The sequence below is a fragment of the Scardinius erythrophthalmus genome (genome assembly GCF_964197995.2).
Source record: "Scardinius erythrophthalmus genome assembly, chromosome: 15".
Classification (NCBI taxonomy): Eukaryota; Metazoa; Chordata; class Actinopteri; order Cypriniformes; family Leuciscidae; genus Scardinius; species Scardinius erythrophthalmus.
The window spans coordinates 26,647,897-27,158,032 of record NC_138235.1 but is presented as its reverse complement, the minus strand read 5'-3'; the positions used below and the strand labels follow the sequence as shown (position 1 = coordinate 27,158,032).

Here is a 510,136-nt window from a genome sequence, read left to right as displayed (position 1 = left end):
TTGAAGCTTCGGGACACATAATAGGCTATATAAGGTAGGCTAGTTTTTGTGGTATTGTTGGCTCTTGTATGATAAAATACAGATGTTCCTCATTTGTAAGCTGCCTTGGATAAAAGCATCTGACTAAATGTGAAATGTTAAAGAGGTGGTTCACCCAAAAATGAAAACGGTCATCATTTACTCACCCTCAAGTTGTTCCAAACCTGTATGAATTTATTTCTTCTTAAGATATTTTGAAGAATATGGGTAACCAAACAGTTGAAGGACCCCATTGACTTCCATGAAAAAAAAGAATACTATGGAAGTCAATGGGGTTCATCAGTTTCTGACCTTCTTCAAAAGATCTTCTTTTGTGTTCAGCAGAAGAAAGAAATTCATACAGGTTTGGAACAACTTGAGGGTGAGTAAATTTGTTTTGGGATGAACTATTCCTTTAAAGGCAGTGCTGTCACTTTAATGTACACATCCATTTGGATACAATAATTACTACATAAAAACACATGAATATTTTTAACCATTCTGTATGCCAGGGATACTTAAACTATGCAGTTATTTTTTATTTTTAACAGTATTAATAATAGGCCTTGGTTTTTATTTGTTTTTAAAATATGCAGTATCCAAATTTTTTTTTATAGCTTGGATCAATGTTTTAGACCATGCCTCATTTATATAAACTTTTTTATCCTTATTTTTCCCCCATCTTATTTACACTCATATGCATAAATGCTTCCCATATGTAACCTTTCTTTCAGTACATTCAAAGACAAAAAGAGTAATCTGTAAAGACAAAATCTGTAAGACTGCACTCGTCATACTAACTGCATGCCGTAGTTTAGGCTGTCTCTGTGTGCCAATCGGTGATCTTTGTTTTTGAATACACTGACACTTCGCTTTACAATTGTTAAAAGACTTAATAAATTGCCAAACCTTTTGTGAATTAATCTGATTACTGCTCTAATGTACCATATGGTAGTAGTTTCTCTATTTTTTTTTTCATTTCCTGCTTGTTCCAATGAGCAGAAGATTCCAACACCAGAAGCTAATGCAAAAATTAAATCAGGACCAGACTGAAGCTCACTTGTGCATGAATTAACAATGCAAACAAACACATCTGCCTGATGAGAAACAGCTGGGAAACCAATTGCACTAATGCATTTGGTGCCCTATAATGGGGAACGGTGAATTAAAAGTGAATTAAGTGTTTTTTAAATTCAATGTAAATTAATGATAATAGACTCCAAAAAATTAAACAAAAAAAGTGTTTTGACCCGAAAGTCATTAAATGATCATACCATTTTCAATAGAGACCACTGAAATAAGTGGTCCAAATCATTTTTTTTTTACCGTTTTTTTTATCGCTCCGCTTTTGACGCGTTCCAACTTTTTCTGCAGGTTTTGAGTCTTTGAATCATTCAGTCTACTGATTCGTTCAAGCAGGCTGTTTCGTTCATCAATGAAACAAGTGACTTAAAACAATTTGTTCCAAAACACTGAATTCATTCCTGTGAATCTCATCCACAGGAATGAATTCCGCGATTCTGCTGGGACTTGGTTTGAAACCGTTTTAGTTGGCAGAGCATAGTTATTTATACACAATATAATACACAAAGTAAATGCCAATATTGCTGTAAAATGTACATTTCTCAATGTTTACTCATTGCTTTTATACAACAGTTCAATAAAGAAGATCACATACGCTCATGTTTCATAGCATCATAAAACTGGTTCAGTCTGTTCTATTGGTCACTGCATTCATGCAGTGATTCTTTTGTTATAGCACTAAGAGGATTTACCGGTCCGTTGCGATTACATTGTTTTGTATCTTTCACCGCACTGGAAGATTTTCACACAAACTCCCAGGGAGTCTTGATCTAGATAACCTCTCTCCCTGTCCGCTTATCTCTCCAGGCCTGATCCCACTGAGAGTAAATCTGTTCCGCCCAATGAGCGCGGGGATGGATGCCTTCACAGCAGCATTACTGTCCTGACAATTATAACATGATGCAGGACGCTCCACGAACACGAGGCGAGTCAGCTTGCACTCTGTCATAATGGGACGGTACCGAAACTGAATCAGTGGGGCATGAATAGGGACCCTTTCCCTCTTCAGTTTGTATTAAATCAGCATGCTAACGGAGGCCCAAGGCTGCCCCAGGTTGTTTGGCCCTCTCTCTGAAGCATGTGCTCTTTCTTCATTCAACTTTGTCCGCTGTGGCTTTTAGAGCTGTATATCTTGAGGCCATGCTACCGCTGTGCTTTCTTTCATACACTTAATACACATGCTTGCAAGTGGGCGAGTTTGAAAACAAACAAGGCCACATTCGCTCACATACATCAGCTGTAACAGGGACCATAATAGTTGGAATTATTTAATAGAAGTACATCAGAGTGAAAATCTGGGATTTAAAATCTGAAAATAATACAATTATTATATAGCTATAAATAATTAGGAGTTTTTTATATATAATAAAAGTAATTAAGATGTTTGGGATTTTGAGAGATTTATCATGATGTAAAATGAATAATTATTGTGTCTATTGAAACAATATTTCCTAGAATTAAGTCAAGTCAAATACTAATATATAATTGGAAATAACTTCCAAAATCAATTATGCCATTCCTGATTCTGGTTATAAACATCTGAAAACAGAGTATAGATATCAAAATTAAATCAGGTATCTGATGAACAAGGGAACAGCTTGGAGGGAGAAAAAAAGTGAGAGGAAAAAGCGATAGAGCTTGAGGTGAAGAAAATCATAAGGGTGAGTGGAGGGACAGAAAGTGAGGATGTCACTCCATCTCAGCCTAAGCAATGGAGAAAGACGGTAGATGTTTTTTTTTGTGCTGTTGATCTATATATAGCTTTTCTTTCACTCTACTTGCTTTTCTTCTGCTGGGTGCGTATACAGGCTGCCTGGGAATAGACTGATGGCCCATGAGAAACAGATAGGTGGGCTGCTGGGTAAGCCTTCACAGGGCATTAACTATGCTACTGTATGCATGCTAGTGATTTCTTGTATATATATATATATATATATATTGATTATTGAGCTCACTGACAGTATCAGCTGACATGATGTCAGTTGTGTTTCGTGTGTGGCTGATCGTCAGTGAGGACTTGACTTTGGTAACTTCTCATTTCTATTCCAGATAAGAACAAGGCTAGAAACATCAATGCCAAATAAAATGATTTAAATATATTTTTTAAATAACAGATCAGTGCTTTTCTAACACAATCTGTCTTATATCCTGCATGAATTCACATACATCTGGTTTCTGAACCAAGGACACAATTCCTATCAAAGATAAGTTCCTATATGCGCAAGGTTATAAAAACAGGAACGGCATCTTGTATTTCAACCACAAGCAGTGAAAGTGGAATATGGACACCAATGACGTAAGTCAGCAACATATGAGAGTTATAGATGTATTTTGGCCACACAACATGGTATAGCAGCACTATGGCATTGACCCCTACTGATCAAGTGGCTTGACTGAGCAACTAGATATCAAGACAGGTTATAAAAGGCAACCTGATCTACAATGCTTTTATTTACAGTTATTCGTTTAGCAGATTATTTAGTCCATAATAGTGCAACCTTTCAATTGAGTACTTGAATAGCACAACAGTGCAGAATAAAAGTGCTGAAGAGTAGAGAAAGTTTTGGAATAATATGCATTATGCAATTAAATTAAACCATGAGTGAAGTGCTAATACAGCAAAGCATGGTGCTAACAAGGTCAAGGCCATGGGATTGTTTCCCAGGGAAAGCATGAATTGCTAAAATGTATACCCTGAATGTAAAATAAGTTGCTTTGCATAAAAGCATCTTCCAAATCCATGAATTTAAATGTGAGCAGTTTATCTTCAGGAGTTTTTGAAGAATGAAATGAATCTTGTTGAAGACTGTGATTGGACCTTGTGAAGGATGGTTCAAGAATTTCCTTTAGATTTAAGTTTGTATGAACATTAATGTATAAAATGTCAAATCTGTATGTGTCACTTATCCAAAACAAAAACAAATAAATAATTTAAAGTCACAAATTAACAATGATTAAGCACTAGGTTAAAAAGAAACCAGATATGTACTCACTTTTAACATGTAGTCATTAATTTATAACTGGTTTTAGTAATTTAGTAATGTTTTTAATTTATTTTATTTTGTATTATTTGTAATTTTTTTTATTATGTATTTAAACAGAAAACAGAAATGTTTAGTACATTTAATTTGTCTGATTTTTATAAAAACTTCAGAAACTGTAATGTACGGCACTTTATTCAATGTCACAGAGCACTACATTAACTTTTATTCCAGCTTCCTGTTAAATGACAGAAAACAAGCATCAGTTTCCATATAATTGTTTAAAGGACATGTCTTCACCTCTAAAAACTTTGCTGGTTTATCAAATTTAATCAAGGCTTTTCGCACTGATGCTCCATTGCACACACACACACACACACACACACACGCACAAAGCACTCCTCTCCTCACGGGACAGGCTTTTAGTGCTCTAGTCTCATGCAGTATTTAATTGACCCCACACAGGAAGCCCAGCGGTTCCAAATGCACTCCTTCCCCCAACACAAAGGAAACTCCATGAGCGCCTGCAAGTATGCCAACAGCTCCACTATGATAAAACGAAAATCTATGCATATTCCACATAAATCTGCATGATAATGAACATATTTTCTTCGGATTGAATATAGGTCCATTTCAAATGAAACCGAGAAAAAGAGTTACAACCTCAGCAGTGTCAAACTGACAATCTGGCCTCAATAAGTGACAAAAATGCATTTACACTCTATAGAATAATTCAAGCTCCATCATTTCTGGTAAAATAGGTTATTTATCCACTTACATGAGATTCAGATTTCATTGTCTTAAATGTCAATCATAAGCTTTTTCAGAGCACGCTGCTAAATACACAAAATATTCATACCAAAGTCTGTGGAACACACTAACTAAACACACCCTTTAAGCATTTTTCTTGTGCTAAAGGTTAGAGAAGTGCCTGTACTCACTCAGTTGGAGGTGTGGAGAGAGAACACACTCTCACAGCTAGCTGGTCATGGTGCGCTCCCTCTCCAGGGCAGAAGTGAAGTGTACTGTAGCATCAAACTCCGGTTCCCTCTCTTATTCCCCCCTCCCCCTGCACATTAGGCTGTATCTATCTCATATTCTCTCTGTCTTATTCCTTTCTCAGCTCCCTCCCCTTCTCCCTCTCTCTCTCTCTCTCTTTTCACCACTTAGTCCTTTATGCCTCTGCGTTCTCTCATTTTTCTAGCATCACATTGGCTCAGTTTAAAGACTCGTGGCATGAGTCAATTTATGTTGTAAAGTTTATGTATCCAAAAATAGATCCATGCCTTTGTTTGTTTTTAGATTTGCCAAAATATCAAAGTTTAGAATTAAAAGTCAGATATGAACCAATCGGATACGTCCAAACCACATTCATTTAGCTCTAAGGTTGTCTTCAACCTTTTTAAGGCCAAAGATCTATAAAAAATATATAACATTTGTGTCTATTTTTATTTCTTATAATTCATATTAGACAAACTTTAGTTAAGACTCCATTATGTATCTTGAGCTAAGAGCAACATTAAGGCAATACGTGCCAAAAAAATACTTTTCTTAATAGTATTTTTACAATTAAAAGAAGATTAGTTTACTTTAGAAGTAAATAAATGTATTACAAGGAATGTAATGTAATGGGGGGGGGGTCAATGGGGTAAGAATGTTTTTTCTTTCCGAAAGTTATTATCGTAAACAATTATTCTTTAAACAATTTATCTACAGTGGATATTAAAATCTACACATCCCTGTTAAAACAGCTGGTTCTTGTGTTGTACAAAAACGAAAGAAAGAAAAATCATATCAGAACTTTTGCACCTTTGTAATGCCACTAAAAGCTAAAGTGACATTTTTCAGAACTGAAATATGATATTTGGTCGAAGCACCCTTTGATTGTATAAGTTTCAGAACCGTTGAGGGTTTACGGGAAAACAAGTCTGATCCAATGACAGTTCTGTGGTTTGGGAGAGAATGTTAGGCTGCCAGGTGTCTCTTTTTTCTGTGTTTATGTCCAATATTTGAATACCTCCCATGCGTATTCAGTCTATTGTAGTGAGATGGGGCTGTCTCAGATGTTCTCTGTGCTGCTGAGCCTAGAAATGCATGACAGAACATTCTTGATCAGACTGTGACAGTCCAAAGCATCTTAACCGTACAGCTACAAAATACTCAGAAAGCAGAGAAATCACAAATACACTAAAACACACACAAAGACATGCTTAGTTAACAGAGCTGTGCTGCATGTATTGATGCAAAAAGAGAAATTCTGTGTAGTGAACATTTCTGGAAAAGATTTAGACAAGCACTGCATGTTTAAAAAAAAAAAAAAACAGATGGTTCCACAAAGTCACTGTTGTCCTGAACAAAAAAATAAATAATTAAATACAAAAATAACAGAGAAAACTCACAGGTTCAAACTCGAGGTTTTGATGATGCAAAACTGTGCACTATTTCTAGGTCAAAATTGTTTGTATTGTATAATAAGAAGAACAAATAAATAATTTCATAAAATACACACACTGTAAAAATGGGATGTTTTAGTATTTTCAACTTAAATTACATTAAACTGACTTAAAAAAATGAGTTGAATCTTGTATAACTTATAAAAAAAAGTAGAAAATTGCTGAGTTAAAGCAATGTAAAAACATCAGTCATAACTTATTGATCATATAATTATGACTTTGTATATTAGTAATAATTGTTAAAAATACATATACAAGTTGTATTTAAGTTCAGGTTTCATTGTACATTCCTTTTTAAGATTAGTTTAAAATAATCTACTTATCCAATGACAATAGATTAGGAGAGTGATCAAATGTATAACTAGAACATAGAAGCAGCGGACAGGAGACGGTGGTTCTCGTATAACTTTTTAATTTCCACTGTCCAGTATCTCTAAGATCCATAATAGATGAGGACATGTTGCTCTGAACAGTCAGGCATGGAGAGCAAGGGAGGAGGCCCATCAATTTGAGTTCCATATGAGTGGTGTATGTGAATAAAACATGAATAGAGGCTTGGAATCCACAATGTTATCAGAGCAGAGATGGAAAGAGAGAGAGAGAGAGAGAGAGAGAGAGAGAGAGAAGGCTAAATTTCTGGCAGGATGTTGGCAGCCCTATGATCTCATTCAGTCCTTGTGTCTGTCAGTCTGTCCCTTAGACCTGCTCACTGGGTTGAACCCTCTCGCATGCATTATGTATGAAATCTCTTAGGGGCTTGAGTTTGGAGTTTAAAACTTTTTTGAAACTGAGGTCTGTGACAACGGTTTTCTTTAGTCAATGCAAAAGCAATAAGACCAAGAAGATCTCAGTTCTAGTAAATCATCTATTTCTGTAAATATCACCCGTTTAAAAGAATGCAAATGAATGAATGAAGATCTAAATAGCATAGCAAAACACATAACAAATGACAAAATCTCTGAATCTTAATCAGAAGTAAAAGTAATAGCAAGAGAAACAGCTGTTCATGCTGCAGTCTAAAATAAACTACAAAGAAGCAGAAGACATAATGTGGACTGAGTCAGGTGTTGCATAACGTGTTTGTGTTGTTCTACTGTCTCTCAAGGGAGCAAACACATGGTATACAGTGGGGAATTAACAGTGAACACTAGACAACAAGCAATGACTGGACTGTTCGGTGAAAGGGAGAACGATCTTAATTGCAAAAGAAAAAAAAAAACAGTTCTAAACCGTCCTAATACTACTAAACTGCAACACTACTGCATATGGTTATATGGTTTATACGCACTGACATAATGATTATGAGGCTGTCATGAGGCTGTACACATGCCAGTGTGTGTGTGGGGGGGGGGGGATGATAAAAAGATTGATAGACAGACAGATAGCCAGATCTTCGCAAAAAGATGGTGGAATTGTAAATAAAAATTAGCTATAAAAAAAACCCTACTAAAAAGCTTGGCTGTCTCGGTATAGCCTAGTACGCAGCCGATCTCATGCTTGCGCATCACATGCACGTGTCTCACTTGCTTTTAAAACACAGTAATCCATTGCTAGCATCAAGAACGTGCACGTTCGTTATTTTCCGAATAAACGGCCATAGGTAACATTAATTTTTAATGTTACAGGTTTGAATCAGACTTGTGTAAATTCATCATTGACAGCATTCAAAATGCACCGGTGAAAGGAAGGATTAGATTACCCTATTCCTCATAAATAATGGAACAGCACTTTTCACATTGTCCTTTAAGACTCATAGAGATAAAACTCTAATATAAGCTGATCCAGTTCTGCTTACAAAATCTACCCATCCATCTATCTAAACACTTTTCCTAACATTTAAGGTAAAAATGTATGTATAAGTTTAAGTGTGATTTTTGGCCACCATTTATATATTATACATATTATGTGCACCAATTATTTTAAGCTTATGTAAATTACTGTTTTAAAAGACCAAATATTCTATGAAGTCTCTCAATTATTATGAGGTCATGAAACTGCATGTAGAATAATTATACAAGAATTGTTAGATGGAGTAGCATGTCACACTGAAGTTTTCTGCTGTTGTCTCGGCGTGTTATGTTAGTTACACAAGAACTAAGACTGCTTCCCATGATGCTTGACAGAGAGTCAATATCTTTGGTTTGCGGGCACAAGGATACTGTAGCTCCTCTCGTTTTTCACTGATCTGGCACTTTGGATGGGAACAGGACTTGCAGTGCTTTCTATTTTAAATTGAACTATTGACTTTTGAAGCAGGTTATATCAATGTCAAAAAGACAAAAGACTTTTGCAAGCTGTCTCTCTCACACACACAGACATTTTTCCTCTTATACTACCAACTTTCAGATGTACACATAAGACCAAAAACTCACATGCAGCCTTTGCTGAAAAAAGAAATGTTAAGTAGGATTTACTTGAAAAGCTTTAGGAAACAATTTTCACTCAGAAATTGCTTGTAAATTTAACAGCATGTTTTCAAGTAAAGGCTTATAGAAAATAGCTACTATAATTTTAATGCTAATACGCATCTCATTTAAATTCCTAAGTAATGTTTACATTAAAGGGATATTTCACCCAAAAATGAAAGTCCTTTCATCATTTACTCACCCTCAAGTTGTTCAAACTTGGGATAGGCTACAGACATGCTTCAAAATATCTTCTTTTGTGTTCAGCAGAAGAAAGAAAGAAACAAAAGCCTTGATAAAAAGAAACTAGTGGTAGTCTAACCTGCAACACTTCTTTAGAAAGTTAGAAGCACACTTGGCCCTCTAACGATTAAAAAAGGAGGAGGGAAAACATTTTGCGAAAGAACATTGTTTTGGTTGTGATTTGGCTCTGCGTGACTGCGCGGATGAATATGACCCTTCACAACAGATAATGCTTTACAATGAACTCTGTTAGAGAGCTACATATGGCAATTTATCTGTTCAATAAAACACTTACTCACCTGTTGAGTAATAAAAACGCCATCTCTGTGTCACCTTTACAACATTTCAAATCCCTCAGTTCTCGCTCCGAAAAGGCAAGCCAGTGTTGATTTGATTCTCGTTTTATTACGTCTAGCGTCTTCCTTTTGTCAGCAGACTCTCCTTTTTGCTGCCTACAAGTCAACCATTCTGCTAGTTGAGAACTAACCTATACACTCAGCACTAGCCTACACCATACATACACATCAACATAGACAGAAACCTTTCTCTATTTATGGATAAGAGACGTTTGGGCGAGTGACGTATTTACGCAAATTCCCGCGAAAGTCTAAAATATAAACACTTAGGCCTATAATAGGCTTACCATAGTGATTCAGGGTAAGACAAAATATACGTTTTGAAAGAAGAATTGATTATGTGGCCTAGCTATTGACTCATTATTTACATTTAGTTAATTTCGAGTACAAAAGTTACAATACAAAAAGGCTACATAGCGTACCCTACAGGTGGTCAGCCCTATGTTCCCACAGCCCTATGTTCCACATTTATAAGATTATTTTTTTCTGAAAATTTTGAAAATTAGGCCCTATGTTCCCCACAGTCCTATGTTCTCTCATTTAACTATGTCCCCTATGAAGGGTAGGTTTTAGTGCTTGTGCTGGTACAGGGATAGCCCAATAACATCCCAGACAAGTCTCCCTCCTGTGAGGGGTAGGTTTAGGTATGTTAGGGTTAGGGTTAGGGCTGTGGGAACATAGGGCTATGGGAACATAGACATGCTCCCGACTACAGTATGCTGCAAATGTTAAATGGATTCATACTAGTTAAATATTATAGTTAAATTTACTTTAAATTAAATTAAATTAAATTACCTAATTCTCGGAGGGGAACTGTGTAGTGTAAATTCTTTTTTTTTAAACAGTTAATTAGATAACAATACACAAAGTAAATATTACTTTGGAATTTAAATTTAAATGTAATTATTATTCGAGCACAAATAATTAATAAGAAACGACAAGTAACCATTTTAATATTATATATGTTAGGCCTATAATATAATTATTAAGTATAAAAACTGAAATAGTGTTTTCTTGTCTAATAATCTTTGTTTTATTTACAACTTCAAAAGGTTTTTTTTACACTTACTGGTTATCACTAAAACTATATTTTTTCCCATATATGCTATTCAGTGTCAGCATATTCTTAGATTATCATAGCTGAGAATTATGAGCACTTAGAGCTATTGTATTATGTATGGAAAACACTCGTTTATGAAATCAAGGTATGCTAGAATGGATTTTTCATGACAACACAAGGCAAAATTTTGTTAATGCTGCCCTCTAGTGAACATTGTGAAACAGTGCAAACTCAATACTCTCATTTTGCTAGTGCTTGCTAAAGACAGGCTTCATGAAACCTGTTGAAAAATAAAGAATGAGTGAATGATGAATTAAACATTTGCAAACAATTAATCAAATCATGAGGAAATTAATCCATCAAATTCTATCTATGTATAACATAATAATAATAATAATAATGATAATAATACATTTTATTTATATAACACCTTTAAAGCTAAAGTACAAAGTGCTTTACAAAAGGTAAAAAGAAAGAAGAGCTTTATTAAATATACAATTCAGTAAAAAGACATTAAGAGCTTTACAAAAAATATCCGTCATAGCTAAATAATAAACAACCAGAGTACTACACAAACCAATGGATCCAAAACACACAAAAAGACTTCACAAAGTAATAAAAGCTAGTCTATACAAATAAGTTTTTACTAAGTAGTCCTAGGCTATTTTTTTTACTAAGTAGCTTTAAGAGAATTCCACTGCAAAAGCTCTGTCACCTTTATATCTGGATCTTGGAACAGCCCACAATACATACAATATCTGAGACATCTAAATGTTTCATAAGGTCTGAAAAGATCCGCTAAATAGTCGCCATATATGTCAAAGATAATATAATTGAAGCCATGAGAAAGTGAGTTGATTTAAAGTAGAAAACGGGGCATTGCAATAACCCAAACGAGACCAAATAAAAGCATGTGTTCTCTGTGTTTTTAAATTATATCTTATATCTTTTATATCTGCTAAGCATGCTTGGAGGACATCTGACTAAACTTCTCACTTCAATGGATCGGAGTGATAAGTATAGGCCTAACTGTAAAATCATCTGCATAGCAGTGAAAATATGATGATTACGGATCCAAGAAGTACCATATAACCTAAACTGAAAACAAAAATGAAACATATATAGGCCTATCTCAGGTTGAACTTGGTATATGAACAGACAAGTGTCATTTTAATTTACTACATCTGACCGAGGAAGTTATTGCAATTCTTTTTACAAACCCCAGATGGCAGTATTAGGCAAACAAAAATATTTTGTCTGTTGGTTGCATTAAATAGTTATAAAATAAAAAGAAATATTATGTTCTAACATTAGTATAAAAGTTTTCCTCTTGTTAAATTTAATAATCATGTCATCTGAGTTTTTTATTATTCTCTCTCTCTCTCTCTCTCTCTCTCTCTCTCTCTCTCTCTCTCTCTCTCTCTCTCTCTCTCTCTCTCTCTCTCTCTCTCTCTCTCTCTCTCTCTCTCTCTCTCTCTCTCTCTCTCTTTGTGCAGAAACATGGACAGCTTTGGAACATATTTTACTTAGAAAAAGTTTTTTTTTCAATCTTCTGCTACAAATGCATTTTCCTTTGTTGTATTTCCCTAAAATAATAGCCTACCAATATATATATCATCTTACATATTGAATATTGTTAAATTAAGATGTAGTATGCAATCAGTGTGGCATTAATTATTGGAAAAATTGAATCACCATTAAAAGACAAACATTGACTAATTTAATAGCAATGTAAATGGATGAGAGGAGGCATGAGATAGGATGTGTGGTTACTGCAGGACAAATCCATTAAATGTCCACTGATCCAACAGAGACAAAATACAACATTGAAATAAGACTTCTGTTCTAAAGCTGACGGCGATGTTTTGTCATGGATGGAACCTGAAGGAAGACGAGTAATTTTTCCTCTGACCTCCAATTTCATGCTTTGCTCGAAGCTGCTGAAGATTTAAGACAGGAAATTAAAGCTTCAGACAGAACCGAGTCACAACAGAAGGTTGCAGAAGGTAAATGTGATGTAAGGATGAGTCAGATGAACATAAAGATAAAGTACAGTAAAGGTGTGTTAAGAGTATGGACTATGGATGCATGTGCAGGGAAACTAGTTAAAGGGATAGTTCGCTCAAAAAGGAAAATTTTGACATAATTTACTCACCCTTAAATTGTTCCAAACCTGTATGAATTTCTTTTTTTCTGCTGAACACAAAAGAAGATATTTTGAAGAATATGGGTAACCAAATAGTTGATGGACCCCATTGACTTAAAAATACAATGGAAGTCAATGGGGTCCGTCAACTGTTTGGTTATCCATATTCTTCAAAATATCTTCTTTTGTGTTCAGAAGAAGAAAGAAATTCATGCAGGTTTGTTGGAACAACTTGAGGGTGAGTAAATTATGACAATTTTCATTTTCGTGAACTACGCCTTTAAGGAGTTGGTAGCCACAGCCCACCTATAACTCAAAGTTCATATATCCTTAAATATTTTCTTCTTGCGGTAAAAGTGGGATAAGGGTTTATTTGAAAGTTAAAGAGTGTGTTTGTGTGGGCAGTTATTGATCTGGGCGGTAGACACTTTCGTGTTATGGGAGGAAGTGTTTATTTAAAGTGACTTTATGTTTACAGTGTTTGCTCACTCAAACATGCAGAGGCGAATGCTTTGTGGATATTTTTGTCATATGTTTGCTTATATTAGAAGTATTAGAAAAACAGTTAAGTCTCAAATCTGACATATTTTGGACTAATTATTAGGGCTGTCAAACGATTAATCGCGATTAATCGCATCCAAAATAAAAGTTTGTTTTTACATAATACATGTGTGTGTACGGTGTATAATTATTTTCTATATATAAATACACACACATGCATGTATATATTTAAGAAATATTTGCATGTATATACTGTGTATATATTTATATTATATATAATTTATATTATATATAAATATTTTCTATATAAATAACACATTTTCTTATATATATATGCATGTGTGTGTATTTATATAGAAAATAATTATACGCCGTACACAGACATAAATTATGTAAACACAAACTTTTATTTTGGATGTGATTAATCGCAATTAATCGTTTGACAGCCCTACTAATTATAAGGGTCTGTCTCATCATTTTGTGCTTGCTCATAGAACACTGAAAAAAAAAACACAAAAAAACAAGTCAATGTTCCCTTATCTTTTGACCAGTGAATTTCCATGGCTTTTCCAGTCATTTGAGATAAAAATAAATAAATCATGTTATAGAGATTGCCTTCACAAATAGTAATTTGTAATATTTTACTTGTATTTACTGTATATTATATTATATACATATTATATGATATTATATTACATTATATTATATATTTGTATCATTTACAAGCTGAATATGTATACACAATATATATATATATATATATATATATGGTATTTTTCCCATTGTGTTTATGTGATTGTGGGATGTGGGTTTAGGCCCTCCACAAAAGGTGGTGCCTGTGATTTAAATAATGGAAACCAGTATTGCAATATGGTCATATCTGAAATAAAACACAATGTAAAGTAAAAACAGATACAACCCCTAAAGCATGGCCACAGAGAACACTAGTCACAGATCCGAAAAGGAGACCAAACTGCACTCAAAGGTTATGTGTTCTGTAAGAAGAACAAATAACGCTTTATTTGCATAGTGGGGCCGCTGTCCACACACACACACACACACACACACACACACACACACACACACACACACACACACACACACACACACACACACACACGCACGCATAGAGAGAGAGACAGGAGCACATATTGTTTTTATCAGTGTAGAATCCTCAGGCTAGCCTCACAATGGAACTCCAATAAGCAAAACAGAAAGAAAACATTGTCCAGAACAACCGCTTTAAAAGGCAGTGAAGCCAGAAGCCTGTTTGTAATGTTCTGTCATGTAATTATTCTGATGAAAAACATACACTACCAGTCAACAGATAGGACACACCTCTGATTCTGCATTATTACTATTTTCCACATTTTAGAATAATACCAGAAAAGCAAGTGTGGAAATTATGTGAGCAGAAAAATGTTAAATTATAATCAAAACTATTATATTTTAGCCTCTTTAAACATAGCCACAGATAACAGCTCTGCACACACTGGGCTTCCCCCATCAACTTTTAAACAGTATTGAATGAGTTTCCATGTTGAACACTTGTTGTCTGCTTATTTATTTACAAATATTTTTGTTAAAATTATATCTTTGTAAATAAATACATAAACAGACAATATTTGTTTATTTATTTATTCCCCCCTTTTTTGTTTGTTTGAACCATAAAGTCAGTCAAGTGTATCCAACCCTGTGGCTGGTAGTGTGTGTTTACACAACACAGAACAATTGAAGATCTTTAGTGTCAACCGGGTGAATGTGTGAAATATTGCCATGTTCCTGTGTATGATGCATGATGTTCTTTCACCTTCAGTACACACAAACACAGCTTACACGGTTTTACACAGTTTTTTTTTTCCTTTTTTTTTTACTGGCCCTGCCTCTAAACCCTAACCTAAATCAGAAACCTGCTGACATATTAGATTTGAAGCAAAACATGGGGAAATTAAGGCTAGCCTATGCTAATGCTATAGGGTGAATTCAGGTTGATTGGGACACTTTTTGTCATGATGACTGGAAAAAAGTGTCCCAATCAACCTGAATTCACCCTATATAGGGACAGTATATGGGAATATATATTATCTGTTAATTTTAAGACTTTCAAGACATGAATGTAAAAAAAAAAAAAAAAACACAATTAAAGTTATTTCACTTAAAATAATATTAATGTATATCGTATAGGCTATTTTCTATGAATTTCAGTTCATTTTAATTCCAATTTTTTAAATCCTTATTGTATTGTAGTTGCTACCTCAATTCAGGAATTGTATTTAGCCTACATTTAAAAGCCATTTTCCTTTCAATCCAGCATGTGTAACCCCGACAGTGTTTTTCATAGTTGGGGTCTTTCCATTAAAGGTTATTGTCTTTATACTGAGCTAATATTTTGTATCTAACAATATTCCTACCCCAATTCGAAACCTTCTTGCATTTTATGTTTGAATTTCTATTTAGCGTGTCATCATGTGGCTGGTCACCACAATGTCAGAAAATTTCTGGTTTTACTATCTATGTGGGGTAATTTGACCCTCACGCACGCACACACACACACACACACACACACACACACACACACACACACACACACACACAAACAGAGAGAGAGAGAGAGAGAGAGAGAGGCTGCACCTCTAGGGGGACTCCCGACTTCAGTGGATAGGAGCAGCGCGTGAAGAAGCATGAAGACCAACGTGACTGTATCAGAAGCGTGCGTGAGAATGTAACCATCGCCTAGTCACTCCCCGTACACGCACACTCACACGCTGTCGGACAAGCGACAGTTCCACTCCGTGATTTCGCTACTGAAGGACACTGCGCTGCTGATTAATGGGGGCTTTGGGTGAGTGCTGCTTGCCCTACGGACGTGCTTTCGCTTACTCTTGAAATGTGTGCTTGTTTTGCAGTGTGTTGTATGGCTTGTTAACAGCAGCAGCAGCGTCAGCGTCGTAAGGACCTCAGGCAACATGTTACAGTTGCTGTAGTCGTTGATGAAAGCGAATTAACAGTAGTGTAAGGACAGAAATGCAGGTTATGTAGCTGCGTTTGGCTCTCAAGATCAAGCTCTTCACGATCAGGTATGTTGAGTTTACATTCAGCAGCTGTAACTCTACTGCAAAAGGGCTCTGTTATGAAATAATGCACTAGAAACCAGACAACCAGAGTATGTTTATGGTGAGTACTTGTTTAACAACTGTGGCAGCATTTAAACGTGGTGTCTAAATCATACCATTGCATATATAAGTCATAATATTGTATAGTCTTTTGAGTGTTGTGCCTGTAGACTCTCATGGTTTTGCTTTTAAGGTAAAGACTCTGGGAAAGTTGGATAATATACACTATGGTTTGTTTTTCTCTAAGCATTATGTGTGTACAGTTTGAGGTGTTAAAGTAAAGGATTGTTTTCCTGTCATCGGGATAATTGTTTATTTTTATTGAAGTAAAGGTTTGAAATTTTTGTCATCCCTTACGTCCCCCCCCCCCCCCCTCATGTCTGTACTTTTGGCTACTGAATGAATGGTTGAATCTTCCTGCCAAGTTAAATTAGTGCTTGCAATAGAATGTGAAGCCACAATGTCTCTAGAGTGGGATCCATGAAGGAAAACCCAGCCCAAGTTTCCCACAGACTGCTGTAATTTTATTTAGATAGCTGTGTTTGATTTTGATCAATAATTGTGGGGTTAGAATTTACATATGTTTAAAGTCTTTCCGAAATTTTCACCACATTTTGGCTCCTTTTACTAGATCATTTGAAATAATCCTGCAGTAATTAGAAAAAAATGAAAAATATATATTTTATATGAATTTTAGTATTGGATCATGCTAAAACTTGATGTCATTGTGGTTAAAATCTGTATTTCAAAGCTGAATTGGAGTTGGTTACGTCTTATTTAAATTCCAGACAGTTCAAAAAATCTTTTGAAGTCGCTACTGCCCCTGACATGAGGTAAAGTGGTGACTCATCTGAACAAATTTAGGGAAGCATGGACAATTTCATCTGAATTACAGAGCGTTGACTTATGATGGCACACGGGCAGCAAGTCCTTTGTTGTCATACAGCAAGCTTGAAGCTGGCGGCTGGCCTGTGTGTGTATATTTTGGGAAAATCTCCGTCTTACAACGCGCTGTTTTTGTGGTTAGCTTTAAAAGTCTCTGCAATTGGACGGTCGGATTAACCTAAGTCCTTTCATTTGTGTTTGTGATTTTCTTTTTCCCTTATGCACTCATAGATTTACTGTGCAATTGATTGGACAGTTTTAGCATCTGTCAATTCTAACAATACAGTGTTTCCTCTTTAATTTTCAGCTCTTTTTATTTGCTTTCACGTGAATTAACATTTCTGAGAAATAGCCGGTTAATTACAGCTTGAAATCAATACTCTTTACTAACCTATTGAGGCATAAACATGAATAAACACACATTAATGTCAACAACAAATTCAGCAGCAGCTATTATCGAAAGCTATTAGTGGTAATCAGACACTGATAATCTCAGAGGTTTGTCATGTGTTTTTTTCTTCTTCGTTTTTTTTTACGCTCTGCTCATGCTGCATCTGCTCTATTTGTGTTGAATCAACAGACTCAGGTGGCCGAGAGATGCAGAGATCCTGGCTCTATACAAGGATTTTCTGTTGACCCTGTGCTTAAGTGGGTGTCCCGGAACTTGACAAACCCTGAGCTCAGAAAAATGCTGGTAATATCATCTCTCTACACTAGAGTAAATGCAGTGCCTTGCTAAAGGGAGCAGTGCCGCCACACAAAGGGGAAGCCACACAGGTAAGTCGACCTCGCTAAACTATTTGGCAATGTTCACTCTGTAAATAAGCTACCAGTTAAAAGTTTAAACACAGTTGACTGAATTTGCTTCTCATGATCCTAAAAACCTTTTTGAGGCTTATGTGTAAAATGATCAATTTTGTTGACAAATATAAATTGTGGTTATGTAGGAATTTAGTTGGAAAAGCATGGAAATTCCTACAGTATTGTTTAAAAAGAATCCAAAGTGAAACGAGCAACAATTATTGGACTATTTTATTTAGACTTTATTAAAGGGAACATAACACTTTTTTACGAATTTTGAGAAAATATGAAAGATTTCACATAGTTGATTTCATAGTCTTGTGATAAGTTTAAATGTATACTGTTTTATGTGTATTATTATTTTTGACATGAAGCCTTTGATGCTGATATTACATGACTAATTAATAATAAAAAATATTTTTTTTTTTATTTATTTAAGCAAGTATTCTGTTCTTCTTATGGACCTTTTTTTTGTGCCGTCAGAATGTCTTGGGTCAATGGCTTTAAAGCTGCAAGAGTGGACAATCATAAGACGGCGTGGGGCGAGCGCAATGGCAGGAAATCGAGGCGTAAAAGGGGCTCGTCCTTGTGCAACCCACGCTACATGAGCTGTCTACGGGACTCCGCGTCCATAGAGCCCCCGTCACAACACTACTCCCGTGCAGCAGGGGGCGCCACCAGCAGCAACTTCAGCACACGCTGCGTTTGGCAGGAAGACCATTATGGCAGGAAGGGTGATGTGGGTCTGAGAGCCGTGGACCTGGCGTTTGAAGATGCTGAGACGAGGAAAAAGAAAGATGGTGAGGACCCAGATGACGGCGGGGAGGAGCGGAAGGGCCCCGACAGGTGTTTTTCAACTTGCTTGTTGCGTCTGGCTGACGTTTTTCAGTCCAAGAAGTTCAAGTCAGCCAAGCTCGAGCGACTGTATCAACGGTACTTCTTCAGGCTCAACCAGAGCTCTCTTACGATGCTGATGGGGGTCCTGGTTGTGGTTTGTGGGGTTATGCTGGCGTTCCACTGCGTCCAAGGTCCGCCAGATGTGGCGTTTGCCTCGGTGCTCTCCGTAGCCATGGGCCTTTTTTTAGCCTTGATGGTGGTGTGTAACAGAAACGGCTTCCACCAGGACTACATGTGGATCGTGAGCTACTTGGTCATGGGGGTGTTAGTGGTGGTGCAGGTGTTTGGTTTGTTGATGGTGGAGCCACCCAGCGCGTCTGAAGGGATATGGTGGACGGTGTTCTTCATCTACATCATCTACACGCTGCTGCCGGTGCGAATGAGGGCGGCTGTGATCACCGGAGCTGTGCTGTCCACCATTCACATTATTATGGCTTGGAGACTCAACCTTGAGGATAACTTCCTTTCTAAAAAGGTATTTGTGCACTTCTCAAACATTTTAAAATGATATTTCACACAAATATTAAAATGATGTCATTATTTACTCCTCCCTCATGTTGTTCCAAACCTGTATGCTGTTATTATCTTCTGTGGAACAGAAAAGAAGCTTTCTTTGAAGAACTGTTACCCAACTCTTATCATACAACAGTTCATACTGACCATGACCAAAACCACCATAAATGTACAATAAAAGTGTTCCAGGCAGTATAAGTCTTCTGAAGCTATACGATAACAACTAAATAAAGAACAGAACATTTCAATGATTTGATTATTATTTATTAAAAATTAATTTATTTTATTATTTATTTTATTTATTTTAATCTTGCCCTCCCTGTTGACTATGCCAAAGAAAAACTAGATTTGTATAAAAAAATACAAATAATAAAGAAATTGTGATGGGTCTGCAAAGCCAAACAATGATTTAATTAGTTTATCATTATTATTATTATTTATTTAATTTTTTACAATTTGAAGGATTAAACGTCTTTGGCATAGTCTAACACTAACATGCCTTTTTCTTTTCTATGTTGCTGCTAAATAATTATAATCATTTTGAATGCAAATGGGTGATGATAGAGGTGAGAATTTTATGATCATTTAATTAAAAACATTTTTTTGTCCTTTTTGAGCTTGATAGCCACGATCACTGAATTGTCAAAAAGAGCAATGTAAAATAATTAGGAAATTCTCAAAAATGTTCCACAGAAAAATATAACGGCATATGAGTTTGAAACGACACAAGGGTGAGTTAATAATGGCCGAATATTCATTTGATGTGAATAATATGGATTATCCCTCTAACCCACAGGGAAATTCCCAGCATGAGATATTTTTGTTATGCATCTATTAGCACCATAACTTTTTTAAGAAAAGAGTTGCACATTATTTACACCACATGTTTCAACTCTAGTAATTCCAGTGACTGATCAATTAGAGGCTCATCTTTAAGGAGCACAGAGTTCAGTGGATAATTGGTTATTGTTTGAAACTGTGATTGTTTCAATACTTTTAAAGGAATTCCTGGCATGAGTTTCAGACTGCAATGTAGATGGATCCTAGTTACCAAAGTTTTCTTCCCTTTCAAACTTTGCTTTGTCCTTAACTGCTCTTAATATATGATGCATTTAGCATTCAATGTCTCTATGCAGTGGCTAACATGCAATATCCCCCATGTTCGATGTGATCTAGTGCTGACACTGTTAATGCTGGTTCAGTGAGCTTGGGCTTTTGTGTGTTTGCTTCTTAGACAGCTGTGCTGTGGGCTCTCCACTCGGCACTCAGCATGATAGAAATGGATTGGGATAATGGCTGCTGATTGACTCAGGCCGTCCCCCAGAGCATGTACTTGTAGATTCTCGTCATAGACATTTGGGATAGGTTCCAACCCTGTGGCCAATCAATGCAGGACAAAAGTCCACTGGTTGTGTGGCTGCAAGTGCCTTATGTAAATGCTCTCTTACAGGGAGCAAGCGAGGTATGCCATCCGTCCATGTTTTCTCCATGATCTTTTGATTTAGAGTGCATTGGTAAGTAAAGTCTTGGGTTGAGGATGGAAGGAGTTCAGTACTCTTGTAGTTTGCAAATTCAGAGTGACCCATAGACTGTAAAAAAAGATGGACGACGCCCCTTCGCTCTATTCCATTGATGAGAACTGAAGCCGACAGTGTCCCGATATGGCGCTGATATATTGGAACTTAAGTCTGCGCAGTAGCGATCTCGGGGCCAGACCTGCGCAGTAGTGAGCAGGAAGTAAAGCCGCGAAATCAATGCTCCGCCTTCACTCTCGCAAAAAGAGTGCATTCTGCATACTTTTTTAAAAATTGATTGCAGTACGACAAGAGGCTTGTTAAAATAAAGTAAATACAATCTCCTTAGTCCTCCGAAGATCCCGAAAAAAATGTCCGTTGGTGCTTCATTGACTACTTTGCTCAGAGAACCTGTCAATCACAGCTGTCAATCATGACGTTACACCACCGCATCACGTAACTAACTAAAAAACAACTTATTTTTAAAACAGACACTTGAATTTACATCAGCGTGATAAAAACAACAGCAAATGAAAGACACCACGTTTGGAAAAAAGTGTAATTTAATTGTTTAGTTGGTCTCACGTCCCGTTGAATAACATGGGGAGGAGGGGCTTATGACCTATACTAGGACCAGTCACCGGGGGGCGATCGAGACGTTTTGGCTTCACTTTTCAGGGCTTGTGCGGCACGCTTGGAGTGACTGATCACGATCAGTTTTTTTTATCCCATATACTATACTCTACCATTCAAAAGTTTGGGGTCAGTAAGATGTTTTTTAAATTAATACTTTATTTCAGCAAGGATGCATTAAATTGATCAAAAGTGATAGTAAAGACTAAAGACTTAAGACATTTATACACTGTAAAAAATTATTTGTTAGTTTGACTCAAAAAAGTAAGTTACCTGGTTGCCTTAAAATTGAGTTCATTGAAACTAAAAATGTGAGTTTTTACAACAAGTGATTTTGTTGTTTCAACTATTATTTTGTTGTTTGAATCAAAGATTATTTTTTAACTTAACGTTGTTTTGTTGTCATAACTTAAGATTAAATATTGTATCAACTTGTTCAAGCAATCAAAGGGATTAAGTTAATTTACAAATGTAAGTTCACTCAACTTAATTTAATATTATATGAACAAACAATTTTAAGTTCACTCAACTTAATCTTAACTACATATAGTTTGTTGTAACAATTAACTAAGAAGTTTACACGGTTGCCTTAAAATTATGAGTTAAATCAACTTCAACACAACTTAACATGACAAAAACTTTTTTGTTAAAACCAATTATTCTGGAATAACAGAGCGCAAATAAACCATAACTTTAACATTTATTATAACATTCACAAAAATATGAATTCATTAAATTGTCTCATTATTATAATAATGTTACAAAAGTTTTCTATTTTAGAGTTCTTTTGAAGAACAGAATTAATTAAAGGGTTACTTCACAGTAATTCAACAATAAATGTGTTATTGGATACACAGAATTTGTTACACAAGTGGTGCGTTAAAGGGTGTTGTCCTGTTGAAAGCAATGCACACTAAAACATGACATGATAAAACCCTCTCTGAGAAGTTGTCTCTAAATTCATCCTCTTTAACGGACTAGCTCTAAAATATAAGCTAAAACAATTTGGTATAAATGATCAATCCTGGATGACTAGTATGGAAAGGGGACAAGCTTTTCTTCTTCATCCTGTGGCCAAACGGGCTAATCTGAGAAATGCAGCTATACCTCAGAAAGCTCATCTACTGTTCATTCCCTTTATCTCTCTCCCTTCTTCCATTCTCTCTGTCCCCCACCATCCCTCTCACACCCCTGCACTCCTTCTGGCTGTGCTGCGTGTCCCTCCGAGATGACCAGTGCAGTGCAGATAGAGCGGGTCAGTGGGTGATCACCAGCGGGACAATAGCTGTCTTTGTGAAGATACACACTGATGGGGTGGTGACAGGAATGGCTGTCGATCGACAGTATGAAATAGCGTTGGACTGACGTGCATGGCTGAAAAAAGACAGCCACCCCAGGCCTTTCTTTCGATTGCTCTCGCTCCCTCTCTCACTTGTAGTCATGAATTCCCTTTTCACAACAGTGCTCATGAGATGGCTCTCAGTTGTGGAAGCCACAGAGGCTTTATGTGCTTGACATGCCGCTGTGTGGGTGAAAAGCTCCACACTGCTGCTCTCTTAAAGTTCTGGACTCGTGACAGGGAGGGAAGGTATTCGATTAATTTTGTTGTGCGATCGGGGTAATTGACATGAAATACTTTTGGAAAGTAGACATGTCCTGCGTCGTGACATGCTTTAGTCCATACAAAACTGTTTACAATGGTATTTTGTAAATTAATTTTTTGTTTGTTTAATTCACTTAATCTTCCAAACGAACTCTGGTGCGGTCTATGTATATGAACGCAACACGGACCAAAGACATGTAAATGAACCAAAAACAGGAAGATGAGACCCTAAAAAGGACTGAATACTCACACATACCTGTTTTTTTTTTCTCATCATAGTCGTGATGTTGCCATCACAGTTCGGTACAGGCATCAGAACCTTTTCTCCTTCGCAGCAGATCTTTTGTGTGTGTGACGGAGGACTTCCTGCCGCTGTTTTGATGCCTTTACACATTTTAAAAGCTCTTCATGAGTTCTCAGCTGGTCAAAGTACCATTATGTAGACTACGCACATACAACGAGCACACTGACTATGAACATACCGCTTATGATGAATTGTGATTCATTTTTATTTTGCCACCTGCATTATTGTGGTGGTTATCAGTACATTTTAAGGGAAAAAAGGCCAATTTTGGTAAAGTATTAACATTATATCACTTAATAAAATATACGGTTATAAGTTGTAAAATATACAGGAATCCTGTAAAACTGGAAACATTGCCAGTTTTTTACCATAAATTTTTTTTTACAGTGCACAAGGCCTTTTAAAATAAACTAGGCATGGTGAAAAAGTGATTCAAATCTTGTATATTGCATAATCCTGGTCTTACAGTGAATGATTCAACATTGTTCCAAATGTTACAATTTGTCTGTGTAATTTTAATATACATTTTTCCTACTCTTTCTCTATAACATTTTTTCCTTTGCGACATAGGCCACACAGGCTATTGGATAATGTTAATCATTAGCAAAATAGCTATTGTTTTAGCAAGCTCACATTCAGTTTTGGCTCTGGTATATAATGTCCAGTTTTCAAAATCCAATCAATTTCCAATAAAAACAAATAAATGTAAAAAATAAATAAATTTGATATTATTTTGATAAATTTGATGTTATGGCCTGTTCACACCAAAAACAATAACTATGAATATACTAACTATATTAGAGTTCACACTAGCGGACGATAATGTTTGTTTATTATAGGCGCAATGCAGTTTTGTGTCTGCCACTTTAAATGCTCTAGCTCAGGATCCAAAGCAGGATCCAATCTGATTGGCTGTCAATGTTTTTATCGTTCATCAGCTGGAAAATATCATTCTGAAAGTGATTCCAACTGTATCGTTTCTCTGTGCAGTTGTCTTTATAGTTGAGTGAACTCATATTCTTTTCTATTTAGAAAGTTTTTTTGAATTATATCTTTATCGTCATTGTCCTTGGTGTGAACGGGCTGTTATGGACAACCGCCCACTTACAGCTGTTTATGGAAAAAAAAAGTAATGTAAAGCCTGTCGTTCAAATGGAAAAAAATGTATGGTCAACTGACTGCTTATTGACAGGCATGTTTTTTGTTTGTCATATGGAGAAACTGTAGACTCTGTTTTCACTGGCACTGTGTGAGTCCAAACTATGAGAGCACCTGTTATGTGCCTTTTGTTCCAACATTGTCCCGTGGGGTTGAACTAGGCTCATGAAGAGACCAGCAAATTAAAGACATAAATGTAACACCTTTTTCAGAGACACCAAGCTGAACATGTTATTTTTAGCCTGAGACCTGGTTACACGTTTGTGTTTAGTAGCTAAATGAACTGGTGCATAGCCACACACACACACACACACACACACACACACACACACACACACACACACACACACACACACACACACACACACATATAAATATATAGACTTTATTGATTCTACATTCAAGTGAACTTCCAGGGAAATTCATAGTGATGAGAATAAACTTTGACTTTATACTCTCTGGAATTGTTCTAAAAGTTTAATGGAAGCAGAAATCAACTTTAATTAGCGTACCTGTTATAATGTGAACCGCAAAGAGTGACATTTTGGCCAGATGCCCGAAGCATGTACTGTAGCTGTCTCAGGGGGAAAAACCTGTTTGTACAATATGATGAGTAGTTTTGAGATGCGCTGATGGCCATTCTACTGCAGCCGAGAAACAGATTACTGCACTATGAGTGCCACACGTTTTAACTGTACATCAAAGTCTTATGAACAGTTTGTGTATGAAGAATGCAGGCATGTAGATATTCCTGTGGTGATGTCATGCTGGGCATTATAGGCATGTAGTTTCAGAGTGGTGAAAAAAATGCGTCACTAATCAGATTGCAGTATTTGAAGAGTTTTGAATGATTTTGGCTCACTAGTTGTTGGTACTTTGTTTGATATAATAATTGTATAGTCTTCAGTTTTTGTTCAGAACCTGCCTCGTTTAAAAAATGCTTTTGAATTATTTTTGGAGGCATTTTCAAAAGAAGCTTAATTAGAAGCACTTGAAATTGTTTTTCAGCTAAATTGATAGTTATTTAGCTGTATTTCCTAATTTTTAGCATCAAATAATACAGGTTGTTTTGCAGTGAATTTTTTTTTTTTTCCTGTAATTTACTCAACCTCGTGTCATTCCAAACCCATATAAATTTCTTTCTGCTGTGGAGCACAAAATATATTTTTATGTCTCAGTTTTTTTTTTCTTGTCTACACAATAAAAGTCAATGAGGTTCAGTGTTATTTGAAACCCACTGACTTTCATTGCATGGACAAAAAACAGTTGCAGCATTCTTCAAAGTATCTTTCCCTGAAGAAACTAAGTCATTCAGGTTAGGAACGACATGATTAAGTAGTGATAGAACTTTTATTTCTGGGTGAACTATCACTTTCATGAACATTGAATCATTCAATTCTATATGATTCTCATCTGCAATCTCCAAATTTCATTTTAGAAAGCACAAACAACATTGCTATAAAGTGCAAAGCTAACAAACATGTGTCTCAAAATTGTAGCGCCAACAGCTGTTTTGCCTGCTGAGCGATCAATCAAAACTTCTGGCTGACCTCGGGTCAACCTCAAGATTAGCGCTTGCTCTGCCCTGAGCGGTGGACCACCGTGCCTGACTAACCGGCACAGGAGGAGGTGTCATAAATTAGGATTTAATGATAAGTACAATGTTGAACTTGATATGAGTGTGTTGATAAAGGTGATAATAATAGCATGTCTAATAATAACATTTCAAACGTGGGGTCACGCCAAGGCCTGTAATAGCAGACTCTATGGTTTCCTAATGACCGGGGCTTTCTCTTTCAAAGCAAATACTGTGTTTTAGCATTGTGACTGCCAAATTGTATTAGGCTCATAAACGACTGCTCATGTCTTAGGATTCCAATAATGATGGTAAACGGTAATTATCATGACAAAAAGGCTGTGGTGCTTTTCCCTCCTTGTTTATTTCTCTAGTGTTTAACTCTGGGTTAGAAAAAATAATTTAGGTAGCGAATAATATGGTCAGTCAACATTTCACCAGAGTTTACCCACATAAAACTTGAATCAAAACTCTATATGTGTTATGCTCTATAGCTAAGGTCATTGAGTTTTCTTCTCACTGTAGGCCAGAGGCAAATAAAAAGTAGTTCACAATGACATACATTTCAGTCTTTTTCTCATCCAAAGCTATCATATGGATTGTAAAATAGTGCACAAGTCGTATGGACTACTTTTATGGAGGTTTTCTGTCATTTTTTTTTTAGTTGAAATTTTATGGAAAGGAGAAGCCTATAGTTGTCAAAATCTCTTCTTTTGTGTTCCACGAAAGAAAGTAAGTCATACAGGTTTCCAACAACAGAGAGTAAATGCTGGTACTATACGGTTATCCGGACCACACCTGACCACACGTGACCACAGCCGCTCTTGGTTGGTCGTAACCCCAGTGACGGGTAGGTTTAGGGGCAGGGTTGGGGTAGGTCATCACATGTGGTCCGGATAACCGTATAGTACCTAAATGCTTTTATATTTTGGTGATGGAGGTTGATATTTTAATCAGGTTAATTTTCACACTCCTTTGACATATCTAAATCTAATCATCAGATTATTCAAGTATTGATGCGTTTTCTCATTCTTGTCTTTTTCGTCTGGGGAAACTATTGATTTCCACTGTTCTCTGTCTCTTCTATGTATCACACCTTTGTACCTTTAGGTCTCTCTCTTTCGGTGTATGTTTCATCGGGACCAATTGATGTTTTGTGGGATTTCAGGCCATCTTTTTTTGGATTCAGGCCGTTGTGGTGACCTGTGTGCTTTTGCTGTGCATCGGAGAATTGAGGACTCTGAAAGGTTTAAGTAGATTTCAGAGCAGTATGGCATTTCATTTGGCTCATTTGCTTGTAGGAAATTGCTTGATTTGCCTCGGCATTTGACTTAAATTCTGTGACTTGGACGACTGAGAGCTTAATGTCTATAGTATAATCCTTAGATTAGGACGCCTTTACTTTCATGCCATTTTATTTTGCATTACTTGTGTATTCGTGTGAAGAAATGCTCTGTTTGCTGTTCAACGTAAATCGAGCACTACCCAGTGGCACTTTACCCTTTCCAAGTTCATCACAATGATAAGAAATTCCTGACATGGTGCTTTGAAGTGTCTCAGGAATATTGTGGATTCCTGTGAGAACTTTTTCTTAAACACAGTTTCTCTTTGTATGTATGTAAACAAAACATAATGTCCATGCCAGGCAGGAGAAGGAGGAGGTGTTTGTCACGTGCCTGTCACTTGTGTCACTTTGCTCGTCTGACCTTGTGTGCTTGTGACAGACAAGCTCGGTGCAGTCCTGGAGCACATTAGTACAGGGCTCAGAATAAAAAAGGAGGAACACATTTATTTTATGGACTTCAGTAACATCGGAGTAACATCGACGGGCCACTTTTATATCTTTTTTAATTTATGTTTTTGTCATCCGTTAACCCAAAAGGAAATAAAAGAATTACACAATTCTTTACTCATTCTTATGTTGTTCCAAACTCATATGCTGTTATTTTTTTCTGAAAGAGAAAAGTGGATCTAAAAAAACAAAAACATTATGAAGCTCTTGCTATACAAACTACAGGTTTCTGAATGAATCCATGCTATACCTTGAATTTTTTTCAAAAGATATATCATTTCTTTCTTAGTATTATCAATGTTCAAAACAGTTGTTTGACCGCTGCTTAATATTTTTTGTGAAAACATTATGTCAGGATTTTTTATAATAAATAGAAAGTTAAAAAGAACAGCATTTATTTGAAATAATTTTTTTTGGTAACATTATAAATGCCTTAACTATCACTTTTGATCCATTTAATGCATACTTGCTAAATAAAAAGGCTATAACTGAACCAAAACGTTTGAACAGTAGTGTAAACCAACCATTTATTTTTGTTATTGCCAACATTACTCTTATATTTTCATTATATAAATAATTTTGATGGCTACAAATAACTTTAGGCATCGCATTATAACATTAGAAGGTGCACTGATAATGTTCTGTTGCTTTTTGTGGTGTTTGACAGCCCCAGGTCACTATGAACTGTTATATTATATGAACAAAATAACATTGAGGGTGAGTAAATAATGACAGAATTTTCTGGTTAAAACTATCCCATTAGAACAAACAGGTAAAAGCTCCGGATTTCAGTCTCACGCTCAAAGCTTTTTAGGTCAGTGCTAATTTGTTTGTTTGGATCCTCAATTTGTTTTCCCTTGGCTCTCTGTTTTTGATCATTCATTTGTATACAGCTGTCATATGTCCTGAGCCCAAAGGCATCAAGCCTATTGAACTATTGCTGTATATTTCTAATTCGCAGCTGTTTGTTTTGATGAGATAATTATTGCACTATAAAAGGCGAATGAATCTTTTGCACTGCTGAGGGCTTTTTTCATAGTCTAGAATCAGACGACTGACTCTGTGGCCTATTTGTAAATTTCCTTCTTTCTTCAGGCCGACATGGTAATTTATCAGGGGCCCGGGGCCTCAAACTGTTATGAATGATAAAGAAATAAACCATCCCATAGTAGAACATAGAGGAAAAGACTGCCTACATTTGTTTTAAATGGGGAAAAAAGCTTTGACCTTAACCTCATTTCGCTTGCACATCAAATGTTTTTTCCTCATGTTTATGAGTGGACTTTAAATCCTCATGAACTACTATTTTTTTGCCATAAATCAGTTTAAAATGCTCTGTCGTAAAGTTACTTTTCATATGCCTGCTTTTGAATGCAGTCAGTGACGTAGGGATGAGACCTCAGTAGTTATGACAAGTTCATTCGAGGTCAAAGATGTTTTTACGAGTTACTCCTTCCAGGAATTTGCTTGGTTAGGCAGTTCACAGACTACCTTAAAACTTAAAAGCTTTCTCATTCATGCTGCAAACACTTCAGCTGCATCTGACGTTCCCTTCAAATAAACATCATGATTAAATTGTCAATATAGTCCTCCATGGACCTTTAACTAAATCCTATCATAAGGTTGTGTGTGTATACTTGTGTATATAATATTACGTTTCTGGGCCAAGTTCCAGTGCGAGTAGGGCTTTGGCTATATTATGTAACAGCCCAGCGAAACCAGAGCTTTCGCTCAACGGCGACTTCCCAGAAACTGACTGTTTTGCCTACTTATCTATTCATTTAGATGTTCTGCCTCCTCTCTTTTTTTTATCCTCACCCGTTCTCCACCACTCCTCCTGCTCTAATTCCTTCTGATCTTATTTGTTTGCTTTGTGCAATGGCTCCTGAGATCAGGATTGACAGAGTTTATCCTTATGGTATAGCAGCTGTGCCCAAGCAGCTCTTTTCCATACAATGAAAGTCAATGGTGACCAAAGCAGTCAGACAATAATTTCTTAATTTAATCTGGTATGCACATTATTTAATAACACTGTTAAATGTATCTTTAGCAAATCTCAAAATGAGTAGCCATTTTTCTTGCTTTTATAATGTTGTTATGCCTAAATTCACTTGTAGTTTTTAAAATGACTTATTTTAGTTTAGAGTTTTTTCAAGAACCAGCATGTTCTTTTGGGAGTTGGAGTACCCTCATCACACGGTATGTTTTGTGCCATAGATTCAGTATCAGTATCAGGATAAAGCATATAGAGAGGAAGATGATGATGGAAGAGGATGTCCTTCGGGAAAAGAGTTGGGGTTTAACAAATTTGCCCATTGTCCATCATGGCCTCCTAATCATCCCCATATATACTGATTGGCTTCATTACTCTCTCTCTCCTCTCCACCAATAAGCTGGTGTGTGGTGGGCGTTCTGGCAATCAGTGTTTCTATCTCTGAGAGAGCTAGTGGTAGTAAGTGTATTGAGTGGTCCTAGCTTGAGGGGTTTCAGGACGCTGTAGCTCACAGCAACAAACGTCAAGACAACATGTTCTTCCCTGAGGATGGTCCGTGGTATTGTGCCAGGACTGAGATGCTGTATGGGTGGGGTTCCCGGAAAAAAAATAAGTCAGGAAAACATTGAAATCTCCCAGTGATTGTTTTCCAAATGATCCTAATAAGGAAGATGGTTGATGAAGAGGGCCATTAGTGTCAAGCTTTGTTTTGAATATCTCCCTTTGTCTCTGGGAGATATGCCATGTGATTTTAAAACATAAATTCATAAGTGTTCTTTCTTTATCTGTTGCATGGCCTTGATCCAGATCTGCTGAGCCCATTGTGTTTGTTGCCATTTTTCTCAAAGTTCACTAAATGGCTTCACTGCTCAGCTGAGACCAATTTTAGTTTGGCCCAAACTATGACTTAGCTTAGTGCCAAAGTCAAAGTCCCAGTCTCTTTCCTTTCCTTTCCTTTCCTTTCCTTTCCTTTCCTTTCCTTTCCTTTCCTTTCCTTTCCTTTCCTTTCCTTTCCTTTCCTTTCCTTTCCTTTCCTTTCCTTTCCTTTCCTTTCCTTTCCTTTCCTTTCCTTTCCTTTCCTTTCCTTTCCTTTCCTTTCCTTTCCTTTCCTTTCCTTTCCTTTCCTTTTTCCTTTTTCCTTTTTCCTTTTTCTTTGTGCCTACCTTCCTTCTTTCCTTCAAATGGAAATGTTCAGTTATTGAAAACAATATGTAACATTTTAAACTAAAACAATTTAATAATAATAGAAAAATTCCTCTCTGTCTTTCTTCATTACTTCCTTTGTTCCAAGAAAGTGACAAAGTGAACTGAGAATAAATCCACCCCAGCACAAGTCATGTTTGACAAAGTTAATCGTCTGGAAGTGACACCACTCCCTATATAACTTGATGTTTTCAACTCGTGGTTGCCAAGACAGCAACAACATCTGGATGGATTTCTGCTCTAGTCTTGAGTCATGTGACCCCACGGCACATTTAAATCTTAAACACCATCATTATATCATAGTCATGAAACATGTAATGACTTCAGAGTCTGTGATATATTTCTGCATCTTTCAGGGGAGATGGCAAGAGCTTCTCTTGATCACACGCAGTGTGCCAATAATTATTTTGTTAGTCTGTATTTCTTTGTTTCTCAGTCGTTTCTCCTTCATGTTAGCTACCTTTGTGGCACTGTTAAATTCTGTTACAAGCAGAATAAGCTTCAGTGTACCACCTTATAAGCCAATGTTTAGACTCTTTGGAAGGAAAAGTCCCTGTTAAAGAGAAAGGCTGTTAAAGAGTCCCTGTTAAAGAGTTTCTCTGAATAAAATCCCATCATGATCCCACACTCTTCCCACACCAGCCCTGCTCCATACAATGTGTGTCAGCAACATTATGAGTGGTATGTTTTGGATGCAAAAATGTTGTGTACTGTATACAAATTCTTACTCCCAAGCTGAAAAGTCCTCGCATTAGAAGAAATGGTTTCACAAGTTCATATAATGAATACAAAAGATTTGGGAAGGCATAGTCTGGTTTGGCTCGTTGGGCCTCCACACTGGTACAAAAGGTTCGGTCGGTTTCAGTTCAGGTCAGCTTTAATATGATGATTAAATAAAATAGCAGTGTCTTTGTTCTCTGACATTTCTAAACACACAGTCCCCTAACACTGAGAGACTGACTGCGCACTGTGTGGCTCCTTGTCTTATACACACACACATGCTCAGTGAGTGATCTGGCAGTTTCATTTAATCAGTTTTGCTGTGAGGTAAAAGCATGTGACATTTCTTTTGTCAGATCTGTCAGTTGAAATGTCAACCGCTTTTTTAAATTTCACTGATATGATCTACTCCCAGTCGGTGCGATATAGATGAAATAATACAGATGAACTGAGGGGGGCTGCTGCATATTGGAGATCACAGGAATAAAGCACGTGGGCTTTGTCATGTATCAGTACAAAAGCATTAGCAGATTAATGGTAACTTCTGATCGAATGCAACCATGACGTTTATGGTAAAATTGGCACATTTTATGGATTGGCATTTTGTAATTTTGTAGGAGTAGTGGAGTAGTTTAACACCTCAAAAATGAGTAACTGATTACCCAATTACTTAAATTAAAAATTAAATTAAATTATGAGCATGATACATATACTACTATTCAAAAGTTTGTCTTGGACCATTGGTGTTAGTAAGTGTCCCTTGAACGGAACAGCCATTTTAGTTTTGGAAAATTTGTGCAGATGGACCACACAACCCACCTTATTGGTAAAATTACGCAAACTGATAACGTCATCTGCTCATATGGATGCCTGATGGGTCTGGCTTTTCTTCCTGAACTCTAAAATCTGAAGATGTTTGTACATTGACTCTAGGGGCACTTAAAAGAGGGAGTGGAGCTATTTTTCTGAAGCTCTGCTGTGCCATCTCTTGTCAAGTGGATAAATAAAGACCGTTCCTCTTCGGCAAAGAAGAAAATGCTTGTTGCAAAGAAATAGGCCTTAACAAATTCTCTCAGACAAACTGTCTCTGACTGATGGAAAATTGACTAGATGTGTTTGCATGGGTTGTCGATAATAGAACTGTACTCTTACACATAACCACTTTTTGGCCTTGTGTGTTCCCAGTTATGCTCAATATTTAATTTATTGTTATGACCATGTACACCCGATAGCATTTCCATGCAAGGAGACCAGGAAGAGGCACTATCTGTGGAGCATTGTCTACATGGAGACATCAGTATCATATAGCCAGAAGTAAAGAGTCTTGCTCAAGAAGGGTCTAGATGAATCACATCATCAGGATGATTTAGACAACTATATATGTCTGTCTATCTCTATAAATCTATATCTATATCTATTTATATAATAAAGGTATCTATATGGTAATAAAGGTAAATGCTTAAGAGTCTGTGATTGTATCATTATTGCAGTGATTATTATGTTTCTTGCATATTATATGTTTGGCAACAGTTCTTCTAACCTTAACTGATGGAGTGTGTAGCTTTTCATTTCTTAAACAACCATGTATGAAGACACATCGTGGCCATATTTCAGGATGACAATGTCAAGATGAACCAGGCTCAAATTATGAAAGAATGGTTGGGAGCACAAAGAATAATTTTCACACATGAATTGGCACCTCTGAGTCCAGACATTCAATTTATTGAAAGTCTTTGGGATGTGCTGCAGTAAACTTTACAGAGTCCTGGACTCTTGCATTGCCAATACAAGATCTTGACCAAAAATGTATGCATCTCTTGATGGAAATAAATGTTGTGATGTTATTGGTCAATTTTTGGTCAAGATCTTGTATTGACAATACAAGAGTCAAGCACTCTGGAAAGTAAAGCTGACGCATTACAGTACTGGGAATTTAGGGGAGAAATGGGCTTAATCTTAAAGATCTTAAAATAGGCTAAATATAGTTTCTTTTGATTTGTGGTGACATGCAACCTTGATATGTTTTTCGTGAGATTAACTGATTAAAATGTTGTCCATATAACTGTTACACAATTCTCAGAAACCATTTGCAGTAAGACCGCAAACCATCTTATGTTCTCTTAAACACAGGTTTGGCCGCATTCCATCTAAACCTTGTACTGATATAGAGATAAAATACCTGAAACACAAAGCTGATTCCTGAATGCTTTTCAGATTACTGCACAAAGCAGGCCTAACTCCTTACACCATTACATTTAATTGGTCTTCAGCTGTTCTTGGACATTATGACCACATTTCTGTGTGCTCTGTAACTGTGTTGTGTTTGTTTTAATTGCTTGTAAAATATATATGAACTGCTAATGAATTGAATTAGAATAAAAAATAATAAGCAGTTTTAGTAAAGCCTGGGATTGGCTCACAATAATTTAATATTTCTTTTTTCCCTCCGATAAACACACATGGAACTGATTGCAGCTGAAGGACAAGGGAGGGCATGTTTTGACTTTTACTTCTGGACAAAAAAGTTTTTTGTTTTGTTTCACTTTTAATCACATCCTCAGAGATATGGATTTCCAATCATTTTCAAAGCATTTAGTGTTGTGAAGCAACTTGATTCATTCATTATGTCTTTTTGATACAGACTCCATAGAAGTTCCCATTTCCTTAATCTAAAATCCCTGAAATTGTGTGTGTTCAGTATGAATGATGTGAAAGGAGTGAGCTTTAAATCTCTGTCATTGATCGCAAACAGGAACAGTCTGATGTTTTTTCCACATCCCTCTTTGTCCAAAATTCATAATTTACTATTCTCTTTCTTTCTCTGCGTAGCTATGTGCCAATACAGTGATTCTCCTGTGCACCAACATCATTGGCATCTGCACACACTACCCAGCTGAGGTGTCTCAGAGACAGGCCTTCAAGGAGACCAGAGGATACATCCAAGCCAGAATACACCTTCAGAGAGAGAACCAGCAGCAGGTTGGCAAGCACTTGAGTACACAAACACACCTACCCGGCCACACTTGTTAACCTCATGAATGTGCATGAAGCATGCTGATTGCATGCTGTGCTTTAGCACAGTAAATCCTAGTGAGAAAAGTAAAGCACAGCAGATTCAACCATACACATAGACAGACGTCTCTATATCTGATCGAATATAGAAAAATAAAAATTTTCAAGAAAAAACACACTTTTCAAAAAGGGAATTTAGGGGGAAAAGTATGTTTTTTTTTTGTGTGTGTGTTTTTTGTTGTTGTTGTCAATTCCGATATATATATTTATATGTATGTGTGTACTTATACACATGCTCACTGGTGTCATCTCAAACCTGATGCAGGAGCGCCTGCTTCTCTCCGTGTTGCCAAGGCACGTTGCCATGGAGATGAAGGCAGACATCAACGCCAAGAAAGAGGATATGATGTTCCACAAGATCTACATCCAGAAACACGACAACGTCAGGTACACAAATGCCAAGACCAGTGCATGGTAGTGATGCCAATGTTGTCCTCACACCTCCCGAATGTGAACCGACACTGTTATAACAATCAGCACCCACGTGATTAAAGCAGGTGACAAGCCTGGATAAAGCACAGACACATTAGACACTGATACCGCTTAAGGTTATCTTTCCCGAGGCTGAAGCTATGTTGAATGCTTAAACGCAGATTAGCGAACTCGCAGTCCTTGAGACATGACTTTCCTTTGTTTTTTTTTCCTCCTCCTTTTTCTCTGAGGGTCAAGTTGGGATACAGCAACTTGTTATGATATACCAAAAGTTACACAATCAATTAACATAAAGCTGCGTGAAATGACAGCAAGCCACTTTAGTAAAGCTGTTACATATCTGGAGCGTGTGGAATTCAGGGCTTGATGAACATGTTGTCCTGCATAATCCAAGCCAGCTTGAAGCATCTGTTCTAGGAAAACTTGGATGTGTGAAAATGCTAAATGTCACGGGCCGTGTAGGAATCCTGCTTTCCAAATGTTGTGAATTTTATCAGCCATTTATGAAGGCAACAGTGCCATCTATTGCCGCACGATAACGTTGTCCATACAGTGTGTCCATTCTGTCATGTCTTAAATTGTAGTTGATGACCGACTATCCTTCTCATGGCTATGAGGGCTTTAAGGACACCAGCCAAGTCCTGCTTTTCTAATTGAAGGATAGACTGAAGTATTGAGAGTGGCCAACCTCCATTCAGAAAGTGAACTGAATCGATGTTTTTTCTCGCTTAGCCCATCAAACCAGCTTCAGTGACCCAGACAAGGCGCTCTGTGATTATTGATCTCAATTTCTCTGTCTATCTTTGTCTTCTGTCTGTCCTCTCAACAGTATCCTGTTTGCGGACATTGAGGGCTTCACCAGTTTGGCGTCTCAGTGCACGGCCCAGGAGCTGGTGATGACCCTTAATGAGCTTTTTGCTCGCTTTGATAAATTGGCTTGGGTAAGTAGACCACATTAATTCATTTTTAGTGTTACTGTTCTTGTAAGCAACTTAGATTTTTTGCCTGGTGCTTAATAAAACTCCCCAGACCTTTTTTGTTCTAATTTTCCATTTAAAAGATCTAAAAATACTTTAGATAAGATACGTTTACCTGAAGCATCTCTCCATAAAATAATGATACTTTCAGAAGATGTATCTTTAATATGAGTTTATTTAGTTTTTCTGCTCTGGCAGTGTTTCTTTAGATTTTCTTTAGAAGTTAAAAATATATATTTGTGTTGAAGATACATTATCTTAAAACAAGTCATAGTATCATATGTAGTGTTCTTGTTTGAAGTATTTTAGAATATTTTTACTGGCTTATAAATCAAAAAGACTAAAACTCATTGAGAAATTATTTTTTTGCAGCTTAACAACTATGGATGTGCCAATTTTACCTTTGTGGCCAATATCGAAAAGCTAGGCTAGCAATTATTTTCATTTTATGGTCGAAATACTATTTGTGCAATTTTGTCTAAATAAAATATTAATATTTATTTATATATTTATTATATATATAAATATATTTAAATATATTTTAAATATATTTATTTATTTATTTATACTATTTTGTCTCAGTACATTAAAAATAACTAAAGGCTAAAATCAGTTGTTTTAAGTGCTAGTAGTATATTTAGGCATCTCAACGTAATGTACAGTATGAAACATGGATATTCATTTGGAGATTTTGCTAAATTGAATTATTAAATTATTACTGATTTTAAAGAATAACTTTAAGGGAGTGTTAGATGACAGCAAAGCTAATCTAAATGTAAAAATAGATGAAATTAGAATGCTAAATTAAATATGTAATATCAACTGATGCAAATATTTATTTTTATTTTATTAGCCGACATGCTACTAAAAACTCTGGGAGCCACCCACAAGTATGCGAACATCATAGCATCCTATTAGTGAGGATTTCTACTATAATAACTGCATAAATCTTCTGTGTTATGTCTGAATTCTTAGGAAAACCACTGTCTGCGGATCAAGATCTTGGGAGATTGTTATTACTGTGTGTCTGGACTTCCGGAGCCGAGGGCAGATCATGCACACTGCTGTGTGGAGATGGGAGTGGACATGATTGAGGCCATATCGTAAGTTTGTCTCAACATAATTTTCTCTATCGATCTCTCTTCCTCAACAACACGTTTTTCGATTAATAAACATGTATGTCGCTACATGTGCAGATTGGTGCGAGAGGTCACAGGAGTGAACGTGAACATGCGCGTGGGCATACATAGCGGCCGCGTGCACTGTGGGGTGCTTGGTCTGCGCAAATGGCAGTTTGATGTCTGGTCCAATGATGTCACACTGGCCAACCAGATGGAGGCGGGAGGCCAAGCAGGGTAAAAATGTGATCATTTGATCCGTATTAATAAGTTTCATATTTAAAGTTGGCTGTAAAGAAAATAGAGATTTGTGTTAAGCAGTTACCGCACTAAAATTCTTCCATCGTGAATTTTTTCAGTCGGATCCACATTACCAAAGCCACACTGCAGTATTTGAATGGTGACTATGAAGTGGAACCAGGTTATGGAGGGGAGAGAAATGCATACTTGAATAAAAACAACATTGAGACATTTTTGGTGTTGGGCTGCAGTCAGAAACGGGTCAGTAACATTCAGACACTTGAATATTATTTTGACTGTGATAGTGGCAATTTTTTTCTATACCACCGCGGTGGTAATGGACCGATTGGTAATTTATTAATGAAATAAATATCAGTTAATCATGGTAACCTAAATAATATAAGAAAGTTAAATAATAAATGAAAAAACATAAGTTTTCTATTTCCCCAAAAATGTAAATGTCTAAAATCTTCATGTCTTCTCCTGATGTTCCAAAGCAAACAACACTTGTTGTAAAAGGTCTGAAGTGCAAATTTGATCTTCTGCAGGTGCAAGGCATTTAGGGTAAATTTGATGTTGTTGCAGCCAGTGAAAGCCAAACAAAATTTCTGCATTTTACTTTACCACAGTAAAGGATGCGAAAAAACAAACCCTGCAAAAATGGGTGAAATGTGAGTGGAGATTTGGGAAAAAGATTCCATGTCTAATGGAATAACTCATGTGATATTGTTCTATTCGTGGAAAATCGGCTGACCAGATCGCAAAACAGATTACAAATGGGCTTTATATACCTCTCATTCGGCACATTTCCATGGTTGCGATGTAATATTTAATTGCTAACTTATTATTTATTTTGTAAACAAAGCTTTGTGCTTCACTTGTGTCGTGATATTCACATAAAACAGCATTTACATACATAAAAATGGGTTTTGTTACACGGGCGCCGCGATGGGGCGGTTGTAAAGTTGACCAGCGCAGCCCTATTATTTACAAACAAACTCATTGCAAAAAGTAATTGCTAACCCCTGGTCCCTGCCAATTCTTGAACAGGGGATCTCGATTGCATCGTATTTGGTGGTGGGGGGGCTGTGTTTTGTTATGCCTTGATACAACTGACTGAATTTCCCTTTGGGGATCAATCAAATTTCTATTTATCTGAGTTTGCTGTAGTACTATTTAATTTCCTGTGTGTATGCCTTTGTGCCAAATTTCCCTTGCAGAAAGAGGAAAAAGCCTTGATGGCTAAGATGCAGCGCGCTAGAGCCAACTCTTCAGAGGGTCTGATGCCGCGGTGGGTTCCTGACAGATCTTTCTCCAGGACTAAAGATTCCAAAGTTTTCAGACAGATGGTGAGCTCTGCTCCATCCACTCTCACTCCGCCTCTGACGGCTCACGCTGACTGATCTCCCCTGCACTTCTTTATGAGTGTAGCAACAAGTCATAATTGAAGCCATTTTCTCCGGAGCTTGGCACTGCCTATGTGCGAATTGATTTTTTCCCTTTTCCAGGCGATGACTTTTCTGGTTTCCATCAGTGTCACAAAGAAAAAACCAGGGACAGTAATAGCATGACAAATAAATATTGTGTCAGACCGTATTAATTAGTGAGGAGAAAAAATTTAATCTAATGCACAATATGGACAAATAATTTTTTCATATAATTTACATGTAAAGAATTTTTATTTTACTTTTTTACAAGAAATTACATGTAAAGAATTTAATTCGTTTTTCAATATATTAAAAATGTTGTGCTTTTTAGAATATTTTAAATCAGTATTTCATGCAAAAATCTATCTAAACATTCATAATAATAAGTTACTTGAAGCGAGGTTGTATCTTGTATTAGTAAGATTGTTTTACTGTTTTATTGGTGGCTGATGATTGTTTATATTATAATATCTTAAAAATATGCCATAAACTAAAATACAATATCTTAGATAGTTTTGCTTATCAAGTAAGTGTTCATGAGGTATAATTTAAAGAAAAAAAAAACAGTAAAAATATCTAAACATCCTTAAAACACATTTACTTAAGGCAAAATTGTTATACATCATGTATGAAATTGTCTGTTTATAATGTAGAATGACATTCGAAATATAGCCTGCTATAAACTAAAATACAAAAGAAAAGGTGTATCTTGAATTGATGAGGTTCCATGTAAACAAAAAATAATTACTGCCACTGGAGTAACTTAAATTAAAATGATTTTATATACTGTAAATTAAACACACCATATGTTTATATATTCATATTATACTATACACTAAAAAAATACAGTACATTATCTTAGATTTGCTTCTCAAGTACATTTTGGTCTTATTTTAAGAGTGTTTAGATATTTTTACTGGAAAACAAGAACCTGATTTTTTTCCCCCTTTTTGCTGTCAAGCTCTCAGTCTCTGACTCTGAATGTAATTATAAGTATCTAAGTGTTAATTAAAGTGGCAGTGGCTCTGTGGGGTTGGCTTCAGAGCTGTCTGAGATGAAACTCACAATGTGTTTTTCTACTTCCACTGTGTTTTTACTGCCCACTGTAACTAATCTACCTGTCTGTTTTCAGGGCATAGATGAAGCCTCCAGCAAAGATAAGTGAGTTCTGGTTTTATTAGGACACAAATCCATTCTCTCTGGCTCTGCGGGGGCTTATGGGTTAGATTTCACAGGCTGTTTTCACAATCTGTGAGTCGCTCAAGGATAGAGCCAACATCAAATAAATATTCTAGGCCAGGTTTCACTTCAGGAAAGCAAATTTTACGACCACTAATAAAAAAAACTACATTTTATGCCATCCCCTTATGGATGTTATACAGTACCTTAATGGTTTACATTTAATGTAATTTTTTTGCTGTCATCTGTATGTTCTTTTTCCCAGCCGCTGTGCCCAAGAGGCTCTAAATCCAGAGGACGAGGTCGATGAGTTTTTAGGTCGTGCCATTGATGCTCGCAGCATCAACCAGCTGCGGAAAGACCACGTCAAGAAGTTCCTGCTCACATTCCAAACACCTTTTTTGGAGAAAAAGGTCAATGGGCAGCCTGTAAAACATATATTTAACACTGTCCAGCACTAAAACAACATTTACAACCTCTGAGTACTGAACAAATGTTTGAACATCTTACAGTAACACCTTTTCTGTGCTTTTAGTATTCAAAAAAGGTGGATGATCGTTTTGGTGGTTATGTGGCATGTACTCTCCTTGTCTTCTGCTTCATTGTTTCAATACAAATCATCATATTTCCACAGTGAGTGATGTTGAATTATTATTATTAATTATAATAAGGAATTTGAATAAATGTTGAGATCTGCTGTATGTTTGAATGATGTTGTGGATTTTGTCTTGCAGTACACCGTTAATGCTGGGCATGTTCATCAGCATCTTTATTATTCTCGCCCATGTCCTTTTTATATGTGCCATTTATTCCTGCGCTAAGGTCAGTCACCACCTCACTCGATCCTTCACATTTGTACGAGACTTGAAATCTAGAATGCAATTTCGATTCAAATTGATGTGCAATGAATGACTCTTTTGAAAATGAAGGTGCTTTCTGATATATTCAAAGCTTTTTCCCTCTGTCTCTTTTGTTACTGTCTTATTTCAGCTTTTCCCAGTTAGCTTGCAGACAGTGTCAAAGAGGATCGTTCAATCCCGCATCAACAGCACGCTCGTTGGAGTCTTTACGATTCTGCTTCTCTTCATTTCTGCCTTTGTTAATATGGTAGGATTCTCATCAGTTTGTTGCTGTCTGAAAAAATGTTTGTTCGGTTTTTCTGTTTATCAGTATAATTCAACACTTATAATACCAATAACATAATACCAGCACTCATTCAATAATATTTTTAAACTCTGGAATCAATTTAATTTAACTTTGATTATTTTTTTAATATTTAGTTATGCAATTATTATTATTTTTATTATTATTATTATTATTATTATTAGTAGTAGTAATAGTAGTAGTAGTAGTAGTAGTAGTAGAATTAGTAAAAGTAGTAGAGGTAGTGATAGAAGTAAAAGGAGTAGTAGTAGTAGTAGTAGTAGTAGTAGCAGCAGCACTAGTAGTAATAGAATTAGAAGTAGTAGAGGTTGTATTAGTAGAGATAGTTGTAGAGGTAGTAGTAATAGTAGTAGTAGTAGAAGTAGTAGAGATAGTTGTAGTACATTTATTTCAATTACTTCAGTTCTCAGTAGGAGGAGATGACAGCATTTTTTCAGTCATAACCTGGACAAATATAAATTAATTATATATTAATTATATATTTAGGATTATTAAATATTGTTAAAATGAATTATATGCTGAATTAACACACATTGCAGCCTGATTACCGACTGGAAAAAACGTAATGTTTAATGAAAAAATATGTTGTATACCTTTTCAGTTATGCTTTGTACTTCTAATTTTTAATATTTTTTCAGTTTACCTGTGACCTGGAGGATCTGCTGGAATGTATGGCTGGACAGCTGAATATTTCTGATTCAGTCACGCTGTGTTTGCTGTATAATCTGACTGGGCCTGCAGGGGACCCTTTCTTCCTGTGTCCCGAACAGCCTTCAGCATGTCCTTTACCCGAGGTCAGTGTGTACATATATGACGTCTCCCTACTGTGTTGAGATGCTCTCTCGCTCACAATTTCTACAACTTGATTTGCCCTTGTTGTCATGGTAACAGAATGATGGTCTTGACTGGTTGTGTTCCTGTGCTCCCAGTATTTCACATACAGTGTGCTGCTGACTCTGCTGTGCTGCTCTGTGTACCTGCACATCAGCAGTATAGGCAAGCTGGTCCTCATGCTCTTCATCCAGGTCTGCTTTCTGCTGCTAGTGGAGTGGCCCCTAGCCAGTCTCCTGGACAACGCCGACCTGCTGGTCACCGCCAATGCACTGTGAGTGCTGTTCCCACCACTGATATTCTCTGCTAACATATAGAGTAGATGTGTCGGCATGTAAGTCAGTAACATTAACTCAATACTAACATCACTCTCACACACTCTCTCACACACACACACACACACACACACACACACACACACACACACACACACACACACACACACACACACACACACACTCACACTCACTCACTCACTCACTCACTCACTCACTCACTCACTCACTCACTCACTCACTCACTCACTCACTCACTCACTCACTCACTCACTCACTCACTCACTCACTCACTCACTCACTCACTCTTAATGCGAATTACCCATATAGTAGCATTATTTTTCTGGGTGTTTATGCTCATTTATCATTAGTAGGGGTATACACTCACCTAAAGGATTATTAGGAACACCATACTAATACTGTGCTTGACCCCCTTTTGCCTTCAGAACTGCCTTAATTCTATGTGGCATTGATTCAACAAGGTGCTGAAAGCATTCTTTAGAAATGTTGGCCCATATTGATAGTAGGGCTGAACGATATGGATAAAATTTCATATCTCGATTTTCATGCCAGATATCTCGATATCGATACAATACGATATGACTACGTAAGTACTAAACAAACAATACATTTAGAGTTTGTAAAATACACACTGATGTCTATGGAAGAGGTAATAATAATCCTTTCCATTATAATTCGACACGTTTTATTCATATCAGATACACATTGATTGTGTAAGTAACAATGTTTACTCTATTCTATTCCCAGTTACTTTTAAGTATTTCGGGAGAAGTGGATGAATTCACGTGTTGTAAACATAGAGGTTGTAAATCCAACAGATCCGATTCTCTGACCTGCGTCTGCGGCACAAACTAACACGACGGCGCCCATCGCGCATACAGCTCAACTAACGCGATCGTTATAAAGGTGTTTAAACAACAATATACTTCCACTTGCATGTATTTGACAATCGGAATATCAGATATTTCATGCCATAGCTAACACATTTGTGAATATTCTGAATAAAAAAGGAAAAATGACATAAAGGAAGATCCTCATTAATTTAGCGCTGCTGCGGTGTGTCACGTGACAAGCAATGACGCGTCACCATGGAAACGCCGCCCCCCCTCTCACAATATAGTTCCCACGTCCCTGGTAGTGTGTGCGCGCTGGCTTTAGCGGTGCATTCAAGGGCACTCGTAAAACTGATGTTTGTTGTGACTGCCAGAGTAGTATGCAGGGCGAGCGCGGAGAGGGAAAATCTATATCGTCTATATCGTTGCTTTTTTCGATAGTAATATCTTGAAAGTTCATATCTCGATATAGATACGATAACGATATATCGTTCAGCCCTAATTGATAGGATAGCATCTTGCAGTTGATGGAGATTTTTGGGTTGCACATCCAGGGCACGAAGCTCCCGTTCCACCACATCCCAAAGATGCTCTATTGGGTTGAGATCTGGTGACTGTGGGGGCCATTTTAGTACAGTGAACTCATTGTCATGTTCAAGAAACCAATGTGAAATGATTCGAGCTTTGTGACATGGTGCATTATCCTGCTGGAAGTAGCCATCAGAGGATGGGTACATGGTGGTCATAAAGGGATGGACAAGGTCAGAAACAATGCTCAGGTAGACCGCGGCATTTAAACAATGCCCAATTGGCACTAAGGGGCCTAAAGTGTGCCAAGAAAACATCCCCCACACCATTACACCACCAGCCTGCACAGTGGTAACAAGGCATGATGGATCCATGTTCTCATTCTGTTTACGCCAAATTCTGACTCTACCATCTGAATGTCTCAACAGAAATCGAGACTCATCAGACCGGGCAACATTTTTCCAGTCTTCAACTGTCCAATTTTGGTGAGCTTGTGCAAATTGTAGCCTCTTTTTCCTATTTGTAGTGGAGATGAGTGGTACCCGGTGGGGTCTTCTGCTGTTGTAGCCCATCCGCCTCAAGGTTGTGCGTGTTGTGGCTTCACAAATGCTTTGCTGCATACCTCGGTTGTAACGAGTGGTTATTTCAGTCAAAGTTGCTCTTCTATCAGCTTGAATCAGTCGGCCCATTCTCCTCTGACCTCTAGCATCAACAAGGCATTTTCGCCCACAGGACTGCCGCATACTGGATGTTTTTACCTTTTCACACCATTCTTTGTAAACCCTAGAAATGGTTGTGCGTGAAAATCCCAGTAACTGAGCAGATTGTGAAATACTCACAATGAAATACTCACAAGGTGCCGTCTGGCACCAACAACCATGCCACACTCAAAATTGCTTAAATCACCTTTCTTTCCCATTCTGACATTCAGTTTGGAGTTCAGGAGATTGTCTTGACCAGGACCACACCCCTAAATGCATTGAAGCAACTGCCATGTGATTGGTTGATTAGATAATTGCATTAATGAGAAATTGAACAGGTGTTCCTAATAATCCTTTAGGTGAGTGTATGTTGAGTTGGTCATGTTGGTCACTAATGGAATTTGTCTGTCTTACGCAGGTATTCTTTCAATGAAACAAATTATTGGTGAGTTAATGTCATGCTTTATTTTTCCAATGTTTGCATGTAGTGTGTATTTGTCTCAATTCATTCAGTATGTTTTAAAGCTATTAAATTGGGCTTTCCTGAAGCTCAAACAGTAAAGCATGGCGCTAGCAGTGCCAACATTATGGGTTTGATTCCCAGAGAAAGCAGGAACTGCTAAAATGTAGTGCAAAGGCCTGTTCACACCGATAACAATTACTTCAAATATAACTATAAAGATAACTATATTGTGTCCATATCAGCGGACAAGAATGTTCTGTTTATTATTGGCGCGCGCTGCAGTTTTATCATCTGCCACTTGCTTAAGCTCATTAAAGCAGCGTGGATTCTGATTGGCTGTCAAAGTTTTTATCATTCATCAACTGGAAAAAAAAAACATTCTGAAAGTGATTCCAATGATATCGTTTATCTGTGCCGTTATCGTTATAGTTGTGGTGTGAACTCTGCTATTCTTTTTATATTTAGAATAATTTTATAACTATATCTTTATGGTTATTGTTAAGTTATAGTCCTTGGTGTGAATGGCGCATTAAAGCATAATTGTAAAGACTTGAATGTGTAAATTATGAGATGTACAGTATAGATTACTATAGTATGATCTACAACAATAATCTATAATTAAATAAACATGACCTAATACTCTTGTCATGTTCTTTGCTCAATCTCTGGCAAACTCTAATCTATTTGTGTTGTTCTTTTCCCACATAGCCAGGAAACGGTGACTAAAGTGTCTCTGAGGGTGTCGATTCCAGTCGTCCTCACTGTGTTTGTGCTGGCTCTCTATCTGCACGCACAGCAGGTCGAGTCCACCGCACGCCTTGATTTCCTGTGGAAGCTACAGGTGTGTCCCTTGTAGTCTGTCTCTGAATTGATCACTTAGCGAAAAATACATTTCCAGTAGTTGGATCCCAGCATGATCGGTGACTTATCTGCTGTTATTCTTCACCAGGCCACTGAAGAGAAAGAGGAGATGGAGGAGCTGCAGGCCTACAACCGCCGTCTCCTTCACAACATCCTGCCCAAAGATGTGGCTGCCCACTTCCTCGCGCGGGAACGACGAAACGATGAGCTGTACTATCAGTCATGTGAATGTGTGGCCGTTATGTTTGCTTCTATCAGCAACTTCTCGGAGTTCTACACTGAACTGGAGGCCAACAATGAGGGTGTGGAATGCCTAAGACTGCTCAATGAGATCATCGCTGACTTTGATGAGGTAAAATGGTTGAAACGAACAACGGAAGTATCATTTATGATTTCAGAAAACTCTTTGATTTTACAGTACTTTTGGACTTTATTCTGACACCTAATGGTGTGGAGGCAAATGTGCCATTTGTCATGCATGATTCATTTATTCTATGACTAAATAGAATTATAATTATGTTACCAAGACAAACAAGGCTGCCACATGTTTCTGTGTTGCTACCTTTATGTAAAAAAAAAAAAAAAAGCTTTTAGCAATGTTCTTTACTGTTTATAGATCATTTCTGAAGAGAAATATAAGCAATTGGAGAAGATCAAAACTATCGGTAGTACTTACATGGCAGCATCTGGATTGAACGACTCCACGTACGACAAAGAGGGCCGCTCACACATTCTAGCTCTGGCTGACTATGCCATGAGGCTACGAGAACAGATGAAGTACATCAACGAACACTCATTCAACAACTTTCAGATGAAGATAGGCAAGTAATTCTTTACCGTGGACACCTGAAAAATATTCATGTTCTGAAGACACCATATACAATATTGAGAAATTGTCTTGCAGGCTCTCAGAGGCTCAGAGCTACTATGTAAGAGCAGACAATGACGAGATGTATTTTCTCCACAGGTTTGAACATGGGGCCAGTGGTTGCTGGTGTGATTGGAGCCAGAAAGCCTCAGTATGACATATGGGGCAACACCGTGAATGTGGCCAGTCGAATGGACAGCACAGGTGTTCCCGATCATATCCAGGTAATCACAACATAATAAACTCTTTACTTATACAAGACTATTTTTAGCAAAACATTATTGAGAATCCCCCATTCATTTACATCATCTAAAGTCAGAATGGATCATGGCTATGTTCAAGATTGCATTCATAAAGATGGTGCTGCCCTCTATCTTCATGTTGCTGCAGTTGCAGTTCAACATTGCAGGAGTTTGTGTGATTTTTGTTGTTGTAGTTTTAAGCAACTTAAAAGTAATTTCAAATTAAATTTGAAAATTGAAATACTAATGACACCAGTTAAATGTGTAGAATTAACTATAAGTAAGCAAGGCTTCGTTGGTTGATTTCCCTGAAAAGTGTAAACACTGTTGCTCTGTGGTGGTTTCAAAACATTACTCTTTTTGTTTGGCATCCCAACCAGCCTGGCATAGTAACATTGGTTCAAACAATGGCCTGAGTTTGGGGCGGGGCTATCTGTTTATCCGACCAATGGTAGACAGTTGGATTGGTTGTTTGAAAACTAGTATTATTTTTGCAACTCCCTTTGGTGCTGCAGAAATTATGCACTTCACCATTCATTTTTGGCTTATTAGAATTGCATTTACTGTATAATTAAATGTTCCTTATTCCTACAGGTGACCACTGACTTGTACCATGTACTAGAAAGTAAGGGCTATCAGCTGGAGTGTCGTGGACTGGTGAAAGTGAAGGGGAAAGGAGACATGACCACTTACTTCCTCAACAGTGGTCCTGCCTGCAGTTAACACTGACCAAATGCCTCTCAATGCACTGAAATGCAGGAAGGACAACAAAATGCTCTGAATGGGATTTGAGCAGATCCAAATATAACCACTCATAAGCTCTCTCGCTCACGAGCATTAGTGGGCATGTGTGGTATTTATATATGCACCTATTGGGAATAATGAGGTACGCTCTACCTGAAAGATTTAATGAAGGACTTTTGCCTTAGATGGAGATGACTTTGAAGAAAGCTTGGTTTTCATTTTTATTTTGTGGGAAAGACTTCTTCCATACCAAAATTTGAATCCTTTATTTATGTTGACAGGTTTTAAAACATGTAAATAAAAAATGATTATATATGCAAGCATCAAGAAGCAAGAAGAAACTGACCAAAGAACAAAGCATTTGAAATAGGAACACTAAACACGTCTGGAAACTGTTTGAAATGTCTGAACAAGTGTTATTCAATTGTCTGGATTTTCTTTTTTGGCCTCTTGTCACTACCGGCCGTACTCTATTATAAACACTAAAGCAAAAAATGTCTGTCTTCTTTGAAGGCCTTAGGAACAGGAACTCCTAATTACAGTGACTTGTATTTACAGTTTGTTTGTATGATTAATTAAGTGATCAACCTGTTTTTCCCTTTTAGTATTTGTGTATAAATGAGGTAACTTAAATGAAGGACAAGAATGGTGTTGGACAAATTTGCTTAGTCATGTTCATTTACTTTTTTTGTGTGTGGAAGGTGTGTGAATGTGTGTGTGTGTGTGTGTGTCATCTTTAAAGGGCATAATAGCTCACTGTGAGGTTTATAAAGTGAATTTAAAATTGATTGTTGCCAGTTTAAGTGCTAATCAGATTATATGTTTCACATTTCTGTGTTCATTTGTTAACAGATGTCATTTCCCTCTCATTGCCATTCATAAATGTGTAATACAAATTTCAGATCTCAATTCATTCCTGTAGAAATTAATGAAAAAAAAAGAAAAAGAACCCAAATATGACCAAGACCTCATATAATTCCAGCACAGTATGGTCAGCAAAGATACAGTCGTCTTAAGACCCTTGTAAATATGAGTAAATGTGCTGACAGAGGCCCGCTGAGTTTAGTGGTTGCCGACAAAAGTGTCTGGACTGCAAAGTTTTTAGTATGACAGTGTTCAGCAGCATACATCCATTTCAGCATTTCGTCATGAGCGCTCTTAGTCATGCTTGCACATTTGTCAACATTCTTTAAATTTATGCAATTACTGGTCAAATGCATAATTAGCACTGCTGCAAAGTATTTTTGTACAATTCCCACTGTATAGATGCATATTTGACTTTATAATTGTGTTGCAAGAAACATCCTTCCCCATCCTTAACATGCATTTCCAATATGAATGTACATGTATGTTTAACATTCTCACCTTGTCATGGACTTAGAAGCACATATGGTTTTTAGTTAAAATATGTTTGGGGTACATTGACCTTTCAGGATCTTTTTCATTGAAAAGGTGGCAAATCTATATATTAGGTGTTTTATTAAAGAATAATGTATCAATACCTTATCCACCCAACACTAGTTTGTGCAATTTGTCATTTATAACTGCTCATTTTTATTTCAATGAAGGTCAAGTCCACCAGAGGCAGAGTTGGCATAAAAGCCACAGTCATAAGCTAGACAAAAAGGAGAAATATTAGGCACTTTCCACAAATATGGTGTAAAATAGAACCTGAAATGGTGTAAACCTGAAATTCCACAAATATGGTGTAAAATAAAACCACTTAACAAGTGGTAAGTGAACGCTTAACCTTCAGAAGCAAAGGTGACTCAACCAGCGGTCTGATCTAAATATTTATCATAAAATCTTGATAAGTGTTACATGCAAAATCTAGACTAAGTATTAAGTGTTTGATAAAAGGACTTAAATATTGTTACAACAATTAATATAATTTCACAAGATTTAAGTGATGTTTTTACACAAGGTAAATTTGATGTTAGATAAATAATTATAGGTCTATATAGTCTACACTATTTTGAAATGTGCCACTAACTCGCTAGAGAATTTAATACCTCAAAACGAAGCTAACAGATAAACAGACGGGCCATTGTTGTGTGTGAGTGGCTCTAGTGATTGTTGTGTTAATGGACTCTTCTCTTTGTCCGTGCTCAGCTTGGTGTCTTTTCTTCAAGTTGCAGTGGCAGTCTCATGTCAGTCGATAGTTTGTAATCACGATTCTCTCCAACCGAAGTACCGACCCCATTTCCTCTTGGCCTGTGCCTTTCTCAAATGTCTGAATAAATATTGTATTCGGTTACACGTATGCGACTCAAGAGGCATTGAATTTAATTGCATCCCAGTTAATAATTTATGTTGAGGTATAGTGTTAACTTACAACATCCTTTCCTGAGTCTTAATTAAGTAATACGACGTCATCTAATTTTAGACCTGTAAAAGTGCAAAGCAACTCTGAAATTTCTACATGTTTAACCGAAAAAAACAAACAAACAAACAAACAAACAAACAAACAAACAAACAAACAAACAAACATCTAAATTAGCATTATGGTAAAATCTAGTGTTCCGTCAAGTGATCTGGTGAACGAATCGCTATTTTTGAACGAATCTCTTAAGTGAATCATTCTCGTTCACTGACTCATTTTGGTTCACTGATTACTCTCCACACTGTAAAAACATTTTGTTGGTTTAACTTCAACTTAAAAAGGTAAGTTACTAAGTTGCCTTAAAATGTTTAGTTAATTAAAAATGTGATTTAATACAATGAAGGAGATTGGTTTAATCAACAGAAACTCCAAATATTATCTGAACCACATTAATTATCTTAAATTGATTTGACAAAAGAAAAATAATTGTGATAGCCTAACAAATCATGAATATATATAGGCTACATACACACACTTGTTTTACAGTGCGGCCTGTGAGGGAGCATTTGGCACTTTCTGAACAAATCACCTCCTTCACTGAACGAGTCTGAACGAAATTCGGCCACTGAGAGACTTTAACTGATTGATGAATCTCTTTCGCTAACGAGGATCCGCTGACTAAGCAAAAGTCCAGTTTGGCAGGTGTAACTTGAGACAGAGGTGTCGAAAAAATTTTGAATTAGTAAAAATGACTATGGCCATACACAATTTAGTTTTATAAAACGCATGCCCAGCAGCTAGAGGGAAAAAAATGGAAAAATAACCCATAGCCTATCCCAGCAAACTTGCCCATTTCGGGCCCGTGTGGGGTCACTGCAGGCAGAAAATTCTTATTAGGCTAACTTATGATCACATTTTTTTTAAAGACACACAAAAAAACGACTCTGTGTTTTAACGAATCATTTTATAACCCACAGAACGTGTCACTGAATGAATCTTTTTGGTGAACACGAACACATTCAAAAGATTCGAGTCGGCTTTAGGACCCAGATGACGCCCAATCATTTGAACGAATGACACCTGTTGCGTTCAAAGGGAAGCCGGGAGGCCAGTACTGCTGGTCGCGTGAAACCGTCGCGCGCTTAGTTAACGCAATACGTCGAAAACTCGAGGTTACAGAGTAACAACATCCGTATCGACCCACACAGCTGAAACAAATGGTGGAGCAGTAGACGAGGGGACGCGTATCTATCTATCTAAATTATCTGCCTCTTGAGAAGCACATGAATGACTGATTTTATTACAGGTAAACTTTGAACATTTATGTGATGTATTAAGTAAACGAGTGCTTTATTTGTTTCGACGTGTTTCTCACGTACTGTTGGAAACGAGATCTAACTTCAGGTTTATCTTCCTCTCCTCCTTGACATGAGCAAGTTTCATCTTTATTTGTAATAGTATATATATTGCTTTTTGTTCTAATACAAAAACTCCGTTTGTCGTAAGTTATCGTCATTTATTTAGGTTGTGAATGATTAATCGGTATCATTCTGTAAATATTTTAACCATTATCTTGACTAAGCTTGACTCACTTCCTTATATCTATTCAGATGAGTTTCGTTTAGTTGTCATGTTGCGACGCATTATTTTATAAAGCTTTAAGGAAGTGCTTGGGGTTTTGCCAAATAGTCAAACTTCTCACTAAGGAAAAATGCTGTTTGTTATGTCAATGCAACAATATCCATTCACACCTTTACCATTAAGGCCAGAAGTCAGTATTAATGCAGGAGAACCAGTTTCAGTCTGAGTGATTAGGAAAGTCTGGACACCCACGTTGAAGAATAGCAGAAGTTGGCCTGTCTCTGTTGGCTATTGCCTGTCTTGGGATTTGTGATGTAGATGTTTTTAAATAGACTGGTGCCATGGGCACTGAGGTTACTGATTCATTTAACACCATACGTTTCATTGTCATCACATTTCCTGCTTTAAATCTAATTACTTGAGGTTAAAAGTAAAGAATAATAGTGTTTTAAATGCGTCAGTCCTCAAGATGACCCTTAAACTCTTTTCCAAACAGTAGGAGAGATCCAGACCTTTTTTTTTTTTTTTACGTCATGTTCAGTTAGATGGGGACGTGTCACTGTTGTGAAGTGTATTTATGCAAAGCTTCCAACGTCACCCATTTAGTGTTGTGGGAGTGTGCAGTGAGCCACCTGCCGCCACGTGGATCTAGCAGGGCGAAGGAAGGATCAGGTGCAGAAGGGTGTTTGTTGTCAGGTGAGGTTTGTTTGCTCTGTTGCTGTGTGAAGTGTGAGAGCCTGGAGTGCAGGCGTTCTTTGCCAAGTAAAAGTAGTCCTTCCAAGTTGTGGAGTTGGTGTAAATAAACAAAGTTGACAATATGGACTTTATTTGACATTATTTGAACAAAGTTGACTTTTTTTGTTATGTGGTGGTTGTTTTTTTGTTTGTTTTTTACAGTTAAGTAATGATTGCTTTTCCTTCATAAGTGATATTTGGTCTTTTTCCCACAGGTGGGTGTCTGAGATAAACCAACAGAATGCGTCTGAGACGTCGTTTCTCCCCCCTAAAGCTTGCAGTTCTGGGCGGCACGCTTTTCATGGTAATTCTGGTGGTGATCCAGAGGGACGTTGGCAGCGGTTCACTTCAGGACCCCTGGTTGCAAGATCTCTCCGTCAAAAAGGAGCAGGTTTTCGGAATGGTCCGCGAAGTGGTCAATAATTTCGGCTTCCAAATTGGAGCCCCGCAGCCCCCGTCAGTGGTAATGCAGCCCACCGTAGACCGAAATTGCCCCCCTGGCTTCTACACTCAGGTGGAACTCAAACCATGGATGGAGAGACCTCCTCTGGACCCAGAGGCCCCGGGAGCTGATGGCGCAGCCTTCCAGAAGGCCAGTATGTCTACGGAAGAGGAGAAGGAGAAACAGGAGGGCATGACCAGGCACTGCTTTAACCAGTTTGCCAGTGACCGAATCTCCTTGCACCGCAGTCTTGGAGAAGACACCCGTCCGCCCGAGTAAGAATAGGCACATTGTTTGACACCATGAGAAAATGTAGAATACAAACAACTCATTCAATTCACTGTCCAATCCGACATAATAATGATTCCCTTCATAGATTAAAGTTAGGCAGCCGCAGCACCCATGACGTGCGTTATGTTTGCTGGCATTTTATGTGCCTTTTAATTAACGTTGACACATTTGATCTGTTTACACAGAAACTTGAAGGTGCAGACTCCTGTTGATTTAAGGCCTGGGTCTAAAGCTGTATAAACGCTGCCCAAACACTCATTGTTGATTAGAGTCTTTACTGTTCTGCTGCTTATGCAGTTTTCTAATCACATCTTCACCTGTTGCAGTACTCTTAACAATAGGTTGAGTCTTATGAGGTTTTCTCTTAAATCTTATCGTATTTAAACACCATGTGGAATAACTGGCTATAAACAATTAGCATACGTCCTCATTTTCATATTACCGATAAATGCAATGTTTAAAATAGGGGTGTAACGATACCCTAATTTCACGATTCGATACATATCACGATACTGAGCTCACAATATGATATTATAGCGATACTCCAAGACATATAATAAAAGGTTAAGAAAAAATGTACTGTTGATTAAATGCTAAATTTGATTTAACTTTTGTGGGTGTAATGAATAGGCTTGGACAATGGTGACACCAGAATAAATATATTCATAATTCTGAACCTGAAAATACAGAATTATTTTAGACAAATATGCTTGCACTCTGTCACTGGCTAGATATATTTAAAATAATGTAGGCCACTTTTTACTGGTAACATAAGACTTATAACATAAGCATTATCAGGACCCACTAATATTCCCCCATTATTAAACATTATATTCAACATAATATATTGTATTTTAATGTATTACTGACTCTGAAAACTTAAAAAAATTTCTCACACGAATACATAGTTGCATTTTTGTATTGTGATATATTGTGACACGATATATTGTTACACCCCTAGTTTAAACTCATAATTTTTAATTCCATTTTTTTGAGGTGTGCATGTATATATATATTTTTTTTATAATGAACTATATGTATATAAATATGTATATAATCTAAATGTAATGTGTGTATAATATAAAAATATTGATGTATTTTTTTATTTCATACATAAATTTATTTACTTTTTTCATGTGTTGCTTACAGGTGTGTCGAGCGAAAGTTTCGCCGCTGTCCTCCTCTTCCCACCACGAGTGTGATCATTGTGTTTCATAACGAGGCATGGTCAACACTTCTGCGCACCGTGTACAGCGTGCTGCACACCTCCCCGGCAATCTTCCTTAAAGAAATCATAATGGTGGATGACGCTAGCACGGCAGGTGGGCCTGGCTTTATCAGCTCCTGCTGTAAAAGTTAACCATTCCTAGGAGTAGTGTTAATCTTTGTTCTTGTGCCGATGGCAAACAGTTTTATCTGATGAAATATTATGGAATGTCACCTGTGAAAGTGCTTCAGCAGGTGGATAAAAAAAAAATCACCAGTTAGAGAAAAGGGAACCAGTTCGAGATGCAAAAAAAAAACTGTAGGAGAATCTAAAGAAAGAAAATTATTAGCTAACTAGTCAATAGCAAAACTTTTAATTAATTAAAGTTATTTTTTTTATGTACCATCATGAGCTTTAGGTCCTTACATTGTAAGGAAGGCAAGTGATAAGACAAAAGGAAGTGTGTCAGTTCGCTTGAAGTCTCACCACAGGAAATATCGTTTCATCGGTGCAGCAAGCTTTTTCATGTCTATTTTTAGACAAAAAAATGTCACATTGAACAGTTGACAATTTAAGTTTCAGCTTGCTTGTGAATTTAACACAATCAGTATATAAGCTTGAACTCGTTATACTACTGTTCAAAAGTTTGGGGTTGGTTAGAGTTTTAAAAAGAAGTCTCTTATTTTCACCAAGGGTGCAGTGATATTGTGAAGTGTTATTACAATTTTCTATTGTAATATATATATATATATAAAAAAAATATTCCTGTGCTAGCAACGCTGAATTTTCAGTATCTTTTGTTTTCCTTGATCCTTCAGAAGTCATTCTAATATTCTGAATTGCTGAATTTTGAATTGAATTTTTTTTCTTCTTTTTTTTTTCTTTGATTTCTTTTGTAACAGTTTTACTTCACTTTTGATCAATTTAATGCATCCATCCTTTCTTAAAAAAAATCTTATTGACCTCAAACTTTTGAATGGTATTGTCATAACTATACTTTTTTATACAGAAGAAACTAAAATAAACAAGATTACACTAATGTCTTCTCACATTTGATATTGTATGATCTTGTAGAACACCTCCATGAAAAGCTGGATGAGTATGTGAAGTCATTGAAGATTGTGAAGGTAGTGCGTCAGCAGGAGAGGAAGGGTCTGATCACGGCGAGGCTTCTCGGAGCCAGCAAAGCTGAGGGAGAAATCCTCACCTTCCTGGATGCTCACTGTATGTATTTCATCACACTTCATGACTTGCCATGCCCAATTCCATTGTCTAACATGATTTTCCAGTTTCTGTTCAAACGTCATTAACATCCACCAGTCTCGTTAATATTTTATTTTTTTGTGTGTTGTGATGCATAGTAGTCTTTCAGGAACCTGCTTTTCAGGTGCACAGGCATGAGCTTAAAACGGTTACTCCCATGTTTTTTTTCCCCTTCTGGAACTCATGTCATTTGCAAAGTTATGCGCTGTGACAAAGAGCTAGTATGTGAAGCCAGTGTAGGCCCCATTGAAGCCTAGCAGCAACTCATGTTACACCTGAAGCTTAATGTTTCTCAATTTGACCTTGTATACAATCAATTAAAGGGTTGAAATATGTGACGGATCATCTTAGCATATATGCTTGAGTAGCACATTTAAAAACCCTTCAGCAACTTCTCTCTTGTCCTGTTTTTTGTTAATGAAAGGTGAATGTTTCCATGGCTGGCTTGAGCCTCTCCTCGCTCGCATTGTTGAGGAGCCCACTGCTGTGGTGAGCCCTGATATCGTGACCATTGATTTAAACACCTTCCAGTTCCACAAGCCTGTGGCCTCTGCCCGTGCCCATAACAGAGGAAACTTTGACTGGAGTCTCACATTTGGCTGGGAGGCCATTCCAGATTACGAGAACGCTAAACGCAAGGATGAGACCTACCCAGTAAAGTGAGTCATGGACGTTTTTTTTTTTAATCTTTCTAAGATTGACAGTTTCCAAGAATGCAAATTTACAAATTCATTTTGTAGTAATTGACATATCAACCTTTCCCAAGAGAGGTGTGTTTGCTTTTTCTTCTATTAACAAAAACGTTTAATGCAGTCAGTCATTATCACAAATAAAACCTGACAGAGTGATCAGAAGGGGTCTTGTATCACCCAAAAGTTTTTTTTTTTTGTGTGATTATGATAGGTCGTATTTGTTTCAGTAGTACTTGCCAAAAAAATTAACAAGTTAAAATATTGAACAGTTTAATTTGTCTGACATAAGCTAGAATACTACTAATTTATTTTGTGTATACAATGTATAATGGTAACCCTGATTTTTCTCTATTGGTTAATCATTTCTGAAGTAATCTAACAGGGTGCCATGTATATATGCATCTATCACATGTAATTTCAACAGCATGCTCCATCAAAACACAATGTTACACTGTTGGACATTGCAAACGCAGTGTGTTGTGTTAAGGAAATGCTTCATATATTCATGTCATCTCATTATGTTCTTCAGGCCAGATCATGTTCTTCCTGTCAATCTGATTTTTATGAATGAGATTACTTGGCTGGTTGTATTAAGTTTCATTTGAGTATCAAATGAACCACTTTCACTCAGTTTACTATGACCATGTCTTATAATGGATTACTGAGGTTAGGCTGCATGTCTCATATAGTTTACTATTCATAAGATCAGGCAGTATGTATGTGTTCATCTTGAACAAGTGCATTGACGTCTTGTATTTACATCATTTCACCAGCTAGTTGAATAAAAAGATGCTAAAAGGAACCTGAATTCAAAATAATCATTGGTATATAAAAATGAAATTAATTTGTCATAATATTTAGTTATAGTATTATTTTAGAAAAGTTGGAGTTGTTTGCATCTGCATGGCAAACTTTGGTAACACTATGGAACCTGTATTTATGATACATTATAATGTTATTCTTAAGGTGTTATAATGCATGCATAGTAACTTAAGAAAACCATGTGTCATTTCATGAATAATAGTAACAACAGTTATAATGTGGTACATTATAATACTTACCTGTGTGTGGTTATAACTTTCAAAAGAGTATGCTGATTTATAACACCATAAACACTGTAATGTACAATTAAGTTGTTATAATCTATTATGTCACATATCTTGACATTAGGATCTGCACAGTATCTTGCTAAATCATGCATATTTACACAAATTTACACATTTCTGCATTTTTAAAAATGTTTTTCCAAATCAGTTTATATATATATATATATATATATATATATATATATATATATATATATATATATATATATATATATATATATATATATATATATATATATATATATATATATATATATATATATATATATATATATATATATATATATATATATATATATATATATATATATATATATACACACACACATATACATATACATATACATACATTTTACTATTTTGTTAGTTTTATATAGAAAAATGAGAAAAACAGAACAAGTTGCAACTTTCAGCCCAAGAGATGAATGGATGGATAACTGGAAATAATTAACTTTTCTTAAGTGAACAACTAAATACTATAAACAAATGCATAATAATTTTCTCTTTTTTAACTTTATCTGCAAACCAGTGTTTTTTTCTGAACTGAGTTCAAAAGCAACAGGACCTGATTTTGGCTCTCTGGCTACACGTCGTATTCATTTGATTTGTCCTGTTCTTCCTTTCAGAACTCCAACATTTGCTGGTGGTTTGTTCTCTATATCTAAGGCCTACTTTGAGAAAATTGGGTCCTACGATGACAAAATGGAGATATGGGGTGGTGAAAATGTTGAGATGTCCTTCAGGGTGAGTTCAAGCTCTTCATAATTCACCTGCAGCCATATTAATGACTAATATAATGTTAAAACAACAAGTCAAGTCAGCTTTATACATTTTTAGTTTCAAAGCAATTTCATAGTAATAAACAGGAAAATGATGAATCAATGATGCAAACAGAATTCAATTCTGCTGTAAAGCAGAAAGTTTAAAAAGCTGATAGTGTCATTATTCAGCTGAAGTCAGTTGTGTGTTGAAGAGCAAGCTGTATATGTGTGTGTTCTGTGCTGTCAGGTGTGGCAGTGTGGCGGACAGTTGGAGATAATCCCCTGCTCTGTCGTGGGTCATGTGTTCCGCACCAAGAGTCCTCACACCTTTCCCAAAGGTACAAATGTCATCACACGTAACCAGGTGCGCTTGGCCGAGGTGTGGATGGACGACTACAAGCTGATTTTCTATCGACGCAGCCAAAGCGCAGCTAAAATGGCCAGTGATGTAAGAACTACTTTCGCTTTCAGAGTCAAATATTAACCTTGTGTTTGTGGTTATGTATCTATCTATAGCTTTATGCATGAGCGTATGATCAATTTGTTTCCTGTGTGACTGTGTAGAACAATTTTGGTGATATATCTGACCGTCTGAAACTCAGAGAGAACTTACAATGCAAGAACTTTTCTTGGTATCTTACCAATGTCTACCCAGAAGCCTTTGTCCCTGACCTTACCCCCACCAAGTTTGGAGCTGTAAGTCCTTTTTAGAGCTCAATGATAACGATTTGCCATTTTAAACCAGTCTGGGTCCAAACATTTATTTTAATTTGATGGGTTTTTTTTGTTGTTTTTGTCTGTGTAGCTAAAGAATACGGGATCACAGCAATGCCTGGATGTAGGAGAAAATAACAATGGGGGAAAGCCTGTAATTATGTATATTTGCCACAACATGGGCGGTAATCAGGTATAGTACCATTGCTATGTCATTCACATTGATATTATGAGTAGTAGAGGTGCTTTTAAAACAAGTGACAATTGTTATAATAAGAAAAACTAGTCATTTTGACCGAGGATTTCTTCTTGATCTGAACAGAACAGATGTTCATCATGATGTGTTTGTTTTCAGTACTTTGAATATACATCACATAAAGAGCTGAGGCATAACATAGGAAAGCAGCTCTGTCTGCAAGCGTCTCCTTACCCAGAGCCAGTGAAGATCGAACACTGTACACTGAAGGGCAAAGGCAGTTCTTTGGCTCCTCAACAAGAGTGGGTGTTCACAGAAGTAAGTGTCCTCTCAGAACAGAAACGAATTACTCAATTGGTCTTTCTTTGTTATTACTGTCGTAGTTAGTTTCTGTTTCCTTCCTCTTCTGTTCACTGTCTTGGTTTGGGGATGTTCGTTGCAGTTTTTTTGGCAGGTCACGAACTAGCTGACATCTACACTCGACTAAATAAAAATATGAAGCTTTAAAATATAAGTTTGATATTTGAAAATTGTATGTATTGTATATAGATATGTATAGATGTAGATGTAGATGTGTAGATGTAGATGTGTAGATGTGTAGATGTAGATGTAGATGTGTAGATGTAGATGTGTAGATGTAGATGTGTAGATGTAGATGTGTAGATGTAGATGTGTAGATATGTAGATGTGTAGATATGTAGATGTGTAGATGTAGATGTGTAGATGTAGATGTGTAGATGTAGATGTGTAGATATGTAGATATGTAGATGTATAGATGTATAGATGTGTAGATGTAGATGTATAGATGTAGATGTATAGATGTAGATGTATATAAAATACTGTGTATTAATGTACACAGTACACAAGTTAATGGTTGGTATGATTTTAAAAAAGAAAGAAATTAATACTTCTATTCAGCATGATGGATTTAATTAATTACAAGTGACAAAGACATTTTGATTGTTACAAAAGATTTATATTTCAAATAAATGCCGTTCTTTTAAACTCTGTTCAAAGAATCCTAATAAAATTTATCACAGTTTTTAAAAAATATTAACCCGCACAACTGTTTACAACATTAATGATAATGAGAAATGTTTCTTGAGCACCAAATCAGTACATTTGATTATTTCAGCGTCACATGATCCTTCAGAAATCAATGATGCTGAAATAAATTGTATTTTAGAATAAATTGTTAAATTGTAATAATTGTTCATAATATTACTGTTCTGCTTGTATTTTTGATCACATAAATGCTGCCTTGGTAAGCATAAGAGATTCAACATTAAATCATTCATACCCAAAACTTTTGTACGGTACTGTATGTGTTAAATATATCTATATTATTAAAATGAATAATTAAATAATGCTGTCATTACATGGGTGAGCAAACTAAGTTTTCAGTTCAACTTTTCACGTAAATTTATAACTCCTGATATAAAAAAACATTAAATTTTCACTTCTGGTCGCAGGTATTTGGACACTAATGTAATTTTATATTGATTTATTATTATTATTATTATTATTATTAATTTTAATATTAACAACAATAATTAGATTTTAATTAGTCATAATAATGCAAGCCTATGTTTGTGATATCATCCTTGGACATTAATGTTTGGTTAGGTGTAGATATCAGCTAGTTTCAAATTGATAGAGCTCAGCTCGGTAACGTATTACAATAAGGTCTCATTTGTTAACATTAATTAATGTAACGATCAAAATTGTTAGGTTTTTTTTTTACATCTTTGTTAATGTTAGTTAATAAAAATAGTCATTCATTGTTCATGTTAGTTTACAATGCATTAATGTGAACATAGATACAACATTTGATTTGAATAATGTATTAATAAATGTTGAAAATAACATTAAGATTAATAAATGCTATAGAAGTATTGTTCATTTTTAGTTTAACTAAATAGTTCACTAATGAAACCTTATTGTAAAGTGTTACCAAGAGTTCTATACTTCCTCTTCCATTACTGTTAGCGAGTCTTTCTCAATGTTCATTTACACTACTAGAGAGAGGACTTTGCTACAAAATTCGAATTGCTGTGCTTTGTTAAAATTATATTATTTTATTTCAGGAGCAACTACTGAAGAATCCGTCCTCTGGAAAGTGCCTTCATAAGAAGGGAGACAAGATATTAATGAGCCCCTGCAATCCAACAGACCATCACCAGCAGTGGGCTTTCAGCTGACCTAACACTCCAACCGAGGAGCAAGGACGTTCACTCCTTTAAGACACAAGAGGGAGGCCAGCCGCCACAGCTCACGCTGGCAAGCTCACTGTAGGCCTGAGCAGATGCACTGGGTAGTTCATATCCATAAGCTCCCAAAGACATAGTGATCAGACTGCGGTCAGGAATGCTCAGGGAAGACAGTGGAGATCATGGAGCATTGGAGTGTGAACATTCTGGCAGCAACATTGTTTACTTGATGCATTTTATTGCCTGATTGAGGTTTACTGCTGCTTTAAATTGGTGTAGGTTTTATTTATTTTTAAAGAAATGGAAAATTTAAATATTTTTGGAATATTGCTAGTGTTAAGGCCAGTGAATGGCCGGCCTTGCCAACTTGTAGGCTTTGTTCAGCTGTACTAAATTGTCACAAGGCAGCATTGGTTTCAGGTCCTTCTCTTGTGTCTTTGCACTTAAAGCCGTCCGTATGTGAAGCAGAATCATGTGACTTGCATTACTTGGTTGCCGGGGTCTTTTGGGGGAAATCATGCTCTAAAAATGAATACGTGTAACTATCCGTTTCATCATCTTCACCTTCACGCCGTTGTTCTTTCTAGATTTTGAATACACAGATTTATTCTTTGAATCTGTAGATTGGAGCTTTCAAATGTTTGATTTGGAAAAAAATACACACTCCCTGATCACTTTTTTTGGTGGTGTTTTTTCAAGACCAAATTTGATTTTGTTTGTAAAATATACAGTATGCATATAAACTACACACAGTGTGGACACCATAGTTTCCGCCATAATAACATGGTTAAGGGTTTTTCAATTTTAATCCAACTCTGATCAAACGCACATGCTTATAATTTTCAGGTATTCCTGAAGACCCGATTAGCTTGTTCAGGTGTACGTTATTAGGGTTGTAGTTCTGTGGACCTCCAGTTGAGTAATTGCAGAATTCTGAACTAGTTACTACAGTTACTACAATAAAATAATGATATCTTGATATTGACCACAATTCTCAATCTGCTAACTCAGCAAAAATAATAAAGCACCAAAACAAATCTTCTGAAAACTTGTGCTGTCTTCTGGAGACTCTTTATTCATTTATCAATGTTTTACTATAGCAATAGTTACTAAGGGATTTCATCAAGGCTGCATTTATTTGAGCAAAAATAGAGAAAAACAGTAATATTACAAGTTAAATAATGGTTTTCTATTTTAATATACTTTAAAATATAATTTATTTCTGTGATGCAAAGCTGAATTTTCATTAGCCATTACGCCAGTCTTCAGTCAAGGCAAGGCAAGGCAAGTTTATTTATTTAGCACATTTCATACACAATGGCAATTCAAAGTGCTTTACATAGAAGAAATTAAAATAATAAAAGAACTAAGAATATTTAAAACAGTTTAGAAAAATAAAATAAAATACAGTACAAACATTCGGACAAACAGTGGCACAGTGCTCATTCAGTAAATGCATAGCTAAACAGATGTGTTTTGAGTCTGGATTTGAAAGTGACTACAGTAGGAGCACATCTGATCTCCTCTGGAAGCTGGTTCCAGCTGCGGCTGGCGTAATAGCTAAAACTGGACTCGCCATGCTTAGAGTGAACCCTTGGTATTTCTAGCTGATATGATCCTAATGATCTGAGTGATCTGCTGGGTTTATATTCAGTGAGCATATCTGCAATGTATTGAGGTCCTAGGCCATTGAATGATTTAAATACCAGTAGTAATACTTTAAAATCAATCCTAAATTTAACTGGGAGCCAGTGTAAAGACCTGAGGACTGGTGTGATGTGTTCATATTTTCTGGTTCTGCTCAGAATCCTGGCGGCTGCGTTCTGTATGAGCTGCAACTGTCTTATGGTCTTTTTGGGAAGGCCAGTGAGGAGTCCATTACAATAATCCACCCTGCTGGTGATGAAAGCATGCACAAGTTTCTCTAAGTCTTGTCTGGAAACAAAGCATCTAATTCTTGCAATATTTTTCAGATGATAGTATGCTGATTTAGTTATTGCTTTGACATGACTACTGAAACTAAGGTCTGACTCTAGTGACACACCAAGATTCCTGACTTGATTTTTAGTTTTTTTGACCCGTAGAGTGAAGGTATGCGTTCACCTTGAGAACTTCATCTTTGTTTCCGAACGCAATGACTTCAGTTTTGTCTTTGTTTAACTGAAGAAAGTTTTGACACATCCAACTGTTGACTTCGTCAATGCATTGGCACAGGGATTCAATGGGGCTGTAATCGTTAGGCGATAGGGCTAAGTAGAGCTGTGTGTCGTCTGCATAGCTGTGGTAAGCAATTTGGTTCTTTCTCATTATTTGGCTCATTGGGAGCATATACAGGTTGAACAGGAGTGGTGCAAGAATTGAGCCTTGAGGGACTCCGCATGTCATGGATGTCCACTCAGACTTATGATCTCCTATACTCACATAATAACCTCTCCCATCTAAGTATGACCTGAACCATTTTAGGACTATCCCAGAAAGCCCCACCCAGTTTTCCAGCCTGTCAAGAAGTATGTTATGATCGACAGTGTCAAATGCAGCACTGAGGTCGAGTAGTACCAGCACTGATAGTTTGCCTGAATCAGTATTTAAGCGAATATCGTTTATTATCTTTATGAGCGCTGTCTCTGTGCTGTGGTGCGGTCGGAAACCAGACTGAAAATTGTCAAAGGATCCATTCGAGCATAAGAATTTGTTCAGCTGATTGAAGACAACTTTTTCAATGATCTTGCCTATGAAAGGAAGATTTGAGATTGGCCTATAGTTGCTTAATATGGTCTTATCCAGATTGCTCTTTTTCAGGAGGGGCTTGACAACTGCAGTTTTCAGGGAGTTTGGAAAACTCCCAGAGCGAAGTGAGACATTTACCACTTCTAGAAGATCTGCTTCTAAACTGTTTAACACACTTTTGAAAAATGATGTGGGAAGTGTGTCAAGAGCGCAGGTTGATGTTTTAAGGTGCTGTACAGTTTCTTCCAAAATTTTGCCATCAATTTCTTTGAAATCAGACATAGTAACTACTTTCTCAGGTGGTTTGATCTGTCTGACCTCAGTGCAACTCAAGGATGTGCTGATCACCTTTCTGATATTACTGATTTTCTCAGAGACGAAAGAAGCAAACTCACTGCACTTGTTCTCTGAGAGCATTTCACTGGGAATCTGGCTTGGGGGGTTTGTCAGTCTCTCTACAGTAGCAAAAAGAGTGCGAGTGTTGTTTAAATTACTGTTTATAATATTTGAGAAGAAAGTCTGTCTAGCTTTGCCTAGTTCCATATTGAAAGCATGAAGGCTGTCTTTGTAGATGGACTACAAGTTTAGTCTTCCGCCACATGCGCTCTGCTTTTCTGCATTGTCTTTTCATAGTTTGCACTGCTGTTGAGTTTCTCCAAGGTGCTTTTCATGACAGTCACAGTCACATGATCCTTCAGAAATCATTCAGTCACATGATCCTTCAGAAATCATTCTAATATGCCAATTTATTATCAATGCTGGAAGCAGTTGTGTTGCTTAATTTTTTTTTTATATATAACTTGTGATAATTTATTCAGGATTCATTCATGAATAAAAAGTTGAAAAGAACAGCATTTATTCAAAATATAAATATTCTTTAACAATAAAAATCTTTACCATCAATTTTTTTATCAATTTAACATTCTTGCTGAATAAAAGTATTGAGTTGAGAAATATACTGACCAAACTTTTGAACGGTAGTGTATATTGTTATAAAAGATTTCTATTTTAAATAAATGCTGTTATTTTTTTTAACTCTGATACTGAGAAATTTTTTTTTATCACAGGTTAAAAAATATTAAGCAACACAACTGTTTCCAACATCGATAATAATGCCGCGTTCCAGGCAACCTGTAACCCGTGTTTTTCCAACTCGTAACTGGGAGTACATCGATCTAGTACGAGTTGACGGGTGGGAAGTTACGGGTTTTACTGCAGTTTCCAGTGCACTTTCACGGGTATAAGGTTGGAAAAACACGGGTTACAGGTTGCCTGGAAAACGGCATAAATCGGCATATTAGAATGATTTCTGAAGGATCATGTGACTGAAGACTGGCGTAATGATTAATGAAAATTCAGCTTTGCATCAAATAAATAAGTTATATTTTAAAGTATATTAAAATAGAAAACCATTACTTTAAATTGTAATATTTCACAATATTACTGTTTTTCTCTATTTTATGTATTGATAAAATAAATTCAGGCTTGATGAGCATAAGAGACTTATTTCAAAAACATTAAAAATAGTAATGTTTCCAAACAAATTTTATTAAACATTATTAAATAAATAATTTCTCTGTAATGTGTTGTGATTGAGGTCAGCGGTTGAAGCAAAACATGTAATTTCCCACTTTCACCAAAAGGAGGCAGGCGACTTCATATTTTTGTTTGAGAGGGTTGTAAAAAATAAACTCTGAGAAAATGAACGTTCAGTTGTTCGTTGAAGATCTGTAAACACAGGTAACATGCTTTCACTGTTTTCCCTAACCTCTATAACGTGGCGTGAGAGTTAGTGCTGTTTAACCAGCAGGTTCTCATTAAATTTCAAACGTTTGTGTTTGTATAGGCTAGATGTTAAGGCTGCTTTTCAACCTTTATCTCCTTTAAATATTTACCAGTTTCCGCCTAAACACCATTACGTTAAATTAACATGCTAGCCTACTTCAGTTCAAACAAGAGCCTATATCGTTTTGAAGACAGGTGGCTATAGTACCAGGCCATGTGTTAACATAAAATAAAATTGTATTAGTAATATTTCTGTGAACAAATAAATACATATTTTTAAGGGTCAACAGTATTCCCAGTAGCCTTTATAAGGCGGTACTGCACAATCCATTTCCAGATCACTCTTTCAGAGTTCTTATTTGGGAACTTGATTCATTAGGCTACATATCCAGTGAGTTCATGTTTGAATATATGAAAGGTGTAAATAAAAATGGATTCCTTTTTAATTATTTTGACACTCCAAATGGCCCGTCAGTTATCAATATCAATTAGGCCTACACAAAGGTATTTTGTATCAACTGCATAGTTACAGTACATTCTGTTTCTGTTCACACCAGTTTTGGGGTATATTTTGACATTAACACCAGGTGCACAGTCAGCACTGAATGCTGTGATCCAAGAAGAAGTGTTTCTGTCTGTCTTACTGTAAATGTACAACAACTTCAACTTCCTCTTTTTGGTGCAGTATGCGTTTGCTGGTTCATATCACATGTCCATAATTGGCATTGCATGAGTGATTCTTTTATGTCACCATATTTCCCTGTAATATGATTTGGTCATGCTTCATTTGAACAGACTATTACTAGAGTTATAAGTAGATATTTATATGACTAATCATTCTTAACCTTCTATTTAAATTTATTTGTGTTTTTATTTTATAAAAATATTTCATAACATTTTAGTAATTCCTAGTTTTCTTGTGACGCCACACCCTTATAGGAACACCCACCTGTAGGGAAAAACACTTTTACCATATATTTATACTAAGTAATGAAGTAAGAAAGTGATATTAAAAGACCAAATTTAATATACACCTTATTAAAAATGCATACTGTGTACAGGCCAGCAGATGAACCCAGAAAATAAACGTGATGCGCAGTTTCTCGTTTTTTCCTTAGAAAACTATTTTAAAGAAAAAGCTTGACCATTTAGCGCATTGTGTTCATATTCTGGGCTCGCCTGTCATCAATAAAGTGAGTACTGAATTTGATCTTTTAATCTCAATGTTTTAGTACATTAAGGCAGTTTAAGTGTTTCAGAATGTCCTGCTGTTTTTAATGATTGAAATACTGAAGTAGGTTCTGTATATAGGCCTCAATTTTGTTGACATAGATGGAAAATGGACATGCAGGCCTGTGCTGTATTCTGTGGATGTTTGGCCCTCCAGGTCTCCACACCAGTCACATGACTGAAAACTATGAATAGTGCTTTGTTTTGTATTGTTATTTCTGAGTGATGTCATGATTGTGCTTGTTTATGTGGGCTATATGTGTATCTATCTAGGTGAAAGATGAATATGTCTGTCATTCATCAGAGGCTCATACATGAATCGGAGATAGGATAGGATAGCTGTGATGATTAGTTGTAAAAAATAAAATAAAATAAAAAGTCAAAAGGTTAATTATGTGCAGATGTTTTGGTCCCGTTGCGTTGTTATCGTGTGGGAGCAGTTTATGGGAGATTTGGAAGAATAAGATGGTTATGCTTTTCTGCTTTTTTGATGTCTTTGCACGGAAATTATCATGTAATTTTTTTATTTGTTTGTTTCAGTTTTCATTTTCATCCTGGTGTTTCTAGAGACATTTTTAACTCTTAGATCTGGTTGTACCGGTGCAGCAAGAAAAAGCCACAATTGCCAAAACACTGACCAAGCAGTGTGGAATGTAGTTCAGTTCTGAGAATTTACTGCTTAAGATGTAACTAGTAATTTTGCTGCTCAGATACAGTCTTGTCATAGTCATTTAGTGGTAGATTTTCAAGCTCCTTCTCCACCAGGCTGATCCCTTACACTTAAGATGAGTCATTATTTATTAACCAGGATTACTGGGTTTAAATCTCATCACAAGGTTATTGTGAATAACCTGTAGTTGATCAATATTTAATCAGATGTAAACAGACAGTGATGTTACAGTAGATCTTTTCTCCCCATCAGCCTCTCCTTTATCGGTCGACAGAAGCAGATATTCGATGAGAGGGTTGGGATTCTGATTTCACAAGTTTACTCATTGCAGTTTATTGCTAGTTAAGTCATTGCTCATGGCAATTTGTTCGAATTTTATGAGGTGGCAGGCTAATTCGCACGACCTCACTCATACGAATTAGTAAGATTTTTGCTAAATCGTACATATTTTACGAGTTGCCCAATTCGTATGAATTCGTACGAATGACCTACCCCTGACCCCACCCCTAAACCTAACCATCACGTGGGTTTAGACAAATCGTACGAATTCGTACAAGTGAGGTCGTACGAATTCGTTCAAATTAGCCACCTTTTAATCACTTGTACGAATTGGTCTTTTGATATTTCTTAAAATATATTTAATTGATATTTCTTAAATATATACATGCATGTGTGTGTATTTATATCAAAATAATTATACACAGTAGGCTACACACAAAAATTAATTGTTGCACAGCCCTAATTTTAGGCCATAATATATAATAAACTAATATACAGTGGGGGAAATAATTATTTTATCCCCTGCTGATTTTGTAAGTTCGTCCACTTACAAAGAAATGAAGGGTCTATAATTTTTATGGTAGGTTTATTTTAACGGAAAGAGACAGAATATCAACCAAAAAATCCAGAAAAACAGATTATATAAAGGTTGTAAATTGATTAGCATTTGATCGAGTGAAATAAGTATTTGATCCCCTACCAACCAGCAAGAATTCTGCCTCCCACAGATTGGTTATGTGCCCATGTGTAACACAGATTAGTCCTGTCACTTTAAGAAAGTACTCCTAATGTCAGCTCGTAATGTGTATAAAAGAAACCTGTCAGAATCTGTATCTTCCATTCCATCCTCTCCACCACCATGGGCAATACCAAAGAGCTTTCAAAGGAGATCAGGGACCAGATTGTAGACCTGGACAAGGCTGGAATGGCCTACAAGACCATCAGCAAGAAGCTTGGTGAGGAGGAGACAACTGTTGGTGCCATTATTTGGAAATGGAAGAAATACAAAATAACCATCAATAACCAGCTCTCGGTCTGGAGCTCCATGCAAGATCTCACCTCATGGGGTACGGATGATCATGAGAAAGGTGAGGGATCAGCCCAGAACTACACAAGAGGAGCTTGTTAATGATCTCAAGGCAGTTGGGACCACAGTCACCAAGCAAACAACTAACACTCAATTGGTAATCCGCAATGGACTGAAATCCTGCAGTGCCCGCAAGGTCCCCCTGCTCAAGAAGGCACATGTACAGGCCCGTCTGAAGTTTGCCTTGAGAAGTGCTGTGGTTATGTACCGTCAAATCTTGTACAAGAACCTCCTTCCCTTAGCCAGAACACTGAAGATGGGTTGTGGATGGGTCTTCCAGCTTGACAATGACCCAAAACATACCACCAAGGCAACAAAGTAGTGGCTCAAGAAGAAGCACACTAAGGTCTTGGAGTGGCCTAGCCAGTCTCCAGACCTTAATCCTATAGAAAATCTGTGGAGGGAGCTGAAACCTTGAGTTGCAAAGCAACAGCCAAGAAACCTTAAAGGGACACTTCACCCATTTGCATTAAGCTTTGCATTGTTAGAAACCCAGTCATACTATTGAATGATCGTGCAACACTCTCTCATTTTCCCCTGAGATGGGAGAAATCTGTTATTTGCCTCTTACACTTCCTCCTACAATGACGCAAAAATCGTCATTTTGCGTCATTGTAGGAGGAAGTGTTAGAGGGGGGGATTTCTGTTAAGACTACAGACACTAGTTTCTCATCTTTCCCAGGGTGGGGCGCGCTCACGCTACAGACCTATTACAGATCAGTGGGTGGGACTTTACTCTCTGAAACTGAAAGCAATATCCTCCATCTTGTTTGTAGCTAAGCTAACAGGCGCTGTGGAGACAGATGTAAAGTTATGACAATAGCGGAGGAGAGTGCTCAATATGATATAGAAGAAGAGGATTTCGGAAGTCTGATGCTTGAATCAGGTGTTTGTGGCTACCTTTACAAGCCGCATTATAGCGAAGAGCAGCCGAGGCAGAGAAGACCTGCCTGCCGCGGACGAGGAGCCCGGACTGGCTCGAGTTAGGGCGGACCGGTGGCGCCGGTGATCTCACAATGCAGCTACGAACCGCTACGAACACAGAGATAGAGTCCGTCTGCGGCAAAGAATTTCAACGATGACAATTTCTCCTGGACGAAATCTCTGAATCAGACGAGGACACGGACGTTTGTGTTGAGAACTATCCTAGTTTCGCACCGCATATGTTCTGACTGAACATCCAGGTACCATGCAATAATTCACCTTTTCGAAAGAAATACAAACGAGGAGTAATGCACTATATGAGTTCGCCAACTAACTAGACATTTTGTGTGAATGTGAAATGAATTTCAAGCTCTGGTAGTAGCTAGCCTTGTAGACGGAATAGTGATTTCTCTTATAGGCAGATATGCGCTTTCTGGATTAGTGGGAGTGGCTTGCGGAGCTGTGCAATGTGGTGCATTGTGGGAGTTGTTGTCTTTCATACAAATGCGTTCTGAAGTTATTTTTTGTCTTTTCTCGTTCACGAAGGCACCAAATTAAAAAATTATTTTACATTTCGACTACATATATGACCCACTTTAAATAAAAAACAATGTTCAAATGGGTGAAATGACCCTTTAAGGATTTTGAGAGGATCTGTAAAGAGGAATGGACCAAAATCCCTCCTGAGATGTGTGCAAACCTGATAACCAACTACAAGAAACATCTCACCTCTGTGCTTGCCAATAAAGGTTTCTCCACAAGTACTAAGGCATGTTTTGCTTGGGGATCAATACTTATTTCACTAACTGAAATGCAAATCAATTTATAACCTATATATAATGTGTTGGTTGATATTCTGTCTCTAGCCGTTAAAATTATAGACCCTTCATTTCTTTGTAAGTGGGCAAACTTACAAAATCAGCAGGGGATCAAATAATTAATTTCCCCACTGTAACAGTTTAGGCATGTTAAAGTGCATTGTAATGTATTCATGCTGCTATTTATAAAAATACTTAGTTTGACTATATTATCTTAAGTTGTTTCTAAAGTCAGTATCTGTTATCACAAATTGTAAGCAAGCATCTTTCCATCCACTACAGTATTATGAGGCTTTTCGTTTGTAACTACATACTGATGATAAGAATAATATAATGAAGTTTTGAAAGAGAACTCTAAGGAAAGCAAAGATGATTGTTTTGAGATGATTCATGACACTTTATTAGACAAACACATATATTAACTAGTGGTTTTGAACGTTGAACCCATTGACATCCAGTATATGCACATTCCAGTCGAGCTGTGAGAATGTTGTCTGGAATGGGTCCACTCCCTTAAAATGTCAATCACTGTTTGTGACTGTCAATGTACAAGCCTTACACAGAAAATGTAGTGCCTTCACTGAAAGGACAAACCAGTGGTATCACTCATGTGCTGGATTAAGTAACCCTGTCACAAAGTTTAATGTTGTTAATGTCAGTTGAGTTAACACTAAAATATTGCATACATACTTTTTTGCTCTGCAAAAAAACAACAACTATAAAATCAATGAAATGAACAACATTGTGACAGATCTGAAACTGATCCATCACCTACATATGTTAATCATTATTCTTCAGATTTCCATGAAAATATAGTAACAGCTGAAATATCTTGCTAATGTGAAATGAGCTGTGCGTCTAATACATTCACATTTTAAGACTCTGCACATCCTCTCACCCATCATATTTACATTATATTTTATCTTCTTTGCAATTAAGTCCTCATAAAGAGTGCTATAAAAAGGTCATATGTTACGATGATCAAATCTCTTTTCTCAGCTCTTTCAGATTTCATTGCATTGTTGAATTCTCGATGCCCCTGGCAAAGAGACGCACCAGCTGGCCGTGAACTCTGTGGAAAGAGTGTCATATTAGGAATCAATCAAATGAGAAGATGCAAAGTTTTTGGTTTGAAACTCCTAAACTTCCACTTGATATCATCATCATTCACTATGATTTGCTTAAATCATTGGAACCAGACGTTTGAGGTAAGTTATATATTTGTTTTTTTTTTAAAGAAGTCTCTTGCTGCATTTATTTGATCAAAAATACAGAAAAAAAAGTAATACTATGAAAAAAATATAGCTACGATAAAACAATTGTTTTCTATTTTAATCTGTTTTGAAGTATAATTTATTCCTGTGATGGCAAAGATGAATTTTCATCATCATTACTCCAGTCACATGATCCTTCAGAAATCAATAAAATATGCTGATTTAATGCTCAAGAAACATTTCTTATTATTACCATGTTGAAAAGGTGCTGCTGCTTAATATTTTTGTGGATACTGTGATTAATCATTTTTCAGTTGTTCAAATGAACAGCATCTATTTGGAATATATTTATTGTAATAATATAAGTGTCTTTCTTGTCACTTTTGATCGTGCTGAATAAAAGTATTAATTTCTTTCAAAATAAAAATCTTACAGACCCCAAACTTTTAAAAGGTTAGTGTATGATTATTATACAGTTCTTCCATGTGAAGTTCCCTCTTGCTTAGGCACACAACAACGTACCTGCATGAGATTTCGGTGTGAGGTAGAATTTCTCCATCACAGTTCCACACTGATACCGAGCGAGGTTTAGTACAGCAAGGCCCACACGCAAAGCCTTGTCTCTTTAATCTACTTGTCTCACTTCCTCTCTCCTTCCACTCTGCGAGATGCTGCTGTGAGTGACCTGCAATGTTACCACTGAACAGTTTCTCAGGATCCTCCAGTTCTCTCTCATCAGAGGTCTGAATTTCTCGATCGGCCGCTTTCTCATATTCCTCTTCTTCTTCCTCTACTTCTCCAGGGGGTAGAGAAAACCGAACAGCCTTGACACGATGAACTTCAACGAAGGGTAGGTCAAACTGAAATGATACTTCAGAAAATGATTTTTCTGACTGATTCAGCCTTTAGCTGAGAGTTTATTTACTTGAATGTTATTTGGTTGTACCTGATCCTGTTTGGTTGTGTGCCTGTGAAGGTATGTGAGAAAGCCAAGAGGGTTAGTTTCTCGGACCATGATGAGGTCTGCCGTCCCATCGGCCAGGTGAGCGGACGGTGAAAGACCCTTTGGGCTCCGTGGACATGAGCTTGACATACAGGTGAGAGAGACACACTTGAACCTGCCTTCAATAGTCACCCACTCACCTGAAACAGTGATAAAAGGTTAAAGACTTTTTTTCTCAATAGTCTACATCACAAGTGCATAATGGCTTTGTAGGACTAGCAATGCACACTTTGGTACTAACATGACAACGGTCAAATAGAGACGTACAACATACGAACCCCATAGAGACACAGCACAGTGTGATCCCAGTAATAGGGTTTCTAATGAGATGACACAGACAATCATTCTAAAAACAGGCAGCAGATGGTCTTACCCTCTAACTCACTGTTGCACTGGCTCACATTAGTGCTATAGAGGGAACTGGAGCTGTCAAAGAGGGGGAACAGCCTCTCTTTGCTCTCTGAACACACACGGCACCTGCACATACACACACAAACATGCTTTTAAAACATTTCTGGGATCCAAAGCTGCTTTAAAGAGATAGTTCACCCAAAATTGAAAATTCTGTCATCATTTACTCACCCTCAAGTTGTTCCAAACCTGTATGAATTTTCTTTTTTCTGCTGAACACAAACAAAGATATTTTGAAGAATGTCGGTTGACTTCGCCCATTGACTTCCATAGTATTCCTATAGAAAATCTGTGGAGGGAGCTGAAACCCCCCCCCCATCAACTGTTTGGTTACCCATATTCTTCAAATTATATTAGTTTGTGTTCAACAGAAGAAAGAAATTCATAGAGGTTTGGAACAACTTCAGTCACAGACTATTGTGCGACAGATAAGATTCAGTTTACAGCACTTCTCATTCATTTCTATGGTTTCCACAAACGGTGATTGACTGTCACACAACTCTGATAGAAAGGCTGTAATGTGAGAGCCACCAAATGTGTTTCTCCATTCGTAGAGCCACGGACCCTGCAATTGTTGTACAAACCCTGGGAGTTGTACAAACCAAGATGGTGTATAATACCAAAGACTTTATATACAGAAAGACGGTGCACTCTTATTACTATAAATGGGAGAAAGTTCAATGCGCAATATTGTGGAATAAGTTCCGCCTTCTAAAGAAAAGAGCCAATCACCGATCGGTAAAGTCATCGCCTCACTGCAGCTGCCATTAGAAGCTCCAGTTTCTATAGAAACAGTCAGTGTTCTGAGACGCGCGGTTAGGACTGCGCATGCACATTAGCTTGGTCTACCTGAAAAATGCAGGGTTTTTTTGTCCTGATTCAAGCATTTAGAAACAAAATACATGAGGCAGTTGTTGTCAGATTTCATTGGTGATTTCAAATATGACATTTAATCATAAGCATGGTGAACAGTTTTGGAGAATTTGATGTTTCCCCATTCAAAGAGATAGGAGCTTCACTTGTATGCCCGAGAGGAGTTTCAAAGATGGCCGCCGAGTGAAATGACTTGTCTTACAGGGACTTTGATAATACCTGGTAAAATGTATCCTCGAGCATTGCCATTCTCAATGGCAGTTCAATTCAGTACTCACTAAATCCAATGTTACCCACATTAGGAGCTCGGAGAGTCTTTAAGGCGCACTGTGTAATTTTTAGAGGCATCTAGTGGTGAGGTTGCGAATTGCAACCAACAAAAGTTACAGTGGCCGACAGGAAAAGATGTCGTCGTCTGAGACAGTAGAGAGTAGCCAGTTAAGCAATGAGGTTTCTTTACAAAGATAAATTAAGAAATTAGGTCTACTTAATTATTAAGTAAATCAATATGTTATTGCGAATATTGTTACTTTTTCATCATTGTGTCAGTGTTTTATTCACTGACTTTAGCTAGCTTCTTTGCATGGAGAACAACATAGTGACGAAACACGTTTGTCCGTTTAGGGCTACTGTAGAAACATGGTGGCACAAAATGGCTATTTCAATGTAAGGGGACCCACGGCGTATGTAGATAGAAGCACATTCTAAGATAATAAAAACATAACGTTTCATTATGTAAGGTATTTATACACCACTGAAAACATAGTTATGTATATGATATTGCATTTCTGTCAACAGATCCTCCTAAATATTACACAGTGCACCTTTAATTTTGAGCATTTTGTCTGTGGCATAACACAGAATGTGGTACTGAAATTTGTTTTGAATATTTTTTTTAATTCAGCAGTCTTTTCCTTTGAGACAAACTACTAGCAATTCACCAGCTACCTTTCTTCCATTAGAGATCCAACTGTTTGAGCGGCCATGGTAACAGCCCTAAGGAAGGACCTCCAATTCAGAAAAACACTGAGGAATTCAAGCCAATTGTGTTATTTAATGAGGTAACTGCTAGAACACATAATTCCCGAAAGATGAAGCCACACTAATCAGAACACTAAGGACCCAACCGAATCTACTCATGGATCCACTCAACACATCTACACATACAAACTTTACCAACTAGTGAAGCTGTATCAGTCATGAGGGATTTCTTTCTGTTCATGCACATTTAGTCATATCCTTCTGGTTCCTGCGGGGATTTTGCACTGTTGTTCAACCTGTTGCTAAAAATGCTCCTTAAAGTCAATATTTTCAAAATAAAATGCTCCTAATGTGATTTTCAGGTAAAAAGACGAAGACAAATATTTACCCTGAGAGGCATCGAGTTTTGTCCCGTGGGCTGGAGATATGGGAATCAGCAGGGAGATATTGCACCAGTCCCGGATAGCTCCTGTTACACAGGTACACCATACAACCTACAAGAAGAACAAACATACAGTACATGAAAATAAGAGCAGAGAGGGGATCCATGTCTGTTTCTTCACTCACATTCATGATAATGAGTGACAATAAAAGTATAGCATATAGAGAAGCATCTGGCATATCAAACCCTACAGATTTCCCAAAACAATGTTACTTCAAAAAAGAAAATTATATAATTATAATAAGTGTTGAAGGAATAGTACAACCAAATATTTTAATTATCCCATAATTTACTTACCCTCAAGCCGTCCTATGTCTATATGACTTTCTTCTTTCAGCCGAACACAATCAGAGTTATATTAAATAATAGCCAGGCTCTTCCCATCTTTTTTAATGGCACTGAATAGTGCCCGAGTTTTTGAAGCTCCAAAAAGCACATCATAAAAGTAATCCATACGGCTACAAGGGGTTAATACATGCCTTCTGAAGTGAAGTGATGGGTTTTTATAAGAAAAATATCCATATTTATAACTTTAAAAACTATAATCACTGGCTTCCGGCAACGTGCGTTAATGAAAGAGTCAAGTTCCGGCGGAAGGGTGACCTCTGACCCGACGTATGGCATTGGACTCATGATGTAAGCTTAGGTGAGAATAGTCAGCTCTTACTAAAAACCACATTACTCTTTCGCGAATGCGTATACGCCAGTTTTAAATATGGATATTTTCCTTACAAAAACTTCGCTTCAGAATTTATTAACCCACTGGAGCCGTGTGGATTACTTTTATGATAGATGGATGTGCTTTTTGGGCTTCAAAAACTTGATGGAAAGAGCCAGGATATTATTTAATATAACTCTGATTGTGTTTGGCTAGGATGGATTCAGGGTGAGTAAATTATGGGATATTTTATTTTTTGGGTGAACTATCCCAAAAAACTAGAGAATGCGCAGAGTTGACCTACTGTATCATTATTCAGTCTAAACGTTATTTTTAAAGACAGTTGACACTTGCTGTCCATACCTGAATAATCATATCTGAGAGGGCCCATCCAGCGGTGCCTCTCGCTCTCTGCCAAAACATCGCCATAGAAACCATAGCCCACCATAGAGACAGAATAACGTAGTGTGTTTTGATAATGGACAGAACACACATCCAAAGGCTGAGAGTCTCCTGGTGAGTGAAAAAAGGGAAAAATATCCAGTTATGCTATTCATCATCATTCGCATTTGATATTATTTCTATTCTATTGTATATTGTGTTGCACAAGGGCAAATCTTTTTAATTGAGGTTTGTTTTTAAGATAAAAAAAAAAATCTCAAGAAATTAACATAAATTTTAATTTAAAACTTAATTCAAGGGTCAGCAACCTTCAACGCGTGTTACCATTGGCAACATTGCCACACAAGTGGCAAGACAGAGAGGAACATTATTTTTATATTCTTCCTCTATTAGTATATAATACAATTTGCATATGTTTTTAGGGCTGCTAACCCATAGGTTGGATAAATTGGATAACACAGTGCCATTAGCACTCATGACAGCATTGCAGTGGTTATGACCGTTGGCTGACTTTTTTTTAATTGTTTATTGCTCTTAAAAAATGCAGATTACCAATGATGATGTGCAGCGTCGATGTCACAGGGTCATTTATGCCCACGGTAGCGAAACACACACAATCTGTAGAGCCTGTGGAGAAGAGTAAACACAGGGAGGTAAACTAACACTCCTCTCACTATCTTGACCATGCATCTGAATGACACATCAGTGTTATGAACAGACAACAATCGACGCCCTTTTCCATAGTAATATCAGTCACTGCACTATGCAAACATTCACCTGCTGGAATTACGCCAATGTGGAGGTCACATGGCTGCAGCATTACAGTTGGGTCATGTTCTGAAACTCCCGCCTCCTGCTGGGTTCGTCCAATCACACCGTGCAGAAGCTCGCTGAACATTCCGTCTCCACCCACACATATCACTCTGAACGGAAAAAAGGTTTGACTGGAAATACGCAAGAGCTTAATTTCCCAAAACCTTATTTTAGAGTATTATCAACGGGCTTGCTCAGAATATAGTGACGCATATTTCTAAGATATTTCTATTTCTAAGGCAACACTTCTGCTTGAATAACAAAATACAGAGGACAGGGCTCATGTGACATGAATTATTACAATGACACCATTGTTACTGCACTGCACTCTTGAATCTTTAATTTTTTATTATTATAATTATTATTATTATTATTATTATTATTATTATTATTTTAAATAACTTACCCATTGAACCCTGTCAAGTCTTTCTTCAGGATGTAGTCTCTGGCCTGATTTGCTCGTTCAGTCACTAAAAACAAGAAACATCCCCCAGATTTTGTTTTAAGTTGCTCTATATTTTTTAAAAGGAGTCTTATAATGTGAAACCTTCCCTTGATTTTTTTTAAATGAAAGAGTTGTATGAAGTTTTCAGTGCATAAAGAGTTTTCCGTACAGCAATTCAATAAAGAGTCATTTATTAAAACTAAGCTGCAACAACAGCTTGTTTTTTTTTGTCAGATGGATGAAATAAATATGTCACATGATCCTTCAGAAATCATTCTAATATGCTGATTTGGAGCTCAATGAATTTTTCTTATTATTATTTTCAGCATTAAAAAAAAGTTTGTGCTGTTTAATTATTTTTGTGGAAACTATGATAGGATTCTTCGATAAATAGAAGACAACAGCATTTACAGTAACTGTCAATTTTGTAAACATTATATATATATATATTTTTTTAAAGTAGTCTCCCCTGCTCACCAAGGCTTCATTTATTTGATCAAAATACAGTAAAACCAGTAATACTGTGAAATATTACTAGAAAATAAAATTAAAATAATAGTTTTCTATTTTAATGTTATTTAAATGTAATTTATTCATGTGATGACAAAGAAGACTGGGGTAATGATGCTGAAAATTCAGCTTTACCATCACAGGAATAAATTACATTTCACAATATTACTGTTTTCACTGTATTTTTGATTAAATAAATGCAGCCTTGGTGAGCATAAGAGACTTATAAAAATATTAATGTTTCCAAATAGGTGCTGTAAATTAAATATTTTGTAACATTATAAATGTCTTTACTGTCACTGTCACAAATTGATTAATTTAATGTGTCCTTGCTAAATAAAATAATTAATTCTGCTTACTGACCATAACGTTTTGAATAGTAGTGTGTATGTATGTAATTGAATGTGTGTGTGTGTAGTAGGAAATGCTATTTTGTCACAAGATTCCATTTATCTGACTATTTAACTTTGCTACTCAACTCAGCCCTCTTCCCAAGTCTCGATAAAGATCTGCAATGTCACTTGAGAACTGCGCTACCTGACGTACAGGCAGTATCAGAGACCAAACGGGGGGACACTTGATAACTGTTCAGTTATTGAACGGTGCAGATAAAGTCTCAGTATCTCACCCACAACATGAGAGCTGATGCCAGCCAGCTCAAACAGAGGGGCCACAAGAGAGTGAAAGATCTGTTTCCCCCTCTTCTTTCCTCCGAAAGGATTAATGAACACCAACAACCTGTGAGGACGCGAGGGGCCTGATAGAGGAGAAGCAGACGAAGAGAGAGATGTTAATGAGTCATTAGCGAATAATGAGTCTGAATGAATGAGAAAGGGCATTATTTTCAGCTGTACACACTGTGGGTTTTGAGTGCGGTTCGGAGTTGAGTGATCCATTGATCCCGGACACCCCGGCTAGGACAGCAGAACTGGGTCCTGCCCAGACTCCATGACGGTCCATGTCCGTTACGCTTCACATAGAACACTTGTGATAAGAAAAGGACAAAAACAAGGTTTAGTCTAACTTTGTTGTATTTGATCCCTGAGCAAAAATAAATCACTTTCAGAAACTTACATGTAAAATCAAGGTCAGTGTCTTCTACTTTCTTCTGGGTTTGGATCTCAACTCGACCCTCCTTCACCCCAATCACCTCTGACACTGGCACTGAAACTAAGAACGACAGAACAACACTCTTGAATAAGTGATGCACATGTGTCTCATACTATCAAGTAAGATTCCACCATTCCTGCTCCGGCCTTTTGTCCAGACGTTTAGTTGTAAAGGGTTTGTTGTCAAGCCTGGATGGTGCTGTTCAATTTGTTTTGAGGTCATCAGAATGCAGACAAAGACAAATTGCCAGTAAGGAGGGACTTTTAAACATTATTTTCATGCATAAACTGAGCGTTGAGCATAGGCTGATATGTTTATGGATTATTCCTTCAATCCAGCTAGAATAACAAAGAGAACTGTGGATACAAATTGGATAGCGCACAGTGTTACTTTAACCTTTTTCTATATTTCTTGTCAATGATTAAACTAATTGTACACCAGGCATCAAATCATTATATGGTGGTTAATTATCTACAAATAAGAGAGACTTTAAGTCACTGATGTGTCAGAGGTGCACCCAGGTGCTATTACATTTCTATGGCATCTAAATACAATTTAATAATTACCAATTATTTTATTATCATCATTTGAAATTATTTTTTGGTTACTTCTTAATAAATGCTGTTAACTTGGGCTCATATATTATGTCATCCATTTTTAATTAATTGTAGTCTAATACGTGCACAGCTGGTCATGTGATGTCAACATGACTGCGTAGAATTTGATTATTTATTTATTTTTAGTTGACTGGTCTGGGGCCTATACCATGAAGCCGGTTTAGGTGGCTAGCTAGGTATGTTTCAGTTTAGTTTGCGATAACCCTGGGTTTTAGGCACCATGAAAGTGGTTTGGCTTTTAGCAGTGTTCATCGCCATAGTAACTTACGCTCCACGGCTAACCCGGTCCGGGACACGGTTATGTTCCAGATAAGAGATCTCAAATCGAACTTAGACCAATAAGCTGTGAGCTTCCACCTGTTCTACTCCAAATTAAAGGTCACGTCTACATAGCAAATGATTTTTTAAAGACAAAATCGTCTGGCTTTTAGTAATGCTCATTTAGAAATTAGTATGATATATATATTATTTATGTTATTATTACACCCTTAATTGATCACACATGTACAATTTTAGTTTATCAATTATTATTAGCCTACATGTGAGCTTAAATGTTCAATTCTCTATATCTTTATCAACTGTATAAACTAACTTCACAACTTTAACTTGCACTGATATAGCAAGACTTTTTCTTTTAGTTGTCTTCTTTCATAGACAGCTATTTTCTTCTTGCTGTGTAAATTTGTTTAAATTTGTTATATTTTTCAATCTCGTAATATTTTGCAGAAGAGAGAAGTGAATCGTGCTGCTTCTCTCGCGAGAAATAAATCACAGTTTCACTCTTTCTTTTCTGTGATTGACTGTTCACTACTGATGTCACACCTAAACTCCTAAACTCAGGATCAAAGCCTGAGTTGACGGAGAAAGTTGACGATCAGCATCATGGTACCAACAAAGCCTGGTTGGATTGGTTTGGTTTTGTTAACTCGAGTTTGTTCAACTACCATCATGGAACAGGCCCCTGGAGTCTTCATCTCATTTGAGTAAACATTAAAGCTCCAATATGTAAATAATTTTGACCACAAGAGGACGCAGTTTCCAACAATAACAAAGGCGAAGCTTGACGCTATGAAGGAGGTGACGATGGGAGATGTCGTTTTTAATGCGTTTTCACCATCTAGCGATGTATCTAAATGGAATTAATGAATCATGATCACGGATGAGGTAATTTATTCGTTTTTGTATTACCTGTATGTCTGATCGTATTATTTTATGTCATCATAATTAATGAACTGCAAGGAACGTGAAATGTTATGCTATATTATCCCATTACAACTTACAGCTATTTGTCATTAATTCATATCTATTAAAATCATCTTTACTGTAACTATTACGTTACTTGTACAATACATTTTTTTTTTATTTGCTTACCTGTCTATCAATACACTCGCGAGAGCAGAGTCTCTGTCAAGTCCAAGATTGTCGAGCAGCTCTCTCCATCTCGAAAACGCCTGGCCGATATTTATCCGGGTTTTATTCCTCTGTTTGTCACACAGTCTGCGTGTATCCGAATATGGACGCTTTCGTTTTGTTGGCACTGCAATACTCGCCAAAGAGTAATCATGATCCATAACAGCTATAACCATACAGTCTATGGCTATAACGCTATAACCACCACTTCCGCATTTGACCATGTGATGTTCCGGTGTGGTGGAATATCACATGGTCCACACCGGAAAAAAAGGATAGTGCGGACATTGCATCACTGAGAGGCGACATTTCTTTTCCGGGACAGACAGTTATTTAAAATCGGAATTTCTCTGAAATAAAAAATCTTTGGAGACTTTTGAGATATTGTAAGTACACAACTGGAGGAAATATATCACACTGTGCAAGTTATTTTCGGAAATTTTATTACAAAATTGTTACATATTGGAGCTTTAATGAAACTTCTCAAAAGTGCTATTCATTTCTTTGCATAAAAATTTTATATAGCCTAAAAAAAATTACAGAGTCTGCCTTTAATCGAATAATATTGATATTATGCATATACATATTATGCGGTTACTCATCTACAAATAAGAATTACTTAAAGCTCCTTTATTCAGCTACCATGTCATGTAATTTTCACTCCCTAAGAACACCCATACTATGACCTTGAGTAGTACGCTTACTAAAACAAATTTAGAAATATCCTCCTGAGACCCAGAAAAAAAGATATTTTAAAAAAATGATATTTTATTCATACGTTATGCTATGTCCTCTGTAGTGGACACCAGGACTCAGTTGTTTAACTAAAATTTGTATAAAGATGATTCTAATTGAATGAATTAATACACCATTTTACTTTATGCAATATGTCAGTAAAATAGCCATAAATTTATATTCCCATTCAATGCAATGTATCTATACACTGTATCTAATGTGCACATTAATGTGTTCTTGGAGCAACATTTAATGAAAAAAGAAGTGCAATAATTGGAGTAATAATTAGCAACATTTGAATAATAATAATATTTCAAATGAATATTGATGTAGCCTATAATTTATTTCCATATTCACTTGTTGTGTCTCCCAAAATGCCTGATAAACATGATTTAAGTCCTAATGTCCTCTACAATGGACATGTATGAAATCAATGCCCTTCTCTGTAACAGAAAGTCATTTTTTGATTTGAAACCCCATAACGTTTTCCTGAGATGTTGGTTTATGAAATACAATTTGAAAAGTAGTCCGATTTAAATTATAATTACAATATATTATCATATTTCCTACATTTGATCACTAAATTAATGTCAGGCATTTTTAAAGACCAATGATAAGTTGTTTTCAAGGTGAAACCTCCAAACATTTGCTATCTCTGAAAAGTCCTGAAAGTGTTCTTTACAGGACACCCAGGTTGTGACATGTGACATGTATGGCAGAGAAATTCACTAAAATATAAGTATATTCCTGCGTCCCAGGAGGATATAAACACATCTATCTTTTTTTAAATGACAAACAACTGTCCCAAAACTTTGAGCTGTCTACCTAGACCGCGTTATTGGACTCGGGTGCGTTTAGAAGGATAATAAATGTCGTACTTGTTTTCCTCTCCCGGTTCCTCTTGTCGATCTCAGTCCAGCTGAAGTACCATCCGCTCAGGAGAGCCTTGTAGCGCTTATTACCGATCCACACACTCGACTCAACTCTCACCGAATCTATCTCCATCATCTCTTTGGTAGTTTCATTTATCTATAGAACCTAATGCTCCCACAAGCAGTATTCAGCGGTATTTTTATCCATGCAAGAATTTCCAAGTTGGCCAAAGCGTCTAACATCTGAAGCGAACAAATGGGCTAAGCATAATGTTTAGACTTGTGTTAAAAAGAGACGTTTATGTAAGTAAGGTAGGATCCGATAAATGATTTCGGCTCCGTCTTCGCTCTCCTGTGCTAACCTACTTGACCGTTCCTTACAGGTTTAGTATTATAAAACAAGCTCACTTCCTTTTGAGGTAGCGCACCTGTACTGGAAAAATTTGCATACGCAAGTCTCATTGGATAATGATTATGCAGAAGGTAACCGCAATTCATTCGCCCATTCAAAATTTTTAAATAAAACTAATTTAAACTTTATAAAATAAAATATTTGATTAATTTCCTCTCGTGTTATTAATCAATTCGATGTTTTGAATTGTAAGTTGTAACATTGTAAAATAGGCTACTGTCTGTGCAGTCATGGGCGGATCTCTGTAAACAGACACGTTATATATCATGTGTAGATAGACAAAACACTTCACAGCCTGCTGGAAATTCAACTTAGATATATGTATGTAAGTTTGTCCTTTCTTTCTGCATCCTTTTGTTTTTACTGTCAACATGCAGTTGGTGTCAGTGTGACTGGTATGACTAGGTGACATGGCACTTCATAACACATTTCAACTGTCTTTTTTTTTTTTGATGATCATACAATAACTAAGATTAGTCTGAACACATGCAATAATGGCAAGTGTCAGTCTTGTTTGGCTGCATTGAGCACACTTTACTCATCTTTTGGTCTATTTTTGTTTCTGTCAGTGTGTTTCTTTTCTTCCTTTATGTAGACTACAGCTGGAAAGTTGACTTTCCTGAAAATCTGCTTAACCTGACTGACTGACTGACTGACTGAAAGGGTTCCCTAAACATGTTAATATCCAAGCTGAAGTTTTTTTATTTATTTTTTTTATTGTCTGCACATACTAACATGTTAGAAAAACAAATGTTGCATGCATTATAATAAAAAGCATGCATCCTTCACTCTCAGAAAAAAAGGTACAAAAGCTGTCACTGGGACAGTACCCTTCAAAAGGGTTCTAATATGTACCATTTAGGTACTAATATGTACACTTTTGGAACTAATATGTACACTTTTGGTACCAGTATGTACCTTTGAGGGACTAATATGCACTCTTTAGGTACAAAAGTGTACTTTTTCAAAAGGTACCGCCACAGTGACAGCTTTTGTACCTTTTTTTCTGAGAGTGTTTGTCGCTAATTATTCTTAATCTTGCGTGTAATATTTTGTATGACATGCCATAATGTATATTAATTTAGACATTAACTGCAATGGGAAAGACACAATGAAAGCGTGTAGCCTACTTCAGAACAGTTCCTTGTAACCTCCAGCAGATGGAGACAGTGGATTAGACAAAAATAAATACACCTGATATTGTTTTTGCTACATAAATTATTCACGATTTTTATTTAAGTTTTTTCCAGTTTTCAAGATTATTATTCAATAGCGTTCATGTGTTCCTTTCAGGCATCATTTTCCCTTTCAGCTTGTCATTTGTGCAACATGGTCGTGAGGGGTTTCAAAGCTAATGAAAAAGGAATAGCATGAATCATTTGATGACAAGCAGCTACTTTGTCAAATGTGACAATGTGACATCATCCATTTTGTGTCAAAAGAAAATGCATACTTCTGCATTTAGACATTTTCTACAGATACAGTGATGCATCCTGGCAGCTTTCTTCATAATTATAGTTTACAGTGTTGTTTTGGAGTTGCTAGAGGGAATCCAGCTGGGTAGATGAAGTCTAAATTGAAAGCAGCTGCTTTATTTTGTCCCAGTTATGGATGTGACCGTGCATGTAAACAGATCCTGTGCAGATGTCCTTGTTATATTGGATGAAGAGAAAAATCTGAATGGCTGAACAGAAAGAGATGACAAGTGATCAGTCTTTTTTTTCTTTTTCTGAGGGAAACTTCTTTTCATTATAGGTTAGAGGATATTTAGCTATAAGAGACCTTGGAAGACAGTGTTTAAGTGTTTAAGACGCAATTATAAAGATAAATGACCACAATCAAAAGTGAAATGATAACACTGGTGTGATTTAACAGTTTTGACTTTACAAAACTATTTTACTTTTATAAAATAATTAATAACCAAACTGTAGCCTATTGTAATCAACATTGTCATTTTGTATCAACTTGTATCATCATTCAAATTCCAGCTGAAATGATATTTTGCCCATATTGCAAATACACTTTCTCATGATTCATAGATGTAGAGCTGTAAATTAAGGTTTTGCTTATAAATAATACACTGTAAAAAGTGAACAGTTGGATCAACTTAAAAAAATTACTTCAATAGGTAACACCTAAAGAAATTACGTTTTCTCAACTTAAATTATCACGTTTTATCGTGAAAAATGTGATAATTTAAGTTCAGAAAACTTAATTTATTTAGGTGTTACCAATTGAAGTAATTTTTTTAAGTTGATCCAACTGTTCACTTTTTACAGTGTAGAGTGAATAAGGGACACTGTCTGATAATTTGTCTTTGGTATTGTTTTAAAAATGTGATGCCAAATGATCCCTGCACAATAACATATAGGTAGAAATCTCTAAAAAAAGAATATCCTGGATAAAAAAAAAAAAAAAACACTTCACCTGTATTCACACTTGGTGTCATAAACAAAAAAAGACAAATAGGCACTATATTTTTAATAGCCTATTAAAAACATCTGGTAAAGTCACAGTACACATAATATGTTGTGTATTTTCATTGTATTAAAATAAGAATAAAAATGTAGTTTGTATCACGTGTATCCTAATATTTCCCGTTAGTAGAGGCGTAGTCTAGATGTAAGATCCCGCTCCTGGAATTCCATTCCGCCTTTTATACCAGGCGCTGATAGGCTGTGTCTCAAATCCTAGTGAGCTGCCTACCTAGACACCATATTTGGGCGTCATAGTTCTAGGACGTTCCGGGTCGCTTTCCGCGTCACCTGAGAAGAGCTCACTATGCTGTCTAGCTAGGCAGCTTACTATGATTTGAAACAAAGCCATCGTCAACAGTTCAACATTATCGCGCTGAAAGTGATCCGCTAGGCAGTGCATGCTGAACTTTCTGCTTGCCCATTGGAAAGTGGGACCAAGAGAACAAAACGGATATTCTCAAGTCAACCATCAGTTTCTCTTGGTTGTATCTCACAAGCACTCAACAGACGGGTTTTCTTTCTTTCTTTCTTTTATTTTTTTGGCAAATGAAGTCCCACCAAGCGTGGGACGGAGAAGCGACGGCGGCCTTGCTGTAAAAGAAACGCTTGAAAGTTTTGCGAAGAAATTTCCCAGTGGCTTCAAGTGACGGACTTTGATTTTCCCAGCGGCGTGTTTGGAGTCGTGCTGGGTTGGCAGAAATGGGGACGCGGATACGTGCCCATAAACTCACTCTTTTTATTATCCCTTTGATATTTACGTCGCATCTGCTTAATGTAAGTGATTCATTTGCATTTTTATACACATAATATAACACTATGTGCTGCTTTTGTGTAACAACAGGTAACCGTATCAATGGAAATGCACGCAAAAAGTTACTTAGCAAAACTTTGCGTCGTAATATAATCCACTTTTTTCTAACTCCATTCTTTTTGCAGCATTTAGTAGCTAAGTTGCGAATTGTATCATGTGAAAGTTATGTTGAGTTGCATTGATGTCTTACGGATATCTAAAGCTCGACTCAAGTGTAGCGTGTGTTCTAGTCCTGGTCTAATTTTATCCATAGAAACGAGCTATTCATAGTTGGTCTTACTGGCGTCTTGCGTATCCTTGATCAACTTTATTTATCCTTTGGCACTCATTGATTTAAAGCACTTTCACTGCACACTTAGGCTATACAAAGTCATAGCGTTTGTATTCAAACGTTTATTATTGATACTAGTCAGATAACCTGATACAGTTAATAATGTAATTTCCGCATTCATGCACATTAACTGATTTTACCTTAATATAAAATAGTTGCAACCATGGTGAAAAAGGAGGCAGTTTAGGCTATGTATTATTATGGCTGGGATGATCTTATCCTGTTTTGTGATTGTTTCCTTTCTCATGTTATTAAAGCAATGCATATAGACTGCATTAATTGTATAATCTATACTCTTCACATAAAAGCACAACTTCTACATAGACTTGCTTATTGACTCAATGTTTGTGCTGGGCACTCACACAGAAATTGGCACCTTTGTGAAAACTGTCTTTGAATTCTTGCTTTCATTGTGACTTTGTGCAGTAAATTAGCATTAACAGGAGTAATATTCAAGAAAAGTTTGATAAAATATATTACAATTAAAATAAAGTGGCTGAATGAGGCAAAGCAGCCGATCAAATCGTTGTCTATGAGATAATAGTTTAATGTGAAAAACAAATACCTACATCTCAAATTTCTTGGTACCTGTAATACTGTACCACTTCCAGCCTGCTGGTAGATTCATTTAGACTTTATTGCTTATGTAGGTGTGAAATTACCTTAACAGCACATAGTCTGTTTTTAGGGTATGCTGCTCCATTTTGCATAAACTTGAGTTAAAATTACTATTGTTAGTTTGGTTCTTGTAAAGCATTAGAATACGTTATTGCGCTGACCAAAAACCACCACCCTTCCTGTATGTTTTAGAGTCAATTTAACTAGTTAGCTGAAATTACGGATGTCTTGGAACGCCTTTGATGTTGAATCCTTCACAAATTCTCTGGGTCACATGCTAACGGAAAGTCTTATCATGTATAACTTCAGATTCTTTAAATCGGCTTGCGTTCATCTTGCATACCATGTATAATCCCTCTCCTATCATTCAGACACTGGTGAACATGAGCCTCTCTCAGTTTACTGATGTGTAGCAGGGGCCCATTGCCTTTGGTAATTTGAGATCTTTGCTGCTTTGTTTCAGGAACCACTGTGTCAGTTGCAGTATAATTGAATTAAATGGAATTAACGGCATGTGTTTTTTCCATTACAAGCTTGCCTAATATTTGACAAAGAGTTCAGTTGAACACTCTGGGCTTCAGTTGCCACCGGCATCCCTGGTGTCCTACTGGAATTTCAGGGTCATAAGTATCAATCAGCACTGACAAAACCCCAATAAAAGCAGTTTATTACCTTTTAGTTTACTGACACAATCAAGTGCTCCCTCCCTGCTGTTAACTATCAATGGCCTGGTAATTGAGAGATGATCCTTTGCTATTTATTGACACATGTAATTTTTGGGTTAAACTGGCTATTTGTGAGGTCGTTGAAGTTTTGTGTGATGATAAAGAGTTGCAAGTGGGTTCACACCCAGTGTCATTCCTTTTGCTTTTAGCTTGTTTGACCTTTTTTTGAGATGAAGAAAAAAAGTAGGAAACTCTTTAGATGTACTAGACCTGCAGTTATCGATTAACAAAGTTTCAGTTCACTCAAGCAAATCAGGTTTTTGTTAGTTTGAATTAAACTGTGTTTATTATAAGTTCTACTTAATACCGAACCCTTGATTTAAAGAGATGGTTCAACCAAAAATAAAGATTCTGTCAGAATTTACTCACTCATCTCGTTCCAAACGTACAGCTTTTTTTATTCTGTGGAACACAAAAGAAGATATTTAGAAAAAAATATTTCAGTGTTTTTGGACCCCATTGACTCTTATTATATGGACAAAGACAGTTGAAACATTCTTCTAAGTATCTTTTTGTTGTTGTTGAAAACTACATGAGGGTGAGTAAATAATGCCAGAATCTTAATTTTTGTGCTAGCTATCCCTTTTAAAAGGCAGATTGTTATTATTAGCTCTGTTTTCGACTCTACAAAGCCTTTTAAGTGTTCCGAGTTTGTCCCGTGATATCCAGCGTTACAATGTGCTATTTTATTTTGAGATGGTTCTCTTATTAGAGACTCACAAATATACTCTGACTTCATCTAGGTAGGATTTTAAAGTAGGTCTGGATTCCTATGGATATATTCAGTTAACTGCTCCAGACTGTATAGTTACACGCTCCGTTCTGATACGTTTTTCACCGTCTTGGCCTCCCAAGTATGCCCACATTTACTGTATCTTATGTAATATCTAGATATAGTCCAGCCATCCTAGTCAATTTAACACCCACACGGTCTTCCAAGTAAGCACAGAGGAATCTAGCGCACAGCGTTGGGATAACTGGGCCCGTGTTCAATGAGATTTTTAGGACAGGAGATTATTAATGGTCTCAGTGTGTGCTTTTTTGCTATCTTGTTTGTGAGCTGCTTGTCAGCCTATTATGGTCTTTTACATTCAGCAAATGCTAGGTACTTAAATGAATTGCAGTAAAATCACACACTTTGAAATGGTATTTATGGCATAATAGAAAAATATATGCTAGCATAATCTTGAGATCTCTCTGGGCTCTTATGGTGTGTTCACACTCGGCAGGTTTTGTTAGATCAAAACGAACTCTGGTGCAATTGCTCTGTTTGTGCGGTTCATTTGATCAGTTCAGTGTGAACGCTGCCCTCCGAACCCTGGTGTGCACCAAACAAGCAGAGACCCCTGAAAAGTTGGGTCTCGGTCTGCTTCTATGCAAACTTTAGTGTGGTTCGACTGAAATATGAACGCAACACATTCATACACGGCATCAGAAACGCGGTGTCCTTCCAGCAGATCTTCGTTTGTGTGAAATGGAAGAATTCCTGCCGTTGTTTTGACTTTTATAAACACTCCATGAGTTTTCAGCAGGTCAAAATGCCATCGTACGTACGCACCTAAGGAGCACATTTATCCCAGCACACAGCAATGTTTTGGATGTTCGGTAAGTTATGCCACATATATCTTTTTTTGTATGTTTAGGTTCGGTCTTAAAAATAGCAGTGTGAACGCTAAGCGAACTAGGACTAAATGTATTATTTTCTTTTTTTTGGTCCTGACCAAAAGAACCAAGAGAACAGAACTACAAGTGTGAATACACCCTTAGATTTACATTTGTGCATTTGACAGAAGCTTTAATACAAAGTGATTTGTGTTGCAAGTTTATTAATAGTGCATGCATTTCTTGTGAATCGAACCCATAACCTTGTGGTTGTATAAGCAACCTTCCATTGCTTGCGTTTTGTGTTTAAAGTCAATATAAAAATTGGAAATGAATTAAATCATGCATTTGGTAAATGCATGTTATTGTTCTCATTCATTCATTCATTCATTCATTCATTCATTCATTCATTCATTCATTCATTCATTCATTCATTCATTCATTCATTCATTCATTCATTCATTCATTCATTCATTCATTCATTCATTCATTCATTCATTCATTCATTCATTCATTCATTCATTCATTCATTCATTCATTCATTCATTCATTCATTCATTCATTCATTCATTCATTCATTCAATGTTTAATTAATCTGCTTAAACCCCTTCCTTCCACAATCATGTACAAGCTTGGATTAATTTTTTAGGACAATTGCCACGTCAAAATTCAATAAACAACCGATGGGTAGAACCAGGCTCCCGTCCTATATTTTGTTTTCTTTTTTGATGCTGTTACACTCGGATGTACGTCACAATACGGTACATCTGTTACTATCTTTTCATCACAACTTTAAGTTCATTTTCAGTCACTTAGTTTGGTTTATGTCCTCTTTTGGCTCTTGTCGTAAGTGGTGTGGATAATTTATAGAAGTTGCTGAATGTAAACGATTTGGCACATCTGGAGAACAGCCTGTGCTGCTGTTATTTTTTCTGTTGTGAAGTGACTTCAGTTTGGATTGGGGTCAAAGTGGTTAGAGCAGCATTTTTATGTGCTGATGTATCGACTCAAGATTTAGAAATTCCTATTTTTTTATTGTTTTGTGTTATAAATAAGTGCTTTGTTTTAAAAAGTACAATCATGTGTATCCTTTGAATTCAGTTTGCCAAGGCTTGTTCCCACCTGTATCTGTGATCTACTTGCACACATAAATTCCCCCACCCGTTCCGCTTCGTCTGCAGGTAACCTGTGGTACATCACTGTGGGAATCTTCATCTTTCATTTGCCAGCTGTCTGTGATAGAGCAGGAGGCAGACCCCAAACACAGCTGCAGTTCAGTTGGTATTGTAACCCTTGCAAGTGCAGACATGAGTGCTCATTGTGTGGCTTGATGCTTCATAAGAAGCACCTTTATTCTGACCGCCTATACCCATAAATGCAAATTTAAGTTCTTTTCTTGATCAGTTATGTCCCACTTTCCCATGCCATGTCAAAACCAATAGGGTCATAACAAGAAGTGCTTGATATATTGCTGCCATTTCAGTGCACGACATGTTAGATGACTTGGTTGTCGGAAAGCGGTCACCTTCAGAAATGACGATGGTGCAATTACAGCGACAACAAGATCAGGGATTCAGTTTCCAGAGAATATGCATACTGATAAATTGCACTGCAAGTGAATTGATCTAAAATCCTGTGCTCATTACATAATTACATAATTAGATAGTTTTGTTTTTGATGAAGTGCTAAATAGTGTCTCAGACCCCTGAAAGGCTTTATATTTGTCTGTCTCTTTGGAAAATTTTGACATTTTTTAGACTTGTATGGGAACAACCTGAATGTCTCTCTTTATTGCCTAGAGCATGAGTCATGTATTGTTATGCATAATTTGCTGTACTAAAAATATCAGTATGGATTTGACCAAAACTAGAAAAAGATGTTCTGTTCTGTGCTGTATAACTATTTATGGAGTTTTTTTCTTTCTTTCTAAGGCTCCACAACATATCGGTAGCAAATTGCTTATCGGATGATATTACAGATTTTTTTAAATGTAATTATTGTTATTTTTTTAATTCATATTTAATTGTTCATTCTCATTTACCTTATTTTTACATTTACATTACATTTGCTATCATCTAACACAGAAAGTAAATAATTTATTAACAAATGTTGTATGTAATCTTAAAGGCCCCCTGAAATGAAAATGTAAGTTTTCTAGCTTTTAGTATGAATATGTTAACCTTAAAGTTATGAATAAGCTGATGTGTTCCAAAACAATGACAAAATTTGCATTTAGGAGAAATAAGCATTCAAAACTTAGTCCCTCACTTCCGCTAAAATGGATCACAGATTTTTATGACATCACTGTGGACTTCAGCTTCTCATCGCATCTTTGTCCAATTAAATGCTCTCTACAATCTAAAACGTCCCTCTCCTTCTGGTATAAATGCCACCTGGCCAAAGCGACCGATGACACGTCACAGAGCAATATTGGTTGGAGATGTGTGTTCGGTTGCTCAAACGAGTTTTATTCCATTTTCCAACTGTACGTTTGTTACCATTAAATGGTACACACCTCGAATCCAACGTGTCATCAGCGCTTGGATTCGCTTTCATGGTTGTGTCAAGTATGACTTGCAGTCTGTGAGGCAAACTAAACGCTATTGGCTATTTAAAAAGGGGGAGGATCCATTCAATATGTCCTGCCTTAGCTTCCTGTTTCTTTCGAAATTACGTCAACGCATCATATAAAGCTGCGCGTTCCAAGGCACTTCAGTTGGCTTTTAGCAAATCTGAAAATGAATATCTATTTTTCATTATATTTTATTACATATTTTCATTATAAGTACATATTATTATGCTGTGATGCCCAAATTCACTTGTTGCATTTAAAACAAATAAATCGTTAGATTTTTTGCTACATTTATTTTGATAAAATAATATATAATTTTACTATCAGCTATTTATCTGCTATCAGCAATAACATGAAAATAATAAATTTACTGCATCCAGAATTCTAATATTGCTCCATTGCTCTTGAGTTAAAAGGCTACAGTATGCCTATTGCCTACATTTATATCTGCAATAAGTATGAGTGCACTGGTCTTCTGTATCATCAGTATAGCATCCCTATGTATGATATCAACATTTCCATATCACTCAGTACAGATGGCTTTTGTCAGTGCTTGCTGTAAGTTGTAAAGAGTGTCTTGTGAAAACAGCGTGTGAATGAAGTTCTCATTAATGGAGACCTCTTCCTCCATTAATCTTCAACAAGCCTCGGCCTGCCCCAGAAAGAAAGGCGCTACTTTTTTTTCCGAGCCTCCTGCAACCCCCATAGGATATGAGTTCTCCCAGTCTGTTATTACACCACTGAGATCATGTTGAGAAAGAAAAAAGAATTTCAGTGCCCTCAGGTCACAGTATATGTCACAGCCAAAGGAAAATAGAAACGAGAAGATAGACGTTGGAGCACTTCATTTTGTAAACGTTCCTTTTATCAATCTACAAGAAAAGAGCCAAAAAGATAAATCTCATCTTTGTGGTCTTTTATGTTCACCAAAAACCAGACATAACAAAGGCTTGCTTTGCAGTGTTTAACCAAAACAAAAGCGTAAATGTGCGTCTAAGTGACATTTTAACAAGAGCCATTGACCTTGTGTACTCTGGATACGGTGATTGAGTGCGTTGTTGGTAGGGTTGGGTATCGGTTGGGTTTTATCCGATACCAGTACCTACTCGGTATTTTTCAAACGGTTCCGGTGCTTAAACGGTTCTTGAAACGGTACTTAACAAAACTAAACCGCACACACTTTATCAAAAAAATAATACCTGAGTGTGTGTGTGTGTGTGTGTGTGTGTGTGTGTGTGTGTGTGTGTGTGTGTGTGTGTGTGTGAGAGAGTGATTTTCTGATTTCTGATTAAATGAAAAATTGTGCCGTTTAAAAGGCTACTGATGTAGCCGAAAACACTTGAGTTAACATCAAAATTTTGTCTTCTAATATTATGACTTTTACAAAACAGAGAAATATCTGACACTGAGCAGAAATATTTAACACACACAGTATAGCCTCATATAAATATACTTGATATTGATATACTTCATACTTGATATGCAAGATTTGCAGTTGGCATTAAAATACTAGACTTATCCGAAGAGGAACACTGGCAGCTGAACTTGAACTTTAGTCAGGCGTGTCAGAGGTTTTGGGTTCTAATCCGCATTCGTAGTTTATTTTTTTATTTTTTACGATTATGCTCATCAGTGGTTGTATATCAAGCAGGGACACGTTGTGTCCATTATATTTTGTGATTTCACCAGAATGAATAGATAGGCGTCGTCTAGGGCTTAAAGGGATACTCCACTTTAAAATGAAAATTCTGTCATCATATACTCACCCTCATGTTGTTTCAAACCTGTATGAATTTCTTTCTTCTGCTGAACAGGAAGGAAGATATTTAGAAGAATGTCAGTAACCAGACAGTTTCTGGTCTCATTGACTTCCATAGGCTAGTAGGAAAAAAAAATACTATGGAAGTAAATGAGACCAGAAACTGTCTGGTTACTGATATTATTCTAAATATCTTCCTTACTGTTCAGCAGAAGAAAGAAATTCATAAAGAATTGAAACAACATGAGGGTGAGTATATGATGACAGAATTTTCATTTTAAAGTGGAGTATCCCTTTAAATCAAACTTCATTCACGCATATGAAACCCTTGCATACACATATAGGCCTACTAAGTAGTCATACATGTATACTGCTGAATGCTCAAACTAATATGAAATGCTCAACATCACATCTAAAGTCGCTCACGCACAAACACGCAAACTCTACACACACACACGAGACGCGCGGAACTCTCCGCGCATACTCATCTGAGACGCGAGCACACACACACACACACACACACACACACACACACAAACTCTCCGCGCACATAATCATATAGACGGCGCCTCATAAATAGATCGATCTCCGCAACGAAGCGCGCGTCCGAGTGACAGTGCGGTGTGCGCGCGCCACAAGAGAAAACACTGTATCCGCGCCACTGATCGCAGCGGCAACGAGCACTTTGATCACTTGATTTAAAAAACGCATTTCAGCGCTAGATCGCCTCTTATTTAACAAACGAACTAAATTAATGCTCGCTCTGCTGGTTTACTGGAGATGTTTTATTATTGGATCATTCGTGCCGCGAGATGTTTTATAGGGGGCGGTAAAAAAACGTCAGGCACCGAAATCAGGCACCGAAAGTTTCGTTCTTATTCGGTCTGGTTACTACCGTTTACGTCGGAACCGGTTCCCTATTGGAACCGGGTCTCGGTACCCAACCCTAGTTGTTGGTGATGTACTTTCTTTTGAAGTGGTTGCCAGGGTCTGTCATGTTTTGCCGTGCTGCTATTGGCTCCTTTGAGTGTTTGGGCCTCTATTCAGTATATCTGCCACCTTCTCTACACCACTCTGCTGCTTGCTGGGTTCAACCGGAGAGGCCACAGATAAAACTAGTTGAGCCACCCAGGAGGCTGATGTACATTAGCATGTCAACAGCTCCTCTACAGGGGCCGGGCACTTCTGGCTCTTGGCTGTTGGCAAGCAGAGCTTCTCTTTGTCATTCAGATGAGAGAGTTGAGAAGTGAGGTAATTCTTGTGTTGGCTTACGGGTGAGGGTGTGGCTATAAAAAGATTAAATCTCACCTGACCAAATACTTGCCAGCAATATTTCATTGTGTTTCTTTTGACAGATTGGCAATTGACATTTGTCCCTCTGTGAAGGACTTTACAGTCTCTGGTTCTCTTCAATGTGTGGTCTGTGATAAGAGAGGAAATCTGCACTCTTCCAGTAGAGGATATCTGTAGCAGTAACACTGATTTCAGTGAATCGCTATTGCAAAGTTGCTGACTCATCATCCTGCCAGGGAACTTAAGTTCTAAATTATCTATTTGAGAGCAAAAGCCCTTTCCCGTTATCAAAGTTTACTCAGGCTTTCCTGTGAGTCTTTCCTGTACTACAGGGACACAGAAGCAATCTTAGAATCTATGATAATAATAATTATTGAATTAATTAAATCTGAAAATGCTTTGTAAGCTGTGTATGTCATATGTTTGCATTATTAGCTATGTTTTTGTTTTTATTTTATCTTTTATCTTTTTCTGTACAGCACTTTGGTTGCACTTGTGGTGTTGAAAGTGCTCTATAAATAGTTGAGTATTCATTTATTTAACTTTTTCAACTTATATTTTATATATTAACATTGATTTGTAAAATAAGAAATACGTAGTTCATGTTATTATTTATAGGTCCCTGTAAAATACATATATTTTGCTTTCATTGAAGCACAGTATGCTCTCTAAAACATTCTCAAATCAGGCTGCTGTATAATTCAGAAAAATTATGTTTCTTTTATTATTCTTATTATTAATTTTGCATTGAGAAATGTTAATTTTTAAATTCAACTTCAGTTAAATTTATTTGTTTTTTCACTTATCAACTTTTTGATACCACTGTATATTTGTCTAGTTATTTCCCTTCACAATCATATCACAGTTCTGCTTTAATTATGTACTGCTTTTATAAACCAAGTTCCAATGTTAAAGAAGATAAATGAAGATGATGTATCATGTAATGTCAGGTGCAAATACAAGTGTGAGGCATTTGGTTGAAGCAATCCTTGCGTTTGCTTTAGCATGCTCAGATTAATATCAGGCATACCTGGTACCAAGCTATAAGAGCAAACATGTTTAAACTTGAATAATGAAATTACTTGAAAGCCACCTGCTCTTAATGCTTCCAAAACCACATCCCACACTGCAAACTTCTCATAACCTTCAGATCTCGCATTTATATTTCCATGACCAGAAGTTTCAGTGCTTTGCTGCAATGTTTTCCATGTAGGAACTTTGCCTCTGATGGTTCCAGGCCATATATTTTATGCCAAAGTCCTCTAATGGAAAAAGTACAATCCCACTCTGAAACCTGTTAAAGCAGACCACTGTGTTTACTCAAGGCATGTTATGATTGGTGCAGATACCACAGGCCTTCAGCTATGTGCTCTTATCCAACGGCAAGGGAGTAGCTGACAGTTTGCTTTTGCTCACTTTATTTTAACCTCAAAAGTGTTCCGATTTATCTATCCCTTCTTATATCCATTACAACCACTTTGAGCTCCTATATGATCATTGTTTACAGTGTTTTTGACCTACTCGCATGTGTATTGAATGCTGGCATGAACACTGGGAAAGAAACCTGAGCTATTGTCTTGATATAGGAGGAATGTGAATCCTGTGCTTTGGCAGAATTAAATTACCGCAACACATCAGTTTGGCCTCTGTTGTGGCCAGAGGTCGAATTTTACTTTAGATATGTTTGTTATTTTTCTAATATGTCAGGGGAATGTCCTTAATCACTAATCAAAGGAATATCATACCTTTTATTCTCATCTTTTTAAAGAACGTCAAAAGATGGTTTTGAACCGTTCTCCTGGCCATTTAGAACAAGCGTGAAAAATGCCGAAAGCTTGATTGACTGTGCGCAGCACATTACAATGTTGTTTTCTGATTGGTCAATCGTTGTTATTTATAGTTCGTAAATGATCATGTAGAGAATTTTTAAATATCATTTATATTAGTACAGAAGTTTAAGTTTTACATAATACACAACACTTAATGGGGATGGTAAGGGTGGTTTTACAGAAGGGAAGCTTTTCCCTCGCTTTCCCCTGCAAAACAAACCCTGGTCATGCCCATTAAAGCTAGGGTAGGTAGTGGACCTGTCCTCGAACCGACGATGCGGTACTTGTCACCGGAGTGTAACGTTAGTCCTCATCAGAGTCAACAATGTTTTCATCATGGAAACTCTTACATGCAAAACACCGTATATGTTATGAATCTTACACGAAATTCACCTTCATCAGTTTAACTGATGGTAATGGAAAAACGTGTATCAATGCAACCTAGCTTTGCCTTATAAATATAGCTCGTTACCGAATCAAACAAAATATATTTTAAACTTTACCAGTATCGATATGCTAGCTTGATAGTGAGTACTAAAAGCCATCATATTTGTTTATATTCATAGTGATAAAGTTAGGTATTTTATTACATGTGATTCTGACATGATGTCACTGCATGCACTGCGCTCCTTCCTCTCCACTCGTCTCAGGTAAATAGTAAATGCATCTTCCAGCTGAGCCTGAGCGTTTGGCGTCGCGCGTTCATGTGTTTTGGGGGCGTGGCTTTGGAAGGAGCCCAGAAGGGAGGGGGTGGAGTGAATGGAAATAATGAGCTGTGTTTACAACAGTCGTGAGAGGTCTACAGACACTCAATTTTTATACTTTCTTTTTCAGAGTACTTACATTTTAATTATGTATTGGTATATAAAGACAGTTTAAACAAATTTGGAATGTTTTTTTTTTTTAAAGAAAAATCCTACCTACCATGCCTTTAACTGCTTTTTAGACCCAACTCAAAATTATTTCAATATTGTTTGCACTTTTGTGTTTTGTTAGAATTGTAGCTCATGCAAGTTCACTACTCATGCATGAATGTATCATGCATTATAATGATAGTGTTAGAACCCAGCCAAATTTTTATTTTTTTTAATCATCATTAATGATGAATGACTGATGATCCATGTCTTGTGGACATGGACATCTTCAATAACAGTACCGGTATTGTGCATTCTTTATTATGCATGCATGTTCTCGGTTTGAAATTGAATGTTTGTGGTTTTCAGACTAAATTGGCCTAGTGCAATTTTCCCTCCACCCACACATCATGACCTAAAGCTGGGGACACACTTAACGACTGTAAGGCCGATTAAGAATGTAATTTGATACTTATGAGTGATCATGGCCAAACGCACCGGGTCAGAGACAGTTGCGTTCAGGCGCTGTTCACAGTCGGTAAAATCTACTCCAGTCGTTGGAAACAGTCTGTAAGTGTGTTCAGTTCAGTCTTAGAATGTTTCAGCTAGTCGTTAAGTGTGTTCCCGGCTTAAACTGGAATTTCACCCTTACAGTGACAGTCATCTCCTTACCATAAAGGCTGAGAATATTTATAAACAGAGTTTGTGTAAAAGAGCTGATCATTGATTTTTGTTCTTCTACTTTTCCCCCTCACCCGGACTATCCTGGCCTTTAGGTCAAGATGAATGTGAAAATGAATTTTAAAGATATGCATAGGCTTTCTAGCATTAATATTAGGCTATTATAAGCAACATTTTAGTTGAGGACTAATATTTATATTTGACTAAAATTACGAGAATTCCACTTTTAACAGTTACTAACTTTAATTCTTCAAAGTTTCCAAAGCAGAAAAATAATAATGTGGAACATGGAAATATAATGTAGATGTCCAAACAATAAACATTGCGTTTCCATGTCAACTAGCCGCAGTTGGCGAGCAGCAGCAGGGAGCGACATTTCAAACCAGAGGTTCTTAATTACCCTGGACTTTATAACTATCTTTAACTTAGAGCCAGCAAAAGCAATTATCCTTTAAACCAGATAATTAAACAGCCCTTCCAGTGGTGATTGATGACTAACTAGAAGTCCTGCTGCTGTGGAGCAGATTTCTAGCAGCTAGAAAAACTTGAGGCCTTGGCGTTACCTCCAGGCCTCTATTGTGGTCTTGACATGGGCACAAAGTGTAGTATCAGGAGCACACTACTATTGAAATCTGGCACAGAGGAGAGACTCGCTGAGTCAAATTCCTTGGCACAAGAGCTGCATGTAGGCACAAGTTTACTGCACTTTGTTCTTTTGTGGGGAAAACCCACAAGAGTGTGGAGATTAGGAACAGAAGTCTCAATTACTAGTAGAGTTTCACAATATACTGGTACTAGAAAGGTATCACAAGACCCTGCTATTAAAAATGGTATGGTTCCACATTTTATTAGTACCGGTACTTTAAGAATGACGGCATTATAATAAGCACCGTATTTCTTAACTTGCATCGACATGACAGCAGGAGTCAGGACGTGTGTGCAAAACTCTGCTTCCTCTCCCTGCAGCAGGAGTGAAATATATCCGCAAAGAAACATGCATGCATGAGAAAATAAAGTGCATGACGTGTTTGATGTTAAAAAGAGTTAAGAAGAGTTAGCCTCCAAAAATAACTCAATGTGCTACTCGCACTGCTGGGCTCAGACCGCCTTTCACACAGCATGCGATCGCAAATTCAGTTCTCATTTGCGGATTATTGTGCTTGAATGATCAGAAATGTATACGTTCTGACGAGGCAAACGTAGTCTGTATGACTAAAGTGAACGTAAATGGTTTAGAAATAAATCTGATGTGTTCCAGTGTATTATATTAGTGCAGCTCTTAAAGGGTTCATATAATGGTACATGCACTTTTACAAGTTGATTGTACTGAAATGTATGTTGGCAGTGCCTGTACACAACCATCATAAAATTATAAAAATCCATCCAGTGTTTTTTTTTTAAATCTCCTTATATATGTTTTCCAATCTCTAAAATCAAGCCATTCGACCTAGTGACGTCACACGGTCGGATGCCCCTCCCACGATTTGTGATTGACAGCAGCGTTTCAACACAGTCCCGCCCTCGCTCGTGAGCGAGCTGTCTGTCATCATAGTCCGCGCGTCATTGTTGATACTCACTGCAGCACTGTCTATGAGCAGAATGGCTTCTAAGCGATTGTGGTGTTCTGTTCTTGGGTGTAATAAGGAACACAGCAGTCATTTTGATGTTTCTAAATCCGAACCGCTGAAGACACAGTGGCTGAGTTTGTTTTCGAAGGGAATATTCCCCACGATCAACGTCAATGCTTTCATGTTTGCGCGAATCATTTCACACACCAGACTGCTTTACAAACGAGGTTCAGTAAAAAGCTGGTTTTGCTAAGAAGCTGCTCCTGAAAAAAGGATCGGTACCAACTATTCGTGTTCCTGCTGCACCTCCAGAAGAAGTGAAGTGAGTGTAACGTTTTAATAACCTTTATATTAATATTTATATTAATCTTTGCAAATCGCTTGCACGCTTCTCGATGAATGCGACTATTTTTACTCTCAGGTACATTACGCATGTTTTCTATGTACGACGTTATTAATATAATTCATAATCCCACGTTTATAATGAACAACGCGTTATGGCTATTGTGTTACAAACGGTGTATGCAGTACGCACAGAGCAGAGGGGCGGGGTGAGCAAAGCTCATTATCATTTAAAGACACATGCACTTAAATGGCGTGCTGAAAACAGAGCTGTTTTTAACCAGGTAAAATTAGTGTTTTCTTACAATACTAATGAGAATTTTTTATTAAAGTATATTACAAACTTTTAATTTAGACCCTAAAGAATCCTATTAGCTTGTACAAAAATGGCATTATATGACCCCTTTAAAGTGACAAAAGCCTAATAAATCTGTTGCTGTCTGTGTCATTAATGTTAATCAAACATCAAAAGAAAAGAGAAAATCACTTGCTGCTTGACTGAATAGCTTTAATATATTTATTAAGAATCAGTGTATAGTTAATTTATAGAGTGAAACTCTTTTTTCCCCCACTTGATTTAATTTCTTATTTAAATTAATTCAATTACTTTTACTGTCTTTTTAGTTTTTTCCCGTATCAACTCAGTATTGGTATCGAGATATTTTAGTCAGTCATAGTATCAAAGCCATAATTTTGGTATCGTGATAAAACAAATTACTAGCCTTTGTTTTTTGACATGTTGGGACAGAATGAGATTTATCATAATTACACATTATTTTATTTGGCAAGAGGCAAAGAACAGAAAGTGCACTGATGGCTGACTTTAAGTCAACATCAAAATTTGTTATTGAAAAATTGACCCGAATGACTTTAATGCACATTCCTAATGAATGAATGACACACAGACAGACAGACAGTGGTTAAAGAGAGACCCCTGATGTGATTGTAAAGCTCTTTGGATGTACAGTAGTACATAAGCGCTATATAAATGCTTCATTCAATCATTCTTTCAAACTGTGCATGATTCATAGGTGTGCATTATTACAAATAAAAGTCTTCATTCATAATCTATTATCTAAATGTAACACATTGTATTATGGGAATAAATGGGTTGTGAATTTTTAAATTAATTGAAGTTATGGCTGGAGAACATGTCTTTGCCTTGGAATCATTACGGATTTATAGGGTTTGTTGGTTAAATTGATTTTCATTATACTGACTGATTGATCGATCGATCATGCCACTATGAACTGTTCAGTGGCATTTTATGCTGCTAAATCAATCCCTTGAATGTAAAAACTCTGTGAGACTTTACTTGGTACTAAATTATATATAACGGGTCCTCTATGAGAGTTCCCGTGCAATCTTTTGGGTGCCTTTTCTCATGGACATCTTGATTTTTTTTGTGTGCCTGTAATTAGCCGGAAGGAAATTAAATTTCACATCTGTTTCCAATGAATGGGCAGGTAAGGCCCCTCACTTTCCTTTATGTGAGATGTCTCCCCTGGCATACAGATGTTGAGCTGGAGGTATGGCTGTTACTGTGAGAAGTTAAAAAGGCTGGTGTATTTTTTTAACTGGGAGGGCAGAGGTCTTTCAGTAGCTTCTGGTTTGTATGTTCAAACTTTTTCCTGTTACCTAGAGATTCCCCTTGCCTAGTTGGCTCAGCATACAATAAATACGTTGCTAATAACCTTGTAAATCTCTGTCTGTTTATTTTAACAGAAGAGACTGGTTTTGTGCCTTGTTATTGTTTCCAGCTTCATTATTAAGTGATTGTTTACTTTGGACGGTTTAGGAAGGAAGGGTGAATAAGTTATGTTTAATTTTAGTCTGGGAGCTTTATCAGGTTTTTCATTGCACAAGATCAAACAGGCGTGGTGCAGTCTGGGGGAATTCCTTCCTTAAGCAGCCATCATGGACAATAGAGTTGTTATGCGGAATACATTGTGTATACACTGTGGTGTCAGTACATCTACCATCTAAATATCATTGTTAGCGATTTCAGATGCTGATATTGTTTGTTGCACGTTTCAGTTCCTAAAGGCATTTAATGTAATGTCATTTGGGAAATGAAAAAAACTATTCATTAAGAGTCTCAAACTAATTTGTTCTCCAATGCCTCTTTGAGAGCTCCCAGTGAGCCATTAAGCAGATGCCATAAACCAAACAAACATCCAGTCATCCATTAGTGCCAATTTTTTTTGTATGTTTAGAGTAATGGAAGAGACCATGAAGAGACTTCCAATGTTTTTAATTTTTTTTTTTATATTTGTGCTCAAGTAACCCTCGTTCTGACAGACTCTTTTAAGATTTCCCTTATCCTCTTCAGATTTTCCCCTTGATAGCAACCAATGTGCAATTTGGGAGTTTACGCAATACGCAGCATGCGAGTTACCATCTAGGCGTTACTAGTCCTTGTCAGAAAATTATTCAATGATAGAGTGGTTACCTAAACATATTCTGTAGAGGCTGGTTGGTCTTCAGCTGTCTGTTAAATATTAAATATTAAAATGCATGAGAAAGATACAGAATATGTTTGATTGATGATGTGATTCTTGTCAGAAATGTTTTTCACAATAATTCATGCACAATGTCGGCATAAACTTCAGCTAATTTAAGTTGATTTAAGAGTGAGTTTAGCAAGACAAACTGATTTTTTTACTTACTTTCTGCAGGCTATGTATATTAAATTTAGCATTGTCACACACTGACTCATGAGTGTTAAGAACAGACGGTTGCATTACACGGTATTTTGAACTGACTAATATAAGCACACTTTAAATTAGCATGCATGATACATTTAAATGCCTTTGTATCCTCTGGGAAAACATTGGATATGCTGTACTAAGTTTGCCTATTCAAAATCAGAACTGATACATCTGTCTTTTTAAGGTAGCTGAAGTAATATAATGAATTTATACGTACTTTGAAACCATCATTACTTGATCGTTCAACTTCTTTCAAGCCATTACTGATTTTTGGAAACATCGGCCACCGTTGGATAAAGTTCAAGAAACGCTTAAATCAGGATGTTGCCATTCAAATCATTGTAAAAACATTTCAAACCTCAGGTAGTTTAATTTGGACAAGTATTGCGACTGGGCCAGTTTATCTCCAGCCTTGCAGCTTTTCCAGCTTTTCATTCATAATCATAATCAAAACCATTGTCCATTGTTATCACTTTATAGTACTTAGAATCTGACTGCTGTCTAGTTTTGGAGAATGGATGTATTTGTTGATGTGACATGCTTTTTTATATGTGCAGGGTTCATACAAGGAGGAGTAAACCGTCTTAAAGTATGTTTATTTTGTCAGTCATAATTCTGAAGTACATGTGTAACACAGCTGTTTTAGCTGCTGTTGAATGGATTTTGAAATGGGAAACACATGGTGTGACACAATCTAGTGGGTTTTAAAGAGACAATTGTTTGGACACCTTTGTGGTAAAGCTTTCTTAACTCAACCAGAAAGAAAAAATGACTCACTGAAAGATACAAAATGTCAAAAGGTGGGTTTACCTTGTAAATTTTACAAAGCTTTTTGATGTTTACAGTTTTTTTTCATTGGTTGTCAAAGAGGCATGGTGGTCATATGTCAGCTAGTTAGGAATTTTGTTATAGCACAGTTTGGTTTGTCTCAATTAACTTTCATGAACTTAGGCTGTTGCTGATGTGTTCCAAAATTTGTACGTGTTATGTGCTCTAATTAGTAGACTCACTCATTAGTAGGCTGTTTTTCCCTATCTTATTCTTTACTTCTACTACATACTTCTGTATCCTCCATTCTTGTACAGTATATTAGACTTTGAAGCAGTTTAAGCTGCCAGCTGTTAAAGCTTGTTGAAAAAAAAAAACCTGGCTAAAGTAAGGAGAAGATACTTTAGTTTCTTCTCACAATTTTGTGCAAACTGTTTCTGGGGCCTCAAGATTCTCCAGAATTCTGACCCAGCCAGTTTAGAGATAATCCTGCAGATTCTGACTGGCCAACTCCTTGATCCTTTGTCAGTGGGTGACAAGGGGAGGCTAAACCCAAGGATTTAAAATGGAGAATGGAGCTAGAATGAGCCAATCAGAGGACAAGTATTTCAAGCAGACAATGTGGGCACCTGATCCCCTCTCACATGCAGAAGCGAAATAATTGGCTGCAGGAATGTTCAAATACACTACCCTTCAAAAGTAAGATGTTTTTGTAAAAGAAATTAATATTTGTATTCAACAAGAGTGCATTAACTTGATCAAAAGTGTCAGTAAAGACTTCTACATTGTTACAAAAAATATTTTAATCAAATGCTGTTCTTTTGAACTATTCATCAAAGAATCATGAAACAAGTGTATCATGGTTTCCATAAAAATATCAAACGGTACAACTTTTTTAAAAAAAAATTATTGATTTAATAAGAAAAGTTTCTTGAGCACCAAATCAGCATATTTGAATGATTTCTGAAGAATTATTATGACACTGAAAACTGGAGCAATGATGCTGAAAATTCAGCTTTGTCATCAAAGGAATACATTACATTTTAAAATATATTAAAATAGAAAACAATTGTTAAATTGTAATAATCGTAATAGTTAGATTGCGAGTGACGTGTCCGTACTGAATGTGTGCGTTTGAGTGGACGAGAGCATGAGAAAGGGAGTATTTGCTTTTTCATAGTAAATAATAAATAAAACGTAATTTTGTGGCAAAAAACATGGAAATAATAAGCTGTTTTTATCAAGTCAAGTCACATTTATTTATATAGTGCTTTTTACAATACAGATTGTTTCAAAGCAGCTTTACAGAGATAACAGGAAAATAATGCAAAACAGTTTGTTTCCAGAAGAAAATAGCATCACAGTCCAGCTTAAACGTACAGTATGGAATTTTTCGCCACTAGGGGTCGCTAACCTCTTTACAATAACAAAGGCGTAGTTTGATGACGCAACACATGCTAAGAATTATGGATGTTGTCGTCAACGTCAAGCCGGCCGATCTAATAATGTTTATGGTTGACTGAATACATTGATGCTTTTATCATGACTGTGATGTGAAGCAGTTCGGGATTGCTAAGAGACAGCTATCAGCTCCACACGCGACGCGAGTCCCGCGGATATAAAAGGAATACGGACATTTCATTCTACCGAACTACATACAGAATTACAACTCACAGGTCAGTTTATTGGACAAATTAAACTTGTGAGGTAACGCAGCGCTGTTTCACTTGGTCTAACGTTACACTATCACACTAAACTGCATTTGAATGTGTTGAAAAGTATGTGTTAGTTTGTCTGTATGAGACTAGCAGTAAGCTAGATCAACATTAGAATAACATACAGATCATATTCTAACATTTTATCATTGTTGAACTATATAACATTGATTAGTTTTATGTAAATGTGCTCACCTGTTTAATAAGTACATGTAGGAGCGGTCGAAGTCTTGGACGTGGAGCTCTTGGCATCTCGAAAACACCGCGCTGATATTGATTCTCGTTTTAGTTCTCCTTTTTTATCCAAAGTCTGCTTGCCATGGTCCATAATGTTTGGAAACAACAACAGCGTGCAAATAGACATTGCGAACTCCACAGTTGTCCGCGACTCCGCGTCAGTCGCTTTGGTTAATCAGAGGGCTCTGCTCATAGCTCTGGTTACCATGGCAGTATGAGCGGAAACCATAGGCGGAAACCAGGGACAACGCGGATATGACGCCATTGACTGCAACAAAACGGAAATAAAGAAACGTGCCGTGTCTAAAAATTTAATTAAAATTTATCCTGGTTTGAAAGTTGTTGGAAACAGTCGGGATAATGTAAGTACACAACTAAAAAATATATATAACGTAGATATAGTGATTTTTGCTAATTTTAAAGCACAAAAGTTACATATTGTGCCTTTAAGTAAGTTCAGTGATGTTTCATTTTTGTTTTAAAAAAAAGTTATTAATTTAGTTCATTTATATATAGCCGTTCTGGAGCAAACCGTGATGTCATCGTTCAGCTCAGTTTAGTTCTTGTATAATAGTGTCAATGCAGGCAGATCAATATTATTGTTGAATATTAAATGAAATGTTTAATTTAATGTAAATTTAATTTTCCCAACTAAGCAAGCCAAGCCAATGGCAGCAAAGGTGGAAAAAGGCGGCAGTGGCAAGGAACCAAAACTCCCATCAGGTGACCGAATGGAGAAAAAAACCTTGGGAGATCCCAGGCTCAGTCGGGGCCAGTGGCCAACGAACGAACAGTGCATGATTATGATTCAGGCAGCATTACAGGTCAGAAGTCAGATTGGTTTGGAACGATCAGAATATTGTCCAGTTACATCTGGTTTAGGATCAGAGTCATCACACCGGGATGGAGACGGGTTTGTTGAGGATCAGTGCTGATGGCTGTCGTGTCGATTAGGTCAATTTATCCTGTTGTTATTCTATTGCTTGTTGACAATTATCCTATTGTTATCTATTTGCTTGGTCAGTGTCGTTGTGGGTTTTAGTTCTTTTGTTGTTGTAGGCTGTAAGGAACTTTTGAAATATCAGATTCAAGCATTCAACATCCCCGTAGTATAAGTGTCTTGAAAATGAGTTAGGCAGGTCATTCCACCAGCATGGAACATTCAAAGTAAAAGTCAGTGAAAGTGGCATTATATGACATATGTAAGGATGCTCTCCGTGGAGTTTTTGCTAAAACAGTGACCTGTTTAACTGAATCTCACCCTCGGAGTTTATGCTGATGCTGTGGTCTAACCTGCTGAGCAATGACGGCTGTTCCCAGAACACCTAGACCTCAGAAATGCAAGTAAAACCGCTCTTTTCTAACTTGTTTACTGATGTGTGGCCTGAAATAACCCCAACTACAGTGAAGTTCTGGCTGCTAAATGTGCAGTTGAGCAGAGTTGTCAGGAACCTTCAGTCATGATGCTGAGGCTCTAGGCATGAGGCCTAACAAAAGAGGCTTTCAGTACATTTGTGTATGAAGTCATGGCTTCCACTAAGTGTCCTCTCATAAAAATGTATCCGTCATTGTATGAGAAACACAACATACAGAGATTTTTTTTTTTTTTGGACTGCATATATATATGCAGTCCAAAAAAAAAATCTCTATATATATATTATACTATATATTATACTATATATATATTTATTTTAACACCCTTTTGGCTTTGGTACCAAGGAGGCATATTTTGTCAGTTGATCTATTATAACATCCTGAGTTATAAAAAAAAGAGTATATAGTTTGTTCGTTCATTCATTGTGTTACTCTTACAGCTAGAGTGTATATGGTGACATGGATAATGATTCATTAGTATGTAAGAAAAACTGAATTAAAAATGTATAATAGAAATAGGGTTGGATTGACTCGTTGCATGTGCATTCTAAACATGGTGCTAAAACACTCATACTTTTGCCAGCAGTCAATGATTTTGCATTACTGTTACTGAATCTACATTACAATATGTGTAGCGCAATGAGTCTAGTCCGATTCTTGTGAACTAATTCTTTTAAGTGAATCAGAAATATACAATTATACTATTTGAATTATAAAATAAATATACAATTATACAAATGTATAATTCTAATGAGATGATTCTTCTGAAAAACATTCAGTAATAACATTAAATGTTAAAATTATATTAACATAACATTACATGCAGATTGAAATGTGGCCGCATGTTTTGTTTTAGTATACTTTATTATGTACAGTAGTTAAAGCCAATTATTGCAGTCAAAAATGCTGACCTTAAGACCCAAATGGGGCCTTCGTATGGCCCATTTTTGCACTGCATGATGGGAGATGAATTTACAAAAATGGATGCATGAATGACAATGTACAAAAATGTAAATTTCCATATAATTTCCATCATCATGCTTTTAGTCATTTCTATGTTGAGTGATGAACCTTGATCATTGTTTAACTGATAATGGATGACTTGCTTTTTAAAAACACAGGTGTTGTGCATTAAACTCAAGCACATTAGCTTCCTAGTTGGCTTGTTTTCTGTCCCAGTAGTCCTTCATCCTGCTCACAGCCGTTTTGACAAGGGGCTTGATAGTAGGATGAAATTTCACCTGCAGCTACTTGGCTTGAGTGGTATTTTTACCTCCTAGAGGAATGCCACCTCCATCCACCCAAACACACCTTTCAGTCTGGGTGCGAAAGGGGTCAGTGGAGCTGTAGCATCTTCTGGTCCCTGTGTGTTACCTGCCAGAGGAAATTTTATTAATACTCAATCAAGCTACCTCACTGGGGCTTTATATTCCAAGTGTGGGCCAAAGCAGGGCTTTTAAGCCTGCAGCAGTGCTATGAGACCAGGAACAAGTTCCCTTTGATCAGACAAACTTCCTCTTTGATTCTCCTGAATGTGCTTTCAAGACATGAGGCAAATCATGTGCAAACTGCATTTAGGGAACTTTTGATCAGGCTTGTGTAATTACAGTCACAATCGCAGATTTCAAAGCACACACCCTCTGATTTTCAAGAGATATGAGCTTGCCACTCGCTTTCAAGGCAACTGATTGTAGGATTTGATTCTGAAATTGTTTTAAAAATGTGAATTAAAATTATGTATTCTTAAAATTATACACCCCTTTGTCACCTTAAAGGGGGGGGTGAATTACTGTTTCATGCATACAGAGTTTTTTACACTGTTAAAGAGTTGGATTCCCATGCTAAACATGGTCAAAGTTTCAAAAGTTAAGTTGTACGTTTGAAGGAGTATTTTTGTTCCAAAAATTGTCCTTCCGGTTTGTCACAAGTTTCGGAAAGTTTTTTTCGAGTATGGCTCTGTCTGAAGTAAGAGAGGGCGGAATTTCCTTATATGGGTCCTAAGGGCACTTCTCCGGTAAGGTCGCGGGCGCGCGCGCACTCGTAAAACAGAGCAAGAGAGTGAAAGCAGTTCGCCATCAAAGCGCCCTGCCCGGCTTTTGGGAAGTCAGTGTCACCAAAGAAGTGTGTTTTTGGTTGCCAGGGCAAGACAACCCTGCACAGATTCCCAAAGAACCCGGCGTTAAGGCACCAGTGGATGGAGTTTGTTTTCCTGAGCATAAACGGAGTTGTGCAAGACTGTTGTTCCCTGCATTTCGACGATGATTGTTTTATAAACAAAGCCCAGATCGTCTAATGCTTAAGGATCGAGCAGTCACAATGATAAAGGTTCGCGGTCGTGCGTTGGAACGGTGAGTAAAACTGTTGAACAAATGTCTCTGTGTATTGTTAGCTCGGCGCGTTAGCACAGCTAAGCTTCGCCCACACGGCCCGCCCCCAGCCGCTCGTTTTTTTCCGGAAAGACTCGGTACAGCCAATAAAACAAAAGACTTTTTGGAGATATGAAGGATGCAATATTACTCTATAGGTACTCAAGATTAACAGGAGATTGAGCATTTCACCCCCCCTTTAAACTATAATGTTTTTATTGTGTTTTATTTCTTATGTTTTATATTTTTATATTAATTTAACAGCTGAGAGTCTTGGTGTGTGTTCATTATAAGACAACATCTGTTGTTTGTTTTGAGGAGAATGAGATTCCTGCTGCCACTTTATTTGTCCTACTCATATAATGATCAGTGAAAGAAAACAGCTGGTTTTTACTTTTCAGTAGCCAGACTGATTGACACAAACACATGTTCACTGACCCAAAAATGTGCGTTGAGGATCATGCTACTGCTACTTTTAAAGAGTCGGAAACTTTCTCACCGTTTATTAACACCCCCCCCCCCCCCCAAAAAAGGCCCTTTTGTTGTAATAACTAGCTTAAGAATTAAGTCACCATATCAGGTTTCTTGACAACATTGCCCATAGTCATATGATCATATGCCTGAACTGTTGTCATAGCCTCTCACAAAGGTGCGCGGACAAATCCGAGTTAATTATGACATAGCTGTGTTGAATAGAGCCGGGACTTATGACCTTGAGAACAAACTGCTAGCGGTAATTCAACTTTAAACCTCTCTTGGCAGACGGGCATGATTATCACAGAAGAATGTTGTTTTGTTTTGGTCAGACATCTCAAACTTGGGTTGCAAAATATTTCTTACCTTACTGTATTCTGAATGTTCATGCTAAAATAATGTGTCAGACATAGATATCTAACTAGAAGATATTTCGAAAATGCAGTGGTGTTCTGGGCCCCATTGACATTCATTGTTTAAAAAAAACAAACAAAAAAACAGCTGAAACATTCTTCAGAATATCTTCTTTTCTGGTCCTTGGAGGAAAGGTTGTCATACAGGTTTGGAACAACATGAGGGTGAGTAAAGTATAGTTTTGAGTAAACTATCATTTATAAACTTCACTGAAAGACTGTTACACTTCCAAATCTTGTGATGAATGTCAGCGTGCGGCATTTAATAAGGCAGCTCTTATTAAATTGTATTTGACCTGGCGTACCACAGCACAGTGTGGTCTAAAGCCAAGACAACAGGTGGTGCCAGATTAGCTCCAACAGCCATGAGAATAAGGAACGGAAGTTTGTCACCAATGTTGGCTTTGTGGGAAACCAGAGCTCTATGAGAGTCATCAAAAATCTGCCACAACTTCCTTTATATCATTTGCCATACATGCTGTGAGCAAGGCTTGGATGTTCATTCTCAACATATGAATTCGATTGTTTTGTTGTTTGTTAAACATAATCATATGTTGAATGAACTCATTTACTACTTGAACTATCCTATTTGGATAGTGCAAAATAAAAAGTGAAAATTCTGTCACCATTTTCTCATCCTGATGTTATTCCAATGACTATTTCTTCAGCAAAACACAAAATTATTGCAACTTTGGGTCAACCCATTGCGTGAGTTGAGGCAGGGCTTTCTGTTTGTCTGACCAATAGTGACAGGGGGAGTTTTAAGGGAAAGCTGTTTGACAGCAATTGCACGCTACCCCTTTAAACTTTATTTGTCCAAAGTTCTGTGAAACATTCTCCTGAACTGGCTCACTGTCGTTGTCTAGCTGTCAAATTCTCATAAACCTTTGCGCTCTCATCTTGACATATCCTTGACACGTCCACTGCTGCGATAAACATTATTCTGTTTGATTGTGTCTATCCTGTGTCTCGCTTCTCTGGAGCCTTGTGGCATCATTCTTCAAAGCAGTCACTACGCCAAGGTTCCTTTGGAAAGAGGACAGTGTCACCAAAACAAGAAAGGAAGTTCTTCTTAAATGACAGCTAGCTGCAGTACAGAGGCCCTTCCTGTTATAAATAAACAGCTTTTCCCTCGCGCGCTGCCACTGGCCTCAGCACCTCCACGCTCAGCTGTCGTCTGGGGGAACAAGAGCTGCTCTCGGTCTCCAAAGTGCAGGTCACCATAAAGCTCTTATTACCGGAAACACTGCTGTATTTTTAGACTTTTAAATTGCTCTGCCATGTTTATGTTTACTTATCAACAAAAAATAGGCCATAAAGATTAAATCCCCACCACAGACTGACTTTGACCAGTTTTATGAAGGTAGATTGTGGTTTACTTTATTCAATTGGAATGTAGAGTTGTCACATGATGTATTTGGAAGTCTGCAGTCTTCAGTAGTTCATTTCATATTTGTTTGTCATTTAACTGAAATAAGTGCAAGAATGAAATCTAGAAAGTGAAATTGGAACACGATTTCATTTGCTTGCTGCGGTGCGGCCCTGCTTAAAAACTTATGAAACTAACTTTGTGATATATAGTGTAGGTCGGTTTTTGTTATTTCTAAACCTAATTGCCCTTTCTTAGATATTTCTTCATGGATTATCTTTTAGATAAAGAGTAAAGACTGGCGTTTACGGAATTCAGTTAAAACCTGCACACCTTAACAGTTTTTCTTTTAAGTTTACGGTTGACTGTTGTTTAAATTTTCCCAATCTGATGGCTCCTCAGCTCCCATGGCCTTATGAGATACAAAAACATCCACAGGTCTTATCCTTAGAAATCTCAGCAGATGTTGTAGGTAATCCAGATATTCTTCACCTCATAAATACTGCATATTCGGATATCACACTCATGACGTACTGCTTTTTGCATTAACTGCATAATTGGATTTAATATTTCTGATTAAAGGACTCCTCTGATGGATTATATGAATGATTTGCACCTTTACATTTTTTTATGTGTTTTTAAAGTCAAAGCTTGCCTTATGAACACAAAGTTCAAAAGAACAGCATTTATTTAAAATAGAAATCTAATTAAAGCAATGCTAATCTTACTGACATTATTTTCATGATTTATCACAACTTTTTTCTTTTGCCAAATCAACTTAGATAATTAATGTTGTTCAGAAAACATAATATTTTGCGTTTCTGTTGATTAAACCAATCTCTCTTTCTATGTCTAAAAACTTTTACTGAAACATTTTATGACACAAGCTATTGTAAGAGTTCTCTGACCCAATTTTTTACGGCCTCTGTTTCATCCTCTGACATAATTGTGTGAAGGGCTATAAACAAGGGTGCTGTCAGAAACGCATTTCAGGCCGAAACAGTGGAGGGACTGTAGATCCTCTGGACTGTTTTGATGGTGTAAATTGGAGTGTGGTGAAAGTGTAATCTGAGGCAATATTGAAACTTAGGGAGTTTAGTACATAGGTGGTCTGGATGTGCAGGAGCTCTGTTGGTTCCCCTGCTGGGGTGATAATTGAGGGGAGAGTTGTTCTTCTCTAGGTGCCATCTGAGCCCCCACAAGTCGCGGAAGCTGCTTCCACTGGAATGCGCTCACATGTTTGGCCCACCCACATGCGTCATTTCGGCAATTAAGATGGTATCAGTTCTCTTGATTAAAATTGAGTTAGTGGATGCAATCAGACTGACTTGACACAGTGTGTTAATATTTAATTGACTGCACCCACTTCCTTGATTTTCGGTCATATGGCGTCATCTTGTCAACAAACTGTTTGAGTCATACTGTCAAGCCCAGGCACCTCCTATGATGTTGCCATTATTAGTGTTGGATATGGCCTGGCCTGCCTTCTGGAGACACATAGGCTCTTATTTCATGATCATGTCATATGAGCACCTGGCTCTGTCTGACCTGCTTGCTGCCTGTCTGAAATGCACCATTTCTGCACTTAAAATACATTACAGTTGATGTTGTTGAAATGGGCACAATTATACATCAAAAAGAACATTTGGTCTCTTAGGACTAGGAGGTTTTCCTTTGTTGCATAGAATCATACTTTCCATAACAGTGAATCAAATGTTGTTTAACCAAACTCATCTTGCATGGCACTTTCCAGGGGAGGTTTGCTTCAGAAATGAGGTATGTGCAGCTTGACAACATGCGCACAAACACTCATGTAGAATGACTTTTCCAAACATTGGGTCTTGACCTTTAAGATTAGTTTCGCTAACTTGGTGAGTCAGATAGTTACCGTTAACAAAAGTGACTCCTATCCTTGAACAGGAAACCCTGATCCTTCAATCATGGGATTCCAGCAGTGTGAGTAAGACTTCCAGATGGCCGCTGAAGTTACCTCAAGGTGTATTTTTCAGTGCTGCACTACTTTCCTACTGTACACAGTCAGATGAAACTTTCATAGCACCCACTTGCAATTTGTGTTTTTGCTTCAGTCATCAAGTGGATGTGTTACCATGCGTAACCATTGGAGCAGTATCAACAGCTGGTATTTCCAAAACATTCTTTGAGAATGTCAGGAAAAAATTGTGAAATGCGAAAGTTTGGTGGTGAAAAACAAATGTGGCACTCAGTTGTAGAAGGTGAGGGCAAGTAAAGACCATGAAATCTGTCATAAATGATAAGTTTCACAGGGTGAAAAGTCACAGCACACACCCAGAGAGCGGCAGACTGCTTGTGGTTTGGACAGCATTGAGTGGTTTATTCATGCCAGTGTGTAACTGAATGGTTAAAGGGTTAGTTCCCAAAAATGAAAATTCTGGAATCAATTACTCAACCTCATGTCGTTCTAAACCCATAAGACTTTCTTTCATCTTTGAAGCAGATATATTTAAATTAAACCTGAGAGATTTCTGTCCCTCTGAGTCTGTAACCGAAAAACTTTTATGCATCAAAAAGGTGAAGTAAGTTTAAAAAGTAGCTCAAATGTCCTGCCTGATACACAAGAACCAATGAAGTTTGTTCTCCTGTGTCACGCAAGCATGTTTAAGCTTCCATGTTATATTTGATGCCATATTTGATGTGCTGAATATATGTGTAGTGAGCAATGTTTAAATGTGTTTAAAAGCCTAAATTAAATCCGTTAGTCATTTAACATTATCGTGTCTTATGGGTTTTGAACGATATAAGGGGGAGTAAATAATGACATAATTTTTGGTAAACTATTACTTTATTTTGTATATTTCTTCTATTATTGATTGTTGATAAAGCTTTGTCATAATTGTGCAACTTCCTAAAATCATGGTTGCTAAGACCCTGTTTTACGCCCGGTACTAACTGTTTCAGCTGATCTAATTTTTAAACTGCTAAATACAGTTTTTACAGGTTTCTAAAACATTTTATGATTGAATCACTCAAGCCACATTTGACATTATTTAAAAACCCATGTGACCACATTGCATTTAAAGTGTAATCAGTCTGAATGAATCCTTGGCAGGGCTGCTTGCTCACCTGTAAATCATCCATGGTGCTAAAACAAGAGCTTTATTGCCAAATGTTAAAAGCAATGTTGACCACATGTGATCAGATCACCAGAGACTTTTTAAAACTGTGCCTAATTGTGTCTTGGTCACTTCATTTCCCTTTTCATGAAGCCAAATCTACCATGCAAGCCCACACAGGTCAGCTGCTTAATGCCTGGTGCGGAGGAACAAGCCTGCAGAATGTGGAGATCAGTGTGAGCTGGATGACTGCTCAGACGTGCTCATGGGGATGGAGTCACTCAATAGCGAAGTGAAGCAGGAGAGCGTCTCACTGGGAAAGCATGTCCAGAGAGTGGAAAAGATGAATAGCAGAGAAACCTGATTGTCTAAACAGTGGCAGAGCGAAACTCCCAGCTTCCATTTCAGCATGGGAAACAGCTGCGCTGGGCACATTTGAGAGCATGTATGTCAAATCTTGCCCAGCATGCATTGGATTGGAATGCCTGTGGGAGTCCTCGCTCAATCCCAAATGCTTGCTTTGTGTCCATGTGGGAATGCATGCATGTCTTGGGGCAAGGGTTCTTGTTGCCAGAAGTATGCGGTCAGCCTTTTGACCATCCTTTTCTCCCCCTAAGCCTATGTTGAAGACCGTAACAACTTGTTTAAGAATGTGCCTCATCCAGCGAGTATGCTATGGTTAAAGTGAATGGGGCATGTGTTTGTTGAGAGTAGTTGGTGTCAAATCCTGTCCAAAGTGCTTTGTGTAGCTGAAGGGTATCTCTCATCATGGTCTTTACCCTAAAGGTGCTCAAGCTGAGGTTAAGTGTCAAAATTGGCAACTTGTCATCACCTTGCATTCTCCTTCTGAGGAATCTGTCTCTACCTGTATGTCTTTTGCTATTGTCTTTCACTTGCATAAATCTTTCCTGTTGTCATCCCTTGGCTGTTAGATGAACGTTTTCTATAGCCGCTGTGTGTAATAGGTGTGGAAAATGTGAATTTCACTCCAACTCCCTCATCGTTAATCATAGCATTGTTCCAAAACATAGTTAGTTGCTCTGCTTCCATTACTAACCAATAACTGTCATGGAAACTCCTAAGTGACTGATTTGGAACCAAAGTTATTTTTGTAAACGAAAACTGAAACTAAAACTATTGGTCAAAAAACATTTTCGTAAAATAGAAATTTCAACATTAAATGAAAAACTAAAACTAGACGACACTAACAACTGGAAAACTAAATGAAATAAAATAATAATTATAATTCATTTTCATAATTAATAAGCTCTCATCCTGTACCGGAAAATCACGTTTTTCCATTCCATTCCACTGCGTATTTTTTAATGTAAACACGTGCTAGACGGACATGTATGACTGTTGCGTCTTGTGTCTTTTGCAGCGTCTCGCGTATGAAGCAATGTTCTAAAAACATGGCAATCAAGTTAAAAGAAGTTAAGATAACCATTTTGTGTGAACCTAAACAAGATACCACACATATTAGACAGGATACCACACTGAGCAGAAAATGGAGAAATAGCATGTCTAGCCTACAAATAGACATAGGCTACATTTGTCAGAGTAGAAGTATACTAAATGTCCGGTCTGAATAGAACACATAAATATGAGTATATGATATTAAAAGATGACAAAAAGCATAAATGGATCAATACAAGAATAATGTTTGTAAGGATTAATCATAGAAATAACCATAAAAGAATAATCATAATATGCATATTTTTTCTTTTCTTATACAGCACGTTTAACACAATTTCATCTTTAATATGAATGGGTATGAATGAATACATTTTACTTTTAAGTTACATTTTTTTTATTTTTTTTATTCAATCTCAAACAATTTTATTTTATTAATAAGAGGTTTGCACAAGAGTTAACTGTTTACTACAAACATTAAACTTTGCTGAAATTAAACTCTTCTAAACTATAATTACTAAAACTGAAAGTAAATATATAAAAGTAAACAGAAATGTGTTCACAAAATAAAAACTAAACTAAAACTTAAAAAAACTAACTAAAACTAAACAGAAATGTATAGGAAATTTGAAAATTATATATATATATATATATATATATATATATATATATATATATATATATATATATATATATATATATATATATATATATATATATATATATATATATATACACATACTCATATATAAAAAAACTCATTTAAAAATACAAAATACTATAATAATCTTGTTTGGAACGTTTTACATAGGCATTGGAGCAGCTCCATGTGCCACAATAGCGTGAAGAGTTTGATGTTAGCATGTTGCTAGGCTAACAAGTGTGAAGCTCTTATAAAGTAATTCATAGAACACTAAAATATTTGTACAAGTACATTTTTAATAATACAGAACTCTTTGATGAAATATAAATTTAGAATTGCCATTTGTTTTGTCTACCATTCGTTGCTGAGCTCCTCCCAGTGAATTCGATTACATTATCCATGAAGGATGCGTGCAATGCTCCTTTCTAATTTGGCTAAAAAAAGGTATCTTAGCTTTTTGAAACTGAGCGTCAGAAGCACGAAAAAAATAGATTCCTGAGTCTGACTACGTCTTAGAACAGAGACCCAGACCGATTCACTTATACCTTTTGGTTCTGCTTTGATATGGCTAAAGGCAGTTCCATATCAAGCAAGGAAGTGCAATTATGATAAGAGAAGGGTAATGGAAGTTTTGCACTTCTGGCACTATAATATACTGTGAGTTGTTTTATGGAGGTTAGGAAGTTTGCCCTCCGTTCGGCCTGTGTTAAGCTGTGGTGTTCTGACTCAGATGGGGGTATAAAGTGCATATCTCAAGCTTTCACCTACTTACCGCTCTACAGTTTACATTCCATTTGTGTGTTTATAAAAACGTCATCCCCATTACGTCCATTAATTCCTTATGTAATACAGTGTGGCGAGTGTAGGTTTCAACTACTGTTATTTTTTGCCATTCTGAAGTATTGTATTCTATTCCATTTTAGTATCATTGAATTTTAGATAATGAGCAGTCAGGACTTCAATATATGCAACATGTTCGGAATACTGTTTGAGACTATGAAAATTTTTTTTTAATATATATATATATATATATATATATATATATATTGATTGTAAAGTAATTGTAGAGTTTATTCATTCTGAGTCATTTGCGGTAGCATACGTTACACAGCTGCACTCCAATGTGAACAAAACTAAAGTACTAAAATCCCTTTCTCACGCTGTGCTCGTAAGGCCTTGGAAATTGGACATGGGTCTGATTGGGGGTTGGAAATGCCAGAGAGGGGTGTGTGTGGGAGCGGATAAGCCTCCAATGCACTTCAGCAGTGCACATCTGTCCTTTCTAGTCATCATTATTACACTTTGGAAGTTGAGTGTGAGTCACTCATTAGCAGAAGAGTGGAAGTCCAAGCAAGCTGGCCATGACCATCATTCCATTTGTATCGTTCTGCTCTCTCTGCTTATCAATTGTCCATGTGCATAGATACGGTGAATTTGGTGTCTTGCCTTGTAAACTGCAGCTGGGTAAACCAGGCTTTCCTCCAGGCTCAAACATTTCTTGCAAAACTATGCGATCTGATGTTGCTTTTGTCTGTTTCTTTACCGTTCCTGAAAGAACAAACTCTTGGTATTGTGAATGGCATAATTGGAAAGTAAACAGTGAGATTCCTTTGACAGTGGAATGCAGTACGTGTATGTTTGCCTATGCTGTCATTTCCTTTGGCTATAGGTGAACTCAAGCCTTCTAAAAGAATTTGAAAAGTCTGTTGTCATTTACTCACCTTCATGTCTTTTGAAACCCGTTTGACGTGCAAGGACATTTCCATACAATGAGTAAATGGTGATCATGACTGTCAAGTAATATTTTTAATTACTGACAATTTCTTTCTAATCCTCACACAAAGCTGTCATGGCTCCAGAAGACACAAGTTGTATGGGCTACTTATAGCATGCTTTATTGTGCCCTCTTTCCTTTTGGAGGTATGAGTAAATGTAAAAGAGTAAAAGTTACCAATTCTTTTTACCTTGATACCTTATAACAATAGTCATTATAATCGTACTGTAGTGATTTTTCCTTTTAGCTAAGTTGTGTTTCATATTTGGAGAATTAAATTGACACATTCCCATTTACTAATTCTTCTCACCAGAAATATGCTACATTTATGGATGACAACAATGACAGAATGTCTCGTTTTGGGAGTACTCCATCCCAAGGGATAGGGAAGCAGGCAGTGATCACCAAAGGTTCGCTGAGCAGCTTCAATTGAAAGAATTTTGCCAGTCAGCGCGTTCCTTTTGAAAAAGCTCCAGGATTGTTGTTTTAGAGTGTTCAGTCAGGGGAGAAAGGATTTGGGGGGGAGATCAAGTTATTTATTTGCGGGAGCCATTTAAATGGGAACTGTGGCCATGATGGAGATGCAGGGAAATGGGAACTGGCGGGCTATGAAGACCGAAAATGCCAAATGTGGCATCTTGCCAAACACGTATACAAAAGTGAAGATGAGAACTGCGGTGCAGAAGGGATGATTGAATAAAATCATCAAAACTTTTGTTACTGAGCAAAGAAGAAGTGAATAAGCAGAAGACGCTGCTGGTTGTTTGGATGAGTTTCTGCAAACTATGCTAAACGTATCCGAAGAAGCCATGTATAATGTTTCTCTCATGTTTATTATGTTGTATGTTTTGTCTTGAGATACCCGTAGGCACCGTTTCATCAGTTTGATCATTCATACTTTTTTTATACATTAAAGGCATAGTTCACCCAAAAATGAAAATTGTCATTAATTACTCACCCTCATGTCGTTCCCAACCCGGAAGACTTTCGTTCATCTTCGAAACATCATCTAAAAGCTTTCTATCCCGCCATTGAATATCACAGCCTACGCAACTACCACTTTCAAGCCCCAGAAAGGTAGAGAAGACATACTACAATATGTCAAATATGACAATACATGCATCTCCAGTGGTTTAAACTCAATTTTATGAAGCGACGTGAGTGCTTTGTTTGTGCAAAAAAGCATAATTTACCACTTTATTTACAAAATATTAATCTCCAATGCGCTTTCACGCAACAACGTTTGCTCTTGCGTCAACACATCACGCATGCACTGCGTCGCGGTGCACTCGTGAACGTGAGTTAGAGATTAATATTTTGTAAATAAAGTGGTAAATGATGGGGGTTTATTTTGCGCAAACAAAGCACTCATAAAATTGAGGTTAAACCACCGGAGTCACGTGGATTAATATAAAATAACAGTTTCCTTTTTTGAATACATTAAAACAATTATTTTATTCCTGTCTTGTCAAAGCTGAATTTGAGAAATTATTCTAATATGCTCATTTGGTACAAAAAACAAGAAATATTTCTTATTATAATCAAAGTTGAAAACGGTTGTTTTGATTTAATATTTTTGTGGAAACTTATACATTTTCAGGATTCTCTGATAGTTAGAAAGTTCAAAAGAACATCTTTTGTAACATTATACGTGTCTTCACTTTTGGCCAATTCAATGCGTACTTAATAAGTTACGAATAAAAGTATTAATTTCTTTTTTTTTTATCTTACTGACACCAAACCTTTAACGATATTATGTATATGCATTTTTAAATTGCATTCTCTCAAGTTTGAGAGCCAATTAATGACAAGTTAACTTCTTTCTTTGACTAGAATGGTGCAAATCTTGTATTTAGTGTTAAATACAAGCAATACAAACAATATTAAACATATAAGGATAATACAAATCAGATGTTTGTTTGTGAAATCCTGATGTACTCTTTTGCTGTGTAACATTCTGTAGTTTTATAATAATTACAAGATGTTTCAAATATGCTTTTATCAAAGACTAGAGTTATGTCTGTCATTTTTTAATGACCTCTCATGGGTTTGACATTAATCTCTGCATGATAAAGTATTTTGTGTGTTAATGGGTTAGGGTGTTACCATGGAGGTAAAAGGCGATCACCTAGATCTTTGTCTAACAATTTCATGTTGGAAATTTACCGTGATGTTTTAATGCAAATACAGTGACTTTGCGACATTTTGAAGTGAGACTGCAGTGTCTAAATACTTTTTAGGGCAGCTGTTTACAATAATTTCATGTCTCTGTGATAGACAAGATATGCATTTTTTTGCATGCACAGCACAAAGATATGACATTTATCTCTTCTACCTTCAGTGGAGCCAGAAGGCATTGTGTTTGCACCTCTTATAACTCGGGTTGTGTTTTGGAGATGCTCATTTCAATCCCATAATTGTGGTTTCATTTGTTTTGACTACAGGTGGCTCAGAGTTCTAAAGTGTGGGATGAGGTGCCCTTTCCAGAGGATTTAGAGGAGGAAAACAAGCGGCCGGGAGGATATGTGGATGATGAGGAGGGCTATGATCCTTCAGGAGGTGAGACTCTCTGAATGCTATTGCTGAGTACCTATAATGAAGGAATAGAAATGTTCATTATGCCTGACTCCTTTTAACCAAGAACAAAAGTATTAAATTGCATAAATGCAAAACTGCATATTCTCATATGTTATAATTGTTTAAAAAGAAATTAAATTTTATTCAACAAGGACACATTAAATTGATAAAAAGTGACAAAGACATTTATAATGTGACACTGAAGACTTGAGTAATGCCGCTGAAAATTCAGGATTCAGATTGCCACCACAGGAATAAATGACATTTGAAAATATATTCAAATAGACACACACACACACACACAAAATCGTATTAACCCCACATTTTTTAATGCTATTACATATTCAAAAAAACATCTAAAACTAGTTGACCTCACTGATTAACTAGTTGGTTGTTGGATGACTAGTTGTCTTTCGTGATTCATCCCTACACACACTTCAGAAAGCTTAGCTCACGTACAGTAGAATGCAGGCTAGCATAGCTAGAAGTTTTAAGTGTTTTGCCATGATTCTTGGTATTTTTTGTGTTTAACTAAAAATAAAAAAGAATTTCTTCTTTTTTTTCTTTCAGATATCAGTGGAGAAGAGGATGGAAGCACTCCTGAGCCGAGTACGGTTGATCCAGGCACGCTTATGACAAGTGAGAATATGTTTTTTTTTTTATGGAGAGGAAGTATTACGACATGACAATAGTCACACATTTCATATCAGTGTGATAAAAGAGATGCCTCAACAGATCTTGCTGTAAAAGTTGAAAGCATTTTAATCATCTTCTGAGGCATTATATAGAGTTGTTGCGTCTGCTGAATAGTGTCTCAGTCACATCCTGTCACCAGCCTTTGCTCACAGTGATGAGACGGCATCGTCATCACAACAAAGGCCTTAGATTTGTGCCAGAGATCCAAACAATACTAATTTCTCCTTTCATCGGATGAGATGCAGAGGTGTAAACATAACAGCACACAATGGAAGTCAGTATAAGAAATAGCGCGATACAAACTGATTGATTCCCTCACGTCTATGTTTAATTCTCGCTTTTCATGATCTGTTAACATTTAACACATTTTTCTTCTCTTTGAGTTTTAGTTTATAAGGGTACGTAAATGGTATTCTTTTGTCACTGTTTTACAGAATTTCTGTGTAGAATATTTCATAAAGTGGGGTCAAAATTTTTAAGACCACATTGAAAATATTTGATTCAAAATCTAATATAAACCTGGAAATATACAATTATTATATAATTTAAGATTCTGTAAAATTTAAAATGAAGAAAGATTACATTATCATTCAAACGTTTGGGGTCAGTCAGATTAAATAAAGTTAATTAATACTTTTATCCAGTTAGGATGCATTAAATAATTCAAAAAGTGACAGTAAAGTCATTGTTACAAATGTCGAGTTGAAATAATTGCTGTTCTTTTAATTTGATTATTAAAATCATTTAGTATAAAAATCCCCACAAAAATATAGCACCTCAACTGTTTTTAGGATTGATGAAAATAATGACTGTTTCTTGAGCAGCAAATCAGCATATTAGAATTATTTCGGAAGGATCATGTGACTGAAAACTGGAGTAATGATGCTGAAAATTCAGCTTTGCCATCACAAGAATAAATTACACTTTAAAATATATTGAGAAATAAATGTTATTTGAAATTTTAATGATATTTCACAATGTGTCTGTTTTTATTTTATTTTTAATCAAATAAATTCAGCCTTGGTTAACAAGATAGGGGGAAATCCTAAATGCTAAGAAATTGTGAAATTCGTGTACATTTGTAATTGAACTTTCCACTCAGATTGTTATGCTAATAATACAATTAAATTTGAACAATTCTGTAATAATTAATCTCAGACTTTTGATAACCACTAGTTTCATTAGTTTAATTTCTTGTGTTGTGTGGCATCCAGCCACATTTTGAAAACAGACCTTGCACAATTTAGATACCACATGCCGAAAGTGTCTCAGCCACAGGGTCAGACTTCTGCTTTTTTCCCCCTTTCTAAACAATTCTATCTTTGGAATAACTTTTGCGTCTGTCCTTTTGGAGTCAGTCTGGGCTATTGTATTGCATGACATCATGGTGGAATGATTGTTTTGGTAGGAGCTCTGCAGTCCGACACTTGAGCTTTACCCCCAAAATAGCACTGCGTGCGCACCTCCACACAGATTAGGAAGGGATATTTCTGTTGTAGCTTTAGCGTATTCAGAAGATGGACTTCCAGAGGGTGACACTGTCAACTAAGAGGTGCCAGATCTAAACAGCTGAATGAGTCAACTCTTAAACATCACCTCTCTGAGACTCCAGTTTATGAAGTGACCACCTCCAGGCTTGAAATTCTCAATGCAAGCATGTAGTTTGGTAAATCTAGACACAAGTTTAGTAGAGTCGTCATTAGACATGTGCCGGTATTCGGTAATGCGATAAATCGCGGTAATGAATATGCACGATATTGTTATCGCGGGCACTTCAAAATACCGTGAAAAATAATACTTCCGAATTTTGATTTTTAGAACGCGCTTTATAGCTTATTTTCCATCAACCGCTTAAACAAACACTGCGTATTTATGCTGCGCGAAACACGTGCGCACTCTGATGTAAACAATCGTCACGTGTATAAGCATGCGGCCGTTGCGCACTTCTAGTCTAATGCAGAGCCATAGAGAGAGAAGAGTTGCGACACTCGTTGAACTCACTAGCGGGGTGGTCACGTGGTTCATGTAAGCCTGTAAAGTTCCACACACAGGTCGCGCTGTCATGTTCTTCTATCGGGACTGACAGCAGCGATTGCGAAATTTAATGGTAAATATAAATAAAACACATACACAAGTCCTTGTTTGACTATTATTGCATATTTTTAAATGTCAGTTTTACATTTGGAGTGATAGGGTGACAACTGAAAGCTATATAGCCTATATACGGTAAGTATTACTTAGATACGTTTTGGAGGGAAAGCTTCACGTTCGTGTTAGCATCGGTAGAACAGAGAGGGATTAAGAAAGCAGGGTAGCTAGGGTGACCACCATCAAACAAACCAAATGTGGGACGATGTGGAACATTTTTCCAACACTAAAACATAAACCACCCCCGTGTTTCTGCACCCTTCAGACTGATTACCTTTATAGTTTTATTATTATTATTATATAATGTCTAACTTAATAAAAACATTTGAATTCTGCCTTTCAGCTGATAAAAATTCTTTGTTCTTCAGTCCTTTCCAGAAAACACCATTAGCCTACATCACAATGTAACATAACGTCTTTATTTGACATGTCATTTGAATTCAGCATCACTGAGCCCAAAGGCAGCGGCATCATGCAGATCACCATTTTATAAACAGATCTGACCAAGTCCAATTAAAATCCAACAAAGTAAACAATGAACAAATAAAATATAAAACAACATGAAATTAGATCATTGACAGTCTTATATATTAAGAATATATTAAACCAAAAACTTTCATATTTTTAGAAAGGATGTGAATTAAAACCACCACAACACGTTGATAAATTCTGTTGAATTAAATAGTTTAATTTAATTAATTATTAATTATTTAACATTATTTTATTTAATGTTTTCCTGACAGGAAACACGTGGAACGAATCACCGCTCCACATTTTGATTGACAGCTGTCACAACCTACTAGTGACGGTGTTTACTCCTTTCCTTTCAACCATTGTATAGGATTTTAAAAAAGGCTGTTGTATTTGTACTTCTGACGAAGCGCTGTTAAATAGCCTATAGGTGAAAAAATACACTGCAAAAAGAAGAAATAAAATGCTTTCTTAAAAAGGCAAAAGAATGCATGCACGTTTTCTTAATATAATAATTAAAAACCAATAGACGGATGAAAATGCGGGACATATTCTCAATATGCGGCGTGTGGGACAAGGGGTGAAAATGCTGTGCGGGACAACGCAAAGCAGGGCGGGTGGTCACCCTAAGAGTAGCTAGCAACAGTCCATTCAGCATTTAGTGTCCAGTCCTTTTCTTCTGATGAGGCATGAGTTGACCACAAACCAAGATAATTTTAAGACTAACCCATGCACAAAGTATCAAATTAATGTAAGAACAACAACTCATTACGCTTGGATGAATGAATGCAATAGTATTTTTTTTATTAAACAATGAGTGAGACAAGAAAAAGACAACAAGAAAAAGTGTGTGTGGTCATCAAGTTTATGAATTTCAGGAGAAGTTGAAGAACATCACAACCACTCTCTGTGATGTTCAATGGTGTCATGTTCATTGGTTACAACTAATATTTTATAGATCAGTGGTCATACCATGGTTTGCTGTGCAGCTTTTGGATGCTCCAATCCTTCTGAGAAGGGTTACCAAATTTATGGCTTCCCCAAAGACCAAGAGCGCAGGAAAAAATGGATGGCAATGGTCAGCCGTCAAAACCTGCAAATGACAGGGTCCAGCTACAGAAAACTATGTCATGTAAGAAATGTTCACACAGGTGACATCACTTACTAGCATTTCAAAGGGCATCATATTTGTAAATGTAGAGAATTATGACTTCTCAATGATATTTGAAGTACAATGGAAACTGACCTTACAAGCCTACCATACCATGCTGTGCCAACCATATTCATTCATCGGCCTAAGCCGAAGAGAAGGAAATCCCCTTCAGTGAGGGTGCCTCCAGCACCAATCAAAACTACAATGGACCACACATATTACAAAAAAATTAAATTCGGTATAGTACATGCAGCGAACAATATTCTCCATTTCATATAATTCAATGATTATTCATATTAGTAAACCCAGCTTCAAAACAACCAGTGGACAGGGATTCTCCGAGGATTTGCATACAAAATGTTAGGGGTGTAACAATATATCATGTCACAATATATTGCAAGACAAAAATGCAACAATATGTATCGTGGCTAGTTCACCCAAAATAAAAATTACCCTGTGAGAAAAAAATTGAACCTTACTGGTTGCCATGGATGTATTTGGCCTCTCCATTCCCGGCACACCGTCCACAGCCTCCAGTCTCCTCTCATTTCAGCAGCCATCGCCAGCACCAGCCGCCACCACATGCAGCAGAGCACAAATCAGTAGACAAGCGCTGTATTGTAGGTCAATGCGTTTCCCTACTCATAGAAGAAATTAGTCACACTGTTTAATAAACATTTTATTCAACCTTAATGATCCTATAGAAGATTTCAGGCAGTTTCTCTTTTTTTTTTAAATAAAATATTTTACAGTCTTTTATTTCACTTTGTGAAAAGTTTCTGGCTTTGTTCAGGCAAAGATGCACCTTACACTTTTCACAGTAGACATGTGAGAAGAGATTGTTGGTGCAGTGCTTGCATATGTCAGGTCTCCCATGTTGGAAAATGATCAATGCCACCCCATCTTACATAAAAAAAAAAAATCACACTGCAGCTTGGCCATGTATGGGATGTTGTTGGATTGATTTATTGAAAGAATACCCAAAATGTATTTTAAGATGGCATTTCAGGCATTAATTAAATCATCAAAATAGTGTGTGGTTGTATTGTGGTGGGAAATATGTAGATTTCATTACAGAAATGTTACATGAAAGTTCAGGGATAAAGCACCCATAAACCTGCAGTATCAAATTTGATACACGCATTTTTTGCTTGATTAAACTGTAATATAGATAATGAATTGTTAGGTAATTATGTATTGTTTCATTACAGAAACTATTCATTTGAAACAATTAGTAACAATAGAAATGTTATTCTTACTGTAACTTCTTGAAAACGAGCAAAGGTTTTCCTGCAAATCGCGTGTGGATGTTTTAATGACGGCGACCATATTAAATATATTAAAGGCCAAAAAAAAGCTTTTTAGGCCATGGGCCAAGTCTGTTATTCTCCTTTAGTTTTCGATTTGATAGATCTCCTCCAGGGAACTGGTTCATTTTTTATAATTAGCTATATAAATTGTTGTTGAGCACATTACTGCTTGTTTCCAACGTCAATTGTTGCACATTAAAAATATAACGTAGATATAATCTCGCTAGCTAACCACAAAATGTTAGCCGATTCAATCAGTCGTCTACCAAGATAAAAAAATATATAGAATTAAGTTTTGCATATACAAATAAGATAAGTATGCATCATAAAGGGCCTCTGATAAAATATAGACAGTGGACCATTCAACATTGTTAGTAATTTAATAAACTTACCTCAGAAGTTAGCCTACTCCACGGCCAGCAATGGAAATCTCCACGCGTTGAATGAATTGTTTCGAACTTCCGGGAACTTTACGAGGCTGCATACCCCGGAAGTAGGCGGCAAAAAGCTTTACAACGGAGTCCTATGGGAGTGTCGCCACTCTGTTTTCTCTACCACTCTGGTCTAATGTAAACAGTCATCACATGAAGAAGCAGCATGGTGGAAGGAGGAACGCCGCCGCCTACAGTCTATGGCCGCCGCCGATCTAACCGGATCCATCCCGCTTCTAAAAGCAGAGCTGCCAACTCGACGCATTCAGCGCGAGACTCTTCACACGCGACGACACATCCGTTTTCTCACGCAGAGAAAAATAGCGGAGCAAAGAGGACACGAAGACCGTCAAACAAGACAGAGCAGGTTACTTTTGATATGAAACAGGAGAACAATTGTGTCACAGAACGTTACATTTAAACAATTTAATGACCAGCAGCATGTTAGATGACTAAAACAAATAGATAAAGAAGAGTATTTTGCTGAATATGTGCACTGCAATTTTTTTTTACATATTTATTATATTTTTACTTGTGTCATTACATAATTGTTATTATAATGAAAACCACATTATATTTGATTTAATTAGTTATTTGTAACCTTTAATAATACCAGCTGATATAGGGCTCTATATGGTTTCATAGCATTGTGAGATATTTTTTTGAGAAAAAAATAACATGTGGGCTATCTAATATTTATCCAAAATTAGTCAATATTGAATCAAGATTTAAATCAAATCCCAAGTATTGAATTGAAATCGTTAAATTTGTGTTAAGCAATACAAACAGTATAGCCTACCAGTCATTGTACCATGTAATCATTGTAACATGTTGTCACTAAACTTAATAAAATTCAGTTTAGTTACCAAAATTTGGTATTGTTTTGACAATCACAATTACACCTTGTGATGCAAGTTTTATTTATTTTTTTACATCCCCCCCCAATCCATCTGTTTCTCATGTGCAATTAAAATATCGTGATAATACCGTATACCGTGATAAAAGATCACTCAATTAATCGCAGCATGAAAATGTGATACCGGCACATGCCTAGTCGTCATCCCTCTAAGCTTGAACTGGAGCATAATGTTGATCTGATGACCCACTAATGATATTTGAGGTTCAGCACGCCACATGAGCTTGGTTTGAAGTCAGGATGCTTTCATTTATGTGAGCATTTTTCTGATCACAGTGGAATTGGTAGATTCAATAAACATCTTTTAACAAAAATATCTGCCACATAATGTTTTAAGGCTGGATAGGCTGAGACTAGTCAGCCAGTTGTAATTCCCCTTCTAAAGGGGGAAGTTTATTCTCTAAAGCCATTTATAGATCCGGGCCTGACAGCACTTGGGAAAGAACATTTGACTTCCTGGACTGGAGTATTTGTGGATGTCTAACCTGTGCGCTCTTTTACGTGTCAACTAAGAGGTCTGTGTAACCACCTTTCCTTCCCTGTCACTGAAGAGAGTTCATATCCTGCAACTGTAGCACCTTTTACTCTGCATCCTGTTTTTCTGATGCATTTTCCATCCATACTTTCACATTGGGCGCCTGCACTAGAAATAGTTTTATACGTAAGCCTAAGTGGTCTTTACTAGCCTTAGGAAAGAAAAAATACACACACATATATATGTATATGTATATGTATGTATTTTTTCTTTCCTAAGGCTAATTCTAAGCCTTTTGATGTGGTCAATTGAAGTGGTTGTAGCTTCGTGGTCAGACAGCTGTGCTGGTAACCCAGAGGTTGTTGGTTTAAACCATAGAAGGGGTGATTTATGAACTCTAGAGTTTTTGGGGTCTGTCAACAATCTACCCGTGAGCAAGACACTTAACCCCAGGTTACTCCTGTCCCTGTAGTAAGGCATTTGTCAAATTACTAAAATGTGATCATTTCAAAACACATGATTGTGTCAAGCACTGGATAAGCAGCCCAAATAAATTATATCCGGCATCTTTTCTTTATCAGTCACAAACCCCCTTAGCATACAAGAAGACTCTTTAATCTGAGCCGCTTTATATTTGTTTGTCTGATAAAGCCTGATAAAGACATAGGATGTCTCCTCACCCTCTTTTGGCTCAACAGAACCTCAGAAGTTTCACAGGCCCTCATACAGACCCTGAACACAGGAGCTGAGGAGACAAAGTTTACCATAGCATACAGACAGTTGCTTTCAGAGAATGGCCAGGAGATAATTTTGAAATGTGGCCATGAGAAGGCTTATCTCAACACCTCCACATGGAATTTGAGTTTGATTGCAGTGCTGACTAGGTGAGAAGCTTGAAGGACCAACTTGTTAATTTGTTAAGTCATCTACCCATAAACATAATCTGAGGTGTTCTGGCAAGATGAAATCATAGTTGTAAAATGAAATCTAGTTAATATCGGTTTCTTAATTCATGTAAATGTTACATTTCTTTTGAAAGCTCTGGCTTACTCTGCTGTGTTGACATATATAATAATATATTAACCAAAACATTATTTCTATTTGAATATCTTTTTTTTTTTTTTTTTTTTTTTTTTTTACATGCATGCCACCAATACATTTCTATAAATGTTATATAAAATGTTATACGTGTTTAGAAAAAAAATTTTTTAAACAAAACTTTATTTTTGTTGATTTTATCCTTTGAACATTCTGCATGTTTATCATTTATCTAAATCCTATTACTGAAAAGTAAAATGGTTCCTTGCACACAAAGATTGAGGGCCACTTGTGCATGACTCTTGAGCTCTGCAAAAGTGAACAGATGTCAAAACATCTGATAAAAGATGCAGAAGTGTACAGGGTCCTAAAACCTTCCAGAAAAAAAGGCCACCCAGCTTTCCATTCCTGCCTGTCCTGGTCGTGCAGTTGATGTAATGTTGTGTGTCAGGGCTGCAAAGATGATAGTTATACAGCAGCATTGGGAGACGTGGAGGGGCAGCTGCGGTTATTTTGGTTTCCATGTTTTGAGGTCTCACCCTCTCAGAGGAGGCCATATACATTCTGTCAGAAAGAGAAAAGAGCAAGAATTGAGAAAATGAACAAAATGTGGTTCTTGACTGGTGGGTCCTGACCTAATAAGAGTCATAGGTCTGTTCTGATAGGATCATCATGGACAGCAATAAAAAAAATTATGTGTTTTGAATTGATTACACACACACACACACACACACACACACACACACACACACACACACACACACACACACACACACACACACACACACACACATAGATTTTGCCCTAAATTCTGATTTTGCCTAGAATTGAAAATTCTGTTTATTTACATTTACTCACATTTACATTTGTCTTTTATAAAAGATATTTTGAAGAATGTTGGTAATCAAACTGTTTTGCTCTTTAATATATCTAAATACCAATTCAGATGCAGCTTTTGAAAATCAAAATCATGGCCGTTGTAGCCTAAAAGTTTGTTTAATAAATTCTACGCTCAATCAAATAAAACATTTCTTTCTAAAGCTACTTTTTGTAATGCCCATTTATTGCTTTTCTCATTTAACACAATAATGACTTTACATTGTCTTTTGGGGGTAATTTCTCAGCCAAATTTGATGTGCGATTTAATTAATCAGCACATTATGTAAATAATTAGATTAAAAATTGTAATCGCTTGATAGCCCTAATATAGTAGTCAACATTGGAAGTGGATCAAAACCTTTCAAAGTTTACATGAATTTTGAGTATTCATGTATAATGTGTGTATATGTATATGTGTGTATATATATATATGTATGTGTATATATATATGTATATGTGTGTATATGTATGCATGTATGTATATAAATACTGTATATATATATGTATATATAAATATAAATATATATATATATATATATATATATTATATATATATATACTCATTTATGTTATGTTCATATAGTAATTTAATTCCATTTTACTTTTTATTTTGTTTTAAAGGGGTTGTATAATGCCCTTTTCACAAGATGTAAAATATTAGTCTTTGATATACCCAGAGTGTGTTTGTGAAGTTTTCGCTCAAAATACCCCACAGATATTTTTATGTAGCATGTTAAAAAATTGTTACATTTTTGAGAGTGAGCAAAAATGCACTGTTTTGTGTCTGTCCCTTTAAATGCAAATGAGCTGCTGCTCCCGGCATAGGGGGCGGAGCTTCAACAGCTTGCACTTACAAAGACATGCACTGAAATTTTCAAAAACTTTTAGCCTTTTATGTTCAAACCGGATTCAGACAATGATGGAGAGACTCAAGAAGAAGTGACAACATGTAGAATGCAACAGGATGTTTATGAATGGTTAGTTGATGAATTTATGTAGCTTATGTGTAGTTATCTTCTAGTCATTAGCATATTCTGTCTTTGATAATCTATAAATCGTGTTCCGGGGCGGGGTGTATGTAAATTTTAGGGTTGTTGATGTCACTAACCCGGGAGGAATGTCGTGTAGTCCCTACCAGCCGTTTGTTGTAGTCCTTAAAAAGTGATTTCTTTAAAAGCAAATATCTTCCTTTGCTGTGAACTTTGAGCATTGTAACTTTGCAGATGTTGTTAATGCTCAAACAGCAACATTACACACTAACTAAACCACCCCTTTAAGTAAAATATTTACTGAGCAAAATTAAGCCACATCCACAAGTGTCACCTTAATTTGTATAGGCAATGATGCTTAGTTTTGTTTTGTTTTTTAAAGAATTTACTAATTTTAGACTTTTTTTTTTTCACCTAAAAAAATTAGGTAAAAATGTTTGATTTTTATAACTAATTAATTTAATAATAATATTGGTAGTATAGGCTTACCACTTATTGTTTCATGTTAAATCTAGGTTTTGAAGCAAAGCCAGTTGATAACCAAGTTTACTGAACAGAACTTCCTAAATAGCCGTCCTCATGTGCAGCTTTCATCTCTTAGATACTGTCACTCATTGTTATGGCAGCAACATATGCGTTGCCTTGGAAAATCTTGTCCTCCTCCATAGGAAATATTGCTTTATTTCTCTCACTGGACAAATTTGCAGTCACAAATGTCCTTACAATATGAGACTCACAAAGACACAGACAGTATTTGAAAGCCATTGAGGTTCTAACCCATTGCTGGCTAATAATCTGCGACATCTGTAATACATGTAGAAAGTTTCAATTCAGAAGTTATGATGATTGCAATAGTTGAACTACATTAAATGAGATCCTTTTACTGCTAATGGAAACATCCTTGGGTTTCACCACAGCTAAGCTTTTTTTTATTGTGCTTCAGGACTTTCCTGCAGAAGGTCTGGGAGTGTCCATAATGAAAGGAATAATTTATCTTTTGGGAGCTATAAAGTAATTCGCAGCTTTGGTTCCAGTGGCTAAACTAAATAAATAATGTTCATTGTTCAAGTGATCAAAAGAACTTAATGGAAGATACAGTAGCGAGAGAGAGACGGACAAAGAGAAAGAATAAAGTGTGTTCGTGCTTGTTTTATCTTTAAAGGAAGAAAGAGTGCCCGCTTTGTCTCCCTGTGATGGCACACTGAAGGCTTTGTAGTGTGAAATTGTCAGTAGCAGTTCAGTACATAAAAGCACAGTTCTAATAGTGTCGCTTCTTTCAACTCGGCACTTTGATTTTGATGCAGGACGGCTTTGAATTTGTGGATACCTCATTAACACCACTTAGCGTGGGATGGAATGAACAGCGATACATAATCATAGCAATTACCAAAACTATCTCTCAACCGCATTACCGCTCTGTATGTCCACCGTCACTCAGACGGATGGTCTTTTATATTCTCATAGAAAGTTTGCGAGAATGTGATATTTACTTGTGCTTGTTTTGAGATCAATAATATTTCCAGCTTGCCTTGAAATACTTTTGCATTGTTTCCTTGTAGGCCTTCTAGGGTAGTAATTGCAGGAGATGTATCGTCGAAGAATGTAATTAAACTATTAAAAATTGTCATGAGGGGGAGTAAATAATAACTAAATATTCTACAGTGGAAGCCAGAAGTGATTCATCAAATTCTGACGTCAAGACCAATTATCTTTGCCGAGTCTTCAAGTTCGTGAGAGCAAACAGGATGTGTCCGTCCCACTGGTAGCCCAGAATATATCTATTCTACGGGTGCATTTGTAAGAGAAAAGAGTTAAAACTAGGCTGGAAGTTTGGATACTGCGCTGGAGTGGAGGATATCCTGCAAACTACAATGACTTAATGAGATCCCACCATGATAATTGTAGCTGGGATTTAAAGCAGGCTGAGAGAATTCTTGCAGGGATCTGTGTCTTCATAAACAGATGTTGATCATATGCAGCGTCACCTCTGGCTCAGTGGTTCACTGTCAATGCTCTGTCTGCTGTGCCAGAGGAATGTGGCTCTTAAACACGCACAAATCAAAATCTGCCATTCAAAATAGAAAACATGCATCAGTTAAACCGTGTCTTCTCCAGCTGGGCTGCTTCTGCTGGATCTCATACTTATTAAATCTTGGATGTATCATAGCAGTTCATATCCATCTAACCTATCACAACACTGAGAAGGAATATGGTCAAATCTGCTGTTCTTCCTCTGTTTTTGTCTCTATTGTTTCCCCACCGTCCTTGAAATAAAATCTCCTCCACACACGTCCTGCCTCTTTCCTCTTATTCCATTCACGGTCTGCACAATAATTTTCCTTTGACCCTTTGACCCCAATGGCTCTGTTCTTTGTCCATGTTTCGGTCCTCTGGGGACATCTTGAGCGTCTAGCAGCATGAGTACAGTAGGTCGTGTTCTCAACTGAACTCTTCAATTACGCTGCATTTTATTTGATATGGTTGATTCCCTAACAATGCAACCATTTTAACCTTTTGTATATAAAGGTTATATTTAAGATGATTTATATAGATTTTTTAAATATGTTTGTAACACCTTGTTTTGCTCTTGATTCTTTCCAAGTACTTTGAGTTATTTGGGTCAGCGACGTCTATGAGTGCTCACGATAAATGTTTGAAATGAATCTAGCTTGTGTCGAATTCTTATAAATGTCCTCTTTGTGTTCATGCTGGTTTCATGACATTTTCATGATACATTTCAATGAATGACTCATGTGGTGTAAGGCAACAAAAAAAGTAATCACGCGTGTTATTCAAAGTGACATCTTGTCATGATTAATTCATAAATGTCTGTATTAATAATTTTGACAATGTTTATCAATAATAATAATAATGTATAAATATCATTACTAAATATTAAATAGCATTTTGAGGAGTCACACCACAAAGCATTTTAAATCCTTTATAACCCTGTCATAAAAAGGTCAAATTATCTGATATTTTAAGAGAATTATTGATCTCGGAATAAAGTCCTGAGGGTCTTCAAAGGGGCCACAGGATGACTTGGGTATTTAAATCAGTAAATTATTATTCATATGTCAAAATAATCTAACTCTAATATGATTATGATTAGAGTTAATCCCCTTTAATCCCATTCGCTTCAATAAAGATTGAAATATTTAAAATATATATTTATTTTTGTCCCCCTCAATAACTATTTATAGTTCTTGAAACTTCTGGAATCACAAAATGATTTGTGGTTAATTCAATTAATATATAATTAGAATTTCAATTAATTAAACATTTTTTTTTGAAAACATGCAGCCATTATCACAAAAGAAATAAAATACAGAACATTTTTAATATTGTGTCTCAAAGTTTGAGAATCATTTCTCTGACAATTTTCAGCTTTTGAATTGGAATTTTCAGTTTTACGCTCTAATTTATGCATTCACCATTTGCTTGTAGATCTCCGAGCTGTAAACCCAAGCTAAACGGGTTATGCACTTCCATGCTTGAGGGTGTTATATTCTGTTTAGCACCAGAACGACAACAACATGCCCTGCCAGCTGGCTTTGTGGCATTGTGATGGATGGAGGTTTTCCTCTCGCAAATGTACATTTGACATTTGGATGGTTTGTGTCTGGGAATAGACCGGTGAAAAATCAGCGAATCTCTGTCCAAGTGCATTCCACAGAGTCGCAAAATAAGACCAGAAGACTACTTCGAGTGTTCGATTCAGAGTAAAGGGTTCTTGGGAGGAGGAATGAGAGGAGTGAAGAAGGTCGAGTTGAAAGACTCGTGTTTTAAAGGCCAGGCGGGCCGCATTGGCTCAATCGGCTCTTTGTCTTCCTCACAGTCCTCCGTGTGTCCCGCTGAGGACTCGGCCCACAAAGCTGCCAAAGTTATGCTGTTGTATAGCGAGATGAGTTTATGAATTAAGCATTTGGAATGCTTTCATTTCACTGTCCTTTCCCTTGTCCGAATGCAGTTTCAGTGCACTCGCTGGCGTTTCACAGGGGATTTCCTAAATCAAATGGAAAGACTGAATGGGCTTTTGCTCTGTTCCAAAGCGAGAATGTGGTTTTCTAAGTTGCAGCTTTATTAGCGAGAGCAACTGAGACGAGATTACGGGCGCTGGGCAGTCTGTGCTCTCGAAAGAGAGAGGCTGATGCTTTTACAGTGTGCCCACACAAGTGATTCGATTAATCACGGGTCAGTGCCAACACTTTGACGGGACCTTTTGATGTTGCCTTTCCTCTGTCCAAGCTGTAATAGTCCGGCCATGGTGACATTACAGAAAAAACAGATAAAGGCAGTCAGTCAAGACCTTCTGACACTTACTTTTTCATCTCTCTCTGTCCTTTTAATGACCTAAGTTAACTTTTTTTTTTTTTGCGGTAATGAGACTTCTCTTCCGCAGAGATGGAGGATGCCATTAATGAAGCAGGCAGCCATGTGTCAGTGTATTGCACAATTAGAAAAGACTGAGCTCTGGGCCACTTTCTTTTCTAAATCGTGTCAGCACTAAGTGCGAATTTCCAATAAACTGTGTGTGCATGGCAAATACATTCGACCGGACGGTGACAGCTGGTGTCTGGATTCTGTGAAAAGCAAGTTAATTAATGTCTGTGATATAACATCAATTGGAATGAATCTATAAATACAATATGAAGAGTAAAAGGTCAAAAGAGTCTTTTTGGGGTGTGTGTGACGTGTGTATATAAGCTGTGTGTCCATTTGGCAGTCACATTAAACATGACTCTGCTGGAGAGTGGCAGCTAACTGCAAGAAAGAGTGCAAATATTGACTTCCCTTTTTTTTCAACTCAGTTTGACAAACTGAAATCGGGAAAACCCACCCAGACGAGCTGCCGGGAGGGCAGTAAAAAGGCTGGAGCTTTTTTTAAAGGTTAATGTTGAGAATCTGGGCTTAAGCTAATAGCATGTATTTGTTTTTGGTATTGAACGGCAGCTTTTTGAAGAAGAATTGAAGCCGCCGATGCTTAAACATTTCCTGAATAGATTTTATAATGCTGTGCTTCTCAATGATTATTTGAACTTTTTATGACCGAATTTATCTATATTATATAAACAATATTATACATGACATGTGCCTCAAGGCCCTACCCGACTATTGTCTTTAGCAGCACATTTGGTTGTTTACTCGCATGTTTATTCATGGCCTACTCGAACGTCACACAAGCACAATATATCTGTATTATATATTGGTCATCATAGGTTATCAGTTATCGGCTGATATCAGAATAACATTTTTTTAAAATATATGTTTGTGTGTATATGTGTGTGTATATAAATATAATTTCCTCTATTTTTACATTTAGATTGTCTTTGCTGTCATCTAACTCTGTTAGTTTATTTTTAATAACACAAAATGTTAAATACATTCTTTAGTCAATTTTATATTGTATAATGTTGTGATACTGTGTTAACTTGTAGAATTTAACATGATTTAGTTAATTTTTGTGTGTTATACTTAGACAAAATAATGCAAAATTTTAATTTTGGACATTTATGATCGATACATTTAGTTGAATTATCAACTTACTGGACGTAGTTATAATTAGAAACTAACTTGTGTATAATAAAAGTGTAAAGAATACAATTATTATTGATAATTTATAAATAATATTTAATCTATGAAATATTAAAATAATTATCATTTGTAACAGAGAAAGTCATCATTATTGAAGTACATTGACAATAATATTGATTTGTGCATAGTTTGTATATTTGAGTTTCTCAAGTGAAATGTCATCAGATACGTTTATAGAGCCAAATTACATTTGCATATGGCTCTATATGGATGTAATTCACTATAATAATAATTGTCTGTCACTGTTATTGTGAGTCTGACCACTGCATTCTCGTTTCTAGTTTACTATCGGGCACTGGTGAACTTCACAAACTCATTCCAGTATGGGCCTGAACTTGATGACATCTACTCTCCTGCTTTCCAAGAGATATCATCTGCTGTCGTTGATACGGTACGTGTAACTACTCAAGGACTGTGACTTTAAGAAATACTACCAAAGGAGTGTAGACAATAATAATTAAGGGTGTGCTCCACATGGGTATTGGGTCATATTATTGATCACATGCCTTTCCTCTGATTCTTGTCTGTACTGTGTCAATGTTTAAATCAGTGTTTACCTGATTTAGAAAAGTGCTTTGTATGGCAAGGCCAGCATGTGGTGATTAATGGCGTTTATTTCCACCACAGCTCGAGTCTGACTACAGCAGGATACCAGGACAGCAGACTGTCAATGTGGTTCTCATCAAGTAAACACAATTTCCAGTTTCAAACACTCTTTTGCATATTCTCATGTAGAAGGATAGTCAGTTTACTTAGGACATTCATGTAATCTTTTTATGACCACCCTGCTGAAAAACATCTTAAACAAGCTGGTCAAGCAGGTGCCCGAACCCTCTGTAAAAACATCAAACAGGCCAGCCTGACCAGGCTGAGATACCAGCTCACTATCTTATGTTGGTTTATGTGGTTGGTTTGTTGTTTTGATTAAGTGTGCTCTGCGTACATTTCGCAGGAAAATCGGCAAAGATGTGTTTGTGGAGCTGGACGTCGGCTCAGATAACAACTCTAATGAAATGCAGATCAGAGGTGTCCTGTTCTCTGTGGTTAAAGAGGGCACCATTGCGTCCTACGATACCTCAGTATTTGGCTTCCAGTTCAGACGGCTTGGTGAAGGTTTGTTCAATACTTTTCTAATAATGATTCGATTATAATTCCTTACTAAATGGTGCGATAAATCATGATAACTGAAAGTTGGTTACTATTTAGTTGGATTTGATCGTTTTGGTATGATTCATGTAAAGTAAAATCAAAATAGGCTGCAGACTCAAATTTAGCTTGAGGGGCAATCTTCCATATTAGAATATTGACAAAAATATTTATAAACAAACAATATAACAAACAACAAAATTACATTGATATTATTATTAATTTTACATTTTTTGGTAACAATAATAATGATATTGACCAATATATTTGAGATGTTTATTTTATATTTTGGATAACAATAATTATAATTATTTATATATATATATATATATATATATATATCTCATTAATTACAATGATAATAACAATTTTGCATGTTTATATTATATTTTGCATAACAACAATTAATAATAAAAATAATAATAATATAACTTGTATTAATAATTAGGATTATGATCAAATAAATGATAATTCATGCATTGAAATACCAATTGTCCGAGATATTTTGCAAGCTTATAAATGTGGAATAAAACTAACACAATTCATTAGTATTACTACTTCTAATAATAATAACAATAATTATGATATTGACAGATCTTTTGCATGCTTATAAATCGTAGAATAAGAAATTACATTATCATCAACTACAACAACTACATAATAATAATCAATTTGATAATTAATGCATTGTGCACTTTTCAATTGTCAGATCCAATAGTGCATTTTAACACCCCTGTCTTTTACACTTTACAGTCTAACGATCCATTCTTGCAGTTCTGTTTGGAACTAGTCATCATTCAACAGAATGTAGTATAGATAATATTTGTGTCTGGTTCATAGCTGATACTCTCCCTCCTGTGGAGCCCATCGATGTGCCAGGTTTGTCCTCAACCAGGTCTGCTGCATGGAGACTGTAGCGCATTAGAACACAGTCCAGTCTTGTTCTCTTATGCAAACTGCAAGGAGTTCTCAGATCATGTAGTGGCTGGATAAAGAATGAAACCTTTATGCATGTGTGCACTCTGATGAAGACCAAAAGAAGAACAAAAGGCTTTGCATGGCTTGTCATTGATTGAAGTGATGCTGATGTCAGGAATGCACCTACCTTGGAGTATCATTTTCAGGCAATGCAACCTGTTTGTGTTTGCAGTGTATAGTTTTGTTCATTTTTGATGGAATTGAGTTTTTTTCAGTCCAAGCTTTCCATAATTTGTACTTTCAAATTAAGGTACCGGATAAGATAATTCAAGACTGAATAGAAAAGCCAGAATGAACATTGTACAGATGTACTTTGGCTTTGTTCACACTGCATATGAATCTGATTTGGTTTTCAAATCCGATCTTCAGGACTTGATCAGACAATAGTCTATAGACTTCCTCATACCATAAGTGAAATGTGTCCTAAATAATGAAAAAACAAACAAAACATGAAATCTGACCTGCCCTTTTAGACTGAGATGCATTACCGAAACAATTAGTTCTATTCAGACAAAAAAAACATCCAAAAGTCTGATTTCGATGCCTGTGTTAACAAAGCCCTTTTGTATCCTCTTGAAATAGCAAGTCCAGCATGACGAGGCTTTTATAGGCTGGCATTGAAACATCTTTCAACAAAGCATCTTGTACAGTTTTTCTTGAATCACTGCATTTCATTACATACATGTCACTGCATTGTATATGTCTGTCTCTACCACCTCAGTGAGGCCCAGTCCCAGGGAATGCATGTCTGGTGAGTTCAGATGTCAGGATGGGCTGGAGTGTATCCCTCTGGAGTTTGTGTGTGACAAACGGCCTGACTGCAATGACTTGAGTGATGAAATGAACTGTGGTGAGTGAGATTACTTGATGAACCCTCTTCATTTGCCTTAGAAATGAGTGGCATTGCTTTGTTAATTTCGAACCGACTAATATCTTTTCTAATCGAAATCTATTTGGATGAAATTTTATTTTTTTATGCTCTGTCAATTCAACTTTAATTTAGTTGTTAATTTAATTTAGTTTTTGTAATGTATATTCAATGCTTTAGACATCTGAAACCATAAGGGCTCAGAATTTTCTTAATTTAAGGGCTTTTCTGTAAGCTATTAGCATGTATTAATGTTGAGTTTGTAATTGATTGCCCTAATTATATAATTTATTTTCAAAGCTGTTGTTCCTGTACGTCCTACTGTACCTACACCTGCCAAAACCAGACCCCCTCCTGGCCCGGGACCTTGTCGTGCAGACCAGGCCTCCTGCCACAACGGACAGTGTATCTCACTGGATTATGTATGTGATGGCGAAACGGACTGCGCTGACGGCAGCGACGAGTTCAAGTGTGGTAGGACAAACCTTTCATTTACCACAGATATGAAACTGCTTATATATAACCAGTCTATTCTCTGCATTTATTATATCATTTTATTTGTCATTTCACAGGAACTCCATCTCCTTGTGAACCCAATGAGTTTAAGTGTCAGAACGGCCGCTGTGCCCTGAAACTGTGGCGTTGTGATGGGGATAATGACTGTCAAGACAACTCAGATGAGATGAACTGCCGTAAGTCAGACCTGAGCTTCTATCCACAGACGGGGGAAGTGGTCTGGAAACCTGTTTGAAAACTAGTGTTATTTTTGCAGTTCTGTTTGTTGCCACTAGAGGCACAGAAATTACACACTTTATGACTCTTTAATAATTAATCTTTTTTTTTTTCTTGTTTCTTCAGCCACTAAAAGTCCAGGGGACACATGTGCCCCGGAGCAGTTTGTGTGTTTGTCTGACCGCGCATGCATTCCTGCCAGTTACCAGTGCGACGAGGAGCCGGACTGTGCCGACCGCTCTGACGAATATGGTTGTGGTAAGGCATTGCAGTCCAATTAATCTTTAACAAGTAAACATTGGTTGTCATAATATATCGCTCTTCTGTCTCAACTTTTCTTTCACTGTCATCTTCACTTTGACTTACTAACACTATTGCTTCCTTTAAATCCATTTAAAATTTAGTATTTATGCTCTGCAAGCCATTCATTTTTAGCGGCTAGTTTTGCCACACTCATACAGCTTTTCAATAACACATAGATCTCATCTCCCATATATCTTGCGCCAATAGCTTATTTAACAGGCGGATTTGGTATTGTTTCTGCCAGCAGTGCCTCCGGCTCTGGTTGGCTAATCTCACTGAATGAATCTGCCAAATAAAACTTGTTCTGTCACAGGCTGCCAATTTAGAATCAAAGACGTGCTGCGGGCATCTGTGGTTTCTTGTGTCCATATGTTTATTTGACTATTTTGCCATTCATATAATACAATTATGTGTGGATTGAAGTTGATTGTACTGTTAAATGATTATATGTTCGCTCTTTTTGGATTTAAGCACCTCCCACTGTGACCAACCCCCCGGAAGAGTCCATCACGGCAGCGCGGGGGGACACTGTGACCTTTACTTGTTCTGCCATTGGTGTGCCCATTCCCATCATCACATGGCGTCTTAATTGGGGACACATACCAGCCAACAGCAGGTAGGTTTGGATGTAATACGAATCGTGGATCTCTGAAATGTTCAAGATGGCCACAATCTATGTTAAAGTCATACAGTCCTGATTCTCTGAATAAATGAAATTGAAGAATATTTGTGGTTTCATCCATCTCTACTAAATTCCCAAAGCACTCTTTGCTTAACTCTTTAAATAGGCAAGTTAATTACTTCAGGACTTGTCTAAATGAAAACAGAAGGCCACACTCCGTGTTTCAGTTGTGCGATTGAGTCATGTATGCAATAAGAAACAGACTGTTGGCTTTTTGACAAAATATACTTGTGTTGTCGGAGCCAACAGCCTCATGGGCAGTGACCAGAGTTCGAGTTTCGGCTCGTGGATCTTTCCCGATCCCATCCCCTCTCTCCCAGTTTGCTTCCTGTCATTCCTCTGTATCTCAATAAATCCCAAAAATTGTTTTATTTAAAAAAAAAAAAAGCTTGTGAGCTGTCTATATTCAAAATATTCTTTTGATGCTGCTACTTTAAATTATTATTTGTCTTAAAAATGATTAGACATTATTAATATGTACAAAGAGAGCCGTATTTAATTTACTCCTCAGCATGTGCTCTCCTTTTGTATGATCGTTTCGAGGCTAGTAGGTTTATTCAATCAGACTTTTATTTTTTCATTTTTCTAAACGGACTAACAAGTCTACAGATAGCAGACCCATTTGCCACAGTTTTGCAAGAGTATTACCTTAATTAACAAAATCCCAACTAATTACATAAAAAAAAATTGTAACATTTGAATAATACATAAAAAAACACTAATGAGTTTTACATAAAAAAAATTATATATAAAACTTTATTAAAATCCTTTAAAATAAGTTATAATCGGAGTAGGAGTCATGAGCATGAATATGCAAGAATTTAAACCTGGACGGCTAATAGAATGTGCTCATTTAGTGATTAGTGATTAAATATTAAGCATATTATTGACATTAAATTTGGAATACATAAGGAACCATTTACATTGGACACATTCTTTCATTCAAAAACAGTTGGACAGAGCAAAGTGGAATGGAACTGAATGCAGGGGTCTTGAGACAGCCCTAATTGAAACATTATTCTATTGACAGGATCACAATGACCAATGAGAATGGGCGAGGAACGCTTACCATCCGTGATGTGAAGGAAGGTGACCAGGGGGCGTACACCTGTGAGGCCATCAATGCTAAAGGCCTAGTGTTTGCCATTCCTGATGGGGTCCTCAGCCTCTCTCAGAGACCAAACCCAGGTAATGCACCAGGCCCATATGGTGCATTGTAAACATCTTTGAATAACTGTGTATTATGTTTGCTCTCGTCTAATTCTTTCTTTTCTGATGAGACATGTCATTTCATCCTTTCATTTGTGAGACACAGGTTATCCTGCTGTTATTTGGCTGCATGTTGCATGACTGTGAGGCTTCTCAATCCTGACGGTGGTGGTCTTCCATCCTTTGTCTTCCATGTTGTACTTGTCCAGTTGTGTCATCCTCTCTGTACGTGTTAGCAGGTAATTGCCGCGATGGACACTTTAGCGTGGGCAGTCACTGCATGCCATGCTTCTGTTTTGGAATCACAAAGAACTGTCAGAGCACCGGTCGCTACCGTAACCAAATCGGACTGCGCTTCACAGAGGAGGAGGACTTCAAAGGTAGTCAGATGATTAAAATCTAGCTTTTTTGCGTTTGTTTGTGGTTTTACAATTGGAGAATGTAATTGAAGTGGATGCGTAAATTTTTTTTGGGGGGGGGGGGATTTTATGTGTAACACACATGCTCATTTTTATTCACCCTGTAAAGCCTGACATATGAAATAATAGTCTGGATTTTTTTTTTTTTTTTTTAATGGAACTGTTTATAGATCCGTCTTAAAACAGATTATTTTTTTTTGTGTACATCAGGCTTTTTGGCCCATATTATAATATAGGAGAATATAAAGTTTACACTCGAGGAGGAAAAAATACATAATTTTTATTCAGAGGCCCAAACTGAACAAAAATATGTAATTTGGCGCAGGCTTTTTATATATACATTTATATATATTTTATATGCTTAGGGGCTTAGAAATTTATATAGCAAATATGCAGCTGTCTTTATAGGGTTAAAGTAACAAATAGTATAGTGGGATTAAAATATGGTTCACTGCCTTTCTATCTCTCTTTTCATCCACAGGAGTCAATGTGTCATTTCCTAGTCGTCCTGGCACTACACCACCTCTCTCCTCCACTCAGATGTTGATCTATCCAGATAGTGAGGAGTTCCAGCTAGTGGATCTGTCTCGCCGTTTCCTCGATCAAGACTCCTATTGGTCTCTTCCTCGCCAGTTCCTTGGCAACAAGGTTTATCTCTCCTCCACAATACTCTCCTGAGCAAATCTAGAAAAGACGCCAATAAAACATAATCATCAGTCGATATCTCTGATTTTTCCATTCCCATTCCTTTAATATTCTCCATATAATTTGCTGTCTGTCCTTTCACTTTCGCTATAAATATTTAGATTTCAAATACCTAAGCTACTTGTAGTCTCTTAAATTGTCTTGGGTGTAAAAGATGTGTAAAATGTGCAAAGAAACTCCTCAGCATCTTTGTATTTTGGACACTGTGCCTTTACAGGTTGACTCGTATGGAGGTTATCTGAAGTTTAAGGTGAGTTATTCACTGCAGCGAGGTGGATCAGAACCAAAGGAGAAACCTGATGTTGTGCTGAGTGGCAACGGGCAGAAATTGATTTACCGTCGAGGCAACCCCACTTTTCCTGACACAATCAACAACAGAGAGGTCAAGTTTACAGAGGTGAGCCGCATATGTGAAATGCTTAAATGTGTATAAAATACATTTTTATTAAATATATACACGCTCCCGTTCAGAGTTTTTTTTTTTTTAAAGACATCTCTTATGTTAACCAAGACTTTATTTATTTGATCAAAAATACAGTAAAAACAGTCAAATTTTATTACAATTTTAATTATCTTTTTTATATTTTAATACATTTTAAAACTGTAATTTATTCCTATGATGGCAAAGCTGAATTTTCAGCATCTTTACTCCAGTCTTCAGTGCATGATACTTCAGAAATCAGCCTAATATGCTGAGTTGGTGCTCTAGAAACATTTCTTCTTATTATCAATATGGAAAACAGTGGTGCTGCCTAATATTTGTGTGGAATCCATGAAGCACTTTTTCACGATTCTTTGGTGAATAGAAGCATTTATGAAATATACTTTTTTTGTAATATTATACATGTTTTTAATCTCACTTTTGTTCAAATTAATGTCTTGCTAAAAAAAGATCAAAATAAATATCTTATTGAACTTTTGAACGGTGTATATAATTTTTATTATATTTTTTGTTATTTTTAAATGTTTTTGAATTATTTTCAGTGAAATTTTTTGCTTTACTATTTTCTCCCTCTCTCTTAAAAAGGGACATATTTTAAGGAATGTGCTCAAATAAGGTTATTTCCCAAAAATATAATGAATTCCCAGTATTTTTAGCTCTACACTAATACAATACTTGTGTAAGACTGACATATAAAATTATATTAATACCATATAACAAAAAAAAGTTATTACATAAACAAGTGATTTCTCAAATATTATTTCTCAAAAATAATATGTTATTTTTAAAATGTTTTTGCAGTTGTATTGCTTGTTTGTGTTAGGTAGTTCACCTCTCTGTATCTGTGTGTCTCAGGAAAACTGGCAGCACTCCTCAGGACGAGCAGTAACTCGTGATGACCTCATGATGACCTTGGCCAATCTGGAGAGCATCCACATTCGCACCATTTATGACAACCGCATGGCCAGTGTCGGGCTGAGTGACATCAGCATGGATACCACCACCAAGGAGTTCAGCTTGCAGGGGAACCCAAGAGACGTTGAGGAGTGCAGGTTAGTGTGCCTTTAAATCAACAGATAGGATTACAGGCCTGTCAGAAAATATAAAGCTCCTCTCGAATCACCTCTTGCAGTCCTACGTTCCCATGAGTAAAACTGATTATGCCTCATGTTTTTGGTTAAAACCTCTAAATATTTTCTTTCTGTTTGTAATTTGGTATATTCGTGACAATGAAGGACTGGCTCGATTGGACAAGTGACAATTCCGTCACTTGTCCCGAGCATCTTTCATGCTGGCCCCGGGCCAACGGGCAATCCTTATTGTTGAGCCCAGTCTGTGTGAAAGTGTTAATCTTTGCAAATTGTTGATCCCACATAGATGTCCTGCCGGGTATTCAGGCCTATCTTGTGAGACATGCTCCCCTGGATTCGAGCGGGTCCTTGGACCCTACCTGGGCATCTGTGCTGGCTGCAACTGCAATGGGCATGCCAGTGCCTGTGACCCTATTAGTGGACACTGCCTGGTAAGGATAGGTGTTTTTGTGTTCATAAATATTGATAAATATTGAAATAACAAATGCATGAATTAGTAGATTACTGTACGCCACACACTAAAGTGGAAATGTCATGTGATAGAGTTGTCAGCATAACACAGAAGGACCTCAGTGTGACAAATGCAAGCCAGGCTACTTTGGTGACCCAAGTCGAGGACGATATGATGACTGCAAACCCTGTCCTTGTCCATACACAGAGACGTCTCGACGGTAAAGATATCAAACTTGTGTATATATAAATATAATAATAATAATTATCATTATTATTATTTTTATGACAAAACAACTTGTTGGTGTGTTCAAAGGTTTTCTGATACTTGCTTCCTGGACCATGACAAACAGGCAACATGTGACGCCTGCAGACCCGGTTACACAGGGCGACGTTGTGAGAAGTAAGGGAGCAGTACTTTTCTATATATATGTTGTCCTCATACTACGTTTTGTGGTGCTGGGTGCATGTATAATATTTTATCATCTGTGTTTTGTTTTTTCTCCACAGATGTGCTCCAGGATATGTTGGTCAACCTCTGCAGCCCAACGGCAAATGTGTCCCTGCTGCTAGCCGTAAGCATTTTCCCTTAATTTTTGTTTACAATTGTGGCAGTAAAATTAATTATTTATGAGTTTAATATTAGTGGTAAGATTTAATTGCTTGCCTTAAGCTATTTATTTTCTTAAATTGAATTTGTGCCTCATTTTACCCTGAAGGTCAAGCAAACTTTAGATAATGATTAACACTCTGTGCACTGAATGCTGGAACGCCAGCTGTTTGTGACCAGGATGTTCAAAGCATTCCAGGTGTAATTGTCAACCATATGGTGTTCTTATCCCTGTTCAGCCATTTCCAAGTGCGATAACAGAGGAACTATCAATCCCATCAGCAAACCATGCTATTGCAAGGTATTGGTAATAAATTGCATTACAGTTTTCCTCTTTTTATTCACCATAGTTCAGAAGTTTGAAAAGTCTCTTATGCTCACCAAGGCTGCATTTATTTGATCAAAAATACAGTAAGCATATCATATTGTGAAATAATATTATTACAATTTACAACAACTGTTTTGCTATTTTAATATATTTAAAAATGTAATTTACTCCTGTGATGGTAAAGCTGAATTTTCAGCATCATTACTCCAGATCCTTGATACTCCAACTATCACATGATCCTTCACAAATCATTCTAATATGCTGATTTGGTGTTTAAGAAACATTTCTTATTATTATCAATGTTAAAAACAGCTCCTTAATGTTTGTGTGGAAACCTTGATATTTTTTTTTATCAGAATGCTTTGATGAATAGAAAGTTCAAAAGAACAGCATTTTTTTTAAATGGAAGTCTTAAATAAAAATTATAAATGTCATTACTGTCACTTTTGATACATTTAATGCTGCTTTGCTGAGCCCCAAACTTTTGAATGATAGTTTATAACCATGTGATTTTTGTAGAATAGAAATGTCAGAATGTTCAAACACTGCTTGATCTTCTGTACTGCAGGCTAATGTGGTTGGTGCTCTTTGCGACGAGTGTAAGATTGGCACTTTTCATTTGGGGGCTGATAATCCTGAAGGTTGCATGCAGTGTTTTTGTATGGGAGTGACTAAACAGTGTGCCAGTTCAACCTGGACCAGAGATCAGGTAACCACATCCTCTAATCTTGTCATAGTTAAATATTCATAAGTGATTTAAACTGGCTGTTTTAAAGGTGTTTTAAAGAACTGTAATATTTATATATTTATATTTATATTTATTGGTTAATCTGAAGGTGCGAGGTGGTGTCAACGGCCAGCTCTTCACCCTTTCCAATGCAGCCAACACTAGGACCATCTCTGAGGGTATCACCCAGAGAGCCAGTGCAGAGGTGGTCTACCGATCCTTCACCAGTATCCCTAAAGATATCTATTACTGGGTCCTGCCTCAGAATTTCAGAGGGGACAAGGTGAGAACATCGCATGCGATATGATGCCATGTTTAGACTTTGACCTTTGTCAAGTAAAATAGCACGTCATTGTTCAAAACATGTTTTTCTTTCCTGTGCAAAGGTCACAGCATATGGTGGAGAGCTGCAGTATAGGCTGCGTTATGAGCCGCAGGCTCGCTCGCTAGTGATTGATCGAAAACCAGATGTGGTTCTCCAAGGCAACGGCATCTTCCTGGAGCATTATTCTCAGACCAAACCACTCCCTAGAGTACCAACCACCATCACTGTGCCATTTAGAGAGGTGTGTTATATATGTGTGTACATTTATATGATTTTTTACTTCTCTTTATTGGGTGTTTGCTAAAGAGCATATTTTTTATATTAATGACTTTATAAATACAAATTACATATTTTGCATTTATCTATCTATCTATCTCTCTCTCTCTCTCTCTCTCTCTCTCTCTCTCTCTCTCTCTCTCTCTCTCTCTCTCTCTCTCTCTCTCTCTCTCTCTCTCTCTCTCTCTCTCTCTCTGTCTGTCTCTCTCTCTCTCTGTCTCTCTCTCTCTCTCTATCTATCTATCTATCTCTATATCTATCTATCCATCTATCTATCTATCTATCTATCTATCTATCTATCTATCTATCTATCTATCTATCTATCTATCTATCTATCTATCTATCTATCTATCTATCTATCTATCTATCTATCTATCTATCTATCTATCTATCTATCTATCTCTATCTATATCTATCTATATATCTATCCATCTATCTATATATATATATAGTCCAGTATGAATTCTCATTGCCTGTAATTCTCACAGTCTGCATGGACACGGGCGGATGGACAGCCTTGTACAAGAGAGCACTTGCTGATGGCTCTGGCAGAAATCAGCGTCTTTATGATCAGAGCCACTTATGCAGACAATATGGCTGAGAGCAGGTCATTTTGCTTTTTTTATTTGCTCATTTCTTATACATTGACTTTTGATGTCCTTTTTTATATACTGGATGGCATCACATTATCTTATTAGGCTCCTATCTGTCGCTTAACTGATTTTGTGAACAGGATATAGTGTTTTATCTCTATTTGTCCTCTCTTTAGTATCTCCAATATCCAAATGGACATTGCAGTGCCCCACTCAACAGGAAACGAGAGGGCTTTGGAGGTGGAGGAGTGCGCCTGCCCTCAAGGATACGCAGGACCTTCTTGCCAGGTATATTATGACTTTAAATAGTAACATTCAGTCTTTGTGAACTTGTGCCTGCCTAAGTTAATGCAAAAACCTCCCCCCTGGCAGAGGTTCTGAACTATTACCTGTCAAGGTAATAACAGCCCTTTATTATTTCTCTTGATCTCTGAAGGGAAGCTCTTAGCAACTTATGGAACATTTTAGCTCTAAAGCTCTGTGCCATAGATTCATAGCTTCAGCATAGACACCTATGAACCCATTCACCTCTGACTCACCCATTGTTTGCAGGACTGTGATACGGGCTACACCCGCACACCTGGACTTTATCTTGGCACCTGTGAGAAGTGTGACTGCAATGGGCATGCCAGCGGCTGTGACTCAGAGACTGGAGATTGCCTGGTGAGTTAACCTTTCCCTTTCAGCAATGATGCTCTTGGATGAATTATGAAGATTTGTGTAAAAAAATAAATAAAATAAAAATCAGTTGCCTTAGCTGACTAATCAGTTGTAACTGGAAGCCTTATAAACTAGGTTGGATTTGGGTTCACTTGACCACAGTTGCACTCAGGTCAATGGATGACAGGTCAACTAGTCAACCAAATGTGAAACATGTTATCAAAGAAAGGATATATGTTATATAAAAGAAACATAAACTCCATAAACTAATAAAACTCAATGACTAGTTAACTATCATAAATAAAATCAAAACCAAAAAATGTATTCAAAAACAAATCTACAGAAACCAGTCAACCTAACTAATAGTCTATTTGGTTATTGGATGAATGGTTGACTAGTTGACCACTGTGGAAAAATAAAATAAAATCAAAGCTAAAATTATATTTTCAAAAATAACTCGAAAATCTTGTCATTCTCAGTAATTAATTAGTTGTCGGATGACTGTTCGACTATCACGGATAAAATTGAAACATCGAAATTGTTTTAAAAAAACCTCCATAAACTAGTCAATCTCAATAATTTATTAGTCGGTCATTGGATGAGTGATCTGCTAGTCGACTATAATGAATAAAATCAAAACCCAAAAATGTACATAAAAAAAATCATAAATTAGTCTTCCTTATTAATTGACAAAAAAAATCTAAATTACAGAAATATATATAAAAAAAATACATAATCTAGTCATCCTAACTAGTCGACCCATGCTTAGTCTGGAGTGTTTCATCACCCTTTTCCTTTTTGTTTTAGAATTGCCTGCATAACACAATTGGGCGCCGTTGTGAAAATTGCCTACCTGGATTCTATGGAAATCCAAAGACTCGTGATCCACAGGCATGTAGACCCTGTCCTTGTCTAGGACACTCCAGTAACCAGTGAGTTTGCCTTTTTCTATTAACTGTATCAAAGATATTTTATTCATATAAAGTGGTTACCCTTCAGACATAACCCATGATTCATAATTATTAATTTAATCTAATACTCTTCTTCTACCGAAGGCCTTCATCTTGTTTCTTGGACTCAGATGCACAGCCCATATGTGAATGTCCTGCTGGTTATACTGGAAGACGGTGTGAAAGGTAAGTTTCTTTGGTCTAATGAGAGGGTACACCTCCCATTAAGTATGCTAGTAATGCTGGGCTGGCCAAACTGGTGATGGAGGTGATCGGTATCCCTTTATCTATTGCCAGAAAGCATGTGTTTGTTGCTTTCCATTATCTCTTCAACCATTTGTGATTGAATGGCATTTGTCTGTTGGTATGGGAGAAGCAAGCCTTGAATCAGTGCCACCCATACCAATGTGTCATAGTCTGAAGTGACTTTTTTTTTTGGAGGAGCTTATAAGTTGATAAGCTGTGGTGCTTGAAAAATCCATGTACGTTTGTCTGAAGTCTGCAGTGTTTTCAAGTTATAAAAATGTCACTTCTTTACTGTGAGAGTAAGGTGTTGAAGCAATTAGTAGCATATATCACTTTAAAAAGGAGATGCATCCTTTTTTTTGCTTCAGTGCTTCTTTGTAAAGCTCTTGCTACATTTTGAGCAACTTTTTCTTATTTCAAACTCTTCTTCTAGATATTAGTGGGTCTCTAGGGTGGTTTATGCTTCCCATACTGAAGCATAAACAAGTTGATGATATGAATTGTGGATTCCTGTCACCTGTTCAGAGTGCAAAAGCTTTTGGGTGTATGGGATCAAAAATAAATGGCTTCTATTTTTCAAAAAATTTGGTACCAACGTGCCCTGTCTCATCATGGCTCTCAGCATTTCCAACTGCGGAGACTTCTACCTTGAAGGTTCGAAAGATTTCTTCCCCACTGCATGTGATGATGCTTTCTACCTCAACCCTGGGAAAAAGCAAGTTCTGGATACAACTGACCATAATGCTGACAAAAAACTTGATAGTAGAGAAGATGATGACTTTTCAGGGCTTGAAAGTACAAGATTTTTGCTGTCAACAACCATACGTAGTTTAAGTCACCATAGGACTTATGGGGCCCCGCGTTACATGGCAAGTCCTGAGGCTCGACAGAAGAGTTTCCAGCTGCTGTTGAGGATGCACACAAATCGTTTCAACCAGCGCCTGAGTATGCTTGAAAGCAACACTCTGGACATGAAAGACAGCCTCGAGAACATGAGGAAGCAACAGAGTCACTTTAGCTCTCAACTGGAGACAATAGCCAGAGTTTTGTCTCCAACTGACAGGAAAGACAGAATCAATGAGCTGTCCAACAAATACACAGACGTTGAAAAAAGACTAAGTCAACTAGAACACAAAATTGAGATACTGATTGATGGCTTCACTGCTCTAGCTCAAGAGCTTGACAAAGTGAAACGAGCACGCCACATGGCACGCCCACCACAGGATCGTAGAGAAACTGCTGTGGTTGCTACCACCCGGATTCCAGCCTTGACTACAGCTTGGATAACTAATATGTCTACTAGCAGATTTCAGAGGAGAACAGTAATTCCCAAAACCATACCAACTCCTCGTACCATTTCCACAACTACATTTGTACAAGATAGACTTTCCCAGATCAATGAAAGTTCATCTAAGCAAGCAAAGTTCTTAACTAAAAGGATCCAACCAATATCAACAAGAAAAGACATTGAAACCAGTTTCTCATCAAGGGCAGACAACAAAAATTATAGCAAATCTTCTAGAAGAGCAACAGTTCCCAAAGGTATAGCCAACCGTTCCCTTACGACGTCGAGGAATGAAAGGCTTTCAACCTTAGTTACCTCCAAAGAAAGGCAACAGAGAAGAAAGGCACTAAATAAAGGTTCTCTTATCTCACGGGAAAGGAGCAACAGACAAAATGGAACTTCTCAAATACACCACAAAAGTGGTTCAAAAGTAATTGCTAAATCTACAGAGCCTCAGAGAACTGCGTTGACAAGGAAACCTAGTCAACTATCCCATTTGCCTACTCGAGTGCAAGGAGAAAAAGAATCTGCAACTATATTTCAGATTCCTCCTCCATCTCATACAAAAATCCCTCAATTAAAAGAATCAGCAAAATCTTCCAAGTCATCGAGCAAACCACAAAAACAAGTCCATATTCCTTCAAAAAAATCATCTAAATCTGTAAAAACACAAAGAAATCATTTGGTAGTAAGTTCGTCCAAAAAAGCAACAGACATCAAGAAACCTTCTCACAATCTCCAAACAAAGGGAAGACATTCCAAAACTAGATCATCCAATCAAAATCATTTAAATGTTCCTTCTTATGAAGCGAGAGGTGCATCAGACTTAAGGCCCAGCCAACCTGAAGAGTTTACCTATGCAGCTACTTCTAGTCAACCGTCTGACAAGAGGATATTACATTCCCCTAAACCCAAAGTACAAATGACTACTCCAAGAAGACTAACTCAGAGGAACTTGTCTAAATCCATCAATATTTTAGACATCTTCATGAAAAACAACAGGGGACAAAAAACATTAAGAAGACCCTGGCTAAAACAAGACGAGAACCTTCATATTGTTCTTGGAAGGCTGGCAATTCCTATCAAAATCATTCCCGGTTACTAAATATTATATGGACCATTTCACCAGTTTACATTACATTTGATCCTGTTTTTTTGTTTTTTCTCTTTTAGCCCCCATTAGAGTTTTGCAATCTTATTGAATGCTGTTGTTCAAATAAATGGGCTTGAGTTTTGAATACACACTGTGATGCAGAAATGCCTCATATCTTCATAATTCTTGTAAACCAAGTATGTTGTACTTCAGTTTAATATTTTTTTTTATTCTCAGTAGAATTGTAGAAATAATGTTCATCAAGTTTCCCCTCCTTTGCTATTGGTCAGCCAAACCAAACAGTTAGCCCCGCCTCCCAATTCACACTACAGTTTGAGCCAGTGCTGTTATCTCAGGCCAATCAACCTACAAATGGCTTCAGACATTAAAAATTATTTTATGATGTGCCATCTTGGTTGTAATGTTTATACTGTTTTGTGTACTTAGACTCAGACATTATGTTAAGTATTTTATACAATTTTATATGCATTCATCTTCATTTATCCTTGCTGCCTACTCATATCTTATTGTCTTGTAAAGTTTGTGAACTCCATCAACATAAAACCTCAATTTGCCCAAATATGGCAAAAGTGATGTATTTTCAGCAGTATACATTTTGAAAGATTTATTTAAGCATTAGTGTATTAGTCTGGACAACCTTGGAACCTCGAGTTATCAGGTAAGACTTTTTGTCAAGTTCCTCGGTTTCCACAGGCTTGGGGATAAGGTGGTTTTACTCACTTAAACACTTTGATTCAATCCTTCTGGTTGTCTTTGGCTTTTTTTATTTCAGTCATTCTCTGTTCAGCAAAGTAGTTTTTCAAAGAGAGAAGGACTCAATATCTGTTGGATGTTGACAGCATTCTTGGCTTTAATTTATACATCTCCTAAACTTGAAATTATGGGTGTTATGCAATGGATCCTCTGTTATGTGATCTAATGTGGCTCTTGTGGTGGCCATTAAAAGATACTTATGTCAGGGGTTTGCTCTTTTGTTGTCCTTGTGGTGAGACAAATGTGAATCTAGCAATCAATAACTGCTTGTACATGCACAGATATTTCATGTCGTGTTAAGTGTCTACGTTGGTTGTTTGCTAAACTCTTGATGTTTTTGTAGATTAAATCATTGTTTTCCAACCCTTTTTTTGTTGTATGTACCCCAACAGCCACATTGGTAAAGCTCCAGTAACACTTCATCAACGAAACATGAAATGTTCATTTTAACTCATCATTAGCATTCATTTTAATGTGTTTTTAAACAGGATTTTCCTGTTTGGTAATTTTCTCTTCATGAACCAATTATCTATATACAAAATCAAAGCGTCTTTAGGTTAGCATGATTATTAGTATGTCTGAAAAATATCCAGACAGTGTTTGAAGAAGCTCTATGCATTAATCATATTCTCAAAGAGCTGTGACTCACAGGTCATAAATCGCTCTTAATTTTCATGGCAGGTCCTGTCATGTCTCTTTTATTCTAAATGTGGTTTTGTTTTTACTGCATGACATTCAGAACAGTTTTTCCAAGGTGTTGTCTGATTTTCCTCAGATGTGCTCCTGGATATACTGGCAATCCCCAACTTGGTCAAAGATGCACGCCAGGCAGCACTGATGGTGGTAAGACTGGCAAAGATAATATTCTGTAACCATTATTCTTAAAATTAAAAGAATAAATTGAAGATGACTCCTACATAATTTTTTTTAACCAAATTTTATAATTTAGATTATAAAGATTTAAAACAAAATCTGTTTATAGATTGTTACCTCTGTGACCAAAGTGGTAGCGAAGGATGTAGTGCAACGGGAATCTGTCGCTGCAAGGTAATAATTTTTTTTTTTTTTATGTTTGCATTACATTGATAACTTAAATTTAAAACATACTTGTTTGTACTCAGATGAATGTTGAGGGTTCAACATGTTCCACCTGCAAGCAAGGGACCTTCCACCTCAGTCCTGCTAACAAAGATGGCTGTCTGTCCTGCTTTTGCATGGGCGTCACCCAGCAGTGCTCCAGCTCCAATCACTATAGAGATGTGGTAAGAGATGTGATGAGTTAGACCAGTGCTTTTCATCAGTTTGTGTGGGCAAATTCATTTTCTGCCTTTTTTCTCCAGGTTTCCACCGTATTTTCCCCTGGAAACTTCCAAGGTTTTGCTCTTGTAAACCGCCAGCGCACCAACCGCATTGACAATGGCTTCTCCGTAGAGGTGTCCACAGATAGAACACAACTCTCCTACACTAACTTTAACTATCTTGGACAGGAGCCCCACTACTGGCAGTTACCCAAAGCCTATCAAGAAGACAAGGTAGAGTTTGGCAGCATTATGTATTTCATCATTCTTACAAGTCTTTGTGTCTTCCTACATGCTCTCTTGAAGTATCTTCTCCCACTTTGAATACTGAATTCATTCTGCAAATGCACGCTGCTAAGACCTTTTCTTCTAAAATGTACTAAGGACAGCTCTTCTGCAGCTTAGAAACACTTTTATAGAAGTTGGAGTGTACACAATAGCTAGTAGGTACTAGTATCAACAAATTGAGTTTGGGTAGGCTTAATTTGTCTCATGTGTCTTTTACCTTTTTATTTATTTTGGATGTAATGCACTGAATTAAGTGTTTCTGAACCTACTTGCTTTTTTAGAAGACTAACTCTGCTCGCCCTAGACGAGCACACAAGGTAATCCTTGCAGGTTCAGCGTGTGACCGTGTTTAATGAGTGTGTGTGTCTGATGTTTGGATTTGGCCTGTCATGTTTCTAGAATTAGAATGATGCTTGATTGGGTCATCTGTGCATTGATCTTTTCAGAATATTTGACTTCTGTACTCGTGTTATGGTTTTATTTTGTCTTGACCATGTTTTGAAGTGCATGTGATTTTATGGTAGATACATTTTGACTTAATTTTTTGTAATACTTAAGCCCAGTTTACACCTAGTAACACATTATACTGCACTCACACTTTTTGGGGATTTATAATGCTCTGAATGAAGAAGAGATATGCCATCATAGCCTGTTCATTGCGGTGTCTGAAGAAATGTTGCATGCTCAGTTTAGTGTGACCATAGCTTAAAAGAAATGACTCAAAAACGAAAGTGGTCAATGGTGTTTAGTTTTTTTTTGTCTGTTGTATAGTCTTTTAACTGTCATACAGAGATGTTACATGAAGAGTAACTAGTTCTTTGTAGTTTAGCTCTAGTATTTTAGCTTTTGTATTGAGATTAGAGATTGCTTTGTTCACAAAACTAGAGAGACTCCTCGTGGATAAAGGAACAGCTGAGAAAGGACGTCGCTGTATGGCATCTAATGAACGATATGTGTAAAGACCTCTCAAGGTCCAAAAGAGCCGTTGAGGTATTAGAACTATTATTCAACTTTTATTGTTAGATCTCACCATTGACCTGAATCCCATAGTCACTTTAACAGTGTGGCACCCCCCGTTTCACATAACTTATGGATATTTACGGATATTTTAGTAACATAATGTACTAAATTTAATCTGAAAGTATGAACTCCGATTAATCCTTCAATTAATGCTTTTAATAAACTGAAAGCGTTGGAAAACGTTGGAAAACTGACAGATTTGCTGAGCTTTCAGTAGAATCAACAAAGGTCAACAGAAACATCCTTGACACTTTCAGTAAACGAATGCCTCCATGTATTAACTCCACCTGTAGATATCTGACACGATGTTAAGTGATGGAAAGAAATTTGAGGAAAAAAGATGCCATTAATCAAATTGAGTTTTGAAAATGTTTTGCTGTTTATGGGTAACACCACTCAAACAGAATGAACCCTTCAAGTGAGAGCATACGTGGTATCCTGATTCTTATACTGACATCCTGAGCATTTCCCTGCATGTATTTAATCATCTGTTTGGCTGCATGTCCCATTCTTTCCTCTCAACTCGTTAAAGTTTTGGCACATCTGTCTCTCCGTTCTCTCTTTGCTTCGTTTACATTCATCCAATCTGGTTTGTGTTTCCGGTCTGATCTATAGGACTGACCGTTCACACTTTAATCTACAAGTGATGAGCCCTGTTTGCTCCATTCATTTGTTCAGTAGTGTACAGTATCTTGGTTCAAGGCACCAAATCAGCATATTAGAATGATTTCTAAAGGATCATGTGACACTGAAGACTTGAGTAATAAATGCTGAAAATTCAGCATTAAAAACAGGAATAAATTACATCATAAAATAAATAAATGTAGCCTTGAAGAGCATAATAGACTTCTTTCAAAAAACATTAAAAATGGTATAGTGTTAATTAGTTGCTATAATAATGATGTACTGTTGCATCAGCCCAAGAGATTTTCTCAAAGAACAACTTTGCATTTTACATATTCATTACATACTTTGTCCAAAATAACTGACTCGTTCACTATGTGAGGAATAAGTGAGCGCTAGTGGGTGTACTTGGGCACAACTGTAGCTCTAGACATAATTGGAAACTAAGTTGCCCAAAAAAAGTACATCCCAATGTGGTTTGAAATCTGATAAAAAAAAATAAAAAAAATCTTTTTCATGTTTTTTGTTGTTCAGACTGAACGGATTGAGTTGCAAACACACTAATTCTGATATTTGCTGTCTGTCTGTACAAACCCTTCAAGTCACTATATTTCCTGTTCCATCCATTGCTTTATTCTCACTAGCACCCCGCTGATGAAGTACGCAAACTTGATGATGAAATCTGGGCAATCATCACTAATTTCTCAGACGGGCAGTCTCCCTTCCCTTTTTCTTCATCCTCTCAAACTTCCCATTCTTCATTTGAGGGCCAGCGTTTGCTATCTCGCTCAAGTGTGCGTGACTCTCCTTTCCATTCTGGTTTAACTTCCTCTTTAAGGGCCTCTGAGTCTCACTCAAACGGCCCAGGCCCTTCCTCCCACCCCGACTCAACTCAGGTACTGTATGCTCTCGCTCAGGGGTGAGTTGACTAATCAACGTCAGACTAATTGGATAGTGACTAGTTTTAGATTTGGCCTTTGCATATGCTGTTTTTTAACATTTCACATGGTCTTAAAGGTTAGCTCAACCAAAAATAAATATCATGTCACCCTCATGTCAATCAAAACCAGTCTTTGGAACACACAATATTAGTAAAAAGCTTTTAAGTTAACTATACAGTATTTGTAGGACTGTTTCAACTGATTTTGTCCATACAATGAAGTCAGTGGGGTCCAAAACAACATTGGACCCCACTGAATTCCATTGTATAGACAAAAAACATTTATTTAATTTAAGTCATATAGGTTTGGGATGATATAAGGGTAACAGAAGTTTCATTTTGGTTAACTATCCCTTTAAAATGCAAAAAAAAAAAAAAAGTAATTCTAGTAGCTTAGCACTTCCCTAGTTTACACTAGTAAAACACTTTCTTTTATTCTAGTTCTGTTGTTTGATTTTTGGTCTGGATGTTGCCTTCTCAGCAGGTGGCACTGGGAAAAAACACTGTTGGTCTCCCTAGAGGTCCACGACCTGGCCCCTCTAACAAGGTTGGGAATCATGGGAAAGTGGTGCGCTTTTTTGGGAATCTTGAATCTAGGCCAATTTTGAATATATACAGTATACACTACCATTCAAACACTTGGGGTCAGTAAGAATTTTTTTAAGTAAATATTTGAAGAAAATTAGTACTTTTATTGAGCAAGGATGCATTAAATTGAAGAAAAGTTTTCTAATGTTATAAAATGTCTTTTTTTCAAATAAATGCTGTTCTTTTGAACTTTCTATTCAAATATTATGCAGCAACTGTTTTCAACATTGGTAATTATAATAAATGTTTCTTGAGCAGCAAATCAGCATGTTAGAATGATTTCTGAAGGATCATGTGACACTTCACAATATTACTGTTTTTACTGTATTTTGATTAAATAAATGCAGCCTTGGTTAACATAAGAGACTTTTCTAAAACATGAAAAAAATCTTACTGACCCCAAACGTTTTACACCATCTACTTATCAGTGAGACCCGGAAAGTCTGCAAACGCTAGTCAAGGTTTGGTGATTTAAAGGATGGCCTTTCCCTGTAGGTGTAGCTTGTAGTGCACACTATAGAAAATACACATATTTTTGTATAAAATAGTAAACCAAACTCTGAATTCTTTCTACCATATTTTATACATTTTTTGAAGATGTTGTAGTTGCAGTTAGTCAGTGACTGACAGAATAGATTTCTTTTCTCTTATGCTTTTCTCTGTGCTCTGCTTATCTGCTGCATTTCTCTGTCTTTCCTTCGTCCATGCTATTATGTATTTCCTTCGCCCGTGCTCCAGTATGTTTTGGTCTACAGTGGGTTCAGCTTGCACCCAGATGACGTGCTCTTCTGGCAGCTCCCGGAGCAGTTCAAAGGGGATAAGGTAAACGCATGGATGGGTTCAGGCCCGCCCACCACTGATCCCCCCCCCCCCCCCAGGTTGACTGATCTGAGTCATAAATGAATCACTACCTGAGCCAAAGGTGTGATAGATGGGCAAGCCGAAGCATCGCTTAATATAAACCAACCAACCTGGTGTATCTATAATCACGTCATGTCTAGTGTGTTTGTTACTGTCGTGCTACAGAAAGAAGTGCTGCTGTGGATTTAAGTGAGAGGTTCATATCTGAGATGCTGATTTGTGTAATGGTGTTTTGCTAGCTTTTTTTAATGAACAACTTTTTTTGTTTGTAAATTGTGCCTTTGTTTAAAAAAGAACATATGAATATTGATATTCGTTTTGAATGTGTCATGATGTGACAAGTTTCCTGAAAGCACTTTGCCTGTCCACAATGAAAATGAAGTGACACAACACAGTCTTTGCTTTTCAGAATATATTATGTAATGTACAGGAAAATGACATTTCACTTGTACTGTCACTTGTTGCACTTGTTGATGGTTAGGACAAAATCATTTATTTTTTTTTATTAAAGAAAATGTATTGTATTTTTTTTTATCATCCACATAAAAGCCCTAAAAGAAAAACCCTTATTGAAAATTTTATTTAATTTGCATTTTGAGCAGTGATTCATCAGTGACAATAAAAACTAACATAATGGAAATGTTCTAATTGAATGTTTTTTATTCTAATGCAGGTCAGTGCATATGGTGGAAAGCTGAAATATACCATCTCCTATGTGCCTGGACCTCGAGGTTCTCCAATAGAAGATGCTGACGTTCAGATTATTGTGAGTATGATGGCAGATGTTGCATGTATGACACATATACTAAGGTTTCGTTCCATAAACGAGATGTTTGAACACTATTGTTCCTCAATATTTCCACAGGGTAATGATATCACACTGGTGGCACGGCAAACATGGAGAAGGGGGCAAGGTGCCAGAGAGTCACAGGACTTTGAGATAGATTTCAGAGAAGTGAGAACCCATTCTCACCCATTTTATTTCTGTTTTTCATCATTTTCATCATATTGTGATTTGTTTTGAACTTGAAGGAAGATATGTGGTTCAGCGTGATGATTTCTTCTCTGTAGGAACACTGGCAGCGTCCCGATGGCATGCCGGCTACCCGGGAACACCTGATGATGGTGCTCGCGGACCTCGATGACATCCTGATCCGTGCTTCGTATCACACAGAGATGCGCTCATCCAGTATCTCGGGGGTCCGCATGGATATTGCTGTGCCTGACTACACTGGCCTGGCACAGGCTTTGGAGGTGGAGCAGTGCCAGTGTTCTCCTGGTTACCGTGGTCTGTCATGCCAGGTATGAACAATCAAAGCTTTGCTTTGTGACCAACCGGATGAATGGTAGCAAAGGCTCGCTTCCAATCTACTGTGATGATGATGACAGTATTACTCAATCTAGACATCTGTTCCATTGTCTTCATGTTCTGTAGGACTGCGCTCCTGGATACTCTCGCACAGGAGGAGGCTTGTACCTTGGCCACTGTGAGCCGTGTGACTGTAACGGCCATTCGGACTCCTGTCATCCAGAGACTGGCATCTGCACGGTATGAATCTTTACCAGCACGCAGTTCTTTTCTAGAAGTGGGATGCATAGAATTTCAATGGATGCATAAAAGCATACAAACGAGTGTTGCTCTCCCTTTATAGTCAACTTTAGAACAGTACAGTATACCAAATATATTTCTATAATAAATAATACTATAAAATTACTATAAAATAATGATTAAAGTATTATCTAAAATTGTCTTTTTATATGTATATATGTAATATGAAGAGTTCAGATGCAAAAGCCTCTAAGTGCCATCTGACATTTTCTTTTAGAATGATCATTTTTATCAAGCTCATATATTTAAGTTCAATAATATCACTTAAATGGCAATGCAAATTACCTATTAATTGTCATTTAAGTGAAATTACTTAACTTAAATATACAAGCTTTATAAAAAAAATTTCAGATGGCATCTGAACTCTTCATATATACATATATATATATATATATATATATATATATATATATATAGTTATTTTTTTAATGTATTATTTTAATTATTATGTTTATAAATAATTAAATATTATTTAAACAAATTAATATTAGTTTTCATCCAAAAGTATTATCTAAAAACTGTGTATGTGTATATTATTTTGCATAAATATTTAAACTATTAAATATAAATTGCATTTACTCACCCTAATCAATTAAATACATATTTAAACAAAATAATTAAATTGCATCCTAAATAAATAAAGCCTTTGTAGTCACCTTGAACCATATAGTACTATATGCCTATGGATTTATTTATATATATTCTATTCTGAATATCTTATAATTAAATAAAATATAAATAATACTTTAAATAAATAATTCATAAATAAATACTATTTATTAATATATTTAAATATTTTTGTACTTAATTAATGTAATTACAATTTATCTTAAAAGTGTGTGTGTGTGTGTGTGTGTGTGTGTGTGTGTGTGTGTGTGTGTGTGTGTGTGTGTGTGTGTGTGTCTGTGTATAAAACTTAATAACCTAAGTAAATTAAATGTAGCTTTTTCTCACCTTCATAAAAGTAGTCCATACACCACTTGTGTGTTATCATTTTGATTCTTAGAGCTGTCAACATAACACCAAGGGCGAGCTCTGTGAACAGTGTGCTGACGGCTTCTTTGGAGATCCGACTGCTGGAACCCCTGAGGACTGCCAACCATGTGCCTGCCCTGGCACTGACCCCGACAACCAGTTAGTCTTAACATACACCTGCGAACCTTACCTGATTCTGCCAGCTCTTTTTGTAATATTAACCTTATTTGTAGGAAGGTTTTTAATAGTGATTTTATGTGTAGGTACTCTCGCACCTGTGAGAGTCTGGGTAACGGAGACTACCAGTGCACTGCCTGTCAGCCCGGCTACAATCCAGTATTGTGAACGGTATGCTCACACTTCCTGTAGTGCAACAAATCAATTAGGCTTGTCTGTTATTGTCATCACAATTTTTGATGTGACACTCGTTTTCTTCATAGCTGTGCGCCTGGTTATGTTGGAAATCCACAAGCAAGAATCCCCTGCCGTAGTGGTATCTGTTTATTTATTATCACAGTAACTTTCACGACCCTATGAAATCAAAATTGGAGGTTTGTGACTTTAAAGGTGCATTCAAGCCATCTTGGAATTACCGTAATTATGTGATTCCGACTTGTAAAAAGCGTTTACATCCTCGAAGAATTTGTAATTTCGTATTTATGAGTTCGTAAACATCTAAACTCCGAATTTTCTGAGTACTCCTACTTCATTTTGGCATTGATTGTGTTTTGCCATTGATAGTGTTTGAGGTCGTCTATATGCCAGTGTACTTTAAATTTGAGAAAATATGCATATAAATGCATATAAAATATCCCTCCCAAAAACCACTTTGGAAACCAGTAGCTAATTGTGGCTAATTGGCAATTAAAGCAAAGGCATGAGCCCTTTCTTCCCCAACTTCCTGTTTTAATTGGCAATACGTCAACACATAAATAACAACACTCGTGATTGATTTCATGGGGTTTCTACACAAACAGTTGATGCACTGCATTTGTGAAAACGCATTTCTGTTGGACAGATTCCAGTAAAACGTGTTTGTCTGTTATCAGCTGCTGCATCTCTAGTGGTGAAGGTGTATCCAGAAAGGGTTCAGGTGGCACAGGGAGCCCAAGTCACTCTCAGGTGCCAGGTGTCTGGATATCCACCTCACTATTTCTACTGGTCCCGTGAGGATGGACGCCCAATCTCCAGCACAGCAGAGAGACGCAGACAAGGTACTGCCTGGATTCCTAGAAGCAGATCCCAGATCATTAGTATATCAGTATATATCTCCAGACGTCACAAATGAGTAACCTAGAGCAGTGTTTCTCTACCCTGCTCCTGAAGGACCCCTGATTCAACTTGTCGGCTCATTAGAAGAAACTCCAGGAAGTAAAATGAGTGTGTCAGAAAGAGGAGACTTTCATAATGTGCTGTGTTGGGGGTCCTCCAGGACCAGGGTTGAGAAACACTGCCCTAGAGAAACCAAGCACCAAATACAAGATCAAATGCTCTGTTTCATATTGCATATATCCTTGGTGGATAAGGAAATACCATAATTGCAACCCATCTCAGTGGAAAAACAAATCCAAGATGGAGGACATTGCAAAATAAATATAATGAAAATAATTCATTAATGAATACTTCCGTGTTTTTAGGCTTGCGTTACCATTTGAAAGTTTGGGGTTGGAAAGATTGTTTTTGAAAAAAATATTTTGCTTACTAATGCTGCATTTATATGATCAAACATACAGGGAAAAAAACATAGAACTGTGTTCTATTTTAATATATTTTAAAATGTAATTTATTCCTGTGATGGCAAAGCTGAATTTTCAGCATCATTACTGAAGTCTTCGGTGTCACATGATCCTTCAGAAATCATTCTAATATGCTGATCTGCTGCACAAGAAACATTTCGAAAAGTTCAAAAGAACAGCTATTTTTTTGTAACAATGTTAAAATCTTTACTGTTACTATTGATCAATTGAATACTTCCTTGCTGAATAAAAAGTATTAATTTCTTTCCAAAATTAAAAAAAAAAAAAATCTTACGACCCTAAATATTTGAACTGAAGTGTATGTAACACAACTGACAGTACGAGTTTATAATCATGGGAATCCTTTTCCTTCCACCCTGCAGGAGAGGAGCTGCATTTCCCCAGTGTTCAGCCCAGTGACGCTGCTGTTTACATCTGCACCTGCCGAGACCAGCGCAGCTCCAATACGAGCAAAGCTGAGATTGTTGTTACAAGTAAGTTGTTTTTTATCACCATAAAACACAACTCTATGCCAGTTATTCAAGTCTTTCACTCTACACTTTTTTAACGCATAACAGCACAAAGTACATTTTGAAATTGGGTTTTTGAAAGTTGCTTTTGTTTTACCCTCAAGATGCTTTTAGATTCAACAAAAATCAAGTTGTGATTGTCCAAGAACATTTTTGTAAATTGTGATAATGTGAGTTGCCAAGTATGTGTGTATAATTTGTAATCGGGGCATAAAACGAACTTTTTAAGACCTAACAATGGCCGCTAACTTAAGAATTTTTTTTAAATATTTTGTATTAAAAATAATACATATTTTGGTAGCACTTTATTTTACAGTCCTGTTCCCCATGTACATACTATATGCATATTATAGTTATTACAATAACTGGATAATAACTATTTACTAACCCTAAACCTATCCTTAACCCATGTACTTTCTTAGTTAAGTACACATAAGTGCACATACAGTACTGTAAAATAAAGTGCAACCAATAATTTTACCATCAATGAAGCATAAATTAATTTATTTACAAAAGTTACTCCGTCAAGACCAATGAGTGATTTGTTCTTTGTGTCTTTTGTTGTTTGATTAACATTAAAAATAGACAGAATCAGGAATATTAGACTGCTGTTAGGAGCTATTGCACAGATCCAGTATACACACGCGTTTTATTTCTCAACTGTTTACGTTAAGACATAACTGACTAAGGATACTTGCCAAGATTTTGACATAATTTAGTTTGAGTATGTCTGTTCAAGCACAAGAAGACATGAAATAGAGTTCAATTCAGTATTTCTCACACTGAGAAGCAGATTTCTAGGCTTGCGCTTTGGATGTTTATGCACGGAAAACGTCCCACACAGCGCTTAGTTACAAATTGAGTTCCCTTTTGCGTCGTCTTAAGCTTGAATATTTAAATTGGCAAGGCTTAAACTTTCGTGACAATGCAGCATTGGCCCGCCAACTGTCGTTCACATTTGTCCATGTTCATGTTCTCAGTTTTGCATTGTTAGAATTCATAAAAAGGTTACCGGCCAACAAGCGATTGACACAGTTTCATATACTCGCCAACGCTGATTTTTAAGCACATTTGGCGCTTGCCGAGTGTTAATTTTAGGCCCTGTTTGTGGCTCCATAGTTTTAGCCAATCAAAAATTTGAATTCATAAATATTTTTTATTTTTGGCTTTTTGTGGTCACCATTGGTAAAAAGAGAGGAAAAAAAACAATCTTATCTCTTGATCGTCAAACCCCTTTTCCCTCACCAGCCTTACCATCCAAACCTATTGAAGTCTTTATCGAGGAGCCCAAAGCACAGAGTGTGACAGTGGGATCTACAGTGAGCTTCATCTGCACAGCCAAAAGCAAGGTATGAATGTCTTCTGCACACACATCCATTACAGACATAACCTCAGCCTTCCTGACTTCTAAAACAGATGGATAGAGAGAGAGAGAGAGAGCAATATTTGGCTGTAAGTATGAATGACTGTAAGTGAAAATATTTGCGGACATGTGCTTCTCTCATAGCTGCCAGCGTACACCCTGGTTTGGACCCGCAAAGGCAAAGTCAAGCTGCCTAACCGAGCCATGGATTTCAATGGAATCCTGACCATTCAGAACGTGCAGCCTGAGGACGCAGGCAACTATGTTTGCACAGGTTCCAATATGTTAGGCATGGATGAGGGCACAGCTCTCCTCTATGTCCCAGGTTGGTGATGGCGCCTCATCCTCTAAACCTCCCTGCCTTCTAGTTTTTCAGTCTTTCTCAAGCTGCATGTCTCTTTGCTGACCTCTTCGCCCTATTGTTTTGTCCGTTGTGTTGTTTGTGCCAAATTCTGCTTTGTCTTATGGACAACAGCATGGCTAACCCTTCTTTTTGTTTAAATTATTGCGTTAATCAAAAATTTAGCTTTTTGATTTACTTGCTGAGATTTCTGTTTGTTTCTTTCCACTTACATAATGGCTTTTCGTGTGGCCAATGTAAAATCTTTACGCCAGACAAAATGATACAGCTTGTGAATGGTTAAGAAAAGCAAAACTCAGATATATAAAATTTTGTACTCAAAGAAAATGTCAATCAAGAATAATCCAGCACCTGAAATTATTTATTTTTCTCAATACAAATTCATGATCATTTCATTTTTTTCCATCATGGCTGTTGCAAGCTAATATCTTGAGCAAAATGTATATGTTTAAGCCTTTTTGGGTTGTGAGTATTGGAAATTTTGCTAATCTATATTCTTTTTTAATTAGGACAACTCATAAATTCCCATAATTCTTTTTTTTTTTTGTTATGTGACTCACATATTAAATCAAACAGATCACCTGTAGTGACTCCCCTGAAGACTGACGGCAAGTTTAGTCATATTAAACGTTTGACATAAATTTTTTCAATTTATAATATTGTGCTATTGTACAATAAAACATGAGCACAACAAATGTTGTGTGAATTGTTCATTAATCTATTTAAATGTAAATTGTTGAATTAAATTCAGTGCTACATTTTACGTTAAAATGATTTAGATAGAAATGCTAATTTGTACATTGCTATTATTCATGAAACATAAGAACAAATTTCTGTGTAAAATCTTTTTTTGTCAAATATTTTACACAAATGGTCACATTGAATTGAATACTAAAATACATTAAAGTGGATGTATGTACAATTTGCACAGAAATTCATTCTTCTTGTGTTTAATGTATAAGGCCAATCATTTTTCTAACCTCCAGTCTCATATGCATCTTGTTCATGTGTAGTGGTCAGTGAAATCAGCTGCTGGTGTTGTCATGGTGGTGGTTCTGTGTCAGTCTTCTCACTAGCGGGGGATTTTTGTCTTAATTTCTGAGCATGTTTTTACTGTCATTTCCCTACTGAGGTGGTCTTTGGGGGTTTATGGTTTATGAGGTAGGGAGGTGTCGTAATTGTAGAAACTGGGACCCGTCTGCCAAAAGGACTGCAAGTGCAATCCCGTTCCCGACTCCAAGATGTGATTCCATCTCTATTTTGTAATGGAAATGTTTTTCAAATTTGTATTTGAAAATGGTGCTATTAATAGTGCAGTAGTTTGAATGTTGACTTTATCCATGTGTGTCATATTTTCCATTTCAAGTTGCTTCAGACAGGTTTCGTACTGTTCTAAACTCTTCAGTTATCTTTAGTAGTAGTATTAAATAAAGACATTTCATAGATAATGACTTCCAAATGTTGCCAACAGTGATATTGTTTAGAACATATTTATTTTGACTTGTTTGACAAACTACTGTAAAATAAAATAACAGCTTACATTTACAAACACAGCGAGTGATATGGCTGAAAGGATGTTTATGCTGACTTTAAGGTTGTATGTGTATGAAATAACAGACTCCATACATTTGTTTCATGCTTTTGTGTTTTTGTATTGTTTTTGTTCTCATTCATTATCTATGCTGTACACTAGAATGGTGCTTTATAACTTGTTCTTTATTTCTTTTTAATTAAGCATATAGGTGAATATCAGTTATTTCCTTAAAGCAATATTTAATTTTGTACATTTTTCAAATGGTGCTGCATCTTGAGAAAAGATGATTTTTTTTTTTTTTACATTATGATTCCATTGTATTTTATTTGTCTAAACTGTGAAATGTATGTACAAATTATTCTTTAAATGGTGAACATATTAAAAGAATAACAGGTAAAACACAATCGCTTTATGGAATGAAACTGAAGCTAAAATCCTAAGGTAGGCTTTTATCAATCACAAGCTGTATTTAAAAAAAAAAAAAAAAAAAAAAAATATATATATATATATATATATATATATATATATATATATATATATATATATATATATATATATATATATATATATATTGTGTTTATGCCGAGATAAAGCTTTTACATGTGATGTGTTCTAATACTAACCTGCATGCTTTGATTTTGTCTGAGTGCTGTTTCCTCCACTACTCTTTTAATTATACAGAGAGTGCTTACACTCAGTTTAAAATGTCTTCTAAATGTGCATTGATTTTTTAATAGGAAAAGTCAGTGCCCTCATTGATTCTCAATGGGGCGAACCATTGCTTGGCATTTTACAGCAATTATTAATCAACTTTTCCACCATTGACTGTAATCTCAAATACTGTAACAGGTTCTGTAAATCTATGATACTGGAGCATAATGGTGTATTTGAGAAGAACTTAATTTGCATTACTAAAAAGCCAATGAGAAGCTTCCTTGTACAAATAAGCTTTGTGTACTGAATATATCAGTCAAAAGTCCTGATATAAAAGGTAAAATTATTATGAGTATCATATCAGAGACATTATTTTTTTCTGTTTTTAAATGTTTTTAGATTTGACAAATACTGGTGTAATTGGCATGAATGATATCAACCTCAGGCATTTTGAGAGACATTGGTAAAGCTGCCTGTTAAAACTTGTTTTATTTCCATGGAAATATAATATGTAAGCTTGTTGAAACCTATCTAGAGACACCTATCTAGGTGAGAATAATTTAGTCCCCACCCATCAAAGTAATTAAAGTGTAATTTCACGGCACCAGTACAACACAATAAAAGTGTTATTTTAACACAGAACAAACAAAAGTTATGCAGATTCTGAGAAGTTTTTGAGTTGAGTGGCATATGCTTTAAATCACATTGAAATGCTTGGGGTCACCAGTGCGCCACTCTCACAAAACCTTCTGGAGTCTCACTTGACAGTATCTACCTGTCCATCATTCACAGAGGCTTCTCAGTCACAGATGTTTTTCACAGCCTATGAGATGTTTGAAGGACATAGAAAGCGTAAGTCCACTTGGTTCTCTCCCTCCAGGCCTGGAGGGACCCGTTTTTTTTACGCATGCAATCTTCTCGGCCTGCATGCTTTTACCATATCAAGTAGTGCCCTGGTACAACCTACAAACTACAAGCACAGTGCTAATATGTCACAAAAATAGCTTTGTTACCACCAATTTTTTATGTTCTTTGAAATATTAATCCTGTTCATGGACACATTTTCTCCATATACAGGTTGTTGAGTTGTACACATGAGCATTACTTGATCTGGCTAAGCTTTCATGGCCCATATGGGTCCATTGAAACAGGGAAGCTGCATGCTTGCACAAATGGGGACTTCTCTCTGTTGCTGAAGTGTCTTGTATGATTCTTATTTTATTAGTAATTAAAGTCTAACACAGATGTCTTGGTACTCAAGACCAGTTCAGTATCAGATTGGTTAGGTTGTTCTCCCAAATCCATGTTATATGTGACCAAACCAACAAACATCACACTTGTTACCTAACAGAGAGGGGTTCCCAACACATTTCATCAGCCCAGTATCATCCTTTTGATATGCAAGACTATGCTGAGGTATATAGGATACCAAACAACATCCATTGTTCTTCAAAGATCATATTGTGACTCATTCATAATTATCATCAGCCATGCATACATTTCCAGTGCACTGACCTTGGCTCTCTCAATCTTGTTTTAAGAGCAATTTATTAAATTGTATATACACTCTTTAAAAGATGGTTTCACCATAGTATGCATTTACATAATTTTGATAATTAATGGATGAGAGGATAGGTAGATAAATAGATGGATATGGTAAACGGGATAAATGAGCAAATGGGTGGATGGATGGATTGGTAGAGAAATGATTTATAGTTGAGGGGTAGATAGAAACGGGAGATAGAGGGGGTACAGGTAGGTGGATATTGTAGATAGATGAGTAGATGGCTGGGTAGATAAATAGATGGATGTGGTAGACAGGATATATGAGCACATGGGTGGATAGATGGATTGGTAGAGAAATGGTTGATAGTTGAGGGGTAGATAGAAACTAGGTAGAGGGGGTACAGGTAGGTAGATATGAGTAGATGGCTGTGTAGAAGGATAAATAGATGGGGGTTTGTAAAGACAAATACAGTTACTGATATAGTTGGGAGCGAAGATAGCTAAATGAGATGAGTGGGTAGATAAGTAGATGGCTAGATGTGTAGACCGAGAGATGGGTTGGTAGATACATGAGCAGATAGGTGGATGGACAGCTAAATGTTTGGGTGGACAAATAGACTGAGATGTGGGTGGGTAGATAGATGAGTAGATTGATAGATAGGTGGGAAGACAGCTAGATGTATGGATAGATAAAGTAGGTGGGTAGATTGATAGATGGTGCAGATTGATGTTGGTAGATAGGAAAGTGCTGTAAATGATTAGGTTGACAAACTGATAGTTGAGTGGGTAGATGGATAACTCTAGATAGGTGGATAGATATTGGAGTAGATGGGTAGGTAGACCGCTATGTGGTTGGGTCAATACATAGATGAGAAGACAGATGGCTGGGTAGATGGATGGATGGGTAAATGAGTAGACTGATAGATGGTTGGGTAGATGGATGCAGTAGACCGACAGCCAGCTAGATGGTTGGTTGGTGGGTGGATGGATGTGTAGACATACAGTATAGATGGGTGAGTACGTAGATCTCAAAATGCATAGAATTAAAAGTAGTTTTTTGAGTTATGGACCAAAATAGGAACTCCATCCAGGAGCCCATCATGGAAAAAAACCAACGCTCTAAATGCCAGGACAGCTAAATGAGCACTGTTCAGTCACTGAGAAGCAGACCGGAGCTTAACACAGAGCTTACACAGACCAGTAGTCCGCCCTAGTTGGTGAAAGAAAGCTTTCTTTTGCTCTGTTGCCCTGGAATCCATGTAGATCGAGGGCTTGGCATCCAACCAAGTTGGCACAGACAGCAGTGAGGGCCTCGCCCTGCCAAGCCCTGTCTGCCGCTTCTCGTCTCCTCAAGCTGGCTGCCACGAGACATGACTTGACCAGCTCTGGCAGCCAGACACATGCTGCATACGCTGTCACACCACTATCACTTCATGAACGCTCTCACAAACAGACCTTTCTTACTGTAAATTATGTAAACTCTTTTCTCGCATTTCACCCATTTGCCTTATTTGTATTTTAGTGCTCATAATAAAGCCCATAAAGCAAGATTTTAAAAGATTAGCATGACCGTTTAGACCATGATTGAAAAATTCATTCCACTGAAAATGTTCTTGACCACTTCTGTCTTTGAGAGAGGGTGAGGTCTGTTCTGAATGGGTAATGAATGGTACTCCAGTTTGGAGTGCCCTGCTCCTGTCCGTAATTAACTGGTTTCTACCTCACTGTAGCTACTGAAGGGTCCCAGCCGGTGGCCACAGTCAATCCACCTGTGCTGACAGTCCAACAGGGCCAGCGGGTAGAGTTCCGCTGCTCAGTGACCGGCAACCCCACCCCTGCTGTGGAATGGATAGGTGAGCCGATCTTCTTTTGAGAAAACGAATGCATATATTAATACGTGGTCACCATGGTCATGTCAAGTAGGACATGTTTGACATCTTATGTTGGTCCTGAAACAACATTCCTGGAAAACCCCAAAGAAGTGAAAAAGAAATAAACTTTTACAAAGATAACTTATGTAATTAAAACAGTTTTTATACTTAAGTGTGAAATTAATACAATGTTTCTGGACACTTAATTGCATGTTATTTGCAATTAAATGAAAATAGTTCAGTTAAACTTAAAAGTGCTTTTAACCCACTCATGTACATCTTTTGTATGTAAATATACCGCTGAATGTGCTGACAAGCATTTATGGTAAATTAAATATCCTTTATAATTTACTTTTTTATAAAAAGAAACTTTTGTTTAAATATATTTGTAATTGCACATTATGATGAAGTTGCAAATTAAACATATTAACTTTAATTATATTTACTAACACACCAGTTAAAATTATAATCAGGTACTTACATGTGCTTTTAGTGTACACATCAAAATAAGTGTACTTTAAAGCATGACAAAAGATGATAAACACATGATTTCACATTTTAGTTGGACATCATTAGAAATTGTGCTTTTTAAGTCTACCAAAGTGTTAAGAAACATAGCCATGACAGTGTATTCTCTTTCAGTACACTTAAGTGGCCTTTTATTTCATTATATTATCTTGAATTTAATTAAAGATATACTTTTAAGACTTAAAATACAGTAAGTGCACAGTCAATGCAATTAAGCACACTTCTTTTTCACAAGGAGACTGAATGTTTTGAGAAGAAGCCTAAAAAAAATTCGTTTTTTTATTCCCTAATTCCTAAAATCAGATTGATCATTTAGAATGTTATCCAGCAAGGATGTTGATTGAAGAATATTTCCTTATTTAAAATAGTTTATTGATGGTGTGTCATGTATACATGCATCACATCAACTATTCCTTCAAATGACTCCTGGAAATCTGTCTTATAATATGTTTTTTTTGTTGTTTTTTTCGGAGGTTTCGGGAAACAAATCAGCTCAAAAGCCGTCGTTCGTAACGGGCTGCTAACCATCCCGTCTGTGGATCGCTCGGATGAGGGCGAGTACATTTGCAAGGCCCTGAACACGCATGGCGAGCACACAGCCCGAGGAGTTCTCCGTGTTCAAAGTACATGTCCTACACAGGAATATTTCAAGATTTATAGTGTAACAAGTTCCTGAGTATGGTGAGTGAGTTCTTCTCTACTTTTTAACTGATGTTTCAGGTACAAGTCAACCTCACGGTCTGCCAAACGTTCAAGTGAGCCCTCCGCGGGTGGAAATCCACGAGGGGGAGACTTTACGGTTGTACTGCAGGGCCGTTGGCAGTCCCACCCCTGCCCTCGCATGGAAGAAGAGAGGTGGTTCACTGCCGCCACAGGTGAGAAACAGATTCCTCCTGTTGTCATTTATCCTATTACTCAATTACGATTTTTAGGTTTGTGACATTGGTCATATTTTGCCTTGGTTTTTCCTTCCTTTGAGTTTTCTTTCTGTTTCATCCTGTGTCTTGGTGTTTGTTCAGGCAATTCCTTCTCACGGTTTCCATCAGTTTAAAAGCAACAGTCTCGATGTGTTACAGAGACGTATTGAGGAGCTACAGGTCTGTCCATCTGTCTGATGTCTGTCTCACGCGTCCCATCCCACCTGTCTCGCTTCACTCACCCTCACCAAAATCTGTGAACTAACTGCATGATCATTTATTTATTCATGTGACATCCGTTAGATTTTTAGCACAGAAATAATCATTACAGATTACTTCTGTTAGTACAAACAGATCTTAGTATGCACAGTTGACTGAATGTGCTGGTTATAGTTCTCGAGGCGTACAGCATATGCAGTGTGGTACAAAAGTCGACATTGATTCGAAATTCAAAGTCTGAACCTGGAAATAAACACATTGTAATGTAAAATGAAAACAAGTGGTCCTGTCATTAAAGCAAAGACGGGCAACTTTTCACTCAAATTGTTATCCTGATAAAAATGCATTTAAATTGGAAAAATTGCTAACTAAAAAGCCAAACAGAAGCAATATCTCAATCGGACCCATTCCTCTGAACCTCACTGTACATGCTTTTGCACCGTTAGATTTGGGTTATTCGAGATATGAGACATGGATGACCTGTCCAATGCCGCTGGAGGGCTTTGGTGTCTTGCGTACCTTGTGTCTTTGTGGGCTGGTTTGTTCTGCCTAAGAGCATTGCTGCATTGTGTCAGCTTTTCCCAGGGTGTGCTCAGGTCTTCCGTGCGGCCATGCAGAAATTCTGTGTGCTCTAGCAAATGGGCCGCTTTGAAAATTTGTGAATGGTTTCAGACACTCATTCAACCAAGCCTGCCCCATCCCAGCTCTACTGCTGCCACGCTTCACTAGATCAGAGTTAAGCGGCTTTGCTCCTGGATATAAAACATCACCCCCTCCCCTCTGAATACAGTCGTGTAGTTTACAGATGTAACTGAGAGTTTTAGAGTTTCTTTGCCATTAGCTATACACATATACATTCATGAATCTGAATCATCTCTCCACCGTTATTTTGCAATGCTAATGTAAGCTATTTTCTGTGAATATGCAAGACTACTGAGATAACTAGAGGAATAAGAGCCCAATCATCTGGTTCTGTGTATCTAGCACAAGTTTTCATTTTGCGAGCTCTTTATACAGTATAACGGACCGTTTTTTTTGTACAGCTGGAAGCGGATGACAGCCGAAATGTTTCACACCCGCTCTTACATTAAAAATAAGGTGGATAAATCCTTATAAAACTGAGAAAGTGTTAATATGTTTACTTTTTAAGGTTGATTTGCTGGTCTGGATCTGTATGTAGATGCTGTGTAGCCGCTAGCTGCTTTAACTGTCCACTGTTACTATGTGTCTCGTTTTGTGAAATAATCAGCCTCACCAACGCCATTAATCAATTACAGGTAATGGCAGTTTAATCATCTGCTCATATAGACCTGTAGCACCATAAATGTAACACCCATAATTAATAACAATGTTATGAGGCGTGAAAAATTACACCGTGCCTTAACCAGATGCGCCAAGCTTCAAACAATTTACATTACATTTTTCCAGGCGTCTGACGTTTCTGTGGTGTCGTTCCGGGTAGCCCTGCCCACAGTGGAACCTCATTGGATACAAATAGTTCTCTCCAACTGGAAAAAGTAGACCAATCCGAGGATATTTGGAATGCTCGTTTCAAAATACTACGATTTGGGACACTAATTCAAATTTCGAATACTATTTAGGATGGATGGTATGCGAATTGGGACGCAGCATGACAGTATGTCCAAGTTAAACGGCTTTCTGAACAAGAAAAAATGTAGGGCGGGACTTGATTTTGTCCATTGGGAATTGATTTGATCATTGTGGTTTGCTATTGCTGTGGTGTCATGTGAGCTTGTCCCACCCTCGTGCCGAAAAACACATCATCAGAGAAGAGGGAGGGGAAACTATTTTGATTAAAGATTACGAGGGCACATGCATTTTAAGAAAAGTAATGATGAGCACGTATAAATCATTTAAATTTTAATAAATACTGCAATATTCCATGAAAAAAAAAGAATTGATTTCATGGTCACTTTAATTAATCATCAAACATGGAGGATGTGAGACTGATTGTGGAAGTTTAGAATCGGATATTATACACTGTAAATGGTAAAACTAATTGTTAAAAATAAAACAATTTCACGAAAAATATTGAATAGTGAATTATAACTGAAGTTTGTGTTTTGCCGTTGTCAGCTGCAGCGCATTGCGAGTGCGAGAACATGAGAGAAGTGTTCTGATTGGCTACTTTTCTCGTCATGCCTTTTTTAATTTTTTCCCGCGTTCAGTTTGCCGCTAGTCTTGGTCTGGACACGGTGATAGCCTCATAACAAAACTCATGTAAATTACTAAAATGCTAAACAATAAAACTATTTTCTAAAAGTGTATTTGCAGGAAATATATGAATGTATTTAAACTGTATTATTTATATTAGTGTAATGTAATGTGAGTCTTACCAAAGCAAGGTAAGTAATGAGTACAAAACTCGTCTTCTGTTGTTGATTTTGATGTTTGAACAAACACACTTTGTTGATGTTCACATAATAAATCTTCTCAATGTTTTATTTTTAGCACTTTTTACAATGTACATTATTTCAAAGCAACTTTGCACGGAAAAAAATGTGCATTGCAGTAATAATTCCTAAAATGGTCCTGAAATATCCGTATATGCATATCCTCCTCAGGCCCGTATGGAGCGCACTGACATCGGCACTCTCGTCGTACCCAATATCAGGTCATCTGATGCAGGCACATATCTCTGTGTTGGAACCAACACTGTTGGTTCCTCAGAAGCTTATATTGAGGTCTTAGTTAAAAGAGGTGAGGCAAAGCATCAAACAAATTTTACACTAACGTTTTTTATAGGATATAATTTTAATATTGTCCTCTCGCATTGATCAGGTGAAATCATCCCCTCTGGAGTCACCATCCAACCCTCTATTGCTTCAGTAATGGAGGGAGAGACTCTAGATCTCAACTGCATCGTTCCAGGAACCTCTCCTGCATCTGTCAAATGGAGAAGGGCAGGTGGACCGCTGTCATCCAATCATCAGGTTTATCTCCGTCCATTATGAAGCATATTTGATTTACGTGATCTCATAAGTATCTGCGTCATTAGATTTCTGAGCCACGTGCTTAATATATGAACCATACGTGTGCTTGCAAGGTGCTGGGGACTCAGCTGCGGATCCTGCAGGCCTCTGCAGATGACACTGGTGAATATATCTGTCAGGTGGAGACCGGCCCATCCCCTCGCCAGGCTTCTGTCTCTGTGTCCGTGATCTCCAGCGCCTCCCGTAAGTCCTCTTCATTGATGACAAACAGGAGTGTGTCAATGTCCATCAAGAACTGCATTAATCAAACGCTATTATTTAGGCAGAGGCTGTTCCATAATGTGTCGCCTTGATTCGCCTATCCTCGTCTATCTTCGGATTTTGGTTTTCCGTGAATTGTGTCAAAAGATAACTTATTTTTCAAGCCTATTCTTCTCTTAATATGTCCCAGTGACTGTCAGAAATTAATTTGTTTTATGTTTCACATTTATGAGGGAATGTTATGGCAAATTCTGAACCATTATAACTGTTACTTATAAAACCAAATCAACGTCAAATTTATAATTATCTGATATAATGCATAAGATATCATAACACAATAAACAATCAGAGCGAAATAATCAGAGCGAATAATAAATAATAATAACCAATTACTTAAATTGTAAGTAATTGGCCGTTGCCTAGTTGGCCGTTGTTTTTGATAATACAGCTACTGTATGTATATTGATATAGTTATTGTTGGGAGTGCTTTCTTTACATTCTGTATTTTTAAGGCTGATTGTGTTCTTCATCAAATCTGACTTTATTTGCTACACATTCAACAGTGAATGCAGAACTAATATGACAGGAAGAGGTCACTACTGAAGCACTAAAAGCATACCTATACAAATCAGAAGACTGCACAACGTACAACAGGCAGTTACCCCCCCCCCCACCCCTATATTGTGTGCAATATGTGCTCACTGTTTTTTGTGGTGTGATTTTGGAGTAGGCCCCCAGAGCCCCATTATCTCCATTGAGCCACATAGCGCAGCAGTGAAGCAGGGCGAGTCGGCGAGCTTCAGGTGCCGGGTTCACAGCGGAGCCCAGCCGGTGCGCTTGGAGTGGAAACCCACCAACAACCAGCCTCTGTCAGGTACACTGCTGCAATTCACTGTTATGACAGTGTAATTAAAAAGATGATACCTGAATATGAATGATTTTGCTTATGTTTTTTTTGTTCATTAGATAACATGAAGCTTGGTCCCGACAATTCTGTCATGACCATTACCAATGCCCAGGCCAAAAACCAGGGCACCTATCGCTGTGTGGCCAGCAACTTGTTCGGAATGACTCACAGCATTGTGTCGCTCATTGTGAGAGGTATAGCAACATTTAATGCATTTTTTCAAAAGAAAAGATGGTAGGAGGGGCACTAGAGGTTTTTGGAAACGAGCATTATTGCTATTTCATTTGGTGTGCACCATTTTCTGAATATTTCTGTTCAGATACTTTTGTTGCTCCATTCTCTTATACTTTTGTGTGATTTCATTCTTAGAATCACCTAAGGCTGTAGTGACCCCTGCAGGACCGGTGCGAGTCAGGGTCGGCGATCCCATCAATCTCGAATGCCAGGCCGCTGGAGAGCCAAGACCCTCTGTGAGATGGCACAGATTGGACAACAACCGCAGGACGATGCTGAGCAGCCCTGTGCCTGCCGATACCAGTGCTGTCATGCAGGTTACGGGCTGTTTGTAGTCAAGCCGTCGTTGTTTACAGAATCATTTGCCTCTGTATGTTAATCAGAGAGTGTCATTCTATGTTCAGGTCTTAGTTGCACGGCCAGAAGACAGTGGCACATATGTGTGCACAGCACAGAATAACCAGGGCACGACTGAGACTCGTGTAGAGGTGTTTGTTGAAGGAGGGGCTCGGGTGCCAACTGTTCCCCGTGCCAGCGTCCGTGAGCCTTTGACCGTTGTGGTAGAAGGGTCAACTGCCACACTTCATTGTGATGCCCATGGTAGGTGCAACCGTAGGCAGCATTTGACAGTTAGGATGGTTAAAACTTATAAATACATCTAAATTAAAGAGTGTGCCTTAAAGCTCTTGCATCTTACCTAAAGGATTCCCAAAGCCGACAATCACATGGTCTAAAGAACGGTCTTCTCTGCCTTGGAGACACAAGATAGTCGACAACAGCCTGGTCTTACCTAACGTGGGCCGTCAGGACTCTGGTCAATATGTCTGCAATGCCACTAACCACATGGGCACCAGTGAAGTCACCATCATGCTGGAAGTCGACAGTGAGCTTTATTCATTTATGGAGATGATCATTTGTATTCCTTGTTCACCTGATGCACATATACAAACATTATTAATTTACACTTCAAAATAATATTATGCTTTGTTTTCAAGTAAAAATATCCCTCAAACCAAATACATGTACTTGAAGCAAAATCGTATTCTGTATTTAGACTTAAGAGAATAAATATTGAAAATCATATATCATGCATGCAACAAATTTGGAGACCATGTCAAACATTTAGATATTTATCATCACTTTTTTTGTTTGTTTGTTTGTCCTGTATATAACGTAAAGATTAGTACCGACAATTCTGTCATGATCATTACCAATGCCCAGGCCAAAAAACAGGGCACCTATCGCTGTGTGGCACATATTAATAATAAATAAATAATAATAAATTCTAAATAAATAAAAACAACAAATAATATTCTCATTCAATATTTGGTCTTGTTTGCCAGAAAAACAAATCTAAATGCATAAACACACATAATTGTACATAATTTTAACATTTCTTAAGATATTAATACTTTTACGATAATATATTTGGAATTAATTTATTATCATTTTAATAGGCAAACTTTTTTTTCCTGTTTTATGCATAAACCTTACCTCATGTGAGACTTAAACTTGATGCCAGTTGGGGAAATACACTAAAATCCTCAACAACAAAAAAAGAAAAGAAATTATCTTACACACTTTTACTTTTAAGTACAGTACTTGTAATTTTTTTAGATAAACAAGTTAATTTATTTTGGTTTATTTTGCTTTAGTTTAGATATTTATACTGGAATACATAACCTTTTTTTTCTTTTCTTACATTTTTAGCTGCTGTCCAAATTCCTCAAACAAGTGTGAAGCATGTTTTCCTGTTCTTGTAAAGCTCTCTAACATGAGCCAGCTGTACTTATCCAACATCCTCTAACTGACATTTCTTTGGTCGGAGCAGCCCCACCCTATGCCACTTCCTTACCCGATGACGTGTCAGTGCGAGTGGGTGAAGTAGTCCGACTGCAGTGCCTGGCCCATGGCACCCCACCCCTGCGTTATGAGTGGACTAAGGTCAACGGCAGCTTGCCTCCTACTGCTCAGCTGCAAGGAGGAGACCTCCAGATCAACCTGGCCAAGGAGAACGATGCTGGGACATACAAGTGTGTGGCCAGCAACAAAGTTGGCAAGAGTGAAGCGCTGGCCAAAGTCTCTGTCCGATGTGAGTGTTGTCATTTCAGTATCATGCATACATCATGCATTCTCTCAATCTCAGATTCAGCTTGACCTCTGACCCCTGTGTCCTGCAGCACCCCTGTCGGTGAAAGTGTCCCCACAGGTGGAAGTGAAGGCTCTGGGCAGTGCTGTGGAGTTTACCTGTGCTGCTAAAGGAGGGTCTCAGATTGAGATGGAGTGGCTGAAGGAGGGAGGAGTTCTTCCGCCAAATCATCACATTAAAGATGGAGTGCTCAGGTGACATTATCTGATATAAACATTGACTATCAAACATTTAAAGGGTTAGTTCACCCCAAAAAGAAAACGATCCCATAATTTACTCACCCTCAAACTATCCTAGGTGTATATGACTTTCTTCTTTCAGCCAAACACAATCAGAGATAAATTATCAGAGATATATGGTCTCTTCCAAGCTTTATAATGAGAGTGAACGGTACTCTAGATTTTGAAGCCCAAAAAGCACATCCATCCATTATAAAAGTGCTCCACACGGCTCCAGGGGGTTTATAAAGGCCTTCTGAAGTGAAGCGATGAGTTTTTGTAAGAAAAATATCCATATTTATATTTTCATAATCTATAATCACTGGCTTCCGATAAGGGCCATACGCGAATTGAGTTCTGGCAGAACGGTGACCTCTGACCCGACGCATGAAGAGCCAGGATATTTTTTAATATAACTCCGATTGTGTTTGGCTGAAAGTCGTATACACCTAGGATGGCTTGAGGGTGAGTAAAATATGGGATTCATTTTTGGGCGAACTAACCCTTTAACATTAAAATTCAGATTAAAAAACTCCAGAATGGGAAACAAGGGTGCAGCAGTTATATATAAATTCAACTGATTATGTCAAAATGATGACATAGCTGAATAATTTTGTATTTAATTGTTAGTACAGTCGAGAAAGTCAAGATCTTTGAAAACTATAACAAAATCTTAATTCCTTGCTATGTTTATGTTATGTTAAATAATATTAATGGGATAGAAGATATGATATGGGATAGTTCTCACAATAAAATACATAATATTTGTGCTCCTAATGCTTTAAATTATTATGCTGTGTATCCTTTATTCATAATCTTTGTTCTTATTTGTGCAGAATCGAGAACCTTGAGCAAAGCAATGAGGGAATCTACACCTGCAGAGCTACAAGTCTGTTTGGACAGGCTCAGGACAGTGCTAAACTCACCATTCAAGGTCCCTTATGACATCCAAAATGCAATATGTTTCCAAATCATTGGTTAACTAGACTTTAAAAACCCGCTAGCTGTGCTTTTTGTCTTCACAGCTCTACCCAAAGTGAAGATCAACGTGCGCACGTCAGTACAGACGGTGATGGTGGGCAACTCCGTGGAGTTTGAGTGCCATGCGATCGGTGACCCCGAGCCCACAGTTCGCTGGAGTAAAGTGGGAGGCTCGCTTCCTGATCACGTGGAAATAAGGGGGAACATCCTGAGGATTGATCAAGTGACCGAATCGGATTCAGGACAGTACCGCTGCACTGCCACTAATAATGTTGGCTCAGAGCATTCCCATGTGGTCCTTAATATCCAGTGTGAGTACATTATTATATTCAGAATGTTTATGATGTTTCTTTTGCCATTGGTTTTAATTTGTATTGTGTAAAAAAGACATCAAGCTCAGGGTCTCCTACAAATGGAGTCTCATATTGCAGTGCACAGTATTAAAGGGAAATGCTTTGGGTGTAACTGAATCCTGAAACATATGCACTTTGTAGCCTTGCCTCAGATTGCTGCACAGCCTGAGGCAAAGGAAGTGACAGTCGGCTCTGATGCGATCATGCCCTGCATCGCATCCGGATACCCAGTCCCAACCATCATATGGTCAAAGGTAACCCTTATGTTTCATGGCTTAACTCGACCTGATTTTTGACCCTAAACCCATATGTTCACACAGCAGCATATTACAGTTGTCAGTCCTGTTTAGAGTTCTAAATATGGTTCAGAAAGTGATTCTTTGTCCTCATCTTACAGGTGGAGAATGAGTTACCCTCTAAGTGCAGACAGGATGGACATGTCCTGACAGTCCCTGGTGTCACACACTCAGATGCAGGAACGTATGTGTGTACAGCTGCTAATAAGCAGGGGAAAGTTGAGGCCTTCACCAGACTCAATGTTCATGGTTGGTTATATATTATACAAGTCTGTTAGTATCCAGTGTAGGTCTTAAGTGGCAATACTGCTTGTCTGTAATTGTGGCTTTGTGTTGGCAGCAATGATTTCACATGTATGGTTGGATAAGACAAGTATAGGTTTGCTTACACATCTTCACAGGAATTGCACACCTGGTTAAGTGTCATTTAGTAGATATTTTTATCTTATCTTTCGGAGTGCTTGTAGAGTGTCTTGTAGATTGAATATTTGGAAACATTCACAAGCGAGACATGTTTTATCATGAGCTATTTCTTCCACTGAAGATTTTCTGATATGGTCTACTGCTTGTCTCTCTAACATTCGGTCTGTGTTCATGTGGTCTTTCAGAGAGAGTGATGCCCTACTTTACCCAGGAGCCTCTCTCGTACCTCACACTGCCCACCATCAAAAACTCCTACAAAGCATTCAGCATCAAAATTACCTTCAAGCCGGACAATGCTGATGGTAAGGTTCCTCAAAACTATTTTACTGCACCAAAGCTGTTTTAAATATACACAGTTTTAATTTCGCTGTCATTACTTAAAAAAACAAAGTTTTTTATGTTGAAGTGTTGAAAATAGAAATAAAATAGAATAGAATTCTATTATTTATTCACCTTCATGTTGTTCCAAACTTGTTCCATTACTTTGTTTCATCTTTGAGACAGAAAAAATTATATTTTGAAGATTCTTCCTGCTGGTCTTTTTCATAATGACTGTGGCTTATTGTATGCAAATCACCTGCTTAAAGATTCTTCAAAATGTCTAATTGTTTGTTCCACCGAAGAAAGGAAGTCATACAGGTTTGGAAAATCATGAGAATTTTTATTTTTAAAATAACTTTCTCTTTAAAGGTTATGAGCAGTGTTACATGTACTATATGAAGGGCACACTGTTTCTAAAATGTTTAGTCCTTGTATGTAAACTCAATTATTCTTTTTGTTCTTTACCCTCCTTCACCTCTCTTTGGTATGAAGGGCTCATTTTGTATGCCGGTGAGTCTGCTTGCTTGCCTGAGAGTGTCTGAGTGCACATGCTGCAAGATTTAATAATGCCATGCAGCAATGCAGCTCAGCATACTCTCATTGGGCCCTTTGAATGGCCCTAATAAACATATGCAGGCATGACTATAGATATGATGTCCATCAAGGCACTTCTGCTTCTCATTGAGTTGGTTGCAGCATGATGCAGGAACGTTATCATGGACCGACTGAAGCTTTTACACCATTTAGTGACGCTTACAGTATACAGCATGTGTGCAAAGTTGGGTTTTTTGAAGTTTTAAAAAACCCGGAAAAATCAAATAAATCATTTTAGATTCTACAAGAGAATTTAGGCATCACAACATTCTAATGTACAGTTTTAAAAAATGCCATTTATTTTGAGATTTGTTAAAGATTACATTTAACAGTGTTATTAAATTAATCATTATTAATGTTTTTAAAGATAAACTTTAAGTGAGCATTAAATGATGGCGAAGGTAATCAAAATGTGAAAATGAGCATGTACAATTAAATATACAATATCGACAGATACCAATAAATAGGGCTGCACGATTAATAGAAATACAACTGCATAGTGGGATTATCAAATTAATTATGAGGGGGAACGGCCACCTCGGTCACTATAATAATAATAAATAATTATTTTATAGCTATATTGATATATATAATCACAAAATTTTGGCTTCTAAACAAGCACAGCATTTCATGTTTTATCACAATTTTTATCACAAAAATTGCTATTAGAGTTTTCCCCCAAATTGTGCTGCCTTATCAATAAAAATATAAAATTGCTAATATCTGCTGATAATTAATATGGTAACAATATATTGTGCATCCCTACATGAAATAAAACCTTATGTGTCAGCAAGCTCATCGATGGTTCTTTTTGAATGCTGACTAATGCACTCGATCTAAACCAGTGGTTCTCAAAAGGTTTTGCTTTTGAAACTCAAGCAGTGATCCAGTACCAATTTTTGGTTTGCAACCTATCAGTTGAGAGCCACTGGTCCGTACTACCCCATGTGATGGAGATAGGGCAGAGTCATGGCATGTGCCCATGCATGTGGCTTGCGTTGGCAGTGATTGGCATTGTGAGATGCTGAACATGGCAGCAGCTTTTCCCTCAGCATGCTGCTTTACTTTCAGTTTAAAAAAGGGCTTTGTGCTTTGGCAAGCTCCATGGTTAGGTAGGGGGAATGCTGCATTGAACTTATCTTTTCCTTTCATGTTCCAGGTATGATCATTTATAATGGACAAAAGAAGACCACAGGAGCTGACTTCATATCTTTTGGGTTGGTGGGCGGCCGCCCTGAATTCAGGTGCATTAGCTTTCAATATCATACCACTCTCAGAGAACATTTTGCTTCTAAAACTGGATATAACGTTGGCTTTTTGATGTGCATATTTTTCTTCCACAGGTTTGACGTGGGCTCTGGGATGGCAACTATTCGTTACCCTACTGCCATTAAACTGGGCGAGTTTCACACAGTGCAGCTCTATAGGAATCAGACTCAGGGCTCTCTTTTTGTGGATGGAGAAGCTCCTATAAATGGAACCTCACAGGTGCATATTCCTCTCTCCATATCCCTAATTAATATGCTGTTTTGTGGTGGTATCATGGCAGTTAAACAAATGGAAACATGTTGTGTGTCCGAGCAGGGAAAATTCAAGGGCCTGGATCTGAATGAGGAGCTTTTTGTTGGCGGTTATCCAAATTATAGCATGCTTGCTAAAACTGCAGACCTCAAGACAGGGTTTGTTGGTGAGAAAACCCTTATGTTATTCTGTGCCATTTGAAATTTCATAGGAATGTATCAGTAGTAGCTTTCATATAAATAGCCTTCTTTCACTGAGTTTTTGTCTTTCTTTAAGGCTGTATCAAGCAGCTGATAATCCAAGGTGATGAGGTCATTTTCAAGGACCTTGATAAAAGTTCCACTGGAGTTTCGAATTGTCCCACATGCAAGGACCGCCCATGTCAGGTAATCCCCTACAAACAAAATTATTCTCTGAATCAGCATGCACAGTGACCCCAGTATTTGGTATTTGGACACCTGCGTACGTCACACAAAAATATGTGAATTTTATTGCTGAAGAAACAAAAAATCAAGTATCATGTGATGCCAGTCCTTAGGACTAATGTCACTTTTCAAGGTAGGCACAAACCACAGTGATTTTAAGTGAATGAATAAAGTCAAATACTTGTCATTTTTTGTCTTATATGATTTTTCTCCAACTTTTTTGGGGCCAGTGTACTGTATGTTTTTTGTGTTATCGGCCTGTGAAAACCGATTACCTAAAGTAATGTGTGCGTTTCAGAATGGTGGAGTGTGTGCGGATTCTGTAGCCAGTCTCTACAAATGCAATTGCCAGAGAGGATTCACAGGGAGCAACTGCCAGCATCACTCCTCCTCGCACTGCCACTCAGGTCAGAATTTTTAAAATCAGGATCAGCATCACTCCTCCTTAGCTACATAAGCTACGTTTCCATCTAAAGTTGCGAATTTAACACAAAATTTGAATATCACATAAAATAACAGTGAATAAAGCACTGTTTCCATCCCAAAAATCGTCACTTCCTGAGAAATTAGCACAAAATATCTGAAAGTACTGCAATCCGCAGAGGAAGCCGCTGATTAAGCTGCTAACTAAGCCACTTAATACACTATAAATGACTTGCGCCTCAGAGTACGCAGACAAAATGTAATAAACGCTGTCATGTTATCTTTCATTCTGAGTGCTGGTGTTTGGGTACGCAATCGTGCGAAACAGTCCTGGGAAGTAATTACACCCAACCATTTTGAAGACTCGGGCATTTCAGAATGACCAAATTAACATTTGAGATGGGGTGCAATGTCTTCTCATCAGATAAAAATTGTCTGCCTCAATTGAGCACATAAGTTTTTTTTATGCATATTTTAAGAATTTATGTGCATAATGTTGTTTCCATCCATTTTTTAATGTGATATCCAAAAATTGATGTTAACCGCAACAGAGGCCTGTGGACCAGATGCCACCTGCATTAACCGACCCAGTGGTTTGGGCTATGACTGCCGCTGTCACTTGGGAAAGTCTGGAGTGAAGTGCATGGATGGTAAAGCTCAATATCATTCACATTTAAAGTTCCCTGAGCACTTTAAGGTCAACTGTGGTTCTCACTTACCCTCTTCCTGACAATCGCAGGTACTCTGGTAACGACACCATTGTTTGATGGAGACGTATCATACATCGCATATCCTCCTCTCACTAATATTCATAATGACCTCCGCATCGAGATGGAGTTTAAGCCCATGGATATTGATGGGTTGATGTTCTTTAGTGGAGGCAAAAAGATGAAAGTGGAGGACTTTGTGACATTATCTATGGTAGATGGACATGTCGAGTTCCGATATGAACTTGGTACAGGTGAGAGATCTGATAATCATGATATATTCTTTGCAAATTGTTGTTTATTATGTATTTTCTTTCTTTCCAGTTCAAGCTAAATACATTTTCATTTCCGTGCTCTCAGGTCAAGCTGTTCTGCGCAGTCAAGAGCCCGTGTCTCTGGGTCAGTGGCATCGTGTGGTGGCCGAACGGCTCAATAAAGACGGCTCCTTGAAGGTGGACCATGCACGAGAGATCACAAGGTCCTCTCCAGGCAAGGCCCAAGGTCTTAATATCCACAAACCCATGTATCTGGGAGGAGTGCCCAGCATGGACATCTTGCCCAAACCTGCAAATGTTAGCATGCTGTTTGATGGATGCATAGGAGAGGTGAGAATGCATTGCATTGAATTGTTGTTTGCATTACAGCCCACAGTTGTGTTTGGAAATGAAATGGTTTCTTTTGGCTTTGTTTTTCTTTACAGGTCTTCATTAATGGAAAGAAGGTGGATCTCTCATACAGCTTCACTGAGAGCAGTGCCATCAGCCAGTGTGAAGATGGCAGCCCATGTGACCGCAGGCCTTGTCTGAACGGAGGCACATGTATGGCCAGTGCTGAGTACGAGTACCAGTGCCTCTGCCCTGAAGGACACGAGGGTGAGTTACTCAACCAACTTTCAAGTAGAGATCTTAGTAGAGAGGCTTTATATAATATAATATAATATAATATAATATAATATAATATAATTATAGTGTGTGTATATATATATATATATATATATATATATATATATATATATATTTAATGTATTTTTTATATATATTTTTAAGGGATCAGGGATGGATTTTTAAAATTATTTTAATATGTTCCTTGAAATTTACGCATAATATTAATAAGGTTTTTTTGCACAAAAAAAAAGTGATGTGACACTGAACACTGGAGTAATGATGCTGAAAATTCAGCTTTGCCAACAAAGGAATAAATTACATTTTAAAATATATTCAAATAGAAAAGTTATTTTAAATTGTAATAATATTTCAACATTTTTACCGTTTTTTTGTTGTTGTTGTTGTTGTATTTTTTAATCAAATAAAAGAGGTGAGTATAAGAGACTTCTTTCAAAAACATTAAAAAATCTCACCAATCCCAAACTTTTGAACGGCAGTGTATATACTGTATATGCGGCTCCTTTAAGGTTTGTCAGCAAATGACCACTGTTATGATTGGCGACCTCATGAATAGGAAAAAATATCAATGCCCACTCCCTATTGCACGCGAGTAAGTGTTTTGAAAAAATCCATATAAAACCGTCCTTTACAGACAACGCATAATGAACTCATTTACTTACGGTTTGCGATGTAACTCAGTAGCACCTCAATGCAGTACATGAGATCCGGGGGGGCGGAGTTGGATCCAGATATAAGGGGTGGAGATTGGTAGGTTTAGGGGTGGGTTTAGGGATTAAGGGGTGGAGATGGGTAGGTTTAGGGGTGGGTTTAGGGATCAGGGGGTGGAGACGGGTAGGTTTAGGTATATGTAAGGTGGGAGGAGTTGGATTTTATCCGACTCCTCCCCGTGGATTTCATGTTCCGCAGTGAGGACCATCTCATGTAACTGCTGACATATCCAATACAGTTGGCTGCTAAAAACTAAAGTTTATTTGCGAACTCTCCATTACACTGTGCCTCATTCACAAAACAAAATGCTCTGAACAAACATATAATCGTCCAGCGCGATCCGTGACGCTGTTAAATCCAGCGATCCCTCTGAAGTCTGTACAGAGAAGCAAACGAGCCATTTAAACTGGATGCGTTAAAAACGAACGTCCTTTCACTCTTCCATTTGTCCTGTTGTCGACAGACTCAAGCGTGCATCTGTATACTGTATTCAGAGTAAACAGCGTCAGTGATTGTAATGGGTTCTATTTGCTTTTGACACGATGTGATGCAATGCTCACATCTAGTGTAGGCAAATGTCAGCCATTAAAGGGATAGTTCGGCCAAAAATGATATTAACCCATGATTTACTCACCCTCAAGCCATTCGAGATGCATATGTCAATCTTTTTTCAGACGAACACATTTTCAGTTATTTTATAAATGAAAATATCTTGCTTCCGGCAACGGTCAACGCGCGTTCACGGGAGATGGCTGCCGATGTATGACGTAGGACGTAGCGTAGGAAGCGTCGTGACGTAGAACGAAGTACAGCTAAATCAAACGCTACGTCCTACGTCATACGCCGGCATCCATCTCCCGTGAACGCGCGTCAACCATTGCCGGAAGCAAGATATTTTCATTTATAAAGTTTTAAATATGTATATTTTTACAACAAAACCACACGGATTACCCTCAGAAGGCCTTCGTTTATCCCCCTGGAGCCGGATGGATTACTTTTGTGAAGGATGCATGCACATTTTGGGACTTGAAGGAGGTGGACCCCATAGGTTCACATTATAACCACTGAAAGATCTAAGACATTTTCTAAAATAACTGAAAATGTGTTCGTCTGAAAAATGATTGACATATGCATCTCGAATGGCTTGAGGGTGAGTAAATCATGGGTTAAATATCATTTTTGGCCGAACTATCCCTTTAAGCAACTGAATGCCAATGGGCGGGGCCTATGGTGCGATGATGTTTAACTATTTGTCAATATCTTGCTCTGGAGGCAGTTATATGAAAATGAATTTGCCCGTGTCACATCACATGTCACTCAATATCAAAATGTTTTAATGGTTCAAAGACATCCTGCATGTTAAGCTTGTTAAGGCTCTGAAAATTCTCATTATTAAATTTTATTTCAAAGAATTATTTAATCCAGATTTTATTCCTTTTTTTCCTCCCATATTTTGGTGTTCTTCAGGTGACCGTTGTGAAATAGTGAGGGACACCTGTCGAGATTCTTCTCAGTGCCAGAACGGTGGCAGCTGTGTGAATAACCACTGTGTGTGTCTGGCCGGCTACACAGGCCGACACTGTGAGAAAGGTCAGTTCACAACTGCTTGATGTTTAACGCATTGTTTTGCTAAATCTTTTTGCATATGATCTTTCCCTTCCGATTAGCAACTTGCATTGCTGCAAATATAGGTATACTGTACACTTTTTGCATTTATTTTTCTATTATATTATAAATAATTGTCAACTCATTCTATACAGTCAACTTTATCATTAAGAATATATTATGAGGAGAATGGTGCTAGGTATTATATTTATCAATGTATGCTTTTATTTTACAAACCTTAGTCTTGGGCACAATAAAAGCTCATGTACATTTCCACTGTTATTGCCATGAAGAAAAAAAGATTCATAGAACGGATACGACCCAAATAGCTGTATGAGCAAAAAATATGATGATGTCAAAATGTTTCCCATACCAGTGCTATTTTAGTATTATTCATATACTATTATACTATTTATTCATATTCTCAATTATCTTTTTTTTTTTTTTTTGGTTGGGTTCATTCTAATAGTAGTTTGAGTTTTAGCAATTTTGCTATGTGCTTTTGTAATTTTTTATTTTATTTCACATATCTTATTTCAGCTTTTCTCAGTTAATGGAAATACTTTTACAGTTTTTGCTTTGGTTAACAATAACAACGCTGTTCCATACAACTATTCTACATTACATGTCTTAATGTCATTTAAGATGAGATAAACATGCAGCTAACCAACGTCAATATATGTGCAATGTGACTCTAAATCGCTTTATTATTCTTACTGATATTCTTATTAGGTCTCTTTACACCCCGTTTGCCTCATTTGTCATTTGACAGAATTCACTTTCTCTGTGGGAGTAAAGACATTTCTCTGTAGTTTCATAGCATTCGACTGAAGCGCAGCTGTAAGTGATTCATCATAAGGCACCATAGGGAAATCGTTCTCCATAACGCACCGTATCGACATCAGTCAGGCTGTCGTACGTCATCCAGCAGTAGCGTGTTGGCCGGTGAAAGGCCACGTGTGAATGTATCTCACCCCTGCACTCTCATGGCTATATCCCACACACACAGGGCAGGAGTCCAGCTTCACCGAGGCGCTGTGGAATTTGGAGGGTAGTGGGGGAAATGGTACAGTATGACTGCAATCTGCCTGACACGCTCGTCACTAACCAGGGGCGAGCGTCCTCCTCAGGGCCTCCTCAGCCCATCTAACACCACCAATAAAACAACAACAACAACAAACGTCTACAATGGGGGGGAAACAAGCAATACAGGAAGTGAAGCATTTTAGGGGTCTGTTTACAGAGCTTTCATTAGGACCATCAGAAGCAAAGTCAAGCACCTTTCTGATAAATGTATTCATCTTGATTTAAATACATTTTTTTATTCTTCAGTGTTGTTGATTTAAATCCTTATTAAAATGATCCTGATAAAAGTAACTTAAAACAACCTTAAAACAAGGTTTTACAGATAATATCTTGAATTAAGTTTATTTTACAAGTTTTAAGCATAAATCTAAATTGACTGAGGTGTATTCTTTAAACTATTTGTCAATGGGTAAAAAAAAATGTCTGAAGGATTATGTGACACTGACGACTGGGGTAATGGCTGCTGAAAATGCTTAATTTTAAGTTGTAATAATATTTCACTGTACTACTGCGTTTACTGTATTTATGATCAAATAAATGCAGTCTTGATGAGCATAAAATACTTCTTACAAAAACATAGAAAAGTTACAGTTTTACTGACCCGAAACTTTTGTACAGTAGTGTATGTATAGTGATTTAATGATGTAATTAATATCTAATAGGTGCTTGACTTTTCTGTTAGTGTTCAAAAGCAAGAAAATAGGAAAAAATGTATAAAAGCTTACTGATACTGATGCCTTGTAAATAGATCCCTGAAATAATGTGCTATCAAAATGAATGGTCTCATCTGCACTCTGCACTTAATCGGTTACTGTGTCCTCTGTGAAGTTTTAAATGTAATGTTGAGGGGGAATTCTGTGTCTTCGTTGTAAAATGCTTAGGGTACTTTTTGGTGCAGTTTTTGTGGGTAGTGTTACTTGTGACGGTTGCAACGGCGCAATATTTTCTTAAGGCAAACATATACATAGAATTCCCCTTTAGCATCTCCTGAGGCGTCTTGTCCGGTCAGTCGCTCGGCCTCTCGCTGCAGTTTCAATTTGTCATCTCTTTCTCATTAAATCCTTGTTTCTCTTTGTTCGAAAACCAACAACCAACATCTTTTCCGCACTGGCACTTTCACCTACAGCAGTGTCTGTAAACAAAATGTCCTCACACTGTGAACAAACATATGTTTTAGTACTAACCACTGAATATCATTCTTTTAAACACTTGAGCTAACTAGACAGGTGAGTATACGTCCAGAAACATTGAGCATGAAGCACTTATTGATGAGCACTCAACTGCTCGAGGGTTATTACGTGGTTCCAGAGAATGCTTTTTGAGGAATGCTCAGTGTTGTTCTCAACTGTGAATGTTACTTCAACAGCAGTGTGTATTTGCATTCATTTTTATTTATCTCATGGAGATAAATTACATTTATGTTGGATTTTATCTGGTTTTTATTATGAATTGCTTTTGATGCACATTTGTATTTTTCTCACAATGCAACAAGCCTGTTATTTGGGATCATGCATTTTTAACTTATAAAGATAAATATTAATTAATCAGAATTCAGATTTAAAGGTACAGTAAGCGATTTCTGAGATCAGACCGAGCACCACGACACACTTGTAGCTAATCCGCAGGAATGTCACTGGGAAAAGGAGGGTTATGATCAGGCAAGAGCTTTAAGACCAGCGTTAATATTAGAAAAGCTTTCCGGCGCTGGAGAGACCTACGTGGGAAGGCCTGAAAACGGATACAGAGGTTGCTTTGTTTCTGCTCCATACGTGAGTAACATTGGTTTTGCTATGTTTCAGAGGAGCGAGATATGCTGTTGTTGTAATGTTAGCTATATTAACAGGACAGGCTGGAGCTGGTGTACTGCTGGCAATTAACAGACCGCTTTTGCTTGTATGTACTTTTGTAAACTGTATGCTCATTTTTGTCCTTCCTTGTCAATCGTTTGTCATCTTTGTTGATTTCAAATATCAACAGTGTTTCTCAGAAATCGCTTACTGCACCTTTAATGTAGTCAGGGGTCAGTTCTGTTCATCGTCTGCTTATTCTGCTATTTGGTGAAGCTCCACATGGTGGTAGTATAATCCAAAGTGTTGGCACCTTTTTGCAGTTTGAGATTTATTTTTTGGTTTCTCTTTTGCAGACTCTCCCATAGAATATTCTGCATATTTCCATAGTAATGGATATCTGGCCCTTCCAAAGCCCATGTTCCCACGAAGGTGAGGGCATTTCATATGTGAAACTAATAATGACTGTGTTCAATGTTCATTTTAACTGACTTAATTAGCCATTTAAATGAATGCTGTCAAGTTCAGCAGTTTTTACCATAGGAAACTTCAGTAACACTTTAGTTTAGGGTCCATTTCTAACTATTAACTAGTTGCTTATTAGCAGGCATATTACTAGGGTATTGGTTGTTTGGTTCTTATAAAACACATATTAATGCCTTATTCTCTATGACCATATTCTACATCCTATAATCTTACACAATACCTAAACTTAAAACCGAACTGTTCATAAGCAGTAATTAGGAGTTTATTGAGGCAAAAGTCGCAGTTAATAGTGAGAATTGGACCCTAAACTAAAGTGTGACCAAAACTACGTAGTTTTGAACACCGAACATCCCTGAAAGGGTAGTTTTGTTTTGCTTAAGATGAGTATTTATTGTTTTTTTATAATGCTGTCCAGCACTATTGACGGTTTGATTTGTTTCAGTGCTCCTGACTCTCCAGAGACCATTGAGTTAGAGATCAACACTGTGTCTGAAGACGGCCTCATCCTGTGGCAGGGCGTGGTATGTTTGTACACATGAGCCCCCTGCTGGATCTTATGACACATGCACTCAGGGTCCAAAATAAATAACAAATAAGTATTTTTTAGTGGCCATGAAATAGCATTTTATATATATATATATTTTTACATCAGATTTTAGACCATGCATGGGCAGGGTCCAAATGTTAAATATTTAAATTTCATATTCATCCTCATTTGACTAAAATGAGTTTGCTTGGAGCTGGTTTGGAATATGCTTTTGTCCCTCACCTCTAAAGCACATTTTAATGGCTGCACTGCATGTTTGCCTGGCTAACTCACCTTCATCCTCCTCAGGAGCCTGCAGGCGCTCTAAGCCTCCGTACGAAGCATGCTAGTATAAAGGTATCCACTCCTCACAAGCAGTCAGACACATAAGTATGTCTGCATTAGTGTGGACGTATCATTATCTTTCACTCACAGCGCACTACTTGCTGGCACAGTTGCTCAAGAGCACAATTATACTAAAGATCTCAGTATTTGTTACATAACTTGGTTAATTACTGCCTGTTAACTGTGAATTCATTTGTAAATGACAAACTCAGGCATTATGAACATGTACTTCAGTTATTGTCTGCATGTGTTATGTGTGATTTCAGATTTGTTCATCTCATAATTAACCTTATGTTTGTCACCTGCTTTTCCACCTGTTCAGTCAACACAACTGTTACTGCAACAGTTTATCGCATTCATTTGGCACTTTTAACAAATAAGGTACAAAATAGGACATGAGGTTGTTGACTTAATCTCAAAACTGTGTTAATCCAGTTAGTTATTAATTAACCGGTTTGGATTGAATTTCAGCAAATTGTCATACATTTGATGTGTTTAAAATTAGCTAGGTTACCTTTCTTAAATGTCTTACAGTTCTCACAACAATAACAACAAACATTGAATTTGTGCTTTTAAAAAGTCATTGGACACCGAAGTGTACCATATGTGAAAGTGCCATTAAAGTTAATCATTTTCCAAACCTTGTTATGGAAATGAAGATGTTCTGATTATAATTTTTGTTATTTTTTTACTATCACTAATCACTAATATTAAACATAAGAGAAACGTTATTTGTAGAGACATTTTCATCAGTATACACTACCATTCAAAAATTTGGGCACAGATTTATAATGTTACAAAAGATTTCTATTTCGAATAAATGCTGTTCTTTTGATCTTTCCAAAATGTATCAAGGTTGCCACAAAAATATTTAGCAGTTTTAACAGTTTTCAAGATTGATAACAATTTTTACGGTTTTTATACTAATATTAATTATACTATTAATTATAATATTATACTAAATCAGCATATTAGAATGATTTCTGAAGGATCATGTGAAAGACTGGCGTAATGATGCCGAAATTCAGCATTGACATCACAGGATTTATAGTATGTTTTAAAATATATTAAAATAGAAAACAGTTATTTATATTATAATAATATTTCATAATATTACCATTGTACTGTATTTTTATTAAACAATTGCAGCCTTGGTGAGCGTAAGCATAAGACTTTCGTATTGACCCCAAACTTTTCAACGGTTGTGTATATCGGTTTTTATTAGTATTATTATTACAGTGGGATTAATGTTTTTAAATGAAATGTCTTGGTAGCTGTAGTATAGAAGTAATTCAGTTGCTGAAACAGATCCACATCCATTTATTTCTAACATGCAACATAGTGTCATTTTGGTCTGTGGTTTACATCCATATTCCTTCCCAATGACTCAGAGAGACTGACTTGAATATTTCACTGAAAATACTTTCTAGGAGTTTGGACATCAAGGAAAGGGGAAGGACTTTATAAGTATTGGTTTACAAAATGGACATCTTGCGTTTAGGTGAGTAAATGAGAACATTTGCACACTAACAAACCACATAGGTTAATGGGTAGAGTCTAATATGATATGATGACAGTATAATTACCTGATGTTTGATCTAATAAAAGGTATCAAGACTTTGTTAATGGGGTTCTTAGCTGCTACAACTAAGTTTCAGTTGCTTACTTTTTAGCTGGTCATGATGTGCCCTTGTTTCTCCGATAGTTACCAGCTGGGCAGCGGAGAGGCTCAGATTCTCTCCAGAAAGCCTGTCAACGATGGACAGTGGCACATGATCACTGCAGTTCGGTAATGCTCCTTACCGCTCCAAACCATAATAGAACCTATAAAAGGTTATAAGAAAGATAATTGTGAGTGTTCTTTACGTGTCTTGAACAGAACGGGTAAGCAGGGCTACCTCCAGATCGATGGAGGATCTGTCCAACGTGGACAATCACAAGGCAAAAGCATTATGGTGAACACCAAAGGCAACATATACTTGGGTAAGGATAATATAACAGTTGTATTTGTTTCCTTGTAGCCTGCTTAGCAGAGTAATGTGATGAAAATGTGTGCATTTATTTGTGTCTATTAAGGTCCACAATGTCAGCCATGTAGTCTGTAGAGTACACAGATGTAATTCTGAAAAAAAAAAAAAAAAAAAAAAAAAAAAATATATATATATATATATATATATATTATATATATATATATATTATATATATATATATATATATATATATATATATATATATATATATATATAAATAAATAAATATATATATAAATTCTATAAATGCACTACCATTGGTAAAGTTCTTTTAAGAAATTAGCATTTTTATTCAGCAAGGTTTCATTCAATTGTTCAAACGTGAAGTAAAGATATTTATAATGTTACAAAATATTTCCATTTCAAAATAAATGCTTTCTGTTCATCAAAAAATCCTGAAAAAAATCATGGTTTCCACAAAAATATTAAGCAGCAAACACTGTTTTCAATAGTAAGAACTGTTTCTTGAGGATGATTTCTGAAGGATCATGTGACACTGAAGACTGGAGTAATGATGCTGAAAATTCAGCTTTGACATCACAGGAATTTTAAATATAAACCAGGTTTTGTTGTAATTGTAATAATATTTCACAATAGTACTGTTTTTAATCAAATAAATGCAGCCTTTGTGACTTAAAAACATTAAAACTGTCCCTAAACTTTTAAACAGTAGTGTACATATTTTTGTAGTTTGAAGGATAAAAATTATTTAAAAAAAATAAAACTATGCTCTCTGTAAAAGACATTAGGATTTATCACAAAAATTAAGTCGACACTACACTAAAGGTAAAAATTATATTTTTCAATCACAAATTAGCTTTCAACTTAAACATCAGTTTCAGCGAGGAAACACAAATATTGTCAAAAATGGTATTTAATAAGTATTTATATGAGATTTCCGCTAAACATTACAGGAACCGAAATTTGCAAACAGTTTCTCACCTATATTATGACATTACAGAATCTGTTTATATAATATTTACTTCCGGATTTATTCACACAACAACCATATACACAGTGTCTCAATTTCTATTATACTTTTGGGGCAGCTTGGCTCTAATGTCTTACCAAAATGCGAAAACATGCCTTACGTTCTGATGCCCCCTACAGATGATATATAGAAATGTCTTTTTCTTGTAGAACATTTGAATGTGAAGTAAGATTGTTTGTATTTGGACTGTAGGTGGGGCTCCAGACATGAAAGCATTGACCGGTGGGAAGTATTCCTCGGGGATCACAGGCTGCGTGAAGAACCTCTCGCTGATGAACGCTCGACCGGGAGAACAGCCAGCGCGACCCATCGACCTGCAGGTCCACGCAGAGGAGGGCATCAACGTGGAGCGCTGCTCAACATAGACGCAGTACTAAAACAATACCAGAGACTACAGAAAAACAATCCTCATCCACATTCACACTGAGAAACTTGCATTTCTCAAATGCTTACAGGACAAACTACAGTCACACTTTAAGAGACACACACTGATACGTGTTTCTTGGTGCTTCACCGCAACCAAAAAAAAAAAAAAAACCACACGAAAGGATTCTTAAACCAAAAAAAAGAGAGAAAGAAAAATGTATGATATTAACAAGTCTTCAATTTTTCCGTGTTTTATGCTCAATGAAGGACTTATTAACACAGAAGCTCAGTTTACATACTCCGAACAGTAGCTTTTTAGCCATGAGAAAAAGACGACAAAAGGTTTTAAAAAATAAACATGATGAGCCTTCTATGGTGGGTCAGATCCTATGGAATCGGAGATGTTTTTACAGCACTGAATTTTTATTTATAAGCATATTAATCTATATATATATATATATATATATATATTATATTTGTGGAGGGAAATGCAAGCTAACAATAACCTGCTCATTTGTTTTCCTAGCAGTGATTCTAGGCTCTAATATTGCGTGTCTGAGGTTTAGTGCCCGAGCTGTGTTAATACTTGAAGACTCCGTTGCCTTCTTTTACTCTGTATTAGGGCCGGTGGGGACGAGCATGCTTAGTTAGATACAATGAGGAACGGGTCTCTGAGGTCACAGCACAGAAGACATCATGATGCATCTCATTCTCAGGTGAAGATTGTTGCTAAAAAATACAAATTGGGAGATCATATATATGGTGTAAACTGTATATATTTCACATGATATACCTTCCATGTTTGGTAACATTGTTATGTCTGGTAATAAATGAAAAAACATATGGTGCTAAATTCAGACAAGACAAAGGCAACAAAACAAGCACATAACCACAATTTTAGTTTCATGTAATATTTACTTCTCTGGATGGGTCTTGTTTGTTGTAAGTAATAAAAGCCACAGCTTTACAATAAAATAAAATACTGTTTACTGATTACAATCCCTCAAGCCAAAGTATTGAGACTGAAGTTAATCTTAGCAAAGTCTAGATTAAAAATGGATGTGATTTCTCTAAATATTGATTTCAAAAAAATTATAATAATAGCAGGACTAAAGTGCTATTGTAGTGGATCTCAAATGTTACAGAAAATCACTTTGCAGCAGTTTAAATGTTTTTTTTTTTTTCTTCATTCTTCTCTACAACCTCACTAACATATTATTTTTCATGATAGACTGTCTGTTGTTAGGTGTCTTCTGCCATCACATTCATATTCTGTACGAGTCTTACACAATGTGCATTGAACAAAGGAGGAAATGTGTATGTCATGTTCCAGATCCTCCGGAGGCTTAATGGAGAACTGCTACATCTATGGCGTACCGTTCAGGTTCATTAACTCAATCAGAGTGTACAGGAAGTGATTATTTCTGGCTGCTCTCATTGCATTGCAAAATGAGCAGGTCTAAAATGGAGAACAGAGAGAGGAGGCAGAATGGAAGGTCTGCAGATGAAATACTGCCTAGTGAAACCCTTCTTTTATTAGTGCTGTGACTTGGAGCTCTAATGAGCATGCTCGCCCACATGGGCCAGACAGGGGTCAAAGGTCACCTAGGCCCTGTGTGTCTTTTTCACCATTTTATATGATTAAGGCTTGTTTGTTCAATTTCTTTAAACAAAAAAAAAGAGTATTACTGCTTAATTAAAGTTGCTTCACTTTTATTATTATTATTTGATTCTGTCTTTTTGTCATCACTGATTTCTGAGCCTAAAATGGCTTTAAAGCATGATCACACAAGCTGGTGGTGTTTTGCTAATTTGTAATGCCTACTGCACCACTCAAATTTGTGCTTTTGTGTTTGAATTTTGATTTTGAAATCTGATAGGAAATCAAGATTGCAGAGGTAGGGGGTATATAATAATTGCCCCCAATACACATGACTGTGTGAGTTTAGTGTTTGGCAGGCTGGAACCAATAGCCTCTTTAAAAAGTGTTTTTTATGTCAATTTAACTCTTATGACTGTAGGAATTTTTTGAAAGATGAGTAAAAAAAATCTAATGCAAACATCTCTGATGTTATTTATTGAGGTTCATGTTCTCTCTGTTCTTACTAAACCTGCACACTCACTCTACACAAGTCCCTCTGACTTAAATGGCCCCTATTAAGCTAATTTACATCCTCATAATTTAGTTTCTGGGGGTCAACTAGAATAGCTTTACATGATTTAATCGGTAAAAAAAAAAAAAAATCGTATTTTCATTGTTGCAGAACCTGTTAACAATCTGAATGCTCCGCATATTCATAGAAGGGTGTAGAGTTACATTCAAGCTACGTCAAGGCATGAAGATTTTTTTGTTCCAAGGAAAAAACACTTAAATATGTAATTTTAGTGATCAAAGATGAGTTTTAAGGGATAAAATTATTGACTACAGGGGGTCTTTAACATAACATCTCATGTTGCTTGCGAGATGCTGTCTCTTGATGTTGACGCTATGGGAAATGCAAAATGCAGTGTCTCGTTCAGCTCAGGGAACCAGTTTGCATACGCACCTGAGGCATTCCCTTTTGAAGTGAAACTTTGACGCTCTGCCTTTGTGTTGACACTACGGGGAACACAACACCGACTACGCCATAACTGGACCGGAGTCAACCCCAAGGGTGCATCCTAACTTGAGCAAAAAGTTGCACAGTGGCACTACTCCCTAAAGCTAGTGTGCACAGGTGCTAGGGAAAACCTTCCTCCCTGTCTCTGCAAAACAGGCTTAATCCTAGAGCCCCAAGGGCAGAGCACAACATAGCCTCAGCTATACTCTGGTATGCATCGTTCTAAAACCTCTAATCAGTACTTTCAGACTGAGAATACTGAGATAGGCCACAGATGAGGAGTGGACAGCCAACTGTTTCTCTATGATGCAGTCCATCTCTACTCTGCCCAATCTACACCCTTCAGTATTGCCACCTTTCCAAGGGAAGATATGTCCCCACCGCAAAGCATCAGGGAGGGAGGCAAATGAGAAAAAAGGGACATTGCAGTTTGCCCAAACTCTGCGTGTAACATCACAGACGGCCGCCTGCCAATGAATATACTTTAGAAGTGCTTCAGACACCGTTTATGCTGATGGCGTTCCCCATAGCATCAACACCAAGATGCAGCATGAGTACCGGTGAGTATCAGCTCTGAAGGTACGTTATGACGTCAACTGCTATATCAGTTCGAGCTGGAGTCTGATAATGAGAGTACAGAAGAACAAGCTGACCCAAAACAACTTGCAAACATGACTTGTTCAGGATGTTTCATAATGGTCATTTTTATTTTGTTCACCTTATGTAGTAACAGTGAAGTAAACTATTTTCTTTCTTTATTACCTGCGGGTCGATAGGACGTTATTTTGATTAAAAATAATGTGGGCACATAACTTAAATATGACATGCACAGATAAATCATTTATAATACTGTAATATTCTATAAAAATGCTAATTTTGAATTCATGTTGACTTTAACTCCCTTTGACGTGGACTTTGTGCTTTGTAACTTTGCAGATTGCTCAAACACCTATATTACACATTAAAGGAGTGGTAACATAAAAAGCATACCCTTTACCTATGAACTTAAATATTACATAGAAGCATCATATTCGGTGCTTTAATTCTGACCCCTGTCAGATTATTTCCCCCCAGCATTAGCTTTAGTTATGGGGTTAGGATTAGGCAATCAGGCCTCAACAAGGACTTTTCATGACCTGTGTACAGTAGCCAGCACAAATGTCAACAGGACTTATCATTATTTACTAGATAGTGTTACATTAAGCACCAACACTTCAAAAGAATAATATTTGAAACTAGACTTCCCTGTAATAATGAAGATATAAATTACAGCAACACCTCCCCCTTAGCCTTTCAGAAGAGGCTCATGTTTATAACAATAATCTTGGTGGGTGGATTCATTTAAAGTAATGTAATCCTCTGGTTTTACACAGCACATCTAGGTTATCATCTGTAATCAGATCATTAACAATACTGTAAGTTCTTTTAAAGAAAGTGATTGGATATTCTGCAACCTGAGCTTTATAATTAGTTTATCTGTGTTACTGTATATCTGTTTTTTATTTGTTGAACAACAATTCAGGAGAACAGACACAGTCTCCATGTAATGCTGTCCAGATTTGAGAACCACTGTTCTAAAGCCATACAATAATTATTTCTTCTAGACTTGTAAGTGCCAAATTGCTAATAATGTAATATTAATAAAGAATGTCTTGATTAAGTAAACATTTGTTTTGTTGTGCAATGAGTTAAAGAGTGCATAATCTACATATTTATGTTCATCTTTTGTGAGCTTCAGGAAGTGGAATCAGCACTGTGCATTTCAAGAAACCCGTAAAATTGTGAAGATTGTGAAGCACTAAAATGGCTTGTGCTTTTAATTCTAATTGATCCTGATTCTCATGGCATTGATCTTTATGAAAGGGAGTTTTTTTTTCTTCACATTCACTGTCTGCATTGAGGTTAAATGAATAGCTTGAAGCTTCCCTTTTTGGTGTGGTTTATTGTGTAAAGTATATTGTAACTGATTACAATTGCTGTATTATCTCTTTCTAATGCATGTAGCATGATGAAATTTCTCACTTTTGACATTCTCACATTCCCTTTTAAAGTGAGGAACAAAAGATTAGGTCTTAGTCCAAACTATTCCTATGACATGATCCATGTTCATGACCCACTAGAAAATTCTTGATTGTGGACAGCTTTTGCCATGTGAGATGGGTGTGAGACAGAGAAAGATGGGTGGAGTGCTGGAGATGAATGAAGAGAGGTGAGAAATTAGGTCAAAGCTGACAACAGATTTGCTGCTGCAAGATGGTCTGGGAGGAGCTCACCTGCTTAAAAAGAGAGAGAATTTCAGCAGACAAAAGGAGAGCACGGATAATGTTGTGAAGATACTAACTGCTTCTGCGTGAAGTGATAGATGGTCAAATATTGTGGCATATCACAAGATATATTCTCACTAGCACAATCATCAAGTAAGACTGGGTAAGTTTACTGAATATATATTTTAATTATCTCCCTTTTTTCTTTTTACTGAAACCTTTTGAGTGTTTTTGTGGTTGTGTATTCAATAGGCTAACTGAATAAGAAGAAATTCAAATAGGAATGGTGTCAATTAATTTATTAAGCAATGCCTGTGACTTTTAGCAATGCCATTAATTATTATGATCATTTGTCACACTTATTCAGTTGTGTTTATTCTTAGATTCGTTTTCATGGACTTTTAGCTGGTTATGGTTTGTCACATGTGTTCGTTTGTTTGAGTTTCCCGCTACTCGTCAGTTTCTATGGACACCAATCATCATCACAGCTGTTCTTTAGTTAATCACCTTGTGTATTTTAGTTCCTCGCATTTACTCAATGTTTGTCTGGTCTGTTTGCGTGTATGAGTATTAATATCTGCATTTGAACTTTATTCCTGATAATCTTCTGTCTGACTGCACCTTGCTAACATTATTATTATTATTATTATTATTATTCCATTCTAGACACTGTAATGATTTGTCTTTCTTTTTAAGTTTACCTATTAGATTCCCTACTGAAAAGTCAGAAGAATGAGCAGCAAGGTATGCCACACCTTTTGCTATTATATTATATTATATTATATTATATTATATTATATTATATTATATTATATTATATTATATTATATTAAATATTCAATATTATATTATTATTTTTCTTTTCCAGGTATTTGCAACATGGGTGCTTCTGGCTACAAGTAAGTTTGATTTTATGAAGGAAGATACTGGTAAAAACCGATACTGCTATAAGGGAAATAAAAAAAAAAAAATCAATCTCCTTATTTACAGGTACAATTATCACACTCTCCAATCAGAGTAGGTGCCATTTTCTTATTTAAAAAAAAAAACACTAAATCTTGCATGCTCTGCCTGTCAGCATATTGATATCCTGAAAGACTCTCACTCTGACCATGGTCTACTTTAATTTGCAACAATTTCCCCTGTTTGGTATTTATCAGGTTGTATAAGCAAGTGGTTTGACCGTGATAACCCAGGTGGAATTGGAGATTATGAGCTGTTGGCTGACCTTCTCAGTATGTATCCTGAAGAAATATGCCCGAATCCAATCGGCATAGAGGCCCAGACTATCTCCGGCCAACCAGCATCTCAAACAGGAAACGTCTTTGCAGTGTGAGGTTTATTTCAAACAAATGATTTTACTTGAAGCTTTACAAGATATGTAAATATTATTCTGTGTCTGTCTGAAGATACAATCCAACAACTGGGTTTTCTTGTGTAAACGCAAACCAAGGAGGAGGGTTTTGTGCCGATTACAAGGTGCGCTTCACCTGCCCGGAGGAATGGTGTTCAAGTAAGTGACATTTACACACAAAAACGGACGCTGAGCTGTTAATTTTTTACAATAGAATTCAATGAACTGATCTTTTTTGGTGAATGAACGATATCTGCTCAACTGGTCATCCTCTATTAGAATGTAGGACACCCTGGTTTGACCGAGATAATCCCGGAGGAGAGGGAGACTATGAGACGCTGTCGTTAACCCTGGTAACATACCCACTACAGGCCTGCGCTCAGCCCATCGCCATTGAGGTCACAACCATTAGTGGGACCCCTGTACTGCCGACTGGAAATAATTTTCAAGTGTACGACCAACAATGTCATTCTCTATGCTAAAATTCTTTCAGATTAGAACAATGACATGAATGTATCTTGAATGTGAGATCTACAGTAGACACAATGGCCTTGTCCCACCAAATATTTTTGCACTACTTATGTACTGAATATCTATTGCAGTTCTCTTGATCAGTCTAGTTGCTTGATGTTGCTTAACTTCTTGAAGTGTTTAGAGCAGAATTTTAGAGAATGTAAGCTCATTGCCCTGTATGCGCTTTTAAATTCAGAGAAATACGGATTTAACACTTGGTCGCAGTTGTAGCACTTGCTTGTAGGACTGTGCATTTTCTGAAACACTTGCTCTTGCATATACAGTTGGCCAATTATTTTTCTATGGATGGAAGAGCAGCATAGCTACTGCCAAGTCTCTTAAAAACCTGATTTATAGAAACTGCATGTTAAATTGTATATGCAAGAGCGGGTCCTAGAAGCAAGTCTTTCAATAATGTTAACAGATGCATTTTGTTTTTGCAGATATGATCCAACACAGGGCTTTGCTTGTGTGAATGCACAACAGAATGGAGGGTGTCAAGACTACAGGGTCCGTTTCACATGTCCAACAAGTTTTTGTGTTCCAAGTAAGTATCTTAACTTCATCTACTATAATTTTATTTGTGTGTATGTATATGGGGTTGTATATATTAATACATATACATATACATACACTCAACCCCAAATCCAGAAAAGTGGGGACATCTTGTAAAATAAAATACCATTACGTTGTTCAGAGAAAACATGTACTTTTGTCAGTTTAAAAATAAAGAAATAATCTATTTCTTGATTTTATTGCAATTTGCAAAGTGTCCCAACTTCTGGATTTGGGGTTGTGTGTAGGCCTATATCAGTACACACATTTGTACATGTATATTATTTTGGCATAACTATTATCTCTGTTCATCAGAGTGTGTCACCAGGTGGTTTGATTCTGACAATCCTGATACAAATGGAGGGGATTCTGAACTCTTGACTGCCCTTCTCAGTTTGTATCCTGGGTACATTTGTCCGAATCCACTCGGAATAGAGGCTCAAACCATCTCTGGCCTGCCAGCATCTCAAACTGGAAATGTCTTTCAAGTGTGAGTCTATCAAAGGATCTGAAATGAAACTGTGTAAATGTTTTTTTTTTTATGTTCTAAAGCTCTTTTGTATTTTCTGAAGATTTAATCCGACAACTGGGTTTTCTTGTGTAAACGCAAACCAAAGAGGAGGGATTTGTGACGATTATAAGGTGCGCTTCACCTGCCCACAGGAATGGTGTTCAAGTAAGTGACATTTACACACAATAGAATTCAATGAACTGATCTTTTATTGGTCATGAATGAAAGATATCCACTCAACTGGTCATCCTCTATTAGAATGTAGGACACCCTGGTTTGACCGAGATAATCCCGGAGGAGAGGGAGACTATGAGACGCTGTCATTAACCCTGACAGCATACCCACGACAGGCCTGCGCTCAGCCCATCGCCATTGAGGTCACAACTGTTAGTGGGACCCCAGTACTGCCTGGAAGTAACTTTCAAGTGTAAGTTTAACTATATAATTATTTTATAATAAAATATTACATAATATTATATTAAAAGTAATTTTGTAATGATTGATAGGCATCTACTTTGATTCTGCAGATATGATCCACTTCAGGGCTTTGAGTGTGTGAATATGCCGCGGAGTGGATGGAGCTGTCAGGACTTCAAGGTCCGCTACACGTGTCTGCAAAGTTTCTGCAATACCTCCGTTCTCCCAAGCCTCACACTGGATTTCATTAACATGACTAACTTGCCAGTTTAGGCTAATATCTGTCAAACTAAGCTTTTAATTTACATTTAGATTAGAAACAAATAAAATAAACATTTGATTGCATTGCCATTTCTCGCCTCAGCTCATATCATTGTACCATTGGTAAAGTGCTAAGAACATTGGAAATTGATCATGTAAATTCAAGACTATTTCTATGATCCCTGCATATCAGCAAACTTGTGCACACCTGTATACGTGAAAAATAGTTCAATGTTTATTAAAGGCCTCTAGTTAAATTAACAAGTCAACCATGCTGATTTTTCCTCATAAATAACAGCAAGCATGAAAGTTGGCTGATCATGAAATTCAGACATTAAGTTGTTAATTTTCTTCAAACATATTGTAACTAGGCAAAAAAATATATACAGTATATATATATTTTTTATTTTAGTTCGTGATCTAGTATTTCATGTTGTAATAACTTAATGAACCCATTTTTACAGTGACAGTGCCATACCTACTACTGTAGGTTACCTTAATGCACAGTTAAAGGGATAGTTCACCCAAAAATGAAAATTCTGTCACCATTTACTCACCGTTAAGTTGTTACAAACCTGTATGATTTTTTTCTTTTTCTTCTGTTAAACACAGAAGAAATTTTGAAGAATATGGGTAACCAAACAATTGATGGACCCCATTTACTTCCATAGTATGAAAAAAAAAAAAAAATACTATGGAAGTCAATGAGGCCAATCAACTGTTTGGCTACCCATATTCTTCAAAATATCTTCTTTTGTGTTCAACAGATGAATAAAATCATCCAGGTTTGGAACAACTTGAGGGTATAGGCTAAATGCTGACATAATTTTCATTTTTGGGTGAACTAGCCCTTTAACTGAGAATAACTTGTGTTTTTTATTTTAAGGAGAATATAGGACAGCATACAGTGATATAAATTAAATTGCACACATTAAAATAATATTTTATAATAAAATATATTACAAAATGTATGTGAATATGACTTCCATTGACTATCATGTGTGTACAGGAACACTAAAGTGTCTGCACTGGCTCTTCCCCCCCCCCCCCACCCCTCTCTCTTCTGCAACCTCCTATTCTCGCCGATCGACCAGATTAGGTGCAGTTGATGCCGAACTACGTATTTGTTTTTTGATGCGCGTCGAGAAGGTACTAGAACTATTTCGATGTCATTTCCGGTGGAATATTCCAGTAAATCCTGCCTTTAAAAGGAGACGCGCTGAAAATGCGAACTGCGTTGTCTGTGACAGGTGCAGTCTATAGCCTAACATAAATGTCATCTTCGTCCATTAAAGGCCATAACTGTTTTTGGGGAACCACTGAATGTGAGTAAAATTAAAATACTGTGTCGTCGATATATAAATCCAGCAAAAGCCGTTATTTGTCGCTCGACTTTGAAGGTAAGTTTGTTCTCACATCGTGACATATCAAGTTTTAAAACTACATTTTGAGATGAGAGATACTTGTATTCTTGTTCATATAAGCAACGTAACAATATTGTTATATTAAATGCTTAATTTGAATGACTTGAAAATTCTGAATAGGGCATAACAAGAATCAGAGTACATTCATTCACTATATATAATGTTTAGAACAGTGTGTCCGTAATAAAGTCAAATAAATGTAATGTAACGTAGGTGAGCGCAGAAAACCGATTGCAACTGGATAAAGATACAAGACAATAGCTGTCTGATGTAGAATACGCAGTTGTTTTAGACTACAGCAATGAGATCGTGCAGTACCTGTTTATAGCCTATAGAAATGAGATTGCGCAGACAATGCGCATACGCAGCCTTTTCAATTGCAGAAGAATTGTGTATATTTTAGCCACAAATGCCAATTTCTCAAGGCTTGGGCTACTTAACCTTATTAATAAAGCATAATCATTCAGTTGTGAACTGGCAAGTGTAGTTAACAACTTGTTAAATAACCAGACTTCCTCTTTAGTAAGGTTGAGACAGGTTTCTCCGTAGCTGCTATGTAATTTATGGCGTTGTGCAACATACTTGTGGTCCTGAGGCAGGAGTCGAAGTGCGTTTGAATGGATATCGGGCATGATCTCGGGGCGTGCGGTCAATATTAACTGCGAATGCTCTGCATACCCAAGCCATTCGTGGACTCTCTTATTAGTATTAACTCTATGAATGACTATAAATTCCCTCTTTTGAGGTGTACCATAAAGCTTACGAGATAGAATTTTGGTAAACCGTATGTAATTGTCAGTCATTTATTTGCCAGACGATGGTGAGCGGATCCACACAACAGCTTTGGCGCCCACGCTCTGTTGTTATGCATCGTCATCATCGTCCTGCGTTCTCATTGGTTTGCTGGCATACGGGTATTTTATGCGTAGGGAAACTGTCAGCGAATCGCTCTCGCTCGCCCAAGCCAAGAGATGGTGCTCGCTGCAGAACACGAAATCCAGGGGGAGGAGTTGGATCCAGATCCAACTCCTCCCACTTATATATACCTAAATAACGGCTCTACCTAAACCTACCCATCTCCACCCCCTGATCCCTAAACCCACCCCTAAACCTACCAATCTCCACCCCTTAGATCTGGATCCAACTCCGCCCCCTGGATCTCGTGTACTGCAGTGAGTTGCTATTACAAGCCAATAGGAAATGTGCTGTTGCAGCCAGATCTCAATAAACGAAAATCGCATAATATTTGATACAAAACTCACAAATTAAACTATTTTCATAGCATTTCATTTTCTCTATAGTGATTTATGTTTTAACGGTTAAAAAAAAACAGACCTACTGTAAAGCAGACCTACTGTAACTATCCAAGGTTATTAATCGATACGATAGTGTATGCGTTTGTTAAAGTCATTGCATTATTTCAATGTTTTTTAAAGAGCACATTTTTTTTGATTATACTTATATTTATTATAATTATATTTTACTTATTTTTTATAATATAGGCTACTGATATTTATTAATTATATTATACTTTATATTTTAGTAACTTTTTATATTTTAAAAACTTTATTTTTTTATACTTATATTTTTCAATTCTTAATTAAAAAATACTTCCGGCATTTTTTTGTTATTTGTCGTCTCTTAATTAGATCTGAGTCTTTTGTGTGCCCTCAAGCCCGGTTTATACCATAGACTGTAAAAAAACGATGGACGACGCCCCCTTCATTTAAACTGAAGCAAAGTCCTAATATGGCGCTGACATCTTGCGCAGATTTGGGACCCGAGTCTGCGCAGTAGTGAGCAGGAAGTAAAGCCGCGATATCAAGGTCCCGCCCTCACTCTCGCAGAAACCGTTAGTACAGTTTACTGCAGAACAACTCATTATGTCAGTGTGAAATAAACAGTTATGGACATGTAGAAATTAAAGCTGAAGCTCCAATCTCCTTTCGAAAGTCGCCAAAAAAGTCTGTTGGTGCTTAAGTAACTACTTCCTTTAGAGAAGCTGTCAGTCATGATGTCGAATTCCCGTTTTTATAGCATCAAATAACTAACTAAAGAACAAACTTATTTTAAAAAACGAACACTTAAATTTACATCAGCGTGAAAAAAAAACCCGACCTAAAATGACAGAAAACATCTTTGGAAAAAATTCATTCAAAGTTTAATTTGATTGTTTAGTTTCCATCGCGTTCATTAGACTTCATGGGGAGGTGGGCTTTATAACCTATACTGGGATCAGCCACCGGGGGGCAATTGAGACACTTTGGCTTCACTTTTCAGGACTTGTGCGGCACACTTGGTTTATACCAGGGGGGCATGGATTTCTATTATTTTGAAGGTACCCCCGGGCGCCGCCATTGGCTAGCGGACCCCCACCTGCTGTTAGCATCCCATTGACTCCCATTCATTTTGGCGTCACTTTGACAGCGAATAACTTCACATCTGAGGCGTTTAAAGACTCCATTTGTCCATTATTTATTTCTAAAGAAACACGAAAATGTATAAAAGGCTTCATTACCTTGTAGCTTACGTTATGGCCCCGTAGAAGCAATTTTTGTAAAAATAGGCTAACGATTGCATCATAGCCACGCGACTCTCTGTCGCAAAGTAGGAAATTACCGTATGGGCAGGAGGAGACGCTCGCGGGCAATCGGGAGGACGTCGAGGCAAAATGACAAAGTAATTAATCAGAACACCTACTAAAAGTTTCTCCTGCTCATAGCTCGTGGACATCTCCTATTCACACTCTCCGTCTCTGCAAGTTTCGGAAGGGAATGATTCAGATTTCTCTTGACACAGCTACTAGAAGACAGACGGTTTGCTTACGTGACATCTACGTCGTCAAGCTCAGTTTGAGTCTGCGCAGTACGCTCGACCCCCAGGAAGTAAGAGTTTCTAATTGGCTTCACTTTGTCTCCGTTGAATCCAATGGGGTCGCTGTGTCCATTTCTTTTACTGTCTATGGTTTATACTCGCCGTGTGCACGAGCACAACCGTGCGCGAAAAAAATGACGTCATTGCGGTGTGGGTGGTCGTTCATGGAAACTTATTTCAAATAAACAATTTAAAGATAATTGTGACTTATCTCACAATTCTGACTTTTTTCTCACAATTGCGAGTTTACATTTCGCAATTCAGACTTTTTTTTTTTTTTTGCAATTGCAAATGTATTTCTAGCAATTCTGACTTTATAATTCACAATTCAGTGGCTGAAACAAGCTTCCATAGTCGTGCCCGTTGAGTGCACACGTGGCGGTGTGCAGGGCATTTTTTGTAACTTTGCGTGCGGCTCCGCTTCCGAAGATATACAACCTACCTTGCCAAGCAGGTATGTCTGTACTGCCATCTTACCGGCACCCAGTTTGAGGCATTGTCTAATTATCTAACCCATACATGCTAATTTGCATTTAGTTCCAGAACAGAAATTTGAACATTTTAAAGCCAGGTTCAAAATTCTGGTTTCATTTTATTATTAGAGTTTTTACAGAAGGGATTTTGGATTTCTTTTATTATCACTCCAGAAATCATAATAAAAAGGTATATTTACACATGACACAATAATACATGTGTCATTCTCTTTTTGGTTTTGTTTCATCCCCATGTTTTCATGTCTTTTATTTTAAAGTTTTCCCATTGTCACGTTCTTGGTTTGTCATGTGATTACCTTGACCCCATCTTGTGATCCTTTCATTTGCTTCCCTAGTCTCATGTGTAATGTTCCGATTAGTTCCCTTGGTTCATGTGTCATGTTCTTATTGGTTTATTAGTTCATTGTGTTCTGGTGTGTCTTAAGTCATTAATCTTTGTGTATATATAGCCCTCATGTTATCCATTGCCTCTTGTCTAGCTTTGTTTTTGTAACCCGCTGTGGGTGAGTTTGTTTGGGCCCCTAGGGTCATTTTTAACCCGAAACATTATAATTTGTAAAAAAAATTTTTAATTGAGTGTTCATCTTAGTGGTCCAAGACCGTAGGACTTTTGTCACACTTGAACCACAAATACACACCCAAAAATGTACTGGATTTGAGGAGTTTATGGTTATAAGACCCCCTTAGGAATGAATGGAATATGTGAGGAATGCTTCTGTATAGAAAAACAAAAAAATTGTTCAGAAATAAAACTTTAAAAATTTAATTTAAACGTAAATAAAATAATTATAAAAACAATGCATTATAAAATAGAAAAATATTTTACAAAAAAAAAAAATTTTATGAGCCATATGTGCCATATGTCATTTTAGGGCTTCGGGTCATTTTGACCCGCAAGGGAAGGATGATGTTCATGTTTTGCCTTCAGTGGACATTCATTACAGAAAGCCAGACCAAAGATGTTTTTCGGCATGGACTAAATGACTTAATGAATCACCTAATGCCGGACAATACCCCTCACTGGACTTTGGCCAAGGACAATGACTGTGCACTCTTACTGAGCGGTTCTTCATTTTCTGTGGAAGTTGTGGACACGGGGCCTCTCAATCCCACATTATCTACAACTCCAGAGTCTCGTCACATCACGAGTGCTACGCCAGAGTCTCTTCACATCATGGCCGCCACGCCAGAGTTTCCAGACGTCATGGCCGTTCTTACACTGCCGCATACACGTCTTCCAGAGGTGGTGACTGCTACAGCTCCAACAGAGGTGGCGGTGACCACCTGTGAACTAAGCCCCATGCTACGGCCACAGAGGATGTTCCCAAACTCTCTGCCTGCACTGTTACAGCCAAGGAGGTAGTCCATGAACAAACTGTGCCCCATGCCATGGAGTCTGTCCATGTCTGCTCTGTTATGCCCAGGTGGGTTATCCATGTCTCTGCTCCGCCATGGCCTCCTGATCTGTGGGGGTCTTCTGCCCCTTTGTAGTGGTCTTCTGTGCAGCCGGCGACTCTGTCGTCTACGGATCCAGGCCCGCCACTGCTCCACAGTCCATGGCCTCAGCCACTACTCCACAGTCCATGGTCTCAGCCACTGCTCCACAGTCCATGGCCTCAGCCACTACTCCATGGTCCATGGTCTCAGCCACTACTCCATGGTCCATGGTCTCAGCCACTACTCCATGGTCCATGGTCTCAGCCACTACTCCATGGTCCATGGTCTCAGCCACTACTCCACGGTCCATGGTCTCAGCCACTACTCCACGGTCCATGGTCTCAGCCACTACTCCACGGTCCATGGTTTCAGCCACTGCTCCATGGTCCATGGTCTCAGCCACTACTCCATGGTCCATGGTCTCAGCCACTACTCCACGGTCCATGGTCTCAGCCACTACTCCACGGTCCATGGTCTCAGCCACTACTCCACGGTCCATGGTTTCAGCCACTGCTCCATGGTCCATGTTCTCAGCCACTACTCGAAGGTCCATGGTCTCAGCCACTACTCCATGGTCCATGGTTTCAGCCACTACTCCATGGTCCATGTTCTCAGCCACTACTCGAAGGTCCATGGTCTCAGCCACTGCTCCACGGTCCATGGTTTCAGCCACTACTCCATGGTCCATGTTCTCAGCCACTGCTCCACGGTCCTTGGTCTCAGCCACTGCTCCACGGTCCTTGGTCCATGGTCTCAGCCACTGCTCCACGGTCCTTGGTCTTAGCCACTACTCCACGGTCCTTGGTCTCAGCCACTACTCCACGGTCCTTGGTCTCAGCCAATACTCCACGGTCCTTGGTCTCAGCCACTGCTCCATGGCCCTTGGTCTCAGCCACTGCTCCACGGTGCTTGGTCTCAGCCAATACTCCACGGTCCTTGGTCTCAGCCACTGCTCCATGGCCCTTGGTCTCAGCCACTGCTCCACGGTGCTTGGTCTCAGCCAATACTCCACGGTCCTTGGTCTCAGCCACTGCTCCATGGCCTAGGCCCGACACTGTTCCACGATCAAGGTCATGATCCAGGTCCTTTTTCTCTTCACGGGCCGGTTTTGATTGGTTCCCTTGGTTCATGTGTCAGTTTCTTATTGGTTTATTGGTTCATTGTGTTCAGGTGTGTCTTAAGTCATTAGCCTTTGTGTACATACAGTAAAGCCCTCATGTTATCATTGTCGCTTGTCTAGCTTTGTCTTTGTAACCCGCTGTTGGTGAGTTTGTTTTGTCCATGCTCAAGTTTATGTTCATGTTTCAAGTCAGGTCTTTGTTTATTTTGTATTTTGTTCATGTTTAATTTTAAATAAACTGCACATGGGTTCTCACTTCAACTTGCCTTTAGTGGACATTTGTTACTAAATGAACAAACCTTTTGTAAAAACCTATATAGATAACTTTTTTTTTTTTTTTTTGTATGTAAATAGTATTGAAGTGGAGAATTTTGGCTCGGTGCATGAGGGGAAAAATAGCTTTTAAAGATATGTATTGTAATTCAAATCAACAGATGCAAATAGATAAAGTACTAAAATAAAAACAATTAAATGTCTTAGATGTTTTCTTTCCTCAAGTCTGAAAGAAGACATGTTATAGAATTAGCCCAAAAATATCTAAATTGACCAGCACAAGAAAAACAATGGTTGTTCTTGCCTTAAGTGGGGGTCTTTAAGAACGCAATTGGCACACACACACAAAAAAACACCATGTTACAATATTAAATAATACAGTGGTGTGTCTTGGTGGGCTGGTCTACCTGTTAGGCAAGACTTGAAAGCACACAATACACTCTGTTATTTGCTGTAATCCATGATATTATGTTGTTCTTATTGCCATATGTTAAAGCTGCTTTTCTTATGTGATTTAGTTGCAGTGCTGTATGACTTGGAGAAATTTGGACACCATCATGATCCTTCTGACTCCAACATCTGGTATGTAGATTAATCGGTACATGGTACATGTCATTTCTGATCCCTCCACAGCTAATAATATGGCTGTTTGTTATGATTGGAATTGTTAATAATGAGTGGCACTAGCTTTTTTCTGCAGTCAGTAATGGTTGGCACAGGCCTGGACTTCCTCATATGCTGAGGACAGCTCTGGAGCTTTAGAGGCTAGGTTCACTTTAACTCAGTATCTTGGGCTGGATTTAAGACCATTTTACTGTTTATTCATCACCAATAGTAGTTTCTTAGTGGTTGGCTCATATGTCTGTTATTTAAAAACATATGGGCTATTATTTTGCATGACTTATGGTAGTATTTGTCCTGAAGTTGCTTATACTTTTTAACTTGCCTATTTACACAGGTTCAGTTATGCAACTGAAGTGATGTGCTACCTATGGACAGTATTAGACAGTATTAGTGTTCTAGAAACAGATAAACGTTAATCCTGTCAATCCGGGCTTCTGTCACATGGAGCAGAGGAACTATGCATGCAAGAAGACCTTTGGTAATGGCTACGTGGGGTCTTTTAGCAAAAGTTAGTTGATATGCTCTTTGATATTCATGTCAATTGTTAAGATTACACTGCCACAACAAAAAGGAGGTATTTTCCTTGCTTCAACTCATCCCTTTAGACTTCGGACTAATTTCTAGTTATTTCTCTAGGTAATATGTAATTTTAGCTTTCGTACTATCTATCCAGTTTTATCTAAATGTCCATAAATAGGAAGCTACTATAATTCTGTATCTCACTTATCTTAAAGTGCCCCTATTATGCTGTTTTAAAGGTTCCTAATTTTGTTTTTAAGGTCTCCTACAATAGGTTTACATCCATCCAAGTTCAGAAAACACTTTCATATTCTCATAATATTGCTCATCACCTCATTTCTCAAAGAGTCTGAAACAATTTGTTCGAAGATTCAGTCTCTCGAAACCACAAGCCTACTCTGCTCTGATTGGTCAGATGGCCCAGTCTTGTTGTCATTTGTCTACCATTTACAGCACATGTCAGAAACGAAACGCCCCTTACCATATTTGAATTTCAACTCCGGAGGCTTCCTCAATCCTCTGCGATTGTACAGACTGTAAGCACAGTATTAATGGCATTGATTTTACCTAATCAATTTGAGCCTGAGTCAGATGATGAAACATTGGAAGAACTAATTGATCAACCCAAACCTCCTTCACAAGAACGAGTTGAGCATGACATTTCTCAGTGGTAAGTATTTACTAAGTCAGTATTAACAAGTGTATTTCCATCAACAAGCCGATGTGTATATTTCTAAGCGCACATGTGGGAACTGTATCATTAACTGTCAATAACGGTACATACGTTAGCCGAGCACTAACGTGAATGACTGATGTAACATTACAGTTTGTAAACCAAAATCTCGCTTCATCCTTTATCATTACTCAAGGTAGTAAGAAATATTAATGTGCATTAATTGACACAATTTTAGGTAAAAGTGGGTCTACAGCTGAAAAAGCATAACTATTTCAGTAAGACAATGGGTCACATTCACTAAGCATGCATACGCACAAATTTGTGCGTGAAATCTGTGTACGAATGTTTTCACGAACAAATCATTATTCACCAAAAACATTTGTACTAAAATCTATTCTAAATGTGTGAAAAAATGAAGGAACAACTGAAACCACATGTACGCAAAAAGCACTTTCTCTGTGTGGCCTTATAATAGTGTTAAGTTATATATCATCTTAACACAATTATTATATTTATTATATTATATAAAAGAATACAATAATTATAAATTATAATATTTATATATATATTAAATAATTAAAAAATAATAATTTAATTCCATCTTAAATATATTTTACAATATATGCAGTGAAAGAGTAAGAAAAGCTGCATTAAAGCTTCAGTTAACTTTAGCTGCGTTAGAGTTTATCTGAATAATGCAGATTCATGTACAGCCCTGAGGCTAATACAGGCTAATAAGAGGTCTGTAATCTGGGTCTGTATAAAAGGTGTTTATTGTATTTGAACTGGTTTTATGTATGACACACTTGGCTCGAGGATCTGTTGAGAGAGCGGCATATGTTTGAAGAGTGTCTAAAGGCTGTAAAGGAGTGGTTGTGCAGAAAGCCTTATATGGAGATAGTTTGGGCGTGTTTTATGCAATGACTAACCTAGTGCACACGGCCACTCATTTAGAAGACTTCAAATTCACTAACATTAGAATGAGATTAAAAAAAAAGTCATGTGCTCATGCACGTGTTGTGAATAAGGCAGAGATTTTTCGTTAGAAGTTCAAAATAATCAAATAAAAAATAATCCAATTATTAGTGAATGAGACCCATTAACTTCAGTTATCTGGTTAGCTGGTGCACTGGGCGTACACAATATAAAACACAAAACTACGTATTTTGAACACTAAGTAGGAAATATATACATCAATAATTAATCATACTTGCAGGTTGTGATTAAGAGGAGCAAGTTGGCGTTTTCCAAATCCCGAGTTGACCTCGCTGAGATTTGAGAAGCAGTCGTCATATAATGACAGGAACACAACAAAAGGCTATACTGCTATGGTAATTTTAACCCCTGACTCTTCACATCCTCATCCTTTGAAAGTGTTTACAAAGAGAGTGCTTTAGCAGCACAGAAAACAGCATCTTCTCGACATGTCGACAACACAAAACAACTACAGTGTTTGAGGGCGGGTCAAAGTAGAAATTGTTCGTGGGCAGCCAATAAAGACCATTGGATGGCTTTATGCAAATTTGTTACATACAGGTACGTAAATATATGTTAATGGAAGTGAGACTGGAATTACTGATGACTCGTTTCGGCAGTTCAGAATCAATTCTTTCTTTTGGGAGACAATAACTTTATTTGTCATGCACTTTGATCTTTAAAACTTTGCAGACCTTTTACTTTCACAAACAGCTATATTACACAATATATTAAAAGGTAATATTCGAAAAAGCATAATGGGGCACTTTAATATAAGAAATATAAGAAGGTGTTACTTTCATAGTTTACTACAACACTGTCATGCCACATTTCATCAGTTAGTCCAATACTAGTGTATTTTGCATCATTTTATGAGAGGCATTTAGTTTTTTGAAACTTATATAATTATTTTTCACATATAATAGGCCATGCTGATTTTAATTAAAATCTTTTTGCATATACATTTATTGTAAAAATTAAGTTACTTGAGACACTATTTGGTTGAACTATAATAGGTCTATACACTACTGTTTAAAAGTTTGGGGTCGGTAAGTCTCTAATACTCACCAAGGCTGCATTTATTTAATTAAACATACAGTAAAAAAGTAATATTAGGAAATATTATTGCGATATAAAATAATTGTTTTATATTTCAATATATGATTTAAAATTTGATTTATTCCTGTGATGACAAAGCTGAATTTTCAGCAGCCATTACTCCAGTCTTCACTACCAATATAATTCATATTTACTTACTTTAAGTAGCTTTATTAATTTAAGGTTATGTTATTCTCAGTGGATCTCACATTCTTTAATAACCTTTACAGACTTTACAGAAATCATTTGAACTAATTGCCTTAATATACAAACAAACATCAAGCTCTATGGTGAATTCTGTGTGTTGGCATGTGCTGTGTCTCATTGACTGTTTTCTTTCAGATGAAGAGTCGCTTGAAATCGACTGGCTTTGGAATCACATCAAGTTCAGGTTACAAAACACAATAGTAGGAACCCTTCCTTAAAGGTGAAGTGTGTGATTTAATCTTAGTTTAATATGCATAAACGGCTATAATAAGCCTTTTTTTTTCTTGATTCCCCCTAAAAATGTAAACACTGTGGTTTTGTGGCACTATCAAAACATCACTCTGTTGGTTTGAGCAGACAGACGTAGCAACATTGGCTCAACCAATGGTGTGGGTTTAAAGCAGAGCTATCTGTTTTGCTGACCAGTGGTAGACGGGGGATGTGTTTGTTTGCTAGTGACACAAAAATTACACACTTCACCTTTAAACCTTTTTAATGTCTTTGTGAATGCTATAGGCAATATTTTTTGTATTACTGAGCTTAAAATATTTACACGTAATGTGCATGCGTTCTTGCATGCTTCCCTCACCTAGAAAAGCAGCACATGCCAAAAAATGAAAGTTGACCTGCAAAGAACTTGTCATGTATACAAATGTTTGTGTCTTTTGTCATTTAAAATCTGTAAATGTGGGACTTGAGCCTCCACAAGCATTCCAATGAAGATCTTTGATAGCATAATGACTGAAATGTTACAAATGATGATGTGAATTTCTCTAGCAAAACACAAATTCAACAACTTGAGATTATTCAACCACTTAGATTGTATGCCCACTGATTTGCTCCAACACAAAGACTTCTTTGTGTGACTTCATTGAAAATCACAGCAGTGTTCCAGTGGCAAAACAGTCTTGGTCACACTTAAAGAAAAGCACTAGAATTTTAACAAGTCTTTCTTGCTTATTTACCTGATTTGAGAACATTCACTGTTAATATTATGTTACTTTTGTAACACAGTGTGAACCTTTATAGATATCATCTGTATAGTGTTACGATTTCAGTAGCTGGATGAAATTGTAATGGGTGCTTGAATGCAGTACAAAAAATAGTTGGTTAGTAAATGATTTATGAGAATGCTGCTTTAAGATTTGAATCTGCAGTGCACTGCATGATTGCCAGTTGTGGGTGTGAGCAAGCATAACTTCTTTTACAAAGACAGGCGTCTTGTTGTAAAAATGGTTATGTCAGCCATTTTTAATACTCCCTCAATCAACTGATTGCTGACCACTTTCTAAACACTGTAGTCAAAGCAACACCAGATTCTCTTATCCAAATGAACCAAACTCTGACGTCAATCGAACTCGGGTGCGCGCCAAAAAGTACCTTAAAGGCTTAATTTATAATTAAATTTGAATTATATTTTCAAATATTTAAATTTGTTTAAAGATTGTATTTGAACAAATTGCAGTGTAGTGTAAACAACCTTTTTTCCAAAGCTTCAGTTTTAGAGGGCTAATGGTTGTAAGATCATGTGATGTTTGAATTGAACTCCAGTAATATTTTTTCCCAAAACATCTTTCTATTTTCTGTTAATGTGTAATTTGCTATGGTAATAGTGCTTTGTGGTTTCAGTGCACAGGGATGAACAGTCATTTGTAATCACATTTGGTTGTTTTGATCATATCATTCAAGTGAGCAAGAGTTTCTTTCTTCGGGTTTTATTTATTTTACCTTAGCATATCGTTTAGAATGTCATAATTATTGTTTAATTGAAATTACAAATATTGTCCAGTGCTTGTTCCCCCCCCCCCCCCCGCCCCCGCATTACATAAATGTTTTTTTTATTTTTATGAAAATGTTAATACTACAATGATTTGTCTTAACCTCATTTCAAAATTATAGCTTAAAATTATAGTTAGCCCATCCAACTGAGGTGGAGACAAGTGTGGTAGAGATTCAGGTGGACCCGATGACGCTGCTGTACTGGAGGGTCGAGGCAGAACTTCAAGCTTGCAGGACCTAGATGGAGACGGGCCTCGGCAGACAGTGGTGGAGCCAAAGAGAAGGAAGAACCTGGTGGAGCCAAAGGGTTGGAGGCAAAGCGTAGCTGGAGGACCGGCAGTCCGTGGGTGAACCAGGGTGATGACTGACAAAGGCAGAGCCAGAGGGATGAGGGAGCCTGGCAGAGCTTGAGGGATTACGGCCACGGTGAAGCCAAGGGAGCGTGGAGCCAATGGGTCGACAGGGCAAAATGAAGTCCAGGGCTCTGAGGCTTGAAGTGGAGCTGAGGGATTGACCACAACGACACAGACTTGGCGCTGGGTGAGGAAACTGCAGCAACAATGATGGAGACTTGGAACTGGCTGACTGGCTGCTTTCACATTCTTCAATAGTAACACTAGGTGTCGAATTCATCACATTCACCACTGGACGTCTGGAGTATGTGCGGGGCTCCACTCCATGCCCTCATATGCTATTCATACCACCACAGGCACGGACACAGGGATCGGCTCTCACACCTGATCAGACTCCTTTTCCAGCTTGAGCTTCGGAACGACTGTGGCCTCAAGAGTACACTCATACGGGATTGAGTGGATTTTGGGCGTTGGCGATGAGTAATCCTCCTCTTACTCACAGATGGTGAATGGGGCATCCACACTGAAGTGGCAGCCAGTTAACAAATTCTTGAAAATTGCTTTCTTTTTCTCACTGAGCCCTGCCCAGAAAAACACACAGGATACCCATAGTGGATGAGATGGAGCAGGTCTTAGAATTCCTGTGTCTGTTCCTCAAGGGAACAATCCCCTTGAGAAAGGATAAGGATTTGTACTGCCGCTAGATCCATTCTGCTGGGTTCCATCTTTCTGTCGCAATGAGGTTGATGCCGAGATGAGGAGATCAGGATCTAGTTTCACCAGTGTCTTCTTATTTATTAAAAAACTCAAAAAATAACAAAGGTACTCAGCATATACTGTACTGGAATCAAAAACCGTGAACAGAACAACCTTCTAACAGCAATGAAGATGGAACCAAGACTAACTGAAAACACAATCAATATATATATTAACACAAACCAATGAGCAAAATGAGAAACCGGTGCAGTGCATAATCAATCAATGAAAAACCAGGGTGACATACACTTAAACAGGCAACAGAACAGAAAACCAACTCAGAATACAACTCAAACAAAACTCAAACTCAGATCAAACGTATTTGATCAGAGTATTGAACCGATGTATTATTTCATATAATTATACTATTTATTACATAATTATATTGTTTTATTATTCACATAATAATGTGAATACAAAGGTTGTTTTTTAACAAATATGGTTTCAACACTTTTTGCAATAAGTGAGAGAATCATTTGTGGTCCTCTATTTAATGGTAAAAATACTATGTTAATATGTTTTAGAGAGGATAAGTGAATAATTACAAGAATCACATGTTTAGGCTATGGAGGAACTTGCCCTTTAGAGTTAGTTAGCAGATATTTTAAATAAAGTTTAACTAGTTGACTTCAATTCACACTTTAATATATTTTTATGTAACAGAGCTCTTCAAACATGCACTGAACTCACTGTTGTGTAATTGCTCATGTTTTTTTGTTGTTGTTTTTTTTGGTAGCCTTTTTCCAGGACGCTAACAAACTGCTTCTAAACGAACAGGCTAACTGGGTGCATCTAAAGGAGTTTGCCCGGAAAAATGCTGCCAACTCTCTTTCTGTTGCCAACATGCTCATGGGCATGGCCTCAATCCTCTGCAGTCTCAACGGGTATGCATTCATGCTTTTGATTTGTACTTAACAGAGAAAATCAAATGCATAAATAAATATATATTTTGAGATAAATCTATTTGACTAGGTGACAATTCATTATGGGAATGTTGTTAAAGTAGAAGGAAGTTTAAAGGGATTTCAGCCAGCAGCTGAAAAAAAGTTTGATCTTAAATTCAGTTTAATCTCTTTGACTTGTTGTTTTGTGCTTTCTTTCTTTGTCCATGTTATTCACAGCCATCATCATGCGGCCTGCTGGCTGGTTCTGATCGGTTACCTGCTGGATTTAGCAGATGGAGCGGTTGCTAGGCAACTGAATGCGTGTTCTGCACTGGGTGAGTAGTGTTGAGTTTTCTTAAGTACAAGTGAATGGGGCCAGGAGTGAGTCTTGTTGCTTAGATGCTTTTATTTTCAGTCCCCATATCAAGAAATAGAATGAAGGGAAGGAATAAATGATCAATTCAATAATTCAAACATAAACATGTAAAGAAAAGTTATAAAATTATATTTTGAAAAGCAATTTAAAATTTTGTTATTTAATTTATTAGTTATTTAATTTTGATACAGGAAACGAAACAATGTTTCTCCAGGACCACAGTTCTACATAAAAACAACACCAGACTACAAGACTGGACCAGACAAACACAGATTAAAGTAAATTATATAAACTACTAAAAACACTAGAAAGGACTTGAACTAGGGCTGTAAAATCGATTAATCGTGATTATAAATTTAAATGAGTCAATATCTTCCAGAATGTGTTTTAGTCTTACCCTGATTCACAACAGTAAACCTATAATAAGTGTTTATATTTTAGACCTGACAGGATGGTTTTGCGGGATATTGCTTATGTACATCACTCTCGTCTCATCTGTAAATAGAGAAAAGTATCTTCAGCTTCAAGGTACACTGTGTAGGAATTTCTGCCATCTAGCGATGAAATTGTATTTTGCATTCAAACGAATAGTGCTCTCTAGCGCCTCGCTTTTTCAAATGCGTGTTGCAACTACGGTAGCCGATATGTACCAAGAAGCTATGACAACATGACTTCCAATAGCACTTCATCGAGTTTTCTTTCGGGTGACGAGGTTCGTTATTTCAAACAAACTGCAACTCGACACACAACGAACAAACAAATGTTACAGTATGAATCACATGCACGAAATGCAAGCCTTATTACATCAAACATAGCCTATGCTGCTATTCATCAAAGAGCCTTTTTATCTTTTAACTATACATGTTATACTGTTATGCTGCCTATATAATAAAGTACACAACCAAGCAATGAAAAAAAGCTTGTAATTTAGACCGTAACATTGACTTACCTGTCGAGAAGAAAGCAGGCAACTTCAGCGTCCCTTTCGAGGTCTTTCTCCTTCATTAGCTCTTTCTACCTGGAAAAAGCTATCCCGACATTAACCCTCGTTTTTTGAAACGTGAACCCTCTCACTGATCTCCTTGTCCGTTTCAGCTGGTTTCAGTCACGTGACGAAAACGCGTTGTGGAAACTCATTGAGGTAGCCTAGTGCTTTTTGTCCCTCTCTGATATTATAGTTTTTCAAGATGGCGGAACGGCATGGGAGCCTCCATGGACTTACCCGTCCCATGTAAATAAAGATAAGAAATTCTTTGCTAACAAGGATAAGTCAGATCATTAGCAGAGGTAATTTTACACTAATGAGGACGTTTATGAATAAACACATTGATTTTAGCTAATAAAATACTTAAAAAACTATACAGTGTACCTTTAACTTGTGAGTGGCATAGGTTAGTTGTCACAACAAGCTTTAAAGTTTAACATGGAGCACACTAAAGAATCTGCTGGCAAAAAGAAAATGTGACTGAGCTCATAATAAAAAAATACTTTGGCTTGGCTTTTCAGAGATGGCGAGAACTGAGGGATTTGAAATATTGTGAAAAGAACTCTTAACAGAGTTCTTTGTAAATCGTTCTAAAGCGTACACACATGGATTTGTTCTTAACATCGTTCTTACGTTATACGCTGATTTCACGCAGCCGTTATTTTGAAATCGAAAGCGAGGCTCCGGTGGGAAGAAAACCGGAAGTGTCGCCTTTAATCATAGGAGAGTTGCGAATGCGATGGCGTATTGTGGTGTTTAATGATGTTTTGTCAATTCTAAAACTGTACATACATTTCTTTCATACTTTAGACTATATACAGTGAAATTCATTTATAAATAAAATATTTTTTTTATATTATTCAGAAAATAAAAAAAGAAGCAGGAATGAACTATATAAATATCCTATATTGGATATTAACATCCAAAAGTGTAAATCGCGGCAGCAGCTTCAGGTTGGTAGTCCAAAGCCATTGTTGTTTATCTTTACTTCCGGGGTTTTTCCCACCGGAGCCTCACTTTCGATTTCAAAATGGCGGCTGCGTGAAATCAGCGTATTGAATTTGGAGTATTCTAAATGAGCGACCACATGCCCAAGGTTATAAATCATAAAACATGCCCAAACCATGCCCATATAAGGGCTTTCCACACACCCTTTCCTTTCATCACTCTCAGCAAACATGACACTCTCAAGTATGCTATCGCATAATTGCACACGTAACAAGAAACTTGATAATAGTAAACACCTTTAATACAGACCTAGATTACAGACCTCTGATTTGTTCACGAAAATGTTTGTATGCAGATTTCCCGCACAAAAACAAAACAAAAAAACAAGCAGGTTTTCTCTTTCAAACCACAAAACCTTGCCAGCTCTGTAGTGGGAAACCAGTGGATTGTGCAGGTGGTCACGTCCACCCAGCTGCCTGAAATAGCTCCGCAATGCCCTCACAATGCCAAGTCACTTGTACTCTTGAGCTGCTTACTGTTGTCGCTCTGTTGTTCTGCATGACCTCACTGATGGTTGTTGTTTTGCCTCCCTTTTATGGCAATTGAACAGTTCGTTTGTGATGAAGCAGCCTAATTCAGGGGGATCATGTTCTGATTGTTTGTTTTATCCCGATGCTTTGGACCACCAACATATTTGACATTGCTCAAATTGTTGACCACGGAATTGGAATACCAGTCCACTTGTTTGGACACACACTCAAATGTTCCAACCTGGTGAAAACATGCCCCCACCTCTCTATATAAAGAAACTTCTAAATGTTGTTTATAGATGATGATAATGAGCTTTTTTTGGACTGGCATGAAGATTTATCTCTGTTTCTCTTTTCAGATTGTATTAATAGTTTAATTAATAGTTTAGTGCATTAATAGGAATGGAACGGATGGTCGACTGGTAATCCAACAACAGAATAATCGATTAGCATCACAATAACTGTCAGCACAAGTGATGGGAAGTCCAACTCATTTCCGTCAATCAGTTTGTAGCAAGGTTAGTGTTCAGGGAAGAAGGAGGCGGGAACCGGCGAATGTTCCACATAACTTTAATTAATAAATAAACAAACACAAAACTAAAGCAGCAGCCCCTCATGGATGCCTGCTTCACAAACATAACAAAACACAATGCCTGGTCCTCTATCGTCCTTCACTGCTGTCACTCCTTTTATCCTCTCAGAGCTCCTCCTTGAGACACTCGAGGCGCATTAGTAATCACACCACCGGCCTCGCTCCATTCCCTTGGCTCTCGGCCCCGCCCCGCACTGCTTGCCACACAGTTCTTTAAAAGAAAGCGATTCAGCGACTCTAAGTGAAGTTTATTTAAAGTTCTGAAGGAGCACGTTCAGGTAATCAACCAATCAGCATCGCAAGAGTAAGCCGGTATATATAGCCGTCCCTCACCTCTGTCCCGCATCAGTTTCACAACATCCCTCCACCACCCCATCACCTCACACTTGGCTGGTTTCTATCCCAGTCAAGGATGGGGAGCACTCTGGGTTCAGCCAAAATCTGGGCTCCGAGCCCTCCCCTGGACAGCATGCCAAATAAGCATAATTTACCATATATGATTTCATGTACGTGTGAACTCGTGAAATTATATAAGTTTTAAGCCAATGAGTGCTGAACTGTGATGCCAGTAACTCGTTTCCACATCACGCTTTGAACCGTAGTGCCTGTCTGTTACAAACTGTCAGCCAAAACTTGGGATTTTGGCATGTCAGCTAGTCTTAGCCTCAGATGTCATGCCCACAGACCATTGGCTGAACGTCTGATGCATAAGGCACACAAAATGGGAAACAATTCGGGAGTTTCAAAGTCATTATCTGATGAATAATGAATTCTAGGGGATTTCCGGGAGACGTGTGAGTCACGTTTTTTATCGGTCTGCCTGGAAACAAAGCCATCGTGACACCCTTATGGAAGGAAAAAGCTGTCATATTTACAACTGTGACAATGAGTGCATAACAGGATCAACTAAATGCTGGATTTTCAAAAGTATATGTATATCATTTATTAGATGCACCGCAGTCTGTTATTGTAGGGACAGTGTCTTGTGCATTGAATGTTGCGTTTTTCGAGATGCAACAATGTGTTTTTTTGTTTTGTTTTTTTACTGCAGGAGCGAAGTTGGATGATTTTGCTGATTTCACAACATTTGGAATAGCAACATCTCTTATCTTAAGGACATCCAGTCTACTGGATAACATCCTGTGCATGTTGTATGTGCTGTCTGTATTTACTCGTCTCTGCTTCTTCTCTAGTGGTGAGGAACTTCCACCAAGATTGTTTACATACAATACATACATAACGCACAACTTTTGTCATTAGCTGAACCATTCTGTTTGCCAACCCAAGAGAAATCTCACTCACATATAATGATAAAAAAAAAACAATTACCACTTTTATTCAGCAAGGATGCAACCAAATTGATCATAAGTGACAGTAAACACATGTAATGTTACAAAAGATTTCTATTTCAAATAAATGCTGTTCTTTTGAACTTTATATTAAATGTATTATAAAAAAGTATCACTAAATTGATAGTAAGAAATGTTTGAACACTAAATCAGCATGTTAGAATTATTTCTAAAGGATCGTGTGACACTGAAGACTGAAGTAATGATGCTGAAAATTCAGCATTGCCATCACACGAATAAATTACAAGTAAAGTAGAAAACATTTGTTCACAATATTACTGTTTTTACTGTATTTTTGATCAACTGCAGCCTTGGTGAGCATAAGAGACTTCTTTCAAAATCGTCCAAACTTTTGAATGGTATATATATATGCCTATAAATAGTGGCTGTCATTTAGAGATGTGTCTGCTGTTTTCCGCAGGAATCCCGTTCATGTACCGTGGCCTACCATGCATCTACTCCTCTGCCATCCTAGTGTGTGTTTCTCTGCTGACTGGAGGAAATATGGCAGTACTGAGAATCTTAGCAGTGGCCATGATTATCTTCATGGTCAGTCAGAACTTCTACCCTCATGACAGAGTACTGGAGTCTCAGGCCTGGAAGAAGGTGGTCTACATCGGAGGTAAAGCCAATAACCAATAAATGACTAGCTATTAATAAATTCAATGTCTACACTGTTTTGTCTAAATGAATAAAAGGCAAAGGAATGAATTGGGCATTACAGCATTGTATTAAAATGAATATTCATTTTGAGATTTGCTAAAGGTTACATGATGTAAATCTAATTAAATTGTGGGTGTTCAGTTTAAAAATAGGGAAATTAGCATGTACATTTATATATTTACCAATTTTCACCAAATAATTGCATACATTTTTTTTTTTTTTTCTGTTTAGGAATTGCCATGGTGTTTTGCTCCTCCTTCCCTCCAGCTTGTGTTTACTACTTGTTATGGTCAGTTTCCTACATACTGTTTCCAACAACCCTTTGGAGCTGCAAAGTGTAAAAGGGGTAATGAGGCTCATTCGACAGAGAACCCCTTGTGCTTCTGCAAAGAAAAATCAAACCAATTTAGAAAATCAGAAAAATCACTTTTTGTTTTGAGGTGATGAGCTTCATGAAATCTACATGATCTACAATAGGAGACCTACAGTACGGACATTTTGATTGCTGCTGTTGTTTCATCGCTAAGGATGAGAAATGCTCTTTGCCTCTGCTTCACACATATTGTCATGTGTTTGAAGGTCATGTTGACACAGACACAGTAGATGGTCTCTAATACACTATGTGTGGTGTTTGTTGCACAGTTCAGCCTGACTGATTTAAATCTGAAAAGGCAAGAAGCAGAGTAGAGATTGTCAAATTTGCTGTGGAATTTATAATTGTAGAATTATGCTTATTATTATTATTTTTTAAAATTTTGGTTATTGTTTAAGAGACTGATCCGGAAAAGACAACTCAACTCTTAATCATAATCATATTTTTTGCTTTCTTTATTCTGATTACATTGCCCTTTTTAAAATAAATACCATAAGGGAATTTTATGCATATGATCTGTGTCCTTTCATGTAAAAAAGCAAAAACAAAAAAAACACTACAGTATGAAAAAAGTAGTGGCTCATGTAGTTTATCTGGTGCCTGGTTCATGTGTGACTTTGATCAACACTTTATGTCCCATATAATATTAGCTAGGCCTTTTAAAACAAATGCCTCAAATATGAAGAATGTGGCAGTTGGTTTAATTTTGATAAATGAGTTTATCTGTATCAGTTGGCCTCTGTTTTAAGGGGTCCTGCTTTCTGACTCGGTAATCAGTAATGACTTGTTTAGCAAGTGATCTTCCATTGGATTTGCCATGTACTGTTCACAGGTTCAATGGGAGATTGTTATCCTGCAACATAACAGTATTGAGGCATTATTTTGTGTTTTGTGCACCACTTGTGGTTACTTTTTATTAAAACTTAGTTGGTGTTAAAAAGAAAATGTCTTTGTGGTTTTTAAAGTGTACCATGTACCATGGTATCTATTTCCATCAAAATACTGCAGTACTTTTACTGCTGTACAACAGCAAAAAGCAGTAATTAGAAAGTTAGTAAATCAAATTTAAACCCATTCTCTTAAGATGAGGTCATGTGACAGAAAAAAAAGGTACGTTGTAAGACGTACAAAAGAAAAAGCTTATAGATGAAGGTGAAACACTGAAACCAGAGACAGCTAGAAAAAAATACTCAGGACTTTTTACTTAATACTGTAGCCTGAAAAATAATATTTTAAAACATTAGGTAATAAGTACACCTATACTGGGCTATCGTTTCTCTTTTTAATACCCCTCGCGACAGTTACTAAAACAATAAAACTGTCGTAACGTCGCATTAGATAAATAAATAACATGGCATTAGCCATCCCTTTAATCAAAAACAGAAATTAAAATGACAAAGATTCTGAAAGTACTTTCTGATTTTACATTAGTAGCAATAATATATTTAGCCTCATTAATAATATAGGCTATGTCACCTCATTTATCCTCCTTCACGTTCATATTTGTCAATTCCGAGAAATAGGGCGACATCTAGTGACGTTCTGCTCGTCATGCCATGGCTAGACGAGACTCCGTCTCTACAAACTACCTGAAATTTATTGTGCTATTTTTACGCACTGCAGAAATGACAAATTGGAAATCCTCTGAATGTGTAGATCTCATTGACATTGAGGCAGTCCTGCAATCCTCATGTACTCACAGATGTCTATTTGTTGTTCAGAGCGAAGCGGTTTTGTGTCAGCGAGGTCCTTGTACGAGTCCAGAAGCCGAATAATGGCAGAATACACAGGCCGGTCCTTGAAGTTCCACATGCAGCAGTACTTTATTAAGTCATATCTGCAAGATATGCCAGATAATATGAATTTTCAGATTTTCTTAAACACTTGCAGGTCATAGAGGAGCAAGACAACTATTTACATGAGCAATTAGTTATGTAAAAAAAAAAGTAAACAAAAGCAAAGACTTACAATGGGGCTCCACAGTTTTCTGGTCTTTTCATCTGGTAATGGGCTAAAGTGTTGGGCAGCACTTCAGACGGATCCAGGTCAGGATAGGGTGGAGACCCTTTCAAAAGAGAAGGAAGTTCAATATTTTGTTTGCCTCATATTATTTTTAATGAAAATGTTCAAAGTAACAACTGGTGTATTAATATTACCCAAGGTTATCATCTCATAAAGCAGGATTCCAAAAGACCATCTGAAAAAGTACGACAGCACGACTTTAGCACATTGGTCAAAGCGCAGTATTTTTCAAGTTTTCAAAACTTCCTGATAGACTCACACATCACTCCTGTCTGTTATGGGAAGCCTCATTATCCGTTCTGGCGCCTGCCATTTTACAGGCACATTGACTTCTTGATCCACCATCCTCATCTGGCGGCTCTTAAAAGCCCAATCCAATCCGGACACTTTGACAGAGAGTCCTGAACCAATCAACATGTTCCGGGCTGCAACATCCCCATGAATAATTCTGTGGTAGGAGTGTATGTAGTCCTAAGTAAAAATGAACAAATGATTTTAATGAACGTCATTTACTTGATGCTCTATTAAGTATGAGTTTACAGGACATAAATGACTCACCAGACCGGCTGCTACCTGTTTAGCTGCTAGATAAACAGACATCTCTGAAAACACTTGGAAGTTATCACTTGCGCCACATCTGTCCTGTTTAGAGAGAGTTAAGTTGAGAAGAAAAATGAGGGATGTGACAACCCATGTATATTCTTTGTCAACGTAGGTGTTTTTACTTCTCGAAGACTCCAGAGGAAATGCAGGAGGTTTCCTGGAAAGCTTGCCTCCAAAACCAGATACATGGGCGTCCGGCGTGTCTGACAGTATAACATCTTCACTATATTCTTGTGTTTGCTCACTGCTGCAAGGAAGAGGCCAAAATCCACAAATTCTGTAGCCTCCGATTGATTTGACCTGTCTGAAACAAGATATATCCAACATTTGCAGTCTTTCAGTGTGACTGCAATCATAAATTCTACTATTTTATTTCCTCTTAAACAGCATGGTGGAGCAGAACTATGGACAACAAAATGAAGAACCATTTTTAATTTAATTCTTAGAAGAAGCATTTCAGAATGATGGATTTGTGTTGTTATGTACCTTTAAGAGTTTTAATCACTACGGCAGTGGATGTGTTGTCTTGTTTTAGCTTAGCTGTGCAGATTGGCCCATAATGTCCCATCTGAAGCGGCTCAACCCCCTCCAGGGTGCACAGAGCAGGTATCTCCCACAGACCCAGAGCTCCCTGTGCAGGCCGCAGCGTCCCGACGCTTGTGTCCAATGGTACGGGCTCCCCTTCTGAAAGAGCAGATACTATTTCTCATGGTTTGTCCTCAAATACTCAGGCTATCAAACTAAAAATGAACTTTATGCATCTGACATTTGAGTTCAAAGCGTTGCCTTATTTCACACACCGTTTACATTTGAAGATGAGCCTGTGATAACCTGAGCTGATGATCTTTTGGTAACGAAGCTCCATATTATCTGAGACACAACAATCAGGGTGCTGAGAGCCAGCAAGCTTGGGATAATGATGACCGCAAATGGACCTGATCCTTCCTCATCTGTCCATTCATACAAACACAAGGCAAAATACATTTGCTGAAAATGTCTGAAAACAAAGGTAAACGCATTTAAAGTATGTCAGATGCAATAGTAAGTACTGAAAGAAAGGTGGACTCTTACGTACAACCGACTGGGTCAGAGCCAGATGAGCTGTTGTATTGGGCCTGTACAGCCATAAGGGGGTCTCTTTAACATTTCCAAAACAGGCTGAATAAAAGACATTAGCAAAATCATATGAATAGAAAGAACATATGTTATTAGAGATGAATTCCAAGAAATAATATCTAAACATCTCAACATATATTGTGAGTGCACGTGATCCTTACCTTACTGGAATAAAGGTGGAAAAGAAACTTTTAAAGAGGTTTCTTACTGCTTTTGGTAGCCTTTTTTGTTTGCCTCTTTCTGTTAGCATAAAGTCTGATTTTTACTTTCAGAGCAATGACCGTGAGGGTGACTGCCCCCCTCATTAACGATTAACTTAACTATAGAACACTTTTAACTGTTGCCAGGAGTGCAGTGTTTTTCCGAATTGCAGATTATTTTCACTCATCATTCTCTCTTGAAGTAGGGTATAATGACGTGAGATGTAGATAAAGATTAAATAGTGATGTCATTATATTGTGTTGAATATCAAAGTTGTTTGTGTCTATTTGTTAATGAGAGATTTGTGGATATATTAATGTTTTTAGATTTGTGGAGGAAAAAATGTATGCTTTTATTTTGAAGTGAGTAAAATGGCTTCCCAGAATTGGCAGGCACAGAGGGCTGCCCTGAGCAGCATGCCAGTACTAGTGTAGTTATTTAACATTAATTGTATTTTGTGGGGATATTATTCAATAATTCCATGAGTTAGATGTACATAGACATTTTTGCTGTTCATTAAAACATAGGCTAATTGAGTGAATTTGTTGTATTATCATAGTGTTGTGACATATCTTCAATTAATGGGGAGTTAAATATTTAGCTATTCATATAGCTTTATTTGGGTGGCAAGAAGGTTCCTGGTTCGAGTCCCGGCTGTGCATGTTCTCCCTGTGTCTGCGTGGGTATCCTCCAGGTGTTCATGTCTTCCCCATAATTCAAAAACATTCAGTAAAGGTGAATTGGAGACACTGAATTTAGGTGTGAATGGAAAGACATAGTTACCTATACCCTGGAAAAATCATCGCCAAAAAAGTTCATGGCCAGTCTCTCACATGTGGCAAGAGATCGCCCATAGAATCACCAAGAGTCGGATACAATTGAAATGGTTAATAATTGAATCTTTATATAAGTGATAGAATAAATATACCGATACTGGGAGTCTGTATTGAAGCTGGGATTGAGTTGACAATTGTCATAACACAAAATGTAAAATTATTCAATTTATTCCCCTTAATAACACACTGACTCATGCATTATCATCATACACACGCTAAACATATATAAAAAGTAAATGCATGTTGTTCTTAAGGTTAAGGGGAGCATGTTGCCCCATCTTCCCATACAGAGTGCAATTCTGTACTTCAACAGAAGATGGCAGTATAAATCAACATCAAGCCTAGAAGCTTGGCTCTTAAACCCCTGATGAGAATGATATACAATATTATTTACATTTAGTCATTTGGCAGAAACCTTTGTCCAAAGCGACTTACAAATTAGGACTAAATTAAGCAAGTCATCGTAAAGAGACAGAAACAACGTAAGAAGTGCTCAAAATACAATTGCTCAGAGTAGCATATGCCAGACAAGGGAGGATTAAAGGAAAAGGAAATATATATTTTTTTTTTATGAGGTTAAGTGCTCACAGAAGAGAAGTTTTTTTTTGAATGTTGTCAGGGATTCTGCATTCCGGATGAGGGTGGGGAGAGCATTCCACCAGCATGGAACCGTGGATCAGAATGTTCTGGAGAGTGATTTTGTGGCTCTCTGTGATGGAACCACGAGACGTCACACATTGACCGATCATAGGCTTCTGGTAGGGATGTAGACTCGTAGGAGTGAGTGAAAGTAGGAGGGAGCTGAGCCTGTGGTAGATCTGTAAGCAAGCGTCAATGCCTTGAACTTGATGCGAGCAGCGAGTGGTAGCCAGTGCAGAGAGATGAATAGAGGAGTGACGTCGGCCCTTTTGGGCTCGTGAAGACAAGATGAGCTGCAGCATTCTGAATCATTTGTAGAGGTTTAGTTGCACATGATGGAAGTCCAGCCAGAAGAGCATTGCAGTGATCAAGCCTAGAAATGACCAGGGCCTGGACGAGAAGTTGTGTTGCATGCTCCGTTAGGAAAGGCCTGATCACAGCTGCTCAACACGAACCCATAATAACAGAACAATACATTTTACATTCATGGTTTTCTAACAGGGTTTAGTGAGGGCATCTAAAGGAAAACACGGGGTCTGTGGAGTAGATTTAAATTGGTAGGCCTATATTTAAAACCTGATTCAAGTTCTATTTCAAGACATTTCTAACTTTTAAATCACACATTTTAAATATCTGATCATAAGCATTGTATAATGTAGTATGTTAATATTCTTTTGTTATGCATAGTATGCATATTGTAACTTCTTATGATCTTATTCTTATCATAAAGTGGGTTTCATCTTTATGTTCTGTAAATATTTTTCATTTGAAGTACTTTTATTGTTTTTATTGTAAAGCAATTTGAGCTGCATTTTTTAAATGAAAGGTGCTATGCAAATAAATTGATATTATTATGTAAATGTTATAAAGTTTTACCAAGAAAATCCCTTGATTTTCATTTTACCACTTACTACAGTGTATCTTCAAAATATATTTCATCAGGCATTTTCAAGACTGTGATGAGGGGCAGCAAGTATTTTTGCAAGTATATTCTCAACAGAGTCAACCCCTTTCAGCCCTAGAAGCATGGCAGACAGGCTTCTGAAGTTTGCTATTGTGAAATAGTATGGGAAAGCCCGCCCTCTCGCTCTCATTGGCTGCCCCGCTCTCGTCCACTCTGCACCACTGACAGTCGCGTCTCTCGTTTGGCGCAAGTAACAAGGTGAAAATCTACAAAGTTGCAAAGCTGCGCCTACAAAAATCAACGACGTGCGATGACAGCTCTACACAGACAACAACAACCCACACAAGAGGGCGTTTCTACGTGAATCAAATGTCGTGGGACAGTGGACCTAGTTAGTCGTGATTCCCGATCCAGGTACAATTGTTGTTCGTCGTTTCCCGTGAACGCGCCGGTAGCTGATGTCATTGGAACAGGTGCGCGAAACCCAAGTTAACAACAGTCGCCCTAGATCGCGAGGGATTACACACGGATGTGAGTGTTTTTCTACGGCGTTTCATTCTTCAGCCGGTATTACCAAGCGAGCCTGTATTCTTTTTTTATGTGCCTGGATAAAGGCTGTCCTGCCTCGGGTGGTAGTTTATTGGTATTTCCGTGTCTTTTTCTCCTAGAAAGCGTTGTTTGGATCGAGAAGACGATATTTGGCGACACTTCTTGGTGAGCAGTGAGGTCTAGCATAGATTTTAAGGCAATGAAGAGCCCGTTTACCTTCGTTTGAGCTCGTGTCTCAATCCAGATGAATTGACGTGAATTTTGACTGAACCATACAGGGAATATACTTTAAGAACCGAGCGATGCCGACTCTGAAGTTTTGAAACCTTTTCTAATCTTTTTCACCAAGACATGGGAATGAAGCCGCTGTGCTTTACTGCGCTTTAAACGCTTTTGCATAAGGAAATAACCTGTTTTTAAGAGACTCGTTTACGAAAGGGATTAATCATGTCCAAGACGCTGAAAAAGAAGAAACATTGGTCCGGTAAAGTGCAGGAATGCGCCGTTTCGTGGGGTAACGCCGGGGAGCTCAGCGCTATGCTGGAGATACTCGGGGGAGCCGAGGACGGAGAGTTCCCGTACCTCGGACAGGTGTTGTCGGACGCGTTAGTGTGCCATGTCGGCAGGCTACCTGGTCCCGGAGATGTGCTTCTGGAGGTGAACGGCACGCCTGTCAGCGGACTGACAAACCGAGACACCCTCGCCGTCATCCGCCACTTTCGCGAACCCCTCCGTCTGAAGACTGTAAAGCCAGGTTAGTTTGTTAACCCAATTTCTAAAACACAGTGAGCCTGGAGACAACGGTTTGTCACTCTGCAATTAGCACTATGGTTCATATTTAAAACCCTGGTAAAAGCTAGTTTTTAAGACCGTGTTAAGTAACGTTTCGTATTTGTAATTTTGAAAGAGGACTGCTTGTGCTCGAATGTTACGTAGCCTATGTTATTCATGGACTTTGGCCAGTCTCAGAAACTTTCACGCGCTGTGTGTAGTTTCAGTGTTTCTGAAGTCACCTGTATTCTTCTGCATAGCTGCTTTACGGCTGAAACTCAATTGTTTTCTTAACTGATGGTTTTTATAACATTAACGCTATTATTTCCCAGTTTGTTAATGTGAAGCAAGGCGCTGTGACTTGACTAGGAGACAAAATACAACCTGAGAGGATCTGAATGGCGAAATTGATAAGCGCTTATTATTGTCCAATCAATGTTATTGACCTGATAAATATGCAAATAAGAACGATGGCTTACAAATCTACAGTGTGAAATATGGAACACGATAATGCAGGGCTAAGGACATTTCAGGTAATTTTACTGTTATTTAGGCAGCCCTCTAGGTTTTGAGACAGCCAATATCAACCTCGTATTATATTACTAGCATTTGCTTCTAATTACTTAGTTGGCATTTTGATTAAATGGGACTCTCAAGGAAAAAGTGGATTTTAACGTAAGCCATTTATCACTGTTACCACAACAGGAGGAAATTGAGACTATCCATCATGATGAGGAAGTTTTGATACCACTAGATGCTTTCTGTTTGTGGGCAACCACAATGATTTTTATTAATCGTGCTCTGCTGGTTGATACTTTTACTTTCCATAGAGACTCCCAAGGTTTATTTAAGCTGCTAAACCAAGGTTACAAGTGTTTACAGGTGTTGGACTGTTAATCTTGTGTATGTTGGAGAGAAATAATGAGGATCTACAAAAGGCAGCCAAGACCTTAGCTTTTAGGACAGGTTGGGATCAGAGGCCATAAAATACAGACATTTTTCTAACAGAATCACCATGGGTACCAGATAACATAATCTAGCTTTGAATTGTGTAACATGACCCGTTTGTGGATCATATTACAGAAACATCCTAACTCAGAATCTTATCTGTCTACTCACCATAAGCATTTTGTTTACCATCTCATTTAAACCCTTGTCAGATTTTAAAGTCGCCATTAAAATCAAAATGGACTATCCTTTAAAAAAAAAAGAGTATTACTGTATTTATGTATGATTTATCCATGCATATCATTTTTAAATTCATGTGCCCTCATTCTCTGATGGTGTTTACTAGTGTTTACAATCTGTCACCCACATGAGATCTCAGCAATAGCAAACAACGATGCAATCAATTCCCCATCAAGTCCTAACATCAAGGACAAAATCAAGACCCGCCCCACATTTGTTCTTGTTCGAGAAGCTGTTTCGCTTGGATATACGTCACAATAGTGAAGAACAGATGATTGCAACTTTATGCCAACTTTAAAAGGATGTTTCATGAATACAACCTCCGCATCATATAAGAAGTTAAGAGTGAACGAGTAGGCCTGCTCTTTTATTGTTTTAAGAGTGCATGACTCTTCAGTATGTCTGTGCGACTTCATGTCACCAAAAGCTGATCCAGATGCTATAGGTATCTCAGCCATTCAGCTAGAAATTGTGTAAACTCCTTAAACATTTAGAGCTTTGAACTTGGTGTGTAATCCTCTTTGCCTGCAGCACAGATGTCGTCTGACTTCCCAGCTTCCCCCCTTCAGCCACTGTCCACCTCATTTAGCGTGTTAGCTTGCCCGAAGGATTACCATTTGACTCCTTTATGCCAAATAATGCTCTTTTGGAGATGATTTTAATTATAGAGCTTTATGTTGCTATGGGCACTCTCTACGTCTGTTTAATTTGGGCTTGCAAATAAAGTAGAGTGGATTACCTAATATGAAAATGTAGTTCTCCTTGCGCTTCCTAATCAGTGTAAATTGGTATTAGTGAACGGGTTAGCATCAGATGTCTCTTACTGATTATTTTAACGTAGTGTGAGTTTGTTAAAGCTGCCAAAGCCTGCAGCTTTGAACTGAGTCCAAGTCTAATTGATTCAATTACTATCTTAAATCTGTGGTGTGCTGTCTGGCTTGTGACTCAGCAAGAGGACTGGACACCTGAAAGCTTGTATTCTATTAGAAATGTTCGGTTTTGTTACAGTATGTCAGGCTGGTCGGGGTGCTCAAACAGACAGCATCTCTGTGTTTACATTTTTTTAATGGAAAAAACAATTGTGAACTGTTTGCTTATAGTTGTCTATGCATATTAAGCTGGGATGAGAAAGAGGCTGTTTTAACAGAAAAATATGAAGCGCTAGGGGTGTAACAATGATTCGTTTGAAACATGATACTGATCTCACAATAAGATACTCTCATGATACTTTAAACAAATAATAGAGTTAATATGGTAAGTTTTTTTTTAATCATTAACAACAATAACCTTAGTTAAAACCTTGCACAGGGCAGTGTTGACACCATAGACATATTTATGATTAGGCTATGTTTAGTTGAAAATACAGAATTAAATTGGACACACATGCATTTAGTTGTAATTATAACCCAATTACCTTAAATATGCTCAAATGTGTAACTTTCTGGGTTTACCATATTTGATGCGCAATTGCCATATTTGATGGTAAATTAAATTTGTCTAAACTTTAATTTTGGTGAACTATACACACTTGCATGATTGGTCATTATATTGTTAATGATTTTAAGTAACATTTTTACAGTTTAATTAATTGGGATTGGATATTTGATATTAGCTATTTAAATGTGCATGCTCATTTGGCGTCTAATTACTCATTTGAAACAAATATTTAAAAAACACTAATTATACAAAAACACTGTTAGATGTAATATTTAGCAGTTTTCAAAGTTAACCCATTTTTCATATTGTACATTATACTATTGTGATATTTAAATTCACTTGTCTTGAAGCATTTAAAAGTATTAATTTTAGTTGGTAGTTTTATTATTTGTTTAGAAGTGTACTTTTTTATATTGGCTAATATAACATTTTAATGTTGGTGTATGCCTAATTTTATATTGACTTCTAAAGAAAGAGCATCTGAGTTTCTTATGTTCCTGCCGCTCAGTGGCCAAGTGTATGTGTGTGTGGCTGAGTGTTTTCTCTCTGTCCCTCAGTTTATGTTTAATTCATACCATCTCAATCATTGATGAGGAGTCCATAGAAGAGGCCAGCTCAAGAAGATCAGATGGTACCAGGAGACCATTTAGCCTTAAATTCTCGACACAGCTGATATGACGCTCAAGGGCCTTCATCCTTTGGCTGGGCTCAACAAGGCTCCCAGGCCAAATGGTGGAGCATAACTAAAGTTATGCTCAAGTGTTGCTCAAGACAGTAAGAAAACAATGCAAGGAAGCAGCATAAGGAAGGAAAATGTGAATATTTTTCCTTTCTCAAACAGACAAAATCATTTATGAAGGGTCTAAAGTTAGCCAGCATAGTTTGCCATGTGTCGGTGAGTTTTACAGAGCCTTCTCTCTATCCGCTGTATCCTTTCCTGACCAGTGGGCTTGTGGCTCATGCTCATCTTTTCCAGTCTTATCTGTTCCAAGGCGTGAAGCTTCTTGGCCTCCCACATATTCAGTCTAACCTGTCACGTCCTCCTCCGTTTTTCCTGTTTTTCACCCCCACACCTTTTCTGCCAACCCGCACTCACACATGCATGAGACCACACACACAAAAAAAAATTTAAACTTAAAAAAATGTTTAGAATTTTGAAGAATTTAAAATGTTATGACATAATGTGAATAATAAATCTTTAATAGTCTGCACTTTTGCATAGTTTAGAGTTATTCAATTAAAGCTCAATTAAAGCATTTCCATCCCAACGTAGGTCCAGGCAACACTTTTTTGGAATAGTTTCATTTCCATGTGGACAGCAGTAGTACTTTGTAAAAGTAAAAAGTCCTAAATAGTCAAAATTTTCATCGAGGGAACACGATATTGGGGCCAAAGCAGAGGTATCTCAAACAAAATGTAAATTGATATGTGTTTGGAGCTAAAATGGTGTCATTATGTCTTCTCGGCTTGTACGGAACCAATAACTGTCTGCTATTAGGTGATCCCTGGTTTAGACATTTATCACTAACCAAATAAGCTGGTTTGTAATATTTTGTGAAAAATTTGTTGAAAAAAAGAAAAAGAAAAGTCTATTACTTTGCAAAGAAAATTTCTATTAGTGGCCTTTGACTTTTGGACCAAATAGTATTTTACTTTAATAGATGCCAATTTGCCAAATAGATAAACAAGTAAACATATTTTCAGTATTGAACAAATTTCAGGGTGTAAGCAGAAAATTTCATAACCATAATTTTGCACTGCCGTCATACATCCGGACCAGATGAAGGATTTTTTTTTTTGTGTGTGTGTCATACATCTGTGAAATTGTGCTCAAAGCCATTGTCTGAGTGTGGCCTTGATTGACCGCAATGGTGCAATTTCCACACATTGTGTTAATGTGCGAGCGGAGGAAGGGTGAGGGAGTGTATCATTACTGACTCACAGGCTGACTTACATTAGTCCTCCTGTCGTGATGCTCTAGGGCATTATGAAGCAGTGATTGTTTTGAGACTCATGTTCCGTGTTTTTGGTTTGTTATCATGGCAAAGTATTTCATATTAATCTTGTCTTTACTTGCATATTCTTCCAAGTCATGACAAAGGAACTACTGTCTCATTTTATTAGATCGTAACTAAAACTTTACTTTCAGCACTGTTCTTTTTTTTTAGGATGTGTGCTGTAGTGTCTCCCCTTTTTTCAGCAGTGTGAGGTAAATCTGTTTTGTTCTTCGCCAGTTGATTACAGTAGTTTATGGAATAGACAGGGGTTATATCAGCTTTGTGAAACAGGGAGGTAGCTTTAATGTGATTTCCTTTAATATGTTCGCAGCTCATGAGCGGTCTGTCACAAGCAGCAGCTCTGGTCATATAACTTTACTTGACATACATCTATAAAACTGTACCACAGCTGCTTTAACATTCTGGTCAAGTCTGTTCATCTCTCTGAGGGCCTCGGGCTCGTTGCTTAGTCACCTAACAACATTCATGCAATTTTTTTATTTTTTTTTAAGTAAACACTCTTAGTCCTTTCCCTAAAGTTTCATTCGGTGTAAGAATAAGAAATAAATGTTAGTTTCATTCGGTGTAAGAATTAAAAATAAATGTTTTCAGTGGTAATCATCTCTAGTGGCTGTTACACAGATTTGACAGGAGCAGAATGCATTTTCTCTCCCATCCTCGTTTTATCCTCCCTTCAAACCCGCTTTTTTTAATCAGTCGGTCTTGTGTTATTAAAAGTGTGTTTGCATGTTTCAACCTGCCTCAGAGAAATGAATAAAACCGTTTCTCTGTTGGCAACACTCACATTCTAGTAGTGTGGCTCTTCACAATTTGAGGAAAATTTAGGAAGTTTCATTTTCAGGACAAATTTTTTTAATTTGCAGAGATGTGAGATGTTTAATTGTGCTATGCTGTCATGTTGTATAGTGCGAAAAGTCACATTCTTAATGTGAACATTTGTCTAATTTTCCAGATAAAATCATTGAAATGATAATTGTACTTGAAGAAATGCTGCATACGGTTTTAAGACTTTCAGAGACTGTATCTTTAAAACAAATGGATTTTATCTTACTGTGTCGGCAGATTTTTCCCCACTGATTTTAAATCTATATAAATAAAAAGATAAATAAAATAATATATAATTTATATAATATAAAATATATAAAAATGCCAGTGCAATAAGACAAAATACATTTAAATGTTGGATAAAGAAATTTTATATTCAAAATACAATCTTTGAAAACAAGTCCTAAAGAGATGCAAAATGAAATGTTATTGTTTTCTCACCTTCTGTAAATTAAAAAAAAAAAATTAAAACTGTTTTTGTCCATATAATGACAAAATTTACCCCATTGACTTTGACTTTTATGTGAAGAAAAAAAAGATAATTTTTTTTGTCATGAGGGTGAATAAATGTTGACAGATTTGTCATTTTTGGCTTATTAATAGCTTATGCATTGTTGCTATATAAGAATAGGTATTTCATTTTTTTTAGATATTTTCCATTGAAAACAAGTCAAAAAAGACTGATTAAACTCATAAAGAAGTAATTGTTTGCAGTAGTAAGAGATATTACCACCCACTGAGAGGAATTCAACAGGAAAAGCAACATTTCAGTCAACCTGTAGGCTGCCAACAAGAAATTGATTGCAACATTCATGAAGTGAAACACAATTAGTTAAATTACCACTCCGTAGTTTAATTTTAAGCAATGCCTTGCAGATTCAATTGCTCCCCACATCATTCCATTAAAAGAGAAGCACAACTAAAGTATTCTTTTTTGGGGGGGTCATCTGTACACCTCACGTCTGGAATAATTCCCAAATCTGCTCACACATCCCCAGCTTCCCATGCATGAGGGGGATGGGTGCGGCAGAGCCCAAGATAGGAGCATCTGCTTGGAATATTAAAGCATGTCTCAAACCTCTCCTTGCAGAAACCATCTCACACGCTCAGCCCCTTTATCAGCCTCCCTGTCAGCGGGAGTATGCAGAGAGCTGCTGTTGTTGCACTGGTACTTGTCACTGCTTGTGATGTGCTGGAACATTCCACCATTCCACCACTGTTTATCTGTCTGTGGAGTCTTAATGACAAGCGATGACATGGAAATGAATGTGGAAGGGCTGAGATCACCAAAAGTGGCTTTTAGCGATGTCATTTTTTCATTTTATTTTCACAGATGTTGGCTGCAGGATGAGAAAGCGGTTTCATTCAGTGTCATCCACAATCCCAAGAGGCATTTCCTCAATTTCATGTCAGCCAGTCGTGCATTCCTGTTTATGCGACTTAATTGGCTCGCATCAGAGAAGCCACATTCCTGGTATTTATTCTCCCTGGAGATATGTGGTCAGCGTGACCCATGCCAACATTACATAGTCTTCCAGCTGAAAACCACATGGCAGCTGATGGATCAGGTCTATTGAAGCAGCCTGGGAGGTGTTTTTCCATGCAAAGATCTGATATCTCATCTCCCAAGTACTGGTATTGTCTAACCGAGTGGGCTTTAATATTTTTAGTCTGATTTGCAGCAATCGTCTGCAGTTTCTCGGTTAATGCGGCAACAGGAAATGAAAGGATGCTTATGCTGTGAGGGGGAATGGACATGAATAATTAACTGACAAATGAATGCAGAATGTCTGATTGTGTTCGTGCCCGTCGTCAACAAGTGAGGAGGATAAAGATTTCTTGTCACTCTTGGTTGTGACAAGAACCTAAAAGAGCTTTACTAAATGAATAAAAGTGATCTGGATTAGGAGAAAAGCAGCTGTGGAGCCGATAAGGAGATACAGCATTGCAAAACATTAGAGAGATGGGAACGTGATTTTTACTGCTTAAAGCCAGGCACGCACTCAAGTCAAGTCACCTTCATTTATATAGCGCTTTGTACAATACAGATTGTTTCAAAGCAGCTTTACAGTGATAACGGGTAACTTTTTTATTTTAAAAAAGACAATATTTTGCTAAATGTGTGGTTTAAAAAACATTTAAATGGAAATACATATTCTTGTGTAACTTACTTTTTATGTCAGACATGTTTTTAATAGTCCTCCTCAGTAGCTCACTCCCAATATCTATTTTATAATTTATGGCCATTTTTAAAGGAAATAGTGATGTATTTGCACAAAAATTGCTTTATATTCATAGTAGAGACGCAACCGCACTACTTGCATGTGGAAACAGACCTAAGACATCAGAAGGGCATAAGGCCTCCTGAGTGGACAAAGCAAACTCTGTACCAAAGATAATGAACCGAATTTATTTCTTCAAAGGACAGAGAGGTGGTCTGTGGTATAAACACCCCCCCCCCCTTTTTTTTTTGCCTTATTGTGGCTGTTTCTATGATCCGGGGTCTTTATTATTCTTGTGCTGGCATGTAGTGCATACCACCAGAGAATGAGAAGTGATGGCCTTTTGAAGTCTTAATGCCTGCAAATAACTTGCCCTTCTCTTGAGCACTCAATGTGTGTGTGAGCATGCTTTTGCATGAAAATGAGAAATTAGGACAGGAATATGGATTGTTCCTCTCTAGTGCCCTTTTGAGATGAAAGGTAATTACACTGATAGGATTTGTGTGGTGCTGAGGGCTGTGTAGACGGTAGCTATTTGTTTGCTCACTTTGTGATTATTCAGATCTCCACAGATGTTTCCTGCCGGTCGTATGCAGCGTTATCACAGGTGCTGCTCCGTACGGCTTTATTTACAGGAGGGTTTTCTTGCCGTGTCTTTTGGTTATTTTAAACAGATCATGTTAGTTTCACAGCTGAAATCATCTCTCACCTGTGTAAACATCCCTCCTCCTCGGTGAATGTGACTCTAATTCATGCTAACAGCACACTGCCTGAACGACTGAATCTCAGACCGCTGCTGTGTCCTCCAAGGCCTCAACAACATCAGACCTTGGAGGACATTTAGAGGATGTGGAGGCATTTTTAGCCTCTCTCCTCTGTATAATGTCACTGGAGCAGCTGCATGTGAGTCTTTGAGATTATTTTGATTATTGCATTTACCCAGAGTCCCAATGTCCCAGCATACCTTGGAAAGTGTATTATATAATGAGAGAGTTATAGCTGAATTGACAACTTGTTTGTGGTTCAGTGGCGATTCTTTTAAGACTGCACGAGAATGACTACCCAAAAATGTCTTACATTATGGTAATAATGTCGGTTGGTTGTTTGGTCTGGTCCTGTCCTTCCTTCGTACTTGCCTTTTCTTTTCTTCTTTTCCTTCCATCCTTTTTTTCTTTCTTCCTTACTTCCTTTTTTCTGTCCTGACTTCCTGCCTTTCTAACTGCCTACCTTCCTTTCCCCCTTTTTCTTTTAGCCTCTTTTTTTCTGACTACCTTCTGTACTTCCTTCTTGATTTCTCACTTTCCTGTCTCTATTTCTTCCTTTTTTTTCTGACTTCCTGTCTTTTCTGTCTTTGTTACTTCTATCTTAAATTCCTTCTTGCCTGCCTGTCTTCCGTTCTTGCTTCCTTTTCCCCCTGACTTCCTCCTGTACTTCCTTCCTTCCTTCCTTCTCTCCTTCCTTCCTTCTCTCCTTCCTTCCTTCCTTCCTTCCTTCCTTCCTTCCTTCCTTCCTTCCTTCCTTCCTTCCTTCCTTCCTTCCTTCCTTCCTTCCTTCCTTCCTTCCTTCCTTCCTTCCTTCCTTCCTTCCTTCCTTCCTTCCTTCCTTCCTTCCTTCCTTCCTTCCTTCCTTCCTGATGCCATGCTTCGCTTTGGAAGTCTATAAAAGCATAATTTGCATAGGAAATATCATGTAATTGTTTATTGGACATTTTATTTTAAATCAATGTTTTACTGGCCCACCTGGAAGCCCAGCTGTTTTGTTTAATGGTTGGGTGAATTGTAAAATGGGTGGGGCTTTGCAACAAATGGCTAATGATTAAAACTATCCTGGCTTCATGGGGTTATACCATTGTTTATGCAGTTGGGAGAGCATTAAATGATACATAACATCTCACCCTGCATTAAACGATGGCAGTAGCGCTTCATGATGGGGCGGCTGTCTGTGACTGTGAGTTATCGTGAACTCAATCTAAATCTGAAATGGATGGCCTAGAGACAATCTCCTGCATTAGATGACAGTGAATGATTGTATTTTTTCTTCTAACCTTCCCAGCATACAGTTAAACGCTCCACTTATCTCATTGCAGCAGCTCGTCTCTACACCAACAAGATTAGTACACCATGTCCTCATCAGAATTCATGGATGTCAAGATCTCTGCGCAGGCTAGCCATGATGGTTAGGTCTGTTAACAGCTTATTGATCTGGCTAACCTTGTCCTGTTATGCCAGCATTCTAGCCAAAGCTTTGAGGCCAAGGTGAAGTGTCAGGTGAAGAGCAACCAAGACCACTAGTAATCCATATGGTCTTAAAGAGGATAAATGCAAATGGTTTTCCCAGCCCAGTTCAGTTGACGGTACAGAGAACTTGTATGGCTAACTTGACTGTATTATCAGGCCACATAGAATACAAACCTAGAATACTCAATGCAACCTTTGATGTGAACAATGTCTCAGAGATCAAAGACTGTGTGTGTGTCTTGTGTGTTTAAATGGCATTGGAATAAAGACCAGTGATCTCTTTTATTTTTTCATGGTTGTCCTTACTTGACAACCTGATCTTGTTTTATGAATCGCTGATGCCATTTTTGTGCTGAAAGGTGTAAAATCTTGTCCTACGGCACTTTGGCATACTGTACATCTAAGAAACATTCAACGATTATATCATGACAGCATTGAAGATATAGTTCCCAGTTGGTGCTTCATAATTGACTATCATTATTATGGCACTTGCTTGACGGCACTGCATTGATATTCAGTGTATGGAATACTAATTGAATATCACATTCATTTTATTAATTAACATCTTTAGTATTGATTTTATGCAGGTAATTTAGCTGAAGTGCTTTCATTTCATGGAAATAGTAGAAAAAATTAAAATGTTAATTACTATTTAAATCAAAGTTTAATATTATCCCATTGGCTGAGCACTTAAAATATAGACAACAGCAATGTTCTGATTTTTGCATACCGAGTTTTGATATATTATGTTTGTGAAATTATAGTATTAAAATAGTATTGACACACACACACACACACACACACACACACAAACACACAAAAATCACTGCTATCTGGATGTTCATGACTTGTGCATCCTCATTTTCACAGCCCAAAATGTCAACATCTCAAACAAAAGGTCTAACAGAGCCCTGAAATCAGTTTTAATTTGATTGGATGTCATTCTGTCCAGCTCTTTGCTGTTCTTTAATCAGTACTCATCGGCTGTTGCCTCTCTGGGCCCTCGTTCCTTTTTTAAAAAGTCTGAGTAGTCTCTTGACTCGTATGCTTAAAATGCGTGAATAACCACTGGACCAGCTTTTCCTACATTTCAAGTCCCTTATCTGCATAAGTTTTCTAGTTTCATGTCTTTTGGGACTATTTTTCAGCTATAAAAGCTCAGATAATAAACTGGGATGCAGGGATGGTACTGTGGTATTAATATAAATTTGAGGCTTGGAGGCAGATGTGTCTGCACCAATATCCACAAGTGAGTTTTTTTAGTTTTTTTTTTAACACCCAGCCTGCTTTATTATCTATACTGTGAGCTATTGCAGCAGCAGTGGTTTAGGATTATGACAAGTCAGCTCCAGTTACAGAAAACAGAAATGCATTATTTAACATGGTTATACAGATGAACACACTGAACTGAGTATAATGTGGTAACCTGTGTCGACCAAACAAACTATAACTCAATGTATTTTAATAAGCTGAAATGAAGAATGACTATTTTATTTAGATGTAAATAAACACTCTAAATGAATTCTAGGTAATATGTTGATGTTAGCATATCTGTCTGACTAACAGCTCGTGTTTGTGTGAATAGAGAATTCAAAATAACCAGGGAATGTGAAGAATGTCCATTTGTACACATTGTTACATTGGTGGAAGGAGCTTACAATGGCTTATTGTTAACAGACGTTTGCACTGGCTGTGTCATACAGCTGCGCTTTTCTTAGAGACCCTGTAGATTCAGCATGATAGATGATTTTAACACTTTTTTCTGATGGGAGACAAATGGTAATCAAATACATATGAAATGCCATTGCCATTGAAAATATATATATATAAAAAAAATCTTATACTCACTGAGGCTGCATTTATTTGCTCAAAAATACAGTAAAAAGTATACTGTAAATTTTTATTACACTGTAAAAAGTGATCAGTTGACTTAATTTTTTTTTTTAGGAAACCCGTTGCCTTAAAATTACTAAGTAAATAAACTTCATGCTTAATCAAAAAAAAATTAAGTAATGTGAAATTGTCAAGTTCACATAACTTATTTTTTTCTATTAAGTATCAAGTTTATTACTATAATAATTTTAAAGCAACGGGTTTACTCAATTTTAAGTAAGTGAACTGAACACTTTTTACTGTATACAATTTAAACTAACTGTTTTCTATTTTAATATATTTTAAAATATAATTTATTCCTGTAATGGCAAAGCTGAATTTTCAGCAGGCATTACTTCAGTCTTCAGTGTCACATGATCCTTCAGAACTTCATGGAGCAAGTTGTGCCCTCATGGATTCTGCCAAGTTAATATCGCTAAGTAAAACAAAGAAATTATGGCCACATTTTCACTGCAGCAGAATACGGTTGTCGGCCCTGTATTTGAGTCCTTAATACGGTCACTTTCACACAGGGACGTGCACAGGGGGGTTGCTCAGGTTGCCCGGGCAACTGCCCATATGCCCTTCTCGACTCACGTTACGCTTCCGAGGGGAAAATAAATAAATAAATAAAAAGTACAATGGATGCAGAATTTCACGTAGGCCTAGATAAAAAAAAATCGCAAAGCCTCATTCACTTCCATTCGGGCACCGAAAGTGAAAGTCAGTAGGGGAAGGGCAAACTCTGTTTACGTGGCTGCAGCGCTGCACGCGACCGGCGCCTGAGCTGAGCCTGCATGAGCAGCCCTAGAAGGAGATTGTTGCGGTTGTCGGGTGAGACGACTCAACGTTGTCGGAAAAGGTGAGTTTGTGATGTGAAACAAACGAACGATCATCATCAGGGACTGCGACCATTTTTTAAGAATGTGCCGGCGAGTTAAAATTGTAGGCTATGTGGTCGCATTTGTGCGAGTGCATGGTCATGTACTACTCAGTTAATTTCACGCATGAATTTTCCTGCATTGAACTTGTTTTAGCGCCCGCCAAAGTGAATTTTTGTCCCGCCAAAGTATTATTTGATCGGTGAGTAATGTAGATGAACTGCTTGTTGTGACAGGGCGCATGTTTAACTGAAAGAACAAGCAGAGAGAGAGAGAGAGAGAGAGAGAGAGACTCGGTCGCGCGCGCGCACTCTCTCTCTTCGGAGCCAGGCGAAAGTGTAAATAAGACTTCACCGTCTCCAAACTAGACGCTGTCTTGCTCTCTCTCCCTCGCACATATTAATCAAAATAAATCGACACGGTGGTAAAAGGTCGGAAGACCAAGTTTCATGTGGAGCATTCGGAGATTTAGATTTAATTAAACGAAAACTACATCTTGGATGTCCATGTCCTAACTGCTGGGATAATCACACAACGCACATGACACGTCCAATTCGCGAACTAATGACTCCTTTGAACCGATGAATGGTTAAAACAACTGATCTTTCCAACAGTGAACTCAGGAGACGTCTGAATCGGTGTATAACTAATCAGTAACACTTTACAATAAGGTTCTATTTATTACATAAATTACATAAAAAGTACAGTTTGCTTACTCAAGCTTAAGCTTTAAAATAAATAAAACCACTTGTTTTTTTTGAAAAGCATATGACTACATTTTTCTACACAGTGCTATCAAGAAGAATCGATAAAGAATCAGATTGATAATCAGAATCGTCAGTGGCATTATTATTGATAAAAGCTGTGTTATTATTAGTAGTAGTTAAGGTGATTTAGTGCTGTATTTCAGTGTTCTTCAGTATTCTTTGTGTATATTTTAATAAGGGGAGGGGGGGGGTGCCCTTTTTTCAGGTCAGAGCAACTGCCCCTCAAAATTCCTGTGCACGTCCCTGCTTTCACACACAGTTCAGTTAATTATGGGAGTGACAACAGCATTCTATGACTGAACTCACACCCTTATATTTCCAGTACTCACAACCGTGCTCTTGGAAAAACTGTGCTATGTGAAAGGAACAGGACTGGACTACTAGTTGTCTGTGACTGTGCTACTGTAAGCTATGTTTTGAACAGGACATTTCGAGACTCACACCTGTTAGTAAATGCGGTTGTCAGTCCCAAAAACGACCTGTTTACTTTCTTTAAATTAGTTATTAAACAGACAAAAAACAGTCCGTATACAGTTAAAATATATTGGGAAAAAGAAAAAAACAGTGAAAATGTAAACAAAAACTTACTGAGTAAACCTGAGTGTTTTTGTAAAGGGTCATTAAGCACCCAAGAGCTTTGTTCTTCCTTGCCTCCACCTTCATCCACTTGTTTTCAGTATTTGTTGGTGTATTAAAGGGGATGTTTTCTGAGGTATTCCTGGAAAGGGGTTAGTAAGCAACATGCTTTAAGCATCTGAGCTAATGTTTAAAAATGCCTTTAATTCTACACTTACATGAACTCATTCTTTAGCACAACCCTTTGGACTTACTCCTATTGTGTTGTTCTGAGAATTCCTTCTGAAATCCCTTCCAGCTTGTCATCGAGGAGGAGGTGGTTGTGGTGGTGGGGGTGTTTCAAAATATTAACAGAATGTGGCCCGACCACTAGCATGGTGTCATCACGCAGGAATGTTAACCTTTTGATGCGAAGTACTTGCGTTTGCGCAAGCTTCTTCTGTTTGTCTAGCCTGCTCTTGTAGCTTCTTTGTGTGTTATTTGTTTTCCACAATATGAACAAGCCATATGCTACATTGTTGTAAATGTCAGCCGTAGCGGAGACACGCATAGCAGATCATCTGTAAACTAAAACGTTCCCGCTTTGACCTTGCAACCTGAGCTGAATTCCGAAAACATGGACACGCTCACACAGGGTAAAAAAAAAAGCATCTCATCTTTCTCAGATGGAAATGCCTTCGATTAGATGTATTAAGCTTGGATTCATAAGCTGCCACCGCTCACAGGTCGCAAATATCGAGGGAAAACGGGACCGCCAAGACTGCAAATGAGCTCCTTGGGGGTCGAGGAAATAGCCGAGCTCTTTCACTGATTCAACACTTTTTCAGCGCTCGCTTTTTGGCTTCGCAAGCACCTCCCAGATGATGGATAAAGTTGAAATAGTTGTTGACAGCCACCCCTTGAGAGCCACAACCTGCCTGACCATGATCCAAGGACATAATGAGAGGGGTTTTGGACATCTGGCACTTTTGGACGGGAGCTTGTCGCTGCTTGCTGCTTGCATTCTGACAAATGCCAAACTAGTTTGGAACGGCATGATGGTGCTGTTGAAATTTTGTCATTCCTGGCCTGCAGCCAAATGAAACTAGAGTAAAACTAGGCAGTCAAGTCTGTGAACTCAAATCCGCTTATAAATGAATCATGATATTAAATAAGCTGTGTGATGGCATGGAGGTCCATATGAGCCCGGATTCTCTGTGTTCTGATCGGTGTGAAAGGCCCTCTGTGTGTCTGACTCCAGCTGCCTCCTTTTTTCCCACTAGCAGATGCATGGCAGCTTGCGCCTCAGTGGGAGAGACTTTTCGTGCAGCTGGAGCAGACCTTGGCCACCTCTGTTCCTCAGCTTGTATCATGAGACCAAACTGACAGTGCTCGATTTATGACTGTCTGAGGCCCGGGTGAACTGTGTTTGACAGCACCAGACTCCACTCGGCAGCTTCCCTTTTCCTGAGGTTCAGCGCATAAAACATTTTGAACTTTTTTTTAAAAAGGCTTCATCAGTGGAATGTGCAGCCAAGAAATGGGATTCGTTTTAAATATAGCAACGGGAAATTGGCAAACATTTTGAGAAAAACTCCAAAGGGCATCTTTAAATCATACAGAAGTGTCATGCCCTTTTAAGCTGTCAATTCAAAACAAAATACTAGTTTAGGGAAGGTGCTAAATTGCCTTAGTTATTTAATAATTCATATTAATTAATCATAATTAGATAGATATTGATAATATTATATTATTTATACAGTATTTTTATAGTAATAATAATGATCAGCTAAAACAAGTTGATGCAGGATGCTCCTGAAACCATCGGTACTGTATTGCATATCCACAAATCTTCAGCATGCATTTTAGAAAATGTGTTTATGATTTAGTACATGACTTCAGCATACTGCTTGTCTGGCTAATTGTACAAGAGTTTTTTTCTTCCTAACAACATCAAAACAACAAAGCAATCACTGTCGCCGGAGGAACTCCTCTTACTAGATTTATAAAGCGCCACGACTATCATGTAGACCTGCCAGGTTGCTTACCACTTTGCCTCATTACACTTAACACTGATTAGATTAGCTTGAAAGGACTGGAGATGCGTCTTTAGCCGCAGTACCTGCAGCCCTCCCTCTCTGTATCAGTGTGTGCCAGGCCCTCGGTTTGTTTATCCAGATTTATGGATGCGTTTTATCGCCTAGCTCCAGCCAGCTCTGTGATATGCAAATATATGCCCAGCTTTATTGTCTCAACTCACTGCTGTTAGCAGAGGTTTGTATTCAAAATAGGTGATCGAGGGTTGTAAACACATCGAGCGGTGAACACTCTTTTCTCAGGGGCTTCCATCTATTTGGTCGCAGAGATTTTCCACGGCAGTCATTTGGAATAAAATGTTGGTGTGCCACACTTGGTTAAGGGTTTAAGTTCCTTCTTGTTTGGCTCCTGAAAGTGAATGTGTGAACTGTTGGGGATTACATAATTCATTTATGGGTGCTGTTTTATACTTTACACCTTTTCGCCTGCATGTTTTGACACTTGAAGCAGATGAGTCCAGTGCCAGCCAGCCAGGGTCAAAGCCCTGACCTTTCCTCTTCAAATGCCTCACACAACCCCCACAGCCACAACTTCACGGTGATCATCCCAACCGCTCTGGTCAGTTCTATTATTGGGATGCTCTTCCATTCATTCATCAACCTCTGGCCTGTGATGAGGGGTGGCAGGGCGCATAAACGGCCCCAGCTTCCCGGTTTCACTTCTCTCCTCTCTTCTTTTCTCTTCTCATTTGTCTTTTGTCGTCTGTCCTTCCTCCTCTCTTCTCACTTATCTTTTCTGGCCTGCCATCTCTCTCTCTCTCTCTCTTTAATTTCACCATTGTTTATTGTCCTGTGATGTGGGAAAGACAGGAAGCTGAATAAATTGGGCCATTGTTTCTAGGGAGGATGAAGGGGGTTGAAGAGGCCTGTTAATATAGAGGAGGATTATGGTGATGGCTGAGCTATAAGGGCAAAAGAGACTGTCATTCGATCGAGCAACTCATCTGCAACAATGCTTTCATTTACCTGAGACAGTGCGAAAAGTCAACACAACCTTAAAATTAACCCCATTTTCTTTCGTAATGCATGTTTCTAGTCATGTTGTGAACGAATCATGATATTCCAAAGAAAAACAAAGAAGTTTGGCTTCATATTTAATACATTTTTCATATTTTCACTTGCTCTTCCCCTGAAATGTCTTTTTCCTTTTCTGATGACATCACTTAGGCCACATAGGATACTGGATCATGTTAAAGTCGCGATGTACGAATAGACCTTTTCTACCATATTGTGGCATACATTCAAGTGAAATGGATTATCTAAAAGAAAAAAGTGTAGGGCAAGTCTGTAGTTTGTAGTTTCACCAGAAGGTCGAGTTATGACGTTTTGATTTAAAAATATTTCAAATAAAAATTTAAAAACAAAAGCATTGTCACGGGTGGTTGCTGGCAGACAGACCAGGAAGATGTATAGAATCCAATATCAAGGTTTATTCTCAAAAGATCCAACAGAAAGGCAAACAGAGAGCAACACGCACTTAACCCGGACACTGAACTGAACAGATATACAGGTGTTAATGATGGTGACTGATGAGTGCACAGCTGAACGTAATTAGTGACGAAGGCAGGTGAATACAAAACGTAACGAGTCCAAACTAACGTGAATGTGACAAGCATATACTTGTTTTTCTTGATCACTAAGACCAATAACATGCATTTGGAAAATAGATTTCCATTTTATGCCAACTTTAACCATTAGCCAAATAGCTATTTAGGCTTTGGCTGCGTTTACACTTGGCATTAACATGCGATCACCGTGATCCGATCAAGCAGATCGGATCATATGGCAATCAGGACACGGTGCGTTTACACCTGTCCACATCAAGTGGCTTCTGTATCTGGATAACAGATCGGATTTCGCATTCCCGTGAAAAAAAAAAAAGGATGGCTCCGGTGCAAAGTTGACCTGAAGTGGTGGGAAACGGTACAGAGAAACATATGGGTCCGAGAACGTTGCCAGCTGTGGTGGGAAAATGCGGATTCTTTACAGAAAATGAATGGTTCTGTCACTTATGGGTGCGAAGACAAACATTTCAGTATATTTGCGATGTAGGGGAGAGCGGGGCACAACCTAATAATGCAGGGCTAGTTTTAACACCCTTGTTTTAAATACTTCCACACATGCTAGCATGATGAAACTTAGTGTAATTTCTAGTTGCCATATAAACATTATATAGAGAAAAAATTGTGAAATTTTTTTTTTAACCATATCAAAAGTAAATTTCTGATTTTAAATTTTCATCTCTATTTTTGGTGTTTATTTTAAATTAGACAAATCTGATATGACATCCAATATGTTATCTAACAGTTGATATGGTTCTTTAATGCTTTGCTAACTAGCAGAAGACACCAGCAGGGTTTAAATCTCAGTTGTGCAGATGGGACATGTTATAACATCGCGTTACAATCTGCCCCTATTAGAACTATGCTATTCTATTCCATACTTTTATGAATTCTGTTAAGAAAACATTAGAAAAAGGTGAATAAAGACTGAGAGTCAATGTTCAGAAATTATTAGGCCTAATTATTATTATGTTTTGAACTATGTTGTATTGCTGTATTTTCCGGTGTGTTCATTGTCAAACTCAAAAATTATTTTATTTTTAATTATTAAAAATTGGCATTATTTTATATGAAAAAGTTAATTGTATTTTATTGAGAAAATATTTTAGTTTTTCTTGTATATTTTTTTTATTAGATCAGATAGCTTTTTAAGCTATCATATGGTCATGTTACAATGTAGCCTACCCCACCTATGAGGCATGTTGTCACATTTCACTTCGTGAAATATTTCTTTCGGGGTATATCGAGAAAAAAGTCAGACATCAAAGTTCGGTACGAGTTCGGTACAATAGAGGGAAAAGCAAAACAAAAATGCTGAAGGCTTGTGCATGTCTCAGGCTGTACCACCAAACTAGGAAAATAAATGACTTAAGCCTTGTATTTTTAAAATAAGTTTTATTTATAAAGTAAAGGCATAGAACCAGTTTATTTGTAGTGCACTGACAATAGTTTTATATAATTAGTTTATTAATTAAATTAATAAAAAGACAAAAAGACCTTGAGATATGTTTGGTAATTGTACCTGAATGAATTGAAAATTAATTTGCTACATTTCAGATTAATATATTTGTTTTCCTTAAAATTTTAATTAACAGTAACTTAAACACTTTGCAGTTTGAATGATGTCCTGTATAAACAAAATGACGGAGTATGATCGCGCCCGCACCTCACGCACACACACACGCACACAAACATATTCCAGCATTGCAATCTTTACATCGCAGCCTGCTTCAGAGCATAGACAGTATATAAACTGGACACAGCGACCCCATACTTTTCAACGGCGAATGGTGAAGCAAATTAGAAGCACTCACTTCCTGATGGCTGAGCGTACTACGCAGACTCAAACTGAGCTTGACGACGTGAATGTGACGTGAGCAGCCTGTCTGACAGTTGTAAGTCTTCTAGTAGCTGTGCCAAGAGAAATCTGAATCATTCCCTTTCGAATCTTGCCGAGACGGAGAGCGTGAGTAGGAGCATGAGCAACTTTATGACTCTCTATGGGCTTCTCTCTTGACTTTATCGGACTTTATGCCTCCACGTCCCCCCGATTTGACTGCGAGCTTCTCCTCCTGTCTATACGGTAATTTCCAGAGAGTCGCGTGGTTATGACGCAATCGTTAGCCTACTTTTACAAAAACTGCTTCTACGGGGCCATAAAGTAAGATGCAAGGTAATGGAGCCTTTTATACATTGTCGTGTTTCTTTAGAAATAAACAATGGACAAATGGAGTCTTTAAACGCCTCAGATGTAAAATTATTCGCTGTCAAAGTGACGCCAAAATGAATGGGAGTCAATGGAATGCTAACAGCAGGTGATGGCTTGTTAGCAAATGGCGGCCCCCGGGGGAGGTACGGTTTTCGAGCGCTGGATTGACCCCCTGCTTCAGAGCCAAGGTGGAGCTACAGATTAAGTGTCCCTAAAGAGCCTGTGTATCTAACAGTAGTTGCGCATTACATAGATTAATTTGCACGCGAGTTTTATTTATTTTTATACTGTGTATTCTCCGTGTAAATTTATGCACCGAACCGTGACGCCCATACCGTTTCGTTTCAATATGAATACATGTACCGTTCCACCCCTAATGTTAATGCCAAGTGTAAACGCAGCCATTGTTTTAGTGTACTTCACTTTGGTTGCACTCAAAATTCAAGTAATTCCTACTTGATAAAATAGTTTTTTTCCCCTCATTAAACGTCCTGTTTTCCTTGGACGAGTACAAGTTATGCTAGTGAATTGAGTTGCAAGCTGCAGTTCACGTCAATGTGATTCTCCGTTTAGTTGGGGAGGGAGAACGGGTTCAGTTTCGGTGGGTCATTCTCAGTTCGTATCCATGTTTGACTACATAAAAACAGTCCTTCCTGTTTCGACTGATTGATAAGAAATGACTGCGGCTGAAAACTAGCTGCTCCAGTTTGTGGGTTTCGGGGAGTAACTCTATGTATCGTGTTTCCACACAAAGCCTGTATTTCCAGAACTCTCCATGGCCTCCAACAAAGCAACATCGTTCCTTTACACTTAATTGAAGAGAAGATAATTGTTGTGGTCATACATAGTTTGTTGTCCTTTTAAAGATATTTCCGCAACAATCTGTATCTCTTTCAGGAACATATCAACTATAAACAAAGCAACAAATCCTCCGTTACATTTCAGCTTGCTTTGCGGTGTTAAAACAGACACTCGTCACGATTTACGCTAGACAGATGGCATGAGTTTAAGATAGGATGGGATGAGTCAGAGACGGTAACAAAACCTAGACCCTCACACAGGTACCTTGTTACCAGCAGTCTGACAGATCTGTGTAGTAACTGATCTCAAAGTCTGTGTGGATGTTTATTCAGAGCATCCTGGGTTTTGTTTGCTGTCTGAAGAGAAGCTAATTAGTGTTCTTTGTGATCTCCCTTAGCATGGCGCAATTACCTGCCCTTTGAAACCACCCTCAATGGAGGAAGCAGCAGATCAGCAAAGCTCTTCAAACCTGCAGAGAACCTTGAACTTCCTATTAGGCCCACAAATACTTGTAAACTCAAACAATATGCCAATCATGACTTCTGGATAGTAAAGTTTTTTAGATGTTCTCAGATCAAGGCTGTCCATTTGTCACAGGAATGTTTAAATATCTCTTTCATTAGTCACTACCCAAAGTATGTGGTGTTTTAATCATTAACTAGCGGTCACCGTGTCAAAATATTTCCACAAAAGCAGTTATGAAATTGCTTTTCATTTGGTTTTGTAAATTAAGCTTGTGGGCTTCATTAATGACAATTACTTGTGTTCTCTGTTTGAATTGGATCTCTCTCTCATAATTTATTCCATCTGTGGTGTTTCATTTATATTTAATGCGTCTCACTGTGTCAAGCAACCCTATCGTTTTTCACGCACAATGACTCATTTTACTGCCTACCCTGCTGCTGCAGTTTGGACTCGTGAAAAATGACTTGTGAATGGTTCCCACTGTTTATTGTGCTGTCGTTTTCATCCCCAGGGAGCTCAATGAAGTGGGTTATCTCTTTGTCAAGGATGCATGGATACACAAATGCCTAGCAAAGACAAGCATTCACTGGCAGCTGCCTTAGCTATATTTACCTCTGCTAAAGACAATGCGTAAATGTCTACAGCATGTGTCATGAGCCATTTAAAAAGCAGATCATGCTTTTGGAGAATGTTATTTGTATATGAGCACGTTTAAGGTGTTACCAACTTTGAATGATGAGAAAAGTTTTTGTTAGATAGGCCATGCTCTTTGGAGAAAGGTCATGTCTTTAAAGGGGTGGTATAATGCCCTTTTCACAAGATGTAAAATAAGTCTTTGATGTCCCCAGAGTGTGTATGTGAAGTTTTAGCTCAAAATACCCCACAGATATTTTTATATAGCATGTTAAAATGGTCACTTTTGGAGGGTGAGCAAAAACGCACCGTTTTTGTGTCTGTCCCTTTAAATGCAAATGAGCTGCTGCTCCCGGCACAGAGGGCGGAGCTTCAAGAGCTCGTGTCCTTTTACCTCACACAGACATCCACTGAAAATTTCAATCAAAAACTTTAAGCCTTTTATGTTCAAACAGTCAGACAATAATGGAGAGACTCAAGAAGAAGTGACATGTAGAATGCAACAGGACATTTCTGAATGGTTAGTTGAAGAATTTATGCAGCTGATGTGGAGTTAACTATCTTCTAGTCATTGATTAGCATATTCTGTCATGATAATCTATAAATCCCGTTCCCAGGGGTGGGGTTTATGTAAATTCTACTGTTGGTGATATCACTAACCCGTGAGGAATGTCGTGTAGTCCCTACCACCCATTTGTTGTGTATATATATCTATATATATATATATATATATATATATATATATATGTGTAATATTTTTCATATATATATAAAAAATCACATTTTGTCTGATATGCCAATATGGAATCGATATATTGTGCATCCTAGCTATATGGAGTCCATTTGTGTTAGCTGTTAGAGTTGATTAAGTGCAAAACAAAAGCATCCCCAAACACAAAGTTTTTGAAATTCCTCTTGTAAACTGCAACAGGTGTTTGGCAGTCTGTGGTATTAAGGAAGGGTAGGAATGCACTTGTGTGTATTTCTGGATAGTCCAGTTTAATGAGGCTTCTTTACAATCCTGCCAGGGAATTTTTGTCTTATGTTGGCCTTTGTGGAAGTCCCCATTATTAGTGGTGCACTGATCAGTAAAATTCAGGCTAATACCGATATTTTAACACTAAGATTGATTGGCACTGATCATGATCATCGATCAGCCATGAATTTAAGCAGGTTTGGGCAATCGTTGATCACAGGATTAAGACGAATACTGTCCAATTAAGATCGGTGGACGAACAATATGTGTACGCCTACCCATTATTCACAGGCCACGCTAATCCAGTCCACATTTAAACCTGGTTCTCCATGCATGCCTCGCTCTGAGCTCCCCGTGGCCTGTTGGCAGCCTTCAGAAAGCTCTTCAGGAGGCCGTTTCCTCAGCATTGGTCACGCTTGTTTGCCTGGGCAGGCCGTTCCTAAATCTCATTCTTCCAGCCTGTCCTTCAATTGGGCATGTGTTTACAGATAAGGCCAGATCCTATTATGCTGCTAGGAGTTTCCAAGAGCAAAGGCGCGGTTTAGTCGGATGTGCTAAATTGGCAAACAGAGCGAAATGTACGACTACTGTCTGAAATTGTAGGGGGGCTGCTCTTGGGGGGGCTTATCGGTGTCTTTTGTGCAAGACTCGCATGTGTGTGGATGCATATCAAGGCGACGCATTGCTCCCAGAAGCTTTATCGATCCCTGGCTTCGGTCCTGTGTTTATGCTTGGCTGCAGAAAGGTGGTCTGCGCTCGGACAATACTGCAATAATGTTTTGACTCTTGACTCCCAGGTGGTTCACTTTTGCTGAAGGACAGTCCCTATGGTAATTTTAGGTCGTTGGTTAACTGCTGCTGTAGCTAGAGTACTCTGACAGAGAGAGAGACATCCCTTTGGATTCAACGCAGCACTTGATGATGTTGAATTTGTGTCATTGCAAGCAAAATATTGTGTTGTTTTTGATTGAGGGCTTGGATACGGGTCAAGGGACACTCAGACAATCATTTTGCGATTTGGATGAGTGTAAGGGATTGAGCTTTTTGCTGTCACATGTCACTGCTTCGCCTGTGGATTAACAATGAGCCTGGTTTTTATCGTCTCTGTTGGTCGCTACTAGGTCAGGTTGATCATTGGATCTTCTAGTTGCTTGATAATTCGGACAGTACAAAAATCTAGTGCATTCGTCAGAACAATTGATGCTTTGTGAGCGTGTTTGTGTCATATTTCCCCATAATAAACAGGAAATTGGGGGTACTGATCTGTGAATGCCGCTGCAATTAGTGTAATATGCTTTGGGTCCCATTGTTCGGCTCCATCTACACTGACTACACAAATGCAGTGGACCTCACCTGTCACAACTGGTGTCTGAACCAACACACTGGAGGTTAAATGGGCTCCAACATTCCACTCCTGTTTTAAACAGTGTAAAATATTTATTCCTAATGAGGATGTTTAATATGTTGTGGGTGTCACACAAGATCCTATCATCAACAAGTGGTGTTCATTTGTAATGCCTGTTTAAAAATGTATCACATTCTCACAGTATCTTCTTCTGGATAATATTTTCTGGTTATTGTTTTATATTTTTTACTTTTTCATTTTTGTCGGTTGTAGTTACAAATAATAAGTACCCAGCCAACACGTATATGTGGGGCCCATATGGGTATGAAATGGGCTGAAAAACTGGGCTATATATAGGATTGTCCGCGAGTTCCATAATGACCTCATGCCAATTGCCCACATGGATTTCATGCAGGATTGGACTTTCCACTAGGTGGGTCCCAACTGGGCAACATGCGCAAGAAAAGCTGTAAAATAAATAGTGGTAGTGTGGTAATTTTGTATATGATAGGCTGGCAGGCTAGTTAATTAGTGGTGTGCAAAGCTAGCTGGCTAATCAGCTTGTACTGTGCAAATCTGACAAGGCATTCTTTCTATATATATCTTCCATTTATGATCTGTTTTCGCTATCAGGCCAACTACAGTATGTCAAGGCAGAACAACAGTTTGAAGAACTTGGTAGTGATGCACCGAAATGTGTTTTTTTTTTTTTACCTAAATACTGAAACTGAAATTAATGTGTCCATTTAGCCAAAACCAGAAACAAAGTTTTGTTTATTGAATTAGGGTAATTGAGTAATTGATCTGGCTATGCTGTACAGGCTGTTTTATAGGGTGATAAATAGGTTGTAGCACTAGCAAAGTTCGGCAACAAGCTATCTCTCAGTATTTCAGTTATTGCTGCTCAAGAATAATTTTTGGTCACGTTGAAGTGTTTCTACACTTCTGATATTAACCTGTTGTAGCTTTTTCACATTATGTGCACTAAATAGAATAGAAACCGAATAACCGTTTCGGTCAACGTTTTCGGTCCTCCAAAACTACCGTATCTGGCTAAATATTTTCTGTTTTCAATAGAATTGTTTTGTGGTCCAAGCAAGAGAGAGTTCTAGGAGATAAAACGCATGAAGTACTCTTCTGTTTTGGTGGTGTGCACTATTGGATTTTGTATGGCTTTGAATCACGTGGCAACCAGTCACCTGAAAAAAACTAGCGGCTTTATTCTGAAAAGAATACCTTAAGCCATTAGTGCTCTGATTTCGAAAACTGAATGTAAATAGATTTACAGGAGCACTCTAGTTTATTATGCCAAACCGTACCATCCTGTAATTTTTCTAATGGGCAAAAATGCCGACCTGTTTTATTTAGCCAAAATGAGGTACACAATGAAAGAGTAACAAATTGTCATCTGGACATAGTGCCTATTAGGGATCAATATCACTGTTTCAACAACTTAATATATGTTTGGATTCATTATGGGCTCACAGAGGGACATTACTTGGAGGTAAAGGTACAAGCCCGGTATTGATTTTGGAGAAGGGCCTTTGTGTATGCCTGTAAAGATCACAGTAATACATGTGATGTTTTTCCTCCTCCAGGCTGGCCTGTAGTTCTTGCATTTCATAGGAGCCATCCTCAGAAACGAATCATGCTTCTCTGATGTTTTCCTACAGTCACGTCAGGCTCTATATGAGGATTAGAAACCTGCACATGTTAATTTCAGTCCATCTCAGAGAGCACCTGACCTCCATATGGCCCCTGATTAAATATAGCTTACCTACAGAAGCAGAGATGCAGCTCTGTCAAAGTGACAGCCACGTGAATTGTAATCAATGGCTGAGATATTGATTGCGCTCTTAATTGGCTTCTTTCCAAGCTGCGGGTCCAGTCACACACTGTCGAGGGAAGAAAGCAAGTCGATAAATTATTCCTTAGATTTGCTGTAGGTGAAAATCAGTATTGAAGCATTAACCAACAGTTCGGTAGCTATTGGTAAACCACATATGCTCATGATAATTCAAGACTCTTGACCTCACTTGAGACTTAGAAAGTTAGAAAGTGAGTGAGTTAGAAAGGCGGATGGATAGGATCTGTCTATCTGTCTGTCTTTAATCATATTCATCTACAATAAATATCGATCAATAGATATGGATAGGTATGACTTACTGTAGTTTAGTTTGGTTTAGTTTTACCTTTATTGTCATTGCATGGTATACAACGAAATTTGATGAATCTATAGATACATGTATTAATTACGAAAGATAGATACATATGATTTATAATAGATGAATACATACCATACAGTATGTTTACCTGTCTAAAAAACTGTCTATCTGTCATTGTATTGATACTTTAGGTTCTTGCTTCAACATATTTTTTTATATCTTGTACATTTAATATCATGTCCTATAATAAAGTAAAAGCAGGTCATCTCCATGCTGTGGCAACTGAAGAGCAGGTGGAGATTGGTCTGCCCTTGCAGACTCTGATAAAAGAGTGCAAGGCGTTCATGTTTCATCAGGTACACAAGCAGAACAAAGACATAGGCAAGGGCTTTTTTGATGGCAGTTTGCTAATTATTATGAAGCCGATGAATATGGAGTAATGAGAATTTGCTTTAAAGGTATAGTTGGGAGGCTTTTAGGGATTGAAGGGTTTTCTTTCCAAGATCCTTTGAGGTATGGACAGCGATCAGCAGAAAGATGAAGAGGTTGAGAGTAGATGAGGCAACAGGTGCTGGGTTGCCACAGCAACAGCATGGCTTGAAGGCATCAATGGCTTCGGCGGATGTTTGAATGCTCGCTCGCAGCAGGCACACAAGTGTTTTACAGTTGGCACAGTTGGGCTCAGTTTAACATTATCCCTATCTCAAAGGAGAAGACGCCAGCCAGCACCGCAGTCAATCCTGCTGCTTGCTTGCAGAGGGAACAGCAGGACGGAGGCTGGCAGGCAAGTCACTCATGACGCGGGTCCTGCCCCCTGCCCATAGGAAATATAGGATGGCTGGTGTCTTTGTTTATTATCTCCCAGTACGTTATCTGTTGGCTCCTGCTGAGTGAACAGTATTGATGCCAGCACCGCAGAGGAGTGGATACACCGTTCTCACCCTTGATGTCGCGTCAATGGGTCTTAGATTTTCATCCTGACATTTCCATCATTGGGTCTATTGATCTTGGATGAGGGCCGGCTCTCTTAGGTAGATAGACAACCTATGCCGGGCTGTTTGTATGGGACGAGGGAGTGGAATACAAAAACCACCGCTTTTATGTTTCTGTACTAAAATGAGCAGCTTTGTAGAGTTTATTATATTCTTCTCAAGCTCATTGGGGAGGGCAAATATCCAATTATAAAGTTATTTTTTTCAGTTTTTCCTGCCCTCTGTGATCTTTACTTACTGGTTTATTAATGGATTAAAATGGGCCTTAAGCTCTTCAATATAATAGGAGGTGCATTACACAATTTTGACCCACTTTAACTAGCTCTTCTGTCTCTGGGTTCAGAGTTACTAAAGCCCTTACACATGTGTGTGCCCCCCCCTCTCTTTGCTCTTTAGACACATAGCATATGCCCTGATCTGTTTAGCTAAGGAGATTTGAAGTCTCGGGCTAATTGGCAGCAGGCTTATGGCTGCACGACCCATAATGAGTGTACGAGTCCAGTCTGTTGCTTTCTAAAGGGGGATCATGCGTTCAGGATGCTCAGTGTGAACTACAGAGTCATTTTTGGTCTGTTTCACATTTGAAGGATTAGCATTGAGTGGTTGATGACCTGGTTTTATGTCCTTCATGCATGAATGAAATGCGGTGAACGGTCTAAAAAAATTGTAATAGTAAGATGTTGTATTCCTTTATTTTTTTAAAAATCTAAAATTGAGAATAACGTCATAAAGATTTGAGAATAATCTCATAATATGCCTTTTACAAGAAGAAAGTCCTAAATTTCAAGAATAAAATAACATTAGGAGATTGAAGTAGTAATATTTTGTGAATAAATTCATAGCATTATAAGATTAGTTGTAATATTATCTTGAAAACAGTCATAAGGGAAACTAATGTCATAATACTATGGCTTTATTCATGTTTTGACTTCATGCTCAAAGTAGTTCTTTATTCTCAACTGCATGTTTTTTTTTTTTAATGTGGCATTAAAAAAGTCATAGCAGACTGTGTGCTTTGTTTGGGATAATTCATAGACAGTCTGAATTACATTTGAGACCTAAGAAGTACAATGTAGGCTTAACCGTTTTCCCAGGCTTGCACATCGGTGGCGACATTTGTAAGGTTGTCCGTGATGAGAATAGCATATTAGAGATGCATTCATTTCCCCAAAGTTCTCCCAAAAGATTTATTCATTTTTTTGGGTTAAAGCCAATTTCCGAGTGGATTATATTAATCCTACTGGATGCGTTTTTAGGTAATGGAAAATCTGGAAGCTGCAATCTGGCCAATATTTTTTGGTTCAGTGGGTTCACAGTATGCACAGTTTGGGAAAGAGCCGATCTGATGAAACCAAGCACCCCGGGGTTTCATAATGAACAGTGATGAGCAGTTAAATGTGCTTGTTGTGTAACATTCCCCCCGTCACCACCTGTTTATAGAGATCATAATTGTGATATGATTTCTGGCTAATCATCACAGGAAAGACTCACATTAGAAGGTTTAACCCCCCCCCCCACCTCAATGAGGAAACAGTGAGTTAATGTTAAAAATAAATCTTTAAAAATATATACATGTGTTCTAATAAAAACATACTTCCCTACTTTATACTGTAGGTGAAAAACAGAATTTGATAAAAGAAGAATGTCCGAATTCACAGTACTCATAAAAGAGTAGGCAAAAAGTACCAGATGACCTAGGCTACTACTTTCGGCCAGATTCTGAAGTGTGTATAGGATGGACACTTTACTATCCCATGAGAGAGAGGATTTGTAAATGGCAGTGAAGCGACGTAACTGACGCTGGTAGGTCACATGATAATTACAGCATGGCGAATGTAGTGCGTCCAGATTACATTCATACTACACATATGATAAAGAACATACCCTTTTGTGGTCGTGAAGTAACTGCTTATTCAAAATAAGGACATACTCTAAAGAGTATGCCATTTTGGACGCATCCGTTCGTTCTTTCACTCACTCACTCACTCACTCACTCACTCACTCACTCACTCACTCACTCACTCACTCACTCACTCACTCACTCACTCAGTCACTCACTCACTCACTCACTCACTCACTCACTCACTCACTCACTCACTCACGCACTTAAAATAAAAGTTAATATTTGACAATTTTATTAAGTAAATTTCTTTTAATTATATATATATATATATATATACATATACATGTATATACATATACATAATTTAAAAAAAAAATTTTTTTTTTTGAAAACCTGACTTTTTTTTTGCAGTATGACAAATGTTTTCTTTTGTGTCAATTAACTGCTACATCTGCACTTAAAAAAATGTTCCACAGTATGGACTGTTTTTAACTAAGAAGAATTGTAAGATAATAACTTCAATTAAGTTATATACCCATTACAGGTCCCCTTTGAGTCGTTGTAAGGTCAGCAGATGTCTACTGCGAGTTTGCCAGAAGGGCTGGGGTTGATTGAGAACTACCTGAATCTCTCCTTAACAGATCAATGCTGTAATCTTCCCTCCGACAGCCTCCAGCACCCTATGTAGCCTTTATTAAACCTGCCGCAGTGGCCTATTGTGTGTCTGTGAAGCTCGCAACGACTCCCCAACCACACATGCAAACTCGGTCACATATTAGGGCTGTGAATTGAGCTGTCACTGCCTCACCAGTGAAGAATCAGGTAATTGATTGATGTTACACCGACCGGTATGGACCTGATTAGCAGTTCATTGTCAGTGTTATAATTGAGAGCCCATTTCCTGCCACCCTCAAACACCCGCTACCAAGGTAACAGTCTGTGTCTCTGTGGTTAAGACATCTGATAGGACCTTCTCTGGATAAAATTAGATGTTTGTGAGATCTGTGAGGTTCAGTGTTGAACCTGTTCATTGAGAGACAACTCAGTTGTGAGAAAAGGATTGTGAACTCTTTGAAATTTGATCTGTGTTTTTGGACCATTGCCTGTAGCCTGATCTTCACTTAAGCCATAAAATGACAATGAAATATCTTTATTGTGTGATTTAAGGCATCTGAACATCTACCTCCTGAAATGGCCAGTAACCCAGGCAATGCTGAAAGTTTTAAATATTTTATTTAGCTATAAATATATTTATTTTATGCTATAAATATTTACTATATTTACTATTTAATATATATTATATATTATGTATTGTGTGTGTGTGTGTGTGTGTGTGTGTGTGTGTATATATGTATGTGTGTGTGCATGCATTTATTTACTTAATGTTTTCAATTATTTAATAATTTTTCACTTTTTAATAGACATAATAAACATTATAGATGTTTAGACTTCTAGGCATAATAGACTTGTTTTTAAAGAAATATCCACTTGATAGTGCGCACGTGCTGAATGTGTCTTTCAATGTTCTCTGCTAAGGACTACACAGTTGAGTGTGTGAGACTGAGCGGAACGTGGAAAATGAAGTATACCCGGGCTTTAGAAGTAAAAGGCTCTATAAAGGCCCTGTGTGATAGTATAGAGACCTTTGAGTGACAGGTTCAGAAAGGGCATCTCTTAGTTTCTAGTCAGTGACAGGCCCCTCCAGACCCAATCAGCCTGTCACATGTGTCTGGGACAGGTAATTGTGCTTCTGGCCCAACCTTATTCCTCCTGATCTCTTCCCTCCTGTTTTTAACTCATCACTGTCCCCAGGCATTCGTCCTTCTCTGAGTTCAGCTGCCAACCCCTGACGCTCTCCAAATTGTATTCGTCACCCCTTTCTGAGAGCTCAGAGTCACTCGCCGCCTCTATCTTTGATTGCTGATGAAGAGGAGAATTTCCTCGTTGTTTTTTTTTGTTCTGCAGAAGGATTTGTTTATTAAAGGGGTCATATAATGGTACATGCACTTTTACAAGTTGATTGCACTCAAATGTCTGTTGGCAGTGCCTGTACACAACCATCCTATCATGATAAAAATCCATCCAGTGGTTTTGTTTTAATCTCCTTATATGTTTGACCCTCTCTGAAATCAAGCCGTTCGATATTGTGACGTCATAAGATCGTACGCCCCTCCCGCTATTGTGATTGACAGCTGTGTTGCAACACAAGACCCGCCCTGAGTGAGCTGTGACAGCCGTCTTAGTAGTCCGCCATTGTGGATATGCTGGAGCAGAATGGCGTCTAAGCGATTGTGGTGTTCTGTTCTTAGATGAAATAAGGAACACAGCAGTAATTTGGATGTTCCTAAATCCGAGCCGTTGAAGAGTTTTGTTTTTGAAGCGATATGCCCAAAGGATTGACGCGGGGATTCCCTCACGGGGATTCCCCACGATCGTCCATGCTTTCATGTTTGCGCGAATCATTTCACACCAGACAGCTTTACAAACGAGAAAAAAACGGATCGGTACCAACGTGTTCCTGCTGAACCTCCAGAAAATGTGAGTGTAATGTTTTATTAACCTTTATATTAGTATTTATAATAATCTATGCGAAATTTGCAAACCTTGCTGCAGGCTTCACAATGAATGCATCTAAGGTTTACACTCAGGGTACATTACGGCATGTTTTCTATGTACGACCTTCTCAATATAATTCATAATCCCACGTTTATAATGAACAACGCGTGGTTATTGTGTTAGAAACGGTGTATGCACAGAACAGAGGGGCGTGGTGAGCAAAGCTCATTATCATTTAAAGACACATGCACTGAAACGGCGTGCTGAAAACAGAGCTGTTTTTGACCAGGTAAAATTAGTGTTTTCTTACAATACTAATGAGAATTTTTAATTAAAGTATATTACAAACTTTTAATTTAGACCCTAAAGAATCATATTAGCTTGTACAAAAATGGCATTATATGACCCCTTTAAGAGCAGTGGTGTAAATGTCAGTGGAAGAGTTAATTGTCTCATTACCCAGCTCATCTCTATATGACCCTCATTAATTTGAGCGCTGATGGGATTGTGCTGTCTTGGATTTGTGTGAATATGTGTGTGTGTGGGCCTGTGTTTATGGTGCACACTCAGGGCATCTTTCTCATGTTTAATTGTGACTAGCAAAAACTTGCATCTTATTTACTAGGGATACACAGAGTATCCGTGCCAAATCGTTCATCAGTTTTTGTTGCTTTGAATTTATTGGTTAATGTTTTACAAATACATTCCCCCTGTAATCTTCAGAAGGTCTCAAAATTAATATCCATTTTTAATTAATTTTTAATAAACAATTTATTGCTTTAATAAGCAAATTAATGTCTTTTTAAATAAATAATAATTTCAACCATTCCATTGCTCTCAGTTTGATCGTCATACATAAAAAGTGTGATTAACTTATCCAAGGACAGACCTCTCTACTTGCAGACAGTTTTTCATTCATGTGTAAAATATCATATTGATTTTATGCTGCTGAGACTTTTTTTTCCTGCATTGTACTCCACGTTTTGTACTGGCATGACAATATGAAGCTCATTGTTTTCTTGAGGAGGTAAATGGGAGTGTCTTTGCTTGTTGAAGAACCTTTTCCTTCCAGGTTTTGTTGGAGGAAATCTCCTAGAAAAGAATTTGCCCCTCTGGAGTCATTCTTTGAAAACAAAACGCCACAGCTGTAAAGAAATCCTATTTTTGTAAGTCAAACGTCGACACGAATGAATGAAACTCAGTGAACAAGTTTACTTTCAACTTCACCTTGAAAATCTCTCAATTTTGAAATATTAATATGTTTATTTCAAGTGGGTTTATCATGCAATTTGCAGTGAGAGTGAAATGTGTTTTGAAGTTGACAATTGGTATCAGAGGGATTTTGGAAAAGCTAGCTTTAGATCTTTTTTTATAGCTCACATTTTGTCAGCTGAAGCAGCTTAAATTTAGAGAATTTGTGGAGCCCTCAATTTTACTAGCTTATTTATTGCTTATTTCAAGGTGCACCACAAAAAACTCGTGATAGATTTTATTAGATGCTTTTATTATTCGTGAATTAGAAATTGAGCAGGCTGCCAGACTCAGGAGATGTTTCATTATTACAGCTCCAAATACATGTTTCTTTTATCATAAATAATATCCTGAGTCGTCTAAATAGCACACAGATGATTCTTCTCTTGTTTTCAACAAATAAAGCCCTGTGTCTTCCATCATACTTCATATTGCCAAGTATTTAATGTGGAAATCTTGCCTTGACTCTTTACTACGTAAATGATGTAGCTCATCTGTGGCTTTTGGGCTTGCTTTGACATTAATAAGCGACAAAACCCCCAGTCATGAGCTGTCTTGTGCTGACATCAAAGCGCACTGATTATTCAGTCCCACACTTTGTATGTTATTTTCTGTTGTTTGGAATATTAAGATGTGTGAGCTGCTAAATCCTCAGCGGACCTTTAAAGGGTCACAGCTTTTGCGGTTACATAACTGCTGAATATTCCTCCAAATGATGCCTGTGATCTATATAACCATCCATTACCATAATACAGGACATCAGATTCAGAATGCAGGTGGTCCCTCCGGGCACGGGCTTATGAGATGGCATCTCTTCTCCTCTCCTGATTCTAATATTAATGGGAAGAGATTTATTCAGGCTCTGCTTGCAATATGAGCTATAGGGAAGGTTATTCCTCACCTTGCTTTTAAAATCGAATGGAGTGCATTGTGAACTCCACACAGCTCTGCAGAAAAACAAGGCCACATCAATGTCTTAATCCATACTTCAACCTTGACGTCTACAGAGCTCATTCTCTTTTTCGGATTAGCTCATAGTCATTTGCGACTGGTTCTCTGAGTTGGCACTTTCTGTCTCATCTTTCAGCTACTGCAGTCTCTATTCCCCTCATCTCTATTTAACGCAGCGCCTGCTTACTCAGGGTTGCCAATAAACCTGCCATGGCTTCTGTCCCTCATATCAGTGAATGGTTTACAATAGAGGATGCATGGTGATTGCTTAAACGCAAGAACAAAAAGTGTGTCGATAAATGCACCCATATTAAAATTCTGTCCACTGATAAGCTGATGATCATTTTCATGTTGTGCTTGATAATCTACAAATAGGGGATATTAAAGGGATAGTTCACTTTGAAATTAAATTTTGGTATGTTTTAGCTTACCTCAAGGGCATCCAAGATGTAGGTGTCTTTTTTTCCGCAGTAGTTTCAATTTTGATATTTTGATATTTTGATCCGTTCTTGTCTGACAGTCATATAATGCAGGTCTATGGTCACTGTCTCAAAGAGCATGCACAAATTGAGTCCAAATTAAAACAATTCCCCATCATCCAGATTAAACAATTCCCCATCGTAAGTACACATTGATGGCCTAAGACACGAAACGAGCGGTTTGTGTGAGAAAACGAACAGTATTTATATCGTTTTTACCTCTTATAACACAGCCACGTCCAAGTGATCTGAGGGCGCGGGCGCTTCCTGGTGTGTGACGTGTGCGCAGACTTGTGCATAGATATATACACTAGATGTCGCCTTGGCTACGGCAGTTCATTGGAACGAATGTCTTTAATGCGACATCTAGTGTATATATCTATGCACCAGTCTGCGTACACGTCACACAGCAGGAAGCGCCCGCGCCGTCAGATCATTTGGACGTGGCTGTGTTATAAGAAGTAAAAACGATATAAATATTGTTCGTTTTCTCACACAAACCGCTAGTTTCGTGTCTTAGGTCATCAATGTGTACTTACGATGGGGAATTGTTTAATTTGGACGATGGGGAATTGTTTAATTTGGACTCTGTGCTTGCTCTTTGAGACAGTGACCACAGACCTGCATTATATGACTGACAGACACGAACGGTTTGACCTAAAAATATCAAAATTGAAACTACTGCGGAAAAAAAGACACCTACATCTTGGATGCCCTTGAGGTAAGCTAAACCATACCAAAATTTAATTTCAAAGTGAACTATCCCTTTAATGTTTTGTACTGTTTTATTTTATGTAAATTACAAATAAAACTGAAATGGAATGTCAATTTAGGCATCACAATATTGTAATGTACATTATGAAAATGTTTTATTTTGAGATTTGCTGAAGATTAAATATAACATTGTTATTAAATTATTAGTTTAAAAAATATGAAATTTGATTGTTAGATGATGACAATGGCAATCAAAATAAAAAAATATAATAAATAAAAATATTATTTTCTAAATTAACAATGGAACATCATTAATAATAATAATGATAATAGTAATAATAATAATAATAATAATCATCATCTATATAAAATAATATAATATAATACAATTATTATTAGTAATTTTATATAAATAATTATAATGTAATAATAATAATAATAATAAAGTAAAAAAAAAGTATATCTATACAAATATATATGTGTATATATATATAATTTCTCAGAAATGGGCTAATTTTGGAACTATTCTCTATGAAAATTGAGTGGGAGTTGTGCATAATATACACACACACACACACACACACACACACACACACACACACACACACACACACACACACACACACACACACCACTAAGCAGCACAGATAGTGAGGGTGATGGATTGCCCAGCGGTCTCCTCCTCACCTCTTTTACTCCGCAGCCTTCATCCGCTTGCAGTTTCATCTGCTCATTTGTAACTCGGAGAGCGTAACTGCGTGGGAAAACGGTCTTGTGAACAGGCATAGATTTAAAGCAGGGTTTTGTAGAGCCTGGATGGTGCATTCACAGCTGTTCAGGATGACGTTGAGCTTTGACCAGTCTTGTTAATGAGATCCAGAGCTCTCAGCGGGTCGTTCCTGTCCGAGAGCCAGATGTGGGGGAGATAACGTGACTTAATGGGCCCACTCAAGAGAAGCGTGATGAGAACACGCTGTCTGAATTAGTCACACTGATGAAGCATGACACGGCAGGGCAAGAGTCTTTTCGCTGAGAACCACCTCGACTTACCTTTGACTTCAGGAGGTCAAGCCTGACATTTCCCTGACCCTCTAAACATATGAATGTGTGCTAAAATCACGAATTGCATTTCATATCAGTTATACGTTGTTAATTATATGCAATGAAAAAACACGTTTAGCAGAAAATGACCTACAAAATGACCAGAGAAATTTTTTGGCAGTCCATTAAGGATCCTGTTAGGTGTGAAAAGTTGTCAGGGTGTGTAATGAATGCACTTTATTCCAAAAGAATTGCAGGGCAAGAGCGGAGAGCTCTTAGATCACGGTAATTGGATGAAGCAGCAGTGTCATTTCCTTTTGAATCTCCTTTTCAATTTGAACAGTCAGTTTGTCTTTTAACATGTGACAAAGCTAACAGCAGAAATAAAACCAAGTATAAATTAGATTTAGCTTTCTCTTTTTCAGCTAACAAATAATCTTGACCTACTCCTTTGGCCAAGCCTTTGCCAATAACCAATGAGTGCTATTGTGTTTTGTGTGGATTGTTCATTACAGATTCTTAATGAATTACACAGGTTTGATTAATACCTTTTTGTGTAAATTCATCTCTCACTCTCTCTCTCTCTCTGTTACTCTGTGCGTTCGCTCAGTGGCTGCTATGAGACACTGCAGTAAGCTAGATCAGTATTATTCATATTAATAAAAACTGGGTGACTTGTGTTGCAATACATTTATTTTTAAAATGTATTGTATGGTGGAGAAAATGCTGTATTACTGTTACTACAATCTTTCTGATTATGCTATTCTAGCCACTTGACAAAATGTTGTCTCTAAAGCATGACACAGACATGTTAATCACGGTAAATCAAGACTAACCGTGTTGAACTATATAACAGTGATTAGTTCTGTCGATAAAGGTATCCAAACATTTGCTCGCCTGTCTAATAAAATGGATAATATAATTAAAGCATATTTTGTGTGTCCATGGTTTCTACGGAAGTAAAACTGGAAATCACTGATTTGTTTGGATTGAAACAATGTTGAAAACATTTGGGATAGTGTAAGTACACAAATCAACAAAATATATAACATTGTTCTAGTGGTTTTTGGATATTTTAAACCAAAATGCTTACTTATTGTGCCCTTTTTTTAGATTTAGGGATTTTCGATAGGACACTGATAGGATACTGATTAGGAAAATCATTTTTATTTATTTATTTTCAGCATATAAAATATAGTTGTTTGGTCATCATATTTCTAAGTGGAATTAACACTACAGTGTGAGTGACTTAAATCCACCAATTTGATAAGTACAGGAATACAATGGAAGTCTTGTAATGAACCGGCGCCCCATGGCCTCCCTTTGTTCACCCAGAGCCTCTGTAACACCCTGTACGTGGAACTTGAATCATGCTCAGCCAGAGGTTTCCCGTTCTCTCACATCCAGCCGTGTTTACCGTACATGCAAGCTTGCAGCGCCTCCTAAGTTTTTTTTTCTCTGGCTCATGTTGATTCGAATGAGTTATTGCACTTTTTGTTAAGCCCAGGGGATTTTTGTCCCACCTGCTGTAGATGTGACCTTGACCATGCAATGCATTTTCTCTATCATTCCTCCACTATGTGCTTCTCGGCCTCACCCTGATCTTTAATGTTTTATACATTTTTTGTCATGTCTTCGTCAAAAGAATGTTTTAATTGTAGAAAATATATATTTATATATTTTATTTAATGTATTATTTAATTTAATGTTTTTTTTTTCTGTCACGGTGATTATGACCGAAAATACATTTTTGTTGTAAAACATAAAAATTTTAAAGTTTAAAGTTTAAAAATGCAAAATATTTAAAACGGTTGACAAAAACATTACATTCAGGAAAAAAATAACATTCCTTGCTGATGATGTTACATAAAGCTGGAGCACTTGATTGGTCCTAAGAGGATTATCTCATCAAAAGTACCATATTTTAGTCAATAGCCCAGAGAGAACTCGATTATCATGATCTGTTAAACAAAGTCTGAGAGAATAAGAGAGACCCATCGCCGTACTGTTCTGAGGGTCATATACGTTCACTTAGATCTGGCCTTATTTTATTATTGCACAAGGTACGTTGCAGAGGCGTAATTGACCTGTGCGTCTGGAGCGCAGTGTGCCACAGCTTGACGCTCCCTTTGCTGCACTGCATGTGTCTCTGTGCAGGCTCGCTGGGGTTTCTCAGCCTCTGTACAGGTATCTTTCTTCTATTACAAGGCTTTCAGCGCAGACCAACCTCAGCAGACATAAGTTAATTAAGTGTATCGTTTCTCTGGCAGACTCAGGCCTCTGGAGTTTCGTTCGCTCAAGCCTTGATTTATGCCGATCTTCAAGGACGGTGTTGTGCACTGCAGCACGACGCTGCCTCTGAAGCCCAGCCTACAGCCTCACATCAGCATCAGGAAGATGCAAAGCATTTTATATTCTTCTGTCCGTGTCGATGTACAAAAGTTCGATTTGTATCGGTCCATTTGTCTGCATTTGCAGTGACAGTCATACTGTAGCTTGATGCATCATCTTCTTCAGGGCTCGACATTAAGGACTGCTGAAAGACACTCTGGCCAGTTGACAGAACTGTCACTTGCCCGATCAGGCCAGTGCTGCATCTTCACGGAAGTTGATCATTTGCTGATTTTAAGCCTTGCCAATTTAAATATTCAAGCGCACGTAGACAGAAAAGTAGCTACCAGTGTCTCTCGGTTTGGTACTCGCGTGCTGTGTGATGGGTTTTGTAACAGTCATCCATTTAGTAAGTAATTATTCACTAAAAATGTTCCACTATAATGAGCTGTTAATCGTTGTGACTGGATCATTGAGTAAGTGCTAGTGCTGTATCAGTCAGTTGAATCATTTTAGTACATTTTTGTGAATTAATCAATTTAATTGGTTTTGTGGACTGGATCATTTTAATTTTGTGAATTGAATCAATTGATTCTTTGAAAATATCCAAATCAGAATGGGATTATACAATGTATCCAACCAATGAGATCGGATCATTGAATCAACAAATAGTTGTTTTGTGTGAATAACAGTCATAATATTTTCATTTGCATTCATGAATGTATTCACTAATAAATTTCCGCTATAGAAAGCTTTTAACCATTGACCAGATCGTTGAGTCAGTGAATTAAATGCGAGAGCTGTATCAGTTTGATTTGTAAATGAATCATTTGGTCTGTTTTTGTGAACCAGTTGATTTTTTTTCTTTAAACTGGATCAGTTCAAATATTTGGGTACTGGATTAATTGGTTCATTGAAAAGATCAGACTCAGTCTCAGATTTGACTGATTTGACCGTTTACTTCTCTCATGATATTTCATGATCGTGCTAGGGAGCTAGGATGGATGTCAAGAATTTCAGTTGTCATATGACCTCAGAAGACTTAGAATATAGTATGGATGTCAAATGGACCATATTTATAATAGTTTGTCAGTTCTCATTTAGTTTAAATTTGAAATGACATTAGGGTGAGTAAATGATGACAGATTGTTAATTTCAGGCTGAACTGTTCCTTTAAGAGGGCATCTGAAGAAATGTAAATGGCAGGTTTAGAGGAGCAGTAAATGGTGAGGCAGCTCCGCTCATTAGACGGCCTGTCGGTCTTGAACACAAGCCCACTTGGAGAAGCTTGTAAACATGGCCCCAGATGTCCTCCAGACAAAGGGTAGCAGCTCCGCATTGTGTCCCCTGCTGTTTGACATCATGACCTGACAGCAGAGGTCAAAGAATCAATAGTATTGCAGCGTTGTCATCATGCACCCCCCAAGTGCAGTCTTACAAAATCACATTCAGATCATCGTCAGCTGCTCTCGTCTGATGGGCTCTGAAGAATCTGGAATGCTTTTGAAGAGGAAGTGGTTGCGCTGCTGGGAACTGGAGGCGCAGAATGACGGTAAAGCGGGGTTGGGAGAGGAGAGGGCTTGCGTGAGGTTACAGTGGGTCATTAATATGACGAGATTCTGTGGGTCAAATGTTTATGAGCGAGAGTGTTTCTGACTGTTTGAGGGCCTACTTTGGAACCATTTGCCTCTTTTAAAACCACAGTAATGAAGTTATGGCAGTACAATGAGGGGACGGCTCGCGATTTGGTAAACCGCTGAGCCCCTGATCCCCTTAGATGATTATATGTTTCACATATGTCTGCCATAGATTGATGTATAAAATATCATATCATAATGTTCCAGAGGTAAACCAGGTTATTAGCACTAGATAGGCTTGTTTGAAAATACAACTGAAATAGAAGATTATATGGGGATATTATAAAATGAATAGTTAAAATTAAACGCCTTCATGAAACAAATTTATTTTAAATTAATAAAGCAGTTTAGTGTTTTTAAAAGTCTTTTATGATTACCAAAGCTGCATTTATTTGATAAAAAACAGTACAAAAGTAGTATTGTGACGTATTATTACAATTTGAAATAACAGTTTTTTATATTTCTATATATATTTAATATATTATAAAATGTAATGTATTCCTGTGATGACAAAGCTGAAAAAATTTGAATATGCTGATTTGCTGCTCAAGATGCATTTCCTATTGTTATCAATGTTGACACAGTTGTGCTGCTTAGAAAGTTCAAAAGAACAAATGTATTCAAAATAGAAATCTTTTGTAACATTATAAATATCTTTACTGCCACTTTTGATCTATTTAATGCATCTTTTTTGATTTTTTCCTTTAAAAAGTACTATTTACCTCAAACTTTTAAACAGTAGTGTAAAAATTACTCATTTATACCACGAAAAAAAATATTTTGGAAAATATTTTAATTTAATTATTTTTAAACTATATTTCTCTGAACTTGCAGCCCTAAGTTGTAAAATGTCTGTTTTATCATATTGTTCTTGGTGCTGTTTAATGTTTCATGTCATGCCTGAGAACCCCCCTCATGCGTGATAAAATCACTGTACCGAATGGCCTCTCGTGTGTTATTTCGTTGATTCCAAGTACATATTTTCATTTCATTTTGAAATCTTGCACAAGAAGTTCTCGATGTTGCGATTCTTTTAGTCTAAGAGGATCAGTCAGCATAGTAAAGAAGGCTTATTTGAAATCTCTGTTTACTCACTCCCAACGTTTTTTATTATTAACCATCCGCAGGGGCCGGAGTTAGATCCGCAACTGAGCTACAAACTCTGAAGGACGGGTTCTCACACTGGCAGGGTCCTTGCTGCACATAGTTCAAGGCCCTTGAGGCGCGCTACCATTCTATTGTTTGTGTTATTTTTAGCCGAGCCGCGTCAAGCTGAACTTTGTGGGCTGGCCGGCCAGCGCTCATTAGAGTACAAAGACCCCGGAGTGAGTTTCCATCGGCGATAGGCCTTTTCCTATGTGGTTTTGAGGATGCGGTGTGTAGTCAGGTTTTGCTTTTGTGAACCCTCGTCGCAGACTTTACCTGCTCCACCCTGCGTGTGAAGGATAGTGTTTCAGCCCAGTCAGGCCTGGCCTGAAAAAGCAAGCCCATTTCCATACGCTTGCTTTGTGTCGGGCAAGAGAGAGAGGAACTGATCTTTTATTTGTATGCAGGCGCTCCAGTCCTCTGATTACATTTTCCCCAGGCGTAGATGGAGTTTTGTGAAATTTGTCTCAGCAGGTGAGCGACAGGAGACAAACATTCAATAAGGCTTTGTCTCTCACATTGTGAGTCCCGTTTCTGGCCTCATGAGAAATCGAGGGATACAAAAAATATGCAAAAAGCTTTTTTTTTTTTTTTAGGAAGGGAAGGCATTGTTATGGCACATAGTGACTTGGCTAATATGGAGGCCTGGGTGATTATTTAGTTGGAGAACAACAGGGCAACCTTTAGGGGTTTTAAAACATAATGTCAACATGAAATCAGATTTGACATCATTTACTTTCTTAATGCACATTCCTGTTATTATTGTGCATGTTATTCCAAGTTTGTAATCTTTCATCAAAATGTAGTAACTTGCTCTTTCTCCATAATGGCTTTGCTTTTCTGCTAATGTCACTTAGCTGTGCGACTTATTGGATGATGTTAACCAGTAGACAAACAACTATTTTGACATTTATTTTAGCGAACACTCATTTGTCTGGCTTAATTCAGGTATGTAATGGTTTTCACCATTAAATCAAGTCCTGCCCCATTCTCTTTTTCACTCATGGATGTCACAATATTCAAGTAAAATGGCTTAAAATCATCATGAAGTGCTATTTACAACCTAAGACATGTATATTGCTGCTCTTGAGCTTTATTTTTTGCATTCTCTAAGGAAGCCTATCCATGTAAACATGATAAATTAGGTGAGAATAGTGTAATATAGTGTATACTAAATAGTATTCAGGTTGTTATAATGACTGGTGCGTAAATTTCCCTGTCCACTTCTTGTGTTTTGTTGTTCCTTATGCCGTTTGTAGTGCTCCTTGGACTGAATTGTTTGCTCCTTGTGAATTTGGAATCTCTCTTAAGATGTCCGAACACCCCATGCGTCCACTTCACTCGGCACTTCACCGGGCGCTTGGAACGTTCTCACTGCAGGGGTGAAAGGGGCAGCCATCTTGGCTCAGAATGCAGCTGCTTTTCACTGACTGAATGGCTATTGAGGGCCAATGGGAGAGCGACTCTATTTCCAAACGTTGTGTAATGTCACATCAGACAATAGTATGTAGATGTCCACCATGACACCACTCTCAAACCACCAGCTATATCAGTCTCAAACACATTCCCACCCAGCAAAGACGTGCAGGCTGAGACAAAGATGGTGTAATGTCTTGAATTATTTAAAGCTTTTTTGTAAGTGAATAGCGTCTTGACACAAATTAGTTCTAGAAGTTGAAGCTGAAGACAACCAACATCTCCCAGAATGCCTGGCTAGCTAATTAGTTAAAGTAATTAATGAGTGAGGAGCGTATGGTTGTGGCTCCTGTGGGGTATCTAACAGTCCTTAAATTCCCAGCCCAACTGCCCTACTACTGCATGGAACAGACTGGAAGTGAATGGGTGTATTGCAGTAAATTTACATTTGGAACAGATTTTATGTATTTTATGTACAAATCTGTTTCAGAACCGTCTGGTTTTTATGATTTCATATGATTTGCTATTCTGAGGAGAAGGAATACTTCCCTTTCCTATGGAAGTTTTTCCGCCTCACCAAATATTCTTTCAACTGCCTCTGTGAGCTGTCTAAATACATTTTTATGACACTCCACATATGTGACAAAATCACAGAGCAATACGTTAGCTAACGGCACTAGGTCTGGGTAGATGCAGATTATCATTTTTAAACATTTACTGAAATGTGTTAAATAGGCTGTGCAAAAATGGTCGTTTTCTTCCTTTTTGCTTAAGGCGACCACTCCATGAGACTGATATGTGTGTAATAGCTATCATCCATCATGATCTAGTTGTGCAGAACAGCAGGTTTTGTTAACAAGTTAATGCTCCTTATTTAGTTCGGGCTGTTTCTGTCTTTTGGGAGGTAGGGCGTAGCGAAATATTGAATATTCATTATATATCCGTAGTGATTTGGATAAGACAATATCTTAAATTTTCATTGATTTTAATGCATTTTTTATGCCATTCAGTTTCAGACTGTGCCATTTTCTTGTTAGTATGAGCGCTTTAAGACAGATGTTTTAAAAGCATATATTATTTAAACTATTTTATCATTTAAACTTGAGTAGCAAAAACCACGTTAGAGTTGGTATGTTTGATTCATTTCTGTGACTCAGTTTAAGTTGATGATTTAAAGCCTTAGCACTCAATGTAGTGTAAATATAATAAAAACATTTTTTTTGCAAATATCGCTGTTTATTGTAATATTGATGCGTATAATTTAAAATGATGCAAGATTTTTACTGTATTTTATGTTTTGCATTAAACATTTTAAATCAACTATAATTAGCAGCAATATTCTGCCTATCTGGGCAGTAAAGGATATAAAAGTATATAAGTGAATTTTGCATCATAAAATATTGTTTTGTTATTTTATTATTTACACACTATTACAAAACTTAATTAATAATTAAAATTAATATTTAGAATTTGCTTTTATTTTTTATATTTTCAGTTTTTATTTAAATGTCAGTTTAAGTTTGTCATTTTGTTATGTCCTTGGATTTTGTTTGCTTTTAAATATTTCTATTTAGCTTTATTTTTGTTTTATTTTTAATCAAATTCAATTTATTCCATATTTCAATCAACAAAAAAAGACATTTCAATAGTTTTAGTTAACAGTACTCACTGCATCAGGCATCACAGTGTGTTTTTTGGCTCTAAATCTGCAGGTTTTAATCAGCATCTTTGTGAATCTGTGATCCCCTGCATAAAACCATATTCACACAACGTCGAGTGTTGCGGGGACTTTTGAGAATGAGAGCTCAGAGGGCCTCTGTACTGTCTAATCATCAACTTACTGTATTCATTAAAATATTTTTTTAATAAATCATGATTTAATTTACTGCTGCTACGTTTAAAAGTTTAAAAGTTGTAAGCCTTCTGTTTGAAAGTGCTGACTTGCTGGACTTTTTTTTTTTAATTCAATTGACAATTTGGCAACAGATTAATTAAGTTCCCTTGTCAGAGAAATATCTATTTTGGAAAAAAAAAGAGCCTGGTCTGTTTTCTGGCACTAGTGCAGCTGTTGCTTGTGTGAAATCAAGTGAATGACATTCATACTCTATGCGGTATCAAGTATCAAGTGGAACGGTGGTTGTAAACACTCTAATGAGGATCTGTGGATGTCTGTGTTACCAGTTGAGTGGTTGAGTCACTGTTTGCTCAGTTAATCATGCTGTTGTTTCCTATCCTGAATTGAGATGCAAACGAGTGCAGATAGATCGAATCATTTCTGCTAATAGTTTACAGAGCATAAAGCAGACGTTATAACCTACTACAAACACTTCACTTGAAGGAAAAAATACTACTGTCTGTTCCCTTCCTGATGTTATGAAAGGTTCTTGGCGTTTTTGATTTGTCTGATAGCTCTTAGCGTTCATCTCAAGGCATAACTCAAGATTCTCACCTAACTCCCTCAGATCTTTTCATCAGATGCCTAAGATTAGTTTGACAATTCTGGCTGATTTTACCAATAAAAGTGTGAGTTTGTTAAAAGTTTCTTTGTTTCAGCAAATCTCTATGGAGCTTTGTCATTTTATAGGCTTCAGTAACAAGGACAGTGTAGCCTAGCGGTTAAAGATCTGCATTTGGGTAATGTGCCGACTCAAGCTTTAAATCACTCATTAAGTGGCAAATCTGTTCCAATTTAAAGCAAGTCAGAAAGGAATACAGCTTGAGATGCAATGATCATTTTGATCTTGATTAGGGTGATGTCGATCTGTGAAATGCATGATATCCCATCGATTTCTGGGAAGTCCTTCTTGTGAAATGACAGCTTTGATGCCAGGTTAAGGGTGGTGCTTCATACTGATGCTCTGGTAATGGTGGAACAAGCGTTTTTTAAAGCGCCGTGACAGATGCAGCTACATCGTTTGACGGGTCCAGCCGGCCCTGACAGCGCACGAAAGCCGAGGGTGGAGAGGCTCTCTTCTGCTCTGCTTTCATCTAACAGGGCTCTAATGATCAAGAAGACAGCACTGGCTCTGGACATGATTAAGAGAGATGGATGTTGCAATGGTGGGCTTGTTGAAGAAACAGAATGAGGTTGGGTATCAAGGCAGCTGTTTATGTATGCCGATGTGGCAGATGTATGATTTAGTCACCATGAAATCCAAATAGAAAATTCGTATTTTTTTATGGAATGTTGCAGTGTTTATTAAATGATTTATCTGTGCACACATCATTCTTTTTTAAGAAAACATGTCTTTCATCAAAAACCTTAATGCGCCCGCCGGTTTGCAACAACATCTCTTTTCTGAAGCCGTGTACACCAGTCAGTCAAATAAAATGATCACAGCAGTAAGCCAACGACAACATTTTCTACAATTCAATGTCTCCATGGACAAAATCAAGTCTTGGCCTTCATTTATTTTCAAGAGCTGTTTCACTCTGATCACAATAGGGAAGAGAAGATTTCCGTTTCATGCTGACTTCAGTGTTTGAAGGACTTTTCTATTGAATTCATAATTTTAAAGTAGCAGGTTAGTTAGTTTAGTTTTTCCTTTTTTTATTGCTGTTTTCTAGTAATATACTGCAAATTTAGCTTAAATTAAGCTGTCACTCAGTTGAGGCAATTTGATGTGAATTAATCTATAGATACCTATCCATAAGAGCCGCATTAGCATCTATTCATATGGGCCACTATACGTAAGCCATCCCGCATATTGGAATGGTAAAAGCTGGTCCATAAACTAGTTTTTTACATGTGTGAATATCTATACTGTATCTGCTAAAGCCTTTAGCAGCTGATTATCACAGAAATTAGTTTATCATTAATGTAAGTTAATTCTGCTTATGGTAAATAAAAAGGAATATTACAGCTCTTACAAATATAATTGCTCTTCAGTTCAGAGAACCCTACCATAGATATATTGGTTTCTTTCTTACAACCATAGGCTGCACAATGTTGTGGAAATTGTTGATGAAAATTAATTGGTTTGTTAATGTGAGTGATGACGAGCAGCGTCTTAAATGTTGATGGCTCCAAGATGGCTGATGCATTGAAGCGTCTAAAGCAGTTGAATCTATAGATATGTGTTTAAAACTAGCTACATGTCATGCTAGACTAATTTTATGTATAGTTTTCATAAGCAAAAATATGGGATTTATGGATCTAATGCTTTTTATAATGTTATGTTGAGGTGCCAGATGCTTGCCTACTACATGAAAATCCCGGTGGTGCAACCTTGGGTACTTTGCTCAGGTGCACTCTTGGATCATGACTTTATTCCTGTTGGCATCCAACCATCAAGCTTCTATTTACAGATAACAGATTTGTTGTTTGTGATAGTTGGTCCAAATGATTAGACATGCAGTGTGCTTGATCGGGACGACCACAGTGCTACAAGTGCCCATTTCTTTTAAACAGAGACATAGGACTTCTACACTAAATGTTGTGTTCCTGATGCCACACATGCCGGAGTGCTTTATAAAACATATGTTAGTGTGAGGAGAAACATTAGCAGCAGTAGGGTATAATTTCTCTGCGTTCAGGAGTGGTAATGAGTTGTTAAAGTCTGTGAAAAACAAACGAGGTCGTGTTATCTGTCCTTGCTCTGTGATTGCAGCTGCTGGCCGCCAAACAGAAGGCCTTCCATCTCCCTCCAGAGTAATTAGTGCTTGCTAAATGTTGCGCGGCTGCCTGAATTACCACCTTATGCATCTGGTGAAAGTCATTTCAGCTGTGCTTATTTTCCTACCTTTAGAATGAATGTTGTGTCGTTCAATTTTATTATTGCCTTTTTATTGCAGTCTATAGGTTTAAACTCATGGCACATTTAGCAGCGCTCTTTTTCTTAGATTTAGGTATTGCGTCATATCCATGATGTCCACAAGACTGTGGGGGCTATGGGGTCATCAAAGTAGGGATCAAATTTTTTTATGCGCATTTTGAAGTATTGCATCAAAAACAAATGATGCAAATTTTGCAAAAAAAAAACGTTTTTACGCTCGCTTGATGTGGTTTTTGACTTGTGCAAAAAAGATTTAATACGAACAATGGGAGATGGAAACTCATTTTCCGAATAAATTCTGACATAGCAAACATTAAACCCACGTGACTAATTGGCTGTTTCCACTGATGGTGTTTTATTCACTGTTGGTATAGGTTACCAACATCACTGTCATCCGCTTGAACAACTTGATGGAAAGAAACGCACCTAATTCGCATTTGTTTGTTTTTTTGCAAACTTTGATAAGATTCGCTTTATGTTTGGATGGAAACCCAGTTATAGTTTCAAGACAAAGATCCTAGGTTAACCAATATTTCTGACAACTTAAAATATATTGTCTTGTCAAATAGAATTTTCACAGGCAAAATCCAGTCATTTCAATAGGTATCTGGAAATTTGCTTTAGGGTGAAACATTTCCCCATGCATATTTTGCAACAGGATCAGGTTGGTCATGTGGATTCGCATGTTGACCAATAGAAAGCTGCTTGGTTTGACTTCTGTGTGAACTTTGCTTTGCAATAGCTACACTACTGACAATAGACAATTGATATTTTTTGTCTGTAAAAATGTCGCAGAAATGTTGCTAATGTGACACACCTTTAAGTCGGCATTTGAGACCTTTGAAAGAGCTAATGCAAACATTTCTCAGATCCTAAAATGTTCTGTTCACAGCCATATTCATCTTGTCTTATCGTAACCTGTTGGAAAGCAACTTTTATTCAACAACCTCCCATAGATCTGACTCCCTCTGGGGCTACAAGAGGTTTCAATGGAGACCATATTGAGATTATGTGCATCACTTTGAGAGCATTCAAAGCAGGACACATCTCCTAGAAAGCTGGCAGCCAGCCCCAGAAAAGGTCACTTTCAATGGCACATAAACACACTCCCGCTTTATATGCTTTGCATGAAAGGCTTTTCTTTCCACTATGGGATGCTATACTCATTTTTTTGCACCGACATCATTGACTCCGATGTTTCAAATGTGTTGCTTGAATAGGCAAACTTTCCTTGTCAATTTTTTTATTTTATTTAAATGTACCTTCAGGGGTTCAACAGCTTGTCACTGGGGCAGTACCCGAAAAGCAGGGGTGTCCAAACCTGCTCCTGGAGGGCCACTGTCCTGCAGAGTTCAGCTTCAACCCCAATTAAACACACCTGCACCAGCTGATCAAGATCTTACTAGGCATTCTAGAAACTTCCAGGCAGGTGTGTTGAGGTAAGTTAGAGCAAACCCTTCAAGACAGTGGCCCTCCAGGACCGAGTTTGGACACCCCTGCTTTAAGGGAGTACCTCATCCAACCCAAAAGGTGCATATTAGTACCTTAGAGTAATAATAAGGCAGTGTTTCCCAACCCTGTTCCTGGAAGCACACCAACAATACAAATTTTGGATGCCACCCTTATCTGACCCATCTATTTGTGTTCTTGGGCTGTGTCCAAAATCGACCCCTATACTCTTAAATAGGGCTGTTTGAGGGGACAGCAATTTGTAGTGGTGTCCGAAACCATAGTGGACGTTACCGAGTGCACTCATTCAATCCCACAATGCACTATAATAACAAGTGTACAACTGATGTACAATCAATGGCTAGAGAATACCCATAATGCACTGTGAGGGGCGCGCTGAATTAATTCCTGCATCTCGCCAGATGGTGGCGCTGAATGTAGAGCTGAATCAGTCATCCATTAATTTTCCAAACCGCTGTTCCAATGTGGCTACAGCATAATTTCATACAGGTATAAATTCCTATAAATTCCATTCATTTCCCATAAATGGCTAATTTTATGTGAACTATCTCTTTAAGTGAAGTTAAATGAGACATTGCAAACAGTTTTGAAACAGAGGTGAAGGAGGTTCCTTTGTAATCTGTTCCCGAAGATAGACATTTTCTGAAATCTGAACCTGTGATCTGTATTTCAGGATGATTGATTCTGAGAATCCAATTTAAAGTCAAGCAGTGTTACAGCGTCATACGCCTCACAACCTGAGAATCAAGTTCTTTATTGTTTGCTTCAGTAGTTTCTTTAGTCTAAAAAATGGCTTTGTGTCTCACTGAGCACTGGTTGCTGAAAAACAAAATGTGTGTCCTTGAATCTGCCTTTCTGAATCACTGAATCTCTGACAAACATAATAATTAATGCTGATTAAATTACTTGAATGTAATTGCTTTTTTAACGCAGTAGTGCAGAGTACTAAAATGAACATTGATCTAACAGTGACTTTCTCTTCTCTTTCATGCGGACACGTGTATCTCGGATCCTCGTCATCACAGGTAATTGGATTTCTTTTATTTACAACCTCTGCTAGAAAATAAGAGTCAGATGCTATTTCTTTTCTTACATATGCGTAACCATGTGACCAAGGGCTACATATTTGTATTGCACGTGTTGGAAAGGCTTTAGACATTTTTGCTGTATTGAAAAAGGACTGTCCTTGCATGAGCTGTTGACTAACGCAGAGTTTGTGAGGGGAATAATTGTGGTCTTGACTCATTAGTCATGAAGCTTCTGTCACACAGCGCTTACAATCACAGACAGCCATAGATTTACACCCACGAAGTTAAATAGTAGTCGTTTGAATTCTCTTCACTCCTATTGAATGACATGATCTGTCAAAGTGAAACTACAACTCTGTTGGCAAGCTTGACAACTTATAAACATTAAGCATTTTGCACTTGAGTGTAATTTATTCAGTGAGACTTTAGTTGTCTTTTTCTACGATACAGAACTGCTTTATCATTCATTTTTTGGGGTATGTTTTTATTGTTTTGACAGTGATGTTGCTAATTAGTGCTTGCTATTTTAAAGGAATAGTTTGTGCATAAATGGCAATTCTGTCATTATTTATTCTCCCTCCAATCTGTCGTTCCAAATCTGTGATTTCTATCCTCCATGGAACCTATGCATTGCAGATGCTTTGCAGAAAATGAATGTGGACTGGAGCTGAAGATTTAAAGAAAAAAGATTAAAAACAATTAAATTAGTTCATATGCACAATATTCCAAGTATAATTTAATAAAATAGCTTTTTATGTATTATTTGTTTTTTTAATAGTCAATAAAAATTCTCGTTCGATTCTATTTACATTCTATTCATTGTTATAGACACATTTATTTTTGCTTTTTCTTCAGTTTAATGACATAATCCATAAACACACTACCATTCAAATTTTATTTAAATTTGTTTACATTTATTTACACTACATTGATATTACATTGATCAAAAATGGTCAAAATGGCATTAAAATTGTAATGTTACAAAAGCTAAAATAATCCTGAAAAAAAAGTGTTCGAATTATTTCTGAAGGATCTTTTGACACTGAAGACTGATGCTGAAAATACAGCTTTGCCATTACAAGAATAAATAACATTTTACAATATATTAAAATATGAAAGTTATTTTAAATTGTAGCAATATTTTACAATATTACAGTTTTAACTGTATTTTTGATCAAATAAATGCAGTCTTGGTAAGTATAATATAAGACACTTATTTTAAAAACATTTCTGACCCCAAACCTTTGAACAGTAGTGTAAATAAAATAAAATAAAATAAAATAAAATAAAATAAAATGCATATACAAAATGCCCAAATACATAACTTAAATTATTTAAATTTCAAGCGAAAAAAAGTGAAAAATGTGTAGAATAATCACAATCTGAAAAAAACTCCTTTTCAGTCGACATCTCTTTTGATTCTATGAAAAAGAGCAACTTGAACGTGCAAAATATCTTTCAGGTTCATGCGCATTTGCAACAGCACGAAGGCAGACATTATATTAACCTATTTCCTAGATTCCTAAGAAACATCTTATGGTTCCCGAAGCACACTCTTTGTAGTTCTCCCATGCCTTTTACCCACACCCCTAGAGAGAAACCTAGAATTGTGATCTTTGCTGTCCAATCCCTGGAGAACAGTTCCTGTCAGACAAACCCACACATAAGCTCACAGATCCTCTTTGGACCGAGCTCACCGCTACACAGTCCCCCAAGACCAGGTCTGCAGCCAGCCGTCACAGTCAGACAACATGAACCTGCTCGGAGGGAAAGACACAGTGGAAGAGAGAAGCTCAATATAGAGTTGAAAGAATAGCACTTTAAGATGAGAAATGATGTGGAGAGAACCTCTAACAAGGTCACTGCAGCATCTCCTCATGTTCTTCATTGAAGTACATGTTCTATCTCAACTCATTTACATTTCACTGCTGTTAGAATGTTATCACTGAAGTGAGTGAATCAGATCATCACGTATCTTTGCTGAAATATGTTGCCGACCTGATATGCATGAGCAGCCAAAAAACCCTGACGTGAGGTGCCTGAAAATGAGTGGTTAGAAGCATTCATACAGCATTCACTGTTGAACTGGCTTTTGATCTCTATAAACTTGATCATTATTGCAGTGCACTGCCGGTTGTTTGTTTCACAGTCAAGAAGCTGAAAAATGCTAATCACTTGGGAATGGAATCGTAAGGATTTTAATGATTCTGGTTCTGCTAGAAGACTAATTGGTCGTGGTTATATAGTAAACAAAAATATGCTGCTTTTTGGTGGCATTTCATTGTAACTCTTTTCCCGCCATTGACGAGTTATCTCGTCTTCTATGAGAAAACGCTTCCCTGCTATTGACGAGATTTTACGGCTTTACGTGTTATCACTGTTATACGGTAGGGGGCGCTATTACACATCTCCTGAACGAGTACATTATCTCCAGATCAAAACACAGGCAAAGAAGAAGCAGAAATGCGCAATCTCTTTTGTAAATAAATGCATATGAAAAATAATGCGATCATCAACAATAAACAGCATATATTAAAACAAAATGGCCTAATGTTACTGAGTGAAATGTCGACCCAGAAAGTGGACTGTGTTAGGACTGTGAAGCTTTGGGGGTGATGGACTTGATCTAATGATGCAATTTTCTCAGCTTTTTGCTCAAAATGTTTGTTTTTTTTTTTTTTTTTAAAGAATTTTTATTTATTTTTATTTTTTTTAAACGCTGGCGGTGAAAGAGTTAAACAACATACATAGAGCTATGTTCTGAATGCACATCTTTAACAACCCGTAATTAATTATACAGATGGGAGTCTTAGGCTACATACTCCAAGTACACTTACACATAAGATCATAACACCATTTTGAGTTGGACTCAATAATGCAGTAAAGTCAAGTAGTTTTTTTCAGTAAGTGAATCATTAGAATCATTTAAACCAGTAACTTATAAATGTGAGAGTTGTGTGTCTTCCTGGCTGATTCATTTAAAGAATTGCCTGTGATTCATTTGTTTGTGAATCAGACTACATTCTTCGTGCTGTATGTTTCCTGTTGTGTGCAAACCGTTCGATTGAATTTCCAGCTAAAGCTTTAGATTATTTTAAAGGGGTGGTATAATGTCCTATTCACAAAATGTAAAATAAGTCTTTGATGTCCCCAGAGTGTGTATGTGAAGTTTTGGCTCAAAATACCCCACAGATATTTTTATATAGCATGTTAAAATTGTCACTTTTTGTGGGTGAGCAAAAACGCACCGTTTTTGTTTCTGTCCATTTAAATGCAAATGAGCTGCTGCTCCCGGCACAGAGGGTGGAGCTTCAACAGCTTGTGTCCTTTTACCTCACACCGAAATGCACTGAACATTTTAAAAACTTTTAGCCTTTTATGTTCAAACTGGAGTCAGACAATGATGGAGAGACTCAAGAAGAAGTGACAACATGTAGAGCAACAGGACATTTCTGAATGGTTAGTTGATGAATTTATGTAGCTTATGTGTAGTTATCTTCTAGTCATTGATTAGCATATTCTGTCATGATAATCTATGAATCGTGTTCCGGGGGTGGGGTTTATGTAAATTTTAGGGTTAGTGATGTCACTAACCCCGGAGGAATGTCGTGTGGTCTCTACCAGCCGTTTGTTGTAGTCCTTAAAAAGCAGTTTCTTTAAAAGAAAATATCTCCCTTTGCTTTGAACTTTGAGCGTTGTAACTTTGCAGATGTTGTTTATGCTCAAACAGCAACATTACACACTAACTAAAGTTAGAAAAGTGAAATCATAATCAACCACCCCTTTAACATGATGTTGTAGATTCAGTAGGAGCTTAGTTCATCCACTGTAGTGTATAGTATTTATGGAAACACTGTCAGAGTATTTTAGGGTGCCATTTGGCAGAACAATGCAGACAAAATTTCATGAAAATAAATTGGTTGTCATGCCAAATCCTGTTCCTCTTGGACTCCAGAGATGGAGCCATTTGTATTGCCTGAACAAAAAGCGAAGATGCGATAAAACATAATTATTTATGTAGGGAAACACAATTAAGGTTATTAACACTACAGTATGCTAAGCTATTAGGTAAATGGTTAGCCTGCCAACCACAATCTGACTGAATCACAAAAATGATTAAATTAATTGAATTGATTACATTTAATTGACATATTTTGATGATTAAGATGGCATCCACTAACATTCGAGTTTGGGATCTGTAAGATTTTTTAAATGTTTTGATAGAAGTTTATTTTGCTCACCATGGCTGCATTTATTCTTTCACAAAGTACAATAAAACAGTAATATTGTCAAATATTAGAATTTTAAAGAACTCTTTTGTATTTTAATATATATTTTTTTATATATCTTCACATGATCCTTCAGAAATCATTATAAAATGCTCAGTTGGTGCTCAAGAAACATTTCTTGAAAATGTTCAAAATCAGTTGTGCTGCTTAATGTTGTAGAAATATGCTTAATATTTTTGTGGAAACTTTTAAAGCATTTATTTGAAATGGGAATCTAACATTCTAAATGTTTTTACTGTCACTTTAATCAATTTAATGCATCCTTGCTGATTCATTTCTTAAAAAAAAATTTTTATTGATCCTAAACTTTTGAACGGTATATTGGATATGAACATTTATTGATACAGTGGTGAACATTGTGATATTGTAGGTTTCTAGGCACCAAATAGAGCATCTAGGATTTGGCATGAAACCTTTTTTTCCCCCTTGTTTCATAGCCCTTTTCATCACACATACTGTATGTGCCTGTGAACATAGACACCTGGAAAAAAAACCTTGTTGATGTTGGCTCACAGAGCCTTATTAATCAACTCCTATAGAGGCATCAGTCACGGACAAACACATTTGGATTGATTTTCTTCACTCTTTTGATTGCCTTTCTCCCTCTTCATCAAGGCTTCTGTCTTATCATCCTAGCAGATTCCTTAGGGGGGCTGAACTTATCCAGTGAAAACAGTGCTAAGAAGGCATTCAGATGCTAATCTGACTCTGGTGGAGTCTTTTCTTTCTGCTGGCAGAGGTTGGGAGTGTATCATTTCTCAATTATACAGACGCACAACTCTAGCTGTTGAAGTTCCTCAACCCTCCCTGCATACTGGTGCCACAGAACAGTGCATCTCAATCAGCACGAGTTCACTTATTATCATCATTAATATTAATACATTGGTTGGTTTTTTAAATCTTGTGAGATCTGCTTTCATTTGGAACATTTCTTCCTCTGTTGTCCTTAAATTAATCATGCACTGAGAATCTCTAGTCGGACTTACAGTTGTGTTTTGATTGCATATGCAGTTACTGATTCATTGTAGATGCTCAAACAAATGGTCATTTGTTAGTCATTGTTGATCATGCACTGTAAATTCCTGTAAGTTATTCAAAGCAGGTGATTGCCAATGTCTTGCATCAATTGGAGTGTTTTGCAGATTTCTGCAACTCCTCGGCTATAATATATCTGTAGCAGCGGTTAGTTACCTATATTTTTATAGGTATCAAAGCCATAATTTTGGTATCATGACGAACAGTACTCAAAGGGATGATTTAGCACAGCTCAGCAAATAAGGATGGCCCAGGACAAGTATGAGAGAGTTTTGAGGCTAATTGATGCAAGTGTCATGTGGCCTAATGGGCCCAATGCTTGCTTTTTAATTAGTGGGCTAGTAAAAATGTTGGCAGGCCAGCAGCAAAATTATTGTTTTCAATTATTGTTGAGCTGTGTTTAGACAAGTTTACTGCTTAAGTAACACATTTTTTTTTACTCAAGCTTACTCAACAAAGTCAGCTTTAAAGATGCAAATGAAGATTTTGCAGGTATGTTGCTCAACGTATTGGTGCTGTCAAATTGATTAATTGCATCTAACATAAAAATTTGTTTATATATTACATGTGTGATTTATTTTTATGTGTATGTATATATATTTATTTATTTATTATTTTACACACACACACACACACACACACACACACACACACACACACACACACACACACACACACACACACACACACACACACACACACACACACACATATATATTATATAAACACAAACTTTAATGTTAGATGCAATTAATCGATTTTACAGCCCTAATATTTTTCACGTTCAAAATATCTGGGAATGTTAGATGCTGCTTCCATGAATTCAAGGGTTCTGCTCATTAATTTAAGCCTGTGTACAGTACGTGCTCGCATGCTTTGGGTTCTGTGCTGACACCAGCTTTGCAGCAGCTGAGGCATGACAAACACACAGTGTTCCTTTGCTCATTTCACTTTGGCGTGACAGAGGATGAAAATCCTGCATCAGCTTGGCATGTCATATGGCCTCTTCCTGTCTAATGATGTCACAGTGACTGGTTACGTGGGAGTGTATTTTCTATCTTCAAGGTTTATGGCTACAAATGTTTATTAATAGCAGTAAGTGGAGTTACGTTTAGAGCAGGACTGTTAGCAATGACGTTGGCTGCTGTTTGTTTTGTCACAGAAGAAATAAAGGCGTTTATAATAAATAATGTTTAGTGAAATATGAAATATTTTATTGTAAATATTTTGGTGGCCAAAAATTAAACAAATAAATCCCTATTGTTGACATTGGTAAAGGGTCGGCTTAAAATACATGCGCATGATTCCTCTCGATGAGCCCCATGTTTCTGGGCTCCCCATGGCTGTTAAGAATGTTGGCTTTAAGTGTTTGTCTTACTGAGCTAAATGGCTCTCAAGGTCTTCCATCGCCTGTCTATTCATATCCATAGTGATTAATCTGGATTGGAGTCCTCGCTTACCTTCCTCGCTTTTTGGAGAATCGGTTCTATTTGTGGCTGGAGAGGAGTTTGTACTAGCCCTGCTGATTTGTAGATGAGGCTTTGATAAACTCCATTAGCCTGGCAGACAGGGTGGGTAAACTCAGACTCAGAGGGGCTTTGGAACATGATAAAGGTGTAATTTTGGATATTTCTGTCTTTCGCTTAAGCAGAAATAGCTGGCCAGGGATATTACAGTACCGAGATGGACTGACTTGCTTTTAAACAGATTTTGGCACCAATCTCTGCAGATTTATGCTGAACATTATTCACAGATCGCATTAATTCTATCAAAACCTCTCTCATGATGGACACTTTAAATGGAATCTGTACACATGCCGTACAAAGTCATAGCCGTTGATATGGCACCGGCCCATATTCTTTCTCCGTACAAAACCAGCTGTCGACAGGATAATACGTTACTACGTTGTGTAAGATTGCAAGACACCGGTCTCAGGCCACATTATAGTTGCTCAGCTCTGTGAATGTGAGACTTCACAGATCTCTTTTAAACCTGTGATCACCCCTGATTGTTTCTTTCTCTGATGTTAAGAACAGCATGCAATAGTGCTGCTGGTGGTTCTCATCACAGCCGCTCCAGGGAATTGGTTCTCACATTCTCTCTCTTACTATTATATTCTACAGATCATTTGGTTTCTGTGCAGCGTTTGGCTGAGATTTTCAATCTGTTAGATGCTCTTCAGGTCTTTTGACCACTGCCTGTTTAAAGATGTTTTGTTTTGTTTTTTTGTCAGTATTATAAATATAGAATGTACCTTTAGAGACTATATCTTCTAACGGAAAGATGCAATATAACAATTGGTGTTGCTTTCGATAACCATCGATAACCATCTCAAGACACCTGTTCATGCCACTATAAATCTGAACCGTCCTTGGGGGGCAGTCCAAAAGGCACAACAAGGTATTTTAAGACAAGGTTATCTTTTTCTACCAGGGACAATGTAACATTTTTCAGTATTAAAGCTGCCCTGTGGAAGATTACAGTTTCACTTTGAAACCCAATAGGCTGAATCTGGCCTGACTTGTAAACTCTTCCAGATAGAGACAAACATCAATACAAAATCAATACATTTCATTTAGATGTAAATACCTACATTTCGGGGAATAAATATGCAAATTAATCAAAATGATGTATCCAAATGAATTATGCATTTATTAATGTTTTATCACAAAACTTGTGATAAACTAATGACAATGTTAGACTGCTGAAATGCCTTGTGACTGTTGAATTTCTTTGAGCTGCATTTCAGAAAATTCCTCTTCCTGTCATACTACTTCAGCATCCTTTGGGTTGCAGTCAATTCAATTTAAATTCACACTCATGATTGAAGGTGCCAGTTCTTAAGTTCCGAATTTTTCCCAATAGATACAGTCCTGGGATATGTAAAATCTTAAGACATTTTTATAAAATATGACTGCAAACACACACAAATGTATTCTTCAGTACCCTCTACCCCAAAATACCAAGGTCTTTGAGGTAGAAACAGTCTCCTTGGTTACAGGATCCAGAGGAGAGAGATGGAGACACTTGAGGGGGGGGGGGGGGGAAGATCACTCTCTTCCTTCATTTCATTCCCTTTCCTCCAGCTTCAGCTCCCACAGCTAATCCTGTTTGGAAATATTTTCAGGGAAAAGAGGATTATGTTGTAGTGTGCTACGAATTTTAGCACAGTTCACTCACACTTAATTAAATTCATCATTGTCAACTAAAAGCTTCCATTCTTCTCACTGGGACATTTGTTCCAATAAATAAAGTGTCAAGGTGATATAATTAAGTCAGATGGGTTCTCCTCATCTGGGAATTTTAGGCTACGTTCAGACTGCATGGTACAGTGAGGAAAATAAGTATTTGAACACCCTGCTATTTTGCAAGTTCTCCCACTTAGAAATCATGGAGGGGTCTGAAATTGTCATCGTAGGTGCATGTCCACTGTGAGAGACATAATCTAAAAAAAAAAAAAAATCCAGAAATCACAATGTATGATTTTTTAACTATTTATTTGTATGATACAGCTGCTAATAAGGTATTTGAACACCTGAGAAAATCAATGTTAATATTTGGTACAGTAGCCTTTGTTTGCAATTACAGAGGTCAAATGTTTCCTGTAGTTTTTCACCAGGTTTGCACACACTGCAGGAGGGATTTTGGCCCACTCCTCCACACAGATCTTCTCTAGATCAGTCAGGTTTCTGGGCTGTCGCTGAGAAACACAGAGTTTGAGCTCTCTCCAAAGATTCTCTATTGGGTTTAGGTCTGGAGACTGGCTAGGCCACGCCAGAACCTTGATATGCTTCTTACAGAGCCACTCCTTGGTTATCCTGGCTGTGTGCTTCGGGTCATTGCCATGTTGGAAGACCCAGCCTCAACCCATCTTCAATGCTCTAACTGAGGGAAGGAGTTTGTTCCCCAAAATCTCGCAATACATGGCCCTGGTCATCCTCTCCTTAATACAGTGCAGTCGCCCTGTCCCATGTGCAGAAAAACACCCCCAAAGCATGATGCTACCACCCCCATGCTTCACAGTAGGGATGGTGTTCTTGGGATGGTACTCATCATTCTTCTTCCTCTAAACACGTTTAGTGGAATTATGACCAAAAAGTTCTATTTTGGTCTCATCTGACCACATGACTTTCTCCCATGACTCCTCTGGATCATCCAAATGGTCATTGGCAAACTTAAGACGAGCCTTGACATGTGCTGGTTTAAACAGGCGAACCTTTCGTGCCATGCATGATTTCAAACCATGACGTCTTAGTGTATTACCAACAGTAACCTTGGAAACGGTGGTCCCAGCTCTTTTCAGGTCATTGACCAGCTCCTCCCGTGTAGTTCTGGGCTGATTTCTCACCTTTCTTAGGATCATTGAGACCCCACGAGGTGAGATCTTGCATGGAGCCCCAGTCCGAGGGAGATTGACAGTCATGTTTAGCTTCTTCCATTTTCTAATGATTGCTCCAACAGTGGACCTTTTTTCACCAAGCTGCTTGGCAATTTCCCCGTAGCCCTTTCCAGCCTTGTGGAAGTGTACAATGTTGTCTCTAGTGTCTTTGTACAGCTCTTTGGTCTTGGCCATGTTAGTAGTTGGATTCTTACTGATTGTATGGGGTGGACAGGTGTCTTTATGCAGCTAACGACCTCAAACAGGTGCATCTAATTTAGGATAATAAATGGAGTGGAGGTGGACATTTTAAAGGCAGACTAACAGGTCTTTGAGGGTCAGAATTCTAGCTGAAAGACAGGTGTTCAAATACTTATTTGCAGCTGTATCATACAAATAAATAGTTAAAAAAATCATATATTGTGATTTCTGGATTTTTTTTTTTTGATTATGTCTCTCACAGTGGACATGCACCTACGATGACAATTTCAGACCCCTCCATGATTTCCAAGTGGGAGAACTTGCAAAATAGCAGGGTGTTCAAATACTTATTTTCCTAAATGTGGCCCAAATTTGCTCATACGTGACACAGATCTGTTTTTCTCATGACAGTGTGAACTGCAAAAAACACACACATGGAATCTGATCTTTTCAATTCCGATTTGGGCCACTTCCTAAATTCTATACAGGTCAGATGTTTTGCAATGCGACCTCAGTCTGAACAGTCATATCAGAATATATGGCACTTTAGGTCACTGAATTTGAAATAATAGTCCACATTTAAAACGATGTGAACAGCTATGCAAAAAAATTTGATCTGACCAATAAATCGGAAATTAGCACTAAGGCTTACAGTGTGAACGTAGCCTTAGGTACCTCTGAAGCAGGATTTTCTGAAGAGGAAAAGCAAATCTGTTTACAGCAACTAAATAATTTTGTATATCAGAAGCCGCAGTCTAGACATCAATGACACAATTCCTTTTGATGGCCTCTTTTCTTTGGTTCTGTTTCAAGAGCATTATTTCCTCACATAGACAAGGCCAAGATATTCCCATAGGGGTGTGCGATATGAAGATTTTAGATTGTGAGCAATTTGATTGTGGATGATTAAAATGTCTCCACTATCTGCCTTTTGAAGGGAGATCATGCTACAGTGAAATAAAATAGTGAAAACATTTGTTGGTCATATTGCCTACCCCTATTTTGGCCTATTATCTTCTTTTGTTACCTACTGTATTAAGACTATTTTTTTTGTTTTTAAATAGGGAAATTAATTTTGCTGTACTGCTTAGTGACTTGGAAAATATAGTCTGAAAAAGAATCGTGATATATTTGTTGCTATATCGCCCACCCCTACATTCCCATGTGTTGCTGTATTGAATTATTGATCTCATGTTCCTCGGCCTCCAGTATGGACCACCACACCCTTGGACTCACGACATCATCCAGAAAATATTCCCTTCAATAACGATTTCAGAGATATATTGCTTTTGTCATGTGTGAAGGATAGAGCCCTATAGTGGAATAGAACATACAGGCACATGCTGTCTGCTCTTTCATTACATTACAGTTATTATATCACCAGATACAATCTCCACTGTACAATGATGTCCGAAAGTCTGAGACCGCAATATAAATGTGGGATTTTTAGGGTTTTTATTAACAATTTATTTTAACATAAAATAACAGAAATACGGGTAAGACTTTACAAAAAGGTCCCAGTAGTTAACGTTAGTCAATACATCAACTAGAAATGTTACAGTATTTAGTTTAAACGTTAATCTTTGCTAGCTTTAGTTAATATAAATACAACTGTTCATTGTTTGTTCAGGTAGATTAAATAATATTAACAGATAGAACTTTTGATTTTTATAATGTATTAATAAATGTTGAACTTAACATTAACTAAGATTGGGAGATGTTTTAAAATAATTTTTCATTGTTTGAATCATTGTTTGATTCATTTGAAAAATTTGGTTTAAAATTACGAAATAAAGACACATCTTCACTTGTGGTCTTAATCTTGTATACCCAGTTTGTATAAAATATTATATTAATATTGTTTGGCTGATATAAGTGTCAGTTTGTCATAACTTTCTTTTCCCCTACCCCTTCTCCACTAAGGAAACATGCTGTTGTGGACTACAATCTTTATTGTATTTCAGGCACGTAACCTCACACAAGCCAATGTTTACTGCTCTTGACAGCAAGATTGGCTTTTTTCGGTCAGGTTGATAATGCGGGGGAACAGAAGTGTTTGAGTGAGTGCCACTTTTTTTCTTTCCTGGCTGGCACATAGTGGACTTCTCAAGTGTCACTGTCTTGTAGCAGAAAAGTGTCCTCTCCTCTAGACAAACTGGAAGGCTTGATAGCTGAGGACTCTTTAATGAGATAGTAGGTGAATGGAAACGTATTCAGATTGTGGCCCCTCGCATTAGAGCCCAGATATTATTACCATGTAATGGGAAACTGAAAAGGGCAGTGTAATTTTGGTCTCCTTAGTTAGATTGAAGGTGCCCCTGTGGTTCTTGTGTTACTTATTCCAACTAATCATGAGGCTTATGTGTGTTTGTGTCAGACAGTGTCAGACAGCATGCAGACTGTGAAATATATCAAAGACTAAGCTTCATAAAATATCTTTTGAATTTGTATCACATTACTGACTGTTGATTCAAATACACTGATTAGTAAGTTGTGTGTTTCATTCCTTCAGAAGTCAGACTATTCTGGCTGCACTGTTTGGTTTTGATTCACTGAAAAGAACCGGCTCATAATATTCATCTGTTTGGGAATCGGACTTTACTGGTTGCGCTATTTAGTTTTGATTCACTAAAAAAACCCAGCTGCGCTGTAGTTTTGATTACCTGAAAAGAATTGGCTCATAAGATTCATTTGTTCGAGAATCAGACTACACTGGTCCCACTGTCAGTTTCACGATGTAGGTTCAGTTGGTCCGCATCAGGGAATAATGTGCATGTGAAACTATTAAAAGATCCAAACGTCATTTAGTTTAACGCCTGTAATTTTAAAACAATGGCACAGGCTCTGAATAAGAAAAGATTATCAGTTCCCAAACCTATGTGACATTTAACAGATCTTTATAAAATACATCATATTGTCAACATTAGAAATGAGAATGTGTAATACCACTTTATGAGAGTAGATTACAAAATGGCAAACATCAAAAGAGATTTCTGTCTTTTTAGATGTGTGTGAAAAGATGAAATTGCTTGACCATAAAAATTTAATTTGAATTATTGGTTGAGAAATGTTTTCAGAAACTTTACCTTTGTTAGGGACATCCACTCCAAGTCTATTAAATAATTGATGTTGCTTTGAACTTCCCCTTTGTGTTGTGTGTGTGATCGATCCAGCTGTTTAATGGCACACCCTCTTTTCCCAGATGTCCTATTTGACTCAGTCCTTACAGTCGGCCCTTTCTTTAACATACGGCCCTAATCGTGTCTCTATATCAATTGCTGCATCCCAATTCAGAGGCTGCATCCTTCGAGGGACACAGCCTTGCCTGCCTTGATTAGTTGTGTATGACAGTCCAGCTGAACCTCATGGGCCTGGGCTTGAGGTCTCAGATTAATTAAGGACCTGTGCTGCCCTTTGCAGTGATATTTCAGCCAGAATTACTTTTTTTCTGCCTTTTCATTTTCTTTGCTTCCCCAACTTAGCTCATATTCTTAAGACTTGAATGCTGGATGACATAGTGCACTCAGCTAGATGTAGACTTTGCACAATAGAAATCCTATATGTGTAGGCCAACATTTAAAGTGCATTCTCTACCCATTTTAATTTGCATATGTCATACAGTATTTTAGACTGAAAGATACTGCAAATATACTATATATTTATTAATATTTTTATATATTTTAATATGTTATATTTCTGTATATTGCTTTAAAAATATTCTTGCTCTGAAGTTTTTGTTTCAGTTTTAGCTTTATTAATTTTAGTACTTCAACTTAAGATAAAATATAAATATTATATGAAAAACCTAAGTAAATAGTTTTAGTTAGCAATAACAACTCTGGGTGGAACTTGCTTTGAAGGAATTAAAAAATTAGGGATTGGTTGCAGCCATAAAGAGAAGTCATTTCAGAGGCCATGCAATTTATTGGATTTGGATGCAAAATTATGAAGACAAACTTTATTTTTAGATGAATAAACCATGCACAAAAAACCAGGAATATGGTTAGTTTTGATTTCATATAGATTTTTGTCATTTTAAACTAAACCGAATTACATAGCTTTTTGTTCCTCTGACATTGATCTGCAAAGCTTTTTTTTAGTAATATGTTGGTCAAATGCAAAAAGCTTTAATAAGATAAACAATCAAAAGTAAATTAAACTACATTGTTTGTTTTCTAAGGCTCATTGACATGACTCACCATTACTGAAAATGTTGGCGCAGGCTAGGGGTTGCACGACTACTGATTTCTGCTAGTCGATTTCTTATCAAAACAATACTCGAGTTACTCGACTACTCGTGGTTCATGCTACTGTAAATGAAAAGACATGAAATAGCTAGATCTTATCAATAAACATTGTTAATTCATAGCCTAATGCAACAATTACATAAGTAAACTCTCAAAACATTATAATTATGACATTTCATTTTAAAATTTTCATGTAACAGTCTAAAGCCAAATAAATAGCCGTTCTTACCTTTCATTTCAGACGGGGCCGTTCACATATCGCGTCTTTTTCGCGCTCAAGGTCGACATTTCAAATGTAGGCGCGCGGCGAGCGCGTTCATAATGGAAGCAACGTGGTGCGCTAGTTTTTCCAGGCGGGTTTTTCCTTCTCATCTCCAGAAATATATATAGTAGTAAAGCTAATGCAAGGGCTAGAAATCAATTAATCCTTTGCTGATACTTCTTCGTCGTCATCATGGAGAGCGCAGTTCATGGTTGGTTGCATAGCAACGACAGACGCCATGGGAGCGAGAGCGCAAGCGCTTGTAGGAGACAGCGGCACGGCCGCGCTTTCCACACGTTTTTAGACGCAATATGTGAACTGCCTCTTGCAGAGTTAGCCAATTACTATATTTTTGTCATGCTTGATGAAATACTTCCACACATCTGACGTGTGTTGTCTGTTGGTGACGTTCGCCATTTTTAATTCATTTATGGTTAATGGACGCTCGAGTAGTCGATTGTTTCCGACGGCGTCGAATAGTGGTTGAAGTAGTCGATCTATCGACTACTCGACTAGTCTATGCAAGCCCTAGCGCAGGCACAGATGCTGTTTAGGCACGGGCGTATTTCAGGCCTCTCCCTGGGAACAGCTGGAACTCATATGAGCAATGTATTGCATTCTGAGGACTGAAGTTGTATGCTTTCAAAGCTAGAATGTTTCCTATTATCAGCAACTCCGAAATTGCCTACCCTACCTTTAACATTGAAAAAAAAAATGCACTTAAACACTTTATGTTGGTTTAAGTGTTCTTGCTTGAATACAATCTGCTCTTCCTTTTTCATTCCCTTCTGGACCTTATTGACTGTGCTTTGTTTTGCTTAAAAGAAAACAGATGAAATCACAAACCGAATGGCAGTTTCCACCAGCCTGAGAAAAGCCGAGCAGCTTTGTCTTCTTCCCCCTCAGGTCGACGGCCTCTGAACTCATGCGCTTCCCAGGAGTGTAAGACTGATGCGAACTGGACATCAACTCCGTTGCTTAGTCGCTCTGATCTCTTCACTGTGGCCAACTGGTTGGTTTCTCTTATGGGCAGTTACTGTGCCAGAGAGGTGATGGATGGCTTTAATGAGTGTGAGTGGCCCCTCGGAGAGCTCCCTCGCCCTAGCCGAGGTGAACAGGGAGATTTGCGACTGCAAGATTCAGTCAATCTGACATTGGAAAACATTCTTCTTCCTCCCCACAGAGAGAGCGACATGGTGTGTTGCCAGAAAGACAAGACTGTGTGGTTTTAATATAAATCCTCTGGTTATACACACTCATGTATACTTACATATGCACATGGGTCATTCCTGCTATGCAATGCATCTTGAGCTCTGCAACTTATTTATAAATGTAACGTTATTTAAAGAAGTATATTTATGAAAGTTTATTAATTATATATTCACACAATGGCAAAATCTAAACAGGATGGGAATAATGCACTTCAGTTAGTCATTGATCAGTAAGAGATTGAGAGCTTGAATAAGACTATCAGCTAATTATTAATATAATTTTTCAAATAAAATGTCATTTATTCCTGAGATGGCAAAGCTGAATTTTCAGCATTATTACTCTAGTCTTCAATGTCACATGATCCTTCAGAAATCATTCTAATACGCTGATTTGCTGCTCAAGAAACATTTATTATTATCAATGTTGAAAACAGTTTTGCTGCTTTATATTTTTGTGGAAACCGTGATATATTTTCTTTCAGGATTCATTGATGAATAAAAAGTTTAAAAGCATTTATATGAAATAGAAATCGTTTGTAGCATTATAAATGCTTTACTGTCACTTTTGATCAATTTAATGTGTCCTTGCTGAATAAAATCTTACTGACCCCAAACTTGAATGGTAGTGTATAACAAAATTAATCAAATGGTAATACTTTTGTGCTTCTGCTGTTGTTTTCCCACTAGAAATGATGTCACTTCCTGGAGGATGTTTAATATTTAATCCAGAATATTTTATACAGGATGATAAATAATATATGATGGAGGCTAGTAGGAATGACCCATGTATGCACATATGTATAAAAACACCTTATATTGAAAAGCACTTCCATTCACTTCACAAAAAGATAGGTGGGTGATACATGCTCAAGCATGTATTTGGGATTACAGATCCACTTATGCAAATCTGCGTGGTAACGAGACACACTTGAGATGGCCTGCAGGCTTCTCTTAGCTCATTTCAAGCGGCCGGCGTGTGGACTGACAAGGCCTTGTTTCAGTCAGACAGCACGAGCGCTGCATAACAACAATGGCCACACACAACTCTGTGTAATTTGAGTTTTAAATGTTTCTTCAAAGAATTCAGCCACAGGTGTCACTGCTGTCTGTCATGAAAGAGATTTCATTCCTCAGAATGAAATGACGAATGCTTCTCCATTTCAAACGCATGTTAAAAAATTGTCCAGACAGCTTCAGGATCATAGGAAGCCCAGATTTAATTCTACCTATCTCTGCCATTTTAGTCTTTCTCCCAGATGGCTCATGCAGGACCTTCAAAAGCTCCTGGATGTTCTGTGGCTCCATCCTGGAGCTGATGGGAAAGGAGGAGATGAGATGCTGGAACACTGTAGCACATCAGACACTACAAAGACCAAATGGTCGGAACGAGGAGGCAGCCGGCGGCTCAAGATTTCTACAGATCTCTCTGTTCTTGACTCCTCACTGCGATTGTTCCTTTTATCTATGGCTTCCTGTGACACTAGAGGTTTGGTTATGAAAATCACAGGTGTACTCAAGGAACTCAAGGCAGAAGAGATGTTGGATGTTGCTGATATACGTTGAATATTTGATTCCTCCCCCCAGTTTTTCTCCTCGTTCTTGTGGTTTGGTTTTGTGCCAGTGCCAAGCAGGGCATGCTCACTACTAGTTTGATGATTGAGGACAGAGGCATTTGAGTGTGAAACTGGCGCAGCGTGTTATGGCCTAAGGGTGCTGTTGTTTTTAAGCCTTGTCTGCAATTCATGGGAGTTCAGAACAGAGGCTACATCCCAAAACCTGAAAAATGCCATCTTTAAGTAGGTAGGAAGGCGTTAACACGCATATGAATTTGCATAACATGATATTTTCACCTTGGTTTTTGATTTGCCAGTTCTTGCTGTGAGATGTTACTTTTCTCTGGAACCAAGACACTTGCAAGTTCTTAAACATGTCTGTGAGGACATGGTTACACCACTTTAGACATTCTACAATAAGTAACTTTGCAACTGTGGACTTTGAAATAACGTTACCTAAATGACTTTGGAGACACATGGTTTTCTCTCTTTTTTTTTTTTTTTTTTGAAATAAAGACAAAATCTAAAATTCTCCTGCAAACTTGTGAGTGAATTGTGTGCACACTTTGGGCCCTGCAAGCCAACAAAACTCTGCAGATCTAACAAGCAGAGAGCAAGCAGAACTCGAGTTGCCAAGTGGTGTTTTCTGGCTGCTAATGAGCTCTTCACTGGGCTTCCCGTGAATCTCCACCGGACCACTGTCATAACATGGCCTTGTTAGTTCCCGTGATGGTTTATCTGTGGCATTTATATGACTCTCTTAATTGAAAAAAGATGGGGTCTCAGCATGTGGCTTTTTCAGGGTTGAGGGGACTGTGTTGTGTAAGCAGTGTCCTGTAGTGTATAGTGTCTGTACAACACATTAGTGGGTGGGTGACTTAGACTCCTATGAATTGATAGTCATGTGAGTGTCTATTTGTGTTTCCTTTGTTTGATATTGGCAAATAATATAGTAGTCATACCTGAAGGTACGCTAGAAGGTGTTGAAGTGGAAAGGTGCTTCCAGTTGGTTGTTCCACCGATATACATGAAGAATAGACTCATGTGATCATGCAATGTTTGCGCAAATGTTGGTGAGTTGTTTGAGCTCAGCCTTTGTTTGCTATAGTCGTCTTTGCATGTAGTTTGAAGTATTGTTTGTTTTGTACTGTAAATCTAAAAGATGCTGTCAGCTGGAAATATGGTTTTTGTTACCTCTCTAATGCTGATTTACTTCAATATCACTAATATTCCTGTTTTCTTCAAACTAAACATTCTCTGCTTCAGATAAAACAATAGACCTTAGGCAATGTTGACACTGTATTTTATGTGGCATGAATAAAAATGAGGCTGCAGAGTCCTTCGAAATGTCATACTGTGGTGTACCTACAGTAGTGGTCCATCATTCAGCCAATGCAACATTGAAAATATGTCATTCAAAAATATCTGCACTGCAGAGGACAAAGACTTCAGAATGTAAAAAAAATAATAGAGATTTTTTTAAGAAAATAGATTTAGATAATAGATTTAGATTACTTTATCAAATCACAAGCTCTGCGATTTAATTGAATAAATACCTGCATGTTCTGCGTGTTTCAGAGTGAAGCGTGGTACTGTGTTTATTTACATGAGAGCACCTCATGATCCTGTGTTTTCAGTGTCTCAGAGCGGGTTGATTTGCAGTTTATGCCACTCCTCATGAACTCTTCATGTGCTGTCAGTTTGAGTCGTGTATAAACGTGCAATATGAAATGCGACATGCTTCAACCATCTTCCCAAACTTGTAACGAGGAGCGTTTATAAACTGGCTGTAGTCAAGAAGCTTTAAGCTTTCTCTGTGTTTTTCTAATTTTGTTTCCAATTTGGAAATTAAGAAATTAAGATAGGCATACATTTTATTTTTGTAATTTTACAAATGTACTGTCAAATAAAATTATGATTGTTATACTATTTAATTTTACACTGAAATATTTGTATTTGTATTTTTATTAGTCATATTGCTATATAATCAAAAAGAAATTGGGCAAGCATGTGTACCCACAGCTTTCCTAATGCAGTTTTTTTTCCGTGAAATAAACATATTTTAACATTCACCTGCTGTGTGAACAAAAATATAGCAGTCCACTCGTACAATGACTTTGGCAGTGGAGTGAAAGAATGTGCAACTGGTAATCTACTACTGGGCAAACATTACTTCATTAATATTCATGAGCCAAGTTAATAAGGTTTTCAATGTACCCCTCTCACTTTTCAGATTGCTCCTACGCCCCTGGTCAGAATAAATATGGTGTCTACTCCGACTAAAGTCTGTATACCTCCATTCCACACTCCCACTGCCTGACATTTTAGCCTGTCTGGGGAGATACTACCTTCCTCCATGACTAGTGTAATTTAGTCACGAGGATGAGAGCTGAACTATTGTAAGTCACATAAAAAGAGTTCAATAATAAAAGGATAGGTGCAGTGAAAATCAGGGGTATCTTCGAGGCTTTTGTACAAGAAAAGTCCAGTGCTATGGTATTGCGTCATGGATTCTTTCTGTGTCCATGCCTGACCCCCTCCACCTTGATGAGAATGGCTCTAATGTCTTGATGATGAGGCACAAAAGGAGCTATTGTATCCCGTGGCTCCCATGGGCAGCCTGGCTGGTACAGCGACTGGAACTTGGTGCGGTCTAGTGGGAGACAGAGGGTGGCACCCCAGAGATATGACACAGCTCGCTAACGCTACCTGACAGCGTAGCCACAAAGAGCGCCTTGTTCTGTAAACAAAGACCAAGGCTGATATAGAATGAGTGTTAATGTGTGAGAGTGTCACTAAAACAACAATGGCCACATCCATGTATGAGGACACACAACAGTGTTCCCATGAGGAACTGCGGGCAGCCGTATCTGGGGTATAGGCTTTTGGCACACCGTGTTTGTATAGCTGGGTTTGTATGAATTGCAGGCATGCAGAACTTTGCTAGGGAACATGGAGTACATTCCTGCGTGCTACTGTACAATACTTGATGAAGGATGAAGCAAAGCTATTGTGGCCTGACCTAAATTCCTCTCGTTTTACAATGTCCAAAGAATTACACAGTGTAGCTCTTGGACCTTGTCGTACAACTTAATTTGAAAACCATTGGTAGCTTTGAAAGCCTTCCCCACATGAAGAGCCCTTGTTTTGCATATTTTTTATTTATGAGGGAACACAATTTATTATTTTTGTGCTCAGTAATAGTTTATACAACAAATGCCTTTAGAATACTATATTTAAAATGTCCCTCACAGATTTCATTAAAGATTGTGTGTGTTCCTGTAGCGTAAATGAAGCTAGTCAGAATCTGAGGCAACTTTTTGCCATCAATCATTTTGGTGTTTAAGTTTTCTGACACATCTTTGGAGGATGTGTCTTTTTTGAAAAAGGCTGGATTGGTCTAATTCAGGCTAGAAGTTAACAAGTTTGCTAACATTGCTTTTAGTATCTATAACATTTCTGCTCTATTCCAAAACCTATGCAGTTGCTTACATAGTCTGAATTTTAAGGCATCATGCACACTTGTGACACGAAGGCTGCTTAAAAAGGGAGGCTACTTTATTATACTACCTTATTTTGGTTAATGTTTTGTCCCACAGATCATTTTTATAGTATGTTAAAATTGCCACTTTTTGGGGGTGAGCAAAAATGTGCTGTTTTGTGTGTGTCCCTTTAAATGCAAATGAGCTGGTGCTCTAGCCCACCTTCAAGAAGAGGGCGGAGCTTCAAGAGCTCATGCTTCTGCAACAGCAAAACAGGACAATCTCACGCACTGAAATGTAGTTAACTAATGTAGAAGTAGTTAAATAATGTTAGGCTAACTAATGAAACCTTACTGTAACGTGTTACAGATAAACTGAAATCGTAATATTTTTGAGTTACATATTAGCTTAGAAAGGAGGACCTTTAAATATTGCCCTGGACAAAGTGGGGCCTTTTAGTCAAAAGGTTTTGATCAAGCATTCTAAAATACTATTTATTTCTACATTTCATATTATGATTAATTTGCTTCACCGCCTTGTGATTTACAACCTCTTGTGTGATACTGACCACATTCCCAATGTGTTTCATGCTCTGTAGCTGCTGATTATTTCCAGGTGTGGGTGGCTAGAGCCGGTGATGTCAGTGTAAGAGGAGTTCTCTCCACTCTTCCTGCCTCTCCTTTGAGGTCTCACAGTATGACTCACAGAGCTCATAGCACAGCTCAATACGCACCCATGCTGGACCAAGATGCTCCCTAATGAACGGCAACAGTAAATCATGTTTTACACTATTGGAAATGAAAACTGTGTGAAGTGACAGACACACTAATGTCTTGCTAAACAGCCAAAGAGGTGGAATTGATACCAGAACTCTAAATGAGAATGATGGGCCTCTTGAGCACATTTAGATTGGAGCAAATTAGTATGCGTCGAAGTCGACCAATGAAACGAGGCTAATCTGCAATCACAGTGGGCCATCCATTTCATTCCCAGTGAGAGAGAATTGCTTGGGGAGAGACTTGTTTTGATTACCTTGCATTTGAAATTAGCTAGAGATATCACAACATGTTTGTATTTATTCTGTTTGAGGCACAAATGACGTTTCTCTCAAGGCCACATAAAGTATTTGTCACTGCAGTTTGATTGGAACATTGAATTTACAGTGTTTATTTCCCTCTTTGTGCTTCATTGAAAACTGCATGAACTCCACAAGTTAGGGTATCATCAGGGTAAAACCTGATGATCATCTCAACAGTGTTTGGCAGCAGTGTCTCTGCTTATAGCGAAACTGTAGTTTGTCTGCTTCAAGAACAGCGCTGTTATTACCTCACTAGTGAGAAATGTCATGTAGCTTTTAAGTTGTTAAACTATTTTACTGATAAAATCGTCAGAGCAGCGCTAACAACATGTTTCTGTGCGAGTGTGTGTCTGTACTCTGTGTGTGAGTTTGAGTGGAAGAGTAATGGCAAAAAACATGGAAATAATTTGTCCTTTTTATCTTATTGTTAACTATATTTATTTGCTTGGTCAGTGTCGTTGTGGGATTTAGTTTTTTTTTTTGCTGTTGTAGGCTGTAAGGACTGTTGAAATTACTGAAATCATTTGGCGAAGTGGTTTGAAACTGTAATGCGGTCAAGACCTGCCTGGAACTACTTTAGCTGTGCGTTTCCCTGAAAATAATTGCACACTTAGAATGTTTGTAAACCAATCAGACTCTCAAGCATTCCGTATAAGTTATATAATATAATTATAGGCTATATCTCCAGCTTGTTGCATATTTTTGTAAAGAAAAATTAACTTTTTTTTCTTGCCAGATATAAAATATGCTAAAAAATATCATTCTTTTGTTGTGGGACCAGAGAAAGTGTTGAACTACTGAAGAATAAATGTGTCATTGTTGAGCCCTTCAAACTTTTAGACTGTAAAAGCTAAAAGAAAAGAAAGACTTGACCCCTTTTGAAGTAGCGTGAAGGGCTCTTTTACCTGTTCTGATATGCCAGAGTGTGTCAGGATCCATGATCTCAGCCAGGCGGTTTCAGCTGCTATGGGGTCCAAAGCAATGCTTATTAATGCAGAAGCCATGTGACTGGCACGGTTTCAAAGCACATCCTCCCCACCCAGAGATCATCAGCTGCGTAATACCAACAGCTGGAGACTGGAGCTGCTCAAAATGCGTCGCTTTCTTGCCCTCCCTCCCATATTTTAGTCTCCAAGGGAAACTTGGCTCCGACTCTCTCATTCTCTAATTTAGAGGGTCGTCTCCTCCCCTCCTTCCTCCAGGATGGCTTGCACCTCCTCCACACTTCCTTCAACTCCGCCTGAACTCCTGGCAAGAGCAAAGCAATAGAACCTGCATTGTTTTGTTAACTCTCATCATGCATTCACACATCTGGATGCTCGTGGAGCGGAAGTTTTTTGTACTGCTAGAAACAGTTGGACCTCCTGCTGCACATATCAAGGATGTCATTTAATGATGAGGAAGACAGTTTCTAGAGTTTAGCATGATTTAGTCATATTCACCTCATTTGCAACTGACAATTTTACACTTTTGTTTATCACCCACACAGCTGATCTGTCATATGGAGAGCACTTTTGCTTCCAATAAGTTCCTAAAGAATAAAATTAAGACATGATGGAAAAACCTACATTTTGTGGAATAATAAATGAATGTCCTGTTTCAATTGGAATACAGTGTGTCATAATACGGATATATAATGACTTGCACATGCATGTACTCGTGTACTCAAACTACCCAAAGTTTACCCAAATCTCTCTTTCTACAGGTAAGGTGCTGAACACAGATCTGCGTCACTACCTCAGCCTGCAGTTCCAGAAAGGCTCTTTGGACCACAAGCTCCAGCAGGTGATCAGAGATAACCTGTACCTGCGCACTATTCCCTGTGAGTATCCCCCTCTGATCCTCAAATCACATTAAATGTGTTAGTGCAGGTCACACTGAGATGATTCTGCCATGACACCAGCTACTCAGATAATAATTATGGTGTCAGTGACACGTCAGTCCAACGTTTCATGGGTATGATGGGTACTGTGAAAGCTTTAGGCTGGTTGTATTACAGTCAGCACTTTAGCTGTGTTTGAAATTGCTCCATGTTTAGTGCACTGTGTGGAACACACTGTGTATACATTGGATCTTCCAGGTTCTTCATGCAGCATTTAGTTATGACATTAAGCAGTGCTGCAGTTCCAATGATCTGTAAAGCATTATATAATGCATCGTTCGTTCGTTCGTTCATTCATTCATTATAAAATGATACTTCTGGTTTATAGTGAAAACATATGTACAACAAAGCGTTTTTTCCGGTATTTTATTTAGCTGTTTAACAGATTGTGTGTTACACATCTTGACATGTTAACACTTCTAAAGCATGAGGATATTAGTTCAAAATAAAAGTCCCAGAAGGCATGCAGTATGCATCTTCATTATTGCACATTAATATGCACATTTCACCACAATATTTACTTCAAAGATATTCGTTATAAGTGTTTCATGTTTTTTTTGTGTTTCATGTTTTTTTTGCAAAAGAGCCAGTACACACCAGTAATGGTGTTGTATAAATCTGCCCTTATATTTGTCACCATGTTATTGCTTTAAAAGGTGAAATTAATATTTTACTTCATTTATAATAATTCCTTCATTTAAATTTTACGTTGTATGTTTTTATTAGCTTTTGTTTTTTTTAAACATGTCTATATAGTTTTATTTATGTTTATTTCATTTTTAATTTGAGATATTTTAGTACATTAAGTGAACTAAATGAAAACTATAAATCTTGTCTTGGCAACTAGATACGTTAAGTTTTATTTTATTCCATTTAATGTAACCAACACTTTATTTCAGTTTATGGTTTTTGTTTTAGTTAAATATATTAACCCTAGGTGAAATCAGTCACTTTATTAGTTTTATTAGAGCAGAATTGATCTGATGCCTGGAATCTGATTGATCATAATCTGTGTGCAATCCTATATTTGTCCTGATCCACCAAACAAAGTTGGAAATGGTGTGTTTCAACCAACACACAGCACTTTTTAGTCATTTTCAGCTTAATATAAATGGGAGGTCTAATCTAAAACAGCTCTTTAGAAGTGCTTCTGCCAAGTGCTTGTTTGTACGCAGTAATTTCATCTAAAGGGAATATTGAAAGAGTAAATAGACTCATGTGTTTTCTACAGTTATCTTTATATCTGCTAGAATAGACACTTCACCCAGCTCTGGTGCACATAAACTGCAGCTGAGGGTCTTGAGTCGATAACGACACAGAGGAATGATATTGTTGGAATCACTTTCAGAACGATTGTTTCCAGCTGATGAATTATAAAAACATTGACAGCCAATCAAAATCCACCTGACTTTAAAGAGCTCGATTATTTAAAGTGACAGTCTAACTGCAGCTCGCGGTCATAATAGCAGAAGGCTGTCGTCTGTTGGTGTGGATGCTAATATCGTTATAGTTATCTTTATAGTTATCATTCTTGGTGTGAACGGTGTTTAATCCTGATTCCTGCCACTTTCCTGCTATAACAAGCAGATGCCGGAGGCCACTGATGCCTGCTTGATGACGATTTATTCCTTCTCTCCCATTTCTCTTGTGCCAATTTGAGTTTCCAAACTTCCAATGTCTGTACTGTTTGAGCTAATGTCACATAATCATGATCGATTAAACCTGTTAGGTAATGCAGAATTACTTGCCTGTAGTGGCTCAGGAATTTCTTGGCAACGTTTTTCAGATACAGACCGTCTGGAACAGAACAATGATTTTTTCTTAAAGACATCAATGCCAAGGAACCAGTACTTAATCACGAAATGTGTTTTGATCTTCTCTTGTACAGAATATGTGGTCTGGCCACAAACCAGTGAATTAGTGAAACATATGCCTTAATTACTCGTACATCTTTAATTAGGGCTTTTTTCTCTCTTGGACTGTGGTGTAATCTTTTAATTAGTGCTGTTGGTTAAGGTACTTATCACTATTAATGTTGCTCATACTTAGGGTTAGATATTTCAAGAAACACTTAATGCGAAGTACTAAAGGAATAGAGCCAAAAATTATAATTCTGTCATTTGTCATTTAATCACCTGCTTGACGATACTTTAAGCCTATTGTATCATATTTGATACACATTATCCCTCTAAATTATCAACATAACTTTGCTGAAAACCTCAATCCCTCTGTCATCTGATTGATAGTTTGATTCATTGGAGACCTGTTGTATAATTTTAAAAACATCCACTTTCAGGTCATGCCAAAGTGTTTGCTGTGAAATTTTTAATGATTTTTATAAAGTTAACATAAGAATAACTTTTATATTGTTGGTAATATTTCAAGATGAACACTTACTGGACTGAAGAAACATTGGTTTATTTGATTATCCATACATCATTTCATTTACAAAAAGTGTTTATGAAAATAATGGCCTACCATACTTTTAAAGGTTCAATAAACGGTTCCATTTAAAAGAAAAGTGGACTATTTCATATGTCAAGCTTTACAGTGTCACCTATAAGCCGCATAACAACAACCCACCTTAGTGTCATTGAGTATGTACCAGCAAACACTATTCACAGAGTTTTCAGTAAATGTAATAAACCAACCTACTGTAATTTGGTCTATGTCTGTTGATTTAGAGATGTGATGTAGTTCCCACTGTTTTCACATGCTGGCGTGTGGCTCTCTGTGATTTGGGATTTTAATGGACACCAGGCCTGAGCAGATGTTTCGTTTGCTGTGGCTCAACATTGCACGAGACACAAGCTCAGTGTGAGGGCCGACCTGGAATCTCTAATGTCATTCTCATCCACTGTCCTTGTTACTGGGTGTTCAGACCCATGACTCAACACACAATCCTCCATTCACACTTTCACTGGTCTAATTATATTTAATAGTGCCGGTAATTGCAGTAATGTCAGAATGAACTGACGTAGTTCATCTTCCAGGCTTCAGTCAAGTAAAATAATTAAATAATGATTTAAATTGTAAGTTATTAATCACAGTAAAGGTGAAGGACAGTGAGGATCAGTATTGCCATTTAATTGCAGTCAATGTTTAATTTTAAGTTTAAAGAGATTTTATTTGAAAATCATTTACTCACTATATGTTGTTCCAAACCTGTATGACTTTATTTCTTAGGGAACACAAAATAAGATATTGTGAAAAATGGCTCTCTTTTTTGGTCTATCCCTTTACATCAGTGGCACATTCCCCATAATTCCTGTGCCAGTGGCATAATTAACTCACCTTTGTGTCATTTTAAACCCCTTTTAATTTTTATCCTGTATGATCAATTTTTTATATATTTTGAAGAATACGTATTATTGAATCCGTAAGAACCGAATTAGCCTGAATAAATCATTCAGTCAGATTTCAACTGTTCAAAAGAAAGATTCGTTCACTATTCCGGTTCTTTCACTGACTCAAAGACCTGGTCACACTTCAGTTCTTGACTTAATACTTTATTGATTACAGCTCACTGAAGAAGATTATCAGTGATCAATCTATCATAAGACTTCGGTTCTTACTTGACAGATGTGGTCACTATGATATGTGCTAAAAGAGCAGCATGAAGATTCATAAATCGATTTCCTTCATGAAGCACTGACTGCACTGGCCGTCATACCGTTTGCTCATCAGAAAACCTCTGGAATGGAACTGTTGCGCATGTCTCACTGGACACGGGGACAGAAAAGTCATTAAAGCCATGTCCTTAAAAAAAAATGCGGGAAAGAAGAACGCCCGGAGTCCAAATTGCCACATAATCCTTGAAGCTCGGCTGAAGCCTCCATCTCCCTCCTTCCTCCTGCTGGCATTAATATCCGTTATGGCTCGACGGTAACCCTTCTCTGCCTCATCCGCAGATATATATATAATAAAAAAAAATGAATGCTGAAATAAAAAGAGCCCTAGGTGGTCAATCTCAAAGGATTGCTTTTTTACGCTTGTGCAGATTTAAGACTTTTCCAGAGCTTGTTAAGGGATCTCACAGATGACCATGAGCCCATAATGAGGTGTGAATACAATTCATCCCACTTTTGATGTCACAAAATAAACACTTCATTCAGGATTGCCAATATTAGTCTTCTGTATGATATAAAAAAATATTTGCATTCAGAATTCATATGTATAATGTGAAAAGTGACATTAAAATGCCTCAAAGCAGTCTTTGAAGAGATGGCCAGGCAGGGTCAGTCTTTTCTTTGTAGGCATTTATGATGTTCTGAAGTGAGCTGGGTTGTGTGGCAACGTGCTGGGGTGGATGCTAAGGTGCTTAAGCAGCTGGCGGTGTTTCATGTGGCTTGTGCAAACTGCAGAGATAATTGTTTGTTTATCCTCCTCCACCACAGAAACTGGCATCTGGGCTCTCGCCTCACAATAGCAGCTGTGTGACTGTCAGGTTTGAGAAACTTTATTGATGAAGCAAGCAGAGTGTAAACTATACTTATGATCGAAAAAGATACACTACAGCAGAATATCTAGATGCAGATTTTTAATTTTGTTCTGTCTTGCACGGAGGACAACAATAAAGGCTAATAACAAAAGCAAGCCTTGTTGTTATTCTGTTCAAGGAGAGAACGTTTTCAGAGAGTTTCTGTTTGCAGTTCCTCAGAGAGAGTGAGGTTGGAGATCAACACTCAAAATGAACTGAAAGAATTATAATCGGTTTATTTTCTTTAAAATCTGCATTAAATTACTAAAGTAATATAATGTAGATTTTAGTCATGTTTGCAGAGAGATGTTTAAATTATGGGAATTAATTAACTTCCAAATGTTATTGTATTGTAAGGTGAAACTCAGATTACTATGTAGATATTATTTTACTATTTATATATAATTTCTTTTTTAATGTTTGGAATTAGACAAAGATTTTATGCATTTAGATAGAATATATTTTAATTAAGAAAACAGACTCGTGTTACATACATGCATACATACATACATCTTTTAAAAACATTAAAAATCTTACTGACCCCAAACTTTTGAACGGTAGTGTACATACATACATACATACATACATACATACATACATACATACATACATACATACATACATACATACAGTAGTCAACATTTGAAGATGAAAACCTTTCATCAAAGTTATGCATGAGTTTTGAACAATACCCATTCTTGTCTTAGGACAACTTAGATGATTTTTTTTTGATCCACTTCAAATGTTGACTACTGTATAGTTAGTTAGTTAGTTAGTTAGTTAGTTAGTTAGTTAGTTAGTTAGTTAGTTTTTGAAATAAAAATTTTCCAAAAAAATTTTGTGGCACCTTCCTATATTAAAACATTTTAAAAAAGTGCACATAATTGCTTTACACAAAAAGAGCATTTTTCTGTAATAATTTGTTACTAATTGTTCTGTGTGCTTTTGTCAGGTACCACGAGGCAGCCTCGCGAAGGGGAGGTTCCAGGAGTGGACTATAACTTCATCAGCGTGGGGGAGTTTCGTGTGCTGGAGGAGAGCGGGCTGCTACTGGAGAGTGGAACCTATGATGGTAAGAAACCGTGTGTAGGAGCACTGAGAGTCAAGGGTCATTTCTTGTGGGCTTGTTATACAGATACTTGTTGAGAGCACAATCTAAACTAGATGTATTTGCAGAAGAAACTACTAGTGTTTGCAAGATGCATTGATCGGAGAAAGGGTAATGCATTCTGCTACTAGCAGCACGCATCTTGTTTTCTATCAGCTGTTCATGAGAAGAAACATAACACGAGTGTAAATTGTAAGGATATATGACACATACGACCAATCACAATTCAGTACAATTCATCATTTGCTCACCCTCATGGCGTTCTAAACCTGTATTACTTTCTTCTTCTGCAGAACACAAAAGAAAATATTCTGAAAATTTTAGATATTCGGATATTCTACGTTTTTTTTGTCCATACAATGAAAGTCTGAAAGTCAATGGGGTCCACTGTTGTCCACTGATCTTCGCTATATAGACAAAAACAGTTTAAAATGATCTTCTTTTGTATTTCATAGAGGAAAGAAAGTTTTGCATGTTTGGACTGAAATTAGAGTAAATAAATAATGACAGAACATTCATTTTTGGGTGAACTATCCCTTTAAGGCTAAAAATTACAATTAAAAAAGAAAGTTTGATGGAATCTGTATGTATTTCAAGCTGAATTAATTGCATATGAAAAAGAAGAAAGTGGAATTTCAATTCAAGCTCTGTAACTAGGTCATCTTAGTTGATCTTAGTTGAACATTGGTTTCCTTCACTCTTGAAGTAGTGCTTTCAAATTCTGTAGATTACCATAGCAAAAAGTAATGTGTGCTACATTACTTACTGTGCAATTTCAGCATTGGTTGCTGACTCACCATGTTTTTATGGTAATTAAGGGAGACAAGTGTGCTGAATGTTTGTATTGCACACCCTTTTATATTTCGTATACCTCCTCTGCTGACTTGAAATAGCTCAGAGCAGAGGGTTTTCACCTTGTGTGATTCATGCCGTCTCTGTAACATGCCTAAAGGATCTCAAGGTCTGAGTTATTAATGTCATTGCCTCAAAGCTGTTGAGTTCCTCACTGATAAACCCCCAAAATGCTTGGCAAGTCCCTAGCTTTTGGCCAGTGGTAGGTTTGGTTAATGATCCCTCAATGAGTCACTAAGTGCTCTTGTTTTATGGGAAGGACTTGTTGTAGTTTCCAGGGTGAAGTAAATCTGTCCAATGTGGATGTCACAGTGGGTGACTTTAACTGGGGCCTTTCCATCTACATGAAATATCTTGACTCTTGGGATTTTAGCCTGAAGGATAATTTCACACTCACCAATTCTGGTTAGTGATTTCTTGTCTTCCCATGACATCTGGCAAGAAAGCCGGTACATGCTGCTCAAGGATTGAAACCAGGATCCTGAAACCAGCATGATTTATTGAGCCTATAAATGTATTTAGAATAGTGGACTTTCTTCAGAATGCCCTTCCCATGTATTAGGGGGCAATTTATTGATTTGTTGATCTTTTACGTATTTGAAAATAATTTAATTACAGTATATTTTTAATTAAATATACACTACTAAATTTTGATTTGTTGATATTTTACGTATTTGAAAAATAACTGAATTACAGTACATATTTTTTTATCAAATATACATTACTAAAATTAATACTTTCATTTAGAAAGGATGCATTAAATTGATCAAAAGTGACAGTAAAAACATTTATAATGTTTAAAAATATATGTATTTTTAATAAATGCTGTTCTTTTGAGCTGTCTGTTCATCCTGAATTGTTTTTAGAATGTTTTCACAAAAATATTAAGCAGCACAACTGTTTTCAACATTGATAATAAAAAATATTTCTTAAGCACCAAATCAGCAAATTTGAAGGATTACGTTAGAGTAATGATTTATTATATTATATATTTTTTAATCTAAGCTATTTCACTTTGGGGTCTCAGAAAGAAACACCCCAAAAAAGAAACACCTCTTAGCCTGAGTAACTTGACTTTGGTTCCCATAAATATAATATGGTTTTGTTTGTGATCTTCTTCAGTGAAAACACATTTTATGGCCCATCCTGTTTTCAGTTATTGTTAACTGTTGGTTTAGATGAACAGACAAGATTATGTTCAGTTCCATCTCTTTAAAAGCAGGGGAAGACAATCTGTCTTGGTTATACAGAGTGTGTGAAACAGGAAGACAATGTTCAGGCTTCTTAGATGCCCTTTAGGAATTTTCCAATGACATTCATCACCATTCGCAAGTTTTGTGCACTTGTATAAATTCAGCAACTGTATGCTCAAGAGCAAACTCTAAGCTTGAGTTGATGTTGTGTGTATGCAATAGAGAGCGATTTTATGTGTTCTCCAGAGTTGAGTTTAGCTTTTTAAAGGCTAAGGAAATAATTGAGCAGTTTTTCAACATGCCTGGAGCATGATGTAATCAATGGTAACTGGTTATGCCCAAGTTTTATGGCATAAACTCTGTGTGTCCTGTTCAAATGTTACAACAGCGATTTAAAAATAATGAGATCTTGCATTTGAATCCCTTGAGGGAAGTCTCCTGCAAATTCCCTTGCTTTTCTAATGATTGTTTCAATGTCGAACACTGAAGGACAGCCACCTCAGAGTGACGCAGGTAGACAATGTTTATAAACCAGTCCACTTCCACCCACAATTCCATGAGAAGTGAGCAATGAGGACAGATACGGCAATCACACCCTCTCTCCATTTCTCTCTGCCATGTGCCAGGAAGGATCTTCTAGATCAGTGATTCTCCACCTTTTTTACTCCAAGGCCCCTCATTGTCCACAACAATGTTCAAAATCCCCATGGCTTTTCCAGTTGTTCATGATTTACTGAATGAGGATTTAAAAAAAAAAAATTCCTCACAATTTCGGCCCAATCAAATATTTTGTAAAGGGGTCCTACTATGCTTTTTCACTTTTTCAACTTTAGTTAGTGTGTAATGTTGCTGTTTGAGCATAAAAAAGATCAAGGTTACAAAGCTCTAAATCCACTCCAAAGGGAGATATTTTATTTAACAGAATCCACTTTCCAAGAACTACAACGAACGACTTGTTTGGACTACGTGTTTTTTCCCCCGAATCTTATGAAGTCACAATGTTATTCATTTAAATAATCTCCACCCACAGAATAGGCAAAAAGGGGGTGAGGCCTGGCTGAGCTGCATTAGAGAAGAATGTCAAAGAGACACTGTTTTTTCCATCCCGTTTCCAAAACTCATTTGTTTGACCTTCCTAAGGCTGATAAACTCTGAGGGGTTAAAATTTATTTTAAGCACTGCTCCTGAACATTATAATCCCAACGTTTATCTGTGTGCTGCACATTTTACGGAGAACAGCTTCCAGAACCTAAGAGAGTACAATGCAGGCTACGCACAAAAGCTGAAATGGAGCAGTTCCCACTTTATCTGGACAATCTGTTGTTTGTGGAGCATAACTTGTAAGCATGTCTTATTATTTGTAGTTGCGTTTTCTATTAACAGTTCCAATTATTAGTTTTATGTTGTTGCTATGATGTAAACAAAAGGCAAAGCTTTGCTTCTGCTCGCCTGCTAGCTAACATGTGTTTACTGTAACTTTTGTAAGCTCTCGCTGTTGTAAGGCTGTTCACCACACCTTAAGGAAATTAACCATGATTTTGAGATCGATTACTGTTTGTATTACCATAGTTTTCTGACAAGTATCATGATAAAATGGTGTGTAACTTCGTATCTAAAATGTATAAGAAAATTAAAAAACAAACAAACATACCACTCTGAAACATCCTGTGAAATCCGTGCTTGCTATGTCAGTGCATGAAACCCATCCTGCATGATCGTCTTGTTTGTTAACATTAAGTCTGAATCAGGCGTGAATTGGTTTGAAATTGACGCCATCTTTAATATTTACATCTGAGTAGATGAAACTCACGGTATTGGTAAGGGGCATGACATTTCCCGAACATCTCCCAAACTAAGCTGTTCTAATCACAACACACTTGGCCAGCTAACCAATCACAGCACATCTCAGAAGGAGGGGCTTCATCGGGACAGGAAAATAAACAATGTGTTGTAAAAGATAAATCAATTCTGTTGTTTTGAGCTTTCTATTCATCCTGAAAAAAAGTGCATCACAGTTTCAATAAAAACATTAAACCGCAATCTTTTTAACATTGATAATAATAAGAATTGTTTCTTGAGCAGAAAATCCTCATATTAGAATGATTTCTGAAGGATCATGTGACACTGAAGACTAGAGTAATGATGCTGAAAATTCAGTGTTAAATTAAAATAAATTAAAACAGAAAACCGTTATTTTACATTGTAAAAATATTTCACAATATTACTGTTTTTGTGTATTTTTATCAAATAAATACAGCCTTGGTAAACAAAAAAAAAAAAAAAATTGTTCAGGGGGTGAATTTAAATAAAATAAGCCAAAATAACTCAAAATCAAAATATTTCTCAATGTTTGTTTTGAGTTATTTTAAATAATGTCAAGTCATCTTGAGTCACCCTTGAAAGTTTCCTGAGATCGCCTAATAGGCCCCGGCCCTTTGTTCAAGAACCAGGATGACTCTCCTCAGGATGAGCTTTATCATTGATGGTGTCCTAAAAACTATTTAAGAATCGCTCTCATCTCTGAACGAGTGCAAGAACTCTCTTCTGTTTGTGTAGATGCAGAATCAAGAGGATTGAACAACAGCATCCCACCGCCCACAGCAATATCCCCAACATCCCACAATAGAATCCAAAAGGCTTTGGGCGATATTGTTTTCCATCTGTCCATACATCCACAGTCCTCTCTCAGTGCCCCACACAAAGAAACTCAGTGCTTTGAAGTTATTTTCCCAAATGACTGAGACAAACTTTTCCTTCGGCTTATTACATTGTAAAATTAAATGTTCAAAGGCATCAAGCTTTGTGCCCCAAATTTGGGGGTCCTTGACATTGAAAAAACCCTGCCTTAGTGCACACTAAGAACAGTTATAGTCAAAGGAAAGATGCTGTTAAGATGCACACAGGCTTAATAGATGCTCATGTGCAACATAATTCTGACTAAACTGCATGTTTTGATTTGTATTTTTAGTGCAATGATGTTTAAATTGCACAGCAACTTGGCCCGTGTGGGTAAAGGTTATAGATGAGTCAACTAGCATTTAATTTCCTTTTAAGGGTGTGAGGCTGTATGTGCTTGTGTGGGTGATTATGTGTGAGAGAGTAAACATCATTCAGGGAAAATTTCCGTGGCAGGTCTGTATTTGTTGTGCTCGTTGATCGTCATGGGTGAATTGTCGTCCTCCATCAGTTCATCGGGGACGATGGAGCAGGCATGATATTTATTTGACATAAAACACTCAAATGTTAAACAACTACTGCTATCAGCCTGTCTATCTTTCCTCCTCTATGCCATTTAGTGCACAGTGGTGAAAGGAAGATGGTTTCAAATCATCGCCATTCCTCTGACAGCGCCCAGCCATCTCCCACAGATTAATGCTAACAAAAATCATCACAGACCCCAGTGGACGACCCTTCCCTCACTGTGTTTGCCCGTTAATCAAGGATGACGCAGCGCGCAGTTTATGAGCGATCCATCATGCTGTGCCCACTGTTTGACAGGTGACCCCAGAGGCTGTGGCATGGCATGATTATGGCCATGATTTGATCACACTTTTCGACTGTGCTGAATGCTCATGTATAATCAAGACATTTTATGATAAACATGTCTTACAGTCATGAATTAAGGGTAATCGCAGGGCAGAGGTGTAAAACGTACCTGAAAACCATACTTGAGTAAAAGTACAGACCCTACATCAAAAATGACAAGTTACAAGTCACCAATTCTAATACGACTTGAGTTGTTTTAGGGTATCTGATTTTAACAGTACTTAAAGGGACACTTCACCCATTTGCATTAAGCTTTGCATTGTTAGAAACCCAGTCATACTATTTAATGGTCGTGCAACACTCTCTCATTTTCCCCTGAGACGGGAGAAATCTGTTATTTACCTCTTACACTTCCTCCTACAATGACGCAAAAATCGTCATTTTGCGTCATTGTAGGAGGAAGTGTTAGAGGGGGGGATTTCTGTTAAGACTACAGACACTAGTTTCTCATCTTTCCCAGGGTGGGGCGCGCTCACGCTACAGACCTATTACAGATCAGTGGGTGGGACTTTACTCTCTGAAACTGAAAGCAATATCCTCCATCTTGTTTGAAGCTAAGCTAACAGGCGCTGTGGAGACAGATGTACAGTTATGACAATAGCGGAGGAGAGTGCTCAATATGATATAGAAGAAGAGGATTTCGGAAGTCTGATGCTTGAATCAGGTGTTTGTGGCTACCTTTACAAGCCGCATTATAGCGAAGAGCAGCCGAGGCAGAGAAGACCTGCCTGCCGCGGACGAGGAGCCCGGACTGGCTCGAGTTAGGGCGGACTGGTGGCGCCGGTGATCTCACTATGCAACTACGAACCGCTACGAACACAGAGATAGAGTCCGTCTGCGGCAAAGAATTTCAACGATGACAATTTCTCCTGGGCGAAATCTCTGAATCAGACGAGGACACGGACGTTTGTGTTGAGAACTATCCTAGTTTCGCACCGCATATGTTCTGACTGAACATCCAGGTACCATGCAATAATTCACCTTTTTGAAAGAAATACAAACGAGGAGTAATGCACTATATGAGTTCGCCAACTAACTAGACATTTTGTGTGAATGTGAAATGAATTTCAAGCTCTGGTAGTAGCTAGCCTTGTAGACGGAAGAGTGATTTCTCTTATAGGCAGATATGCGCTTTCTGGATTAGGTGGGAGGGGCTTGCGGAGCTGTGCAATGTGGTGCATTGTGGGAGTTGTTGTCTTTCATACAAATGCGTTCTGAAGTTATTTTTTGTCTTTTCTCGGTCACGAAGGCACCAAATTCAAAAATTATTTTACATTTCGACCACATATATGACCCACTTTAAATAAAAAACAATGTTCAAATGGGTGAAATGACCCTTTAAGTATTTTAGTCCTATTGAATGTAGGTTCAAACATGCACTAGTCCTCAACACCTAAGAGACATGCCAGTGAAAAACAAGAAACAGTTGATTTGTGAGGAGAGCAATCATGTGTTTATTTTCTAAAATCGAAATAAAACTGAACACCTCAAAATTGCAATAAATCAAGGTCGACACAGCCTCTTAAAACGTCTACAAACACTCAAGTTTCAGTTAAGCTCAAATAGGGAATAATTAAACCAACGTCCTTCAAATGGTCTTTTCAATATAAAGGATAAATAAAATAATGTTCAGTAAAATTAAATACTCAAAGCTTACTTGCTCTGTACATGTCCTCATCTCATATACACTCACCTAAAGGATTATTAGGAACACCTGTTCAATTTCTCATTAATGCAATTATCTAATCAACCAATCACATGGCAGTTGCTTTAATGCATTTAGGGGTGTGGTCCTGGTCAAGACAATCTCCTGAATTTCAAACTGAATGTCAGAGTGGGAAAGAAAGGTGATTTAAGCAATTTTGAGCGTGGCATGGTTGTTGGTGCCAGACGGGCCGGTCTGAGTATTTCACAATCTGCTCAGTTACTGGGATTTTCACGCACAACCATTTCTAGGGTTTACAAAGAATGGTGTGAAAAGGGAAAAACATCCAGTATGCGGCAGTCCTGTGGGCGAAAATGCCTTGTTGATGCTAGAGGTCAGAGGAGAATGGGCCGACTGATTCAAGCTGATAGAAGAGCAACTTTGACTGAAATAACCACTCGTTACAACCGAGGTATGCAGCAAAGCATTTGTGAAGCCACAACACGCACAACCTTGAGGTGGATGGGCTACAACAGCAGAAGACCCCACCGGGTACCACTTTTCTCCACTACATTTAGGAAAAAGAGGCTACAATTTGCACGAGCTCACCAAAATTGGACAGTTGAAGACTGGAAAAATGTTGCCTGGTCTGATGAGTCTCGATTTCTGTTGAGACATTCAGATGGTAGAGTCAGATTTTGGCGTAAACAGAATGAGAACATGGATCCATCATGCCTTGTTACCACTGTGCAGGCTGGTGGTGTAATGGTGTGGGGGATGTTTTCTTGGCACACTTTAGGCCCCTTAGTGCCAATTGGGCATTGTTTAAATGCCACAGCCTACCTGAGCATTGTTTCTGACCATGTCCATCCCTTTATGACCACCATGTGCCCATCCTCTGATGGCTACTTCCAGCAGGATAATGCACCATGTCACAAAGCTCGAATCATTTCAAATTGGTTTCTTGAACATGACAATGAGTTCACTGTACTAAAATGGCCCCCACAGTCACCAGATCTCAACCCAATAGAGCATCTTTGGGATGTGGTGGAACGGGAGCTTCGTGCCCTGGATGTGCATCCCACAAATCTCCATCAACTGCAAGATGCTATCCTATCAATATGGGCCAACATTTCTAAAGAATGCTTTCAGCACCTTGTTGAATCAAAGCCACGTAGAATTAAGGCAGTTCTGAAGGCGAAAGGGGGTCAAACACAGTATTAGTATTGTGTCCCTAATAATCCTTTAGGTGAGTGTATAAAACAATCTGCAATTTCATTTTACATATAACTCCAAAATCATCAGGTATATCAGCGAGAGAGCGACTCGTGACAACTCTCCGAAATGATAAAACTGCAGAGGGAGTCTCTGCCTACAGTACTGACTGTGTTGATACTCATCCTATTGAGTGATGGGATACCACTGTAGAGGGTGTCTACAGTGCATGATATGTTGGATAATATATCCTTTTATTTTAACTTCCCACTGCATAGCTGTGTTCTTTAAAGCCTTTACTTTGAACTTTGCCATTTTGGATACTTCAGTTATTCCAGTCACGCAGGCTTCTATGCGTTTATGAAATCTGGAGAGGACACTCAGCAGAACTGCTTTGAGTAAGCAGGTTTATTTCATGCATGGCCTACCGCCTGTTGATGGAGATGATAACGGCTGTTGACAGTGCACACTTCTGTTAAAGCACTGTCCATCTGCTGTGCAGCCACGTGAAGTCCACACCAAGTACAGATTGCATGGAGGAAAATTATTATGTTGCAGTGATAATGTATTTCCTTTAGATACAGAGGGCTCCAAAAGTCTGATGCCATATCGATATCGGGATTCAAAATCTAATTTAAACCTGAAATAAACTGGGAGCTTTAGGATTTTGAATACATTTGAATATTCTATATATATATATATATATATATATATATATATATATATATATATATATATATATATATATATATATATATATATATATATATATATATATATATATTGTATGTGTGTGTGTGTGTGTATATTTATTTATTTATTTATTTATTTATTTATTTATTTATTTCCTGGAATACATTAAAACGAACTCTGTGTTGTGAGATTTTTAAACCCATATTTATTTTTTGTGTTCCACATCAAGTAAAGGCTAATGATGCAAATGATGCAACTTGTCAAATGAGAGTGTAAATTAAGCTGCGGTGAAGGTTGCAGTCAGTTAGTGATTTTATGGATGGGGTGTCTTTTTAATATTTCAAAGGAACATCACAGTTCTTATTTGCCATCTTTCAAGCAATAAAAGGGGTCTGTGCTAGGTTAAAGCAATAACTCTCCTCATCAATTCAGTGTCCTGAACGTCTATAATGTGACAGCAGTTGTAAGATTGAATAGATTGTGATGGCTTACTTCTCAAATCTTAAGGGTGAAAAATGAATCAATATGGTTTTTTATCATCCTGTCCTCCCTTCTAGTTGTCAAGTAGTCGATGCTTTTGTGAATAGTTGGGAAAGTAGGTCAGCATGAAGTGCTGCATGGTTTCCCATACGTTGTACTGATACCATTCTCACCCCAGGAAGCTTATCCAGATGACACAGGACAGTAAAGCTTGTAAGATAGACCTCCTGCCTCTCTGGGAAGTAGAAGAAACCATACACTCTTAATCTTCAGTGGTGGACTGTTGCCAATAAATAATAATAAAGTGGCAGAGTGCTGCGTCGGGGTCCAGAGGAGCGCTGTAGGGAGCCGAGCTGCAGTGTTAACAAACAAGACTTGAAGCTTTACTGAAGAGTGACAGGAAGCAGGATATATATATATAGTGACCTGGATGCTGTTACAGTTCAGAGACCAGCCATGCCTTGAAGACGCAACGCTTCAGAAGCACCCTTCAATCCGAATGGGGTTTGATCAGCTTGGTTTTTACTCCTACAAACTAAATACTAAATATCTTTGGGAAAATGATGGCAGAACTGCTTCAAGCCATAGCTAAGCGCAGTAGCTCTCAAGCAGGGAGCCAGAGCCCACTAGGGGGCCTCAGCAAACATCCCAAAATGTCTTAAAATTACTTACATTTAGTTAAATTAATTCCCATAATTTGTCATCGCTCATCCATTATTATCAATAAAAGTTTCTAAAAATAAAGGCTTGTTTTGCAGTTAAATTTGTTGTTAAAATGCATTAAAATTGAATATGCTGAGTAATATTTAATTTTTAAACTTGACACGTAAAAAAAACCCCGGCAGCTGTAGTTGATGTGTCGGTAGTTGCAAAATCAGTGCAGAATGGAAAAATGCTGATTTTTTTTTTCTTTGTCTTTATCTTTGTTCCTCTGCAGGTAATTATTATGGCACCCCAAAACCCCCTGCAGAGCCCAGCCCAGTGCAGCCTGACCTGGTAGACCAGGTTCTGTTCGACGAGGAGTTTGACGCGGAGGTTCAGCGCAAACGCACCACGTCGGTCAGCAAAATGGATAGAAAGGACAGTGCAGCTCCTGAGGAAGAGGAGGAGGATGAGAGGCCACCCATTGTCAATGGGCTCACTGGTGAGATTGGGAATGTGTGTGTTCAACAAGATTGAGTGAGTTCATATAGATTCTGAATTTGTATTGCGGTGCAGGATTGTAATGTACTGCATATTCATTGGAAGAGAATTAGAAAATCAATACTGTACAAATGGGTACAAATGCAACTCAGCAGAGTTGAAAGATTGGAGATAAATTTGTAAAGACATTGTCAGTAAGGGATTTTATCACAACATGTATAGTGTTGGGGAGTGTTTTTCTAATTAAAAAAGCCAGGCTAAATATGCTACATTTGTTCAATTGTGTCATAATAGCTAAACAACTTAGCATTTCCATTAGCAAGCTAATATTTCCAATGGTTAGCAGTATAGCACAACAAAACAGTGCTTTAAACATTTCGTTGTATTGCATACTCAGTGAGCGAAGGCGCCAATCTGATGCAACTAAACTTCTAAACTGTTTTCTCTCTCAAATGAGGTGTTGGAAAGACTGATTCACTTTATTTGTAATTGCCTCGCTTGGAAAGTAAAAAAATATATATATTCACAGATTCAAGAGCCTACACTGCATTTTAGGTCTCATTTTTGTAGCAAAATATTTTATTAAATATAATAATTATATATATAAATAATTTTTATTATAAATTACAGAGTATTCTGTATATAAGTGTTGTCTAATTAATTCATTTAAAGTGATTTAATTAAATGATAGTTTTTAATGTGTATTTTATATATTAATTAAATAAAAATTTATATATTAATACAAGTTTATGTATTTATGTTTATATATTTATACAGTAAGATTTTATATATTTTTATAAGTGTAGCAAACTACTTTTCCTAAAAGTAGTATACTTAAAATGATGACTAGGTTTTAGTTTCGAAGTACCTTCCCCAACACTGCAGTGTTTAAGCATTATGGTATGGTTTATATTTCCAAAACCATGTGATACACTGTGTTGGCAGCTTGTCTGCTTGGCTTTCATTGTAAGTGTATTACTGTAAATGTGTTTTTACTTCATTTTTGCAAGCTGAGCGACTTCACTTTCTGTGGTAATCGACAAGAGGACACAGATGCTGTCAATAGAGCTTAAGTTGTTATGGGCAGATTTGATTGTGTTCCCTGTGAGAGCAATATGAAGAGCTTTACAGAGGGGTACTTGGATGTGCAGTCAGTTGTATAAAGAGTGTAGGGCTCTGGTACTGAGGGATGGTGTGACTACACAAAAGCGGTCACTAGGACGCTATCCTTTAAAAAGGTTCGGTCACTTTAGATTAGGGTCCAATTCTCACTATTAACTAACTATTAACAACAACTTTTGCCTCAATAAACTCATAATAACTGTTTATTAATAGTTAGAGAGGTAGTTGTTAAGTTTTGGCATGGGTAGAATAAGGCATTAATATGTGCTTTACTAGTACTAATAAACAGCCAATATCATAGTAATATGCATTCTAATAAACGACTAGTTAATAGTGAGAATTGCACCCTAAACTAAGTGTTACCAAAGTTTCTAATATGTACTATTTAGGTACTAATATATACTTTAGGTACTAATATGCATCCATTAAGGGTAAATAAGGTACAAAGGCGTACCTTTTGAAAGAGTGCCACCCCGGGAAAACATGTTTTCTGAGTGTAGTGTATAGTTTTCCCACACATCTCCTTCCTGTCATTCAGTAAGTTGGTTATCCTCTGTTAATCATGCCCTTAATAAGCTACAATGTAATTTAAAGACGTCAGACTTCTGAACAGAGAACGCTTACTGTAATATGTACTTTACTTTAGGTTCAGTACTGTGCATTCAATGTATAGGCCTATATTTTTTATGATTTTTTATATTCTTTGTTCTTACATTTATTTTTATTTTTAACCAGTATACATGTTACCTTGGAATCAAACTTATGCTGATTCCTTAGACTGACTTATTGCTAGCGCCTTGTTGCTTTCTTTGAGCTGGGTTAGTTTCTAGCACTTATACATATAGTTTTAAAGCAGCTTTACACGTTTCTACATTACAATTTAGAGTAATTTGTTATCAGATGTGAGTGACTGTGTCGAAGTAATGGCCATATGTCAGAAATATACAATTCTAAGATAACACAAATAATGCAGTTAGCTCATATCATGTATAAATTTAGGCAGAAACAATTGTCTCATTAAAGCAGTTATTATGAGTTGTGAGCATAATTATTATAACATATAGAAAATTTGGCTGTTGTGTATGTTGATTCAGTCTGAGCCCTGAACATTATCTGGAAGGCTATTCCAGAGTTTAAGAGACAAGTGTTAAAACGCTCTGCCTTCTTTAGTGGACTTAGAGATCCTAGGTACTAATAAAAGTCCAGAGTTTTGTGACCTTAAAGCCGACCTTTCTAACCGCTGATGCTCTGCAGGAATCAGGACTATCTAAGCTGTTTTAGAGACCTAGGCCCGTATTCATAAAAAATCTTAATGCAAAGAGTAGCTCCTAGTGACAAAATTCTAAGAGAAAATTCTTAGAAATGTGGGCATTTACTCTTAAAATTAAATAAAAATCCTAGTAAAGAAAAAAGTAATTCAGAAAGCATCTTAACCCTTAAAAGAGGTCTTTAGGTCAGAATTGTTAGGAGTACGGACGAGGACTTTTAAGAGGCTTAAGAGTTTCTTTAGCAGAGGAGAAAATGGCAGAAAGGAAGAAGAAATGCATTGCAGACAGTGGATGACAGTGAGTTAATAAGACGCCATCGATTAGATTATGCAGGGATCATGTTTGTGACCGATCTTATTAGAGAGATGCTAACATCTCCGACACAGATGCCGTAGCGCCAGAAATCAAAGTAATCACTACATTAAGATATTTGGCAACTGGGAAAATGCAACAATACAGCAGTGATGATTTGGGTCTGTCACAACCTTCTGTAAGCAGAGTGATCACACAAACAATTACAGCACTTTCAGAACCTCGTATTGTGTCGCAGTTCATTTCGTTTCCACCGGACATTCCCACCCTGAAGGCTCAAAAAACTGCATTTATGAATATAGCAGTCTTCACTGGTGCGCACAAGCAGGGGGAATGAACCGCTAATAATTTGTGCTATAAGCTCCCACGTCTGCTTATTGCCCCGTGCTGTGACACCCGGCCTGAATTTTCCTTGTGCTCATCCACTAACTGGGCTAACAGTAAATACTGTTCCTCTGTCCAGTTGGGCTTTCTCGTCCTTCTTGTTTTTGATTCCATGTTTGCTACATTAAAACCAACATTCCATTCAAACCACCACTTAAATAGACATGCCAGCAATCAGTGTAATTGGAAAGAGTGGAACAATTTTTATCATTCTAAGCCAATCAAATACCTTTTAGGAAATTAACAGCATGGTAAAAAAATAATAAAGTATAAATATATACAGTGCAATGCATAAGTGAATACACCCATGCTAAAGTTGACTAAAAAGAGGAATATAAAATCATATTTTAGAAATTGAACTTAATGCCTTAATTTAAAAAATTAGGAAAAATCCAACCTTTAAGGACACCAATTTTCTTTGTGAATGAATAATGTATCGTAAATAAATAAATGTTCTTCCTTAAAATACATGGTGCATAAGTGAGTACACCCCTATGTTAAATTCCCATAGAGGCAGGCAGATTTTTATTTTTAAGTTTTTTTTAAAAAAAAAAGTAGGATACTATGCATCCTGATAAAGTTCCCTTGGCCTTTGGAATTAAAATAGCCCCACATCATCACATAGCCTTCACCATACCTAGAGATTGGCATGGGGTACTTTCCATAAGATCATCTCTCAATGCAAATCAAGCCAGCTTTTAGGCTAACTGAAATAAAACCATGCCAATCTCTAGGTATGGTGAAGGCTATGTGATGATGTGGGGCTATTTTAATTCCAAAGGCCAAGGGAACTTAATCAGGATGCATAGTATCCTAAAAAAAAATATAAAAAAATACTTAAAAATAAAAATCTGCCTGCCTCTATGGGAATTTAACATAGGGTTGTACTCACTTATGCACCATGTATTTTAAGGAAGAACATTTATTTATTTACGATACATTATTCATTCACAAAGAAAATTGGTGTCCTTAAAGGTTGGATTTTTCCTAATTTTTTAAATTAAGGCATTAAGTTCAATTTCCAAAATATGATTTTTTATTCTTCTTTTTAGTCAACTTTAGCATGGGTGTATTCACTTATGCATAGCACTGTATATATATATATAACAAATTGTGTGTGTGTGTGTGTGTATGAGAACGGTAAAATAGGAAAAATTACGCATGTAATTTCAAAGTGAAGGCTTAGAATAGACCCTATACTTAAAATTGCTCTTTATTTTCCTTCTTGGACAACCAAACAATCACATTCTTCAAAAGATTGTGTCATACGTAGCAACGGGGTCAGCCCCGCCTCCTCACTAAGATTTTCCTTGCTCAGAGTTGCTCTCAGATCGGTCCCGAATAGCTAAGACTCCTACGTAGAAGTTTTTAAGCTAAATTAGGAGTTTTATGAGAGGATTCTTTGAAGATTTAGGAATATGTGCCCTGAACAGTAGTTGAGCTTTTATTGGCTAAATGCACAGTGAGTTTTTTCAGTGATTGTCCAGTGGCATAAATAGACCGTGTTGAGTTCAGAATGAATGCGCTTATGGTTGGTATCACTTCAAGTAATGAGCATGTTAAAGGGACTGCTGTTTGCTGTGAGGCATAAAAGTGTCTCTGCACTCTTTTCACAGAGTAACTGCTGTGCCACGATACCTATTTCTGACTTGTGTACCAGCCCCGGCACTCTGTCTTCTACCTTCTCATTAAAAAGATACCTCAGGCTTATTATTAGTCTTTTACAGTCATTTTTGCATTAATGATTAAGTTTGAGCCAACCCACTGCCACACTAATGTGCACTCCTACCACCAGCCACCAAGGCTGGGATGATGTCACTGTAGCTGTATAAATAGATTTATTTTTTTATTTTTTATTTAGCTCTACTAGTGTTTCTAACGGATCCCTGCACATGAAATGTGGACTAAAATATGTATAAATTGTGGCCACAAATTAAGAATTCGTTCCCTCATTTTACTAAATTAAATTTTCTCGATTTAGTAAATCGTTGTAGAACTTTTGCAGAACTTTTGAATTGTAGTGTGTATGTGTGTATATATATATGAAAAGCTGATTTTGAATTTAATTTTGTGATTTCATTGGAGCGAAGAGTGGGCAATGCATATCCCAGCCCTCCTATCGCTCCAGTGTACCGGAAATCCGCAATATTGCCTGAGAAATAGCTACAGTAAATAAGATCAATATTAAAAAATACATGCCCTTTTTCAGAGATCTCCAGCTCTTGATTTTAAAGCATAACCTACTTCCTAGAATAGTATTTCTTTTGCCAAGTTTTGGTTTGTGGGAAGACTTCTGGGGAGCTCGGTTGGAGTTCTGCTACATCATGCTGAAAGTAGGTAGGATTTACTGATGCTCCCTGCACAGCAAGTATTCTTTCCCATAAATCAATGGGATACAGAACAGTGAACACCTTCAGATGATTCACATGCAGCGATGGTGAGCGTGGGGAAGAAAGTACCCAAAACTTTTTATATTCACAGCGCATTAACCCACTGCAGTTCCTACTACTGTTCTGTTTGTGTTGGTATGATTGATCACCATGGGAACTGATATCCTATCCCATAATATCGACTTCCTTTTGCTTTTCAGCCTTCAGAATAAAATGAGTTTTAAACAGGTTTTCTACTGACAGACTTTTACTTAGGATTAATAACATGAAAAGAGTTTATTTAGGCTTTAAGTTTTAAATTCATTTCAATGAAAGTCTATGTAACTGAGACCTCATGAAAACCTCAATAAACATGCGCTATTTTTCAGAGGGTCACTGGAAATCTGAATTGTTTCACGACTAGGACCTGGAGAGGTTTCTGGATGCACTGAGGGAGGCTTTGTTGGCTGTGTTTTTCTTAGCAAATCCAATTGGACAAGATGCCTCACAGCTGTCCTCCATTATGATTGGATAGAGCTTTGTAAACCCTCTGGCACTACTGCAAGGACAAGATGCAAATGGCAATAGTATCTAACTGGACTTTGCCAAGTGCAAACTGAGATCCAGAAGCATGTTTGTGGTTTTAATCGATTAAATTTGCTTTACTAAAAATGGCTAGCTATGTCTTTGCAGCGAGCCTTATGGGTTTTTATTAGGGGTGTAACAATATCCTCATGTCACGATTCAATACACAACACAATACTAAACACACTATATATAATATTATTGCGATACTCCAAGACATATGGTAAAAGGTTTACAAAAAATGTACTGTTGATAGTTTACATTGTGGGTGTAAATGAATAGACTTGGACTTGGTGCTGGTAACCCAATGCACAGGACAATGGTTTTCATGATTCTGAAGCTGAAAATACAGAATTATTTAGACGACTAGATATATTTCAAATAATGTAGTCACTTTTTACTGGTAACATAAGACATTTGCCAGTATCAGGACCCACAGATATTCCTCCATTGCATTATTATACATTATATTATATTAGTTTAATGTAGTACTGACAAAATCTGTAAACTCTCACATAGTAATTTTCATTTTGGGTGAACTATACACAATACAGATTGTTGCTTTTTTGTATTGCGATATATTGTGACACGATATATTGTTACACTCCTAGTTATTATGTTTGTGTATTCATGCTCATGGCCAGTTCTGATAGATACAGCCTTTGTCTACTTAAATGCAATGCAGTGATTGTGGGAAGCAACCAATTGTAATGCCTGAATGAATGTTTTTCCATAGCCTCCATGTAGAAGCAAACATTGACCATTAGGTTTTACCATAGCAAACCAAGGCAACATCTCTTCTTTCTTTCAACATTCAATCATTCTGCAACACGTTGTGATCATCTGTTACCGTTACGCTGTTTTCTGTGAACACAAAAGTATGATTTCTTTTTTTGAAAGTTTTTATATTTACCACACTCTAGTCTACCCTCTATTTTTCATGGAGTTCAGCTTCTTTCTCCACTCGTATACTCGACCACACGCATAAAAGGCTTCTTATGATATTTGCTATTGAATGCCAGTGCTTATGTTTCTGCCTGTGTCATGAATGGTGCCGCCATGGTTACGGCACAGGAACAACTAGTGCTGATTCGTCTGCCGCTCATGCTGGCGTCCCAGTGTCAGGCTAGAATCATTTTGATGAACAGGCTTTAATCATGACTATGTCAGCAAAATCATATCAAGTCTTTTTATAACAATACACTTTTTCCATCACCTCACCTCTTCAAACGTGTACAACTAGTATATCCATATCCAGAACAATACATGTTTTCCTCTGTCAATGTCCCATTAAGACAATCAGTCCATATTGGTAACACCCCGTGTAAATGTTCATTTGGCAGATATTGTTATAAATGTATTTTATAAAATATATGTACACCACCATTCAAAAATGTGGGTTTGGTTAGATTTTTTAAATCTCTTTATAAGAAGTCTCTATGCTCACTGAGGCAGCATTTATTTGATCAGAAATACAGTAAAAATAGTGAATATTGTGAAATAATATTGCAATATAAGTTCACTGTTTTCTGTGTCATATATTTCAAAATGTTTTTATTTTAAAATTTATTTCAGCGACGGCAACGCTGAATTTTCAGCATCATTACTCCAGTCCTCAGTGTCACATGATCCTTCAGAAATCATTCTAATATGCTTAAATAGAACGATATAAATGTATTTAATGTCCCTTTTGATCAAATTAATGCATCCTTGCTGAATAAAAGTATTTTTTCAAAAACAAAATCGTACAAACCCTAAACTTTTGAATGGTTGTGTTTTATATCAAATTATATTTATGTATATATTTTATTTATGCATTTTATCACTATGTATTGTTTCCTGAGAATCAATCCCACGACCATGGCCTAGCTTCAGTTGCATCATGTTTCACCATAAGAGTCGAGCTTCAGAATAAACAAAAAGACTGCTGGCTCTTTTAACTGAAGGATGGGACTTTTAAATGTTATGTTTTCTCCCTCTTATACTGTCTCTGCCTGTGTTCTCATGTGCAAGCAGACTGTCTGTCTCACTCACACAAAGACAAACAGACGCACATTTGTGTATGCGACAAATATATCGGCTTCACGGAAGTGTTACCCAGCTCTGGCCCTGCCCCTGAACATCAGTCCTGGCATGCAAATCTAGTGGCTCTTGTTTTCTGCTCTCTCTCTTTCTCTCTCTGTTTCTCTCCGTCTCTTGAGAAGGTTGGAAAGTTTGTTCTGCAGTGCTAGAGAGAGTTAAAGTATGTATTACTCCCCATTTCTGTGTTTTCTCCCCACCTCTTTCTCACTGTCTGTCTTTTTGCTCTCTCCACTCACAGAACACAAGGAGGGACCGGAGTGGAGGAAGGCTGTGCCCAGCTACACACAGTCCAGCAGCAGCATGGACTTCCGCAACTGGAGCACGCTGCCACGTGACGAGGGCCAGGACCCTCTGCCCAAGAGCTGGGAGATGGCCTATACGGAGACGGGCATGGTCTACTTTATAGAGTAAGTCCCGTTTGCCAATTAGGACACATTCCTGGACCAACATTCCTTAGGGTTTGGGATTGGGGTTATGTTTGTTTGACAACAGTGTAGCTCCAGGAATTGTTAAATGTGTTTACTTGTTGTTGTTTTGTTTTTTTAATGTTGCACATTTTTGGTTATATAATTTCACTTTTGCAAATGATAAATAAGCATAATTAAGCAATATTCTGCTCTTTTGTGCCTGTTGAATGCAGATTAAATACTGTACTAATTCAGAAATGAGACTGAATAGAAAATGATTTTTGATTTCAGTGCAATTGTGTGATTTGCTTGATTGTGTAAATTTTGTGTATCAGGTAGAAAAGATTTATTGCCTATATATATAACTTTAAATAAGTCCAATACAAAATGTATTGACAGAAATTCACTTATGAGCTTTCAGTGCATTTTTGTTTGTTGCCAAGATTAGGAACAATTCAAAATTATTGATTCAAAATTATTTTCTTTCCATTCAACTAAAAATCCTGAAAAAAATATTAGCTTCCACAAAAATATTGAGCAGAACAACTGTTTTCAACACTGATAATAATAAGAAATGTTACTTGCTCAAAAAATCAGCCAATTAAAATGATTTCTGAAGGATCATGTGACATTAAAGACTGGAGTAATGATGCTGAAAATTCAGCTTTGCCATCACATTAATTAATTACTTTTTAAAATATGTTAAAATAGAAAACACATAATTTATTTTACACTATTACTGTTTTTGCACAAAAAAAAAACTGAACATAAGATACTTCTTTCAAAAACATTTAGAAATCTTACCAACCTAAATTCTATAGTTCTTTAAGTGTGTAGTGTGAATACAGTCTGAACATACTACATCCGCCATTGTCAGCCGTACACTATTCTTGGCCTCATGGACAGGAAAGTGTCCATCTGATACTACTGAATCTCGGCGTACCAGAATGTCATCTGGGTATTTTTTACTTACTGATTCATGGGATTACTATCATTTGACATATTGCTTTTAGCTTACTGTATAGAACTAGAGTGTTTTGTATTAAGTTTGTAGACAATGCACAAGTTGCTGTACAGTGAGAAACCCACTGTGGTGTCTTTTTAAACAGGGATGCAAAGAATGATTTGTGCGTCCATCTTTTCAAATTCCGCCTCTGATTTACTGTAACCGAGCCCAGATGTAGACACAGCAGCTCTCCAGCTAAGGGCTCGCTCAGTAAACAGGAACTCCGGAACTCCTGCAGACACATCAAGCATGAGAGAGCGCTGGGAATTGAAACGGCTCTTCTCTCGCATGCTGATGCTGATATTTTTCACAGCCTCTTCCTTTCAGTGTCCATTACCTGTGTCTGTGTGGTCGCAGCCGTTGACCAAGCTTCTCTGCTATCCACACAGAGGAAGAGAGCCAGCGAATCAATACTTCATTCGCTGAAACAATGCAAACAATCGGCTAAATGGAGCCTTCCCAGCGGGCCCTGCTTCCACACGCGTGTCTGTCTGCACGAGTCTCGGAGGATGAGCTGCACCTTGCCATGAATATTTCAGATTTTAAACACATTTGCTTTTTGAGTAGATTCCTCACTCCTCCGCAGCAGAGACAACTAAAGTACTTTTTGAAAAGGTCTTGCTTATGTTTTAATGTGCATTTTAAAAAATATATATAAAATAGTGTTTTTTTGCTCCATTAGTATGGTTCAAGTGCCCCTTCAACAACTCCAAACCAGAAATGTTTAACTCATATTTAATCATATTATATTATATTATATTATATTATATTATATTATATTATATTATATTATATTATATTATATTATATTATATTATATTATATTATATTATAATATATTATATTATATTATATTATATTATATTATATTATATTATATTATATTATATTATATTATATTACCGTATATTATATTATATTATATTATATTAAGCTCTGCATCAAATTATACAATAATTATTAAGTAATAATAAAATAATATTTTTTTTATAATATATTATTATTATATACTGTATGTATTAGTCATTTAAAAAATAATCATCTATAATTGGTTGAAAAAAGGTATGGTAGCATGTATATTCTGAATGTGTATGAATGTGATTCTATACATTTATAAATGTAAATTTAAATACTTTGGACAACGTTCATTTTTGGTCACAATCTCAATTTGAACAGGTTTAAAAAAGCAAAATCAGATTATTTCTGTGTACCGCCAAGTGTACACATGGTTGGAAATCACTGCTTTGAAAATATGAAGAAAAAAAAAACATCTTGCCATCTGTTGTTAGCAATAATTGAGCTAAACATTGAGTGTTTTTTGTTGTTTGTGTCATTTTTACATTGTTACAGTGAGGTATAGTCATATTGCTGTTGTTTTATGAGTGTTACACTGCTTGGCTAAGCTGCAGATGCACTCCAATTGTGTAATTAAGGAGAAAGCTTAGGAGGACTATCAAGTGTTTGTCTGCTAATGATTCTTTCCCTCTCTGTGTAGTCATAATACCAAGACCACGACCTGGCTCGACCCACGACTGGCAAAGAAAGCTAAGCCTCCTGAAAAATGTGAAGATGGAGGTAAGACGGAGTTCGTTCATGAATCACACAGAAGAGTAAATAGACCCTAGCTGAACCGTGAGACATTAGCCTCTCTCTCTCTGGCCCGCCTGACTAATGGCTCGCAGGAGACATGCTGAGAGCCCATCAGTGTGTCATCTCACACAAGCAATCCCAGCACCACATTTTGCAATGGACACGTGCGTCCATGTCAGGATGGTGGCTCCCCACAACTCTCACATCACAGGGAAAGATCACAAGTCATTTTCCATACAGCTTACTAATACCTGCACCCCCTCGTTTTCTCTGCGCTCAGCCTTCTGATCTCTTCTCTCCCCAAACACGCATCAAATGCACCCAGACTTCTTGACCTACCTGGTATTAGGCTTCACAGAAAATCACAGCCAGAAAATCAGACCCCCTGGTGTCAAGCACATGGGTGATTTGCATCTGTTCAAGCTGTCTCTGATATGCCTGTCTGTTTCTCCGCAGAGCTTCCATATGGCTGGGAGAAGATTGAGGACCCGCAGTATGGGACTTATTATGTGGAGTGAGTATGCTCATATCATTTATGGTCCAATAAGAATGATGGATGGCACATTTTTGTCCACGACATCTTGGTTTGCTGAAGTTTTCCGTTGCTCGTTTGGCTTTGTCTTTTTCCCCCATCATTTATTTTTAAATCCAGCTTTTGAGAGTAAAAAACAACAATAAAGGTATAAAGGGATTGTAACCCTCACCCCCAACCAAAGGGAACACAAACCAATTACACAAGTAATGAAAGTAATGCACTTAAGAACTTAAGAGTTGTATGATTTGTTATACACAGTGTTGGGGGTAACGCAATCAGATTACTTTTTTCAAGTTACAAATAAAGTGACGCATTACTTTTAAATTTATAACAAAAGTTACTTTTTCAAATAAGTAACACAAGTATTGACTGATAGCTCTCCTGTCCCCATGTTCAGAGAAATCGTGAGTAAGCGCAGAGACGTTGTGTGCGCTGTGTGAACGTGATGGATACTGTAGTTCCAAGCTAAATGTGAATTTGCATTTACTCATCTCACTTGCACAAAAATAGATTCAGTATTCCTGAATAAAAACAATGAAATGCAAACTCAGAAAAGGCAAACCTGCAATAATTGAAATGTTAAATAACACAAATATACTTTATGTATTTAATCTCACTTTATTAACCAGTGTATTTGCTGTTAACCTTCAATGATCCAATTCAACCATACTAATAAGCAAAAATGACTTTGGTTAAACATCACATTTAGAAGTAAGAGTGTTAAACTTTCTTCTCCTGAGTCATTTCACTTTTGGTGTGAAAGGGCCTTTACATTTGCCAAAAATAGATCTTTTGTCATGTTGTTATTAACAACAGACAAGCGAGCCCAGCCCCGGTAAGAAAAAATAATAGTTGGTTACTTTTTATGGAAAGTAACGTTATGTTAACTAAGTAACACAATTAGTTACTTTTTTAGAGAACAACGCAATATTGTAACATATTACTTTAAAAAAAGTAACTTTCCCCAACACTGGTTATACAAGGGTCACGGTTTTCCTGCACAATTGGGCTATTTAGGAAACGCAGTAGTTTTAAAAGTAGAGTTACTTTTATAATGTACCACGTCGCCAAAAAAGTTTGTCTGTAGACAAAGAAAAATTAAACTGGATCCTTTTACTAATGTGTATTGATTCTTTGAATGAATACCTGACACCCTACGACCTCTGAAAGAGTGACTGAGCGAAACAGAGATAGTATTGGTGACATGTTTCACATTAAAAACATTTGAAGTTTAAGATACCAAAGTAACGTTCCGTTTTAAGTCCATACTGAACGCAGTTTGCCCCGTATAGGTTGTAGTGTAGTCTAGGCTAGGTATACGCAGACTAATGTTGTATGACTACCTAGTTTTAAAGGGATTTTGTACATTAAGTTATTCATCAAATTATATAATTGTAAAAATATCAATATTATAGTATTGATATATATATTATATAATAATATATAATGAATTAAGAATACTTAGCTACGATAAAAAATACTGATCATAAACTAAAGGTTTTGCCAAAGATTAAGAGATTAACTCACTTTGCTATGCTAATAATTAAATGTACAGTTTATTATCATAAATATTTAACAACATTATATCATTTAAATGATGTATATCAAAATATCTCATTTTTCTAAACCCCTGATTATTGAGAGAGAAAAAATAGTTTGGGTGTAAATTAGTATGTTTCTGAAATGGCAGACTGATCAATGTTATTGGCTGGATTTGCTAATTTCTGCTCTTGAAGCAATGTGGGATATTGAGGTTGTTGGCGGAACAGCCAAGGGCTTTCGGGAGTGAATACATTATTTGATTTTAATGCCATTTATTTTGTGTGAGGTCAATCCCTGCTGTGCCAGGATATTTATGCAAGGAGGTCAACAAAACGCTGTTTTATTTTTTATATGAATGTGGCTTGGCACAGGGCCTCATTACGCTGTGCCTGAATTATTACAAACAGGGAACTTCAGCAGTCAGATGAGAGCACGCAGTCTCTCACTCTCGGTGGATTGGGTGGATAAGTCTCAGCATGAGTCACACACAGCAAAAGCACAAACAGTACCTTTCTTCTACAAATTCGCAGCACACCGACTGGTTTTGCAAGGAATCCGGGACTGTTTAAAGCCTTCCCTAGGTGCAGTCACGACTGGCAGGTACAACAGTTAAAGCAGAGTCACACAATGCAGTCGAGCTGCTTATTTCACTTTACGTGCAACCTGTGGGGTGGGAGGGGCCGTGTGTTAGGATAAAACAACACACTCCAGCTCTGAGCCAGAACCTCTGCAGAGGAAATGCTTGTCTCTCTGGAAAGGCTTGCCAAGGTAATATTGATTCATTTCGGCAGCTAACAAACAAGAAAACAAATGTGGCGTTTGTAGAGAGTGAACAGCAATTACAGATGGGTTTGAAAATGGCTGTTCTGTGGTTCTTTTAATCAAGGATGTTTTTGCAATGTTTTTAATGATCATTTCAGAAGGTCCTGAAAAGGTTCACTGTAAAAAAAAAAAACTATTTTCTTCATCAATGTTCTTGTGTTGTAAAAACATCATTATTAAAACAACATCAATTCTAAAGTCAGCATGAAAATGTACCCTATTGCAAGCCATTCATCTCTGCGTGGTTGTTCCAAAGGAAAAAAATGTAATCAAATCAACTTCATTTTCCACCGAAGTCGTTTAGGGCATACGGACTACTGGATAATTTTAACCACTAGCTAAATAGCTGCTTTAGGCATTGTTTTAACAAACTCACTTTGTTCTGCCTCCATTCTAATGTGTAACTCCCTCTTTTCGCCATCCAATCAATTTCCAATGTTTCCAATTTACTGTTTTATTTAAACGTACAGTATGGAATTTTTCGCCACTAGGGGTCGCTAACCTCTTTACAATAACAAAGGCGTAGTTTGATGACGCAACACATGCTAAGAATTATGGATGTTGTCGTCAACGTCAAGCCGGCCAATCTAATAATGTTTATGGATGACTGAATACATCGATGCTTTTATCATGACTGTGATATGAAGCAGTTCGGGATTGCTAAGAGACAGCTCTCAGCTCCAAACGCGACGCGAGCTCCCGCGGATATAAAAGGAATGCGGACATTTCATTTTACCGAACTACATACAGAATTACAACTCACAGGTCAGTTTATTAGACAAATTAAACTTGTGAGGTAACGCAGCGCTGTTTCACTTGGTCTAACATTACACTATCACACTAAACTGCATTTGAATGTGTTGAAAAGTATGTGTTAGTTTGTCTGTATGAGACTAGCAGTAAGCTAGATCAACATTAGAATAACATACAGATCATATTCTGACATTTTATCATTGTTGAACTATATAACATTGATTAGTTTTATGTAAATGTGCTCACCTGTTTAATAAGTACATGTAGGAGCGGTCGAAGTCTCGGACGTGGAGCTCTTGTTTGTCTATGAGAGCTCTAGGCATCTCGAAAACACAGCGCTGATATTGATTCTCGTTTTAGTTCTCCTTTTTTATCCAAAGTCTGCTTGCCATGGTCCATAATGTTTGAACGAAACAACAACAGCGTGCAAATAGACACTGCGAACTCCACAGTTGTCTGCGTCTGTCGCTTTGGTTACTATCAGAGGGCTCTGCTCATAGCTCTGGTTACCATGGCAGTACGAGCGGAAACCATAGGCGGAAACCAGGGACAACGCGGATATGACGCCATTGACTGCGACAAAACGGAAATAAAGAAACGTGCCGTGTCTAAAAATTAAATTAAAATTTCTCCTGGTTTGAAAGTTGTTGGAAACAGTCGGGATAATGTAAGTACACAACTAAAAAAATATATATAACGTAGATATAGTGATTTTTGCTAATTTTAAAGTAAAAAAGTTACATATTGTGCCTTTAAGTGTCACATTTTGGAAGAACAATCCACATTAAGTTAAAAATATGTTTTCAGAAAATATATACTACATTAAATTTATAGTTCCTCATTGGGAGTTTCTTTTCTGTTTTCTAAGAAAATTTAGTGAGGTTTATGGTAAAAAAAAAAAAAAAAAATTCAATAAGGTAAGAAAATTTAACTTTAAGAGATGTTCTCTGATAACATATTATTATTATTATCTTAAATCTTTTCGTTTCCCAGGTAAGGTAAAATAATACTGAAGCATTGATTGATAAAATACTTTTTTGCAGTGTTTAGTTAAAGATTTTATGACAGATGTGTCTTCTTATAATTGTGTCGTTTAGAGGGTTGCTTGCTTTCTGAGTCAGATCAATTCATGCCGGTTATCCAAGTTTCTGTTTATTATTCTGTTATTTTACTAAATGTCTATGGTAACCGCCTGGTTAGCAGATGACAAACAGGAAGAGATGCATGATCACAATGAATTACCTTTGGCTCTGATATTGTTTTGTTCCTTCCTTTATGCATATCTTTAAAAGACTGTTTGCATGAACAGATAAGCATCGCTGCCGTTCTCTTTACCCTAAGGTTTGTGCAATATGTCATTGTATCTGCTATCTCTGGCCGTTTGCACTGACTGTCTTACTCTTTCCTTCAGCCACATCAATCAGAAGACTCAGTTTGAGAATCCGGTGCAGGAAGCCAAGAAGAAAATCAGCCAGGATTCGTCTCCAACCAGTCAGCCAATAGCAGCGACCGCAGGAGCAGTACCAACACCCTTAAGTAAAACTCTAACTTTTCTTATGCATTATTGCTCCATTTCCTACTACTTCCGTTTTTGTTTCATTTTTTTGCCACTTTATTTATCTACTTATAAAAAAAAGAATTTGTATTCCTGTGATGGCCAAGCTGAATTTTTTCTTTAGTGTCACATGATCCTTTTGAAATTGTTTAATATGCTGGTTTGTTGCTCGAGAAACATTTCTTATTATTGTCAGTTGAAACACTTTTGCTGCTATTTTTGTGGAATCCATAATATCTATTTTTCAGGATTCTTTGATTAATAGAATATTTACAAGAACAGCATTTATTTGAAATAGATTTTTTTGTAACAATGTAAACATTTTCACTGTCACTTTTAATCAACATAATGCATCCTTGAGAGGCTAGAGGTTTTCTGGTCTAAACCAGCTGGTGTTTAGTTATATGGAGACAGGAAACAATTCAATGGGAATGAGATCAGGAAGTGACAAAAGTCACATGCAAACTGTTTCCTGCATTGTCATGCAATACTTCTGTCCTCACTGAAAATGAATATTGTGTGAAGCAACAACATGCCAGCTGAACATATTTTATGCTTAATACGAATATGGTGTCGCAGGATTTGAGACTTCAGAGCCAGCCGGCGTGATATGGCAAAAATAGAAACCAAGCGACCATCAAATTATCTAGTCACGCGTTGCTTCTGTCAAGGTCATTGCTTGTTAGGACAAAACACAGATTAGCATGGAACAAAAATGATTTATTTCTTGATGTTTTATCATGTCACACACTAAGGTACAAAAGCTGTCACTGGGGCGGTACCCGTTCAAAAGATACTAATATATACCGTTTGATTTATATACCATTTATACCATTTAATATATACCAGTGAACTCATAAGAAATTCATGAGAAGGTCAGGTGTTGATTTAAGTTGGGGCAGAACATTTCCATCAGAAGAACTCAATCAGCATCTGGGGTTGATATGATCTGTGGTTGAGTTCTGTCAGCTAGCATGTGTGTTTTACCATCTGTGTGTGTATTTATGTTTGATCGTGTACTTGCTTACGCTCACCTGCACCAGCTTTTGTATGTTTATGTTAATGTTCCACTTTGTTGCTGGTGTTTCACTGTTAATTTAACATCCTTGTTCTGTCCTCTATTATGTGCCACTAAGCAGTAGCTCTGGCTCTTTCATTTTTACGTCTTTTCTTGTTTACAAGAGGTGTTTGCTCATCTATCAGGTTTTAAAACATCAGTTTAAACAGACACACACGTTCCATGTCCCAATTTGCATACTGTCCGTCTTAAATAGGATGCAAAATAAGAGTGCACTGAAAAGTCTAATACTGCTAATGCTAACATGCATTAAATAGTGCTAATGTTAACATGTAAACACAATGGCTGTGTCTGAAAACTTACATCTATTCTGCCTTCAAAAATCGATCAGATGAAAGTATCTCAGGAGACAGAAAGTAAAGCTAACATTAAATTCGGATGTGCCTTGATGTGTTCCTACCTTGGATGCAGCCAATCACTACTCGACAAGTCTGTTTATCAAAAATACTGTAACATTTCTTTAAAAAAAAAAAAAAAAAAACTATTCTTACCGAGGCCACTTCCAAATGACTCTGAAATTATGTCCTGTTTTATCTGAATGATACATTTTATATTTTGACTGGCCAACACATGACTTCAGTTCAGTTTCAGCTTGTTCAAGGTTAAACCAGACTTTGGCTGTTAGTTGTCTGGACTCCCTGAGCTTTGCTGTCTCCTGTGTGTTCCTGTGTCCTCTGAGCACTGATTTTGTTCTCCTATCCCCTCTGGAAGGCTGGCAGTGGACGTCTGTTCTGTCTCATTAGTGAAAGCAGACGCTGCCCCCCTACGCTGTGCTCTGTTAGCTGGCCAAGACACTTTAATGAGTGGATGGTTACTGCCTAGTGGAGAAGAGGACAGGGATGAGTGTGTACAAATATAAGCAAAAATATAATGCAGTGTTTTCAGAGAATAATCAGATATTATAGCCATAACTATACAATTCTACCCACCATTATAAGAGTAAAGACAAAATTAATGCATTTCATTTATTTTATTCATATACTCAAGCAATTATAAAACAATTATAGCTCTCGCCACTCCGCTTGTGCCTTCGGGTCATTTCCGACAACACATACACACACACACACACACACACACACACACACACACACACACACACACACACACACACACACACACTAACACGTACACACACACACACACACACACACACACACACACACACACACACACACACACACACACACACACACACACACACTAACACGTGTTGGAATTACATGTTTTATGGGGACTTTCTATAGACATAATGATTGTTAACTGTACAGAATATTCTCTCCCCTAAACACAACCCTCGGAAAACATTCTGCATTTTTACATTAAAAAATATTTAGTGTGATTTATAATCTGTTTTCTTCATGGGGACCAAAAAATGTGGTATTAAAAATGTGTGGTATTACTATCCTTATGGAGACACACACACACACACACACACACACACACACACACACACACACACACACACACACACACTCACTCACTCACTCACTTTACTCTCTTTGTCCTCACTCCAATGGTCTAAAACTCAAACTGGTCCTCACAAAGAGAGTTGTACAATTACACACACACACACACACACACACACACACACACACACACACCTCGCTCATACTACACCTTTAATTATACTCTGACATTTCATAATCTGACTCAGCAGCCCTTTATGCATGAGAAGCATAATATAGTGAACATAAACATCAACCCTCCTTTTCCCACAATTCCCTCACTGGCTGAATGTGAAAACAGCACTACAGGCAGAGAGAGAGGGATAAATCTAGTATGCAACTATGGGTTTGTGTGTACCTGTGACCAACAACCAACTCGCACGTACTTGTGGCGGATAGTTCAAATGTGTGCCATGGTTATTACAATCAACATAATCCTTTTCATAGGGCCAGTCCGACTCATCAATGTGGCCATTATGCAAATCCAATTCCCACCGCACATGGTGAGATATCCATTCCTGCTCTCCTAATGAGATTGATGTGGCCTCATCTGATGCTGCTGGCACTCTCAAATGAGACAATAAAAAAAATGAAACCGCTGTGTTATAAATGACAGTAATTAGTGTACGATCCGCCATTTACAGCTGATTCAGAGTCAGTGTTGAACACCTTCATCTTAAAGGGATAGTTCACCCAAAAATGAAAACAACATGGAACCACAGTGAACTTCAGACACTCAAACCGTGTGATAAAAAATAAATAAAAATACAGAAAAGAGAGAAAGGGACAGCTGCATTTTCAGTGTCTACATTATTTTTATATAATTGCTAGTTTCAGTCTATATTGTTTTATAACTCTGTGTGGTTATCTGATGTAAGTGCTCAGTGCTGTTGTGCTTCACATAACTTGTTGAGCAGCAAGAAACAGGCTCTTTTATTTAATGGATACTCTCAACACATCATTTGCACAGTCCTCAGGGTTTTTTTGTGAAATCCAATAATTATAGAATGGAATTTGGAAATGTGTAATATTCCCCTCAAGAATTGGAAAGCATCATCATTGGTGAAGTAGAGAATGATACCCAAAACTATTGTGCAATATTTGACTAGTCTTTTTGTTGTTGTTTTTGTTGTAAGTTATTCTACCACCGATCAAAAGTTTGGGGTTAGTAAGTTTTTTTTTTTAAATAAATGAATACTTCTATTTAGCAAGGATGAATTAACTTGATCAAAAGTGACCGTAAAGACTTTTATATTACATCAAAACATTTCAAATTATTGCTGTTCATTTGAACTTTCCATTCATCTTGAAACAGTATCATGGTTTCCACAAAAATATTAAGCAGCACAACGGTTTTCAACATTGATAAAAGTAAGAAATGTTTATAGAGCACCAAATCAGCATATTACATTGATTTCTGAAGGATCATGTGACACTGAAGACTGGAGTGATGATGCAGATTTGCCATCACAGGAATAACAATTACATTTTAAAACATATTAAATAAGAAAACAGTTCATTTAAATTGTAATAATATTTTTTCATTTATAGTAGTTCAAACTATGTCCTCACTATAGCAAAATTTGCATGCAATTTGCATGTGTTTTAAGAAAAAAAAAACAGGAAATCATTATCAGCTCATCAGAAAACATTTTATCAGATGAAAACATCAGCAAATGTAGTTTGAGCATTGAATTAGTGATAATTAATGAAAAGTTCTTAACCAGAACACTCTTATGAATATGCTGCTCTGAGGGTAAATGGTGAGGAGTAATTGAGGTAAAGTGTAATGAATGGACTGCGATGATTCATTGAAGTGTATGTGGATATTTACAGAACAATCATTCACTCCTTTAGTAAAGTATCTTTTACTCTCGCTCTCTATTTCTCTCTCTGTTGCATTATTCAATACGAATGACTAATGGAATCCAGACTTCCCTCTTTTTCTGTAGTTCTCTCTGTGTTATATTCCCCCCTGTTCTCTCTGTACTCTGTTTCTTTCTGAGCCTTTTTTCCTGATGGTTTCAGTTGTGCAGTAATAAACACTGCAGGAACAGATTAGATTAAAAGGGAACTTCATTCATTTTGACAGACATTTGAGATTTCTCTACCAACAGCTTGCTTAAGTACACACACCTTGTCTTGCCCAGTAAACAAGTTTTGAATTGTGAGTCTCACATACTCACTCTCTGTCTTTTTAGATGAAGCTGGTTTGAGGGGATTCACACGGGACCCATCTCAGTTGCAGGGTGCTATCCTGCGCACAACTCTGAAGAAGAGTCCTCAGGGCTTCGGTTTCACCATCATCGGTGGAGACCGACCAGATGAATTCCTTCAAGTGAAAAACGTCCTGAGAGATGGACCCGCCGCACACGATAACAAAATCACTTCGGGTAAATTCGCTTGGCTCCTGTTCATTTAGCTCTGAGGCAACATGTTGCTTATTTTATGAATATTGATAAGCCATCAGGTAATTAATTGGATCTAAGTATAGTTAAACACATTAACACCCTGGCTCATTCAATCACATTGTCGGATGCCACATCCATTTCTTGGCACATTGCTGGGTTACCTGATTCCAAGTAAATAATCCTGTGAAAGTGCCCACAGCGGGATTACGTAGATAGCGATAGAATAAATCAGAATCAGTGGGTGAGCATCAGGGGAACTGGCTTTCCTGCAGAGTCGCGTTTGGCGATAATTGCAGCGCTTACACCAACACTCTCTACCCTCCATTACAATGTGAGGAAACAACTGCCAGTATACTGGCTCTCTGGAGACATCAATCTGTACATAGAATTGTAAAACAGTTAAACCGAGATATACATTTAATTCTGGATTCGAGTGTGGCGCAATAAACATGCTTCAGCTGGTTCAAAGAGGCGTGCTGAGGGGTTAATTCATCTGCATCCAATTTCTTTATGCAAATTCTTACATTTTGTCAAGGCTATCAAAAAAGCCATAGAAGGCGGTTTATGAGCCTCTCTTTGACCCGGCAAAACATGAATCCATTACAAATATTTTAATTGTAGATTCTCACTGTTTACTTATGTCAGGGCTGCCAACTTTTGAGTTTAGCTTGGAGTGAGATTTCTTGGGGGGTGGGTGGTGGGGGGGGGGGATGCAATGTGATACGATATTTGCATCACATACACTTATTGTGATGCAAATATTGCATCACAATAAGTGTAATTGTGATTGTCAAAACATTTGGTAACTAAATAGAATTTCATGAAGTTTAGTGACAACATGTTACAATGTTTGTACAATGACTGTTAGGATACAGTTTTTATTATTGCTTGACAAAAATTTCAAGATTTCAATTCCATTCTTGTGATTTGATTCCGATTTTGATTCAATATTGACTAATTTGGATACATGTTTATTTTAAATTTTATTTTAAAAAAATAATCTCACGTAATGCTGTAAACATAGAGGGCCCAATCTGGTATTATTAAAGGTTAAAAATAACAAATTCAATTAAATATAATGCAGTTTTGGTTATAATAACAATTATTTAATGACATAAGTAAATATATAATAAATATGTAATATAGTGCTCAGCAAAATATCTCTAGCTATTTTTTCTATTCAATTAACATGCTATGGTCATTAAATGGCTTTCGTGAGGTAAATGTAACGTTATGTGACATAATTATTCTCCTGCTGTTATATTGACCTCTTTCCATGGTTGAAAAACACTAATAAGAGCTGAGAATTAGTTTAATATTAAAAGTACCCCTTTGCTCCGCAATTTTTCTGTGTGTGAGAAAATGGATGTGTGGCGTGAGAGCGTGTGAAAAGTGTCAATTGCGTGAGTCGTGAGAGTTGGCAGCCCTGTTATGTTGGTATTTGTCTTGCTCTGCCAGAGTCTGGTCCCAACTCATTTAGGGCCAGATTGACTACACAGGGTAATGAGAGTGAGAATTTAGCATGAGAGTGCAATTCCAAAAAAGTGCTGATGGCAGTGGAAAGTTCTGCATGTGATCTACTGACAACTCGCAAATTAAAGAACACAGGCACAGCCAGATCATTTCCATAGTGACCAACACAATCTAGCCCATAGTGACCAACACAATCTACCAAGAGCAGCACAAATTAGCTTCTGGTTTAAGACATGCTTTTTTTGGGCAGTAAATAATGGTGCAAATACCAGTAAATTGACTAGCGCAAACCTTAGTAAATCACCTTGCATGATTCATTAAAATACTCCCATAAACTCCTACTAATGCATATGCAATAAGGCCTTTTCAACGCTTAGTTTTCACAGCGTGTTATTTGTAAATCCTGACAGTAGTTTTTCTAAGGCCAAAAGAGGGTTTGCGCTGGCACAAGCTGTTAAAGGTGCAATAGGTGATCTGGGAAATGCTAACTTTAGCCTGCTAGCATCAAAAGCATACGATCCAAAGCCATGCCTCCTACAGTTATATTGTGAAATATTATTACAATTTCAAATTGCTTTCTATTTTAATATATTTTTAAATGCAATGTATTCCTGTGATGGTTTTCTGCAGCCATTACTCCAGGATTCAGTGTCACATGATCCTTCAGAAACCATTATTATCTTGCTGCTCAAGTAACATTTCTGATTATCAGTGTTGAAAATCATTGTGCTGCTTAATACTTTTGATGAAACATACATTTATTTTTCAGGATTCTTTAATGAATAGAAAGTTCAAAAGAACAGCAATTATTTGAATAAAAGTCAGCTAAACTGATTAGTTAACAGATATGCAATTCTCATTGGGCCGGCCAGTAAGAAATAATTTACATTTTTGTTTACATAACATCTAAACTCACCATGATCTCAAAACTATTCCCATCATGGCTAGTTGTAGACCTGGCCCAGTTACATGCGAGTTCCTGGTGATCTGAAAGAAACATTGATGCTTGTGGTGCTTTGACAGTGTTTTCCATGCCAATATTACTGTATAAGCAGCAGGATGACTCGGGTAGAACAATCACTTTCAAGAAGTGAAGCGAGCCTGGAAGGAAGCCATTGAGTGGTCCGGAATAGAAAAGAATGCTGGAATCCCCCAACGTTCTCGGCATTGATCAATAGACACACTTACCATTAGATAGACTGCACCAACTGAGCGGATCATTGACTTTAGCTCGAGTAATGGTTATGTGGGCACTGCCTCTTTATCACTGCATATCATACTCCATACAGATTCCCCCATGAACAGAACAGAAGGAGCCAAGACAGCTCTCATTGCTGGAATCAAAATGAACAGTTTAAACACACTGGCAGGATTTGTTTGTGCCGAAGTTTGAGCTGAAATTGACACCGTAGTTATGTTCCAGATCCTAGTGAGTTGCTGTCTGTTGTCTACAGTTACCTTCAAAGTCACTATGCTGGGTAAAATTATATCTTATTTGTGACTGATTTAAAAGGCTCTATATAGACTTAAATACAAATAGCCAACTTTAATGGTCACATCCCACACACATATGGAGTGCATGAGTCTAATGTTGCTAAGCTAAAGCAAATTGCATAGCACACACAGATATTGGGTAAAATTGTGTTTTAATAAGAACTTATTATGAACAGTTGATACTTTTCAGCACTGAGATATATATATTCTATATACATGTTCACTAAAATTGGTGCAATGCATTTTGGAAGTGCTGCATTCACGCTACCTTAGACTAAATCCAAAAATATGTATTTTATACACACTTTGAAGTGTTAGCATGTTGATAAGCTAAAACGAAATATTCTAATAAGCACAAAAACAGTATTGTTATTGTTAACTAAAACTATATAAAATCTTTTTCATTCATTGAAATAAAACTAATGAAAATGTAAATGAAAAACATGAAAATCTTGAACTTGAAAACTTAAATGAAAATTACAAAAGCATATAACAAAATAAACCTAAAGTGAAAATATGAAAATGAAAACTAATTCAAAATGTTAATAAATACTATAATAGTATAATATCAATAATACTAAAAGCACATATTACACACAAAAATTGGGGTAAATAGTGGATTATAATTACATGGAACAAATTGTCTGGGCTTGTCATGTGATGCCTTACATTTAGGCCAAATCAATGTATTTTTCAAATGCATAAAAACTTTGCTCCATCCTTTTTGGAACAGCTTTTGCATCAGGATTGCAGTTTTGGTGCTTAAACATGCTGTCTAGGTAGGCAGCACACTAGGGTTTGGAACAGATCCGACGTCTACTTCATTCATGCTTTTTCTTCCTCTCTTATGTAGGTGATGTTATAGTGGACATAAACGGTGCATGTGTGCTAGGAAAGACCCATGCAGATGTGGTGCAGATGTTCCAGTCCATTCCTGTGAATCAGTATGTGGATATGGTCTTGTGCCGTGGATACCCACTCCCAGAGGACACCAATTCCAGCGAAGAGGGCACAGGCGACATAATGACTGCCATGCCGGGGATGGACGGGCAGCCCATCCATTCAGAAGGCACCCCCTCCCTGCAGGACCTCCATTACATGAGCACCGATAGCAGACACCCAGCTGCAGCTGCAGCAATGCCCAATGGACGCTACCCAGAGGTGGGGGAGAGCACCCTGCTGCAGCCCGAGCTGGTCAGTGTGCCTTTGGTAAAGGGGCCGAGTGGATTCGGCTTTGCCATCGCAGACTGTCCGCTGGGCCAGAAGGTGAAGATGATTCTGGACGCGCAGTGGTGCCGAGGTCTGCTGAAGGGGGATGTGATAAAGGACATTAACAGGCAGAATGTACAGACCCTGTCCCACTCCCAGGTGGTGGACATCCTCAAAGACCTGCCTGTGGGCAGCGAGGTCAACGTGCTGGTGCTCAGAGGAGGTGAGTGATGGAGAGAGTGTGGCCAGTTACACCCAACAATGTTTGACTAGTCCCCCATTGCATGCCATATCTGGCCCTAGTGACAGTTAAAGGGATAGTTAACCCAAAAATGTATATTCTGTCATCATTTATCATTTATTAGTTATATCATCATTTATAGTTATTTTAGTATTGTTTATATACTATTGTAGTATTTATTGATATATTTAATTAATTATTATTATTTTTAATTTTTGGGTAAGTTTTAGTAATAATGTTACAGTATATAAATTATAGAGGATCCTAAACTTAAAATGTGACATAAAATAAATTTTAGTCATTTAAAAAAGATAAAACTATTAAAAATGACAATCACATTAAATATTGCTGTTTAGGTTTAATTTATTTTTTTATCTCAGTTTTAGTTTTAGTACTTCAACTTAATTTTCAACTCATTTTATTTCAGTTAGCTGCAATGGCAGAATAAAAAAAAAAAAAATTATTCAAGTTTTTCATCTAAAATTATTTTTTTATTGCAATTAACAAAAAGGATTTCATTGTTTTAGGGGACACATTTTTTAACTTAACTTTTTATGCATTTTGGCTGTTAATTTACACAACAATGCCAAAATTTGGGGACCTGAAAATGCAAACTTTTGAAAATGGGCTTCAAACTTCAATCATGTGTATTACATGTTCATTCTATGGGTACGTAGCTTTTCTTTAGAAAGTAACATCGCCAACTACTGGCCTGACAACGTTGTCGTCTGCACACGAAAAACTTTTCAGTTTTTATTCTCGTGTAAACGTACCCTTAGATAACAATAAACTCAGAGAGACAAAGTTTAAGAAAAAGTGTAAACTGAAGATGTGTGAAGAAGAATAGAGCGAGAGACATAGCAGGGAGGGTGAGAGCTGAAACAGATAGACGGTTGTGTTTGAGTGAGAGACTGAACATCATATGAGTCTGTTAAAGCCTAAAGGAAAGAGTGTTCGCACTTATGCACCGTGACACTGAAAATACTAGATCACACCATTTCGGTACATCAGGTTACTGTTGTGATTAAAGTTCATTTGTGAAGTAATCGAGATAAAGTGATGTCATTATTAACTACTCTTCATTTGTGTACAAAGTCTCTGATTACAACTTCAGTTTGTGCTTCTCCAGTTTGTGGACACTTAATCAATACTTCATATACAGTATGAATCTCATTAAAACATTTGTTACACCAATTCTACCATCTGAACTTGTAGAGAAACCCCCCAACAGCGTTTTAATTGAACTGAAGCCTGCATTTGCATGCACAGCAGCGGGCGCATGGCGGCTATACACACAGATCTATATTGCATCTAGTCTGTGGTTTGTCTGGAGCCCAAGTGAAAATATCAGGTTCTGTGTTCATTTGCTCACTTCCAAGATTCGGCTGTCACAGTGCTGCTATCGGGTTGTGGCTGCAAAAGGTCAAGCGTATTCATAAGCAAGCTTTTCTTCTCTGACTTTTACAAACACCGTCATGTGCTCAAATCTTCACAAAGCACTGCATATAGCTGGTGTGGATGTTCTACATTGTCAGTTTTTTAATAAAGACTGCTAGACCTTATTAGTATTGAAAGGTAACATACAGGGCTTTATCATATTACACACACACACACACACACACACACACACTTAATACTGTACATAAACATGCCTGTCACAGGTCATCATACCCCACACTGTGTATATTATGTCATCTAATTTACTTTTCCAGTATACATAAATGCAATGTGGATTACACTGCCCCTTAGTGGCCACCGTTTATTTTTTTATTTTTTTCCCATTGTATTAATATAAACCAGATTGAAATCCAGCTTCTGGAATAAAAAGTTTTGGATTTTAATATTTTTTATATATATTCCTCTACACTGCCATTCAAAAGTTTGGGGTCGGAAAGATTTTTTTTAATGCTATTTTAATATATTTTAAAATGTAATTTATACCTATGATGGCAAAGCTGAATTTTCAGCGTCGTTACTCCAGTCTTGTCAGTGTCACATGATCCTTCAGAAATCATTCTAATGTGCTGATGGACATGTTGACATGATTAATATTTTGCAAACCTCTTGATATTGGTATTAATGGTAAAGTGTGCAAAAAAAAGTTTAATGTTAAAAACTTAGTATACCTTTTTTGCAGTAAGTAAGCCATTTGTAGGCTGATTTCTTTTGAAAACATGCTCTGTTTGTTTGACACACTCCACATTTAAAGGTATTAAATGTAATAAATAAACTGATGAATTGCGTTTTTTCCAACAATAAACGGCCCTGACTAATTATTTAGTCTCGGAACGTTCTTTTCCAACTGTACTTGCTCATTCTCATTTCCCTCTTTATATCTGTTTGTGCCTGCAGGTCAGACATCTCCCGTGAAGTCTCTGAAACCTGTAAGTTCAGCTAAATGTCTTTTAATTACTCAATTTTGGGGATTTAATTCAGACACACTGGGGAATTTTGATGAAATGAAGATGAAGCAGGGTGAATTATTTATCGGCCATGTTCTCGGTTTTTCAGCAAAACGAGTTCCTTGCGGTCGTACATTATTCACAGAGCAAGTGCCAAACGCTATAATGTTATTTTAAGAGCAGGGTATGGCGAATCACTTCAAGGCAAACAACAGTTTCTGCAGCGAACATCTCTGCCGAGTCAACAGGCCCCTCAGGAGCGCTTCCTAGTGGGCGTCTCTCTCAAGTGTTTCTCACACAGGCTCAAATGTTGACTATTAATTTCAGTGCTGTTTGTATAGCATTGTATTCAACACGGATATAAACAGTGTGAGTCATAAAGGCACGTTTGAGTGACTCCATGACAAATAATGAAGATTCATGCTTGTTTGGTACATAATCATGCAGATATTCCGATCAATACACCACATTTTCAATGTTTCTTTATCCTTTAAAGCATTTTACATAATAGCCTAATAATATTAATTTGAAATGCCAGGGTTTAGGATAGTACTGAAGAGTGTTATTCACTGAAGTGCTGGAACGTTGATGAATGCTTGGGTAATGTTTGTCCATCTGTTCGTTTAGCTCACCTCAGCTATTCCCATTACCCAGAAGCAGGACGTTTCCACCAGCTCCGTCAGTACTGAAACTCCCAGTCCGGCTGAGCCTGCGCCCCAGACTCTCCCCTTCCCTCCACTTGCCATCCGCTCCAGCTCCCCAAAACTGGACCCATCTGAGCTCTACCTCAAGTCTAAAGCCATGCTGGACAGCAAACGTGAGTTCTACCTTGACATTTGTGACATGGTTGTGGTCATGTGAGACAGAATTGTTGTTTACACCACAATTTATGTCTGACAGCTAATTTTGCTGTTTTTCTTTTCTTTTTTCAGCCTCCAACACTAAAGAGCTGGACGTGTTTATCAAGAGGAACCAGGAGACTGGATTCGGGTTCAGAGTGCTGGGTGGAGAAGGACCGGATCAGCCAGTGAGCGTTGACATGCTTCACAGTGATTCGTCACCATATTGTCACAACAGAAAATGATGTGACCTTTAACCACACCATCTCTCTTTAGGTGTACATTGGTGCCATCGTTCCTCTGGGTGCCGCAGAGAAGGATGGGCGTCTGCGGGCTGGAGATGAGCTCATCTGTATTGACGGCGTTCCCGTCAAAGGCAAATCTCACAAACAAGTTCTGGAGCTCATGACCAACGCTGCCCGCAACGGGCAGGTGATGTTGACCGTGCGCAGAAAGCTCACCCATACAGGTTTGCACCCCCCTATATGATCAGTGCATGCCTGCGTTTATTTCCTGACTGTTGTTGACGTCCTCCAGAGGTTTCAGTGATACCCAGCACTCATGTCTGGAACACGATCCACTCCCTGTGAGGAATTAGCGTTTCGCTCCATTAGTTCTGAGTGAAAGGCCGAGTTGGGCTATAAAATAATAACCACAAAATCAAAATTTATTGACCAGGGTTTTCAGTCAAAGCAGAGGACTCTTTATGTGCTACAAACAGAACGATGACTCAGAAGCGCTGAGTAACCATGAAAGAACAACACACACTGGGTAATTTTGGGGGAAAAAACTTCAATTATGAAGTCATTATGAAATTTGGCTTTATGCCTCATGGCAGTTTTTTTTCAACACTTTCATAAATGTTCTTTTTCAGTTTTGTTAAATCACACAGGGATTTTGTTCGTTTGTTTTACTTCATGTTGAGCATTGTAAGAGTTTGTTTTTTGTGCCTATAGTTCCTTCACAAATCATCGAGGCCAGATGGCATCAACTCAGTTTTGCAGAATGAATGCAAATTACAAATTGTGTTAAGCAGGACTAAGTGTACAATGTTATTAGTTGCTTAACCTTAGAAAATAATCAAATTACCCAAAATCATTTTATAAACAATTCAAGAGGTTTAAGACAAACACCAGTAATTATCATTAGAAAAGCTTAATCTGGCTTTGGCGAGTATGTAAAAGAGAATTACTCACCACCAGCGACCATTTACTTTATATAACTGTAAAAATGATCCGCACAACATCATCGTTGGCTAAATTTATACATGGTACAGTACCAGTGTTGTTATTGTTAAATAAAGCAATACAAAAATGACTTGAAATGTGTCTGAAATCAAATCTTTGTACATTTAAACACTGAATATTGTATGTGCTTGAGCAGACAGAGAGGATGATGATGGAGGACAACCTCAGGCTCCACAAGCTCCAGCGCTGGTCAACGGCTCACCCAAACCCCCCCACATCGATGTGTCCGGCCACGGCCACCCTCAGCCCTACGAAGTCACTCTTCAGCGCAAGGACAACGAGGGCTTCGGATTTGTCATCCTCACCTCTAAAAACAAGCCTCCGCCTGGAGGTTAGAAATGACTTTCAAAGCTGTTCTCCATTAGTCTCTCCTTCTCACCCCATCCCGTTTCTTGAGCTTTTTGCTTCTTTGCTGTCAGCTTCAGATGTGCAACTACAGACTCATAACATTGTTGAAAATGTGGCTGAAAATCTACATTATGTCTTTCATCCAGTCGCTTGAAGGTGTGATATGCTGTACAATGCAATTACAATAATAAAATCAAATCTAGCTTATCTATGAAGTATAACAGTAATAAACCCAGAGCTTATTCAGATCTAATGGCTATTACTATTAGCTCTGAATAAGGGAAAACGCTGTGAACATTTGTAGGATGAAGTTATGCTGCAAGGTTGAAAATTATGGGTGAAATATTAGTACAATTTGAAATAAATCTTTTCTATTTTAATGTTTTAAAACATGATTTTTTTTATGTGATGTCAAAGAAATCATTACTCCAGTCTTCAGTGTCACATGATCCTTCAGAAATCATTCTAATATGATCTGATTTGCTGCTCAAGAGTCATTCTTTATTATTATCAACGCTGAATACGGTCGATTTTTGTGGAAATCGCGATACATTTCTTCTCAGGATTCTTTGAATAGAAAGTTCAAAAGAACCGCATTTATTTGAACTAGAAATCTTTTGTAACATTATAAATGCCTTTTTAAATGCCCTGTCACTTCTGATCATTTTTAAGCATCCTTGCTGAATAAAAGTAGTGATTTCTTGCAATAAAGATCGTACTGACCCCAAACTTTTAAACGGTAGTGTATACAAAAATATTTTAGTTTAGTTTGAGAAAGTATTTGAACAATGAAAAATTGCATTATATATACACTGGCATGGTCATTTCATAGTATATCTATATTCTATTCTATATTCATAGTATTTCTCCTGACTGCTGTTTCTGGAGTTATTGAAAGCACTTCTCAGTGGTTTATAACCATCTCAGATCTTGTTGTTCTTGTAGTCTGTCAGTATGTCTAAGATGTATAAATGAAATAACCATCCCTCTGTCCCCAGTTATCCCTCATAAGATTGGCCGCATCATAGACGGCAGTCCCACAGACCGCTGCGGTCGGCTAAAAGTGGGCGACCGTATCTCTGCTGTGAATGGCCAGTCCATTGTTGAGCTGTCACACAATGACATTGTGCAGCTCATCAAAGAAGCTGGAAACACTGTTGCCCTCACCGTCGTGCCTGAGGAGGGTAAGCTTTTGCGAAAATATATTGATTTTTGTGAACAGTGAGCTGGTAGAAGGAAACTATAGATTGCATATTTATTTTGTTCTGTAACAGAAAGTTGTTGAAGCATTTGACTTTGAAGTTTGAAACTGAAACTTGGGTTGGAGTTGTGTGTGTATGTGTTTTTCTGCCACACTCATAATCCTATTTATTTTTCAGAACACAGCGGACCTCCGTCAGGCACTAGTTCAGCCAAGCAGAGCCCAGCCTCTCAGCACAGAGCCGTGGGACAGCAGCCTGCCAACCGAGATGACAGGTACAAGCCCCATCCCGACGGACAGTTCACTCATAACACAATCATTACAGTCAACACACAAACCTTTTAGATTTTAAAGTTCCTACCCACCCCATTTACATCCTTCCATTTACAGTGACCTCTTTCCATTTCTCTTCTGTCAAGAACGCTCACTACCTCTCTTTTCATTTCAAGCCCAAGCACATGGTCCAGGTCATCCTTTTCAGCACAAAAATTGAGTAGTCTTGTTGTGAACTCGCTCCACAGTCAAGGCTCAGATAAAATGGGCAGCCACTGTTGAAGCTTTTACCCACACTTAAGACCGACAAAAGAATGTAATGAGCTCGGCAGACCGTTGACGTCTGGAACAGAGACCCTCAGCCTCTTTGTAGGAATTACAATTTTGCTGCACATTCTCATGAACAAAAACTCTATTAGCTGTGAATAACATGACGTTGGATGAACGGAGATGCTTTTATTTTGCTCACCAGTTCATGTAATGGCCTAAAGCAGCCTTTAATTGTGTGTCATATAGGAATGGCATCGAGACGGAGGAGAGGAAAGACACCATGGCCCGAGCGGAGTACAAATCCCTGCCTCGGGGTGAGACGGGTACTGTCATCACCTCAGGACCAAAGCAGGTGAGATTTAAACGAGACGGCTGCAGTGCTCGGAGTGATAATTCCTGTTAGGCTCGCAGTAATGGAGTTTAACGATTATTATGCAACCGATGTAAGTACTTCATTTTCATGCAGCCCATGTTTTATGAAGATTAAATTACATTTAAAACTTTGAGATGGAAGCATTTGTCACCTCACGCTTTCTCACTATAGGCTACAGTAACTTTATGAGCAATGAAATGGAGGAAATGTTTGCAAAATAAGTCATATATAATGATGAAGACTGAGCTGAGATATGCAAATCAAGTGTCATTTCTCATTAGCGCTGACAGGTGTGGAAGAGTAGTTTGCTTTTTCACTCAGAACAGAATGTTTCTGATGAAAGCAAGAAATGTGTGATATTATATTTGCATAGTTTAGTGACTTTACACTGCAGTTATATGTAATCTGAACAGTCTTGAAGTTAAATTTAGATTGCTTATCTTGATATGCCAAAACATTGCTTTTCAGGGCTGTTATCCCGTGGAGTTAGAGAGAGGACAGAGAGGTTTTGGCTTTAGTCTGCGAGGAGGGAAGGAATATAACATGGGCCTCTTCATCCTCAGACTAGCTGAGGACGGTCCCGCACTGAAAGACAGCAGGATACACGTGAGTTCTAACAACCATATCAGATTCTTACGTTAATACATGACAAATCCTACAGTGATTGCACAATGTTTTACATATTAATATCAAATAGAATAATACACTACTGTTCAAAAGTTTGGGGTCATTTAAATGTTTTAAATGTTTCAACCTCTCTAAGGTTGCATTTATTTATGCATATAAATAAATAATATTTATTTATTTTACACCACAGTAAAAACTGTAATATTGTGAAATATTATTTCAATTTCAAATAATTGTTTTCAATTGTAATCCATTATTAAATTAACTTATTCTTTTAATTTATTTTAATTTATTCCTGTGATGTCCAAGCTGAATTTTCAGTCTTCAGTGTCACATGATCCTTTGAAAAATGATTTGAATATGCTGATTTGATGTTCAAGAAACATTATTATTACAATCAATGTTGAAAACAGTTACTTGTGGAAACCATGATGTATTTATTTAGGATTCTGTGATGAATAAAAAGTTCAGATCAACTGCATTTATTTGAAATAGAAATGTTTTAAATACAACATTATAATAAATGTAATACAAATAAAATGTATGTAATAAAAGTTTAAATTTCTTTAAAAAAAAAATCTTACTGACACTTTTAAATGGCTGTGTATATTTTATATAAAACAAAATATAAAAATATATCAGACATTTTTTATTATTATTATTTCAACATAATACAATTACAATAAAAATATTATTGTTAATATTTTCTAACATAAAACATTATTATATTATATGATGTTATATTATATTATATATTGTTACATCTAAGAACATCAGTGGTTGTTGTTGAAATGACAGAATACTCTGTGTGTGTGACCTCACAGGTGGGAGATCAGATCGTGGAGATCAACGGTGAACCCACGCAGGGCATTACACACACACGGGCCATCGAGCTCATCCAGGCCGGGGGCAATAAAGTGCTGCTGCTTTTGAGGCCCGGACTGGGCCTGGTGCCTGATCATAGTGAGTCAATTTAATACCTGACCTTTCACAGAGAATCACTCAAACAATACAGGTCTTACTGCCAAAGAAAAGAGAAAAACACAGACATAGCTGAGAGATGTTCTCCGTAACAATCCGCCTCTTTAAGTTTGTTCAGAAGTGCAGAAGCGCTAATTTGAATTCCATCCGCTTCATGAACCGAGAAAAATCAGTTCTCTGAAGCCTGCCTTCGCCTCTGAGAAACATCATTTCTGAAGATGGGTTTGTTTTCTGCTGCTGTTTCAAAAGCCATTGAAAATGTATTACCTTTTCTCAACATAGTGTTTTCTAAAGCTACTTCATTCTACATCAGTACTCTTGTTCAAAACATTATCATGAAAATGGACTCATATCGAGTATAACAAAAGTGGATTTATTGAAGTATTAAAATCATCATCACACTTACCTTTATATTGTCTAAACATTGCATGCATATTGATCAACAACAGAATTAAAGCTGCAGTTTTTGGGTTATCCAAAATACATTTTTGAGCAGGTACATAACCAGCCCGTGTTCAAAACTATCTGCTTGCCTTAGCTCGATTCTAAACGGTAAGCTTGTAATAATGTTTTTAATTCCAGTGGTACTGGTGGACTTCCGCGGGAAATTCAAGCATTTCTTTGCGTCATTATGTCACATCTGTAGACATAAAGAAGGAGTCTCGGCTGGTAGGCTATGTTGCGTGTGAGATTTATGGATTTATAGCCTTTTCTCACAGCACTTGATATAATTAAACTTTTCAATTTGATGGCGATCATGCAGAAGACTTCGGAGTGGCTACAGAAAAAAGAGACTGCAACCGGGCCCATGCGAAAACAAGGATAATATCGGAAGGGCATTAAATGTAGTCACTCAATGCTGATGTTGTTAACATTAACAATTTGAGAACAAAGTATAATTTGCACGGTTTGACGTGATATGATTAGCGATCGTTAGATTTAATCAGCGTGATTTACTGCAATGCTTTTTTCCTCTTAGTTGGTCAGAACAAAAGTGGATGTTACTTGTTCGGACGACATTTTCCGGTGAAAATTCTTATGTTGGTCATACTTCCAAAAAGTAGAATCTGTGATTCTGAATGACAGTATCCACACCAGCGCGGCGACCGGCAGCCACACATTCTCCTCAAAACATTGGATTCATCCGCGCTGTGCCGTGCCGAGGCACAACCCACGTAAAGTTGATAATTCCGCAAATAACTGCAATTGCAGATTTCGAACAGAGATGGCGGCCAAGAGGGAAAACTACAGACTGCAGCTTTAAGTACACAATTTGTACTCCATAATCAGTGAATGAGGCCCATTGAGTGATTTGGGGGGTCATATGCATGTTATGCCAGATCTTCCTATCTTCACGCATTGCATCTCTCAAATGCTGTCACTCTTGCTTCCTGTCTCTATTTTTGCTCATTTCTTTCTCTCTGTCTGGGCACTGTTCTATGCACCCTTCTCTCTCTTCTCTCTCTGTTCCTTGTTTAGGTCTGAACTCTTCCTCCTCCACACTGTGCTTCCACATGAAACCAGAGCTTCACTAAAGGCTTCTCTGCTTTTCTTGGTCTGTCCCTTATAACTTTGGTAAACTTTGCATTCCTCCTCTATGCCTATTCTGTGTATGTGCAGTTCTACCTTTCTTTTCCTTTCCTTTGCCTTGGTATGAACATTTTGCTTTCGAAAGTCACTAAATGAAAAAAGGAAATGTCAGTGATCACAATACTACTGAGATATCAGTTTTCAAGATCATTTATTGCTATATAAACGTAGTGATAATTGGCCATTTGTCATTATCTATTCTTGAATTTTTGTTCACGTTTTTAACATGCATTTATTAACCATTCAAGACCTAAATCATGATCAGTGTTATTTTAGTTTATACTATAGTATTTATTAACGTTTTTATTTTTATATTTTGAGTTTTAATTTTCATTTTAGTGCGTTTTTAGTCATTTTATTGTTTTATTTTAAAATGTTATATATAGCAGCCCTTCTATTTGTAAGGTGTCACTTGACGCGTCATAATTTAAGCAAAACTGAAGGCTTTCCAAGAACCCCCTAGTGTATGCAAGCCCTTAGCAATGAGTACTGCTCTGGAATGATGCATCCTGGGTCAATTTTAGAGACCAGACAGTTAAATGGCAAAGAAATTGAAACCCATGTCAGGAGCCACCAGCTTGGTTTAATTTCTGGCTCTTGTTACCTCACGTCTGGCGGCGTGACATTTTATCTTGAGAGAAAATTGCAACGTCTTCCATGACTGACTCGTTCTCATAGCTGGTTTCAACTGCTTGATATGTGTCACTGTATCTGGAGGCCAAAAGCCACTGAAGACTGGAAATGTTGACACTTTAATTGAGAATGTCTCTGCTGGAATGCATTTCAGAAGATAGGTTAATTATGTTCAGTCTATCAGTTGTATTCTGCAGATTTACAAAATCCAATTCGCAAAGTTTAAAAGTGCGCTCCGTCATTTTTCCCCTCATTAAAAAAAGTTTTACAAAAAGAAATGAAGAGAACCTTTGAAGAATACATTTAAAATCTTGTACGTTCGCTCCAGTCATGCTGTATCAGTAGCCTAATAAGTTGTTTTATATTTGAGGACCGCCATATTGAGATCACATGACCAGCTAAATATGAATCGCTTTATCTGTGTATTATCCCTGTTATTAGTCCCCTTTTGTGGACAAAATGAATCATGGCTGACTGAGAATAGGGAATTTCTGCAAGGGAATCAGAAAAATAAGATAAAAAATAAATGCATTTTAACGAAGTTCCTATGCTTTTACAACACTGCAAAATACAGTAAAAACAGTGTGAAATATTATTACAATATAAATTGTTTTCTATTTTAATACATTTTAAAATGAATTTATCCTGTGATGGCAAAGCTGAATTTTTAGCACCATTACTCCAGTCTTCAGTGTCACATGATCCTTCCGAAATGAGTCTAATTTTCTGATTTGGTATTAAAACATTTCTTATAACTAAACTATCTATGTTGAAACATTTTACAGGATTCTTAGATCAATAGAAAGTTTAAAAGAACAGTATTTATTTAAAAGATGAATCTTTTGTAGCATTATTAATGCCTCACTGTCACTTTTGATCAACATAATGCATCCAGCATCCTTGCTAAATAAAAAATATCTTACTGACCGCTTTCTCTGGAACTGTGGACTGTAAGGCGAGAGGAAAGGGGGAATCTTTTTTCTGTTACACTACAGACTAAGCGCACCTTTATAATAAATGGTCATTTTCATGTTTTGTATTTGTTTCAGACACTAAGGATATGACGACAGGTCCATCTGCAAACTCTCCAAGATATTCTGCATCCAGTGAGGCATCGACACCAGCATCTCCATCCCTCATCTCTCGCTCCCCTGAGGTCAATCCCGAGGAGCTCCTCCCCCTCGACCCGATGGCCACCTCTCACGGGCAACTTTACCAACATTACAGAGACGCCAAACAGCAAACTAGAAAGAGTGACCCAAGCATGCCTCATGACAACAATGACAATTTTACAATTCCCCGAAGACTGGATGGAAAAGAGCGCTCACGCAGCCCAAAAAAGACTCTATACATGGACAACAGGAATGAACCTAGTGAACGGGACCCTCGATCCACTAGCCCCAGGAAGACCAAGATGGAGAGCGTTGGGATCAGACAGGAAGTGCCTCAAAAGGCCACTGATGGATTGAAGCCTACCTCTGGAAGGAGACACAAAGATGAAGACGCTATGCACAAGCAGGACAGGGAAACAGGAGAGACCAGACCTGGTGTCTCAAGAGGTGGCAGTGACAAACACCAGAGAGACAAGACAGCAGAACCTCAGCGGGCTCCCGTACAGGCTCAGAAAGAGCCCGAGAGCGGAACCCTCAACCGAAAGGACCATAGAGGACGAGACAGGCCTCGAGGGGAAGAGGAAGACAGGAGTGCCCCTCTAGAGACTCCCCACGATGGGAACCCTACCACCAAGAAAGCCCCTATAACCCCAGGCCCCTGGAAGGTCCCCAGCTCCGCAAGGATTCCGCCTCCGGTGCATGGAGTCTAATGCTTTTGGGAGCAGTTATCGATGTGAATCACTGTGTATTATTATTTTTTTTGTATGACTATCACCATCTACACTGATAACGTGCAGCATTCGCTTGTGTCCACCAATAATAAGAGCGTCAGTTTTTGTGTGCCAATCAGACTGCAGCTAGACTCGTCCATGTCTCCTTGCTCCTGTGATGATAACATGAAGGATGCTTTTCTGTGAAGGTTAAAAAAAAAAAAAAAAAGGTGTCTATTGTTATGTATTAATTCTCCATCTTTGATTTGCCGCATGTCCTTACAACGACTTCCAATGATGCAACTGTCCTCAAGATCCAAGTGACTTTGTGTAGGCTTTGCATTAATCAGCTTTGCTGTGAATTTTTGACATATCCATCTTTAAAAGACCAGAAACTTGTGGTTAAGTATATTGTTTACTACCTGTGTGTTCATGAAGATGCATATGTAATTTATTGAAATGAATATGATGATATACAGTACACATATACATGTATAGAGGTATAGGTATTTGTATCCATTCTGAGCCAGGTCACTTATTAGTGTTCCAGCTTGCTGAAACTACTTTCGGCCTCCGAACAAACATATTTTTTCACAGTGCTATAGCTTTTACAGTTCATCTCGGTTGAGCATTTGAAAGGTGTGTACATTTGGAAGCATCATTAGAAGGTGAAGCAGAACTGGGAAATTCAGATATATTTTTGCATACTATCTATCCAATCTAACATATATTTTTTCTTATACTTTTTGCACATTTCACTCGATCAAATGATTTGTACTGCGTTGTTATCCCAATATTGGGACTTCCTATTCATTTAAAGTGTCTTTGCGCATCTGTATCTTTCAGATCGTCCTTTTAAATGTCAAGATGCTGTCTTATATCCAAGGGAAATGTAGCGCAGAATTATGTATCAAACATGGTGGATGTTATTCATCAAGTTCTTAAAGCCTCAAACAATTGGCACAAAGATTCAAATGTACTCAAGATATAACATTAATGCTGTCCAATATCTTTTTTCATAAAAATGGATTGTTCTATATGGGCAGAGCAGACAACAGTCAAACATTGCATATGCTACAGTGACTGAGTGCTTCTATATGTTTTGTCATGATGAAAAATGTGAATACTTTATAAATATGGTTTATGATTGCTTCTTGATCATTAATCTCAACCCTTTTGTATCTTGTTTCTCTAGTGCATCTCATGTCATGAGGTTGTATGTATGATACTGTGGCCTTGCATTGCTTTACCTTACACAAAAAAGCCTTGTGGTCTCTACATTGTGGTAGTTGTAAATGTTTTTAAAAATACAATGTACAGCACCTGTATAAAACTCGCCTTCGTGAGGGGAAAACAAGGAAAAAAATCTATAAATCGCTCCATTATTTTTTTAAGTAATTGAGAGTATGAGCATATAAATAGAGAGAGTGGTCAAATAAATTAATCTGGTCATGACCTTCTGTTCATGCACTGATGAATAAAGATTTACTGAAAACATTTCTCTTTTATGCCTCTTGTGATCCATTAAGTGTCTGATTTCCTACATTATGAAATATGAAAGTGCGCATTTGATTGCATTGCATTTAAGGGGGTGTTCACACAAAAGCAAAAGTGATGGAAAGTCCAATTCAACATCCATGAACAGGTTCTTTTGAACAGTTCATATCAAAGAACCAATTCAAGATCGATTCAGTGATCGCTTTTTCTTGTAATCACGTGGTCCCATCCCAGCATACTGATGCTGTTACGTTTCAAATTTTCGTTTTCATTTGTTTATTGCCGTTGCCATGATTAAACTTACAAAAAAAAAAGAACCTATTTTTGCTTTTACATTTAAATGCTAAAATTATCTGTAAAGCTTTATAGATTTTAAAGCTGTATTTATTCAAACCAGTTATGTGTTGATAAAACAAGTCCTACAATCAAACCAAACATTTCCATTATTTTTTTAAAGTTTATTTAAGATTTCTTCTCTGTACCAGTCAAATTCTCCATGGCATTTATTCAAAACCCTGAATCAGTGAATTGTTGACTCAAAAGCATCATAAACCGATTCGTAATCGAATCGTTCAGACCACAGACTGGTTGGTTCAGACCAGGTTCTTTAAAGAGGTTCAACGGATTCCGTGAAAAGATCCGAGTCGCAAGAACGATTCGTTCATCGACATTTTTGATGACACTCAGACAGGCAGATGCGACGCACTCTTGTTGTAAACATAGATCAACCAAAAATAGCGCAAACGACAGGCAAGAAAGCGTCCCACGTAGACGCCCACTGAAGAAATCCGACACCGCGCAACTATGACCTGGATGTCGTGTGTTGTTCTTTAACGTTAGTTGGCTATTTTGAGCTTAACGTAGACAGAGCGCTTAGAAATATAAATATCTCAACGAAACGGAACCGCCCAACAACAACCAACCCCTGAACCTGCTACAGCATTACGTCAGCCACTGGACGAGGCGCGTGCAGAAGCGCACGCATCCCTTCAACCGTAGCAGTACAGAAACATCACTACCCACAAGGCTATAGGTTGAGCGCATGCGCGTTCTGAGCGGGAAAACTACAAACGCATTAGCTCCGATTGGCTACTGACAAAAGAACTACAGCTCCCAATAGACATGCGCAAAAAGTCCCTTTTAAAGCCTTTTAAATTTACGTGCAAAATGGCTGCACAGGTCGATCTGCTACGCGTCAAAGTAGAGGAGAAGAGCAGGGACAGCTTTGACAAAGCCACCAAAGAGAAGAAAAAGAAGAAAAAACGAGAATGTTCGCCGTCCGATGACAAGCGCGAGAGATCGGAGAAGGAAGCGAAGAAAATAAAGCTACATCACCACCAACAGAATCACCAACATGCCCAACAACGAGCGCATCCACCGCACCAACAACAGAACAGCCAAGCGCGCAACTTCAGCAAAGAGCAGGCACCTGTGCAACACCGCCATCCCCTCCACCATCAGCTCAACAGCACCAAGAAAGAATTACCTCCGGGCTGGCCGCCGCGCAAAGTGACACCAGCAGCCCACGTCCCGCAGAAGACGGTCCTGCCGCCTTCCCCGCTGTTCACTTTCACGCCGCTCAAAGTAGCGAAGGCCAAGCCCCTAAACAACAAGCCCAAACACATTGAGAAGGACGTGAAACTTAAGCCCAAGAAGGAAAACGCCGAGGCGAACGTTAAAGTGGAGGAATGCAAGAAGAAGAAAGGTAACTTTAATAGCGTTTGCACGTAAGCCAAACGATTTTACATTTCTGGCTGGCTTCCAACTTGAGAAGTGAGCGGAGAAAGTGCTGTTAGCCTCAGCTGCTAACCCATGCGCGCGCACGCCCCCATTCACATAAATATTACCGAGGAAGAAAGTTTTCACTGCTGTGAAAGTACATTTTAATGAAACGTGTAACTTATTATCATTTTCTCTGCTTAGTATCAGAGGCGTTCTCATTACATATGTCTTGTTTACTAAACTCGCTGTTACTACATTAAACTGTAATTTTTACTTGCATAAGTAACGTGGTACTATTATAGCTTTTTTTATAAGCACGATACCATATTAATACCAGAGCTTTTGGACACAATACAATGATATGCTTTGAAGCATTTTGCAGTATCATTTATGTATATGGTAACCATTATGTACTACATTACAGTACTATACAGTATTACCGTATGTTGTCATGATTGTACCATGTTACCGCCAAAGCACTTTTTAAAATAATTGATATTAGTTGGTTAATAACAACAACTGTAGTGGTTATGGGATTGTACCTGAAACTATGGTCTCCAAATGCCCAGAATTGTGTTGAATTTTGATCACCCCACAAATGATCTAAAAAGTGTTCAAGGAGAGACAAAATCATTGGTGTGAGTTTTATTTTTCATGTTTGCAAGGTAAAGTTCTAGAAGCTATGTACAATTGATATTTATCTGATGTTCTTGTCATTTCTGTTGATCTTTTCAGAGCCCCACAGTGAGAATGGCAAAACCCAGACCCTGGAGGAATACCTCCTAAAGAAAAAGAAAAAGAAGAAGCGGCACCGTGAAGATGAGCGTGGCAAGAAGTTACGCGTGCACAACAAAGAGGTGCAGACGGTGTGTGCAGGATTGACTGGAGATGCTCCACCTCTTTCTGAAGACCCTGTCTTACATGCGTACATCAAAGATGAAAAGCCGTGTCCGGGCTTAGACGAGTACCACACCCCCAAAGGTGGGAAGAAGCTGTTCCTCTCGCACCAAGACCACTTCATCCGCAGCTCGTGGCTTCAGACCAACTCCTCCTTCAGCAGACTCATCCATGAGGAAAAGCAGCCCAATGGAGGGGCGTCTGTACTACATGCTTATGCAGATGAACTGTCCTTACTGCAGCCTGAAGACACTGAAAGATTTACTCAGGAGTTCCTGGAACTCGCCTTTGCTGAACACCCTAAAGGAGCTGCGCGCTATGCACTCGCCGTGGTGCATGGAGCGGCCGCCTACCTGCCCGATTTCTTGGACTACTTTGCCTTCAATTTCCCAAATACGCCTGTCAAGATGGAAATCCTTGGTAAAAAGGACATTGAGACCACCACGATTGCTAGCTTCCACTCCCAGGTAAGGTGACGCTTGAAACAATCTGTATTGTAAAAAGCGCTATATAAATAAAGGTGACTTGGCTTTGGCATGCCGTGCCGTTTTTTTTAAGCAGGAATGCGTTGATGTCTTGCATGGGTGACTTGCAAATGAAATCTATCAAATCTATTTAACCATTCCTACTTCTAGAGGACTGTTAAAGCAGCTGCAATTTTTATTTACACAAGTCAGGCGGCTAGAAGGTGTCAGTTCAAAGTACATGAACAGTCTTGAGTGAGTGAAGCAGAGCAAATTTACCCATGGCCAAACTGTTAGGCTGTTTCTCTGGCGTCTCAGAGACTAAATAAACTGACATTACCAAATTCATTCTTTCAAGAAGCGCGAGAATCACATATTGAAGTTATGTTCATTTTCTGGTTGTCTTAAACACCATATTACTGTAAATTGTTCCCTATGGCTTGTTCTCACCAAGGATGAAAACTATAATGTTTTAATAATCTTTCTAACTTTATTAGATTAGGGAAGTCCACACCATAGTTGGTCCACACCACACCACCATCAATTTTACAGCTGATGAACGATAAAAACATTGACAACTGATCAAAATCCAACTGACTTTAAAGAGCTTGAGCATTTAAAGCAGCTAACGGTATAACTGCAGCGCACCCTTATAATAAACAGAACGTTATCATGCGTTGGTGTGGATGCTAATATAAATATAGTTATTGTTATAGTTATCATGCTTGACGTGAACAGTCCTTTAAACTATTTTTTATTATGAAGCTTTGAAAAGACACACACACTGAACTTTGCATTAAGGTTAATCTTTACCCATTACAGCACTAAGATAAAAAGTGTGTGTTAGGATGTTGTTTCCTGGCTCTGAAGTGCTTTTGTGTTGCAGGTGAGCCGAACATATTGCTCTGGGACATATAGAGCTGGTCCCATGAGGCAGATCAGTCTGGTCGGTGCAGTAGATGAGGAGGTGGGCGATTTCTTCCCGGAGTTCTTGGACATGCTTGAGGAGTCTCCGTTTCTTAAGGTTTGAACAGAATCTCTCATAGAAGAGTGAGTTTGAAAGTCCTTGTGCTGAGGGTGTTCTGTAGTGCAAACGATTTTCTATTTGCCAGCGGTGTTTCTTACGTTTTTGGATCCAGCTAAATAGTGTTGTCGTCTTGCACAATTATGTAAAGGTTTTAGTTGCATCCCTGTACTTTTGAAGACCTTTAAACATCAAAATTGGAGATCTATACGCTACTGTTAAAAAATGTGGTGTCTAAAAGTTTTTTTTTTCTTTGTAAAGAAGCCTTGTGCCCAGAAAACTGCATTTGTTTAATTAAAAATTTAGACAATTTTACAAAATTTAGCAAAAACTGTTTTTTATAAATATAATTTATTCCTTTGATGGCAAAGGTAAAATATCAGCAGCCATTACCTCAGTTTTCAGTGTCACATGATCCTTCAGAAATCATTGAAACATTTCTTATCAATAAATCAACTGATAAAATTAACATTATAATTTATAAATGTCTTTATTAATACCTTTGTAGCCAATTTACAAATCAATTTAATGCATACTTGATGAATAAAGGTTTAATTTATTGGGGGAAAAAACTTACCCCAAACAGTAGTTTTTGTCCAAGAAAACGTCCTATAGGAACTGTTAAGCAGATAGTAATGTGTTAGCTAATGACTAATAATAGTCGATATTAAACTAAAATCATTTCAAATGCTACAACGGAATTTAGACATTATAACATTATATTGTAGAGTATGAAAAATTATTTTGAGATTTGCCATTACATTTAACATTTGTTAATAAATAAGTGTTTTTAAAAATGACCTTGAGTATGGCAAAGGTAAATATCTAAATGTACAGGAAAATGAGCATGAAGTAAAATTAGATATGCAATATCCATACATTAAAAAAACCTTCTAATATTAGCCATTAACTGATATATGCATCCCCAAGTATAAATAGTAAGCTGCAAGTCATGGCTGAGATAAGTCTGCTTTGAGATGTCCCACCTCAACATCCTGTTTCAATAGGAAATATGTTAACACGGAAAAGAAAACTGTGTTTGTTTAGTTGTTTCTTGCCATTCATACATTGAGACGGTGGTCAGGGCAAGGCTACAGCATGGTTCTAACTTCACAACGAATGTTTTGTTTGTCTGTGCAGATGACCCTGCCATGGGGAAGCCTGTCCAGCCTGAAGCTTGACTGCAGGTCCCAGAGCGACGATGGTCCCATCATGTGGGTGAGACCTGGAGAGCAGATGGTCCCCACAGCTGATATGCCCAAGTCTCCATTCAAGAGACGAAGGTATGCGCTGTTTAATGCTGTTGATATTCAACCTCAAAAAGGACTTTCATGGTAGCGCCTTACAAAACGCTTTCTTTTTGGTTGTAGATCAATGAATGAGGTCAAGAACTTGCATTACCTCCCGAGAGCCAGTGAACCACGTGAGGTGCTGTTCGAGGATCGGACACGAGCCCATGCGGATCACGTCGGCCAGAGCTTCGACTGGCAGAGTACAGCAGCTGTGGGTGTCCTGAAAGCAGTGCAGTTTGGGGAATGGTGAGTGCAGCCATCTGCCACGCAGAAACATATGCATGTGCTTGTACACTGTGTGTAATTAACTATAGATAAAATGACCTTTGATGTTCTCCTCTCTCATAGGAGTGACCGGCCACGGATAACCAAAGATGTGATCTGTTTTCACGCGGAGGACTTCAATGACGTCGTTCAGAGGCTTCAGCTGGACCTGTTTGAGCCACCTGTGTCACAGGTAGGAGCTGTTAAACTGCTAAACAGGACAGACTGTAGTTATGTGTGTTTATATTAGTCATGGCTAACATGGCAAGTTGGGTTGTGTAAGCACAATTTATGAGGGAACATGCAAGTTAGCAAGTTTTTCACTCTTTTCCACCTCGCTTTTAAATCACTTGCGGTGTGTGTCCACTGGCGCGGAACAGAGCAAGCGAGTGTTTTCTAAAAAAATCTAAACAACGGTGGGTTAGGTGCCGCGGTGGGCTAGTGATGTAACCGGTATTGCGGCAGAACACCGGTAACACTGGCAACGCGACTATCGCAACAAGCCTAACTGGTACCAGCTGCACTTTTTTGCTCTCTCTTGTTTACAACTTCAAGTTAACCCGCATAGCAGTGTGTATTTTATTCATGAAAGTATAGTCCGTTGTGCTGCATGTTTTAGAGCAAAGTGTGTCACTGTGATCATTTACACACTTGCAGCTTATGCAGTGTTTTCAGCTTCTCAGAGCGGCTCAGTTCATAGTAAACGCGGTGAACTCCATCTCTGCATGTGAAGAGAGTTAAACTCGCATTTGGGAATGCAGTATGTTTTGGCATGCTTTGTTTTTGGCATAAAATTTATTATTATATTATTTTTCACGATATTTGATTAATTTACAACTTTTTTGTGGATGGGTGATAACATCAGTTAACTCAGATATGTAATGACAAGTGTTTGTAAACCTGTTGTCACTAGGGCTGGGTACCGAGTTCGATACTTTTTAGGTACCGACCGAATTGCCTCGATACTATCGAGTATCGAAAAATGACTTGTTTTTCGGTACCAGATTTTGATACCTAAGGGGTTAACTCGTCAACATCAGTGCTCAAAGAAATACATGAAATGCACAACGACACACCTAAAGTCGCTCACGCACATACACGCAAACTCTACACACACTAGACGCGCGGAAATCTCCGCGCACATACTCATATGAGAGGCGCGCACTCACACAAACTCGCGCACATACTCAATGAGACGCGAGCACACACACACAAACTCTCCACGCACATAGTCCTATGAGACGCGAGCGCGCGCGCACACACACAATACCCTAAAGATGTGGATAAGTCGATCAAAAGTGTGGCTACATTTCTCCAGGCTCGATGCCAACAGCGCGCGATGCAGTATTTGCGGTAAAATAATTGCTGCAAAGACCAGTACCGCGACAGATATGATGAAGACCTTGACAGTGCACGGAGTAAACAAGAGCAGAAAGTTGCTTCGTCTTCGACTGGTAAATGAAGAGATACCTTGTTGATCACTCTGACAGTGTTTATATTGCAATAATGACCCACTGAATGTAGGCTACACTGCCGTTCAAAAAATTGTTGGTTAGTCAGAATTGTTTTTCAGTAAGGATGCATTAAAGTAATCAAAAATGACCCTAAAACATGTGTAATGTTACAAAGGATTTCTGTTTCAAATAAATGCTGTTCTTTTTAATTTTTTATTCATCAAAGAATCATGAAAAAATGTATCATAGTTTCCAAAATAGTAAGCAGCAAACTGTTTTCATATTTCTGAAGGATCATGTGACACTGAAGTAATGATTTTGAAAATTTAGCTTTGACATCACAGGAATAAATTACATTTTGAAATATATTCAAATAAGATTTTAAATTGTAATACTATTTCATAATGTTACAAGTTTTACAGTATTTTTGATCAAACAAATTCAGCTTTGGTGAGCATGAGCTCTTTATAAAAAAAAATGTTCCTTTATGCACTGGCTAAGGAGATGAGTCAAACTGAAAAAATAAAACCAAAGTTTTTCTGAGGTAATGTGTTATGTAATCTTGTTAAAATGGATTTCATAAAATGGGTATCGAAAAAAGTATCGTTCAGGAACCGGTATCGAAATCAAGGTATCGGTATCGGTATTGGTATCGAAATTTTTGGAACGATACCCAGCCCTAGTTGTCACAGACACTTAAAGGTCTCCCTTAAGTTTTCTACCAAAATAAAAGCTTGAGGGTTTAACTCTTGCAAGTGAACATATTAAGTCATAAGAATGGTAAATTTACAACTAAAGTCAAATAATGAATATATTTTTATAGAATATAAATTTTAATATTAATATTTTACAGTGCATTTGTTTTACAATAGTAATACATTTCTGTCTTAGAAATAATATAATTAATTATAATAATAATTGACACATTTCACGATTCGATTCCGATTCACAAGCTTGCTATTTGATTCCAATTCGATATTGATTTATTTGGATACATGTCAGATACAGTAAATGTACATTTTCTCAAGGAAAAAAATCTCTCAACTAATGCTGTAAACTATACAGGAAGTCAGTTGGTATTGCATTATAAAATTGAAGGTTAATTTTTATGCAAACATTTAAATTACACACAAGGACGTTTTTATAATAATAAAGTTATAATACTAACTTTATAATTACATAATTATGTTTATACTCCAATTTGTTTTTTGAAATATAAACCTTTAAATGGTGGCTGTCATAATTTCCTGTCGGATTTATTTAAATGGACATTAAAATTGAAGAACTGTAAAATGGCTCTTCTGAGGTAAATGTATCATTACTTGACGTTGTTTACTAAGCTGATGTCTTTCTGCAGTTGAAACACTGATTGAGTGATTACATGAGACATGCTACCCATTTCGGTAAGTTGTACAGTAGGCTATATTTCGACATGCCTTCTGATGTTTATTTCGTGCTGTAACTTAGTAAAGCGGAAGAGATGCTCTGTTCTCGTGTGCTTCACGCTGCTGTTTCCTTTGATCTGAGGTGGTCATTTCCACGACACATTGAAGAGGGCCAAAATGTTTTTTCATAATAAAATGGACAGAATTTGAAATTTGAAATTCATATCAAAAGTAAGTGCGATTTATTGAATGGGAGGCGTTACAATGTTCTGCGATATCGTTTCATAAAAATGAGAATCAATTAAAATCTATATTTTTTTTTGTTGTTTTTTTACCCAGCCCTAATAATAAAAATATATGGTCCCACTATCAGCTATCAGTCCTGAGGAATGTCCTGACCAATCATCCTCACAATGTCCTGACCAAAACCTCACAACACCCTCCCCCTGTCGGTGATTGGTTGGAACACTATTTGTTTTGGTTTTGAGTGTTTGGCTAAACCATTTGTTTTTGTGCGCAGATCTCAGAGCCTAGGCTGCCTACAGAGCAGGTTTTTTTGACGGCATGCTTATGGGGCGGGCAGCTAGCGGATCGTTAGGAAAGATTAGATGAATGTGATAAAAATATTTTTGGGCCTGAAATCACTGATACCACCTTTAATCAACTTCGATACTTATCACCATTTATGCCTCTAATGTTGTGGCAATTTCTCCCCAGTCTTTTTCAAGGTATTGTATTGAACGTAGTATCATGACAGCAGTAGCCTTCACTATATTTTCATCTTTCATATATTTTTCAAGGTTCTGTGCAGAAAGCTTGTTTGATTGTGAAATATTCAATTCTAAAGATGAATGACAGTAGTAAAATATATGTTATTCTATTTTGGTGCTAATGTCAATCAAAAAGTCTCATTTGTCAGCTAAACTAGTCTAAGAACTGCCTAAAATAATCAGTTATATTAATGAAATATTGCATGATTTGAATTGAATATCAGCACTGCTGTTATTCATCCATAGACTGAACGTAAATGTATCATATTTTTATAAACAACATTTTGAGTTGAAATTGAATTGAATTAAATTCAAGGCATCTAAAGGGGATAAGTTTTGATAATCCATTATTTCTAATTATTTTAAGAGCACAATCTGATCTTTTGATGGCACGTGGTGTTGGATGAGCAGTAATTATTACGTGAATCCTAACGGGTGTGGAGAGGATGTAAGGACAGGCAGGTTTAAAACACGTCAGCATTCTCATAATGCCCCTCTGTTTACAGTGTGTCCAGTGGGTGGACGATGCCAAACTCAACCAGTTACGACGGGAAGGCATCCGCTACGTTCGTGTGCAGCTCTGCGACGACGACATCTACTTCATCCCCCGCAACGTGATCCACCAGTTTAAAACAGTCTCGGCCGTGTGCAGCCTGGCGTGGCACATCCGTCTAAAGCAGTACCACTCTGAGGAAGAGGAGGAGTCAAAGGACGTTAAGACCAAGGACCTGTGTTCCACATCATGTCCTCCCCCTGTTCACCCGGACACCAAAGTCACCTCCTGCGCCCATCTACAAACGGACACGGCACAAGGTGGGGTGGCGAAAACGGACGAGCTGGTTTTCCAGAGGCCCGCTACGCCCCCCAGAGAGCCACAGCCCGCGCCTCCGCAACCGGCTAAATCCGCCCACACTGTTCCCGCCGCTCCCTGTTCAGAGACCGGCCCTCTGTCCTCGCCCACACCAGAGCAAATGCTTCCACAGGCTCCCGTCCAGCCTGCATCAGACTCCTCACTCAATGGCAGCAGGTCCACGGATTTCCCCAAATGACTTCCGAATCCTTCATTTTGCGGAGTGGTGGAGTTTTAATTCACCTGGCAGACTTTTCTGACATTCCACAGTGTAAAAAAAAAAAAAAGGAATATCTGGACTTCACCTAAAAACGATGAAGACTGTATATTTTTCTTTTTTAGATTTTGGTTAAGAAAATGACCCCACGAGTACTTTTTAGGTTTTTCTCAGCCAAAGTATTTAATTTGAAATATATTTTTGCTGATTACTCAGTATTGTTTTATATTTGTTTATATATTATTATAAATGAGATGAATTATCTCTCAAGAAGGACTTTTCATTGTTGTTTCCCAGGTCGTCATGTGCATCTGCTAATTGGTTTTTACAAACAAGGAAAAAAAGTGCCTGTCACAAGTGGAGAGCAGCAAGTATGTCTTAAAAGAGAAAAATAGGCTTTTTTTTTCTTCTTCTTCTTCCCATGATGTAATGTCACACTGCAGTATCTGACGTATTTAAGATAGACTAGAGAGAAGTATCAATTTCAAGTGAGAGATATTTGCTTTTTCTTTGATCATCCTCTGGTTTTGGATTAAAACACTTTGCTTGAAGGAAAATTAATTATTTTTTGAACGAGTATTAGCAGTAATTATCAAAGAGGGGCATGTGCATTACCTCTCACGTATGCAGGAAATAGGATTTGGCCTTTACAAGAGGGTTGTTCATTTTAATTATTTATTTTTGTCCAGAATAGTCAGTCTTTTGAGATCATGGTCATACATTTATTTGTCATGTTCATTTTCTGTCTGAAGTCGTGTGTACAAAACCCATTGTTCATTTTTTTTATATATATATATATATATATATATATATATATATATATATATATATATATATATATATATATATATTATTTTTTTTTTTTTTTTTGGACAGGAAGATATATTCCATCTAAGACCGGACGTTAGCAGAAAATTAGATGGAAATGTAATAACCAAACCTGCACTCAGGGGCAACATACTGATGCCTTTTCATTTGGTCAATTCTTATTCTTCTGTGTTCACTTTGTAGTTTTATAGTAATCTAATCCATTTCTTCAGATTATTGGGATTTGATTGACTTGTTGAGCTCTTGAACCTTTGATAGAATGAGTTTTATGTAAGGCAACGGCCCCTTGATTCAAATGGTTCATCTAAACATGCTTCCATTGAGATTTTACGCATGATCCTGCTCATACTATCATAGTAGTTTGAGTCCGAACTGATTTTATTTTTTAAATCATACTTTATTATTCTCTGAACTTTTGTGTTTTTTGTCTTTCTTTGACATGTCCCCATTTTTTAAAATGTCCCAAATTATTATTCCTGTTGCTTTGGCTATTTTAAGCATTTGTTGAATTTTTTTCTGAAAATTAGTGAGTGCAAATATGAATTAACTCTATTATAATAATATAAATGAAGGGGGTGAATAAATTCCTGCACTTCTCTTGTACCAGAAAACTGTTATTGTATGTTGCTACCCAAATCAAACTCGAAATCTTTCTCCTTCAAAAAAACATTTGATATTAGGCCTATTCATAAGTAAAGTAGCAGTGCTATTGCATAACACTTGATTCTTATGTGTTTGAACTGAAGTTGTCCTTGGTCATTTATGATAAGCATTCTAGGGTGACTCTGCTATCCGATTTAGTTGGATGAGTGCAATTTAGCTTTCACTTGCCGAGTGTAGTTGCGTGTCAGTAATGTTTTTGCACATGTCAATGTGGTTATTTTGAACGGGATTAAGTCTTAAAACAGGCATTCAATGTTTTTGAAAGGGTTGTGGGCAGCAGTTTTGCTTCTCCATTGATGCCAAGAATGGCTAATGACTGATTTGAATGTAATTTCACACCAGCAAGCCAATCAGTCTACAGTGATTATGGTTTCAACAAAACGATCTAATGGCTTTCCCTAATCAAATGCATCCTGTAAAAAATGAGTGCCTTCTATCGAGTCTTTAATTGTCTTCTATTAAGCTAAATGATGTTCTACAAGTTTGTACAAAGCATTAATTGCGATGGAATTTCATAAAGTCTGGCAATAAGTAATGATTGGGTATTTATTATTGTAAAAAAAATGCTAATTCTACTCATCCAGGATCAACTGAAGGTGACCATTTTATCGGCCACCAAAGGATGACAATGCAAAAACTATATATATAGAAAAATTGGTGGTAAATGACATTGAAATTTTAAAATCATGTGCAATATGAATCATATCATGCTTCTTATATTTCCCACTGTTTTTAATTAGGATTACGAGTACATATGCAGGTTGGAAAGCCTAAACCGTAATAATTTCCCCCACTATTCAGTGGCATTTTCTTAGATTCTGCAGATTAACCGTTTTGTTTAATGAAAGAAAAGATCCTTTCACATTTCACTTAATACTTAAATTGGGAGTCATTATTTACCAAAAGATGAATCTTCCCTTATATACAGACATGTTCTCCCCTCAGTAAAATGATTATGCTTTTACACCTTATGGTTTCATGGTATATTAAAATAAACATGATGTTTAGCGTTCTCTGTTTCTTCTGAATTTTGGCAGCTAGACTCTTTTTTTGTGTTGATCAGGTTTTTGATGGTCGTTTGTAATATAGGAAAAATCCACTTAGGGATCAAGGCATGCTCTCTGTGTTTGATTCATTATTTGCTCTGTTTGATATTTGTATAAAGGTTTTCAATTTCATTGATTTTTTAAGGACTAATTAGATGGTCAATTATGAACATAGTCAAAGTAATGTTTTGTAAATGCTAAGTTACATTTAATAGAACTGTCATGTGGATCTTTTCAATTGTGTAAAAATGCAATGGAATGCATAGACTTTTTCTGTATTTTTTTAAATAAACCATTTTATGAGTGTACCAAGATGAAGCATTTCTTAAAGGCAAATGAGCAGACACCGTTAAACACTGTCGTAAACCATAAACTTGATTACGGTTATTCACAATCATTTTCATCTCTTTAAGACAGACCTGGCACCAAATGTTCTGTTGCTAAATCCAAAGTTACGTAGCCTAATATAAAGGCTTGATTGGCCATACCTGCAGCTGTATGTATTATAAAATACATTAAAAAGCTTACCTATGCGATTATGGAAGTGTCTACATTTCAGTACATTCATCTCTTATTATCTTGTCTTTAGTTGCACAATTATTATCATTTTATATACATTTTAGTTGCAAGATCGTTGCAACAGTTCAATGTTCTTGCATTACACCTTCATACAGAATCTGTATAAATGTCCATCTGTTGTGCGAGGTCAGTGGTTGGTCTACTATCACTCAAAAAACCACAGTGCTTGTCTCTCTGTGGCTGAAAGAAATCAGTGCGCAGTACAGTCTTGCGAGGCCGTTCTCCTTTCCTTTCACCTTCGACATGAACTAGACCCATGTTTCTGGTTTATTTCGTGGGCCCTTTGGCTTTCCAAAACGAGATCCAAAAGCTGTGGAGTAAGAAAGGAGACATTAACTCTTCACAATGTCGTGCATTGGCATAGTAGTACCAGGTATCAATCAACATGAACTGAGGAAATTTAAAATGGAGTAGCTCCATCTGGTGTCAACTCTCAGAACACCAGTTTGAAAACATTTTGGTCTTTTAAAAAGTGGATTTTAAAGAGGGGGATAGCTTACAAAATAAGAATCCTACAGCAGCACCATAGGGGGGTGGAGCAGACTGAGGCGGGGCTGGAGGCGGGGCTGAAGGTGGGATTGGGGGTGGGGTTGAAGGTGGAGCTGGGGGCGGGATCGGAGGCGGGGCTGTTTTTGCTGAAATGTTCAAACCACACACACACATGAAGCAGCTTGTCATTTGATTTAAATGCTTATTTTAATTGTATAGAATTAGTTGTATCAACAAGGAAAAGAAGTGGTTATTATACATACGTCTCGGTCTTCCTTTCAAAAACCTAATACTCTGTAAGAAAATAAATTTGTATTTACATTTATAGAATCTGCTTTTATCCAATGCAAGTAGGCTACTATTCACACATAAGAGGCCATTCACACAGAACACGTTTCTGCGCTGAAAAACGCAAGAGGCATGGAAGTAGAATTAAAAAAATTTGCAATCAATTTTGAGCTCTGTGGACAAATAAATGTGAGACACAAGCGCAGTGTTAAAACCAGTAGCGTAGCCACAAAGGGGAATTTCACATTGTCAATTTTGAGCGCTGCATTTTTAGAATGGCTGCTGACGCAAAGGACACAAGACGTGAGGACAATGATCAAACGTGTCTGTCTAGTACATTTTTACAAAATAAATCTATGGAAAAGTTGAGCAATGGAATACAAAAACAATCTGTGTGAACGGCCCCTTTAAAGTGTATTCAAGTTAGGCTATACATTTTTCAGTATGTGGGTTCAATGGGAAACAGGGAGTGCAAAATCAATAAACTGGATTTGACATGTTTATCACTTTACATGTACCAAATACAGAGACTTTAGAAGTATAACCTTGGTCCTGGCCTTGCTGACCAGTGAAGTTTTCTCCCCCCCTCTGTTTGTCCGGTTGTCTGTTGGTCCCGTTGCTGCTGGCTGAATGCTGGGTGCCGTCTGGTGCTCTACTGTATTGGCCACAGGGCAAGCTAAACTTAGGTTGTGTAGTCTTACTTATGCAGTTTTTATATATCAATCACTGTCAATGGATTTATGCTGTCACTCACCTTTGCCTCCAGTTGCCATGGTTACAGAGACTGGAGGAGTCAGCGGAGCCACAGATAGAGGCTCTGTAAAATTAAACACAGCTGTGCACACATGGATCTAATAATAGTGCGCCATCTTTATCTCTGTCGCACAGTGAAAAGCACTACACTGCAGAGCACTTGAGAGGGTACATTTGCTTGCACTTGTTATGCTGTAATGACACTATTGACAGGTGTGGGAGGGCACAATGGAAAAACCAACCTACCTTGTTTTGAACTTTTTGCTCTTACGCTCTGTTAGAAAATGACACATTTGGTAAGAGTGAGTCAAGCATTAATCATATGAAAGGAAAGTCATAGCACAGCACCTCTGTACAGCATGAAAATTAGAGTGTTGTGGGTCAGCTATATGCTATGTACTTCTAAATGTATTGTAGTATAACATGTAGGGAGAGCATAAAGCTAACCTTGCTTCGGCTCCAAGAACTTTCCAGGAACGACCTGGGTTGGGAGCTGCCCGACCATTCAGATGATGTGCCCACTCTCAGTCTCTGCTGCTCGGGCTCAGCGGGCAGACAGAGGGCGTTGTCGTCAGACACTTTAACGGAAAAATATCTTTAACAAACGTAGATGCACAGTTTTTCTGTATACTGTGTGCTGTATACTGCACCTTTCTCCGTGTGAAAAATGAAAGATTCTGGAGTTCTTTCAGGAAGTGGTGGAGTGACAGTTTCTTTATGAAACAAAATAGCAAAACGTAGCCTACTGTGAGTTTGTGCACGTTAATATCAGAATACTTTTTTTTTTTTTAAATGTTGGAGATTGTATAGGCTATTGAACAATTACATTTGTGTTTTTAGTTAGATGGATATGTGATACAGTACCTGTCCCTGGAACTGGTCTGAATGTCTCAGATGTCTGCTCATGTGGTGTTAGGGTGTCTAGTACAGATTCTATGGTCTCTGGAAAAAATGGAAGTAAATAGCCTATATTTAAAAATAATTAACTTATAGCACTGACAGAACTTACTTAAGGCAAAACACTGAACAGGGTAAAAAATTACTGATAGCACCATACTTCCCCAGTTAATTGATTACATTAAGAATTGCAAAAAAAAATTGTGTGACAAGTTCTCTGACATTTTAGATTTAAATATGCAAATGAGTCAGGATCCAATTAGATATGCACTAATTTGCATACATTTCCAGAACAGAAGTCTGAACACTGATTAAGTCAGGTTCACATTTTTTTTTTTCTTTTTTCATTTTGTTGACATATTAGAGTTATAGATGGGGATTTTGGATTTCTCTTTTTATCACTCCGTAAATCTGAAAATAATGGCAAAACGAATCCACTCAGAAGAATTATGTCTATCAAAAGACTCGTTCAGATTCGTTTACTGGTTCTTTTGGTGACTCTTTCTGTAAGTTACATCATTACCAGTAGGTGGCGACTAGTGAGTGTCTTTTTAAGTCGTTCCTTCAAAAGATTCGTTCAAAAGTTCAGAACACCATAACAACATAATACAGGAATCAAACAAGCTGATAACTGATCAGAGCGACGCACGTCTTTGAAACAAAAAGTAAGTAGGCTAAGCGAACACAAGAACAACATTATTCATGAGATATGTGACGGCAAAGTTTATTTAACGAACACTTTCACCTCAGCTACAGTAGCATTCACCTCAGATTTCTTGAAGATAAACAAAAATAGACTTTTTATTAAGTGGAAATATCTTATAGGCTACGTGACATTGTACATAATAACGTGAATAATGTTTGTTTTTTAATGTTGTAGGCCTCTACGAGGCTTACCATCTCCCTTAGCCTATTAGTTTATGACAATTGAATAAACCGACTCTTGTCTGAAGTATTTTATTTGTTTTGTTGTACTGATTTTATAGATTCATTTTAAAATTGCGTTTATTTATGCCATGTTTTCGCTTGTCATCACTTAATGATGTTGTCAGCTTATAACACACCAGTATATATCTGACTTTATTTAGAGCAAATTCAAAGCTCACTTATGTCCTTGTTCACTGTAAGTGAGTCTTACCCTGTGGATGTCTGTACAGTAGGGGAGGAGGACTGTGACTTGTGATAACAATAGGACTGAGTGGAATAGATGATGCTGCTGAAAAAAAGGAAGTTGTCAAGTCAGTAAGTTAGTAGCTAAAATAAACGTATTGCTGGGTTGCTTAGAGGTCCTATAAATAAAATTACTGACTTACCAGGAAGTGACATTCTAAGTTTTAGGCTCTGAAATAAAGAAAACAAGCCTGTTATGTCTCATTTATATTGTTCTTATTTATTACGCTCAGCCAAATATATCCAAAAAGTGCACGAGGTTGTTGGTTGATTAGTCTATACATCTACTGCCCTGCATCAGCTCACCTTGCTCCTTGACCAGGATCGTCTCATGTCTGTCTGAGCTTCAGATGCTTGTCCAGACCATTCTAAAGATTTCCCAACTCTCATTACAACATCTTGTTTTTCCTGTGTCACATTTTGGACCAAATCTGTTGAAAATAAGATGCAAATTAGATAAGGTACAAACAAAGTGACCGGATGAAATTTGATGTTGATTCATCATCAATGCCTGTGATTGTCATACCTTTATCTATAGCCAATTCAAAAGACTCTGGAGTTCTCTCAGGCAGTGGGGGTACCGGTGAGGGCGGGCTGTCTTTTTTAGAGGAAACGGAAAAATGTACAGGTGCTGTAAGACCACCACTTATATTTGCATCTATAGACATACATTTTCAAGTCTGCATAATGCTCACCTTTGTTGACACTCTCAGAGCCTGAGCTGGTTGGGATCACCAATGCCAACAGCTCACTGGTTTCACTGATATCTGGAAACAAGACCAGTGATGTATGTTTTTTTTTCTTTTTTTTTTTTTTTTTTTTTAAAGGCACTGTACATTTGTATATGCTGTGGCTTGAAATGTCAGTAGGCCTTCATGACCTCCCTTATAAATTTAATCCGTCGACTCCTAAAATTCTGGAATCGTAGGCCTACATTGATAGAGATTAGTATGAAGGTATTTTGTTTGCTTTGTTGTACTGATTTTAAAGATTCATTTTAAAATTGTGTTTAATATGGCATGTTTTCGCTTGCTTAATGATGGTGTAGCCTATATATCTGGCTTTTTTAAAGAGCAAATTCAAAGTTCACATGTTCACTATAAGTGAGTCTTACCCTGTGGATGTTTGCACAGTGGGGGAGGACTGTGACTTGTTATCGCAACAGGACTAAGTGGAATAGATGATGCTGTAGAAAAAAAGGAAGTTGTTAAGTCTGTAGCCAAAATAAATGGTTTGCTTAGAGGTCCTATATATAATTTATATGGAAAAGATAAAAAAAAAAAAAAAAAAGAAACAAACAAAAATGTGAAACGTTGCTTTGGCAATGGCAATTAACTGAAATAAATAAGTTGAAGGTGAAGAACTAAAATGACTGGTAACAGCCTGTATAATGCATTATAAAAAATATTCTTAATGCATTAATTGTGTCTTGTAATGCACCTTATAATGCATTATATGATCTCATGAATAATCAGAACCACCGTTATAATACATTATAATACTTGATTTTTACACCATTAGAAAGTACAAAGCGATACAACACGATAAACAATGTAATCTGCAAAAGTTTACATTTTAATTTTGTTTACAATAATTTTTTTAAAGATTTAATGTATTGCAACATACATTATAAATGTTTCTATTTCTTTATGCAAAAAAGCTTAAAGTAAAGTGTTAACAAATTACTTAAACTAAAACCGAAATAAATTAAAGCTAAAAAAAGACAAAAGCACATAAAATGACTAATGCTTAAACTAAAATTAAAATGAAAACTGAAAATATAAAAAATAAAAGTCAATTCAAAATATGCATAAATACTATAATGGTATATAAATAAAACTGAAATCACATTGGTGAGAAGTTTAGAAGTTATTAAGACATTATTAAGCTGGACTAACCGGTCATTTCATCTGCCAGTATGAAAGACTCCGGGGTTCTCTCTGGCAAAGGAGGAGGGGTGTCCTCATCAGATGAAGGTGTATTTGCACCTATATACAAATTGTAAAATGATCATAAGTGATCCATCATAAATAATTTTTGAGAGAATCAGTTGTTAAAAGTCATAGGTTTTCATACCTTTATCACTGCAGTCATGTTTTGGCAGTTCCAACACCTGGTTATTAAGCGTTAAACTAGGTATTGTGAAACAAGTGTTCTCCATCCACATTTCATGAACTATAGAGTTTATAACACTGGGATTTTCACTAGCCGGTGGAGACTCGGGATCAAAATAAGGATCTTCCACAGTGAAGCAGGGGGTGCTGGAGATAATAGGCTTGTAGTCTTTGCCAACGGGACTAACATCTTGGTTTTCTTCCCGTTCCAGATGCTTCATATTTGGCCTCAGCTCCTGTACTAGGCTGATGGGATGATAGCATGCAGCTTGGGTAAGATCAGTGTTGAGGCTGGTGGATGGCTCAGTTCTTTGATATCCACAGGTTGTAACGTCTGTTTGAGGAGTTGGTGCTACGAATGACCTCTGATATTTAATCTGGGCCTCACTCATTGTACTGAGCATGTCTGCAGGACTGACTTTGGTGGAGATGACCTCTTGACTGAATGGATGTAAATGTGGCTGTGGCCAAGAAGTGATTTTCTCTGGAATGTGATTGTGTTCATCCATTAGGATTTCCATCTCATTACTCCTATTATAACAGCAAAAGATTTAGTTATAATTGGAAATAACACAAAACAGTCACAGTGTGTCTTAGACATGAAACAATTCAAGATTATTTTATTACAATTAGGTTTCTTTCTATTTAACCCTTTAAGTCCTTTTTTCTGAGTGACATACACAGTAGTGAAAACTCCAAAACCATAGCAAGGAGAGTCAAAAGTTGGGCATCACTGATAGATAACGTTTACAATTTATACATTTACTGTTTCATTACATTTGGACATTTTCATGCTGAGAAACTGCTGATAAAAGACAAAAAGTGTGCTCAAGGGAAAATTTACATATCTTTCTAATTTGACATGCAATTACTCGGGAAGGAAATAAGGTATGAGGACAATTCTTTTTTCAAAGTAATCAAAAGTTATAGCATTTGGAACCAGGGTAGGCTTTTTTTTTTTTTTTTTTTTTTTTGCAGAGCGTCCAAAAAACATTTGAACCATTTGTCATTTTAATGTTATATCTTTAGATCTAAGTGAAAACAAAAATTTGCTCAAGTTTAGTCAAAGCCCAAAACAATTATGCTTGTTGTATTCTACTCTGTTAGACCTTTCAAATGACATATGACACATGACTATCTGAGCTGTATGATGTTTTTGACATATTACCGTACATAGTACAAATATTTCATGAATTATTTTTTATTTATCAACAAATAACTCAGCACTACTTAGTAGTTAATCAAATTGGCTACATGCATTGTAAAGTTCAGATTCTAAGCTTTCAAATAAATGCCACTTATTTTGTGTTGATCAAGGCAGTAGTTTTGAAAAATATGATTATACATTTTTTTGTAGCTAGGTGGTGCCCAACGGTGGTACTCAGCACTCATTAAAAGTTAGTTAGATGCATTAAAAAGCTGAGTTTCTAAGGGGGGGGGGGGGGGTTAGTAGGTCATCAATAGGTCATTAGCTAATTAATTTCTCCGGAAGGTGTTAAAGCTGTGGCTTTGTGGTACTATCAAAATTGTGGTACTATCTCTGTCTGTTTGACAAACGGCAGATGGGTGAATCTTTTTTTTTTTTTTTTTTATCTTTGGGGATGCTATTAGAGCAGAAATTACACACTTCAGCTTACACAAGTTCAGACAAAAATGAAAATTGTGTCATCATTTATTCACCCTCACCTATATGAAAAAAATGAGATATTTTGAAAATTGTGTCAGTGTTTTTTTTTTTTTTTTTTTTCATACTATGAGAGTCAATGGGGCCCAAAACAACATAGGACCCCACTGACTTTCATTGTATGGACAAAAACAATTGAAACTTTTTTGTTTTAAATATCTAAAAGTCATACGGATTTGGAATGGATCAGCATGAGGGAGAATAAAATCTTCATTTTTGGTTGAACTATTCCCTTAAAATCTGGATTAATACCATTGAAATGAGAGATTTCCTCAGACCTGTGCTCAGTTCGAAGCAGCGCTCTGAAGTCTGTCTCAGTCTCTGATTCGGAGTCGCTGAAATCTGAGAACTCACTCTCACTGCTTATGGCGCCGGGTAAGGTGGAAGCTGGGACCTGATTGATGATCAAATTAAATTGTTCATGACTCAGGCCAGCAAAATGCTCTGCCTATGATGTGTTAAGTGTCATAACTAGAAAACTAAATCAGTGGGAAATAAAATGACATGATATATGTAAATACAGAGTGAGTAATAATGGTGTCTTATCTGACCTCTCTGTTTGGTTCTTCCATTGCTGCTAGATATCTCTCAAACAGCAACTTGATGGTCCTGTATACTAGTTCATATTGTTCCTAAGAGAAAGAGAATTTATCATTAGGGAAAATTGAGGCGTTTTAGTTTTTATTGATGATGGCAAATTAAGGAGAAACCATTTTGGTTACCTTAGTCTGAACCACAGAGGGCCTCTGTGTACGCATGTCCTTTACCAGTTCAAAGATACTGAAATTTTTTGGTATCATCTAAACAAGAGCAAATAAGATTAACATCTGACCTAAAGTATGAGGCAGAATCTTTTGTCTTCTTTATTTTTGTGCCAGTATAATGAATCCTTACCTGTCTCTTCAGTAGATTCCAGGTATAGTCGATGGCACACAATGCACCTGTTCTTCCACAGCCTGCACTGCAAATCCCCAAACAGTCCCAAGAGAATGAGTCACAATGAAAACACAATGATCTTTTCTTACATTCTTACTCTTATGTGATGTTTAAAGGTTACATTTTTCTACATAAAACTGCTGTGGAGTCATAAAATGATTTCATTTTAACAAGTCAATTCACTGCTCAGAATATTCTGTGTGGAAAAACAAGTTAATCATTAAAAACATAATTTAATAACACTGATTTAAATTTTTAGCAAATCTCAAAATTAATATCAATTTTTCATACTAGACATAACTATACTAGTGTTTTCTCTGGATATTATTGACCTCAGACTGAAAGATTGGTTGAGATTTGGAATGTCTAAATAAAACTATATCTTCATCTTTTTCAGTCTTAATGGTTAAGGTAACTTATAAAGAATACCTTAAAGAATTAATTTCTCTTCTGTTGGTTATGTAATGTCTTTCAGCATAGCATTAATTGTCATTATAACTCTTGCTTGTTGGGGCATTTGCTTGTTGTTGGTCAACCACCTACATATTTCCTGTGTAAAAAATGGTGGTGGGCATTTTCCATGGTTACAGATACAAACAAATCGTGCGTTCGTGGCCACTAAAACTTTACATCATGGCCACAACATAAGCGCAGTTTTTATCTGAATAGCTCCCAGCTGCAATCATTAGTCATAAATGAATCACATTGGCCCATATCACATACAGGCATTTACCTGCAGTGAATGCAGATGGGAATCTCATCATGATCCTGGTAAATGCGCATGTCCTGCAGCAGCTCCAGGATGGCAGGAATGGAGTCAGGTACTCCGTGATCCGGCCAGTTCACATAGTGCAGCTGTTTCAGTGTCCGGGACTCCTTGAATAACCGGTGTGATATAAAAATTATTCTTTTTTTCTGCCAACCTGGTTTGCATGTCATTAAACCACCACATTTTGGTGGTTTTCTTTCATCACTACAAAACATCTTCGGAAATGTCAGCACCTGTCTATGTTTTGTTCCACTGTCTCCACTACAGTTGCTGCACTTGACTATTAAAACTGAGCGCTTTTGTACTCTTGCGCAGTGACATTTCTACTAGAAAAAATACCACATCAGTGTTTGACCTATACTTTTATATTTCGACGAACTTGACTCAAGTGTGAACACATCAAGCGAACAGTTTATAAAGTACTTATTTAGCTCATATTTTGGCAAACATCTAGTCCGGACATTGAAGAAAAATGATTAAGAATGCAATACAGAAGATAAAAAATAAAATAAAAAGCCATTTTTTTGTGCTTACACTCAAATATGTTTTTGACTACTTTAATTGAATAAAATTAATTATTATATGTATCTGTATAAGAGCTGAATGACAAAAAATAAAATAAGACCAAAGAAGTGTTACTTACTTGTTTACATGTCACCTTCAGCGTCCTTATCAAATATTCTCCCTTATTCTCATCAGACTCCTGGACAAAAGCAAACATGTACGTGAATGGAATGCTCGCTGGATCATTAATGTGCTGGTAATATTTCGAATAATGTTGTTCAATAATGAATAACTATTTTCCAATCTACAATCCTACATTTGACTTATTTTTTTTTTGAGGGATGCATCAATATTAAAATTCTGGTTGACACGATAAGCTAATAACTACTTTCATGCTATGGTCGATTACAATTCTGTACTATTTTGTCTAAATAAATGAAAAAAATAAAAAAAATAAAGACATGTTTTATTTAGGCAGCACAGATTACATTTACAAGTTTTATTAAATGATTACTGTTTTCAAAGATAAACTTTACACTGAAAGGAAAAATGGAAAGGGTACTAGTAAATTTTCTTCCTGGACATTATCCGTTAAGATATTTTCTATTTTTATGGACTTTTTTTTACATGTTGAGCTCTCTCTTTTTTTCTTTTTTCTTTTTTTTTTTGCATCCTTCTTAGCAGTTCGAGATGTCCCGATGTACTGTTTTAGATTCAGGGTTGCTTCATGAATACTGAGAATCAAGCTTGAACAGGCATGTGTTTGAGTGCATATAAAACACAAGGACAGGAAGTGTGGTGTGAGTGAAGGAAGAAGTGTCTCTTACATAGTGTATGGTAAATGGCTCACACATAAACACATCCTCCTTTGACTCCGGCCAGTAACGCTCACATTTTTTCTGAAATAAAGAGGAAATGCAGCATTCAGTCTCAACTGCTCCCTTCAGATCCATCTGTATATGCTATGAGAATAGCACTGTAATAATTTCAAAAGTTGTGAAAGGGTGGGAGCTCAAGAGAAAAAAAAAAAAAAAAGTAGAAGAAATGTCATGCTTGATGCATTGCTTCACTTTTCTGATGTAAGAAGGATGTGGCAAAAATGTTTACTTTAAGACACAGTGACTGACAACATTTCCTCTAATACACTGTCGGTTACAACTTACCCTTCCCATTTCAAACTCTCGACAAGCCATTACAACAACCTACAGAGAGAGAGAGAGAGAGAGAGAGAGTCATTATGGAGGTATTTCCGCATGTGAATGATTCTCCAGAGATCGAACAGGTTGAACCTGTTTTTTTAAAGGAAGTGGAATGTGTGTGAAATGGGCATACCTGCACATTGTATTCCCACAGCATCCTCCAGAAGTCAAGCACAGTGTTTGGCAGCGGGCCTTGTGTGGCAATATACGCCCTAGAGCCCAACACCCCCTGAGATAAAAAGACAACAAATCGCAGCTGTTACTGATATTTTCATTACATTTTCTGTTTAATCTGCGTATGTGTAATGTGTATGTGTATAAGCATGATATCTTTCTTGCATATAACCATCTTACCTTAATGAAACTTGCATTAATGTAGTCCGTGTCATGTTTGGATTTAATGAGGGAGAGCTTTACTCTGCTGTGATCAACTGTGAGAAAATACATTCGTCAGCATCGTTAGCATCATAGTCTCGTTACTGTAATCATCACAATCATCATCTCATGTGTTTTAATAGTGTTTTAACACAGCACAAATATTGTGCTAATCTCTCACACGTTTGTGTCATTTGCATTTTATACTACATCAGCTTTTCTAATGTAACAACCGAGAACGACAAAACATCACTTATTATACAGTATATTTTGGTATGGTATAATTACAATACAGTATTCATGTTCATGTATCGCTCACTGTGTTTGTCTGTCTACATTTCTATGCTGTCTGCATGACGTCATGTGTTCTTTGTTGTGGATTTAATGGTCTGCACTATTTGATATAACCGCTATATGCAACTGCATTGGCTCTTGTTCTGGACTGGGCAAATGTCCATTGTCCATACAATTGATTAAATGACTGTATGATTTATTGTGCATCCTTGAGCTCAGGAAAGGCACTATATAAATTGAACATATTATTATTATTAAATTCGAGAAAATATGGTACTGTACAGCAATATAGTATACTGGAATGTCCTTTAGTATAGTCAGATGTCAAATGTGATACTCACAGGGAACAATGTCCTTGTATCTGTTCTTCTTCACGTTATCTTGTTTGTCCGCAGCTGTGGAGGGGTATGTCTTCTCTGCTCGATATTTTGTAGACTGCCTCTTCAGTTTCTGTTTTGACCAGATTAAATAAAGATTCAGTTGTTCAACCCACAAGTTCAGGGCTGAGTTAATATTGATATTAAACACTTTGGAAGAAACTTCTAACAGGGTTAACCCTGAATCCATTTTTGAGTTTTTATCTAAAGGAAATTTTAAAAACCTTATAGTTTTTTTTAATTGCTTTTTTGTAGTTATTTTTTAGCTTGGCATGAAAATAGCCAAGGAATTAAGCTGGCATGGCATTAAAAGACTAACCAACCAATGCAAATATGCATATTATTTTAGAAGACAAAGCGAATTAAGAAAAGCTGTTTTTGACATCTCAGCTGCAGTGATCTAAGACTAACAGAATGCAGTTTATAGCCCTGTGGTTAAGATCTGTAAAAACTAGATAAGTGTGGCTGTGTATATGTGAGTGAGTGTGGCTGTCAAAACATGCATGTGGGATGTACCATCGCTCTCCTTTGTGTGTCTCTGAGCACAAGCACCTTGATAAAAGACCAAGAGACTTTCCGACCACAGCCAAGCTTACGAGAAGCCTTAAAGGGATAGTTCACCCAAAAATTAAAATTAGATTTACTCACCCTCAAGTCTTCTGTCTCAAGTCAAGTCAAATGACATTCTTCTTTCTGACGAATACAATCAGAGTCAAGCGATGAGTTTGTGTAAGAAAAATATTCATATTTAACACGTTACAAAGTTAAATTTTAGCTTCCGGCCAAACACAGTCTATTTACACCTAAAGCGCAACTTGCGCAACTTGTGGCATCAGAAGTAGCGTAGTGCGTCTTGGTGTAGCGTAAATATCAGTCGCATTACTCGCATAAGTTGCGCTTTACACTTAAGTGAAATCCGTATGTTCGTTTGGCTGGAAGCTAGTTATTTTACTTTATAAAGTTTTAAATATGAATATTTTTCTTACACAAATGCATCGCTTTGCTTCAAAAGGCCTTTATTAACCCCCCGGAGCAGTGTGGAGCACTTTTATGATGGATAGATGCACTTTTATGACTTCAAAACAGAAACAACCATTCACTGCCATTATAAAGCTTGGAAGAGCCAGGACATTTTTTAATATAACTCTGATTGTATTCGTCTGAAAGAAGAATGTCATATGTACCTATATGACTTGAGGGTGAGTAAATCATGGGCTAATTTTTATTTTTGGTTGTACTATCCCTTTAAGAGCCCAACAAACAGTGAGCAAATATAGCAAGCTGAGTAATTAGAATGGGATCTCTGAGCTGAAACAGTCAGGACGGCATGCAAGGGGCCAGCCATCACGCTGTGGGAAACCCTCAAGTTTTGGACAGTGAGACTGGACTCTTATCTGGCATTTCTCTACATTTATGTCCCTTGTGTCGGCATACATTGCGGTCCAGCAGTGAGGACCAGACAGTAGTTCTGCTCTCAGTGTGATGGGAACTTAGGTTTCCATGCTCTGCCAAATAGACAGTTTCTCTTCCTGTAAACGTTCCTTTAGTGAGCGATTCAAATCACTTATTCTGGCAGAAGTCTTGTTTGGCAAGAGATAATAAAACAGCACGTTTAAAAGAGCATTTTATAATCTGAGTAATTATTCACACTTCATGTGAATGAGAAAACTGGCAGCAGACTGGTTTGACATTGGGTGTTGAACACTTTGCAGCAGCTGAGGACTATAACAGACACTGTGTAGCGTTCAGGCTGGACCACAGAGCATGTTTTGTTCTGCATATCAGGATGAAGCCATGGTGGCAAGGGCATGCCTAAATAAGTTTGGTACTTCAGAGTTTGGCGCATTATGGCAAGTACGTAATGGGTGCAATCTTAGTTACGAGAGTAACATGTACCTGGGTGATAAACGTTTAAGCCTTAAAAATGGCGTGATATTACTTTTCAATTTTCTGTAATGGTAATTGTTATTGTTTGACAATACAGTGTAACCATTTACAGCTGAGATTTTCAAATATTTTGATGACAATGACCCCAAAGTACGATATACGCTAGATATTTTCATATACAAAGAGCCATTACTTTGTGAGAATAATGCACATTATATAGAATAATGTGAATAATGTTCCCCCAAATAAATAATTTGTTCCCTTGTTTTAGTTAAATTGGTCAAATCGAGGGAATGAATCTTGTGCACACAATTTTGTAAATTGACTGAGAGAACGAATTATATTGTGCTAAATTTACTAAAATGAGAGAAATCCATTCTTATTTAATGGCCATGATATACATATTTTTTCCGTACTTTTGTACCGAAGCCAAATCAAATTAATTAAAACATTATCTAGTAATTTAGATAATCTAATAATATATATATATATATGACTTTTTTTTAAATATATATTTTGTATGTATATTATTGAAAAAAATTGGTGTGCCCTAGCGTACCCCCTAGCAACAGGCACATACCCCCCTCTGGAAGTCCCCAGTTTGGAAACCTCTGATTTAGAGGACATTCTGCCAAAGATGAATTGACCACAAAACTTTTTCCTCAAAATGCTACTTTGTAGACTCTGAGAGCCACACATTTGACATTAGCTCAACTCTAGTTTCTCTAGCGGAACTGCATGGTGATATAGCAACACCAAGGTCATGAGACTGATGCCCAGTCAACACTGATAAGACAAGATAAGATACATTTTTGGCATTACATTATTTTTTAGTTTGGTTTAGCTCAACAAAGAAAGTGCTTATTTCTATTTAATATAATGTACTAGTATCAGCATATAAGAGTTTTATTTGAAAACCACAGTCCATCCCTCACTGCCTAACATCCTGTTTCACTCTAAGCAAATGAATGCGCTGTAAGATGCTTTTGAATAAAAGTGTCTTCCAGATCTTTAGAGAACAAACTCATTTTTGCATTTTCCGTTTTTGCATGGGTTTAAGTCGAAGTGACACAGCTCAGGATGGGTCATCATGGGTAACTCCCGCTCAGTCACCAATGCAATGACTGTTCACATGGAATATCTAACAGTTGACGTTCGAGGGGGAAAGCAAATAAAGTTTCATTTGGGGGAATAAAATCTAAGCAGTAGTGAGACTAAGTACTACTTGGGGCTCCCTGTTGTAGACAGTCAGCCATAGATTCAATCATCATTTAGTTAACATCACGACAGATGAAAACTTCTGTTATGAAAGCTTAAATTGAGAGGCACTTTATTTAGAAGAGGAAGTCCACGCTTAGCCATCAGCACAGTGGCCAGATACATTTTATTTTTAGCTTGCTTTTGGCACATGCATATAATGTAAAAAAGCAGAAACATTGGCACCTTTTTCAACCTATCCACAGTGTCACAAGATTTGAATCTGACCGTCAGAGAGCATATTTTCACCCTGCGGTGACATTTGTAAACGTAAGACCTAGTTAATAACTTACCAAAAACTCTCCGGCAAAGCCGTTCTCTGCCCCTTCTTGTTCTGCTTCCTTGCTGCTGATTTGGGCCAGTATGTCCCTCAGAATGCAGGATTGGGCGTCCATGGCATGATGTGTGTCACAGCGGCTTCCTCCGTCATGTCAGAGTTAGGGGAGATCGGTGGGCTTCTGAAAGGTGTCCATCTTTGGCTTTCTCTCTACGTGTGTTTCTTGTAGGTCTACAGTTGAGTTGAGGAACTGTGCGATGTGTCGTCACGGAAGCAGTGGCAGCAACAGTTCACTAGATCTGTGGTCAGCTCGAAGTATCACTGTGACCCTCTCCGCCCCTTCATATCTTCCTTCAGATTATCTCACTCTTTTTGTTGCATACCTTGTGTTTATTCTCTGTCTGCGGCCTTCTCTCTCTCTCTTTGTGTCTTTCTGCCCAACACTTTGTAGCACAAGGTTTAGAGCCAATACCCCACACAGGAAGCTTTTGTGGGTGGGTGTTCGCTTGCATGTGAAAAGAAAAATAGTGAAAGAGTCAAAGTCATTTGCTTCATTGCTGGAAGTGGCCAAGCCTGTTTGATGACATTCAAAACAGTTGAACTAGAATCTAGAGAATGTGTAAATGTAGTCAGACCAGAGAAAGATACTTGTGTGGCTCTTGGAATAAATGTATTCAGGCAGTTGACCTGACATGTCAAGCAGTGACAGCAGTGTCTTACTGCAGTTTGAATGGTGTCTAAAATTAAAAAAGTTATATTTTCTAATTCTTGTATTAATTCTAATTCAAGCATTTTTTTCCATAAAAAAAATACAGTAGTCAACATTTGAAGTGAATCAAACATCAAGTTAATCAAATAACAAGAACGGGTATTGTTAAAAATTCATGTATAACTTTGATGAAAGGTTTTGATCCACTTCAAATGTTGACTACTGTATGTATATATATATATATATATATATATATATATATGTGTGTGTGTGTGTGTGTGTGTGTGTGTGTGTGTGTGTGTGTGTGTGTGTGTGTGTGTGTGTGTGTATTGTTTATACTGTTTTTAGCACAGTCTCTTTTTACTGATTTTTTAATACATATTTGAAGCAATAGTTTTCAAATGTATCTGCCTAGTATATATATATATATTTTATTTTATTTTTTAAAATTGCATGTTTAATTTAATATGTTACTTGCCATTACACACAAGTCTTCCATCTAGTGGCTGTTTGGTGGAAGTGCAGTCTCTGACCTTTTCCTGTTCTGTCCTAGCCTGGCAAGCCAGACCTACATCAAGATGTTAGGTCTGGCAACTCACCATAGACACGGCTCAATCCGAGGGGCGGGATAAACGGCTGTCTTTCAAATTCACTCTGCACGCAATAGGACAGCGCTTCAACCAACCAGAGCGTTTTCCCAACAGCGGAGCTAACGGTAGTTGATAGATTCAACTTTTGAATCTGGCCGGCAAAACTACGAACATTTTAAAAATGACTTAAGTGCCGTTCTTTGCTCTTTTCTCAAAGAAAAACTTAACTCCAAGTCCTCCAGAGTCGCGGCCAAAGCCTATTCGAAAGACTGTTCGCCAGCAGCAGCCATTCTTTGTTTTCAAGTAGCAGGGAACCGTCGCAACTCTGTCGTCATTATGTTAAGCCCGCCCCGCCTACTCTATACACGATGTGATTGGCCTGACCCAATTTAGGTTTTTACAGCTCTGAAAGACAACGGAGATTCAGACTACCCTGGCTGCAAATTAAATTTTGCTGACGCTAGGGTGTGTCTAGATTTCTAGGCTAGTTCTGTCCTGATTCACTGACAAATGTTCTATTACAGGTATAGTACTTTCTATACACAATCTTGCCTGTAGATTGTCTGTATTTTAATTCTTATTGTTGTGACGTTTTTGCATGAAAAAGTGCACTTTCATCTTTTCTGTCAGCATACTGAAAGACCCCCACAAAGCCATTTGAAAACCACAGTTCGTCCATCACTGCCTTACATCCTGTTTCATTCTAAACAACTTGCTGCAAGGTACACCAACACAACATAATACTCACACCTCCATTAACACTATGAAGGGCTTGTTCATACTGCTTGTAGCACAGAGTAAGTCTCTTTTTACTGATTTTTTTAATACATATATTTGATGCAGTAGTTTTTATATTTATCTGCCTAGTATTTGTTTAGTAAATTAAACCTAGTAAATTTTGTAAACCGAATAGTTTTGTAAGGAGACCAGGGACGACTGTAACGGGTTGAGTTTTACCGTCAGTTAAGAAAATAAAATGAAATACTGTATCTTCCGTACATAACCACCAAAAAAGTGTATAGGACAATATTTTTTTATAGAAAAAAAATCAACATTTAATTTCTGCATTTAAACGGTTGATTTTTTTGATTTGCAGTCATGTTAATGCATGTTAAATGAGCTGAACTGGCATCGCCTGAATCTCCTCCTTTTGTTCTCTTGTGAATCAGATTCTCTTGTTTAATTTGATAACATGCATTTACTTTTAAATGTAGGGTAATTCAAAATGTTAATCTAAATATCGTATCTGAGCAGAGAGTGAGAGATATAACCACTAATCTCAGTGATTGTAACACAGCTTTGCCAATTAACTTCTAGTAAACGCACATAGGTTGAACAAAATGACTAACATGCACACAAAAACTGTTAAAAAAAATATTTTATATTAAAATGTTTCAAATAAAATTTGTTTTAAGAGTTTAAAAATAATTTCAAAATATGAGATACAATAACAGGTTGGTTTTCCATCTGTTGCTGATTGGATTTTGAGATGTAGATGTTGCACTCAAAAGTAGAGGCAGAAGAACGCAAGCTTTCAGGGGCGGGTTTTAAGCGGATTAAATGATTGGAGAAGTCCTGCATATTACACACAAGTCTTCCATCTAGTGACTGTTTGGCGAAAGTGCAGTCTCTGACCTTTTCCTGTTCTGTCCTGATTCAATGACAAATGTTGTATTACAGGTATAACACTTTCTATACACAACTTTTCAATCTTGCCTGTAGATTGTCTGTTTTTTAATTCTTATTGTTGTGAAGTTTTTGCATGGAAAAATGCACATTTACCTTTACTGTCAGCATACTGAAAGACCCCCACAAAGCCATTTGAAAACCACAGTTCGTCCATCACTGCCTTACATCCTGTTTCATTCTAAACAACTGACAAATGTTCTATTATAGGTATAGCACTTTCTATACACAACCACAGAGAAATCTATTGTTTTCACCAGAAGATCCGGTTATAACATTTTGAGGTCAAAGTATATATAAAAAAGAAAATAGATTGGGTGAATTTTCATATCGTGCTGATTTTAAATGCTCGAAACATAACAATAGATTTTCATGATCATCTTTATTTATGCTATGTTTAAAACTGTGACTTTTTCTCTAGTAAGCATGCAGTTACAGTGTGATAAAACAAAGATTCAAGCAACAATTGGAAGCACGATCACTATTACCTGCACCTACAGAACAACCCAGTTCCGATTTAACAAGAAGTACTGGTGTGCTGGAGACTCCAGAGCCTCGTGTGAGGTTCTGATGGACACAGATGGATTCACACAGGCTGCGTACAGAACACGGGCTCAAATCATTGACGGAGTTTCTAGAGGCTTGATTGTTAATGTAAGAGATCTAAAGTTGGACGACACTGGGATATATTGGGTGGCGATTGACAAAATTTATTCTGATATAATGACCAAGATCCAAGTTACAGTAACAAAAGGTAAGACTTTATTTTCATCATGTGAAGTATGCTAAATCAAAGTAAGATGTTCGGTGTATAGCACCTTTTTTTTTTGTGTAAATTAATACACATTTTAATCTTGATGTTTGGCACAAGCAGAAATAGAATATCAATTATGTCATGACAACTCTCGGAAGTGTTTGGCATGGTAATGGATTTGACAATGTTGATATGTTTGGTCTTAGCAGAATAGATCTGCTATGCTGCTGCTGTTATTGCTGCTGCCGTAGAGCAAGTACGGGACTTGCTACTGCCAAATTCACACACGACACACTGCTGTGAGCAAGTGCTGTAAGACAATATAGCATACATGAATTACCCGTAGCAGATATATACAGGTGGAGCTGGGGACGCTGCAACTGCTACAGCAAATGCTGACCACGTATTTGAAGGTTGAGCATGCAATGAGCTCATTGGCTACTGATAGAGTAGGAACCAATCAGCTGTGCCCTGTTGAGAATGATGTGATTGCAAGCAGATTGAGTTAAGGTCATATCAGCCTGCATCATCTAGAGTTCCATGATATAACTTTTGTATTTAATTTCAGAGGCTGTAATGAAACCACACTTTTGGCCACTCAGTTCTCTGGAAATGACATGCTGGGGACAACTAGTTGTGTTTCGCTGTAGGAGTGAGAGAGGAACGGATGTGCAGTACACTTGGTACAGAGTTGGAAAACCAAACAACATTGTCCTGCACAATTCCACTGATCTCCATCTCCATTGTTCAAACATCACTGAAGACAGCCAACTTTTCTGCTTGGCCTCTAATGAAGTCAGCAGCCAGAGCAGCGAATTTATTTCTCTGCAAATCCTTCAGCCTGCAGACAAGAACTGTGTTTATCTCATCTAAGGGTGAGTTCAACCTGTACATTGATTGTATATTACGTTTTTTATTACATTGGAATTACTCTCTGGAATTCTTGATTCTGATTGGCCAGTCGCATCATTCACTGGTCAGTTATTTTCGAATATTTGCCGTCATCTGTCAACGCCAACCCAATCTCACAGGATAATGTAGCCTAATTATTTTACGAGGTGGCAAATTCACATGAAAACGTATTATTTTTATTTTAAAACATAACCATCACTTGGTCATAAACAGATTGTACGAAAACATAGAAATGAGATTGTAATTCATAAGAATTAGACACCAATTCACCAAAACATAAAATAGTTACAAATGCCACTTTCGTCGACTGTATTAAAAATGACCTCAGAGTACCTATAATATTAATGTGGCTTCTGTATCAATATTAGGCCAAAATGTAATAATATTGTATTAATATTACATTATAATATTGTAATGATCGTCATTTTGATAGGCCAATTGTTTCGTACAATGCAATGGTGTAATCATTTTTTAACTTTAGTACATTAGTTTTACTTTACATGGATGGACATGATGTAGCATTTCTTATTTTATTTCCCGTAATGTTATATTTTTTGTGCTGTATTTACATGGTTTTAATATGTGTCTGACAAGAGGATGAACCTCGTTTTCTTGATTAGCTCTCTCTAGCTATGACTGCATTAGAAGCACAACATCACTCTCAACATCCATCCAAACTACAGAGGAATTACTGAGCTCTGCAACAGTCTCTCAACTCACATGGAGTCAGAATAAGACAATGTAAGTCAGACATGAACAGAAAGCTATGCATGAAAACTCATACTTTATTTCATCATTTAATTCCAAATATGACTGAGTATTAATAGTAAAAAATTTGAAAAATATAATCGTTTCAATGCAATTTCAACAAACGTTTGTACGTTAGAAGGCTGAAAACTCTTATGCTCTCGCTCTAGGTCTTGGTCTGGCTTACCTCTATGGTATGAGTGTCTTCGTTGGCTTCTCTTCTCAGCTATGATTACAATCTTATATGTAGTGCTCACATGCTTGAAATCAACATCCAGAAGGCTTATGGCTCAAGACAAACACATCTGACTGAGAACCATGGTCACATCTTCATTATACAGTGTGTTTTTATTCATGGTGTGTGCATGTACTGTTTGCATTCTTTTACTTCATGTTGACTTCATGTCAATTTACTGTACATGTCAGCACTGAATTCCTGAAATCTTGCCTGACCTTCCTGAAAGGAAAAGTCACACACAATGAACTGTTAAAAAATTGTTTTGTGACAATTTGCAAAGATGGATATTTCTCAATAGCATAGAGTTTTATATATATATGCAACTTTTTTTTTTAAATGAACTCCATTCTGTCCAACTCAAAATGGTTTCTGACTAATTAAATACATTTGTTCATTTAATGCAGAGATTACCAGACTTTTTTGTTAACGGAGCCCCTTTTATTGCAAATATTCACTTGAAGTCCATGCAGGTAAATAAAATGATTAGTGATTTATTTGGTCTAGTGAGTAGGCAGACAGGGCAACTAAAGATTGTTTAAAGAGCTACAGTCTGTTGGTCTTTCACATTTCACATTTAGTTGTATTCATCTTTGTTTGATTTTCAATATAGGGGCTTGATATAATTTGAGCTTTTCATTACTTACCTCTTAAAACTAGCGTTGCAATGAGATGACCAGCATATACCTCAAGACAGACACAAATATCAAAAAGATCAAAAATATGACCTCTGAACAATATTACAGTTTATTAACATGGATGGCAGCAACAGCTTATATTAGACCAGTAAAAGAAAAGAAAAACATTTTTTTAAATAGTAACCACATTCTTTTTTGTGCAATGCTGGCAGTTTACACATAATAATACTTTGATTCCTCCTATAATAAAAAAAACTTTGTGCAAGCTACTTTTTTTGTTCTTCTTTGTGTGTGTGTGTGTGTGTGTGTGTGTGTGTGTGTGTGTGTGTGTGTGTGTGTGTGTGTGTGTGTGTGTGTGTGTGTGTGTGTGTGTGTGTGTTTGTTATTGTTAAGAGAACAATTGTTAGGTTGCATTTTAGTGGATCTGGTTACATGAGAGAGAGGATTTCCACTTGTGTACACCCATCCTGTCCCATGTTTTCTTACGAGCACTGTTAACGATACACCAATTCTGAAGGAGCTTCAGTGTGTGAGTAAAGTTACATGTTTTTGAGCTTTTCTTATTATTCTTAACATTACGTTTTAGAGATTGTATGATATATTTCTGCAAAACAAATGAAACATTTAAACTGCAAAATAAAATAAAAAACACATTTTAGCATATCTGAGTTGAAAATGCTGTTTGTTTCTTGTTGTTAAAAATATATCTTTAATTCAAAAAAACTTTGAAGACCTTTTTATTGTCTGTAGTCCATTTTAATGTTTAAAAAATGAGAAATATAACCAAACTTCACTCGCATGAAATGACTCCAGTCATCTCATAAGAAATAGCCGTTTATTCTACATGGAGCGCGTCACCAACAGAATGAGAATCATCTTGAACCCAAGAATGTCCATTATAATGTGTTGTCCCACTACTCTCTGTTTTTGAGGAACAGAAAACAAATTACTCTGGAACTGTTAGGCAAGTTCACCAACGTTGAGAAACTTTTGGGAATTAAGTTGCAGTATCCCTGTGCTGCTTCCCTCTTTCCGTCTAATGAAGGTGAGTCTGATACTCAATTATTCCATTTGGGTCATTGTGTTTGAAATACAAATAATTGTATCTACAAATAGAATGCCATGCTTTACTGAGATTTCATTTAAGGGAAATCTATAATTTCATGAAATGCATAGATCTGAAGTTGTCTGAAATAAACTTTTTGTAATTTGATGGAACAGAAAAGGTTAAATAAAACTGAGAGATTTTGGATGGCAATTTTATTTCTGCCTATTTAACCTGGTATTCCTGTAAACAAGGATCCCAAACACATCACTTTATAATGACAACATAACTTGCCACACATCGGTAACACCCTCTTTAGACAGAAATTTACTTCATGAGAACTGCAGTAAGATCTCCGGCACCCTCTCCTTAATCTCATTTCCTGAAAGTTAAACGGGCTTTATATACCTCTGAATCAAACACTGAACATTGAGAAACCTCCTAAACACCTAACGTTAAAGGTAAGGATGCTTAAAACAAAGTAGCCTAGTAGCTATACCTACCACAACCGCTTGAAAAGACGTTATAATGAAGAAAGAAAAGAATATATAGGCTATACATTGATGTGTATATTGATATATTATGTGTGTCGGGTTAGATTCACTGATATAGAATGACTTGCCTTTTGATTATTCAAAAATACATATTTTAAAAGTGTTTTTCTGTACGCTGTGTCGCTAAAATGCTTTTTTGTTTATTTGGTGCAGAAAACGAATAACATTGGCCTATAGTCTTAATCAAGTAAGACAGACTACATTAACAAGATGGGATGCAAGGTCTTGTTGCTCAAAGTTGCTCTTCTTTCGATTCTTATGATCTGTGAACATGTCCGAGGTGAGTATCTATCTATCTATCTATCTATCTATCTATCTATCTATCTATCTATCTATCTATCTATCTATCTATCTATCTATCTATCTATCTATCTATCTATCTATCTATCTATCTATCTATCTATCTATCTATCTATCTATCGTTAGTGAACAACGATTTAGTTTAAGGTTTTACAGTCGGTGCGTCCCATTTCGAATACTTATGTACTATTATATGCTGTTTTGTAGTATAAACAGTGCGAGTTTCTGAGTTCTGTTCTTAATTAACGTTAAGTGAGAAAAAAAAAAAGTGTGGAATTTTGGAAACCATGTCTGCATACTTCCCAATAAGCTAGTAGGCGAACTAGGACAAAGTTCAAACACAAGTAGGAGTTTGTGACAAAATAAGTATGTCCAAATTCGCAGTAATCATAAAAGAGTAAGGATTTCCCCTAGGAAGTAGTGTTAGGAAACACAGTTTTTGTTTCCCCAAGAAAATTATATCCTCCTTCTTTCCTACACTGACGCCATGAGTGAATTATGGGAGTAACTTCCATAGAACTGTAAAAAATAAGATACTGGCAATAAACTTGTAAAGCTTATTGTTTTTGTTTATTGTTTTTTTTTTAAAGCTTAACTCATTTGCAAAAACTGGTACAATTAGGTGACATTATTCTCCTTACCTCTCAACCATTTAACATCAAAAGGAAAAGTATAAAAGTGATCAATTTCTTTCAGCAGATCATGAAAAACCCCAGTAGTTGTGGAGCAATATTATGGGTCAAATATTACTGTAAGAAATAAGAATATTTAAGGCTAATTTACATTTCATTCAGTCAATCTGACAGATGAGGATTATTAGTAGCACAAGCTCAGGGACGTGCACTGGAATTTTGAGGGGCAGTTGCTCTGACCCCCCCCACCCCCCACCCCCATACAATACAATCCTTTTTTAACCTTTTGGCTTCCCGTACATTCAGTTGTGCTTCTTGCTCGTATTCAGTTCTGATGGTATGTATGGTAACTGGGCAACTACGCATGATTTGTACTGTAGTATGATTGTGTAAAGGGAACAGGAATTCCGGTAGGGGAACTGAATCGACTGCTACACCGGTCGTGTGCAGCGCTGCAGCCACGTAAACAGAGTTTGCCCTTCCCCTACTGACTTTCACTTTCGGTGCTCGAATGGAAGTGAATGAGGCTTTGCGATTTTTTTTTTAATCTAGGCCTACGTGAAATTCTGCATCCATTGTACGATTTATTTATTTATTTATTTTCCCCTCGGAAGGGCAACGTGAGTAGAGAAGGGCATATGGGCAGTTGCCCGGGCAACCTGAGCAACCCCCCTGTGCACGTCCCTGCACAAGCTTATTATTAGAAATTATTTCAGTCCTTTTGAATGGCATGACTACAAACCTGAAGTGCCATCCATATTTTAAAATGCAGTAGGTTTGTTCAAAAAAGGTGGATGATATTTCCATTCTGAGAATTGTGTAAAACTGTAATATAGTAATAGAAAAGGGCACATTGTAAGTTCATTCACTGAACAAACATAATACACAGAATTAACCGAATTCTTCACTGTAAACACTGTTCACTGTTGATTTGCTTTTGGATGCATGAATCCAAAATTATTTTACTTTTTATATTGGCCTGCAAAAATGTCATCAGGTTCAAAGACTCAGGCCGTTAGAATGCCATATAGGCCAGCTCTTCTTTGTTGCCCTTATAATGCTGTCAGGACTGATTTAACCAGCAGATGTGTTTTTGTCCATAGTTCACAAATAATTATGTAACCTTAACACATTTTGCAATGATAACAGTGCTATATTAATCAACTTCAGCACTTGATTAACTAAGTTGCAGTTATCAACACGGTTGTGTCTAAAATCTGCTTTAGTTTCAGTGTTTGAGAGAGGCCAAAAGTTTTCAAATCTTCTAACCTTTGGCTCTATTTAAAAAGAAAAAATAATAAAATGAAATGTATGAGAAAATTATGAAGAAGCACTGTGATTTATTTTCAACAGCACATCTTCCTTAAGTCATACTAATTTACTTTTGTTTAAAGTAATCACAATCTAGTCCTTTGTTACCAAAATAAAGATGGTGTAGTAGTGCTAATAATTGTGAGGATGATGGATAGAATAGTATTGCGTCAGATTACTGTAAAGCATGTGTTTTGTTTATCTCCACAGCACAGTGTACACCGCCTTCTTTTCCATCAAGGAATGTCGTCATGTCAGAATCTTCTCTCTCAGCTCAAAGTTTCCCAGATGGATCCACTGTAACATTTGAGTGTGATACTGGGTATAGATCAGTAAACTCAAGAGCATCTAAATATGTTACTTGTGAGAGAAACCAGTGGACAAATCTGGAATTAATTTGCACAAGTATGTACTATCAATAATTTTTTTGAGTACCCTACATTTGTAAATTTCCCTGAAGTGCCTTTGAATGTTTTTAAAAATCTAATTTAGCCATGTGAAGGATGTACAGTATAGATCAGCAAGTCCTTGAATATCTTAAGAATCCTTTATAGCAGTTTTTCGTCACTGATGCAGGAAGCTTCACAGCATCACACATTTCCGCTTAAAATAAATATGTCATATAAAGTAAGGCAACACTAAAGATTATTTTTCAATAAGTCAATAATATATTTAATACTTTACAGAAAAATCATGTGGAAGTCCTCCATATTTTCACAATGGGAGATATGAAATAGAAGGGATTTTATTTGGCGACAAAATTACAGCAGTGTGTAACACAGGGTAAGTGAAACCATTTAAGTCAGTTTCTTTGTGCTGTTTTAACCATGTATTAGATTTAGATGTGCTCTGATTTGGTAAGAAGATGATCTTTTTTCCCCCCAGATATATGTTAAATGGACAGATAAAATACAGATGGTGCAGAGATCAGGGATGGGATGGCAGAGACCATGTCTGTGAAGGTGTTTTTTTTTCTTAAAATTTAATGAAATATAACCTTGAAGAGCACACATTTATTCAGAACAATTCATGATGAGTATAAACAATTATGTGCTCTTCACTTTGAGATGCATCTGAAAATAAGTATTTATTCACTATGATTTTTTCTCTTTAGAGGTGAAATGTAAGGCACCTCCACCCATAGTAAATGGACAGCTTGGAGAGCAGCCTTTGGACAGTTATGATTATTTACAGGTCGTGTCCTACAAATGTAACAGTGGGTTTAGTCTTATTGGAAGTTCAGCACTTCATTGTTCTGAGGATGGGACTTTTAAACCTGATCCACCAAAATGTTTGGGTAAGGAAGTTATGGGTAAAGAGATTAAAAAAAAGAAAAAAAAAAGTTGTTACTTTTTAAAATTTCTTTTCTTTTTTTCTGTTGATGAATAAAATGTTTAATGATTAATACAATTCATTTACATAAATTACATAAACTTTTATTCTTTTCTTTTTTCTCAGATGGGTGTCCAAAGCCTGAAATTCCACACGCATCTAGAATCGGTGGAAGACTACCCCCCTATAAACTGAACAACTTTATAGATTACAAATGTGATACAGGCTATACAATGAAAGGAGAATCTCATATTGTGTGTACAGAAAATGGATGGAACCCTAAACCACCAGAGTGCATTGGTAAGAATATAATGATTTTATTATTGCATGACTGCACACCCTGTTATCTCTTAGTGATGTCAATCTGTTTAAAGGGATAGTTCACCCAAAAATGAAAATGCTGTCTTCATTTACTCTCCCTCAAGTTGTTCCAAACCTTTATGATTTCTATACAAGCGTGGGACGCTCAGGGTTCAGGATTAATGCAGTCAAGATGGAGGTGTGTGTGTTTCCGGTAAGAGAAACACTAGAGGGAATCCGGTTCAACTTATTTATTCAAAGGGAATTTGACGTTGATTCACAAATGTATGTGTGGTCTATAATAAACAGAATAAACACAAAGAAAACAGTTATAAGTAAAGGATACAAAGATTCAGTTAAATAATATATAAATTAACATACTTGGGTTAACCGCGTGCTGATTATATTAATAAAATAATAAAGTAAACAATGACACGCAGATTGCACGATCGTTGCGTATGCTCAATATTACAACAGCAAACATACAATGTCATCAAATTCAACATATAACAATATTGAACAAACCGGGTGATCTGTAAATAAGATGTGAATATAATATCTTGTAATCGAATATCTACAATCATTTCTGTGCTCAAAGTCTATGACGACGGTTTGGTTTAACTTTGTGACGCAGTTTAAAATGCGTTCATTTTACGAGCAAATGTCGACATTCAGAACAATAATACCAACAACAAAGGCAAAATATAAACTAAAACTCACCTGTAATCATTTACGCACTGAGAAAAAACATATACATTGTTGTATGACAGACCAGCCGGCCTGATTTGTAACTCAGCTGCCGATTTGCATGTCCACACCTGGCCGAGCTCTGTATAATACCAACGACTCAGGGGGCGTGGTTTTGGCTTTCTCACAATTCCCTTTCTTCTGCTAAACACAAAAGACGATATTTTAAAGAAGGTTGGTAATTAAACAGTTGCTGGTCCCCATTGACATCCATAGTATTTTTTTTCCTACTATGGAAGTCAATGGGGTCCATCAGTCGTTTGGTTACCGACTTTCTTCAAAATATCTTCTTTTGTGTTTAGCAGAAGAAAGAAAGTCATACAGGTTTGGAACAGCTTGAGGGAGAGTAGCCTACATGATGACAATTTTCATTTTTGGGTGAACTATCCCTTTAAAGGAGTAGCTCACCCAAAATGAAGATGAGAATTTACTCACTTGTCATTTGTTAAGAAAGTCTTGAGCTATTAGTCTAGCTGACTTTCACATTTAGAGGGCTGCATTGGGACTGGACCCAGCGCAAATCCCGCGGGAGTGGGTGGTTTTACCTTTTCTGCAGGTGGGAGTGGGCGGTCAAAAAATACAGCTTGGGTCCCTCAATTTGCTGTGTAAAAAGAAAGGAGTCAACAAGTGAAGTTCACACAGTCGATCAGTAACATTCTCTTCCTCCATAGCAATCTGTAGTAGGTTAGGCTAAGTGATAAATTATTTCATTAATTCGTTGAGTAAATTCGCATCATGAAATATAACGCCAAGAAAACCCCAAAAAGTGTCAGTGAACTTTCTTCACTAACTTCGTTACGACAAACACAACATATACAGTATATTCACCTCAGAGAAGAAGGAACATGGATTCTATTTGATTTTGCGTTTTTGTTAATCTTGATTTCTCACAAATTGTGTGTTTTTCTGGGTCTCTCATGAACATGCGGCCAAGGTGAAGATTTTCATTAAATAATACATAAAATTTCACATCGTATACCCCCTGAACACTTAGAATATATGCCACATGGGATCATTCTGTGATATTTTTGCGTCTTTGTGAAAAAGCATGCAGCATGTATTCTCTGGCTCTGTAGGCATTATTGTCCGACTCTGGTTTGAACTGAACACTGCTAAACACAAAGGGAGATGTTTAGCTGAAAGTAAATGGGGCCGAGACATGTGATAAAACACCACCATAGAGGTCACCCATAAAACTTGTGCACAAAATTTCAGATCTTAACAGCCATGAAAGTAAGCTTGCTGGACACTTTTATAGAGCAGAATGTTTTCAATGAATTATGCTTTTTAAATTTCATTCATCACATAGTGCTTTAGGATAGTTTCAAAAGATTTGGAATATGGACCATAATACCTCTATTTTAATTTTAGGATGTCTTTGTGATCCGCTTTTTTATTATTTTTTATTTGTTGTTAGTAATAGTAGAGTTAACGGGTCATGTTAAATTATAAATATATTGTGATATAAATATCTATACAGTATCTCACAAAAGTGAGTACACCCCTCCCATTTCAGCAAATATTTTAGTATATCTTCTCAATGGACAATACTATAGAAATGAAACTTGGATAGATTTTAGAGTAGTCAATGTGCTGCTTCCTGCTTGTATAGCAGTATATATTTACTGTCCTCTAAAAATAACTCAACATACAGCCATTATTGTCAAAATAGCTGGCAACAAAAGTGAGTACACCCTAAGTGATAATAGCTGTACGTCGTTTAACCATGCAAAGCCACATGTCCTATTCATCATGTTCATGTTTTTGTCTGCTAGACAGGACCATACAAATTGTTGTATCTTAATAAGCTATATTAATAACTGTTACGATGTGGTCAGCATACACAAAAACGAGGAGATTTTCAGTAACCGAAACTAAACAGCTTTGAAACAGGAAGTGAAGTAAACAGACAAAATATGGGTCCACATAACAGAACATAAACCTGACAATAAGCTTGTTAGGTTAATTTTAATATGTATAACAGTTAGTTCCGATCCTCGAATCTGACTGACCTAAAATCAAACATGACGATAAGTACTTATGTATCCATATTGACACATTTCTTACATATACTGACAAGATGGCAGAGATCTTTTCTGTAAAGGTGAAGGTTTTCATTTCTTAAATTTGACTGAAATGTGACTTTGAAGAGACAACTTTTTTTTCTCTCTTTAGTGGTGAAATGTAAGGCACCTCCAGCCATAGTAAATGGACAGCTTGGAGAGCAGCCTCTGGACAGGTATGATTATTCACAGGCTGTGTCCTACAAATGTAACAGTGGGTTTAGTCTTATTAGAAGTTATGGGTAAAGAGATTAAAAAAAAGAAAAAAAAAAGTTTTGTTACTTTCTTTTAAATTTATTTTCTTTTTTTCTGTTGATGAATAAAATGTTTAATGATTAATACAATTCATTTACATAAATTACATAAACTTTTATTCTTTTCTTTTTTCTCAGATGGGTGTCCAAAGCCTGAAATTCCACACGCATCTAGAATCGGTGGAAGACTACCCCCCTATAAACTGAACAACTTTATAGATTACAAATGTGATGATGGCTATACAATGAAAGGAGAATATCATATTGTGTGTACAGAAAATGGATGGAACCCTAAACCACCAGAGTGCATTGGTAAGAATATAATGATTTTATTATGGCATGACTGCACACCCTGTTATCTCTTAGTGATGTCACTCTGTTTAAAGGGATAGTTCTTTTTTTTTTTTTTCTTTAGTGGTGAAATGTAAGGCACCTCCAGCCATAGTAAATGGACAGCTTGGAGAGCAGCCTTTGGACAGTTATGATTATTTACAGGTCGTGTCCTACAAATGTAACAGTGGGTTTAGTCTTATTGGAAGTTCAGCACTTCATTGTTCTGAGGATGGGACTTTTAAACCTGACCTGCCAAAATGTGTGGGTACGTTGCCAGTCAAGAGATGAAAATGAAAAGTTTTTTACTTTTTTCTGTTGATTAGTAAACGGTTTAATGATTAATACAATTACTTTCAGGATAAGTAATTATGTTTACATATATTGACACATTTCTGACATATACTGACGAGATTATACATTGATTAATATGACAATATTAATTTCATGCCTTTTAGCGCAAAATGAATTTATATTTACATCGCCATGAACTTTCATGGATCTCTGAAGAAAACTTTAGAAAGTTTCTTCTCTCTCTCATTTTAAGCACATAAGAGTGTGATTTGTATTTCTGATATTATCTAGACTTCTTGAACTCCTATTTCTAGTTCCCTAACCCAATGTGTATGTTACATGTTTGACTCTCAGCCCTAAGTACAAGTACAACAACCACAACTTATACGGTAGTAACCTCCAAGGCTCGACCTAACAATGATGGTATTGCACTCTTTAAATCTATTCTCCATTATGACATTCTTAGATACACATTTATGTTCTCCAAATGGCCCTGTGTTAACGTTATAGAATAGAATAGAATAGAATAGAATAGAATAGAATAGAATAGAATAGAATAGAATAGAATAGAATATACTTTATTGTCCCCTAGGGGAAATTTGTCATGGACTTAAAAGTGTGTAGTGCATAGAAGCAGCTGCCATTACAGACAATAAATACACATTAAAAAAATACAAATAACAGCTGAAAAAAACGTACACATATGCTACATACACACAGAAATTAAATAAATAATACAGAACACCGAGTTATTGCACACTTCTCAGGCCTATCTGTTACAAATCGTACAAATCTATTTAAAATTTTGATTTAGAATTTTGATGGAGACTGGTACGAAGGAGTATTTAAAAGGTTCAGTTTAGTTTTAGGGATTCTGTACCTTCTGCCAGAAGGCAAGAGCTCATATTCCGTTTGAAGGATGTGGGACGGGTCCAACAATACTCTCCGCGTACAGATTTTAGAGTACAGATTGCTCATAGATGGACTGAAGGGAGAGCTTTTCAGTCCTCCCCATCACCTTCATAGCAGTCTGTACCAGGCGCTGCAACTTTGACTTGGACTGTGTGGAGAGATTGCCGAACCATGCCGTCATCCCATACCTGATAATACTCTCCATCACTGCCTGATAAAATAAAAACATGATGTTCTGGCTGACACCAAACACTCTTAGTCTGCGTAAAAAATACAGTGGTGAGATAGTTCTTGTCACACCACACAACAAATTGTTTAACCTCTGAGAAATACAGTGATGGGTCTGAGTTCTGGTGAAGCAGACTATGGCCCTGATCACACCTGACGCGTTTTTCAGGTTCGAAAACGCGAGGTGCACTGCACTTACCATCACACACATAGACATAATATACATAGACGCCCTATTGGCCGCTTTGGAACGTTGCAGCGATACGTCAACGCGTCCGCCATTTTGTGGAGGGCAAGATTGCGCTGTAATCAAATGCAAGTAAACAGGTGAGCTGCGGTTTTTCTGTATAAAAACAAAAAAAATTACATTTATCAACCGATTTCAGTGGTTTGTATGTGGTGTACAAAAAAGTTCAATCTGTAGTTATTTAAAACCTCGATAGATAGATTTATAACATATGTTTTCTTTAATAAGGAATGGCCAAAGCTCAGGCTTATCATGTATTTGGCTTTTCATTCTTGGATAAGAATTGTGAACACCCCCATACTGAGATATAATTTAATTTTCACATTAAATTAAATAAAGTTTTCTTATTGTGGGAAAAGCATATTCTGTCATTGACCCGATTTTAGCAATAACAAAGATAACTGATGGATCCTTTATGGTAATACATGAAATGGTACAACTACAGTGCAATGCAAATAGTAAATATAAGATAAAGTGAGAGGTAGGCTAATAGTAAATAGTTTAGTCAATAAAATAAACAAACAGTATACAGCAAATAAAATAGTAATGAAAAGTGTAATTATATAATATCATAAGTACTAATATAATAATAATAATATATTAATAATAGCATGTAGTTTATGTATAATACTATAATAATAGCAATAGAATATGAAATATAAATTACAGAATATAGACAATAAAAAATAATAAGTTAAATAGTTACTATGAATAGTAAAATAATTTAACAGCATAACTATAATAGATTGATAATCGCAAGTGGTATATTATTATAATAACAATAATAAATAATGTAAATTTATTCATTTTAAAATATTATTACATAGGCTATAAAAAATAAAATGACGCAACCCTGTCTCTTTTTGTTAAATTTCAGTTTTTAAAAGGTATAAGAAGCTATATAAGTCAAGAAATAAAGTAAACGATTCAGTCAAACATACAGCAGGCTACACCGTTAAAGTTAAATAGCCTAAATATATAAAGTTATGAAACTTCACTTTGCCCTCAGCCAAAACAATCTGCCAAGGAACAAATTATAGATAAATGAAACCAAAGATCGCCCGTTAGATAAACACAAGACGAATTATTCTCACTACTAGACTGACAGCGGCGAACGTCAGAACCGGTCAGAACTCAGAAGCACAAGCCGAGGCAAGGCTGTTCTCGGCGGGGTTCATGAGCGCTGACCGCCCGCGGTGATCGCTGGATCTCACAACTCCGAAACCGTCAGATAACATTTTTAAAAAGGCGCTATCTTTATAAATAAACCACAGATTTGAGCTTTAAACAACTACATTGTCGACTGAAAAACTCTTAAAACTACATTTCGTGACACAACAACAGTAGTATTTTTAAATTTTGCAGCCTTTCTCCTCTGAAAATAAAAATAGTAGGCTAAATGAAATGCAACCAGAAACAAATTTTCAGTTTTGCTTGTGAAAGGTAATTCCCGGAGACTTGTTTTCAATTGTGTGGCGATTTAAAAAGCCCCAAGCAGCACAAGAAATAGGCATTTTTCTCAATTCTCGTTATGAGAGGTATGGGAAAGTTGCCCTCCGCAGTATGGCGGCGCCGTTGACGTACGATCCAGCGGCCAATAGGGCGTCTATGTATTTATTATGTCTATGATCACACAGAACGAGCAGTGTGCTGCGTTTTTTTATGCTGCTAGGCAACCACTGAAACAGCTGTCCTGTCAGTCAAGTAAACGTCAAATCTGCCTTTTATTACTTTTATTTACTTTCTGTTAACATTGTGATAATTACGGTTCGTGGAGTCGTTAAGCTCCTGGTAACCCGCGAGAGCACCACAAGTTTATCCTCCATCATCGCACTCTCCGGGCGTTCAATCAACTGTAGCTTTCATCACTAAAACGGAAGGCCCGCCTCTCCATTCACTCGATTGGACAGTGGAAAAAAACGCGATGACGTCGGGCGCTTTTTCCGCTCGGAGTTGCTTTTTTTTCAACTTCAAAAACGCGAGGCGCAGCAGGCGGTAAAACGCGAGGCGCAGAAGGCGCATAAACAGCGCGCAGAACGCTCGCTGCCATAGGAAACCAATTGAAAACAGGCGCCTCTCACTGCAAAAAACGCGTCAGGTGTGATCGGGGCCTAAGAATGGCAGTGTCGTAAGAGAATTAAAAAAACAGGTTGCCCGGGAGACTATTAGTAGGCTACAGTCTTTAGTATAAAGAGTGAACAGGACCGGTGAACTTACACAACCCTGAGGTGCACCCGTACTGATGCATTTTGATTCAGAAAGTGAATCGTTAATCCTAACATTTTGGGTTCTATCTGTTCAAAAAGAATAAAACCATTTAATAATAGAAGGATTAACATTCATCTTAGTCATTTTCTGTAAGAGCAGATGAGGCCGTAAAGTATTAAAAGCAGAACTAAAATCAATAAACAAAAGGCGTGCATAGGCCTTGGGATCCTCCAGGTGCTTAAGAGTTAGGTGGGTGATGCTATTAATTGCATCGTCTGTACTCCTCCCCTGCCTATAAGCAAACTGGAGTGGATCTAGTGCAGTGTTGACTTCAGATTTCAATATGGAGACCATGTATTTTTCAAAACATTTCATGACAACAGAATTTAAAGCCACCGGTCAATAATCATTGTTTTCTGAAGGACAGGGTTTCTTTGGAATGGGAATAATGGTCGATTTTTTCCAGTGGGCAGGGACCAGATGGGAATCTACAGACCTCTGAAACACAGGGCACCATGCAGGGGTTAGCTCTGCAGCAAAGTTTTTAAGGAGAAAAGCAGAGATGCCATCCGGGCCTGCAGATTCCTTTTTACATACATGGCTGAAAAGTGACTGAATTTTGAAGGGATCAACCACTAACCTAGAACAGGGGTCAGTTGTAAATGACTGTAGAACATTATTACATTCCAAAGAGTAATCCTGTGTATCAAACCTCAGAAAGAAATCATTAAGTTCATCTGCTTTACTCTGCTCATCATATGTTGTGAGGCCCTTTCTATGTGTTGTCATATTTGTAACAGATTTCATGGAGACCCAAAGTTTTTTAGAGTCCATAGAGGCAAAATTCTGTTCTATAACATCCCTATGTTTCCTTCTTGCATCCCTTAACAACTGATTAAGCTCCCTTTGAACTGATTTCAACCCCAACCTATCACGATTCCTAAAATCCATTTTTTTCCGGTTGATACAGTCCTTTAACTCTCTAGTGATGTATGGCTTATTGTTAGGGTAGATTGTAATAACCTTCTTGGTGGCCACGCAATCCTCACAGAATTTAATATAATCCGTAATAGTGTCAGTGACCTCATCAATACCCAAACCGTGGAAAATGTTCCAGTCTGTACAGAGAAATGAGCCCTGAGTGTCTCAATACTGTCATTAGACCATACAGTCACTGTCTTGGTTACTGGTTTAATGCTCTTCAAAACAGTCTTATATGTAGGTATTAGATGGAGTGTGTTATGGTCAGAGTTTGACAAAGGGGGCTTTGGACTGGCCCTGTATGCATGTTTTATATTACCGTAACATTTGTCCAACACTCTATTGTCTCGGGTGCCACACTTGACGTATTGTTCGAATCCAGGAAGGGAAAGTTCCAATTTACAGTGGTTAAAATCTCCAAGAATAAAAACCGGGGCTTCCGGAGTGCGTTGCAGTTGGTGGTGAACACAGTCTGCAAAACGAGCTGCAGCTCGGGCCGCATTCCCGCTGGGTGGCACATACGCTGAGCAAATTATAATACTGCCAAATTCCCTCGGGAGGTGAAAGGGTCTTAAAGAAATGCACAGCAGTTCAATATCAGGGCTGCACACAGTCTCTCTCACAGAATAGTTCCTCCACCAGCTGTCACTCACAAACACACAGATACCTCCTCCTCGACTTTTCCCCGAAGTTATATCCCTGTCTGCACGGACAAGGGAGAAACCCTCCAGCTCAGTCAAGGAGTTGGGGATGTCTTCGTGGAGCCAGGTCTCAGTTAATACCAGCAAGCCCGCCTCACAGTATTCAAAACATACCCTCATCAGAGAATGTCTAATAAGGCGAGAAGTTTCACTCTCACTTCCGGCTTCTGAACTGGTTGCAGTTCCACTCTGGCTCCACATGAGGGCGCTCACAGGACGAGTGCAAAATGAATGGAGGTCAATGGCTCTATACCCATCAAAATCCACTTTTCTCAGAATATAATTTTTGTCTAGTAATTTGAATGTTGTATTCGAAAGGAGATGCAAAGAAATTACACATTGCTGGGTGTTAGATTTTTTAGAGTCACTTATTTGCTTTAAAAAGTCTTTTAAAGTGTCAATGACGTCATACACATCGTACGACCAGAGATACTGCTTTACGGCAATCCTTCAGTCACTTTGGTGCTTTCGCGCTCGCCACTTTATTTTCTCTCGAGGCATCGACCACACAGCTGACACAGGTAAATACACATGCTAGATGAGTTTTTGTTTTGTTTGTTTCTGGTCCCGCTTCGGATGCCATGATGCCATCAAGCGGTATCTCTGGTCATAATCAGTCCTTCACTGACCAATCAGCGTTCATTAGCAGAATGCTAGCGTGTTATGGGCAACAACAACTCAACCTGTAATAAATCGAAAGGACATAAGTACTCGTTCATTCAACTTTCGACCTATAACCCATGTTGAACTTGCAAAACCTACAATCAAAGTGAGATTTCTCAACGGCAGACGGGTGAAAGAGACAAATTTAGCCGTCTAGCCCCATAGACTCCCATTCATTTTGCACTCATGGCGATCGCCCCCAGTGGAACTCTGGTGGAACTACAACCAAAATTCGGTACAATAGGACTTAATAGGGAGTGGGCAGGCTCTCCGTAGACGGGCTCTGCCCTTATGTTGATATGGAGCTCCTCCATTTTGTTTTTAAGAGAGCGAACGTTGCTCAGGATCATACCGGTCGGGTCCCCCCACGTCGACTTCTCTTCCATAGTTTTCTGCGAAACGGCAGGATTTTAAATGCCTCGGGCAGGTTGAATAAATCCGTGGGTGGCAATGTTGTTGTTCTTGTGTAACGAAGAGACAACAGCGTGTCGCTGGAGTAGATAAGTGGTAGCCCGCCCTCCACGTGTGGAAAAGTTTGGCACATCCTTAAAAGCTGCCATACAATCAGTACCAGTAATAGTCCTTGTGCAAATAACGCCATAGTGCTCTTCTAAAGTAAAAGTAAAAAAACAGCAGCAGCAGCAGCACACGAGCACACAAGTCCGAGTCGCCAGCAGAGCAGCGCCACCGCTGATTGGTTAACGACCAATCAACGATGTTAACGACATACAAATCCAGTAAGAGAGAGCTAAGAAACTTTCTGTAGTGGTGTCACCAATTATGAAAAAAGAGTGGCTTAAAATTTTGGACTGAATTTTTAGTAAGCTCACAATTTTATTCAATTTTGATTCAGTGATGTGATTACAAAATTCTCTACACATCTAATTATTATTTATTTATTTATTATTATTATATTATTATTATTATCATTATCATTATTATTATTATTATTATCAAATCTTTTTGGGAATTAAAGTACAGCTGTACGTATCCTGGATTCATAGACATACTAATATATGTCTGCTCTGATCTGCCAAATGTAGTAGGTATAATTCAATTCAATGAATCTGTATTGCGCTTTTCACAACACATTTGGTCTTTTTCAATAACCATGCATATTTGCAAAAAAATGTTTTCCATGAGTCCAAATGTTTTCACCAAATCATGATACACCAATAACATTCCAAAAACATAAACAGTTTTTGAAAATTACGAAAAAATGTAGGAACAACAGAAACCATATGTGCGCAAAAATCACATACTCTTTGTGGCCTTATAAACGCATTAAGATCTTAAATATATTTCATTATATCAGGTAAAAGAGGAAGAAAAGGTGTTGTGTCATATGTTTGCTGAGAGTGAGGACATTACATTGAGATGGATTGGGCATGTTGTATGAAAATGAAACTCACGGTTGCCTAAGATCATTTTGGGTTGAGGTTATTCGTGAGCCGAATTATTTCATCATTGAAACGATTGCTCCCACCTCGACTAAAATTCTAAATGAGCCAGAATCATCTTTATGATATTGGCACTTGTACTGATATCTTTTTGGCTTTTTTTTTTCTTATATTGACAATTATTTTAGCATTTTACATGATTAAATGTCAGGTCTACTGCAAAAAGTTTCTTGTTTCTCTCTCTAATCAGATCTTAATGTTGTTAGCTCTTTTATAATGGCACTGTTTGGGGAACACTCATTTACACTAATAATGCATTTTTTTTAACATCTACTTCATCTAAGTTATCGATCTATTTGTATTTGAATTCTCTTAGATTCTCTCTCACACAGTGTTACCTGACTTTGTTCTTTTTAAGCCACAGATCGCTCAGATTCACCATCCAGTTCAAGTAAGTGTCTTTTTAAGTTCAGTTTTTATTTTAAAATAAATATTTTTCTTTTTTTTCCTTTCTTTTTTTCTAACTAATCTTTCTTTCTTTTTTCTAACTAACTAATCTTTCTTTCTTTCCTTCTTTTTTTCTAACTAACTAATCTTTCTTTTTTTCAAACTAATCTTTCTTTCTAACTAATCTTTATTTCTTTCTTTCTAACTAATCTTTCTAACTATTATTTTTTTAACTAATATTTCTCTTTCTTTCTAACTAACCTTTTCTTTTTTCTTTTAACTAATCTTTTTTTCTTTCTTTCTAACCAGTCTATCTTTCTTTTTCTAACTAATCTTTCTTTCTAACTATTCTTTCTTTTTTAATTAATATTTCTTTCTTTTTCAAACTAATCTTTCTAACTAATCTGTCTTTCTAACTAGTCTTTCTTTCATTCTTTTTTCAAACTAATCTTTCTTTCTAACTAATCTTTCTTTTTTTCTTTTTAACCAATCTTTCTAACCAATCTTATCTTTCTTTCTTTCTAACTAATCTTTCTTTCTAACTATTCTTTTAACTAATATTTCTATCTTTCTTTCTAACTAATCTTTCTTTCTTTTTTACAAAATAATCTCTTTCTTTCTAACTAATCTTTCTTTTTTTCAAACTAATCTTTCTTTCTTTCTAACTAATCTTTCTTTCATTATTTTTTCAAACTAATCTTTCTTTCTAACTAACTAATCTTTCTTTCTTACTAATATTTCCTTCTTTTTTCAAACTAATATTTCTTTCTTTTTCTTTCTAACTAAACTTTCTTTCTAACCAATCTTTCTTTTTCAAACTAATATTTTTTTTCTTTCTAACTATTCTTTCTTTTTTAATTAATATTTCTTTCTTTCTTTTTCAAACTAATCTTTCTTTCTAACTAGCTAACCTGCCTTTCTAACTAATCTTTCATTCTTTTTTCAAACTAATCTTTCTTTCTAACTAACTAATCTTTCTTACATTTTTTTTATTTTTTTCTGTTCATTATTTAGAGTCATATTTATTTCTGTTCAATATTTTGAGATTTTCTGTTCTATATTAGTCAACTTCAGCACTTGATTAACTAAGTTGCAGTTATCAACACGGTTGTGTCTAAAATCTGCTTTAGTTTCAGTATTTGAGAGAGGCCAAAAGTTTTCAAATCTTGTAACCTTTGGCTCTATTTAAAAAGAAAAAAAGAATACATTGAAATGTATGAGCGACTGTTACAAACCCTTGTTAGTCTAGAGGGAATAAGGCGTGCAACATTAAAATATTGAACACGTACTGGAAAACATCTCACACACAAACCAATCTAGTGTAAAAAACGTACTCGGTTACTAACGTAACCTCGGTTCTCTCTAGAAGAGGGAACGAGTATTGCGTAAGTAGCTTACGCATCGGGAAAGTCTTCTTTCTTCGAGATCTGAAGCCAAAAAATTATCCTTAATTTTGTATTCATTGTCAACGCAGTGCAGCAGCCGACAGACCTAGGCAGGCTGTATAAGCGTGCTCATTGGCTGCTCGGCTGCAACTGCTTAAGCCTATCGGTGAGCGCTATGAACGCGGCAACCAATGAGGGCTTCGCGCCCTCCGCGCCCTTCTAACCGTCAGAATGGGCGTGGCCAGCGTGTATATATTCAGCGCTCACAGGCTAAAATTCTGGTTTTCGCAGTCTGAAGCGCAAAAGCTCGTGGCGCGACACGGCAGGTTACGCAATACTCGTTCCCTCTTCTAGAGAGAACCGAGGTTACGTTAGTAACCGAGTACGTTCTCTTACGAGAGGTTCTCTCGTATTGCGTAAGTAGCTTACGCATCGGGAACCCTTTGTCAACGCCGTGTGCGCCGAGCATCCAGCCCATGAATCCCAGGGGAACCGGGGAAAACACTCTGCTGGAAAATGTGGCCGGTCGAGAGACGGGCCAGCGTAGTACATGCACTTCATGCAGCATATGAAATAGAGCGGCGCGGCCGGTCTATAAACATAGCAGTACAACAGTAGGGCCGGCGGAGCGAGCCCAAACAGTACATAAGCACTCATAAGGGTAGGAGAAAACGACATAGTCGGTCTCACATGAAGAGAAAAATTCCCACGCGGCAGAGAATAATGCGGGCGGCCAGCAGCGCGGGCCAGCACCGATAACAGCGCGTAACGGGAAATAGGAAACAGAACGGATCAGCCGGTCTGAGTCAAACACTTCACCCTGAGTAGTTACCAGAATAGCGCCAGCATATGAACGTAGTCTGCACACGGGAGCTGGGCAGAGCATACATGTCACTTATACTGACAATATTTTTGCCTGTAGGGCAGGAACTTCCAGGTTATAAAACCTCACGAATGTAGACGGGGAGGCCCAGCCCGCCGCCATACAAATGTCGTGGATAGAAATTCCGCTGGACCAGGCCCACGACGAGGCCATGCCTCTAGTGGAATGGGCTCTGATGCCCAGAGGGCACTGCAGGTGTTTGGAGGCATAAGCTGCTGCTATCGCGTCCACTATCCACCTGGACAAGCTCTGCTTCGAGGCGGCAAGACCCTTGGTGCGTCCGCCGAAGGAAACAAAGAGCTGCTCTGAACGCCTGAAAGCGGCGGAGCGCGTGATGTAAACTCTCAGCGCCCGGACAGGGCATAGGAGGTTATCACTGTCCCCACCATCGGATGCTGGCAGAGCCGAGAGGGAAATAACTTGTGCCCTAAACGGGGTTCCAATCGCTTTGGGGATGTAACCGTGCCTCGGTCTGAGAATGACTTCGAGTCATTCGGCCCGAACTCGAGACATGCAGGGCTAACTGATAGCGCGTGCAAATCACCCACTCGTTTGACTGAAGACAGAGCTATCAGAAAAACGGTTTTAAGCGACAGATACTTTAGATCCGCGGATTCAAGCGGTTCAAAGGGAAAAGCCTTTAGGGCCGCAAGGACCAAGGACAGATCCCACGAGGGAACCGAGGGGGGCCGCGGGGGGTTCATCCGTCTAGCTCCTCTGAGGAAGCGGATAATGAGCTCATTCCTTCCCATTGCCCGGCCGAGCGTCGTCTCAGCGAACGCTGTAATAGCGGCCACATATACTTTGAGCGTGGAAGGGGATCTGCCCTTTTCCAACAGCTCTTGCAAGAAGGAGAGCACCCGCGGAACCCCGCATGCGCGCGGATCCAGGTTTTGAGTAGCGCACCATTTAGAAAACACCGACCATTTAGACGCGTAGAGCCGTCTCGTGGAGGGGGCTCTAGACTGCGTGATCGTGTTCACGACCCCTTCTGACAGGTCAACGGGTATCCGTTGATCACCCATGCATGCAGCGACCAGCGCTCTGGATGGGGATGCCAGATCGATCCAGCGGCTTGGGAGAGGAGATCCTTTCTCACCGGGATCGGCCATGGGGGTGAGTGCGACAGCCTCACTAGCTCTGGGTACCAAGTTTGGTTTTCCCATCGCGGGGCTATAAGCAGCACTGAGTGGTGCGTTTCTCTGATCCTCTAAATGACCTGTGGCAACAGGGAGATCGGAGGAAAAGCATACAGCGGGAGGCTGGGCCATGTCTGGGACAGCGCGTCTTCGCTCTTCAAATAAAACTTCAGGCATTGAGCATTGTCTTTCGACGCAAAGAGGTCGATTTCCGCTCTGCCGAATAGGCGCCAGAGAAACTGGACTGTCTGGAGGTGCAGAGACCATTCTCCCGGGGGAATGTTGTCCCTGGACAGTCTGTCTGGACCGACATTCAGGTGGCCCGGTACGTGCGCGGCTTTCAGCGAGCGCAGCGAGCGGTAAGCCCACACGAGAAGGCGTTCTGTCAGCCTGCACAGATTCCTGGATCTGACACCGCCCTGTCGGTTCACATAGGATACCACGGACATGTTGTCCGAGCGGACTAGCACATGGTGATCCCGTATGAATGGGAGGAAGCGCCTGAGCGCGTTCTCGACCGCTATCATCTCCAAACAGTTTATGTGGAGGCATTTTTCCCGGTCTGACCATAGGCCAAAAGCCGGTTTGCCCTCGAACAGAGCGCCCCAGCCTGAGGTGGAAGCGTCCGTCGAGATAATTTTGCGGTGTGAGATAGCTCCCATTGTCACTCCCCGCTGGTACCAGTCGGCCGCTAACCAGGGCTTCAGAGCTGAAACGCAGCTCTGAGTCACTCTGATGCGAATACCGCCGGAAGCCCATGCTCTGTGAGGCACTCGGGCATTCAGCCAGCATTGTAGCGGGCGCATTCGTAAAAGACCCAGCCGAAGCACTGCTGCGGCTGAGGCCATACAACCCAGTAGCCTCTGAAATGTTTTGAGAGGTACGGTGCTGCCCGGCCGGAGAGACGCGGCCAGGCGTCGAATGCAGCGCGCGCGCTGTGTCGACAGACGGGCCGTGTACTGATATACCTGACCGTCGAAGGCGAATCTCAAGAATGGCCTGTGCCGGGGTATTATCAGGATCTGAAAAGCACGCGTCTTTTAGATCGAGAGATATAAACCAGTCCCTCGGGCGAATTTGCGCGAGAATTTGTCTGGTTGTGAGCATTTTGAACGGTCTTCTCATAAGAGCCTCGTTCAAACGTCTCAGATCCAAAATTGGTCTGAGTGCTCCGTCCTTCTTGGGAACGAGGAAATAACGGCTGTAAAAGCCCGACTCGCTCATGGAAGGGGAAACCGGTTCCATAGCCCTTTTGCACAGAAGTGTATTTCTGCTCGAAGTAGATGTGCTACTTCCCCATTCACTCTGGTCTCGATACGCGCTTGAAAGCGCGGAGGGCGGCGAGCGAACTGCAGAGTATAGCCCTGTTTTACTGTGCTTAGCACCCGTTCTGATGCGCCTGGAATAGTTTCCCACGCTTTTGCGTGTGCAGCCAGGGGCAGAATGGCCTCCGGGCTCCGATCGCCGCGCATCGTGGGCTCGAGAGCTCGAAACGGAGGGGCGGGCGCGGCGCGCGCGCTCTTGGTGCTTAGATACGGCAGATCGCACGCAGCGATAGCTGGCCGTTTTACACACAGTGTCCCGGTGGCTTTAGACGGGGAACATAAAGTGTGAGGCGCGACGCGCGATGGCGGCGTCGGGGCGAAAATGTTCGTTAGTATGTGTGAGCGCTCGAGGGCGGGCACAGGAGTTACATTCAGGGGCGGGCGCGGCGCGCGCGCTCTTGGTGGTTAGATACGGCGGATCGCACGTAGCGATAGCTGGCCGTTTTACACACAGTGTCCCGGTGGCTTTGGACGGGGAACATATAGTGTGAGGCGCGAAAATGTATGTGTGAGCGCTCGAGGGCGGGCACAGGACTCACATTTAAAACATGACCGGTCGTGCAAGGCCGTGTGACAGAGCGGGCAGTGAGTAGGTGTGGGCACGGAGAAGTGGACACGTGACCTACTTTTAACACTAAAGCGGCTTTTGCCTGCTTCATGAGAGTGGGCTCTGTGAGAGACACGGGATGTATAGTGCTTGTGTACAGGGGTGAGCACAGAACGTGGGCACATTCACTGTACTAGAAACACATACGGCGTCAGCCGTGCAACCAGACATTATGCTCTTTTGACATTTTCTGGGTTGCCGTGAGAACGGCGGATGCGCGCAGGCGAGCGAGTAGATACCGGCTCGTTGACTGCGGGGTAAACAGCTGCAGTAGCCGTGGCAACGGGGACTGACAGAGCGTTAAGCTTCGACGGTGGTCCAGCCGCAGGGCTGCGGGATTTAACCGTCTTTTCTTCTCTCGTGTTTAGACGCTCAAAAAATACTCGAGCACTCTGAGAAGGTGTGGTGCGAGGGGCGGGTTCGCTTTCTGTAAGTAAGAAAGACTGGCCGCGAGCTCGGAGAAGCAAGCAGCATAAATTTTATTTTCCCCGAGAGCTGGGATCGAACGCGGGTCTCTCGCATGAAAGCGTATGATTCTGCCACTGAGCCACAGGGGAATCACATAGGCTTTCAGTTAGCGCGAGCATATAAAAAGCGACCTCTTGTGTCGCGTCGGCGTTCGTTTGCAGGCGAGCGTGTGTTTAAAACAGGCTCGTTTACTGCAATAGTAATATTTCCAGTCGCCTGAACTTAAGAGGGGACTGAGAAATGTGTGAGGATTGGCGGTTGTCCAGCCGTAGCGAGACTAACACACTCTCTTCTCTTTTCGCCGGTGAGTGAGGCGCGCACGCTGAACGCTGCTCGTGACCGTCCGCTTTGTCATCCCTTGAACGGCGCAATCTGCACGGCCCAACGAGGGAGAGAGCGGGCTTGTTTTCTGTATGTAAGAAAAACTGGCCGCGAGCTCGGAGAAGCGAACAGCATAAACTTTAACTGCCGCGAGAGCGGGGATCGAACCCGGGTCTCTAGCTTGACAGTCTAGGATTCCGCCACTGAGCCACAGGGGAGAATACATTAGGTACGCGGTTAGCGTCATCATGTCTTGTGACAGCGTTTGCTTGCAGGCGAGCGTGTATTTATAACAGGCTCGTATACTGCAATAGTAACAATTCCAGTCGCCTGAACTTAAGAGGGGACTGAGAAATGTGTGAGAATGGAGGTTATAGTCCAGGCCACGGCGGGACGAAAACACTCTGTTCCCCTTTCACCAGTGACGCGCGAGGACGGAGTAGCTTTCTTGTAACGTAAAGAAAGCTCAGACCGTCCGCTCCTGCCATCCCTTGTGAGCGGCGCAGTTTGCGCGGCTCGAACAGAGGGAGAGGAAACTCGCTCCGAGACCGTCCGCTCCTGCCATCCCTCGTGAGCGGCGTATTGCACGGCTCGAACAGAGGGAGAGGAAACTCGCTCCGAGACCGTCCGCTCCTGCCATCCCTCGTGAGCGGCTCAGTTTGCGCGGCTCGAACAGAGGGAGAGGAAACTCGCTCCGAGACCGTCCGCTTCTGCCATCCCTTGTGAGCGGCGTATTGCACGGCTCGAACAGAGGGAGAGTACGGGTATCTATCACATTCGCCTCATCTCCTGACGCGGCGGCGGCGCGGGCAGAGCCGGCGGTTGAGCGGCCGGGAGGGAGAGGGCGAGAGAGAGCTCGAGGGAGAGGTTCCGGCGAGCTCCTCAGTCACAACAGTCTCCGGTGGTCGCTGCGAGCGGCGCTTCTTATTGCGCGGCCCGGCAGGGACAGGCGGAGCGACAGCTTGGTCGAAAGCTTCAAGTCGAGCCCGCAGGGTCGACATTGAAAGCTCTTCGCACTCGGAGAGTGCGGTGGCGGCGTGCCCGCGGCCCAGTCGGAGAGCGCAGAGAGGTGGCGGTCTCCGTAGCTGAGCGGGACGCGGCACGAGCCGCAAAAACGAGGCGTTTTTACAAAAACGCCTCGTGCTCTTTTAGAGTACACACAGAAACAGTAATAATGTAAAGGATATGTCGCCGGATAGCGTAGCAGGCACGGATGGCTGAAGGCGGCGAAGACGGCCGGCTTCCTCAGGCGCTGTCCTAAGCTTGCTGGTCGCTGGTTTCAACGGCGGCGGCTCTCAAGATCCAGCGATGCGAAGAGCGTCGCTGAAGACAAGAAAATCAGAATTTTAGCCTGTGAGCGCTGAATATATACACGCTGGCCACGCCCATTCTGACGGTTAGAAGGGCGCGGAGGGCGCGAAGCCCTCATTGGTTGCCGCGTTCATAGCGCTCACCGATAGGCTTAAGCAGTTGCAGCCGAGCAGCCAATGAGCACGCTTATACAGCCTGCCTAGGTCTGTCGGCTGCTGCACTGCGTTGACAATGAATACAAAATTAAGGATAATTTTTTGGCTTCAGATCTCGAAGAAAGAAGACTTTCCCGATGCGTAAGCTACTTACGCAATACGAGAGAACCTCTCGTAAGAGAACGTGATGATTTATTACAATGAGAATGAATCAATATGACATGGACACCTCAAAGTAATTGGTAAATGAAATCAAAGTAAAAAGGTTCACAAAAAGGAAAAAGGTAAAGAGAAAAGAACTAGACCGTGCCAAATCAAAGAAATAAGTAAAACCAAAACCAATCTTACTATAAAACAAACAATATCTAATCTGAGTAAATTAACATTCAGCAAGGACAAAAACAAAAGATCTTCAGCGTCAAAGACGCCCTAAATAAATTACCCTCACTAACCAAAACGAAAAATACAAAGAATGGCACAGGCCGCTAAACTAGTGTTCTAGACATGATTGATAACTCAGTGTAGCACATGTATATCACGTGATATCTCAGCTGTTCTTTTCTCTTCCCCGTTTAATAACAGATCAAACCGCCAGAACAAAATAAACGGCGAAATACTCAGAGAAAAGACAACACATATGAGCCTCAGGTACCAAGTTCTCAAAGAACACATTTCTCAAAACACTATAACAGTACAGGTCAGGTAAACATGCATCACAAAAGGATCAAGTGCTCTAGCGTGCAAATCATCTCCCGCTTCCCACGCAGGCGCGCTCTTTAAAGGCACATGGCGCGCCCTCATTGGAGAAGCCGCGTTGTGTTGTTGTCACCCGGCATTTTGATGATGGACAGATGGATCAACCAATCAGATAGCCGCTTCGTCCTGCTAAAGTGAAAGTACAGAGAGAAAAGGGAGGGGGAAAAAACAACTCCAAACAAATAACAACATAGGACGTAACAGCAACATATGAAGAAGCGCTGTGATTCAATTTCAACAGCACATCTTCCTTAAGTCATAGGCTACTAATTTACTTTTGTTTAAAGTAATCACAATCTAGTCCTTTGTTACCAAAATAAAGCTAAGATGGTGTAGTAGTGCTAATAATTGTGAGGATGATGGATAGAATAGTATTGCATCAGATTACTGTAAAGCATGTGTTTTGTTTATCTCCACAGCACAGTGTACACCGCCTTCTTTTCCATCAAGGAATGTCGTCATGTCAGAATTCACTGTAACATTTGAGTGTGATGTTGGGCATAAACCAGTAAACTCAAAAGCATCTAAATATGTTACTTGTGAGGGAAACCAGTGGACAAATCTGGAATTAGAATGCACAAGTATGTACTATCAAGAACTTTTTTTTGAGTACCCTACATTTGTAAATTTTCCTAAAGTGCCTTTGAATGTTTTTTAAAATCTAATTTAGTCATGTGAAGGATGTACAGTATAGATCAGCAAGTCCTTGAATATCTTAAGAATCCTTTATAGCAGTTTTTCGTCACTGATGCAGGAAGCTTCACAGCATCACACATTTCCGCTTAAAATAAATCTGTCATATAAAGTAAAGTAAGGCAACACTAAAGATTATTTTTCAATAAGTCAATAATATATTTAATACTTTACAGGAAAATCATGTGGAAGTCCTCCAGAGTTTCACAATGGGAGATATGAAATAGAAGGGATTTTATTTGGCGACAAAATTACAGCAGTGTGTAACACAGGGTAAGTGAAACCATTTAAGTCAGTTTCTTTGTGCTGTTTTAACCATGTATTAGATTTAGATGTGCTCTGATTTGGTTAGAACTAGAAGATGATCTTTTTTTTTTTCTTTTTTTTTCAGATATATGTTAGATGGACAGATAAAAGACAGATGGTGCAGAGAGAATGGATGGGATGGCAGAGACCATGTCTGTGAAGGTGAGGGTTTTTTTCTTAAAATTTAATGAAATATAACCTTGAAGAGCACACATTTATTCTGAACAATTCATGATGAGTATAAACAATTATGTGCTCTTCACTTTGAGATGCATCTGAAAATAAGTGTTTATTCACCTGGATTTTTTCTCTTTAGTGGTGAAATGTAAGGCACCTCCACCCATAGTAAATGGACAGCTTGGAGAGGAGGCTTGGGACAGTTATGATTATTTACAGGTCGTGTCCTACAAATGTAACAGTGGGTTTAGTCTTATTGGAAGTTCAACACTTCATTGTTCTGAGGATGGGACTTTTAAACCTGATCCACCAAAATGTTTGGGTAAGTTATGGTTAAAGAGATCAAATTTTTTTTTTAATTTTTTTTTCTGTTGATGAATAAAATGTTTAATGATTAATACAATTCATTTACATAAATTACATAAACTTTTATTACTTTCTGCCTATTTAACCTGGTATTCCTGTAAACAAGGATCCCAAACACATCACTTTATAATGACAACATAACTTGCCCACACAGCAAAAGCTTCCACAAAATGTCAGATACACATTTAACACTGGACATAGACTAAGAAAAACTGTAGCATTTATAGGCCTATACCCTACATAACAAATAGTGTACTTTTTGCCATTGATCTGAATGACAGAGTTGCTCAATTAATTAGCTTTATTGCACAATTAACAAGTTACCGTGTTACAGGAATACTGATTCAGATGATAAGCATGTTTTGTTTACCTCCACAGCACTGTGAACACTGCCTTTATTGCATCGAGGAACGTCATTGTGTCAGAATCTAATCTTTCGGCTCAAAGTTTCCCAGATGGATTCACTGTAACATATGATTGTGAAATTGGCCATAAACCAGTAAACTCAAGAGCATTAAAACTTACAACTCTTATTTTAACACTCTTGAGGGTGGAGGCACATAACTCCCAGGAGAGCTAATGTAACACTGGAGTTTTTGCTGTGCGTTACATTATTTGCATGATTTATTGTTACATTGTATCATCGTATACTGCACATTACCTGTCAAGCGATGTATATGCTGACATACAATTAGGCCTAAATAATGGTTTGTATTTAAAAATAAAATAAAAATTATCACGTCATTATGTGTAGTGAGTTGGCTCACGTGATTTATGTTTAGTGCTTTAGAACCTGCGATAAGGGAACACATTGATGCTACCTGGTTTTCACTGTGTTCAGAGACAGAGCGTATTTAGACCACGCCCACACCGGGGGGGGGGGGGGCAATCCAACGGTCTCCATTGACTTTGCATTGCGAGAGGCTGCCTCCTTGTCATTTATGACTTATAACAAAACAATGTCTAAAAGCTGCTATGTGACAAGGTGTACAGAAAACAAGCTAAATAACCCAGAAATACATTTTCATAAGCTGTCGACCCCAAAAAACAGTTGTTTCAGGACATAAAAGTGGATCAATTGAGACAGAGCGCAACTAGTTCTCGAACTACTCTGAGAACTACGCCCACTGGAAGGCGACATAATATTGTAAAAAATGCTACATGCTTAGCTTACATAAATATAATATATAAAACTGACATTTGGATATTTGACTTACCAGTGACAAAATGTTTACTGCACACGTAACGTTAGACATACTGAGTGTCAGGATCCCACAATTTACCTATTCTTCCTGCTGATGCTTCACGTCTTATTGCCTGTATCCACTCTTGTCTCCTTAAAGGCTGGCTTTTACGGTTCGGAAGCTTATAAAAAATGTATTTCTGGGTTTTTTAGCTTGTTTGCTGTACACCTTGTCACACAGCAGCTTTTAGGCATTTGTTGTAAGTCATAAATGACAAGGAGGCAGCCTCTCGCAATGCAAAGTCAATGGAGACCGTTGGATTGTCCCCCCCCCCCCCCCCCGGTGGACGTGGTCTTCAGATTATGACGCGTTGCGCTCTCACTCTATTGTGGGTATTTTTAGGGAGTGAACGTTTCAGTGCACTGGAAGGATTTAGTGATGGAGAAAACCCTTAAAATGGCCAACCCCCTGCTAAGTTTCCTGACTAAGACCCAGCGAGCTGAATGACCCCTTCATTCTTTCCATTCTTGCTGTCAAATCCTGTTCAGACTTCCGCACATTCAACATTGAATAAACTCCTTTCTGTTGGTCTGTTTATCTTAGAGCTAATCTTGAAGCTGTTTGCTATGACATATTCATGTGAGCTAATAAATGTAGTCAAAGTAGGGAATACAGTGGGTAGGAAGGAACCATTTACTCCTATAAGCTCTATTTATAAAGTATCTGTCAATGGTAACTGACTGTTGTGAAACAGCTGGGTCTTTTATGATTGGCTTACAGTAGGCCTACAAGGTGCATTGGATACAATTTGAGTGGTACTCTACCAATGCCACAGATCTAGACTAAGTAAAACTGATAAATAAGAATTATTCTCCTCTTGCTTTGGTGTGGATCATTACTGGAACAGATTTGAACAGGCAAGATTTTTAGTGAGTGTCCTGTTCCTAACAAAAAGTGGTCTGTTCTTTTTTTGGCTTTAGAAGACTTTGAATAGAGTGAATGACTATTTTTTGGCAATATTGTTGTTGTTGCTCTTTTGGGGGCTTGAACAGCGACTTGTCAGCATCTGCTTTTATTGTACTGAAAAGTTTTATTGTACATTATCAAAGGCAAAAGTCATACTGGTTTAAAAAAATATGACATATTTCTATATTCATAGTCAATATTAATAATTACTTTTTAATTGTTCACATTGTTTCTTTGATTGATCTGTTTTCAGGCATGCGTCTCAATCAACTAGCTTGTCATGAACCTACAGTTTATGAAAAAATCCAAGACAAAATGTTTCTGTGCTGCCTCCAAACATGTGACCCTGGATCACAAAACCAGGCATAAGTCGCATGGGTATATTTGTGGCAATAGCCAACAAAACACTGTATGGGTCAAAATTATCGATTTTTTTTTTAATGCCAAAAATCATTAGGATAATAAGTAAAGATCATGTTCCATGAAGATATTTAGTAAATTTCCTACTGTAAATATATAAAACATTTATTTTTGTGAGTGAATGCAGCACAATCGCGAACATAAATGGACAGCTTTAACAGCGATATTCTCAATTTTTTTATTTTTTTGCACCCTCAGAGTCCAGATTTTAAAGTAGTTGTATCTCGACCAAATGTTCTCCTATCCTAACAAACCATTCATCAATGGAAAGCTTATTTATTCAGCTTCTTATATTCACATATATCCTGTTCATATATGCATATATCACAGAACATGTTTGTTTTTACAATAGCAGATTTAAAATAATACAGTGATCAAATGCATTTATTACTGTCATGTTTTATTCATTTAGGCCTTTTATTGTGTGTTCCTGAGACGTGTCACGTGTCTGATGATCTGCCCCATGACATGAATATGTGAATTTAACCAGGCTTTGGCATTTGTGCTGTACTTCATTTACTGATATTTGTCAAATTGATAGCTTGTTCTTGGCTTCTGATTTTTCAATAAAATTCAAAAACAAATTCACAAATATGGCCTACTCACATCTAGGAGCCACAAGAATGCTACTTAATGGATTTGCTTGATAAAATAATAATAGTTGTGTAGTTAAAGATTTATAGGCTCTTATTTTTATTAAATGTTAATTTGATAATAAACGCCATTGCTAGTTATAGACCTTATTCAGCGCAGCGCCATGACAGGTATGAAAGTGAGGCTTTGACTAGCCATGTTTTCAAAGGCATCCGCTGTAAAAAGCTGTAGGTCACTAATTATCAAGAGTATTTGTCAACTGAAATTTCTCGAAAAGATATATATTTTTTACAGTGTTTCGTCAGCAGAACAATCCAAAAACACATTAAATAAAAGTACAACCCACTGAAGAGATGCTGGGTGAAGGGGTGATTGGGACAGTTTTTGAATTTCCACCTTGTTCAAGGTTTCTTGCCATAAATTAAAAACATCAGCCCAACACATGATACATTTCTGTAATATTGAAGATGTTACCTATCCATTTTAACAGGAAAAAAAAAATGATTTTTTTTGTAACTTTTTGCAAAAGTTAGTTCATACTTATAATTGTCTATGCAATATTTTTTTCTGTACATTATTTAGTCATATTTATTTCTGTTCAACTTTATTTATCAATGTTTATAAATCCATCCACAGTTCTTACAGTACAACACGTGTAATTGAGGTAAAAGAAGACCAAAAATCATTGAAAACATTTAAAAATCAAGTAAACAATAATAAAAAAAATAAATGCTTCAGGACCAATAATTCTTACATTTTTTTAGGTTAACTGATTCAAATCTTTGTTTTTGTTGGTAATATTTTGATAAGATGGCGCTGTTGTGAATACGACGAGTAATGCAGCTGCTGGGAACATTTTAAGCTAAAAAGGCTTGCTAGTTGCTACAGAGAAGGCTTTCCACCCTTGTCTATGACACATCAGTAACGCCTTCTTTAGACGGAAATTTACTTCATGAGAACTGCAGTAACATCTCCACCCTCTCCTTAATCTCATTTCCTGAAAGTTAAACGGGTTTTATATACCTCTGAATCAAACATAGAACATTGAGAAACCTCCTAAACACCTAAAGGTAAGGATGCTTAAAACAAGGATTCATTTTCACTTCTCTGAGTAGCTATACCTACCACAACCGCTTGAAAAGACGTTATAATGAAGAGAGAAAAAGAATATATATATATTGATGTGTATATTGATATATTATCTGTGTCGGGTTAGATTAGGGGTTGGGCTATGAGTATTTTTTTACAGTCTATGGTGTGAACTGAACAGAGAAAGGAAGTTCAGTGTTCATCACGCCCTTCCGCGCGTTGCCTAACACATTATTTTAATCTGACGATTAGCCTTTAAAAATTCGACTGAAGCGTGGTTAGTTAACTAAACCTATTTTATGCATTCGTTCAAATCATGTGCATGTTGTATTTTAATAATATGACGTTAATAATTAAAACCTGTCTTGATTGTTATGCTAGCCGCTAACAGGCTAACAAAAACAAGTTTTGTTTATGTGAATCTTTTGTGCCTGTTTTGCTGTAGATAATGCTTGTTAACTTTTGATTATTCAAAAATACATATTTTAAAAGTGTATTTCTTTACGCCGTGTCGCTAAAATGCCTTTTTTGTTTACTTGGTGCAGAAAACGAATAACATTGGCCTTGATTAAGACTACATTAACAAGATGGGATGCAAGGTTTTGTGGCTCAATTTTGCTCTTCTTTCGTTTCTTATAATCTGTGAACATGTCCGAGGTGAGTATCTATCTATCTATCTATCTATCTATCTATCTATCTATCTATCTATCTATCTATCTATCTATCTATCTATCTATCTATCTATCTATCTATCTATCGTTAGTGAACTACGATTTAGTTTTACAGTCGGTGCGTCCTATTTCGAGGACTCATGCACTATTATATGCTGTTTTGTAGTATAAACAGTGCGAGTTTCTGAGTTCTGTTCTTAATTAACGTTAAGTGAGAAAAAAAAAAAACTTCCCAATATATAGGCTAGTAGACGAACTAGGACAAAGTTCAAACCCAAGTAGGAGTTTGTGACAAAATAAGTATGTCCAAATTCGCAGTAGCCTAATCATAAAAGATTAAGGATTTCCCCTTGCAAAAACTGGAACAAATAGGTGACGTTATTCTCCTGACCTCTCAACAATTTAACATCAAAAGGAAAAGTATAAAAGTGATCAATTTCTTTCAGCAGATCATGAAAACCCCCAAAAGCTCAAGGACTTTCAAGAGTAGTTGTGGAGCAATATTATGGGTCAAATATTACTGTAAGAAATAAGAATATTTAAGGCTAATTTACATTTCATTCAGTCAATCTGACAGATGAGGATTATTAGTAGCACAAGCTTATTATTAGAAATGATTTGTTTCAGTCCTTTTGAGTGGCATGACTACAAAGCTGAAGTGCCATCCATATTTTAAAATGCAGTAGGTTTGTTCAAAAAAGGTGGATGATATTTCCATTCTGAGAATTGTGTAAAACTGTAATATAGTAATTGAAAAGGGCACATTGTAAGTTCATTCACTGAACAAACATTACACGCATGTATAACCCAGTAGCATAATGTTGATACTAGCAACTAATAATGCTTTGCAAACAGAAAAGTTTAAGCCTGAAGCTTGATGGTCATAGCATGCTGCTACTATACACAGAATTAACCGAATTCTTCACTGTAAACACAACAAACGCACACAACTTCCATTTGCTTTTGGATGCATGAATCCAAAATTATTTTACTTTTTATATTGGCCTGCAAAAATGTCATCAGGTTCAAAGACTCAGGCCGTTAGAATGCCATATAGGCCAGCTCTTCTTTGTTACCCTTATAATGCTGTCAGGACTGATTTAACCAGCAGATGTGTTTTTGCCCATAGTTCACAAATAATTATGTAACCTTAAAGGGATACTTCAGGATTTAGCATTAAGCTTTGTATTAGTAGAAAACCTGTAGTATTTTAGACTGACCATGCTTTCCACCCTCATATCTCCCTAAGATGAGAGATTTATGTATTTTTTGTCTGGAAAAAATCCTCCGATGACGCAAAAATCGTCATTTTGCGTCATCGGAGGATTTTTTGGCCAGAGGTTCAAGGCTACAGCCAGTAGGAGGAGCTGTTCCGCATGATCTCACTCACAGAATGTACACAGTAGCCGTTTCTCAATATGCGTTCTTGTCTGTACTTGTGTTCTTGTGGACTTGTGAAACGTCATCAGTCGCTGCCCTAGTACTGTGCCAATTCAAAGTTCACATCTAGCCAAGTCCAGTTCGAATCCCCGGATGTGTTCTTGATCCGCCCCTTTTACCGAGGATGCATCAAGAGGTGACTTGTGCGGACTTGACAAGCCAGGTATCCCAGAATGCATCTCACACCACCAACCAGCAAGCGTCAATAGCAGAGGAGAAACCCCGCGTAATTTAAAAATACTGCTATAAATGTGTCACGAAATGTAGTTTTAAGAGTATTTCAGGCGAGAATGTAGTTGTTTAAAGCTCAAATCTTTGGTTTATTTATAAAGATAGCGCCTATTTGAAAATTTGATCTGACGTTTTCGAGGTTGTGAGAACCAGGCAATCGGACGCTCGGTGCTTGTACCCCGCCGAGAACAGCCTTTCCTCGGCTAGTGCTGCTGACTTGCCGTTGGCTCGGATGTCTCTAGTCTAGTGGTATAACCTTTTACAGTCTGGGTATAACATGAGACTTAAATCGTCTTGTGTATATCCAACAGGCGATTTATTTATTTTATTTGTCTCATGAATGTATTATTTGTTCCCTGGCAAAACGTTTTAGCTGAGGGCAAAGTGAAGTTTCATAGCTTTATTTAACGTTAGTCTATTTAACTATGTAGCCTAGAGAGCTGACTTATGTTTGACTGAATCGTTGGCTTTATTATTGTATAGCTTCTTACATCTTTTAGGCTACTTATACTTTTAGAATGGCTATTATTGATCATTAAAACTGACATTTAGCAAAAAAGGTTATGTCATTTTATTTTATATATTTAAAACATATAAAATATTTTATTATAATAGCCTACATGTTGCCTACATTCTCTTCACTGTATACATATGACACAACCCTGTCTCTTTTTGCTAAATGTTCGTTTTAATGATCAATATTATAATGTTTTTCATTCATCATATTTTTTAAATTAAAACAAAAAGAGTCAGGGTTGTGCTTTATATTTCGTGTTGTTGTAAATATGCAGTGAAGATAATCAATTGCGTTGCCTGAACCTCATTTGTTTGGCCATTATGTTTAAGATTTTTTTAAATGAAAATGAAAAAAGGCAGAGTGGTGGTTTATAACATATTTTGTTTTATTTGTAGCCTATAAAGAGAGAACCGGAGTAGCCAGAGCAAGCTGAGTGACACTATCAAGTACACCGCTGTTCCATTTGCAGAATTATCGGACTCGCGTCCTCCCGTCCTCGGGAGTTCGTTCTCCTGAATCGAACTTGTCAGTCCGAACTACCAAGGACTCAAGTCTGAACTTTGCGTACTTGGTATTGAGAAACGGCTAGTATCAGACGTCTTTCTGTGGATGCTTAGCTAACAGGCTCTTGTTCTGTGGAGAAAGCTGAGTAGTAGGGGTTACCATCCTCTTTTTCCCGGACATGTCCGGCCGTCGAGATCATGCAAAATGTCCGGGATTCGGCTTTTGCTTTCTGCGGTCGCCATTCATTGTTTACATGCACAGCTTTTGTTTCAATCTAACTGAATTCATTCCGATTGGTGAATCTGAATGTAGTGTTTACATGAACACTAAACAAGTGATCGGTTGATGTGCGTTTTAACATTGCCAAGAGAATTCCCTCTCCTCCGTGAGAGATGCGAGACCGCTGCGTCTCAGTAATGACGCCAACGGCCTCGCACCGTTCTCCCGCGCCCCTCAGCCTCGTCCTGCTCGCCACAGTAAACATGATGAATGGCGACTGTAGAACGCAAAAGCCGAATCCCGGACATTTTGGGCGATCTCGAAAATCCCGGGCAAACTCGTCACGGAGTCTCACTAGCAGCTAGTTTTGTTGTTTTCAACTGCGCTCTCTTACCGGTAGCCGTGGCTTGGGAGTGGCCTCCTAGGGCAGCGAAGCAAGTGCAGAAAAAATTTTCTGGCTTTTCTCAGTCTAGAAAGCTCCAAATTCAAAAATAATTTCACATTTCTTCTACATAAATGACCTATTTTAAATACACATTCATCTTTCCAGAGGTGAAGTATCCCTTTAACACATTTTGCAATGATAACAGTGCTATATTAATCAACTTAAGCACTTGATTATTAAGTTGCAGTTATCAACACGGTTGTGTCTAAAATCTGCTTTAGTTTCAGTGTTTGAGAGAGGCCAAAAGTTTTCAAATCTTGTAACCTTTGGCTCTATTTAAAAAGAAAAAAGAACAAAATCAAATGTATTAGCAACATATGAAGAAGCACTGTGATTTATTTTCAACAGCACATCTTCCTTAAGTCATACTAATTTACTTTTGTTTAAAGTAAAGAAAGTAAAGATCACAATCTAGTCCTTTGTTACCAAAATAAAGCTAAGATGGTGTAGTAGTGCTAATAATTGTGAGGATGATGGATAGAATAGTATTGCGTCAGATTACTGTAAAGCATGTGTTTTATCTCCACAGCACAGTGTACACCGCCTTCTTTTCCATCAAGGAATGTCGTCATGTCAGAATCTTCTCTCTCGGCTCAAAATTTCCCAGATGGATCCACTGTAACATTTGAGTGTGATACTGGGTATAGATCAGTAAACTCAAGAGCATCTAAATATGTTACTTGTGAGGGAAACCAGTGGACAAATCTGGAATTAGAATGCACAAGTATGTACTATCAATAATTTTTTTTTTGAGTACCCTACATTTGTAAATTTCCCTGAAGTGCCTTTGAATGTTTTTTAAAATCTAATTTAGTCATGTGAAGGATGTACAGTATAGATCAGCAAGTCCTTGAATATCTTAAGAATCCTTTATAGCAGTTTTTCGTCACTGATGCAGGAAGCTTCACAGCATCACACATTTCCGCTTAAAATAAATCTGTCATATAAAGTAAGGCAACACTAAAGATTATTTTTCAATATGTCAATAATATATTTAATACTTTGCAGAAAAAACATGTGGAAGTCCTCGAGATATTATCAATGGGAGATATGAAATAGAAGGGATTTCATTTGGCGACAAAATTACAGCAGTGTGTAACACAGGGTAAGTGAAACCATTTAAGTCAGTTTCTTTGTGCTGTTTTAACCATGTATTTAGATTTAGATGTGCTCTGATTTGGTTAGAACTAGAAGATGATCTTTTCCCCCCCCAGATATATGTTAGATGGACAGATAAAATATAGATGGTGCAGAGAGGGTGGATGGGATGGCAGAGATCCTGTCTGTGAAGGTGAGGGGTTTTTTCTTAAACTTAAATGAAATATAACCTTGAAGAGCACACATTTATTCAGAACAATTCATGATGAGTATAAACAATTATGTGCTCTTCACTTTGAGATGCATCTGAAAATAAGTGTTTAATCACTAGGATTCTTTTTTTTTTTTAAGGTTTTCATTTCTTAAATTTGACTGAAATATGACATTTGAAGAGCCAACTTTTTTTTCTCTCTCTTTAGTGGTGAAATGTAAGGCACCTCCAGCCATAGTAAATGGACAGCTTGGAGATCAGCCTTGGGACAGTTATGATTATTTACAGGTCGTGTCCTATAAATGTAAGAGTGGGTTTAGTCTTGTTGGAAGTTCAGCACTTCATTGTTCTGAGGATGGGACTTTTAAACCTGATCCACCAAAATGTTTGGGTAAGTTATGGTTAAAGAAATAAAAAAAATAAAAAGTTTTTACTTTCTTTTAAATTTCTTTTCTTTTTTTCTGTTGATGAATAAAATGTTTAATGATTAATACAATTCATTTACATAAATTACATAAACTTTTATTCTTTTCTTTTTTTCAGATGGGTGTCCAAAGCCTGAAATTCCACACGCATCTAGAATCGGTGGAAGACTACCCCCTTATAAACTGGGCAACTTAATAGATTACAAATGTGATGATGGCTATACAATGAAAGGAGAATCTCATATTGTGTGTACAGAAAATGGATGGAACCCTAAACCACCAGAGTGCATTGGTAAGAATATAATGATTTTATTATTGCATGACTGCACACCCTGTTATCTCTTAGTGATGTCAATCTGTTTAAAGGGATAGTTCACCCTAAATGAAGATGAGAATTTACTCACTTGTCATTTGTTAATTCTTGAGCTATTAGTCTAGCTGACTTTCACATTTAGAGGGCTGCATTGGGATTGGACCCAGCGCAAATCTCGCGGGAGTGGGCGGTTTTACCTTTTCTGCGGGTGGGAGTGGGCGGTCAAAAAATACAGCTTGGGTCCCTCTATTTGCTGTGTAAAAAGAAAGGAGTCAACAAGTGAAGTTCACACAGTCGATCAGTAACATTCTCTTCCTCCATAGCAGTCTTTTGTGAAACACAAAGGGAGATGTTTAGCTGAAAGTAAATGGGGCCGAGACATGTGATAAAACACCACCATAGAGGTCACCCATAAAACTTGTGCACAAAATTTCAGATCTTAACAGCCATGAAAGTAAGCTTGCTGGACACTTTTATAGAGCAGAATGTTTTCAATGAATTATGCTTTTTAAATTTCATTCATCACATAGTGCTTTAGGATAGTTTCAAAAGATTTGGAATATGGACCATAATACCTCTATTTTAATTTTAGGATGTCTTTGTGATCCGCTTTTTTATTATTTTTTATTTGTTGTTAGTAATAGTAGAGTTAACGGGTCATGTTAAATTATAAATATATTGTGATATAAATATCTATACAGTATCTCACAAAAGTGAGTACACCCCTCCCATTTCAGCAAATATTTTAGTATATCTTCTCAATGGACAATACTATAGAAATGAAACTTGGATAGATTTTAGAGTAGTCAATGTGCTGCTTCCTGCTTGTATAGCAGTATATATTTACTGTCCTCTAAAAATAACTCAACATACAGCCATTATTGTCAAAATAGCTGGCAACAAAAGTGAGTACACCCTAAGTGATAATAGCTGTACGTCGTTTAACCATGCAAAGCCACATGTCCTATTCATCATGTTCATGTTTTTGTCTGCTTGACAGGACCATACAAATTGTTGTATCTTAATAAGCTATATTAATAAGTCTTACTTACGATGTGGTCAGCATGAACAAAAACGAGGAGATTTTCAGTAACCGAAACTAAACAGCATTGAAACAGGAAGTGAAGTAAACAGAAGAGAATGACAAAATATGGGTCCAAATAACAGAACATAAACCTGACAATAAGCTTGTTAGGTTGTTTTTAATATGTATAACAGTTAGTTCCGATCCTCGAATCTGACTGACCTAAAATCAAACATGACGATAAGTACTTATGTATACATATTGACACATTTCTTACATATACTGACAAGATGGCAGAGATCTTTTCTGTAAAGGTGAAGGTTTTCGTTTCTTAAATTTGACTGAAATATGACTTTGAAGAGACAACTTTTTTTTCTTCTCTTTAGTGGTGAAATGTAAGGCACCTCCAGCCATAGTAAATGGACAGCTTGGAGAGCAGCCTCTGGACAGTTATGATTATTTACAGGTTGTGTCCTACAAATGTGACAGTGGGTTTAATCTTATTGGAAGTTCAACACTTCGTTGTTCTGAGGATGGGACTTTTAAACCTGACCTGCCAAAATGTGTGGGTACGTTGCCAGTCAAGAGATGAAAATGAAAAGTTTTCTTTACTTTTTTCTTTTTTCTGTTGATTAGTAAACAGTTTAATGATTAATATAATTACTTTCAGGATAAGTAATTATGTTTACATATATTGACACATTACTGACATATACTGACTAGATTATATATTGATTAATATGACAATATTAATTTCATGCCTTTTAGCGCAAAATTAATTTATATTTACATCGCCATGAACTTTCATGGATCTCTGAAGAAAACTTTAGAAAGTTTCTTCTCTCTCTCATTTTAAGCACATAAGAGTGTGATTTGTATTTCTGATATTATCTAGACTTCTTGAACTCCTATTTCTAGTTCCCTAACCCAATGTGTATGTTACATGTTTGACTCTCAGCCCTAAGTACAACAAGTACAACAACCACAACTTCCACGATAGTAACTTCCACGGTAGTAACCTCCAAGGCTCGACCTAACACTGATGGTATTGCACTCTTTAAATCTATTCTCCATTATGACAATCTTAGATACACATTTATGTTCTCTAAATGGCCCTGTGTTAACGTTAACGACCAATCAACGATGTTAACGACATACAAATCCAGAAAGAGAGAGCTAAGAAACTTTCTGTAGTGGTGTCACCAATTATGAAAAAAGAGAATTTTTAGCAAGAATTTTTAGTAAGCTCACAATTTTATTCAATTTTGATTCAGTGATGTGATTACAAAATTCTCTACACATCTTATTATTATTATTATTATCATTATTATAATTATTATTATTATTATTATTATTATCAAATCTCTTTGGGAATTAAAGTACAGCTGTACGTATCCTGGATTCATAGACATACTAATATATGTCTGCTCTGATCTGCCAAATGTAATAGGTATAATTCAATTCAATGAATCTGTATTGCGCTTTTCACAACACTTTTTCTTTTTCAATAACCATGCATATGCACATGTGCAAAAAAATCTGAGTCCAATCATGATACACCAATAACATTCCAAAAACATACACATTTTTGAAAATTACGAAAAAATGTAGGAACAACAGAAACCATATGTGCGCAAAAATCACATACTCTTTGTGGCCTTATAAACACATTAAGATCTTAAATATATTTCATTATATCAGGTAAAAGAGCAAGAAAAGGTGTTGTGTCATATGTTTGCTGAGAGTGAGGACGACCAGCTGTAAAGAAAAGGTTGCATGGAAAGCCCTTACATTGAGATGGATTGGGCATGTTGTATGAAAATGAAACTCACGGTTGCCTAAGATCATTTTGGGTTGAGGTTATTCGTGAGCCGAATTATTTCATCATTGAAACGATTGCTCCCACCTCTACTAAAATTCTAAATGAGCCAGAATCATCTTTAGGTATCATTACAACTCTCTGTATCATTGCCAGTTTAACATTAACTCTACATTAACATCTATTAACTCCAATTTAAGAGTAAATAACAATGTGTAGCATTTTATGATATTGGCACTTGTACTGATATCTTTTTGGCTTTTTTTTTCTTATACTTGCAATTATTTTAGAATTTTACATGATTAAATGTCAGGTCTACTGCAGAAAGTTTCTTGTTTCTCTCTCTAACCAGATCTTAATGTTGTTAGCTCTTTTATAATGGCACTGTTTGGGGAAAACTCATTTACACTAATACTGCATTTTTAACTTCTTCTAAGTTATGGATCTATTTCTATTTTTGAATTCTGTTACATTCTCTCTCTCACACACTTACCTGACTTTGTTCTTTTTAAGCCACAGATGACAAAGATGACAAAGGTGGCACAAATCCCACATCCAGCTCAAGTAAGTGTTTTTTTAAGTTCAGTTTTTATTTTACTATACTATCCAATAAGGAGCTGATTCCTATTAATATGTGATAATGTTAGTATTCCTTTAAATTCATATTTCGCATCTTTGATGTTAGATTGTGACCCGTTTAATTGTTTGTTTGTCAGCTGTGGTAGATTTTTCCCCTACGCACCTGACTTAAGTTGAACCGAGTGTCCTTGACACCTGAAAAATATTATACTCCGTTGAGTTACCTCTGAACGCACGTGTTGACGTCTAAGCCACAATCTAACCCCGCCTAAGAGTCTCACAAAGAGTCGAACGGAAAACACAAATACAACAGTTATTATAAAATAGGGGTATGGCAAAAATGACATGAAACATTACATAATTTCCCCACAATTTGATTGGTTCTTCATAGACAAGCCCTCTTGCTACTTCATAATCACATCTGTCTAGTTAAAGTTCCCATATTTGTTATTTTTACACCTACACAACCAAAGTAAAAGGGGAAACATACATTTGGCCAAAAGCATACGAATGTTGTTCCTGCAACAAAAACAAATGTTAGTTATGATTCATTTAAAAAATCCATCACACAGCTCAGAGGTTGTCTGTTGTAGAAAATTCCAAAAACCTCCAAATGTGTCCATGTCATATTTCTAGTTGGCCTTTGCAGCTTGCTTTTAATTGACAATTTACATACAAGTTATTCTTAACTTTGTTACAAATGTAACAAAATTATTTGTTTTTTTTTTCTAGTATATTGCAAAGATATGTCCTGTACTGTTCATTTTGTTTTAATCTTTGCAATAAATTGTCTCTCTTTTCAGATGTTGCAAGGACTTTAGGGATTGTTTTTGGTGTTTTGATTGTTATTGGTTCGGGTAAGTCTCAGTCGGCATAATTCACCAGATAATCTACACGTCTACAAAAACCCAGTTATAAAATTAAAGAGAGAAAAAATGCAGCTGTTATGTATAGGTTTAAACAGCTTCACAAACATTCTTTTCAACCACACAGTGGCATTTATTTTTTATGTTACAAATATACAAATATTCACAGAAGTACTGGGATTTGGCCAGTATCACCCTGTAGCCCAAGACTGGTTCCCCACTGAAGCTAACTTTTTGGATATCCCAGATAAAAGTTTATAGTTCAGATAAAAACACTGATGTCTGTGGAAGCGATCAAAATAGAGCAAATCACCTTTTAAAAGTAACATGGCGTTTCAAATAACGATTATATCTTTACGCCACCATATGGCGGAAAGGGACTGTTAAAAAATGAATTTGTCATTGATTCAGTCATTCAAGAGATTTGTTCAAGTTTTTTTTTAAGTTTTTTTATAATTCAGATTAATTAAATTAATTTAAATAGACTGCAGCCAATTAACATTTTGTCAGAACCTATAGTAAATTGTTATTTTGTTTATTGTTTGTTCAGAATCGTGGGAGAAACGTCATCTCTGTTTGAAACCAAAAAACCATTAATCTCCATTCATCCAGAATCATGCAGGTTTATGTGCTATACAAACAAACTTGCCTCTCACAGCATGTATCAGATGAAATAAAATATTACGGAAAACACAGTAAGCCAGGTTTGACCTAGGATCATAACCCCTGCTGAATCAAAGAAATAGCGAGCGCTATTAGAAATGCAGACATTGCTTTAAAGATATGTTCCGACAAACAACTAATGTAGCATTTCGTGGGAGAAACCACAACATTTCAAGAACAAGCGGGAGAGCCTGGGCACACTTAAAGTAATATCCTACCGCTAACAGCATCACTGGAAATTAACTTATTGTTGGCAAATCCACTGTCACACACTATCTGTTGTAATTTGTATTTGTGAAATTTGAGAAAATTAGTTTTTATGTGGGATTGAAACATTTATTAGAGAATTTATTAATTTCTTTTTTTTCTGTTTGAATCAAGAATACTTACAATTCTTCTCTGTTTAATAGCCATCGGTGGAGTATTTGCCTACAAAAGAAAACGGTAAGTTATCTGCATTGTCTTAGTTCCTCTTTGCTTATTGTGATTTCTCAGATGTTTTTCTTGCACTCTTATATTGGCTAAAAGCCAAAGGAATGTTTTGCATTCAGATTTATAAAACGTGTGGTTTTCCACACATTTTCCATGGGAAATGGAGATGCCTTGAGGTTAAGGTTTAATATACTCAGCTCAAAATATATACAGCTCAAAACATGAGTATTCTCAAAATATACAGACTCTTCCCTGGTGTACAACTAGATTACCCATAATCCTGAAGATATCTCTACCTTAAAAAAAAAAAAAATGAACTGCTTTCATGAAGCATTGGGAATGACATAATTGATATAATTAAATCCACTCTGAAGCTGTGAATATGTAGTTGTTCACTTGAGAATTTCCATTAGGCGATTGGAATATAACTTCAAACCTTCATACTTGATATATCTGAATATTTTGCAGTCAAATGTGTTGTTTTCATAATAGGTTAAAAAATTACCCTATTCATTCGCTATTATCATATCTAAGGAATGAAAACGAGTGTGCGAATTCAGACACTTAGTGTGCCAGAAGGGCTGCCGCTTTTGCCTAGTTTGTGCTTGCTGTTTAATAATCATTTGAAACTTAGCAATCTGGAAGCTCCATTAGTGATGAAAAGATTTATCTTGAACTCTGCCATGGAAGCTAGCATGTATAAACTGTAATTAAACAATTTAATAATCAATTCAAATTGAATTTATACCTGTATTACACTGTAGCCACATTGGACCAGCGTTTTGGAAAATGGATGATTCAGCTGCGGGCGAGATGCAGGAATTCATTCGGCGTGAAATGTCTCTGGGCATCCAAGAACAAGTCCAAACTATTTTAATGGGGGAATCCTGAAATCTCAAAAACTGCTCAGCAACTAAATCTGACATGCACATCTGTTTATCACAGATGTTGTTTCTTAGGCTCAAATAACATAAAGCTTACATTTTAGGGCCCTATTTAAGGGTATGAGGGGCGATTTCGGACATAGCTCTGAGCTATCCGATCAGAGAAAACGTATAAGTTGATCAGGTGTAAACGGGCTTCAAGTCAGTAGTATCTTTTTTGTACCAATTATGTCATTCAAAGCCACAGTGCTTCATGAGCAGTTCATTTTCTCATGAGAATTTAAGTGCACACTGGTACTTATATTTTTTTTTATTTTTTTTTAATGCATTATTTTTGCTTCAAATCCAAATATATATAATGATGTGATTTATCTCAGAATGGATTGTTTTGGTTCATGGTTTTTATATAACACATAATATTTTATACAAGATTATATGAGAAATGTTTAAATCGCATTTTGGCAGAATGCTGTTGAGCAGGTAATTAAACAAATATATGTGCAACAATATATCAATCCACAAAATGCTTCATTGTGCAAAAATTCTCATCAAAAAAGGTTCCCATGAAAAAATCTTTCTGGAAGTGGTTTCAGTTTTGCTACGCTTAATGCTGATGGCCTTAATGGGAAGATTTGTGCAGGGTTTTTTTTTTTTTTTGTGGAAGGGTTTTCTATGGGAGCTTGTTTCCTTCACAGAATAAACAAGTAATAAAAACTCAGTGAGTGTTTTAGCGCAATTTTCTGACGTCATGGGATCACAACACTAAGAGATAGTAAATCTTTTTATGTTTTTTTTTTTTTTTTTTTGTACGTTCCCGAGATTAGACCTTCCTTAACATAATGCCAAAAACCCGAAGTCTCTAGGTGGTCTGGTTGAGGAGTAGATAGAAGTGCAAGATTGGTGCGCACAGACAGAACAGAAATCATGAGTTAACAATCGCAATTTTGTCCGTTGGAAAATTGCGCTAAAAATAAAGGTTATTTTCTACTTTTCTAAAAAAAAAAAAATTTTTTTTTTTTTTTTTTTTTTTTAAATCTCGCAATTTTTTGTACAATGTATATCTCATAGTTCTGACCTTTTTCCCTTAGATTTGTGAGTTTATATCTTACAATACTAAGAAGAAAAGTCAGAATTGCAAGTTTGTCTCAAGTTTATATCTTGCAATTCTGACTTTATAATCTCACAATTCTGAGTCAATTTTGGGATATAAACTCACAAATTTGACTTTTTTTCCTTGCAACTGCTAGTTACTGAGGAAAAAATGTCAAAATTGTGAGATGAAAAAGGCAGAATTAATTTGATTTATTCCATGGCAGAAACAAGCTTCCATAGTTTTTTTGTGTTTGACTATGACACGAGGTCTTGTAAGTGCATGGGTGATGGTTTGAAGTTTAATATACCCAGATATTTAGCTATGCACATGCAGACCATTACTGGACTTTTGGATTGCAGGTCAAAACGTGAAAAGGTGGCGACTAATGAGAGGGAGGGAGAGGGAGCGTTATAACACCCTCACATACATGGTAAGGGCAAAGGGTACTATGCAACTTTCTCTTTAATGTGTTACAAAGTCAAGGGGTTCTCCTACTTTCTCCTTGTTACCTCACCATGAGTGGACGGCCAAAGTTTCTGAACATCGTACAAGCATCAATGTGGGTTCTATTTTTGGGATGGATGGGTTTCTGACATCAGAAGTATAAGTTCTTCCTCATGACAATGAATTTAGCATATCCATACAGGCTGTTGATGAATAAAGGACAGTATGCATGAGTATCTTCTAGACACTAGCTTTTACCTGAGCCTTATTACCGGGACCTTAATATATATTATAATATCATTTATATAGTTCATTCTTTGTTCTTTCTTGTCTTGATCATAGCCAAGAAATGCATTAATCTGTTATTTTTTTTGTAAATGACTCACTAAATCATATTCTTTTTACAGGGCTAAATAAAGGCTTTCATTAAGAAAATCCAAGTGAAGCATCCTGCAAATACATATCGTTTATACAAGTGCTTACCAGGATCCGTCAACAGGCTGGATGATTTCTCGCAGCATAATCCATAATCACATTTTGAAAAACCAAGCTCATTTCTAGCAGTCTAACTTTACCCCATTCTGCATTCTCATGATCTGAAATGGGTCTGTCTTGATTTCACACTTTTATAAAGTGTTTGCTTGTCATTTCTAACTTCTAATTTTTTGAAACCGTGTTGCACTTATCACTCTTCGTTTTAATGATGCACTGAATCTCCCTTACCTCACTCATTTTGTTGAGGGCATAAATAATTGTTGAAAAAACATGAATGTATGAATTGCTTGAGGTTTTGTTTGAGTTTATCCATGGAGAAAATAGCAATTGTGCAGGAGTTAACCTAGTAGATTTGTTGCAGAATGCGATTTGCAGTGCAGATTTTAAACGGAAAGGTTTGATTCATCTTGCTGAAGTTCTTAAAGTGTCTTTTCATTCTCTTTGGGTTTTTGTTCTGTGTTGTGCAGAATCTGGTTCAGATTTCATTAGAAATGCTTTGGTATTAGTATTGATTACAAACTCAGATCTAATGAAGATAAAAGAGATTTCTGCCATGTTAAATGTCATTTTCCTTTACTTATGTGCTTTATTTATAATTACAGCCTTGTCCAAAATACTCATGACCCAAATACCTACAAATGTTTCATTCTTTATTAATTTATTATTGGGGGTGGGGCAAGCATTATTTTCAACTATTTCTGATGTAAAATTGGTAAAAAAGCAATTCAGATTCAACAACTTGTAGAATTATTTCCCCTAAAGGAGGGCTGTTTTTTTTTATATATATATATAATAGGCTGTTTAACTAGTGGCTTTCTACTTTTAATCTGAAAGATTTTATTTTAGTGATTGGCTTTTGTAATGCATTTAAACCATGGTTCTGTTCTGCTCAATTTCTCATTTGCACTGGCCATATTACAAATGCTGTAATACTACAAAGTTGTAATCAAATATAAATCCATCTCTCATGTCTTGCAATTCTATATTTCACTGAGCTGTGGGAGCCTGGATGGTCTCAAAATAAAAGCTCCACAATCAAAACAGAAGACTTTTATTTGTACCTAAAGTTTAAGTGACGACTGAGCCAGGTATACCGATCAAGAGAAAACTTCTTAATTGACAAGTGTTCCCTTAATTTCTTTGATTTTGCAAAATGTATGTTTGGAAGAAATGTATAATGTTGTAAAATTACAGTTTGCATCACCCATTGCTTAATGGATTGATACATTATATTGCAAAATTCAACCAGCATATCAATAAAAGAGCTGCTTTCTGTATCACACACGGCTGCCAATAAACATTCACATTCAGTCAACATATTCAGTGTTTTATAGTAGTTTAATCGTTCATCTAGAGACAGAAACGTTTTATAAAATGTTGCAATGCACCACACTGACAGCAAATCTGGTGAAGAAAAGGCATATTCCAGAGATATTAATACAAATGTGCAATATCTGCATGTTTCATGACAATGCCAAACAAAACGTAAAATAAAAGTGTTACACTAAACATGAATCCCACTGGACCATGAGCTTATTAAAGTCACTTCATAACTTACATCCAGTTGCACAGGCTATAGCAAAATGCTGACATGTTATATGCTATTAATCATAATATTGATCTACTATAAAACTTCACATTTTTATATTTTTATTCAATTTTAGTCATATATTTCAAACATTGTGTCCATTGAAAATACATGAATATTGGTACTTTTGGCACTTTTATTAGTCTAATTGAAAAATTATAATTCACTAACTAACCAATATAACAATTTACCTTAATGGCTTGTTTTTATTATTTAGCACTTTTCATTTTCCAACCAGTGACCGGTTCATCATAGGCACTTAAATTGTATATTTGGCATAATTCAATATTGGCAAATCTTAAATGTACAACTACACAAACATACAAATCTAGTACAATCTGAGAAATAAACCACCAGTTTTAAAAGATGAGATAAAAAAAAAAAAACAGTAGTCCTAAAGATAACAGTGCAAGTTGCTGTAATGCAAAATCTGTCAAAAATGTAATTGCGTTCATAAATCTAGTTTACCACTAGACAGAGAAACATGCACTGTATGTGTACTGAAATGTGTATGTGAAACCTTGAAAGACTTTACAAAAGGTTACATTTATTGATGTTAGTTAATGCACTGGGTAACTAATTATTAGTGAATGAACAATTTTACATCATTTATTAATCTAGATCACTTTTATATTCATTTCACATTCAGAAATAAATGTTTATTTGTACAACTTGAAATGTTTATATATATATATATATATATATATATATATATATATATATATCAACATTGATTTTTTTTAAATGCTCAATGTTATTTCATGTTAGCTATTGCATAAAACTCTTAGTTATTGTATTGAACCTTATTGTAAAAGTATTATCAAAGTGTATGAAGTAAAGGAGATGTGAAAATAATTTCAGTACTTTCTACAAGACACATTTTTTGCCTTTGAATATACATACTCTTAAGAACATTCAAATAATCATGCTAGATCCAGAAATTTCTGATTGACAACCACATTAAGGGCTGGAGGTTTTTGACATACATACAAGCATATTTTTACAGTTTGACAACATCACAGCTCATTCACTCAAAGGCACTGAAATCGCTGGGCCTTTTGGGTCATCAAAGCGGTCCATGGTGTGAATCTGCATGATCATGTGCAGGCCGTAGGTAAGGATGAGCACCATGAGCAGAGAGGTCAGCAGGCCCATCCAAATCCCCGGAGTGAAGAACCCTGCGCAATCGCTGGCATACGAGAACATTTCACCAGGAACGTTGAAACCTTGGATCTGTTGGAAACAAATGATGCATCAATCAGCTGCAGTATGGGAAGTTTTTGTGCAATTCGTAATTTTCACATGACGTCACATCCTTGTAGGAACGCCCACCTGAAGGGTAAAACGAGGCTTTCCTTCATTGCCCACGAGTCGTTTTGACCAGGTTCGATTCTCTAATTGCATCACGAGGAACGAGGAGTGAGGATGCTTCCAGAGGAGTTACAGTATGAGCGAGGATGCACAGGTGTATCCTATGCGGAAGTCTTTCTTGTCGAGAAATCTGACGCACTTATAAATTCTAAAATCTGTCACAATAATTTTCATTTATGATAAACCTTTGAAGTTTAAATTAATCATATCACACCTATATAAACAGGGCATCTTGCTTTATCTTTATTATTTATTAATTTCTAAAATAACCAAACTTTAACAACATAAGGGCAGATCCTTTGTGCGCAGCTGATGACGCAGTGAAGTGACACTAGAGTGATCAAGAATATTCCAATATACAAATAAGCTTTCCTTTGATTCCTCCGTCCTCATTTTCTTTCCTTGCATCCTACAGGGGGTGGAGCTGAGACGCGAGGAAAGGGAACGAAGATGCACAAACAAGAATTGAGAAGCACCATGGCATGGATTATTTTATCATGTTTCCTGGGGTGCCCTTATAATGTTAGTATGTTTTTAGATCAAAAATGGTTGTAATTTAGAAATAAAAGGCATTTTCCCTAGCCTGATTTAGCCTCTGATTTGAACGCTCTGTTTGAAGGGGCGTGTCTGCTGTGAGACTTCAGTGTAAACGCTCACTGCTGTGATTGGATGACATGCTTGCATATGAAATAGCTAGCATTCCATGTGGAACTCTCTTACTATTGCAGCTATCAGATGTATCACATATATTAGATGTGATCTATATTTCCGTGGCTTGAAACAGATGGAAAATTGACAGGCCTGTTCTATGAATGTTTTGCCTTTCAGGTTTCCATTGCACCAGTAATGCACCTGAAAACTATAGTAGTACCTGAAAATCAGTGAAGGTCAGCTTCCATTGGTTGGCGTTGTCCGTAGCATTGCGAGGCACCAGCAGGGGGCTCTGAACACTGCTTACGCTCTGGCAATGGAAAGAATACTCTGCAGGAGCGTAGATACCGCGGCTGGCGTTAAAGATCGCCCTCTGTCCATCATACTCCAGCTCCACCTGCTCCATGACCATCCAGTTTCGAGCAGACACAGGAAAGAAGATCTTGCGCATAGAGAAGCTTTAGGGAAGTATTAAAAATGTCAAATTATTCTCTTTAAGACAGCATGCACATCCTTTCCAACAGCGGCAGTGAATCATGTGTTAAATACTCACATAAGTTTGAGGGATTGGAAACCCAGAACATTTTGGTAATTCAGGACGAGTCTGAAAAACAAAATATTTCATACTTTCAAGAAACAGCAGTGAATGATGTTGAAATGTATACTGATTACTGCTTGATAATGATTCTGACCTTGACAGTGTTTCATTGCAAACTGAGCCAGTCAGGTCAGGAGCTGCAGAAGCATTAAAAATGTCTTTTCCCAAATCAATTTCTTTTTCAAGGAATCTAGCGAGGAGAGTGTCGGCCCACAGCAAGATGCAGGGGTGCCCCGTTGTGCTGTTTAAGACAACTGGAGGTTTCACAGACGGCGGTGATGGTGCCTGAAGTAGTGATCGGCCCACAAAACTTCCTGCCATTACTGGGGTATCCTCAATGACCTATAGAAGAAGGATAAAAAAAAAAGAAAGAGAAAAAAAAAAAAGACACTTAACCACGGGTAAAGGAACATTTCACGCTTATAATTTAGAAGCAATGTTAGCACAACTTTTGACCCGTTGTTATGAGACTCGGCTCCGGAGCTTTTGCGGTGCCAAATGTGTACAGTGTCAAATGATGCGGTGTGAGAATGTTATGTATAGATGCTTAGCAACAGACAGCCAACCGCGTGCCCCATATTCACATGCTTTGAATAGTCACGGAAACACAACTCGTTAAACAGTAGTTTCAGCGTTTGAGTCAAACTCCTCTATAAACCTTTACAGTCCAAAATTCTGGATAAACTTGATAGTACAGTCGACAATATTATGAGGATGCGCAATCCTATAGCCTTTATGTAACCATATTGTGTGCTGCGTTCATCCAGTCAATGACACCGCAAATAAAGACGTTAACGCAGGGTTTAGGGATGTACAGTGTGAAACGACAGTTTACGAATACCCAGGATTAATTGTTAACCATGGGTAAATTATGAAGAGTGAAAAGTGAAGCAAGATAACCCTGGATTCCGTTTACCCGAGGTTTACAATGAACCAGGACTAATTATTTCAAGTGTGAAAAGCCCTATGGTGTGAGAGAACAAATAGACAAAGTGCAGTACATACTAACTTTGTCCTTGTGATGATTCTCATTTAGATAAAAGCATCTGCTAAATGAATAAATGTAAATGTAATGTAAATGTGATGACTTACTCTAGAGGGCTTGAGGCCGGTGTATACAGCAGTGTAAGGCACGTCCTGAGATTTGAACTGGTCAAGGACCTTTCCAATGATCTCATCTAAAAGAAAAGAAATATTAAATCCTATAGTACAGCAATGCTGATGAACACATGGCATCAAGTTAGAATTAAAACATTAAAAGCTATATATATATATATATTAAAATCGTTATCAAAAAAGAAACATAACTACTCACCATTTTTCAAAAGCAATTCCTTTGATTGAGCCCTGATATTCAAACAAAGCAAAGTCAAAGTGTTATTTATTATTAGTTATATACTATTATAGTATTTATTAATATTTGAAATCTTTTTCATTTTAATTTTAGCTTAAATCATTTTATTTTGTGCTTTTGTCATTTTTTTAAACATTTATATTTAGCTTTCATTTATTTTTATTTCAGTTTTTAGTCATTTTAGTACTTCAACTTATTTTAAGTTAGTTGCCAATGCAACATATCAAATTATCGGAACTAAGTTTAAGTTTTTAATCCAATATTTATAATTTATTTTATTTCAACTTTCTGTCAACTATCTAATTTTTTTGTTTTGTTAATAATAACAAAACTGCAAACAGAACAAAAAAGGGAAGTTAACATTTTTTTAATTCAGAGTGCCTTGCAAAAGCATTCTGACATCAACCAATTCCAGCATTTACTGAAATATTATGCTTTTGTGTTGTTGTTTTTAAAAAAAGCTCTGAAACACAATTCGGCATGACATTGTTTAATGTAAGAAAATATGCTTTGAAAAAGTTGAAAAATGCTGTCAGTACTGAGTGCCTGTGTTGCAGAAAGTTGCACAGATGGAAAAACATGAAAGTGTAAATAATTAATTGGTTAAAAATCTGCACACTTTAGCAAGAAACTGCGTATGTAATATAAATAGCATTACAGAACATCTTACCCGGCAGTGTAAGGGAGATGGACAGCCAGCAGTGAAGGCTGTGCGGTGTTCAGTATGATTTCCTTTAGGGTGCTTGGGTTGATGTGGACTGCTGGGATACCCAGCTCTCCCTGGAAGAGTTCCAGGACTGAATCCGATGCAGACCAGTCCAGGGCTGGCAGCATCAGAGGACTGGAGGATGTCTGAAGTGCTGACTTGAATACCAAGAGAGAAATGTTGAAGAGAATTTTAGAGAAAAATCTAGATGTGATATATTTTGAGGATTAAAAAATACAAAGGGCACACCCACCTCTACATTTAAAAAGACACTGTCTTGTTTGTTCCCAAAAACTCCACCGTACATGGTGAAGTCATCTATACTTAGCTATATAGTGGGGAGAGCAGGCAACAAGAGTCAGTTGTTACAGTACATTGCATAAATGTATTCAATTATTATATACTATTTATTAATATTTTAAATTCTGTTTTTCTATAATAAGTTTTCATTTTTCTATTAGTTTGAGTTTTACTAATTTTGGTATGTCCTTTTGTCGTTTTGGTAAGTTTTCTTATATTTTAAAAATGTTATTTTTTAGTACTTAAAAATTAGTCTTAGTCTTTTAGTATTTAAAAATGTTTTGGCAGCTATTTTAATTTTATTTCAACAACCAAAAAACGTGTTATATATATATATATATATATATATATATATATATATATATATATATATATATATATATAGTCTTTTCATTGAAAATCATTCAGATTACATATCCACTGTAATATCTACCAATCACACAAGTTTAAGCCAGTGTTTCAACTCTCTGGTGTTTAATATTGCAATAATGCTAAATAAATTTTGTCATGTCAATGCACAAACGATCACATTTGTACTGTAATGAAATACTGGCATGTCCAAGGGAAGATGGATGGGGAAGTAAGACTGTGGCTCAAAGTCACACTACAGTGACAAGTCCAGTAGCTACGCGAGTAAAAATATCAGAATTAGAGGAAGAAGCTGCTTTACTAATAATTCAGCAATGTAAAATACATTGCTCCTACATTGATCGCACAGTAAACACAAACACTACAGGCTTTACTAAAGGTTCTTACCAATGTCAGAAATGTACTTTTTTTATTGAAGGATGACATGTGGATTTACTTTTAAGGGGCATTTTTCTCTTTATGAGGACATTTTCTAACATCCAGCACATTGTTTATTATGTTATATGTATTGTATATATATGCATTTCAAACAACTGAAATGGTCATATAACTAGATAATATTGTATTACAAGACTAATCAAATATCTTAAAGCAGATAAAAACACAAGAATGCATTAGAGTGGCATTATTTCCCCCACATGTTAAACATATGAAGCCTTTTTTACCTTATCCTGTAAGAAGAGCAGCACATTGTGAGGAGCAGTGGACAAGGCAGATTTCAGATAAGACACCAGCTGGCCACCAGACACAGCCTGACCAGCTGCTGGTTGAGCCAGATGTGGCATACTGTGGCTGTATTGACAAAGATATCATTCAGTTTGCAAACCTTCTCAACAGAAACAGGAAGACATGAAACTTTGTCCACAGTAATCAGCCTCGACCAAGCGCTTTCCAATTTATAGACAGTCAACCAAGTCACTGTTAGCTGATTCAGCTGACTGAACATAATAAAACACAGCAAAGTTCTGGTGTACTATTTGACAATGTAAAAGCAATATTCAAAAAACAAACGTGTCACGTACCCATCACTGGTCCACATGAGCAGAGGCACTTGAGCATAACAGCTATAAATCGAAAAGATAAATAATAAAACTGAAGTAAAGGCCATTGTCGAGAGACTACTACGCCGCACTCCTACTTCCGTCATTATTCAGGAGAGTCACGTGAATTGCAGAGCGCTGATGGTCACGTGACTGTGTTTTTTCCTTCGATCATGTGATTCCCTTCTGACTCGATTCGTCTCTGAGCAGTGCGCAGGCGCAAGATGACCTTGTGGAAAAACTATATTTTCATTAGGCTAGGGCAACGTTTTTGAAAAGGATTTATATTATATATATATATATATTATATATATTTTAAATATAAATATAATATATATATAATACAACCACCGTACAATCATTAATTTAAATCTATCTATCTATCCAATGTTTTCCAATGCAAAAAAGTCAGATCTTGGTGACACTACCTGAAAATGCTCAAGACAGCACTATATACTATTTGTGCACAGCCATTTGAAAAATACAGTAAAGTTACACATTACTGTATTTAGTGAGGTAACTGAGTACAAGACACTGAATATTTATGTTTCACATTTTTACTGCATATGCTCTTTGCAATTCTAATTTGTTCACAGCATTGTGCAACAGAAAAAATACACCCTTATTTACAACAAACATAAACTCCCTTTGGGTAGAGCTGTGCACAACTGTAAACAATATTGCAGTAGGCCTACATATTGGAACTGAACATTAAACATAGTGCTGTAATCATTCATGCACATCCAGATGTTCCTCATAAGTGAAAGCTGAGATTCACCTGAGAGAAATTGTTAAATTTAGGAGACATTTTCAGAAAAAAAAAGATTAAAAAAAAAAGTGTAAAATTTGCTTGACAGATTTTGACAACTAGTTCAACATTTTTGTATGTAATGACTCAAGCAATGAAATGAGGACTATTAGTTTTATATGGAATGACTATTCAGCATTCACAAGTATAGTTAATTTTGACTGACATGACATAAGCAAATGATAATGTTATAAAAAAGCAGAGAGTTGTATGAAAGCAATTGATGCATGTCCAAAAGCATTTGCAATTTGTTGGAAGGAATGAGAAACTGCTACTATGATGTGCACAAATGACTAAATGTTGTGGAGATTGAACTAACTGTTGTGCAAATGTAAATAGTGAAGTGAGAAATGCACCAAAGCGACTGAGAAAAACTGTAATTCACGCGTTATCAAGAAAATCTTCATCCTCAGTGTTGTTGGCGGAGGGATATCTGATAATGTGACTGCGCCCTGTGCCATTCAGCTGTAGGATGGGAAAATGAAAATGAAATAATTTAAGACTACCCGGGATGTGAATTATCGCTAATATTTTTGAAGCACTTGTATTTGTGGCTGATTTGTAATTCTGGGTTGATGACATTCAGAACAACAGTGATTATCTCCGTTTTGGGAGGTGCACTATATTATTTCGCGAATGTCTCCGCACCGCTGGAGCTCGTGCTGCGGTCAGGGCCATCTTTGGTTGTTCTCGCCGGTCGCGACTCGCACCACAGTGATCAATTGTGATAGGTATAAAATCATTCGAGCGATAACCGTTTGCAAAGAGTTCGTTTTACTGTCGGTAATAGGACAACAGACTGGTTCTGCATCAATATTTCATTGCATCAACACCGTTTTGCAGATTTTTTTTGCAGCGGAAATTTGGCAAAAGAAGGGAGATCCACTGTAATACAACATGGATGAGGAATATGATGTTATCGTATTGGGCACCGGACTCACAGTGAGTAACGCATTCAGGTCACTGATGACTCATATGAAACAGATGAAGATATTGTTGATTGGTGCTCGTGTGCTTATGCTGTTATCAGAGATGTGACTGTAGGAATAGATGCTTTGCGTTAGATTGAACCCGAGGGCCTATTGCTGACGCATCCTTTGGACCAGTACTGTATACTATATGTGTGTGTGTGTGTAGTGAGCCAGCATTTCTCGTAATTTCTACCTGTATACAAGTGCAATCGTTCCCAATTACATCTTCCCCCGAATTTTCAAAGCCATTGAGGCTGCATCATTGACATGACAGCGGTGATTAAAAAGTAATGACTGATTCTCGTCTCAGTGTCTGGTTCTAAGGAGTGGCATCAGGTATCCCGTTTGCTCGTGCGTCGAAAGAGGGGAAAATATGTGTTTATTGCATATATTTCGCCTTTTACGGGTCGCCAACGCCGCGACGAAGCTGTATTGTGATAAACTTATGTTAGTTCATAGGTTGCTTGCAATTCATCCGTTTTTGACAGGGTTAAGTGGATTTTTTTTTTGTTATTGATATATTTTAAAGGGCCCAATTGAAAAGATACGAGAACTTGATATTGGATAAATATGTGCAAAAAGCAGCATTTCTAATAATAAAAATAACGAAAAAGTAAAACAGTATTGTTTTTGCATTTTACGTTTCTCTATTTTCCTCATGGAGGATCGTGGCTGATCTGGGCTGCGGCTTGGATGGGTGTAGCGATGTCCGATTCGGCAACGAATTGTTCTTTTGAGTCGAATCTTTTCAATGAATCTACCCGAGGGGCTCCTCTGTTACCGAATCATTAAAAGTCGATATTTTTTTTAAAATACGTACTGGAAATATGTTTACGACTTGATTATATGATAGTTTTAGCACACAAACAATTGGATTTAAAACTTTTTCAGCCACGATGTGAACAAATTAGTATTGTTTCATGTAAATATCAATCGTATTTAGGTTCTAAATTGTTTTTCACGCTGGAACAAACTGAACTGGAACTTTCATAATTACAATAATCTAATTTTTACGAAATTGACCCCGCTAGGATGTCAGAATGACGTAAACGAATCATAGAAGATTTCGGTTTTCGAACCGCTTCATTACAGCGAGAACTGTTCACAGGAACCGATTCGCGGAAATGACTCGGACTTTCCATCACTAGTTGGGTGGGGTGACTCGCATCCCAGTGTTCAACGCGGAAGTCAAGTCTAGATACCTGCTGCGGCCATCTCAGCAGATGAATAGAATAATATATATATATATATATATATATATATATATATATATATATATATATATATATATATATAAATTCATCACAAATGATTTCAACTGAATGATGTTTATTTGTGTAGGAATGTATTCTCTCTGGGATCATGTCCGTGAATGGGAAGAAAGTTTTGCATATGGACAGAAATCCATACTACGGTGGTGAAAGTTCCTCTATCACACCCCTGGAGGAGGTGAGGATGTTTCACAGTCATTCATTTCATACTCATTTCATGTCTGCTTGATTTTACGCACATTAATAACTATGATTGTTTTGTCGAAGAATAAAAGTATAATAAAAATAGGTGCATTTTTACATAAATTAATATTCTATGTTAATAGGAAGATTTATATTAATTTTATATATATATATATATATATATATATATATATATATATATATATATATATATATATATATAAATGAATAACATGTACTTATTTAAAAAAAAAAAATCTATTAAAGGACATCCTCTACAAAAATATTATCATATGATATTTAAATGTTGGATTTATCCTTGTTTTTTATGCATGCACTTACATTTTACATGCTTTTTTTTTCTCAGCTCTATAAGAGATTTGGGATTTCAGACAGCCCCCCAGAGTCAATGGGCCGGGGAAGAGACTGGAATGTGGACCTTATTCCTAAATTCTTAATGGCCAATGGTAAAAATACTTAAGTAGCATAATTGTCGGTGTGAGAATATTGTTCGAAACATGTTTTGGGATTAGATTGTTGCCCCTTTATTCATGGAATTCTGTCATTTTTCTGTAACAACTTTCTGAATAATGATGCACAATCACATTTTGTCATTGTTATCTTCCTTAAGGTCAGTTAGTTAAGATGCTTCTATACACTGAAGTGACCAGATATCTTGACTTCAAAGTGGTTGAGGGAAGCTTCGTGTATAAAGGGGGAAAAATCTACAAAGTGCCCTCTACTGAGACAGAGGCACTGGCTTCAAGTAAGTACAGCTACACTGGGAGAAAAAATGGGCGTAGAATTTGTTTTTACTCAGATATTGCTTGTAAATTAATAAATAATTACAAAAGAAACAGCAAGTAACACACTCAATTGAAGTGAAATTTTGTAGTAGAAAGACTGAAATAGTATTTTCTTGTCAAACATACTCCAATAATCCTTTATTTATAACTTTGAATATTTTTTTTTACAGTTTAGCATATTGACTGTAGGAAGAAATCAAGAATTGTTTTTGATAATAAAAATGCAGACTTGTATAGATGACACAATACATGTGTTGCTTAGACCTAATGGGAATGTTTGAGAAGAGACGTTTCCGGAAGTTCCTAGTTTTTGTGGCCAACTTTGATGAGAACGACCCCAAGACCTTTGAGGGTGTCGATCCCAAACTCACAACAATGGGAGAAGTGTACAAGAAGTTTGACTTAGGACAGGACGTCGTAGACTTCACGGGACATGCCCTGGCCCTCTACAGGACAGATGAGTAAGTGTCGCCAATGTTACAAAACCTCATAGTGCATAAGAGTCTTATAAAACATATTATTTAAGGCAACACGCTACAGGCATTTTACATAGTTTTTTACAACACTTCATTTGTTTGTGTCTGAAGATTTTAATAACAACAGATCTTTTAAAGGCCGTTTGTATTCCTATCTATATTCTGAAAGTTTTTTAGAGAGGGGTCTTATCTTATATCATTTGCCTGATTTATTTAACATTTAATTCCTTAAAACATGCGCTGTGTTCGAAATCGAATTATTATTAACCTTTATTTAACCAGGCAAGTAACTTAAGAACAAGTTCTTATTTTCAACAACAGCCTGGCAGGAGAGTTAAAATCTCCTGAAAGACATTTTAATATATTACAACACACACACACATACATTCTTTTAAAACTTCCCTACTATATAGTATTATAATAAAAGTCCCCTGATGAGCTACTACTTACAGTAAGATTCTGAAGTGTCATTTGATGGACACTTTACTATCCCATGAGGCCACTGGAGGGGATTTATGAATGGAAGTGAATCAAAGCAACTGAAGTTGGTAGGTCCCATGACAGTAACAATATGGTGAATATAGTATGTCTGAATCTCATTCATACTATATAGAACATACTTTTTTAATGGTTGTGCAGTAAATTGAAATGTACGCGATATCGGACGCAGTGATGGTGATTACAGTATTTTCTGATTTATAGAGTGATTAAAAATATATATCCAAAATCCCCTCTGTAAAAACCTTTACCTCTAATGTCAACCAAAAAAATATTTCTAATACTAGGCAGTACTACTGTGATTAAGCAACAGGGGAAGTAAGGTGTCATCTATCTATTCACCTGTTGTGTCTTGCCTTAAAGGAGAACTCCGGTCAATTTTAACATTTTTTTGTAAATTTGGAGTGCTGTCAATACAGAGAACAACGACAAAAATCGGTGTTGCCTACACCGTGTTATCCTCTTTTTAAAACTTCGGTTTTCGGTTGAAGTCCATAGTAATCGATTGTCGAGTTCACGCGCGTGATCATAGGTAACTAAACTTATGCGTGTGAACTCGACAATCGACTACTGTGGACTTCGACCGAAAACAGGATGTAAATACAGGTATATGCGCTGGCTGAAATAACATCACTTTTATTAATATCTTTCACATCTACTGCAGTCAGATTCACCCGTGATCACTCTGAAGGAATCACTCACATGGCTGGGCACTTGTAATGACACATCAAGGATGTTAAGAGGCTAAAAGCAGGTTTAAAACTTGCCCCATTGAAGTCAACAGGGTGCAAATTTTAAAAAGAGGATAACACGGTGTAGGCAACACCGATATTTGTCGTTGTTCTCTGTATTGACAGCACTCCAAATTTACAAAAAAATGAGCTCAATGTTAAAATGAATGATTTATTTCAATGAATAACAATGAATTATTTTGCATTGATGATAAATGTAATGAATTGAATTCCTCCTAGTTACCTGGAGCAGCCGTGTCTGGAGACCATCAATAGGATCAAACTCTATAGTGAATCTCTGGCACGTTACGGAAAGAGCCCCTACCTGTACCCCCTGTACGGATTGGGGGAGCTGCCTCAGGGGTTTGCTAGGTTAGTCGCCCCTCCCACACCCAATCATTCTCAAGTAATGAAGGGCTTATGTTTTAAACATGGGCTTTTTGAACTTACAGGTTAAGTGCTATTTATGGAGGAACATACATGCTGAACAAACCAGTGGATGAGATAGTGATGGAGGGAGGACATGTGGTGGGCGTGAAATCAGAAGGAGAGGTACTTTTTTTGTTTTGTTTTTGAAGTGGGATATGAACATAAACTGTAAAGACGACATGTCTTCACTTCCTTCCACTGTAGAAAAATAAAGCCAAAATGTCCCAGAAATGGCAGCTGCCATCTTGTGCTGATGACATCATTTGGAGCCAGAGTCTGTGCCGTAGCGATCGTGAGGTGGAGCCGCGGTATCAAGGTCCCGCCCAAACTCCCGCAGACTCAATCGCAAGCAAAGCTGTCAATCATGATGCTACATCTCATTTTTATAGCATCAAATAACTAACTAAAACAAACATTTCAACATATATTAGCGTCATAAGAACTACCTAAAATGACAAAAAAAAAAACTTTGGGAGAAAAAAAATGTATTTGAAGTGCAATTTTTGTTTTTAAGTTTGTCTCATGTCCCAGTCGTTTACATGGAGAGGGCGGAGTTTATGACCTATACTGCAGCCAGCCACTAGGGGGCGATCAAAAATGTTTTGGCTTCACTTTTCAGGACGTGTGCGGCCCACTTGGATATATCAAACTTCTTTTATTGAAAAAACAAAGTGACAATACGAGGATTTTCTTTGGAGAAGTTTGAGACAGAATTTATGTTTGAATTTTCTTTTCCAAGGTTGCCCGATGCAAACAGCTCATCTGTGACCCAAGCTACATCGCGGACCGCGTGCACAAAGTAGGCCAGGTGATCCGGGTCATCTGCGTCCTCAGCCATCCCATTAAAAACACTAATGATGCCAATTCCTGCCAGATCATCATCCCTCAGAACCAGGTTAACCGCAAATCAGGTTAGTGACAGCACTTGTCCGTTCGTGTGGTATTTGTATAAAATGGGAATATTTGCAGAGAATGATTTGCAGGATAAAACCAAGATTCAGGTATGCACTACTGTGCAGACACCACTAGAGGGTGCTGCTTACTTTCATCTCAAAATTCTGCTAAAGTATGTCATGAAAAGCTCATGCTTATTTTGTTGTTATTTGCATGTAGATATCTATGTTTGCATGATCTCCTACGCCCATAACGTGGCGGCTCAGGGGAAATACATTGCCATCGTAAGCACCACTGTGGAAACCTCTGATCCTGAAGCTGAAATCGAACCTGCTCTGGAACTCATCGAGCCCATTGACCAAAAGTCAGTTTACTTTGCTTTCTATACTCTGTTTTATAGTGAAAAAACAAACAACATTAATAACTTAAGCACTAATATTCAGTTCCACAGCACAACGGCAAGTGTGATATTGATATTGCTAAAAACACTCCTCACTCTAGAAAACACAGCACTGCTCACATTAAATGCAATGAATTTTTGTATTATTATTTTGTCATTTTTACAGGTTTGTGGCCATCAGTGACATGTATGAACCCACAGATGATGGGACAGACAGTCAGGTCAGCTTCACGCTGTGTTATTTTAATATTCTTTATATACTATTATAAAAATGAAAGTGAATAAATACTATATTTTGAACTAAAATTTTTGTTTTAATTTGAGTCATTTTATGTGCTTTTGTCATTAAAATAAATAAATAAATATATATATTTAATTTGATTTTAGTACTTAAATTTTAAATCAAATCTTAAATCAACTTAAATCTATTATTTAATTTCAGTTAGTTTCCCAGAAAACATTTCCAAGTTTTTCCATAAAATATATTTTATTTTATTTCAGTTAATGAAAACGAATTTAATAGTTTTAGATAACAGTAACAAAATTGGCTTTACAGTAATTTCTTGTTTAAATTCTTGTGCACTTCTTGGAATCAGTCAGAAATATAACCAGTTTTGATGTCATTTCTCCAGATATTTGCATCCCGGTCCTACGATGCCACCACTCATTTTGAAACAACTTGTAACGACATCAAGGACATCTACAAGCGGATGACTGGCAGTGACTTCGACTTTGAGAACATGAAGCGTAAACAGAACGACGTCTTCGGCGAGGACGAGCAGTGAGGGGTGGAGAAGTGACAGAGGAGTGGAGAGGCAATGTTCAGATGGAGGGCAGAGATGGGGCGGGCTGAACGGGATTTACTGGGCTGGGTTCAGAGGTCGCGCAGAACAGAATCGACAATGCAACGATGTTGTAAATCTCTTTCAACCAGCCTTATCTTTCCCAGAGTGCTCTTTGCTCATTGTCTCCACACCCCTTGGGTGTCTCAGTTCAGATACTATTACAGCACACAGACACACAAACGCTCTATCGCTCACATTCCACAACTCTGCACTACAAAGTGGGCTCACACCAACATGCTACTTTAGATTCTTACATAAGCAGTATGCATCGTTTGCGCAAAATATCATGTTGAAGTGAAACACGTGTCTTTTCGTTCTCTGAATATCGTCTTTGACTGAAGCCCATACATGTGAACGATTCCTCAAATATTGAAGGAGATTTAAAACATTTTCTCATCCACTTTCGTGATGTATCCCCAACAGTCCTCAGACTGTTAGATAGCATACTGTCGTCACTTTGACATTTATCAGCTTCATGTGAACAGCAGCCTTCCTGTTCTTTAGGAAAGTGTCACTGACAAAAGTATAGTAAGATTATTAAACGCTCACCATTAAACACTACATTTTGACACCTGGACAAAGGATGTAATATGATATTGATAGTATGTAAAAACGCATAAGGTTGTACGAAATTAAATCTGACTTTGCCACATCTAGCAATCAAAAACTGAACTGACACTCTCATATCACTACATTTCCTATTCCTGATCCTTCTTTCTTTTAAGTTATTTAATTCTTTTTTATTATTATTGGTGGATATTCAACTAAATTGAATGAGATGTATAATATGCAGTATAGAAGTGAATTGTAAGCCATTAACTTGTAACTAACATTACAATGTTAAAAACATTGTATGGCCTCACAATTTCTACATTCCTCATCCTCCTGCATTCATTTTGTTTGTAGTGAAAACCGATGTTATCGAATGCAAATGTGTGCGAAAATGCACAACGAGTCGATCACTTAGTTTGTTACGGGAAATGAGTCTTAGGAATGTGGAAGCGATTTTCACTTCCACAGCTGCAGAAGTAAATGATAATGTGAATTTGATGAGAATCAGATCTTTTGTTATTGATAGGAGCCATATCCCGTTGGTATTCTGGCTTTTGTAAACCAGTCTGACTCCAGTCTACTAAATACTACATACATACTTTAACTTTCGATTGTGATGAACAATATGGATCTCCCTGTGTACTGTTAAGCTTTCCACTGCATCTTTGATTTCTCTTCCATTTTCTTAGTGACTGACACATGTAGTCTCTGCATTTACACTTGGCTGTTTGAAACCACAAGACAAACTGACTGGTCATTTTCACCATTACTTGCGGTATATCTCTAATCATGCTCGTTTTTGTTTCAAAATGAGTTGAATTGCCATGAATAGTTGTAGTAGACGCTAGTCTGGACCAGATGATCATGGTGTGCTGTTTGAATTCTCACCGTACAGCTTTCAGTGTAGAATTTACGAGCATTGTCATGTTGTTTTCCATATTCGCCTTTGCTGAAAAAAGCCTCTGACGGTAGTTTTTTTTTCCCTTTTTATTTTTAATGGAAAATAAGGAGTGTGACAGTTTTTTAACATTCCTGAATTTTATTGGGCCAAAGTCACTTATGGCCTTATAGATTCACATAGAAGCATACAGGTCTTGAACTCTCTTCCTTAGTGCACAAATTAGATTGTGAATTATTGATAACTGGAATTAAATAGAATTACGCTGCATTGCTATATTTGTTATCTTTTGCACCTCTCCAGCATATTGTTGCATATGTTTGGATTAACTGTTTTGTACTGTATTTATTTTCATTTTGTCTTTCATTTTCAATGTTGAAACAACTAAACATCTTTAAAAAAAAAACTGACACACAAACTCGACGATTTTAAGTTGTGAATTTCATCTCGTGTTTGAGCAGTCTTGTGCAACAAAAATAAATATGAATAAAACAAATCTTTCTTTGGTTATGTTTGATTATTTGCACATATGAAGGATTTACTTTTCCTTACAGGACAAAGTAAAGAATTCAACACTCATTACTAATGTAAAAATATTTTTAAAATCACAATTCTCTCGTTATATTATTTTAAAAGGATGCATATATACACATATATTTATGCAAACTAACTGGAAGCTTAGAAAACATATTTGATCATTGTGCAATAATCTCATCCCAAGGCTAATATTTAATACTTTTATTAAATTTGAAATGGTTAATTTCATGATAAAAAGGCACTGATATACACAACCATTCAAATTTTGGGGTTGGCAAGATTTTCAGCATCATTACTCCAGTCTTTAGTGTCACAAGATCCTTCAGAAATCATTTTAATATGCTGATTTGATGCGCAAGAAACATCAGTGTCAGTTGTGCTACTAAATACTTTTTTTCGGGATTCTTTGATGAATAGAAAATTCAAAAGAACATTATGTTTTTTTGTAACATTTTTGTTGAATGCATCTTTGCAGAATAAACATGTTCATTTCTTTAAGAAAAAATAAATAAAATCTTGCTGACCCCAAACTTTTGAAAGGTAGTGTACCATTATGTTCAAATGCAAATATTTGGACCAATCAATGCTTTGAAAGCATCTTTCAATTCATCACAGTTGTGTGTATTCGTAGTCTCTGTTAATACTAATAGCACAAGATTTAAGTTCCAGTGTCTTTTCTATACCTTTTGTTATTCTGTAGATGTAGAAATAAGGTATGAGGGTTATCTATTGGTGATCCACAACATAGCTCTCGTAGGACTGGCCCAGAAGTCTCTCTACATCCACCTCCGGCACTACCCAACACTGAGCTGAGTGACGCTTCCTGGATGAGTCCTTCAGATTCTTGTCTTGTAGAGTGACAGGAAAATGCTGATCTCCTTTCATTATCCAGCCCATGGCCAGCGAAGTGTTCTTATTTTTTTGTGCATGATGGAAACCATTTTGATCTGTTACCTTTTTGACCTCTATATGGGTATGTTGAAATTGGCCTGGAAGTGGAAGAAAACACCCAAACAAGGTCATCAGATATGGGAAAATCAGTCTGAAAATCCATTTGACATCTCACTAAATAAGATTAAAAAACAAAATGCTGTGTTACCTACCCAACAGCCCTTGAGTGAGGTGAGAGAGACCCTTTCCATCAGCAATATAAAAGCCCAGGTGTTCCATTTGAAAGTATTTGGGATGGTTGTAACGATGGAAGAGAATTAAGAACTGCACACCAACTCCGAGCTCAATCCAACAGCTGTGGTGCTCTTCAACCGTGATTCTCAAACTGTGTCGCTCCACAGATCCTCTCTGATTGGTAGGCAGCGTCTGGATTTCCTTCCCTTCTGCCTCCACTACCACTGAGTCCAGCGTTAATGTGATCATAACGGCACCTTTGGCAGCAGTGATAGAAATCCTGTCGAAGAATGTACGAGTACGATTCTCCATCCCCTCCTTAGAAGGAGCCATTATTAAATGCCCATCCACAATCAATCCTAATGGTATAAGTCATAAAACAGGAATGAGAGACATTCGTTATGTTAAAATAATATCTAAATAGCATCTCATTTAATTTAATCTTGTTTAGTTTCCATAAAGACATTCAGGTTATATATTGGATGTAAAATTCATAAAACCACCTTTGTCTGGGTCCTCAAGAAGCCGTAGTACATCATCAGCCTTGCCGTCAATAGTAAAACACAAGTTCTGATGCAGCTTTGGGAGCTGAACAACAAAATGTGGGTCTCCATCCACTTTCAGAGACCAAAAACACTGAAGTATGTTAGTGAATCGTGTATTCATCTTCAAATGCGCAAAATGACTAAAGGAAGAAGGAATGTCCTGGAGTCATACCTGATGAGGAGAAGACTCTAACTGAACTTAAACTGGATGGGTCGTCTGGGTCTGTTGAAACAATTAAGACGCATAAAATGCGCTGCTTCTGCTAAAAGCGTTTAAAAAGTTAATAATGTAGTTACACCACATTTATTATTGCATATACAGTAAAGCAGGTTGTGAAATAATAAATGAAGTGCTTACCAGCAACCTCAGCATCTGAATCTGAAAGAATAATGAACAAATCCAAAACCGGACATAACAATAATCACTAGTAGTGGAAAAAAATAGATTGAGCAAAGATTCGTAATGTTTTAAACTCACATGACTCATAATGGATGTTGTAGTCATAGTCAGAGTCATGTGCTGTATCATAATCTGCAAAATAACAGCATGATGATGCAGCTTTGGTTTAATTTCATGTTTAGGCAGTTATTTATTATTTTATATTTTGTATTAGTGCTAAACTGATTTACCACTTTGTAGTTGAAAACATATTGCTTACCTTTAACAAGTTCAATATCTGTATGAAAGATCAAGAAACACATGATCAGAAGTTACAACATTACCATAATGTTATTGTCATTTTTACATACTGTTATTTATGCATTTTACATACTATACTCGGCTTTATGGCCTAATGTACATGTTCAAAGGGCACTGCGAAAGGCATAGGGAAACAGGGAACATTGATACATTACAGGACGTGAAGAGCAAAATATACCCATCAGTCACTGTGCATCACTCCAGTACCTGAAGAAGTTTGACTAAAGTAAACGAGGTAAAAAAGTGTTGAGGTTCCGCCATTATTATCATTGAGTTTAATTAGTCCCAGGTGTAGTTTTTGTGTGTTTTTTTCATAAGTATAAAGTGCGCAAGATGTGACAGTTATAATGCAATTATCATATTACAGTTAAATAAAAGACAAATATAACATTTATTTTCTAATATTGATTTGATGGCTCCTACAATAGGTTTGCATGCATCCGAGGTCAAAAAACACAATTTTCTCATTATATACATTGCACATCAACACATTTCTCAAAGAGTCTGAAAATGGTTAATTTGAAGATTCAGTCTCTCTAAGCTCTGCCTTTCCACAAGCCTATTCTGCTCTGACTGGTCAGATGGCCCAGCCTGCTGTGATTGGTCTACTGCTTACAGAGCATGTGGCCAGTGACCATAAGCTGGCATTATGCAAATTTGTTATATTGTTACGTAGGTATGTAAGAAAAAATAGGCTGGAATTGTTGACAACTCGATTCAGCAGTATAGAATGGATTCTTTCTTTGCAGAGCTATTACCTTCACAAACAGCTATATTACACACTGCATGAAATGTATTTTTCAAAAAAGCATAACAGGGGCACAGGCAGTGTCTAAACCAGCATGATGAAAAAGCAGAAGGAAAAAAATGGATTGTATTACCTTTCCTCTGAATCTGGATGGACGAAGACACATCTGATGGACAGAAAAAAATGGATAATAGAGGTCCAAAAAGCGACCATTAAATTAATTGGCAAAGGCAGAGGCACTTTGGTTATTCATTTGAAGTGTATGAGACATTCAATGAAATTTCTAAATTCCATTCAAACAAAACTACCAAATATCTGCAGCTCTGTGGCTATAAATGTCAGCTTCTGCTCCTAAGAAGGAACTCACCCAGAAAACGAGAGGCTTCCCACAACTTTGGTGCATCTGTCATTCCTGGCATAGGCAGAAAAGTAGGAGACATCAGTGTGGCCACTTCCAATTCAACATGAATGTCTGAATTAGCATCTGATGTAGATGCTGTGGAGGTCAATGTCTGTTGGCCCTGCTGAAGCGTTGTGAGTCCTGAGGTAGAAGAATTCTCAATGTCTGATGAAGAGTCTTTCACCACAGATTGTGCAGTCTTGACTAAGGTGACTAGTGTTGTGCTTTTGACTGGTGGAGAGGAAGAAGTGGTTTTCGTCATACTGGGAGGTCTGTTTGAAATCCTAGCCAAGGCTTGTGTGGTTTTGATGGAGCTGGGAGGAGAGGAGGACGGCTTGGTGGAAAGTGGGGTATTGGTGGTCTTAAGTGGTCCTGTAGTGGTCTTCTTTGGTGATGGAGGAGGGAGTGTTTTGTCAAGGGAGACAGAGGTGTTAGGCGGTCGACCTGTGGTGTGAAGCCCTGAGGGTGGTGGATGTGCTTGTACAGATTTGGTGACAGGAAGCTTGCTTGTTTTTGGAGGTGAGAAAAGGCTGGATTTTTTGGTTCCCATTGCAGATGTGGAAGATATTTTAGGTGCAGTGTGAGAGGTCTGATTCATCACATTTGTAGAACCTGCCATGGTACTAGTTGAAGTCTTGCTGGTAGTAGCCACAACAGAAGAGCTAACCGTAGGATCTGGTTCATCAATTTCCGGTTTGATCACAACCAACGAAGTGACTGGGGTTACAAAATTGTACTTCAGTGAAAGATTGGTGGCTTTATCTACAAGAAGGCGCTGTGTGATCAAATCCGAGGTGTTCATTTTAGCCAGCAGCAACTCTTTGATTGTAAAATAAGCCCAGAGCCGATTCACAAAGCTAGGAATGCCATCCAGTGCCTTTGCACAGCCCAGAGATGCTTCTGTGCCATTTACAACTGCTTTGGCCAGTGGTAGCTCATTCTCCACTTTCACTTTCTGCTTCGAATCGTTTGCTGTCAGTGTGACCTTTAGATCCCGCACACCTGGTTTAAGTCGTCCCGTGACTACCAATTCAGAGCCCTGGAAGTAGTTGGGGAACAGAGAGCGAGTGATATCGTACGCCTGATCGTCTAGATAGGACAGCTGGATATCTGAAAGCAGAGGACTGGCGACTTCATCATAGAAACCTTTCAACTGGACAGCAGCATCATCGTCCTCATATACCTAAAAGACAACAAATAAATTAAAATATGCACTATTATAATTTAATTCACATATAATTTACTATTCTTATTATTATTAATGTTATTATAAATCATTTTGATTGGCTTAAAACCATTTCAAGAGTGATGATATAGAGTCCAAAAACCCTGACTTTTCACTGTTAGTATCACTCTGCTTTTCTGTGTTTGCGCGTTCCAGACATACTGGGGATTTTTTGTTAATCTTTCAATGATTAGTCACTCACTGAAGCATTTGGTTAACTGATTCATTTATAAAAAATATATTTAGGAACAAAATAAGTGACTAGCTTTGTGAATGAGTCATTGAATCATTCATTCAATTGTTTCATTAGAAAAACTGATTTATTTTCGAATCTGTCGTTGAATAATATGACCTCATCAAGCATTATGCATTTTTAAGTTTAAAGATGTAATAACACTGTTGTGTATAGGTCAACTTGTACTTTAAAAGAAAATTACCATCCGAGCCACACCCCGATTCTCCAATGCCAGCCTTCTCAACATTGGAAAATCAGCATCATCACCAAAGGCCAGGCCAAATAACGAAGCTAAACCTAAAGCATTTTGTGCATTACGTAGAATCGCATCTGGTTCTGTCTCCCCAATAGTGGCTTCTCCATCAGTCAGAAAGATGATCATGGGGACACGGTGAGATGAAGGCGCTTTACCATTTGGTAAAGAAGGGTTTAGCAGCTGGGCCGCAGACAGTAGAGCTGAATTGATGTTTGTCCCTAGTTTAAAGAAAAAAAGAGAGTTCATTACAGTATTTCCTGCACTACTAAATCTTCTCTGTAGCTGTTTAATCTCCAGCTTCACAGCAGAATAAATCTTATTGTGAATCAGACGTTCTAGTCCAAACTGATTGTGATAAGATGAAACAAAGTGTACCACAAAATAATGCCAAATACATCTCTTTCTATAACTCTTTCAATAACTTTAATAAGCTTGTTCCCTTGGTGATCTGTTCAAAAAGAGTTATGAGGAAATGGTTTGAATCAGCCAGACGAATCCTTCACATGAATCCGTCAGAGTGGTTACTGAATCACTAAATATATATATATATATATATATATATATATATATATATATATATATATATATATATATATATATAATTTTCTTAAGATACAAAGAAAACACTTACAGCCCTCTGCAATTATCTTCCTGACAAATTCCTTGGCATCCCGCACATTCTGCCGTGTGGCCCGCACAGTGCGTCCTTTCTTCCAGATGTAGACCTTATCAGAGAAAGTGATGAGATTGAAGTAATCTCCTTCACGCAGGTCACTCAGTATGGTGGCCATGGCTGCCTTAGTCTGATATAAAACACAATGGAGAAATACATCAGTGTTCTTCATCTCATTCTCGACAAGTTGTGGTTTTTAGGTGGCTGAGGTGGTACCTGCTTAATTTTTGTGCCAATCATTGAGCCGCTGATGTCAATGACAAAGATGACATCTTTAGGAACTACAGGAAGTCCTCGAGGTGCAAAGTAGTGCACAAAGTAGCCATCATCCACCTGGAGAAAAAAAACAAATAACAACATCATGATGCTACATGGAGACTACTGCTATTCTGATACCAACAATCAAGTAGGTTAGTGTGAAGACCTGGATGTCCCCCATGGGGTCTTTGAGCTCCACGTCATACTGAATGACGAAGTCTGCATTGAGACCGCTGGGTGAGATGTTCCTCTGTTGCTGTACGGTGGGAGTGTAACGCACATGTGCGCAGTGAGGATTCTGCTCGACCTTAGTTGAAGGAGGAGGTTTTGCATCTGCTAAAAGAACAGTGAGAAGAAGAGAAACCATATCTTTGAGATTTGTTGGTCTGAAGCATTGGGTTGACGTCACAAAAGTGCTTTCTTTAACAGTACCTTGAACACTGTTTGTGAGCAGTCGGCTAGTTCGTAGTGGCAGAGCTCTGATGAAGCTGATGCCAGTCCTCTCTGATATGCTGACATCCAAGGAGATGTTCTGAACGGGTTGACCAGGTCGTAGACCCAGAGAGAGCTCATATCGGCCAAGCCGTCGTGTTAACAACTCCTCATAAGACAGTGAGAAGGACACGCGAGTCCCAGGAGGCACGTTAACTGCTACACGGAACTTCTCTATCTCGCGTTCCCTTTGGAATACAATATAAGTTAATCAGATTCCAGTTCTTCATGGAAAATATAAATAAAGTGTTTGTCCATGTGTCCTGAGATAACTCTTCCTCCAAATAAAAGATTTTGATTTCCATTTACTTTAAGGATGATCCAACAAAAAAAGATCTATAGTTTAAAACATCTACAACTGTATAAGAACAATTTGAGAGATTGTCTCAACAGATCCATTTCTAAAACAGCATGTCTGTAGGGGCAAACCCGAAAAGTAAATGAAATGTGACCTATTGCATTTTTTAGTAAATGCCTGCACACTGGGATTCTGCCAAAAGCAAGTCCCAGTGGAGAAGGTATTTAACACTGACTTTGTAGCAACAAGTCCTGCCGTTTTCCCCTGCTTCTTAGCGGTATCATAGATCTTCCTGGCATCGGTTCTCCTCTTCACCTGAGCCACATACACCTTACCATTTGAGGTGCTAGGAATAAACAAAAGACAAATCAGTGCGGAAAGCATAAATATTTTGTTTGATAAAGATCATACAGGCCAGTCTAGTTCATATAGTTGTAATATGCTGTTGGTTGATGGCAAAACCAATTTTCACTGGATCAAACATCAAATTTAAAACATACCTCAGCAGTTTCTCATTATTTTAATTTATTTGACTCACAATGTGACTTCATATCTCAAAGTTGTGACTTTATTTGCATAGCGTCGCTGTCCGATGAAAACCGCGTATGTCCATTTTGCCGATTTTGAGATTTTTCGACGGATAGAATGTCCAGGTTCATTTCCGTATACAGTATGCTTCACATATCTAAATGACCTATGAAAAGTTGTGAAATCATGTCATCTGATTTTCACGTATATCCATTTGGTGTCAAAGCTGTCAATCACGCCGCGTATCTCCCGCCCTGTGGAGGCATCGCGCGGTCTAAGCGTCTCTGGAAGCTCAGCATTGGATAGCCGAATAACTCTGTGAGGTAAAGTATCAGCAAACGTTTGTTTTTGACAACTGTTCAAGTTTATTATATATTCGCAATATATTCACAACTGTTATTTACCAGTAAATGGTCTAGACGAAGTAATTGTCACTGTTTATTGTGGAGATGTTAACGCACGGGCCTGTTAACTTAAGCAATACTTTTAAGGTAGTCTAATATTTTTCTGACTAATAAATTACTGACACAGTAAAGGGTAGATTTAAATAAAGAAAAACAAAATTTAAATAAAGAAAAAAACTAAATTTAAAAAAAGAAAAATTCAATTTAAATACAGAAAAAAATAAATTTAAATAAAGAAAATGACATTTAAATAAAGAAAAAACGAAAATTAAATAAAGAAAAAAACGAAATTTAAATAAAGAACAACGAAATTTAAATAAAGAAAAACGAAATTAAGTTAAATTAAAAACGAGATTAATTTAGATTGATAACGGGTAAAAAGGCTAATAGCCTACATGTTGGGTCCGTATACTTTTTCGTCCATTCATTATTCTATTTCGGAATGAAAGATGAAATGTAAAAAAAAAGGTGTAGCTTTTTTTCCTTTTTTTTTGTTTAAAAGAAAAAAACAGAAATGGCTGTATTTTTTTTGTACATAGCATAGCCTACTACTTTGTTATGAGTTTAGTATCATAATGATTAATAAATGCACGCACAATTATCCGTGAACTTGATTTGAAGCCTTTCAACAAAATTCAGAATTAAATGAATGTGCAGTTTGTACAAATAGAGTCTGTAGGTCTACTATGCTGTTGAAAGTATGAAAAGTGAACAGCACGAGTAATAGGATGCACAATTTGAGACGGGTCAGACATGATTTTGACCACTTCATTAAGTTTTGTTTTGTAGAAAACCTTTCTTTAAAGTGAATTTAGTTTTGTATAAATTGTATCTTAATTTTAATCAATTTTTCATCAACCATGGATTTAATAAATAAGCAAAAACCGGTATATAGCAGACAATATAATCATGGAGGCGCCATCGCGTTCACTTGCATTGCACGTTAACTGGAGCGCATCTCATTAACGAAACTCAGTGTATGCCTCACACAGACATGAGAAAGACATCAAATACACAAAGCTTGAAAAGTCTTTAAACGAAATAATTCAAAACGAAAAGAAAAAGGCAACTCTCTGATTATGTATGCCCTTACAAAAGTGCCGCTCTAGGCAATTGCCTAGTTATATGGACGCGCCGGCCCTGGGGTCAGCAATGAGTGTATTGATTCATTGTCCCTTCATAGTTTGCAAGAGACATTTAATAAACTGAGCGTATTTAATAAACGGAGACGTAGGCTATTTAATAAACTGAGCATATTCATCTGTCAATATGAAACGCGACTTGGCCATTCTAATTAATGATCGGAAAAACGCGTATCGACCACCGTTACTGTAAAATATGCGCGTATGTCCATTTAAACTCGATTTTGGTCAAATGTGGATTATATCATTACACTGGCAAGAATATGGCTACATTTAAAGATGCCATACCAAGTATGACAACGCTATGTTCATATGCTTTTAAATTACGGTGTTTTTTTCACTTCCTGAAAAGTAACCGTTTTGGACATACGTGATTTTCATCGGGCAGCGACGATAGGTGTGATTATCTATTGCATTTGTGACTATATCTGAAAATGTGATTTTATCATAATTGTGACAATATAAATATTGCGTCTTCATTCTTGCAATTATGACTTTTTCCTCATTGCTGCGACTTATATCTTACATTTGCTCACATTATGATCTTATATCTCACCTTTGTGATAGGGAATTGCGACCATCTCAAAATGTGACTTTACAAAATGTTCTCATAATTGCGACTTCTATCTCACACTCACAATGACTGTATGGGCCCTATCTTGCACCCAGCGCAATTGACTTTGTACACCGACGCATGTATCATTCCTATTTTGCACTCGCGCAAAGCGCGCTTTTCCCTCCACAGAAGCACGTCGGTTAACTAAGAAATACACTTGCGCTCCCCGGGGCGGTTCAGCGCAAAGAGGAGGCGTGTTCCAGCACAAACGTTCCTTCATGCTATTTTGCAGGTTTAGAAAACAATTGCGCCACTAACCAGGAAAAAATAGTTTAAAGTCAGTGGCGCGTTGCGCATGTTATTCATAAGCTATTTTAAGGGCGCATGCTTGGCCATAATCAATGTAGCGTGTGCACAACGCGCATACACTTTGATTCTCTCATCTACACAGAAGCAGCAGTTTTCATTTTTGCAAATCATACATTATTACGATAGATAGATAGATAGATAGATAGATAGATAGATAGATAGATAGATAGATAGATAGATAGATAGATAGATAGATAGATAGATAGATAGATAGATAGATAGATAGACAATTTATTATAAAAGCATACATCTAGCTTACACATTTACCCAAATTATCATACGCCTTTTTAACAGAAGTTAATTTGGGTGTGTTTCTCCATCCCCAATGTCCCTGACTAGAACGTCGGTCTCCTTGGCTGTGAACCGCTCCTGGCAAATCCGCCGTTACAATAGGAATCCGCTTTAGAACAAACGCGTCTGCTCTTAAAGGGAATGTGAGATGACGCTCTGATTGGTTTATTTCACGTTACGCCCAAACCACACCTATGAATAATGAAGCTGCTTCAGACCAACCCATTTTAGATTTGCGCCTGGCGCAAGAGTCATTTATCCCGCCGGGAAAATAGCAACAGCGCCAAGACCCGCCCACAAAGTTACTTGCGCTTTGCGCTTTGACACTTGCGTTTCAGATCGTTAAAATAGGGCCCTGTATCTTATTTTAAACTTTCTCTCACAAAAAATGCAGAAACAGGCTGTCAAACCAAACAGCTAGTGACATTGAAAAAGAGGTTAGCAGAAAATGTCATTTCCCTCAATCATAGCCATTTCAATCCCCTCAGCTCTCAGAGCAGGAGCATTTCCCCTGCAAAAACGCCCACACGAAGCGATCCATACTCTCTTTGTGTCTTTACAAGAGGGTCAAGGAGAGAAAATACTAACGTAGGGTCAGCAAATATATTTAAATAAAAATCAACAAGAACCAACCAAAATAAACCAACAGCCTTGAAAAAGAGCTTGTTTGAATAAGAGCAGTGTGAATGGACAGTTTAAGGCACAGTGGAAAATGAGGCGCCTGTATGTATGTGTGGCACTGAGAGGTCTGGGATCACTGCATGTGACACTGTGAACAGAGCTCTCAGTCACAGTTTAACAAACACTACTGCTCTAAAGAAACATATTTGCGGCAGCTATTTGAAAAAGTACAGAGCCTGGTGGAAGTGCCTGTCTGTTTTTGTTCGTACAAAAGAGTGTGATACCTTCAGCATGTGTATACATCTGTAATGTACATTGAAACTTGAAACCCTGCTTTGTTGATGGATACATGTGTGCATTTTTCATGCATGTGTGTGTATTTATGTACACGTAAATGTGTGAGCGTGTGTACTTTGGCCATGTGCCTTGGTAAACTCTGCTGGGTAAAAGAGAGGGTGAACAGAGCCAGTGCTCGTCATTTTCTCTATTAGCTCTCTGAGTTTTCTTGACAAAGCCTGCTATTCATCTGGCCTGAACGTTCTTTACTTTTGACCCATGTCAGCTTCCAAATCCAACCACCGTGTGCTTTATCAAGCTGTTATGGAGCCTTATTTGTGGGAATATATTTATATTTAGCATTCATTTTTGGAAAAGGGGTTTACATAACTCACTCATATCTGGTGAGCAAATATGACTTCTTTGCAATGTCTCTCATAGAAGTTTTATAACAAAAGTCCTCTACAAAAAAGGAGCTTTTTGAACTTATACTGGTTTGGAACTTAAAGAGAGTGCAGTGAAGACAGAATTATCATTTTTGTGGACCACTTGTATCATATCAATATATTTCAAGTCTTTAGAAGACATCAAAAGCTTTTTTTCACAAATTCACACTTACATATAATTAAATAGCGTAAAGGTTATGCGTATTTGGAGTACTGTCCGAGGGGAGGGCTCCAAGCTCGGATTTGGCCCGAACCCAGAGTACTCCATCCCAGGTTGGGATAGGCATAGTTAGAAGTGAGGAGATGGGGTGGTGGACAACTGTCATAGAACAGAGGTAAGTCTGCTGTATATATATACCTCCTGATGCTTATTGAGTGGAATGGATGAGCTCCTCCCATGTTAATTAGGTTAATAATCTGAAAGTACTCCTCCCGAACTTTGTTAATAAAACACCAATCAGACAAATTTTATGTCGCCAGTCACTTGATATCTTACACTTAAGTTAGATCTTAACTCAAGAACCGCCATCAGCTGATTCATTGAAAAAATCCAACTTCACTCGTGAATGTGCCAAGGAGGCCGGATGTTGGGATTTTTTATGCAAGTATAAGTGCATTTGTCACACAAGCTATTGTACGGCTTTAAAAGACTTGAAAAATAATGTGTAATTTTTGTGATAATTTCATGGTGCTTTTGTATCCTTTTTACAGCTTGCAAGTTCCCATTCATGTAACTGCATGGAAAAGAGCAAAATGTCTTTGTGTGTGTTCAACAGAAGAAAGGAAGTCATTATTGAAATGACATGTGGAAGTCGAGTAAATTATGAACTTTCACTTTTAACTGTGGTAATCTTTTAATTATTTCTGTAGATCTGACCATCAAAATATTTTCCCTTTTGGTCACAAAGCACTTCTTTCCACATGAACAGATCATTAGTACAAGTACAATCCTGCTGTGTCTATTCAGGGAAAACTTCCATCTTAAGCCAAATGATACTCAATTTAATTGCAATATCCACTGATTTTTAAACCAATCTGAAAGCCAGAATAACAGAAAGAAATGTGGTGTAATTTGTGACTCACATGGTAAAGTTGGAGATGAATGCAGAAGAGGACAAATCCACCTCAAAGGCCGCCTCCTTAGTGATGTTGAGCTGGTTCCACGCGGTGCTCTCCACTGTTGTTACAGCATAGCGAGACACTACAGAACATCGCACATGGTAATCCGTCACCTTGAGCTAAGGGCACAACCAAGACCAAAACATGATACATTAATATGCCAAGTCACATTATACACAAAGTAGGGGAAAACAGGGCTAGTTGTCACACCTTTTATTTCAAAAGTCTTGGATATTAAAAAAACCTATTAAACATTCCCACGAAAACAGTTTATTGACATTCTTTCCGTCACAAGGCAACTTCCCTGTGTGACAAAAAGCCCAAATTTCCGCTATCTGTACACATGAACATGAATATTTTAAAGTTGACTGGGGATATCTGACATATAAGACACCCATTTTAAAATGACATTAATTGCTTTATCAAACAATTTGTATGATTAGCATGTTACTGTTGATTTCTCAGGGCTTTTGAACTGATGTCAGAGCTCAGTATATAGAACATCTTGATCTGTTTACTTGAACCTGATTCAGACCACATTGGTCTGGCAACAGAAAAGCCAATCTGAACACTGCACACAACAGCATAGCGCTACAAGAAGCTTTGTATATAATTGTAAATTTATAGGCAAGATTGTGACACAATCAGGTATTAAAATAATTAGAGCAAGTGTCCAGTGACTGTTCTGGTCATATTGCTTCTAACTCATTCTTGTGTATTTTACAGGAATAAACATTTGGTTTCTTGGTTTCTAAAATGAAAAGGAACTCATGGGTCAAAAGGCTAGAACACTATTTGGTTATTTATGGAATTTCACAATAAACCCAAGTAAAACAAGATAACAGAGGCATTTATCTTAATATTTACAGTTTAGTACAAAACAAAAATATAGCTTTTACTGTCATACTTACTGCTGGTTTTGCTGCTGAGGTCTGACGTCTCGGTCTCTGAACAAAAAATAAATAAATACCAGTAGCATGTCAGGCTTATAGATTTTTTCTTGATATCTTTTGACCAGAGTGTATAATGTATACAGCTGTATTTAGTAAAAGTATGCCACGTAAAAGTATTCTCAATGAAGAATTATTTCCAGCTAGGCGTTATAAAGACCCAAAAAACCCACAAATCTGTGTTTGTTCTTACTAATTCCTTAGTGCAACTTAGCTGTAAGTATCCATATAAACTTGGATAACTTAAATTACCAACCATAAATTTTCCTTTGAGGGCAGAGGCATAAATGAAGAAATAGTTTGAAATACTGTCAGTATTCTCAGATGCCAGTGGTTTGGTCTTGATCTTACACTGAAATAGACTGAATCAAAGTCATTCATGAAAGGGGTGGAAATTGAACTAAAATACTGTACACACAAGGCCACTGGAGGATTTTACATGTTAACTTTAGACACAATTCCCTGCTGTGCCAATTTATTACCACATCTCCTGGAGATTGCTGCAAATATAAACAAAATGCTGAAATATAGGAAAGAAAATGTGTCTCTGCCACTATGAATTTCCAGTACAAGCTTTAAATGAAACCACTGTGACGATATTACATCACATTTTATAACAGGGGTGAATTCAGGTTGACACTTTTTGAGGAAAAAGTGTTGCAATCAACCTGAATTCACCCTAATAAAACAGCTGCTAAGTAATCATGACATCAAATTATGTTAAATAAATGCAAGAATTTGCATAATGTGAATGCAGAAAATTCATAGGGCAACACCTTCATGATATCCTCCATTATCTTTCTGCTTTCCTTATTTGACTCGGAATGAATCCATAAAACATTCATACAGAATTCTAATTGGGTTTTTTTTCACATAGGGAATCTTTATTACAACTTCAAGATTCCAAATAACGCAAAATATAAACTACATTTTTTAGAAAACACTGCAGCTCGGAATAATTAGACTATTATGATTTCCAAAAGACATTTTATTTACCTGCCTCTCGTTTGATTTCGTAAGACATTATCTAGATGCAAAAAAATTAAATTATTATTTAAGTAAATAAACTCTATTTATAGAATGAAATAACATTCCACTAGAACCGAAATTCCTCAGATGTTTTCGCGCGTAATTATGTGACGAGGAGCACTTTCAGTGTAGCACAAAATAGAATCGGTCACTCAAAACAAACTTCACGTTTTACTCTTTTACTTTTCAGAGGAAATGTCACAGAACAAAGAGAAAAATAACTACCAAGTGCAAAAATATAAATAATAGTTTTATTACCAAGTACCCATACCTGGAGAGGAACTGAGTGCGCGCCCGCGTGCCCACATCCAAAAGAAACAACAGTAAGTAGGATGAAAACAACTGCGTGGACAGTCAAATCCAATTTAACATCCATGCTTTCAGTTTATGTGGGAAAACCAAAACCACTGTTTTGCTCGTAAGACGAGTGCGTAAGGTCTTCCACTGACTTCACATTTTACGGCACACAGTTGTTTATAAAAGGGGTAGTATTGCCCCCTCCCTTCCAAAGAGATCCTAAAAATGATATTGAACCCACGATAATGCCATGAGAGAGATGGATGCTCATTTAGACTGAATAAATACCTTGGTTGTAATGACAAATGTGTTTCGATCATGCACAGGTATTTGTGGGTTTCAAGGGTAGCTCTTTTCACGTGTACATGCTGGAAATTTCGCCACGGTTTTGGGGGGCACAAAAACCCACAAAACATTAACCCGTGAATGCCTACAGTTCTAAGAATGTTTGCCAGCTTTCCAGCCGTTAAATAATTTTTCTAAACCACATTACTGTCGCTATATTTTATGTAATACTGCATTTTTACTATAGAAATCTCAGTTAGGCTGGAATACACCTTTGGAGAGGCTCTCATGGACATACTAATAAATTAAGAAGTGTGAGGAGTAAAGTGCCTTGAGACTGCTCTTGTGAGATATTGTGATGACTAATATAGATTTATTTGTTTGGTTGCTGTCCATGGTACTGGCAACTAACTGAACTTCTAAACATTTTAAAATAAGAAAAGGTAAAAATTATTCACTCTTTAGTTGCGATATATATTTCAACTTGTAACATTATGCCACCATCTTATCAACAAAATACCAAAATACTTGGATTTTTAAAGCTTAGTTTGAAAAACTAAAGTAGGATTCAAAAGTCCAAGACCACTAGTGAAAACGAAAATTTTCTAATTTAAAACAACATATATGATCAGCATAATTTAAAGGAGTTTAAATAGTTAATTTAAAGAGTAGGGAATACATTTACATTTCATAGTGTCTTCCTTTTAGCTTTCATAAAAAAAAAAAAAAAAAAACATTCCCAGATGTGGTCTCAGATTTTTGGACCAAACTGTGCATAATCAAGTCTTGATAATCTTAATGAAAATACATGCTTCTGTCCATTTTTATATTCTTCCTCCAACCTTGCTATCCATTTACACAATATATACATTGATTAATTGTGCAAAAGTGGCAAATCTGAGTTTTTTTTTATGATTATAGATGTTCAGGTACAGTCCGGAGTGCTTCTTCAGGCTTTCTTGCGATATTCACATCCTGGAATGCAAACAAGAAATCCCTTTTAGACACTCGTCAGAGTTTAAAAATCATCATTCCATAGGGTTTCATGACTTACTGTGGGTTTGTCCCTGTGAGTGTTCACTGCTTGGATGTTCAAATAGAAGGATTCCACTTTGCATCCTGCAAGGAGGGCATAAAAGAACACATGACAGTATTTATTGCTCAAAAGTATGTGCAGCACGTTCCATTAATAGGGCACAGAATAATTTCGGTAGCACCACACCTTTAAGACATAACAGGACACCAAATTGGGTTTGAAATAAAGTCACAGCTATACCGACTCACCATAAGCTAATGGAGTCAGTTTGAGAACAGTATGCAGAGGACACTTTAGATATGGTAGATCATCTGTGGAGAAATCAGAGATGTATAATTGGCACAGATGATGCTATCAAAGTGACCAATTGCGTTTCATAGTCTGTGACAGCAGTGACCGGTTGCTTTTGGTTTAGACCTGCACTTTTGTCCAGAAAGTAGGCCAGTAGACAACGCATGACTGCCTGGTGGCAGATGACCAGCACATTCTCTTGTCTCTCAAGCTCCATTATGACTGGCTCCAGACGGTGCACCAGGTCTTCATATGACTGCAGAACACAGAAAATGCAATTTTCCCCTATATATCTCCACATACAAACTCATTTTTGTTGTGGACAGAACTCACTTCACCCTTTGGATATCGGTAGCGGTACTTGTCCTGGTCTCTTAAGGCAAACTCTTCTGGATGGGTTGCCTGAATTTCCTCGTACGTCATCTCCTCACATACACCCTTAAAATGTCCAGATTTAACTCTGTTACATATGCATTTCATGTGCAATTGTGCATCCAACTTTAATTCAGAGCATGACTTGCTTACCGCATCGATTTCATTCAACGCCTTCCACTGTTCGTACGGGACGCCCAGTCCCTCTGCTGTCTGTATGGTCCTTCTCATGTGGCTGGTCCACACCTTCAGGTCCTTGATGGATTGACTCCTGATGAACTCGGAGAGGGCCCTAGCATACTGAGCAACAAGATAGATGCAATTCGAATCTACATCTTTGTGTTTTAAGGAAGGTTCGAATCAAGTCACAGAAATACATGGCTTTTTATTCTGGAAGTAAAATATTTACAGTCTACAGGAGAAGTTGCGATAGTCTGTACTTTCCTTTTGAAATGTATATCAGAGTAAAACGACTTCTTGAACAAGAAAAAATGTAGGGCGGGACTTGATTGTGTCCATTGGGAATTGATTTCATGTGAGTGACAGCCAGGTGACAAGTTGTCCCACCCTTACACATGCACAGTACGGTGATTTAAGAGTTTTAGACGTTTCAGTGTGGAAAAGCAAATTTGCTAGTGTGGCATTTCGAAACAAAAATGTGGTTCATGTGGACTTAACAGTTTACCATTAACATTGGTACGCTTTGACACCTTGAGGTGTAAACTGAGATTTTATGTCTAAATCACCTTTAGGCCCTGTGAGGAGAGACCTGAGTCTCCACCGATTCGTCCCAGCAGGTTGAGCTCACTTTCTCCATGGCGGCTCAGATAGATGGATCGTGGAGTGACGTGGATGTTCATGAGGTAATACACAATACGACTCTGCATGTGATCCTGGACCCGGTTTACGAGGTATCTGGATCCCACATTAAAGATCTTAATGAAGGAGAGGTGCCTATGAAACAGTAAAATAAGAAATATTTGTAATTATATATCGCATGTAATAGTTGGAAGTTATGTACAATAACATCATAATAAATTAGAGACTTTGGCAGCAGTATACCTGTCCTTTTCCTCATCCAGGGAGACATAGGACATTTTGTAGCAATCAATACGTTTCAGGAAGTCCACAAGTGCTTCCTCTTTGTCGTAGTTTTCATAATCCGGGCTGCTTAGTTTTACTTGCTGTCATAATACATCAAATAAAACAAACAAGCAAATAATAATGTTATGCTATTTAAAACATTTTTAATAGCTTCACATTATAAATGGTTTAATAAAACAATCTTACCATTATATTTGCCTCAATGATTTCAGGGTCGTCACAAATCGACTCAATGAAAAACACCTGGAGATAAACATTTCTTATGAAATGTTGGTTGCTAAAAACGACAATTTTACAAAATATTAAAGTGTGACAGTAGTTTAACTGTTTTCAAATGTCAATAAACTGCTTTCAAGACAAAAAAAAAAGAGTCAGATTTACACCTGTCGATCACCAATACGATGGAACTGAATATGTGGTGAAACAAATCATCCCTGACACGAAACCATCCATGGCCTCGCTTATAAAACAGCTATTTTCAGTAATCCAAATATAGCTCACTCCAGAATTAATATTTTTGATATAAACAATGTCTAAGATTAGTGGACAGGCAGTTGGTTTATGTGACAAAAATCTGTTAGCACAATTTAATGGTTTATTCAGCGTACACTACTGGGGCATCTACTTCATTGACTTCTTTTCAAACAGAATGGACTCGTCTCCCCATCGGGATCCTGTCACATTTTTATCTATGAGGCTCCTCCTTGGGCAATGGCTCTGGTTTAAGCATTTTACATTAATAAATACCTTAATTTATAAAAAATCTTTATTAAATATCTTGGAAAGCTACCATTTTGAGGTAACATCCCACAAATCACCACACTCAATACAATGTGCAGAAGAGGGATACTTTAATAAAGCAGACTGTTGAATAAAAGTAAAACCCTGCTGCACCTGCCTTGTAGCCCTTCTCCTTTGCAAAACTGATGATGATGCCTCTTCTCTCCCTCGTGGTATTGGTAGCATCAAATACCTGTGAAGAGTATTTGTCAGAGATTGATTTACATTTTAAGAATTTGTTGACCCCCTTCATAACTGTGAAGAATTCCAAACTAATCCAGTAATAATAATCTTAATTTTACTGGGTTATTAATAGCTTGGACAGACAGCATAACTGTTATCCATTACATTCTTGACTCACTGCTACTTGTCCCTGCTCCTTAGCAAAGTAATTGGCAATGTCCTTCATAGCACTTGAGGCACAGGCTCTGAACACATTATGGAAATACATAGTTAGAAAAGACAAATTCAGTTCTCACATTGAGTTCAAACATATTTAGGAGTTATATATAGCCATCTTAAATGTATTTTACCTGCGGATTTTCATGGCCTCCTCATTGTCTGGACGAAAAAATTCATAGTTCTTGTATGTCTGCACAGCCTCTCTTCGATACTGACCTAAATTAAAGACTTTGCATACAACAGATCAATAAAAAAAGTTTGTTAGCAAACAATTTATATGTAAACACACACACTATGTGTTTATTAAATCAAAATAATGCTAAACATTATATCAGCAAATAATTTAATAATTAACAAACAATGCTTGCCATTGAGAGTACAATTAAGATTATTATTTTAATATATATCTACAGTGGGGCAAATAATAATTTGATCCCCTGCTGATTTTGTAAGTTCAAAGTGATTTTGGCACTTCCAAAGAAATTAAGGGTCTAGAATTTTTATGGCAGGTTTATTTTAACGGATAGAGACAGAATATCAACCAAAAACACATTATATATAGGTTATACATTTATTTGCATTTCAGTGAGTGAAATAAGTATTGATCCCCAAGCAAAACATGCCTTAGTACTTGGTGGAGAAACCTTTACTGGCAAGCACAGAGGTGAGATGTTTCTTGTAGTTGGTTATCAGGTTTGCACACATCTCAGGAGTGATTTTGGTTTATTCCTCTTTACAGATTCTCTCTAAATCCTTAAGGTTTCTTTGCTGTCGCTTTGCAACTCGAGGTTTCAGCTCCCTCCACAGATTTTCTATAGGATTAAGGTCTGGAGACTGGCTACACCACTCCAAGACCTTAATGTGCTTCTTCTTGAGCCACTACTTTGTTGCCTTGGCGGTATGTTTTGGGTCATTGTCATGCTGGAAGACCCATCCACAACCCATCTTCAGTGTTCTGGCTAAGGGAAGGAGGTTCTTGTACAAGATTTGACGGTACATGGCCTTGTCCATCAGCCCCTCAATACGGTGAACTCGTCCTGTACCCTTACCAGAGAAACAGCCCCAGAGCATGATTTTTCCACCTCCGTGCTTGATTGTAGGGATGGTGTTCTTGGGGTCATAGTAAGCATTTCTCTTCCTCCAAACACGACGAGTTGAGTTGATGCCAAAGAGCTCAATTTTGGTTTCATCTGACCACAGCACTTTCTCCCAAGCCTTCTCTGAATCATTAAATGTTTATTGGCAAACTTCAGACGGGCCTGTATATGTGCCTTCTTGAGCAGTGCCTTCTTGTGGGCACTGCAGGATTTCAATCCATTGCGGCGTAGTGTGTTACCAATTGTTTGCTTGGTGACTGTGCACCCAACTGCCTTGAGATCATTAACAAGCTCCTCTTGTGTAGCTCTGGGCTGATCCCTCACCTTTCTCATGATCATCCGTACCCCATGAGGTGAGATCTTGCTTGGAGCTCCAGACCAAAAGTGATTGATGGTTATTTTGTATTTCTTCCATTTCCAAATAATGGCACCAACAGTTGTCTCCTCCTCACCAAGCTTCTTGCTGATGGTCTTGTAGGCCATTCCAGCCTTGTGCAGAGTCTACAATCTGGTCCCTGATCTCCTTTGACAGCTCTTTGGTATTGCCCATGGTGGTGGAGAGGATGGAATGGAAGATACAGATTCTGACAGGTTTCTTTTATACACATTACGAGCTGACATTAGGAATACTTTCTTAAAGTGACAGGACTAATCTGTGTTACACATGGGCACATAACCAATCTGTGGGAGGCAGAATTCTTTCTGGTTGGTAGGGGATCAAATACTTATTTCACTCGATCAAATGCTAATCAATTTACAACCTTTATATAATCAGTTTTTTTTTTTTTTTTGGTTGATATTCTGTCTCTATCCGTTAAAATAAAAATTATAGACCCTTCATTTCTTTGTAAGTGGGCCAACTTACAGCTGAAAATCAAATAATTATTTCCCCCACTGTTTATACTGTATACGTACTACGAACATAAACAATGCTTGCAATTAAGAGCTGATCACTTACCTGATGCATACACTCACCTTGAGTTGGGACTCCAATCCAATTTAGGTACCGGGTTAACTTTTTGGAGATGTAAGTCTTACCCCTGGCCGGCAGTCCAACCATCACAATCATTGTAGGACAGTTTGTAAACTGGGGCCGTGAAGCTGTGGACCAGTAGAAAACATTGACTTTAAAGAATGAGTAAGGTTTCGATCACAAGGATTGAGGTGTTCTATATGCATTCACAAGATGATGTCAATATAAAATCTATTTGATAGCCTGAATGAAGCATGAAAGAGGTACAAGAAGAGGACTGGCATAGCTTATGGCAGCATCAAAAGAACATACAGGAACCCATTAAATTCTGCACTGAAACCTGTCCATCATCATTAGATTGTTGTTGATTCTATATTGATTTGTATGTTCCTGCCCGGACCCTTAGATCTAGTAATGACAATTTGCTTGTCGTACCCAAGTATAAACTCTCTGCTGTGGGTGGTAGGGCTTTTTAGTGTTGTAGGCCCTAAGCTATAGAAAAAGCTGCCCCCTAATCTTCGTGCCACCCCTAACCTCCAGACCTTCAAATCTCAACTTAAAACTCATCTATTCACCATGCTCAGTAAATAATTATTTTCCTCTCTATTTCTCTGTCTTACACTTTTTCATTTTTTATGTTACATGCTTACTTTATCGAAATGGATGTTTTCTTTATATGACTACTCATGTTAATTATTTGTAGTTATTAGTTGTGTCCATCTGCTTTTCTGCTTGTTTGATTGTTATAATAAGCAGATTGCTTGTATCTTTGTCTGTCAACTGTTTGTATTATTTTGTGATGCAACTTTGGGTTCTTGAAAGGCGTCTGATTCTGCATGTGCCTAATATGACGTTGTTCCCTGGTCACTATGTGTCATTTGATATCATGGCCTTAATAATCGGTATAAAAATAAACATTGTTATTCTTCATTAAAGTTAAAAAATATAATCTAAAAGACACTGTAAACACTTCAAATTAAAAATGAATTTCAATATTGCTCTTAGCAAATCCATGATGGCCCATTTAGCATCACCCAACTGTGGCATAATGAGGCCTATAGTTCAAAAGCTATATCAGGATGTGGTAAATAAGATTAGCAAGACTGCAGACAGACTTACGCATTTAAGGGTCATGTCTGATTCTGCATGTGCCTAATATCAGGTTGTTTCCTGGTCACCATGTGTCATTTGATATCATGGCCTTAATAATCTATAAAAAATAAACATATTATTATTATTATTATTACTGCACTGAGACGGCAGGGTTATTCATATGACTTGGATAGCGAAAAGAGGCTGAATGTATAAAAACTACTGAAAGAACATCCCACAGCAGCAACCAAGGAATCGCATTGGTGATAGTCTTGAAGCCAACTCCAGCACTTAATATTCCTTTTCATTCCGTCGCCACAACTGAAGAAACAGAGCTCTCAAGAGCACAACTTGCTGCTTGGTGCAGCTTCAAGACGCTATGTGATCAAATGTAGACAAAGGAAGCAGGCAGGGCTGAAGTTCACAACACCTGGGTTGATCATCTACAAGAAGTTAACAGCATTTAACACCAACAATTTTTGAGGACAGAGAAAAAGCCAATAGCAAAAAAGAAATGGAAAGGCAGGTGAATTAAGATATCCCCTCACTTACAGCCTCTCCTCTGGCTTAAGGAACTGCTCATCCATGGCACCCATATCTTGAGCAGAGGTGTCTGTGTGAGCTCCTTCTGCTCGGAGGACATGTCGTTGGGCCCTGCACTGCTGACTGTATGTTTAGAAACTAAGAACACATGGCTGGGTTCCCATCAACCCTTTTCCTGCTCAGGTCACCTGACTGAGGCGGGGACAGTTGGGAGGAGAGACAGGTTTGGCATGGTGGAGAGACAGAATCCTGGCTGCCATTGGTAATTGACTTAATTAACCCTGAAGTTCGGAGGCTTTGAGCCAGTCACTTTTGGCTTCATGAGAAAAGTGATAGCCATATTCCTAAATAAAAATAAAACATTATGTTCAGATATGTTCCTGTATATATTTTCGAAACTGTCACGGTTAGTCTTAATTATAAAGTGTCTTCATTTGTAAAGTTCTCAAGTAAAACAATACTTTTTTTTTTTAAATAAATAAAACATTTGAAACACACACACACACACACACACACACACACACACACACACACACACACACGTATATATAAATATAAATGTATATATATATGTGTGTGTGTGTGTGTGTGTGTGTGTGTGTGTGTGTGTGTGTGTGTGTGTGTGTGTGTGTGTGTGTGTGTGTGTGTGTGTGTGTTTCAATTTCTTATCCAACTAGCTCTAACTTAAAGGGTTAGTTCACCCAAAAATGAAAATGGTCCTCGAGCTCTGGTCCTCGAGCTATTTCACGTAGTGTTTTTGCGCAGCGCGTCTATGTTGTACGTCACACATAGGCTCACTATTGGCCGACGCTGGTCATGTGTGATGCGTGTGATGTACAACACAGACGCGCTACGCAAAAACACTACGTGAACTCACTCGAGGCCTAGAGAGAAGGAAATGAATAGTGGAATAAAGTCGTTATTTTTGTTTACTTTTTGCGCACAAAAAGTATTCTTGTCGCTTGATAAACTTAAGATTGAGCCACTGATGTCACAGGGACTACTTTGATGATGTCTGTATTGCCTTTCTGGACATGGACAGTATGCCGTCCATTGACTTTCAATGGAGGAACAGAAAGCTCTCGGACTAAATCTAAAATATCTTAAACTGTGTTCCGAAGATGAACGGAGGTCTTACGGGCTTGGAACGACATGAGGGTGAGTCATTAATGACATGATTTTCATTTTTGGGTGAACTAACCCTTTAATACTGGATCTACAGGTTGTGATCTTATTCTTCATTAAAGTATAAAAATATAAAAGACACTGTAAACACTTATCTTCAAATTAAGAATGAATTTCAATATTGCTCTTAGCAAATCCATGATGGCCCATTTAGCATCACCCAACTGTGGAACAATGAGGCCTATAGTTCAAAATGTAGATCAGGATGTGGTAAATAAGATTAGCAAGACTGCAGACAGACTTACGCATTTAAGGGTCATGTCTGATTCTGCATCTACCCAATATCAGGTTGTTCCCTGGTCACCATGTGTCATTTCATGTCATGGCCTTAATAATAACACCTCCTCTGCAGAAAGCCCTATGTGAAGATATTTTAAGGTGGGGCTGCTGTGATGCAGTGCAGCATGCAGACAGGATGTTGAGGTCACTCACTACCTGCAGTAAACCGATGCGTGTGCTCTTCAGATGTGGCTAGAAATGTATAAGCCATCATTGCACTGTAATGTAATGACTGAAGTTTTAAAAATCATGATTTTTCCCAAATACACCTTAAACCTGTATTAATTACTTTTATTTTAAAGCTGTCAGGGCGGATTTTGCGGGAAATTGCATAGGCTACAGTCGCCCATGCCTGTCACATTATGCGTACACAGAGAAAAAAAGCTCTGATTGTGGATAAAGCGTAAAGTTTAAAGTGTGTTGTACCAAAATTACCCATGGGTCATTTAAAACGACAACCCTCTGACCGCTTGTTAAAAAAAAAAAAAAAATGCTGTTATTTATTTGTCCATACGCTCTGATAATATGTGTATGTAGGCCCTAAATACCGGATTACATGTGCCTCGATCACATTCATCTGCAAAAAGAAATACATAGACGAAGCACAATCAAAAAACAATGTTCTTAAACAAGACTCTAACCGTTTTATTTTCTAACCGCAAGAGAGCCAAAGGTTACAAAGTTACACGTTATAAAAGTCACATAATGTCACAATAAATGTCAAGTTTCACAATTAATTCCTCACTGTAAAAATGCCTCAGTGTTATTGCACTGTCTAGATACAAAATATATTTAAGGAAGTGGCACTTAATACTCATAAATAATTCGATTTTCTGAGCCACTTTTGCGTTCATTTTTTACCAATCCATGTGAAAGTGATTTCTACAGAATGTTCCCTTCAAGTTCACAAAGATATGTATCCTAGCGGAGTACTGGTGTACATTACAGTAAATATGAACATGTTCTACTAACAATTGTCAACCATAAAGTCTCCAAGTAACTTTTAGCTATATTTATAAATAAAAATAACAAATAAGGTTTATTTTGAAGATTTTTTTTTTTTTGCCTTTATAGAAACAGTGAAGTATATGGACAGGACTGCAGTTTATTTTTAATGTTTCATGTGTTTATTTTAGTTGGGTTAAAAATGAAAGGTCCTTATGTTCTGGTTTGTATGTCTTCTGTTATGAATGGTTCAAAAACAACCTTAATATAATCTCAGGAAGCTCTCAGACAAGTAAAGAGGCAGCTGTGTGAGAGGCAAAATGTTTTACTCTGATATCTGATATCTTTGCCCCAAGACAGCTTCCTTGACCGTGACCACGTGTGCTATGTGCTTCATAGTGACTGAAATAAACATGTTAATAATTGTATCTGCTGGTTCTCCAGCAAATTTTAGCTCAATGTAGCAAACTAGAACCAAATAATGCACAAGCCAAAATTAAAATCATCAACATAAAAAAAGCGTTGCCTTGTCCTGACAGCTTGTGCTGTATGTAAGCTATCAATACTATTCATCTGTTGCCTGTTCACACTCAATCAGTTCAGTTGAACTCTTTGAACTCACCGGCACTGTCACAACGGGTTCTTCTGAGGAAGTCCTTTGGAAGCGCGTCCATCATTAGCGAAAACTAGAAGATCCGGGAAGATCCCAGCAGTGTGATGTATTTCAGACGCTCATTTTAATGTAACTGAGCAAGAGAAGCTTGTGCATCACCCCCCACCCTGATGACATGTAGACATATGATCTGTGCCGCCTGGCCTTGTCCTTTAATGTCAGCTCGACCAAAGGAGTTCACAAGCTCAGCGAGCATACAGCTAGTGTTATGTTGCTGACTGTTAATCTTTATGCTTTTTATCCACTAGCCACACAGAGTCATTTAGTTTAAATACAAAATTTACACATATAAACATCTTGAACTTTTCATCATGTTCCACAAACCATTCCTGAACAATGTGAGTAGTGTAGCAGTGTGCATTATCCTGCTGAAAGAAGCCACTTCCACCAGGGAACACCTGGTCTGCAACAATGTTTAGGTATAGGTGACACATGTCAAATTTATGTCCACATAAATAACCAGATCCAGGGTTTCCCAGCAGATCGTTGCCCAGAGCATTACACCCCATCCATCGGCTTGTCATCATCCCACAGTGCATCCAGGTGTCATCACTTCCCCAGGTAAACGGCGCACATGTACATGGCCATCCATGTGATGTAAAAGAAAAGGGGACTGATCGGACCAGGAGACTTTCTTCCACTGCTCCAAGGTCCAGTTACAATGCTCATGTGTCCATTGTAGGTGCTTTTGCCGGTTGACGGGTCATCATAGGCACTCTGATCGGACTGTGGTTAAGCAGCCCCATACGCAGCAGAGTGTGATGCACTATCAGGGACGTGCACTGGAATTTTGAGGGGCAGTTGCTCTGACCCCCCCCACCCCCCACCCCCATACAATACAATCCTTTTTTAACCTTTTGGCTTCCCGTACATTCAGTTGTGCTTCTTGCTCGTATTCAGTTCTGATGGTATGTATGGTAACTGGGCAACTACGCATGATTTGTACTGTAGTATGATTGTGTAAAGGGAACAGGAATTCCGGTAGGGGAACTGAATCGACTGCTACACCGGTCGTGTGCAGCGCTGCAGCCACGTAAACAGAGTTTGCCCTTCCCCTACTGACTTTCACTTTCGGTGCTCGAATGGAAGTGAATGAGGCTTTGCGATTTTTTTTTTAATCTAGGCCTACGTGAAATTCTGCATCCATTGTACGATTTATTTATTTATTTATTTTCCCCTCGGAAGGGCAACGTGAGTAGAGAAGGGCATATGGGCAGTTGCCCGGGCAACCTGAGCAACCCCCCTGTGCACGTCCCTGTGCACTATGTTGTGACACATTCCTCCCATAACCATCATTAAAATTTTGTGCGACTTGTGTCATAGAAAGACTAGACCAGACTAGATAGCCCAACACCCTGTCGCCGGTTTGTGGTTTGTTCCTCTTCGGACCACTGCTGGTAAATTCACACCACTGCTGACCCACAACCCACAAGTCTTGCCGTTTCAGAGATACTTTGACACAGGTGCCTTGCCATAACAATTTGGCCCTTTCAAGTTTTCAAGTCAAGTTTTCAAGTTTTCTATCACCCTAGCACGTCTTGTTGGTATCTGCTAACATTTCAATATCAATGCATCCCTATAAAGCAAGATCAATGTATGCACTTGACAGTCATGGACTTCAATGTGAACTGTTAAAACATAATGTATCTCCAGAAGCTATAGACAAAAATGACAAAAAGTTTTTCGTAAATATTTATTGATTTAACAATTACCTTGATCTTAACAGTATTTGTGGTGCGCATGGTGTTTTTTTTTTTTTAAAACTCAATGCTAAAAAAAGAACATATACAAAGATATAAAAATAATAATTCATATTTACAATCTGTGACAAAGACAATAATGGGACAAAGAAAAACTATTACCTTTTGTTTTGACCCAACACAGTAATATTTATCTTACAAAAGTAAACTAAAATGCTCCAAAAATGTTAATACATTATCTTAAATATCAAAATATATCCACATTTATCCTTGTTCCAAGCGAACCCATATTTATTGTATTTAATGGGTCTTTACCTTACAAAGTTGTGTACATGTGTTTGGATGCAGGTCTATTTATTTTCATCTCAAATCATCTTGAACAAAAATCTGATCTTTTCTGCTTTTAATTTACCACATTTTGTACTAAGTCATATAAGATTGCTTGGTGTGTCATATCTTAATGCAGCTTCATTACACGGTTCAGTTGTAATATATCCTGTAATAAAAAAACATTGTTTTTGTTTTGTTTACATAACAACAGTAGTTTTCAGTTGCATGAAAACTAGAGCAATACTGTAATACTGATAAATGTATATAACTCAAAAATATCAGTTATTAAGTTCTTCAGAATTTACTTCACATAAAAATCCGCAAACATTTAAAGCAACAATGTGTTTTCAATCATTCAGTGCATGAATTTACAGTTAAAGGAGACATATCATGCTTTTAAATTGTTCCTTTTTACATATAAATCATACATTTGTGGTCTATATAAAACGGAACTGCAATGCTTGGGTCTGAATTCCTCATTATTATAGCTCCACGGGCCCCTTTTTTACCCCTTTTCTGAGGTGCTTCTGAGATCAACTCGTTTTGGTGCGGTCTCTTTAAATAAAATTGAGACACTTCATATCCCGCCCCCTCTCCAGGATGCAGAGGTTCAACTCCACCCCGTTCGGCCATTTTTGTAGTCTGATAGCAGAGATGGGATTATCTTGCGGCACAGAAACTTTTTATTCACACGTTATTAACAAAATGTCAACAACGGAAGACTTGTCCATCCAGCCTTACATGTTCGAGCCAGAGTTGGAGCCGGAGCGAAATGAAAATGAAGACGACGAACCTGCAGAACAACATCTTCATATGGATGTATCGCAATGGTGTGTTACTGTATTTATACATGAAACTTTGGTCTTCCGACCTTTTACCACCGTGTCGATTTATTTTGATTAATATGTGCGAGGGAGAGAGAGCAAGACAGCGTCTTGTTTACACTTTCGCCGGGCTCCGAGAGAGAGTGCGAGCGCGCGCGAGACCGGGTCTCTCTCTCTCTCTCTCTGCTCGTTCTTTCAGTTAAACATGCGCCACAAGCGCGGCAGTTCATCTACATTAGACGGTGTAATGAAGCGTGTGGGTTACTACATCCAACAACCGATCATTTTAACTTACCCTCTCGTAACTTCTGCATCCTTTAGCTTGGACTACAAAATTGCAGCGAGAAATAATAATGGCGGATCGCTCGAAGTGTTGGGCTGGAAGTCAATGTCCTTATTTGGCAGTTCCGCTGCAAATACTGTGACGTGATAGTTCACGAAACGTCATAGATAACAGAAAAATCGGAACAGGTTGAAAAATAAGGCCAAAACAGAACATAAAGATATCAACGTAGCACCTGAAGAGAATAATTTCATCTTTTCTGTACTTCTAAACACTCCAAATATACAACAAATTGCATTTAAGGGCTAAAAAAGTGCATTTAGCATGATATGTCCCCTTTAAGAGAAAGAAAGAACGGCACATTTAGCTATGATTATGTCATGATGATAATCAAAATGACCTTGCTTTGAACTGGAACACAATAAGAACAAACTCAGTTCTGTTTGACATAATCCAGTGAAGCGGTAAGTGCATATATCCTGTCACAAGATGTAGGCTATAGCCTACTGAAATGGAGGGCATAACCGCGTGTAACATCAAAATGAAAGAGATAAGAATCATTTTATTCAACAGTGGTGTTCTTGAGGCAAGAAAAAAAAGTTATCACACAAAGAATCTCCATTCATCTCTATTTCATGGCCATGCTGTCAATGTTATGCGTCTGAAAGTGAGATTCCTCCACAAGAGAGACGGCAAGAGACTGACGTGCTCGTCTGCACCTCATAAAACACTTCATTAGCAGTTCATCACTGTTAAAGAGGTAAACCAGTGGGTTGATCGCACTATTCATGCATGCCAATGCATTACCAACCTGGTTTGCGATGTAAACATCAGAATACCATTTCTGACACGTGCCGTCCAGCTTGGAGATTCGAGTTGCCAAGTTGAAATTTCTAAAAATATGATAAGGAATGAAACAAATAGAGAAGAGCAGCGTGAGAACGACAACCAGCCTGAGACACCTCAGCTTCAAGATGACATCGATGTCTTTCTTGGTCATCAGAATAAACGCCACATGTCCGTAGCAGCATAACATGATTAACAACGGGATCCCGAATCCAACAACCGTCCTTCCGATGCTGTACTTCAGGTATTCCCTAATGTGCTGGTCCGAAGTTGTGTCAAAACAAGTCGTTTTGTTGCTGGAGGTTTTGTCAAAAAACATATCAGGCAGACACTGAATAAAAACAAAAAACCAGACCAGCGAAACAATCACCACAGAGTGTTTGGCTGCAATTCTGCCTTTAACTCTCAAAGTGTGGACGATGCCGAGGTACCTGTATACGCTGATGCACGTGAGGAAACCAATGCTGCCGTATAGATTGATGCAGAAACACAATCTTAAAATCTTGCAGAAAACGTGTCCAAATATCCATTCGCTGTTGGATGCGTAGTAAACCACCAAATACGGCAAAGTCAAAAGATATAAAATGTCTGCCAGGCAAAGGTTGAGCACAAATATGTTTACATTGCCCATTTTCTTCCAGTTATCATACACAGATTTCAACCCAAAGCAGTTGCCAATCACTCCAAGAGTGAAAACAGTCACGTAGACTGAGGGCAAAAATTTGTGCGTGAAATCAAAATTGACAAATTGACAGGTTGAGTTGGACTCCATCATTGGAGACGATTATCAGACTTTCTTGATGGAGGCTCGAAGATATGTCACAGGAAGTGAGAGCATGCTGACTCCTCGAGCCCAAACCAAAGCGTGTGTCAAACAAAACGTTGAACTAGCCTACTGTAGGCTATGAACTTTGAACTTGAACTTATCTCTTTAGATTGTAAAAATCTTTATGATAGAAATAGCGATACAGAAAGGACATGTTTAGGCATTTTTATGTAACACACCCAGGAACCTAATGTAAAAAATGAAGAAGTGAGAAACGCTTTTTGTTCTTGATTTTCAAAAGCATATGTTTTTGCTGCACTCATTATCATTACAGTCATATATTCTTTATTTCTATTATATTTGCCCATTCATGTACATAAGCTATTTCATAATGGTACACATTATTCTACAGCAAATTAGTGATTCTCAACCGGGGGCAAATATTCTTATCACTGAAGCATAAAATTCTTGCTTGCCCTTCATCAGAAAAACAAAAGAGGGCAGTCTTGCACTTCAGAATCATTGTAAAGCAAGAGACTCATGCTGGGCATTCAATATGAAGCTAGATCCAAAGAAAAGGTGACAAGTACAAAACTTTTTATTGAGAATTTATGAGAAATCTGACAAACCGTGTATTAAATTTTGACTGCAATGTTGTGAGGTGGCAAATGACAGTGCAATAAAACTTGAAATAAATGAACACAAATAATAAAAATTCTAGTATTAATGACAGTAACATATAGACATAAAAAGTATTTACATATTTATATACAGTACATCTTTTTGCATGAAATTTGTAAACACTACAGTTAGTGTCAGTCTTCAAATAAAAGCCTACAGTAAATACAGATGAACATGCCACACTTAAATGTAAATTTCGCATAGCATTTACCCAATACCTGAAGAACTTCTGCATTCATGTGTAATGTTATTTCTAGTACATTTGAAATCTGTCTAACACTTGTGATGGATTTTTTAAATGAATCATAACTAACATTTATTTTTCTGGCAGGATTAACAATTATACGCTTTTGAAACCAGGGTTTCCACGTCAGTCAACGTGTGTCTGAATCATGTCCGAATATAACAAAAGGGGAAATGAAACTAGACAGATGTCTAAAATTATGAACTCATGATTTGGAATAATCAAGGTACCAGACTATTATGTAGTAACAGAAGGGTTTGCTGAATTACATATATGAAGAACCAATCATATTGTCGAAAAATTATGTAATGAATCATGTCACCTTTGCCATGCTCATATTCTATAAAAACTGTTGTATTCTTTTTGCTGGTGGGATTCTCTCTGAAATTGGTCTGAGGTCCTCCGGCCGTGATTAAAACATATTCTAAGCCAGGCATTGTCTGTCTGGTTAATGCTGCGCAGCAGGTTAGTGGAACACTAGAGATCTTATTTCCCAAGTGTTAGTGTTTGTAGGGGTCAAGACGTCGACCGACTCAGCCGACGTCGATTAGGAAATGCACTAGAGGACACATATCATTGAACGTCGATCAGAAGACGTTTAGGGGGGTCGATTAGGAGACGACCCAGGTAAACTTAAGTCAGGGGAAAAATCTACCACACACTATAATGAGTTTCTTTGCTTTGATTCTTTTTGGTGAAGGGGAGAAAATGTTTTATCTTTTATATGATTTTCATCTTTTGTGAGCTAATAGCTTTGGAATTCATTGAAAGCCACAGTTGTTGTCCAATAATATATAAACTGACAAAGATATTGATGGATTTACTCTTATATAATAGTTCAATATTTTCAAGTGTACTAATTTAACTAATGTATCCTCCCACTCAAAGTAAAAACAGATGCCATTGTGTAAACCCAGTAGATAAAATAAAAAAAAAAACATAAAAATGAAATTTCTGGCAGATTTTAAACTTTTACAGAAGCTTAAATTACAGAGCCAGCTGACAGAGGACATTCTCAGAACTTTGGCTAACGTTCTGGTAAGTTCTCTCAGAGTTAAGATCAAAAATTCTTCCAGTAATGTTAATAGAATGTTTGGTCAGTGTTATCTGGTCTTTAATAATGTTCTTAAAAAGGTGGCATAAAAACTTTTATTTCTGAATTTTTTTATTCAGAAACTTATCGGGAACATTAGCAAAACGTTCTTAGAACATATTATTGCTAGCTGTGGAAACCTATCCAGTCTAAAGACATTGTCCTGAAAAAAAAAGAGGGTTTTTTCAGTCATTAATCTGAAACCTCAAACCTTAAGTTTGGTCAATGTAACATTTTTTTAACTAACACTCAATAAGACATGTAAACCCAGAGCATCCAAAATGAAGCTACTAGATCCAAAGTCAGCCTACAACAGAGTAGAGTGAGTGTCTAGCCCAGGAAGGGTGTCCCTCTATATGCCCCTCCAGATGAATAGGGGCAGTTGTAATGGCAGATGCAGGAGTTGATGATCATGACAGCATGATTGAGCAGTCTTCCCCGAGGGCAGCGGAAAGTGACCAGTGCCGTGCCAGTATGGTAAGGAGTGCAACAACGGCTGTCTGTACATGAGCCACAATAACGGGGCCTATAGAACCGTGTACTATAGCAGCCCTGGTGGAAAAGCTGAACTGGGGTTGCTGACCTGTAACTGGGTTGACATTTCCTCCTCGACCTCTGAAGCACAGATGTGGGGGTTGATTAGAGATTGTTTTGAATGGTCAGAATCCAATGGCAGATCCTAATGGACACTCACCTGTGGGGTTCTGTGGAGAACAGGCTGACAGGGTTGGATTATACACAAGCGCATCTGCATCTCCAGGCGACAGGCTGGGTTTTGATTGGACACCCGTGTGGATATTCCAGACCCGCAGGTGTGCGAACAAGCACTCCACTCTGAGCTCTGGTCTATGCAGTTTGAGGCGGGTCTGGTTTGGTATCCAGGGTCTGCAGGCAATGTCTGGTCACTTCTGGAAGCTGCCATCCAAAAAACAATTCAATTAAACTTCAGCTCTTACACTTCTTTTAATATGAAATGGGCAACCTTGTACAGTAATTGCCACATGTTGATTATTTCAGACACAATGAACTACTGACTACATACTTAGGACAGAATCATTTTTACAAACATGCCATATTTTTTATATAATTAAAGAAACCTGGCTAATCATGAAAAAGGTTACATATTTGTATCCATCAGGAATCTATTGCTATCGTAAGAAGTGTGTGTAACGTACAACGTTGATGTGCAAGGCCCTATGCCATTGTAGAATACTATGTTTTATGGGTACTCTTTTACCCATAAATATTATGAGGCCTGGTTAGAAAATTTTTAAAAATCACATGGGGTGTAGATATTCTTAATCATGAAAATACATAACGCCTTTTAAATTACAGCTTCACAGTAATTAACAATCAAATAATGGAAACGTCAAATTCTGCTGTTAGACAGATAGTACTGTCATTATTAAAGGGTTATCTCACCCAAAAAGGAAATTTCTGTCTTTAATTACTCACTGTCATATCGTTCAAACCTGTAAGACCTTCGTTCATCTTCGGGAACACAAATGAAGATATTTTTGATTAAATCCGAGAGCTTTCTGACCCCCACACCCCCCACCCCCCACCCACCCATAGACTGCAACGTTATTACCAAGGCTTTCAAGGCCCAGAAAGGTAGCAAAGATATCGTTAAAATAGTCCATGTGACTACAGTGGTTTAACCTTAATGTTATGAAGCGATGAGAATACTTTTTGTGCGCAAAAAATTAAATAAAAATAACGACTATTCAACAATTTCTTCTCTTCGTGTGAGTCTCCCACGCTCTTCACACAGGAGCCGGCAAATACTGAGCCGGCGTTCTGACACAGAGCCTGGAAGCGCTGCACTGTGTTTACAACGTGAACAGCATCAAAGACTGACACGGAAGAGAAGAAATTGTTGAATAAAGTTGTTATTTTAGTTTTTTTGCGCACAAAAAGTATTCCCATTGCCTCATAACATTAAGGTTGAACTATATTTCAACTATGTCTTCACTATCTTTCTGGACCTTGAAAGTGGTTATGATGTTGAATGGGAACATGTTGCACAGAAAGCTCTCGGATTTAATAAAAAATATCTTGATTTGTGTTCCGAAGATGAATGAAGGTCTTACGGGTTTGGTACAAGAGAGTAGGCTACTGCATTTTTGGGTGAACTAACCCTTTAATCTTAAATCAGTTTAGTGTTGATTTAGTTCAATAACTGTAAAGTTCGTCAATTATGAAACAAATTCAATTCAGCTACAGTATATGCAGCTCTACAGAAGGCAATAGTGTTGTTATTCAGCTCAAGTTAGTTCAATGTTGATTAAATTTAGTTCAATAACAGTGTTGATGTTGCAAATTTAATAAATTATTTAAATATTAATAATATTTAAATTATTAAATGAATTCAATTTAGCTGTATAGCAGCTTTGCAGAAGACAATAGTGTTATCATCCAGCTCAATTAATTTCAAGTTCTGCTTTTGTTAACATAAACATAGGCATAGTAATAAGAATATAATGAGTCTACTAGCTGATTAGCTCATACTGCAATCACATGCTACGTTTTTGATCATGCATCAAACCAGACTAAATACAAGTTTGCTACAAAAAAGCCAAAATAGCTATTTAGCAATTTGTGAACATTATCCAATAACCCATGGAGCCTAAGTGACGTCAGTGGAAAAAAGTCATTTCAGAGGAATTTTACTGAAGCATTATGAAGACAAACTTTTTTTAAATAACATGCACAAATGAATAGTTCACAATAAGACATGGAATGTGCATTTAGAAAGTATTCATTTTGATATAATGTTGAATTAAAATATTCATTCTTATCTCATTAAACCTTAGAGCAGTATGGTAATCAACCGTTTCACATCTGTCAATCATTGTTATAATCTGAGAATCTCAAAGAAGGAATACCTCCATCCCTAAGAGATGATAATCAACCATTTATTGGCAGTGTTTTATACACATGGATCTGTAAACGTCTTTCTCCAAACACTCAGAACAAAATGTACCATTCCAGTCGATGTAACTTGGGTGACATTGCTTTTGAACACCCTCCTGACCAGTGTTATACACTCTGTCTGGCTTTCTGGAGTTTAATTGTTGCGTTACAGAGACATGAGTCCTGTTATGAATCATGGAAAGTTGGCTTCAGGAAGAAGCCAGTATTTGTGCTTTTGGGTTCCATCTTGGCAAGACATTTTCAATTAAATGGTCAAAATCCCACAATGAAAACCTCAGTCTGGAATGTAATTGAGAGTGTTCTTAGATAGGGTTTTGAATAAGAAACATGTAAGAAGATTTATGCAAAATCCCCCAAAACAGGAAACAGTTTTCATTCCAGCTTATGAAATATAATTACATGAACAACAACAGCCTTTGATTTGTTTGCTGGACACACAAAAAAGTGAATAAAGTACCTATGTGAGCGTCCTGAAGCACTGTGTTGTCCATATTTTCACACACCCACTCTTTACAGCATTTTCCTGGTTGCTGAACCCTTTGAGGATGAGGGCAGTCTGGGTTGGGCAGGAGAACATCCTCACTGCACCGGGGCACACAGGTCACCCCTCCGCCCAAACAACGACACTGAAGAGCACAAGATGGCTGAAATACCTGGCCTTCCTGGTAAGACACACCATTATGCTCACAGCCCAGCTCCTTCTGACCTAAAACAAAGGTCCAAAAGATTACACGGATGACACTAGATGCAACGCCTAAAACTGGATAGGTCGGCCCTCTTTCACAATGATACTGGGATTACGAAGGTCTAAATGTTTTGGTGTTCTCAGAAAGGCTGTATAGCTATATAGGCTACTCTGATTCCTAGATACAGGCCTTACTTATTATAAATTCAATACAACCCTATCATAATTCAGAATATAATGTAATAATCAAATGATAAATCAAATGTACTCATCTCATAGGATGAATCAAATGCTCAAACCAAAAATTACAAATGATGAATCAAATGGCGTCCCAAATGATGATCAAAAGTTCAAACCGACGTTGATGATGATATTTAAAGGGATATTTCACCGCTGGAAAGATGAATGTGTATTTAAATTGGGTCATTTATATAGTAGAAATGTGAAATTATTTTAGAAGTTGGTGCCTTCTAGACTGAGAAAGGCCAGAAAATGTATTTTTGGCTCATGTGGAAGAAAGACAACAACTCCCAGAATGCACTTGCTTCGCTGCCCTACGAGGCCACTCCCAAGCCACGCCTACCGGTTACAGAGGGCAGTATCGGATGAAATGATACAACTAGGCTACTAGCTGACACGAAACTGAAAGGACGCTGTTTTATCGTGAGATCCCCCTATCCCCCTATGGGCGGGTTGAACACATGCAGAACTAGCTCCTACTGGCTGTAGTCTATAGCCTCTGGCCAAAAAAGCCTCCAATGACGCAAAATGACGATTTTTGTGTCATCAGAGGGTTTTTTCCAGACACACAATACAGAAATCTCTCATCTCAGGAGAACATGAGGGAGGGAAGCACGGTCATTCGAAAATGCTACCGGGTTTCCACTGATACAAAGCTTAATGCTAATCGGTGAAGTATCTTTTTAAGAAGTTTCAACCAAGAGCTGTGGGTGGACAGTGTTTTACCGTGTTGAGAGATTTGAGCATTTGGTTGTTGAAGTAGTTTGCACTCACTGACACACTCTCCTGGGTCACCAGGGAAGCTGGCACTGTAGTCACATTGTAGCCCTCGCTGACTGTCACATAGAAACACCTCACTACAGGCTTCACCCTGCTGCCGTGCACACATCTGGCAGCACTGGCACCCATCGAGAATAAGAGGAACTCCTACTGGGCAGACTGGCACAGAGCCTTGGCACTGACAAGGGCTACCACATTGCTGACAGCACACCTAAGGCAGAATACAGGAACAAGTGTTATGTAACGCATGCAACAAAGCATCAGAGTCATTGTTTCTGCATGTCTTAAATTATTGCATTTTTAAATTAATACATTTTTAGCTAACTGTGTGATTTGTTATGATGAACATTTCTGAAAATTACCTCTGATAACAGATCACTCTAAATTGTAATGTGGACTCATGCATTTTCTGTAAAGCTGCTTTGAAATGATGTGTATTGTGAAAAGCGCTATACAAATACATGTGAATTGAATTAAATTGAATCAGAGTCTGGGTAATTAAAAGATTTCTTATAGTTCACCAGATATTCTGTACAATCTGTGCAATAATACTATGTCAGTGCATGCAGTTTCAATAATCAAACATTACTTTAATATAATGTATTTCTTTCAAGTTTCTCATTATATATATTTGACTATATTTGTCATGAATGAGTCTAACAATAGCACAGATTGTTTTTCAAAAAACATGCATTCATAATATGCATAGGGAGAAGCAATAGGAAAAAATATCTCCCCTATTGCGAATCACTTACGGTAAGTATTTCCAGGCTCTAAATGCATAAAAACATGCTTTCAATTATGATCTAGTGCTAGAGCCAAAAAACAAACTTGAGACTATGAAAATCTTTCATTTGTACAGAACATTCACTCTTTAATTAAGAATTAATGCTACATTGCATTCAGTTTAAATTGGAAAACGCCTGTTTAATAATGTACGAGTTCTCAAAGACAAATCTTCCAACAAAAACTCTAACAATGCCAATTCACCAAAGTATAACAGGATAAAATATCAAACTGTTACACAGGCTTGAACAGACAGAAACATGTTTCCACAGGCAAAACACATGCATGCATGCAGACATGTTTACTGGGAACGTGTGATTCTCACCTGTGAACCCAGGTAAAACAGCAGTGCCCATGCCATCATGTTTCTGTCTCTCTGTAGCTTGTCCATCATGCTCTTCGATGTGCTGCACCACAATAAGATTTTCTACTTGTGTTACTGTTTGCTCACTGCCTGGCTCTGTGCACATGCACTTTTATAAAGTCCTCGCTCTGATGTCATAGCCGGACTGCAGGGTAAACAGTGGCTGGACCTGGATCAGAAATGTTTCAAATTCCACATCTCCGTTGCCCATTTCCACAACCAGGAATTATTTTCTCCCTCTGCTCGTCTGCTCTGGCGTGCAGAGGTGAAGCATGGACATTTGGAAGAGAAGACAGCACATTAGGCTTTCTCTTAACCACATCCAAGTTTTCTGTTTACTTTTAGAGTCTAACAGCTTTTGTTTATTGAATTACATCAAATGTATTTGAATAGAACGAACGTTTGATAAGAAATTGGGAGCATGGTATTGCACAACAGTTAAATAAAAAGGTTTATACTGCATACATTTTAGACACAATTGCTCACCAATAGAAATAATTCAAAGCAGAATTCAATCAAACAGAATAACCTCCATGCAACACACAGTCATTGCGCTCCTGAATGAGTCAGTGGTTATGAATGAATAGGTTGAGTAAACGATTCAATGACTCACTCATAGACAATGTACGCACTGCAAAGTTTCAGTATCAGGAGTGACAACCACATTTAAATAAGGGACTGAATCCCCTAAATTATCGATCTGTGTGTGTTCAGAACACGACTCTCTCCTGAAAATGCAACAATTTACACCCACTGTGTCTCACTTAAGGTATTTTTGACAAAAGGAATATTACAGTGACTTATTAGTATTGCAATGTCTTCTTATCATAAGCATTTTTTGGGGTTTGTTATTTGGGCTTGGCTCATAATGCGATCAAGTTTATGGAGTTGGTCAAATTGGAGAGGTCGCAATGTTTTGGTCTTTTATAAATATAACTCAGTAGGATTTATTTCAGTTTTTGTTTTTGTTCACTGCAATATCTGGCAACACAAATTAATTACTGTACTGTGTAGGCTCCAGAACAGGATTAAGCACTAAAAAGTGAAGTGACAACTGAATTTAGCTGCAGTGTGTAGGCTATGTGGCAATAAAGCTCTTAAAGGGTTAGTTCACCCAAAAATGAAAATTCTGTCAGTAATTACTCACCCTCATGTTGTTCCAACTGCGTAAGACCTTCGTTCATCTTCGGAACACAAATTAAGATATTTTTGATGAAATCTGAGCCATGTCTCACTCCTCCATAGGCTGCTATGTGACCGAAACTTGCTGGCCCAGAAAAGTTATTAAAGAGATCGTTAATATAGTCCAGGTGACTCCAGTAGCTCAATCTTAAGTAAATCAAGCGACGAGAATACTTTTTGTGCGCAAAAACAAACAAAAATAACGACTTTATTCCACTATTCATTTCCTTCTCTCTGGACCTCTAGTTGGTTCGCGTAGTGTTTTTGCGCAGCGCGTCTGTGTTACACGTCACCACGTAGGCTCACTATTGGCCGACGCCGGTCATGTGTGTGATGCGTGATGACGTACAACACAGACGCGCAGCGCAAAAACACTACGAGGCCCAGAGAGAAGGAAATGAAAAGTGGAATAAAGTCGTTATTTTTGTTTGTTTTTGCGCACAAAAAGTATTCTCGTCGCTTGATATACTTAAGATTGAGCCACTGGAGTTACTTGGACTATATTAACGATCTTTTTAATAACTTTTCTGGGCCAGCAAGTTTCGGTCACATAGCAGCCTATGGAGGAGTGAGACATGGCTCAGATTTCATCAAAAATATCTTAATTTGTGTTCCGAAGATGAACGAAGGTCTTACGCGGTTGGAACAACATGAGGGTGAGTAATTACTGACAGAATTTTCATTTTTGGGTGAACTAACCCTTTAACTTTTTTTCCACCTACTGGCGTAAATATGTAACTTGCAGAAAAAGTCATTGAAAATCCCCCAACACACTGACAATCTGTCTGGAAAGAGAGGCAAAAGACCCAGTGAACAGTATTTTTGGAACACTGCATGGTCATCAAATTTGAGGACCGGAACTAATTGTGGTTTAAATTTAAATTTAAAATTTAAAATAAAGAATTTGCACCAGTTTAAACTGTGGGAGGCACTGAAAAAGATTTTTTAGCTTCTCAAAAAGACATTACATTTTTCACGTCGAGTGCTCAGACAAAACAATCTTGAAATGCAAGATGACCCACTGGGAACGACGGTTTAAAAATAGACCTAGACGGGAAATTCACTTTTACTAATACCACAGCTCTTGATAATTCAGCTGGAACACATGTGGCCTGCCAGATACAGCAAAAGTGGAGTGGATATTAGTTCTGTCTAAAAATTCTGTCCAGCCACTCTTATATTTATTTTGACATCCTTTCCAAAAATCACAAAATTTTGGAATGTACAATATCACCGTAAGTGGTCGTTTTGGGTACGAGGCATTCTTTACGCAAAACACAGTTATTCAGAAAGAAAAATATTGTGCAACTCTATCATGCATGCAAAGGTTTTTGATTGGTTTAAGAGTGGAGGAAAAACAAATCTAAATATTATTATCATATAAATGTTATTACAATAAACATTCACTAAAGTCCACTGGAAATATGTAATAAGTTGTCAGAAATGTCTAAATTTGTTCTGGAAGGATGATCTACAAAAATATTGTTTAAATGTTTGGAGATTAACTGGGCAAGACAAGCAGATGTGGGACAAAAACACCTTCTTTCATGTTTAAAATTCAGTCAGTTGTGACTAGTCCAATAATGTCTCACAGAAAAGTTTTCACTTAAAGTGAAATCCATGCATTGAACTGTTTTCTACACTAGCTGAGTGGCGGGGGAACTGATTTAAGTTAACCGAAATACTGGAAAGGCAGGCTCTGATTCATACTAAACCAGCTGTGGGCAGGAGTGATTTCATTTAACCCTTACAGCAGAGTAAAACCAGAATACTAAATGACAGAGCAGTTAGTCATGTGGCAGTTCTATTATGAATGTACATCCGCCATGGCAGGAAACCTCTCTCAGTGTGGTGTGATTGGCTTTTATTAAAGAAATATACTGTGGTCTGTAAACCTCATTATGCTTTTGGTATTGGGAATAGGTAATCTTTGTGTTTACTCCATTCATCCCAATTCTTGTGCGCTGCACATGTGATCTTCAGGGCTATGGCTTAGGACCTTTCCAATTTCCAGATGTTACCACACACTCTGTAATAAAGAAGAATTACTTGATGAATCAACATGCTTGACCAGACAAACTGAACATAATTCTAACATTTCTTAGGATTCGCCAGACAATTCCTTATTGATTTAATGTTAAAAAGCCTATGATTTGCCTTTGAGGTTTGAAGAATTTGGCCTCAACTGTAACACAGTTAATCAGCTGGAGTCATAGTTAAAATTTGGAAACTGGAAACGTTTTTTTTTTCTTCTTTATATCCCTTCATGACAGTTATTACATTTCATTTCATATGAATCTTGGATCTCTAACCTGACAGTGAGACCAAAAATGTTTGCAAACAAAATACATTTCTGAATAGTAATCTGAATAACCCAGCAAAATAGGCTATGTTCTAAGAACATTTTTCAAAATTACAGTTTGAAAGAAGTTTAAATTTTGCAAACATTATGGGAGTTTTTAATGTTCTCTGAACACTCCGAATGATACATTTAAAAAACATTAGACGACGGTCCAACATTAGCCTATTAAAGACCATATAACACTGATCGAACGTTCTATTAACGTTACTTGAAGAAAGTTTGCTCATAACTTTGAACGAACCTTAGATCGTTAGCCAAAGTTCCGAGAACGTTCCCTGATAGCCTACAGCCGTCATTGGTGAGGGGTCGCAAATATTTATATTATTTGAAGATAATTTATCATTTTACACCCATATTATCTTCACAATCAGAAGTATTATCTAAAATCAATACTTTACAATAATCTGCTTAGCCCCTACGAACGCTGCAACAATATTACAGTCAAATGAAATGGCGCCAGTTGCCAAACAAAGGAACGAGTCGCGGTGAGAGCCGTGCAAAAAATGATTAATGTCTCAGATCGGCTTATATCATTTTTATATTCTCTTGGTTGACGTCATTGTTGATTTGTTCACCATCAAAATCTCCGCATGCAAAGTAAAACATTAAAGCTTCCAGGTTCCTTTCTTGTCCCTTTCATTTGAACAGACCTTTTACACATTAATCGCAGCTGCAGCCCAGATGTGAAGCGATGTAGACAATTACCCTCTACAAGGAAGAACTTGAATCTGACTAACTGTTTTTGAGGAGAGGAAATGATACCTACGTTCCAAGCATTCTAACTAGATGTGTGAACTGCGAGAGTCGTAACAGGAAAGCCTCTGGTTTCTGATAAGAGCACTGTCCTAAACAAGGGTCAGGTAATGACGTTTGAGAGGAAGCAAACCTGACAGTCACAGGAAAGATGTCAGACAACACACACACATGCAGTAACAGCTTTATGGGAAGAGCCCATAACCGCCTGGAAGGGAATATTAAAATATTTCAACTGAATCTGTGAAATCTATCACTGTAAGCTTCGAGTCACATTGGAATTTACAGTAGAAACTAGAAAGAGAAGAGATGCAGCACTCTGCAGAACATATAGGATATTTTTAAAAAATATCACTTTATAGTTTTTTTCTCTCTCTCAATATGAGTATCTAGTGTTGTTTTGGACCCCATTGACTTTCATTGTATGAAAAAAATGAGTTGAAATAATCTACAAAAACTCAATTTGACATTCTTAAATAAAGGTTCTTTATTGGCATTTATAGTTTTATGGGGAAATTGTAACATCCATTGCTCAAAAAGTTCTTTATAATGGACATTTTTAAAATGTTCTTGAAATGTTTCTTTTAAGAAATGCTCAGGGAAAAGTTATTTGGAGAAACAAAAATGGTTCTTGGGCATTGTTGAGGAAAAACACTTTTTGAAACCTTTAAAGATGCCATCATTCAAGTTCTACACATTGCATATTCCTTGAATGTGAGTTGAAAAATACTGCATTTTTCATTCAGCTACCAGTAAGAATCTAGTTCTTTCAGCTCCATTTAACGATTAACCATATCCAATTAAATTAGTCAAATTTTCTCCCAAAATTAGGTTGGAAAATATGAAAAAGTGTCCATGATCATGATCTGTGCTGCTAATGACTATCTTGTTACCATTGCAGCTCATAAAAATTTACTTTATGTCATTATTTTGTTGTTTTATCAAATTTATGAATCATATAATATTCTGAAACAATAGATCAGAATCACTCAGTTGACAAGGTTACTGGAAACTGAAATCAAATATTTAAAATATCCTCTTGGTCTTAATAAGACTAAAATAGCAACAACCCTGTTCCATTACAGGAGTTCATGCCTTAAAATAAACGAGAACAAATAAATACAGGACAAGGGATAGAGTCACTGCAGCAGCTACTTCCTAACATGTGGCCAGCAGAGTCAATATTTTTAACGGATATTCTGCTCTTTAGCTGAGAAGATCTCCAAGACCTCAAACCCACTGAAAGCTTCTTTCACTTTCTAACAGAAGACAAAATGACTGATAATGAAAGAGCATATGTATAAGAAATGCTAAGGAAATGCTTGATCAAACAATACGTTAACCACATTTGGTATATGAATCATATTCGATGACAGTTTAGAGTGATAGCATAGGGGTGAATTCAGAAGACGTCACAGAGTCATGAACATCAAACAGTGGTGCTTTTTCCGTCAGACAAGGGGGCATGTAAGGAACCACAAATGAAAGAAAACAGACGTAAATAAATGAAAAAAGGAACAAAGAATGTTTTTACATCTGCTCAAAAGCTTTACATCTCTAACATGTCTTAATAGCATAGAGCACACTGAGGGATTTATAGAAAGCGTGGCGCTACCACATTCTCAAGCACCGTTCCAGCAGACTGATGTATGACACATTTAATGGGATGTTTTTGCTGGTTGAGAAACCAGGCCCATGTGGCTTCATGTAGGGTTAGATTAGGCCAAGTTAAACAAGGGTTGTTGTTTAGGAACTACTCCGTGTTAAAATGCAATGCTTTAGGCATCTAGTAACTGCTATGTTGCATAACATGGCAATGTCTCTTATTTATCTTAAGTTTTTTGTACATGGTTTATGATGTACTCAATTTAAGGAAAACATGTGGCAAGAAAATTCTCAGCAGTGCATTCAAATATGCAGTGTCATGAATAAAAGATTCTCAATTTGATGTGAGATGAAATTACCATATGCTAAACATGATATACTGTAGGCCTACACTTGATGTGTCAGTTTTAGACCCTCTTAACAACTAATCATTCATATCTGATTTTAGGGTAGATGTAGGCATAGCACACTACCAGAGTGTGTGGTTCATCTCCACTTAAAGGGATAGTTGACCCCCCAAAAAAATACAATTCTGTCATTATTTACTCGCCCTTAAGTTGTTCCAAACCTGTGAATTACTTTGTTCTGCTGATATCAAAATATCTTCCTTTGTGTTCAGTAGAACAAAGAAATTCATACAGGTTTGGGACAACTTGAGGGTGAGAAAATGAGGATAGAATTCCCTTTAACAAAGAAATAAATACACCTCTTCACCTATGAGGTTCTCCTGACATCTAGTGGCCAACTACTGAAAGCCATGCAGTTTACATGTCTAACATTAGTGTATTTTTCAGCCCCTGCTGGTAAATAAATCATCTTTAACAACAAATTAAAATAATAGAAAATAATTAATAAATTAAATCCTGGTTCTGAATCCAAAATATCTCAAATAGTTTGTCTGTTTGAAGTATTGTGGGATTCACTGACTGACTTGAGTGATTCAGTGCTGGTAGCCTATCCACACGAGGGGGCCCTTGTTTAACTTTTGGGCCAACCGTGAATTTTCGTGAACTTTTTACAGTTTTTTCTGAATGCTTAAACCCTAACCGTGATTCTTATATCACAATTTCTAAAACTATTACACAAACACTGCTTTGCACTCAGTTTTTGTAACACACTTTGCAAAACTGTAGGTACAATCCACTGCACAGCACTCTTTTTGCGGAACTGTAAACACAACTCACTGCTTTACACTCAATTTCCAAATGATCAACACACTCCTAGCAAAACTATGCTATTATTTACACTATTTTGCCAAATGTCTGGCACACTGTTACATGTGAAAACTGTTTTAGATAATTAGTTCACTTTGCACTCAGCCTAAGCACTATAAATAAGCCACAGGTAAGCTGTCCGTGCGGAGTACAATGGAGGGGCAGGAAGAGTGAGAAGAGTGAGAATTAGAGGAGGCCGAGGAAGAGGACGTGGAGGTGAAGAAGCGAGAGGGAGAGGACGACAAGGACAAGGAGGTGAAGTTAGAGGAAGAGGACAAGGAGGAGCAAGAGGAGGACGAGGAGGGGGAAGAGGAAGGGTAAGAAGAGTAAGAA

At 37.5% G+C, this 510,136-nt stretch overlaps 19 protein-coding genes and 1 long non-coding RNA gene across 74 annotated transcripts; 11 read left to right on the top strand and 9 right to left on the bottom strand.

Moving 5' to 3' along the window:
* The first annotated feature begins 15,867 nt into the window (after positions 1-15,867).
* Positions 15,868-49,440, top strand: adcy6b (adenylate cyclase 6b). Of its 2 annotated transcripts, XM_081387317.1 has the most exons (24): positions 15,894-16,088; positions 17,825-18,021; positions 18,529-19,417; positions 34,781-34,930; positions 35,289-35,410; positions 36,285-36,396; positions 37,408-37,535; positions 37,629-37,787; positions 37,910-38,051; positions 39,011-39,139; positions 40,350-40,378; positions 40,662-40,809; positions 40,932-41,029; positions 41,131-41,218; positions 41,387-41,503; positions 42,199-42,354; positions 42,490-42,665; positions 44,477-44,533; positions 45,168-45,194; positions 45,921-46,053; positions 46,162-46,425; positions 46,690-46,894; positions 47,041-47,165; positions 47,778-49,440. In XM_081387317.1, the coding sequence occupies exons 3-24, from the start codon at positions 18,530-18,532 to the stop codon at positions 47,904-47,906; spliced, it is 3,582 nt and encodes a 1,193-aa protein (XP_081243443.1). In that variant the 5' UTR covers positions 15,894-16,088; positions 17,825-18,021; position 18,529; the 3' UTR covers positions 47,907-49,440. The 2 variants fall into 2 exon arrangements, with proteins under 2 accessions (XP_081243444.1, XP_081243443.1); XM_081387318.1 differs by lacking the exon at positions 44,477-44,533 and having other exon boundaries at positions 15,868-16,088.
* Positions 49,441-50,466: 1,026 nt separating this feature from the next.
* On the top strand, positions 50,467-62,125 carry galnt6 (UDP-N-acetyl-alpha-D-galactosamine:polypeptide N-acetylgalactosaminyltransferase 6 (GalNAc-T6)). 3 transcript variants are annotated; one of them, XM_081387370.1, is made up of 12 exons: positions 50,862-51,556; positions 52,438-52,527; positions 52,782-53,283; positions 54,449-54,621; positions 55,581-55,730; positions 56,194-56,428; positions 58,194-58,311; positions 58,576-58,776; positions 58,893-59,024; positions 59,134-59,235; positions 59,398-59,556; positions 61,326-62,125. In XM_081387370.1, exons 3-12 carry the CDS (start codon positions 52,808-52,810, stop codon positions 61,437-61,439), a joined length of 1,860 nt encoding a protein of 619 aa, XP_081243496.1. In that variant the 5' UTR covers positions 50,862-51,556; positions 52,438-52,527; positions 52,782-52,807; the 3' UTR covers positions 61,440-62,125. The 3 variants fall into 3 exon arrangements, with proteins under 3 accessions (XP_081243497.1, XP_081243496.1, XP_081243495.1); XM_081387371.1 differs by lacking the exons at positions 50,862-51,556; positions 52,438-52,527 and adding an exon at positions 50,467-50,591; XM_081387369.1 differs by lacking the exon at positions 52,438-52,527 and having other exon boundaries at positions 51,299-51,556.
* Positions 62,126-71,348: 9,223 nt separating this feature from the next.
* On the bottom strand, positions 71,349-83,901 carry LOC308703087 (ceramide kinase). Its single transcript, XM_081386355.1, has 13 exons — positions 83,471-83,901; positions 79,795-79,890; positions 79,579-79,704; positions 79,349-79,477; positions 78,172-78,235; positions 77,730-77,875; positions 77,505-77,579; positions 76,914-77,063; positions 75,839-75,944; positions 73,559-73,662; positions 73,129-73,325; positions 72,705-73,042; positions 71,349-72,040 (listed from the first exon to the last, which is right to left on the bottom strand). The coding sequence occupies exons 1-13, from the start codon at positions 83,598-83,600 to the stop codon at positions 71,980-71,982; spliced, it is 1,722 nt and encodes a 573-aa protein (XP_081242481.1). The 5' UTR covers positions 83,601-83,901; the 3' UTR covers positions 71,349-71,979.
* Positions 83,902-86,746: 2,845 nt separating this feature from the next.
* hspg2 (heparan sulfate proteoglycan 2) lies at positions 86,747-198,646 on the top strand. The gene is given in 89 exon segments (XM_081387286.1): positions 86,747-87,127; positions 122,132-122,246; positions 122,835-122,903; positions 138,647-138,756; positions 138,993-139,051; positions 139,318-139,478; positions 140,352-140,390; positions 141,211-141,339; positions 141,658-141,831; positions 141,930-142,049; positions 142,216-142,347; positions 142,864-143,008; positions 144,105-144,262; positions 144,523-144,663; positions 145,184-145,350; positions 145,625-145,804; positions 146,705-146,901; positions 147,227-147,371; positions 147,484-147,611; positions 147,707-147,793; positions 147,901-147,965; positions 148,240-148,301; positions 148,897-149,037; positions 149,165-149,338; positions 149,442-149,621; positions 150,145-150,263; positions 150,426-150,537; positions 150,802-150,912; positions 151,717-151,841; positions 151,965-152,045; positions 156,033-156,100; positions 156,240-156,304; positions 156,379-156,519; positions 156,598-156,789; positions 157,125-157,160; positions 159,132-159,383; positions 159,909-159,974; positions 160,754-160,837; positions 161,550-161,642; positions 161,742-161,831; positions 161,948-162,178; positions 162,312-162,425; positions 163,492-163,619; positions 163,724-163,792; positions 163,794-163,808; positions 163,901-163,953; positions 164,510-164,674; positions 165,580-165,690; positions 166,975-167,075; positions 167,234-167,414; positions 170,431-170,490; positions 172,875-172,997; positions 174,017-174,166; positions 174,264-174,418; positions 174,563-174,640; positions 177,265-177,400; positions 177,482-177,633; positions 177,747-177,876; positions 178,625-178,768; positions 178,861-178,995; positions 179,171-179,352; positions 179,440-179,635; positions 179,739-179,918; positions 180,867-181,127; positions 181,216-181,378; positions 182,239-182,336; positions 182,428-182,694; positions 182,878-182,990; positions 183,134-183,281; positions 183,641-183,757; positions 184,269-184,286; positions 185,530-185,614; positions 185,714-185,858; positions 185,955-186,057; positions 186,168-186,277; positions 186,615-186,723; positions 187,291-187,389; positions 187,479-187,700; positions 187,807-188,051; positions 188,147-188,318; positions 190,527-190,649; positions 191,674-191,730; positions 193,894-193,969; positions 194,466-194,544; positions 194,859-194,906; positions 196,325-196,395; positions 196,600-196,683; positions 196,774-196,877; positions 198,108-198,646. Coding segments are annotated over 89 exon segments (11,067 nt in total). The 5' UTR covers positions 86,747-87,052; the 3' UTR covers positions 198,281-198,646.
* On the bottom strand, positions 126,360-128,487 carry LOC308702974. The gene is made up of 3 exons (XR_014031667.1): positions 127,212-128,487; positions 126,826-126,931; positions 126,360-126,672 (listed from the first exon to the last, which is right to left on the bottom strand). It is a non-coding gene; the product is annotated as an uncharacterized lncRNA (long non-coding RNA).
* Positions 198,647-203,126: 4,480 nt separating the features above from the next.
* LOC308703027 (mucin-5AC) lies at positions 203,127-207,016 on the top strand. The gene is made up of 12 exons (XM_081386263.1): positions 203,127-203,308; positions 203,842-203,889; positions 204,014-204,044; positions 204,136-204,162; positions 204,306-204,477; positions 204,555-204,658; positions 204,779-204,950; positions 205,456-205,559; positions 205,883-206,057; positions 206,140-206,243; positions 206,337-206,505; positions 206,606-207,016. The coding sequence occupies exons 2-12, from the start codon at positions 203,878-203,880 to the stop codon at positions 206,766-206,768; spliced, it is 1,233 nt and encodes a 410-aa protein (XP_081242389.1). The 5' UTR covers positions 203,127-203,308; positions 203,842-203,877; the 3' UTR covers positions 206,769-207,016.
* An 822-nt stretch (positions 207,017-207,838) lies between these two features.
* On the top strand, positions 207,839-229,001 carry tmem269 (transmembrane protein 269). 12 transcript variants are annotated; one of them, XM_081386256.1, is made up of 9 exons: positions 207,849-208,156; positions 214,897-214,960; positions 217,414-217,528; positions 218,613-218,661; positions 222,102-222,249; positions 222,487-222,584; positions 226,732-226,875; positions 227,451-227,651; positions 227,924-229,001. In XM_081386256.1, exons 3-9 carry the CDS (start codon positions 217,526-217,528, stop codon positions 228,031-228,033), a joined length of 753 nt encoding a protein of 250 aa, XP_081242382.1. In that variant the 5' UTR covers positions 207,849-208,156; positions 214,897-214,960; positions 217,414-217,525; the 3' UTR covers positions 228,034-229,001. The 12 variants fall into 12 exon arrangements, with proteins under 12 accessions (XP_081242378.1, XP_081242383.1, XP_081242382.1 ...); XM_081386258.1 differs by having other exon boundaries at positions 207,952-208,081; XM_081386259.1 differs by lacking the exon at positions 207,849-208,156 and adding an exon at positions 211,155-211,508.
* On the bottom strand, positions 228,498-232,096 carry LOC308703025 (tyrosine-protein kinase STYK1). The gene is made up of 10 exons (XM_081386250.1): positions 231,968-232,096; positions 231,766-231,848; positions 231,491-231,640; positions 231,177-231,374; positions 230,813-230,994; positions 230,646-230,729; positions 230,347-230,558; positions 230,222-230,262; positions 230,034-230,130; positions 228,498-229,902 (listed from the first exon to the last, which is right to left on the bottom strand). Exons 2-10 carry the CDS (start codon positions 231,815-231,817, stop codon positions 229,725-229,727), a joined length of 1,194 nt encoding a protein of 397 aa, XP_081242376.1. The 5' UTR covers positions 231,818-231,848; positions 231,968-232,096; the 3' UTR covers positions 228,498-229,724.
* A 2,586-nt stretch (positions 232,097-234,682) lies between these two features.
* On the top strand, positions 234,683-365,349 carry magi3a (membrane associated guanylate kinase, WW and PDZ domain containing 3a). 3 transcript variants are annotated; one of them, XM_081385891.1, is made up of 22 exons: positions 234,683-234,917; positions 235,055-235,100; positions 309,032-309,148; positions 314,641-314,760; positions 325,358-325,564; positions 333,924-334,092; positions 336,594-336,673; positions 337,145-337,202; positions 341,752-341,876; positions 346,620-346,811; positions 350,650-351,228; positions 353,599-353,630; positions 354,276-354,465; positions 354,581-354,675; positions 354,764-354,956; positions 355,871-356,065; positions 357,081-357,266; positions 357,462-357,558; positions 358,073-358,178; positions 358,668-358,805; positions 359,651-359,789; positions 363,080-365,349. In XM_081385891.1, the coding sequence occupies exons 5-22, from the start codon at positions 325,489-325,491 to the stop codon at positions 363,850-363,852; spliced, it is 3,423 nt and encodes a 1,140-aa protein (XP_081242017.1). In that variant the 5' UTR covers positions 234,683-234,917; positions 235,055-235,100; positions 309,032-309,148; positions 314,641-314,760; positions 325,358-325,488; the 3' UTR covers positions 363,853-365,349. The 3 variants fall into 3 exon arrangements, with proteins under 3 accessions (XP_081242017.1, XP_081242016.1, XP_081242015.1); XM_081385890.1 differs by having other exon boundaries at positions 234,707-234,917; positions 235,055-235,689; positions 354,303-354,465; XM_081385889.1 differs by having other exon boundaries at positions 234,707-234,917; positions 235,055-235,689.
* A 659-nt stretch (positions 365,350-366,008) lies between these two features.
* On the top strand, positions 366,009-376,241 carry rsbn1 (round spermatid basic protein 1). The gene is made up of 7 exons (XM_081387501.1): positions 366,009-367,054; positions 367,807-368,435; positions 369,319-369,456; positions 370,597-370,739; positions 370,827-370,994; positions 371,097-371,205; positions 375,128-376,241. Exons 1-7 carry the CDS (start codon positions 366,472-366,474, stop codon positions 375,668-375,670), a joined length of 2,313 nt encoding a protein of 770 aa, XP_081243627.1. The 5' UTR covers positions 366,009-366,471; the 3' UTR covers positions 375,671-376,241.
* A 1,471-nt stretch (positions 376,242-377,712) lies between these two features.
* Positions 377,713-394,603, bottom strand: ptpn22 (protein tyrosine phosphatase non-receptor type 22). Of its 5 annotated transcripts, none has more exons than XM_081387498.1 (29): positions 394,091-394,603; positions 390,618-390,726; positions 389,962-390,038; positions 389,741-389,836; positions 389,572-389,610; positions 389,236-389,307; positions 388,548-388,607; positions 387,869-388,011; positions 387,094-387,160; positions 386,922-386,999; positions 386,751-386,831; positions 386,478-386,593; positions 384,478-385,046; positions 384,300-384,389; positions 383,516-383,587; positions 383,097-383,168; positions 382,928-382,999; positions 382,708-382,832; positions 382,545-382,572; positions 382,370-382,447; positions 381,199-381,276; positions 380,985-381,047; positions 380,782-380,912; positions 380,581-380,608; positions 380,336-380,398; positions 380,127-380,236; positions 379,557-379,587; positions 379,305-379,439; positions 377,713-379,114 (listed from the first exon to the last, which is right to left on the bottom strand). In XM_081387498.1, the coding sequence occupies exons 1-29, from the start codon at positions 394,190-394,192 to the stop codon at positions 379,053-379,055; spliced, it is 2,847 nt and encodes a 948-aa protein (XP_081243624.1). In that variant the 5' UTR covers positions 394,193-394,603; the 3' UTR covers positions 377,713-379,052. The 5 variants fall into 5 exon arrangements, with proteins under 5 accessions (XP_081243624.1, XP_081243622.1, XP_081243623.1 ...); XM_081387496.1 differs by having other exon boundaries at positions 380,127-380,257; positions 394,091-394,570; XM_081387497.1 differs by having other exon boundaries at positions 380,127-380,257; positions 382,370-382,444; positions 394,091-394,541.
* A 1,508-nt stretch (positions 394,604-396,111) lies between these two features.
* On the top strand, positions 396,112-400,613 carry LOC308703732 (uncharacterized protein). The gene is made up of 5 exons (XM_081387555.1): positions 396,112-396,170; positions 397,481-397,813; positions 398,382-398,688; positions 399,346-399,466; positions 399,643-400,613. The coding sequence occupies exons 1-3, from the start codon at positions 396,137-396,139 to the stop codon at positions 398,684-398,686; spliced, it is 672 nt and encodes a 223-aa protein (XP_081243681.1). The 5' UTR covers positions 396,112-396,136; the 3' UTR covers positions 398,687-398,688; positions 399,346-399,466; positions 399,643-400,613.
* Positions 400,614-400,762: 149 nt separating this feature from the next.
* On the top strand, positions 400,763-427,934 carry LOC308703730 (complement decay-accelerating factor, GPI-anchored-like). Of its 6 annotated transcripts, none has more exons than XM_081387551.1 (16): positions 400,830-400,874; positions 401,284-401,390; positions 402,098-402,224; positions 404,398-404,592; positions 404,874-404,970; positions 405,073-405,149; positions 405,302-405,484; positions 405,646-405,819; positions 408,742-408,805; positions 409,022-409,195; positions 417,266-417,298; positions 426,064-426,225; positions 426,514-426,610; positions 426,729-426,805; positions 426,960-427,142; positions 427,565-427,934. In XM_081387551.1, exons 9-16 carry the CDS (start codon positions 408,775-408,777, stop codon positions 427,570-427,572), a joined length of 765 nt encoding a protein of 254 aa, XP_081243677.1. In that variant the 5' UTR covers positions 400,830-400,874; positions 401,284-401,390; positions 402,098-402,224; positions 404,398-404,592; positions 404,874-404,970; positions 405,073-405,149; positions 405,302-405,484; positions 405,646-405,819; positions 408,742-408,774; the 3' UTR covers positions 427,573-427,934. The 6 variants fall into 6 exon arrangements, with proteins under 6 accessions (XP_081243674.1, XP_081243677.1, XP_081243678.1 ...); XM_081387552.1 differs by having other exon boundaries at positions 400,832-400,874; positions 401,278-401,390; XM_081387553.1 differs by lacking the exons at positions 400,830-400,874; positions 401,284-401,390 and adding an exon at positions 401,708-401,851.
* A 3,220-nt stretch (positions 427,935-431,154) lies between these two features.
* On the top strand, positions 431,155-447,129 carry LOC308703723 (membrane cofactor protein-like). Of its 24 annotated transcripts, none has more exons than XM_081387528.1 (14): positions 431,180-431,420; positions 431,985-432,096; positions 435,996-436,190; positions 436,475-436,571; positions 436,681-436,757; positions 436,984-437,166; positions 437,319-437,492; positions 438,924-439,106; positions 439,496-439,582; positions 440,876-440,920; positions 441,739-441,792; positions 442,875-442,908; positions 445,233-445,303; positions 445,725-447,129. In XM_081387528.1, the coding sequence occupies exons 2-13, from the start codon at positions 432,027-432,029 to the stop codon at positions 445,285-445,287; spliced, it is 1,254 nt and encodes a 417-aa protein (XP_081243654.1). In that variant the 5' UTR covers positions 431,180-431,420; positions 431,985-432,026; the 3' UTR covers positions 445,288-445,303; positions 445,725-447,129. The 24 variants fall into 24 exon arrangements, with proteins under 24 accessions (XP_081243645.1, XP_081243639.1, XP_081243654.1 ...); XM_081387511.1 differs by having other exon boundaries at positions 431,187-431,420; positions 440,870-440,920; XM_081387529.1 differs by lacking the exon at positions 431,180-431,420 and adding an exon at positions 431,577-431,716.
* Positions 447,130-448,143: 1,014 nt separating this feature from the next.
* atp6ap1b (ATPase H+ transporting accessory protein 1b) lies at positions 448,144-453,938 on the bottom strand. Its single transcript, XM_081387510.1, has 10 exons — positions 453,772-453,938; positions 453,415-453,541; positions 452,334-452,408; positions 452,045-452,238; positions 451,336-451,367; positions 451,113-451,198; positions 450,115-450,362; positions 449,976-450,026; positions 449,643-449,880; positions 448,144-448,633 (listed from the first exon to the last, which is right to left on the bottom strand). Exons 1-10 carry the CDS (start codon positions 453,894-453,896, stop codon positions 448,424-448,426), a joined length of 1,386 nt encoding a protein of 461 aa, XP_081243636.1. The 5' UTR covers positions 453,897-453,938; the 3' UTR covers positions 448,144-448,423.
* Positions 453,939-455,249: 1,311 nt separating this feature from the next.
* On the top strand, positions 455,250-464,020 carry gdi1 (GDP dissociation inhibitor 1). The gene is made up of 11 exons (XM_081387508.1): positions 455,250-455,539; positions 456,910-457,017; positions 457,390-457,489; positions 457,654-457,788; positions 458,091-458,289; positions 459,774-459,905; positions 459,986-460,085; positions 460,702-460,873; positions 461,076-461,220; positions 461,423-461,477; positions 461,889-464,020. The coding sequence occupies exons 1-11, from the start codon at positions 455,495-455,497 to the stop codon at positions 462,039-462,041; spliced, it is 1,344 nt and encodes a 447-aa protein (XP_081243634.1). The 5' UTR covers positions 455,250-455,494; the 3' UTR covers positions 462,042-464,020.
* A 652-nt stretch (positions 464,021-464,672) lies between these two features.
* itih6 (inter-alpha-trypsin inhibitor heavy chain family member 6) lies at positions 464,673-479,293 on the bottom strand. 2 transcript variants are annotated; one of them, XM_081387493.1, is made up of 18 exons: positions 479,046-479,293; positions 477,707-477,742; positions 476,760-476,914; positions 471,279-471,389; positions 470,686-470,933; positions 470,420-470,589; positions 470,212-470,328; positions 469,954-470,125; positions 469,269-469,540; positions 467,574-468,789; positions 467,340-467,372; positions 466,418-466,435; positions 466,237-466,290; positions 466,117-466,137; positions 465,931-465,981; positions 465,717-465,830; positions 465,192-465,572; positions 464,673-465,077 (listed from the first exon to the last, which is right to left on the bottom strand). In XM_081387493.1, the coding sequence occupies exons 1-18, from the start codon at positions 479,148-479,150 to the stop codon at positions 464,815-464,817; spliced, it is 3,537 nt and encodes a 1,178-aa protein (XP_081243619.1). In that variant the 5' UTR covers positions 479,151-479,293; the 3' UTR covers positions 464,673-464,814. The 2 variants fall into 2 exon arrangements, with proteins under 2 accessions (XP_081243619.1, XP_081243620.1); XM_081387494.1 differs by having other exon boundaries at positions 470,420-470,586.
* Positions 479,294-480,139: 846 nt separating this feature from the next.
* Positions 480,140-490,216, bottom strand: pfkfb1 (6-phosphofructo-2-kinase/fructose-2,6-biphosphatase 1). 5 transcript variants are annotated; one of them, XM_081387502.1, is made up of 14 exons: positions 490,078-490,216; positions 485,414-485,539; positions 483,473-483,569; positions 483,301-483,367; positions 483,058-483,132; positions 482,346-482,402; positions 482,118-482,239; positions 481,802-482,009; positions 481,209-481,355; positions 481,017-481,121; positions 480,810-480,939; positions 480,641-480,703; positions 480,411-480,475; positions 480,140-480,331 (listed from the first exon to the last, which is right to left on the bottom strand). In XM_081387502.1, the coding sequence occupies exons 1-14, from the start codon at positions 490,130-490,132 to the stop codon at positions 480,272-480,274; spliced, it is 1,377 nt and encodes a 458-aa protein (XP_081243628.1). In that variant the 5' UTR covers positions 490,133-490,216; the 3' UTR covers positions 480,140-480,271. The 5 variants fall into 5 exon arrangements, with proteins under 5 accessions (XP_081243628.1, XP_081243632.1, XP_081243629.1 ...); XM_081387506.1 differs by lacking the exon at positions 490,078-490,216 and adding an exon at positions 487,056-487,258; XM_081387503.1 differs by lacking the exon at positions 490,078-490,216 and adding an exon at positions 486,531-486,622.
* Positions 490,217-491,818: 1,602 nt separating this feature from the next.
* On the bottom strand, positions 491,819-495,016 carry LOC308703729 (P2Y purinoceptor 1). The gene has a single exon (XM_081387547.1). It carries the CDS (start codon positions 494,884-494,886, stop codon positions 493,894-493,896), a length of 993 nt encoding a protein of 330 aa, XP_081243673.1. The 5' UTR covers positions 494,887-495,016; the 3' UTR covers positions 491,819-493,893.
* Positions 495,017-497,103: 2,087 nt separating this feature from the next.
* On the bottom strand, positions 497,104-502,768 carry ccn5 (cellular communication network factor 5). 2 transcript variants are annotated; one of them, XM_081387537.1, is made up of 5 exons: positions 502,649-502,768; positions 501,484-501,748; positions 500,290-500,538; positions 497,590-497,810; positions 497,104-497,510 (listed from the first exon to the last, which is right to left on the bottom strand). In XM_081387537.1, exons 1-5 carry the CDS (start codon positions 502,715-502,717, stop codon positions 497,226-497,228), a joined length of 1,089 nt encoding a protein of 362 aa, XP_081243663.1. In that variant the 5' UTR covers positions 502,718-502,768; the 3' UTR covers positions 497,104-497,225. The 2 variants fall into 2 exon arrangements, with proteins under 2 accessions (XP_081243663.1, XP_081243664.1); XM_081387538.1 differs by having other exon boundaries at positions 501,532-501,748.
* Between the last annotated feature and the right edge of the window lie 7,368 nt (positions 502,769-510,136).

Excerpts from the sequence above, each read along its gene's own strand:
- adcy6b (XM_081387317.1), top strand. The coding sequence starts at position 18,530 with ATGTCTTGGGTCAATGGCTTTAAAGCTGCAAGAGTGGACAATCATAAG. Across the intron at positions 41,030-41,130 it reads CAAATCATCATATTTCCACA|TACACCGTTAATGCTGGGCA; the intron begins GTGAGTGATGTT and ends TTTGTCTTGCAG. Across the intron at positions 41,504-42,198 it reads TTTCTGCCTTTGTTAATATG|TTTACCTGTGACCTGGAGGA; the intron begins GTAGGATTCTCA and ends ATATTTTTTCAG.
- galnt6 (XM_081387371.1), top strand. The coding sequence starts at position 52,808 with ATGCGTCTGAGACGTCGTTTCTCCCCCCTAAAGCTTGCAGTTCTGGGC. Across the intron at positions 55,731-56,193 it reads CACCTTCCTGGATGCTCACT|GTGAATGTTTCCATGGCTGG; the intron begins GTATGTATTTCA and ends TGTTAATGAAAG. Across the intron at positions 58,777-58,892 it reads CAGCTAAAATGGCCAGTGAT|AACAATTTTGGTGATATATC; the intron begins GTAAGAACTACT and ends GTGACTGTGTAG.
- LOC308703087 (XM_081386355.1), bottom strand. The coding sequence starts at position 83,600 with ATGATGGAGATAGATTCGGTGAGAGTTGAGTCGAGTGTGTGGATCGGT. Across the intron at positions 79,891-83,470 it reads GAACCGGGAGAGGAAAACAA|TTTCAGTGCCAGTGTCAGAG; the intron begins GTACGACATTTA and ends TGTCGTTCTTAG. Across the intron at positions 73,326-73,558 it reads GTGCAACAGTGAGTTAGAGG|GTGAGTGGGTGACTATTGAA; the intron begins GTAAGACCATCT and ends TCACTGTTTCAG.
- LOC308703027 (XM_081386263.1), top strand. Across the intron at positions 204,659-204,778 it reads CCCGGAGGAATGGTGTTCAA|AATGTAGGACACCCTGGTTT; the intron begins GTAAGTGACATT and ends ATCCTCTATTAG. Across the intron at positions 204,951-205,455 it reads ACTGGAAATAATTTTCAAGT|ATATGATCCAACACAGGGCT; the intron begins GTACGACCAACA and ends TTGTTTTTGCAG.
- tmem269 (XM_081386251.1), top strand. The coding sequence starts at position 218,580 with ATGTGCTGTGTCTCATTGACTGTTTTCTTTCAGATGAAGAGTCGCTTG. Across the intron at positions 218,662-222,101 it reads TGGAATCACATCAAGTTCAG|CCTTTTTCCAGGACGCTAAC; the intron begins GTTACAAAACAC and ends TTTTTTTGGTAG. Across the intron at positions 222,250-222,486 it reads ATCCTCTGCAGTCTCAACGG|CCATCATCATGCGGCCTGCT; the intron begins GTATGCATTCAT and ends TGTTATTCACAG.
- LOC308703025 (XM_081386250.1), bottom strand. The coding sequence starts at position 231,817 with ATGGCTGTACAGGCCCAATACAACAGCTCATCTGGCTCTGACCCAGTC. Across the intron at positions 230,995-231,176 it reads AGTGATTAAAACTCTTAAAG|ACAGGTCAAATCAATCGGAG; the intron begins GTACATAACAAC and ends ATCTTGTTTCAG. Across the intron at positions 229,903-230,033 it reads GAAAACTGTGGAGCCCCATT|ATATGACTTAATAAAGTACT; the intron begins GTAAGTCTTTGC and ends CATATCTTGCAG.
- magi3a (XM_081385889.1), top strand. The coding sequence starts at position 235,383 with ATGTCCAAGACGCTGAAAAAGAAGAAACATTGGTCCGGTAAAGTGCAG. Across the intron at positions 325,565-333,923 it reads CATTGTCAATGGGCTCACTG|AACACAAGGAGGGACCGGAG; the intron begins GTGAGATTGGGA and ends CTCCACTCACAG. Across the intron at positions 358,179-358,667 it reads TCACCTCAGGACCAAAGCAG|GGCTGTTATCCCGTGGAGTT; the intron begins GTGAGATTTAAA and ends ATTGCTTTTCAG.
- rsbn1 (XM_081387501.1), top strand. The coding sequence starts at position 366,472 with ATGCGCAAAAAGTCCCTTTTAAAGCCTTTTAAATTTACGTGCAAAATG. Across the intron at positions 369,457-370,596 it reads AGGAGTCTCCGTTTCTTAAG|ATGACCCTGCCATGGGGAAG; the intron begins GTTTGAACAGAA and ends TTGTCTGTGCAG. Across the intron at positions 370,995-371,096 it reads GCAGTGCAGTTTGGGGAATG|GAGTGACCGGCCACGGATAA; the intron begins GTGAGTGCAGCC and ends CCTCTCTCATAG.
- ptpn22 (XM_081387496.1), bottom strand. The coding sequence starts at position 394,192 with ATGGACGCCCAATCCTGCATTCTGAGGGACATACTGGCCCAAATCAGC. Across the intron at positions 389,611-389,740 it reads TGTGGGAATACAATGTGCAG|GTTGTTGTAATGGCTTGTCG; the intron begins GTATGCCCATTT and ends CTCTCTCTGTAG. Across the intron at positions 381,277-382,369 it reads ACTGTACAGACATCCACAGG|AGACCATAGAATCTGTACTA; the intron begins GTAAGACTCACT and ends CATTTTTTCCAG.
- LOC308703732 (XM_081387555.1), top strand. The coding sequence starts at position 396,137 with ATGAAGGGCTTGTTCATACTGCTTGTAGCACAGA. Across the intron at positions 396,171-397,480 it reads CATACTGCTTGTAGCACAGA|TAAGCATGCAGTTACAGTGT; the intron begins GTAAGTCTCTTT and ends CTTTTTCTCTAG. Across the intron at positions 397,814-398,381 it reads CCAAGTTACAGTAACAAAAG|AGGCTGTAATGAAACCACAC; the intron begins GTAAGACTTTAT and ends ATTTAATTTCAG.
- LOC308703730 (XM_081387548.1), top strand. The coding sequence starts at position 402,155 with ATGGGATGCAAGGTCTTGTTGCTCAAAGTTGCTCTTCTTTCGATTCTT. Across the intron at positions 405,485-405,645 it reads TGATCCACCAAAATGTTTGG|ATGGGTGTCCAAAGCCTGAA; the intron begins GTAAGGAAGTTA and ends CTTTTTTCTCAG. Across the intron at positions 405,820-408,741 it reads TAAACCACCAGAGTGCATTG|TGGTGAAATGTAAGGCACCT; the intron begins GTAAGAATATAA and ends TTCTCTCTTTAG.
- LOC308703723 (XM_081387511.1), top strand. The coding sequence starts at position 432,027 with ATGGGATGCAAGGTTTTGTGGCTCAATTTTGCTCTTCTTTCGTTTCTT. Across the intron at positions 436,191-436,474 it reads TCTGGAATTAGAATGCACAA|AAAAAACATGTGGAAGTCCT; the intron begins GTATGTACTATC and ends AATACTTTGCAG. Across the intron at positions 442,909-445,232 it reads TTTGCCTACAAAAGAAAACG|GTCAAAACGTGAAAAGGTGG; the intron begins GTAAGTTATCTG and ends TTTGGATTGCAG.
- atp6ap1b (XM_081387510.1), bottom strand. The coding sequence starts at position 453,896 with ATGACGGAAGTAGGAGTGCGGCGTAGTAGTCTCTCGACAATGGCCTTT. Across the intron at positions 452,409-453,414 it reads TGCTCTTCTTACAGGATAAG|CTAAGTATAGATGACTTCAC; the intron begins GTAAAAAAGGCT and ends CCCACTATATAG. Across the intron at positions 452,239-452,333 it reads GTGTCTTTTTAAATGTAGAG|TCAGCACTTCAGACATCCTC; the intron begins GTGGGTGTGCCC and ends TTGGTATTCAAG.
- gdi1 (XM_081387508.1), top strand. The coding sequence starts at position 455,495 with ATGGATGAGGAATATGATGTTATCGTATTGGGCACCGGACTCACA. Across the intron at positions 457,018-457,389 it reads CTATCACACCCCTGGAGGAG|CTCTATAAGAGATTTGGGAT; the intron begins GTGAGGATGTTT and ends TTTTTTTCTCAG. Across the intron at positions 457,789-458,090 it reads GACAGAGGCACTGGCTTCAA|ACCTAATGGGAATGTTTGAG; the intron begins GTAAGTACAGCT and ends TGTGTTGCTTAG.
- itih6 (XM_081387493.1), bottom strand. The coding sequence starts at position 479,150 with ATGGATGTTAAATTGGATTTGACTGTCCACGCAGTTGTTTTCATCCTA. Across the intron at positions 470,590-470,685 it reads GCTCACAAACAGTGTTCAAG|CAGATGCAAAACCTCCTCCT; the intron begins GTACTGTTAAAG and ends CTGTTCTTTTAG. Across the intron at positions 466,138-466,236 it reads CAACATCCATTATGAGTCAT|ATTCAGATGCTGAGGTTGCT; the intron begins GTGAGTTTAAAA and ends TTATTCTTTCAG.
- pfkfb1 (XM_081387506.1), bottom strand. The coding sequence starts at position 487,146 with ATGTCCTCCGAGCAGAAGGAGCTCACACAGACACCTCTGCTCAAGATA. Across the intron at positions 483,570-485,413 it reads GATTGGAGTCCCAACTCAAG|TCTTTAATTTAGGTCAGTAT; the intron begins GTGAGTGTATGC and ends TTGTATGCAAAG. Across the intron at positions 483,368-483,472 it reads GAGGCCATGAAAATCCGCAG|AGCCTGTGCCTCAAGTGCTA; the intron begins GTAAAATACATT and ends TAATGTGTTCAG.
- LOC308703729 (XM_081387547.1), bottom strand. The coding sequence starts at position 494,886 with ATGATGGAGTCCAACTCAACCTGTCAATTTGTCAATTTTGATTTCACG.
- ccn5 (XM_081387537.1), bottom strand. The coding sequence starts at position 502,717 with ATGATGGACAAGCTACAGAGAGACAGAAACATGATGGCATGGGCACTG. Across the intron at positions 500,539-501,483 it reads TGCTCAAATCTCTCAACACG|GTCAGAAGGAGCTGGGCTGT; the intron begins GTAAAACACTGT and ends CCTTTGTTTTAG. Across the intron at positions 497,811-500,289 it reads GCTTCAGGACGCTCACATAG|CTTCCAGAAGTGACCAGACA; the intron begins GTACTTTATTCA and ends TTTGGATGGCAG.